Here is a 576716-nt window from a genome sequence, read left to right as displayed (position 1 = left end):
TAAAATTATAGGCTATCAGATGTAACTCCATTAGCTAGCCATGATCTCTCCCAGCATAAATGACAAGAGGAGGTGGGCCTATGAAGAAAAGGGATTCATTTGGCAAAGAAGCCTTAAAACACAGTCCAGGTCAGCAAGCAGCCAAAATAGGGTTCTCATCTCCTACTGTAATTTGTTTCCACTTTGGACTTCGCAACTGTCACTGTGCTATGCACGGTGGCCGTAGAGGGAACAGAATTCAGATCCTTCCCCTAGCACTTGAGCTAACAGAGAATCTCCACCAACTGTTTGCACTACAGGGCCTGTGGCACAGTTGAACTGTTCTGATTCCATCCAGCAGAGGGCAGTGGTGTACGCCACCAAGTTCATTACCATTTTAGTGTCCAAGGATGCAGCGACCAGTTTGCAAGTAAAGATTTGGCCTCACCAGAGCCCTCACATTTAAAATAGTCAGGAAAGACAAACAAAGCTACCATCTGAACTAGAAGAGTATCTAAAGAGCAGCTGATGCCTAGGAAGGAGAACACTAACAGCTAACAATGACGCATTACACTCTCCAGCCAAAGATCACCTTTACTCATGTTGAATAGCACCTTATTCCACAAGTGGCCCCATAATAGATTTCAGACCCATCTGAGTCAGCAGAGCCATCTGAGGAGTAAGGGCTACTCAACATAAGAAAGGAGATCAGAACACGTCCCATTGTTCTTAACCAGTGAGCCTCAACTCTCCCAAGACAGGTACCATATATACTCAATCATAAGCCGGTTCATTTATAAGCTGACCTCCCCTCCTCAAGATGGATATGTAAAAATGCAAATTTTTTATGACCCATTCATAAGCTGACCCTATAATTCAGGGGTCAGCAAACTTTGGCTCCTGGACCATGACGATAAGCAGCTGGCAGGCCGAGATGGTTTGTTTACCTTGCGTCTGCAGGCACGGAGGTAAACCTAAGTAAACAAAGTGTCCCAGTGCGCCAGCTGCTTACCCTGATGGGCCAGGACAGCAACTGGTGGGGACATTTTTTTGGGGGGGAGAAACTGTGAATCAGAGGAGTAACCCCTGTGACCACCCCCTCATGACCCTGCCCCTAGCCCATGACCCCCTCACTCTCTTTATCCCATCCCTTCCCACCTTAGCTGGGGAGGGACAGGGAGGATATCTTTGGCCTGGCTGGAGCTGCTCTGGCAGGCTGGGCAGCACGGCCGCAGCCTGCTCTGGCAGGCCAGACCGGGTGACGCAGCCGTAACGTGTTCCAGTGGGCTGGGCCGGGCAGCACAGCCGCAGCGTGCTCTGGCAGGCCAGGCAGCACAGCCACAACCTGCTCCAGGGGGCAGGGCCGAGCAGCACAGCCACAGCCTGCCAGCCCTGAGCTGCAGCTGCTTCGGATGCTGGGGGGAAGAGCAGCGTGGCCAGAAGCAGAGAGACTCTGGCCTCGCCTCTTCTCTTCTGGCTCTGCTGCCTCTCCTTGCTCCCTCTGTTGGGGAGAGGGTCTGTGTCCCACCTCTCCCTCTCTATACCCATTCATAAGCTGACCCCCTTCTCTAGTGCTTCCCTTTTTTACTAAAAAACTCTGCTTATGAACGAGTATATATAGTACTTGGCAGTATGATTATATCCATTTTGACAGAGGAGGAAACTGGGGCACAGAACAGTTGAGTGAATTGCCCAAAGGGGCCTAGCTACCCAGTAACACACTGGGGACAGATCTCAGGAGTCATGACTCCCAGTCCCCTGCATTTATGCCATTCATTGGTCTGTATAACACGGAGCACATTTCTCATTTGTCTAATGATAAACTAACAATAGCAGCCACTAGACAGTGTTCCTGGTAACCAAAATCTTATATTTCTGACACTACCCCAAACCATCTTAGCCTGTTCGCTGTATGCCTCGTGCCTGCATAATCATTCACTAGAAACTTCTCAAAACAAAGGTGCCATCACAGTTATTAGAGGCATTCCCTGCCAGTGCATATGCTGAATTAAATATCCTGTATTGCCAAGCAAAAGAGATTTCAGTAGAATTCTAGTTCCCCCCCCCCCCCCGAGGTTTTCTATGCACAAAAATGTTGGTTTTATAAAACTGTCTGAGTAACATAACCCAGTTTAATTGGCATATATACGAGATAGAACACCTGGCTACATATGAATAAGTTTGGTGCATGTCCCTATGTGCTGTGCTTCTCAGCAGAGTTGGACAATTATCTTTTCCTATGCGCATGGCAAAAAATATAACTATTATCTCACTGCAAAGGCAATTGGAAAACACCCCAGCATGTATAATGCTTTCTGGCCTGAATGATGCCCCAAAGCAAGTTAGAGGCAGTCTTGGGCTGGCAGGTGGCTACACACAATTTAAAACAACAGGAAAAGAAACAAGAGGTATGACTCCCTTTTCTTTTTACCTGCTAGCTAATTCCCAACTTTATCCTGTGGGATGAAGTTTACAGCTGCCTTTTTGCTTGGGTAGGGAAAGAATCTGACATGAAACTGGCAAAAACTGGAGGTTTTTTTATTTGCAGGAGGTGGAGCTGATGGTGAATTTTTTGTCAGCAGAATTCTAATCCTTGGACTCAGAGCACTGGGGAGCATGACGCTGTGGGGCATCTGTGACTCAGAGGCCCACTTGCAGTTCACTGCTCTGTGTCAGCAACTCATCAGGCCTGACACGCTCATCACAGCTCGCACACTGGTATCAGGATATTTATTTAAAAGTGACATGTAATATATCATTTGAAATCTAACACCACGCTGGTCATTAGCGTCAGACTGAAGTGTTTGTAAAAAACCCAGTAGCTGAAATAATGGATATTGTCTGATATTATGTCCTGGAGACTCTAAATAGAAAGGTGGCAAAACAGGTTTCTTCTGTATAAAGGGGAAAGCAAATATGGTGGCAGATGCCCTGTCCAGGAAAGAGGGCTCTGCCCCGCCGCCTCTGGGTCAGCCAGGGGCCAACCCTCCTACGGCTTGTAAAGGAGCAGGCGTGGCCATAAGCATCCCTGTATTCCCACCCTATTGCAATAATGTTTGTATAAAATATCCATTTTGAGATATCACTTGAAAACTAATAACTCACTGACCATTAATAGTCTTGCATGATGTGTGTGTGCAGCATGTATTAAGAGTTATGGATATATGTTGGAATTATGACTAAGATATGTCTGGGGCAGTTGGTAAACAGGTCTGCCTTAGACAAAGGAACATGTATTGGATTCTCTGACCAGTTCGGTCCTCAGGCAAAGACAACAAAGGTCTATTGCTGGTTGTAACCAAGGCTAGTGGAAGCCAGAGTGGGCTACAGACAGGCCGCTAGGGTGAGACCTGCTGAACCAGGGCTGTCTAGCTCTTCAGGAGCCAGCAGGCTTGTAGACTGGTTGTGAGCACCCCGGGCTGTGAGCTACAGCAGCAAAGCATTGTAAAACACCCAGGGTTGCAGGGCAGGTGGGGACACAACCCCTCCCTCAGTGGTCTGCATAACAATATCTTGCACTGTCTCTGTCAAGGCTGCAACACCAAGCACTGAAAAAAAAAATCAACTACTTTTCTTTCTAAAAGTGTTTTACCTACTGATCCTGCTGGAGGTAAGATTTTCTCTGCACTCACAGGGCCCAGTAACCACCCCCAAAGTGCTGATCAGGAGTAACGGAGCAGAATTTGGCCCACAGTATTCTAACTGGAGCGGAGCCATTTAGATAAAACAACATCTAGAAGCCAACCAGTCCAGGGTGAGGTTTGGGAAACCCAAACCTGGCTTCCTCATTACAGAGATAGGACAACCCTGAAGGCTTTTATCTGCACCGCCCGAAACTATGGTGACTTAGAGAAAATGGAAACTAATCCAAGCCCCCAATAGCTAGCTGCATCGGGTCCCATGCTGCCAAGGCGGCACTGATTTGAACATAGAAAGAGATTGATGCAGATGGGGTGATAATTAGGAGCTAATACTCCAACTCACTCCACTTAACTGCACCTAATTACATCACTCAGCCTAGCCTCAAACTAATGCCAGGTCTACACTACTCATTTACTGCAGTAGAATTACATCGCTCAGGGGTGTGAAAAATCCACAGCCCTGAGTTACGTAGTTATACCAACCCCAACCCCCCATGTAGACAGTGTTGGGTCAGTGGGAGAGCTTCTCCCACCAACATAACTACCACCTCTCGCAGAGGTGGAGTAATTAAGTCGACAGGAGAGCTGTAGCTCCCAAAGGCTCCCTCTTAGAATCAGGGCCTCCATTGTGCTAGGTGCTGTACAAACACCTGGAAAGATACAGTCCTTATCCCGAAGAGATGGCTGTCAACATAAATTAACCTCGCATAATTTTAAGCGATGTCCCCCACTTTGTTTCTTCATAACAAATTTTAAAGCTCAGGGTTGCACAGTTGGGTCTAGTGCTGCTCACCCAATGGTAATGAATTCTGATCCAAATCATCAGCCTTACTTGTTACCCTTCTCTGAATTCCCTGACTTTGGTACACAAGACTGAAAGAGGGGACAGTCTAGTGATCTAGATCACTGCAGTTTATAAACTGTCACGCTTTACGTAAAGGGTACACTTATAAATAGCTCTTCAAAATGTATTAATTTAAAACTGTTTTAATAAATGCTTCAAGATTGATATAAAGTCCAATATACTCATTGAGTTCACAGATTTCAAGGCCAGAAGGCACCATTAAATCTTCTAGTCTGATCTCCTGTATTTCAGAGACCATTGAATCTCATACAGTTACCCCTGTATTGAATCTGGCTAAAGCATCTCTTCCAGAAAGACATCCAGTCTTGATCTGAAGACTTCAGGAAATGGAGAATCCACCAACACGTATAATATTTTATAGCCATCTATAAGACATACTGGTCTTGTCTATAGCAGGCGTATAACATCTACTAGTCATTTATTAATCCTTTATAAACTATAAATGTACCCTTCTTATGACCAGCAAATCCACAGGAATCAAAAAAGAATTGTATGAAAGTAGTTCTGTTTGATTGTTTCCACAAACATTGAGTTCTGCATCTCACTCAGGTTAATGATAGCCATGAAAAGCCGAGAACTGGCTCTGACGTACCATTCACAGAGATGTCATATGGCTCAGCCTCTTCGTAATATGCCTCTGGAGACTCAATCTTGGGGATCGAAGGCAGTTTCATTTCTGCAATCTGTGGAATGAATGAATAAAGCAAGCATATTTTGTAGTAAAGAGCTGAGCACTCCGAAACTTTGAACAACCCTTTTTGGTAATGCTAAAGTGTGGCCTCACGGAGGAATCCTTTTAGACGTGCAATTCATGACTTCTAGATAAATGGGTTCAGATTCAAGGAAAGACACATCGGTTAGTGCTAGTATTTAACTGGTTTTCGATATACAGCTCGCTGAATTAGGTTTAAAGGAGTATTGTGATGCTGCACTTAGCAGTTCTTATACAATGTCACAATGTTGTGGTGCTTTAAATAGGCAACGCTTCAAATTTCCTGAAAGCCTCAATTTTGGGGCTATAGGACAGACCCCCGGAAAAACTGCAGGCAGCTTGTTCATTCTAACCATGGATCTGATCCTGCTGTCCTAGTAAATGTCCTCCCTTCCATTAGGTCCAGAAGGCTGCACATACGCTATCCATTTTGATTAGGGATGTAGTTCGACACTAAGGAGAATAGTTATGGGATACCTGAGTGGAGGACAGTTGGGAGCAGAGGTAGAACTATTACCTACCTTTAGCCCAAACAGGCATTAGAAGTCTATTACCCTGTCTCAAGTTCCCTAACTGAATGTCACAGCCCAGGGGTCACATGGCACAAAGTCCCAAGTTAGGAAACAATCAGGCGTCTTTAAAGTCAATATGAGCAAAAATGAAGGAAGTGGATAAACAAAACTAAAGTGAAAGGAGCCTTTGAAAAGAGTCCAAGTGCTGGAAAAACCCTGTTTCATCTGCCAAATCCCTCCCCAAAACAGAAGCTGGCAGAGAAAACAGTTCCTTGATCCCTTGGAAAGACAGGCACATGAGCAAGACGGTGGGTAAAAAACAAACCCATTTACTTCTCAAGCCGTTCATATAACTGCGCTTGACTTCACTGAGCTGCAAATGTGAATGCAGCAGCAGGAGGGGCTCAGATCCTGCGGTGAGGATTGCAACATAAAAACCAGCACAGAACAGGATAGTGGATGGAGTTACAGCCCACACGAGGAGAGTTGGGGGCGGATGATGCTACCATCCTGTAGCTTAGCCCTGCTCCTCAATTTGTCCAGCACCAAAGATTTCCTCTCACATGCCACGCATAATAGAACACAATCTGCATTTGCTCAGGACCAGCGCTAAGGGTTTGAGCGCCCTAGGCGGACGGCAATTACATCGCCCCACTCGCTGGTCCCGCGGCTCCGGTGGAGCTGCCGCAGTGGTGCCTGCGGAGGGTCCGGTGCTCCGCAGCTCCGGTGGAGCTGCTGCAGTGGTGCCTGCGAGTGGTCCACCGGAGCCGCGCGAGCAGCCGACCGTCCGCAGGCACGACTGCGGCAGCTCCACCGGAGCCACGGACCAACGGACCCTCCGCAGGCACCACTGCAGCAGCTCCACGGGAGCTGCCTGCCTCCCCCTCTGGCGGCGCCCTGACCCGGGGACATCCTGGACTGCGGGCTGCCACGGCGGCTCCCTGACCCAGGGGACACCCTGGGCTGCCGGCTGCCGCGGCGGCGCCCTGACCCAGGGGACACCCTGGGCTGCCGGCTGCCGCACAGCTCAGACTCCCTCTCTGTCCCAGCAGCAGCGGCTGCTCAACCATTTAAAAAAAAATTGGGGGGCACTTTTTGGCACCCCTAAATCTCGGCGCCCTAGGCAACCGCCTAGTCCGCCTAAATGGTTGCACCGGTCCTGCATCTGCTATGTTCATGTAACTCAGTTAAAAACAGCTGAAGGCGAGTTATTTTAGCTAGTGGCAGGTGATTCTCTTAGTACCTGGGTGATGATGTGCTCTGGATTGCAAGTGTATGAGCTAGATTCTAGTTGGTACCAGCATAAGACATCAGCTCTGGTGAGGATGCTGGGAGTTCCATCAAGGACCAGCCTGCAATAGCCCTATACATAGGGGCTGAAACCTCACTTGTCTGGAGTAGAGATGCAGCCACTGGCGGGCAATGACGGGGACACGTCCCCTGCTCCTTACTATCCTGTTGATGATCTGTATAGCACAGGGCCAGGAATTGTGCATTCACTCCTGGCTGCCCACACAATTGTTTGTCAGGGGAGAGGCGAAGATAATGGGCCAGCGTCATCACAATGTGGGCAGGGCCAAGGGGGGAGTGCGTTGATTCAGCGCCCCCCTCCCACCTCACAGCCTCTGCCAGCAGAGTGCCTGTGGAGCACTAGTGCAAATTACAACTGCACTCCCTCCCTTGGCATCAGCCTCAAGGAGAGCAGCGACAGAGGCACTGCCTGCACTCTGCCGGGATGAATATCCTCTGGGGTGCCTGGGGCTTGGGCACAAGAAGGCATACCTCATGCCTCTCTGCACCTAGCACACCAGGTAAAGCTATAGCAGGACAGTGCTGATTTGCCTTTGCATTTTAGCCCAATGGCACAATGGGTAATAGTTGTTTATACATTTCAATTATTTGCCTGTTGGATAATACTTCTTTGGCTTTGGGGGACTAGTTTTTTTGATTATTTTATTTTTGAATTCTTTGATTTGAATTTTTAAATGTTTAGTATTAAAGAGCAAGGGTCAAGTCAAAATCTCTGGCAACTCTTAGTTAACCAGCAGCCTCTGGCTAATGGCTGGCTGGCACCTCTGTCCTAACTAAGGGGCAGATTGATGTTAGCATTTTTGCCTAAAGATCCGCAATTGTTCAATATGAATTTTGACACAGGAGAGCCATGCCTCGCAGAGCTGCCCTCAGGCAGCTGAGGACATGGCCCATTGTCTCAAAGCACTTTGAGCTCTCTTCAGCACGATGTATAAAATGGCCAACGTCTCTCAAGGCATAGGCCACAGTTGAAAGACTAGGCTAGATGGACCAATGGTCTGACCCATTATGGCCGTTCTTACTTTATGTTCTTATATCTATAGCACCATTCAGCCAAGAGAGGAATTATTGTGTTCTTAAATTAACCCACTAACCGGGACTGTTGGCCAACCAGGCTCTGAAGGAGAATATTAACACTGCAGTATTCCCAGTCTAGCCAGTATACAGGGATACAGTCTGGGTTAGTGATCACAGCAGTGACCTGAGACTCAGGACCTCTGGCTTTGGCTAGCTAGCTATGAGCAGGCCCATGGCGCAACCACGGGCAAGTTCCTGGCCCTTCTTGGTCTCTACCTCTGCAAAATAGGGGTAATTCTTACTTACCTTTGCAACATGCTTTAAGGAGAGGCCCTCTCCATATAGAGCTGTTAGGCATTATTAGTGTACTTTCCATTCCGTTTTTGAGGCTATACGGGGAATGTTTTACCAACGTTTTCCTACAATATTTAAATGCTTAAGAACTTCAGCGGAAGCATTAAACGCTCAATAGTTTTACTGGGTGCACTTCCTCAGCCAGGGACTAGTGCTATCATTGAAGTTGGGGCAGACTGGTGCTTGCAGCCAGCTAACATTGTACGTGGCAGAGAATTCAAAATGATAATCAGATCGGGAAGACATCGCTGTCTACATAAAAACTCGTGCTGTGATTGCTTCCTATGCTGTCCACCACAGTCTCAGGGGAGGGGAGGGGACGGTTACTTTGTTTAATACAAACAATGGAAACCAAAGGGGACTACGTGGGACTAGGCTTCGGCTTCTTTAGAGGTTATTTTTTTCTCTTTACCAAAGGCGTGGGCTTCTTTTGTCTCTAGCTTAGATCAAAAATATACTGTACTGTGTTAGCCAACCCAGTCTGGTCATTTCAGCACACTTGTCCATTTCACAATGGCACAATAAAGCAGGCAAACCCTAACAAACATCTGACACTATTGTACAGGAATGGCCCAGAGCACTGCAGTTTCTATGCTAATAAGTGGGAATGGTACGAGAAGACACTAGTGTGTTTTCACAGGGACAACTGGCAGCATGTGGTGAAAAGCAGAGCAGAGTGCAGAACTGCTAGTGAGTGCTAAGGCATGGGAGAAGAACAGGGAGAGAGTCGAATTAAGTACGATCCAAAGCTCATAGACATCATTGTCGTTATTTGAGGTTTATATTGCGATTGCACCTAGAGGCCTCACTCAAAACAAGGGCGCCGTTGTGCTAGGCACTGTGCATACACATAGTCAGCCCCCCATTGATTTCAGTGGGCTTTGGATCAGACCCACTTATGCTGGGCTCTAGCACTGAAAAAGGAGCCTAGAAAAGAAACATAGTAAGTGCCAGATAATGAACAGCTATTCCCAACACACAGGATAATGAACACCCCGACATCGTCTTATCGTTCTACAAGCAACTTCCCACACTTGGTTGTAGAGACCAGTGTGGTTCCTTTGTAGCTTTCAGTTTTTGTGGTCTCTGTTCATTAATCTCAGCCTCCCTGAGAGCATCGCTCTCCGGCCATTGCCCCTTTCTGAATCAAAGTTCAAAGCGAGGAGCTAATGTGGTTTTTCAATCCTGACCATGCTCTCTATTCTCCCTCCACAAGTTCCTGGGGTTCTAATCCACCTCACTCATCGCCGTCATTCTTTAAACCTCAATCGCAGTACGGACCTCTGGAGTGCACACAGTGCTGTTAGGGAAACTAGGACAATTGGCTAAAGGAGAAAAATTTCCCCAAATTGAGAGCAGCTGAGCACTCCAGACACTGCAGGGTTCACTATGTTGTTGCTGGAGAGAATGGGACATAGGCAAAACTAAAGCCTATTTTTGCAGACTGCAGCTGTCCAACATGTCTATGAGGAAGTGAGAGGAAAATTGGCAGGATATTGAAGGCCGGATGGTAGCCTGCTAATGGACCTGTGCAGGTGAGGAGGGAGTGAGCGAACTGGGGGGGGTGGGGGGGGGGTGGAGAGAAGCTTATACCTGGCTCGGATAACTCCCCTGCTGGAAACAAGGGGGAAACTCGCTTCCAGGACAGCACAACGCTTCACTGCCCTTTGCTTAGGGCTTCTGGAAAAGCCACAATTAGCCCAGAGGGATAAGTCCCATAGCTTCTTGAGCATGCTGATCAGTCATCTAAGAATTTGGGAGGTTTTAACCATAGGCTAATGAAGCCATGCCCACTTAATTACATCTCCCTGCAAACACACAGACACAGCCAACTGTACTAACTGGTGCTGACTGATATACCCACAGTAAGTTCCTAAAAAACACACTCCCACTGCCTTAATGTCAAGGAAAAACGCCCCAGGGACAAAAACACAGCAGAATCGATCTAAGTTATGCATCTTCAGCTATGTGAATAACATAGCTGAAATCGATGTACTTAGATTGACTTAACATGGTGTCTTCACTGTGTGAGTTGACTGCTGCTGCTCTCCCATCAACTCTGCCTGTGCTTCTCACCGAGCTGGAGTACAGGAGTCAACAGGAGAGCACTCGGCGGTCCATTTATCACGTCTAGACTAGACGCGATAAATCGATCCCTGCTAGATCGATCGCTACCCGCCAATCCGGCGGGTAGTGAACACATACCCTTAGTCTTATTCATTCACTTGCTTCATCCCTCTTTAAATATGCAATCGAATTGCTTGCTCTCAAAAATCAATGTGAATCCAAATGACAAGCAGAGCAGGCAGGGGCAGTACCAGCATGTCCTGCTTCGTTCTGCCAAAGCACCATCATCTTGACCTCTACTCATCCAGCCCAGGATGTCTCCCTTGAGCACAGACAGTCAATCCCATTACATGTATGCCAGGAAAAGAAAGCCATATGGAGAGAGTGTAACACACATATAAAGTGTGTGGCACATTCCTCGCTAGTGGCTGGTTCACATAGAGGATAACATCCTACTATTGCTACCATCTAACAGAGTTGCTCCTTTAGCTCAAGTTGTATACGCTGGGGCTTCAGTACTGAAGGTTCTAGGTTCAAACTCAACTGACTGGATGTGAGAGTCATTACAAGGGCATGAGAGCCTTGCATTTTTGATCAATAACTGGGCAATCTTCATTTAATGGGACAGAAATTAAAGAGGGGTATCAAGAAGGAACCACTGATTTATTGGGGGCAGGAGGAGGGCAGTGGTTTTTCCCAGGCCCACACTGTGCTGAGCTAGAGGTGCATTCCTGTATTTGTTCCACTGAACAACCAGGAGAAGCTGCCTCGAAGTTTCCCACAGTCAGAGCCAGTGTGTGTCTCAGCCTGTGCAGCTGTAGCTCCTCCGGCCATGTCGCACAGCACAGGCTGCATGATAAGAGCTGCATCTGCTTGCTGATTCTCAGGCAGGCTTTCCTTTTGGCGTGGGACTCTTTTGCTACCTCAGCCTGTGTCCTCATTTACCCATCTCGCTACTGCTAATTCTGCCACCACCTCCACCAGGAACAGCGCCCCTTGCGACCAGAACCAGTGACACACAGATCACTGCTCCCAGGAACAGGCCAGGGCTGCCATCCCTTCTCAGCATGGAGAGCATGGGCAGCGTTAACAATTAAGCCAGATGAGTTAGCTGGAAAAACTCCACAGCCTCTGGAACACATCCATTAGGACAACTGCAGTGCATCTAAAAGGCTTCTGTATTAATCCAGCCCTACTTTTCTCCTTTTCAGGCTTCATTTTCCCAGCACCCTGAAGTGACATCCATCCCCTAAACTCCCTTACAGCAGAGATCCCCTAAGACCCTTTATGGTAATCCCTTCTCTGACCCTCTGACTTCTCCTTCCTTTTAAAGGAACAGTTTCCCCAGTGAGCCCCTAGCAAACTCTACCCCCTCTCTCTGTCACCACACACATGCCCACATCCACCCACCCACTAACCCCTCTTTCAAGTCTGCTGTCCTTTTACATCAGAAAGTCCTTACTGCTGAGATTCCCATGTTTGATCGGCTGCTAAACAGTAAGCCCCACTTGTCAGTGTCTCTGGAGGATAGCTAGGGCTGCTCTTTTGGCAAGGAAACAAAATCCCACTGAAAGCTGATTGTGATGAACTGTAACCTAATTACATTTATAACTGGCCCATGGAAAAGTCCAAGGGAACGTTGGTTGTAGATTTCTTTTGTACCAAGTCTCAGGGAAAACTGAATCATGTATAATTGGTCTCTCAAGATACACACGCATGGAGCACACCTTCAAGCACCAAAAAGTATGCATGGGGAGAAAGCTGCTCTCAGGCTCCAACCTGCACAATAATGTTCCCCACCACACATTGCATTCTGCAGAGCAGATGCAGAGGCTGCTATAGTCTTAGGTAGCAGCAGCACTCTATGTCCAAAGAAAGAGAAAGAGAAGTGCCTTAAACTCCACTCCTTCCTGGCCATCAGAGGTGTTAAGATGGTCAGGCACACAAGCCCTTCATCACAGGAGAGTTTGCAAACTTTCTTCCAAGTCTTACACGTAACACACTCATTTGAATTCTGTGGCGAGACACTGACTGATTTGACTCCCCCTGAATTAGGATTAAATTAGGATTAAAGGATTAAAACCTACAGTGTAGCAAGGAGAACAGCAACGTTAATCAAGCTTCCTTTCTGCTTTTGCTCAGGGAGCAAGTCCCGATACTCACATCTTCTTCCTCTTTCTCACACATCCACTTGGCTGCAAGTTTCGTAAGAAACTGCCATACAGGAAGGGAACAATGGTCTAGGGTCTGGCCTGTCTCAGAAAGTGGACAATGCCAGATGCCAGCAAATCCCATCACATTCCATAGCAGTGATCAAGTGCAGTGTTACACAAGAGAGAGAGAATATTGTCCTGACACCCCATGGTGATTACCCGAATGTCCTGTAGTTTGAGGATTGTTGGCCTTTGTAAGTTTCTCCCAGGCAGTGTAACCATTGCTGCTGCTGCTACACACCTAGAAGAAGATTTTCAAAGACAACTGGCTGCTAGGTGCCTAGCTTGTACTCATGTCTTTGAAAATCTCTCCTTTAGTTACCTAAACCTGTTTTGAAACTTACCAGGACTAAACTGTTTGCCTCAATAGCATCCTGTTACAGAAAGAGTTTTGTGAATTACATACATTATATGTTGCATAATTTTAAAAATTGTCAGTGCTTAGAGCCAGTATGTGCCATGAAGAATTTAAAGATATAAAATTCTATCATTAGAGGTAGATTTGATTAAATATTAAGACTGTGAAAGGAGAAAAAGAGAGAAGAAAGTGCAATCAGGAATCAAACACGTACTATTTTTGGAGGAGGAAGGTCTGGCAGACTCTTCTGAGGAGGAGATGAATGGTGTCCTGATTCCCCATTGGACAAAGACTCTCCGCAATCCAGTGCTACAAACAGAAACAAGCAGGAATAATGACATGTGGCATGTCCCAGCAATGCCCTTATTACCTAGCAGTGGTGCAGCAACATCCGTGTGCTACGTTATATTTGAGTAGGAAGCAGGGTGTTAATTACAGAGTCTGCCTTTGATGTTTCGTGGTGACCATGTCATTTCAGATCGTAGCCAAGAATACAGTGCTATGGCACCACAGCTGAAGAACTAGTTCTCTTGGTAGACGCTCTTCTTGTTTTGGAATGTTTTTCCTCTTGGAATGAAAACTATGAAGACCAAAATGTCTTTTAAAATAAAAATCTCTTCACTTGTAATGATGATGTCTATATTAAGCTGTTCTAAAACGTTCACTCTGTTATTACTCTGCTGTACGTGGTTTCACTTGCAGGCAAAAAAAAATCACTTTCACTCTCCCAGTTCCACTCACTAACAATCTTAAAAACAAAGGGCCAGATTCTCAGTTGGTGGAAATCACGTAGCCGTACTGGCTTCAGTGGAGGTCCTGGCCTAAAGCCTTCAAAGAAGAAAGTTTCAAAAGTTCTTTCCCTTTAGGGAATACATACGTCATAGATCTATTGCACCACAATTAGAACATAAGGAACAGATTTATTTTCTACGAAAAACTGTTCCTATTGAATTTTGTCACCCCTGTACAATGAGTCGTAGCGAAAGGCTGGCCATCTTGATTAGGCCTTAGGAACATCAAAGGCTTTTGGGACATAGTGTGACATAGTGAAGAAAGCAGAGGACTGCATGTTAGGGGATCTTCTGAGAGTACATTCTATTCCCAACTCTGCCACAGACACCCTCTGTGGCTGGGCTAATCTCCGATTCTGTGCCTCCATTTCCGCATCCATAAAATGGGATAACACCACTCACTTCAAGCACAAAGGTGCAAAGTCCAGTTACTCTAATAATAAAATGAGAATGGTAACACTACTAACTAATGCATTTATATAGGACTTAATAGCCGAGGAAAAGATTGTTAGGAAAAAAAATATAGGGACAAATCCTCAGTGGGCATTTTCAGCATAGCTGCGTTGAGCTACATCGGTATACACCAGCTGAGAACCTGGCACTCTGTGTAGGAGAAGGTGTTTCCAACAGATCTAAGAAGGGAGGATATTTCAGTGATTCAGTTTTTAATCTGGGACTTGGAAGACCCAGGTGCAATTCCTGCCATGCCACAGACTTCCCATATGGCCTTGCACAAGTCAGTTAGTCTTTCTGGACCTCAGTTTTCCATCTGTAAAATGGATATAATAGCACTATCCTAATTCACTGGAGTGTTGTGCAGAGAAATACATTAAAAGATACTGCACTAAAGGGAGGCATATAAAGTGCCATAGATAGACAAGGGAATTAGGTGCCCAGCTCCCTTTGAATGGATTGCCTAACTCCTGTAGGCTCATTTTAAAAGCCCAGCCTCACTCCCTATGTGAATAGGGAAAATAGAAATTAGAACAGTCAGGGTGCTGTGCCTTTCCTCGGGCAAGTTACCATGGGGTTCAGAAGACTCTGGCAGGAACTTCGCTGCATATTTCTCTGTGTTTTATAAATAAAAGTTGGACCCACACGGCTCCATTTCAGTCTCAGTCTCGGAAGCCACAATGACAGCTCTGAATCTGCATCCTATAATGAGCCTCTGGCATGGTGGCAGAAGCATCGGTACAATCCGAAACACACAGTGACGTAATCCCGCAGGCTATCTGCTGCCTGTGGTGAAGCTTCTTTGCTTCCCTCCTTGTTAATGCCGGACAATTTCATTAAGCTGCAAGGTCAGAGGCAGCCATGTGCCAAACAGCTCAGTCAGTGAATACCAACTGAATACATCTGCTTGTTAGGCACAGCCACGACAGGCAAGGCTTCTCGGTTCCTTGCACAGTTGACATTAAAATTAGGCTTCCCCTGGTTTAAGGCGCAGTTTGTCTGATGATCAGCCTTGAAAAAGGCTGCTTTACTGCATCATGCAGAAATGAAGAGATGGCCCTGCAAAGCACCTCATGGTTACACTGCAAATACCCTGCTAACTAGCTGGTGCAGGAGCCTTCCCTCTTCTGTGATGCATCAGGAGTGCTACTTTCAGTACCATTGCTCCTGGAAAGAACCTAAGAATGTAAGAATGGCCGTACTGGGTCAGACCAAGGTCCATCCAGCCCGATATCCTGTCTACTGACAGTGGCCAATGCCAGGTGCCCCAGAGGGAGTGAACCTAACAGCTAATGATCGAGTGATCTCTCTCCTGCCGTCCATCACCACCCTCTGACGAACAGAGGCTAGGGACACCATTCCTTACCTATCCTGGCTAATAGCCATTAATGGACTTAACCTCCATGAATTTATCCAGTTCTCTTTTAGACCCTGTTATAGTTCTAGCCTTCACAACCTCCTCAGGCAAGGAGTTCCACAAGTTGACTGTGCGCTGCATGAAGAAGAACTTCCTTTTATTTGTTTTAAACCTGCTGTCCATTAATTTCATTTGGTGGCCCCTAGTTCTTGTATTATGGGAACAAGTAAATAACATTTCCTTATTCACTTTCTCCACATCACTCATGATTTTATACATCTCTATCATATCCCCCCTTAGTATCTTCTTTTCCAAGCTGAAAAGTCTTAGCCTCTTTAATCTCTTCTCACAGGGGACCCATTCCAAACTCCTAATCATTTTAGTTGCCCCTCTCTGATGCCAGTATATCTTTTTTGAGATGAGGAGACCACATCTGTATGCAGTATTCAAGATGTGGGCGTACCATGGATTTATACAAGGGCAATAAGATATTCTCCGTCTTAATCTCTATCCCCTTTTTAATTATTCCTAACACCCTGTTTGCTTTTTTGATGGGACATCAAGGGGGATACTTCCTGGAGAGGAGAACCCAAAGGGTAGCACCATGAAACTGTTCTGAGAGAGATGAGGAAACTCAGATTTAGTGGTCATATCTAGACAGCAAAGAACAATCCATGGCACAGAGTCTCAGAGCCTGGGTCAACGGTTTGCGGGGCTAAAAGTAGCAGCAGCAGCTTGGGCTCCAAGACCCCTCCCCCCCGCTGGGTTTCAGAGCCCAGGCTCCAGCTGGAGACTGAATGTCTACACTGTGATTTTTAGCTCCATGAGCCCAAGGCAATTGACCCATGCTCTGTGGCTCATCAACACAGACTGTAATTTGCAGTGTCACCATACCCGCTGGTGACCAGCGCATTCACAGGTACCCAGCCTCTCTCAAGAAGTGCGCTGTGTAGGTGCAGCTTTAGCAAAAAAATCACTTTGCCATTCTGTAACTACTGCACAGAACACAGCCTCCCTTCAAACATTGCAGACAATTAGAAGGACAAGTGGTGTTTTGTGCAGTGATCACTCATTCAAAATTCTGCATTCCTTGTGTGATGCCAGCATCTGCTTAAGCATAGCGAGTGTTAATGAGCATCACCATGCCAGGAATACATAGTTTGTTTTCCTTATTCATTTCCTACCCACCCCCTCCACTCCACCCCAAATCTACTCAGCAAATCAAGAGCAGGATGGAGACCTTTTTCCAGATACTCAACTGATGTGCATCAGCACAGCTCCACAGAGCTGAGGAGCTGGCCATGAGACGCAGCACAGTTTAGGTCTGGGGATCTCAGAGTTTTATATATAGCCTTTTGCTGTAGTACTTGGGCACTTTCAGGGTAAATCAGATGTGTATGGTGAGATCCCTGCTGGCCTTTAAGGAGTTTCCTGCTCTTCTCTCCTCCCTTTATAAGGAGGGATCTGCTTGAGGAATAATTCTTTTTCTAAACCAGCCATAAGCATCAACTCAGGAGTCTAAGGCCTTGTCTACACGACAGGGGGAGATCCATCTAAGTTACACAACTCCAGCTACATGAATAACGTAGCTGAAGTCGACGTACTTAGACCTACTTACCCGGGGCTGGCGCCAGGGTTTTTGCCGCCCCAAGCAGCAAAGGAAAAAAAAAAAGCTGTGATGGCAATCTGCAGCTCTGCCGCTGCCACTTCAGTCTTTGGCAGCAATTCGGCAGCCGATCCTTTGCTCCAAGAGGGAGTGAAGGACCCGCCACCGAATTGCCGCTGAAGACCCGGACATGTCGCCCCTCACTGTTGGCCGCCCCAAGCAGCTGCTTGCTGGGCTGGTGCCTGGAGCCGGCCCTGTACTTACCACTGGGACCACACTATGCGATGTCGATGGGAGACGCTCTCCCATCGACTCCCCTTGCGTTTCTCATTCAGGTGGAGTACCCGAGTTGACGGGAGAGAGTGATCTGCGGTCAATTTAGTGGGTCTTCACTAGGCCTGCTAAATCAATCGCCAATGCATGATTCCCTCAATAAGCATAGCCAAGCACTTACAAAACCAGTCTGCTTACACTGGCTTCCAGCAAAGGCATCGCAGAATTGTCCCTAATACAATAAGAGATATTTTCCGGTTCTCTCTTATGCCATGAAGTTGCTTAATAACAGGGCACTTAGTACAAGTTTCACTGGATCTGAAATTCCCCTACCCCTGGAATTTGGGCAGGTGACATTTAGAAAGACAAAAAACAGGCAAGAGGAAATAGTGTAAACATGCACAGTTTTAACAGAAATAAAATGTCCTACTTCTTTATTCTTATGCAACTGTGCTCTCCATTATCTGCAAACAAGGCAAATAACTCACAGATTCTAAGACCAGATGGGACCATTGGGATCATCTAGTCTGACCTCCTGTATGAGGCAAAGCAGAGAATTTCACCAAGCAAATTCCCGTATCCAGCCAAAAAACTGCTGCTATGTCTGCGTTTGTACTGTATCTTCCCTGCTGGTATTACCAAAGAACAATCTTTATTCATTTACCTTGGTGAATTCAATTACTATGCCATAAAAAGATACTCTGAAGGACTGTATTGCTCAGCTTGTCGTCTTATTAGTGCAATCAAAAGTAGATTCATCAATGAGAAAAATTGTTGGCCATCCCTCACCTGCTTTTTTCCCCCCTTTCTCTGAGCTGATGTGATTGTCTCTAGAAAACATCTTATTTTGCATTGCTCCTAAAGGGAATGCTTTCAGTGCAAGCTAACTGTGAATGGGCCCAGGCCCCGATCTGCTAGCATGCACCCAGCACCTATCGTGCAAAGTTCCATTGATTTCAGTGGGACTTCGCATGGGTTTAGGAGTCCACATTAGCACAATCAGGGCTTGAATGAATGAAACTGACTGGATAGGCAGATTCCAGCACCTGCACCCATTCAGAGCTCTGCGCAGATGCAGGGTTTCCCCTCCAGTCAGTCACAGAACTGGGGTCTTTTACACATCCATAACTAGGATTTAGACCACACACACACAGAACCGAAGCCACTGACTTCAGTTTTTCCAAACAAAACTTAGAAGTTTAACTTGGTCTGGGGAAGTGGTTGAAAGAGCAAGGGCCATATCCTTTAGGGAATGATTGCAAGTGGGGACTCAGGGCCCATGATAGGGACAAGGCTGAAATAATGACAGCAGGCTTTAATAGCCTGACACAGCTCCATGGCTCACTGCATTGCCTGGCCAAGTCTTATTTTGTACATGTCATGGGACCCAGGACACAGAATCCATGTAAATAAATCTTTCCATTGCCACTGATTTCCATGCTCAAGTCATGGCAGATACAAGCAGGCCTTCTGTGGTTTAATACTATAATTATGCAACTAGTGGCCCTGACCAAGACTGTGATCGATTGTGATGGGGCTGTACCTACATATAGTAAAAAGAGAATGCCTCATTTTCCGAAGCATTTGACATTAATCCACAATTTGGCTGCATGAAGCAGATTTAAACACAATAAAAATCGTGACACTAACATGACCTTTGCAGTCCACCATATTGTTCACTTTGCTTGTGTGTTGTCCCCCTTCCCTTACCCTCATTCTGTCTTGTCTATTTAGACTGTAAGCAATTTGGGGACAGGGACTGTCTCTTGTGTTTGTATGGGGCTCCATTCTCAGCTGGCCCTTAGGCTGTAATAAACATGAATAATAATAATAATGATGATAGGAAGTGGCTAAAAGGCTGATCTATATTTGTAAGCATGAAGCTTTGAAGATAAGGGGCCCTTTTGAGATTCCATAAATGTTGTGAAAGGGAGACGTTTGCACAAAATAGTTCTGAATTTTTGGAGAATTCCTTCCCATGTTGTGAATGCAAAACCAGGTGGATCTAGTCAGAAAAACTGTTGGAAGACAATCACGAGCATTTCACCCAGGGTTATTATTCTCAATTTATACAGTTTGCAAGGATACAGTGCTAGGATCTTCCTGGAAATATGCAGGGGGATGGGGTGCTACATAAATACAAGATATTATGTATATTCTGTGCATAAATAATTCATCCTGAGCCAGTTTAGACTTTTTGAAACCACCAGTTGCATGGTGCAAAGCAGCATGCTGAACATAGTAATCAAACAAAAGCTTTTAGACATGGATTGACTTGCTTTGGGTCTATATGAAATGAGATGACTTCTTTAAATATTTCAGTAGGGTTGCATGAAGCTGCATACTTAGCAAGGAGACATTTTTATCCCTAAGTACTGCCCTCAAAAGTGCTGCTTCCAGGAATAACCTCACTGTGTTAGCCAAAAGCATGGAATATGTGAAAATATAGTAGTCCTTCCACCCCTTCCATTGGCTCAATTCTGCACCCACTGAAATCAATGAGAATCATGTCTGATTTCAATGGAAGCAGGATGAAATCCTATGCCCCTTTATTCTATCTCCATTGGGAAGTTAAATCCCAGGCATTCGGTAGCCATAGATTCCATACCTCCACCTTCTTTCTCCTGTCCATCCTTTTGTTTAACCAAGGTCACTTTGTTCATGTAAATATATTCCTCATCACCACCTGCAAACAAAGGGAAAGAGAGATGTCTTCATGAGCCAGTCCCATTCACGCTGCTAAGTTTTCACACAGAGAGAAGCAAAATCTGTGCGCATGCATGCATATGTACCTTTAAGTCTCTACTAAATGCAAAGAACTATCATTTATACAATGTTAAATTGTTAAATTAAACACTGAAGAACCAGGAAATTCCATGAGTTAAAATTTCTGCTTCGATATGAAGTCAGCCAAATGGCTTGTCTTGTGTATCTTATGGTGTGAATTAAATAAACTAAGTTTTAACAAGGAAAACAGAAATTATCAGGAATCTTGGAAATCCTTTACTTCTAAAAATGTGTAACTCTGGTTATTTTTATATATAGTTCTAGTAATTTATATACACCTCTACCCCAATTTAAATACCCAATATAACATGAATTTGGATATAACACGGTAAAGCAGCACTCCAGGGGCACGGGGCTGCGCACTCTGGTGGATCAAAGCAAGTTCGATATAACATGATTTCACCTATAACACAGTAAGAATTTTTGTCTCCCGAGGACAGTGTTATATTGGGGTAGAGGTGTACAATTTAAAAACCAAATCCATCTCTCTCTCTCTCATATCCCCTCTCCCCAGTCCCAAATTATAAAAAACCCATATAACTCATCTCTCCCACCCATAATGTGCTGTATCCACACGTACCGCTTGTCTTTGTGTACACTCGCAGGAGGTCCGAAAGGAAGCATTTTTTCACTACAGCTGTGCTGCTGAGGCTCTCTTCATCCAGTATCTTCAGAAAATCCTCAAGTTCCGTAAGCAGCTGTTCTAGTGCTAAAGGAGACACAGCAAACGATTGCGATAATTTCTTTATAGGGCCATCTGGTTACATTTAGAGAAGCGACATGCACTGAACTTTTGATTCCCAACCGCTTGACATGTTTTTGATAGGGAGGGATTTGGATTTGAGCTGAACCATTCTTAGGGTTTTGGTTCTGGATCACATCTCAAAGTGGAAGGGATTTGTTTTCTGATTCCAGTTCAGCTAAAGCTGAAATCACACCAAGATTTTGTCCAGAGAGTTTAGAGGCTTTGTAAGAACAGCTGATCTTGTGAGAGTTTGGCCATTTGCTGCTGGAACCATGAAAGCAGCTGGCAAGGTTTTGGCACCGTTGAATATGACCCTGATTTTGCCTAGAGCCCTGAGCCCTAGTCTCAACCTGATCCAGACTGGGATCCAGCTGTAAACGCTGCCTTTTGGGGCCACTTCAAATTTGATTCCATTTATCTTTGCAGTGACTCAAAGACTCATGCGCAAGAAATAGAGTTTGCCCATGATACTCAGGGTCTTCTGGGACTATGCTGCTTGGAAGAGCTTCCAGCAATTTGCCACTTGCAATGAATGGAGATGAAGAGGATTTGAAAGCAAGCGCAGGACTGATCAGCACCTGAATAGGTGTTCAGGAGAAAGACGCCGTGGACAGAACACCCCCTTTATTATAACCTAAAGAGCGAGTGGAGAACAGGTCAAGTAGATCATGTCCCCAGCACCACCACTAAGCAGAGCCAATCAGTTTATTAGTAATAAGAAAATCCTTCCTCTTCCTATTGAATGGTTCCCTGTCGAATAACTTCTGGGAAAAAGCCCACACTCTATTAGCTAGCTTTCAGTTTCTCCTACTGTTGCCAGGGGTAAGTTAGGAACAGGGGCAGGAGACCATTCCAGCGCAGAAAGAACAGAGTGTTTTGTGAAGAAAGGAAATGCAGAATAAGAATGACAATGGGTGGGAAGGGCAAGGAGTCAGCCAGGTATGGTGATTCCTTCTCTTAGGACTCTTCTCTTGTACATTAACTCAGTCGCTTCCTGATATTCACGTGCTGCGCCAGAGACCCGCAACAAGCTCATGCTTTGCATAAGCATATTAATTGTTACAATTCCTTGCTGCACCACTAGGGGATGCACGGAGCGGTTAAGCTGGGGAGATGTGATAATTTATTTACAAGTATAGCATAGCACTCTTTACAATAGGATCTGCACCCCACAGCAATGAAGTATGTCAACACTCTGGGAGGTAGGAAAGCATTAAATATCCCCATTTTGTAGACAGGAAAACTGACACACAGCTAGATTAAGTGGTTTGTCCAAGGTCACAGAGAAAGAATGTGGCAGAACCAAGAATAGAGTCTAGTTTTCAGGCTTAGTCCCTAATCACAAGGCAATTTTTTCCCTACTAAAGCTATGTCTACACTACCACTTACTTTGGCAAAACTTATGACACTCGGGGGAATTAATATTTCACCCCAAGCGACATAAATTACACCAGCATAAGCACTAGTGTGCACAGAGCTGTATGTTGGTGGGACAAAGTCTTCCACCGACCTAGTTTCTTCCACTCACGGGGAGTGTTTTTTTATGCTGACGAGAGAGCTCTCCTCCATTGGCATAGAGTGTATTCACCCCACACGCTGTAAGTGTAGACATGCCCTAAGAGAGAGAGGGAGTGTAAGGGGGGAGGGATAGGTCAGTGGTTTGAGCACTGGCCTGCTAAATCCAGGATTGTGAGTTCAATCCTTGAGGGGGCCATTTAGGGATCTGAGGCAAAATCAGTACTTGGTCCTGCTAACAAAGGCAGGGGGCTGGACTCAATGACCTTTCAGGGTCCCTTCCAGCTCTATGAGACATAATGTAATATATGGAGATATGCCTATTATTATTAAGCCAGTATATTGGGTGGTAGCAAGTATTCACCACTCTAATGCCATATGATTTTATTTGGCTAACTTTGTGGATCCAACAATTGACCATCACTTCTGGGCTTGACTGTAAGCACCAGTCCACTGCCTCCAGATCAATTTATATAACTTAACTTAATTTGCTCAGGAGTCTTTGGTCTATTGCCTGGGAGACCTTTATATTTTATAGTGACTTCTCTACATTAGATTACTTCTATTTTGGGCTGGCTGAGCACCAATGGGCAACTTCAAATGTCTGCCTTCTGCTGCATCAGCTTGGCTTGGCTTGGCTCGGCTCGTCACCTGGCACAACCCATTGCAACACAAATCAGGTACCAGTAAGAACAAAAAGTCCCAGTGCTTTTCACAAGCAAGTGGAAATGGGGGATTACTTGTAAATACTGGGATTTTACCAATAACTGTGATTCAAACAGAGGAATGATTATTTGGTATCAATCACATATCTCAGGCATTCTCTAACCTGGGGAATTTGCTCTGAGTCCAGCAAACAGACAAAACACCACTGTGTAAATCACCATTTTCCTGTCTACAGTGGAATTTGTGCTGGCTCAGTGACTTGGGTGGCTGGCCATTGACTGCTGGACTTGGCGCAAAATCCCACTGGAGACAAAGCCAAAATATACTGTCCTATTAGCTTATTCTACCGGACGTGACACTTTACATATAAGTAACGATAACAGTAAGAGTACAACCCAAACAACATCACAGCTTATCTCGGAGCTACTGAAGTGGGTCAGCTTCCACCAGCTGTCCACATGGAAGTCAAGATAGAGTTTGTGTTTCTCCTTAAGGTTAATGATTCCTCCTCCCATCCCCCATTACTATAGAGAATGACTTCATTCTTCTCCCAAGCATCCAGAACTACCATAGCACACGGGGTCAAGTCTTTTACGAACAACACAGCTCATGCAATAGGTTACTTTTTCCAGCAAGGGAGTCAGAATGCCAGAACTGGCTTCAGGCTTCCCATGACTCAAAACAGCTCATTTAGGGCCTGATCCAACAGCCACAGAGGTCAGAGGAAAGATGCAGATTGACTTCCATGGACCTGGATCAGGGCCTTCAAGGAAAAACATTCAGCTCTTCTTCCAACAACAGCAATGTGTGCGTGGCCTCTTCCTATGCAAATATCTCTCTGAACTCAGTGGGGTGCTCCGTATCCAAACCTGATACCTGTACAAATAAATCGCTACTGCAATGAATGGGACTATTCATTTCAGAGGGGAGAAGGAAGAGAGGGAGGAACATGCTAATTTTAATAATAAGAAAGCAACAAGCACAAGTGGGAAAGTGAAGGTGAAGTCTCAAGGATGAATATGAAGGGAGCCAAAGGGATACTTAGTGCAAATGAGGAGGAAGAAGAAAAGACCACAGCAGGTGGGTAAGAATTAGCAATGGTCCAGAAGTGTCTCTGCATTAAGCCAAGGTAGGATTTTGAAATCAATGGAGCTACAGTGATTTCAACAAGCTGAGGATCTGTCCCACTGTGTGATCGGTATATTGATCCTAGTGATGGGCAAACCAGTCTGGAAATTATCTAGAGCAGACTGATACAAATGTCCTCAGTGGCTCCCCTCTGCCCTGAATGTGTATCTTGGATATTTATGCTGCCTCATCACTGTAGTACCGGAGCATCTCAAAATCTAATGTATTTATCCTCATCACACCCAGGCCAGTGCTATTATTCTCATCAATGATCTGGAGGATGGCGTGGACTGCACTCTCAGCAAGTTTGCAGATGACACTAAACTGGGAGGAGTGGTAGATACGCTGGAGGGTAGGGATAGGATACAGAGGGACCTAGACAAATTAGAGGATTGGGCCAAAAGAAACCTGATGAGGTTCAACAAGGACAAGTGCAGAGTCCTGCACTTAGGATGGAAGAATCCCATTCACTACTACAGACTAGGGACCGAATGGCTAGGCAGCAGTTCTGCAGAAAACGACCTAGGGGTTACAGTGGATGAGAAGCTGGATATGAGTCAACAGTGTGCCCTTGTTGCCAAGAAGGCTAACAGCATTTTGGGCTGTATAAGTAGCGGCATTGCCAGCGGATCTAGGGATGTGATCATTCCCCTCTATTCAACATTGGTGAGGCCTCATCTGGAGTACTGTGTCCAGTTTTGGGCCCCACACTATAAGGATGTGGAAAAATTGGAAAGAGTCCAGTGGAGGGCAACAAAAATGATTAGGGGGCTGGAGCCCATGACTTCTGAGGAGAGGCTGAGGGAACTGGGATTGTTTAGTCTGAGGAAGAGAAGAATGAGGGAGGATTTGATAGCTGCTTTCAACTACCTGAAAGGGGGGTCCAAAGAGGATGGATCTAGACTGTTCTCAGTGGTACCAGATGACAGAACAAGGAGTAATGGTCTCAAGTTGCAGTGGGGGAGGTTTAGGTTGGATATTAAGAAAAACTTTTTCACTCAGAGAGTGGTGAAGCACTGGAATGGGTTACCTAGGGAGGTGATGGAATCTCCTTCCTTAGAGGTTTTTAAGGTCAGGCTTGACAAAGCCCTGGCTGGGATGATTTAGTCGGGAATTGGTCCTGCTTTGAGCAGAGGGTTGGACTAGATGACCTCCTGAGGTCCCTTCCAACCCTGATATTCTATTATTCTATTCCCATTTTACAGATGGGGAGCTGAGGCCCAGATAAGCTAAGTGGCTTGCCCAAGGTCACACGGGAAGTCTGCGCTGGAGTAGAGAATTGATCCCAGGTCTCTCCAGTCCTTGGTTAGTGTCCGAACTATGGACTCTCTCTTCCTCCTGTGTTTTTGCCTTCTCACCCTGGTGGTCTAGAAGCGATCACATGGTAAGGTAGCACTGCTGTTGTGAGGCTGCCTTGCTAGTCCTGTCCCTGTGAGGCTTCTGACAATACTCACTTGATTCTAACTGCAGCCCCATGGCACTCTTCAGCCAACACCTCCAGGGCCTTTGTTTAGCGTATTAGAAAGCCAGGGTTCTGCAGCAGCAGCAGCAAGGGAAGGGGACTGCACTAGTAGAATCAGGGTGGGATTTTTTGATAGCACAGAAAGGGAGTTAGGAACACGAGTCCTTATGAAAGTCAATGAGGTTTGTGCATCTTACCCTGTGAGAGGCTTTACTTTTACCCTGTTCTAGCACCTTCCTTTTAAGAATCTATGTGATGTTTTCATACAACACTTATCAGCATGGCAGTAAAATCATACCTACCCTGAGAGAGCTAGAGATTGTCATCCTCATTTTAAGCCTGTCGAAAGAGAGACTCAGATTAAGGGACTTGCCCAAGGTCATCCAGGAATTCTGTCATAGAGTCAAGAAATGAACCTCAGTCCCCTAAATCCCTGCCCAGTGCCTTAACCACCAGACCATCTGTGCCCTGTAACATGTGGTTACTAGGAAATGATCATTCAAAGGGCCCCTAGAAATTTAAAATAATATTTAAAGGGCATTTAGGAATCTCAGATCCATGAGGAAGCAGGTAACTGGGTAAAAGAACTATACGGCTCTGCCAAACCCCATACAGCGTCTAGTCTGGCATTTGTGACAGCAGACCCTTAACAATTTGGTCTTAAGCCCATTTGCTCTAGTTTGGATCTAGATGGGCACCAAAGCAAAGCGCAAGGAAAGTGAGTGCAAGAGAATGGGCTAGATGGGCAGCCCTGAGAGATTTGTCAGGGTGGGTTTACAATCAGCCTCTGGGATGCTTTTGAGGTTCTCCTATCCTATATTTAACTCTAAAAGCATGAGTTGGTGATAAGAAGAATGAGGAGTACTCATACCTCTAAAGTGCCACAATTACTCCTCAGTCTGTATCAGCAAACAGAACAAGGAGTACTTGTACCTCGAAGGTGCCACAAGGACTCCTCGTTCCGTTTGCTGATACAGACTAACACGGCTACCACTCTGAAACCTGAGTTGATGATGTCTTCTATCCAGTTTTATTACTGCTACTTCTACTATAGCTTCCTAGAAGCAGCCTAGTCCAGTAATTCCACCTAATTCCAGCAAAGGAGCCTCATTGCTAGAGTGACACATGGAGAGTCGGGAACTTTAATGTTGCAATAACAAAGCTGCTTTCCACACAAAGGCTGCATGCTCCACTCACAACATTTGGCTGTGGATGCATCTGACCCCATCTTGGCACGAGTCTAGGGCTATGCTTGGTAGATGAAAAGAAGTCTCTTGCCTCAAAGGATTGGCTATCCAGTTTACGTGAAACCAGAGCCAAAAAATTAGCAGTTCACATCAGATCCAGAGGCAACACGCTCTTTGCCAAGTAACCACAAGTTATGCCCAACATTAATGTTGTTAAAACGTAAATGACCATTAAACAGGGCTACAAAAATATTCCGTCCAACAGCCTCCGATCTTTGCCATTCTGCTCTGATGATGATACACATCTCTGTCTAATTTGAAGAGACCAGGTCACACTCTAGTATTATAAGGAAACAAGAAGGCAGGCTGAAGATTAACCTTTACACAAGGGTTTTAGAAATCCCTGTTGAACGGGATCGAACCATCTCATTTAATCTAAACTAAATGAATTATTACCAATTATTTATGTCAAGGTACAGATCCCAACCAAGATCAGAGACCTATTGTGCTAGGCACTGTACAGACATATAGTAATGGATAACTCCTGCCCTGAAGGTTACACTGGAAGTAGATGAGACAGACACAAAGTAGAAAAAAGGAAGCATTCTTTCCCCCTTATTTACAGATGGGAAACCAAGGCACAGAGAGATTAAGTGACTTGCCCAAAGATTCTGTGGCAGAACCAGGAACTGAGCCTGGTCCTTCTGCATCCCACTCTAGTGCTTCACCCCAAGAGCATCTTTGCTCAAACATTTAAGAGATTCACTGGAAGATTTTCTAAGCGATTGGGAGCGTTGACACCTGTTGAAAGCAGAGCATTACTACTGATAGAGTAGAGAACTTCTTGCTCTTATGCCTGTCCCAGGCTGGGTTAAAACGGGGGGCGGAGGAGGAAGATGAAATCAAGCACCTCTCTCACACCGTATGTATCCTGGAGGGAGCTATAAGTACTATTAGTTCTGTATCCTCATCTGGTGAGTATAGTGTACTGTTCCAAACCCCTTGGAATGTCCAAAGCTATAGCAAAACTGACCATGCTCCCTTGATTCTTAGAATTGCAATGGGCAGAAGCAGTGGAGGTGTTTCTGAACAACTCAGTCAGAGGGCACTGCGCTACCCTGGATTCCCCTGAAAACGTCTACTCAACACAATGCAGAGTGGAGGCTTTTCCGTAGCAGCTTTTCGTTCTCTGGTTTCCCCTACTAAACATTCTAAGCTGGCAGCATTCTAAGCTCTCCCATGAGGCTGCTTTGGCAGAAGGCAGTTGCCTTTTCACTTTGGTTTTCTTTCTTTGCTGCAGGGGGAAAAAAAAAAAGAAAGATCAATAGACCATGTGAGAATTGCGTGCTGGGTAAAAGCCGATTTAGAGAGAGCATTCAAATCCCTGAATAGTGAGTGTTAGCAGCATACCGTGGGGAGCTACCCCATTCTTACTAGGCTAATTGGGACATTTATAAGGGCTGACTGTTGCTGGGAAGGCAAGAGTAGTCTGTGGTGACAGCAGAAGAAAGCTATTCTCTCTAGTTGTGAGAAGAGCCAGATGCGTTGCCAATGACAGCTGCAACAGCTGGATGACCCTCAGAAGAGACGGTCTTCCAAAATAACAAAGCACTCACTTCTTCAAATAAGCAGCCATCTCTCCACCTTACCCACTTGAGATTCCTATGAAGGATGAGCTGCGAAAATGGTAAAATAACCACCGCATAAAGGCAGGATTCCTCCGTTAACTTCAACAGGATCAAGACCGGACAGTGCACACTTTGAAAGCAAGCTGCATTTGCATCCCAATTGGTACACAGCAAATGTTTCATGTACTGTACAGAACTGATACATGGTACTGCTGTAGAATGATGCTCACATAGATTGGATAGGTGCCACATCAGGAGTAGGAAGATATGCTGAACCTTTAAACACATGTTGTACACTGCAATGTAACTTGGTTTTGATGTTATCAGTTCAAGGCCACTGGAAGGTGTAAATTTAGGCTACAATTTTCAAACGTGGGTGTGTCAACTTAGGAATTAGACTTGGCACTTTGTTTGAATGAAAACAATTTTTTAATTAAAAATGAGAGAGGATTCCCTCAAACATTTTTCATGAAAAACTATTGACTGTTGCGCAAATGCTTCATTCTTCATGAATATTTTCAAAATGTTTTCAATCAAAAAATCAAAAGGATTATAGAAATTTTTATTTATTAAAAAATGAAACTTCCAGCAAACAAAAAGCCAATACCATTCTGATGTTTAAGATACAAATTTACATTTTTTAAAACCCCCACAAAGAAAATGGGGCATTTTTGCACTTTGCAAAATGGAAACAACTTTGAAATTTCAAAATGTTTGTAAACTTCTCCCCCCATTTTCAACCAGCTGTAGAAAGCTACTCAGAGCACATTTTGGCACTTGAACAAATTGTTCTGGTTTTCCAAAATGCTGAGCTCTGGCAGAGAAAAAAAAAAAGAGACACACACACACACACACACACACACACACACACTTCAACTGAGGTGCCTAAATAAGGTTTTAATTGCCTGGTTTCCCACATCCAAGTTGGAAACATTTGGCTTGATCTTGCTGCAAAGGCTGAAAAGGAGGAAGAGGGGCAGACAATGCGTCTTGTGGGTCATAGGCTGAGAACGGAACAGTTGAGCCCAACCAGCTCTGCGTGGGCTGCTTTGGATGTTTCAACAAGAATCTTATTGACGAGCCGGCAGCTCTAACCCAGAAACTCTGAACTTTAACAAACCGGCAGCAGAAGATGCACAAAAGGCTTTTCAGTTTTCTGAACAAACAACAGACTTACTTTCCCTGCTCAATCGGAAGATGAGAAACAGCATCCGGGGGGCGGGCGGGGGGACTAGGAGGAAGAGGGGGAGAGAAAGCATGAAAAGCACTCAGACAGCTGAAATAGGGGCTTTTCTCTGAGCGATCCCACGCCTTTGGGTCACTTACTGTAGCTTTCAAGACAAACACAGCGATGCCCCGCAGAGATGTGGGTCTCTCATCCTTTCCATTACAACCCAGCCAGTGCATCACACCAGACTCAGCTGTGCCACAGGAGGTCTTGCTCTGGCAAGCAAATTTTTGCACGAGATTTGAATAAGACCAGCAGCATGTCCCCTTCATAACAGCATCTTTATAGAACGCCTGTCATCCCAAAAGATCCCCAAGAGCTCTGTAAACAGTCTGTGGGCTGATTCCTGCATGCACTCACTACCAGTCGTAGCGCTTAATGCTGTGAGTTACTCCCCAGCGCACCGATAAATATAACCATGTAACCAAGAGTCCTCTAAGACGTCACAGTGACTTGAAGACAAGAGCACTGCTTATGATCATAAGCACTGCACCTGTAAGTGGACATATCTCGAGCTTTACACACTCCCAGCAATAGCAGACACTTCTGGGGTGGAGTCGGAACAGACAAATACCCACTGCACCATAACGGGGGCGGGAAAATTTTGGCCAAGGAAGCCAAGATGAATTGTGCCTGAAGTGAACCCTACAATGGCTTGGCATGTAGGCATCCCTTCCCCTACAGCTGTCACCTTGTCTCTTCCCCTTACCGTGACCTTTTCCTCTCCTCAGGTTGCTTTTTTCCTCCTTTCGTTTTCTATTTTTTCTCTCTTGTGTGATCTCTGGGATTTTTTTTGCTTTCCATGCCCATTCCCTACTCACCAGAAGGGCTACATGCTGCTGACTTTGTCTGGGAGTTAGAGAGACCAGCTGCCCTGTATGCTAACAGACAGCTGTTTGGTGTCTAATGTGGTTTCTAACCATGCCCAGAAAGCACATTGGATCATATAAAACAGCTGTTTTCAAGACAGAATCATGCACAGAACCTGACAGAGAGACAGCACAGGGCTTTGCATCATGAATGAAGCACTGGAGAGAGTTGTCCCTTGACAAGCTTGCTCCAGTATTTTTCATACACCTATCCTTTGTTTCCTTTAGTTAACCTGGGGGAGATCCACTGATTGCTCCATGCAGATGGGCAACATATGGTCTCTTGGCTGAGCTCAGCCCTGTGGGAACAGAGACATGGGGAACTAACTCCTTCACAACACAACTGGTTCAGATGGCAGGCTCCTACCTGGGCATCGGGCTGCTCCTGCTGATGTCTGAATGAAGGGCTGCTGCAGATCAGTGAAAGAAGGTTGGCTGCTGTTAGAGGGCCACCTAGCACTTTACCAGCAGCTCTTGGAGTGCATTTGTAGTGGTACAGCTGAGGAAGATTTAGGGTCATGAGACTTTCCCCATTCCAGGTGCACCTCTTATCCCACTCCACCGCCCTGTCTGTTCCTGCCCTCCTGTACCAGGCATAAGCACTGCACCTCCCCTACTGTCTGCCCCGGCAGGGAAAGCAGCACAAATTGGTGTCTATTTTAACATGTTTGGTTCCCACAGATCCTGGCACATCAGCCACCTGGCTAGAAACACAGCTTCCCTGAGGACGTTGGGGGCTTTGGCTGTGGGATCCTCCTTGGTAGCTCAGTCTTCCCCTCTCTACAATGAGTTCCCCAGCTATCATGATTGTGGGACCGCAAATTCCTGATGATTAGTGCTGTCATAATTACTGCCAGTTACAGCACAGGAGCAAAACTCTGCCATGTGTACCAGAACCATAGGAATAAAGGAGGTTAACCCTACCCAAAGTAGCTGGAGCAGGATCTCTCTCTTGCAGGCAAGATACAATTCAAAGGAATCTGTCAGACATGGATGGAGGAAGGACCGACACACCACCGAGTCTTAATATCCATTAGTATCCTTCCTGTCTTTTTCTTCTAGTGTTTTCAATCTTTTACATGGCTCAAGACCATCCTTTCTTAAAATGAGCAACTGAAACATAACAGAAGGCGAAAGAAAAAATATATTTTCTTTGCAACTTTGTTGCATTCAGAGCAAAGGACTGAGAATGGGGATATGCGATTTTCCCCCTCCGCTTCACTGAAGCACTGATTCCCTGTGTTACACTGATGGGCCATATTAACTTACTCTGTGTCTCTGCTTACCCATCTGTAAAATAGGTGTGATGACACTGTTATTTCACAGGGAAGGGATGTATGCCAAGTACTATGAGAGGTTGGTTACCAGGTGCCATCGCAGGGCCTTTAGTGAATAAGTTTCATTACTTAATATTCTTGCTCTATCACTGTCGAAAATGTTTCATATGATCCTCATCAATCCTCTCTAGAGTGACAGCAGGGAGCATTCAGTTAGACTCTGAGCTCTAGTCATTGTGCCAATACGCAAACCAGTTATTTCCTCTGGCATCATATTATGCAATTGTGCACAGGGGGCAGGCAAACCCACTCCAAAAAAAACAAACAAACAATCTATACACTCTGTTCACAGTCAAAACCCATCTGTCTCCTAATGACATAATATAAAACAACAGAAGCTTCAGCACATGCCTTCTCTGGCTTAGTAGTTCCCAGGACTTCTCCCTCCATACTTCTCAACTGTATCTGCCACTTCCATTTCTCTTATATCCATGGTGAAACTAACAAACTCCATCTCCCATGGCAAGTCAGAAGGACTGGCTCATTTAGCATCTCTCTGCAGGGTTCCAAGACCAGTTAATACCGTGAGGCCTCAGAAGATCCCAGTCCCCTACTTACAGCTGTAAACACCATGAAGGCCGGTCCTGCTCCCTTTAAGATCAAAGAAAAAATTTCCATTGACTTCAATGAGAACAAGATCTGGCACATAACGTGTGATCCCTTATATTTAATAGCAGGGCAACATCTTGGCACATCTGCAGTCTCACATAACACATTACATTGATTTCTAGGCAGAATTACAGCTGCCCAGGAGCACATAACACAGCACATTGGTTATTGATTACTGCAATAATCTGGCGCAGTTTAAAATGTGCATCGTGCAAGGGAGAATAGCCATATTTTATAAGTGACATCATTTGCCACAGTGACAGTCCATGCAATGTAACTCACATTCCATTACTGAAGTGGAGATTTCCCCTCAATCACTTCAAACCCCAGATTTTGTCTTGTCAGTTTTCCAAATCCCACGATTTGTACATCAAACTCATCACTTTCTTCTAGGACTTGACTCATGATTTGGGGCCATTATTTATCTCTACTGTGTTAGCACATGGGAGCCCCAGTCCTGGACCGCATTGTCCTAGGCACTGTACAGTGCTAAGTAGGGTTCTTTCCTTTCCACCAGATTTCAGAGTATTTCAGTCAAACAACTCTCCCAGCTTCCACGTTGCTAAGGAAAATTAATCCCACCCACTTTACCAGTCACAGAATCCAGCCTTTCCACCATGCCATAGCTCCGGCATGGAATTGTTGTTGAGTTGGATAGAAAAAAGGTGCTGCCAAGGCCATATTCTTCAGCTCCTTAGTATTGCCTATCTCTGTACCAATATGAATATTTCTCAATTCCTTTTCATAGATTCCAAGGACAGTGGGGACCATTGTGATCATCTTCTAGTCTGACCTCCTCTGGAACACAGACCAGAGACCTTCCCCAAATTCATTCCTAGAGCAGATCTTTTAGACAAACATCCTGTCTTGATTTCAAAATGGTTAGCCATGGAGACTTCACCACAAAACCTTGGTAAGTTGTTCCAATGGTTAAGTATGCTCACCGTTAAAAAGGTATGTGTTAGGTCCAGTCAATTTGTCTAGTTTCAACTTCCAGCCATTGGCTCATGTTATGCCTTTCTCTGCAAAACTGAAGAGTCCATTATTAATCACTTCTGCCTTTTTTGCATTAATATTAATAATTCTACAATTTTCATCTTGCAATGGACCAGCATCTTTGCTAGGATTTCTTTTGTTGTGAATATATTAAAATACTCCTCATTATTGTCCTTAACTCCGAGGGACATAGACTTCTCCTTGAGTCCTTTTGCTTCCCTTACCAATTTTCTACAATTCTAGTTTTTGATTTATATTCATTACTATCAACTTCTTCTTTCTTCCATGTGCATGTGTATTTTTTATAGCTGCCTTCAAGTCCCCTTTTTAACCAATATGGCCTTCTTCCTCAAGTCTGTTTTTTTGGGCAACTAGTAAAGTGATCTTAAACAATTCCCAATCACCATTCACATTTGTGAATTACTGTGACAATATTTTTGGCTAAATATTGTAGACTCAACTTGATTATTATTTTGATTATTAATAATAATAGAATTTGAATTGCTGTTCCTGGCCTTTGATTGAGCTACTGCGTTGGAGCAATTTATCCATCTGAAACACTCCATTTTCCAGCTTATTCAGCTAAAATTCAGAGGGGAAAAAATGCCATTGTACCATGTAGTTTCATGCCCTATATTCTACAGCACAACCTACTGTGGCCTAAATGATCCCCTGCATTACACAATGCTAAGGGGACAAGAGAAGCAGAGATCCTCCAGAGAGCCACAAGGCAGATGTGTGCTAACATCTTCCTCTACTCTGCAGTCATCTCCATTCCCACTTCCACTGGAACGGGGGAGACAGCCCCTCACAGCTGAGTGGGGGTGGAGTGAGGAGCCATTACCCATGAAGAGCAGCACTAACGTCTGATAAAGAATGCCTCTTCCACTTGAATTGATTGCAAAGGAAGAAGAACACATGGGCTTGGACACCCAGAAATGGAAGCGTGGCACAGCACAGTTTTTGATTGTGCAGATGTGGAGGGGAGAGATATCCAGTGGCATTTCTCTAGATAAGCAAGGCATGCATTGCATGCCCCACTTGGGCTGTCTTCCTTAGAGAAAGATCAGCTCCACTTTGAGCACTTACAAGCCTAGATAGGCCTGCAATACCCTCCACCCCCACTGCCTTTTGAGACCTGAGCACTTCTAGCCTCTAGGGGCAGTTCAGCCTTGGATCCAGTTTTGGATCAGAATTTTGCAGGCCAGTCCAATCTGGAATTAAAAGATGGAAGGTGAGAGGGGCTTATGGCAATGTGTGTTGAGGTAGAATGTAAATTATAATGGATGAGGTAAGTATTCATTAGGCTCTAATGCTGAGAAAGGAGGAGGCATCAGACTGGCTAAATTATAGCCAAGCTGCAATGATTTGTTGGAGGTTTGTTAATACAAAAGGGAGATTAAAGAGTCAAATCTGAGTTTAAAATGTCCCCAGGAAATGGAGCTCCCTGGAAGGGGTTCAACTTGTTCATCAGCAGTTTCTTGTTGCAGATTTTCTGCTGAAACGTTAAATGAAAACAATGATCTAACTCTTAAATCTGTGATAGGATTAGCGATACCTTCTCAGTGTTTATGTAATGGGTTTCAGAGATTTAATTCAGATTATTATTTCCACTCTGGATAACTGGCTCTTGTTCATGTAAACAAAATCCAGGACAGACTAAGTAACGAAATCTCTTTTATCCGGTAAATAGTTGTTTTGCTGTGTTTGAGAGAACTTTCCCTCATTTCCTGTGCACCTTAATATAGCTTCACTGTTAGGATACAAAGGCAGGATCTGACTGATTCATGCAAAAAAAGCCCACTTGCAAAGCATGGTCCATAACCTGCACTTATTTACATCCCCTTGATTGCTATGGGTGTAAATCAGCCCAGAATTTGGCCTGCACAATGTATAGGTGGCATTTAGATACTATTGGCCTGATTTTCTCCCCACACCATTTTCCACCAGTGTAACTCCATTGACTTCAGTAGTGTTGCTCCGGATTTACACCGAGGTAAGTTTGGAGAGAATCCAGCCATGTGCTCCTACTGTTTGCTCAACTTTCTCAGCCATGGGATGTACAAAGTCAGGCTTATATCATATTCCTATCAGCTCCATGTCCCTGATTTTTGCTGCTTAGTGAAAGATTCCCAGGTAGGAGCAATGAGGTAACTCCCACAGGAACTTCTGCGCTGAGTGTTAATGGGTTTGAGAAGGTCTTCTGCTCTGTTCTAGAAGAGGGGCATGATCAGGCAGATCACAGTGGAAGTTGCTTAACTCAGTGATATGTGCAGTTGTTCACATGGTTAAGTAAACTGGGTGGGAATCCCGCTTGGCAGCGAGTAGACACAACATTACTTTACATGGGCCCAGTGCAGTAGTCACTTCTGTTACATACATTATCCTCTTTCTCCCTGTCCTGCAGCTACCCAGAGAAAGTTCAATAAGATCTTAGTGGGCTTGATCTTGGCCTCTGTTCCCTTCATAAGTAGAAGGTATGGAAGAGGAAATCCTTGGGTTTATCAAGTCTGCTGCTCCTTGAAAAGGATGGGTTGGCAGCACAGCAGAGTTGGGAAGGAGCATGGCCAGCAAAATCCATACTGGGCCTAGATCCATAGAAAGCACATAAGAACCACCCAGTGACCTCTGCAGTGGAGTGCCATGACATTTTTAGTAGGCAAGCAACAACTCACTTGCACGCCTGAGGCAGTCCAAAATGGTGTTCTTCATGCAGCGTGACCTCGCACATACTGTGCATGTGAAGTCACACTAGGTGGAGGCTGGACAGAATCATCTGGCCCATGGGCCACCAGTTGAACAATGCACAGCCGAGGACTGTAGTTTCCCAGCTCCTTGAGAAGCTTTTAACCAGCTCAACTTGCTCCTGAGAAAGATTTTTTTTAGGAAAGCTTCTCTCTCTCACCCACAGATAGTTCAAGGAGCTGGGAAACTACAGTGGATCCACTGTTGAAAAGACAAAGTCATAATTAATCTTGATCAATAACGACGTTCATCGCTTGTATGGTTCTTTACATCTTCAAAAGGTCCTGACAAACACTCCAGTGAGGGAAGTAAGTAAACAGGAAGGCTGGGAAGAGGAGATAATGGTGCATGAAGGGCAGACAGGCAAAAATGTTCTTCATCCTTTTTCCAATGTTCAACGATTTCCCCCTTTCCAAAGCTTGGGAGCCCATTTGGATTCTTGCCATTTTTTCCCATTGAAAATAAGAACGTTTAATTTAAATTTTCAAGTTAAGAACCTGTTAACTTGAAGGTGCTCCCTGTTAACTTAGTAAAACCATATCCGGGCTGGAAAAGACTCCTTTTGCCTTCAGCTGTGGAATTAATTCAGTTGAGCCTACGATTACTATCTTGCAAACACAAAGCACCCGCAAGTGATCATATTAATACTGAGGACATATACAAATGTTCATTCACGGATGTTCGTCAAGCACTTTGAAGATGAAGAGCCACAACCCTGGTAATATTATTCCAACTTCAAGGCAGGGAAACAGAGTAATAGTTGAAGTGACTTGCCCCCAGCCACAAAACAAGTGAGCAGCAGAGCTGAGAGTAGTATCCAGTCCTGTACTCAGATCACAGCTCTCTCCATTCTGATCAGTTGACTTCAGTGTTGCCGTTTAAGGGAGGCTACAGTTTTGGAGAATGACATCGCTCTATACATGGAGAAGGGATCCAGCCAATCATAGCCTGGGGGATGGTAGCGGGGAAGAGTCACGCATTCTCCTTTCACAACCACCACTGACAATTCATTCCTATATCCATCCTTTCCCACACAGGCTGCTACCACAAACAGTCAATATTTTAACCTTCCCTCAAACAATTATTCACTTAAACTCCAGCTCCCAAAGGCAAATCAATGGCAAGTCAGAGAATGCTGCACCATAGAGCTTGAAAATCCTCACAAGGCTAAGAAAACATGAGGATTTTGAGGTTGTGGTTTTGTTTGTTTCATTTGTTTTGCCTTATCTATTTTCCCCAGCTTTTTGAGACATGAGCGGGGAGCTGAGAAAACTGGAAGTGAGTTGAATGGGGGAGAGGGGGAAGAAGTTAATCATCCTTGGGCCTGCTGTGCAACCCTTACGCTGGTGAGCATTTACTCCCACTGATTGCAGGGGAACTACTTGCGTGAGTAATAGCTCACCAAGAGGAGCAACGGCAGGGGGGATTTGGGGATAAAGATTGGTTCAGTCCACACGCTTGGAATGAACATTCCTTTTATGTCCCTGGAGTGTGGCAGAGGCACGAGTAATACACAATAAATAGTTTCAGGCCATGTCTACATCTAAAATTTTGCAGCGCTGGTTGTTACAGCTGTATTAGTACAGCTGTATAGGGCCAGCGCTGCAGAGTGGCCACACTTACAGCAACCAGCGCTGCAAGTGGTGTTAGATGTGGCCACACTGCAGCGCTGTTGGGCGGCTTCAAGGGGTTTCGGGGAACGCGAGAGCAAACCGGGAAAGGAGACCAGCTTCGCCGCGGTTTGCTCTCGTGTTCCGCGAACCACCGTGCAAACCGCAGGGAAGGAGACCTGCTTGTTCGGGGAACGCGAGAGCAAACCGCGGCGAAGCTGGTCTCCTTCCCCGGTTTGCTCTCGCGTTCCCCGAACCGCCGAGCAAGCAGGTCTCCTTCCCTGCGGTTTGCAGGGTGGTTCGCGGAACGCGAGAGCAAACCGGGAAAGGAGACCAGCTTCGCCGCGGTTTGCTCTCGCGTTCCCGGAACCACCCAGCAAACCGCAGGGAAGGAGACCTGCTTGCTCGGGGTTCGGGGAACGCGAGAGCAAACCGGGAAAGGAGACCAGCTTCGCCGCGGTTTGCTCTCGCGTTCCCGGAACCACCCAGCAAACCGCAGGGAAGGAGACCTGCTTGCTCGGGGTTCGGGGAACGCGAGAGCAAGCCGGGGAAGGAGACCAGCTTGATTACCAGAGGCTTCCTCAGGTATGCTGGGATACCTGCTTATTCCACGGAGGTCAAGAAAAGCGCTGGTAAGTGTCTATACTTGATTACCAGCGCTGGATCACCAGCGCTGGATCCTCTACACCCGAGACAAAACGGGAGTACGGCCAGCGCTGCAAACAGGGAGTTGCAGCGCTGGTGGTGCCCTGCAGATGTGTACACCTCCTAAGTTGCAGCGCTGTAACTCCCTCACCAGCGCTGCAACTTTCTGATGTAGACAAGCCCTCAGAGTAGCAGCCATGTTAGTCTGTATCCGCAAAAAGAACAGGAGTACTTGTGGCACCTTAGAGACTAACACATTTATTTGAGCATAAGCTTTCGTGGGCTACATTCATTTGTTAGTCTCTAAGGTGCCACAAATACTCCTGTTCTTTTTACACAATAAATATATCACAGGGCTAAGATAGGCAGCTGTGGGAGCACATTTGTGATGAAGGGCGAGGGGATGGATCGATCCCCTCAGCTGCACTGCAGTGATCAGTTGTTCAATATTGGCTCATATACTCCTCCATCCCGAACAACAGCCTTTGAGATTCCCAAACAGCAAGTACCAAGTCGAGAGGGTTCCCCTGCCCCATAGAAAAGGAAATGTGTAGCTGGAACTGTCCCAGCTACCAGCTTCTGCTAGATTTTGCTGCCTCTGCATTCAAGCCAATACCATGGTATGCACTTTGTAAAATTTATACCAGGAGCCATCATGTAGAATGCCACAAGAATAACCTCAGAGGCTCTCTGGACAAGTTAGTCTCATGTAGGGTGTTACTGATCATATTTTTGCTGATGCACAATGTAATTAGGGCTTTGGTTTTGCTGCGACATCTGCAAGGGGCTACTTTCATCCAAGGGGTGATGAGAATGGGACGTAGGTTAGTCAGAAAGCAGGTCTTCAGTGCGATGCAAGAGTCCCTGTCCTCGGTTGTGGAAAAGGAGTCGAACTCCTCCTAGTCACCCAGGGAGGCGGGGTGAAAAAGGGAAGAAGGGTTAATCGAAAAGGGGTAGTGTGTGTATGGTAACAACCATTGTTTCATGTTCTCTGAATACATCTATAGCTTCCTACTGTATTTTCCACTGCATGCATCCAATTAAGAGGCCGTAGCCTACAAAAGCTTATGCTCAAATAAATGTGTTAGTTTCTAAGGTGCCACAAGTACTCCTGTTCTTTTTGCGGATACAGACTAACATGGCTGCTACTCTGAAACCTGTCAAAAAGGGGTGTGTGACCAGGGGCAAGTCTCATTCAAACTGTTCAGTGATGGTGCAAAATAGTCATGGGATGGACAGATGGTCTTGTGGACAGGGCACTTGGCCAGAGATCAATCCAGGTGGTACTTGGTTTGCAAGGACACCACCACTCTTTGGGATTTTCGATGCCGATATGGATGTGGACTCAGGGGAGTTGAACACAGCTTTCAACTCAGCCAGACTTCCTGCATGACCTTGGGCAAATCACTTCACCTACACCGTGCCTCAGTTCTCCATCTGTAAAATGGGCGCTAGCATTCCCCTCCATCACCAGAGTGTTGTGATGCTAAAATGTATTGATTGTCAGGTGCTCAGATACTGTGATGATGAGGGCCACAAGTACCTAGCTAGACAGAAGCAGCCCAAAAGTGACAGGCTGTAAGATAAAGCAGCCATTGCAATGCACGTAGAAACATACACACTTCCATTCACTCCTGTGCTCCCTCCTCAACCTATTGCTTCCTATGTCAAAGCAAGGAAACTCGATAATTAGGCGTATGCCTCTGAGTGTTACTGATCATGTCTGCACTGCATGTACACACACAAACACACACACACACACACACCACTAAATCTCTCCCAGGCCTTGGCTACATTAGCGCAACTTCCCAGTATTTCACAGCATTTTTTGCACCTTTGGCCATTCTGTAGTTCCTCTATTAATCTGCCCTATTTGAGCAGATTAAATGAGTATGGCATAGCACCTTTCTTGCCCAAATCAGCATCAAGCAACAGGAAAAGTCACTGTTTGAAACTGAACAGAAGAGAAATTATTTGGGGGAGGGGAGAAAATAGAACTGAGTTGGGTTAGTTAGCTGACTGGCAGCAGGAAAGCTTCAGAAAAGGCAGTGTTAGGAAAGCAAACTTCAAAAGGAGAAGTGACAAGAACAGACGTGTTTGTGATACGCCTGAGGAAGTCATTAACATTTATAAGATAGATAAATCAAACGAGCACTGTAGGCCCCAGAATCTGAATCACTTCCAAAGAGCAGAATGTCCCTTCTGCATTTATCCAGCTCCTGCCCCACATTAGAAATGCAGGATCCATAAATATCACTTTCTTAAAGCTCCTTCCAGCAAACTATTGCAACTGCTGACAGGGCCGGCTCCAGGGGTTTGTTGCCCCAAGCAGCAAAAAATAAATAAATAAATAAATAAATAAATAAATAAAGCCGTGATCACCATCTGCGGCAATTCAACGGTAGGTCCTTTGCTCTGAGCGGGAGTGAGGGACCCTCCGCCGAATTGTGACCGAATACCTGAACATGCCGCCCCGCTCCGGAGTGGCCTCCCCGAGGCACCTGCTTGCTAAGCTGGTGCCTGGAGCCAGCCCTGACTGCTGAAAATGAAAGGAAAAATTCTGCCCTTGCAACTAAATGAATCCTAGTCTCCTTCCTCTTTTCTGTTTATTAATAGCAACTTCTTCGTCGTCATTTTTAGGCAGGAGAGGGTTTCTGTAGAGCCTTCAGGGAAAAGATGTTTCTTGAGGTCTGGATTTATATGATAGCTAAGCCATTGGTTTATCTGTCTTCCCGTGTTTCCCCGAGGTGTTGTTTCTTGAAACTTCAAGTCACACCTGTACAAAGCAATGTTTGCTCTGCCGATTGCTGGCCTGCTGGGTCGAGTATTGGGTTATTTTTGGAGGTGGTGGAATCTCCAATTAAGGTCAGGCTTAAGGAAGCCCTGGCTGGGATGATTTAGTTGGGGATTGTTCCTGCTTTGAGCAGGGGGTTGAACTAGATGGCCTCCTGAGGTCCCTTCCAACCCTGATAGTCTATGATTCTATGATTATTAGAACCAAGCATATGTGATGTTAGATGAGATTTCTGCAAATTTCAGTGGTTTCAAGTCACTGGGGATTTGGGCCAGATTTTTTTGTGCTTGGAGTTACACATCTTCATGACACATGAACTTAACTTTTACGTTCAAACACCCTAAGACTCCAAACAAAAAACTCAGCCAAGGCCCGCCACATTTTACCTCAGTTCTATCCAACACAGTGAATCAGCCTGAGAACCCTCAACACTTGGCCCAGTTCCAGCAGACAATTTGCAAACCTCTTAGTGAATCTGGCCTGAGTTACCAGTTTGTAACAAAACCCAAAACCAGGGTTGAGTTACAAATATTTCGGCCCATTCTGGAATGGGTCCAGATACCATGCATGTGTTCATTACTGTTTCCATGTTCTCCTTGTCATGGAGAATGAGCATACCACACTGAAGCCAGTGGAGCCGCTGGTGTAAAGCTGGAGTAATGCAGTGATTATTAGGCTCTATAAGTGAACATGTCTAGTGTGAGGCACTACCGCAATAGCAAAGAATAAAATGAACCAAGTACCAACTAGAATAAGGTCCTTCCCCATCAAGCTCTTTTTGATTTCAAGATTCATGGGCCTTTGTCCCTTACAGAAATATCTATGACAATATTACAACAGCAAATACTAATGCTGTAAAATTTAAAGCAATGTTCTCCCTTGCCATCTTTGTCTGATTCAGATGAAAGTGGTAGGGAAGTCCAGGGTCACAGGCCCTGTAAGACCTACAAAGTGGCAAGGACAGGATCTGGTGCTATTCTACAAGGATCGGGTCATTAGTGACAAGCATCCACAACTGGGTCAATGTGAGCATTCTGTGGGGAAGGGGCGGTGAAGATCAGGGCTGCCCAGAGGATTCAGGGGGCCTGGGGCAAAGCAATTTCTGGAGCCCCTTCCATAAAAAAAAGAGTTGCAATACTATAGAGTACTATATTCTCGTGGGGGCCCGGGCAAATTCCCGCTCCCCCTCCCCCGCCCCAGGCAGCCCTGGTGAAGATGTTTTCATACCTTGAATCTGTCACATGGACCAGAATGTGGTCTCTTAATTCTTGTTCAGATTCCCTTATTGACAATGTGGCTGTGAATCTCCAAAACTAACTAAATGAGAATTTCATCGGCAGAACACAGTGACTAGGGAAACTAGTTAATGACGATGGTTATTTTTCTGTTTGGTCATTAGAAAAGGAGGAAAGAACCCAGTGGCAATGACCAAAATTAGTCTCTCCCATTGTTTGATTTAACTCCTGCATGCTGCCATTTCTTGAGAATAACCTATGCTCATCAACAGAATTTTTGCTGCATCTCAGACCCAGACACTGGCATAGACAATTAACATATGACTCAACATCTGCTCAAAAGAGAAAGACTTAGCAGCTCCTGTATGGTTCAGGTGCGATCCTGTGAGTCATGTGGGAGGAATGAGCTCTTAGTGACAGAAGCTACCAAGGGGAGTTCTTCAACATTATGACTAACTCTTATCCTTGTTTGCTTTGTGTTATTTTTCAGCTCTCTCCCGGAGTTATTTAATGTGTGGCAGGAGTGGCAAAAAGTCCCTAAAAGTCGGGGGGAGCCCACCGGCACCTGAACCATGGCTCTGCTCCTGTGCCCTCTCCCTTCCCCCCAACAAGGCCCTGTGCCCATGCCACCTTCTTCCCGCCTCAAGCCCCACTCCTGTACTCCCTCCTTCCCTCCCCAGTCCTGCTCCTGTACTGCCTCCTTCCCCTCCCCCCGGCCCCACTTCCTCACTGCCTCCTTCCCCCGCAACCCAGTTCCGGCTCTGCCTCCTTCCCCCTCTCACAAAGACCACATAGCCCTCCCACTTTTAAAAGTGATGGGGCCATGCCCCATGTCTTCCCCCCCCCACCCCGTTCCAATGCCCCTGATGTGTGGCCACAGCTGAAATAGTTTAATCTAAATCAGGAAACAATAACCATTTCTGGAATGTAGGAAACAATCAGAGCCTCAAAATTGGCCAGGATTTTGGCAGCATGCTCTCGAATTGGTGTGACTTAAATCTCCATTCCAAACTGTGCATACTTACACGGCCTGAGCATCGCCCACAGATCTGCCTCTATGGTCCTATTCAATCAGACTAACCCGCTGTAGCTTCACATGTTCAAAGGCGTAAGTGCCAGGTTGCCAGAAATTACGTCCAGACATTAATATAACGTGACAAGCCGAATCGAGGAAATTTAAAATCAAAATGATTAAGGATGGGATAACCCAAAAGTGTTCAGATGATTGGTTCAGTTTGGTTAGGCGATGCTCTTTTCTTTAGATTCCACGAATTCCCCATCTTATCCAAAACTTACCCACCATTCCTAAAAAAAAGTCCAAGTAATAAAGTTTACCCTTTTATATTGCCTTTCATCAAGGATCTACATATACTAATTAATTCAGCCTCAACACTTCTGCGAGGGAGATACGCAACAGAAATCCCACCACTAAAAAGCAGCCACTTCTGAGAAGGGATGCAGTATAGGTTTAAAAGAGCCGAGCAGCACTATACAACAGTTTAGGGCCAATAGTTCAGGACAGGACATGAAGTAGACCATTACAACAGATTGAAACTGCATGGGGAAATTCAGCTGGAGAGGATGCCCCAGGTGGGAATCTGGTTGTGAACCAGAGTTTACATGGCTAAATGCCCAAAAAGCATCCTGGGATCCTTCATGAGCACAGGTGGTAAAAATCTGTGGTGAAAGATGTCACTTCCAGCAGCAGTGCACCTATATCCCATGCTGATGCACTGACTCAGTGGAAGAGTGTGTCAGCTACTGAATAACCATTACCATGTCCAGCAGCCTAGCTTGTTCCTTCTAGGCTGAGCTTGTGAGATCTGATGGGACCAAGATGGTGCAGGTCTTTTGTACACTTCATTGAAACTTCTGATCTCATGGATCTTGGTACGAAAAAGGGTTATTTTAAATATGAACTGAAAACCTGATACAAGGCCAGCAGTGGTGTTCAATGGAACAAGTTTGTTTATTGGCCATAAGATCATAGAAATCATAGATTATCAGGGTTGGAAGGGACCTCAGGAGGTCATCTAGTCCAACCCCATACTCAAAGCAGGACCAATCCCCAACCAAATCATCCCAGCCAGGGCTTTTTCAAACCTAATCTTAAAAACCTCTAAAGGAAGGAGATTCCACCACCTCCCTAGGTAACCCATTCCAGTGCTTCACCACCCTCCTAGTGAAAAAGATTTTCCTAATATCCAACCTAAACCTTCCCCACTGCAACTTGAGACCATTACTACTTGTTCTGTCATCTGGTACCACTGAGAACAGTCTAAATCTATCCTCTTTGGAACCCCCTTTCAGGTAGTTGAAAGCAGTTACCAAATCCCCCATCATTCTTCTCTTCTGCAGACTAAGCAATCTCAGTTCCCTCAGTCTCTTCTCATAAGTCATGTGCTCCAGCCCCCTAATCATTTTTGTTGCCCTACGCTGGACCCTTTCCAATTTTTCCATATTCTTCTTGTAATGTGGGGCCCAAAACTGGACACAGTAAACCAGATGAGGCCTCAACATTGTTGAATAGAGGGGAATGATCATGTCCCTCAATCTGCTGGCAATGCCCCTACTTATACAGCCCAAAATGCTGTTAGCCTTCTTGGCAAGAAGGGCACACTGTTGACTCATATCCAGCTTCTCATCCATTGTAACCCCTAGGTCCTTTTCTGCAGAACTGCTGCCTAGCCACTCGGTCCCTAGTCTGTAGCAGTACATGGGATTCTTCACTCCTAAAGGCAGGACTCTGCATTTGTCCTTGTTGAACCTCATCAAGTTTCTTTTGGCCCAATCCTCTAATTTGGCCCAATCCTCTAATTTGTCTAGATCCCTCTGTATCCTATCCCTACCCTCCAGCTTATCTACCACTCTTCCCAGTTTAGTGTCATCTGCAAACTTGCTGAGGGTGCAGTCCACACCATCCTCCAGATCATTAATGAAAAGGGAAAAGATAAAATATTACTCCTGGAGATATTGGCATGCTTAGAATGGTCAGAGTAGATACTTTGCCTTTCTATTTAAGGTAACTCACATGCAGATAAAGCGCCACAGTGTCTCTGTTCTGTCTCCAGACTCCGCCATATGGTAGGGTACAATTGTGAGAGAAGTTTGCCCAACATTTATCATCACGGTTGTGCCTACGGGCTCTAACCCCAGTGTGCTAGGCACTGTGCATACGCATAAAAAGAGACAATCCCTGCCTAGAACAGACAAAGGCTAGGAGGGAACCAGATACACAAAAGTGTCTTGCCCAGGACCAACAGCAGGCCAGTGGTCCTGACTCCAGTCTAGTGTTCTCTTCACTGGACCACTCTGCCTCCTTGCCTCTGTTCCCCTTCCAATAATCAGGGGAAATTACGTGCAACCAAAATGCTGGTCTTGCATATCGAGAAGAGAACAGACCCTGCTGCATCTCCCTTGTTACTTTGAATCTGCGTAGCATTACAGCCACACGTTTCCCTCTTTAGTCATAGGGTCGCGCTGTAGGGTTAAGTTACACTGCTCTGCCCACCTTATCTTTTCAGTCTAGTCTCCTCTCACACCCCTTTCCATCCCCCAGACAAGACCAGCCTTGATTCTCCCTCACTTTCTTTCTCTGTGCCTTTTGCCATGGTGTTCCCACGTGTGAACTGCCCCACCCATCAACTCAGACAGGTGTCTCCTGACACACTGCAAAATAAAGTAACAGCCATTCTGATTGTGCACACACCCAAAGAGAGCAAGCAAGTGTTACGACTGTAACCCTTCTCCTACCTCATCTCTCGCCCACTGCTTGTCACCCTCTCCTTGGGCCACATAAGACTGTGATCTTTTTGAGGAAAAGATAATAGACCAGATCCTCAAGTGTATTCACCCTGAGAAGTACTTGGAGCAAGTTATGGAGGGGCACTATGTGAAAGAGAGCATAGATCAGGCCCTAGATTTTACTTTACAGCTTAATACACAATTCATTGCTACAGAGTTAAGAGAGTTTCCTGCTTCTGCTTTGCAGAGATGTGGCAAAACTCTGTAATATAGACCTGGCCTCAGTGAGAGGAGACTCCAGAGAGTGTTTCTGAGTCACCATTAGATACGGCCCCAAACCAGAACACTGGGTGTGAACCCCACCCTCACCCCAACCCTCTGGGTAGGTCAGATCAGAATCTAAGCGTGGCCATCTCTAGTCGAAATACACGTGCTCCCACTAGAGAGATGCTTCTTATTCTGTCTTTCATGGCAGAGAAAAACATTACAATCACAGCTTGCCGACTTTCCTTATTTTTTCCCATTGCTAACAAACAATTCCTGTAAGTGCATGACACAGGAGCAGGACCGTGGGTTGGTTCCGTGAATTGCTTGTCCCACACTGACCTCATCATTAAGGAATAGCTACAATATTCTTAGCTCTCTTTTAGAAGCTTCTGAGAAATAAGGAGTCTGCTGATGATCGTACTTACAACAGCATAACTCCATTGGGTGTGGTAGGAGTTATTCCTGGTTTAGACTAGTGTAAATCAGATCAGAATCTGGTCTCAGGGCTGCTTCTTTGCAACAAGATGGAAAACCAGCATTAAGAACAAACCAACCCAGAATCAGGAGGAGTCAGAAAGCATCCACCTCCGATATAAAATTCAACTTCTGTTTGAAAATATTTAGTCAGGATATCTTACTGAGTTGACACAGCTGGTTTCCAGAAGGAACTCGGCTTCAGAGCTGTCCTGAACAAAACAAAACTGTCCGTAACACCCAAGAAAACAGGGAAAAGATGAAAAGCCTGAAATAAACCACTGAAATCATCTAATGAAGACAGAACTGAAATCAACGCCAGGGGACTCTCAGCAGCAACAGGCTCAGAAATCTTCGCTCCAGTTCCCCAAATTATCCCTATTCAACAAAGCACCTAAGTACATGCTGGACTTGGAGCACAGCCCTTTGATCCCTGTGCAACAGAAAAGTGATCGGAGGGTGGCAGTGTTCATGTATCCCCTATCCCAGATTAATGAAGCCAATTTCAATACTTAGGGAAAGACCAAACCTCTACAAAATGCAGTTGTTGCAGCTGACCTACCTACCCATGGTCCATTCAGCAAGGTACATGCCCCTGACCTGCCAAGGCTGAGATAGAGACACCTATCCCATGGCACCAGCTCTGGAGCTGCCACGGCGGGGAGAGGTGCCTCTCCCCCTACAGCCCAGCTGCTGCTTCTGGAGGAGAAAGCTGGGGAGAGTTCTCTCTCCCTGTCATAGCCCTGGGGCAGCCTGCATCCCAAACTCCTCATCCCTGGTGCCACACCAGAGCCCACAGCCCCAACCAGAGCCCTAACCCCCCCAACCCTCTGCCCCAGTCCTGAGCCCCTCATCTTGGCCCTCACCCCCACCACACCTCAACCTTCTGCTCAGCCCTGAGCCTCTCAACCCAGCCCCACCCCAGAGCTTGCACCCCACCCCAGAGCCCTCACCCCCTTAACCCTCTGCCCCAGCCCTGAGCCTCTCACCCCAGTCCCACCCCAGAGCTTGCGCCCCACCCCAGAGCCCTGACTCTCTCAACCCTCTGCTCCTCATCTCTGGCCCCACCCCAGAGCCTGCACTCCCAGCTGGAGCCCCACCCCCACCCCAACCCTCTGCCCCAGCCCTGAGCCCCCCTCATCCCTGGCCCCACCCCAGAGTCCACACCCCACCTGGAGCCCTCACACCCCTGCATCCCAGTCCTGAGCCCCCTCCCACACACCAAACCCCTCGGCCCCACCCCCGCCACATGAATTTTGCTATGTGCACCAATATGAAGGTGATGTGTCACACATCACCTCCACATTGGTGCACATAACACAATACATTCTGCACGTGTGGGAAAAATGAGAGGGAAAAAACTGTTCATCATGAGAGTGAGGAAGGTGTAACTTGCTCTCTGACATCACACCTCCCCCTGAATCTTTTCAATACACTCCGAAAACTTTCCTAGAAATGAACTTCATTTGCTCTCCAAGTGAGGTGCATCCTAAGGGATCTGACAATGAAAGGAAAACTGGCTGGTACATGCATGAATATCCCCCAAACTTGTGTTCCCAGTAGCGAAGGAGCCAGGAGCTATGTTATTGTTTAATACACTATAAATAATAATCAAGATTCTGTTCCACTTCCAAGTGCTCTCCATAATCTGAGCAGCATTAACAAAGGCAAGAAGGCAAACAGAGAACATCCCCAGGGGACATGGAAACACCCAGCTATTCCCAGAATACAAACAGATTAGACAGCCACAGCCAGAACATGCCTGGGAGCCGACTCCTGCTGTGTAGAGTGGCCTCCCAGGCCAGAGCTCTCACAGGCAGTGCTACAAACAGTGGGTCAAGAGGTGCATTCCTCCACTAAAAATACTATGAGAAAGAATGAATGAGCAGCAGGCACAGCTCAGAGCATGCAGCAGCCACTTTCTACCAGCAAAGACTGAGGGCTTGTCTACACTACCTGCCGGATCGGCGGGTAGTGATCGACCCAGTGGGGGTCGATTTATCGCATCTAGTGTAGATGCGATAAATTGACCGCTGAGCGCACTCCTGCCGACTCCAGTACTCCACCAGAATGAGGAGCACAAGCGGAGTCGATGGGAGAACATCAGCTGTCGACTTACAGCAATGATGACACCACGGTAAGTAGATCTAAGTATGTCGTTATTCACCTAGCTGAAGTTGCGTGTCTTAGATCGACCCCGCGTGATAGTGTAGACAAGCCCTGAGTTTACCTACAGGATATTATTTAGACTGAGCACTTCAGGGCAGGGACTGTCTCTCACTGTGTGTTTGGATGCACAGTTGGGCTCTGGTCTTGGTTTGGGTTCCCTTGGAGCTGCTGCAATAAATAATAATTTGTATTATTTGTATTGCGGAAGTGCTTAGGGACCCCACTGTGCCAAGAGACGGTCCCCACCCCAGACAGCTTGCAATCTAAGCAAACAAATAAATAATGCAATGATCCTGCTCTCTTCTGAGTGGGTGTCATGGAGGAGGGAAGGAAGACAGATGGTAAAGACAGAAAGTAAGCATCACCATATCCAATCCCCATCACACACGTGCTGGCAGTAGGACACAATCACTCCCTATCACTAAGGGAACATTAGGAGCAATGCCCAGATCCACAGGAGAGTCATAAGGTGTGGTCTGTTAGTAAAAGTCAATGGCCACGCCCTGCAGCAGCTGTTAAGCACGTTAGCCTCAGTATTTAGAGAAGTGAACTCCATTGAGCAGCGCTCCTTGCTCTCCTCAGGGAACTGTCTTTTCCAGCAGGAGGATGCAGTGACCCCCATAAGAGGAGCTGGCCCTGCATTAGTCAATACAAGGGCCGTACTTAGCAGCAGGAGTTACTCGTTTAAAAAACAGTCTGAAACCAGCATCAAAAATAAAAAACAGTAACAAGCTCATTGCCATCAGGCTTAGCATTGTGGCATCCAGACACCAGGGTCCTGTATGCTAGCATCCTCCTGGTAACCTTCTGAAAACCATCCACTATTCGTTACACACTGTGTGGGACAACAATGGCTATTAGTGTCTGCGCTGCCACGTTACAATCTGGCCACGGCTAAGACTTTCCTTGGCTCCTGCGTACTAGAAGTCAACCCATGTATTAGCTTTTCCTTCCAAGATAGCTGAAAGCCACCACCAGACCACTGATTAGAACTTTACTAATGGGATTATGAATGAATAAAAACAGAAATTCCATTGTCTTAAATCTCCACAGCACAACCACAGGAAAAGACGGCTTGCAAGAACAGACCACATCCTTAATCCATCAAATCCTGTTTTCAGCTATGACCAGTACCTGGTGATATTGCAGAGAAAAGGGGACCTTCCATGAGACAGCTTGACCCCTGAATCAGTCAATGTGGTCTGGTTGCTGGAGCACTGGACTGAGACTCAGGAGACATGGGTGGTATCTCCAGTTTTGCTGCTTTTTCCCTACCACAAAAAGGCTCTGATCTCAGCTGGGAGCGCTAGGTACTATAATAACATGCTACCTGATTCATAGATTCCAATGCCAGAAGGAATCATTGTGAGCATCTAATCTGACCTCCCGCAGAATCCAGGCCACAGACTTTCCCCAACAGAATTCCTAGAACATACCATTTAGAAAAACAGCCAATCTTGACTTAAAATTTGCCAGTGATTGAGAATCCACCATGACCCTTGGTAAATTGTTCCAATTGTTCTTCCTGGCACAGAGGCAGATGTTAATGTTAGTTATACAGTCATCTAGCCCTTTTTTAAAACCACCCAGCCCTGTTAAAAAAAGCATTTGACTCTTTGACCCAGGGCTTTGGAGCTGTGCTCCGGCTTCACTCCTGCTCCAGGCAAAAACGTGCAGCTCCACTGCTTTGGAGCTGCTCCGGCCTCCAGCTCTGGGCTCTGCTCCAAAGCCCTGCAACCTAAGGTAGTGAATTCTACAGGTTGCCTGCATACTGTGCAAAACAACACAGGTATGCTCTCTAGAGCAGTGGTTCTCAACCAGGGGTATATGTACCCCTCGGGGTATGCAGAGGCCTTCCACGGGGCACATCAACTCATCTAGAGATTTGCCTAGTTTTACAACAGGCTACATAAAAAGCACTAGCAAAGTCAGTGCAAACTAAAATTTCATACAGATGACTTGTTTATACTGCTCTGTATACGATACCCTGAAATGTAAGTACAATATTTCTATTCCAACAGATTTATTTTATAATTTATGATAAAAATGAGAACATCAGCAATGCTTCAATACTACTGTGCTCGGACACTTTTGTATTTTTTTATGTCTGATTTTATAAGCAAGTAGTTTAAGTGAGGTGTAACGTGGGCATATGCAAGACAAAAAAATTAGATTCCTGAAAGGGGTACTGTAGTCTGGAAAGATTGAGAGCCACTGCTCTATAGCACATGCATCTGAAGAAGTGGGTATTCACCCACGAAAGCTCATGCTCCAAAACGTCTGTTAGTCTATATCAGAGGGGTAGCCGTGTTAGTCTGGATCTGTAAAAGCAGCAAAGAATCCTGTGGCAGCTTATAGACTAACAGACGTTTTGGAGCATGAGCTTTCGTGGGTGAATACCCACTTCTTCAGATGTATGTGGTGGAAATATCCAGGGGCAGGTATATATATGCTAGCAAGCAAGCTAGAGATAACGAGGTCAGTTCAATCAGGGAGGATGAGGCCCTGTTCTAGTAGTTGAGGTGTGAAAACCAAGAGAGGAGAAACTGGTTCTGTAGTTGGCAAGCCATTCACAGTCTTTGTTCAATCCTGAGCTGATGGTGTCAAATTTGCAGATGAACTGAAGCTCAGCAGTTTCTCTTTGAAGTCTGGTCCTGAAGTTTTTTTGCTGCAGGATGGCCACCTTAAGGTCTGCAATAGTGTGGCCAGGGAGGTTGAAGTGCTCTCCTACAGGTTTTTGTATATTGCCATTCCTAATGTCTGATTTGTGTCCATTTATCCTTTTCCGTAGCGACTGTCCAGTTTGGCCGATGTACATAGCAGAGGGGCATTGCTGGCATATGATGGCGTATATTACATTGGTGGATGTGCAGGTGAATGAACCAGTGATGGTGTGGCTGATCTGGTTAGGTCCTGTGATGGTGTTGCTGGTGTAGATATGTGGGCAGAGTTGGCATCGAGGTTTGTTGCATGGATTGGTTCCTGAGCTAGAGTTATTATGGTGCGGTGTGCAGTTACTGTTGAGAATATGTTTCAGGTTGGCAGGTTGTCTGTGGGCAAGGACTGGCCTGCCACCCAAGGCCTCAGTGCCTGGCTGTAGACAACGGATCGTGTGATGTGTCCAGGATGGAAGCTGGAGGCATGAAGGTAAGCATAGCGGTCGGTAGGTTTTCGATATAGGGTGGTGTTAATGTGACCATCACTTATTTGCACCGTGGTGTCAAGAAAGTGGACCTCCCGTGTAGATTGGTCCAGGCTGAGGTTGATGGTGGGGTGGAAGCTGTTGAAATCATGGTGGAATTTTTCCAGAGTCTCCTTCCCATGGGTCCAGATGATGAAGATGTCATCAATGTAGCATAGGTAGAGAAGGGGCGTGAGTGGATGAGAGCTGAGGAAGCGTTGTTCCAGGTCGGCCGTAAAGATATTGGCATATTGTGGGGCCATGCGGGTGCCCATAGCAGTGCCACTGATCTGGAATATATATTGTCATCAAATTTGAAATAGTTGTGTGTAAGTATAAAGGCACAGAGCTCAGCAGCCAGTTGTGCTGTAGCATCATCAGGGATAGTGTTCCTGACAGCTTGTATTCCATCTGTGTGTGGGATGTTTGTGTAGAGAGCCTCTACATCCATGGTGGCTAGGATGGTGTTTTCTGGGAGGTGACCAATGCATTGTAGTTTCCTCAGGAAATCAGTGGTGTCACGGAGATAGCTGGGAGTGCTGGCGGCATAGGGTCTGAGAAGAGAGTCCATATATCCAGACAGTCCTTCAGTGAGAATGCCAATGCCCGAGATGATGGGGCGTCCAGGATTTCCGGGTTTGTGGATCTTGGGTAGTAGATAGAATAACCCTGGTCGGGGCTCTAGGGGTATGTTGATTTCTTCTGGTGTTAGTGTAGGGAGTGTCCTGAGTAGATGCTGTAGTTTCTTAGTGTATTCCTCAGTGGGATCTGAGGGAAGTGGCCTGTAGAATTTGGTATTGGAGAGTTGTCTGGCGGCGTCCTTTTGGTAGTCAGACCTGTTCATGATGACAACAGCACCTCCTTTATCAGCCTCTTTGATGATAATGTCAGGGTGGCTTCTGCGGCTGTGGATGGCATTGCGTTCTGCACGACTTAGGTTGTGAGGCAAGCGATGTTGTTTTTCCACAATTTCTGCCTGTGCACGCCGGCGGAAGCATTCAATGTATAGGTCCAGACTGTCATTTCGACCCTCAGGAGGAGTCCATGTGGAGTTCTTCTTCTTGTGCTGTTGGTGGGAGGGCACCTGTGTATCAGTGCACTGTTCAGTGTTGTCCTGGAAGTATTCTTTGAGTCGGAGACGGCGAAAGTAGGCTTCCAGATCGCCACAGAACTGTATCATGTTGGTGGGGGTGGCAGGGCAGAAAGAGAGTCCTCGAGATAGGACAGACTTTTCTTCTGGGCTGAGTGTGTAGTTGGATAGATTGACGGTATTGCTGGGTAGGTTAGGGGTACCACGGTTGTGGCCCCATGTGGCAGGTAGGAGTTTAGACAGGTTACAGTCCTTTTTCCTTTGTAGAGAGGTGAAGTGAGTAATGTAGATCTCCTGTCTTATTCTAGTGAAGTCCGTTTGTATAGAAGTTTGGTTATTAATGAGAGTCTCCAGGTTGGAGAGCTCTTTTTTGATGTTTTCCTGTTTGCTGTATAGGATGCTGATCAGGTGGTTCCTCAGTTTCTTTGACAGAGTATGGCATAATCTCTCACTGTGGTCTGTGTAGTATGTAGATAGCAGTGGATTTTTTACCTTTAGTCCATTTGGTATGATGTCCACCCGCATGGCCCCACAATATGCCAATATCTTTATGGCTGACCTGGAACAACGCTTCCTCAGCTCTCGTCCACTCACGCCCCTTCTCTACCTACGCTACATTGATGACATCTTCATCATCTGGACCCATGGGAAGGAGACTCTGGAAAAATTCCACCATGATTTCAACAGCTTCCACCCCACCATCAACCTCAGCCTGGACCAATCTACACGGGAGGTCCACTTTCTTGACACCACGGTGCAAATAAGTGATGGTCACATTAACACTACCCTATATCGAAAACCTACCGACCGCTATGCCTACCTTCATGCCTCCAGCTTCCATCCCGGACACATCACACGATCCATTGTCTACAGCCAAGCACTGAGGTACAACCGCATCTGCTCTAACCCCTCAGACAGAGACCAACACCTACAAAATCTCCACCAAGCATTCTCAAAACTACAATACCCGCATGAGGAAATAAGGAAACAGATCAACAGAGCCAGACGTGTACCCAGAAGCCTCCTACTGCAAGACAAACCCAAGAAAGAAACCAACAGGACTCCACTGGCCATCACATACAGCCCCCAGCTAAAACCCCTCCAACGCATCATCAAGGATCTACAACCCATCCTGGACAATGATCCCACACTTTCACAGGCCTTGGGTGGCAGGCCAGTCCTTGCCCACAGACAACCTGCCAACCTGAAACATATTCTCAACAGTAACTGCACACCGCACCATAATAACTCTAGCTCAGGAACCAATCCATGCAACAAACCTCGATGCCAACTCTGCCCACATATCTACACCAGCAACACCATCACAGGACCTAACCAGATCAGCCACACCATCACTGGTTCATTCACCTGCACATCCACCAATGTAATATACGCCATCATATGCCAGCAATGCCCCTCTGCTATGTACATCGGCCAAACTGGACAGTCTCTACGGAAAAGGATAAATGGACACAAATCAGACATTAGGAATGGCAATATACAAAAACCTGTAGGAGAGCACTTCAACCTCCCTGGCCACACTATTGCAGACCTTAAGGTGGCCATCCTGCAGCAAAAAAACTTCAGGACCAGACTTCAAAGAGAAACTGCTGAGCTTCAGTTCATCTGCAAATTTGACACCATCAGCTCAGGATTGAACAAAGACTGTGAATGGCTTGCCAACTACAGAACCAGTTTCTCCTCTCTTGGTTTTCACACCTCAACTACTAGAACAGGGCCTCATCCTCCCTGATTGAACTGACCTCGTTATCTCTAGCTTGCTTGCTAGCATATATATATACCTGCCCCTGGATATTTCCACCACATACATCTGAAGAAGTGGGTATTCACCCACGAAAGCTCATGCTCCAAAATGTCTGTTAGTCTATAAGGTGCCACAGGATTCTTTGCTGCTCTAGAGCTGTGCTTTTCAAACTTTTTTCGTTTGTGAACCCTTAAAAAATTTCAAATGGACGTGTAGACTCCTTTGGAAATCTTAGGCACAGTTTGCAGAAACTACTGTTTTATTGTAACAACCACCTTTCACGGGACCCTTTAGACATAGTCTGTGGACCACAGGTGGAAACCACTTTCTAGAGGCTTCTCTATCTCCACCCCAGCCTAATTAGTCACTTGACCTGCCTATTATGGTGACTGTGATATTTCTCTCCACCTGGGGAGGAGAGCTGAATGAAACACAAGTGGCCTGGACCCAGAGCCTCTTAAAAGTGGCATCTGTCATACAGAAAATGGGGGAAACAGAGAGAGTAGTTAAGGCCCAGATTTTCAAAGGTATTTAAGCACCCAAAGATGCAGATAGGCACCTGGTGGGATTTTCAAAAGCACAGATGCACCCAACTCCCACTGAAATCAACTCAATCCAGCTCTACTTATCTCCGGGAAATATCCTGTTCCCACTTGGCGGCTTAACACAGATATTATATTAGCACATTACATATTAGCACTAGTACATTATCCAATCCTATGAAATGCTGAGTGTCTCTGGTGAGGAGCTGGGGCACCTTAAATTCCAATCAGCCATATGGCCACTGCCCCAAGGGGCTGTTCTGGAGATAGGTAGGGTGCAGGAACACTCCAGCAATGCCCCACTAGCCCTTGCCCACACCCTGTATGGCTACAGTTTGAGGGTAGGGCACAGATGCCTCTATGGCAGCTCCACAAGACCAGAGAATTCTCCCTGCACAGGCGAATCTGAGGCTCAGGCCTGGAATTAATAAATCTGGGGCCTGTAAATGAGATCAAAATAAGGCCCCAGCAATTGGAATTGTCAACACAACACACTAAATTCTTCCATCAAGTCTGGTCCTTTGGGAAGAGAGAAAGAAAGAATCATGCTTTTCTGCACTGCCCCCATCTTGGATGGAGTCACGAGTCTTAGAAATCTTAAAGTGCTTTATTGTTCTAGCCCCTTCACTTTTCTGTTCCTCCCTAGTGCTAATACACAATGTTTCCCAAGGAAAATCGAGCAAATTGGCTCCATTATTTTATCCCTGGTGGCTGCTTTTCTTGAATTTCACTCTTGGTGATCCCGTTACACTATTGAAATGTATTTGTTTATATTTGCAAATCACATGACGAAGCAGAGGTGTTGGAGACACTACAACTGCCTTTGTATCTGCCCAGAATCATCTGTGCACAGCTTTCACCACCCACCCTATGAAGATTTTCCAGCCTTTGTTTTGTAAATATACACATGGAGCCAGATGACTCAGCCTATTGTTCCTCCCCCTCCCCGATTTAAAGCGGAGATATGGGCAGTAGCACATTCTTGGGTCGAGGGAGGGGTTACTACACGTGAAAACAATGTCATGTTTTTTCCAACGTGCATTTGTTTTTCCATGCAACTCCCAACCTCTCCCACAGAAAGGATATGCAAGGTACAGTGGATAAGAAAATGCAAGAAACTTATAGTTTGGCTGTGGTCAATTTTATAGTGAAGCAAGATCACTCCCAAGGTGTAACCATCAATCTACTGTTTTACTGAACAACTGGAGTTAACCAGGGTGCTTCCCAAAACAATCCTCAGACAGCATTCCCCAAATGCAGCTGTTGATGTTACAGATGTTGAATTGTTGCCGATTAACAGAGTTTATGTCAATCTAATCTCTTAAGCAGAAGAAAAAAAGTCCTGGAACCCATCGCTCCCCACCCCCAAACATCACAGATTGCTGGACATTTGGCAGAGCCCTGCTGTGTTGGAGGAATGGAAACCATGACAGTGGTCCCATTTCCAGAGTTACAGATGTGCACTTACACTAGAAAGCTCTCCTGCCCAGCCAAGCTGAGACCCAGATGTTAGATCATCTGGCTCGGAACATCCCAAGGAGGCTTCCAAACCTCTAAAAATAGAGGGCAGCCAAAGAGAATCTCCATAGCAAACAAGGACTCATAGCAGGATTGGAGAACAACTTTACTGCAGGTTTTTACCCAGGTTTTTTCCTCATGGGGAGGGAAATAGAAAAAGGCATCTGGCAAATTCATATCCCTGTTTATTACAGTTATCATTGTTGTAGTCCTGTATGTTCCAAATATGAGACACACAAGGCGGGTGAGGTGATATCTTTTATTGCACCAACTTCAGCAGGTGGAAGAGATGTTTTCAAGCTTCACAGAACTTTCTTCTTTAGCTCTGGAAAAGGTACTCAGACTGTCACAGAAAAAGAAGAACAGATTGTTTAGCACAAGTAGTTAACACATATTCTAAGAAAGAGAAGGTGGGTGAGATGATATATTTTACGGGACCAGCCTCTGTTAGTGAGAGAGACAAGCTTTGGGGCACAGACTTACCGCTGGCGGCTCCCGGGCAGCAGCACAGCCAGGGTGCAGACGCAGGCTTCCCACCTGTCCTGGCACCACGGACCACGTTGCACCCCAGAAGTGGCCAACAGCAGTTACGGCTCCTAGGCGGAGGCACACAAATGGCTTTGCAAGACTCTCGCCCTCAGACACTGCCGTCCCCCACCCCAGTTCCCATTGGCCAAGTGTGGAGCCAGTGCTTGGGACGGGGGCAGTGTGCAAAGCCCCGTGGCCCCCCCACCTAGAAGCCAGACCTGCCGCTGGCCACTTCCAGGTCACAGCACGGTGTCAGAACAGGTAGGCACTAGCCTACCTTAGCTGGGCAGCACTGCCGACGGGACTTTTAATGTCCTGGTCAGTGGTGTTGACCAGAGCCAGGTGACCCAGTGCCTTACATGCAGCTGGTTTGAAAAACACCGTGCTAAGAGACCATTCAAAGTGAAGTGGCCTGTTAACATTTGTCCAGTCATAAGACAAAGAACTCAAAAGATCCAACCACAATTCATCCAGGAATTTGAGGATATCATAAAATCCTTCCTCAAACAACTGCATGAGTAATTCTAAAACATCATCTCCTGGGAACCCTTTCTATATGCTTCCCAAGATCCACAAACAAGGAAACCCAGGCAGACCCATCATATCTGGCTATGGCACTCTTACTGAAGGAATATCAGGATGCATAGAAACCATCCTCAAACCACTCACACCACCCTCCTTCCTCCAGGACACAACTGGCTTCCTCCAGAAACACTGCAGTATTAACAATCTCTTTCAGAACATCATCCTTGCCACCAAGGATGTCACTTCCCTCTATACTAACATCCTCACAACGTAGAATTGGTTACCAGCAGTGTCTTTGGTACAAGATCTAAAGTACCAGCTGATCTGGGGTAAGTGACTAGTCTCTGGGGAGTAGAAGCAACCTGATGTGGTGTCTTTTTTGGTTTAAATAACCTTTTATCACAAAGTCCAGTTTGTCTGGATGGCAAGATAGACTGGCGAGTCTAAGGGGACTGTCTGTGACTCCATGGTCAGAGTGGTATACTGATTCACGAATTCACGTTTGTTACTGATATGATGAAATCCAATTATAGAACACAACAGCTGCAGGGGGAATCTGCTGCATTTTCTGACAGTCTGCTCTGAGGTAGGTGCACTTGCAGTGGTGAGCTACTCCAGACAGTGCAACACTCATGTTTAGCTGTATATCCACCATGACCCACAAATCTGTTTCAGAGTCACTGCTAACAACACTACAGAATCACATGACTCCAGAAACTGGCACTTTAAGAAAACCACCACAGATTATGTATGAGCTTTGAGTTAAAAATGGCAAGAGAGTTGACAACACTGGGATATACAATTAGGATGCTCTCAAGGTCACAAAAAGATCAATATTCCAGTCATTTTTAATGTGATGTAAGGAATTCCCTTTTCTCCCTTCAAAATGACATGGTACTTTGCTAATCATGAGGAACATGTTTATATGTCAAGAGACAAGAGGCTGACTTCTGAAATCTATAAAATAGGCCTCGTGGCCAGGACAGTTCCCTTTGTCTCTGGTGCCAACGGAGATCTCAGCTTCAATATTTTAAGGACAGGACAGTACAGTACATCATGAAGCATCTGATTCAGTGTAAGCTGGGGGCATAGATCATCTAGTTTAGCAACAGATAAAAGTGTCTCAGTCAAGAAGGTTTCCTCTTTACAGTTTTATTGTAGCTATTTTAGAGTGGAATTTTTTTTACAACTTAACTTCTTCCCACGCTCTGCCTCCCAAGCTCAGAACACAGGTCATCTGGGTAACAACTGGATATGGGACTATTAAAAAGGCATTCCTTGCTTATGGCTCTTTTTTAATAGAGTTTGCTGTATTTCTGAGTTGACCTTCACTGTAGGTATGTAGCTGCAAACATAAGAGCAGTTCCACCTCTTTAAACTGATCACGAGAGGCAAAACTTCTGCTCGTGCTGAGGGAGAGCTCAAATTTTATGCAGAACTTGAATGCTACTTGTGCCGTATTTTGAGTGTTTTACTGGTGCACAGGCCTCTGGCTGGCCCTCTGCACACATGTGAACTTCACCGTAGGAGCGTGATTGCTTGTGTAACTCCTGAAGAAAACTTTAGCTTTTGTTTCACATCAACTCATTTTAAACAGTCAGTGGACTATAGTAACCTTGTGATGGTTTTCACTAGCACATTCCATGGCTGGGGGACCCCAATAACAAAGTCCATTCTGATGGTTGGGGGATATGAATGGTGTAGGCAACCCTGTCTCATTTGTAAGAGCCACACTACCCAGATCACACCCCAGAAGTGGGGGGCCTCTGGCCAGACAAGGAGTATATCCAGAACGGTGTTGAAATGTGCTGATTCAGCCCATCCCCTGGTTAGCCTTCCTTGGCAGGGCTGCTACGGAGCCCCAGCTGCACACTGAGGGTATGTCTACATCTACAATTTTGCAGCGCTGGTTGTTACAGCTGTATTAGTACAGCTGTATAGGGCCAGCGCTGCAGAGTGGCCACACTTACAGCAACCAGCGCTGCAAGTGGTGTTAGATGTGGCCACACTGCAGCGCTGTTGGGCGGCTTCAAGGGGGGTTCGGGGAACGCGAGAGCAAACCGGGAAAGGAGACCAGCTTCGCCGTGGTTTGCTCTCGCGTTCCCCGAACCACCCTGCAAACCGCAGGGAAGGAGACCTGCTTGCTCGGGGGTTCGGGGAACGAGAGAGCAAACCGGGAAAGGAGACCAGCTTCGCCGCGGTTTGCTCTCGCGTTCCCCGAACCACCCTGCAAACCGCAGGGAAGGAGACCTGCTTGTTCGGGGAACGCGAGAGCAAACCGCGGCGAAGCTGGTCTCCTTTCCCAGTTTGCTCTCGCGTTCCCCGAACCACCCAGCAAACCGCAGGGAAGGAGACCTGCTTGCTCGGGGGTTCGGGGAACGCAAGAGCAAACCGGGGAAGGAGACCAGCTTCGCCGCGGTTTGCTCTCGCGTTCCCCGAACCACCCTGCAAACCGCAGGGAAGGAGACCTGCTTGCTCGGGGGTTCGGGGAACGCGAGAGCAAACCGGGGAAGGAGACCAGCTTCGCCGCGGTTTGCTCTCGCGTTCCCCGAACCACCCTGCAAACCGTAGGGAAGGAGACCTGCTTGTTCGGGGAACGCGAGAGCAAACCGGGGAAGGAGACCAGCTTCGCCGCGGTTTGCTCTCGCGTTCCCGGAACCACCCAGCAAACCTCAGGGAAGGAGACCTGCTTGCTCGGGGTTCGGGGAACGCGAGAGCAAACCGGGGAAGGAGACCAGCTTGATTACCAGAGGCTTCCTCAGGTATGCTGGGATACCTGCTTATTCCACAGAGGTCAAGAAAAGCGCTGGTAAGTGTCTATACTTGATTACCAGCGCTGGATCACCAGCGCTGGATCCTCTACACCCGAGACAAAACGGGAGTACGGCCAGCGCTGCAAACAGGGAGTTGCAGCGCTGGTGGTGCCCTGCAGATGTGTACACCTCCTAAGTTGCAGCGCTGTAACCCCCTCACCAGCGCTGCAACTTTGTGATGTAGACAAGCCCGAAGTGGGGGGCCTCTGGCCAGACAAGGAGTATATCCAGAACGGTGTTGAAATGTGCTGATTCAGCCCATCCCCTGGTTAGCCTTCCTTGGCAGGGCTGCTACGGAGCCCCAGCTGCACACTGAAAGTGCCTCCCTTCAACATAACCAACATGAACAGAACCCACAGCTTGTAAGAGGAATGAGCCTGGGTTACAGCTTCCCCAAAGTTCATGGTTATCTGAATCCAGTGTTGGTTTGGCCCATTGTAGGGATAGAAACTGCCCCTAAAATTCCAAGCAGGGCATGTACAGATCTGAGATTCTTTAAAATTCACAGAAGTTCAGAAATGATCAAAGTTCATCCAGAAATAGACAGCACTCCTCCCTCCCCCTGTAATCAATGGAAATGTGGTTTGGGACTGCACAGCCATTGAGGACAATGTTTAGCTTCATGCAGCTTCCATTTTGTTTACAAATTTTAAATGGAGGATCCCACCATGGACGTCTTCATCTTCAGCACGGCTATGAGCTTCACATGAGAAACTCTTTTTTCTGGCCGGAGTTATTGTCCATCAGGTTTCTGTAAGTGCATGTACATTTGTCCCTGTGCAGAACCACTAGAGGGCCATTTTGTCATCTCCAGAAGACAGACAAAAATAGCTACATGACTAAATGGACCGTTTCTCTGGGACATCTATACTGCATTGACTACAGGGGTGTGAACTGCAGAGTGCACCAAAGAGCTGTGCTCTAATTGGCCCATGCGGATGCTGCTGGCACGAACTAAAAGATAACTAGTTTGCATTAATGTAGTCTTGCAATCACTTATGCACCCACAGACATTAATTTCATCTGGACCACTTTCCCTAGTTTGTCTATGAGAATGTCATGTGAGACTATGTCAAAAGCTTTACTTAAAAATCATGATATATCTCCCTGCCTACAGGTGCTATTTATTTGTGCTCATCCTTCCCAATGTGTCCATGTTTCTGCTTTGTATAGGATTCCTTTTTGATTTGGGGGTCATTAAAGAGATCCTGATGGAGCCATAGTGACCTCTTACTATTCCTCCTTGCTTTCCTTTGCATCAGCAGAGTTTGCTATTGTGCCTTTATTATTGTCGCCTTGAGAAACCACCAGCTGTCCTGAACTGCTTTTTGCCTTAGATTTTTCTTCCCATGGGACCTTACCCACCAGTTTTCGGAGTTTGCTAGAGTCTGCTTTTTTGAAGTCCTTTCACTCTCACTCCTTCCTTGCTTTAGAATTGTGAAATCTTTTATTTCATGATCACTTTCACCCAATTTGCCTTCAGCCTTTACATTTGTAACAAGTTCATCCCAGTTAGACTCAAGTCTAAAAAGGGCTGTCCCCATGGTTACTTCCTCCACTTGCTGAAACAAGAAGTTGTCCCCAGCACATGTTAAGAATTTATTTTGTGCTTCGCTATTTTGCTTTTCCAACAAATGTCTGGCTAGTTAAAGTCCCCCCGTTAATACCAGATCTTGTGTTTGGGATATTTCCATTATTTATTCTAGGAATGTCTCCTCCTCCTCCTCCTCCTGATTGGTGGTCTATAATAGACCTCCACCATGAAGGCACCCCTCTTTCTCTTCCCTTATATAGGCAAAGGCTTTTAAATGTAGACAAGGGCCTAGAAAGGGGTTGCAAGTATAGCAAAAACTCTCTATAGCTTGCACCAGTTCCCTGGAGGGAGCATAATGGAGTCTCAACTAGAGCTTTTGCCAGCACATCTATGTTGGCTAGGGGTGCGATTTCCGCCTTCCCGCCCGCCCCAATCTAATCGATATACCTATGCCAATAAAACTTCCCAGTGTAGACCAGGTCCTAGAGACAGGGAAAACAAATTCTCTAAATTCGCTAAAGAGAAAGAGATGGGAAGAGGATGAAGTAGTACATGACCTAGAATTCTTAGTTTAAGGCATAGGATGACACATTGCATCTACCAAGAAATGTTATGAGACACTGGCTGTGATCAGTACTGGAGACAGAGGAAGCCAGATGGACTACTAAGAATGACAACAAGAGAGCGCCAAAGGTTGTGCATTCATCATTGAATTCATCATTGCACATTCATCAACCAAACAGGTTGCCTTGTTTAAAAACAGGAAAAGTGAAAAGAGGGGAATAGAGCTTCCAAAAAGCAAACATTCATTTGATAGAAATTAGAAATGGAAAATATCCTTTAAGTCATCTAGTCTATTCCCAGTCAATGCAGGATGGTTGCATCTCATCCCCCATATCTCCAAGGCGTTTGTCTAGTCCAGGGGTAGGCAACCTATGGCATGCATGCCAAAGGCTGATTTTCAGTGGCACTCATAATGCCCGGGTCCTGGCTACCAGTCCGGGGGGCTCTGTATTTTAATTTAATTTTAAATGAAGCTTCTTAAACGTTTTAAAAACCTTATTTACTTTACATATAACTATAGTTTAGTTATATATTATAGATTTATAGAAAGAGACCTTCTAAAAACGTTAAAATGTATTACTGGCACGCGAAACCTTAAATTAGAGGGAACAAATGAAGACTCGGCACACCACTTCTGAAAGGTTCCTGACCCCTGGTCTAGTCTTAATCTCTCATGTGACGGGGCTTTCCGCATTTCCCTTGGAAGATCATGAACATGTCTAACTGAGCATTAAGTGATGTGTGATTCTGTCTAATTATTATTACTTATATTAAAGTAACATCTACACAACAAAGATCAGGGATGGGCACTGCACCACCACATAGTCAGAGACAGTCCCTGCTCCAAACAGTTGGCAATTTGAATAGATAAGACAGACAAATGGTAGTAGAAAGGAAAATCCCAATTTTTCAGATAAGGAACCAAAGCAGAGAAAGGTGACATGACTTGCTAACGGATTACACAGCAAGTCACTGGAAGATCAGGGATAGAATCCAGATGTCCTGACACTAAGGTCATGTCTACACTACTGAGCTGTACCGATGCTGCCGTGCCCCTATAAGATCACTCGTGCAGCCGCTCTGTGCCAATAGGAGAGAGCTCTCCCATCAACATAATTAAACCAACTCCAACAAGCAATCTCCCGCCCACATAGCGCTGGCCACACCGGCACTTCTGTCAGTGTAACATGATGCTCAGATGCAGGGGCGGCTCTAGCCATTTCGCCACCCCAAGACGATGGCACGCCACAGGGGGTGCTCTACCGGTCGCCGGTCCCACGGCTCCGGTGGACCTCCCGCACGTGTGCCTGCGGATGCTCCACCAGAGCCGCGGGACCAGCAGACCCTCCGCAGGGACGCCTGCGGGAGGTCCACCAGAGCCGCCTGCCACCCTCCCGGCAATCGGCAGAGCGCCCCCCACGGCATGCCGCCCGAAGCACGTGCTTGGCACGCTGTGGCCTGGAGCCGCCCCTGCTCAGATGGGTGTTATTTTCACACCCCTGAACAACGGAAGTTATACTAAGGCTCTGTCTACATTCCCCGAGTTTGAACTACAGGGGTGCAAATAGCAAGGCGCACCAAAGTGCCGCACTATCTCTCCCGTGTGGAGGCTGCAGGCACAAACTGAAAGGTTCCTAGTTTGTATCAGTATAATCCTCTTCAAAACAGGTGCACACTGCTATTCACACGCCCTTAGTCCAAACTAAGGGGTCAAAAAAGAAAAGAGAGGCAGTCAAAAAAGCAAACAAGATGTTAGGAATCATTAAAAAGGGGACAGAGAATAAGACTGAGAATATATTATTGCCCTTATATAAATCCATGGTACGCCCACATCTCGAATACTGTGTACAGATGTGGTCTCCTCACCTCAAAAAAGATATTCTAGCACTAGAAAAGGTTCAGAAAAGGGCAACTAAAATGATTAGAGGTTTGGAGAGGGTCCCATACGAGGAAAGATTAAAGAGGCTAGGCCTCTTCAGCTTGGAAAAGAGGAGACTAAGGGGGGATATGATAGAGGTATATAAAATCATGAGTGATGTTGAGAAAGTGGATAAGGAAAAGTTATTTACTTATTCCCATAATACAAGAACTAGGGGTCACCAAATGAAATTATTATGTGGCAGGTTTAAAACAAATAAAAGGAAGTTCTTCACACAGCGCACAGTCAACTTGTGGAAGTCCTTACCTGAGGAGGTTGTGAAGGCTGGGACTATAACAGGGTTTAAAAGAGAACTGGATAAATGCCTGGTGGCTAAGTCCATAAATGGCTATTAGCCAGGAAGGGTAAAAAATGGTGTCCCTAGCCTCTGTTCATCAGAGGATGGAGATGGATGGCAGGAGAGAGATCACTTAATCATTGCCTGTTAGCTTCATTCCCTCTGGGCACCTGGCATTGGCCACTGTCAGTAGACAGATACTGGGTTAGATGGACCTTTGGTCTGACCTGGTACGGCTGTTCTTATGTTATGTTCTTAATGTAAGCAAGTCCCTACTCACGGCCCTAGCCATTAGATCACACAGCTTTCCCTCCCTAAATCTTGTTCAGTTATCTTTCTAATGCAAGTAAATCTTTATGTTTTTTTCTGAGCATTAGTTCTGATTTTTTTTTAAATGGAAAATTTTCCTTGTTGCGCCCAACAACATGGCTACACTAAAGCTGATGAAAGGAAGAGACATAAAGGAGAAGAAATCCATACAGTGGAAATTCAGTCCCTTGCACTGTGACTGACAGATGTTAAAGAGCTACTACAAACACACCCTCTATGCTGTAAGGGCAGGACTGATGCCAGAATGAGCATGGCTTAAGCTAATTACATGCCATGATGATGCAAACCTTGGCTCCAGCTTTGCTCTCCCTGAAGTTAACAGGAGTTATGCCATAAACCTGAACAGCATCAGGTCCAGGACCTTTATGTGCATGTATAAAAACACTTTGTGTGAAGTTTACAGAAATCTATACTGAACAAATAGAGATACCCAGGCTTGTGACAGAGATTTTCCCCTTCTCTCTTAGAAGTGACTGTTAAGCACACTTAAAAAAAAAAAAAAAAAAAAAAGAGCTGAGTGCAAAAAAAAATGAGAATTTCCATCCTGTGGGAAATTCTGATATTTCCACTGTTGTTTTAATTATGAATAGGGATGAAAAGTTGAAATATCAAATATTCTCAGCCAGTTCAGCTTTAAACTGCAACTCCCTATGGTGCCACATTCCCTCTTAGGAGCTGTAGTTCCGGTGCCCGATGGTCCCATTTTTCCCTGTGAAACTGGGCCACCTGCTGGCTTACACACTTGTTCTGGCCCACAGGCCAATTCGGTCAGCCCCAGAACACATCAGCCCCTGCAGCAGACCTGCTCTAAAAAATGGAGTCCACTGTGTGGCATAACTTTGCATGTATAGTGCATGTGTGGTCATGACCTCACATGTATCATACTTGTGAGGTCAAACCACAAGGAGGAGGTCATTTTATTTCTGTATGTGGCCTGTGGAGGGGCTGTGTAACTGACCGTGCAACCCACGCCACTGAAAAGATTGTAACACCTCTCTGGCCAGACTGCATCTCCCATGATGCACCTGCAGGCATCTGATTCCCATGATACCATCACATGGTTCAGTCAGAGGGGACACCGCATTGCATCATGGGAAGTTCAGTTTAAAGTTGGACTGACCTGAAATGAAATATTTTTCATCAGTTCAACAAATAAATATTTGGAGTCAGGTCAAACAAACAAAAACGATTTTGTTTCAGTTTGTCTGAAGTAAAAATAAAAAATGGCGAAATTTAGTTGTGTAGAAACTGCATTTTCTTTTGAAAAAACATTTTAAATGGAAATTTCACAACCAGTTCCAATTATTTGATTTGGTCTACTGTTTCACAACTTTATACAACAAACCAGGAAACTCACAGTCCCAAACTATGTTAGTCTGAAGAGGATATTTCAAATGAAGAACAACATTTGGGCTCTGTCCAAACAGGCATGATTCAAGAGGTTTAATGGAATCAGGGACATGGTAAATTCCACAGAAGAAGGCGTTTATCCATTGCAAAGTAAATAATGGCTCCATCTTGGCCAAAAGATATTCGTCAGTTTCCTAATATTAAGAGGCACCTACACTTTAATCTGAACAGGGATCATAAGTCCCTTTGCTCCTGGACCACAACCATTGTGTCCAGTTACTGTACATTTCCACAATTGTACTGAGATTTGGCAAGCTCCCCAACCAGCTGGTTGGTCTCAGATCATCCAGATTGGGAAGAAAATATTTTTCCGCCCAGATTTCTCGGCAGCTGTTTCTCAGAGAAGACATATGCCAACTTTCAACAGGGCTGGACAGAGCTTATGCAGAAAAGATATGCATTTGCTTTGTCATTGGACGCGGCAGTTTTGAGAGTTTCCCCCCGTGAAGCCCCAGCATAAGAATGGCTTCTCCACAGTACAGAAAGTGTCTCTAGAGTTAAGCAGAAGAGGCTTATTTATTGCACTAAATGTAAAGGAAACGTCTGTGGTGTCTAAGCTAAAATTATTGCGTGACTGTGCGTTTTAAGCCAAACTCTTCTCCATATTTCAGCAGGCAACTTGTGTTAATTAACCCCAGGAGACAATGCTAGTGTCATTGTATTTATTATTATATCTCAATCACGAACCAGGATGCTATTGTGCTAGGCACTGTACAAACACAAAACGCAATGACAGTTCCTGCTTCCAGAGTTTACCATGTAAATACAATGTGTCTGGCTTTTACATTATTTTGGAAGAAGGCTCCTGAACATCCTCTACCCTGTTCAGTTTTCCCCCAGGCTTGGCTTCCCCAGATAATATGCTTTGAATGGGTGATAGATCGTCTTGTTTCTAGTTCACAGATGTTTTTATACTGAGGAAACAAGACATAAAATTTTCTGCTCACGTCAGCTTTACACAGCTGTTCCTCCAGTTATTCCTGATTTGCATCAGCGTGAGAGCAGAATCAGCCTGAGGGAGTTTGCATTTACTTCATGTATTCACCTCCATCTCTTATTTTATTTATTTAGAAATGGCTTTTGGTCAGATCATTCCATCCTTCTCTTTGCCTTTGGCATTTCTCTGTTAATACTGACCCACACGCACATTCCACTTTCTGTGATGGCTTAGTCCAATCATGTTTAAAGATTGGGATTTTTCCCTTGGTTGTTGAATCAATGGCATCTTTTCTTATATACTAACCCAGTTCAGACTAGTGAACCAATTTCATTTTGGGAGACTTTCTCAGAGGGATCATTGTTTCCTGCCAAATGATCCCATTTAGTTAATATCTGCTAGTGTGAATGGCTGATATTCATCACTAAATGAATTGCCAATTAGCCGGGTGCAGCATTGTGGCAATCCTCACAGACTGCTCAATTTACCTGCAATGCAATCCTCTCCCTCCCCTCACTCCTACCCCTTCAACATCATTTAAAATAAAAATTAGTTGGCAAATGTTAGCCTGTTTCATGCCAAATGAAACAGGCTTTCAGATTAGTAATACAGATGCTAGGCCAGATTCTCAGGATAAGCCAACTGGCACCCAGTGCTGCTAAGAAGGTTGAAGGAACAAAGATGGCTTGAAGTGGGATCATCTCTAAGTTGCATCGACCGATAACAGAGCCTCAAGGGCTATTCCAGCAGCGAGGTGTAACCAGAATGCTGTAGAACTCTGAGCAATGCTCCCTTTTCCCCGGCCACCTTCCCATGCCCTTCCAGCACCTATAGACATAAACAAACACTAAAGAAAATGTGGCATATAATAGAACCCTTTGCACAAAGAATCGAAAGATCTTTACAAATATTACTTAATTAAACCTTTCAAATCCCCTACAAGGTAGGCAAGTATTATGTTGATTTCCTAAATTAATAACAGCCTGAGGTTCAGTGACCTTGTTCAAGGTCTCAGCGAGACAGTGGCTGGGTTGGGAACTGAAACCAGGAGTTGACTCTCAGTTTCCTAGGTTCCTCTGTACTGGATTGTCACCCTGTTAGTGCCATGCTGTCCACATGGAGTCTCCATTCTTCTCTCTCCAAGGAAACACAGTTCTGTCTTCTAAACAAAACCATTTTCTTATCTCACAGCTCCATCTTCTTGCTCTCCTGCAGGCATAGAGTAGCGAACTATCCCTTCTAACACATTGTGATGGGGCTTGGGAGTGAAATTCATCCCTTTGCAGGGGCCAGCAGGGCTTAGGTACCATTTTAGCCCCATGTTGGGTGATAAGGGGGAAAATGCAGCATTGCACAGGCCTTGTACCAGTCCTCTAGACAGGGGTGAATTTCACCCTAAATCACTAGCATAACAAGGATTTTTCACTGCTGGGTGCTACTTTCTACGGTCTTCCACCTCTCTTTTAGAACCAGATCCAAACTCCATTGAAGTCAATGGAAAATCTCCCACTGACCTCAAGGGGCTTTGGATCAGACCCTTCCTGGGTTAAAAAAAATTATGGAAAAACCAGTCTGAATGGAACTTTCTCTTGCAATTAGCAGGTCTCTCTTAGAGGATGTTACTATACAATTTTCCATCTGTGTGTTAGGCCAGTCCAATACTGACCTCAACTCATTTCCATTGATTCTGATTACATAAGAGTGATTTAACTTGCCATAGAATTGAATTTTCCATGTGTTTGGACCCTTTTGCCGTTGCTCCATAGAAGCACAATTTCCTCCTTCCCTGCTGGACTCAATATTCATTATTTTCTCCTACCACTTAATTATACTGATCATCACTGTCAAAAAAACATTATATCAGATGATCAAAATACACCTGCAGAAATTTTCATTGTATCAGTTTCTCGCTGCCTTAAATGCCCCTCAGCACCAATATTGCTTTATGGAGCCTCAAAACTCCCAGTATGTGTCTCATTATTCTAGCTGGTGGTCTGATTTTGTTAAAATGCAGACTAAAAAAAAAGTTAGTAACTGTTCCTCTGGTACCATCGTTTTAAAATACTTCCACTGATTGACATTTATAATTCGTATGCATCAATTGTATGAGACCTGGAAACTGTCCAAAGACACCAAGAGATTCTAAAGGGTATAGCTATGGGCATAGAAAGTTAGATTAATTTTCTAACCGTGTATTTCCAGTTTCCTCTCAACAGAAATGTCTGCTTTGTGGATACAGGAGTTTAATGTCAAAGGCTCACTCCTATGCTGAGCACCCTGAACATCCTCTGACTTCAGTAAGAGTTACAGATACTCAGAACCTTTACTACACTTAAGAGCCTTGCCGGCACACCTGTGTCAGTGATGCTGGAAAAAGCTTTTGGGTAGATGCTGTTATAGTAGCAAGATAATAATAAATAATAATCCTTTTGCTGGTCTAGTTCATTCTTCTCAGTGAACTGGTATAAGCTTTACTGCTAAAAGAACTCTCTTGCTGCTACACCACTAGTGGGTTTTCAGGTACAGCTCTACTAGTATAGTTATACCACGAGACACTTTCTAGCATAGACAAGACCTCATCATGTTATAGCATGGCATATTTCATGGAGGGAGTAGAAAGCATTTTCCAGTTTCTCCTTTGTTATAATTTACATATTAACAATGCAGTAACAGTAATAAAAAAAAAACTTTTATTCAAGGATCTCAAAGCACTTTGCAAACTTTAGTTAATTAATTCTCGCAACAGCTCTTCAAGTAAGGAAATACTATATACCCATTGTACAGATGAATAAGCTGAGACACATAGACCAAGACTGAAAACATTATCCACCAACTAGCAGCCCAAAAGGGGAAGACAAAAAAAAATACCTGTGCTGCCATAAAACACAGTTATGCACTGTATTTAACTGTCACCTATTGCCATACTGCTTTCTATCTACATAAACATACTACCTACACTGTGTTCCTTCCTTATACCTTCTTTCCTTTCCTGACTTCATTGTATTTGTTTTTCCCCTACTAGGGCTCCAATCCAGGAAAGTAGTTCAGCACATACATAACTTTAAACACACGAGCAGTCCCATTTAAACCAAAGGAATTACTCACATGCTTAACATTGAACATGCACGTCAGTGCTTTCCGAAATCAAGGCCTGTATTTATTCCACAGTAATTCTTCACTTAACATTGTACTTCTGTTCCTGAAAAATGCAACTTTAAGCGAAACGATGTTAAGCGAATCCAATTTCCCCATAAGAATTAATGTAAATGAGGAGGTTAGTGTCCAGGGAATTTTTTTCACCAGACAAAAGACTACACACACACAGAGAGGATAAGTTTTAAACAAACAGTTTAATACTGGTACACAGTGATGATGATTTTGAAGCTTGGTTGAGGTAGAGGAGTCAGAGAGTGGGATATTTCCCTTACTGCTAAATGATGAACTAGCAGTTGGCTGAGCCCTCAGGGGTTAACTCTCTCACTCGACAAGGCAGTAAGAATGGAGGGAGGAGAGACATTGCAGACAGAGACACACACTCTGTGTGCATTTCCCCTTTAAGTACACTGCTTTGTTCATTAGATCAGCTTCCTGAGACCACAGCTGCTGCAAGCTCCCTCTGGTGTTGCCCCCCTGCTCTATGGAAGATGGGGTAAGCAGGGTGCAGGAGCAGTGGGGAGGGGGACACCCTGACATTAGCCCCCCCTTTTTCCTCCCCTCCCCCCCCCACAGCAAACAGGAGTCTTGGGGAGCAGCTCCAAGGCAGAGGGCAGGAGCAGCACAGGGCAGTGGGGAGAGGGACAGCTGCAATTGTTAGCCTGCTGGGGAGCTGAAAGAGGGGCTGCCAGTTCACCCTGGTTCCAAGCCCCCACCAGCTCGCTGCAATGGGCTGCTCTTCCTGCAAACAGTGGATAAAGCAGGTGGCTGCCAAATGCCGTTAGAAGGGAGCACAACTTTAAATGAGCATGTTCCCTACTTGATCAGCAATGTAACAACAAAACAACGTTAACCGGGACGACTTTAAGTGAGGAGTTACTGTAATTATTAGCACTTCAGTAGCACCTAGAGGCCCCTGTCATCACATGAGGCCCCATTGTGCCAGGCATAGTACATATTACATTTTGAAGACTAGTGATCTATTGGACAGTGGAATAATCTCCAGAGGGAAATGGCAGAAGCCACATGACTTGGAATATTTAAAATGGGATTGGAGTAAACACACAAAAAAGTGTACTTTAAGGAACAAGGGACGGACTAGATGACCTATAAGGTTTTTTTCCAGCTTTCATTTCTGTGAGAAATTATACAGCTTCCTAGTCCTGATTCTGGAACAGATCCACTGTATCAGCAGAATGGTTAGAACCCAGGCCATGAGCATCAAAAGCACGATTTGGTACTGCTTCAGCTACATGAGTGATCCGCACAGCTCTAGGGAGCAGGTTTCTACTATCTACCAGCACCAACTGCTAAAGGAAGCATAGATCTGTCACATCCACATCCATAGCTAATGTGTTACAATCGCGTCTTACAGCTTTGTGGGTTTGAAATATACCTTCTCCTAGAGTCACATTATGATTTACTCATTTCTGTTTTAGAAAAACAAGACATGACTTACTGAGGGCCTGTTGGAGACTGGGCCCTGGGCAGTCTGGCCTAGTGATTAACATGAGAGCGGTGCCTACCACTTAGAACTGGGTCCTGTGGGGGCAAAGTCCAGGAACAAGCAGAGGTTCAGTGCTGGAGGGATAGAAGCCAAATGCTAGCGCTGGAGTTAACCAGAGTCAAGGTCAGAGCCAGACCTGAGGATCAGTCCCGGAAAAGAAGGAGTCACAGGGGAACAAGGGCTGGAGCAGAGCAAGAGCCAGGTCTGGAACAAGCAGGTGCAGGGACGAGAACAAGGGCAAAAATAACACCAACAGACCCCAGTCATCAGCAGGCAGGATCAAACTTGAGATCCCTGAAGCTTAGTGTATGAGCCTCTACTGCATGAGTGCATTAATCTCTACGTAGTCTAGGTGGGTTACACAAGCACATCTACAGACATGATACTCATTGGGAAGCTGGAGAGCTGCTGCTGGGCTTAAGAACTAACCGGCTGCCCTTCCTGACTGATCAGATAGTGCAGTCAATCAGGGGAAGGAAGATATGATCGCCCTCTATAAATACATCAAGGGATAAATACCAGGGAGGGAGAGGAATTATTAATGTTAAACGCCAATGTTTACACAAGGATGAATGGACATGAACAAATTCAGGCTTGAAATTAAGTGAAGGTTTCTAAACCATCAGAGGAGTGAAGTTCTGGAACAGCCTTCTAAGGTGAGCAGTGGGGAAACCTAACTGGCTTCAAGATTGAGCTTGATAAGTTTATGGAGGGGATGCTATAATGGGACTGCCCACAATGGCATATGCTCCATCTGTGACTGCTAGTAATAAAAATTCCCAATGGATGGAAATGCTGCACTAGATGGGGAGGGCTCTGACTTACCACCAAGAGTTCTTTCCCAGGAGTCTGGCTCTTGCTGACATTCTCAACTGATTGCTATATTTGAGGTTGGGAAGGAATTTCCCCAGGTCAGATTGGCAGAGATCCTGGAGGGGGGTTTACCTTCCTCTGCAGCATGGAGTGTGGGTCACTCGCTGGTTTAAACTAGAGTAAATGTGGATTCTCTGAAGTTTGAAGTCTTTAAATCATGATTTGAGGACTTCAGCAACTCAGCCAGAGGTTATGGAGTGGGTGGGTGAGATTCTGTAGTCTGCGATTTGCAGGAGGTCTGACTAAGTGGTCAAGATGTCCCTGCTGGCCCTAAAGTCTATGAGGTAGCCGTGCTGCAAACCAGCTGCACTTGTTGGGTTGCTAGGAGACTGATTCTGCTGCAGGTCCTGGTCCCTGATGGGGCCACAGACTGACTGGCCTTCATCCATGTTGGGCATCTCCCATGATGCCAGCTTTTAAAGGGATTGAAAGATATTTCCTGTTTATAGAAAATGGTGAATGAAGAACATCTATATGGCTTTTTACATATACGTCGATAATGGCAGTTACATTTTCCCTGGATAATTATATTTTGCCTAACTAAAATTCCCTCTACTTTCAAATGCGTAAAATATTGTTCACTTTCTGTGCAGAAGAGCTGCCAATACCGCTCTGCACCATTTTCCACTTCTAAGTGGGGTGCGTTTTCATAAGGTGGTGAAAAGATCCCCACATATGTAGAGCTCAATTCTCTATTGGGATACAGCCCCTTTGCAGTGCTGGCTTAACTGGCCCAGGAGATGTGGCCACAGGAAGAGGGGATGGCTGGATAACCAATGTGACATTGCACTCTATATGATTTTATGAAAATATGCTAATGTAACTGGAATATGCTTCATGCAAAAGGTCTCTTGTAAGGTATCATTACAAAGCTTATAATCTACTGAGGGTGATCATCCTATTTGTATAAATGTACCACTCTTGTATCTGAAACTAGAAATATGAAATATAACTCTTGAGGACCTATTGTAATTATGCAAAGTGTAGGCCATTAATGTTGGTTTGGAATCTTGATGACTCCCATTAACCAGGACAATTGACTGCAGATGGCTCTGTTTTACCTGTAAGTCTTCGTGTATGTGTGTGTGCTGGCAAATGGGTAATGATGTCTTACAATGACATGTGATCATGTCACCTGAACTGGAATCCATCTTTAACCTAGTGCTTTTCCATTGAACCCAGAGGGACAAAGGACTCCAGTCTTATGCAAAAGATATATAAATGGGTGGAACAGAACAAGGTGAGGAGCCATCATGAGGAATCCCCTACCTACCACCTGAGCTGGAACAAGGGCTGTACCAGGGGAAAAGGACTATGCCCAGACTATGAAGGCATCCAGTCTGTGAAAGAGAGACTTATGGAAAATCTTTCAGGGTGAGATTTTATGTGTACTCTGTTATAGCACTGTATTAGGCTTAGATTTGCATGTTTTATTTTATTTTGCTTGGTAATTCACTTTGTTCTGTCTGTCACTGCTGCAAACCACTTAAATCCTACTTTCCGTATTTAATAAAATCACCTTTTACTTATTAACTCAGAGTATGCATTAATACCCGGGGGGGCAAACAGCTCTCACTCTCTATCAGTGTTATAGAGGGTGAACAATTTATGAGTTTACCCTGTATAAGCTTTATACAGAGTAAAACAGATTTATTTGCATTTAGACCCCCTTGGGAGTTGGGCATCTGAGTGTTAATGAGAAAAACACTTCTGTAAGCTGGTTTCAGTTAAGTCTGCAGCTTTGCGACAAGTAATTCAGACTCTGGGTCTTTGTTGGATCAGACAGGCATGTCTGGCTCAACAAGACAGGGTGCTGGATTCCCAGGCTGGCAGGGAAAGCAGGGGCAGAAGTAGTCTTGGCACATCAGTTGGCAGTTCCCAAGGGGGTTTCTGTGATTCCACCCATCACAACTAACTATGGCCAGATCACCTCCTCTGCAATGCCTATGCACTTACTTCAGATTCATTATGTCCTTCAATGGCTCATTAAGTGAGGAATACTCACAATTTAGCTCCCTAGTAATTTCTTCCACTATTGATTTTAAATTAATATCTTAGTCTAAATTGCTTCTGAAAGTAATTCTACAGCATGATTCAGGCTAGGACAAGGGCACCCGAATTTTGCCCCAGAAGGGGTCAATGTTTCTCCTTGGAGCTTAGTAAATGTGAAGGGAGAGTAAGGCCAAATCGTAGAAGTGCATGGGGCACATTCAGCCTAGAAACCACACTTAGGCCACTTCTGAGCTAAATATGGCAGTGCCTTTGTTAATTAATGAGTGTTCATTATAGTTCTTAATCCAGGCTGCAGCCTTTCTATAGATGAAGTGTGCTCATGTAGAGGGATGGAAGTCAGCATCCCGCACAACTGGATGTTAAGAGCTGCTTTCCTCTACACACCTGAAGTTGATTCCATAGGACTAAATGGAGTCTGTTTACTTGCCAAGGTGAGATATAACTGAGCAGTGATACAACACCTAGTAGGTCATGATTAGGATGCCGGGAAACAGCATGCTAATGGGTAGGGAGGGGCATTAGATTGGGAGTCAGGAGACTGAGGTGTGGTGTCACTTTGGGCAATTACTTCATCTCTCTCTGCCTGTTTTCCCTCCCACCCTTTGTCTGTCTTGTCTACTTACATTGTAAGTTCCCATGTGTTAGCAGAGTGCTTGGCACAATGCGGTCTCAGTCTTGGTCAGGGCCCCTAGGTAGTACTGGAATGCCAACCAACAATAATAGAACAGAGTATGTGGCTGCAAGGTGCTTCATTACTGCCTATTAATAGTTCTAATTATTTCTAGTACAAGTGTTAGTCATGTTAATTATACTAAAGCCCTGGAATATTAGTGCTTTCATTTTGCTAATGATTTGCCAACTCTGCCTTACTCCTGTAATAGAAACAGATTTTGCTAGGTTAAAATTTGATTTTGGGACTTGTCAAAGGCAAGAAACACAGTAATAAAACTGGTAACCTCTCAGTAAACCCAGCATAAGATCTTTGAACCAAACTGATCCCCAGAGTCACTCCTTTGACTTTACTGGAGTGACACCACAAACGAACTTGGCCTTTTGTGTTTCCTTTAAATTAGGGCCAATGAGACAGCTATGTTTGTGGGGAAAAACAAGAACATATGCTGAAAACGGAGAGTTTCCAACAAAAACTTAGTCCACCATGGGAATGAAATTCAACTGCAAAGATTTTGTGGTTGGCTGAAGACTTGGTCTGAGATTTTTGTACTGAAAAGATAACGTTATACAGCCCAAGAGCACCTTCCAGAATTTAAATCTTAGTAACAAAGAGAGTCCAAATAACTGAACTAGGTCCCAGCATGCTGTTTGAAGTAGAATACAATAGCCAGGGTGTGTATCGTTTTCTATAGTGAAATTGACTTTGGACATAGACAATGGCTGCACAAACAAACCTGCCCCAAATATGTGGATAACAACTTCACTTCATCACCTGTATAGAGCTGTGAGAACTGTTTACAACACTAACCAGATATCCTATAAGTGATCATCATGTCCCACTCTGATGATTAATTAGAATTCCCTGGTGCCTGAACACACTGCAAGTGCTTTTGTTTGACACCACAGCATGCAATTCCTGCAGTATTCTTGCACAAAGCTTCAAGAACAATCATAAGAGCTAACATGGTATTGGCAATACATAAATAATCTGGGGAAATGGCATTGTTTAAATCAAAAGTATAGCAGGAAGGTTGAGCTAGCCATTCTTTATCTAAATAACCACAGCAATTCAATTCCACAATCCCTAATAAATACATAAATTCAAATGTGAACCAACATAAAATGTTGCTTGTGTGTGCCACCCAGGAATCTATTAACAAGCTGCACTCATGAAAGGAAGTGCTCTGTAATATAGTCAAAGCACTTGACTAGCAGTCAGGACACCTTTTGGCCCAGAAATCATCATCATTATCCTTGTGAGATGCCCCAGGCTTGTTATACTGAGCACTGGAAGGGCACTGACAGGCTAGAGGACCAATGGCAGTTTTAGTAGGCGATATCTAGTGAGTTAAAAAGAAATGATTCGGTTATTGGGATGCTGGAGTTCTTGACCTCCTGAGTTTATAAAGTATCTGTTTTTGTTCTTGGCCACATAAGAGAATTCAAACTTTACAATTCTGCAGTAGAATTTTCATTTTGTTTTCTTTTCCTAACTCTCATTCCCATTTCTAGAAATACGCCTTGTCTATACTAGTTAGACTACAACAGTTTAACTAAAGATATGAAATCTAGAGCAATTTTTAAATTGATCTTGGGCAAATCCCAATGTAGACACACTTAAGCCAGTTTAAGTCCCGCTTAAATCTGTTTAGCTTCATCTATAGGTTACCGATTTAAGCTGGATAAACATAAGCAGGGGTAAATACCTCCATGATGGTCACGATTTTGGCCCATACTGGTCACTGACCCATAGACCTCCAGTGCTGAAAGGGAGAACCAGGTCCTGCAATTCTAAAAGAGAGAGAGTGTCTCTCTAGCTTGACCCAGGCTCTGACACTGGGATCTGTAACTGCCTCATGTCCTCCTTGGATTAAGCACAGAGAAGGAACTTGTAACACCTGCTGACCAGCAAGTTGCACATCTATATCAGAGGTTTGCACCACATTAAATTGATTTAAAAATGTATCTAGTTTGTTAAACCGGTGCAACTTTATTAATACAGACAAGGCCGCAGAATCCAATGCTTTGTACCATATGGAGGCAAACAGACTCCAAGTCCAGCTCCCAAAGGTTATTACAATTATGACAGGGTCTGAATCAGTTAGTGTCTATACAGTATTCCACTAGCATGGCCTTCACCAAGTGGAAGATGCCTGGGCGCACCATTGGGTTATCGTGTCTTCATTAAGTGAACTGGTCTGAACAGCAATCACAAGATTACCAGCTGCAGGAGAATAAAGCTGCCATGGGTTTAAAACAAGGAAGGTAAATAAGCAACACATGAAATTGAATGAACCAAATGACTAAAGCAGGGGAATTCAAATGGAGGTGCAAATATATCCAGTCATATAAACAAGAGGCTGAGTGAGAATCTTAGTTGCACAATTCAGCCTGTTATGGTGTTAGGAAAGCAAGGGCGTTACATATATGGAACGTGCAAGAAGTTATGATCAACACAGACTAGGTCTCCACTGCAAAAAAATAGTTGTATGTTTAATTGGAGACAGCTATGTCAAATGAAATCCTAGTGGAGACCAGGCACATGTAGCTTTTGCACTGATGTTGCTAGTCAAGGTCTATTCCACACACCCCGCCTTCTGGGATTTACCTCAACCATGAGCAGCAAAGTAAAATCTACAGAGGTACAATGTGCTACTGTTTGTTACCCAAAGCCCTGGAATCCAATTCTCCTTCATAGTCTTCTTCCTATGCATGGCTTTATCATTGTTCATTGGCTGCCACAACAGAACTATCCCGTAACAGCTATGGAGTGTTACATTGTAATCTGTCCTCTCGGGCTGACTGGATTTGCCCTAAGGCAACAATGCCTCTAGTTTTTAAGGAAAATGACAATAAAAGCAACAGGAATACATGGTTGAAAATTTGAAAGTAGAAGGCAGCTTGGGTAAAAGTGATCATGAAATGGTAGAGTTCATGATTCTAAGGAATGGTAGGAGGGTAAAACAGCACAAGAAAGATAATGGATTTCAAGAAGGCAGACTCCAGCAAAACTTGGGGAGCTGGTAGGTAAGATTCCATGGGAAGCAAGTCTAAGGGGGGGAAACAGTTCAAGAGACTTGACAGACATTATTAAGGGCACAAGAGCAAACTATCCCACTGCATAGGAAAGATAGGAAATGTAAGGCAAGAGACCACCCTGGCTTAACCAGGAGATCTTCAATGATCTGAAACACACACAAAAAAAAGGAGTCCTACAAAAAGTGGAAACTAAGTCAAATTACAAAGGATGAATATAAACAAATAACACAAGTATGTAGGGACAAAATTAGAAAGGCCTAAGCACAAAACAAGATTAAACTGGCTAGAGACAAAAAGGGTATGTGACCGTGGTTGCTGGAGGGGCTTCACTGAGGTTGAGCAATCAGGGCAAAGTGCAAAGAATGGGGCAGAGGATTTCCAAAACCGGTGGTTTATTTTAATACTTAGATTCAGCAACAAAACAGCTTCTACTACACCTTCCTAGTTACCCAGAAGCCAAAATCACAGCTCCCCTCAGGCAATCCAGTCCTGGCAGGATAGCCTCTTGACGGAAGATAACACAGTAGGCATTCCTTGGATGAAGAATAGGTAATATTCATTGGTGCTTTGAATTAAACCTCCTATTTCCTAGCCACACACTGGTAACTAGCTGCATGCATTAGCATAAGATAATTAACCACTCTAGCAGTTCATAGACAGTTTACTACAAACTTCAAAGAGAAATACAGACAGTGATATTATTACATCCAAAGTTTCATCTAAATATAAATATTCCCTTTTGATCTCTGCAGCAATAGAACATAGGAACAGACAGGAACAGAATTTTAGCATCTACAGGCTAATCTGGTTACACTGTTAATATCTAACAATATATAGGTGTAAACAGATAAATACAAATAGTATTTACTTCTAGTTCTCCAACAATATAGGTTTACATGTCAAAGGTTTTAGTTATCAAAGCCATGTAAGTGGACTATCTACAAGAAATGGTCCTGATTATAATTTATTTCTCCTGGGGGAGTTCTGCACAAAGCAGAATTTTGCAAAAATTAATATTGTATGCACAGAATTTCCTTTCTCCCACAGACGTTGGCTGCAGTGCTGCTGGCCACCACTGGGGGCCGCTGGACCTGGCAGAGCCCAGCTCGCACATAGAAGACATTGCTGGGGGGAGGAGGGAGGAAGCTAGATGGTTCCCAACCGTTGCAGCTCCCCACACACTCTGAGGGAAGGAGACAGCCGTGTGCAGGAAACTCCACACAAGCCTGGGATCCAGCATGTGGGCTGTGGGGGCCCCATGGCTGGGCTTTAGTGGAGAGGGGATTTGGGTATCTGGGCAAAGGGGTAGGGGGCTGGGCTCTGGGAGGGTGTATCTGGGCCAGGGACTCCCATGGGAGGGAGTGAGTGCAGGTATCTGGGCTAGGGGGGCCCCTTGCAGCTGGGCTTTGGGGGGGGGTGCAGGTGTCTGGACCCCTAGCTGGGCTCTGGGGGACAGAGAAACACGAACTGGGTTGTCATAGGGGTTTCTGTAACTCTCTATTCCTGGGGGAAATTCGTGCATGTCTTGACTTTAGTAAGGCTTTTGATACTGTCTCGCATGACCTTCTCATAAACAAACTAGGGAAATGCAACCTACGTAGAGCTATTATAAGGTGAGTGTATAACTGGTTGGAAAATCGTTCCCAGAGAGTAGTTATCAGTGGTTCACAGTCATGCTGGAAGGGCATAAAGAGTGAGGTCCTGCAGGGATCAACTCTGGGTCTGGTTCTGGTTCTGTTCAATATCTTCATCAGTGATCTAGATAATGGCATAGAAAATACACTTAAGGTTTGCAGACAATACCAAGCTGGGAGGGGTTGCAAGTGCTTTGGAGGATAGGATTAAAATTCAAAATGATCTGGACAAACGGAAGAAATGGTCTGATGTAAATAGGATGAAATTCAATAAGGACAAATGCAAAGTACTCCATTTAGGAAGTTGCACACATGCAAAATGGGAAATGACTGCCTAGGAAGAAATGACATGGAAAGGGATCTGGGGGTCATAGTAGATCACAAGCCAAATGAGTCAACAATCTAATGCTGTGGCAAACAAAAGCGAATATCATTCTGGGATGTATTAGCAGGAGTTTTGTAAGTAAGACACAAGAAGTAATTCTTCCGCTGTACTCTGCGCTGATTAGGCCTCAGCTGGAGTATTGTGTCCAGTTCTGGGTGCCACATTTCAGGAAAGATATGGACAAATTGCAGAAAGTCTAGAGAAGAGGAAGAAAACTGATGCAAGGTCTAGAAAACATGACATATAAGGGAAGTTTGAAAAAAATTGGGTTTCTTTAGGGCTGGTCTACACTACGGGGGGAGTCGATCTTAGATATGCAACTTCAGCTATGTGAATAACGTAGCTGAAGTCGAATATCTAAGATCGGATTACTCACCCGTCCTCACCGCGCGGGATCGATGTCCACGGCTCCCCCTGTCGATTCTGCAACTCCGTTGGGGTTGGTGGAGTTCCGGAATCGATATAAGCGCACTCGGGGATCGATATATCGCGTCTAGATGAGACGCGATATATCGATCCCCGAGCAATCCATTTTAACCCGCCAACACGGCGGGTAGTCTAGACGTAGCCTTAGTCTGGAGGAACATGATAACAGTTTTCACACATAAAAGGTTGTTACAAGGAGGATGGAGCAAAATTGTTCTTAACCTCTGAGGATAGGACAAGGAGCAATGAGCTTAAATTGCAGCAAGGGAGGTTTACGTTGGACATTAGGAAAAAGTTCCTAACTGTCAGGGTGGTTAAGCACTGGAATAAATTGCCTAGGGAGGTTGTGAAATCTCCATCATTGGATATTTTTAAGAGCAGGGTAGACAAAACACCTGTCAGAAATGGTCTAGATAATACTTAGTCCTGCCATCAATGCAAGGGACTGGACTAGATGACCTCTTATGATCCCTTCCAGTCCTATAATTCTATGTTGGTAAAACTACTGGGCGACAGACCTTTGTACCTTTTTATGAGATGCAAATGTTCTTTAATCTGCTCTATGGAAAGTAAAATTATGCAGACATTAGTCGTGACTCCAAAGTTAAGATTGCAACAAGATTTGGATACATCTACCATATCCTTAGCGAGCATAAATCAGTGAAGCTCCATTGACATCTGACCCTATGCCTGCTTTATATAGTTATGCAGATATTGTCACTGGTTTTTAAAAGCAGCCTCCATTTTTGTATTTACAATTTTATGGCTGCAATGAGTTGTAGTTGCAAATTGTGCACATGCTGTTATGCACAAACTGCCTGTGGATACCAAATGGCTTCTGATTATATTTACACTGAGTACATGCAGTGCACATATCATTCACAATAGAAATGGTAATGTTGGATGTTTGAGTTGTCTAGCACAGAAGCCAACTAGAGGGGTCAGCCATGTTCAGTGGTTTGTCCAATACTAAATGAAACAAACGAGTTGCTAGAATGTTGCAGAGCTGCAGCTGCTGTGATGAAATTCTTCGTGCAAGAAAACTCCAAGTTGCAAACTTGCTTGTGGAGAAACATACAGTTTAAATCCACCAGTGACATGGCATAAGCTTGCCTAACAGTTGGCTGTCAGCCAACCGTTTCCTCCTGAGTCTTAATGGTTTTCACACTCAATAATAAAAAGATTTGTGGGGTGAATTTAGCTCAGAGATCTATTCTTGGATATATGTATATCAGGACAAAGAAGCCTGTACCTGTACATTCCATGCACACCTGAAAGAGTTTGTTACCTGTGCGAAAGCAGGATCGGAAGGATGGGAGCCCCATTACGCTAATTTTACCACCAATGCCAAAGTCTGCTCTCCATTTTCTAACTATGGCCTGACCTACACTTAAAAGTTAGGCTGACGTAACTACAGGACTCAGGGGTGTGAAAAACTGCCCACTTAACCCTTCACATAAAATTCTTCAGTCAACCTAGTTACTGTAGCTCAGGGAGATGGAGTTCCCATGGCAATGGAAAAACCTCTTGGAGAATTTTCCCAATCAGACTCCTCTCTAGGATCAGTTTCTGCTGATATATTATGGATCAAACTTTCAAAATCCCTTAAGTGATTTACAAGCCTAAGTCACTTGAAAATGAGACTTAGGCATCTAAATCACATAAAGGCTTTTGAAAATTTGACCCTATATCATAGACTCATAGACTCTAGGACTGGAAGGGACCTCGAGAGGTCATCGAGTCCAGTCCCCTCCCCTCATGGCAGGACCAAATACTGTCTAGACCATCCCTGATAGACATTTATCTAACCTACTCTTAAATATCTCCAGAGATGGAGATTCCACAACTTCCCTAGGCAATCTATTCCATTGTTTAACTACCCTGACAGTTAGGAACTTTTTCCTAATGTCCAACCTAAATCTCCCTTGCTGCAGTTTAAGCCCATTGCTTCTTGTTCTATCATTGGAGGCTAAGGTGAACAAGTTTTCTCCCTCCTCCTGATGACACCCTTTTAGATACCTGAAAACTGCTATCATGTCCCCTCTCAGTCTTCTCTTTTCCAAACTAAACAAACCCAATTCCTTCAGCCTTCCTTCATAGGTCATGTTCTCAAGACCTTTAATCATTCTTGTTGCTCTTCTCTGGACCCTCTCCAATTTCTCCACGTCTTTCTTGAATTGTGGTGCCCAGAACTGGACACAATACTCCAGTTGAGGCCTAACCAGCCCAGAGTAAAGCGGAAGAATGACTTCTCGTGTCTTGTTTACAACACACCTGTTAATGCATCCCAGAATCATGTTTGCTTTTTTTGCAACAGTATCACACTGTTGACTCATATTAAGCTTGTGGTCCACTATGACCCCTAGATCTCTTTCTGCCATACTCCTTCCTAGACAGTTTCTTCCCATTCTGTATGTGTGAAACTGATTGTTCCTTCCTAAGTGGAGCACTTTGCATTTATCTTTATTGAACTTCATCCTGTTTACCTCAGACCATTTCTCCAACTTGTCCAGATCATTTTGAATTTTGACCCTGTCCTCCAAAGCAGTTGCAATCCCTCCCAGTTTGGTATCGCCCGCAAACTTAATAAGCGTACTTTCTATGCCAACATCTAAATCGTTGATAAAGATATTGAACAGAACCGGTCCCAAAACAGAACCCTGCGGAACCCCACTTGTTATACCTTTCCAGCAGGATTGGGAGCCATTAACAACTACTCTCTGAGTACGGTTATCCAGCCAGTTATGCACCCACCTTATAGTAGCCCCATCTAAATTGTACTTTCCTAGCTTATCTATAAGAATATCATGCGAGACTGTATCAAATGCCTTACTAAAGTCTAGGTATATCACATCCACTGCTTCTCCCTTATCCACAAGGCTCGTTATCCTATCAAAGAACGCTATCAGACTAGTTTGACACAATTTGTTCTTTACAAATCCATGCTGGCTATTCCCTATCACCTTACCACCTTCCAAGTGTTTGCAGATGATTTCTTTGATTACGTGCTCCATTATCTTCCCTGGCACAGAAGTTAAACTAACTGGTCTGTAGTTTCCTGGGTTGTTTTTATTTCCCTTTTTATAGATGGGCACTATATTTGCCCCCTTCCAGTCTTCTGGAATCTCCCCCGTCTCCCATGATTTCCCAAAGATAATAGCTAGAGGCTCAGATACCTCTTCCATTAACTCCTTGAGTATTCTAGGATGCATTTCATCAGGCCCTGGTGACTTGCAGGCATCTAACTTTTCTAAGTAATTTTTTACTTGCTCTTTCCTTATTTTCTCTTCTAAACCTACCCTCTTCCCGTAAGCATTCACTATACTAGACATTCCTTCAGACTTCTCAGTGAAGACCGAAACAAAGAAGTCATTAAGCATCTCTGCCATTTCCAAGTCTCCCGTTACTGTTACCCCCTCCTCATTGAGCAGTGGGCCTACCCTGTCCTTAGTCTTCCTCTTGCTTCTAATGTATTGATAAAAAGTCTTCTTGTTTCCCTTTATTCCCATAGCTAGTTTGAGTTCATTTTGTGCCTTTGCTTTTCTAATCTTGCCTCTGCATTCCTGTGTTATTTGCCTATATTCATCCTTCGTGATCTGACCTAGTTTCCATTTTTTATATGACGCCTTTTTATTTTGTAGGTCACGCAAGATCTCAAGGGTAAGCCAAGGTGGTCTTTTGCCACATTTTCTATCTTTCCTAACCATCGGAATAACTTGCTTTTGGGCCCTTAATAGCGTCCCTTTGAAAAACTGCCAACTTTCCTCAGTTGTTTTTCCCCTCAGTCTTAATTCCCATGGGACCTTGCCTATCAGCTCTCTGAGCTTACCAAAATCTGCCTTCCTGAAATCCATTGTCTCTATTCTGCTGTACTCCCTTCTACCCTTCCTTAGAATTGCAAATTCTATGATTTCATGATCACTTTCACCCAAGCTTCCTTCTACTTTCAAATTCTCAACAAGTTCCTCCCTATTTGTTAAAATCAAGTCTAGAACAGCTTCCCCCCTAGTAGCTTTTTCAACTTTCTGAAATAAAAAGTTGTCTGCAATGCAGTCCAGGAACTTATTGAATAGTCTGTGCCCCGCGGTGTTATTTTCCCAACATATATCTGGATAGTTGAAGTCCCCCATCACCACCAAATCTTGGGCTTTGGATGATTTTGTTAGTTGTTTGAAAAAAGCCTCATCCACCTCTTCCGCCTGATTAGGTGGCCTGTAGTAGACTCCCAGCACGACATCACCTGTGTTTTTTACCCCTTTTAGCCTAACCCAGAGACTCTCCACCCTTCCATCTCCTATGTCCATCTCCACCTCAGTCCAAGTGTGTACATTTTTAATATATCATCTCCATTTTGAGGGTTCACACTGACTTCTTTTGTAGCACCAAAGATTCCCTATAACCTTTGGGGAAATTTTGGAATCCCTTATAAACTGTGATAAGAAACCCACAGGCTGAATTGCCAACAAGACTTACAGCTATTTCCCTTCATTTATAAGAATCATGCTATGCATATCCAAAAACATCAACACAATGGGGTGGGGAGAAAGCACCCATGAACAGCAGACTCTTCCATTTGAGGAAAAAAGGATATCAGCTTTTCTTAAAAATCACAAATGGCACAATATGCATGTTATGTGGGAGTCACAGTCTGACCCCATACTACTAGGATATTTGCCTTCAGTTATAAACAGCTCTGTCTGGAAATAATGGTGCCGTACACCAAAACATCAGATGTGCTTTCCATGGAATTTTGCCTATGAAAAAGGCAATAGGTCAGTGGGAAAAAAGTATTTAAGTGAAAGTTACCCTTCATATTTGGAACTTTAGACCAAACAATTGCCATTTTCTCATGCTTTCCCCTGAATGATTTCAAACATATCCCCAGCTGCTGATACCCAATGGGGTCCATATTTCCACAGCTAAACTCTTTCACCACGTTCTAGTCTGCAGTATAACAGTCAGTAAGTCAGGCTTTCCTTGCCAGCTGCAATTACCCATGCTTGTCTTTCCCTTAGTAACAGCTGTTCTCACTGATTTTTGGCCCACCCACCACATTTACTAAACTACGCCAATCATTAGCATTACCATTTGTTTCTGAAGACATCCAGCTTCAATTCCTTTCAGTCGCAGTTATCCACTCTTTGAGCTGCGGCTGCTGCAGAAACAGCAGTACAGATTCCCAGCTGAAGCTGAGCTCCACTATGAGGTCATGGAGCATCACCAAAGCATAGAGAAGCCCTGCCTCCTCCATATTCCCTTCCCTGGCATACGCCTCATGATAGGACAGGTGGAAGGGCAGCTGACTTCACAAACCAGTAGCATCTCCACTGGTGGAATTCTGAGCAGGCCAGTATCTGACCCCTTTATGCTACCTGAGTGGCCTAATGCAGTCAGATCATTGCCAGGGTTGCCAACTCTGATGAGTTTATTGCAAATGTCATGATGTTTGGTCTTTTAAGCCACAGCTCCTGGAGTCACGTGATTCTCAGCCGTCATAAAAAAATGTTTCTATCAACTTCATGATTGCAGAGAAAATAAGTTTGAAACCATGTCTGATGTATAACATAAAGCCTCAGAAACCAGAAGACAAAGAAAAAGAACCCCAGATTTTTTTTAAATCTCATTTTTAAGCCAAACTCATAATTTTGAGGGTTCTCACTCCTGATTTTTGAACACTTGGGTTGACAAGACTGTATATAAGAATCTGGTCCAATTTGCTCAGCACAGATAACATCTCCCTGGCCCGCTCACAGAGTAGGCCCTGAATGGCTAACAGCTCTGAAAAGATTCCCATATCATCCCCGTTTGCTGGGAAGACTCCAGATATGACACGGGCCTTCAGAGGGAGGGAGAAGATTAACAATTTAGCTCTCCAAGGATAGACATAAGCGTCCTTGGTGATCTTCACTGAAGAGTAGGTCTCCAGTCCACCTCTTTCCCCTCCTTCACTTCTCCATCCTCATTTAAACTAGGGTCTTCAATCTCCTTTGGACCTGCACAGCCTCTCAATTTGCCACCCCACCCCAGGAGCAAGTAGAAATCCTCATACCCCTGCCTGCCCCAGTCTCCCGGCTCCTTCACGCTTCTCTGACATGGTCTATGCTCCCACCATGACTCAGCTTGCTGAGTTAGCTCCTAATCCAAGTGGGAGGTCAGGAATCAGCCATAGAGGAAGCAAACCTTCTCAGGACCAAGAAGATGACAGGGAGTGGGGTGGATGATTTACAATATGGGGAAAATGGATCAGAAAGGCTCCCCACCCAACCCTCCTCCCACCATGTCTACACTGCAATTAGACATCTGTGGTTGGCCTATGCTATCTGACTCAGGCTAAAAGGGGCTAGTACTAAGGGTCTGTTTAATTGTGGTATAGACATTTGGGTTTGGGTCCCTCGCACCTCACAGGGTTCTAAAGCCCAGGTTCCAGCCTGAGCCCAAACATCTACAGCACAATTAAACAGCCCTTTAGCCGGAGCCTGTGAGTCCACGCCAGCTGGCACGGGCCACCTGTGGGTTTTTAACTGCAGTGTAGACATAACTCAGTGTCCAGAAATCCCCCTCTCTTCCTGGCCCAGTGAAATGGCCACCTCTAAAAGCATTCACTGGGGAATTATTTATTTAGCCTTCTGAACACCTCGCCTTCACAGCGATTTAAATGTACAAGGCAAAGTGTAAAATCCACAAGGCACATGGACAGAATCCACATTGACCTGCCCAGACCACGCTGACTGCGATAGCCACTCCCTGACCACATTCACTCCCCCACTCATTCCAGCTTCATCAGCTGGTGCAGGTTTTATCGCACACTCTTTGGTGTTTTTCTTAAAGCTCCAGCTCCTGGAGACCTGTGATTGTGAGACACTCTCAGCTTTCATTTAAAAAAAAAAAAAAGCCAGTCTCGTGATTTTTTGAGGGAGCCTGGCTCATGACTGTTGAATGCTTGGGGCTGGCAATACAACTGCGGCCCCCACAGATGAGCTTTGCAGCATGCCACAAGCAGGATCGGCCTGGCCCACCGGAGTATCAGGAATTCTCCCAGGGAGTCTTTGTTTTATTAAAGCTTTGTCTGGCTGGGGCAAACACCACTCTCCTCTGTGGGATTTAATGAAAAACATGGGCACATACACAGACCCCTCAGCCCACTCCTCTCCCTCACAGGACCCTGCCATTCCCTCCTTCTGAGGCATGGCTAGGTGTGGCAATCCTTTGAGCAGGCCTCTCACCTAAAGCATGGAGAAAAGGGGAAGATTGAAGATCCTTCCCTTGTGGCCTTGCTATGTGTATGGAAACCCTCCCAAAGCAGAAGGATGGTCCAGTAACTCAGGCATTGCCTCAGCAGCAGCGGGTTCAGTTCTCTGCTCCACCACAGTGCTTGATCCCAGGCAAGTCACTTTGCTTGAAATCCTGCCCCACTGAAGTCAATGAGCATTTTGCCAACTGCGGGGTAGGAGTTCACCTGTAGTCTCTTAACCTCAGCTTTCCTAGCTGTAAAATGGGGATAACACCACTGCCCTTTCCTGCCTGACTGCAGCGTTGTGAGGATAAATACAATTAAAGATGGGGAGGGGCTCAGGTACAATGGTAATGAGGCCAGATAAGCACCTAAGGGAGATAGAAATGCCCCTCCCTGTGTGAAAACTGCGAAGTGTCACTGTTAGGATCATGCCTAGTTTTATATTCTAAGGCCATGTCTACATCTAAAATTTTGCAGCGCTGGTTGTTACAGCTGTATTAGTACAGCTGTATAGGGCCAGCGCTGCAGAGTGGCCACACTTACAGCAACCAGCGCTGCAAGTGGTGTTAGATGTGGCCACACTGCAGCGCTGTTGGGCGGCTTCAAGGGGTTTTGGGGAAGGCGAGAGCAAACCGGGGAAGGAGACCAGCTTCGCCGCGGTTTGCTCTCGCGTTCCGCGAACCACCCTGCAAACCGCAGGGAAGGAGACCTGCTTGCTCGGGGGTTCGGCGAACGCGAGAGCAAACCGGGGAAGGAGACCAGCTTCGCCGCGGTTTGCTCTCGCGTTCCGCGAACCACCCTGCAAACCGCAGGGAAGGAGACCTGCTTGCTCGGGGGTTCGGCGAACGCGAGAGCAAACCGGGGAAGGAGACCAGCTTCGCCGCGGTTTGCTCTCGCGTTCCGCGAACCACCCTGCAAACCGCAGGGAAGGAGACCTGCTTGCTCGGGGGTTCGGCGAACGCGAGAGCAAACCGGGGAAGGAGACCAGCTTCGTCGCGGTTTGCTCTCGCGTTCCGCGAACCACCCTGCAAACCGCAGGGAAGGAGACCTGCTTGCTCGGGGGTTCGGCGAACGCGAGAGCAAACCGGGGAAGGAGACCAGCTTCGCCGCGGTTTGCTCTCGCGTTCCGCGAACCACCCTGCAAACCGCAGGGAAGGAGACCTGCTTGTTCGGGGAACGCGAGAGCAAACCGCGGCGAAGCTGGTCTCCTTCCCCGGTTTGCTCTCGCCTTCCCGGAACCACCCAGCAAACCTCAGGGAAGGAGACCTGCTTGCTCGGGGTTCGGGGAACGCGAGAGCAAGCCGGGGAAGGAGACCAGCTTGATTACCAGAGGCTTCCTCAGGTATGCTGGGATACCTGCTTATTCCACGGAGGTCAAGAAAAGCGCTGGTAAGTGACTATACTTGATTACCAGCGCTGGATCACCAGCGCTGGATCCTCTACACCCGAGACAAAACGGGAGTACGGCCAGCGCTGCAAACAGGGAGTTGCAGCGCTGGTGGTGCCCTGCAGATGTGTACACCTCCTAAGTTGCAGCGCTGTAACTCCCTCACCAGCGCTGCAACTTTCTGATGTAGACAAGCCCTAAGACTTGGATCTGCATTTTCCTGGAATTCAAGTGTGTTTGGCTCAGGTAGTTTTGGTCAGGCCCATTTCTACATGGAACCCGTTCTCTTGAGTCAAGAAGGTGCGTGTGTGCGCGCACTCAAGACAAAGATGCACGTAGACCTAGTGCCAGAAAAATAAAAAACAGTTTGCAAATAAACTAGTGTCACCTCATGAAGCTTCCTCAGCCACTGGCAAACATGGCACCGGTCTGTCCGGCTTGTCAGCCTGGGATATAAGATGTGATAACTCAGCAGTCTAAGCCAAGGGAATAAACTCAGGTTGCAGGAGCCTGCTTGAATAATGTAGGGTTACATTCACACAGCTTTAAAGAATGCTCAGCCTTATACATACATACTCATGTTTTGCCTAGGCTTTGTTTCCTGCACATCTACCTCGTTTTCTTGGTTCCTGTCCCTCCAAGTTTTCTTTTACCGGTCTCACAGAACTGGAAGGGTCATTGAGTCCAGCCCCCTGCCTTCACTAGCAGGACAAGTACTGATTTTGCCCTGGATCCCTAAGTGGAGTAGGATCCTCTCAAGGATTGAGCTCACAAACCTAGGTTTGGCAGGCCAATGCTCAAACCACTGAGCTATCCTTCCCCCCCACTACTACTATTACTACTTCTTCCTCTTCCCACTACTGTGAGCACTTCAACTGCTGTCACTTTGGGATGGATTTTGTCGTCATGGTTTCCTTTAATCCAAAATGGGCTTCAGTCATTTTGAAGAGCACAAAACAGGTTATTTGAATGGTTGTAATATTTCTGAAAGGAAGGCCAGGGCATAATTACATTTCACAGAGAAAAGGTCCCCTTTGGGAAGGTGTTTATAGCATGAGCCTAGGACATGGGAGACTGGGTTGAAGTCCCTGATATGCCACAAACTTCCTTTATCACCTTGGACATCTCACTTAGCGTCTCTGTACCTCAGTTCCCCACCTGAATAAGAGCACTTCCCATTCTCACAGGAATGTTGCAAGAACAAATAAATAAATACATTAAAGATTGAGGCACGCAGGCACTACCTGTATAGGGGCCACATAAGTATCTTAGATGGACATTTCTACTGACTCCATTTCTTGCTGTACAGTACCATATTATAAAGTTGGTCAAACGTTTAGCCTCAGATCCAAAGTTGGAAATGTTTGGAGTGGGTTTGTTTCTAGCATTTACATTTGAAAAGTCAAATATATCCCTGTGTGGAATCCACAAAACCTTGTGGGTCGTTGCCAAGTCTACTACAAAATTCACACCCCGACCAACACAGAAGTCAGCAGCATAGACACAGTTATACCTCAGTTGTGCCTGCACAAGCTGCGTCCAGACTAGGAGGGTTTTGCCAGGGTAGCATACCCATACAGCTTAGAGTTCCTAGTGTAGACCTGGCCACATTACTGTAATTACCCACTTGTGCCCAGTCCATTGCTGCAAAGAGCACTACAAACCTCAAACATTCCAGAAGAATACCATGGGCATTTTTGCATATCCACTTAATATGTTCCAGGGCTGTGGTCTTCAGTGAAAAGACTCAGTGAAAACTCTAAAACAATAAGCTCATTCAAACACAATCTCTCTTCCCCAGCTGGGAATCAATGCAAACAAATCCTGTTGTGTAAGGACAAGGGGGGAAAAAGGGGGTGGGGGGCAAAGGTGTGTGTATTTGGGGAGGGGAGGAAGCTTTCCCATTGCCAAGCTGCAACATGACAAAGAAATAAACACTGCAACATAAAGGAAGGGTGGGTCCCACAACGTTTTACAGGTATTTTACAAGGGGCAATTTTGGAGCGCTGGCTTGTTGCATTGTGAGCTGTTTCCCTTTGTTAAGTTGTTCAGTGGTACCATCCTGGGGGGGTGGTGGGGAAGAAGAGGCAGGAAAGGGTGGAGGGAAGGGTGTTGTAATAATAAAACCCATTTATGCAGCCCATTTCATTCCAAAGTACATTACAGACTGTGCACACAGTGTCTCACCATCAATCCCATTTTTCTGGCTGCTAGCATGTGGAGCAAACCCCCAATGCTCATTGCACACTGTGGAGAGGATAAGGGGATATTCACATACCTAACAGTTAAAGGCATGTACAAAAATATATAACTCATCAAATTCAATTGTGGATGATGCCAAAAATTTCCCTGATTCTCTTCAGTGAAGCCTACGTCTGCAGAGCCCCAAGAATGATTAAAGGATTAGAAAACCTGCCTTATAGTGGTAGACTGAAATAACTCAATCTATTTATCTTAACAAACAGATGGTTAGAGATTAACTTGATCACAGTCTGTAAGTACCAACATGGAAAACAAATATTTATTAACGGGGTCGTCTGTGACATTGCACTCCATAATGTTTTATGGAAATATGCCTATGAGCGTAAATATGATATAACTGGAATATGCTTTATGCAAAAAGTCTCTTGTAAAGGTATCATTACAAAGTTTATAATCTACTGAGTGTGGTTATCCTATTTGTATGAATGTATCATTCTTGTATCTGAAACAAGGAATATGAATTACAACTCTGAGGTCCTATTGTAATTAAGTGCGCCACTTAGGAAGGAACAATCAGTTTCACACATACAGAATGGGAAGAGACTGTCTAGGAAGGAGTATGGCAGAAAGAGATCTGGGGGTAATAGTGGACCACAAGCTAAATATGAGTCAACAGTGGGATACTGTTGCAAAAAAAAGCAAACGTGATTCTGGGATGCATTAACAGGTGTGTTGTAAACAAGACACGAGAAGTCATTCTTCCGCTCTACTCTGCACTGGTTAGGCCTCAGCTGGAGTATTGTGTCCAGTTCTGAGCACCGCATTTCAAGAAAGATGTGGAGAAATTGGAGAGGGTCCAGAGAAGAGCAACAAGAATGATTAAAGGTCTTGAGAACATGACCTACGAAGGAAGGCTGAAAGAATTGGGTTTATTTAGTTTGGAAAAGAGAAGACTGAGAGGGGACATGATAGCAGTTTTCAGGTATCTAAAAGGGTGTCATCAGGAGGAGGGAGAAAACGTGTTCACCTTAGCCTCTACTGATAGAACAAGAAGCAATGGGCTTAAACTGCAGCAAGGGAGATTTAGGTTGAACATTAGGAAAAAGTTCCTAACTGTCAGGGTAGTTAAACACTGGAATAAATTGCCTAGGGAGGTTGTGGAATCTCCATCTCTGGAGATATTTAAGAATAGGTCAGATAAATGTCTAACAGGGATGGTCTAGACAGTATTTGGTCCTGCCATGAGGGCAGGGGACTGGACTCGAGGACCTCTCGAGGTCCCTTCCAGTCCTAGAATCTATGAATCTATGCAAAGTGTGGACCATGAATGGTGATTTGGAATCTTGATGGCTCCCATTAACTAGGATAATTGGTTGCAAATGGCTCTGTTTAATTGTAAGCCTTCCTGTATACAGTGTGCCAGCGAGTGGGTAATGAAGTCTTACAGTGACGTGATCATGTCACCTGGACTGGAATCCATCTCACACCTGGTGCTTTTCCAGTTAGAAGGAGGGATGGGAACCCAGACAGACAAAGGATTCCTGCCTTGTGCCAAAGCTATAAGAAGGGCTGGAACAGAACAAAGGGGGCTGTCATGATTTCATGAGAAATCCCTGAGCTACCACCTGAGCTGGAACTAACAAGGTCAGTACCAGCGGAAAAGATTGGGCCCAGACTAGGAAGGAATCTAGTCTGTGAAATAAGCTTATTGGAACATCTCTAAGGGTGAGATTTACCTGTATTCAGTTTCTTAATGTATTAGGCTTAGACTTGCGTGTTTTGTTTTATTTTGCTTGTTAGTCTTTAAGGTACCACAAGTACTCCTGTTCTTTTTTTGTTCTGTCTGTTATTACTTAAAACCACTTAAATCCTACTTTTTATACTTAATAAAATCACTTTTGTTTATTAAACCGGAGTAAGTGATTAATATCTGGGGGAGAAAAACAGTTGTGCATCTGTCTCTACCCGTAAAAAGAACAGGAGTACTTGTGGCACCTTAGAGACTAACAAATTTATTTCAGCATGAGCTTTCGTGAGCTACAGCTCACTTCTTCAGATGCGAAAGCTCATGCTGAAATAAATTTGTTAGTCTCTAAGGTGCCACAAGTACTCCTGTTCTTTTTGTGGATACAGACTAACACGGCTGCTACTCTGAAATCTCTCCACCAGTGTTATAGAGGACGGACAATTTATGAGTTTACCCTGTATAAGCTTTATACAGAGTAAAATGGATTTATTTGGGGTTTGGATCCCATTGGGAGCTGGGTGTCTGGGTGCTGGAGATAGGTGATCTGCTGAGCAGTTTTTGGTTAGATCTGCTGAGCAGTTTTTGGTTAAAGTCTGCAGCTTTGGGGTCATGGACCAGACCTGGGTCTGTGTTGCAGCAGACTAGCTCAAGAAGGTCTGGCTCAACAAGGCAGTGTTCTGGAGTCCCAAGCTGGCACAGAAGATGGGCTTGGAGACAATCCCAAGCAAGGCCGGCTCCAGGTACCAGCGCAGCAAGCTGGTGCTTGGGGCGGCCATGGAAGGGGGCGGCACGTCTGGGTCTTCGGTGGCAATTCAGCAGCAGGTCCCTCAGTCCCTCTTGGATGGAAGGACCGGCCACCGAATTGCTGCTGAAGAATGAAGTGGTGCAGCGGAGCAGCTGTCGAAGTGCCGCCGATCGCGGCTTCTTTTTTTTCCTCCCCCCTCTTCGCTGCTTGGGGTGGCAAAAAAGCTGGATCCAGCCCTGATCTCAAGGGTCTCTGTGACCAACCCATCACAGTGGCATAGTCGAGCAGGATCTGTGCACAGTTGATTGCTTTGAGACAGTGGTAGAGATTTTAAGTGAGTTTTGAGTGTGGTGGCTGGAGAACAGACAAAGTGGTTACTGGTTTGTTATTTTCTGTTTGCTTATTTCGGATAAGGGAAAGAGAGGCAGGAAAAACAGTGAAATAGGAGAGTAAAGCTCAGAACAAGCTAGAACTGCACAGGTTACAAATGGCTGAGAAGGAAAGAGAGCCAGCAAGCCCTTGACTTAAAAAGACAAAGAACTTGAGGCCCAGAAACAGGCTCAAAATGAAGCACAAAAAGCTGCCCTGGAAGAAGAAAAGGCTGCGCATCAGCAAACCTTGGACTTAGAAGACAAAAAAATTGAGGCCCAGAGACAAGCACAAATCGAGACCCAGAAGCGTGAACTGGCTGTAATGGAGTGCAAGAGGTGCACAGAGATACTTATCTTGGAGGTGGAAGTTGGGGTCCTGGTGACTGCTCCAGTGGGAGCAGACCCCAAGGACTCTGTAGCTGGAAGCAAGCCCAACCTGAGTGGGAGGGAGGGGATTTTACATGTACTGCATTCGCCCTGGGCAGTGTCCAAGACTCCAGCAGTAAGTTCAGGAGGAGGGTGCGATGTTGCATTCCGTAAATGTTTTATGGAAATATGTTTGAGTGTAAATATGATATAACTGGAATATGCTTCATGCAAAAGGTCTCTTGTAAGGTATCATTACAAAGCTTATAATCTACTGAGTGTGTTCATTCTATTTGTATGAATGTATCATTCTTGTATCTGAAACTAGGAATATGAAATAAAACTCTGAGATCCTACTGAAATTAAGCAAAGGAGGCAGGAGGAGGGATAGCTCAGTGGTTTGAGTGCTGGCTTGCTAAACCCCCCATTGTGAGTTCAATCCTTGAGGAGGCCATCTGGGGATTCACCTTGCTCTGAGCAGGGGGTTGGACTAGATAACCTCCTGAGGTCCCTTCCAACCCTGATATTCTATGAAAGTTGGGACATTAATGGTGGTTTGGAATCTTGATACCTCCCATTAACTAGGACATTGATTGTAAATGGTCCTGTTTAATTGTAAGCCTCCCTGTACACGTGTGCCAGCAAGTGGATAATGAAGTCTTATAGTGACATGTGATCATCTCACCTGAACTGGAATCCATTTTAACTCTAGTTCAGAGGTTGCCAATTAGATCAAGTTAACTAACAACTACAAACATCCTAGGCTGAGTTCTAGATTACTAGACAAGATGCAATACATCAAACACTACCCACCAATCTACCAGGTAGTATAGACATACCTGCCAAGTGATCATGGTGCCACTAGATAGGACAGAACACCGCAACCAGGTGTGTGGGTACACCAGGTCGGTTAAACCTCATTTAAAATGGGCATGACCACCACAGCTTTGGTGCAGCTACTTCCATTCTAATAAAATCTTGTTGCTGTCACACTAACAAGTATCAATTAAATCAAAAGTCAGGCTGGAACTTGTTGGTTGAGCACAAAATTCCCTGTTAAAAAATCACTAAAACAGCCTGAGGGGGCCCAGTGAATAAAGCAACTGCCACTTCTGTTCCACAGCATAAGCATTTATAGGCTTTCCTTGCAGAGAACAGATCAGCTCCATCTTCCAGAGATGGGAGTCTTGTATGGGAGCAGGATCAGACCCTAAATGCTCACTAGTTTAGGGCATCCCCCCAGAAGGGAATGGTTGGAGCTGACCAAGTTATGTTTTGCCCAAGGCTTGGTCTACATTTATCCTGGCATAGCTATGTCATTCAGGGATATGGCTTTTTCCACACACCTGACTGGCACAGCTATGCCAGGATTACTCTCAAGTGTGGGTGCAGCTATACTGATGGAAAGGGGCTTTTAATCAATGTAGCTAATGTTATTCAGGGAGGTGGCATTCCTGCACTGACAGGCCCCTTCTGGCAGTAGACTGTGTCTACACTACAGGGCTCTGTCTACGCAGGAAGCTCCGTAGCTGGCATAAATTGATGTAGCTGCAGGCTGATTTATACCAGCTGAGAGTCTTGCCTGTGATTGTCCTTTCCTAAATAGGGACAGTCAGCAGGTGTGCATAGGCTGCAAAGAATTTAAAAACAGGCCACCCTAAGGGTCAGGTTGATTTTTATCTTTGCTCTCTTCAGCTATCCCTGGATGATGTTAGCCAAGGGAGTTCACTGGTTTTTCAGTGTCTGAGGAGCCCCATTTGTGCCCTGCAGCTTTTCCCACAGATGTAATCTTGGAGGAGACGTTGTTGTTGGCTAGACTGTTGCGCCCTTTCTTTCCTCCCTTGTGGCTTCTGTCTCAGGAGCAGGTCTGTTCTCCTCAAAGCGAGCTACACCGGCATCAGTCCCTAGAAACCCATTGACCGCGGTGCATTTACACCAACATAGCAGATCAGATTCTGGTTCCACATGTTACAGTCCACTGACTCAGCAACCCAGAGCATTCATTACAAAAACAACCCACTCAGCTCAATAGCAGAACAAAACACTTATTTGGAGACCAGCTGCTATTTCCCCTCCAGCAGCTTGTCCTAAAATAATGCAACTCGTGTGGATGTACTCTGAATGAATGCCCCCCACGCGCACAGTGGGGGCAGGTGGGAGTCCTTTGCGCTGCAGAAGCGAAAGGAGGGCAGGTCAGCTTTGCTCACGCTTTGCCAGGGCTGAGGCTGGGAATTTTAGCACATCCATGGGGTTCGCTTTCTGGGGCCAAGTTCCATTTGTACGGGTCCGTGCCTCGGATCGAGTCCTGGGCTGTGCATTTCTCCAGCCAGCGCTACACTGGATTAGTAACTCTGACACACACACGACCAAGTCAACCGGCGTCTTTCCACTGGCTTCCCTGGCCAGCGACCACCCTTCACAACTGGCTTAAGCCCGACCAGCCTCTCTTCCTAGATCACCTGAAACAGCAGAGCTTGCCCAGGGACTGCAATTAGCTTTAATCTCCCAGTCCCAGCAGCTGCAGCAGCAGCATCTTGCAGGGGCGCGGAGGGAGGATTTGGCTCGGAAGCAGGAAATCTGCTCAGTTCCCCGCTTGTTGCCTGGGTCTGCGCCTGTCTGCACTTGCTGCTGTTTCCATTTCGGCTGGACGCCGCCCCACTGCTCCCAAAGCAACAACGCGCCCACCTGAACCCGCCCGGCCCGGCCAGGGGAACTCCGGCTCCCTCGCGCTTCCTCCAGCCCCGCATTGGTTTTTTGGGCTTCAGTTTTGCCCTATCCCTGAATTCCCCTCGCTTCCTGTTAATCATCAGCCATCCCAGGAAAGCCCCGCGGCTCTCAGGGCGAGCATCCAACGGAGCCAAGCGGCGGAGCCCTGGGGGGACGCCCCCAAACTGAGCCAGCTCTGAAAACGTGCCCACGGCGATACGCGGCAGGGTGTCTAGCCCTGCCTCCCCCCTTCTTTTTCGGAGGATCCTGAAACTGCCGGGGCGGCGGGGGGGGACAAAAAAACCCAGATCAACCCAAACACGCGCCGCTGCTGGGGCGAGTTCTTCAGTGCAGAAGCCCGAGCTGCAATTTCCAGCCGAATCCCCCAGCCGATCACGTCTGCTCCAGCGCTCTGAGTCCCCAGCGGACGCCCATCAGCCGCCAGTGAGGCAATCTGGGCAGGCACTGAAATTGAAAGAAAACTGGGATCGGCTCCCCAAACCCCTTTAAACCCATGTGGGGGGAAAGAGATCCCTTTGCAGGCGTGTTTCCCACACAAAACCTCTCCGCTCCCACCCACGCGCTAGCCCTACCCACCCAGGAATAATAAGCACCATCCCTAGTTTACCTTTAAATTTTTCCATCTGGTTTGTAGGCAGATCCAGGCAGGGGCTCGGTTATTTCAGCCTCCCAGCTGCCCAAGGATTCCCCCACGAGAAGGCGACCGCTTTCCCACCAATCCAGTGATGTATTTCTCTGTCCTAAAGCCACTTCTCAGCCTCTTATTCCGGCTCCAGTCAGTTTCCCTCGCTCCCCTCTCTGAACGCTCCTCCCTGTGAGATCACACACAGCAGCTGTGCCCACTGGGGCTAGAGTAGCTAGTTGCAAAGTTGACTGCAACTCCAGCAGGCGTGTGTCTGAAAGGGGCTGCGTGTCAGAACTCCCCGGTAGCCGTCCCCGAGTCCGTCACAGCTGCTGCTACAGCACCCGTGAGGGGAACAGATCGAAGCAAAACTGAGCTACCTTTAAAAACAAGCAACAAACCTAGGACAATAGGTGGTTCCTTTCCCATTACTGTCAAGAGGGTGGGGGAAATCAGGGCTTGGAAAACAGCAAGCTTCGAGTATTATGAACAGTTCCTCTGCCAGAGCAAGAGGCACAGCTAATGACTATTGCTGAAATGTGGTGCCCAAATGAAGGACCAAACTGTTTTATTTCTGTGAAAGCAGCAAAGAGTCCTGTGGCACCTTATAGACTAATAGACGTATTGGAGCATGAGCTTTCGTGGGTGAATAATCACTTTGCCGGATCCACTGTTGTATTTCTGTGGACGGTTCCACATAGGAGGGCAGTGGGAGCCCAGAGCTGAGGGAACCTCCTGCAAGGGCTTGGAGAGATGTTCCAAGGCACTGCATTTAGCCGTATGGAGTGGAAATCCATCAACCTCATGAAGAAACTTGCACAAATACAGACAGATATCATCTTCCTTTCCAAATGCAAACGGATGGACATCATACCAAATGGACTAAAGGTAAAAAATCCACTGCTATCTACATACTACACAGACCACAGTGAGAGATTATGCCATACTCTGTCAAAGAAACTGAGGAACCACCTGATCAGCATCCTATACAGCAAACAGGAAAACATCAAAAAAGAGCTCTCCAACCTGGAGACTCTCATTAATAACCAAACTTCCATACAAACGGTCTTCACTAAAATAAGACAGGAGATCTACATTACTCACTTCACCTCTCTACAAAGGAAAAAGGACTGTAAGCTGTCTAAACTCCTACCTGCCTCATGGGGCCACAACCGTGGTACCCCCAACCCACCCAACAATATCATCAATCTATCCAACTACACACTCCGCCCAGAAGAAAAGTCTGTCCTATCTCAGGGACTCTCTTTCTGCCCTGCCACTCCCACCAACATGATACAGTTCTGCGGCGATCTGGAAGCCTACTTTCGCCATCTCCAATTCAAAGAATACTTTCAGGACAACACTGAACAGCGCACTGATACACAGGTACCCTCCCACCAACAGCACAAGAAGAAGAACTCCACATGGACTCCTCCTGAAGGTCGAAATGACAATCTGGACCTCTACATTGAATGCTTCCGCCGACGTGCACAGGCAGAAATTGTGGAAAAACCACATCACTTGCCTCATAACCTAAGTCGTGCAGAACGCAATGCCATCCACAGCCTCACAAACCACCCAGACATTATCATCAAAGAGGCTGATAAAGGAGGTGCTGTTGTCATCATGAACAGGTCTGACTACCAAAAGGAGGCTGCCAGACAACTCTCCAATACCAAATTCTACAGGCCACTTCCCTCAGATCCCACTGAGGAATACACTAAGAAACTGCAACATCTACTCAGGACACTCCCTACACTAACACCGGAACAAATCAACATACCCTTAGAACCCAGACCAGGGTTATTTGTGCTTGCTTTGGACTCAGGACACTCCCTACACTAACACCAGAACAATTCAACATACCCTTAGAACCCAGACCAGGGTTATTCTATCTACTACCCAAGATCCATAAACCTGGAAATCCTGGACGCCCCATCATCTCGGGCATTGGCACTTTCACTGAAGGACTGTCTGGATATCTGGACTCTCTACTCAGACCCTATGCCACCAGCACTCCCAGCTATCTCCGTGACACCACTGATTTCCTGAGGAAACTACAATGCATTGGTGACCTTCCAGAAAACACCATCCTAGCCACCATGGATGCAGAGGCTCTCTACACGAACATCCCACACACAGATAGAATACAAGCTGTCAGGAACAGTATCCCTGATGATGCCACAGCACAACTGGCTGCTGAGCTCTGTGCCTTTATCCTCACACACAACTATTTCAAATTTGATGACAATATATATCTCCAGATCAGTGGTACCGCTATGGGCACCCGCATGGCCCCACAATATGCCAATATTTTTATGGCCGACCTGGAACAATGCTTCCTCAGCTCTCGTCCACTCACGCCCCTTCTCTACCTATGCTACATTGATGACATCTTCATCATCTGGACCCATGGGAAGGAGACTCTGGAAAAATTCCACCACGATTTCAACAGCTTCCACCCCACCATCAACCTCAGCCTGGACCAATCTACATGGGAGGTCCACTTCCTAGACACCACGGTGCAAATAAGTGATGGTCACATTACCACCACCCTATACCGAAAACCTACCGACCGCTATGCCTACCTTCATGCCTCCAGCTTCCATCCCGGGCACATCACACGATCCATTGTCTATAGCCAAGCACTGAGGTACAACCGCATCTGCTCTAACCCCTCAGACAGAGACCAACACCTACAAAATCTCCACCAAGCATTCTCAAAACTACAATACCCGCACGAGGAAATAAGGAAACAGATCAACAGAGCCAGACGTGTACCCAGAAGCCTCCTACTGCAAGACAAACCCAAGAAAGAAACCAACAGGACTCCACTGGCCATCACATACAGTTCCTAGCTAAAACCCCTACAACGCATCATCAAGGATCTACAACCCATCCTGGACAATGATCCCACACTTTCACAGGCCTTGGGTGGCAGGCCAGTCCTCGCCCACAGGCAACCTGCCAACTTGAAACATATTCTCACCAGTAACTGCACACCGCACCATAGGAACTCTAGCTCAGGAACCAATCCATGCAACAAACCTCGATTCCAACTCTGCCCACATATCTACATCAGCGACACCATCACAGGACCTAACCAGATCAGCCACACCATCACTGGTTCATTCACCTGCACTTCCACCAATGTAATATATGCCATCATATGCCAGCAATGCCCCTCTGCTATGTACATCGGCCAAACTGGACAGTCGCAACGGAAAAGGATAAACGGATACAAATCAGATATTAGGAATGGCAATATACAAAAACCTGTAGGAGAACACTTCAACCTCCCTGGCCACACTATAGCAGACCTTAAGGTGGTCATCCTGCAGCAAAAAAACTTCAGGACCAGACTTCAAAGAGAAACTGCTGAGCTTCAGTTCATCTGCAAATTTGACACCATCATTTTAGGATTAAACAAAGACTGTGAATGGCTTGCCAATTACAAAACCAGTTTCTCCTCTCTTAGTTTTCACACCTCAGCTGCTAGAACAGGGCCTCATCCTCCCTGATTGAACTACCTTATTATCTCTAGCTTGTCTGCATATATATACCTGCCCCTGGAAATTTCCACTACATGCATCTGACGAAGTGGATATTCACCCACAAAAGCTCATGCTCCAAAACGTCTGTTAGTCTATAAGGTGCCACAGGATTCTTTGTTGCTGTTCCAAGTTTGTGTACTTGTGCTACAGCTAACTTTTATGTTTTTTAAAGCCCCCAATTTACCAGTAGATAATTCCTCTGTACTTTTAAACTGCATCATCTTTCTGCTCTTAGTGATAAATCCTCTCATACGGTCAGCTTAAAAATTATAGGAGCAGTTCCTGCTTTCCTGGAAATGTGCTTATCATTTACTTCCATCTATAAAATGGAGATAATGATACTGACTCGTATTTGTACAGGGCTTTGGGACCTTCTAAGCTGAAAGTTACTGTATAAAAGAATGACTGAATATTATTCTGAGAGGGGATTTGGTTTTATTTTATTTTTCCTTACTTGTGTTATAATATCACCAAGAGAAGCAGCATGATCCAGTAGATAGGACACTGGACTGGGAGTCAGGAGATCTGGGTTCTGTGCTCAATTCTGTCCCAGAGCTGCTGGTGTTACCTTGGCCAATTCACTTGTCACTTCACCAGTTTCCCCATCAGTGCTGTCAAATTAGCTTGTCCACAGGAACAACAGGGAGTCTGGTGGCACCTTAATGACTAACAGGTTTATTTGGGCATAAGCTTTCATGGATAAAAAGCCACTTTGTCAGATGCAGGCATTATATACTGACACATGAAGAGAGGGGAGTTACCGCACAACTGGAGAACCAGTGTTGATAGGGCCAATTCAATCAGGGTGGATCTAGTCCACTCCCAATAATTGATGAGGCGGTGTCAATTCCAGGAGGGGCAAAGCTGCTTTTGTAGTTAACCAGCCACTCCCAGTCCCTGTTCAAGCCCAAATTAAATGGTGGCATATATAACATTAGTAGACATACAGCTGAATGAGCCCCTGTTGATGTGGTTGGGTCCTCTGGTGGTGTCACTAGAGTAGGTATGGGGACAGAGTTAGCAATGGGATTTGTTACAGGAATTGGTCCCTGGGTTAGTGTTTCTGTGGTGTGGTGTGGTGAGTATATGTTTCAGGTTGGGGGCTGTCTGTCAGCGAGGACTGGCCTTCCTCTCAAGGTCTGTGAGAGTGAGGGATCGTTTTCCAGGATAGGTTGTAGATTGATGATGATGTGCTGGAGAGGTTTTAGCTGGGGGCTGTACGTAATGGCCAGTGGTGTTCTGTTATTTTCTTTGTTGGGCCTGTAGTATACTACTATAGTTAGTCTTTAAGGTGCCACCAGACTCCTTGCTGTTTTTGTGGATACAGACTAACATGGCCACCCCCGATATTTGACACCTGTCCATAGGCTGTCCCAAACCTAAAGGCCCACCCTCTTGTCTGAGGGGGAGGAGCCACTGAGCCAGAAGGCAAGCGATTGCCACAGAGAACAACAAATACAATAAAATAGAAAACAGGGATGAGATCGAGAATCAATGGGCCAGAACAAGGAATCCAGAGAGGGATGCAGGCAGAGCAGAGGACCCCTGACTGCACCTCAATAGAGTCCATAAGTAATTTGCTCAAGGTCACACAGGGAGTGTGTCAGAGCCAAATTTTGAACCCAGCTCTCCTGAGTGCCAACCCAGTGCTTTAGACAAGAGACGTAGGGTCTAGTCCCAGCTCTGCCACTGATTTGCTGCTGTGACCGTGGCCAATTCACTTCACCTCTGGGCCTCCATTTCCCTGTCAGTCTTGTCTAATTAGACTGTAAGTTCTTCAGGGCAGAGACTCTCACTCTGTGTTTGTATGTTGTCCCTTGTCCGGAGGAGCCCTGATCTCATTTGGGGCTTCTGTTGTTGGGCTCCACTACCATTTTAGATACCTGGCTTTCCCCATGATTTATATATTCATTGGCTGGGCTCGCAAAACTCTATGCTCAGCTTGATGGCATTTCTCTGAGTGATACAGTAACTTCTGAACACTGCTTCTGATCAGTTCCAAAATATCAGGGAACATTCCAGGCATCCGTGGGCTAGACCCTTTTATTGTGATTGAGGAAAGAAAAAAGGAAAAGAAAAAAAAAGAAAAGAAAACCTGAAAGGGAGGGAAATGGGCGACTCATTGAGCCCCTGGCAGCTGGTTAGCAGAGCTGCCAGTTTCAACCCACTCTGCAAATGGTGCTTGATGGCAACCATTAACACATTCCAGCATAACAATACCTCTCATTTTAGCTCCGTCCATTCTCCCAACACAGTTTAACTTGGCTGACACCTTGAAGGAGAAAGAAAGGAGAATAAGAATGGTGAAGGTGAAGGGAGAAATGGGTGGGCACAAAACTCCTGAAAGGGGCGTGGGGGTAAGGAATGGGACCACACAGAGTTCCTGCAAGGGGTGGGGAGAATGGAGAGGTCACAGTCAGGACCTCTGATGGGGAGAGAAAACAGCCTGGTATGTGGGGAAATGGGCACAGGGGAAAGGTGGGTATGGGACTGCACATAGAGGCCCTGGCATGCGTGGAGGAGAATGAGGCATTGTGGCAGAGGAGAAATGGAGGGCACACAGAACTCTTGGCATGCTGGGGGATGGCAGTTCTCACAGAACCCCTGAGGGTGGGAAGGGAATGGCAGTGGGGATCACAGTGAGCCCCAGACATAAGGAAGGAGGGGAGGAGCTGCTGAAATAGAGGGGGATGAGGGTGGGAATAGAGGAGTGCAAGGAGCCCCTGGTGTGTGCAATATGCTCAGCCTACAGAAGTTACAAAACCTGCACCCCTCTACCACAAAATAAGTAGACCAATAAAAAGGCAGGTATAGCTGACGTGGAGGACCACTGGACAGGAGAGAGGCAAATAAGAGGTGCCGTGATAAAAGTAATAGATGGTCTAGAGAAGGGAAAGAAGAGTCGTCTGTTCTCTCTGTCTCATAAGAGCAAAGGGTCAGTCAATGAAACTGAAAAGTAGCCAATTCAAAACTGATGGAAGGAAATACTTTTCCACTCAGGGAGCAATTAGCCGGTGGAACTCACTGGCACAGGATGTCACTGAGGCCAAGAGGAGTCAAAGAGGAATTGGATTGTTTATATGGATAACAAGAAGAATACCCAGAGTTACAACAGTTAATGCTAACAAAGACGTTTGCAAGGGATAAAAGCCTCCTGCTTTAGGACTCAAACCAGCCTCTCACTATTAGGGAATAAGTTAAGCATGTAATGGGGAGGCAGGGGGAAGATTACCTCTCACCTGCCAAGTGTAGGATTTTTACAAGACGTGCCTCAGAGGAATATCTGTGGAGACAGGAACGGTGGTTCTGATCCATTCCACCAGTTCCCACGTTCCTCTGCAAAAAAAATAAAAATAAATATTGCCATGAGGCAAAATTGCTACATATGAGAGCTGAAAAATAAAATAGTAAAATATGCTGTCTAGCACATCGGTGTCTCTAACAGACTAGCAGGACTTAGCCCTTCTGTGTTAAGTGCTTAGATAATCATTCCTGCCACAGAGGGCTCACATTATATCTATACTCTCTGCTGTACTATGTAAGGGTCCAACACTCCATCTTTCACTACAGTCATGCCTTGCACTCAGCCCCCAGAAGCTCCCGTTGTGACCCACTGGACAGATTTTCAGGAAGGCACGGTAGCCACTGACCTGAGCTCTTTCAAAGCCCTCGTCCAGACTAACCCGCGGCATCGGCGGGTTAAAATCGATTGCTCGGGGATCGATATATCGCGTCTAGTCTGGACGCGGTGTATCGATCCCCGAGCGCGCTTACATCGATTCCGGAACTCCATCAATCCGAACGGAGTTCCGGAATCGACGCGGAGAGCCGCGGACATCGATGCCGCGCCGTCCAGACTGGTGAGTACCTCGATTTTAGAAATTCGACTTCAGCTACGTTATTCACGTAGCTGAAGTTGCGTATCTAAAATCGATTTTAATTCCTAGTCTGGACGTGGCCAAAGATACGGACACTTACCTTGCTGCATGAATGGGAGCTGAGCTCTTTCAAATACAGTCCAAGTGTCTTCCACGAATAACCTGAATTAAGCTTCACAGCACCTATTTGAGGGAGTATTCTCATCCCTGTTTTACAGATGAGACACAGTGTGGTGAGGGAAAAGGACTTGCCTAACACCAAGTAGGAAGGCAAATCGGGGAATAGAATCTTCATATCCTGTTATACCATAAGATCATCCATGTCTTTGGGCCTCAAGTCAGAGGCAGCTTTGGGATGTGTAAGTGCCACATATACAAGCAAGATCTATGCCTCTGTTCAATGTACTTGTTACTTTATTTGGAAGATGTGAACAAGCTCATGCAGCACTAAGGGGACAGAAATTGGACCTCTCTCTTGAGCAGGCATAGAACTGGCACCGCTGGCATGGAGCTGGTGCTTATGCCACTCCGTGATGCCCCTAATATAGGCCATCCTAATCTATACCTGAGCTGGGACAAAACACAGAGAATCAGAGAGACACAATCAGCTCCCTTTCCCTGCTGCATCAACAGAGCTGGAATATGGTCTGGGATATTGTTTACCTACACATCAGTGTGAGAGCAAGGCTGGCTACATAATTCTGGGAGGCTCAATCCAGCAAGAAAATAGGAAGCCTGAATCTGTAGAGAGAAACTGCTTTGATTCTGGTTCTTCCAGGTTTTCATAAAGTTGTGTCTAACCTGGCTAAGGACTGGAGTAGAATCGCATGGGATTCTAACCCAGCACAAACAGACCATGGGGATTTAGGGGTGAGGGGAGGTGAGTGGAAGTTAGTTTTCCTAATTAATTTATCCCAGCTGTCTAGCAGTTTTGTGTAGTACAGACAGGAAGTGTTCTCCGTTGCTTTTGCCCACCCTTGTTTCCTCTCTTCTCTCAGATTTGATGTTTGGGCTGGTGAGGAGCAGTCTCTGATGTCAGCAAGACTGAGGAAATCCAGACAAAAGCCATCACCGGCTCAGAAACGGCCTGAATTTAGGAGGGCCTTCTTCAAGCAATGCACAGGCTTTCACACAGCAGGGAGACGCATCTCAGAGCTGTTCAGAATTGGTTCAGCAAACTCTGTTGAGCCACACAGAACCCATCTTCCCCTCTTTTCTCAAGTTGTATCTTTGCCTAGATCCACTAGTTTAATATGCAGACTTTTTCTAGAGCAATATGCCATTATTCAATCCTTACTCCAACTTCCAGAATCTACTGACCTAGTCCTGATCCTGCAAATGCTTAAGGAACTTGCTTATTCTAAAACAGGAGTAGTCCCACTGGAATCTAGTGCTAGTTATATGCATAAAACTAATCACCAAGCTGTGTTTGCAAAATCAGGAGAATCCTGGAGACCTCTGCTGCCTGAAAACATGAATCTGAGTCTGTGTTACCTACTGTCCCTCTTCACTTCTCCTCATGACTGTGATTAAGACTCTTTGGAATCCAAAGATTGCTGGCCAGTCCCAGAACAATTGAGATTAATTAGTGACCATGACAGAGGAACAATTGAAGAAACAATAATGGGCAGAAGAATAACTTGTTCTTCCTGTCTTTCCCCTTTCTTCTGCCAAGGAAGTATCTACCAAACACATAGTGCTCCTATATGAAGACTATGTGAGAGACCTACCTTGTTCTTTGGAGTCTAAGGGCATGGTTACACTGGAAACTTCAAAGCACTGTCGTGGGAAAGCTCCCGCGGCAGCGCTTTGAAGTCCAAGTGTGGTCACGAGCGAGAGCTGGGAGAGAGCTCTCCCAGCGTTCCTGGTAATCCAACTCCATGAGGGGATTGGCTCCGAGCGCTTGGAGCCTGTTTACACTAGTACTTTAAAACACTCATACTTGCTGCAATCAGGAGAGTGATTTTTCACACTCTTAAGCCAGCAAGTTAGAGCCCTATAGCAGCGCAGCCAAGCCCTAATAAAACTAGAAATTACTAGTGCTGGCAATTAATCGCAGTAAACTCACACAATTAACTCAAAAAAATTACTCCCAATTCATCGCAGTTTTAATCACACTGTTAAACAATAGAATACCAATTGAAATTAACTATTTTGGGATGTTTTTCCTACATTTTCAAACATATTGATGTAAATTATAACACAGAATACAAAGTGTACAGTGCTTACTTTATATTATTATTTTTGTTACAAATATTTGTGCTGTTAAAAAAAAAAAAAGCAATAGTATTTTCCAGTTCACCTCATATAAGTACCATAATGCAATCTCTTTATTGTGAAAGTGCAACTTACAAAGGTAGATTTTTATTTTTGGTTATATAACTGCACTCAAAAACAAAACGATGTAAAACTTTAGAGCCTACAACTACACTCAGTCCTACTTCTTATCAGGGTGGACAAAAAAATCAATGATTAAAAAAAAAAATTTAAATCAGATTTTTAAAATTTAAATAGGATTTTTTTTTATAAAATGCTTTTTGAGGGAAAAACCTATCTAAAGATAGGAGTACTTGTGGCACCTTAGAGACTAACAAATTTATTTGAGCATAAGCTTTCATGGGGCTGCAGCTCACTTCTTCAGATGCATAGAATGGAACATATAGTAAGGAGATATATATACACATACAAAACATGAAAAGGTGGAAGTAACCATATCAACTCTAAGAGGCTAATTAATTAAGATGAGCAATTTTCAGCAGGAGAAAAAAAAGCTTTTGTAGTGATTATCAAGATAGCCCATTTCAGACAGTTGACAAGAGGTGTGAGGATACTTAACATGGGGAAACAGATTCAATCTGTGTAATGACTCAGCCATTCTCAGTCTCTATTCAAGCCTAAATTAATGGTATATAGTTTGCATATTAATTCAAGTTCAGGAGTTTCTCACTGGAGTCTGTGTTTGAAGCTTTTCGGTTGCAAAATTGCCATCTTTAAGTTTGTTACTGAGTGACCAGAGAGGTTGAAGTGTTCTCCTACTGGTTTTTGAATGTTGTGATTCCTGATGCCAGATTTGTGTCCATTTATTCTTTTGCGTAGAGACTATCCGGTTTGGCCAATGTACATGGCAGAGGGGCATTGCTGGCACATGATGGCGTATATCACATTGGTAGATCTATCTCTTAGAGTTGATATGGCTACTTCCACCTTTTCATGTTCTGTATGTATATATATCTCCTTACTATATGTTCCATTCTATGCATCTGAAGAAGTGGGCTGTAGCTCATGAAAGCTTATGCTCAAATAAATTTGTTAGTCTCTAAGGTGCCACAAGTACTCCTGTTCTTTTTGCGGCTACAGACTAATATGGCTGCTACTCTGAAACCTATCTAAAGATAATTTTAATTAAGATACATTATAGCTCAAAGATATCTCATGGAATAGGGATTGTAAATTCTAATTCTATAGTATGAGACAATATATTCATGTAATGTTTAAGAAAAGTTTTGTAAATTAGTTCCAATACTTTCTGGATTAGGGACCCAATCTTGTGGGGTTTCAGGGGCTTCTGTATAGATTATTTAGGTTAATCTTTCTATCTAAGCAATGGGACTCAGTCTAGAAGATACCATCACAGATGCTTAGTTTTTCAGCTCTCAAACTGTGGGTTTGTGTCTCCAGAGATAACATGCTTATCTCTTAATAGGCAGCAGGTTTAATTAGTAGGCAGCAGGTTTAAAATAAATACAAGGAAGTTCTTCATGCAGCGCACAGTTAACTGGTGGGACTTCTTACCTGAGGAGGTTGTGAAGGCTAGGACTATAACAGCATTTAAAAGAGAACTGGATAAATTCATGGTGGTTAAGTCCATTAACGGCTATTAGTCAGGATGGGTAAGGAATGGTGTCTCTAGCCTCTGTTTGTCAGAGGATGGAGATGGATGGCATGAGAGAGATCACTTGATCATTGCCTGTTAGGTCCACTCCCTCTGGGGCACCTGGCATTGGCCAATGTCAGTAGACAGGATACTGGGCTAGATGGACCTTTGGTCTGACCTGGTATGGCCGTTCTTATATTCTTAACAGCAAAAATGTTTTTAAATAAATATAATATATAGAGGTGAGAAATAACAGATCTCAACCCTATTGTCCCTCTGCAAATTTGTGTACACAGAATCAATCCCTATCCTCTCTCTAAAAGTGCAAAGTTTCAAAAAGTTCAATGAATAGAAGATTGTTGGGGCAGAATAGATCGGGATAAGGAGAAGTCTGGAGATAAATGTGAGAAGGGAGGGACCAGCAGTAGAAACAAAAGTGAAACTATTTGAGCAGCATATTCCAGAAGTCTTGAGGTCTTTCTGAATGTAGCCTTAATTGATTTGAGATCTACCATACCATTCTCTCCCTATAAGGGAAAACCTATAATGGCAGCAGGCCGTAAAAGAGACCCAGTTTGGGTCGCATCTATCTCATCTAACTCTGGAGTTGTGAAGAATATGTATTAAGGTTATAACAACCAACAAGAATGCACTTTTATGTAGAAATCCATGATTAAATCGAGTCTTCCTGACTAGTGATTTAAATCATGATTGAAATCAATTTGATTTAAATAAAATCCACCCTCCTTCTTATTCAGCCAATTGCTAAGATTGTTTACATTTACGGGAGATAATGCTGCCGGCTTCTTATTTACAATGTCACTTGAAAGTGAGAACAGGCATTCACATGGCACTTTTATAGCTGGCATTGCCAGGTATTTACAGATATTTACATGCCAGATATGCTAAACATTTGTATGCCCCTTCATGCTTCGGCTACCATTCCAGAAGACAAGCTTCCATGCTGGTGACACTCATTTAAAAAAAAATGCATTAGTTAAATTTTGACTGAACTCCTTGTGGGAGAATAGTATGTGTCCTGCCACATTCTGCCATATTTTTCATGTTATAGCAGTCTCAGATGATGACCCAGCACATGGTGTTCATTTTAAGAACAATTTCATGGCAGATTTGACAAAACGTGAAGAAGATACCAATGTGAGATTTCTAAAGATAACAAGTGCACTCAACCCAAGGTTTAAGAATCTGAAGTGCCTTCCAAAATCTGAGAGGGATGAGGTGTGGAGCATGCTTTCAGAAGTCTTAAAAGAGCAACACTCAAGATTCAGAAACTGCAGAACCTGAACCATCAAAAAAGAAAATCAGCCTTCTGCTGGTGGCATCTGACTCAGATGATGAAAATGAAGATGCGTCTTTCTGCACTACTTTGGATCATTATCAAGCAGAACCTGTCATAAGCATGGATGCATGTCTTCTGGAATAGTGGTTGAAGATGAAGGGACATATGAATCTTTAGCGCATCTGGCATGTGAATATCTTGCAATGCCAGCTACAATGGTGCCATGCAATTTCTGTTCTCACTTTCAGGTGACATTGTAAACAAGAAGCAGGCAGCATTATTTCCTGCAAATTTAAACAAACTTGTTTGTCTGAGTGACTGGCTGAACAAGATGTAGGACCGAGTGGACTTGCAGGTTCTAAAGTTCTACATTGTTTTGTTTTTGAATGCAGTTATTTTTTGAACATAATTCTACATTTGTAAATTCAACTTTCATGATAAAGAGATTGCATTACAGTACTTGTATGAGGTGAATTAAAAAATACTATTGCTTTTGGTTTTTACAGCACAAATATTTGTAATTAAAAATATAAAGTGAGCACTGTACACTTTGTATTCTGTGTGGTAATGGAAATCAATGTATCTGAAAATGTAGAAAACATCCAAAAATATTTAAATAAACGATATTCTATTAACAGTGCAATTAATCACAATCAATTTTTTTAATCGCTTGACAGCCCTGGAAATTACATGGACTCCTTAGTGCAAGGAGCTGAAATTCCCAGCCCTGGCAGCACTTCATCTGAACCAGTCTCAGGCCCATCCATTTGCCTGTTAGAGCATGTCAGGAGGTAAAGGGTCAATAGGAGATTCCTACCTGTTCCCTACATTTTTCATTATTTTTTCTTATGAGCAGGGTCTAAGATGTAACAGGCCTCCAGGGCTGTCCACATCCTGATATCTTTGTGGCCAATTAACTACCCCTTAAAACAGAGCTGCATATTATAGTTTAGAGAGAGTGTTATAGTAGCATAAGATGAGCCTTTGCATACTAATAAGTGCATCCGTCCCTAGTGAATGCCAAGTTAATCATGTGTCTTGATGTGCTGTAATTTTATGCTTTCCTATTTGTTTTTCAAGCTGCCTTCTGGAGCTAGCTTGGTCGTAAAACACAAAGGCCATGAAAAGGGGTCTCTTCCCTATTATACATTTTTAACGCCAGGGACAGCCACCCGCTAAATAGCTTTGTTCATTCTGAAACACTACATTGAAATTTGATCATTTCCTTTTTGTTTAGCCCTGGGCTATATTCAAGTTTGCTCTTTCAAGAAACTTACCAATATTGACCAAAGATTTACATTCATTACTACTTTGTTATTACACTTACCTATGCATCTCCTTTTGGCTCCAGTCCAGGTTAGAATGTCTAATGTTTGTTGAAATCTTTGTTGTAACTCACTTTCTTCCTTTCTGCTAACTTTGGATTTGATCCTCTCCTCACACAGGACCTGATCCAAAGCTCACTGAAGTTAGTGGACTTCTCATTGTCTCCCATGAGCAATGGGGCAGCTCCTTTCACCAGTTCTATGCTTAAACTTCAGAGGAGTGAATCTTAATTTGCACCATAAGAACAGAATTTGGTTCAGTATGTCAGAAAGCGAATACAGCTTTGAGGTCATTTTATCCATCCCCATGCTAATATAGGACTGGTCTCTACAACATATTATCCAGTGCTTTATCCAGTCTAGTTTAAAATGTCCCAACTTATAAGTCTTCCAACTTTTTCTCGGGGAGACTATTCTAGTCTACTTGACCTCAGAGGCAGAATTTTCTTCCTGATACTGATGGCATCTTTTCCTTTGCTCAGGTTATTCTATTAGTCCTAATTATACCTTATAGTTCTTCTTCAGTGGTGCTGTTACACCCTTTGAATACTTGTAGACAGTTCTCCCTTTGTTTTGATAAAACAACAAATAACTAGAGAAAGAGCTCAGTAAATCTTTCTTCATAAATAAGCCCCTCCAGCTTTTTAATCATTGTTGTTTAAAACCTCTGATATTCCCTCCAATTTGTCTACAGTTTTCCAGGCCTGCGGTGCTCAGCCCTGTCTGAATGTGATATTGTGGGCCAGATTAGGTTTATACTCAGCCATGTTGTGCAGTGGTTAGCACACATCTCCCAGGGAGCATCGTCCACAAAAGTGCACTTGTGCACTGAGTGAATTGCGACAAGTTAGAATTTGCAGCAGGAAAAAAAAAATAAAATGCAAATCAACTTTGTTTCTCCACTTCCTGCCAAAACCAGACAACTTTTGATATGGTGAACTAATTCAGCCTCAGAAAGCCTCCCTGGATGTGTAGCAGCGGAATATAGCCCTCAGATCATTTCAGCAAAGCCCAGTTAAATCAGATGAAAAATAAGTTTGGCTCATTAAAATCTTGAAGGAAGAAGAGATGTATAAAATATTCACTGTGTGCAGATACAGGGCGATGGGAGACTGGCTTGTATTTCCGTGAAACAGAGCCATAATTGGTGCAGTTTAGAAACGGTAATGGCCAGGCCCAGGTTGCGTACATGCATATTTTTACATTTAGCAGTAGGTGTGAGCATTTACACGGAGATGCGATATGACATCTTCACAGATGTGGCTGAGGAAGGTGTAAAAGCACCTCACAAAGGTCTGAATAAGCAACAGCTAAGATAGACCGGAAGCATGTTAAAAGGAGGCATTTAAAGTAAATCTTAATTTACTTGACCAAGAATTGCAGCAACTAACTGCTAGGTCCAAGGCCCCATTCCAGCCTCTTTGTTTCACTATGGTATGGTAGTACAAATGGGCTATAAACCTATCCTAACCAGGAAAGTGAGGATTTCCTGAGCACTGGAGGATCTCCAGGTATCATGGGAGGCACATGGGAGATGGCACTGAGGATAGATACCATGGCCAGAGCAACGCTGCACTCTGGTAACCCCAAAATGGCATATCAGCCCCTTCGGTTGAACCATAAGGCTGCTCTAACCTGTGTGAAGGCCAGACGAGCCCCTGGATTACCCAGGGATCAGGGAATAAGAGTGGCACTTTCTGTTGTCATCCCCCAGCGAGGTTCTGTCTCAAGGAACAGGGCCTAAATCATCTGGGTAGTCCTGGAACAAAAGTGCTACCCCAATGTCCCACACCTGTACTGGAAGGAGTCTCCTCTAGCAGTAAAAGTTATTTCAGCCGCCACAAGCCACTCACTGTTCTCCTGTGTCTCTTCTGAGAACACGAATGGGGAACAGGGGTTGTCACATACACATTTGTTCACTAGGAACTGAATGGAGGCTATCACCTTATTTCCTGGAGGCCGCCTGTGGCTCAGATTTAAACAGTGTACAGCTCTATCTATAGTCCATCACTAAAGCCATTAAAACATCCGGACCCCCACATGTAGGAGAGTGTGGAACAAATTGTGGTAAGTGACACTGGCATGTGGCTCACTGTATAAGAAAGCTCAGAATCCCACACTTCTCTCATTCATGAGCATAAGCTGCAATAAACTTCATTTCCCCAGAGACAGCTATCCTGTACTTCAGGCCAGGTTACTCTCTTGTTCCAGTAAGTGATTGGAGTCCGCCAGGGCCATTCTCCTCAGAGAAGGTGCAAAGGGAAGCAAAGCAGCAACTAGGGCAGTGTTTGGGGTGGGGCAGTGGTTGCAGGTGGGAGATAGTCAGCTCTTCCGTGGGAGAGAAAGAAGTCCCTGTTTGAGACCATGGGGAGAAGCTTCAGCCTCAGAAGGATCACAGACATCTTAACTCCATCCTGTTGCTTACTGCTTCTCTCTCTGAAGCACGGTGAAATTCTGTGCATGAAAGGCAAGGGGCCTGCTTCTCCTCTTCCATTGATAGGGTTGCTATGACTTCCATACAGTGATTTCTGACTGGCAGTGATGAAAGGGAGACAAATTAGGCCCAATATAAACAAAAGCAGGAGCTGTTTAGCTACTCAACTACACAAAGTCTTTGACTTTTATACATTCCAATGATGCTTTAGATTCTCTCAGCCATTAACTGTTTCAAAATATCATGGTTTTGGGGGTGGGGGAGGGAATTTCCCATTAAGAGCAGCAGGGCCAGCTGCCTTTTGGGTCACCTCCTCTTGGCTTGCATTGCTTTGACATTTCCTTCTCAGTGGTCTGATCCAAACTGTACATGTTATGAATTATAGCCAGCTCGAGCAGTGGGAACAAACACTCCCTCCCCTGCAGATGGCACCTCCTTTGGGTGAGAGTGGTCTTGAAAGATGATACTTCTGTTCATTCTGGGGCTGGTTCTCCTTTCACTTCCAGTGCTCTTCCAGGGGGACTTTCCACACCAGTGTGGGAAGTCACACAACTAGTTAAAGCATGACCGCACCCCTAGTGTGGCTATAGTTATACTGGTATAAGTGTGCTCCTACCCTTTTGGGAAGGGGATTAAACTACATCAGTAGAAGGCACCTTTATACTGGTATAACTGCATCCACTGTAGAGCTTGTACCGGTATTATATCTCAGGTCAAAATGACCTGGCAAGAAGAGGGGGAAGGTTCGGGGCGCCGGCTCCAGCTTGAACATCTGTTCTGCTACTTTTAACTCCACACCACAAGCCGAAATCAGTTGACCTCGGCTCTGAAACTGTTTTTTTTTGCTGTGTAGACATACCCTTAGCATCTTTCAGCAGCACTAAGACTCCTACATTGGAGAGAGAAAAATTAGTTTAACCAAAATCTGGGAAAACATGAAATATGACATGTTACTTGCTGCACTGTCACCAGGATTTTTGTTTTTAGTTCCCCCTCATCTACGCAGACTGTGGTCTGATGTCAATTGTGAGTTCACAGAAGGTTGTTTATTCTGGCATTATCCCCAAAGACAAGGTTTTTTAGCAGTTGCCTTTTCCGTAGGCACAAACCACTTCAACCCAGCCAAAGTCAATAACCAGAAGCACCCTTCTGAGGTCAACACTGCTTTCATGAGCAAAGAAGCCAGTGATCCATATATAAAGGCACAAATAAATTGGAATTTATTCCAATGTGTTAAAGGACATGTGGTTGTTGAGTATTTGCCATAAATATTAAACCTCAGAACATGACAACACAACCTGCTTCAGTGAAAATAACTTCTGGGGAACATATTGGTCGCTATCACTGAATCTTCTCTTTTCCATCTTCCCATAGCAGAATTTATGTTAGCGTCAATCAGCTAGCTTCAGGAAACAACAAAATAGCAGCTTCAGTTTCCCACGAAGACTAGCAGAATTAAAGTACTCCTGCCTTTCCTAGCACCATTAAGCTTTCCATTTAAATAGGCCAGATTCAGTACATCTATAATGAAGTTATACTGTATCTTCCTTTTATGCTGCGTCCTCTGGGGAGAAACATCACTGTAATCCAACTTCCTTTTTGAAAAGGCCTAATGTAGCCACATGAGATCTTCTGGCAGAGACAACTGAGAGAATATAAATAGAAGTTTAAAAGGGAGTGGGGAGGAGGGGAAGAGAGAGATGCCAACAGGGCTGAGTAGTTGAAATTCACTAGTTTAATAGGAAGATGGATGATGACTGGAGTGACTGTTCTGGGACACAATTAAGACTTTATTTAGGTCCTTTTCCATTATTTGCATCTGATAAAATCTCCTGTGAAGGCGATTTCACACTGCAGAACAGGTGCCTCATGAGTAGTACTATGCCATGTATTCAAAATGCATAACACTGCACTGGCTGGAGGTGGGGAGGGGAGATGGACCTAGTTGTGGGATTGTGGGTTTCAGAAGATAAGTCGGGTCTTTTACTTCCTCCCTCAACACAAAGAGAAACACCAAGAGTAATGCACTCACAGGAGACTGACGCACAAAAGCTGTCTCTGCTAAAGGACAGTGGAAAGTTCTACCACTGAACGTACAGCCACAGGCCTGTCTGCTAGTCTGTTCTATTTAGAGCCGATAAAAAAAATAAATTCAGTCAAAGCTTTTTTTTTGTGGGAAAAAAAAACACAACAAAACTTATGCAGATTCGGCAATACTGAGATGTTTTGTGAATTCATGTTGGTTCCACTCAATTGTTTCAGTCAAAAAAAAAAAAATCCCCTAACATACAAAAAAAATTCAAAATATTTTTGATATTTTCTAAATAAATTGTTTAACATTTTTGGTTCAAGATTTCCTTTAATTTTATTTTTAGGAAAATAAACAAACACATCGTAAAGTGCTCAAAAGTGAACGAAGTGTTTCAATGGTCTCAAAACAAAAATCTTGCATTTGACTTCAGGTGACTTTTTTCAACTTTTTGATTTGCCAAAAGTTTTGAAAAAAAATTCAGTCTTCAGATTTGCCAGTGAATCAAAAAAGCCATGAGCAGCACAGATCTAATTCTGTTCTATTCAGCTTCTTATACCTTCCTCGATAGTATCTGAGCATCTTCCAAGAGTATGTTAAACAACCAGACTAACAGCTGCCATGTGTGGCTCCTTCTCTCTCTCATCCTCACCCCGTCCCCTCTTATTGTCACATGTAGTTTATTCTTCCTGGCATGCACTTCTCTGCTTTCAGGGGTGCACCCCTGTAACTACACAGACTAGGGGAAAAGGCCATGTTGACATTTATGCTGGTTTTACTTAAGTCAGCAGGAACAGGTTACACTGACATAAGCTACAGGTTTGCACTAGTTTAACTGAACTAGAGCAAGTTTGTCCCCAGACCAGTCCAATATGAAACCCTTATGAAAACCAGAGACACTATGGGCTGGTCTACATTTAAAAGTTAAGTTGACATCGTTACATCACTGAGGAGTGTGGAAAAAAACCACACCTGTGACCAACCTAACCCTCAGTTTAGCTGCTGCTGTGTTGAGGGAAAGATGGGGGGTTATACCTATGCCGGCAGAAAAAACACTTCTGTGAGTACAGGCTGTGTCTCCACTCCAGGGTTATCTGGTATAGCTATGCTGGTGCAGGACGTAGCCTCAGGCCTATGGGGACCTGTCAGACAAGGAAAAAGCAGAGTGCAGGGGAAGGAGTCTGTTAGTGCAGAGGTCATTTAAAATTCACAGAGTGAGAGCAAAGGAAGAGGATCTGAGGGTAAAGAAGATATAGGTATGTATTCAATCTCTCTCCTTAACTGCATTCCAATACCAGGAGGTTCTATCAGTCCAAACAATAACAGGCTGAGAATTACACTGCAAGCAGCAACACTAGACTGAGATCGGCTCCTGACTTCCACAGTCTCTAGAGAGATTTTCTTCTTCGGGGTCATTCTGAACCAAAAGTTTTCTGAGTGGTTTCAAGTTTCCCCTCAAAGGCTAAAATGGCTTATTTAGAAACAGAGCAGTCTGTTTGTTTTGAGACAAAATCCTCCTGGGTGGCTCTTAATAATGGGAGCTAGTGCCTTTAACAGTGCTTTCACCTGTAGCTCTCAAAGCAGGTAAGCATTATCCCCATTTCACAGATGGGGAAAATGGAGACACAGGATTGCTCAAGTAGGCCAATGGCAGAACCAGGAACAGAACCTGGTTCCCTTGAATCCACTGGGCCCCAGTGCCTCTTTTAGGCTTGCTACACCACTGAACATGCTAGCCCTTTCCTCTCCCTGTACTAGTCCTGCTTAAAATAGCCACACAGCAGATCCTGTCCTGTGCACTACAGCAGAAAGCCTCAGGGTTGGCTCCTCCATATAAACTGGGGTGGAGGAAAACCTTGTTGGACTGGGAAGTCCCATGCAGGCTTGCAGAGGCACAGTTCAGTATACTTTAAAACAGGGGGTGGAATAGTGACTGCAACTCTACACACTTTGGGGAAGAATTCCAAAGCTGCACAGACCCCCGTGGAGCTTGGTCTCCTCAGCCTTCGCGTGCATGTATGCCTGTTGAAATTCACTCCAACTGAAGAGAGAGAGCCTTGTTTAAAGGCCCATAATCCACCACAAACCATATTTGATGCCTTTGAATGGGACCGCAAAGAATTCTAGCCCAAAGTGATTAACTATTAAGTTTTGCTGCAAATCTGTTTTTGATGATGTCTTATTATTGCCAGTTCATGGCTAGGCATAGTTGAGTAATTGGGACATAAGCATGATGGGAAAAATAATTCTCCCTCATGCTCAGTAATTACTTTTTAAACTTTAATATCTCAGCTGTCAACAAACATTTTACCTCTCAAAACACTAGATGGCTGAGTGCCTATGGACCAGCTGGCTGAAAAATAAAAAAAAGTTTTCACAATTCCATTAGATGCAGTCAATACACATGCCAAGTTTTAGCACAACATGCAGTATGTAGCCAACTCAGCACAATGCCACAAATCATAGAACATTAGAGTTGGAAGGGACCTCTGAAGGTCATCTAGCCCAACCCCCTGCTCAAAGCAGGACCAATCCCCACATTGTTACCCCGGTTCCCCAAACGGCCCCCTCAAGGATTGAACTCACAACCCTGGGTTTAGCAGGCCAATCCCCGGGAGGTTTTTCGGTTCCCCTTGGAGGGGACCTCAGAACTCTGCAACACTGGATCCAAGTGGTAGAGACTCCCCCCAAACCAGCCAATGACCTGGAGTTTTAGGGGTAAATTCCCAGAGAGTTTAAGATTAGATGAAAACAGTGGCAGCCCACGTGCCTGGGATACACCACAGCTTCCACCCTATTGGTAGCATCAGTGCGCGGGGAAATAAATATATATTACTCAAGTGTTCCCAGATAGGTACACCTTGTAAAGCCTGGATGCAGCTAATCTCACTCTTGATTGACTTCTTGTGAATGTTAATTTCAGGCAATTGGGAGCTAATCTCAGAAGCTAGAGCAACATAATCTGTTCAAATGCAGCATCACCATCGCACCAGGCTCTTCTCAAAGTACAACAGTGTGCAAAGCATTTACTGCTAGTACCAAACTGCCTCTGCCACCCAAAAGAGTGTGAACTATTAAAAATATGCAACTGCAAAGCAACTGGCTACTGCAGAAACATTTGCTAAAATTTCCTCCAGGAGCTGGACTGGGTAATCAATTAAGATATACACTAAGGCCTGGTCTACAGTGGGGGAGATTGATCTAAGATACGCAACTTCAGCTACGAGAATACCATAGCTGAAGTTGACGTATCTTAGATCTAATTAAAAAATGACTTACATCGCATCCTCGCTGTGCGGGATTGATGGCCACCGCTCTCCCGTTGACTTTGCTTCTGCCTCTCGCACTGTTGGAGTTCAGCAGTCGACGGGAGAGCGATGGGGGATCGATTTTATCGTGTCTACACTACACGTAATAAATCAATCCCCAATAGATCGATCGCTACCCGCCGATCCGGCGAGTAGTGTAGACATACCCTAAGAGTCATGTATGGGCATCTGCTCTGATAGCAGAGTTTGTTTCGGGAAAGTTTCAAACAAGGAAAGCCCAGCATGAGAGTGAATTGACGTAAAGACATAGGGGAGATGGTGGTGAGAAAGAATCCTTCACTGGTTGGTGAGTCTTGTGACTCCTAGAATGACATGCACCATGATGAACAGCACCATGATGAACCAATACTGCTGAGCAGGACATCAACTGGGATTATTTGCAATCTCAGAGCTACAACATCGACTATCAAGTGAGTCTCCTTCCACTCCACAGCATGGGATCCAAGGATTCCTTTCTACTCTCTCTCCAACATGCTGAGCTTTACACGGCATGGCTCCTCACGAACCCCAGGATATGGCAGTCCCCTGTTCTCCCCCTCTGAGAGTGCTTGTCCACCTTATGGATTCTTGCACCTCTAGTGTATATGCTCTGCAGTTAAGCAGTGTGACTTACTTACCCCACTTTCAAAGCAGTACTGTGCATTTGCCATGGAGGCTTGTACCAGAATACCTACAAGTGGTGAAAAAAATCTCTAGTCTGATCTAAGGTGAGACCTACATCAAGCTAGGAGTGTGATTCCTCTTTGTATGCCCATATACTCATGCTAGCTCGATGAAAGCTAGCACATGTGTACACTCAAACCGGAGGGGGGAGAGAGAATATTGCCCTTAGCTCATAGAGCCTTAGCTGGAAGTATATAAAAATAGAGCTGAGCTTAATGCTTTGTCTGCATCCAAATGATCAAAGGGCAATGAAATGGTGAGAGAACCAAAAATGAGAACAGCTTGGCACAACTGCCCTGTAAGAGCACAGGAGCAGGGTTGCCAACTTTCTAATCCTACAAAATTGAACACCCTAGCCCCGCCCCTTCCCCAAGGCCCTGTCCCCACTCACTACATTCCTTCTCCCTCAGTGGCTCACTCTCCCCCACCCATTTTCACTGGGCTGGGGCAAGAGTTGGAGTGTGGGCTCTAACTGGGGGTGTGGGGCCAGAAATGAGGGCAGCAGGGTGCCGGATGGGGCAGGGAGTTGGGGTGCAGGAGGTGGGGAGGGCTCCAGCTGGGGGTGCAAGCTCTGGGGTGGGGCTGGAGATGAGGGATTTGGGGCAGTGGTGTAGCCAGATTCTAAGAGCAGTGGAAGCAAATATTAAAAAGGCGCCCCCCCTTGGCTCCTCCTCTGGCCACGCCCCTTGGTTCCTCCTCCGGCCGCTCCGCACCCCCCCCCCGGCTCCTCCTGCCGTGCCGCCCTCCCCATGGCTTCTCTGGCTGCGCTGCGGCCATGCTGCGCCCCCCTTCAAGCCTGGGGTGCGGCAGCCGCCTCCCAATTCCAGCCACATGTGTGTGCAGGGAACAGAGGGGGTTACAGCCTGGATTGGGGTTACAGGGCCCGACTCTGCTCAGGGGTTCTGACTCCTCACGGCTGGCCGGGAACGCAGCTCCTGGCGGGTCCGAGCCCCTTGGGCAGCAGGGCAGTTTGGGGGAGTTTCTGTGCTCCAGGCTGAGCGCTGGCCACCCCAAATTCATCCCCCGCTTGCCCTGCTCAGGCCGGGAGGCAAAGAGTCAGAGGCTCCCACCTAGGCTGATATCCCCACATGCCTCTGTTCTTTCCTGTGTCCTGCCTGCTTCCCATCACGCACCCCGGAGCAGCGAGAGAGCCACCAGCTCCATTCACCTGTCTCCTTCCCCTTCCTCACCCGAGGCCACCCTCGTTCCTCCAGCAGCACCCTCCCCCCGCATGGCTCCTCTGGCTGTGCTGCGGGCTGCCAAGCTGCACCCCCCTCGTTCCTCCAGCCGCACCCTCCCCCAGCATGGCTCCTCTGGCTGCGCTGCGGGCTGCCAAGCTGCACCCCCCTCGTTCCTCCAGCCGCACCCTCCCCCCGCATGGCTCCTCTGGCTGCGCTGCAGGCTGCCAAGCTGCACCCCCCTCGTTCTTCCAGCCGCACCCTCCCCCCGCATGGCTCCTCTGGCTGCGCTGCGGGCTGCCAAGCTGCACCCCCCTCATTCCTCCAGCTGCACACTCCTCCCCCATGGCTTCTCCAGCCACACTGCGGGCTGCCAAGCTGCACCCCCCCTCATTCCTCCGGCCGCACCCTCCTCCCCCATGGCTCCTCCGACCACGCTGCGGGCTGCCAAGCTGCACCCCCCTCATTCCTCCAGCTGCACACTCCTCCCCCATGGCTTCTCCAGCCACACTGCGGGCTGCCAAGCTGCACCCTCCCTCACTCCTCCAGCCGCACCGCCCCCCCCATGGCTCTTCCGGCCACGCTGCCCCCTCCCCATGGCTGTTCCGGCCATGCTGCCCCCGCTTGCCTGCAGGAGCCCTGCGCCAGCCCCACAGCCCAAGTTTCAGTGCGGAGTGTGGGCCCCGCCCGCTGGCGCCATGGTAACCCCGAACTAAGGTGCCGCTTTTGGAAAATGTGCTGAGGGGAAGCAGCTGCTTCCCCTGCACCCCCCCTAGCTATGCTACTGATTTGGGGTGCAGGAGGGGGCTCCAGGCTGGGGCTGAGGGATTCAGAATATGGGAGGGGGCTGCGGGTTGAGGCAGGGGGTTGGGATGTGGGAGGGGGTACAGGCCCTGGGCTGGGGGTGCAGGCTCGGGGCTGGGGCTGCAGGAGGTGGCTCCAGGCTGCGACCAAGGCATTTGGAGTGTGGGAGGGGTCTGTGCATTGAGGTAGGGGGTTGGGGTGCAGGAGAGGGGGACAGGCTCTGGGTTAGGGTGCGGGCCCGGGGCTGGGGCCAGGGGTGAGGGATTTGGGGCATGGGTCGGGGCTTTGGGGTGCAGGGGGGTTAGGGTTCTGGCAGGGAGTGCAGGCTTTGGGGTGGGCCTCAGAATGAGGGGTTTGAGGTGCAGGAAGGGGCTCTGGGTTTGGGGGCCAGGGCTTGGGTTTGGGCACGGGCTTACCTTGGGCAGCTCCTGGTCAATGGCACGGGGGCAAGGCAGGCTCCCTGCCTGTCCTGGCTCCGCGCAGCACTCCGGAAACAGATAGCAGGTCTGGCTCCTTGGCAGGGGAGCCAGGATCCTCCACGCGCTGCTCTCACCCACAGGCACTGCACCCCCCAGCTCCCACTGCCTGCGGTTCCCAGCCAATGGGACTGTGGAGCCGGTGCTCGGGGCAGGGGCAGTGCACGGAGCCCTGTGGTCCCCCCTCCCCCCGCTTAGGAGCCAGGCCTGCTGGCTGCGTTCGTGGCGCAGCATGGAGCCAGGACAGGAAAGGACTAGCCTGCCTGAGACCTGCAGCACCACCCACAGGACCTTTAACGGCCCGGTCGGTGGTGCTGTCTGGAGCCGCCAGGGTCCCTTTTTGACCGGGCGTTCTGTCCGAAACCGGACACCTGGCAACCCTACACAGGAGAAACATGCATTGGTGCTGGACTGACTGACAGGTCAGTGCTCTAGAGCGCATCAACTTGTTGTGGTGTAGCCTTACAGGCCTGCTGCCCTCTTGGGTTGGGCAATGATTTACTCAGACCTGGGAGCTGAGCGCAAGATGCCCCCTTTGTGTGTGTGTGTGGATCTCATTTATTAACTCCTTTTACAGAGTACAAGAAAACCCCTCTGTACTAGGCCTTCAAATCCAGCATCTCTGCTGGGCGTGGGGCTAATGCCCACAAGCATCCACTTGCACATTCAGACAGCCTTGGCCCTCCCCACAAATCCAGGTTACTATGGCAAACAAACTCACACGCCTCCCATAAGGAGTCCACAACTCTGCTCCTGCATCTGGGTTATGATTCAGGCCAGCTGAAGCCCTCAATCATCTTCTCCCCACCTAGTCCCACTGCTTTCAGCTCACGCTTTCAGTTTAGAGAGATTAACAGGCCACAGTCTTCTCTCCTCCTCTTCCTCCTGGTAGAATCTCTAGGGGAATGCCTCCCTCCAATGAGCTCTGGCAGCATTTATCAGGTTCAGATGTTGTTAGTCAGTTGTCTGGTTGGCAGCTAATTGCTTACTGGTGGGCTTATTCTCCTTAAAGAGCCTATTGTGAGTAAACTGGGCCACCCCATGACAAACTGTCTTGCAACTTCTGCCCCGTGCAATAAGGGCAGACTGAAGAGGACAGAGTGCAACCAGGGCTGGGATCCAGGACCACCTGCATGCTAATCCAGATCTTCTCCTGACTTTGCAGTTTAGATGAGTTACAAACTCTCTGCCTCAGTTTCCCTAAAATGTAGGCTTTAGGACTCCCCTGAAACAGGGGGATGTAAACCATTCAGGTGAGGGAGCTGTCTTGTTGTTTGTGCTGTAGAATGATGGCATAACATAATATCAAGCTCCTATAAAATGCTTTCCATCAGTAGCTCTCAAAGTGCTTTACAAAAGGAAGTCAGTATGATTATCCCCATTTTATTGAGGGGAAACTGAGGCATATGGGGGGAAGTGACTTGCAGGCCAGTACCAGAGCTGGGAAAATTGGACCCAAGTTTTCAGAGGCCCAGTTTATTGCTCGATCCACTATTATTAGATCAACCACTAGAGTGTACTATTGAGACAGACCAGCTCTAGGAAAACCTAGAAGAAGCACTTTTATAGGCTCTCCTTACCCCTTTAGCAGGTGTCCTGCACGTGTACTTTGTCTTACAGAAGATCATACACATGGTGGAGAGGTGGAAACTCGTTCTTGTATAGGTGATACCTGTGAGCCTAACTGGACAAAGAAATCAGAATGGGCTTGGTAAGAGCAGTACGTGACTTAATTCTCTGTGGTCAGCTCACCTCTGCCACAGGAATGTGAAAAACCTGTGTGAGTTTCCTAATCTATTGTTTTGTTTGGTGCTCAAAAGGAAAAACACCAGAAGAGGTCAATGATCTGTAACCTGTAGAATAGGTTAGTAAGAGAAAACCCTCTAACCATCCAAAGGGATTGAAATATCTCATATGTTGCCCTCAGGATTGTTAAAGTGACAGACTGCCTCTTAGTATGCCTCCCCCAAGGAGAGATCTGCTCAAATATTTATTGAGCTCAGATGAAATTATTTTTTCAGTTACTTATTTTCACAGCCCAGTGAGACATGCCCAATTAATTGTGTAACGATAAAAAGAAAACACAAGCTTAAATAAATGACTTGTGTTTCAAAATCTCAGGCACTTACTTACCTTCTTCCACACTATCTGTGCCCTTAAATACATCAGTGATAGTGGAATAATTCATTTAAATACTCCAGTAAATCTTGCTTAAGTCCTTTGTGTTGCAGGCATCAATTAGCTAGCTGGGATTCCTCTATGCAGTGATAATTTAGGGCTCAGGGCTAACTGAGATACTACAGAGATCTTTCCTGGCAGTCATTTAACATCCAGTTAGGTATTAAGGCCAAAAAGGAGATATTTCTCAGCCATGATTTGTTCATTCACCAAAGAATTGTTTTGGATTATTATTAGCTTGTCTACAGCTTCACAAAACAGGTTTGATTAAAGGTCTCAAAATGTGGCAAACAGTGGATTCCTTTAATCAGCTCAACTGTATTTCATTAACCCAGTCTGCATTATTATTGGTTTTTATTTGTATTGGAGAAGCACCCAAGATCAGGACCCCATTGCATTAGGCATTGGCCAAATATGCTGCAAGAGACCTGTCCTGAAGAGCTTACAGGCTAAATAGAGAAGAGAGTCAAAGGGTGGGAGGGGAAGCAGAAACACAGAAGCAATATGACTTTCCCTGAAGATTGGTCTCAGAACCAGGACTAAAACCCCAGCTCTCCTGGCTCCCAGTCCAGGCAGAGCCCTGTTCAAAAGGCCACAGTACCTCCCAAGCTAAATTGCTCTACAATAGGTTTTATACCAAAAATTTCCCACTGTTGCTTTCACTAGTTTATCTCCATCAGCGGTAGCAACAGCAGGAGCCAAAGTGTACATCAAGTGCCAGCATCCACAGGCATTCTAAGCACTGTAACGTAGGTTTGCTCAGAAAAGAATTGGGGCTCAGGTACATTAGAAAATTTTACTGGCAAAAGCATAGTGCTGCCAACAAAAGTATTTTGGCTGCCTGCCTTCACAAGTGGCTGCCTGCGATAGTGCAGTATGTGCATGTGTAACATGTTGGCGGCAGGTAGGCTCAAACCTGGGACTTAAGTGTATGAGCCTCTACTGCATGGTCTGAGTGCCACTAGATGGGACAGAACACCACCCCCAGAAGGTGCATGGGTTACATATGCAACACTAGGTTGTATTGGCATTGGGGGTAGGCATCAGTGTCTTCCACACCTCCTTCTGGCACACACACCCCTTGTGGGAAACTTTTGCTATGGATTATGTGGCCGTAAGTATGTATTGTGGGATACCTGTACTTGTCTCAGGAAACTGTGGAAATCTGGGGTCAAAACCAAGTGTGGATGCAAGCAAGGCTATAACAACAGAAGAAAAGTTGTACTGTTCAAGCTTTCTAGTGCAGAGAGAGAGTCTCTATAATCACTGTATCTGACTAGAGTCTTGCTTATGCTGGTTACCTACAGGATCAGAACCAACAGGCTTGGGAGCCAGGACACCTGCGTTCCCAACTCAGGATAAGTGGAACTGACTCTACAGAATATATATATATATATATATATATATTAGGCAATATACCCAGTACAAGCCTTAGGAAATTGACATGTACCTCGAAACAATTGTCAGCAATGGGTCCCCTCGCACCAGTGGCTGGTCCCCTTGCAAGCAGACTTTTTAATATGCAGAGAAGATACCATTTTTACACAGCCAATTTTAATAGTAGGACCATATTAACCAAAGCTGCTGCCACACCCAGAGATGTGCTTTCAAGAGGGCTCAGGCCCAGCTCTTTATTTTGGCTGATGGAATTTTCAACATTGCACCAGACACCTACTAGACTGGTCCCAACCTACCACCCTGGTCCCAACGTTGTTGTGCCCACAATTCAATTATGGGCTCCAATCTGAGCAATGTGCACACACATCTCTACAAAAATCTTTGGCTCGTGCAGTACACGAGTGCTAAAAACCAGGGTCCCAATTAGATACTTGTGTAGTTATATTGTCTTCGTCTTGAGCTCATTACAAAAGCAGCTTTGCCTCTGCTGGAATTGACACCTTCTCATCTATTATTGGGAGTAGACTACATCCACCCTGATCCAATTGGCCCTGTCAGCACTGGTTCTCCATTTGTGAGATAACTCCATTCTCTTCATGTGTCATTATATAGTGCTTGCATCTGTAACTTTCACTCCATGCATCTGAAGAAGTCAGTTTTTACCCACGAAAGCTTATGCCCAAATAAATCTGTTAGTATCTAAGGTGCCCCTGGACTCCTTGTTAATCTTGAGGTTGTTCATGAAGAAAACTAGACACAGCAGCTGTCTGAAACCCAGTGGCCCATTGGACACAAGGACAACTTCCTGTTTAAACACTGCTGGTTTGCCGATCTTTTGCAAATCCTTGAAAATAACCGGAACTCCTCAAACAAGTTCTCTCTCCCCAAGCCACAGAAAACAGTCAATATGTGTTCCCAGGGTCATTTTTACAACAGAAAATGGCAAACAGGATTGAAGTTTTGTTTATTTCCCACCCTTGTCTCAAATTGCACACACAAATGCAAGGGGAAAAAATACAGTGGAAGGAGGGGATATTGTAGTCTTGCTGCATAAATGTTTCAACAGCTTTTTGATGGGGGGGATTAGTGGGGTTTTTTGTTTTTTGCTGTCCAGATAAACTTATTTGTGATGTTAGTTCTTGCGGGAGGAAGTGGTCTCAAGAGTGACAGCAAATTAGCACTGACATTTGACTCATTTTGATCTTATCTATTTATAGTGGTATTTTTAACATGCTGTGAAGAGTCTCATAGCCAGATGCCTTGCTGGGCTGTAAGATGTAGTGCATTCTACAGCCATTACTCAAGGGTTAGCAATCCAAGATTATTTTAGTAGGGGGAAGCGAGGGGAAAGACTGGATTTAAGTTTTTTTGTTTGTGTCTCTGTATATTTAAATGATGAGGGACTAAAAGTCCATTTGTAACACATGGAATAGATACATAAATGGAACTGATGAGTTGAATGGATCATTAATGAGCATCCAAATGCTATGCCTCATAGCACGTGGAGATATTCGTGTCCTGAGCTGCTATGGATAGTCCCACAGGAATATACACTACTCTTGTATTACACCAGAGAAGATCACCTAGATCTCTCCTCATGTCCTGCTGTGCCCAGGATCCAGTGGCCCGCTCATAGAAGCACAAGCCTGCACCCTCCTACTCAGTAGGGGGCTTATGGCCAGCTGGTGCAGCCCAACGAGCAGATGGATCTGGGCAGGCTGGGGTAGGCTCTGCTGGAGGGGTTCCTATGGAGCCCTGATCAGATATTAAGGCTGGCAGATGAATCCCACTTCCCTCTCCATCAGATCTCACTAGCACAAGGAGCCCCCTTTGCACAGCCTTAAGCCACTGGCTGTTAATCTGGACCAGAACATCCACCCAGAATTTGCATGTGGCGTAGATGCTTGGAGCATGGACTTTCCCCCCTCCCTTGCGCTGTGTGGACGGTGTGGTATTTGGAGATAGTGCCTTTAATGGCTGAGTTTCCCAATCAGTGAGTCTGGGCAGGGCCCCGTGAAACTCTGGTTGTTTTGTACAGCTAGTTGGACCTGGGCCTAGAACAAAGCTGGTCTCTTGCATGCTCCCTAAGCACTGATCGACTGCTTCAATGTTCAGGGGCGGGCAGGGAACGGCCAGTCTCCACAGCACCAAGCCCTGGGACTCCCTAAGGATTTCTATGCAGAAGTCTAGATGGGAGGTGACGGAGCTTGGAGCTGCCCGGGGAAACCCCTTTCTGATGCCATGCTGCCTGGAGAAAGGGGAACCAGCAGAACAGAAGCCTCTCTGCAGAACAGCTCCTCTTCCCTGCAGGGCTATAGAGTCAGAGGGGGACAGTTTACACATTAAGTAGCTCCCCACAAGCCTCTCCCCACCAATGAGGAAGGTGATGCCATGGCAACTCCGGCACCAGGCCCCAGGGCTGGATTTGTCTCTGAGTCACTGCCCTCCTCTAATTTACCATTTGTCTCATGTTAAATCCAGGGAGGGCTGCTTAACAATATGAGGGCAGGTGACAAGCTTCTTGGCTATAGCCCTGCCCCGCCTATCACTCACAGCTTATCCTTCAACAGGTCAAGAGGGAGGGTGGCTTGTTGCTAAAATATGTTCTTTCATTTACCTACAGCAGGCCCTTGTTGGACCTTCTCTTGTGAATGCCCCCGTAGCAGATATCCCAACTGACCAACACAGCAGGTACTGCTCCAGGTTGAGGTTTCCACACATGAGACTGGTCCTTAAAATGGGAGGGGAAAATGTAGGTTATTAATTAACCGGCAGCTTATTTCTGATGGTCTACGTTGCATTGTCACAGCTGAGGGCTGGACAGGAAATAACTGCAAAATGGAAAATACAAAGAGAAACACATGGGTTCTAGATCAGCAAGGTACTTGCGCATATTTGCAGCCCTACTGAAGTCAGTGGCATTATGCACATGCTCATACTTAGAATATAAACTCTTTGGGGGAGGAACTGTCTTTGTTCAGTTTGTACAGCACCTAGCACAGAGGGGTCCTGATCCATGAGTGGGTCTCACAGAAGCTACCACAGTACAAACTACAACAACATGCTTAAGCACCTTGCTGACTCAGTCCGAGTCTTTTCACTATGTGCCATTTCCAGGACTCAACAAAAAATGGAACTCAGTTCTTGTTGTCCCCCCTCCCCCAAAATTTAATCCACTCAGATAGGCCATCAAAATAGTCCAGGTGGCATGACAGTCCCCACCCTCTGCGTTCGGGGATTCCACCACAAAAGGCTCCCTCCTTTCTGCAAGCCCCAGTGCTAAAACGTGGATTCCAAAGAGCTGCTCCTGCTGGTTCATTCAGCACCACCTCCATGCAGTGAATACTACTTTTGCATTTGAGCTTGATTCATGAAAGGCCTGATTCATCAATGGAAAAAACTGGGGGCAGGAGGGGATTCAGCACCTCTGGAATTTAGGCCTTACACACATGTACCAAGGTACGCTGGAATAAAACTCTAATGGGCAAACTTTACCCCCACTCTGGGGCTGTGGAGAGTCCCCTAGCAGCAAAAGTGATGTGTGTGTGGTGGGGGGGAAGAGAGACAGGATTTGGGGGACACTACAGCAGGGCTTGCACCACCTGCCCAGCCCTGACTTCCTGTGTGCCAGTCTGTGGAAGGAAGACTGGAGAATTGCTGCTACATCAATTCCCCTGCCCTCTCCCCCTAGAGGGGACACTGGGGCTAAGGGCTGCTATCCACAGTCATTCCAGAAGAGGGATTTTTCCCTACCCCCCTGCATATCCCCAGCATCCAGTCCAGCTATTCTGGCTAAGGACTTGATCTCAAATAACAACATCCCCCACTCCAACCCTTCCCCTTCCTGCCCCACCTTTTCCCCAAAGTCCCCACCCCAACTCCACCCCTGCCCCTATTCCAGCCCCTTCCCCAAATCCCCACCCCTGCCTCTTCCCCACCTTCTCCCCTGAGCATGCCATGTGCCTGTTCCTCCGCCCCCCCACCCCGAGCTTGCAAACAGCTGTTTGGTGGCGGCAGGCAGGAAACCCTGGGAGATAGGCAGAGGAGTGGGTACACGGCGGACTCAGGGGAGAAAGGGGGGGCAGGGGGTAAGGGGAGGTTGGCTGCCGGTGGGTGCAGAACACCCACTAATTTTTCCCCATGGGTGGTCCAGCCTCAGAGCACCCACGGAGTCAGCACCTGTGAGCAGAGACAGGACAACACTCCCATTTTAGCTGCCCTGCCTACTGTGCGCAGGGATGGCAGGAGGCTCAGATCAGTTCAGTGCAGCTATACCGGGGTGGGTCGGGTATGAGACCCAGAGCTGCACAGAATGAAAAGTACAATTCCATGTAGATTCTGTTTGCACTAAAGCAAAGACGATCTTGGCAGCTTCACACGGTACTACCATGCCAAAAGAGTCTGCTTTCTACTGAAGCACTTCTCTTCTGAGTGCAGGGTGGGAGGTGCTGAAAATCCCCCTGGTGTGCTGAGTGCCCACAACTGCCACTTGTAAGAAGCTAAACAAGATGACTCTGCTTATCACAGGGTGTCTACTGCTTATTTCCAAGAATGGCTTCTTCATCTTCTGTATCCTATTCATAGATGGGAGGTTGAACTGGATGGAAAAGACTCCCATTCGGAGAGGTATTTACACACATGAGAAATCCCACTGACTTAAATGAGTCATGGGTTAAAGAACATTGCTGAATTGCTTACCACGCAAGGTTGAGCGATCTTGCTGCAAGGAAAAAAATGAAGTAATTTAGATACCCAGTCAATAAAACAGTTTTACCTTTCTGTCTGCTGTGACGGTTACTAGCATGCTTTTGAACCAAAAAGTAACTGTGCTGAATTACCACTAGTTGGGTGTGTGTGTGTATGTATATTTATATATAGATTTTCATAGTGACTTTCTTATGGGAAACCACGAGTACTGTGCTGCCAGTAAATATCCTTTGCAGCTCATCTGCCTCCATTTGTTCAGCTCTATGGAGGTTTTTTTCTTTTGTTCTTAGTAAACATCCTGATTTATAAAAAGACTTTAATAAAGACCCATGAACATGAAAAATAAAAAGGAATGAAACAGTTTGCATCCACTCCTTAAGAATAAAGCACAAAACTTTATTCATTGACTTGATTTGAGTACAACAGTGATGTAGATTATAGTGGCATAGGAGTGCAATATGTGTTGCTCGCAATACGAAAGTGGAGAAGATCAGTAATTGTACAGAACAGCAACCTAGGTCAACTTCTCATTTCGCAAACAAGAGGACTTACTGTACAGACAGACATCAATTCACTTATACAGAGAGACTTGGAAATAGAGCTATATCGCAAACCACTGAAAAAGAAAGGGAATCTTTCAAAAAAGGCTGGTTTGTCAGGTTTCTGAAGGGAGGGGAGAAAACATAATGAAACCTAACCCAAAACAAAAAACCCATCAACTTAAAACAAAATATCTTTTTAAAGTTAGTTTTATTTCCCAAAACTTAAACCCCAGCCATCTATAAGGCCCCCTTACTGCAAGGGTTGTTAGCAACTCACACACAGTCACTCTGCTTGCACAGAACAGTTTCATTAATGATACAAAAAGCTCATTACTATGGGAAGAAATGGCTTCTGGGATAGATTTTTTTTTGGCCTAGCCAGCTGAGTAAGGGCCTGATGCAAAGCAGGCTGAAGTAAATGAGAGTCTTTCCATTGATTTCAATGGGCTATGGATCAGGTCCAAAAGATGCATATAGGCACCTAACTCCCAGTGACTTTCAATTCCTCTCTGCATCTTTAGGAATTACGCACCTAAATATATTTGAAAATCTGGCCCAAAGTGCTGTGTTTGATACATTAACCATGAACATTCTGCAAGATTGTGCAGCTGAAATACCTATTTACCTCCAGAGCAAAACGTAAGGGCCACTTCATCTCAGAAAACTATGATCACAAAGCATGCAGGATCAATATTCTCTCCTGTGGATGAACATTCTGAGGAAGTAATTAACATAAATGCATTTCCTTGTTAGAAGCCCTTCGGGAAATGAAGTAAGTCATGGCAACAACACTGATGGCCAATTATTCCGCCCCCCCCAATAACTTCCTGAACTGGTGCTTACATGTAAACAAATATGCTTATTGGCATCAGAGATGATGCCTGACAAGGGGGGCCTTCAACTGGAACGTCCAAATCTATGCACGACACTGGTCTTCTTATCATTTAAATGGGACACAAAAGGTGGAGGAGGGAATCACAAGACAAAATCCACACCAGCTGCCACCCACTGTGGGTCTTGTAGCCAGCCACTGGCGGTGTTTTCATGCCAAAGGAGAAAGGCACATTGTTCTCTCATCGCAGACCTCAGTAGCACTTTCTATGCTCCTCATTAACTGCAACAGCAGACGACCATACCCCAGGTCTAAACAGCCCTCCCCGGGATGTGTCTGCACTAAGATTCCTGCTGCCCTTGTTTGCCTGAACAGTCCCATGAAGTCCGAGTGGGTGAACAGTGCAGTGGCACTGGAGTTGCTCAAGTGAGTGCTGACTGCAGAATCAAGACCCAAGTGTGTGTAGGGGACAGAGATGATCATGGCTCCAGGACAGGCTGGGTGCTTTGCTTGTTCCCTCCAATGGGGTGGGTGGTGAATCTTCTTGTGACTGTTCTTTTCAGTGGATATAAAGTAACGTCCAACACGTGGAGCGTGTCATAGCAAAACAAAAACCAAACTGCCCCTCCCCCCACATTGAATCCTGAAAGGTGTTAATAGATATCGAAAAGGGGAAAGGGATGGAGAGAAAGAGGAGGTTTTTCATTCATTACATAACTCCTCTATCCTAAGGTCCAGCCCTTCCAAGGGTTGAGTTCTCCCAACTTCCATTGAAGTTGATGGGGGCTACAGGTGCTCAGGCCTGCTCAATATTAGGTCCTTGGGATACAGCATTGGCTCTCTTTCTGTGGGCTGATTCTGCGGTCACCTGTTACACCAGCTTATTTCCATTGACTTCAGTAGACTTACTCATGATTTACACCTGTTACTCCAGATTTACATTTGTCCATGACTCCAATGACTTCAAGGGGCTTTGAGAGTGAACAGCGCTTGGCTTATCTGCAATTATTTCCTCTTAAATACTTCAAAATCACCTCCGAGGAGCCCTGGAGTACCCTAGCTGAGCCAGACCCACTCCCCACCTCAAGGAATCCCTGCCATATTTATAACATGTAAAGATTAACTTGCATTTTAAAACTGGCCACAGCATAAACATCTCGAGAGAGGCCACTACTCATCAAAGGGATTTGGCTTCAAAGGCTGGTGGCTAATTCAAGCTTAACAAATCTTTCCAAAAAGACCTGGTGACTCTCCCCAGATGACAGGGCTTTTGGACCATCTGGGCGAAGACGACTCTCCAAGGTGTGCCTCTGAATGGGGAAAGGATGGCAAAACCTTCAGCATCAGAGCAAGTCAAACTTTAAAACAGGCAAACGTCAAAGAAAAGACAGTCCAGGGACAGGAAACACCAGGACATTATCAGAATCACAAAATTAAGTCTTGCACCTTGTAAGACCAATAAGCCTCTCGTCACTTTTCCAGCCTGACTCTTTTCACCGCATATGGCAGCTGATCTGAGTTCACAGGCCACCACAAAGCATATTTAAGGAGCACATACTAACCAGAAACTGAGAACAAACATGCATTGTTGTTAGACAATCTTTTCAAACTCTTAACAGGGCTCCAATCTGTTTTAAATGATACCAGCATGAAGTTATCCATTAAGGACGACAAAATAATAGAATGAAGCTCCTCAAACAAGTTCTGAAAGGAAAAAAATGATTTCATGTTTCACTGGGAAGCTGAAAGTGTTAGACAAGTCTAAAAACTTCCAAATCTATCATTCCAGCTACTGGCTTAATCCTAAAACCTGCAGAGAAGACACAATGCACATATTAAGGTAAATGCACTATCATTCTGATTTTCAAGCCTGAGTGGAAATGACTTCACTTACAATATAGTGCAAGGAAACTGGACTGGCCAAGTCTTCCTTCATGCTTCTTTCTAGTTTATATAAAAATTCTCGCGTCTTTTTTCTGTCTCTTAGTTGACAGGAGAGGGGACAAAAACGGTAAGTCAAATTACTTGATTCCAATGACACTGACAAATATTGCTAAGCTACACACAGCATTCCTTAGCAATCTCATCATGGCTGGTATGGGTGCTGCAGACCTGAAGGAAAGGCAATAAGTAATGGGCACCATTTTCAAAAAGAAGTGCCTATGGCCAAATTCTGCACCGATTTACACCCAGGCCAATCACGGCAATGCACTAGGTACACTCAGAACACGCAAACATGTCAGCAATCAGGTAACTGCGTGCTCCAAATATGCATTTTTATCTGAAAATGGGAACCTACATGAACAGCACCATATCTTCAGGGAACGTCGAAGGAGGAGGGGGAATTTACCTACATCTTGAAGATATGCCCCAAAACAACAGAATATGGGAGTGGTGCTAGGAAAATGATTCACAAACTGACTAACAAGCCTCTCCTTGGGGCTGTGTCTCTGTTTACGAGGCTGCTACTTGCCTTCTCAGGCTGATGGGAAGTTAGAAAAACTTGTGGTGAGAATTACTAGCTTCTCACTGGAGAAAACAGGCTCCAGGGCTGCAGCAGTGATCCTCAAAGACATGGGATCTCCTAGGGGTTGTGTACATGGGGACACTCAGGGAAGTTAAGATGAAATAACTAAAGTTGTGAGGTAAAGCAGCATTACTTCACAGTAGCACAGGATTTAGCTACAGTGAACTAACATCACTTTTGTCCTGAAAGACAGCATTTACACAGGGGTGTAATCCTTTGTAATTAATGTGATTTAACTTCACACATTTATTTGAGTCATCTTAACTTTCCTGAATGTCTTCATGTATTTCTTAGCAATGGAGAAATCTATCGTTGTAAAGGACAATGACACCAGCTTCTACATAGCAAAATCCTGAAGATGTGTGTAGGCTAAGATGTCTGGGGCATCTAAATTGGCTTCTCTTTCATTTCTTTCTAAGCAGGCATAGCGATGATAGTTGGAACTGGTTAGAAATAGATACAATCTAACCTGAAGTCATTTTTCATAGCTTGGGTTTTTGAAAATAAAGCGCTGAAAATAATCAGGTCAGATATTTTGAAATTCAAACTTCGCTGTTTTTCAACTTTTCCGTTGGATAATGTTTCCTAGTCAGCTGTAGAGATGTTTAATAATAAATCTACAGATGGAGGGAACAATGTGGTCTGCAAGCTTGCAGCTTTTCCTGTGCTATGCAGGAAAGCATCCTTTGAACTGAAAATTAGAACCTGGAAAAAGACTAAGGCTGACCCTCCAAATCACTGCTCACCAGCATGTGTCACACTATGTTTGTGTGGAATCATCTGCAGGGTTGGGGCCTAAACAATTTCAGGAATGTTTTAAAAACTGATACCCAAAATATCCGGCTTGAAATTGAGCCATAATCTGCAAGAAACAAACAGCAAATTTCAGTAAGTTCCAACCCTACGAAACTCCCCAATCATAAGCTGTTTGCCCCTTCAGTATGCTGTGTTTGGTTTCATTGGTAACCTGGATTTGCATCTCATTTCAGCTATTCCACTCCCATTTACTTGTCAGTAGTAATCTGGAAATGTTTATTATTCTAGTGCTGGAACATGAAACAAAACAACATGCTGAACTGATCCTTGCTGTAACTCCACTGAAGTCACTGGAATTACCCCCAGGGATTCGTTTGGACCAGTGTTATGCTGTTCACTGAGAACTTCTGTGCTCTGGTTCCATAGGGGTAATGGCTGACGGCACTGCATGGTAGCACCTCCACCAGCTCATCCCCTGGTCTGCACTATCCCTTTCCCCTGGCTGTGATCTCTAGTATCCAGGCGGTATGGACCCCCCAAATACTAAACTCTCTGCCCAGATCTCTTCAGTGGTTCTGCTGGATCACGCCTCTCTAAGACTGCAACCAGAAAGCAGGATTTGGTTAATTCTGCACATGGAGAAGATTAGTTATAGGACAGCATGCAGTCCTGCTGGAGCAGAAGTGCAGAACTCAATGCAATGATCCAGAATCTCAAATCTCCTACACGACCTAACAGACCCAACCACCACCTCCTCCTGATGTCTATGTGTTAGTCCTCAGTAATGGAAAACACAAAAGGCTCTGGTGTCTCCCGTGAGAACTATCAAATCTAAAAGGACAATCTTAACATCCCTCTGTAGACTAGCGCATTCATAAGAGAGGGATACATTGGCAGTTCAGCACCAATGTAGAGAAGACGCTGACCTTTCAGCAGCTAAGTATTCATTCAGGGAAGGTAATGTGTTCCTCACGTCCTTGTGAGAACACAACCTGCCCTCCAAGCAGTGAAGTTAATTTCAGGCAATCTTCGCACTCTGGAGCACAGTGGGAAAAGAATGCAAATAATAAGCACAACTCGATTCAAAAAACTATCCTGCATGATTTCCTGCACCCTACAAAGCATGCCAGGCACAAAATAAAACAAAACAAAAAAATACCAAGGCTGCATCTTTGTAGCATCAAAGGAATTCCAAACCCTCTTTTCAAAGCATGAGTGAAAACACGTTAAACAATAAAAAAGTGCTCAACTTGATACACTGTGCAGTATCCTCAATGTCTGCAACAGTGATGTAACCACTGAGCCTATACTGGGAGAACATGGTGCAAGATAGGACTATAATTCTCTGCTGGTGCAACTCAGCGTAGCTGAGCCATTTTGCAGCAGCAGGGAATTTGGCCCAAAGTCTGTGGGTGTGCACCAGAGAAGAATTTCCTTTTAACCCTTTCATTTCCTCCACCCACCACCCTCCCTAAATCCCCAGACTAAACAACAAGAAAACTGCCACTCCTACACCATTCCCTTTACTTAAATGACTAGTAAAGCCCAGGCCATGTTAATTAAAGCAGAAAGTATGGAGGAGGGAAGATCTGAAAACATACACAGCAATTCACTATTGATATCCTAGCATATATGTAGTACAAGTACAAGCAGGGAATTTGTTTTCCAATAATTTGGTTGGTATGCAGTGGAACAGAGTCTCATTCTTTCATATCAGAAAGAATATGCTGTTTTAAAACAGTGCCAGTTAAGAAATGGTGTGCAAAGAGGATTCATTTTACCATATGGGTATACTACAGAATATATGTATACATATTCATTTCTTGAAGAGATTACAATTATTTCATTCTACTAGGCATCCTAAGAGCACTTCCTGGCTCTAGCAATAAAGTCCATCATATTCTGGATAAAAATAAAGGGAATATTATTGAGGGAGAAGAAAAGAACCGCTTCCTATCATGTATACGACATGTAAAAAGTTTACACATGTGAAAACTGCCATCAAGTTTCTGAACACAGAAATTTTTACCCCATTGGCAAATGTTCATGTTGGCCCAATTGCTATGAATACAGGTGCCTGTGTCAGATTTTCCCTTTTTGGTGGATGAGTAAGTTGCTCTCCAAAGAGAATATGGACTTTATCATACAATATCCTATGCAATTTGTTCTGTTTTGTTTAAAGGGCTATAAATGTAGAGTGAATTAAAAGAGTTTTGCTTTCTTCTTCATGTCGTTGCGTCTCCAAAGAGGTAACTTGTCAAACTCTTGTATTGTCATGCCAAATATTTCTTGAAAAACTTCTGGTGCTAAGTGACGCTAGAGAAACGGAGAAAAGCACAGACAGTCAGTCACAACCATGGAGATGCCAGTGGAGAATGGGCTAATTAAAGATTTCTTTCCAAAGCACAGCAGTAGTCTCAGGGAGCTCGGGTAAGTTGGCAAGCAGCTCCAGTGCTAGCCTTAGGGGCTTGATTAAAGGTCCAGGGACACACACTGAAATAATGCTAACAAAGCTCTCAACGTGCTTATCCACCACAAATGAATTCATAATACCTACACATCTTATATAGTGATTTTAATCAGTAGGTCCCCCAAGCACTTTAAAAGAGAGGTCAGTATCATCCCGTTGCATAGCAGGGGAAACTGAGGCACAGAGAAGTGAAGTGACATGCCTAACATCCCAGCCAGCCAGGGGCAGAGCCTGGAATTGAACTCAGGTCTCCTGAATCCCAGTCCAGTGCTCTATCCACTGGGTTTCACTGTGTCCCATTAATTAGGCTTCTCAGCTACTTGCAACATAGGTATTATTGTTTCCATTTTAAGAGCGGGAAAACAGACAGAGCGATTAAAGGGGAAATGTTCAGAAGGACTGCCTTCCTTGCATGGCAATACACTGGGCCAGCTAGCATGTGCAGCAGCATGCAGCCACACGTGCTAGGGAAGGAAAGGTTTGATCAAGCCATCTCTCCAGCAAACCATGCTCCCTAAAGGCTGTGGTGCACCAGCACCTGCACTGGCCACACCCCCTCAGAGGGCTGGCTCAGACTCTACACAGGTTTCTTCCTCAGATGCTGCTTAGAATATGGTGGGTGGGGGGATGAAGCTCTCTCTGGTGCATGAGCAAAATAAAGGGCAGGATTACACCTATAGCCCACAGATCCATTCCTTTAAAAACATAAGTGACCATAATGCTGTCTGGATATTGATGGCCCCCTTCAAAGAAACTGGGTTTAGAACCACAAGCAGTCAGAACATCACACAACTGCCCAAGTCTCCTTAACTCACATTCATGAACAATTTTTTATGTGGAAGTATAGACATAAACCTCATGCTTCTAGACAAAATCCAGACACTAATTAATGGCAGCTGGGAAGAAACTTCTGCTGTGGGCAGATTATTCCATGGCACTCTGGGGTCCCTGGCTCCTCCATAGCATCTGGCAGGGGGGCTGGAACAATCTGTATAGTGGGGGTGCTGAGAGCTGATGAACCAAACAGTAAGCTCTGTATACGGTGGAAACCACTTCAAGCCAGGGGGGTGCAGCAGCACGCCCAGCACCCCTAGTTCCAGCACCTTTGGCATCTAGAACCAGCCATTGTCAGAGATGTGATACTGGACCTGATCTCATGTTCCTATGAATACTGGATAATGATTTACCAATATCTGCGTTCTCATTAATTTATGAGCAAATACAACTGGATGCTTGAGCAGCTCCGTTGATGAGGTTAAATGAGACATTCATACTCATTCCTCGATGCAGATTTGCAATTGCTACAGTATTTAACCCTACACCTTTGCTACCACCTCCTGAATCCTTCCGCTTGACAAATCTCCATTGCTACACAAGGCATTTCTGAGAGGGCTTCTTGGTTCTAACCAAGGGCCCACACTTCTACATTTGATCGTTCAAATGAGGAACAATAAACTTCAGTAGAAAAGTACATTTAGGAACTTGCTTCCTTACCTCAAGCCGGGTTCGGTCTACATCCCGTAATATTTTATTTCGTCCTCTGTTGGTCACCATGAGCATTTCATATGGAAAAATCTGTTCGTGTATAAGAGGGATGGGGGGAGGAAGAGATGGATTTACATTCGAAAACAAAAGAAAACACGTGTATTCTTCACCCAACCACTGTTCTTAGAAGGAAATAACAAAACTATAAAAAAGCTTCTTTAAGTTGCCTGAAAGTGAAGTCCAATCTGGCTTGACCAAATACTCCTTCGCTAACAAAACCAACTCGACCACATTTTGTAGGTATAATACATGACAGCACCATTTTCAGAGATGTGTATATCCACACTTCCCATAGACTTACATAAAAAGGTACTATATATATATATATATATATATATATATATATATTTGTTTTTAGTCACAAAGATGCATCTCTAGTCAATTTTTTGCCACTTGGTAAGTTAGTGTGGAGTTTATTTAGGAAAAAATACGTAGCATTCATGAACAAGTTTGATGGTTGCAATAATTTGCACAGTTAAGGAAAAGAACTAAAGTTTATTGTACTTCAACCACCACCACCTGAAAGTACAGTCAGAAAAAAGTAGCATCTCTTAACAACTTTGTTAGTTATAAAATTGGGCCTAGCGTTGAGTGAAATTTATCAGATAATTTTTTTCATGTTGTTTGTTGATTTGTTTACAAACAAATCACAGGTCCCCACTGTGCATTTTGACCTTGACATCATGGATGGATTGCAGGAAAAGATTTCATAGTAGGAATTTATCTTACATGCCTTCCCCTTCTTTAACATGGCATACATCCGATCTTCTCTACAATATTTTATGAGGTTCTCTGGTTTGATTAATATTGTACTGAATAGTCAGATATTCTGCATTAATCAATTTTTGGAACTAAGGAAAATCATGCTCTTCATTTGTTTGGACAGGTTTAATGCCACAGTTTTAAAATGAAAAAAGCCTTGGATCTTTTCCTGTCAGCTATTCCCTAATCAATCTAACCCAATCAAAATGATATGCCACAGAAAGGAATTAATAAAATTTGGTGCCTAAAATAAAGTGCTGGATTCATAGCCCTGGAAACTGAAGTCCTCTGTTTAGTTATCAAACATCTACAGCATAGACAGCAACAGTGCAGGTGTCCCTTCGCCAAGATACTTATGTGTCTTTGCCATAACTTAAGAGAGACCATGTCTAATGGAAAATCTAATGGTCCACCTTCTATTGTCCATTTCACCTTCGGTCTCTCTGCTGAGCAAGCCCATAAGCTTCTCAATTAGGGCCTGACTCAACTCTTATTTAAGTTAATGTGAGTTTTTCCATGGGATTCAGTGCAAATTGGATTGGCCTTTATTGCCAGCTGTGGTGGTGGTTTTAGTGATGTGGATATTTGTCCACTGGGGAAAGGACAGCGACCACCAAGTGCTCTCACAGAAACTGCTACGCAGCCAGCCAATGTTATAAATACACTTAACGTTCTTAGAAATTAAGACTGTCCCTGGTAACAAAACTCTGTGTTGTCCTGCTTCACTAAGTGCATTCCATTGTCACCAACTATCCCAACAACTTTTTCAGAAGCACAATAAATAAGATTCAGCCATAAATGAACATACCATTTAGTTTATTGTAGTTAATAACTTAAAAAATGTGTACTTCACCATATCTTACAACCAGTATGTCTTAGAGTCTGACATTCTCATAATTGTACAATTAGTTCTACTTTATACTTTAAGAGTTACAATGTTTCTGTTCAACACTTAAAATAACTACAATACACAATTTTATATGAAAAAGTGTAACTTGTCATAAAATAACCACAGTGAACACAGGGAAAGCTTAATTCAAAGGTTTGAGGTCATCATCACGTTTTATATTTCAAAATTCACTACATAGCATAGTTCATAATTCTTGGTTTCAGAATACACAAACTCTGACCTCCTTTTGAGGTACCCGCTCCTTGTTTCTATTGGATGAAGTTTTGTGAAATTCACTGATTTCCCCATCCCACATTTTTCATGGGCAATAAACACACATTTTGAGCCAAGCCTCAGCTCATTTACATTGCTGTTGGCAAGTTAATTGGGCTATACCAATTTACACCAGCGGAGATCTGCCCCTACATTATTAAATGTCAACACAAACTCAACTTTTACTACAGCAAAATTCCTACATATTTTATTCTTAGGAAAATGTCACAATTTGGCACCCAAAGCAAGAATAAAACAGTTATTTAAAAATATGTTGCCTGGGTCCATCAACAGCAATGGTGGCTGTAAGGAGTTATACTTCAAAGCAGGCATTATATTGGAGTAAGGAGCCAGAATAAAGCAGGATCTAAGGTGTGGTGAATTCCCCAAGGTAGATATATAAACATATTTTTAAAATATACATTTCATTTAGGTCAAGACTTATGAAGCCAAGGCTAGGGCCTTCTATAATATGTCTGGCGCTGGCTCAAAAGCAGAAAAAGCAACGTTGTCTCCAAAAATTGCTGCTCACCCTAAAGGCACAAACATCAACCCTTATGATTTTGGCAAAACCATAGTTTTTCAGCAGGTTAACGAGCAATAGAGAAATGTATACAACGTAAAACACAGCTCTAATTGAATCCCTCTCACTATTAACACGCTGTTTCAGTCCCAAAATGCCTTTAGACACAGTTGTAAAGTATTACATTTAATATCCAGGTGATACCATCCCTTTCTCAACAAACACCCTAAGAATCCCTCTTTTCAAAAGTTAATTTAGGTCTGATGAAGGCAGTTGGACTGACAGCTCTGGAGATGTAAGTCTGTTATTCATTGTTAGAAAAGGTACAGTATGGGCAGCAGCACCGCATGCTTCCCACCATCTGTCTCACTTCTCGAGCTCTTCAAAACTGGGACCATCCCGTAAAAATTCGGTAGAGGTGGCAGCTCAATGGCCAGGTGGATGACAGTGCTGCTCCAGCCGCTTTGCCTGCTTAAGACTTTTGCTTCTCTGCTGAGGTTACCAACTTGGGGTCTCCGTTTGTGCCAATTTAGGTGATAGCTAATTTTGGACGGTGCCATCTGCAGGTGAGGAAATGGACTAAGACTTCCCCCCTAACTCCCAATTCATTTCTCATAAGCCACATTTCACATTAGCTGGTAACAATCTTTTCCCTGTAACTATGAACAGTAATGACCAAGAACAATGCCTCTGTTTACTTCCTTCACTATGTTTTACATGAAAATCCAAGATATTGTAGGACCATAAGAGCTGAGTGTAATCTATACACATGGGGATTAATGCACCTGGGTCACATGAAGGTTTCATTTTAATACTGAGAAATGACAGATTTTGGTGAGCACGCGTCAGTCTAAATGTTTGTGTGGGAAGCGGAGGTACACCTAAGGAACATTCCTGCCAATTGGACAGGTAGCTGTGCCAATATGTTACATACAGTACTGTCAAGGCAGGTGCCATACAATTACACAGGAAAGGATGCATTGCTGCAGTCCCTTCCCATTGTGTTTCAATTAATCTTGAAAATAATGTTTTCATGCTTTTCTTTTGGTTCACTATTCCATTCAAACAAGAGTGGAATTAAACAGAAAGAGAGAATCTCAGAAAGGCAGTGAGTTTTGCTCGAAAGCAAAGGTGGGGAAAATGCATCTGTTCACTGTACCAGGCAGCTTCACATTATCTCTTCATAAGGAGAATGATCTCTTCTTATGGGTCAGTGTGCACCCCTAGAAAGGTGTGTTGCTATAACCCACAGGCTTCAGATGAGGCGTAACAGCTGTGCTGATAACTGCATGTGTTTTACTAACAGTCAGCACACACAGTTGGGTAAGTTGGACAATGCCTGTATATAAATGACTTCTCTTGCTGCTCCAGCAACTTGGGTATCAAACCTTATTTAACTTTTAGGATCTGATGCTCATTTATACTAAGGCCTCTTTCCACAGCTGGAGTGGCATAAAGAGGCCCTAGTGTGAGAATTAAGCCCTTCCCTTTCTACTAATGCTCTGTAATGAACCCGGCCTCATTGCAGTTAAACGTGCCTGTTCCCGAATTATGTGTCTATCCAGGTTTAAGCACTGTGGGTTCCTGCTGTTTTGGCTCTTTGAATGTGGCAGCTTCACAGCTGGATGGGGAATTAGCTGCATTTGGCTCCACTCAGGCGCTTTCAGCCTCTTGATGTTGCTCCCTGGAATCCCTCCCTGGGGCTGCACACTGTGGCTGCTCTTGCCCCACCCCTGGAGCAGACAGGAGGCACACCCATGCGAGGTGAGGGCCAGCACAGAGGGAGAGATTTGGCACATAAGGAGCAATGATTGGGATGAGGTCAAGAGAAACAACAGGGACCCAAGACATTTCCTAGAGTATCTCATCGGCAGTACATAGTCAAACCTTCACTGTCTCGAAGGAAAGTGAATAACAGCCACACTTGCCTTTGGTTCCAACATGTTAGGCATAGACACTCCTCTGTCCATTCTCATTCCGGGGACATGACCATCCGGGAGGGACTGCATCGGATACAGGTATACGTCAGACACACAGGTTACACAGACACACACAGGGTAAAGGTACTCATGTCATGGTGAAAACAGAGGTGAATTTATGCTCATACTTTCCTCAAATCTTAACAATTAATCTTACCATATGGAACCCTGTCAAAACTCCTGCTTATTACTTTTCTAAGGTGAGCTCTGGATCCCATCTCCCTCAAAGGCTCTGATCTGCTCTCTGCTCAGTAGGCTTGGACATGGGTCATTGTGGAACGCATCCATACCACTCCCAATCAATCAGGGGGTTACTACAGAGTGGCCACACCTTTCCTGTCTCAATGGCTTCCTCTGTGGGCTTGCAGCTTGGAACCTCAACTCAGATCCCACACGACAATGTGTCAGGGCATTTTTAACCACTTGGATAGCATTAGAGTGTGGCTCTACTCTGAAAAAGTAACTGCAAAAATGGCACCATGAAATTCCACAGATGTCTTTTTTCTCATAACAAACGGCACTCAGTTATATCCAATATGCTCAGTTGACAAGTAAAATGGTTTCATTTCTAACTGCAAACTCTACCTGTATGTGACAGTCAGTCTGGGTTCTTTCCGTTTCACACATTATCAGTAATAAAGGCTTTGCAGGTCCTGTTACATAGGCTCTGTTACACCTGTGCATCCTACTTTTCCATTTTATCTTCATTGACACCTGGGAAAACCTAATGCCTTTTGCACAGGGACAACTGATTGAATCTTAGGGCAACTCCCACTGAAGTCAATGGAAAGAGATTCTTTGACCTCGAGTGGGAGTTAAATCGGGCATTTAATGAACGATTCTGCTGAACATGTACCAGCATGAATAGACTCCAGTTTACACTCTGCTAGGTGTATCGGCTCTGCAGTGATAGCAGGTGAAAAAGTCGTATCAACTTATTTTTGTCACAATAGGCAGATTTTACTGGGAATGCATACAAGAGGCATCTCTTGGTTAAGAAGGTGCCATTTCTACATAGTTACTGTTCACAGCACAACCACACTTTAAGCATAATGCATGGCACGACAAATATATCTTGTAATTCTCTCACTGCAGATCAGTCTTTGATAAGGTACATAATCAATTTGCCCAAGTATTTAAATTATAATAATTTAGCGTTTATATTGCAATAGCGCCTACAGGCCAACCATTTTCGGGCTTCACCGTGCGAGGTGCTGTACAAATACGTATTATCGTGAACATTCATTAAGCTAGGCAATGGCAAAAAGTTGTCATGGGGATCTGGAGAGGAGGGGCTGGCACTTGCAAGAGCATCTACTACTGGAAAATCTATGATGACAGCATCATAGGAGGCCACTGGCCAACCTTCTCAGCTGGAGGGTGAATTCCATGTTCAGAGCCACAGACAAAAAGGGATAGTTTGAGGCTCGTAGTACGGAACATGGGGGGCCCCAGAAGGAAGAGGAATGTGTCTAGACCATCCTTTGGTTGGGACAAGACATGGGGAGAGAGCACCCATGCTCAGATGCCAAGAAGGAACCACTACAGATAATTTTCATTTCAACATCAATTAGCTTTACAAAGCAGGTCACAAAACTGGCGTGTGGGCCTCCTCACCCATACAGTTCTGAGGCTGTACCATGAAGCGTCTTAGCTGTGCCTGTCCCTTGTTGATACATGTCTACATCGTCGATTATGCTTAAACATGCAGATAAACTGAAACAAAGGTCTTAAAAAAAACCCCTTCCCTGTAGCAGTAATTCAGACTTGAATAACAGAGTGGATGTTTTTATCTCTGCTGTCAGTTGATGGATGAAAACCCGTACTCTACCTGGAAATCTGAAAAGCAAAGGAAAATCTCGTCAGCATTAGAATGCGGAAGAACATGGATTGGTCACAAACACCAAACAGAATATTTTAATTGTTCAGCAAAAGCAATATCAGATCAGTTTGCAGCTTCCAGCAAACATCAGCTTGCTATTGACCACTTTGATACTATTGATGCTTCTCAGAGATATCGGAAGATAGTTACTATCAATTCACAAAATGGTGCATTAGCTCCAGTAATTCAACTCAGCTTATATTATAATGAAGCATGAAAGAGATAACAGTCTCTGCGTCTCATTCAATCTACAGTGTTGTAACTGATGTGATGTACTGATGTTGTTGGGGATATATCTGATTTTTTGATTTACTTGAATCCAAAGGCCTAGGGTGACCAGATAGCAAATGTGAAAAATCAGGACGGGGTGGAGGGGTAATAGGAGCCTATACAAGAAAAACACCCAAAAATCAGGACTGTCCCTATAAAATCAGGACATCTGATCACCCTACAAAGGCCTGATCCAGTTTCTACTGAAGTCAAGGGAAAGATTTAAGGAAGAAGGGAATTAGAATCTAAGGCCTTATCCAAATGAGAAAATGGTACCAATTTAATGATACTGCTTTAGAAATTGGCTTAGTTAAATCAGTGCAACATCCTATGCATTAGTTAAATCTAGGGCTATCAAGCGATTAAAAAAAACTAATCGCGATTAATCGCACTATTAGAGAATAACAGAATGCCATTTATTTAAATATTTTTGGATGTTTTCTTCTTTTCAGATACACTGATTTCAATTACCACACAAAATACAAAGTGTACAGTGTTCACTTTATATTATAATATCACAAATAGTATTTTTCAATTCACCTAATACAAGTACTGTAGTGGAATCTCTTTATCATGGAAGTTGAACTTACAAATGTAGAATTATGTACAAAAAAAACCTGCATTCAAAAATAAAACAATGTAAAACTTTAGAGCCTACAAATCCATTCAGTCCTACTTCCTGCTCAGCCAATCACTCAAACAAGTTCATTAACATTTGCAGGAGATAATGCTGCCCACTTTTTGTTTACAGTGTTACCTGAAAGTGAGAAGAGTCGTTCTCATGGCACTGTTGTAGCTGGTGTCGCAAGATATTTACATGCCAGATGCGCTAAAGATTCATATGTCCCTTCATACTTCAACCACCCTTCCAGAGGACATGCATCCATGCGGATGACAGGTTCTGCTCGACAATGATCCAAAGCAGTGAGAACTGATGCATATTCATTTTCATCATCTGAGTCTAATGCCACCAGCAGAAGGTTGATTTTCTTTTTTGGTGGTTCAGTTCTGTAGTTTCCACATCAGAGTGTTGCTCCTTTAAGACTTCTGAAAGCATGCTCCACACCTCATCCCTCTCAGATTTTGGAAGGCACTTCAGATTCTTAAACCTTGGGTTGAGTGCTGTAACTATCTTTAGAAATCGCACATTGGTTCCTTCTTTGCATTTTGTCCAAGTGAAAGTGTTCTTAGAACGAAAAACATGTGCTGGATCATCATCTGAGACTGCCATAACAAGACATACGGCAGAATGCAGATAAAACAGGGCAGGGGACATACAATTCTCTCCCAAGGAGTTCAGTCACAAATTTAATTAACACATTATTTTTAATGAGCGTCATTAGCATGGAAGCATGTCCTCTGGAATAGTAGCCGAAGTATGAAGGGGCATACGAATGTTTAGCATATCTGGTACATAAATACTTTGCAATGTCTGCTGCAAAAGTGCCATGTGAATGCCTGTTCTCACTTTCAGGTGACACTGTAGATAAGAAGCGGGAAGCATTATGTCCCATAAATGTAAACATACGTGTTTGTTTTAGTGATTGGCTGAACAAGAAGTAGGACTGAGTGAACTTGTAAGCTGTAAAGTTTTAGATGGTTTTGGTTTTTTGAGTGCAGTTATGTAACAAAAAAAAAATCTGCATTTGTAAGTTGCACTTTCACGATAAAGATATTGCACTATGGTACTTGTATGAGGTAAACTGAAAAATACTATCTTTGTTTATTATTTTTACAGCACAAATATTTGTAATAAAAATAATATAAAGTGAGCACTGTACACTGTGTAATCTGTGTTGTTACTGAAATCATTATATTTGAAAATATAGAAAAACATCCAAAAATATTTAATACATTTCAATTGGTATTCTATTGTTTAACAGTGCCATTAAAAGTGTGATTAATCGTGATTAATTTTTTTAATCGTGACTAATTTTTTTTTAGTTAATCGCGTGAGCTAACTTCGATTAATCAACAGCCTTAATCAAATCAGTACACTCTTCCTGTGCAAGTCGTAAGTCATTATGGTAACAAATATAAACACTAGGGCACAGCTGGTAGAAATATATTTCTTGTGGGTCAATTCAAGTGATGTTCATAAGTACAAAAGTACAAATTATTATTTAAAATAAATCACCATCAAAATATTAGTTTCTGCAAGTGCATTGAACTCCCACCACATCAGCAAACTCCTGTCAGCACTGCAGCACTGCTATGCCTCACAGAGCAAAGAGTATGGACTGGTCTGTCTTTCATGGGATTTTCTAACCGTCCCTGAGCCACAGAGTCTTACTGTAGATGGGCTGGTGGGAAACCTCACAAAAAACTTATTCCAAATCCACTCGATTCAATTGGAAAACTTTCACTGAGTCAAAAATTGCAACATTTCAAATGATACAAACATTTTCTGTGGAAATCTTCAGACTGCTTGAAAAGGTATTTAAAAAAAAAGAACCTGACAAATTGTTTTAGCCGACTCTATGGATTTTACAGTACGGACAGGATCGAAGGTGAGATTGTCAAAGAGGGCTACAGGACCTCCCAATGAAAGTCCAAAGTTGCACAACAACATGATGGCAGAGCTGGGAACAGAATCCAGAAATCCTAACTAACCTTAGCCAGAGGCCCACTCCCCTAACATGACATTTACAGAAAGTAAGTTCATATTCTCTGTGTATGGGGTATAAAATACACATGCAGTATTTAGCTACTCTGCTGCACGCTATTATGCTGGACATTGGGCAGTGTCCCTTCACTTGCAGAGGAGAGCTGAATATCCAACACAAACCACATTCAAGGAGCAGTAAAGAAAATGTCATAGGGAATAGGAGAGCTTTCAGGAAACTAATTCAGATGTACCAGACCAGTTGTCTATCCCTGGCTAGATCCATCTTGAGAAATACTATATAATCATGTCTGGAGCAGTACATGCTTATTGATACATAGAACATACATCTGAACGATCCCTAAAGCCTTTAGCACATGCAGAATTTGCTGTTTAACTTTTTAGTACTAAGGAGGACTGTCTGTCTCCATATTCATTAGAATTGCTGATATTAAAAAGTACCAGTTGTTCCTGTTCTGATGTGTACAACAAGTTACAACCCAAGTCAGAGAAGAAAATAAGTGTAGACTTTGCACTGTTTAATACAGATGAGGCCCAGGGAAGCTGGTTTGATTTTCATCCTGTAGGCTTTTCCATCAACTGACTGATTCATCCATCTCCTGACATTTTACAAAGCTATGAAGTGCTATGAAAATACCTGACATACTTTGCAGGTCTAAGATAGCTCACTGAGACTCCTAAATGCTACATTTGTGAACACAAATGGTTGGGATCCTTCCCTCTAGAACCTCTGCAGTCCTGGTCCACACACATGGGACCATCATTTCTGCTTGAATGCACTGAAGGTTATCCCAAGAGGTTCTTCACTTGTCAGATAAGCAGTTAACTTCATTGGCACAAGGACCTGGGATATCCCAACATTAAGACCTTTTAGAAAATGGGAGAAATCACAAATAGCAGAAGGCAGCACAGCAAACCCAGCTGTATCATGTAATGATGCCTGAGTTCTCAGTCCCGTCCATTTTCTAAGCCTAAGATTACATTACAACTTCAGCCATGTTTTTGTAGCCAGGTCATGACACCCACATCAGACCTGTTACAAGCAGGTTGAGCTGTGAACACGCATGAGCTTTTTGCCCAATGCAACCATGTGTCAACCTTGACTGAGCATCAACACCCACATCAATATCTAAGCGTGTTTGCATTATGGAAAAATCATAGCACCTCTGAGTGCTGGGTGGGGAGGTACCCAGAGCAGTACCAGCACATATGGGACAACGCATTCCGAAGTGTTCTACGGAAGAGTAGGGAGGAAGAAAATCTGGCTAGTCTAGATACACCAGCATGGTTGTGGGACCCGTATGAGCAGAGAATAATATTGTTATCTCCTGAGACATTGATAAGCCAGCCAGGCCCACCGTCTTGGGTGACACATGGTTAGCAGTCACCATTACTAACCGTGCAGTAAACGTTATTCATGGGAACAGAAACCTCATTTAAAACTAACTGTAAATGAACATGTAAAAAAATGGTTAAAGTACAGATAGAGCCTGACTCATAATTGAAAAGCTGAATGAAGGACACCTTCCCTTCTCCTTCCCCATACTACAGCAACATTCCCTGGCTGGAGAGGCCTACGGGGGACTCTCTTCACGGCCCCAAAAGGCTACTCCAAGAAGAGGCATGTCATGTTGCCACTGCCCTGTGGTTCTCCTGGAGGCTGCCAGTTTATGGAGCACTGTCACTGGCAGCACAACCTCCAAAGCGACTAGGCTGGCCTTCAAAGGGTTAAGTTAAAAAATGTTTTAAAAGGACGAAGTGTTTCTCTTGTTTTGGAGATGATTAGCTGTGATATCTTGCATCAATTCATGCTTTGGCACCTGTAAGCCATAATCAATGCAACTTGTGATAAACTGCAGTCAAGGCAAGTGATGTATACAAAGGGCCCTATTCCAGTCTCACTCTCAGCATTTGTACACATCGTAGCCAGTGGAGTTACTCCTGATTTACATTAGCATAGCCGATATGGGAACCAGACTCATGTGCCTAAGCTTTCAGAATGAACCTGAGACATAGACATGTTGGCCACTACAGTCCCAGACTCATTTGTCAACTAAGAAACGGAGCCCACACCTCTGAGCAGCACCTTGTCATTTTTACCTGGTACATTTCTCACAACAGAAACCACAACAATAGGGAGCGTGAGTCTAGGGCTTGATGTGTTCAAAGAACTTTGTAAATATTAATCAACACATTTTACAGATGAGGAGACTGGGGCACAGGCAGGTTACATGTCTGGCCCAAAGTCACGCAGCAAGCCAGCGGCAGACCTGGGATTAGAATTTAGCGCTCCCTAGTTCCTAACCTTGTGGCTCATGATTCCAGACCATGCTGCCCATGGTGTATCATTTGCAGTTCCATAATACAGCAAAACAGAACTCAGTGCCCATCCCTGAATAAATACATATAGTTTGATTCTCCTTTGCACTGAGACTCCTTTGTACTGCTGGAACAGATCCCTGCTGTAAATGAGAATCTACCTCATAACGTGGTTTGGAAAAAAAAAAAGTTGACAAATGTCTGCACATTTTAAGTTAACTCTGGAGTTTACCGGACGGGGTAAAAACTGAGATGCAGACAGGAGACCAACCACATTTGCTGCCTTAAAAAGGAACTGCAGAAACCAAAGTGAGTGTCACAGTTCACTCAGGGGCCAACGCAAAACAAGAAAAACAAAACAAAAAAACATCTCAGCCTTACCTCGAACATCACCGCTCACATCCCCATAACTATTGTACTGACCAAAGTCTGTAGACACCGGCTGTAACAGGAAGGAAAACACAGACATATAAATGCACAGTTCACATATGCATGAGTGTGCAGATATTTCTCATACAAAGGTCTTCAGCTCTCAGGTCTTGCTGCATGGTACACATTTCCATCAGAATCTAGTCAGTACGGAGGGGCAAGGCTCTTGGTAGCAGGTGGCTTTTGTTCTACTAATGTTAGTTTTAAAAGAAAGATTGATCCAATTTAGAGACCTGATGGGATTGACAGGAAAATAAAATACCCAGACTGCACATTAACTCCACCTTCTGCTTCTCCACACTGCTGCCATCTTACCCTGTGCAGTCCATTTCTTCCATAGCCAGGGAGGGAGGAGGTTTTGGAGGCCGAGGCTTGTGAGGCTGAATGGGGACGAGAGAAAAGTCTTAATAAAAACACCAAAAATCCACTGGAAACTCAAAGTCAGAACATTTGGGGAAGTAGTTCTCAAACTGTGGATTGAGACCCCAAAATGGGTTGTAACTCTGTTTTAATGGGGTCACCAGGGCTCGTGTTAGACTTGCTGGGGCCCGGGACTGAAGCCAAAGTCCGAGCCCCACCGCCCAGGGCTGCAGCCAAAGCCCAAGGGTTTCAGCCCTCACCGGTGGGACTCAGGTTGCAGCCTCCCCACTGGGGGCTGAAGCCCTCGAGCTTCAGCTTTGCCCCCCACCCCAGGGCGGCAGTGCTCTGGCTTTGGCCCACCTGCCTGGGGCACTGGGGCTCGGACTTCAGTCCCCCTTCCCAGGGCCGTGTAGTAATTTTTGTTGTCAGAAGGGGGTTGTGGTGCAATGAAGTTTGAGAAACAGCACTGACGTTGGAAAGTAAACATTGAAAACATAGCTAGGTGCCAAATATGTACCCAACCACATGACTTCATTGGGAGCAGGATTCAAATGAGTAGCAATGGTTGAAACTCAACCAGTTGGGGTCTTTGGCTTGGCTAAGAATCTAGCTCCAAAGCTTATCCCAACCGTGTTAGGAAATTTTGCATGACCAGGCTACAGGTTCCAGTATTCCTGGTTTCATCTAAAATAGCAAGGAAATAGGCTCTCCTTGGTATCATGGTGCTTCTGCTTAACATCTCGGCTGATGCCAGAAAGTGCAGTGGCACAAAGGCATTTCTTTGGCTTTCAATTTTAAGCAAGTGGTCATATATGTGGTCCTCCAGTAGCACCTCTGGAGTTAACATTGTAATTCATTTTCCATTACAGGGACTTTCTTATCTTTTCCCCACAATCAGCACTCCTCTCCACTTCCTCAGCCACCCACAAATGTTGCCCTTGCAGTCTCTGGTTTAAAGAGACATTTAAAAAAAAATAGGAGGAGGTACAAAGGACAAGATGTTCTGGAGATAAGGGATGTCGACGAAGGCATGAATTTGTCTGACCAGCAGTCCACAGATCTCACACAAAAGGCAGAGGTGTTGCAGATTAGCATTGATGTAACAGTACAGATAGGCATGGAGAGGTCTCCATTAAGGTGACACTCTAGCCAGTGCATTTACTCATCTCTGTGAGCACTGATATTATTAGAAAGACCTCAGCCCCATGACCATGATCGGAACGCTAGCCTGGTCCTTCTCTCCCTGACCAATAGGGGCTGGCAGGGCTGTAGAGACAGCCTACTCATATAATGGGGAAAAACAGAGAGTTCTATTTTGTTGTGCAGCCATCCACTAGGATGATGGAGTAGTGGCAATGGCAGGTTCCACAGGGAGCTGCTCTTGACTTTTCTTGGCTTGGAGCAGACTTATGATGCAAGGCCCTGAAGGCAAGGAGAATGAAGTAAAACACATGAGGAATAATCCTTGGAGCTCTGAGAAAGGCACATAGGTGCCCCAAGGATAAAATAATACATTAAATATATATACAAAAAAGGCCAAACTCTTGGCTGTATCACTGACCTCCCTGTAAGCAAACATTTAAGCACAGCTGATACTTTTGCCTTTTCTCTGGAATGTAATGCATCCAATTGCAATGCTAGCTTAGATATACAGACATTGACTCGCTAGGATCCAGCACTTTGGAATGTGTTGCCCTGCTCTCTAAGGCATTGCTGATTTCCTCTTTCCCCCTCTCCCCCCGTGGGAAAGGTTAAAAGGCTATGTGAAGCTCAAGTTTAGGCAAGGTGTGTTTAGTTTGTTGTAATTTAATAAGCTAGCCCACTAGTTTGTGATAAGTGTCCGCAGTGCAGTTACCAGGGCCAAACTTTACATCACACATGCATATAAGGAGTTATTCCTCCAAGAAGTTCCTTCTAAAATAATCAATTTAGTATTATTTCTAGATTAAACAATAAAGCCAATAGGTATAGACCAAGGTTTTCAGGAGTGAAAGCTCAGTATCCAGGCACACACACCATGTGGGCTTCCATGGACCAAACTATCTCTAAGTTAGAGATAGTTTTCACCTCTGTTACTTACATGAATTAATTGGAGAATCATAACGACTGGCTGAAAGAGGTGGCCTATCGCGAGTCTCCTTTTCCATTTCTTCTTTTAATATCAATTGCCCCAGACCTGAGTTAAGCTATAAATAGGAAGAGAAAAAAAATATATAAGCAAAATACACTGGTGGATTGGTTTATTAAAAACAGTTGAAATTGCTTATGAAAAGTCTGTCCATGGTGCATAATGGAGGATTTTGAAGATTCGGAAATATTATTAAGATAAGGCTATAACAACCTTCATGAGCTGCTCCTCCTGTAGCTGCCGACGTCTCTGGAGCTCTTCATCTTCTTCCTCTCTGCCACTTGATCTGCGTCTCATGTCGACTCCTGCTTCCATAAAACCGTGGTACAAAGAGAGTTTTCTCATATCAGTCTCACCACACCAGAGACTTAAGGTCTACTACACGGTACAACCTAACTTAGTTTGCTAAATTAAAAAAATGCAAAGATTGACAGTAGCTTCCAAAGCCTTTTCAAAATCCATCCTTAACCCAAAATGAACACTGAGCAAGTCCACCCACTGCCAGCACCCTTCTGGTCCCACACTATCCACAGTGTGACGCTATACTAAACAGAACATTGGTTCCCAAATTGTTTAGGTTTCCTTATCAGTTTAGGCTTAGAAGCCCTTGGCGGCACTAGGCAGTCCATTCCACCTCCCCAGATATGCACATGATGTAACTAGAAATGGAGTTTGGGCTATTTCAAAACCCACATACATAGTGATGAGGCTGGAGCTGTTTGAAGTCCCAGTTTCACCACTGCAAGATTGGAGTAGCTAAAGCTTCACATTTGCTTAGCACACGCACAAGTGAATAGAAAGGGAGCAGCAGTGGTGTTCTAGGACCGAGCACAGAGGCTTGCAATCACAACAGAGAGGGGAAGCCTAGATCACCAGTCACAGAGGCTTGATCTTAAAAGCACTGGTCCATGTACCAAAATGGCCGAGAACAATTTACCCCACTCTGACAGCATGGAGGGGACTCAAAGTAGGTATGAATTACATTCAATCCACTTTGTGGCCAATTTGGACTGCCAAAGTAAAGCAGTCGTAGTGTAAATGAGATTCAGGTTCAATGATTTTTGAGAACATAGTCATGAATGACATGACTACAGGCAGTTTTGATGACAGCAGTAGTCTCCCTCTGCAGGCCAAATCCTGAATTCCTGACTAATCTTTCAATCCATCCTAATTCAGTCAAAGTTCTCATTACAATCAAATGGGAGTTTCTGAGTAAAAACCAAGCTCTGCAACTGAACCATTAGGATGCTTAAATTCAACACAATGTTATACAGGGAACTGTAAAATGGTGCTAGCGTGGAGGTAGCTAAAAGGTGACAGAGGTTAAGATTTGTTTGCTAGACATGCCATTTTGCTCAGTCTTTCTGTAGAGTTTTCTGCAGAATAGCAGGAATACACATTTTTTTAATTGTTTGGTCCAGTTTAACTCTATATGGAAAACATCAGACTCAGTAAATCAGGCAACCAACCTAAACACAAGCCTGGCCTACACTACGCGTTTAAACCAAATTTAGCAGCGTTAAACCGATTTAACCCTGCACCCGTCCACACAACGAAGCCCTTTTTATCGATATAAAGGGCTCTATAAACCGATTCGTACTCCTCCCCGACGAGGGGAGTAGCGCTGAAATCAGTATTGCCATGTCAGATTAGGGTTAGTGTGGCCGCAAATCGGTGGTATTGTCCTCCAGGCGGTATCCCACAACACACCACTGTGACTGCTCTGGAAAGCAATCTGAACTTGGATGCACTGGCCAGGTAGACAGGAAAAGCCCCGTGAACTACTGAATTGCATTTCCTGTTTGCCCAGCATGGGGATCTGATCAGCACGGGTGGCGATGCAGTCCCAAATCCAAAAAGAGCTTCAGCATGGACCGTACAGGAGATACTGGATCTGATCACTGTATGGGGAGACAAATCTGTTCTATCAGAGCTCCGTAACAGAAGACAAAATGCCAAAGCATTTGAAAAAATCTCCAGGCTATGATAGACAGAGGCCACACCACAATGCTGTGTGACAAGTGTAATGGAAAGCCAAAGAATCATATGGACGCTCATGGAGAGAGGGAGGGGGTACTGAGGACTCCAGCTATCCCACAGTTCCTGCAGTCTCCGAAAAGCATTTGCATTCTTGGCTGAGCTCCCAATGCCTGAAGGGTCAAAAACATTTTGCTGGGTGTTTCAGGGTATATGTCGTCAATTTACACCCTTCCCCCCTGAAAGAAAAGGGAAAAAAACATTTTTCCCCTTTTTTCAATGTCATCCTATGTCTACTGCATGCTGCTGGTAGACGGGGTGCTGCAGCGCTGAACACCAGCATCCCCTTCCCGGTGACAGACGGTACAATATGACTGCTATCCATCGTCATCATCAGCCCATGAGTGCTCCTGGCTGGCCTCGGTGAGGTTGGCCGGGAGCGCCTGAGTAAAAATGGGAATGACTCCTGGTCATTCCCGGCAGATGGTACAAAGCGGCTGGTAACCGTCATCATAGCAACTAGAGGCTGAGCACTATCAGCCCCCCCCTTTCATATCTAAAGAAAAGATTCTGTACTGCCTGGACTATCATAGCAGCAGGAGGCTGTGTTCCTCTCCCTCTCCTCACCCTTTAATGTCCTGCCCAGACTATCATAGCAGCTGGAGGCTTCTTCCCCCTCCTCATTTTATCTCACTAAAAAGTCAGTGTTTCTTATTCCTGCATTCTTTATTACTTCATCACACAAATGAGGGGACACTGCCATGGTAGCCCAGGAAGGTTGGGGGAGGAGGGAAGCAATGGGTGGGGTTGTTGCAGGGGCATCCCCTAGAATGACATGCAGCTCATCATTTCTGCGGGATCTCTGGAGCTCTGATACGGAGCGGCTGTGCTCTCGGGTTCTCTAGTACACTTGCCCCATATTCTAAGCAGGACTGACTCTATTTTTAGACAAAACATAAAGAAGGGAATGACCTGGGGAGTCATTCCCATTTTTGTCCAAGTGCCCCCAGCCGACCTCAGCGAGGCCAGCCAGGAGCACCCATGACAGCAGCAGATGGTACAAAACAACTGATAACTGTCATCTCATCGCCAATTTACAATGGCAGACGGTGCAATAGGGACGGTAACTGTCAGCTACCTTGCAAAGGCAAATGAATGCTGCTGTGTAGCACTGCAGTACCACATCTGTCAGCAGCATCCAGTACACATACGGTGACAGTGACAAGGCAAAACGGGCTCCATGGTTGCCATGCTATGGCATCTGCCAGGGCAATCCAGGGAAAAAGGGTGCGAAATGATTGTCTGCCGTTGCTTTCACTGAGGAAGGATTGAGTAATGACATTTACCCAGAATCACCCGGGACACTGTTTTTACTTTGGGATCTCAACCCAGAATTCCAATGGGCGGGGGAGACTGCAGGAACTATGAGATAGCTACAGGATAGCTACCCACAGTACAACGCTCTGGACATCGACGCTAGCCTTGGTACATGGACACACACCACCGTATTAATGTGCTTAGTGTGGCCACGTACACTCGACTTTATACAATCTGTTTTACAAAACCGGTTTATGTACAATTGGAATAATCCCGTAGTGTAGACATACCCACAGACTCAAGAGTTTGTTTTTAATCATGTTAATTAATATGTAAATGATCCACTTATTGACGAGTACAGAAAAGCCCTGAATGCATTAGGGCCAATATAGTTTCTGCAGAGTCATGTTTCGTTTCTCAGGAAAAATAAAGCAACCTGAGAGCCAATGTATGAAGCAATTTATTTAAAATAGTAACAATCAAGATACAGTCCATTGGCAAGTAGGTAATGGACTGGGAGGAGGTGATGACCAAAGTGGTCAACTAGGAATCCATCACATAAATAATACATCACTTTATAAATTATCATTGTTGTTATAATGAAAGATTAAAAATACCCATGAATTGTCGATTTGATGTTACAGGTTGTGAAGTTTCAATTGGCAGGTAGAAGCTATTTCTAGTGAATTGATTCCTTCTAAATTAGCCATTCATATTATTTGCCTCATCTCAAACCACTGAATTCCTAACTCTTGTTATGGTTCTACTAACAGCTACACGGAATGTACTGTGGAGTGTCAAACTCTTCACCCAAAACTGAAATAACCAACCTAAAGAGTTTGCTTTGTGCATCTCTGAAGAAGTAATGTTTAAATTAGCTGTCTAACATCCCTTCTGGTCGGGAATCATCACAAGCACAAAGAAAAAAAGACAAATAAAAAAAATGATTGTGTATGTGATTCAAAGAAAACTCAATGAATGAGATACTGCAGAGTAGTGACATGGAAAAGATAGATAATCATTCTGTGGATACGGCGTAGATGAGAAACACAACTTTTGTGATGGTCTCATTCAGAAGGTATCTATGCAATGACTTCACAGTGCTCATCATTGCCACAGAAAAAGCTTAATGGCCAGAGAAATGACATTTTTTACAAGTATATTTACTGTTAGCATAGAACTAGAATGTGAAATAAATAATAACTGAAAGAAGTCAGGCTTCTACGATGCATTCAAGACATTGAACCGCCCACAGCCAATTGCACAGTACGTATCTCCTCTATGGGAGAATGTTCATGTTAACAGTCCCAAAGTTTTTATGAGACCTGTTTTCTTTGCTATTATTATTTATAGCACAGGCATGCACAGAGGCCCCAATCAGATTCAAGACCTCAATGTGCTATGTGGTGAACAGAGAAAGACAGTTCCTGCTCCCGAGAGCTTACAGTTTCAATATTAGTCTAATTTATTTATATGTACCTCTTAGTCCATGTCACTTAGTTCATTTTTTTTTTTGCATACCTACAGCCGCAAGTGAGGGAGGACCTGGCCAGTGGTCTGTCTCAATCTTTGGTATCTCGTTGGGTGCTGGAGCATGGGCTGCTGGGAACTTGGAGGACTTGATGATATCCTCGGAGGACTTGCTCTGTGCTGCCAAAGCAGTTGCATCTAGATGGTAATCAGGGGAACTTAGCTATGTTATAGCCTACATCAGTGTTATGGTTTTCCTTACTTTGTTAATATTTCATACTCTACAGTAGTTAGTTATTAAAAGTGTATGCACTGATCTTTTGGCTTCCTAGTTTCAGCTTCTTCCCCACATAAATGTCTTAGAATCAAATTGATGCTCTCCCCCCACTTCACAAAATACCGGATTTCACTGGAGTAGCACACTGTTAGAATGATTAGACAGACAGAGGGAACTCAGACAAATACGTCAAGCAGTGTTTTGCTGTATCTCCTGATGACAGCTGATCATTAATGAAGACTTGAGTGTGCTGGCTTGTCTTCCCTTTAGGAGAAGAAACCAGGAATAGTTCAGTGGAGCTACACTAATTTTAATTCCACCACATTTTAAAACATTTCCTATGCTTCTGTGAAAAATTGTAACAGTGAAGGGGTCTGCAGCAAGCAGAGAAAGGTGTTTATCACTCAAACATCTCTGCTGCATCTAGTAACTCATTCATGTTCAGCAACAAAAAAGTGAGCTTGAGTTTAGTAACAAATGTTAAATTCTGTTCAGATCAACTCAGCAGGGAGATAGTCTTCAGAAATGAAATTTACCATGGTACTATACAGTATTTAAAAAAAATTCATCAGGAATTCCAGAGTCTTATCTCAGTAGTGTGGCACAAATCTAGAATTCAAATCTGGACCAAAGTCTTTTTAAATGATCATATAATGCAGGGACGTGCATTGTGGTTTTTATTTGTTGACCTTCGACCAAATAAAAAACAAATGGAGTGTTTTACTTTGTATTAAAAACACCCTGGTTACTTCCTAAAATGCAAAGTATCAGCCTCAGTCAAGTCATTTTCTTTTTGAACGTCAAATTAGAAGATGATCCCTGGACCTACTTTCATTGAAAGACGTCTGCTAAGACAACCAACTAGGAAGCCGAGGCAGATGTTTTTCAATAACGGATTCATTGAATTTTAATGTTTATGGCTTTAGTCTGAGATTGTCAAAGCAACATAAGGAATTGAAATGTCCTTATTCCCATTACAATTAACAGGAATTTCACATCCAAATCCTTTGGGCCATTTTGAAAATATCTGCCTTAATGTGTACCGAGACTGTTGGCAATTTTAAGACAGGGAAGGTTCTATGCATGAACATAGAGAAATCTGGGGAAGTTGATCAGGGTGATAACAAAAGCATGACTTCAAACAGTACTTACATATTAGAATTGGTGAGGTCAGCGGTTAAACATTCACATGTTAATGAGAGGGTGAGAAGACACATTAAAACCATAACCCCCCCCCAAATAATATTAAGGACATTTTAAAAATGAGAATATGGTTTAAAATAATTTTTTTAAAAAGAGGCTCAATCTGCAGTAATGGGACTCTGGTTTCTAATCTAGGTCTTTGTATTTTTTCCTCCTTGTGTGCTCAGCTGCTCTCTATTAGCTGCTCATCTAAAACTTATGATTCTGTCCCTCTGTTACCTAATTCTACTCAGAAACTATACTGGTTGGTGTAGGATCTCCACAGGCAAATGCAAGAATTCCCTCAGGAAGTATAGTTACATGTGCTTTACCCCCATAAAAAAGCCTTTTCCTATTAAACACTCTATATTCACAGCAGAAGGCAACAGTGAATGAATTCAGTAATAACAGGGACCATGTTCCATAGCATCAGGTAGTGGCAAATCAGTTGGCTGGTCCCATCTTTATTATTATTATTATGAGGAATGCTAAAACAATGGGCAGCTTGGAAAAGGTTTAAAGTAGCAGTGAAACTGAATATTGGAAAAACAAATAGATTTTCCTATCCAAGCTGCTCCACTGGCTTTGACAGTCAAATCAGTCTCCCCAGAGATACACTGCATATAACACTTTCAACAATTCTACTCGTTCTTAGCTCTTTTAGCAAATTTGCATTTGGAATACTGGGCTGCCAATAAAAATCTCCATCTTTACGGGGGAAGCAAAGAGTTGTACTTAGTTTGCTTGAAACAAAGGCTGAGACCCTCCTGTTGAAAAATCAGTCTTACCATGATGAATTCCTGTGGGAACAGGTACGGTACCTAAATCATGTTAAAGACACAAGGTGAAATTCTAGTCTCATATAAATAAACGGGAGTTTTATCATCAGCTTCACTGAGACCAAGATTCCACTCATTCTTTTTACCTGGCAATTTGTCCAATAAAAGCTGTTTTTAAATGCATATTTCCAATTTGTAATGTGTATGTGAAACACTGGGTGTTTTCTGCTATGCTGTACAAATGTTTAGTTGAGCAGATGCTCCTACTAAGAAAATACAGAGAGGAAAGAGGGTTTACCATGTTGTTTATAGATGGGTGGTTTCCTGTAAATGTTGATGCCTTGATCTGTGGAATTAAAAAGTAGAAATGTGTGAATATGGGGAAGACTTCAGCTATGAATAAAAGAAAAACCCCAACACCAAACCAAGAGACACACTAAACCAAGGAGTTAGCACAGGAAGAAGCCAGAAAGCTAACTCTAGCATTACATATAGCTGGATTACTCGAGAAAATACTAGAACAGGTGAAAAGTCACAGACATGTGGTATGAAAACTTTTGCCATTTATTTTGCAACTAATGATTGATGCATCTAAGTCACGAGCCATTCATTTTAAATATTTACAAGTTTATTAGTAACATAAAGGTTATAGAAGAAATGCAAGCAAAGGAGATATTTTGATGATGACTATGCAAGCAATTTGGGGACAGCAATCCCAAATGACTACATTCTGGAAAATTGTGCTTCAGCAATAGCAGCTTAATTTCCTCTCCAACTAATGAGTTGGACAGATCACAGAGAGCAATGCAGTGAACCTACAATTCACATTAAAACCTACTGACCATGCAGTCTAGTCTGCCATTTTGAAGAACAGTCAACTATTGTACTGCACTGGGCCAGAGAGATGCTCCATGCAATGCTAACTAATGTAGTGCTAATACCGAACCACAACATGGGCAGGTTAAAAGCATTTCTATGTGACAAATATTGTACAGCATATCATCATTATGCATTAGATTTTAACTGCAAACCCCAGAACTCTTACAAAGTATTTCTATGGCAACCTCTTCCAAGAACCGGGAATTTTTTTTTTAAATAGATGCTGATTTAGTAACAAGCAAAGGTTCATTCTAAAAAAAACTTACAAGTTCTTCACAAAAAGAACACGTAAGCTGATCCAAAATTAATGCTACAGTGAAAAATCAAGTATCAGAATCCCATTATGCATAATGAGTTCTATAAGGGGCTGAAAATCTGCACTGCAAAATAATCATTTGCTACTGTATAATATAGATTGTGGTTACATTAGTACAACTACCACAGAAAATGTTTAGAAGCATACAATGCACATCATGGGTCCAATGAAAGTGCTAAAGGAGACAACTTTATCTTTGGCATCAAGGAAAGGAACCTTACATATCTATGAAAATTAAAGTAAATCCTGTCTGACAATGCCCTACATCACTGACTAAACTAGACAAATTCAGAACACAGAGACACAGAGGCTTTTTTTTGTTCCTGCTAGTGGACCACTGTCTCTACTTGAATAACATATCTGTAAACGCTACCAGGGTATTTAAGTCATGTGATAGATTCCCACCTGCCTACACTGGAAAGTTATAAATACAGATTTTCCCTCATCTAAATACAGGAACAGGAAACTTTTCCACAGTGGAAAAGTGGTAAATTTGACTTAAAACAGTCTGTCCCTTGTAAACAGGGCATGGTGACTTTATGTATCCTTGTATGGGAAGTCAAGTTATTGTACAAAAACAAAAAAAGAATTTTTCTCATCCACTTTAAAAAAAAACAAAACCCCAAACCCAACTTGGAATGGTCTTGCTCAACATAAAGCAAGTCAGGAGTTGCCTTTATCAGATATGAAAATCACGAGCATGCTTAGATTTAACCGCTCTTGCTGGAGAGCATCATAACTGCTCCAGGCCCCCTTTGTCTCTCACATACACTAGTATAGGTCAGGAGTAACTCCTCCAAGCATGGCTCAGAGCTTGGGGAAGTGAGAAGGATCAGGCCCTAAATGGTCAGCTCACTGTCTATGGACTAACACTGAACCACAACCCATTTCTAATGCTGAACCACAGGGCAAGATAAAACCACAATCCATCCCTCCACACTTGCTAAACACAAGACTCCTCTCAGCAAGGTCGGGAGCAGGTCCCTGTGAGTCAGAACACTGTGCACATACCAAGTAAACCAGCATGAAATAATGGAGACAAGACAGAGGTGACAAAGGCTACATTCTACACTGTGACAGGACACCAAGACACAGAGTGCCAGCTCCTACCTGGAACATGGAAATGTTTAGGGGCCTGAACGTAAGTTGGAGTTAGAGGGCGGCTGTCTGGCCGATAAGGGACAGGGGAGTTCCGACCGCTGGACGGCTCATTGCCTCCAATGAGAAGAATGGAGAAAACAAAATGAGAAAAGGGAGAGCAATAAAGAAGCAAGCATAATAAAAACCCAACCAAAAGACGGTGAACTCAAAAACTCCAGGGAGGAAGAGAGGTTTAAAGCAGAACTAAAAAACAAACAATATTCAACAGACTTGACTAGCACTGAATGACTTTGTTTTTCAATATTCCTGCAGAGACAGAGATTCACGTTCAGACTGCACTTGAGTTTTAAGCAGCTCACATTCATTCTGACGGCATGCATGTTGGAGCTGTGTGTTGGCAGCCTGGTGGTTAGATGGGCAGGACGGGAGAGTGGAATGGAAGGTTATTTGGTCATGGTTCAGAGGTTGACAGTTTTGGTTATAAGTCACAGGCACGTGGTATAGTAGTTGATATGCAAACCCAAAATGAAATTGGTTTCCAAGCATGTAGAAGCAGATGTTGGCAGCTGGAATACAATTCCCTAAATTAAAGGAGCACAGACATTAGAGAAAGAAAAGAGCTGTTATGTCACCTAGGCCATTTCAGAGCATTGTTCCCCACAAATCTATCAGCTTAGCCATATAGGAGTTAAAATTCTTAAACTTAGGTCTTCATTATACAAGTGTTCTGACTGGAACATTCCTTCCCCTCCTGCAGTTCCACCATGTTAACTCAGGCACCCTGAAGGTTGCTGAAATGAGCCAGAGACGACTGCCTTTACTTGTGCTTAAGGAAGTCATTTGCATCCTTTATGACTTGTTTATGCACATGATGAACTGATGCACAAACACTGTATTTGGGCATGATTTGCATGCACAAAATTTGTCCATACAAATGCATGTGCAGACTAGTATATGTACCACTATGATCGTTTGGCCCTGTCTTGCTACACAGTCCCCAAATGTGCTGTGCCATCAGAAGTTCCATGTGCTGTGGTTCTTCTATTTTAAGTTCAATGTTGCTGAGTACTGTTCAGCCAATGCCTAATTTGGAAAACTACATATCAGCTAGGAGTAGCAGAATGCATGGTTATTTAAAGTGATATGATTATCTGTGTGTGGCAATTCAAGGACATAATGTGTTCTGAAGTCACACTCTGTGGAATATATCATTTTGGTTATGTTGGCTTCTGATAGAAACTTCTATTAGAACATTATAAACTCCTTTTCATTAAGATCAGTGTTCTGTAGACTGCCACCCCCACTGTAAATCTCAACACATAGCTAATTTGACATATTTTAAACTTGAATGCAGACATGTCATTCCCTCTTCCTGTTCCCACTGGGTGGGAGCAGTCGTGCATTTAGCAGGAAAAACATTTCATGAGAAAGGATAATCAGAAGAGACTTCTTGAACTATGCAGTCCTGCAGCAAGCAGAGAAGCAAGTTTAAAATGAAGCTTGCAATCCACACCTTGCTGTCAAGCGGTACATTTTACCTGCTGAATGTTGATGACAACATGGCATCAAGGTGGGACATGGCCGACTTTCATATCGTCATCACCATTTTGACAGATGAGAAAACTGATATATAGCGAAGTGATTGGAGTAAAGCCACTGGAAACTAGTGTTCAAGCCAGGGTTGGTAGTTCTGGTTCTCACTATCAATCCTGTGCCCAGGCCACTAGTTCACACTCTTTTCTCTGTGCACGGAAGAACCTTGGAGATCATTGACTGCCGTGTTTGGAGTAAGGCTGAGGGTGGCTTTGCAAGAATGTGAATGTGTTAGTGCCTCTATAAATAATTAGCTGTTCTGTAAATAACCTGAAGAATCCAATCTACACCCCTTTTTACATTCATTAGAAATTAGTAGGCACAATCACATTGATTAAACTGTGCTGGATAACCCCATGTCTAGGAACCCAGATGATGTAACTAATAAGTTATAGAACAGACCCCAAGGATAGAGTAACTTGAATTGAGCCAGGTCTCCCTGCACTTGTTGCTTCACAGATATTTCCATTCTATTTTACTCTCGGAGGTTCCTCTGTAATGTCTTCCCAGTGACACCTGTTGCTAGTGATGAATACTTCTTCTGTGGATAGAAGGAAAAGCCTAACCACTATTGCAGAGAATGGTGCACTTCACAGCACTTCTGTACCAGAGCCTTGTAGTGCTGCGTAAAAGCTTCAGATACTGTTACAGCAGCAACTGCTATTTGAGACAGTGGAGTTCTGTGTTACAACAGATCATTTACTCTCAAGAACCTGGTTATATGGTCAAATTTGCTGAGAAGAGTTATACAGAATTACAGCTTGATTTGCTGAGAGACTTAGACCATGATGGCTCTTAAGAAAAAAGGGTTTATGAACACTAGTATTTTAGCAAGAAGAGCACCAGTAGGTACAACACATACATTATACTGGCTCTGCATCATTTATGTGATATATGATATGATTCAGAGTGAAAAGAAGGAAGAATTTCTAGGCAAATAAAACTGTTTTCTGACACAGCATTTGCCCTAAATCTTTACATATTGCTTTGAATAGTGTCCATAAATGGTTATGTGTAGTGAGGCGGTCTGGCCTCCCTCTGACCCAGAGGGGGAGGCACCACCACCTGTGCCCAGGTAGGTGGAGCCAGACCAGACTTGTCCCTCCTGCTGGAAGTGGGAAGGCGGGACAGGAAGTATAAAAGGCGGAGCCTCCAGCTCATTTCGGGCTGAGACACCGAGGGAGAAAGACGCATCCTGCTCGCTGCAGGCTGCTGAGACAAGTGGTGGCCTGTTCCTAGAGGAATCTGTGTTCACAAGGGAGCTGCCAGGACTGCCATTGCCTATCTACCCCAAGGAGGCTGAGGACACCCATGAAGCCAAGGTACCGAATGTAGGGGTAGTAGGAAGTAGCCCAGGGACAGCAGACCACAGTCCGGCTGTGTTGCTGCCTGAACCCAGGTCAGTGTGTTGCGGCTGGATTCCCCGCTGACTCAGTGGCAGAACACTCTGCTTCTATTAGGGCCCTGGGCTGGGACCCCTCAGACCCCACTATAGGCCAGGAAGCCTGTGTTAGCCTACCATCCGCCAGAGCTAGGATGCTAGATTATTCACTGCTCTGCCCTGCCTGGGGGTTAAGTTCTCAAATAGTTTGGTGTCTCACCCTCCCTGAGGGTCTGGATCCCTGAACTATCCACTGCTCTGCCCTGCCTGAGGGCCAGAGCCCATAGACTGCTCGTTAGTCTGCCGTGCCTGAGGGCCAGAGCACTATAGACTGAGATTCAACCTGTTACTCAAGGAGTTAATAGAGGAGGTATCTGAGCCTCTAGCTATTATCTTTGGAAAGTCATGGGAGACGGGAGAGATTCCAGAAGACTGGAAAAGGGCAAATATAGTGCCCATCTACAAAAAAGGGAAATAAAAACAACCCAGGAAACTACAGACCAGTTAGTTTAACTTCTGTACCAGGGAAGATAATGGAGCAAGTAATTAAAGAAATCATCTGCAAACACTTGGAAGGTGGTAAGGTGATAGGGAATAGCCAGCATGGATTTGTAAAGAACAAATCATGTCAGACCAATCTGATAGCTTTCTTTGATAGGATAACGAGTCTTATGGATAAGGGAGAAGCGGTGGATGTGGTATACCTAGACTTTAGTAAGGCATTTGATATGATATCCTTATCGATAAACTAGGCAAATACAATTTAGATGGGGCTACTATAAGGTGGGTGCATAACTGGCTGGATAACCGTACTCAGAGAGTAGTTATTAATGGCTCCTAATCCTGCTGGAAAGGTATAACAAGTGGGGTTCCGCACGGGTCTGTTTTGGGACCGGCTCTGTTCAATATCTTCATCAACAACTTAGATGTTGGCATAGAAAGTACGCTTATTAAGTTTGCAGACGATATCAAACTGGGAGGGATTGCAACTGCTTTGGAGGACAGGGTCAAAATTCAAAATGATCTGGACAAATTGGAGAAATGGTCTGAGGTAAACAGGATGAAGTTCAATAAAGACAAATACAAAGTGCTCCACTTAAGAAGGAACAATCAGTTTCACACATACAGAATGGGAAAAGACTTTCTAGGAAGGGGTATGGCAGAAAGATATCTAGGGGTCATAGTGGACCACAGGCTAAATGAGTCAACAGTGTGATACTGTTGCAAAAAAAGCAAACGTGATTCTGGGATGCATTAACAGGTGTATTGTAAACAAGACACGAGAAGTCATTCTTCCACTCTACTCTGAGCTGGTTAGGCCTCAACTGGAGTATTGTGTCCAGTTCTGGGCACCGCATTTCAAGAAAGATGTGGAGAAATTGGAGAGGGTCCAGAGAAGAGCAACAAGAATGATTAAAGGTCTTGAGAACATGACCTACGAAGGAAGGCTGAAAGAACTGGGTTTATTTAGTTTGGAAAAGAGAAGACTGAGAGGGGACATGATAGCAGTTTTCAGTTATCTAATAGGGTGTCATCAGGAGGAGGGAGAAAACTTGTTCACCTTAGCCTCTAATGATAGAATAAAAAGCAATGGGCTTAAACTGCAGCAAGGGAGATTTAGGCTGGACATTAGGAAAAAGTTCCTAACTGTCAGGGTAGTTATACACTGGAATAAATTGCCTAGGGAGGTTGTGGAATCTCCATCTCTGGAGATATTTAAGAGTAGGTTAGATAAATGTCTATCAGGGATGGTCTAGACAGTATTTGGTCCTGCCATGAGGGCAGGGGACTGGACTCAATGACCTCTCGAGGTCCCTTCTAGTCCTAGAGTCTATGAGTCTGTTAGAATGGTCGGGACGCTAACACCTGGTCTCCTAATTCCCCCTGATAATAGGCAGCAATTTGGTGGTGTAGTGAGGCAGTCTGGCCAACCTCCCACCCAGACAGTAATGGATGACTGCAACACCACTACATTAAGTCTATTGCCATTTAACATCTCGCTAGACAGCAATGGAAAATTTGTTAATTCAGCACTTGAGTTTAAAGAAAAACATGCAGATTTTGAGATAGTGAGAAAAAAAGCCATCACATCCACCCAGCATGCATGAGGATAATCACATGGGTGAGACATGACATACCTATGTAGAATGAAGCTGCAAGGAAGATGGGGGAAAAAAGTGTAAACACAGCCCGGTAAAAAATAAGGATGAAATGAGAACATAATGGATTAACAGAAATGGAAGGTGGTCCTTATCAGCTCTGAGACCCAAGCCATGATAGTGATCTCAATCTGAGGGTCTACTGGGGAACATCTTTTCCAGACATGCAGGACATCATCATCTGAACATCATCATGAAGGTGGGTCATTCTTTCAGCAGAATTAAATTACTTTTCTCCTCACTCCAAACATACCAGGGGCTCCTTGCTGAGGAGAATTTCTTTGAACTGGATAAATGAAATCAGCCATGAAATTCAACTAAAAAGGAGAACATGTTTATGATGGAATGGGAAAACCCAGCAGTAGCCAGTGAAATCTATAGTATGCTTCATTTTCAAAACCTCTAGGACAGGTGTCCTCAACCCCAACAGGTATCAGGGGTCATGCAACCAAATGGGAGAAGGGTGCTCAAATGGAAAGCCACTGCACTAGGGAATGCTGCGCCAGGAAGCAAGTGTTCCTTATCATGATACTTCCAGAGTAACATACATAATGGACATCAAAGAGAATTCTGGGGTGAGAGTTGTCTCTATGGTCTGTCTTTGGAATATAAGGAAGAAAGTGTGCATATGAGTGTGTATGTATGTGTAAAAATGGACTTACTCCCCTGCTCCTTCATCCACCCCTATGACCCATGGCTGGTGTGCAGCCATTATGTGTATGCTTGTAGTTTGTGATTCCTTACATGTTTGCAAAGGAACATGTCTCCTATTGTCTCAAAGATAAACCTGTGTTGTGGCATTTTGTAAACTTCCAAAGCAGTGCAGCAGTTCTAGTTATGTAGCCACAGAGCACACTAGAGCCCTTCAGGGAATGGCTACACTGAAGAAAAATATGTGTTCTTAACTCGGGTTAGAATATTAGTGAAGACACAGCAACTCAGCTTCTAACTCAGATTAGCAGCTTAAATTCAAGCCCATTAGGGAGCCTGGGCTGGAACTCAAGCATCGTCACTACTATTTTAACCCAAGTTAGCTAACCTGAGCTAAGAACACACCTTTCTTTTGGAGGTGTAGCCATACCCTCAGTTTGCCAGCACTGAAGGAAACAAACCCCTAGGAATATGAACTCTAACGGGCAGGGGATGAGGAGAAAATTGGAAGTGGTTTTAATTTATATAAATCTTTGGGATGTGGCAGTCTGGGAAGTGGAATTCAGAGACCTTTCCCTTCTCTTAAATCTTTCCATCTGTTCCCTTTCGCTAACTAATCCTCCTCCTAAGCTCAAGTAACCTGATGCTTCAGGAATCAGCTGATCACCATTTAGAGTCAGGAAAAACTTTTGTATAATATTGAATGAGTCTGGTCCCCTGTGCTGAGCATTAGCTCCACCTAGGGTGACCAGCTGTCCTGATTTTATAGGGACAGTCCTGATCTTGAGGTCTTTCTTATATAGGTTCCTATCACCCCCACCCCCGTCCCAATTTTTCACACTTGCTGTCTGGTCACCCTAGCCCCACTCACAGAGGCATCACTGACTGAATGGCAATCTGTATATGCCTTTCTTGTGCAGATTCCCTATCCTCCTGCTGCCCTCTGTCTTGTTTACCGCTGCTACTTTCTTTGCTTGCAAGGCTGGCTGGCAGCCAGCAGTCTAGGAATCCCATGCCTGGCTCATAGCTCAGTGCATTCTGGGATGCCTATACCAAAGAAGCCCCACTTCAGACAGCTCCAGATCTTTATGGTGACTGCCACATGACTTACATGCAGAAATAGAGCCAAGCTCACAGAGCCAGGCACAGCCTAACAAATACAGCCACATCCAGATCCTGGTCAAGTTATAACTGAGTCTCTGCTTCTCTGAATAACCACTGCACTGACATGCCAGGACAACTCCTGCTAGTTTGCAGCCCTCCTCAGGCTGCGGTGAGCCACCGTTCACCAATTTGTAAGGATTTCTGGCTTCTATTTCCTATGTGGAGCAGAAAGCCAGGAAATTGAGCCAAAGCACAGCTTTCTTCCAGGGTAGGGCTGTTAGAGCATTCAATGTCTGATGCAGCCTGTGAGCACTGGAGTCAGTACCATACATGCAGGCATTTGGGAATGGTGCTCTGAGTGACATTGAGGTTGTGTGTATGTGGCCTCATGTGGTAACACAGGCCTAAAGTCACCACTACAGTGCCAGGCACATTTTGGGAGGGCAGGTGATCTCTCACACAACGATGCTTCTAAGCTTAGAGGCCCAGCTTACCCATGATCCTGCTGGGGCTCTGGAATGCTCTTGAAGAGCTCTGAAAAATTCTAGACAGAGGGGGCAAAGTTCTGGCCCCATTCCAGTCAATGGGAACTTTCTATTGACTATAATGGGGTCAAGGTTTTGCCTATGGACGTGAGCTTGTATATGCTGCATAGCTAAAGCAGCAAACCTCTTTCGCCAGTGTAGACACAGTTATATTGGCATAAAAGTCCTTATACCAGTATAGCTTATTGTAGTTTGGCAAAACAAAATACATTGTACCAGTATAAAGTGCCTTATATTCATATAACTGTGTCAACACTAGAGCTTTTACTGGTATAACTAGGTCACTCCTTCACGACAGTTAAACTTTAAATGTCGACCAGGCCTAAGTGAGTTTATGTTGGTATAATGCACACATGATGAGTGCTAACAGGAAGGTGGACTTTAAAGAAGAGAAAAAGTACACCTTCTTCTGACTCTTCAGCATATAAAATACATCAATTTAGATTTCCTTACACAATAGAGAGAAGGTGGGTGTGGCAATATCTTTTATTGAATCTACCTCTGTTGGTGAGAGAGACTTTCAAGCTTACAGGACCTGAGGAAGAGCTCTGTGTAAGCTCTTTCACCAATAGAAGTCGCTCCAATAAAAAGACATTACCTCACCCACCTTGTCTCTGTAACATCCTGGGACCAATGTAGCTATGACAACAGCCCTTACAGATTGGTAGGTAGGACAGAGAGTCTGACCCAGTGCATGGGAATTCACTTTACATCTCACCTTTGAATTTGGCCAAGTGTATCTATCATTTCAAAGCATCCCCGGACAGGATTGCAATGCCAATTTGGGAGTGTCTGAGGGTTTTTTGGTCCCTGAATTATATCTGAATGTGAAGCATAGTGGTCAAATGCAGCTATTCTCCACCATCTTCCCTGAAAAGGAGACACCTGGGATAGACAAGATACTTTATGTGGCTACATATTCATGGCGTTCTCACTAGACCCTATGAAGCCAATGCCAGCTCCCTTGTGCTCTGTTATACAGATCTGTAAGAAAGGTACTTGGACACAGAGGAATGACAATGGGAAGGCAGAGTACAGAATCTAATATGGATACCCAGCCCTATCCCATCACTGGCTAACAAAAAGCTCAGATATAAATATGGAATAGCGAGCAGCATGTACCATATGATGCAGTATAACCCAACACATTTTGAATGTCAAAGAAATGTAAAAAAAACCATACCGTGCAAACTATATAATCTCTCCTTATAACACTATGTACACACGTACAATCGTACAATACATAGCATATAGAGAGACTGCACCTGCCCCCAGATTCTATTTAATGAAGAAATGTCTGTCATCATGAGCCTTTCACAGCCTCAGCCAATGAGTGCTGCGAGTTAGGGATCAAAAGGGATAATTTGCATTGTTCATTTAACCCCTATTATGAATCCTTGCTTGTCTGATGCTTGGATTTCTTCATTTTAGCACTTTGTGTGCCCAATTACATGCCAACCAATTGGAACACAGCTTGCAAAGGTAAAGCGTTATATCTTTGTTAGCCTCTTAAGAAAAATAACCTGCATATGCAGATTATTGTAGGTTAATCATGTGCAGTACAGTATATCAGGCCTACTTCTCTCTTCACTTATGCTGGCTTTGCAGTAATGTAACTCCATTGACTTCAGTGAATTTACACTGGTGGGACAGGAAAATCAGGCCCACTACAAAGTAGAATTCAGTACCTTGATCTTTGTAAATAATTTTGTACCCTTTTCCCCAGGATCTAAGTACTAAGGTTGGGTTGAACCCTTGGAGCTTTCTATAGGTGTTGAGTGCCCTCACCTCCCAGTGGAGTTAAGGCATGTTCTCCAAAAGAAAACTGGGAAACATTTTTCTTTTGGATCAGTTACAGTGAAGTTTTTCCCCCTCTTTGATAAAAAATTAAATTGAAATTGAAACAAAGTTCCACATCTGTGGCTGATGTAAATCAATACAACTCCCTTGCTGATCTATGCTGATTTATACCGGCTAAGAATGTAGCCCAATGAATCTTACTTAAGCCAAAGTTTTGTATACAAAATCTCCCAGCACAATGGTGGAATCTTCTATTTTTTGCTACCCATTTATCTTATAGGAAACATGCCCTTTTCCGATAGTCCCATTTGGTAATTTGGATTGACAGCTGAGCCACAGATTTAACCCCCAAGACTCTTATTTTTCAGATGACTGAAAACAATTGGGAAGGAATACGAAGAGAGTTTTCCTGTGTTATCTGTTGAAAAAGCTTTCCTCTTAACAGTAATGGAAAAGGAATAGAAATGCCATTGGAAGGTGTGAGAGCATTAATCTAGATTTACAGCAAAAATGTTGAAATTGCAAAGTTTATGGATCAACTGCATGCTGAAATAAGCAGGGCATCTATTTTTAAGGGTCCACATCTTTTAAGTATGGAGTGAGATTTCTTACTGTGACACAATTAAAAGAATTGGAAGGAATGGGTTGGAAAAGCATATTAATAAAAAAAAAATCTACAAAAATGCAAGGATCAAAATCAGTAACATTGACCTGAATGTTTGAGGGAAATAGAAGGTTGAGCTCTATTAGCATTACTTGAAAGGCCATGGCAACAATCTGTTCAAAACTCTTTTACTGGTAACACCAATGCTGTCTGCATTGGTCAATAGAACAGGAATATAAAAAATGCTCAGCTCGTGCTACTGCCTCTTCCCTGAGCTCTCACAGTGAATGTAAATTGTGACCTCCTCACCCAACCGATACTCTCCACTTCACCAGCATGTTGGGGAAATGAGAGCACCAGTTGGCCTCTGCTCCAGTAAAAATGAAAATAAAATACAACTTTCACAGAAGGTAAGAAGCAGAAATAGAGGTTACTATCTGGAATGAGCTCACTGAAGGGGCAGAAAGCAAAGACGACAAATTTTAATAACATTTGGTCAGACAGTAATCAGTGGCATCATAATTAACAGTGAGTTCTTGTTGTCGTTGATCTTTACATGATTTTAAAGCTTTTTATTCAGTATTCTCAACTGGCTTGACCTCATCCAGGCAATATTAGTGGGGGGTGTGTGTGTGTGTGGTGGTGGTGGTGAACTTAAATATTTATCCAGAATTAATAAGAATTAAATTGGACATCAGAGGTCCTATATGGATTATGGACTGCTATGGAAATGAGCAAAATTCAGTGCATCTCTTTTCTAAGTGATTCATGATAATGCTTTCCTGTATATTTATTATATGCAATATACATTCTGACTCTTTAACTAGGGCCCTTAGAAATGACATATTTCCTCAGAGAGAAGATGCTATGTCAGTCTAACACAGTTGTAGGTGTAATGACACATTCTGAGGCATGCTGAGAGCTACACAGCCAATGGTCACCTTATGGAGATACATCTTATTAGCTTTGTCTGAATGCTAATAAATCTCCATTCGGTAGGGCGCTAGCTGGAAAGGCCTGGCTCCTTACCTTTGACATGGGGAATGAAGTGGTGTCGGAATGGGGAGTTAGGGCGGGAGTCATTGTGGGTGGAGCTGAGACTGCTAGTGCGCAGGTATGACAACCGTTGCACACCAGTAGACAGCAGCTCTGCAGCAGCAAGGAATCGTGGGGCAAGACCAAATGAAAACAAAGAAAAAACAAAAAATAAGAGGCAGGGAAAGAGGCTTCAAAGGAAAAACCATTGAATAACTAGGAGTCTGAAAAGTAGGAAGACAAAAGGTTAAAGTAATACCAGGGTTCAAAAATATTTATGCAAAGTTGCAGGAAGTATTTGAATACAGGCTCAGATTTATTGCACCTCCCATTTAGTATAACATTCTCTGGCATATAGAGCTACTGATTTACCAGAAATTAGCCAGCTAGCCTCATGCAAACATCACAAACTCTGAATCCAAATTAATTTAGAAAGCAGCTGTTTTGATAAGTGCCTAACCAAACAACAGCAGTCCAGAGGCACGCAAAATGTTTCCTATTGTTTTAAGAAATTCCAAAGAGCAGCTGAGGTAGGGGGGAAAAAAGGCTGCAAACTTTTGCAAAAAAAGTGTAAAGCACGAATTGCTTAAAGAAATGTAATGCGCTAACGGTGTCAACAAACAGGGACTACTCCAAAGTGGTTCACTTCTTTCTCAAGGGTTGCCTTGGAGCCAGACAAAGCAAGAAGTTATGCAAGGGAACTCAGCTTAATCATGCAAAAAGTATCTGTGTTCTTGCCAACAATAAGGTGATGAGATAGGTACTGCTTTAACTGATCAACTCCAGTAATGCTGGGAGAGAATTATAGAGCATTACAAATGATTAGTTCAAAGCATGTTGAAAGATAAAAAAATAAGAATGCTACAGGAAAATGGTATTATGTATAGAACAGAAAGAAGCGAGTAATACAAATTTCTTGGGAAATGAGCCAAAGATGTGATATTTAAGTAGCTATGACCTGAAACAAAGTCCCCCAAAATACTCTATGCTCCACAAACTTGGGCAGATTTCAGATCTGCACCCAAACTTTGTGGCTTGAGCTCATCACTACACTGAAGGAAAGCTGGGGAACATATAAACAGAGAGATTGTTCCAAAGGAAAGTACTTTACATAAAAAAAAAAAGCCATATGTTTAACTGAAATAGTGAAACTCAGTGTCACAGTAAACTTTGGAATAAAGCCCAGATTTGTCCAAATCTGTGACATAAACAAAACGTGAAAAACTTTAAGAGATCTGATAGCACTAAACAGAAGTTTGCAGCTTTTTCATACTTTGTCAGCCTCCTTTGGTTTTAACTACAATGCACATTTTAAAACATCATCATGTTGTCAGCATCTTGTAACATACAGTATTGACTTTCTGCCCCGCATCATGAAATTAGGTCCTTAAAATGAAGTATTTTTTGATATAGGTAACTAGCAGTTTTCAGCCCTCCACCACTACAAGACAATTAAGTCACTCAAACTCCACACTGATCATTCTTTCATAGATCTCTGCTTTTAAAAACACAGTTCCTACTGCATATAGCCTTTTGGTATCCCACCAATTCTGGTGCTGGGTAATCAGTGAAGGGAATATGGCTGTCTGAGTGTATTGCTTACTCTAAAACTTCATTACAAAGATTTTATTTTATCAATATAATATGAAAACTCAACATATCTGAAGTATATTAAGAAATAACCTTCAGAGCCATATTTCAACAAAATGAGTGCCTAACGTGTATTTATAAAAATGCAAACAGACGCATACATTTCATACATATAATGAATAATTATGAATGCACTGGGAACCTGAAGCAGTGTGTATATTTGACTATTTTTTACATGCAACTGTACTACTTCTGAGTGAATAAGTTAGATTCCATATTATTTAAATATAGCCTTTGGCAACTGACTAGGCTTTTAATTAAGAAATTCTACTTGGCAAATATGGGCCTAAATTTTCAGAAGTGACTAGTGATTTTGGGTGTCTGAATTTTTGGGTGCCCACCTTGAGACACCTTAAAGGGGCCTCATTTTTAGAGGGCAGATGCTCAGTACTTTCTGAAAAGCAGGAGTCTAAGATGTTAGGTACCCAAAAATCACTAGTCACTTTAGAAACTTAGGCCATGATTTTTATTTTCAAGATGTATTGTTTTCCTTCAGACACCAGGCAGCCATCCTAAATTTCATGCAGCAAAATATGGTTTATGTTCAAATACATAAGAATATTCCTAATTCTACTTTGTTATAAAACAGGTGAGTAATTTACAATGCATTCATGAGATACACTAATTTGTCAAAGAATGAGAAGAATAAATAGGAATGAGAGTTTTAAAATTTGCCACTAGTTTTTCAGTGCTAAACAATTAATAGTTTCTTCTCTATTTCATTGAGGGACATAATAAGAAATACAGTGCTTCAAGTTGTAAATTGCTGATGCAGTTGCTCTTACCAGGTCTGTGGAAATGCTGAGGGGAGCGTGACATTGTGGGAGTGTAGCTGTGTCGACTATACACTGGAGAACTAATAGAGCCCTGACTGGTTGACCTGTGAATCATGCGATCCCGAACATCCTGATAACCCTGAAGAATAAGAAGCATTGGAAGAATTAATAATAATAATAAAAATGCTTTAAGTGCACTCCAGACAATTTTTACAACTATACTTGGCTTTCAGTGGCCTCAAGATGTCAATGGAACCTGCTAACGGAATAACATCCTTTCATCTTAATGTCTGTTTCACTATCATACAGTCAAAAGTTCTCATATAGAATCCATCACTGTAGAGACTAACAGCTAAGTTCTAGAGTCCTCTAATTCCATCTGACCTGCAGGCTGAATTCTGGTAAGTAACACTTATGCCTCAATTTTCACAAGTGAGTAGTGATTTGGGGTGTTTCATCCTGAGATTCCTTAAGAAGCCCTGGTTTTCAGGGCTCAGCCACCACACTCTAAAATCAGGCCCTTTTAAATGTTTCATTAGTGGCCATCCAAAAACAGAGGCACCCAAGATCATGGTCACTTTTGTAGATCTTGGAACAAAAAAAGCAATCAATCCCCCTGCAACACACCTTTCCTATGGGAGAGGTGTAACTTAAAAACTCCAAGACCATAAGCATGTTCATAAAATTATTATAGAACTGGAAGCATGTAGAGGTAAGTGTACATTTTACTTAAAACAAAACCAGTGACAATGTATATATAGTGGTAGCTATTAAAATCTTGATAAATGCCTTAACCTGTGTTTAGTATCACTATAATGTTCACAGTACCCTCTAGAGGAATGCCACAGTAATGTTTTCTCACTAAGATTTTCATGGGGAGCACTGTATAGTATTCAGATGCTTAGGGACAGATCTTCAGCTGCTGTAAACCAGCACAGCTCCTGATTTGGCCCTGATCTATGCGCCACAACAAAGAAAAATTCATGAAAGTGACCTTTGCTGTATAGACTTTGATAAATGCCTTTGCTTTGCAGACATCAAATCCTGCAGTGGCTTCATTCTCCATAGCAATCGGACAGCTAGCACTAAATGTCCTCTCTTTTGATTTTCCTGTACCTTCAATAATCAAAAAAGCTGTGCTATGTAAATAGCAAATAGAACTGGGCTGCCTACAGCAATCAATAACTGCACTTCCTGGCAGCAATAATTCTAGCAACTGTGACATATTGCCCCGGAGGGCTCCATCAGACTTACTTCTGCAGATGGGGTGGGAGAGAGTGTCCTTGGAGACTGCAAGACATGAAAGAGAGAATGTTACAGAAACAAGCTTGCTCCTGCTTTGCCAGCAAATGCTGATCTAAACACAGCTAGGTGTGTTTAGACCCCAACAGCATAGGAGTAACTGGGGCCATTTTAGCCCTAAAGTTGGATTTTTTTCCATGCTGCCCATGCCTGGGCTCTGAAGCAGCTTAAGTTTCTGGCCACCAAAAAGCGAGCATGATTAATTCAGTCAAATATCTTGCAATGTTGTCTTTCAACCATCTAACAATGGTGGTAATTATAAGGTAGCTGTAAGATAAAAAAATCAAAAGGTGTTATTAATGTAATAACTATGGTTGTTATGCACAAAAGCTTTAAAGTGGAAATCAAAAGTAAATTCATCTTAAACTAACGGCTTTGCGGGGCACCAGAAATACAGGACAACCAGGAGTGTTGGAACTAAGGGTGCTGGGGGTGCAGAAGTACCCCCAGCTTGAAGTGGTTTGCATCATATAGGTTTACAGTTTTGTTCAATGGCTTTCAGCACACCCACTATAAATATGGTGCCAACACTACTGAGGACAATTTCTCATTTTCTGTGTCAGGCACATTCGCCCCCTCACCCCCTAACCTTCTGGCCAAGGTCAACCTGTCCCCAAAGCCTTGTCAATATTTCCTTAATGTGCTTGCTCTTTAAATCAGCCACATGCTCTTTGATACTTACGCATGAAAGAGAACAGATTGGGATTACATATATGTGAAGGAAATGGACAGAAAAAATACTACTACATTGCTCTCTGTTAGCACCTTTCATCTCAACACCCCTGCAAGGCTGGGGAAGTGCTATCAATCTTAGTATACAGATGTGGAAACTGAGGCACAAGGGGGGGTGTTTTTGTTTTGTTTAAATGAGGCCCAAGGTTATACAGAAAGTTGGTGGTACAGCTGGGAATAAAACTCACATCTGATTCCCAGTCATGTGCCTTTCATCACTAGACAATCCTCCTTCCCTAAAGATTAGAATTTAAAATGTTTCTCGTGTGTACTAAACATTAGTATTTACTTAACTGCCATAGTAAACTCAGGCACAGCTGGTGCTTTTAAATTATACTGCAGTTATTGCAAAACTATACAGTTAATAAGATTGTGTCTCAGCAATAAAACAGCTGGTTCTGGCCTATCTGTCATAACAACACACCATGGTAACGGTATGAAATGTATGCAGAATCGCTGGTAATAAGTGTGCATGTTAGTCCCTCAGACCCACACACACACACACACACACACACACACACCCCGCAGCTGACCAGTCAGACAATGCGGATATAAAGTGCAATACAAATATCTCCTACACGTTCCCTGCTCTAATATTGTAAGCTCCAGAGGGGTTGGTGTCTCTATGAATGCAAAGTATGTAGATACACGCGAGACTTGTTTTGGCTTGAGTGCATGACATTTCATCATGGGCAATTTATCACATGGCTTTATATGACCACTTGTCTGGCTTTCTACCACACTGAAGTTTTTAAACTATTCAGTTTCAAATATACCGAGAGGCATATTTAGAAGCAAAAAGGGAAAAGTTCAGGGAAGTAAACTGGTGCAAATGGAAAGTGATGGTTTCAAAACTAAGCCGATTCAAAAAAAGCAGTTGGGATCAAACGTGTCTCCACTGAAGTCAATGGCAGAATTCCCACTGACTTCAATAACCCCAGGATTTCACCTACAGTTCCTCAAAAACCAATAGGGATACTCAGATGCTTAAAGTTACACAAGACCTTAAGTGTTTTGCTGGATCATCACACAACACAATGATACCACATTTACATGGGTCATTTTACTGGCAGGGTAATAGTAGTTTTAGTATTTCTGGAGTTAAGCCTGTAGTCCTGATATCAGCAAAACTCTCACTGACTTCAGTAAGAATTTTCCCTGCTTTAGAATTGTTAGGTTGGTCTCTCTCTCTAGTAAAGCAGTAGACAGGTTCAAGAAAAAGCCGTTGCAGATTACAACAACAGTGATATGAGCAGCAGTAGTTGGTCAGGGTCCTTCAGTGCTATAGTCTCTTGAAAGAGAGGGAATACTGATGAAAAGCAACTTCTCAAAATAATTAATGCACCAGAAGTCAAGAGACCCAACTCCCACACCGATCAGGGCACTATGGTGGGAGAGAAATTGCAGACTTGTGGATTTTGTATAGTTTGAACATTTGGAACATCTTCAAAGGTCAGCCCAGTTGTATATTTATGACCAAACAACAAACCTTTCTAATGCCACTATATATTATTACAAAATGATTTCTTCCTACTTGGGTATCTATTATGTTAACAAGTTAATACCCACAGTACTTCACATCCTGAGCTTAGGGCTGGTCCACACTGGGGGGGGGGGAAATCGATCTTAGATACGCAACTTCAGCTACGTGAATAACGTAGCTGAAGTCGAATATCTAAGATCGGATTACTCACCCGTCCACACGGCACGGGATCGATGTTCGTGGCACTCCGTGTCGATTCCGGAACTCCGTTGGGGTTGATGGAGTTCCGGAATCAATATAAGCGCGCTCAGGGATCAATATATCGCGTCTAGATTAGACGCGATATATCGATCCCCGAGCAATCGATTTTAACCCGCCGATACGGCAGGTAGGCTGGACGTGGCCTTAGTTTCACTTCCCAACTAATTCCTGTAGCCACTGTAACTAAACTACTAGCTGGTTGGCCTCCACTAGATGGCGCTATGCGAAAACTTTTTTCATTACAGACTTTTAAAGACACAGTACAGGGATTTATCAAGGAAAAGATTAGTCGATGTCTACACTACCCGCCGGATCAATCTATCAGGGATCGATGTATCGCGTCTTGTCTAGACGTGATACATCGATCCCCGAACACACTCCCCGTTGACTCTGGAACTCCACCAAGGTGAGAGGCGGAAGCGGAGTCGATGGGGGAGCAGCGGCCATCGATCCCATGCTGCAAGGATGCAAAGTAAGTCATTCTAAGTTGATCTATTCTCGTAGCTGAAGTTGAGTATCTTAGATCGATTCCTCCCCCACCCCACAGCGTAGACCAGGCCTTAGAGAGAGACTATTTTAAAAATGATTACAAGGAAGAAAGTCTAATGCTACCCTATATTGTGCCTGGAAACATAGACAAGAGGAAAACATGGGGCAGAGCAGCTGCCCAAGGGACAACTGAAGCAGCTTTTCATCTGCTCTGCTGCTGTAGAGCATTTTTGCTTGATAAATAGGTCCCAAAATTCAGAGTAGTCAGCACCCAATCAGCTCCAGAGGCTAGTGCAGGGGGGCAGCAGAGTCAACGATTTGTACCCCCCAGGGTTAGGGCCGCTAGCAAATTTGTGCTTGGATCTTGTGCAAGAGAAGAAGTTCCATGTGCTCTGTCCTCCTTGCTCCACCTTCTCAGATATGACTCACAGCTTGGCCCTCTTATTGTTGATGGGGTTTCTGTACAACTTAGGGGAGAAGAATTCAGTCTGATAAAGTTTCATTGCAAAGGAGTATCAGGGATGAATGGAAACTACCTCAGAGTTTCTCTCTGCTCTCCTGTCTGGGTGCACAGGACTATAATTGGAGCTGTGTGCATAGTGAGGGGAGAGTGGACTCCATAGAGCTTGTAAGAGGTAATGGCATTGAACTCTGTTACATAAAAGAAACAGAAGCAAATAATATTATATGGTGAAACATTCATGGGTAAGTTCCCAGTAGAGGATTTCGGTTGCAGCACTCAGCAAAACTCCGGTACCTTAAACCGGCACTGCTGTAACCCTCACTGAACTTTTGCATAAGATGACCCCTCTTGTCTGAGGGGACTGTAGCAAGTTTTATTTTGAATGTAATTGCATCAAATGGACGTTGAAAAAAATACTGCCCTTACCATGAATTGTGACAAAACCAAATAAAAGCCCAATGGAAGGTTAATGAAAGTCTATCATATTTCATTTTTATAATATCAGGTTAAAAGTCACATGCAACAAACTACAGAGAGGGATGTAGCTAATCAGGAGTGTGCCCAGGGAACTGATTTATCCCCCATGTTATATATTAGGATGGACCGCTGCTTAACTGGACAGCCCTTGTCAATGAACAGCCCAAATATGTACATCCCAGTGCCAAGAAAATGAATACGTTCCCCAGCAACCATGGCAGCCACTCGTTTCACAATGGCGCCATGCGTAGACCTTATGGTGGCAAGGCCTTAGACAGTGCATGGTAATTGAAGTTTACTGTGAAATGTGATGCCACATATCTTGGAAGCACAATGTTTGCCAAACCTTCAATTAAGGGCACATTACTGATGTACCAGTGGAAATCACTTCTTTCTTAGGAAAGAAATGCTGTGGTCCTTAATTGAGCACGATTCTAAATGAAGTCAATGGGAGGTTACTCAATATAAGTACCAAAGTCTTTAGCCCGGAGTGAGTAAAGGCCAATACGCTAGACCAGTGGGCTGGTTTACAGCGAAATTTTAAATAGGTTTGTTAATTGAAAAAAAATTTTAGACTATAAATCAATCTTTGTTCACACATTCACATAACATTTACTGATGACTAAAATGCTATGCAAACACTCCACAAAGAGGGATATGGTTGACTGGAGACATGTATCATTAGGTTAGATACAGAGTGTAAACTTTTTTTCATACAGAGCGCAATCCCTCTCCATGTCTGTATGTATCTTCTATCTTAACAATAGTGATTTATTTAACACTACTACCTACAAGCCCCAGCCAAGATTGGGATCTTATGGTGTTTGACACTGTATTAACACATGGCAACAGACGGCTCCTACACTGAAGAGCTTACAATCTAAAGAGAGAAGACTGAGAAGGGCTGGGAGGAGAAACAGAGGCATAAAGAGTGAAGTGATTTGCCCAAGGTCACACAGAAGTCAGTGGCAGAACCCAGGTCTCCTGACTCCCAGGCCAGTACCCTAGCCACTAGCCAATGCTGCCTCCCTATTTCTGTATTCTTTCTATTCCTTTTCTTTTTAAAAAATGTAAGTGAATTTATTGCTACTGAAAAGCACTGGATTGAAGAGACTTTCTGGAGCCTCTTACTTATCCACAACAGGTACCATGTGGGCAGCTGCAGACAAGCTTCCGCCATGCTGCTTTGTCAAAAAGCATCAAAAGTGACCGGATGTCACCACCTCCAAGGGGAGAGGGTTCTTCATTTCCCCTAGTCCATTCAGGTCTCTCTTCTGTGACCATCAGGGGACAAACAGGTGTTGATTCTGATAGTGGTTTTTGCAAGGAGGGCTCTTGTCTACTTGGATCTGGGGTTAGAAACCAACATTCATTTCATGGACACCTCTAATTAGACATCAGTTAGATTCACTACCAACCTGGACTTGAAGTGCAAGGTTCTGTAATTCATTACCAAGTTCCTGAGCTGTCCCTCTCCTGCACTCTCAACCATTGTTGTAGTTTAACGGTACACACATGAAGAGAACAACCCCTGTGAACTATGTAAACAGCAAATACAATGGTGAGAAAACTAGGGTCCTTAGTGATAATGGTCAGCATGTTCCAGCTCTCCCATTCACTGGCAGGCAGACTATTTGTTGATGGGGGTGATTTTCAAAGACACGAAGCTGGATGCCTAAATGCTACGAGTGCCTCAGAAAATGTCTTCCCCACGTGAATAATTTATGCCATCTTTCCACCCCATCCCCTTTTACACACACATAAGACAAATAAAGTTCAGTTCAGGCTCATTTCCTCTGTGTTGTTAGAGAAGGAAGAAGTAGATGCTCTGCCAAGGGTTGGCACTGTGAGAGGCGGTAGGATGTATGCTGAGCATATACACAATTTGTTTGGTTGTGAAAGTCTGGTTCCTCCTAAGGCTCTGAGAATGTCAGAAACAACGGGCCAATTGCTGCACTCAAATACACTCACTGGGACCATAGAGATTGCCAGGGTGGAACTGAGCAGATTTGGACCCACTCTCTGTTTCGATCTTCGTTTCTGAAAGTGCCTTTTACTACCTCAGAAGGCATGAAATGATCATTCTACTTAGAATCAAACGTACTGAGATTTGAGAAGGCAATACCACCAATGTGCAATTATGAGCAGGGAAGATCACCTGGAGAAACAGAAAGAAATCTGCACCCTTTCAAGCACAACTTTCAGAAGAGAGACCAGATGCTCTTTTTGATGCAGGATATAAGGCTTGCTATCAAATGGCAGATATACAGCAACTAAAGCAGAAAACAACTGCTTCAATAGAGCAAGCCAATGCACCTTCCTGGATATAACTATGTGAATGATTAGCACCTCATCTGGATCTATCCCACATCTGGAAAAATGCTTTGGGCCTCTTTCCCCCATGAGATGTGGTTGTCAAAATCCCAGTGCTGTTAACCCTTTCGTTGCCACACTGCTATGATATTTGTTTGGCACCCTGGCGATCCACTGGGAACAGCAGTGCGTTAAAGTGATAACTTGGTACATGACACAGCACCGGAGTTGTGTTTGCCTCATGCACTGAGCTTGTAAGCAGCCATCAAATAGTTAGTGTGTGTTACGAACATACATGAAGGAAGACCCACACACTGCCACCCCTTAGTTAGATGCTGGTGTTAACTGAAGGCAAAATATACAGAGCAGCCATACATTTATTTCTGCAGCTGGACACATGATGAGATGCAAGGTATGAGTCAACATCACAATCCCTTCCTTTAAACATGGACCTGATAGATGCAAGCACTTGACTGAACGGCAGCAACAACAGCATTAAATAGCGTCAGTTACAAACAGTTTTAAAGGGGACAGAAGAGTAGCTGACTTTGAATGATAGCGTATAACAGAATGGGTCGCTCATGAATTCATTACCTCTCCAAGACTCTGTCTCTCCTGTCTCTCCTCGTAGGCGGAAGTGTAGAATGGCTCATAAGTAATTAGGTCTGGACGTTCAATGTCATAAATGGCCTTGACTTTGGGAATAGCTGCTAAATCCTTGTAATCAAGGATTTCATTGTCTACTTTTGCCTGAAGGTCAAAGACAGAAGATAAATTAACACACACAAATGCACTAGTAATTTCTATTTTATACAATTCATGCGTTGGGGAATTTGCCTTCACAATGCACTTAAAGAAAACCCTTCTTGCCACTCCATTAACGTATGAAGTGACTGACTGGTCTTCAGCATCATGACTCCTTTAATAGCATAGAATGATTTTTTTGAGAGGTAAGAAGCAGCATGGTATAAATAGACTGAACATAGGAGCTCATGGCTTCTAGTCCTCGAGTCAAAATCCCAGCTCTGCAAATGACTCACTGAATGGCCTTGGGCAAGTCACTTCACCTCTCTGCTTCGGCTTTTCCCCATCTGCAAAATGGGGATAAATACTACCAGCTTCCTAGCTCACACAGATGTTGAGAGGATTGCATATGGCACTCTGAAGATGGAAAGCTGCTTCCCACCTTCATTACATTAGAAGAAAGAGCATCCTAAAATGAAACAGAAGGCAAACAAGACTCCAGCTTGCAAAACACAGCAACAAAATGGTGCATGGTGTCTTCAGAACCAGCTATCCCCTATCCCCACCTATCTACATTTTTATTTGGCATCCATCCCCATAGTATCTGCGAGCCTGGCTAAGAGATGTTGATAAGATGTCAAACACTTTGACATCCATTCCACAGTGTGATTTCATGGCTAGTCTGCACCTGGAGGGCCAACCTTGGAAATAAGCTCCAAAGAGAGCTGCTCGCTCCCAGGAAAGTGCTATAAGGAGATACACCAAAAAGACAAAGGAAAGCTGTCATTTGTTTTTAGATTTCTTTGGTTAAAAGGAGAGTGTTGAGATTTAAAAAAAAAAAATTGCTAGTTCTTACCTGCATTATGGAAACACCTTGAATTATTGAAACTGAGTGAGATTTAAACATCTAGTTTCCTCTTATGCTGTGTTTACACCTTTTGCATTTCACTAAGCTGAACAGTAAAATTAGGTTGGTCAGTTTCTACTCCGATTCATTTCCACCCATGCTAAAGACTGACACACACATTTTCAGAGCTGTACAGCATGTAGCCATCCATCTCTCATTATAATCCATTTGGCATGGTGGTTCCCATGCAATCCCTTGAGTTAGCGCTCACAAAATGCTGCCTTTTAAAATTTTGTTTTAAAAAAAAAATACTTTAAATGGTTAAACAATGATTTTTCCAAAAATTACCTGAAACTTGTTTGACTGTAACAAAAATGACCTAAGCACTTTTAGCTCTTAAATACACACACACCCCCAACCCCCTCCCCACATGCACTCACTAATGAGTTGAGAATGTGTCAGGACATTGTTAACGCACTACAAGGTAAAACAGACATTTTGATACCAATGTACAGCAGTAACAGTGACTTGGCCTATGCCTGCAGATAACAAGAAGTGAGTGTCATAAGCTGGCTAAGGCTATGAAGCTGCACAAGTCAGCATGCTGACAACACTCCAGATTTTGCTCTCTGGTTTCAAACCAGCACCGTGTAACAGGGCTAATTTACTAGCTGCTCCTTCTGCAGTAAAGCGCATGGCAAAAATAGCGCTGCCTTGAGCGGATACTGGATTGGACCCCTTAGTCAATTTTTCCAAATACCCGGCACGCCACCATTAGATCTGTGCCCTGTATGTCTTAAAACACAGCATGCAGCCGGTTATTCCCCTAGATATTTCTTTGACACACATCCCTGCTTCTTAGGCTTGGAATATGAATAGCACAGGTTAAGAAGATAGTCACTTTTGGAGTTAGGGACTTCTCTAGCCAGAGAAAGAAAAGAGACATATGCTGCACTCCAATACCTGGGTAAGTTCCAATTAAGGAAGATAAATAAAAACAGAGAAGGACTAACATTCCTTTAAAAATATTGGGACATTCCTAGTTTGGTGATGATTTAATAGAGCTTTTCCATCTCTAATTTCTGGGATCCTATGGGAGCCTCATAGGAACAAAAGGATCCACTGGGAAATCTATGTATCCAGCAAGATGATCTAAATTCCTGAAGAAAAGGGAAGGGGTTACAGGGCACTTGTACTAATCTGTGAAAATGAACCCCATCAAAATAGGGTAGCATAGGAAAAATTCTAGAGGGTGGCCCCATATTTAGCACTGTAAAGGTAATAACAGCTAGATGCTCAACACTTCTGTTTTTTGACAAGAATTTTTTCCCCACAGGACCAAATCTCTGTTCTATATGTTTTATTGGGCATAGCAGAACCTCCATAAGTTCCAGGATTTAGGACAATATGCCCCCAGGGGCTGCATGCTAAGAAGTACGGTAACTTCCTACATAACCAAACTTCATTGTGGACACAGTTATACCAGAAAAATGATGCCTGATACCAGGATGGTCGATTTCACTTCCTAACTGAAATAAGCTACACTGGTAGAAGCACTTTTCTACTGGTGTAACTGCACCCACACTGGGGAGCAGGGGTTCCTGCTTTAACTATACTGGTATAACTAAAGTGGTAAATCTTTCTAGTGTAGACAAGCCCAAGATACAGGAAATGTCAGAGAAATGCCAAACTACAGCAAAGCAAGTTACTCTGCAATACTGCGAAATCTGAGCTGCTCTCCACTGCACTGAATGACTGTCGACAGAAGTCCACAACCTTTTGCGGCTAACTATGAGCCTATCAGTGGATGTGTAAGAAATCAGGGGCTAGCTATATAACCCATGAGAAGGGGTGGGGCTCATCTTATTTCTATAGGCCGTGGCCCTTTCCTCCAAATTGTCTTGTCCTCAGGGCTGGCGCTACCATTTACGCAGCCTAGGCAATCGCCTAGGGCGCCAGAATAATTGGTGGGCGTCATTTTGCCGGAGGGGGCGGCAGGCGGCTCCGGTGGAGCTGCCGCAGTTGTGCCTGCGGGCGGGCGGTCGGCTCCTTGCGCGGCTCCGGTGGACCTCCCGCAGGCACAACTGCGGCAGCTCCACCGGAGCTGCGGAGCACCGGACCCTCCGCAGGCACCATTGCGGCAGCTCCACCGGAGCCGCGGGACCAGCGTGCGGGGCGCTGAAATTGCCGGCCGCCTAGGGCGCTCAAACCCCTAGCACCGGTCCTGCTTGTCCTAGCAGAACAGGCCCCTCTCATCTGGGACAAAGATGCATTTCCATTATGTGTGAATGAAACTGACCCTGCTTGGGCTGCCAGTGAGCTTTGAACCTGAGACCTCAGCACTTAAAGAACTTGGACAAAAGAAGTTTTCTTAGGTGGAAGCAGAGCACACCTATAAAATTCTTATGTAGGCCAGCCACCAGAGGGAAGACATTCTCCTAGCATGGGTTACCTAGCAGCAGAGGGCCCTATGACACACTAGAAGGGGAATAAGGCTCTGAATTTGTCAGTTTTCACAAAGCCATCTGGTATGCCATTTACTACACCAGCCAGCTCCATCAACTCTGGGTTAACAACTTCGGCACAGTGTAGCTTATAACTGTTCTATGCAAACATTCTGTCCGAGATTCCGCATAGACGCCTATGGAACTAGTGCATCCAATTCCCATTCGTTTTAATGGGAACTGGCCTTCTAAAACCCTTAGAGGGTATTGGAAATCCCAGCCTCTATCTCGTCATCGAGGGAGCAATGGCTTACAAAGAGGAAATTATACTTACATAGATAGTATGGCCTGGTGAGCCAGGAATACTGGAACCTGGTCTGGAATAAATACTTTCAGACGATGTCCTTGTAGGCTGTAAAACAAATGTCCACTTGTAAATGATCTGTCCGCAGGTGTACCACTGAGAAATCAGATTATTATTAAAAGGCAGAAAGATTCATTTGTCTTCAAATGAATTAAAAAGTTGAATAATGCAAAGGCAAACTCCAGCATTCTGGGAAATTTCACAACCTTGCGATACAGGCATGGGTTCTCTTTTTGGGGACGGGGGGCACGTTGTGTGTGGGAAGAGGGAGTTTCTTAGTTTTAAGGCACACTGTGAAAAAAAAAAGATTGACAACAAAAAAGAGCATCTCACAGGGACATTGTAGGAGCACTCCAGAATATTCTTGTCAATGTCCCTATTGGAAAGCATTATTTGACAAATGGCAAAACCTCTCTCAGTTCCACGGGGGGGGGGGGGGGGTCCAATCCTGCAGTATGCAAAGGGGCTGCACAGCAGCTTACCCACCTGCTATCGCACATTGTATCGGGGCCTTAGTCACTGAAACTACATCAACACAAATGAGTGCAGAATTGTGCCCAACACCGGACTGCAGAAGGACAGAAAACTCTCTCCCTTGGAATAGTTCACAATCCACGCAATACAATTTAGGTGCAATAGCTGCAGGTAAAATTCAGTCTAAAATTCCACTCTACAATGCCTCTGATGTTTAGTGCCACTGCTTGAATCCTGTGCAGTTACTCACACCAGTACAAAGGGAGTGCAATTATAAACTGAATGGCAGCTCCTGGCACTTCATCAATATCCAAGTGACATCACCTCCATGTAGGGCAGTGTGGATAAAGAAATTCATTCAGTATCATCAGGTACCTGAGTTCAAACCTCTATAAATCAGAAACCCATTTATTGAGCCAAAAATTTCCCTGGTCTCCTTTTTGGTGAGCCTGCTCTAAGAAAAGCTACCAATGCTCTTCAATGTATCACAATTCCTCCTAAGTCTAGGAAGCAGTATGCACAGTGTTAAAGGTGTTAGAGTAAATTGTCCTGAACTAAAAATTAACATACCAGGACCCTGATCCAAAGCCCAGTGAAGACAATGGAAGTTCTCCCACTGAAGTTAGTGCGTTCTAGATCAGGCCCAAGATTTCTCTTTGAAGAAATCAAAGCCCACATTGCCTCCTCATGAAAAATCAAAAATCTACAACCATATTCTCAAACCAGATGCAAAGTAAAGGAGCTCCCTGAAGCATGAAGCAACTGGCTGGCCAGTGGGTGATTCTGGCTGAGTGCAGTGGGATATTTTACTCTAATGCCGCTGAACAATTAAACTCTTGATAAACTTGTTCCTGTCATTTGTTGCTTGTGACACAGAACCAAAGGAGCAGTGACTGCCCACTGGACAGAAAAATGAAACCGGACAGTGCGGCTCACAGATCTCAGACAGGAAATATCTGCCCAGTGGGGCTCTCTTATCTCTCAGCAGATATTTCCTGAAAGGGGCCTTCAGCTGAGTAGCAGCCACTTTCCCTGGGTCCTTTTAGCTTTTACTTTACTGCAAGCAAACTAATGGGGCACTATTAAAAACCAGGCTGAATAGAATATTCCTCAGCTCACACCTGATTTGAGATTTGTTTTAGGAATCTCATCAAAGAAACTCATGTATTTGGGGACACTGGGTGAATCATGGACTTGGAACAGGTACCAAGAAAATTAAGGAGTTGGATCAAATGCAGCAGTCTACAATGGAGAGCAGATGAGGACGCTGAGGGATACCTCTCTCTTTCTTTCTCTCTCCTCCCGCCGCCCAGCATCCCCCAGCACATCTGAGCATATTTTTTCAGCTGGGCCTTGGGCCCTCTCAATAGCTACAAAATTCCACATCACAGGAAGAGAGCACAGAAATTTCTAAGATGCCCCAGCTGCCCTTCTGCACCTCCCATAACGTAACCAAGAGAAAAATTATTTACATTAGCCAAAAACCCCAAAACTACAAAAAAACCCCAAATACCAAGAATTAAACGGGGGAATCAGGCTGATGAGAAACATTTTATTCCCTTTAAAACTCTGACATTTCATACTGCTGCTTGAGTGGAGTCATATGGAGCAAGTTGTTGCAGTTACCATGGTAAGCGATTGTTGTTATTACAAAGCACAAGGAACAAGGTTAAATAGCTGAGGTGCAATTCTGGACATCTTCCTCATTACTCAACTTCTGGTTTTGGCCAAAGATTTGTCTTTTTGATTTATTTTTTCTAATAAGTACAAACAGGTTGTGAGTTTCAGAGAAACTACAGCCTTCTGTTTTCTTCTCTCTATCCCCATACATTCTTTGGAATGTAACAGACAGAAGCCTGTACATCAAGGAAAAAGGGTCTTTTATAATTACTTTAGGGAATCAGAAGTTGCGAGGAAACAGCCACTTAGACCTAGTGTTATTCTCTTGCAATATTTCTAAGTCTCACCTCCCTGTTTGGTCGCTAAAAATATGTTCTGCGATCAGCTAATTCACCTTATACTAATTCACCTGTCCTATTGGGCAACTTGCTCCATGGTATTTTTTCCTACCAAGTGTAGTGAGTGCAATCTGCTTTCCAAGTTTAGGCACCAGTCCTGCAAACACGTACACGTAACTTTAAGCACAGGAGTTACTGCACTGGAGTCAATAGCAGAACTAAGTGCCGAAAGTTAATCATGCACATAAACACTGGCAGGATTAGGGACTTAGTCTCCTTTTCGTCAGTTCTCCCTTTCTTCTCCTCTCGGATCCAATCATGCTTATTAACTTCCCATCAATTTGGCTGTTAGATCTGGCAAATACCCATTTTATTGCCATTCCTTATACCCAATATTCCTGGTCTCCTTCTGAGTGCACCAATTTCACATTCAATCTCCTTCAAAGCTCTGTGAAGACCCTTTCTCATTGGTTACTATTATTTATATTGTGCTAGCACTTAGGGACCTCATTCACAGACAAGGACCCTATTGTACCAGGCGCTGTACAAATACAGAACACAACGGCAATCCTGCCCCGACGAACTTAGTCCAAGTATTTATGGAAACCCAGCGATCAGCATTGTAGGGTTTTTTTTAGTGGTCCCCATCCTATGTCTTGCTTAGCTTTACAACTGTCCTCTTAAGAAACAGATGTTTCCCCATTGTTTTAAGAACCCCCTACATCCCTCTTTAGCCACACTGGCCTCTCTTGCCCTTTTTTCCTGTTTACACAGGATGAATTTCAACCAGTCTCTCCAACTGTTTCCTAAACATTTCCTATTCTGCTATAGGACATTTCCCACCTCCATTCAGAGTGGTGACAAGCAAGGAACCACTCAGTACTTCTATTAAACTCCCCTTCCTGCTATTTTCAGTGAGTCCTCTTTACCCTCCCCCTTTTTTAAGAGGTAAGAGCCATCTCCACCTCTACATCTCCTCTCTCTTCTCCTCTCCCCTTCTCCCAAAATAACATCCGAGACCTTTTTGCTGGATACAGGAAATCTAAGAATGCATAGTAAGAACAAATTCATGCATATCATCAATGGAGTTAAATGATGGACTGATTCAAATCTCAAGGAAACCATCTGCATCACTTCTTCATGTTTTCCTCCTCTTCAGGAATCTCTTATTTTTATTTCTTTTTCCTCTCTTCATGCATTTGTCTTCAATGCAAAAGGTCATTCATGCTATTTTTATGGTGATTCTGTTGGGGCCATTGTGTATGTCAGTTCTGGATTAGCGTATCTCGCACACATATGCCCCAATTTGTTATTTAATATTAGTTCACACAACTTAGGCTGGCTCAGTTTTCAGATCATCATGCAGGGCACATTATTTAAACAGATAAGTTATTTAAAAGAAAAAATAAAAACACTAGGGCCATCCACATCACCCAAATGCCGCAATGTGATGGCTTTGCTTTTCTATGCTACAGATGTTCAGCGTCATGCTCTATAGAAAGATATGGAGGCAAGCAAGCCAGATCAGAAGTGATCCCATGAACATCTGGCTGACTGGATGCACTACTACATTATAAAAGACACTGCCAGCGTTATTTACAGTACCTGCCTTAGTTTTTTGATTGAGTTCATTATGCAAGGCGGTGAGAACAGCTGCAGAAGAAGGGATAATTTTTCATTCTACACACAGTCACTTAACAATAACATTGCTAATACAGTTAAAACAAAAGATCCTTAGCTACAGAGGCTAGTTTAAGTGTGGTAACGATGTACATATAAAAGCTCATTAGAAATTAGCTTTTTCTGCAATCAGTCCTACTTGCTAAACAGGATTTTGTTATAGAAGTAACCTATGGTTCCCCTAGTACAACATAGATTACTCTGATCCTTTGTCTCACTGCTTGTAAGGTTTTTCAAAAGAGACAAGTTACTTAGGGCATAGATCCAAAGCCCAATGAAGTCACTGGAAAAATTCAAACCTGATGTCAGTGGACTTTGGATCAGGCTCTTATTGCATCATAATGTTTATAAACGGTGGTGTATGTGACCCACCAAGCAACAAAATCCGAAAGCATTCGTTATGCATGTCCGTTATTTTGCCAATTAATCATGGCTTCAAGTTTCTCTTTCCAGGAGCATTCATGTGGAAACTAATTATTTCCTCTCCTAAAAATCTACAATGCATATTCATTGGCTAATTTAGCAGTCATAAAGACCAGCTTTATTAACAGGTGTGGTTTAGTTTAAAAAAACACGCACATACACATGTGCTCAGATAGGAGCAACTTCTTTCCATCCTAAAAGCAAAGTGCAGTGAAGCAAAATTGGTCTTCAGGACAAGTCATTCCATACTAGTCGTTGCCAAACTTAATCTATGCCACAAAACTACTCATGCAAATTAAGGTTTCCTCCAATACCTGTATTAAGTTTGCACCATGAAAATTATGGGTGAAATCCTGGCTCACAAACTCCCATTGACTTCAAGGAGGCAGGATTTCACACAATATTCTTAGATTGTACTATCAGGGTTTCATCTTCTTACATAATGCTAACATACACAATTTTCTTAAGAGAGTGTAAATGTTGTTTTTAAAAGACTACTGCATGTATGTAATTTATGACAAACTTCCCCTCCATAAGCCAGTTTATTCTTGCATGTTGTCAGCTACTTCATACATTTTGGGATCAGTTAACACCTTTCTATAGGTCTCAAGCCTAGGAATATATGCTTGGATGAAAGACTTGTTTCTATAAGGCATCCACTGTAAATATCTATTTTAGTTTTCTACAATACCCATTACTGTGGTAGATAAGTGATTATATGAAATCACTGCATCAATTTGACAGGTAGAGTGATTGACATGAGGCTCTGTTTGCATCGGAAGCACCGAGGAGCAGTACTTAGGAATAGAGCTAATATCATGCTTTTTTGGCTCACCACGATCCTGCACACCTTATGCACATAAACAAGTTCCTTTGCCTTCAAGGGGATTACTCATGTGAGTGGGAGCTGTAGGATCAGACTGAGGATTCATGTTTCCAGAAGTTGTCAGAGTAGTAATACATCACTTACATTAGCCCTAGGACTGTTACTGCCCAAGACGGGTACTCATTGGTTGGCAAGTTCCCTGGAGGCTCAATTCAGCTGAACTCCAGGATGACATTTCATTTAGACACAAGCTAGATGGTTGTAATATTTATCCACTTCTGCCTCTGGCTAAGAGAACGTCACCTATTCCTCATGGGTGACTTATTCTTGGAAGACCCACAGATTGGTTTGCTTCCAACCATTGAGTCCAAAACCATATACCTGTGGATTTTCTTGAGCATTGATCTTGCTAAATCCCTGATTTCCTCCAAGCACAGATGCATCCCACAGTGCTGAAGTTTGATCACACACCGTAATAAGACTGAATTAGCTACTGTTTGAGAAAACGAGAGGTTGTATTTACAAAATGAGCTCCAGGAATTGTTTCACTATGCACAAAAGGGAGGTACAGCAAGTAGGGATGAGAAAACTAGTTCTGAAAAAACTAAAAACTGCAGCTTCTCTGGAGCCTTTGGTAGAATCAAACCCAAACTAGACTCTCTCGAGGTTCTGAAATATTCCACTTTCTCCACATATTTTTCCTCTGTGTGTGTCCCTCTACATGTCTAGGTCTCTGCTGGTACTAGGACTGCAAGACTTAAAATACTAAGAGTATCTTCCTTCAAGCCCAGCTCCAGGGAATACTGGAGATCTCACAAGCATGCCGTTTCCCCAAGAGATTTCCTGCCCTGTTTTGATGACTTGAGAGCTTTCGATAGGCTTTCAATAAAAATCTATAGTCTGTTAGTCTATAAGGTGCCACAGGATTCTTTGCTGCTTTTACAGATCCAGACTAACACGGCTACCCCTCTGATAATAAAAATCTAAACTTGCATGTTGTTTCCTATCAGCTCTGTGTTCTTGGGGAACCAGGGCGTAGTACCCAACCTGTCTGACTCACGAAAGACCTTCCCCCCCTGCAGCCTCTGCTTGAGCCAAACCTGATCAGAAGAAAGACTTACAAAAAGCAATGAAAAGGTAGTGGGAGACACACCTAAAGCCCTCCGGACAAGGATGACAGGATTAAGGAAACTCCCCTAGCCTCATTTGCATCGGAGATCGGACAGGGAAGCATCTCCATTAGCACACAGAATGGAGAGCAGAGTTCTAAGGCAAGAACTGCACTGAACTCTGGGACCAGAAAAGCAGGAAAGCACTGCATGATGGGGGATCTCTGCTCCAGATGTTAATGAGCCCACACCTGCCCACACCCAGCTCAGAAGTTGTCAGACCAATTCTAGTAACCAATCCTTTATTGGTATCCAAAATACTGAAGCTGCCTAACTGCACTGTGAGCTCTCTCAAAGGCACACTGCCTGTAGCCTGGAATGATCAGTTCCTATTGTCTACCTGAACAAAACAACTTTGGCATACTCCCTTGAGCCAACAGTTTACCCATAAACAAATCTAGTGTTCTCCCTTGAACCACTGTGTTTCCCTACAAAAACCCCTACCCATACTCAAGTAGGTGTTCTGATGCCTGGATCCAAAATCTGCACCAGTTCCAGTGGAACTTCATCTTCTCCTGACTGATCGTGCTGGGGGCTCTGCCTGTCTCCAGCACTCTGGAGCCTCAGCTACCACCACCACCTGGGAACCCCGATCAATTCAAGCTTCACAAAGTGGTGACAACCCATCTCTCTCTCTAGGTGTAGCCTTCTGACCCTGACCTGTGTGATCAGTTATAGTTTTCTAAACCTGACTTTTATAATCAAATTTAAGTTAGATTTAATATTATAACTGTTGTGTTTGTTTGGCCCCCCTTGTATGGTTATTACCTGGCAATAAATAATGTTCATGGTTAAGCTGGTTACTTCTCTCTCCTCCCGCCCCTCCGGTATTTTTCGCCTTCCCCATTCACTCTGCAGCAATGTTCCTTGATCCCTAAAAATCCTGTGGGATTTGCTCCTCAAGTGGGTTACTACCAGAACAATTGTAAAGTGAAAGTGGGGATAGGGCCGTGCTGAACCTGGGGCATATGAGGGTGACAGCTTGGAAGTGCTGCTCGACCCAGCCTACCGAGCCCAGGAACATAAAACGGGTCAGCATTGGAGTGCTGATTAATCCGGTCCTCTCAGATGCGCTTGGAGAGACAGAGAGGTGTGTGTGTGTGTGTGTGTGTGTGTGTGTGTGTGTGTGTGTTCGTGTTCGTTCATCTGATTCTGGGGGCTGGAAGAACCCAGCCCTGGGGAACCTAGGTCCTGCAGGATGGCTCCATTGGGAGGGAACTTGCAGCAAGGAGAAGTAGAACTCTGTATGAGAATGCCAGTGACACAGCAGTACATTGATCGACTTACAGACACTCCCCCTCGAAGAGTAACCCTAATAAATGAGCATACCCCAAAGTAATGGGCAAATCTAGCAACAGTATGGTTATCTGGACCAAGCACATGACCTAACCTTTTCAGACACATACATCATTAATGCTGTGTTCCTTTTAACAGTCAGCTAATGGTGTGATTCTTAATGGCCAAACTATGCACTCCACGCCTGAAGGCAGACAAGATAATGGTGGATGGCAAGATTTTTATTCCTTTACCTCATGGAAATTTGACTTTTCTGAGCAAGAAGTAGAGAATACGATCTATACAAAAGTAGTACAGTGATGGTTGCAGTATATCTGGCACATGGAGAGACCACTGAGCCAAATTCTGCTTGTATCACACCCTGGGCAACCAGAGTACAAATCAGGGCAGATCTTGACTTTGATTAGGTGGATGCCTGCACAAGTCACAGGGCAGTATTTGATCCTAAATTACCTTCATCCTATGTAATCTACACTGTGAGATGACAGTTTCTCTGTTTTTGGCTGTGAGCACTCACCTATTTCCTGTCCCATTTTTCTAATACCTTGGATAACATTCATTTTTTAATCCTGGGACTTTCGGATAAAGTTGGGTTTCAACACCGCTGATCTGAAATCTCATCATCGAATGCACACAAAGCAGAGTGTACAGCCATTCAAAAGTCTTGACCACAGTCTAACAGACTAATGCAATCGTTCTGTAGATTACTAACTCGAACCTTTAATATCTGACTGCATCAAGTCTAATTCTCCAGAAACATTTCCTCACCTCAACCCAGTGATAGAGCATCTTTATAGTTGTTAGCAAGCATGCCAAGTTGTAGGATTGCTCTGTTAACTAACATGCAGGAAGGTCCACATTTAGGAGTGGTTCAGGACTTGCATTTCCCAGAATTAAATCATCACAGAGGAAACTGGGTATAGGTTCAAGCCAACTCTTACTGAAAAATGGGCCTCTTTCCACTGACGTGAATGAGATTCAGCCCTAGAAATCTATGCTGCAGGAAAATATCAGTATCTGCTGGACTCAGAGAAGTCTGGAGGAAGAAAAGCAGCCCAGAATGAAGAGATAAGAGAGGTCTTCATAACTCCAACTCAGATAAGCCACAGGTCAAGTCACTGCCAACATGGTGGCAAGAGCGAATGGGCAGCACATGAACCAGCCCATGCTCAGAAATCATTCAAAAATAGAAACTTTACAAAACAATTATTATCCAGTTTAGCTCAGTTAAAATAGTCAGTTGGTGCTGGGCAACACTTTTCCAGAATTGGATATTTCAATGAAATTTTTTCATGAAAAATCTTAAACGCTATTTGTGAAAACTTCCCCAACTGGCTATGTAAAGTCACAATAGTTTTTGTATGATCAGATCTTTAGTGTAGTGTTTGCGTTTGTAATTTTCTATTTTAGAACAAACACTTTCTATAACCCACTGAATAATGACACCAAAGTGAAAGAGCAAAAGGCTATTTTTGTATGCTTAAAAATAAAACAGAACTTTCATATTAAACAAACAAATTAAGCAGAACTAGGAAATGGCAAACAAGATGCATTTCATAACGCAAAAAGCAAAGTTTGTGAGCCAAAGGGTGAGTGAAGGCAAAGAAAGCTGAGTGAGATAAGCAGATAACACTAGTGCAGAATAAGGAAATCTCAATAAAGAAGGCTATTAACAACAACGGTATGAAAACACAATAGCAAACCTCTGTAGAGCGTGGTCTGCGCAGAACCAGACTCTTTGGATAAAAGAAATCAGATGAGGAATGCTGCCACGAAATATAAGAGGGAAAAAAAGTGAAAAAAGCAATGTTTCTCCTGGATACAGAACAGCACATAAACACCAAGAGTTCAAGGTCTTTTGCAACACAGTTACTAATACCCCCTTTCACTAAGCTGGACAATAAACTGTGTGCAGTGTCACATTAATGTCACATACGGTTAGCTGCAGAATCACCAACTGGCAGAAAATTGTAAAATAAGATAAAAAACAAATACTTGGCACTTATGTAGAGTTGCTTTATTTCCTGCTTGTTTTGGCTTCATAACACGCCACACAAAAATCTAATGGGGAAAAAGGTCTTAAGCAACCCTTGTTTTTATGAATTCCACTTAAGACAGGGGTGGGCAACCTTTTTGGCCCGAGGGCCACATTGGGTGGGGAAATTGTATGGTGGGCTATGGATGTAGGGCTGAGGCAGCGGGTTGGGGTGCAGGAGGGAGTTCAGGATGTGGGAGGGGGTGCAGTGTGCAGGAAGGGGCTCAGGGCAAGGGGTTGGGGTACAGGATGGGTGTGGGGTGCAGGACAGGGCTCAGGGTAGGGGGTTGGGGTTGTGGGGTCCAGAAGAGGTTTGGGGTGTAGGCTCTGGCCTGGCATTGCTTACCTTGACCGGCTCCAGGATGGCAGTGGCATGCAGCAGAGCTAAGGCAGGCTCCCTGTCTGCCCTGGCCCCTGGCCAGCATGTCCAGCAGTGGCTCCTGGGGTTGGGGTGGGGCAGGCAGCTCCGCGCGTGCTGCCCTTGCCTGCGGGTATCACCCCCAAGGTTCCCATTGGCTGCGGTTCCCTGTTCCTGGCCAATGAGAGCTGTGGGGGGCGGTGCCTGCAGGTGAGGGCAGCACATGGAGCCCTCTGCACCCCCTCTCCCAGGGACTGTAGGAACATGGTGCCGGCTGCTTCCAGGAGCAGCGTGGGGCCAGGGAGCCTGCCTTATCCCCACTGCCTCATGAGTCTGGCAATCCTGCGGGCCGGACTGATCCAGCCCATAAGCCGTAGTTTGCCCTCCCCTGACCTAAGAGTTAGCTAGCGAGAGCGCTGACTAACTTGTATTCTAGTTAAAGTCACTGAAATAAAACAGAGCTTGCCAAAGACTTCTGAAGCTGCATCGAGTTTGGTTGGTTTCAAAGGGAAAGGAAATCCAGCAGTGCAGAGTCCACGTCACCAGAAAATCTCGTCCTGTCCAATACTATGAGGTCACAAGCACTCTCATCTGCCATTTCAAGGCAGTGTTCTTACATTATACAGGTGTGAATGTCTCTGTTAATTTAACTGATTTCAGTTAAGATTATCTTAGTGTAAAGTACTTGCTGGCTTGGATGTATAAAGGAAAAGCAAAGAGATTTGGAAGGAACATCTGCACTTTCACGGGGACTGGAAATAAGCCAGAAGGTTCAAAAGGTCAGCTTGGAGCATATTTGCAATGGCAGTGATGTTGTCAGGAATACTTTGAAACATTAAAAGTCTGTTGGGTCATTGACAAGGGAACATATTGTATACAAGCCACACACCAATAAATACAAGCAGTCTGTCTCCCAATCACTGCCACAATACACTGTTTTACACCCATACAGCTGAATGAGCAACGAGCCTTAAATCAGCCTAAAAGCCTGACAAATCTACAGCGGCTTCCACCCAGCAGTTCACCAGCAGCTCAACCCACTGGTCCTCAATCAGGGAAGGGCTGATGGTTTTAGAGCACACTTCACATAAGGGCATGTCTCCACCTTCTAATTTTAGAGGAAGAGGCATCAAAATACCCAGACTGTCTGTTACTAGGGCAACAATCACTTCCTTATATTTCTCCTGAAAGAACTGACTCTTCTACGAATGTCACAGCGTTGGATAATTGGTATCGGCTGATGCCGTGATATGCTGGTCATGGACAGCAGTATTTGTACAAATGACACAATTCAGTGTGGTGAAAGCCACTGGCCTGAGAGAACATCCAATATGCTGAGAGACTGCTGAACTCGAATTAATATGAAAATTAGATACAATTAACTTAGGTTTAAACAGAGACTGGGAATGGTTGGGTCATTACACTAATTGAATCTATTTCCCTATGTTAAGTTCTCCTCACACCTTCTATGGATCATCTCAATTATCACTTTAAAGATTTTTTTTCTCCTGCTGATGATAGCTCATCTCAATTGATTAGACTCTTCCTGTTGGTATGCATACTTCCACCTTTTCATGATCTCTGTATGTATAGATATCTCCTGTCTGTGTGTTCCATTCTATGCATCCGAAGAAGTGGGCTGTAGCTCATGAAAGCTTATGCTGAAATAAATTTATTAGGCTCTAAGGTGCCACAAGTACTCCTGTTCTTTTAACATGCTTACTGACTTCCAAGATTTCCCAAGCTGGACCAGCCCCTCTCTTCCTATGAAGAGGAAAATGGTGATGATATTTCACTACAAATTTTGAGAAAAAAATTCAAAATCTTTGAAAATTTTTGACCTCTACTATTTAATAATCATACTCTCTGTAATTGTAAAGTAATTTCTACAGACATTTGCAACCAAATGGCATGAATCTGCAATGATCAATCCAGACAGTTAACTGTGTCACCCATACACTACAGTGTGGGCCTGATTCTCCTCTGATACCAGTGTATTTGTACTGATTTAGATTTATACCTGATTTACAGCAATCAGAGCAGAATCGGCTCCCAATAAAAATCATCCCTAGCTTTTAGATAGCACTTTTCCTCAGTAGATCGCAAAATGCTGTACAAAGGAGGTCAGTAGCATTATCCCTATTTTACAGATAGGGAAACTGAGGCACAGAGCAGTGACGTGACTTTCCCAAGGTCACCCAGTAGGCCAGCAACAGAGCCAGGAATAAAAAAGAAGTATGTTCCAGTTCAATGCTCCATCCACTAGGCCACACTATAGTATCATGTATAGTTCATGTGGCCAGATATATAAGGGTATGTCTAAGATGGTCATACTACACTATGCAGACCTCCTGACTGGCATCTGTGGCTTGACCTGCATCCACACTGCAAAAGGTTAGGGCTTGGACACGGACTCAGGCTCGAATCCACCCCCTAGGAGGGCACTAGGACACAAGTCCTGAGGGCTTGGCTGACCCAAGACAGACTGATCTGTATGTGGATGGAAGTGGGGTTTGGTCTGAAACCTGGTTGGGAGCCCGGTCTCAGTGTGCAGTGCAGACATACCTTAAGAGTATGTCTATATGGCAAAAACACCCAACAGCAGCCAGTTTCAGAGCCCGAGTCTATAGACTATGGCTTGTGGGGCTTGCACTCCCATGCTAAAATCGTCGTGCTGACACTTGGGCTCACACTGAAGCTAGGGCTCTGAAATCCACCCGTCTCCGCAGGCTTCAGAGCCCCAGCTCCTGCTGGAGCTGCAACAGCTCCATGGCTATTTTTGGCACCATCACATGAGTTCGAGTCTGTAGACTCAAGCTCTGAGACTCGCTGCCATGGGGTTCTTTTTGCTGTGCAGACGTACCCTGAAGTGTTAACGTGGTTATTTTCAGCAGCAAATAACCGATGAAAAATAACCCAGTTTTGAAGTGCGAAAGTCTTCTCTGAGAAAGCGTCTATTCAGAACAACTTGCTAGTGCTGGATCGGGCTGCATCTGTTAAAGCTCTGCTTTGCATTGCTTCCCCAACGTCTTCCTGAAGGTCTGAATCTGCTGCTGGACTGTTGTCCCAGTTTACACTGTTCCCCACAAAAATAACAGCATGTTAGCTACATTCAGAGTAAACACGCTAAGGAGAATGTTGTCCAGTGTGGCGTGCCAGCATCACGTTTCATAAGAAGAGAACTGCTACGAACTGAGCACACCATGAACACAGCACGTACATTCACCAAAGTGCCTCTTGGCCCATTTTTCATCTGCAGACTCTAAAACTTGAGCCCAGAAACATTCACCAGGCTCACAGGTGCACACTCTCTCATCTCTGCATATGACCAGGCACGTGCAAACACAAATGGGGTAACCGACTCCATGGCGAACTAACCCACTAGTGCCCATAAAGGCCTGTTGGCACTTCTCACACACATAGCCAGGTTCTCATCTGGCGTAAATCAGTTCAGCGCCACTGAAGTCATCAAGAATCTGATCCAGAAAGTTTGGCCACACAAATTTTAAGTCTTGGTTCAGGCTGGCTTAAAATGTGGCCCTAAATATTGAGGGGCACATCTAGCATTAAGCATATGTCTTCTTAGCATTCAAAACAGAATAAATTAGGTTTAAAGGGTTCATTTAGATGGTGAAGGAGGATCAGCCCATGCTGAGCACTGCAGCAAATGGCTCTGAAGAACACAGCACAGCTGACAAACAAGGTACAGAGATGTCATGACTGTGTGAAAATAAAAAGATTCATTGACGCATTTGCTTTGTTCACAATACTCCCTTGAGATTTTTCCCTCATGCTGTAAGGTGAACAATGTCCTGGGGACAATGCCCTCTTTGGAACAATACATTGCAACAAATACACTGAGATGGTGAACATAGGATGCGCAGCAGCACCTCTGGAGTAGAACACTGTATTTGCTACCAGGATTGTCGTGGTGGGGCAATAAAAACCATAGGAAATCACTTTCTGTCAAGGAGAAAGATCAGTTACTGTGTGTGCAAATTATCTGGAGTGTAACTGAGCTTAGTGTCCACCTCCTGTTTGTTTATCTTACCCGTAGCTTATCTTCTGCCTTAGTGGACTGCTTACAGTCGGGATGCCATACAGTAGAACCTGGAATAAAATAATGCATTACTCAGAGTAAATCAGATGACTTCAGGTCACAGAGAAGAGAACATTAAAATACTTAGACAGACCCCTCATTGCATCGCAATGTGCTGGGAACAACCTACAAATTCCACCCCAGCATGTGAGAAATGCAACAGAATTAAAAACAAAGACTGTGTCAGCCTACAGTGGCATCTATCTGAGGGTCCCAAAGTACTTTTCACATGAGTGAATTAAACCTCACGCACAATCTTGTGCAGCAGGGATAGGATCTGTTCGAATATGATGTTGCAGCCAGAAAAGTCATGTTGCTGTGGGTCAGAGAAGGAGGCTGGATCTGTGGGTGGGTCACAGAGGTGAGAGAAGAGGAAGTGGGTCTTATGTCTAGCTTCCTATGCAGTCGTGGGTAAACCCTTCCCACTAAGTCCCTTCACCTTTTCTCTCATTTGCAAAAGGGAGGTACAGTAATAATACCGATTAAAACTGGCATTGATTGGTGGAGAGGGGTGTGTGTGTGTGTGTAGCAACAGAAACAGAGAGGAGCAAAGAAGACTCAGACACAGATAGGGAACCCTGGTGGCATGACCTTGAGGAAAAAAAGAGAGCTTTTTGGTATAGTGCTGGCTGAAAGAGGCTTGGAACCATGAGCAAAGAAACTATCTCCAGTTGTTTGATTCCTCCTGTATTCAGGGAAACAGGACTTCGTAAACAAACAGGATTGTATCAGAGAAATACCTGACCATCACCAATTTCTCCTCCTAGTGGAAACAATCCAAAAGACCCCCAAAATCAGCTAACCTCTTGAGTCAAAAAGGGGTAACAATACTTCATTACCCCCCAGTGGTGCTGTGAGGCTCAATTCATTAACACCTGTAAGGGCTGGTCTACACTGGGAGGCACTGGGGGTCGATGTAAGATACGCAACTTCAGCTATGGCAATAGTGTAGCTGAAGTCGACGTATCTTATTTCGACTTACCTCCCGTCCTCACGGCACGGGATCGACGGCTGCGGCTCCCCCATTGACTCCGCTTCCGCCTCTCGCCCTGGTGGAGTTCCGGAGTCGACGGGAGCGCGTTCAGGGATTGATACATCGCGTCTAGACGAGATGTGATACATCGATCCCCAATAGATCGATAGCTACCTGCCGATCCGGCGGGTAGTCTGGACGTACACTCAGTGTCTTGGAGCATCTTGGATGGAAGGCACTATCTTCAGTAAGTGCAGAGTATTGTAATCCCAGCATCACCTCATCTAGGGGTGGCCAACCTGTGGCTCTGGAGCTGCATGCGGCTCTTTAGAAGTTAATATGTGGCTCCTTACCTAGGCACTGATTCCGGTAGCTGGAGCTACAAACGACAACTTTCCAATGTGCTGGGGGGGTGCTCACTGCTCAGCCCCCTGCTCTGCCCCAAGCCCTGCCCCCACTCCACCCCTTCCCCCAAGCCTGCCATGTCCTCGTTCCTTCTCCCTCCCCTCCTGAGCACGTGAAACAGCTGATTGTGGTGGGTGGGGGGAGTAGGCGCTGATTGGTGGGGAATGCCGGCAGACAGGAAGCACTAGGGGCTGGGGAGCGGATGGGGGGCTGCTGACGTATCACTGTGGCTCTTTGGTAATGTACATTGGTAAATTCTGGCTCCTTCTCAGGCTGAGGTTGGCCACCCCTGACCTAATCCGTCCCACCCCACCCTCCCCATCCCTGAGAGTGCAGGATGCAATGAGGACTCAGAAAGAAACAACAGCACAGCATGTTTTGTGCTAAAATCCTGATTCCTGCACTATGCCTGAGTGGCCAGCTCAGGAGGGCACCCCAGTGAGCAAGGAATCCCCTTCCCTAGGCCATGGTGCAGCACCCTTGAGGTTGCACCCCTGTCACACCTCCCCTGCTGTTATAAGAGGGGCATTAGCCAGTGGGTCTGCATAGGGTTAGATTCAGCCCCACTCTCGCATGTTGCTGCCCAGGGATACACAAGGAGCTCCAAAGGCTCAGGTTCTGCTGCCTCTACAGCAGACAGGGTGGTTAAAACCCCTCCATACCTGGGTTCCTCCCATCACTGAAGAACTGTATCTGGGGGGTAGGGTTTTACTATCCTCTGTAGCATGGGGAATGGATCACCTGCTAGGATCATCTGGGCATAGCTCATCTAATCAATTCCCTCCCTCGGGCATTGGTGGTACCTCGGTTGCTCCTGTTCTCTGTCTGTGGTGCACAACAGTTTATCCTTTCAAGGACTGAAATGCTGCCACTAGTTACTATCCAGATTGAAACTGCTTCTGAGCAGAGGCTAAACCCAAATGGATTTTTAAACTTGACTGCGCTCTATTGTGGTCAAAGCCAAAGCACCATTCCAACCACAATGAAGCCAAATGTTTGCCTGCAAGAAAGATCCTCCCCACCCCACTCCTCTGCATCCGCAATGAAACACAAAAATCTACGGTATTTCAGCATGAATATTATCTCACATGCAGGCACAGGAGATCCTTCCCAACAAAGGCCAAGTTAAAAGGTACGGGTCGGGGCAGCTCTGAGGGGAGCCTTTATTTCAAAAGATCCCTTTCTTGTGCTGAAGCACAAACCGTCAGGAGTGATTCCAATTGCCAGCAGCACACAATGTAAACAGCATCAACAGGAGACTGGAAGGAACACGTGGACTCTGAATCACAGCATCAGATGTCTAGCTTTGAGCCTGATCCAAGGAAGAAGAAACTGCTCGTTCAGCAGGGGAAGCATTCAGTGAACAGGAGGAAGCATGGCAAGTGCCGAAACAAAAGATGGCAAGTGCCGAAACACCAGCCTCAGAGCCAGGGCTGTACAAACCCTGCAAAGGTCGGAATGAAACCAGTCCTTGAAGGTTCACTTAAAGGCCTGATGAACAGGAACGTTCATGAGGCTCTAAAATGGGACTCAAGCGAGCCGGGTTTAGTTCCCAGCTCTGCCACAGACTCCCTGTGGGCAGGGCCGGCTTTAGGCCTATTCCACCAATTCCTAAGAGGGCCCCGGGTCCAGTGAGAATCCCTTCCCTGGCTAGAGGCGCCTTTTTAATTTTTACTCACTTGGTGGCGCTTTGGATCCTCAGTGGCACTTCAGCAGCGGGTCCTTCGCTTACTCTGGGTCTTCGGCGTCACTTCGGCAGTAGGTCCTTCAGTGCCACTGAAGACCTGGAGCGAGTGAAGGACCCGCCACCAAAGTGCTGCCAAAGACTCAGAGCACCGCCCGGTGAGTACAAGCCCCACGCATTTTTTTACATGTTTTTTGTTTGCTTTTTTTTTTTAAGTCATCCCTGCCGGGGCCCCGTCGAAACTGTTCGAATTGGGCCCCACACTTCCTAAAGTTGGCCCTGCCTGTGGGACTCTGGGGAAATTCACATCCTCTCTCTGGGACTCCATTCCCCTTCTGTAAAACAGATTTCCTTTCTCCCACCCTTTGTCTTAAATATTTACACTGCAAACTCTCTGGGGCAAGGGCTGGGTCTGACTGTGTGTGTGTCCAGCATGTAGCACAATGGGGCCTCTAGATGTGAACATTCCTTAGGCAGAATTGGGTGGCGGGCAGTTCCCCGGCTTCTGGGGGGAAGCAGAGTGGCATGGAGTTGAGCTGTGCTCTTCAGAGAGCTAACAACCTCAATATCAGTTCACAAACTCGATGAGAGGTTTGAAACACAGCAAACTTCAAACCCGAACTCAGATCAAGTGGGTATGAGGTTAGATGTGACTATTTTGCTGTCCTGTACCTCAAGCCAACCACGGCTTCTAGGTTTTATCCACCCAAATGTGCTCATTTATTTTGAAACAGCTCAGAGCTATGTAAATCTTCCAGACCCATCCTAGTTCAGTTTAATTACTTTTCTGTTGGAAACTCTACAGTACACTGCTGTTAATCCCTCCATCACCACGTGTTTGTTTGCTCCCTTGGCAGACACTAAACAAAATGTTCAGCTGTCCAACTTTTTTTTCTGCATGCACCAGCACCACAACACAGAGCAAGCTCTGAAATCTACAAACTCCCATTAAGAGAATAAGCCTGGAAAGCATGAAAGGCTACATGAAAACCAACTACAGCAGGCACGTTCTAAACCCTAAGCAACGTCTCACCCTGGCACCAATCCCCTGGGTGAGACAGAGAAATGTGTTATACGGAAACGCTGGAGAAAGAAAATTTTTGGTGCTATTCCTTATTTCCCCAGGCAAACCCACAGATTCTCTCCCAATATTATAGAAAGGTAATTTAAGGCTGGAAAACACAGGTGGATTAGTTTGTTTCAACGCACACTGTTCTTTTTGCAGGTTTCCTCTGTTTTCATTAGATGTAACATTCAAGTAGCCATCAATAAACACACTGGATGAAATCCTGGCCCCAGAACTCACCGTGGGGCAAGGATTGCATTCGTGTTCTTACACAGAGGGCAATGGAGGAATGAGATGCAGACACAAACAATGCCCAGTGGAGATGGTAATTATGAAAGGAGGGAGCTTCCTGCTTTCACTCATTTTACGATATGCAATTGTTCCCCCTGCAGCAAAATGCTTGGGAAGCTACTACCGTTCCACTCAGAGCAGGGGGAACTGGTTCCCCTGGGGGAACCTATACTGATGGCTTCACCATATTCCTATGAACTGAAGCTCAGAGGGACTTTCACCATGGGAAAGACTTTCAAGTACATGATACTTAGATCCAGCAAGCTACATGCAGCCTGCAGCAAGCTGGTAAAATTCTTCCTGAAGGGCCTGATGATACAACCAGTGCAGTAAGTTGGTAAGAAAACAGTTGTAAACAGTGGAGTAGTGTAACTTGCATTGATTTGCCATTAGGTGGAGAAAAAAAGTGTGCAACTTGCATCCAAGGGGCAGGGAGGTGAAGGCAGGGACATAGCGTGAAAGAAATGATGAGATGAAGGAACCAGACACCTCTCCTGCGCCATCCCCCTGGGCTAAATTTATCACTAAGGTGTATGTACAGTTCTCATTGGCTTTAGTGTGTTGGTGGTCTGTGATATACAGAAGGTTGACTAGATGATCCAGTGACCCCCTCTGCCCTTCAGCTCTGACTCTATTTTAGGAGTTGCATTTACACCAAGGGCTAGACTGGATCACCAAGGAATCCCCAATCAGAGTATGCTTGCCTATTCACCATATGCCAGACTGGTGCAAGTTACATCAGTTCAGCCCTTCCTACGATTGACATTGTGACACTGGCAGACCAGGTGCCAGCTCTTGCCAAGGCTGTAGGCATCAGCTGAGCCCTGACAAATTCATAGCTGGAAACCAGATCAGCTCACCTGTACATTACTATTGTTCAAGACAGCTACTAGACTTACCAGAATGGGATTAATGTCTAAAGTCTATGGAATGCTTGTAAGTTGTTGCATGCATTCATTTCAACTTGCAACGTTTTGCTTTATAACTGTAAAAACGCTAACTCTGAACCTGTGAAACCAGTCAGGAGGAATGGTCCACCACTCATCAAGACAGGTTATGAAAACTAAATTGGTCATCGTGGAACATCATGATACAAAGACTTGGTCAATGGCCCTCTCACACCGCCGAAGGTGCTACATGCAAGAAAGCCCATCTGTTGAATGCTGGAAGAAGGGGATAAAACAGGGACACAAGAAAAATTTCTCTCTCTCTTTGCTGGAGCTAGGAAACAGAAGCAGAGATCCCCAGGGTCAACCTGGGTTAGCCCTAAAAGACATTCAGCGCTGACAGATTACTATAAATCTGTCCTCTGCTGGAACCACACACTAACTCATTTGTGTATATATGTTTGACGGCTTTAATCTGTAAATAACATTTCTTTTCTTAGTTAATAAATCCTTAGTTTACTATAGGAGTGGCTATAAGCGTTGTCTTTAGTGAGAGATCGGAGGAACAAACTGACTTGGGGTAAGTGACTGGTCTTTTGGGACTACAAGCAACCTGAATCTTTTGTGATCTTTGGTGTATGGCAACCAACTATCATTAATTTCAGCCTGCCTGGGTAGCGAGATTGACTGGAATGCCTAAGGGGACCGTCTGTGACCTCATGGTAAGACGGTTATAGTGTATCAGAAGTTCACATTTAGTACTGGGTTGGCGAAATCTAATTACAGGATTTACAACCAATTTGGGGGCTCTGCCCTGCTTTTTGACAGTCGCCCGGAGGCTGGCACTCACAGTTGTAAACCACTCCAGACAGCGTGACAGACATCACCACTGATTTTTGGTTGAACAAATCCATTTACTTTTCACTTGTTCACATTGTTCAGACCCTCGTGTTGCCCTTTGTTTTCTAACTCATCACTAGGGCCCTACTGAATTCACGGCTGTGAAAAACGCGTCACAGACTGAAATCTGATCTCCCTCGTGTAGGGTGAACAGACAGCAAGTGTGAAAAATCAGGACGGGGGGGGGCAATTGGAGCCTACATAAGAAAGAGACCCAAAAATCAGGACTGTCCTTATAAAATCAGGACATCTGGTCACCCTACCCCCGTGAAATCTGCTTGCAGTCAGGGGCTCCTATCCTGTGCAGGGCTCCAGCCGCTAGTCCCAGCTAGGGATGAGGAGGAACGAGACTTCCTCTTCCTTTGCAGGGGCACTCCCAGGGTGGGTCAGCCCTACCTCCGGGATCTCTCCTGGCTGCAGGAAGCTCCATGCTCCAGCAGTCAGCCCCAGACACGGGGAGGCTGTGGCTCCAGCTGTCAGCTCCCCACTCCAGCGGGACGCTGCCGGCAACTGGATGTATGGTACCCCCAGACCATGCAACCCTCGTTTCTACACTGCTACTGACACTGGTTTTAGAGCTGGGCACCTGGCCAGCAACCTTCCTCTCAGCACCCTGCTAGTAGCAGGGCAGAAATAGGGGTAGCAAATCCCATGATGCCCTTACAATAGCCTCAGGACCCTCGCACCTTGACTGCCTTTTGGATCTAGACCCCTGCAGTGTTGGTTACAACACCGTGAAATTTCAGATGAAAATGGACAGAAAAAAAGAAGTGGATGGGAAAAAAGATTGAAGAACATGTGAACATACAAGTAAGTAGATGGGGATAAAAGAGCAACATGACTAGACAAAAGGGGAATTCAGATAGAAAAACAAACGTGAAGAAAGAGTGGTTCAGAAATAGAAGTTACAGAAGTATGGGTGGGTGGGGGGAGAAATCTCTCTCACACACACACACACACACACACACACACACACACAGTTTGGACTAAGGCCCATTAAAATTACTGGAAGGCTTTCCACTGATTTCAACAGGCTCTGGATCAGGTTCCAAAAGAGAAGGAGACTATATGATCAAAATAATGAAGGGAGAAACAACAAAAACGGTTGCTCAAAACCATTTCTCACTCATTCTGGTGTCCCACATATATCTGTTCACCGAGGATTATGTAAAACACCAAAGTTCAAGGGCTGACCAATAAAATTTACCTGTGACAATTCATTTTAAAAGCACAATTTGGGGCAACCACAGTTTGGAGTGACTGCCGGGTAATTGTTTGGGCACCCTAATATGAAACGTTCACCAGGATGGTGACATCTATTCCTCAGGGAACATCAATGATGATGAGCCAGCTGTAATCCCAGTTACCTAAGATCTCAGCAGATGTCTTCGAATGACTATGAGAGGGGAAAAATTAAAATGGACATCTCCTGACTGGCAAGTGAGTGTGCTACCAGACATCAACAGAGCTGCTAAAGGATCACTGATGATATGCTACTTCCTGAATGGCTGTCTGACTCTAAGCCTGTTTCGGGCACAGCTGGGGAACGAAGGCATCCTTACCTTGCAGGTACATTTCTTCTCCTTCCGTGAACATTTGGTTGCATCTGCTGCATCGTGCACAGCTCGGATGATAATGCTTGTCACCTGCCTAAAGAAAAATAAACAGAGTGATAAGGAATCAATAAGGAAGTGATACACCATCTGATTATTATTCATTGTTAGGCCCCTGCCTATCTTCCTTTTGTTGCTTTTTAATTTATACGATGCTGCTCTGAAGTTGTCACAGAACAGACACTGCTTAGTAGCAGCATGAGCTTTCCCGACATTGTCCCAACAAAGTGGGTCATTCAAATATGTAGTTACCACCTGAATGGTTCAGTCTCAGTGGTCAATTAATTCCCTGGCACTCCTTTCTGTCACTGTCAATCACGGTGCTAATTTAATGAGGGATTTGTAGGTGGACTCCTGGGACCATCAATTTGTTTCACACAGGTCACCTGACTTCAAAGACCAACCTCAATTCACGGGCTAGCACCAGCAGCCTGACCTGAAGCTGAACAAGTGACCTAAGGTGCTAAATACTCAAAATCCTATTACCAAATCCAAATCCTCTGAGTAACTCGGTCTCTTAAATACACTGATACTCATAATAAACTGCTCTGATCAGAATTTGGAGCTATTCAAAGGACTGGAAAACAAAGCACAGATATTAAAAGCGATTTCATCTCACCAGAGACCAGAGTTATCAGTGCATTAACTCTTTCATATCAGAAAGTGAACCTATTGATACAGGGCCCACATCAGATTAGACACTTACTAAGGAATGAGGCTAGCGCCTGCAGTGCTATGAACTAAGCAACCCCATATGTTGTAGATGCCACCCCAACGACAATCACTGCAGGTGACATCTTGCTTGAAGCAACTGTACAACTGGACACTGGAGTGATACCATAAGCAGCCACCAAACCATATTACACTTGCATCATATGATGTGTTATGAATGTCTGACAAAAAACAATTGCCAGCAATAGGAAAAGCCTTGTCTACACTTACTGGGGTTCGACATGTGGGGATCGATGCATCCGCAGTCAATTTAGCGGGCCTAGTGAAGAACCGCCAAATCGACCACAGATTGTTCCCCTGTCGACGCAAGGGGAGTCAACAGGAGAGCCTCTCCAGTCAACATTGCGTAGTGTGGACCCAGCGGTAAGTAGATCTCAGTACGTCAACGTAGCTGAAGTTGCATAACTTAGTTCGATCTCCCCCTGTCATGTAGGCAAAGCCTTAGAAAGGCAGACACACATACACACTACACTTGGTCAGATACTCAGATGGTGTAAATCAGTGTAGCTTCAATATAGCTATGCTGATTTACAGAAGCTGCAGGTCTGGCCCAATTATTTCACTTCCTCTTTGTTTTATATAAAATAATGAAAGAAAATAAACCAGGAAAACTATTTAAAACATACTGTCTCCAGCCACAAAATATCAAGTTCCACAACAAATTCCCAATCCCCAAAATGCTGCTATTCAGCCGCCCCAGCTAAGTATCTTTACTGCACATTTTATCACCGCATGGTGACTGTATTTAGACTAGACCTACCAATCACTAAATCATATAATGCTTGACAAATTTACTGGACACCTTATCAGCCTAATGACCAATCCCACGGGGCAGAGTGAAAAATATTTGTGTTACCATGCCAACAAAAATGTAAAGGAGCATAACAGTTGCTTGTTCTGTAGTTTATTTACTTGTCACATATTGTTAATCAACTTCCTAGTGAATAGATATTTTAAAAATTGAACTTGCTACTAATTAGATCTTTGACTAATTTCAGCTGGGGCCAACTAATAACATATACCTCTACCACGCTATAACACGACCCGATATAACACAGGTTCACGTATAGCGCAGTAGCAGCAGGGCTCCAGCGGCGCTTTAAAGGGTCCAGGGCTCCAGCTGCTGTGGGGGGCTCAGGGCCCTTTAAATCACTGCTTGAGCCCTGCTGCCACTACTCAGGAGCTGTGGCAGTGGGGCTCAGGCAGTGCTTTAAAGAATCTGGGGCTCCAGCTGCTGTGGGGGGCTCAGGGCCCTTTAAATAACCACCAGAGCCCTGCCGCCCCTACCCAGATTTGGGAAGATCTGGAACCTCCCCAGTGACTGAGGTGGCCCGCAACCACCGACACACATTTTGTGAATACCCTGGGGGCAGTGGACAGGCCAAACGGGAGAACCATAAATTGGTAGTGTTCCTGCCTCACTGTGAAATGGAGGAAGCATCTGTACCCCTCAAATATATGAATGTGGAAGTACGCATCCTGCAGATTGAGGGCAGCGTACCAGTCCCCAGGATCCAGGGAGAGGATGATGGAGGCCAGGGAGACCATGTGGAACTTGAGCTTCACCATGTACTGGTTCAGGCCTCACAGGTCCCAAGCCCCCCTTTGACCTTCATGATAAGGAAATAGTGGGAGTAGTACCCCTTGCCTTTGAACTCCCCGAGTACCGCTTCCACTGCTCCTAGGCCCAGGATCTGCCCCACCTTCTGCTCAAGCAGGGCCTCATGCGAGGGGTCCCCCAGGAGGGACAGGGGTGAGGGGTGGTTGGGCAGGGAGCCAAGGTACCCAAGAGCAGCCCCCAGCCCATGTCCCTGCCCAGCACGGCGCGCAGTCCAGAACCGGTGAAGGGTCCAGGGCTCCCCATAGCAGCCCAGGCTCTCTGGGCAGCTCTTACCATGGCCCGACTTCCAGCCAGGCCAGGAGGCAGGGCCATGGGGGGAAGGGGAGGAGCAAGGGACGGGACACCATGGTGGGGATGTGGGGGGACCCCCAATATTCTTTGTGCCTGGAGCCCCAATAAATCTTAACCCACCTCTGGTTACAACAGGAAGGGCTGGTTCATCTCCATCAGACAGTCTCACAAAAGGGAATTTTTTTTCCATTTCCACCCTATTTTCTACCTCTGAAAATATAGTCAGTACCCCTAAAATACTACAGCTTACAATAGAACAGTGTCTGGGGAATATTACTCTGGAGAATGCTGCAGAATTTTTATAACAAAAGATGCTTTAGTATTATCTATTATTTTATAGCACCCAAAAGTATGCTGGGTACTCCAGAGTACATACAAGACCACATGGGTCCCTGCCCTGTGCTATTAAGGGAGAAAAGTAAGGGAGGGAAGAGTTATTCTGGCATGAAACTCTGGCTGCAGACCTGGGTACATTTCCTGGCTCTGCCATAAGCATGTGTGAACTTGGGCAAGCCATCAGCTCTCCGTCTGTAAAAAGCTTCAAGGGGCTACTGAGAGGATGTGTTTCGTGAGGAGCTCCTACTATGTAGAAAAGGAATGAGTGTCACGTAAATAGAATAAGGTAAAGTAATTACACGGTCACTCAGCAAAAGGTAGTGCACAGCATGATGGAGCAAAGATTTTCTATAATCTTTGTTGACCCCATTTCTTGTCGGCATTACAGCAGAGGTGGGTTTGGAAGAGGATTTGACAGGGAGAAGGCTCGGCTTATTAGCTCAAGAACAGTGTTTGATGCACAGGTGTAACATGGAATAAAGCTGGGAGGTTGCTGTGGAAGTTGTGGATGAATGGACCATCAAGGGGGCACTGGCAGAAGGGAAAGAGTGCGGAGGAAAGAGAGGAGAGACTTGTTCATTCAAGAAAGGTCAGATAAGTAGGGAGGAGCAATAGAATGTCTGCATCGCTGTCACAGCAACACAGTCGATATCTAAATGAAGGTGAAAAATATTATACCCTTATTTTGAATTCTCCCCTACCATTTTCATCTTGTCTCATTTGAGGTGCTATCCTGTTTGGCTCTGACACACTGGAATAAAGATTTACAAAAGTTCCAGTTGATACTGGCATAAAAGAAAACTTGAGAAAGCTCAGTAGGACTTATAAACTTAACGATGGAATCCAGGCTGTCATGGCCTGGTGCTGGTTGCATGTATGCAGAGGCGAACACTCACAGAAGTACATATAATGTACTTCCCAGTATATACAAGAGACAGGCTCAAAACCAAACCCTAGCTTCAAATGACTCAAAGACTCTGGAGAGCTGAAATCCTGATCTGAACTTTCTGGCACATCTTTCATATATAGTCCATGTATATAGAGAATACAGCCCATACCAAAAAAGAAAGATTCTTTCTGTATTTGATAAAGCTGCCCCTGAGCACTCCTGGCAGTTCTCAGGAAAAGCAAGGGTTGCAGAGCTGATTGTCACACATGATTACAGCCCTATCTGACTTCAAGATCAAGCCAGTCCTGCTGGGTTGGGAACCTCTCCCAGTTAATGAGGAAAAAGGACTCTTGAGAAAGCTCAGGCAGTTCCTGAAGGGATCTTCCCCAAACAGGGAAATAATAATTCATGAAGAACTAAAAAAAAAAAATCTTTCTGTGCTCTCTCCCCCCATTCTACAACACCTCTTCTGAGTAACTTTTCTGCCCTTCTGAGAAATGCAAGGATTTCTGGTGTTTTATATAGTTCCAGAACCCAATATTCATAGGGATTGCTCAGGAGTAAAACTCCCAGTCTCTCAACTTCTGGAAAGTGCTAGCATTCGGTGGGAATTAAGAGAAGAAGCAACTTGTTCTGGAGTTATATCAAACCCTTCTGCTTATCTTTAGTTGGTGTTGGTCCTGCTTTGAGCAGGGGGTTGGACTAGATGACCTCCCAAGGTCTCTTCCAACCCCGATCTTCTATGATCTTTGTTCTAACTGGATCTTGTCTGAATTCTTAGACAACAGTGAAACAAACCTGTGGCCAAAAGCTTTCTTAAGTTTGATTGCCAAAAATCTGTTAGTTAATGTTATCAGATGAAGTGGGCTTTATGAGAAGATAATCCCCTACTGAATATCTTGATGCTAAGCTAAGGCAGTGTAACTTTGTAAAGGCTAGTTATGAGCAGCAAAAGTAAAGCTACCCATTTAGCTCAGGCATCAAGTTAGGAAGGGAATGGAATGGAATTTATTCATACAGAGTCGTAGAGTTTTAATTCCCCTTTCAACCTTACAACTCTGGCCTTGGAGTCATGTTGTGTTAGGAACAAGAGATGCATAGTCCCAGTATATCAACCAGATGCCACGGTTCAGCCACAATCAAAAGTTCTGATTCACGGGATGTTGTACTGCTTATGTGTTGGCCTTTCACCTGGCTTCTGAAATTCCTGTTCTTTCCTTTGTAGTTTGTTCCTTTCTATTTGAAGTCAATCCCCACTTTGTCCTCAGAAGAAGACATTCCATTTGTTCTGCTAAAGTGTACTATTTAAAGTGTAATTCCTAACCACTATAGGTGGTTTACATTTTTATGATATCCTCAAGAATCAAACTATTCACAGAAAACCTCACCCAGATTTCATCACAATATTATATGCAAATCTCTAGCTTATCTGAAGAATTGTCACTGGAAAAAACTTTTTCAAACGTATGCAATTATGCTACCGTTGAGGGAAATTGATTAAAAAGATTTACAGGTCTCCTTTGAAAACAGTCAAACTGATTTTAAGTTTAAAAGAAAAAACTTCCCTAAGGTTGAGCCCTTGGACGGTTGGCCAGATTTCAGCCTAAAGTAAATTATTATAAATGAAAAATCACAACCCTTACAGTAAGAGGTCTATAATGGAAGCTAACTGACCCTTCATTGGAGAGATGCTACTGGACACCAACATGTAAGACAGGCTAAATTATGAGGTAAACCATCAAGTAGGCTTGGTTAATTGACCACAGATTCTTGGACGGTATTGAGTTATAAAGTAACCTTTGGCAAATGGAGTGTTAAAACTGCATTATTCTCTAAATTGCTTTGTTCTCAAGTGTGTATAAATCTCTCACACAGTCAAAGTAAGCAGTATCTGTTATCAGTTTAAACTGATGACTATATACAGTATCTAGTGACTTTTCTGTTACAGGTTTGCCTGTGGGAAAAGAAAAGTAATAGTGTTTTAACTTGACACCTGTCTGAACACATTGGACAAGCAAATGTATAAGTAAAATGTGCATTTTGTACATTCACCAAATACTCATCTAACTTTCTTGAACTGCAAAACTTTGTAAAAGGAGGGAAGGAAGATTGGCCCCAAAGAAAAAACTATTTAAAATACTAACCATTCTATTTATTTCGATAGTTTCAAGAGTTATATTAAAGCCACCCCATGTTGGGCCCAATTTTCCCCTCCTCCACTTGCTTCAACAGCGCATGCATAGCTGTAGCTGAAGCCAGGATTGGATTCTCTTTCCTTAAAAAAACACGGTATTCTATGCTCATGAAAGGATCCCGACTGACAATACCGGGAACACAAGTCTTTAAGGGAACAAGATGTAGGGGGCACTGGCTTGGTAGTCAGGAGAACTGGGTTTTACACCCTGCTCTGCCTTTGACTTACTGTGTGACTTGGGGCAAAGTTTTCTCCATTTATAAAACAGAGATAAATAACTTGTAACCTACTCTGGAAAGCACTTTAAGAGGAAAAGGGTTGTATTTTTTCCACAGAACACTTTTGCCAGTCTGAGCAGAAAAAGTTTGAGATGAACAGTAATGTAATCCTTACAGGCCTAGAAGCAGAGGTGAGTCCCTCCGGTCAGGATGCAGAAACATTACAGGGATTACCGTGCTATTATTGACAAGTTACACGCACATACTCGCGCTCCCGTTCCGCCCCCCCCCACACACACGCACACTCACTGTGAGTGACAGTGTAAACTATGTATTACACAAACATCTAAGACAATATTAAGACCTACGTATGTTAGAACATTTAACAACTGTAGAGAAAACGCTTCCCATTTTATCTATGCCTGCAGTGCCACTTTTGCGTGATCCTAGACTAACTGCTGCTAGTCCCAGAATGGAGAAGTAGTAAACCTTTATCTTAGTCTACAACATTTATCTTAGTCACAGATCACAGCCTTTTGCATCACACTACATATACAGGGCCCTGAGTGGCACCTTGCAAGTGCCACACTGAGTGGCAGAAGGAGGTCAGAAATTTCACCCAAGTTCAATATAATTTGTGCCTCCCCTTCCCACATCAGAGAGAGAGCTGTGATTTAAATCTGTTCATAATGCATAAAATGTCGACTTGCCTTCAAATCTATTTCCACTTTGTCAAGAAGCCCCTTGGATGCAGGGGATGGAGCACTATTCATGAGTACCAGGAGAAGGCACAGGCTTGGGTCCCAGGGACTATGTAACAAGACAGCACCCATTCCCATGTGTGGTACAAATGCAGGTGTATCTGGGTTGATGTAACAGCATCCCAATAACACAGTATAAAGAAAACCCACTATGCAAATACACATACAACATACTCTGCAAACGGACTGTTACCTAAGGAAACCTAATGAGCGTATTTCAAAGAGCCTCCACCCTTTCTTTCCCCATCAACCACAAAACAAACTTTTATCTTGCAAGTGCTCTTAGAACACTGATCTGATTACACAAATGTTTTCCTCTTGTGCAAATACAAGAGCTTAAGATTCCTATTATTTATGACTTCATTCCTGTCCTTCTTTCCAAAACAACAGCACATGGGAGACAGAAATGTAGAATAACAGAAGTCCACTAGGATTTCTCCCATGCCAGTAGGTCTGACAGAGGAAGAACTAATTACCAACAGACATTTTCTGTTGGCCAAAAGACATGATTAAGTGCATTTTTGGCGTATTATAATTTCACAGCTGTACTCAGGCCCCCCTTATTGATACGCCTTTGCAATCACCTGACAAATAGTTGTTATGAAATATGCAGAAGGTTTTACTTTTATGCCAAGTTTTAAACACCACGAAGGTCGTGTGCATTCTACAACTAAAAACCTCCCTGTTCACAATGCAAGGGCTGCTCCACAATGACAACTGTATCTAGTCAAATATTTAGTTCTCTCACAGTGCCAGCTATGATAATGTAATTTTTATGACAATCTTACGAGCCAAAGACCACCACAAACAGCCCCCTAATGCTGCCCTTTGGTGGCTCCCAGTCCCATAAATGCCTTGAATTGTGAAAAACTCACAGCAGCCTAAAAAAGCTTAATTTTAATAATCTTACAAATATTAGAGATTTTATTCTTGTGTGAAGTACAACATGATAACATATCAAGCTCAATGGTTTTCACTTCTGCAGTGCTCGGCTGGTCCCCCAGGGCAAGTTCTAGTAGGAGAATTTAAACTTCATTCTGGTCTCAGTTTTCCACCCACTTTCCCAAGCTTTTATCTATTTAGCAAGTTACTGAAGAGGTCATAAGCTGGGGGGGGGGGGGGTGCGGGGGACTGGAGGGAAGGTAGATACACTGGAGGGTAGGGATAGAGTCCAGAGTGACCTAGACAAATTAGAGGATTGGGCCAAAAGAAATCTGATGAGGTTCAACAAGGACAAGTGCAGAGTCTTGCACTTAGGATGGAAGAATCTCAGGCACTGCTGGGGACTGACTGACTAATCAGCAGTTCTGCAGAAAAGAACCTGGGGAATTACAGTGGATAAGAAGCTGGCTATGAGTCAGCAGTGTGCCCTTGTTGCCAAGAAGGCTAACACCACGTTGGGCTGCATTAGTAGGAGCATTGCCAGCAGATCGAAGGAAGTGATTATTCCCCTCTATTTGGCACTGGTGAGGCCTCATCTGGAGTACTGTGTCCAGTTTTGGGCCACCCACTACAGAAAGGATATGGACAAATTGGAGAGAGTCCAGCAGAGGGCAATGGAAATGATTAGGGGGCTGGGGCACATGACTTCTGAGGAGAGGCTGAGGGAACTGGGCTTATTTAGTCTGCCGAAGAGAAAAGAGTGAGGGAGGGGTTTATATCAACCTTCAACTACCTGAAGGGAGGTTCCAAAGAAGATGGAGCTTGGCTGTTCTCAGTGGTGGCAGATGACAGAACAAGAAGCAATGGTCTCAAGTTGCAGTGGGGGAAGTCTAGGTTGGATATCAGGAAAAACTGTATTACTAGGAGATGGGGTGAAGCACTGGAATGGGTTACCTAGGGAGGTGGTGGAATCTCCATCCTTCGAGGTTTTTAAGGAGAAAGCCCTGGCTGGGATGATTTAGTTGGGGTTGGTCCTCCTTTGAGGAGGGGTTGGACTAGATGACTTTCTGAGGTTTCTTCCAACCCTAATCTTCTATGATTCGATGTCCAGCCTCAGACACAATACTAAATGCATGATTCCTATACTTGGAAAGACTTCAGTCTACATGGATTAGCCATTGTAATTACCAGCAGGAGGGGAAGTGAAGCAGAATTTAAAACTTTTAGAAAAGACTTTTGGTGATAAATCTTTGTCCTTGTTTGGGTACTGTACCTTTAAAGCCCAGGCTCCTGTTGCTCTACTATTGCAATGAGGATCATGTAAATACTCAGACATGTATCCTTCTACACATTTGCAACCAGAATTAGGACTGAGAAGTGGGAAAACAGCTCAGAATTCTCCAATTTCTTAACTAAATCCTTATCTGGTAGGTTTGTCCACACACATTTATTGTAAATTCAAATTAGAAAAGTGTTGTCTCCCCAGATGTATTTTTGACAGCCACATTGTCTCAGTCTCTTCTCCTTTTTCACTGAGGTTTCCGGCAGGTGAACACCACATGGCCAAAAGGAAGTGAGACACCTCTTAGTAAATATTCAAGAATAAGCTTGAGGCTATTTGACTTATGATTTGTAGAGCAGCAACCAAACTAACTGTCAAGGTCCACTATGAGCCTCATGCTGGGCTGCTCTTACGCATCTCAGGAAGGTAATGCTCTGTCTTGCCCTTCCGACATATAAATGTGCTGCTCTGGATCTGGGTTAGAGTCTTGCTCAGATGTCATTTCCCAAGCAGACAGGCTGCACAGGCCCCACATTCAGGTGGAACCACTAATGGGTGACGGAGTGTGTGCAAGTGACTCTGAATAGGCTACATATGCTGTGTAAGGTCAAATTTCCTCCCTTCCTGTGGTCTGGCTTTACAGGTATATCAAATCCCACACAGAACACACACCAGAGACTAAACTTTCTTCTCCTCCACACCTGGTTGTTCCTAGGGTTTCCTACAGGACATCCTTGTCTCAATTTCCCTCTTACCAGAGGGCCACAGTTAGCAAGCTGGTTTAAAGGGAGCACAATTTGCTCAGTGGCTTTATGCAGGGGTCAACCTCCTGCTAGGGGTTTCCTGCTATAGAGGGATAAATTGAGATAGGAGGATCTACATAACCACATTAATTCCCATGGGTACAAGGTTTAAATTATACTAGAGAACATTTCACAAGTATCAGGAGGCCTCTAGGAATCTGGATGGCAGAGAGGAAATGCATAGTAATCACTAAAACCAGCCTTTCCCTTGATTGCCATGGTACCTCAGCCTGCCTTGCTGCTATGAACACTTGCACTGTTATTTCATGCCCACTTCCCAATTATCACTCAGACTTCTGTATGTCCCAGCAGTGAGTGCCAATGTCATGCTAATATATCCCTTAACATATGGGTCACATTAAGCGTGGCAATTTATTGGGTTAATTAGGTCAACAAACAAGTGTAATATATAACACTGTTATCATAGACTCACAGGGTTAGAAGGAACCACAAGGGTCATCTAGTCTAACCCTCTGCCAAGATGCAAGATTTGTTGTATCTAAGCCATCTACGATAGATGGCTGTCCATCCTCCTTTGGAAAACCTCCAGTGAAGAAGCTTCCACAACCTCCCTATGTAATCTGTTCCATTGTGCTATTGTTCCTACAGTTAAGAAGCTTTTTCTGAGATTTAATCTATAAACTGCTGTAGTTTGAACCCACTGCCTCTTGTTCTGCCTTCTGTGACAAAAAAGAACTTTTCTCCATCTTATTTGTGGCAGCCTTTCAAGTATCTGAAGACCGCTATCATATTCCTCATTAATCTCCTCTTTTCCAAACTAAACATACCCAGTTCCTTTAGCCTTTGCTCGTATGGCTTGCAAGCCATCTCTTTGATCATCTTTGTCTCTCGCCTCTATATTCTTTCTACACATTGGTGACCAAAACTGGATGCAGTACTCCAGCTGAGGCCTAACCTGTGCTGAGTAGAGTGGTACTCTCACCTCCCGTGACTTGCAGGCTATACCTCTGTTAATACAACCTAATATTATATTTGCTTTCTTTGCAACAGCATCATATTGCTGAGGTATGCTGAGGCTGTGATCCACCACAACTCCCAGATCCTTCTCAGCAGCGCTGCTGTCACCAAGTCAGTTATCCCTCTTTCTGTAGTTGTGTATTTGTTTTTTCCCCCCTTACATTTGTCTTTGTTGAATTTCATTGTTATCGTCGATAGCCCAGTTCTCCAATTTATCAAGATACCACTGAATGTTAACTCTACCCTCCAAAGTATTAGCAACCCCTCCTACCTTTGGATCATCCGCAAACTTGAGCAGTATACTCTCTATGCCTACATTCAGGGCATTAATAAAGATGCTAAACATCACTGGACCCAGAACAGATCCTTGTGGAACCCCACTTGAGACCCCTCTCAACCCATCAGTTTTATGTAACATTGCACGATTCCCACTCTGTTGTAAGAAAGAAATAAGTGGTTCTCTGGGCTAGGTCCTGAGCGGATGTAAATGGCCACTGACTTTAATGAAGCAATACTCTTCTACATGACCTGAGGGTCAAGCTTTCTACTGGGTTTACTTCATAGACAGGTTTTCTATGACATCTTTCTTTGAAATGTGCACCTCCTGACGATTCCCTGTCTTCATTTTTTACTAAAACTCTGAATGTCTGATGATGTTTAAGGTGCATACACAGATGGAACATGTATAACAACGCTACCATGGAATATGTACTTTCTGTATACCTGGGGAAACTAACAAAAATCATATCTTTACTGTTGAATATCAGAATTACATAAACATCTATGTTGGGATCAGTGTTACATTTACATGTAGTGAGGGCTAATATCAGTGAGTAACAAAGCTAATCATAGGCAGTTTTGATGTGCTGTTTTTCATTTTTAAGATTTTTAATAAAGGTTATTATATGGGATTTTGGACATGTCTCCTTCATCCAGCTTCATCCCTCATATACCCCGATGCATATCATTCTCCTCTTGTTATTTTCTACACTTCTGCTGTATTTAGATTGACTGAATCTGGAAGGGCAGTAAATGTATAGTGCCTGTTCCCATCACAGACACAAGATTCTAATAAGAGAAGCTATCATTGGTGATGCACAAAACAAAGAAATCCAATTGGATTTTCAGATTCCAGGTCAAGCGTGAAGGACTGGCAGTTAGGAAAAACAGATTTTTACTTGTAACCTGAGCACATTTGATATGGAATCATTGAGACAGTATATTGGGAACCACATGTCAACTTCAGTAATTTTTCTGCACTTTAAGTATCACGTTCTGATGCAATCCCCCAGCTCCTTATCATTAGAGAGTTTTCCATCACTAGAGGGTCAATATGTATATGCTTTGGTAAAGTTCTGGCAGATTCAACAATAATTCTCCAAATATCTTAAGTCTTTAAGATCTTTCAGGCACGGACTTTATTTGCATGGCAAACATTTACCCATTGTACGTTGTCACGTACGACTCTGGTGCTATTTAAATAGGAATCAATAATAAAATGAAGCGAATGATGTCATGTCCTTTATGGATAACCCATCAATGAGCCATATTCCACCCTTAATTACATTACAATAATGCAAATTTACTGTCTTTATTAGTGTATAGATACGGGCAGAATCTAGCCCCTTGAATATCTACATTTACTTTTTCTTTACAGCCCAGTTTCTGGCACAGGAATTCTTACTAGGAATTTTATCACAGCAAATTCCTTGGCAAGAACAAATACTCATTTCTTTTCTAGGAAATAACGTGATAGAACAGTTCCTACTCTTAAGCAGAGATGTGAACTTCATCCATATTCTGTAACCTTCAGCCTCACAATATATTGCCAGCCTCCCCTGCTATGTGCTGTGCCACCTCCTATGCTTTGCTTCCATATAGGAAATATGGATCATGGCTGTGCAATGCAAAAATCACATAAAGGGCCTGGCTGAGTATAACCATAGCCAGCATTGCTATACTATTTTGGAGGTAATCAGTCTCTCAGTTACGACGCTTTACAGTAGCTTCGTCCTATGGTCAGCAGCTTGTTCAATTCTGCCTCTCAGTTCTGATATTAGCCTTAAATTCTTCCCATCCTGCTAACAAAATACCAGTGCCGACTTTAATGCTTCTATTCAGGGCTGACGAGCATCACAGTTCAGTGACCAGTCTCTGCGGCAAGAGAAAGACGAAACACATGCTTCCCACAAGATTCAAAACGTTTCTGGGCCACAGTGTCAAAGAACTTGAGGTGCTAATGATGAGTAACAAGTCTTATTATGCAGAGATTGCTCACAACGTTTCCTCCAAGAACCGCAAGGGAATTGCTCAGCCTACTATCAAGATCACCAATCCAAATGCCAGACTGCGCAGTGAGGAAAATGAATAAATGGACTCCTCCTTTGTATAACTGTTTTTAATAAAATACAAAAAATAAAAATAAAGAGAGAAAGAAACCCACTTCAAACACAGCTTCCAGTGTGTTGGCCTGCAGGAAACTAAGCAAAAATGGACTTTTTTTGGTCTGGTTTGTTGCTGAATGCAAGTTATAAGGCTCTCGTGCAAGGATAACGTTCTGCTCTCTTAAAAATATTTTTGTTAAAAAACCTCTTTCTCACTCAACAGATGTGCTCACTGTGTGCATTGCAAGGCATCTTACACCTGCTTACTTCAATGACAAACACACGTTTGCACAGCTTTTTACTTCTGGTGGCACTGCAACAGCCAGAATACAAGGAAAGCAGAATCCAGCTGACTTTCTTATTGTGCGTCACCAAGGGAAGTTTTATTAAGTTTCCAGTTACACCTGTGCAAGCCCACTGAGGGTACTGGAGCTGCACAGATGTCATGGAGGGCATCATTTGAAGAAAGTGGGATTACCCAGTGTAACCTCATTTCATCCACTGAGCCTGTATTGAAGATCAGGTAGAAGACGGAAAAAAAATCCAGCTTGACTCAGATCTCACATTGGTTTTGCAGGGATGGCAGTTATTAAAAAGAACAAACGTGTAGAATGAGCTCATTTCTTACGGAAATCATTAAGACGCAAAAAATATGGAAACTCACATTGTAACCACACTGTAAATCTTACATCACCCTGTGAAGTGGGTTAGTATTAGCCCCATTTTTCAGATGAGATTAAGTGACTTGACCAGAATCTCACAGGATGTCTATAGCAGAACCAGAACTAGAAATCAAGTCTCCGGACGCTCAGCCCTATTGCTTAACCAAAAACAAAGACCGACCATCCTTTGCACAGCTCTGAGAACATGTTCAAACACTCCCACTAAAACTGAATGACTGATGCTTGATTTTCTTGTCATTCTGGCTTAGCACCCTGCTAGCCCTTATCTGTAAGGAGCTGTTACAGAAAGTGTGCAACCGTCAAACATACAGTTTGGCACTAGTCCTGGCCCAATTTGCATCCTTTTCGCATGATAGGCCCAAAAAAATCTGAATAAAATTGAAAGGGGGGGAAAAAAAAAGGAAGACAGACACTAACCATGAGGCTAGACACACTACACACCAACAAAAAAAAAGAACAATAGGACATAAAATGAAAGCAGGCTATAAGAAACAAAATAAAAACATCAGTCTATTCTAACATGCATCCGGAGTATTCATAGAGTATTCTCTGAACTGACACATATGTGCAAACATACTAAGATCACCTGAGTATGATATATTTTCTGAACTAGGGTCTATGTTCTGTCCTTCTAGGGAAACTAACTAAATTCAAAAGAGGCCTTTTTCACGCTGATTAATATAATCTTATGATGTCAAGTATCAGAGGGGTAGCCGTGTTAGTCTGGATCTGTAAAAGCAGCAAAGAATCCTGTGGCACCTTATAGACTAACAGACGTTTTGGAGCATGAGCTTTCGTGGGTGAATACCCACTTCTTCAGATGCATATCATAATCTTATGATGTGTTTCAACAAATATAAACACATAGGGATCGATAGGTTTTTATGCCCTTTGATTCATTTCAATGTGCAGTCATAAATGCTAGCTGGTACCTTTGGGGATTCCTTCCAACACCCTGGGGACAGTGAGTGATAAACATCATCTTAGCACTCCTACCATCTAAGCAAAGGTTGCATATTCTTCATCCTTTGTTCACTCTAACTGCACTGTTCCCAACCCCAAAGTCACAGTAATTATTAGAGTGGATTTGACTACATCCAGTACATACATTCTCAGGAATCCTGCATTTGTAATGCTAGTTGGAGCATTCACATAACACTAGGTTCAAAATGCAAAAATCAGATACTGCAGAACAAATCAGTTGGATAGTGAAGCGTATCTAATTCTTTTTAAATAGAGTAACTTAGAAATGTCTAACAACGTCTCTCTCTGTCAAAGGCTCAGTGTACTCTTAAGAGCACAGCTTTTTAATTTTCACAATAATCCCCTCCCCCAACCCGCTCCTTACTTGTCAGTTTTCTCACCTCTGATGTGCAAAATATCCAATTAGGGAGAACCATGCAAGCAGCTCCTTAAATCTTCCCCTGCCTGAACATCACTTGAGAGCATGTCCTTAAAAGCTGAGATATACAGGTATTTTACTTTCTACCTTGTTTCCTTCATCTTCATATACAATCAGGGTTTCCACGCACCATGGGAAAACTATCAGACTATCATAACCAGCATAGGGCATTCAAATACCATGAAGATGAATGTTATAGGAACAAAGACCCAGATTCTCAAAGGACCTAAACACCTTTGAAGATCTGGCTCAAAACAACAAGGTCATATCTGGCACCATTATTTACTAGTATTCAACCTGTATAGCATGTATTTATGTTGTCCACACAGCTGCTGCATCTTTATTCTGAAGGAAATAGCTTAAGGATGCCATTGGAATAGCATAGATCTTAAAGATTTTCCCCTCATTGTAAAGGAACACAGTTTTCCAGTCCAGATGCAGTTAATTCAGTGAAGTGTAAGACACAATAGGTCTATTTGCATAAGCATTAGGCTACTCCAATTTCACTGACCCCTGCATGTGGAAGATGAAGCCTTAAGTCATTTCCAGATGGTTTATGATACTCTGTTCAGAGACTCTACCACACTCAGAACACCCAAAGCCAGTTTGGTGCAGTACTTGGATGTAAGAATAGTTGTATGTGTCACAGCTGTTGAACAAGTGCACTCATATTGAGTGCTACTTTCCCCCTATGAGAGAAAAAGGTTACTAGATTCCAACTAAAAGTGCTGGACAGCCCAGATGTCTGTCCACAATAATCCTTAGATCTGTATGGTCTTCTAATGTGTTATGAGCAAATAATTTGCAGCTTGCCCTATTTTTGCTCCAGGTGGCCAGTTCCACCATCCATCAAATACAAATGTGTGTAATATGTCTTCATTTGTAAAGTGCCTGCTCAAAAAGGTGAGTCAGGAGTTAAGCCAGCATGCGTCAAAGTCTCTGCAGGGATTCTAAACTTGTCTCCTCCCCACCCCAGGAAAACCACACTGACAGGCCAGCGCAGTCAGCACAATGCGCTCTGTTAGAGACATCACTGAGCGCATCAAGACTTTGAATCTATTAGACATGCGTCCCATTTATCAAATCGGTTCTCAAGTCTCAAACTATGGTGGGGATTTTAAGCTTCCAACCGAGCATTGCCATTTCCTGCCTAACAAACATCTTTCACCAATATCATTATTGGTCCAATCCTGCTATCCTGGAAGTCGATAGTAAGTTTCCAGTGACTTCAATAGGAGCAGAAGTAGGGCCTGAAAGTGAAACATTTACACCCTGGAACCCTTTGCAAGTCATTTCACCACAAAATGCTTTTTCATTGTGGTCCTGTCACCTGAGCTCTCCAAGCCTTCAAGAAGGATCTGCTCAGTGAGATAGAAATGAGAAGTAACCCATCTTAGGTTACGATAATTTCAAACTGCTGCAGATGGCTTCAACTTAACCACATCCCTCTCACATAGTGAAAGTCTGGCCCTGAAACAACCTGGTCAGAGGTTTATTTCCACTGTAAGCTCTTTGGGACTTTACTGTCCCAAAGAGGTTACGCTCATTTCTTTTATATCTGTAGTGACCTGGCTGTGGCCTTTAACAGTACCACAATACAAAAAGTTTTAAAAAATTATGACAGTAGGAAGCATAGGGAGCACAGAGTTGAACTCAAAGTGGTATGTTTGCCGTCATTTAAGTCATACCAAGAGGAAACGTGTTATGCTGATAGTAGCAGGAGCTAAACAGTTGAATTCTTAGTGGTTCTTCTCAGGTTCAATGGCAAGATGACTAAAGTAGCCCTTGGTTACTTATATTTTGCCAAATAAATATTCCACTGAAAAGGTGATACTTGCACCATGTACCTTTATCATTAGTATTTTGTTATAGATGCTCTTAGTATACTAATAGGACACAAAACTATCTGATGACAACAGCTTACCAGTGGCAGGAAACAGTTTAGCACTACTGATATAAAGGCACCTGCTGCAATGCCATCCAGCTGTATTTTGACCAGCTTGGCAAAAGTTAAGTTTTTACAATACATTAGAGATTAAAAATAAAGCCAAAGACCCATAGGGAAATACTTGGCTAAAACCAAGTAGCAAAGGTGCTGTAAAAATCTTGCTAGTAGTGGAATATTCCAAAAATGAATACATGCAAATAAGTTATGTATTCTGTAAGTACTTGCAAGATTCCACAAGTCTTTTTGAGGCAACGATACTTTAAATTGGTTATTTGGCAATGACATGTCACAACCTGTTTTTCCTTATTCAGCATCCCCTACGTCCTCTTAACATTCCTCTGTAGTGTCAGAATGAAACTGTTGGTCTCCGAATTATTGCTCAGCGAGAGTTACACCCTCTCCTGGAAGCTGCCATGGCAACCACACTTTTGCTGGAGTACTGCCAGCTTGTGGATACTATCTTGTTTTTCCATTATCAGAAGTCTGATCTTTTCAGAATGGAGCTGTCTCTCGTCAGCCTTATAGTCCTTTTGGCTAAGAATCTCCCTAACTTTTGTGCAATACTGGCTGCTCTCTCAGAAAGTTTTCCATATCATGCAACTTTGCTTAGTACTTTAGGGTTTTGGAAGCCCTGATTTAAAAAAAAAAAAAAAAAAAGACTCCAGAATTCTACAGTATTGATCCCAAACACTGCAGCTTACACTGTGGTGTCCTGTGCAATTACCATAGCCTATATTTTATCCAGCAGGAATTGCTAGTTTTCTGAATAAAAACAAATCAAATCCATGCTACTTTTTACTACAGCAAGATGCTACCCAGCCAATCTGACTGAGGCATCCAACCATTTCCATGGGTTATTATTAAACTTTTCATTTCCTCATTTTTATGCAAATAAAAAAACATTTTTTAAAAACATGCCGTGTTTTCAATGTTAACTGATAAGACCAGTTGAGCTACAAGGCAGTGAAACTTTTAAAGTGATCTCAACCTTTATCAGTATACAGCAAAACCTACAGAAATAATCAAACAACATATCTATTAAAAACTACTCGACAAGAACAGTTCGCAGCTCCCACACTACTTCAGTGCACAGTGCCAACTAGAAACTACATAAACTCCATTTGAACTCCATTCAGCATGTAGACATAAAACTGCATTAGCTATTTTCATTTTTTCTAAAAAGCAGAATGACACTGAGCCTAGAAAGAAATCCCGCTGATGCATCAGGACATGAAAAGCATGTGAATCCATCGTCCCCGTCTCTTGTGATTCAAAAAATATTCAGCCGCATTACAGTCACACAATCTCTCCTCCCCAGCACAAGATTCCCAGTTCTCAGCCAAAAGTGGCATCCACATCTAGTTTTCACAAGGAGACATATACCTTCTGCTAAGACTTATTTAGTCTAGTTCCCAGTCTTCCTCAATCTGGTGAGCAGTGCACTCCACCTCTCTTCAGATTCAGAGCACTGTGAGAAATGCCTTGCAAACAGTCCCCAGCTCACGCTCTCACTGAGCCAGCTTTCAGAGCTTCCGATTAGATAAGTGTGTTTCTAACTAAAACACAGCCACCACCCCTTCGCCTCCACTGCTCTTCAACCACTATCCAGCAGACACACCAAAAAGGAGAAACAGATTCTTCTGCCTGCCCATTAGAGACATTCTAGCAGTCGCTGGGGCAGTCCATTGTGAAAAAAGGGAAGGGGAAGGATATACTAATATTTAGTCCTGCCATGAATGCAGGGACTGGATTAGACGAGCTCTCGAGGTTCCTTCCAGTCCTACAATTCTATATGCCCCTGTGAAGACAGTACCATTCCTTGGTGTCCAAGTGTAATAATATGATGGCAGAACAACTCGCCTTCAGAGAGAGGTATTGGTTTAGACTGAAATCAGAGACTGCAGGGGTTATTTAACAGTCCTTCCGGAGCTTCTGAGGAGTTTAAAAGTTTTGTGAACTCAACAGTACAAATAAAGTGCACTTCTTTAAGATCACATCAGTTTAAGATCAGTTAGAAAATGTCCAGAAAGCTACTTTATTCCTAATGTCTTTAAAAAACTTTGCTGCTGCATAGATTTTCATTTTAACCTCATTGGGACAGTAGGAACCACTTGTGTGTGTTACCTTACCCTTGACAGGGACAGTTATTTTACACTGGGATTCTACTTTAGTTGTTTAGCCAAATTCTAACTAAAGCGAGAAGACTGAGGAAGAGCCCTGCTCATTCAGGCACATATCAATGTGCACTTGTATTTAGAGCTGTTTGGAATTATTCAACTTCATCGAAAAATGCCGGATTTACCAAACCAAAACTTTGTGGAAATGTATCCGTTTCGACAAACCCTTTGTCAGGAAGGCTTCGCAGGTCCAGGGTGGAGCAACAGATGGCGCTATGCCCCAGAACTGCCCAATGATTAGGGCCCTCACCTCGGATGTGGTAGACCCAGATTCAAATCTCTGATCTGAAGCAAGCAGAGAGAGACACCATTGCTTGGTCCATAATCAAACAACCCACAGTCCATTCTCCCCAACTCCATGACGGAGCTGGCCAAATGAGAACAGACAACGACTGTCGTGTGCCTCTGTTGCTGAAGGTTTCCCAGAAGCCTGTGTCACTTATTCAGTATGCTCACAAAGCCCCATTCACTATAATAGTAATAAACCAAATTGCAGACGAGGTAAAATCACAGAATTAATACAACATACTATCTTCCATCACTCATTCACACTGCTCTTTGTTGCTTCTTTTCTCTGGATTTGTATGTTCATTCAGACCACAAGCAATCTGGATCAGGGACTGTCTCTTTTCACATGCCTGCAAAGCGCTCATCATATTTTTGGTGATATGGGAATTAAATAGCAATAGATTCTCTCACAAGTTTCATTTTTTAATAAACCCAGAATACCTTTAGAAAACAGAGGCAACACTTTAAAACTCCTCATAGTTCTTTTGCAGCAACAAAATGCTTTGTATGCAAAAGCTGGATTTTTTTCATTTTAAAGCAAGCCAAGCCTTGACTTCTCTTATTACTACAATTACATCGACAGCCCAGAAAGTGATGCAGTTTGTGATATCAAATGGATGATTGCCATGAAAACAGCTCATCTAAACAACACATGCAAGAGAAGGAAAAACAATGCATGAGTGATTTTTTTGAAGTTCCTGAATAGCATTCTCCATTGTTTTAACAGGATCTACCTAATCAAAAACCCAAGCAGTTATCTGTATTTACTAGGAAATGCCCATCTAGTGTAGAACTTAGATACTTTAGGGCAAAATTTTCAAAAGTGCTTAAGTGACTTAGGAGCCTAACTCCCATTTTCAAAAGTGACTGAGGCACTAAATCTTGTTAAAAGTCAATGCACTTAAGTAGGTAGATTACTTTACAAGAGACTGGTCCTATTTAAATGTTGGTAGACTCATGGCCTTAGAGAATATTTCTTAAAACATGTCTTATTCTACTACCTCAATAACCCTTTATATAAACACCAAGTATTTTATTAGTATTTGTTAACTGAAGCAAACAACGACCCTAATTCAGTGAGCATATGGAACCAAATACTTGGTTACATAAATAAGACAACAGAAAATTATTGGAATCATTGACCGCACACGCTTCTGTACCAGTGTGGAGGAGGGAGAAGAGGGAAGGAACGCTTTGGAGGAAACTTTTGGGCACCTCTTGCTTGTGAAGAGCTATTCCTTAGTATCATATTCCTCTCTTCAACAAGGACAATAAAAATTCTCTACAGAACTATAGCAGGCATTTCTCTTTACATTTCCAGTGTCAGTGTACCTCTAAGCTGGTGTCTAGGTATTTCAAGGTGTAGCATAGATGATGGATTCCTGAACACCAACTCTTAAAATAAGAGCATATTTCTGTATGTGCTGTGCTTCTTGTTAAAACCAGGGGAGGCTCAGCATAAACTGCCACATGGACCGTAGTTGATAGGACCTTGGTCTTTCAAGCTGAAGTTAGATAAGCCTATTGGGTCCATGGCACTTCTCTTCAGGTTCATTTGTTAAGGCGCATTGTGCCATAACTTACAAGGTGGTGAACCAGTTTCAACAGCTCATAGGAGACAAGCAAATATAGATATAAGAAAAGAATAGTCTTCAGAACACATGATGTGATACTTCCAGTGTCAAACAATCACCAAATGGGAAGAGTTGCTTCATCAATAGGGACTAGAGCAAAGGTGGGCAAACTATGGCCCGTGGGCCTCATCCGGCCCACGGGACCTTACTGCCCAGCTCCTGAGCTCCTGTCCATGGAGGCTAGCCCCCGACCCCTCCCCTGCTGCTCCCCTTGCCCCGCAGCCTCAGCTCACCGTGCTGCCAGCCCAATGCTCTGGGCGGCGGGGCTCTTGCAGAACTGCAGCCTGTCCTGGTGCTCTGGGCAGCGTAGCTGTAGCACTGCCAGCCACCGGTGCTCCAGGAAGCGTGGTGAGGGGGCAGGGAGCAGGGGGGGTTGGATAGAGGGCAAAGGAGTTCGGGGTAGTGGTCAGGGGGCGGGGATGTGGATAGGGGTCAGGGTGATCAGAGGGCGGGGAACAGGGGGGTTGAATGGGGGCAGGGGTCCTGGGGAAGCAGTCAGGAAGAGGGAGGTTAGATGGGGCAGTGGGGAGGAAGTCAGGTGCAGGGGTTCCGGGGGCGGTCAGGGGACAGGGAGAAGGGGTAGTTGGATGGGGCAGAGGTCCCAGGGGCGCAGTCAGGAATGAGAGGAAGGGTTAGATTGGGCGGTGGAGGGTAGACGGGGGTTCCGGAGGCGGTCAGGGGATAGAGAGGGGTGAATGAGGCAGGAATCCCAAGGGGCCATCAAGGGATGAGAAGCAGAGGGGGCATTGGATAGAGGGTGGGGGTTGGGCAACGCCTGGCTGTTTGGGGAGGCGGCACAGCCTCCCCTAACCGGCCCTCCATACAATTTCAGAAACCCGATGTGGCCCTCAGGCCAAGAAGTTTGCCCGCCCCTGGATTAGAGCCATACCCAGCCTTAGCTAGGAGAGATCACATGCCTGCTTTTTCTTTGAGACAGTGAATATTAAGCAAGTTCTGTTATAGAAATAAATGGATAGAGAAACCAGATGGCTCAGGGATTTGTTAGCACATATGAAGCCTTTGATTTTTAGATCACCAGTTCAAATCCTGCCTGTAACAGAAGTGACCAAACGCACCAGCACAGCACTGGACTAGGAGTCAGAAGACATGTGTTTCACTACCAGTTCTGCTGTGTGACCTCAGGCAAGTCACTTCACTTGTGTGCTGCTCAGTTTCCCGCTCTCAAGAACTGAGATAAATACACTTAACATCCTTCGTCAAAGGTTTTTTCCATGTGTGGATGAAATGCATGCACGTGGACCCAAATGACTTTAATGGCCTTTGAGACCCAAGTATTATTATATGTGGTAGGTTATGCAAAATGAGTTGGGCCATAGTTTTGCAAATATCTAAGTGTGTGTTTACCTTTACAAATGCCTAGGAGTTTGGATCAGGCTCAAGATGTCAGTCTTTCACTGGCCAAGCTTTAAAACACTAACGTTAAGAAAACTTTAAATTTAGTGGAAAGTCTATGTTCTTTTAAGGATCAATCCAAATTCCTTTCATACCATTATATCCTGATAAGGAAAGTTTTTCATTGGAGCCAACAGGAAATGAGCGATTTCCCCAAAATAATGGTTCCTTTCTGATAGCAAAACCTGTGAAGGAACACTGACCTTTGTAGCCTTGACTACAACTCCACATATTCTTAATGTACAATACGATTTATGATTTCTTGAACATACATTAGATTTCTCTCTTATTGGATATTTATCATTTTCAATGTATTTATTGTGCAGGCTTCAGCCACCTGCTATTTGTCATAAGCAGTAAAGCTCAGAAGTATAAGCAAAATCTTTCTAGCTCAAACCCATTACTTTTTTTCCACCTCACTCTTTTTTAGTGGATTTAGTGATTCAAATGAATAGCCTGGAAAAATGGAGTCCTTCATTTAACCACAGAACCAGGACACCAGCAGCTGCATCACTGCCTCCAACAATACACCTTAATATTGACCTAAGAGATCAGCTGCAGGGGAAGGCTGGATATATTCAATTACCCTCATCCATTCAGTGCTTGGTCCCGCTACAGAAAATGCCAAAGGTGCCTGTTAGTACGATTGGGGGTGCTGCTTTCTGAAATGTGGTACAAAAGACTTCTTTAATTTTGAGTGTCTCCATTTTTGAGTGCCAGATTCAAGACAGGTAGGGCCTGATTTTCAGAGGTGTCAAGTACACATGAGTCTGACAGAAATCAGTGGGGGCTGCAGGTCCTAGAAGTTTCTAAGTGGGCACTCAAAATGGGTGGGCGATTTTAAAAATGTAAAAAGAACAGGAGTACTTGTGGCACCTTAGAAACTAACAAATTTATTTCAGCATGAGCTTTCACGAGCTACAGATCACTTCTTCGGAGCTGTAGCTCACGAAAGCTCATGCTGAAATAAATTTGTTAGTCTCTAAGGTGCCACAAGTACTCTTGTTCTTTTTGCAGATACAGACTAACACGGCTGCTACTCTGAAACCTTTAAAAAATGTAGGCCCTTGTCACTCATGCCATCAAACTTGTTCAACAAAATGAGTTTTTATGCTATCCTTTTGTGCTCTTCCCATTTTACCATAACCAACTGTGAAGGAACACAGTTTTACTTTATCAAGTGAAACAGGAATTAGGAAAAAATAACGAGCTTTCCAAAGGGACAGCATATTGCCTATTGCTGCCTACTGATTCACTAGAGCAGTATGTGTGTGTGATGGATGGTGGGTGACATTTCTCCTCTGCCTTTGCTACTTGCATCTTCAGTGGGATGAAATATTACATTCCTCTATAAAAGCAGCAAAGAGTCCTGTGGCACCTTATAGACTAACAGACGTTTTGGAGCATGAGCTTTCGTGGGTGAATATATGTAGTGCACTACATGCATCCGACAAAGTGGGTATTCACCCATGAAAGCTCATGCTCCAAAACGTCTGTTAGTCTATAAGGTGCCACAGGACTCTTTGCTGCTTTTACAGATCCAGACTAACACGGCTACCCCTCTGATATACTACATTCCTCTAAGATCACAGTATAATATACAGCCTCCTTTTAAAAAATAAACTGAAAACTCTGTGGGGATTAATTAATCCACTTTTTGTTTTTAAACTGGAAAATACTAGGGAGACTGGACAGATCTAACAAGCTGTGATGTCACAACCTTCAGTTTAATTGCTCATGCAAATATGATGCTTTATGGAAAGAACAAGATTTGTATCCAGTCTGTGTCACAGGAAGCAGGAGATAACTCAACTGACTTCGCTCACTTGAAAAACCTCCAGGTCTTGCTTTTGCTGGAAGGGAAAAAAAAATGCTGCTAAAGAAAAACAGAGGGAAAATACTAATCTCTATTTGAAAAGGCTATATCTAAATTAAACTATTAGATGGGAGCTAGTGAGTAATTCATCCTCACTAGATAAGGGAGGAGTCAACTGCCCCTCTGTATCAGGTCTACAATATTCTACAAACCCTGGCACAAGGCTGCTTTAAGTTGCACTGGCTGGAACAGCATCCTTTAATAGGCACCAGGTTTAAAACAAACCAAAGGAAGTATTTTTTCACACAATGCACAGTCAACCTATGGAACTCCTTGCCAGAGGATGTTGTGAAGGCCAAGACTATAACAAGGTTCAAAAAATAACTAGATAAGTTCATGGAGGATAGGTCCATCAATGGCTATTAGCCAAGATAGGTAGGGATGGTGTCCCTAGGCTCTGTTTGCCAGAAGCTGGGAATGGGTGATGGGATGGATCACTTGATTGCCTGTTCTGTTCACTCCCTCTGGGGCACCTGCCAGTGGCCACAGTTGGCGGGCAGAATCTTGGGCTAGATGGACCTTTGATCTGATCCAGTATGGCCATTCCTATGTTCTAGGAACCATTCTGCCAATGAGGAATTGCTGCTTTGGCTCCAGTCCCTGATCACATCTCCCTGCCTATAACCAGCCACGATATGCCCGATGCAGGTGGAGACAGGGAGGGAAGGAGGGAGGAGAAGACAGGGACACAGAGCTGAGTGAGAAAAAACTATGCCAAGTTTGTCAGTCAGCCAATGTTTCCCATAGGCTAGGAGAATTCTTATCCAGACATTAAAACTGATTGGGAAGGAGGTACAGCGTACTCGTTTGATTTTCATGGGCTATACAGGATTTTGATATTCGTTGCATACCAGGGGCTGCAGCTGCCCCCTGCTATATTGCTACTAGTTATGCTATTGATTTATTAGTACTGGGTCAATGTCTGCATCTATGTTCAAGCAAAACTTCCACAGACTTACCAGAAACAACATGGTAAAAGTGAAAAGTACACCTCTACCCTGATATAACATGACCTGATATAACCTGAATTCGGCTATAACGCGGTAAAGCAGTGCTCTGGGAGGGGCAGGGCTGCGCACTCCGGCGACTCAGTGGGTCAGCATATCTGGCTCCAACATGCTGCTCTGAGCGGCGTTAGGGGTGGGAGGCAGGCAGGAGGCAAGTGGGCAAGAGAGGTGAGGAGGCGAATTGGGGAGGTGAGTGGCAGGCAGGAGCGGGCTGAGGATGCAGGCGGGCGGGAAGACGGCAAGCAGGAGAGCGGTGGTTGGGCAGACGGGGTGGGAGGCGCGCCGGACAGACAGTGAGGAGACTAGCGGGGAGGTGAGCAGTGGGCAGGTAGGTGAGGTGAGGAGGCGAGCGGCGGGTGGGAGCGCTGGGCAGACAGTGAGGAGACTAGCAGGGAGGCTGATTTGTCCTGGGCCCTTCACCCCTCTAGGGATGGCTCCGACACGCTGCTCTGAGCAGCGTGTTAAGGGTACCAGGCCGGGGACAAGGGGTTGGATAAGGGGCAGAGGGTCTTGGTGGAGGTGGTTGGAGACAAGGAGCCTTCTCTACCCAATATAACACGGTTTCACCTATAACGCGGTAAGATGTTTTGGCTCCTGAGGACCACATTATATTGGGTTAGAGGTGTATTAAAAAGGTAGAGGAAAAGATACACAAAATTCCAACTTGAGTACATATGCTTAATGCTCTCACATATTCAAAAGGTCACTCAAACGGCTCTGTATTTTTGTAAGGCTTTATGACTACTTTAGGCTTAGGCTCAATGAAAAATGCTAACAGTACTCTGTCACACACTGAGCTCTAGAAAACGAAATGTGGTTTGGTTGCCCCAGCTCAATTTCCACTTTGATTCCTGTTTCAGCTGAATGTTATTTCGTATTTTCAATAATAAACATGCAGCCAAAGTCACCGTGAGAAACCAACCTCAGGAACAAAATTTGCATGACTCTCCATCCTCCACAGCCAGACTCCAAGAGAGCAAAAGCCAGGACTTCAACTTGCCCAGGTGAGGTCTGGATGGACAGCTGAGGCCTGGCTGTGTTGAGCCTCTTAGCCACCATTTTCAAAGGATTTCATTCATTTATGGCACAGTCTAGCTCAAGCTACTCTGAGGTTCCTTCAGAAAGGCAGCTTTCTTGTGGAGGATGATGCGTTTTCAAGCCAAGATGATCTGAGGTCGAACTTCCCTTATGCACAGCCATTGCAGTAAAGGCAGCCTTTCTTGAACAATACAGAAGAAAGGGAGCTCATTCTTAGAAACTCTAGTCAGCCTCAAGTATCCTCCCCTATATTACTTTGGGCACAGTGCCACTGAATAAATTCAGCGGTTGTACACAGTTTGTGTGTATCCCTTATACAGTAACAACAAGGAAGGTATCCAAGGGCTATTTTTGTTTTTTAATTTATAAAGTTCCAGATCTCACAGTTTTCTCCTGTTCGCATTATAGACTCATAGACTTTAAGGTCAGAAGGGACCGATGTGATCATCTAGTCCAATGCTTCCTTTATCAGTGCATATTAAATGAGGGGGCCCTTCTCCCTGCTCAAGCGTGGCCATATTCTCTTCTCACTAACTATCCAGGTGGGTCTCCAAAAGGATTATGCACGTATTAGAAAGGAGGGAGACAAAGAGCCTGACTAATTGAATAAAGAAAATATTTCATTTTAACTGAAGCAATGACAAGTGCCTGGGGTGCCTAAGTGTCTTCTGGCTCCCTCATGCAATGGCCGCCATCTTGGCCAACGCACCAGGGATTGAATCAGAGACCTCCAGTGCTAAAAGCTTGAGCCACGCTTCAATTAGAGCTGTAACAGACTCAATCTCCGTAGATCGGGGAAGAGAGATAACATCCCCTCAACAGTGGGTTACAACTGCATTCATCTCTGTGGCTGTAAGACTATGTCGACACTATGAACTAGGGGTGCGGGTCCCTTGCTTGTGTACACATATTCATGCTAGCTCTTATCAAGCTAACGTGCGTATAAACAGAAGTGTAGCTGTCATGGCACAGGCAGCGGCAGTGGAGATATGGCTGACCCAATTTCAGGTGGGTTTGTACTCAGTACGGCTCAGTTGTGCCTCTGCTGCTGCTACCCATGCTACTGTGGCTACCCTGCTATTTATACTAGCTCATAATGTAGATGTAGCCTAAAGGGCAGACATTTTGTTACTCATAGGAATTCTGTGACCAGGTCTTCGTGTACACTTCCAACCAGCGGTGTGTTTTCGGAATTCTTTGCCCTCTTTCTTTCACCAAGTAACTTTGCAAAGTAAAATCAAGCACATTTTCGGGTAACCTTAAATATTAATCGATACTGAAGCTTAAGACGAACCCAAGCCATGTACTTCAGATCAAGAACTGAATTCTGATCTAAACCAGTTCTTTCTTTACATGGAATCTAGTTTCCTAAATGGATCCATGGAGTCAGGAATCAATTTTGCCTCTCATATCTAAACAGTAGCGTGTCCTGTCCTGGAGAGGGTCCTCTGAATTTTTGGCAGAGTTCCACCACCAAGCATCTCTACAATTATATGGAGAGCTCTGTGCCAAAGTATAAGGATCACAACTCTAAGGGCTACCATCATTGCCAATGACAGACTGACATCAGTTCTAGCAGCAAGGGGATGTGTCTCTAACAAGAGTCACCCAGATCTGATGGAGGAGCATGCTGAGGACATACTCCCCTTCATATAGTCAGTGATTCAGGAGAAGGGCTCTTTTGGGTGGAAATCCTGGCTTCTGTTTGTGCCTTCTCATACCTAAATTATTTAACTTCCTCTCAAGAACATTCCTCCCTTTCATGTTCTCAATATCATGCATAACACCTTATCTCAATCTCCTCTCTTCCAAAAAATAGAAACTTAGCGTTCCTACCCCCCTTCACAGCTCTCAACTAGAGAACATTTATTTTCCCCAGATGTGTCTCCTTCAGTACTTTTTCTAATCCTCACCCCAGCTACCCAGGATGCTCCAATTGTAGACTCGCCACCAACTTTGTGCAGTACCACACACAAAAAAAATCATCTCACTGACATCAGAAACCAGGGCAATCAGTTCTCACCTACACTTTTTTTCCTGGTGGCTGGAATTTTTCCAAAGCACTTAGTAACAAGCTAACTCCGCTCCCATTGAAGTCAATGGCAAAAATCCCACAGAACAAATTCTGTGTGTACCCTGCAGTCTGGTGGGTAAACCCAGCTATTAAGCATCAGATTATATATTACTTACCTCTAGGACCTTCCCAGTGATGAATTGGTGACATGCTTCACATTTGACCCCAAAGAGAACCTGGTAGTCCTTTTCACAATAAGGGGCACCATCCCTGAAATAAAATATCCAGATGATACAAGTTACGATGCGGCTTGTATTCTTCCCTTGTCCGTAGTGGAAATGCCCACTGACAGTAAGAGGTGAATGGGACAGAAACCAACTATTTTGCAGCTCAAATGAAATGGCATTTCAGTTAGCACCATTTAGGATCAGCATTTACATTTCCACAGAGAATAAAGAAGAGACGTTCAAGCACAAATGTGCACATTGAGGACCAGATCCTCTGCTGATGTAAAATCAACTGAGCTATGCCGCTTTCCAGAATCTGACGATCCGACCCTTTGTCAATATTCTATCGTACGCATGCATGAGCCTGCTGCACCTCTATCCATTTCAGTAAATAAATCCTTGGTAATCTTAATAGCGTATAAATACAGACATCTGAGCATCAGTGGCATCATGATGGTTCAAAAGGGAGGTGGGCAGTGCTATCTTTGTATGACTGAGGAATGAATTAGAAACACCTTAGCCAGTTTAAAGAATTTATACGGTATCAGGCATCACCTTACGAGTTCCTTTGTTTAGTCAGTCATAGATGCAAGCCTGTTTATATTTGTGCCCACTATAATGAGCGATGAAAGGTTTGCATTTGTCACATACGCTAGTGTCCCTATATTTTTTCTCCTCCGCTAGATGCTTGAAAGAGGTCTGACTAGACTCCCTCCATCTTGCAGCTAAAGCACTCTCTCTCTCTGATTTTTCTCCCTTGCCTTGGTATGCTCCTAACTTTTTTCTTCATTAGTTCCTAATCCAGGGAAGGTAAACACAGCGTCAGGTCAATCACATCAATGTGTCTGGTCTCTGTTCCAGCCAAGTGAGAAACGGGCAGTTTCTTCCTTTCTTCTCAGGTTCACAACTTGAAAATAACTGGACAAAATGGTGGAAAAGCTGTGCCTTGGAAACACAATGAGGGTGTTCACACACCCCTCTCTTTGACCAGAAAGACATGCAACCCTCCTGCTCATAGTATTTATTTTACCAACTACTGTTAAATCACTGTTTTTCCTTTACTTGCTCCAGCCAGCTTACAAGGAAAAATTCCCCTCGGGTACCAATTCCGAAATTCTGCTCCTACTATGAGTGAGGATTTCAGTGCACATGGTGATGGGCAACAGGGCACAGAAATTTTTTTTTATTGAGCTCTCTAGAATTAAAAAAAATAGTTGTTCCATGACTAAAATTGTCCACGTTTAATAAAGTGAGAAAAGCTCCATGTGTTCCAAGCTCATTGTCTCCTTATTTATTATTGAGATTCATAAAATTTTGGGGGCAGGGTCTATAGCTCACCCCCCATCCCACGTCCTCCATTGTCTACCCTATGAATGATCAGCATGTGTCGGCAGAGCAGGTTTTCGGAAGTGCGATATGCCCAGCAGATTGGAAAAGAAGAATTTGGCTGCATTGTACTTTTGGAAAGTAAGGGTGGATTTCATGCCAGGCAACAGAAAAGACATAGGAGACTGCTTACTTGCTGATGTATTCTCCAGTCAGGACCTTGCCACAGGCCTTGCACTTAAAGCATCCCAGGTGCCACTGCTTATCCAGTGCTAGTAGCGCTTGGCCATTTTTTATCTCTCTTCCACAGCCAGCACAATCTGCAAATAAATATGTACATTCATTGTCAGTGAGTTGGCCACTACCTAACGAACACCTAACACTACCTAACGAACCTACCTAACGAACACCACTCCTAGGTTAGCTAGAAGGGGTCATTACAAAGCAATTCAGACACCTACATTCCCATAAGGGTCAACATGCCACCCCCACAAGGTCCCAGCCCGGGGAACAAGGAACCACAGACGCATTCTCCTCCATAACAAGCATACCTAAGAACAGAACAGAAGGCACTGTCACACCTTCAGTGATGATTTGCAGCCAGCCCAGCAGATTTTATTAGGAATTAACAAAATATGCTTTCACTCACAAGAATGACTTCAAGAGGAGCCACTGTTTATTTAGTTTTTGCCATCAGCAAAGTCTCTGTTGCTTAAATAAACCTATCTGTAGTAGGCATGGACTGGCTACTTCTAATCTAAAATTAAACGCTCCCCAGTAATCGTCCTTCTCAGGCATTACTTTTCCCCCTCCAGATGGCAGCAAAGCACTAAACGTTAAATGGGTTCTTGGTAGGCAGCAAAACTTTCAAAGATTCAGGAGTGGTAAAGAGAGAAAATTTTTACAGCTAGAATACATAATAAAGGCTTTGGCAATCATTGCAGTATAATAGGGCGCATCCTCCTCTGTATATAAGGAAAGGAACAATTCCCATTGGCATCCCTTGTGCACAAAAAAGGACATTTACATGAGAACTTCAGTTCTGTGTTTGGAGTCAACACTGAACACTGATATATTGAGATCCTTTGATGGCAGGAAACAAGCAAAGAGCCCCAGGCAATGGCACTGAACGCCCTCTATCTCTGAGATGCCATGGTGTTTCATATCAGGTTGTAGATCTCTGGCTCAAGGTTGCCATTCCACTCAAATCCAAAACAGTCAAAGCTTTCCCTATAAGGGGCACACCAGTGAGCACTGAGTTTTGAGCAACATTATATGCTGGGGCCAAGTGAAGAGTTGCAGACGTCCCCCAGGCGCAATTTTGGTGAAGGAAGGGCTGGAAGGCTCGTAAGAGTAAGAATGAGAGAGAAACCTGATGAACACAGGGAAAGCTGCAGGGAAGGAAAGAGGCTGGAAACTGTATAGGAGGGTGTTGGGATCTAACCTGATAACTTAACACCCTGAGCTGAATATCACATCCTCACAATGACACTGAGTAGTTGAACACGAGTGTCATTAACAGAATAATTAAAACAGTTCAGCCCAATCACTGCAGCTGAAGGAATATCTACCCAATCAGTTTAACTCTTGAACTCTACGCTTCTCAAAAAGGTCACTGATCTTCAGGACTGGTCTACACTGGGGGGGAGGGGAGGGAAATCAATCTAAGATACGCAACTTCAGCTACGTGAATAGCGTAGCTGAAGTCGAAGTATCTTAGATCAATTTACCTCTCGTCCTCGCAGCGCGGGATCGATGTCCGCGGCTCCCCTTGTCTACTCCGCTACTGCCGTTCGTGCTGGTGGAGTTCCAGAGTTGACGGGAGCACGTTCGGGGATCGATATGTCGCGTCTAGATGAGATGCGATATAATCGATCCCCAAGAAATCGATCGCCACCCACCGATACGGCGGTAGTCTAGACGTACCCTCAGTGTGCAAGCTCAATAGATAGAGGATTCCTGAGAAGTCCCAACCAACCCTCACAGTGGTAGATTTACCCCAGTGTAAATCCAGGCCTGCAATGAAGTTACTCCAGATTTATGCTGGTGAGAGGAGAATCAGGCCCCATGTCACTGAAATGGACAATTAACTTTCTGGAAATTGTCCAAGCAAAGGAAAATCACCAGACAGATGCTGTACACTCAGAAAGAGAGCGAGAGAGATGGGGGCAGGGGAGTTTGGGACCAGTGTAAGATTCTTACATGATAACACGTATGTCTGAGCCTCCTGACATCGTGTTGCAAAGACATGCAACATCAAGATGACTTTGCCCCACAGGACAAAGTGTAAGGAGTGGAACCAGGAGAAGAAACTACAGGAATGACCAACTGATGGCCAGTGACTGTTCCCTCCAATTTTCTATGCAATTTATCATGCCACTCCATAAACCTGAATCAGCTTCCTCAAGCTTTAATGTACAAATGCCACTCACTTATCACCTCTTATTTTTAAGAAGCAGTTCTAGTTTTTTCATCCTTTCGTAGGCTGGATAAGGCAAAACTCTCAGACTGTTCTGTTCCTATCCTAGCACTGCACTAGACTTGCAGTAAATTTTTATTATTATTATCATCATCAGAAGAAGAAAATCCATTCTGCCTGTTGCAGGGGGGCAACAGTTGGGGTTCGTTTGCCCGGTGTGCGTATCCCCAATGACCACACCGGAGTGGAGAAGCAAGTATCTTTATTTGAGTCAAATAAGGTGCAAGGAGATATAAAATCTCAGATCATGCACACATCACTATCCGTTGCCATGTCTTATATACCTTACTTGTTTACAAAGATGTTCACAGGTGCTACAATTCATCATTTACAATTCATTAACTACCGGATCTTTTAATTAACTATATCCTTAACCCATACTACTGACCCCCCCCTTTGATCGATTACATCTTGTACCATAAACAAAAGAACACAAGAAAATGATAAATGATTACATGTACTCATGCTAACTTTAAAGGAACATATTGTTTAGCTCGAAAGGCAGTCGTAGGCCTGAGAATGTAAACTTCTGACCCCACGCCATATTGCCAGTTACCTGGAGCACTGCACCCCCCAACAATCCCCCCTTTGAGAATACTCAAAGGCCTTTCGTTGAGTTTTCTCATATTCATTACTTAGAATAAGATCAAAGGGCAAGCCACCTGATGTTGGCAGCGAGACTGCCCTAAGGGGGTACATTTCTGTTGGCTGACGGAGGGCAGAAAGACAGATTTTACAACAAGGCACTCCTATCTGCAGACCACAGCAGAAGAGCAAACCAATTGCTATTACCACTAGCAGGGAGGTAAAAATGCTTTTAAGCCACCCAAACCAATTACCAAAACCCCAAGAACCCCACCAATTATTGTCACTATTTTGCGTTATGTGAGTGACAATGTCACGCAACTTAGCCAGTCTATTTTTAATGCTTTGGCTGTGATCAGAAAGGTTAAAGCAACAGAGACCCTTAAATTCCTCACAGCCATGATTATGCCCTTAAGAGGAGGTAATTTATTGCAGCGCGATTTTGGAGTACCTTTCTCGGACCCCTGTGAGTTCCGAGGCCAAGTCAGAGATTAAAGTAGAAGTTAGATTAATGAACTTGGCAAGGGCACAGGCCACTTTAGCAAGCTGGAGCTCTGCATCTAAGGCCAGGCCTGGGACTCCGACCAATGAAGTAGCAAGGGCTATGGCCTGAGATTTAGACACCAAGTTTACCTTAGAATCACATGTTTCATCCAGAGGCTGGCCACGCCGAGCCCTCTGGGCTCGGATAGGTCCAGGTGTCTTTAAAACTAGAGCATGGCCAGGGACAACCCCCATGGTTAATCGTCCGAGAGAACAAGGGCCTCCCGAACTGTTAGCTGGGACATAGGTAAATGCGGTTAGTCCGCAGAGCAAAAACCACCCACGGGGAAGGTATAAGTGTGCAAAAAATAAGAAGTCGGGATTGGGGAAACAGAAGAATTCATCTCATGGTTGGTTAAATTAGTATCAACCTTCTGTGCCCCTACAATAGTAAAACAGGAAGTAACATTTGAGGACACGGCCATTAGCCTACTCTGAAGACGATGCTGGTTTGTATAGGGCTTAGGACTTGCGATAGAACCAAACCGAGACAGATGCCCAGCTGTCAATTTAATATTGAAACCAGCAAGTTTAGCATATTTGTGAATTTCTTGCAAGGGCATAGCCACCCCCACAGAACAAGTAGTAAATACAGACCCTAAAGTGTAACCACTCATAGTCTGCGTTAGCAAGAAGTTGATCTTTTAAATCCTGACGGCTGGAATACTGGGCATCTATAACTTCCAAGCAGTCATGCTCTTGGCCCTCTGTTTCTGGCAGCAAGGTGGCTAGGTTAAGGGAGGGGCAAGCCTGCAGGGTAACTTAGGGGTTCTCTAAGAGCTTAGCCTGATACCGGGCTACCCGAGCTTGGGTGAGCCAGAGACCCCCCTTTGTGTCCAGTAAGGCTTGGTCCATATGTGGAGTGTATACTTGAACAGCCCCCTCCCACCCCCAAAGTCAGTTTTTCTGCTTCCTCTAACACCAGAGCTGTAGCTGCAACTGTCCGTAGGCATGCCGGCCACCCCTTAGCAACCTGATCCAATTGTTTGGAGAAATAAGCCACTGGGCGTTTCCAAGAGCCCAATAACTGTGTAAGTAGTCCCAGGGCCACCCCTTTTCTTTCATGTACATACAATTGAAAGGGCTTAGAAAGATCGGGCAGACCCAGGCCTGGGGCTTCCATCAATTTTCTTTTTATTAAGGTAAAGGCATTATTTGCCTCTGATGTCCAGTAAAACGGTTTCTGATCGGTCCCTTTAACACATTCATATAGTGGCTTAGCTAGTAGTCCAAACTCTGGAATCCATATGCGGCAAAATCCTGCCATTCCCAGGAATACTCTGAGCTGCTTGCGATTTCGGGGAGTAGAAACTCGACAAATAGGTTCAAGCCTCCCCCTTGAAAGCTGGCGTTCCCCCTGTCTGATCTGGAAGCCTAGGTAACGTACTTCGGGGAGGGCAATTTGGGCTTTATTTCTTGACACGCTATACCCCCGCAGCCCGAGAAAGTTTAAAAGACTTACGGTTGCCTGGAGACATACTTCTAGTCCCACTGCTGCGATTAATAAATCATCAACGTACTGTAGGAGAAGGACTTTGTTCTCATTTTCCCATCCTTCCAAGTCCCGGGATAAAGCTTGACAGAAAAGAGTGGGGGAGTTCTTAAATCCTTGTGCCAGCACTGTCCAACATAGTTGCCTTTTATTCCTGTTTGCGTCTTCCCATTCAAAGGAGAAAATTTCCTGGGACCCTGTGTCCACCAGAATTGTGAAAAAGGCATCCTTTAAATCAAGAACTGAGAAACATGAATACTGTCCCCCCACAGAGGCTAGCAGCGTATATGGGTTGGGCACGAGGGAGTATAGAGTCTTAACCCTCTCGTTGACTGCTCTTAAGTCCTGCACCAATCGATAACTGCCGTCCGGTTTCTGGACTGGTGAGATAGGGGTATTCCAAGCTGAGTGACACTCCTGTAATACCCCACACTGCAGGAATTTATCTATAATTTTCTGTAATTCCTCCCTGGCCTCCTTCTAAGTATCAAGACTTTGCTCATATCTTCATTCTGCTTCTGCCCATGCCTTAGCTGAAACCTGGTTTCGCTCCACTTCAGAGAGGAGTGTTCACAGAAGTACCTGGCAGTTATCCCAGTCAGGTTTATGACTAACCAGACAGCCTTCAAAAACTGAAATAAATCGGGAGGGGTTGATAGAAAATTCCCCTGCCTGCACTTTGAAAGCCGCTAGATCCACAGAATTAAAAGGAACATGAGAGTACACCTGCATAGTGGTTAACTCCTGAGTAGCCGTAGCATTGCGAGCGATTCAGGTTTGAGTAATTAAAGGGTACAAACCTGTGGCGGGCTCAACTGGCGGGGCTGAGGGGACTTTGTCACCATACAATGGGGGTGCTGTGGCCAAATGTGACCCCGCTCCTGCTATTACAGTAAATAATGAGTTTTAAACATTTTCACAACTCTTCCCTAAGCCTGTTGGAATCAAATTACACTGCTTCAAAATATCTGTTCTGTTCCATAATGACATAAATATCTGACCATACATAGGCTCATTCCATTTACCAGTTCACTGACAAAATAAAAGAAGTTGGAGGATCGTATTATAATTAATTGAACCCTCCGGTGGCCACCGTTCCTGGTCCTCTAGCTGATATTGAGGCCAGTCTATTGTACAATACCTTTTTAGTTTACCCTTAGTTAGTGGATCCATTCCAAAGATTTTCCAATTACCGAGAATGCAACCAGAATGCATTCTAAAGGCGTGCACGCTACCTTATCCTGTGACTGTCCCTGTCCCATTCCTTACCGGGAGACCCTGGGCGTCCCCAGGTCTTAGCAGGTGACAGATTAAACCCTTTAACTTTTATCCTACCTTATCCCCGAGACCGGTTCCTCACCGTCGCTCAGGACCAAAGCTTCTCCACCTTCTGGGGCGTTGCACCGTTGTGCCTCCCGGGGTCGACCGTACCAGACTTCGCTGAGGCCCCCGGTGAAAGCACCGGTGCGCGCTGGGCATCAGTGACTGTCTCAGTCCGTCGGCCACCGGAGAGGGTCCGGGCAAGGCTAATTTTTCAGCCTCAGACCGTCCTGCCGCGGTCGCCAAAGCTGTTGCAGGGGGGCAACAGTTGGGGTTCGTTTGCCCGGTGTGCGTATCCCCAATGACCACACCGGAGTGGAGAAGCAAGTATCTTTATTTGAGTCAAATAAGGTGCAAGGAGATATAAAATCTCAGATCATGCACACATCACTATCCGTTGCCATGTCTTATATACCTTACTTGTTTACAAAGATGTTCACAGGTGCTACAATTCATCATTTACAATTCATTAACTACCGGATCTTTTAATTAACTATATCCTTAACCCATACTACTGACCCCCCCCTTTGATCGATTACATCTTGTACCATAAACAAAAGAACACAAGAAAATGATAAATGATTACATGTACTCATGCTAACTTTAAAGGAACATATTGTTTAGCTCGAAAGGCAGTCGTAGGCCTGAGAATGTAAACTTCTGACCCCACGCCATATTGCCAGTTACCTGGAGCACTGCACCCCCCAACATGCCCAATTAAGCAAAATGCTGAGATGCTCTGACCACAATGAAGACAATAGGCATTACAGGTACCTGGCATTGCTCAGGATCAGGCCCCTTCAGATTACGGAAACATTTGACATTTAATGTCGTCAGTATGAAAGAACAACAAATGCATTTCATGCTTATCTGAGACTTTCCCTCTGCAGATCCCAAAGTGCTTTGTAAAGGTGAGTGAGCATCATTAGCTCCATTCGTCTGATGCCACAGAGCTGCAGAGTGACTTGCCTAAGGTCACAGTGAGCTAATAGCCTGTGCTGTCCTACTAGACTAGAGTTGCCCTGTTAACAGAAATGTTTATCTCCTCTGGTGAAACAGCTGGTCGTAAATATAGAAAGCTGGCAATTCTCACTCAGATAGTACTTGAATAGAAACGAGATAAATACAGACTAGGTTAAGGGCAGGAAACCATTTGTTCACGAAAATTCTGCAAACAAACTCACTCACTCCTAGTGCCTGTGTAATGTATGGTAACGACCTTGGGTGAAATTCAGAACAGCGTGGGGTGGTTCATGCAAGGGCTCAGCAGCCACACAGGGGCATGATCTGCTACAGCATAGGCTATAGAGCTACAGTGGCATTGAGGCTGCAGGGTACAGGACTATGTGGATTCAGTGCCACCAACACCCAGTAGTGGCTGTGGAAAGGTTACACTGCAGCCCCACAGGGTATCTGCTGCTTGAGGAGTTGCAATTCCATTCCCCTTAACCCCCTCTTAGCGCCCCACACAAGTCCAATTACTCAGGCTTTGGGCAGGAGTGATCAGTGTTACCCTCTCTTCGCACAACACAAGCTAAACACATCACTTCATTCTCAGCATGGCTTGCCAGATGTCTGCATCTTCTGCACAGTGGTATAAAATGCAAGGGTTTCCAAAAGCTCCCATACACTGCACCCCCTAACAGAGGGGTCATATTCCAACACACTTCGTCTCTTTCATGTGCTCTGACTAGGCCAGCTCAGTCTAAAGATACGCCCCTACATATTTACTCTCCATAACATGTATAGTCCATAACAATGCCGCATTTGACGTGGCCAGAGAGCTAAATCAAGTATGAGAAAAAGGGCTGTTGAAACATAACATGAATGTCTGCCTGAATGAGGGCAGTGTGTGTGGGGGGGTTACATTTTAAAGTGACACATCGTTAAGATCTTCATCCCCAAGCACCGTACACAGCCTCATTAGAAAGCCCTATGAAGTTGTATGTTGGGATAGTAATGACAGATGAGCTGCCATCCACAATGCTCCGCTTGTGAAGAGCTGGACAGAAAATACATTTGCCTTTGCAGCTTCTGCATCACTCTCCACATCTGACAAAGAGCGAGGCATCCTGCACAGCAACTCATTTGTCACTGTCTAAATTAAGCAGCAGGTTTTCCCTCTTTCCCCCCCTTGACCAATGGCAGCGTAGCTGTCCCACAGTTTGATCACATCACATGCAGCACTCCAGCGTGATGGGCTCTGAGCTGACACTGCTGCATTAACCCTGAGCATGCTGCATACAAACTTCACCCAAGGCTGTTTGGATTGCCTTCCCAGAAATCTGCCCATATCCTCCCCTAAATCTCAAAAATTCACTACACAAAGAGGTCACCCAGCTCTGCTCTGGCTTCTGCCACCATATCAACTGGCAGAGGCCTCATAGGGGGAAAGCAGCCCTGAATGTTCTACCCACCTCGAGCCCGGGGAGTCTGCATTGAGAGATTATGAGAGTACGACTGCTCAGAGCTCCAGTATGAAACTGCAGAAAAACCTGAGGGTCTCTGGATTAAGTTTAAAAGTGTGAGCAACAAGGGTGATGCCGTGGTGGGAGTCTACTATAGACCACCAGACCAGGGGGACAAGGTGGACAAGGCTTTCTTCCAGCAACTAACTGAAGTTACTGGATCACAAGCCCTGGTTCTCATGCAGGACTTCAATCCCCCCGATATCTGCTGGGAGAGTAATACAGCAGTGGGCAGACAATCTAGGAAGTTTTTGGAAAGCGTAGAGGACAATTTCCTGGTGCAAGTGCTGGAGGAACCACCTAGGAGAAGGTGCTGCTCACAAACAGGAAAGAATTAGTAGGGGAAGCAAAAGTGGATGGGAACCTGAGAGGCAGTGACCATGAGATGATCGAGTTCAGGATCCTGAAACAAGGAAGAAAGGAGAACAGCAGAATACGGACCCTGGACTTCAGAAAAGCAGACTGATTCCCTCAGGGAACTGATGGGCAGGATCCCATGGGAGAATAACAGGAAGGGGAAAGGAGTCCAGGAAAGCTGGCTGTATTTTAAAGAATCCTTATTGGGGTTGCAGGAACAAACCATCCCGATGGTGTAGAAAGAATAGTAAATATGGCAGGCAACCAGCTTGGCTTAACAGTGAAATCCTTGCTGATCTTAAACACAAAAAAGAAGCTTATAAGAAGTGGAAGACTGGACAAATGACCAGGAAGAAGTATAAAAATACTGCTCAGGCATGCAGGAGTGAAATCAGGAAGGCCAAATCGCACTTGGAGCTGCAGTTAGCAAGGGATGTTAAGAGTACCAAGAAGGGTTTCTTCAGGTATGTTAGCAACAAGGTGGTGGTCCAAGAAAGTGTGGGCCCCTTACTGAATGAGGGAGGCAACCTAGTGACAGAGGATGCAGAAAAAGCTAATGTACTCAATGCTTTTTTTGCCTCTGTCTTCATGAACAAGGTCAGCTACTAGACTACTGCACTGTGGAGAAAGAAGTGGTTCAGGACTATTTACAAAAACTGGACGAGCACAAGTCCATGGGGCTGGATGCGCTGCATCCGATGGTGCTAAAGGAGTTGGCGGATGTGACTGCAGAGCCATTGGCCATTATCTTTGAAAACTCAGGGCGACTGGGGGAGGTTCTGGATAACTGAAAAACGGCTAATGTAGTGCTCATCTTTAAAAAAGGGAAGGAGGAGGATCCAGGGAACTACAGGCCAGTCAGCCTCATCTCAATCCCTGGAAAAATCATGGAGCAGTTCCTCAAGGAATCAGTTCTGAGGATTTCCTTTTAGAGGTGAGGAAAGTGATCAAGAACAGTGGGCATGGATTCACCAACGGTAAGTCATGCCTGACTAACCTAACTGCCTTCTATGATGAGATAACTGGCTCTGTGGACGAGGGGAAAGCAGTGGACGTGTTATTCCTTGACTTTAGCAAAGCTTTTGATACGATCTCCCATAGTATTCTTGCCAGCAAGTTAAAGAAGTATGGGCTGGATGAATGGACTATAAGGTGGACCTAACTAACTTCACCACCTCAACCAAGCTTCACAATCATCATTGCTGTGTACAGTATTAAATTGTTTAAAACTTATATTGTATGTGTGTGTATATATTATATAAATATAAATAATCTCAATATAGTTTTGTCTGGTGAAAAAAAAAAATTTCCCTGGAACCTAACTCCCCCCTCATTTATGTTAATTCTTATGGGGAAATTGGAGTCACTTAAGATCGTTTCGCTTAAAATCTCATTTTTCAGGAACATAACTACAACATTAAGCGAGGAGTTACTATACTCCCAACAGGGCTCTTGGGGCACTAGAAGGTTAAATCACTTTTGCTTTCTTATTCCTGAAAGCTGTCAAAGCCCTGTGATGGGAATCTTCCAGGTAAACAATTAATCACAGAATAAAGCAGTGTCTAACAACTGCTTCTGGTATGAAAAATGCAAGAATTTCATTAGGACTCTGCATGTTTATTGAACTCCCATGGGACACCATTGCCAAAGGTTGAAAATGTGACCAACCTCTACTCATTTGCCAAGTACCAATTATTATTTATCTGTATGGTATTGACACCTTTAGACACTACCAGAATAATAAAACTGTTTATTTTTGAGAGGCTGAGCTGAAAAAGCTCAGATCAGGATATGGATCTGAACTTTCCCACCAAAAATCAGGATTTTGTGATGTAGGATTTTGATTTGGGTCCAAGTTTAGTGTTGAAGGTGTCGATCTTGCAATCAGATCTCCCCACCCGTCAGAAAAAAAGGTGCCAGTTCCCTTTTCACTAAAAGCAAAACAAATCCATGCCAGCAGCCGCATTCCTGAGCAATCTTACAATAAAAAGCAGCGTGCACACAGGAAGGAGCTAAATTTCCTGAGGGAAAGTGGGATCAGCTTCAAAGAGAATTGTGAATGGCAAGTGGGGAAAAAAAGCAATTAAAAAAATTATGAAAAATACCTTGATAAAGTCCTTTGAACAGATTAAATATGGAAACAAAATCATAAATGATACAGCCTGGTAGCACTGGCTTTCAACACAAAAATCTATGTGAACATAATGATAACCCGTCTTGTAAATCAACTGGTTAATATTTCTTTAAAATGTAAAAGATTCCACTGAGTTAAAGATCACGTTGTCTGAACAATTTTGACCTATCATAAGTATTTCCTCAGATTACTTTAGCCAACAGGGGTAACAAAAATTCTTTTTTCCAGTTTGTTTACTTGGTTCATTTGACAGCACTCTGCGAATAGTTATTTTCACCATTTCCCCAGTGTAGCGGGTTAGTTTTCCCTGATTGTGTAGGTTTTTCGCATAGTAACAGTAGGGAAAGGAAAAACATAAAAAGTAATAGGGAAACATGACTGTAAAGCCACCAAACTGGGATGAGATCTCATGGGCAGGTGTAATAGCCAAAAGGAACTTCGTGTAATTGATGAGATTTCAAGTGGACAGATTCCCTTTAAATTCTATTGAGTATTTTAGTTGGTTTGCAAGCACATGTATACAAATAAACTCCATTGGATTGTAGGAGTTTTTTCTCTAAATATGCCAGTTGGGAAGGTTAAGAAAAAGGCAACTGTGCTTTGAGGTCTGACTGGATTTGATAAAAAGAAGTCTATTCCAGTAGACCACACCAGACATTTATCATAAGTATCACCCCCTATACACTCACTGCTCCATTTTATAGACCCTCACCCATTTATCTTCTGTTTTCATCAGACACTTTCCAGCCTTTGTATTGTCACCTTAACATCTGCCTTCTCCCAGCATCACATCTCATTCCCTACTGATACACACGCAGCCTAGTCTTTCACTCCTTAGTATTATTACTGCTTGCAAAACTCCCACGGCAATCAATCTAACAAATCAGCCTCAGTCCATCTAGTCATTGCCAGCACCTCCCTCTAACAGTAGATTCTCTGCAGAGAAAGCAAAAAGGCTTGATGTAAATAGGCGAGAGAGGGAGATTTGGAAGCTGTCAAGTAAGTGGAGTAAAGAATTCTGGACTATTCTGCAGGGGCTGTGAGGGACATGAAAAGATATTTATTTTTTCTCCATGGCAGCATCCGCAAAGTCCCAGTTGATCGAGCTGTTCCGAGTGATAAACAGCCAGTGAATCAAAGCAGCCTTTTCTCAAAAAGAGAATAAAAATGCTTCTGACTGTGGCAAGTTTCCTAGCTGTGTTTTGGTCAAGATGGATCTGGCTGAGTCCAGACTATCTATCCAAGGATGGTCGGCCTCCATTAAATGCTCTTCTTAGTTGATCTTCACTTTCATTCATTGGAGCTCCCAGCAGAACTTGGAAAGCCTCAGGCTGAGACGTGCACTTTGGAACCATGGCCATCACAAATGGTTCAGTCACCACTGATCATGAGCTATGGTGAGCACATGATGGCTGACACATTTGCCTGCACGGGCACTACACTATCATTATCTTCAGTGACTCACTAGTTGGTGCTTTGTGATGCCTCGATTATGAAGAGCTCTTCATGAAAGCAAAAGCTTTGTTTGGCTGCACAGATTTCAGCTTCCCTGTTAGCTACCCAGGAAACAAGCTGTTCTTCGCCAAGCATCATCACTTACTCTGCAGTCTGTAATAATTCTCAGCCATGTCACCCAGCTGGAGTCTCCTCTGTTTCTTCTGATGAGTTCTGTGTGTTCCTGACAGGCAATGAGAGAATGATGCTCAGAGAATGGTGCTCTTTGCTTTTCTCCAATCAGGAGAGATACTGACACAGGAAGCCAGCTCTCCAGAAGTGAAGAGTTGAATATTTATCCGGTCTTCAACCATACAGAACATTCTAGGTGATCAGGATCCTCTTGTGTCTGCAAATAGCTCTGGGAGTTGTCAAAATATTGAGCCACCTGAAATCATTCAGCATCTTCTCCAGCTTAGTACAGATGCTAAACTGTGATCCAGATTTTAGACCCCACACCTGCCATGTGTTTCAGTGGTCTAGTAACCTTGTGATGCTGGCATTGTAAAACATAACACAAAGCAGAGAAAAGATGTTGAGTTTAGGACTAGAGACTGCACACGTTTTTTTTGCTTCTATAGACTGAGTGCATTGCAGACCCCATGGGCTCCTTGCATCCCTCCATCCCTCACTCAATCTCCCTGTGTGACATCCTCCCACCCCCTTCTACTTCAGGGACTCCCACTAACACTCCATACAGCCCCCGCTCCCTTTACCAGGGGCGGTGTGCACTCCCTCATTCCCCCTTTATCCCAATGCCCCTCTTTTTCCCCATACAAGAATGCCCCATTCCCTTCCCCACAGGGGTCTGTGTATCCCTTTCTCCTCTTCTCCCCCTGCCAGAGGTTCTGTGCGTGTCCCCATTCTTCCCCATGCTTTGTGCATCCCAATTTCCCCTCCAGTACCAGGGTCCCTCATTCTCCATCTGCCAGGGTCTGTGTATTACCTCTTTCTCTCCATTCTGTCCATGCCAGGGGGCATGTATGGTGTGTGTCCTCCCCTCCCCCCTATTATTCTTTCGCCTATATCCAGGGTTCTGCATGTGCTCCCATCCCTCCCCCTCTAACCCCACCCAAATTTTTCTCTTTCAGGTTGTCAGCATTTTAAAACTCTAGCTATTGGGAGACGGGGCAGAGCTGAGATAGGGGATATTGTTATGCTGGAAGGTGTTAATGGCTGCCATCAACCAGTTCTTTGGTCTATAGCCACCACCAGAGGTGCTAACCAGATGACAAGGGCTTTTTGTCTCTCCCATTACCCCCTTTTGGTTCTTTCAATTTTCCCCCCAAATCAACAGGGTTCTGGCCATTAACGCCTAGAACTTTCGTTGATATTCTGGAATTGATCAGATGTGAGGCTCACAAGTTATTGTGAAATGGACAGAATGCTAAAGATTTGGAGAGTTAGACCCTGCTTTACTTGGCCAGTACAACGCATGCAAAACCAGTTCTCCAGATCCTAGGGCGTTGTCTACACTACAAAATTAAGTTAACCTAACTTAAGTCAACGTACAGCACCACCATAATTACTGCCATGGTTCATGTCTCCCTCTGTCGGTGGTGCATGACCTCACCGGGGCGCTTCCACCTATTTAATTGTGTGGGGCATTGTGGGACACTGACAGCTGGACCTCCACCCCTGCCCGAAGGCCAACCATCCAAGCTGTCAGTCCCAAGCAGGACTTACATCTGAAGCCCTACTGCCCTGGGGATAAACAGCTGGAGCTGTCACTGCTCTGTAGCATAGACCAAGCGTAAGTGGTTCTCTTCACAGTTGCACTCTGAATTGAATCCAGCATGCTGAAGGATTTCTCAGTAATGCCGCCAGTTGAATAGCATGGTGGATTTGCAAGACAAACTGTACAGCTGTAAACATCCCCCATATCGTAGCAGTCATCACTCAGCCACCGTTTGCAGCGTTGTTGGAGCGGTGTTGGTCCCAGGATATTAGAGAGACAAGGTAGAGGAGGTATTCTTTTATTGGACCAACTTTTGTTGGTGAAAGAAGACAAGCTTTTGAGCTACAGAGAGCTCTCCTTCAGGTCAGCTTTGTGTGGTCTGAAAGTGCGTCTCTTTCACCAAGAGAAGATGGTCCAATAAAAAAGATACTATTTCACCCCCTGGTCTCTCTGATCACTCAGCCATCTCAGCTTCTGCAACACTCCCAGGCCTGCTAGTCCATGGAACAAAAGTATGGGGTTCCTGAAGCCATGGGAGGAGGTAATGCTTCGTTGGTTGCAGCATCTCATGGCCTGGGATACAGCAGACATTGGGACAGATTCTGCTAATATCCTGCTTTGAAAGCCCATCTGATTTCATGGATTTGCTTATGGAGTCAGAGACCATTCAGTAAGAGTAAGGTGGGAGAAATCTGACAACAGTCACAAGCTATAAAGCTCTGACATACCCAGTAAATGGGACAACCTGTAAAGCCTCAGCATAAAACAGCTGCTGGTTCAGGTCCTGTGGGAACAAAACTTTTACCTGAACACCCTTTGGGCAGCAGCAGCATCTTGAAATAATATGAAAATTGGGGCTGTGAAAGAGACCAAAGGAAGCAGAAATTCCTAACTTAAGCCTGATTCTCTGTCCTTAATTGACACCCATATACTTATTTATGTTTGCACAAAAGGTGCATTAGAATCTGGGTGGCAGAACCAATTTCAGTTTTAACTGAGCGTTAGGTATTCATTGACCTAAACCCACAACATCCTCAGGATTGAAGGGACACAGCATCTAAGAAGAGGCACACAGCACACATAGGATCAGGACCAGAATCTTCTCCACTGAGAATCTACAGTGGCCATTGTTCTCCTTGGCCAGTGAGAGGTGATACAGAAGCCAGCATCAGGTACTGACAATGCCATTAGTACTATGCTGCACTATATCATCCTTTCTGATCATACCGACTCATTCACACAGGTTCCTGTTTCTGAACAAGCTGCAAACACTGCAAACTAGCCCCTCTAACACCTACCCCCAGCACAGAAACCTCTGTGTCATCACTTCTGGAGACTATCTTGAGTAAACTTTCATTGTTGTGTTTGGAGAACACTAACCCAAACACGACTAATCTCCGGCAGCAGCAAGGAGATAACTGCATTTTAATATGAAGGCTTTTTAATCCTGATAACACCAGCAATCCAAGACCTTCATTATGCCATGCCTGGAACAACTAAGTATCTTTCCCACATGTCCCTGGAGAGATCTTGAGTTCCTGACATACCTTTCCTGAATGTGACAGCTGAGCTTCCAATGTTCCCAGAACTGCCACACTCATCTCAGGGGATCCTTTTCCTGGAACTGCACTTACATATTTGCTAATGCGATGCCCAGTTACTGGGCAACACTCCACATATTCTACTCCTGGGGGAACTCTGCCCTACTGAAGGTGCACATAATTAATGAGCCCCACACATTTTTAATTTTTTGCACAGAAAAAAGTGTCAGCCAAAATGTTGCTGCAGTTCTGCCTTTTGCCCACCAGATAGTGTTGTGGCACTAGAACAAAGCAGCAGATCTCAGCCAGTGAGGGAAGAGAGCGAGCCTGCCTTCTTCACAGTGGGCCAGGTCAGGAGACAGACATCATGGGGTGCTGGAGGGGTCCAGACATGGGCTCATAAGGGCTGGTGAGGGAGGACAGACTGTGGCAGGGGCTGAATGGGAGTGGAGGCACAGGACCACAGTGAGGAGGGAGGTGCAGGGCCACCTAGGGAAGGGGGTACAGAGCTACATAGGGACAGGGGGTGGCTGGGTGGGGCACTGACACATAGGGACAGGGGAAGCGGGTGCAGGACAATGTTCCCTCTAATTTTTCATGTCCATGTGTGGAATGAATTTTGTTATGTGCACCAATATGGAGTCACCTTCATATTGGTGCACATAACTAAATTCATGTGATGGGGGTGGGGCCATGGGGTTCAGTATGTGGGAGGGGGCTCAGGACCAGGGCAGAGGATTGGGGTGTGGAGGGATGAAGGCTCTGGCTGGGCTTGTGGGCTCTGGGGTGGGGCTGGAAATGAGTGGTTCAGGGTGCAGGAGAAGGCTCAGGGCTGGGGCAGAGGGTTGGGGTGCAGGCTCTAGGGAGGGACTGGGGATGAGAGGCTTGGGGTATAGGCTGCCCTGGGACTGTGGTGGGGAGAGAGGACTCCCCCCAGCCCTCTCTCACTGCACTAGCAGCTTAGGGCTGGGGGAGAGGTGCCTCTTCCCCGCTGTGGCAGCTCTGGCGGGGCTAGACCAGACAGAGGGAGGGGGATCTTTTCCCGCAGCAAATCCGGGGCAGGTCACTGCTGAGATTGGCAGGCAGGGGCGCCTCTCCCGCCATGGCAGGTCTGCGCTGGTGCCGGCGGGGAGGGGCACCTCTCACCGCTGCAGTCCGGAGCCCTGGCACGGGGCTTAATAGGCAGCTGTACGGCCATGTGTCTTAGAGGGAACTTAGGTGCAGGGCCACATGGGGATGAGGGGGAGGAGGAGTCTCAGTGGGGGTGGACAGACACATGGGGGTATAGGAACCCCTGGGGACAGGGGCAGATGTGCCTGACTCAATGGGAGAGGCTAGGGGTCAGCCAGCGTCTGCACAGAGGAAGCTCCCTAACAATCCCTCCCTAACCCCCAAAAATCCTGTTTCATACTTTTCCCTCAATAACCAACAACCCTACAAGTTCACATCCAGGCTCCTTCCCAGCAATTTTCTTCCTCTCCCTCAGCTCCTCTATTACCATCAGGGCCGTCCTTAGGCATAGGCAACATAGGCAGCTGCGTAGGGCACCTGAAAATTTGGGGCACCACTGGGTCTTAGTGTCCACCCTCTTGTTTTCCTATCCCTGTTTTGACCCTTCCTGCAGGCTCCCACAGATGGCTGCTCTAGCCTGGTGAGTCTTCCTTGGGAGGGAATCTAGTAGTTAAAAGTGAAAAAACCTCCAGCCTGCCAGACCTATTAGCACAACATTGAAACTGTTAAAGAGACATTCAAGGGGTAATAAAGCCATTTAACAGGCATTTGCCAACCCCAAGGTATATACTGACAGGTTTCAGAGGGGTAGTCCTGTTAGTCTGTATCAGCAAAAACAAGGATGAGTCCTTGTGTCACCTCAAAGACTAACAAATTATTTGGGCATAAGCTTTTGTGGACTAGAACCCATTTCATCAGATGTCTACGAAAGCTTATGCCCAAATAAATTTTTATACTGTCAGTTTCTGACTTTACTGACAAAAACAGTTGTGCATTAATGTAATATTTACACAGAACATGTCAGTCTACAGGACCTTAGTTTAAAATTTGCTTTAAAAATATTTCATTAGTGAGCTGGTGAAGATTATAAAATCACATTTCTAAAAAATGCTTGCATAGAGTTTTAGATGCACAATCATCTTTAGCCTTAAATGTGTGGATCTTCACACATAGTTTTTTAAATAAATCCTTCAAAAGACCTCCCTTATCTAAAATACACATTTTAATTACTATAGTTAAAAAAAAGTGCTTCCGAGGGTATGTCTACATCTACAATTTTGCAGCGCTGGTTGTTACAGCTGTATTAGTACAGCTGTATAGGGCCAGCGCTGCAGAGTGGCCACATTTACAGCAACCAGCGCTGCAAGTGGTGTTAGATGTGGCCACACTGCAGCGCTGTTGGGCGGCTTCAAGGGGGGTTCGGGGAACGCGAGAGCAAACCGGGGAAGGAGACCAGCTTCACCGCGGTTTGCTCTCGCGTTCCCCGAACCCCCCTGCAAACCGCAGGGAAGGAGACCTGCTTGCACGGGGGTTCGGGGAACGCGAGAGCAAACCGGGGAAGGAGACCAGCTTCGCCGCGGTTTGCTCTCGCGTTCCCCGAACCCCCCTGCAAACCGCAGGGAAGACCTGCTTGCTCGGGGGTTCGGGGAACGCGAGAGCAAACCGGGGAAGGAGACCAGCTTCGCCGCGGTTTGCTCTCGCATTCCCCGAACCACCCTGCAAACCGCAGGGAAGGAGACCTGCTTGCTCGGGGTTCTGGGAACGCGAGAGCAAACCGGGGAAGGAGACCAGCTTGATTACCAGAGGCTTCCTCAGGTATGCTGGGATACCTGCTTATTCCACGGAGGTCAAGAAAAGCGCTGGTAAGTGTCTACACTTGATTACCAGCGCTGGATCACCAGCGCTGGATCCTCTACACCCGAGACAAAACGCGAGTACGGCCAGCGCTGCAAACAGGGAGTTGCAGCGCTGGTGATGCCCTGCAGATGTGTACACGTCCTAAGTTGCAGCGCTGTAACCCCCTCACCAGCGCTGCAACTTTGTGATGTAGACAAGCCCCAAGTCTTCCTGTCCTTTCTGTCCATCCCTTCACCACCTCTCCCCCCAGTCCCCACTGAAGAGAGCCCTTAAAGGGACAACAGTCCTTCCCTTCCAGATAGCTGGACAAAGAGTTCCCTTTCTTTACTTCTGACTATCCGACAAACTAGTTTTAAAAGAACCCTCCAGCAAAATCAGTACCTTAGTAAGACAAAATCCTTGTTATACCTAAAATCTTTGGAAACATATTTTTTTAAAGTTGGTGAAATTTCATAACCATGTCTCTTGTTATGGAGATCACACAAAGTAAATTACTGTTCCCTTTTTCTAAAAGCAATGAACATTGTTATGAACACACTAAATCTCTCTGATTAATTTAAAAGAATGTCTTTGTTTCAGTGAGTTAAATATGTAGTAAACTGGAATGCTTAAGATTTGAGTACATTTAAAATATAAATTCAACTTAGAAATACTGATGAAGAAAATGTAAAACAGAGAAGAGCTGCATCATGTATTCCATTATATGTAATGTTGTATTCAGCAGGACAGCTGACTCACCCTTACTATGAAGTTTTTGCAAATAAATCTCTGACAAACTTCAGGGCATATCAAAAAACCTGTGACTGACATTTTTTATTCCCAAATTTTAGTGCTTTTAATTAGGTACTTTCTTCATGTCCATTCTGCATGAGGGAGAGTGCATGGAAGTCTCTGCAGGAACTGTGACTCTTCGCCACCATGAGGCAGGCTGGGCATCTCATTATCCTTTGCTGTCAAGTCCCTCCTCCCCCTCCCCCACCAGGCTGTGAGCTTGGGCTGCCATCCGGCATAGGGGCACCAGTTTAATAATACTGCCTAGGGCCCCATAAATCCTAAGGACGGCCCTGGTTACCATGACTCCCCCGGAGCCTTTGCACCATTTCTGAGGGGTGCGGGAAATACGGTTCTGTATTGTAGTTTAAATGAATTATTACTCAGAGTTCTGTATTAATATGCCCAGTAAGGAATCTATTTGTTAAAAAAAAGATTTCCTGAAACTTTTCTGTTGTCTGTATTGTTACAGACATACTTGCTGACAAGTATTTTGAAATAAATGACCAAAAATAATTGAAACTGGTATGATTATATTGTGTTATTTTGACAAATAAAAGGTACAGAATGTTGCGGAATTTTAAAATATTGTGTGCAGAATTTAATTTTTTGGCACAGAATTCCCCCAGAAGTAATATTCTTTTGACTGGTACTTTGAATAAGGCCACTAGAGTAAGAGCAAATGTGTCACTTGTTTGATTAAAGGGCTCAGAGCAGGGTTACATTAACATCAAAGAATTATAGTATACAGACTACAATTTTTATGCACTATTCACAATTGTTTCTGGGCCCATTAACATATACTAAAAACAAGTCAGAATATTAGCTAAAAAGACAGACTCCAGTAAACAGATGCGCCCCTCTGCCAAAAGCCTACGTGAACAGCTCAGCTTTGCACTATGCCTTGAAGATTAACAAATTGGCTCTGTCAGCCCAATGCCCTGCCAGAAACCCCCATATGTACAAATCTAGAACTGCTAGCAAAAGCACATCACGTGACCTCAAATGAGCTGGTGATAGATAGGGAGAGAGGCACTATCCAAAGGGTGACATACAAGGCTTTGCAGATCAACATCAATGCCACAGCTTGCACCTGGAAGCGAAAAGAAAGCCAAAGCAGTCTGCAGAGCACTGATGAAACGTGTTCCTCCTGCCCATCAGCCCTGATTTTGCAACTGAGGAAACTGCCAAGTGGTTTTCAAGGATAGCTTTATGTGCAGAATATGGAGATCTGGTCTGGATAGCAGTGATAAGAGCCACAGCAGCAAGGAAGGACTGCCTGTGCCATGCCTAATGCACACAGACTAAAAAGGCATTCCTGGCCAATGAAGCCATTGCCACTACCATTATGCATATATACAGGGTATGCAGTACATCTGCTGTAAATAACCACATGCGCTTATTTTGTAACAATCCTCATGTAGTAACTGCCCCTTTACATACAAAGCATCCAGGAAAATCAATGCAATTTAATAGATGGCGGTTTTAATTTAGAGCCATAGGAGGGAGAACTTAAAATTTGATGGGAGCCACAGACGGTTTCCAAACTAAGCTTGTACATGTGGAGAGAAAGGCTTTGATTCAGACCCCCGCCTTGCAGCCTGTCTTTACTGAAGTGCTGGACAAGTGGAGAGGAAGAAAATACCAAATAACCACTGAGCAATCAATCTTTGCTTCACCCTACATTATCTACCTTGGAACACTAGCATCCTGGCTGATGTGAAGTGGGGTCACTGCCTTTCCTCTAGGGCAGCAGTCAGTAGTTCTCAACCTTTTCTATACCGTGCCTGATTCTAGATCACTCCCAGGCCCCCTTCCCATCTGCCCAGGATTGGGTCAGGATGCTCCGGTCATTCAGTAATATGGGAAGGGCAAAATGGTCGCAACCCCTCACTGTTGAGTTATTCCTCAATATCAGCTCCAAGCGCCACACATCAGAAAGAAGCATTACAAAGGAAGAGCTACATCCTGCGATCCCCGCTGAAATGCCAAGACAAAAATAAAAAGTAGCAAGGTTTAGCAAACTGCTTTCTTAACTTGGGGTTAGCTCGCTGGAAGTAGTAGGGACAACTGCACAGCCTGCACACTAGAGACCAACTAGGGGTCAAAGGCAGAGCTCTGTCTACAAAATGCCATCCTAGGGATGGCCTGTTGGAGACAAGGATGAAAATACAGAACAGTGGGAAACACTAAGAGATTGAGCAGGTGGATGTGTTCCTTGAGCCCAGCATGATTCTGTTGGAGGTAGACCTGGTTGGAAAACAGAATTTCCATCCCAAAGGAAATTCTGAAATTTCAAAATCGGTTTTTATCTTAAATCAAGATCAAGAGTCAAAAATCTCAAAACGTTTTATGGAATAGAAGTTCTGTAACATTTTGATTCAGACACATTTAAACAACTTTATTGAAAACTTTATCAAATAATATTTTGACATTACGAAACTAAATATACTAAATATATGTAAATGTAAAATATTACAGATCTTTAATATTATATTAACAAGTCCAAACACATTAACATAAAATCGAACTATGAAGCTCTAAGTAAAATGAGAGAGAACAAAATACTATTTCAATTTTCAATCATTTGGAAAAAATTTCTGTCGAAAATGCCATCAGAATCACCACATTGCCAAGAAACGTTTAGATTTCAGCAAAGCAGCATTTACTAATGGAAAACTGTTCCACTGAAAAGTTTCTGACTAGTTCTAGCTGTAAGGACTCATACACTCAATTAGAATGCTACTCTTCTTCCTGGTGCATAGGAGTTAGAATTCTAACAGTATTGCACACTTCCATTGCATCTCTCATTGCAGAATCCACATGCATTTTATAAGCAGTGATTAAATTAACCTTCACAACAGCTCTGAGAGTTAAGACTCATGCTACCCATTTAGCAGCTGGATAAACTGAGGCTAATCAATTGATATGTCCATAATTACAGCACAGGAGTGCTGGGAACCAAATCCTGAAATCCAGATTCCTAGTCCTCAGCTCTACCATTGCCAGGAGGGAAGAACCAGGAAGCAGGCTACCAAAAAATAAAATTAATTAAAGAATTCACATGGTGCAAATGCTTCTAAGACTAGGAAGCGTACTGCAAAACCCCCTAGATTAAGGTACAATTAGAATCATAGGCGTGATGCACTAAAAGCATTTAGAAAGATTAATCTGATGATCACCAGAGTGATCAAATAAAACTGCAGCCAGAATTAATAGTCCAGAGTATGCTGGCTCTTGCCAGAAAGGAAGTTGTGTATGACCTCGGTGTCAGCTCATTAATGCACATGAATTTATTTAATGTGAAAAGGGAGGTGAAATTTCAGATTCACTACATTCCTAACATGCAAAGCCACTGAAGGCTACAGGGTTACAAGGACAAGTCAGTGACCTGGTGCTGTGGTAAGTTCAAGAGGAATATATAGAATTGACTGGTGCCCCTTGTTAAAAATCCAACAGATCCCAAGCTCTAGCTTCTCTCTGTACACTCACAATGTTACTTGTGGGTTTGGAAGAGACATAAGTAAGATTTCTGAGAACCAAAAGGGCCATGCTCTGCCCTCAGATACACTCACTAAAGTCAGTGGAAATTGTGAGTACCTATCCTGAGGCAGAATTGGGCCCATTGTCTTATTCTGAGGCATGGCTGTCTGTGTGCCAAGGGTTTTCACAATACTCAAACACTGCAGCTTTTAACACGCATTAGGAAATCAAATGATATTTCATTAGAGTGAACTTAAAAAATCAGCTACACGATGTTGTTTAATATCCTTTTTGCAAGCAAAAGTTACCGCAGACCCTTTGCTTGCATATATCATGGCCAATTCTTCCTTTTCAAGTTCTAGATTTGTCCTTACAACAAATTTCAAATTGTGAGGAAGTTTCAGGGCTGCTTGTGAAAGAAGAAGGAGCTAAATTTTGAAAATCCTGGGCAGAACGTGGCTAAACGCTGAAAAATTCTAGTTGCAGATGTTTCACTGTGGCTACAATTAAAGGGAAATGTTACATCCATTTTGTTCAGACTAGCAACCTGTAAGGGAAGAAGCAGCAGTTATGCCTGGGAATAAACCAACCCATGTATTTTGCTGAGTATATGACAGCTCTCTCAATACATAATAAAAGGGAAATTACTTGTGAGGTGACACTGACTGTATCAATTAGGTTAAATCCTGGGTTTAATGTGTTAAAAATTATAATCAGATAGTCAGTGTTTAATGGTGACCTACAAAGGAAATTTTAATAATTGGACCAGTTCTCTCTTTTTTTATTCTTTGTTATGTAGAAAGATGATCTGAAAGGGTTTGTGGTTTTTGGGGGTAGGTAGGGTACAAGAGAGGTGATGATTGATTTTTCCCAGCTTCCATTTAACCTCAGGCATATATCAGGCACGTACAATTATTTGATCCCAGTTTTACTGGAAGACTTGTTGGAGGTCTCAGTTCATATATATAATGGGAGCTCTATCATATCTTAACGAAAGGAACAGAGATGCTGAAACAGTAAAGGATAGCCTTTCTCACCGGTGCTTATTAGATATTGGGGGGTTTATTTGTATTCAATAGGGCCTTAAAGACCCAACCTAGACACTATACAGACAGGTAACAAAATACAAAATCCCTGCCCGGAGAGCTTATATTCTAGGCATGGGACAAGGACACGCACAAATGTTTGTATCAAACAAACAAAAAGAGTAACTGTAATTACCATAGTTGTGCACGCAAGTTGGTTATGTGAGCTGCTAACTGGCACCAATTCTTGGAAATCATGGGCCATGTCTTGTCAGCATGGGAACATACTTAAACACGCTAGCATGCGTCGAATAATAATAGTAAAATAGTTGTACTGCACCACACACAATATGAAGTAGCCCAAATCAGTTTGGCCCAGAAATTCTGGGTGTTCCTTTGAGTGGTATCACTGGGCACTTCAGCATAAAATGGACACACCATCATATATCTTCCAAAGACAGAGAATGCCGCTTTAGCGGATTTATGCTCCATTTTCAGGCAACCCCCCCCCCATTTTTCCAGATGCAAACTATGGCCTGGTGAAAGCCTGGGGGAAGCAATCCTTCTGAGTTGTGATTTGGAAAGGGACTTAGGCTAGTTCTGGGTGTACAGTCCTGTGAAGTCTGGTTTTCACTTGATGTGGAATAGCTCAACAAATTGGGACAGTGACCCAGGACTCCCAAGCCCTAATCCCTAGACAATCCTCTCTCTCCACAGAGTTGCATAACCCTGCATCCTTCTCAAAATACACTGAGGCAACAAGCCAGGATTATGCAAACAATACAAAACGAAAACCAACCAAAAAGCCCAACACCACACTTTGGCTCATTGTTTCCTGGTCCAAAGTATGGTAGGTCTTCAGAGAAGCAGTGCAATCAACAATTCTACAACAGCACTGTTCATTAGGACTTTGGTGTAAATGGGATCAAAAATATAGTGGGAAAGAGACTATCATGTAGGAGATCTGAATAAAACTTGAAAAGCACAATGCGCATTACCAAACATACCAGTTACACTGCTGCCAAAAAGATGTCAAACATCCCCCACAGCCACGTTGGGGAGACAAGATGAACCAAGATAAATGTATGTATATAGGATTCTAGATAATGTACGACCAAGAAACTTTTGAGGCACAAGAGTCTCCACCAATGCACTTTTAAAATTCCACTTGATGTCCCTACACCCTCTCCCCACCCAGCGCTGGCATCTTTAAAATGCCATCACTTCTCATCACATTTGAGCTACTAGGCATCTGGCTATATATCCCCTCACCTTTGCAGATCACTTCACATTTATCAAGTTGTCAAACGAAACAAAGTTAAGGTACCAAACACAATCCATTACAATTTCAGAGCTATTTGCCGGCATTTACCTCAGATTCTCTGTTAACATCAATAAGAATAAGAATAATTCACCACCTACGGGTTGGGATATTTAGGGGGCTGGTGTGCTTACATTATGAATGATGACTACTAGGACTTTGCTGCTGTACTTTGAAAGAAGAGGAGGTCCAAGGAAACCAGAAGAAAGAGATACAGAAAAAAGCGCTACTTGTTAAAGATAATGTGTTTGGAGTTGAGGAAATACATCAAGCATGTAAAAGGGGTAAGGCTGTAGAAGGGCCCCAGGTAATTCCAGAGAAAAATCAAGAGATGAATTATTCAGTAGCTTTTCCTTCTGATTTCCACTGACATTGCATTAGAGAAGGTTGCAGTAATATTAGGGTTATGTTATTAAAGAGAATTAACTCTTGTATATAAAGACATTTGCTTTCCCTTGAAACTTTCCAAGAAAAGCTGTCAACTTGCCTTTCATTTGTCTGAACTTTGACGAGCAAACTGCATGTCAATAAAAAAATAAAATAAAATAAAAAAAAAACTCTAGTTGGAACTGTGATGGGGCTCCCACTCCATTCTGGCCTGTAAGGGGTTAATAGAGACATAAGAAGGCTGTGCAGGACGCAGCCAATAGAAGAGAGGCTGCGAGGAGCAGCCAATCCAGGCCCAGCAGGCCCATATAAGAAGAGCCGCGGCGCAGAGCAGGATCAGTTCCTCCCTGGAGCTCAAGGAGGGAGGTCTGGGTGCCTTGCAGGTGGATGGAAGCTAGCACCCTGGACAGAGCAGTGCTGGGCAGAAACAAGGGAGCTCCTGGCTTGCTGCTAGGACTAGCATGTTTAGGCTCTGAAGAAGGTGTTGGGGCCATGGGGAAGTGGCCCAGGGAAATGTACTGAGTTAGAGGTGATACAGCAAGTGGTCGTCATCTACAATGTCCCTGGGCCAGGACCCGGAGTAGTGAGCAGGCCCTGGTCCCCCACTACTCACCACTGGGGAAGTAGCTGGACTATTGACTGCAGGGTCCCCGAAAGGGGGGAGCACAGAACATGATACAGGTGGGGGGCTGTGTCTTGAAGATGATGCCACAGTTCTTGGAGAAACATGGGTCCAGGAGCAGATGTGATTGCAGCCGAGGCACCATCAGGAGAGTGTGTACTGACCGGCAGTGCTAATTCCCAAGACAGCCAGCAGGAGGCACCAGTGCGCTGAGTGGATTGACATCAGGCAGTCAATCCTGACTTTCAGCCTACCACATTCCTCCAGCCCAACCTTTATTTTCTGTGAAATAAGCTTCCTCATTAACCTACTTAAAAGTAACTTGGGGAAATTGACCACAGTACATGACATAAAAAACAGACACATTCAAAGAACCAGATTCTCTTCTGAATGGAATTGCATTACAAACATGACTGAAAAGAAGGGAAAAGACATCAGGAAAGACTAATGACTGACTGACTCAGCCTGCAGGAGTGAGTGGAAGAGATCTGGAATATTTTACACTAGTTACAATTCACCCATTGGTGCTGGCAAGATCTCTCAGCTTTTAAGTCTACTGTGCCACAGAGTTGAAGTGACAGTCACCTGGCATAGCTTGGAAGAAACACATTAAGAGGACTCTTCATTAGACTATCTGAGCCTTATGAACACATCCTGCACCCACCTTTATTTTTCTCTTTTTGGTGAAACTTTGCACTAAAATGACCAGAAACTCCAGAAATTATAACTGAATCTAGCTACAGGTCCATTCGCAAAGTCACAAGACCCACGCAGGTTTCCAAGCAGTACATTAAAGCTCTTAGGTGCCGTAAAACCACAGTAAAAGAGCCTCTAGCACAGTGGGAACCCACCTCTCATCAGGACCTCTAGGCACACACATAATGCAAAATTCCTATTATCTGTGGTCTCTTAGAATGCAGGAACTCAGAAATGTAGAATTGGAGGGGAACTCAATAAGTCATCTAGTCCAGTCCCCAGCACGGCGGCAGGATGAAGCAGACTATACCTGACAGGTGATGGCCTAATCTTAAAAATCTCCAAGGATAGAAATGACTTCCTAGGTAATTTGTTCCAGTGCTTAACTACCTGTACAGTTAGGAAGCTTTTCCTAATGTCTAACCTAAATCTCGCTTGCTTCTTGTCCTATCCTAAGCGGTTAAGGAGAACAATTGATCACCCTCCTCTTTATAACAGCCTTTTATGTAATTAAACTATTATCATGTCCACTCTCAGTCTTCTCTAGGCTAGTCAACCAATTTTTTCCAATCTTTCCTTGTAGGTCATGTTTTCCAGACCCTTACTAATTTTTGTTGTTCTCCTCTGGATTTTCTCCACATTTGCTCACTTCTTTCCCAAAGTGCGGTGCCCAGAACAGGACACAGTACTCCAGCTAAGGCCCTATCAGTTCTGAGTACACTGGAAGAGTTACTTCCAGTGTCTTATAGACTCAGACTCTAGGACTGGAAGGGACCTCGAGAGGTCATCGAGTCCAGTCCCCTGCCCTCATGGCAGGACCAAATACTGTCTAGACCATCCCTAAGAGACATTTATCTAACCTACTCTTAAATATCTCCAGAGATGGAGATTCCACAACTTCCCTAGGCAATTTATTCCAGTGCTTAACTACCCTGACAGTTAGGAACTTTTTCCTAATGTCCAACCTAAACCTCCCTTGCTGCAGTTTAAGCCAATTGCTTCTTGTTTTATCATTGGAGGCTAAGATGAACAAGTTTTCTCCCTCCTCCTGATGACACCCTTTTAGATACCTGAAAACTGCTATCATGTCCCCTCTCAGTCTTCTCTTTTCCAAACTAAACAAACCCAATTCCTTCAGCCTTCCTTCATAGGTCATGTTCTCAAGACCTTTAATCATTCTTGTTGCTCTTCTCTGGACCCTCTCTAATTTTTCCACATCTTTCTTGAAATGCAGTGCCCAGAACTGGACACAATACTCCAGTTGAGGCCTAACCAGCGCAGAGTAAAGCGGAAGAATGACTTCTCGTGTCTTGTTTACAACACACCTGTTAATGCATCCCAGAATCACGTTTGCTTTTTTTGCAACAGTATCACACTGTTGACTCATATTAAGCTTGTGGTCCACTATAATCCCTAGATCTCTTTCTGTCATACTCCTTCCTAGACAGTCTCTTCCCATTCTGTATGTGTGAAACTGACTGTTCCTTCTTAAGTGGAGCACTTTGCATTTATCTTTATTGAACTTCATCCTGTTTACCTCAGACCATTTCTCCAATTTGTCCAGATCATTTTGAATTTTGACCCTGCAATCCCTCCCAGTTTGATATCGTCTGCAAACTTAATAAGCGTACTTTCTATGCCAACATCTAAATCGTTGATGAAGATACTGAACAGAGCCGGTCCCAAAACAGACCCCTGCGGAACCCCACTTGTTATACCTTTCCAGCAGGATTGGGAGCCATTAATAACTACTCTCTGAGTACGGTTATCCAGCCAATTATGCACCCACCTTATAGTAGCCCCACCTAAATTGTACTTTCCCAGTTTATCTATAAGAATATCATGCGAGACCATATCAAATGCCTTACTAAAGTCTAGGTATATCACATCCACCGCTTCTCCCTTATCCACAAGGCTCGTTATCCTATCAAAGAACGCTATCAGATTAGTTTGACACAATTTGTTCTTTACAAATCCATGCTGGCTATTCCCTATCACCTTACCACCTTCCAAGTGTTTGCACATGATTTCTTTAATTACTTGCTCCATTATCTTCCCTGGCACAGAAGTTAAACTAACGGGTCTGTAGTTTCCTGGGTTGTTTTTATTTCCCTTTTTATAGATGGGCACTATATTTGCCCTTTTCCAGTCTTCTGGAATCTCCCGTCTCCCATGATTTCCCAAAGATAATAGCTAGAGGCTCAGATACCTCCTCTATTACCTCCTTGAGTATTCTAGGATGCATTTCATCAGGCCCTGGTGACTTGCAGGCATCTAACTTTTCTAAGTGATTTTTTACTTGCTCTTTTTTTATTTTCTCTTCTAAACCTACCCTCTTCCCGTAAGCATTCACTATATTAGAAATTCCTTCAGACTTCTCAGTGAAGACCGAAACAAAGAAGTCATTAAGCATCTCTGCCATTTCCAAGTCTCCCGTTACTGTTTCCCCCTCCTCACTAAGCAGTGGGCCTACCCTGTCCTTGGTCTTCCTCTTGCTTCTAATGTATTGATAAAAAGTCTTCTTGTTTCCCTTTATTCCCATAGCTAGTTTGAGCTCTTGCTTACAACACTTCCGCTAACACATCCCAGAATGATCACTTTTTTGCAACAGAATTACATTGACTCATATTCAGTCTGTGATCCATTATAACCCCCTCAGATCCTTTTTGCAGTACTCCTTCCTAGGCAGTCCTTTCCCATTTTGTATTTGTGCAACTGATCATTCCTTTCAAATTGTAGCACTTTGCACTTGTCCTGAATTTCACCCTTTTTAAGTTAGATCATTTCTCCAGTTTGTCAAGATCATTCTGTATTTTAATTCTGTCCTCCAAAGCACTCGCAACCCTCCCAGCTTGGTATCATCTGCAAACTAAGCGTACTGTACTTGTTATGCCATTACCTAAATCATTTATGAAGATATTTAATAGAACTGACCTACGACAGATCCCTGTGGGATCCCACTCAATATGCCCTTCCAGCTTGATTGTGAACCACTGATAACTTCTCTCAGTACACTTTTCCAGCCAGCTGTACACCCACCTTATAGCAGGTTAGTCTAGGCTATATTTCTCTGCACTGTATATGAGAAGGTCATGCAAGGCAGTATCAAAAGCCTTACTAAAGTCAACATATACCACATGTACTTCCTCTCCCTATTCAAAAGGCTTGCTACCCTGCCAAAGAAGGATATTAGGATGGTTTGACATGATTTGTTCTTGACAAATCTATGGTGACTTACTTCTTACCTTATTTTCTTCTTCTAGGTGCTTACCAATTGATTGTTCATTTATGTGCTCCACTACCGTTCCAGTTAAGCTGACTGGGGTTGTCCTTATTTCCCTTTTTATAGATAGGTACTATACTTGCCATTTTCCAGTCCTCTGGTATCTCTTACATGTTCCATGAGTCTCAAAAATAATTGCTAATGGCTCAGAGACGTCTTCAGCCAGTTCCTTAAGTATTCTAGGATGTATTTCATCAGGCCCTGCTGACTTGAAAACACCTAACTTGTCTAAGTAATTCTTAACTTGGCACTTTCCTATTTGAGCCTGAGATCCTACTCCATTTACACTGGTGTTCAGGACATTAGTTGTCAAATCCTTGTTAACTTTTTGATGAAAACTGAAACAAACAAAAAAAAAAGGCATTTAACAATTCAACTGTTGCTGCGTTTTCTGTTATTGCCTTTCCTTTCTCATCGACTAGTGGGCCTATCCTGTCCTTGGTTGTCTTCTTGCTTCTCACATATTTGTAAAATACTTTCCCTAGTAGTTTAATCACATTTGTGCCTTGGTCTTTCTAATTTTGGCCCTATATGCTTGTGTTGGTTTTTCACATTCACTTATTTTGTAATTTGACCTAGCTTCCACTTTTTGTATGACTTTTTTTTCATTTTCAGGTCACTGAAGATCTCTTGGTTAAGCTAGGGTGGCCTCTTATCATACTTCTTATCTTTCTTACACACCAGCCTAGTTTGCTCTTTTACCCTCAAATGTCTCTTCAAAAAACTGTCACCTCTCCAGAACTCTCCTTTCCCTTAGACTTGCTTCCCATGGGCTCCTTCCTATCAATTGAGTTTCCTAAAATCTGCCTCCTGGAAGCCCATTGCCTTTATCCTGCTGTTTTTCCTCCTTCCATTCCTTAGAATCATTAACTCTATCATTTCATGAAGCATTAAAACTAGCAGAAAGTTGTTATAATAGATTACAAGAACCAATGTAAACATTTTTTCTGAAGTCGCAGAATCTGAGACTTTCCAAGACTGCTGTGACTTATCCAGCAGCCAGTTTGGCTAGGGCAGCCTCAGGCCACCACAGCCCCCCAGCAGCAGCAGGAGTTTGGATGTGGGAGGGAGCTCAGGGTGTGTTTACCTTAGGGACTCCCCAGAAGCAGTGAGGTGTCCCTTGGCTTCTAGGCGGAGGTCTGGCACTCAGGGCAGTGCATGGAGCCTCCCTGGTTGTTCCTCCGCCTAGGAGCCGAGGGACACGTCACCACTTCCAGGGAGCCACGTGGAGCTAGGCAGGGAGCCTGCCAGCCCCGCCAAACCCTCTCCCCCCAGTAGCAGCTTGTATGATCATAGAGGACTATCCTCCCTAACAGACAATAACTCAAGGAGTTGATCCCCGCGTGGATCTCTCGGATCCCAGGTCATTCCCATGTCTGCAGTGCCTCTGGGATATTTACATTAGTACATAAGGCTTCAGAAGTGTCTCTGGTATTAAAATACCAGATTGTCCCTTAGATCTCTGAACAGCCCTAAAGGTAACTGTATTCTCCTCAACTGATTTGGTCCCTGCACTTACAATTTATAAGATGACTCACTTCCAAGGCATTTCATGACACTGGCGAGAGAGTATATCTAGTAATTAGAGAGAAACAAGGAGTAGAGAGACCAGGTTTTCATTTTCCACTTCAGGAAGTGATTGATCTTAATCAAGTCACATAACATCTGAGCCTCTGTTTACTCATCAACAGAATAGGGATATAAGCTAGATTTACCCTTACTTAGCACTTTTCATCCTAGGATCTCAAAGCATTTACCACTCTTCCCCCAAAATATAGAGCAGTTTTCCTTGCACAGGTCTAATACAGGTAGGGAAGTGGTAAAAGCATCACCACTTGGGATTTAAAACTAAACTGGATAAGTCACTAAAGAACGTGTTGCAGAGAACAACGCTGCATTCTCAAGGGAGGAGTTGGAGCATTTACAAAGGTTTTTCCATCTCTAACTTCAGTGATGCCCATGGATAAAAACCATTGTTACCCTGTAATATATTGTAGATGGGTGACTTTTTATTTGCTTTAAAAAGCATTCAAATATAGGAGCAAAGCACATAACATTCTCCAATCCGCTTATATCCTCCTTCCCCTCCCCCAAGCCTTTATAAAAATATCTCCTGAAATTTTGTTCAGGCATGATTCAGACAATCATAGTGGCACTATTTTTAGAAGATAATGTGATTACATTAAATGTTACAGATTAGAGGCAAGAATGTATTTCCCCTGACACCACCCTCTTCTGAAACAGAACACTTAACCCTGTGCAATTACACATGGGAAAAACTATGACCAACAAATTCTGAAATGTCCTCTTCATCATTAATAGCCCGTTTGGTGCCTATTAAAAGAACACTGACTGTTTCTTTCAAAATAGCTTCAGACGGAGGTCGTGGTGACTCAGTTTGGATTGTAACTTGTCAATGTGTGTTTGCCATCTACAGTAACACAGGTCTTTCCAGGGCCCTTGCTAAGAAGTAATGGGTTCCCAGAAATCAGAACTTAGCCACAATCCTCACAACAAATAAGGATCAACCAAGTCGGTTTCAAAACAACTAAAACACATGGCAAACTTCTGAGGCTCCTGGACATATGAGAAGCTGAGGAAAGACTATGGCATACTTACTGCTTGAGCTGGAGATCTCTTTTGGACTAGATGACATTGGCTGAGCACACATTTGACAGAGACAATCCCTTCCATTGAAGGTAACCCGGTCTCCTGGTGGAAACGGGCGTCTGGAGAGGGAAAGAGAAAAGTGAGTTTTACTCAAGGTTAATCCAGCAATTTCATTCTCTTTCCCACCTCCCGAGCCTGCCGCCTTCCTCTGGTGCAAATCAATATCTTACAGACACTACGTCTGAAATGCAGCCATAGCAAAGTCAGGCAGCTGAGTGAAAGCCAAAGGTTTCTCAATTGTGAGGAGAGCAGAGATTAGTCTGGCTGGTATTTTGGTTTCCTAAAGATATCAGATGCACAGTATCTAAAGAGAAGCAGACAGCTGAGTTCACTTAGACTCAACAGCTCCAGCAATGATAGGCTCAGCACGTCACTAATGGCACCCAAAAATAGGGAGGAACAGGCAAAGGGGAAATGGTGGATGGACGGCTCCCAGGGCTGGTGAAGGAATATAGAGTTGTTCAACTCAAAGGTTCACCAAACTGGGATAGGTTCAGTGCCTGAAAGTCAGAACTATGACTATAATGGTCCACATGAAATGAGTTGGTGGCTACATGCCAGTTCCTAGAACTTTAAACAGGTACCCGCATTACAAAACCACCCCCACTGTGTCAGCAGAGGACAAGGGCCACCACAAAAGCAAGGTTGAGGTTTACTGATAGGGTAGTAGGAGAGAAGTTTGCAGTGCTGCTGAACCTTGTGGTACCCTGTAGTGGGGTGATCACCCTGCTCCGGCGCTGGAAAGGTAAAAGCAGCCCTTGAGAGGCTGCAGCAGGGTAAGAGGGCTGTGGCTGGGGAAGGCTGACTGGGGAAGCAGCCTCAGCTGCAGCCACGCCCCAATCAAGCCGCAGCTGGCCCTATAAAAGGGCTGCTAGCCAGAGCTCAAGAGTCTCTCTCTAGGGGTTGAGAGGGATGGGCCTGGCTGCTGGGAGCTGAGCAGGGTACCTAGACTGCAGCAGGTCTGGGGAAAGGCCAGAGGAGCCGGGGAGCTCCGGCCTGGAAAACCCGCAGGCTGCAGGCCTTGCTAAAGGCTGGAGAAGGTACCGGGGTCGCAGAGGGGCAGCCCAAGGATAGGCACAGGCAGCAGGTCCAAAACCTCCTTGCCGATGAGTGGCAATTATACTGCAATCCACCCCAGTGAGTGTGGGTTAGATGGTGACTGGCAGTAGCCAAGACTGAGGTGAGGTGGGGATAGGAGGTTGGGGGTCCCCTGGGTGGGGAGACCCAGATTGGGGGTTACTGCTGGGGGAAGGACCCTGATCTAGAAGGGGAACTGGGGTCCAGGAGGGACACGGGGGCCAATGGCAAGGCGAGACAGTGGCCTGAAGAGGGCACTCTGGGAGCTGGAATGAGCTAATTCCCTGGATGACCAGCAGCAGGCGCCACAGTGAGGAGTCGTCACCCTGCCACATACCCATTCGGTGGATAAATAGAAGACTTCTGCCTCTAAGGTTGTTAAATCCAGCACTTTACATCAGTTCACTAAAATTAGGCAAAAATTCTCAAACTTCAAATCTTCCGAAAGGTGCATGGCTTTAATTTCCTGCTACACGCTGCCTGCATCTCAACCCACCCAGAAGTGTACATTAGCAGGAGAAGTGTCCTTAGCTACACGCTGCCTGCATCTCAACCCATCCAGAAGTTTCCATTAGCAGGAGAAGTGTCCTTAATAAATTTAGCATCAGTTTCTTTCTGCAAAGCAAACAGTTAAACATCATGGATGACAAGTCTTTTATTCATTCCACACAAGTCATTGGGCTACATTTTATAGACAAGTTTCAGGCCATCATTTACTTTTACTGTATTTAAGAAATACTCCTGTAACCTATATGGGATATGAATTCTTCAGTGCAGTGCCAGTCCACTCACATTGTTAATTTTAAAACTAATGACCAGAACACTTCTATCAGGACTCGAAAAACTTGACCAGACACCTACTAAACACTGGACTACATTTACTAGTCCAAGGGAGCTGTGCAAGACAAGAGTGGTAATTTAGAAGCCCTGCCATCCCCCGATAGAGACGCAGAGTCCTCACTTGAACCCTGCTTAATGGCTCCTCTTTCATATCAACCTCTTGGTATCAGATAAATTTAGCATCCTTCTCATCCCCACCTCTAGCTGATGGAAGGAAGGAGCCTCTCCCCATTCCAGAGCTTCCTGGCTGCTGGAGAACTTCACTGCTCTACTCCTCAGCAGGTCTACTGGCTGCTGCAAGCAGGAGCAATTGTAACTCAGCCTAGACACTTTCTTTTGGCTTCTCCTCCCCTGTGCTTGACTAAAAGAAATGAAACTGACTGCCATCTTGTTCATTTCAGCCTGTTTCTGCTGATAAAACTATAAGCAGCAGCAGCAGCGGCACCTCAACTGTCTGCAAACTTTACTTCTGGCTCATTCTGGAAGATTATTTTCACAATCATAAAGCCTGGAAGATTTATTTCTTCTCGTTTTTGCTTTTTAATGAAAACTTGGATTTCTCAGAAACAGATAGCTTCGGTCCATCTCGATGCTCACCAGGAAAAACCAAAATGATATGGATTAAAATATTTCTTCAGTTATGCTGATCTCTACTTGGGCTGAATAGACAAGTAGTATTTAATGTCTGCTGGAACTGCTCAAATGAAATAGCCTACAGGCATAAATATTTTTTTTATATATATACACACACACACACACGTTGCCCCAGAACCTCCATCATTCAGGGATAATATCCTAATGAGTGTTAAAATCATACAAAAAAAAAAAGTTACAGCTTCTTAAACTTTCCACACCCAAGACGACCATTGGCTAGTAGCAGCTGCCTTCTTTCTTCATTCTCAGCAGACATCCAATATGCAAAGAGGCCAAAATTCAGTTTCTCTTGGTCACTGGCAGAATAGAATGAAATAAAAATGGATCTGAAACCTAATGGAAGTAGCATCTTCTGAAACAGTAATATATAGTGTGAAAAATAGGGAATTACTATTATATTATTTGCATTGTGATATCATTGAGAGGCACCAAGCAAGGATCAAGCGCCCATGGGGCCACGAGCTGGTAACATAACAGAAGGCAATTCCGACCCCAAAGAACCTACAATCCAAGTATAAGATGAGACAATGGATGGATACAACAGACAGGGTGAGGGGGGAGCACAGAGTGAGACTGGGACAGTTATTAATATACTAAGCATCATGCACAGCACACCAGCTGGCTAGCCATTGAAATGTGGGAAGTTTTTCCAGGTCACACCAAAATCAAACTAATTATAGACCACAACTTAGGTCTTGAAGGTGTTAACACTCCATCATGGGAACTGATCTCCGACTGAAGCCTCTAATCACTACCACTATGCTAATAGTTACAATGAAATTTTATTCTCCATACCATATACTACTGTTTCAGAATATGCTAATCCTGTTACAATTGGGATCCACAGTGACTACAATAAATTCACTTTGACTTTTGCGTATTGGATGCATATGCATATTGGATGCCCGATAATATCAAGTACTCAAATCAAAAAGACTTCTTTACTTTTTTCTTTAAATCCCAAATAAAATACAGAAAAGAAAGTGATGAAATGCTGATGCTTTGTTTAAATTTCTAAGCCATATCATTCCATTCACAGAAAGAGTGTTTCTTTGACTGAAACCGATGACAATATTAGTTGTCCAGCTGCCTGGCTGAAAAAGAGCATTAAACTATGTCAGAGTGTAAGGGTTGGGAGCAACTGCAGACCAGCTGAGGCAATATTTCCAGCCCCCAACAAGAAGAGTAAGCCCAAATCCTGAAAACATTTAAGCACAAGTAATTTGACCACACAAGTATTCCCAGAGATTCATGTGAATAAAATTAGCTTGTGCTTTAGTGAGCCCCACTCTAGAGCTCCTCCTAGTGACCATAGGGGAGTGCAGCAGGTGTGAAGGGAAAGAAGGACAGGGAGCCTGGGGCTGCCTGAGTCACTAGAGCTCTCAGATAGGAAAGGGTGGACTATGTTGGAACTAAGTAAGTACCCAACCCTGAGACAAGATTCCTTATTTTCAAACGTGGCCCTTAAAAGCTTCTGTTTCTGAGTTCAGCCAAATGTGAAACCCAGTATTGAAATGCCCTTTATAACCTATCCCACGCAAAGCCGGATGTTAAATTCCTTCCTGCGTGACAGCAACAGTGTGGAGAGGGTACAGGGCATTATACCCAGCAGCACAGCTTTGCTGGTAGATGCTTTTCAGATAAACTCATGGGAATTTTGAACTCCCTAAAGTTCTGGTGACAACAAGTCATTCCCAATCAAGCACCTTCTAATAGAAAAAAAAGTCTTTAGAACTGCGTGCTGTGGCGATGCAGTTCTCCCTGTGCTTCGTGCGATAGGGTTAACAGCACAGAAAGGACTCACTTGCAAACCGTGCAGGCAAAGCAGTTCGGATGGTAGGTTTTTCCCAGAGCTGTCACTACTTCTCCTTCCACGAATTCCCCACAGCCATTGCAGCGGGTTCCATACATGCGCTGGTAATCCACAGAGCAGAGGTATTCCCCGTTCTTAATGAAAAACCCTCCTTGGGCCAGGTCACAGCCACACACTGGAAAAACAAAACAAGCACAAATCAATTACAAGCCAAATCAGGCTGGCAGGTTGGAAATATATAGCTGTACAAATAGCATCCTCCCTCATATGCTTTAGATCTGGGTTATGTCACAAATGAGATGAGTTTGATAGTCTCAGTCCCCTCTATAATAGACCTGTGTCTTCAGCCCAGCACATGACGTGGTGAATGACTGACGTTCTCTGGCTACAAGAGGTTGTTCACTGGCACAACAATCTATGGAACTCTGCACAGCAGCAGCTTGTTGGAAGGGGCCCTAACCACTGTCATGAGTCTGTCAGTAACATGCGCATTATAATTCACCAGAGCTGCAAAGAAAAACAGTTAAGAAAAATAAAACTGGACAGTCTAGATTATGTATTGTTAAAGGATGTAGAAGATACTGGCTGCAAAGGAACTGGCTTCACGTTCAGCCATTACTAAGGGCCATGCTTTTATTGCGAGTTTCTGCAAACACTCACCCATGCAATACACTTTGCGATCATCATACCTAATCTGATTTTAAGAAATTGCAGATTCCATGCAGACCGCATTGTCCAAGGGCACGTGTCCTTGGGAGCCACTGCAATGCCAGCACAGAGGTCTATAGGATTTAGAGTTACAGCGATCGCCTTTTTTATTAAAGGAAACAAAATCCTGAAGGGAGATTCTTTGAGTGCAACTGCTCCTAGTTGAATTCCAGTGAACGCACACATAATATCACCTAGCAAATGCCTTATGGCCAGTTTTAACTGAGGCTACACCCCTTTTGCTTCCCAGTTTTGATGACTGATGATGTGCATGGTGCGGTAGCTTGGCACTGGGCCAGTGTTTCGGTTTTGTTGTAGATGCAGGTGCATACACTTGGAGGCAATCATTGAAGGAGAAGAGGTTGACCCTCCTCAGATACCGTTAGTGTAAATTTCTTCCTGATCATCAGCAATTTACATCTTTACCGGGAAGAGGCTGCTTTATGTTCTGTTTGCTCTCAACTGATTCACGAATGCAGGCTTCATGGGCAGGAAACTGCATGGCAATACAGGGCTGGAAAAGTTGCTCTAAGCTGGGAGGGGTTGCAAGTACTTTGGAGAATAGGATTAAAATTCAAAATGATCTGGAGAAATGGTCTGAAGTAAATAGGATGAAATTCAATAAGGACAAATGCAAAGTACTCCACTTAGGAAGGAACAATCAGTTGCACACATACAAAATGGGAAATGACTGCCTGGGAAGGAGTACTGCAGAAAGGGATCTGGAGGTCAGAGCGGTTCACAAGCTAAATGAGTCAACACTGTAACGCTGTTGCAAAAAAAGTGAACATCATTCTGAGATGTATTATTAGCAGACTTGCTTACACTAAAGTAGTAATTCTTCTGCTCTACTCCGCTCTGATTAGACCTCAATTGGAGTATTGTGTTGAGGTCTGGGTGCCACATTTCAGAAAAGAAGTGGACAAACTGGAGAGAATCCAGAGAAGATAAAAATGATTAAAGGTCTAGAAAACAAGACCTGTGAGGGAAAGTTGAAAAAAATTGGGTTTCTTTAGTCTGAAAAAGACGACTGAGGGGGATATAACAGTTTTCAAGTACGTAAAACATTGTTACAAGGGAGAGGGAAAAAAATTGTTTTTCTTAATCTTTTGAGGCTAGGACAAGAAGTAACAGGCTTAAATTGCAGCAAGGAAGCTTTAGGTTGGACATTAGGAAAAACTTCCTAACTGTCAGGGTGGTTAAGCCCTGAAATAAATTGCCTAAGGAGGTTGTGGAATCTCTGGACCAGCACTGGAGATTTTTAAGAGCAGGTTAGGCAAACACCTGTCAGGGATGGTTTAGATAATACTTAGTCCTGCCATGAGTGCAGGGGACTGGACTAGATGACCTCGAGGTCCCTTCCAGTCCCATAATTCTATGAAAAAAACAACTAATCTTGCCCCTGAAGTGGAGGTCTGTGTTGATGTGCAAGCCTCAGAGATCCTGTCAGACAGGGCATCAAAAGGCACGGAGGCCTCTTCCTGCCCATGTAACACCACGCTGAGAACAGTAAAATCCTAGAAGAGAAACAGCAAATTTGAGCAAGATGTTTGGTCAAGAGTTGGGTGCTGTGACTGAGAGCGTACCTAAAGGACCTGTTCTTTCCACCTTCAAGAGAGGCATTGCAGACTCCAGTGGGCAGGGCCTGCAGAGCAGTGATGGCACAGAACAAAGCCCTTTGATGAAGGCAATGGTTAGAACGTGGAACTGGAGTCTGAATTTCTGTAATAAACAGTCATACCCAGCTCTTGTGTAGTGCTTTTCATCAGCAGAGCTCAAAGTGTTTTACAAATGAAGTATTATCCCTATTTTACATGTGGGGAAACCGAGGCACAAAGATGAAGTGACCTGCCCAAAGTCACCCAGCTGGCTAGTAGTAGAGTCAGTCCAGTGCTCCAGCCACTAGGCCACAACTGACTAGCGCTTTCCTCTGTTGCACTGTATATCCTTCGGTAAGTCAACTTCTCACTAAGCCTCAGTTTCCCCACCTGATTCATGGGGAGAGTAATACCTCCCTGCCTTCCAGGCAGTTGTGAAGTTTCAGTGACTGGTTTGTAAAGCACTCTGAGAACCCTGTCTGGAATGTGCTATACAAGCAGTAATAATTTTTCCATGCAACAATGGAAGTTGCTGGAATTGTTAAGCAGAAAAATCATGCAGATGCAGTCAGCAAGGTAGCTTCCTCAAGGAACACAATATATAGAAGGAAACCAATAGCTAAATCAACAGGGGCAGGGAGGAAAATTCCCCACGACACCTGGGTCTGGGCTCTGACCTTCCCAAGGGCATTCTCCCAGCTCCGTGTGCCAACTTATAGTCCTTCCCCCAACCACCTGTGCAAGAGGAACAAGAAGAAGTGGAGTTGAGGCTAACCCCTTCTGGACTGGTGGTTAGATAATGCCTCCTACCACAGGTCACACACAGCATCTCTCCAGACTGGTCTCCAATTTCACTGAAAAGCCAACAGCCAGAACATAATGTCTCATCTGGAGTCCTGGCTCCAATACCTTAAAATACCAATATCTGCTTGGATGGCTAAAGCTGATATCCGATTACACGACCCAAGAGGATGGTTGCATAAAGAACATTATGAAATGCTCCCATCTCCTTTTTTTCTTAATCCAGCTGTGAAGCTGCAATAGAGTGTTGAGAGCCTGGAGCTACAAAAAGAGTGGGGGGGAGGGAGGAGGAGAGCAACCATGGTAGGTCAAATTTAGAACCTCTTACCCTTGACAGTGTCCTTTTAAGCCTACTCATCAGGCACATGCCATTCCTGAGGGGGGCTAGTGGTTTCAATTTCTCAAAAGGTACAGTCAGTAACTAGCCCCAGCCAGACAGTGAAGCCAGCTTACACAAGACATGCACTCACAGCCCAAGCATCCTACCCTTCTCCCTTTCACTCGTCTAAGGTAGACTTGGCCTGTATCAGAGTCTTGCACCAAGGAATGCAGGAGAAAGAGAGACAGTTCTAAAAAAAGAACAGATTTTACTATTTAAATGTACTAGCGCAGTCTGGCAGGAAAGATTTCTTTGTAAGTGCATGTCCCATTTAAGAGGCTTTCATGGCTGGCTGGTGTTTCCATCTGAAAAAATGAATATGTTAGAAATGTTCTCTGGTTTAGGTTAAGGCCCCTCTCCCTGCCACACACAGCAGCAGATAAGACTGGGTCACTCTTCTGTCATTGCATAAACTTCTTCCCATGGCTTAAACACTAAGCACTACTTTCCTCTGGGCTTTGAAGCTGTTGTGTGGCTGGGTGCTAATCCCTTGGTACGGGGAGCAGATAGCGAAGCAGACGGAATTTCATCATGTCAGACCCCCTCAATATGAAATGAGAGAAACTAGGCAATCATAGCCCAGGAAGTTCTGAGGGGCTGCATCACAGTTAGCTCAGCCTATACAGTTTATGATGTAAGAGAAAGAATATTACAGTTTGCACTGAACAAGGCAAATGTTAAAGTCCAGACATGCGCGTGTATTCTGGACCAGTTGCCATCATAAGCATGTTGAGCTGCTGATTTTGCAACCTGGAAGTTTTTTGTACTTGTTATCCATGTGCACGTGTCACATCACCACCACATAGATTAGACAGCACTTTGATGCCAACTGATGGCTGCATAACATGCAATTCCCTACAACAGAGAGTTTTACTGACAAGGATGTAATTTACCGATTTTACTGGTAATGGGATGTAATTTCTCCATCAATTACCTTGGGGAATTTATGCAACACCCAGAGCGACCACAGAGCTCTCTAAAAGGTCCAATGGTAACTTAAGCATCAACCACCTCTGGCAGAATTCTCACTGAAAATTTGTTTGTGAATGAATTGCTAGTAGTTGAGTGCACTGGTCTTTTCAGTCATATTTCCTATGATTCGAAGGGAGTTACATTCTACACAGGTCGTGTGGGGAGAATTGGGCCTCAAATATTTGTGTATTTTAGAATTTACTTTTTTCCTCCAGTTTTAGAGAGAAGGCATAGTCCCGAGCTTCGAAAGGAATTTTTACTCATCTTTAAAAGGTGACATAATATGAACCATCTGAAGAGTCATACTGAACAGTAAGAAAGGTATCTGGCATTTTGGTTTCACTCACTTCTGCACCATCCTGTGCAGCTGAGTCAGTGAAATTCAATAAGAGAAGCTGCCTTCCACATTGTAAGAGGACAAAGCCATATGCCTTATTGTTCAAGATAGCCCATCAGAATTTTTTTTCAAAACTGCTGAATGAATTTAGATCAAAATTGCCAAAGGCATGATTACTAAGCGATAATTAGATGAGCAGCTTTCAAGGTGCTTTCCTGTCATGGAAAAATTGAGAGAAAAGATGACTTCATGGTTAAGGTACTAGAGTAGGACTTAGGAGATCTGGAGCTAGTTCCTGGGTTACCACCATTTCCTTTTTAGGCCTAGGGCGACACACTCACTTTCTCCCTGCCTCAGACCTTAATCTGTTACATTGGAGTTGTACTAAGTAACGAGCAAGTGCTGAGAGAATGCGGAATCAGTCAATGCTATGCTCGACTGATGCAGCAACTCATGGTGTCGGATGCCATCAGGTGGTCGAGGGACATCTACATAGAACACACCACCGGACATCAGCTAATCCAGGAGGGATGAGCTGGAGTGCTGATGAGAAGCAGAGTCAGGAAAGTAACTGAAATACTTTCCTTGTGGATTGTATTTTCTACTTACCTAATTCTCAGTTACTCAGGGACAGTCTCCACTCATTGATATATTTTGCTTTCCACAAATCTCTGTACAACTTTTCATGAGTGATGTACCTGAGTATTTGGATTCTAGTATCTAAACTGTATTGTTAAATCTATTCATCTAAATTTGGGTTATTGCTGATTATGTACTCTATGTATCAGACTTAAAAACGACCTCTGTATTTGTGATACTCTAAACACTATACCCAGACGTAAAGACATTTTTCTCAACCTATGTATTATACAATTTTTATATCCTGCGTCTGTCTTGAACATTCAGATTGCAAGCAATTAGTGAGACACAATCACTGCTCCACTGTGTCTGTACATAACTAACACAGAGCCACCACATGCCAATGTAGTAACAACACAAAACATTTTAACAGCCTAAATCAAAATGCCAGGTAGAAATGGAGCAGTATTTAAGTGCAGGGAACAGTGCAGTACTGGCAACTCCTCCCTGGATTTCACATTTCTGCAGACACAGCACTAATATTTCATGTGCAAACAAATTACATTTCAGGGTGGCATTCAAACTACATCCAGCCAAAAAGTCAATTACCAATGACTGAGAATTACAGACAGGATTTATTATGCTGCAAAATCTCCAGCGCTGGTTTTCAAGTACACCTCCCTCTTGTTTCCTCTTCTCCCCTCTTTGTTTCAGGCATTTTCTTCATATAAATATAAAATTATGTAAGCTGATGTCTAGAAGACAATGAGGCCCCTGCTCTGCATCACCACTTGTCTTCTTGTAGGGTATAAATACTGTGATGGATTCTTAAACCAGATTCTTCTACTGTGGTCACATTAAATGGATCATGGCTCTTGTAAGGTGCTGCTAGTCACAGCAACATGGTAATTGTCATTCTGGTCCATTTAGGCCATTACTGTGTCTTCCACAGTGGCCAAACCCAGTTGCTAAGGGGTAAACCCCTCGTATAGAACTATTGTGATTTGACATGCTGATGAGGAAATCTCTTCCTAACCTTCACCACTTTGCATTTAGCTTGCACCTGAAAAACATGAGCATTTAGTGTGTGTGTGTGTGTGTGTGTGTGTGCGCGCGTGCGTGTGCGTGTGCGTCGCTTGACATTGAGGGTAGTCAATAGTCACAGGATCTGACCTAGAAACAGTATGTGACCTTTCTAGGTTTCACTTTGCCAAGGGTTCTGTTCCCAGCTCTGCCAATGAGTCACCTTTTGGAAAAAACACTTAATCATGCCTCAGTTTACCCACCTACACAATTATTATAATACAACAGGAATTTCAAAAGCACCTAATATAATCTATCAATGGGACTTGTTCTCCTAAGTCACTTAGGAGGGATTTTCAAAAGTAGCTATCATGAACCACACAGAGGTCTTGGCAGCTAACTTGTTCGTAAAAGCATTCTGAAATCTTCGGATGAAAGGTATCAAGACAACTGTTAGCATCTATTCTCTCATCACAAACACAAGGATTTATACAGAAATCTCTCAGCAGCAATGGAATGTATTAAAAAACTCTTCTTGGGAGTATATTTTTTAAAAAATGGTACTTGTGATTAAACAGCAAATTCTCCTCCGGCCCAATCCAGCCTCCTTTCCCCTCAGTCTCCTGTTGTTCATTGCCAACTGAGTCCCAGTTAGTTCCCCTTCTACAGCAAGCCTTGCTTTGAGTTGCAAGCATTCCTAACACAAAGCAGCCCTATCTGCAGTCTGAGCCACCAGCACATTCATCTTCTTTGGCACACCAAGATCAGGGGGCATGTACTAGTCTGAGGATTTGAAGAGGAGTCCCAGCCGCCCTATTTTAAAAGGGAATATGCCCAGATAATTTAGCATGCGTGTTCCAGTTGCTCATCAGGGCTTTTGGCTACACTGACAAAATGAAGTTCAGCTACGCCGTTAGCAGCAGCAGCCAGAAAAACGCTGCTCAGCAAGCTGCTTTAGCTCTGAGTCACAGACAGACTGTTTTTTTAAATGCAAAGGACTGTATCTGCATTTGCTATACAAATAGGGACAGGACTGAACAGCTTGGGGAGGGAGGGGCGGGGGGGGTAACTATGAAGAAATGATCATTCTGTCCATAGACCATTTTCCTTAGTGCACTTCTTTGCGACCGTTAAAAGGAACACCACTGCGGGGTGGAGGGAGAAGAGGGGCATGTTGTTTTTGTTTTTATGTAAATAGAAAGACCATCTGCCCAGCACCATTCATGTTACATGCATCAATGCCTGGCCAGCCAGTTAAGCAAAACAAACGGGCAGCGATCAGTATCTGCGCACAATGAATTGTCACTGACAGTGTGTTCTTGTCAAGTTATTGCAATACAAATATGTCATCAATGAAAAATGAAGAGTGCCAGGACAACAACAGCTACCAGGGTACCTCCAGTTTTGGTCTTCCCTTCCCATGCTCATTGGAAGAGCTATGAGAGAATTGATTACCTGTGACAGTAACAACATACAGTTCATGGTTGATAAAGCAAAAGCCAACAGATATTCTTTAGGCAGGCATCCATCATAAGGAGACAGTCCCTGTTAAACCTGTCAAGCAGTTCTATACAAGAACAGGTGACATTTCCTCTGGAACTTTTCCTGCCTGATAATATGGAAGAAATTCCATTTTACATGATCAGAACCTCTCTTCTGAAAGATAAAAGACACTGAGGTGCATTTCCACATAGATCTGTATTCACTGGGGAATCAGAGGCACAAATGACAAGAACTCACTAGTTTGCTCGTTTTAATATGATTTTTCCCCAGGAATGGACAAAGTCAGCCTTTGTTACACTGAGGCTGTATCTCAAGGGATTCTACATTCTAAACATGGGATCCTTCTCCCCCTATGAAGAGTGACCAGGAACAAAGGCATACATAGGAACACAAGCTCTCTCTCTCTCTCTCTCTCTCACTACATGGAGCTATTGTAACTTATCCTCCGAACACAAGGCACACAGCTGGACCTCAGATATTAGCCAATCACTACTGGCTCTCAAAGTTACAGGATTTATGGTGTGTAAGTCTAACTATTCCTGCCAAAGGTAGCTGCTTAAGAGCTTAACATCAGTCACTGAGGTTCCCCAGGGGGGCAGGATAATTTTTAAGCAGTTCATAGGTTAACCGTCACTTCCAAGCTTTGATGGAGTTGATGCACTTAAAAAGGGGTCAGACTTTTGAAAAAGTAAAATGAATATGAATTTAGTGCCCAATTCTGCTGTTCTTACATGAGAATTCCCACCAACTGCCATGGGAATACTAGCCAGTAAGGGCAGCAGGACTGGGCTCCGATAGGGTGGAAGTGGGTTAAAATAATGACATGTTCTATTAATCAAAGATAAATGAAGATAGCTTAAAGACAGAAGCAAGGAAGGCAGGCGAGTATACTGGTAAGAGTGGGTTCTATATGGCAACTATAGATTTAAAGGATCTTCTTTAACAAGACGACTAATAATTTATTGTGGCGCTCGGAGCACCAACATAGGCTAAGGTGCAAATTCAGTTTAAAAGCTGATATTTTATTTCATTCTTATGTTTCTAAGCTACAGGAAATGATTGTGTCATTGATCATCTCTCGCTGTTCTCAAGCGGAATGATACGGGTACAGGCTGTATTTCTTAACCACAATGATTTTCTTGTTTGAAGGCAAGAAAGAATTTGGCAATCAGTTTATATCTAAACAATCACACACAAAAATCTATTTATTTTTTTGCCTAACAGGGAGCTTAACAGATTATGTATTTATGGAAACAAGGTTAATATTCTTATTAAAGTCTAACGTTTCTACATTTCAGATGAACTGATCGTTACTCTCCTCATTTCAAGTTCCTCTTATCAACACTTTTCTCCTGTGCTTTGGAATTATTTAAGGAATGAGCCCATGGCAAAATCAAACAACTGACGAGCAGATGAATAGGATCAGTATCAGAAGCCACATTGCAGAAGTCTAGTATTAGAATTATAGAAGCATTATTATTCAGTATTAGGAGCCATATTCAGCCTATTGCAAAGGCTGTGACAAAGATCTGGAGAGTCTCATCTCATTTCATACTTGGCAGTGACTGCCGATTCTCTTCCAGCCTACACATGTGGTACACAAGTTTTGATCCCAGCTATTTGGTGCTTCTTTTGGCATTCCCTGTAGGTCTGGATTCTCCTCTCACTCACTTTGCTGTAAATCACGAGCAACTCCATTAGTTATGCCTGTGAGAAACAACTGTAGGTGAGGGAGGTGAGAGTCTGGCCCTTATCTGTTCATTAATCTGGTCCCATCAGGTCCCCAGTCTGGTTCTTCTGTCATCCTATTTGTATGTGAGATGTCCCATTTACTCCCGTGTGTGTACTCAGATGCTGTGTATAATCCCTTGGACTCAAGTTTGCCTCCCAGACAGCTGTTTATTTTATGCTATTTCCTTCCTGGTTCTTAATACCGGTCACTTCTGGCATCGGTCCCTACATAAAATTTACCCTCTGTGTCTTTTTTCACCCTTCACGTTTTGTACCTGCTGTCTGAGTTATTATGTGATTCAATTTATAATATGAATAACACAATAATTAATACAAAATTTAGTCAAGTCCCAAAGGTATTTACTCTCCAGTGTCACCCAACCAGCTTAGTTCTCCTGACAATCTCTTATTTCATGACACAGTTCATTCCTATCCAGTCTTCTATGTGCCAAATATATCAAGTCATTTGTTCTTTTTAGTGGGGCTGACAGTGAAAGTTTCTGATGACTTAGCAAGACTGAGGTTATCATCTATGCTCATTTCATACCACAACCTGGTGCTTTAAGTTTCTCTTGCCATCTAACACCACGTGGCTCTTCTGGTCCTTCCCTCCAAGAAGGGCAACATTCAGGCCACAGAGAATTGTCGGCCATTAGGTTGGAGTAGCCTTTTCAGCGTGGTTCTGATGGCACTCTTGATGGTGAAGGTCCCTCCATCCCTCTTCCTGCTCCAAACAGATCAGCTGAGCCCTGACGAAATACTCAGGTTGGGTTCTAAGGGTCTAATTCTGCCCTCCAGTGCATCCGTGCAGCTCCCAAACTGGCAGTTATGCGAGTCTCTGCTGGTAGAATTGTGCGACTAGGTTTGTTGTTTTTCAAATGCTCACCAAGATGTCAGACTGATACGATTTCTGTGAACAGCCTCTCTTTACCCACAGACAGATATAACTCAGATAGCCACAAAGTAAGATTCCTACAATGCCCATCCATGTGGTTCAACACTGTGCTGCTGAATTATCCCTAGGGATGAGGGGAAAGTCCTATCTCCATAGCCCACACAGTCCTGTCTCTCTGCAGAGATTGCCTGTGATGGCCCTGATTACTGTGAGTTGTAAAGGTGATCTTTAGGATGCGGATTCCTTTCAACTAGGAACTAGAGCAGGGGTAGGCAACCTATGGCACGGGTGCCAAAGGCAGCACATGAGCTGATTTTCAGTGGCACTCACACTGCCCGGGTCCTGGCCACCAGTCTGGGAGGCTCTGCATTTTAATTTAATTTTAAATGAAGCTTCTTAAACATTTAAAAAACCTTATTTACTTTACATACAACAATAGTTTAGTTATATATTATAGACTCAGAGAGACCTTCTAAAAACATTAAAATGTATTACTGGCACGCGAAACCTTAAATCAGAGTGAATAAATGAAGACTCGGCACACCACTTCTGAAAGGTTGCCGACCCCTGCACTAGAGTGAGACCTCCAACCATTTAACGCAAATATCCACTAAACTGATACCACACATGATGGCGGAGTTACAGGTCACATTAGATTTTTAATTGAACTGGTTTGCCTGTCCATAGCCAAAAGGCTGGCTTTTGTTCTGTTCTATCAGCTTTCTTACGTTTTCTCCAGAATATTGATGAACAGGAGTAATTTTTTCAAATTACATCACGTTCCAGAGAAGAAACTTCTGCCTGTGTTTGATGTGTGTAAAATTTCATTTTCTTTTTGGCACTATAACAACCAATAGCTGCAACTGAAGCACAATGGTAGGCGAACAACAGTCATATATAAAGTAGCAATGTGACAGCTTCCCATAAGAAATATCATTGTTGTGTGCACCATGCTGGAAGCAATGCTAAGAATCATTCACCCACTTAAAACACCTTTCACATTAAGCTAAGCACTAGCTGGAGATCAAAGTCATTTATGGGTCTGGGGGAAATGAACCTTGCAGAAAATGCAATCAGCGGAAAAATGTCAAAGGTTGGCCTTGGAGAACTTGGCTGTAATTATCCAGATGAGAAGTCTTCCGAGAAAGATTATAAATAAGAAAACCAAGGATGCTGGCGACAGAGTGAAATGAAATTTACCTCATTCCTTAACTTCTGGGGGGGGGGGGTGGAGAACAGCCAAAGGATGGATCTATTCAGAGTTTTCAAGCATATAAAGAATCAGTACTGTCTCATTCAGTCAACGCCGTTAGCAGTGAGCTGGCACATAAAGCACAAACACAAGAATTGAAAGCATTGTAGTTAATGACATTTAAAGCAAACATACCAGAGGCATGCAGAAAACGAGCAACTCCTACTGATGCCAAAGAATTGTTCTCTTAAATGTATAATTTTGCCACCATGGTGGTGATAGGATTTTCTACAGCACCCATCAGTTTAGTATCTAAGAGCCAGATGTTTAAGGGTAGGAAATTAACAGGAGTTCGGCGCCTAGAGTTACATCACTGTGTTGCAAGTTGACTTCAGGGAGTTTCCCACTCTTCTCCTTTCCTTGATACACACGGCTGTCCTGGGGAAATACCACTAAAACTCTGGTTTTTAAGAGACCGTCTCTTTTCTTTCTGCTCCCTAGAACAGAGCAATTCTCTTCATTCTGGTTATCGTGGGAAAGCTTTCTCAGAAAGGAGGGACTTGTAGGGTGCCCTAAAGATAGCCCGATTAGTTTAATCTCTTCTGCATGTTCCGGTGACCTGGTAGGTCACAGATACAGCAAGGTCCTGACCTATTTACGAAAGACTTGGAGATCAAGATCAGTGCCTCAACCTGGATATAGAAACAGTTTGCAAGTCAGAGACGAATAGGCTTGCAATACCCTGTATTGCTGAAGAGGAAGGTGGCTGCATTCTGCATAGGATGGAACCTCAGCAGTGCTTCCATGGTCAGTCCCACTTGCTAGCTCATTTCTCTCTGTACCCTCTTGGAGAGAGCTGGCATTTGGCTCAGCAATGGAAGAAGGAGGAAATTGATTCCTAGGGGATATGAAAGGAAACAACATTAAATGAAAATTTGTTTTAGGCTAGCATAAGAGTCTGCAACAACAGTGCAAGAACTCTTTAACAGTGCCCATAGCTTGCCTCTTTGGTAGAGCCATCTGCAATCTCTGCTGGATTGTAAATTTTGATGTGTATTCCTGACATTACTCATAATTGGCATCTGAGTATGCTCAGGTCCTAGCCCCAAGCCCCTGCACTGGGCCCCCAGAAACTTCATCATCACTATGATTTTCAAAGTCTGCGAGCAGTCACATTTGAATCATTCTAAATGTGAGGAATGAATTTGTTTTTTTAAATTAAAGAATGTGCTCACTTTTAAAATCAGTCTGTCAGTATTATATTGCTTCACAACTACATCGAAAGTAGATCAGTTCATTAAAATGCATCCCTCTTGAATATTCACATATTGTTTGCAGTACAGCAGCACTCAGAGGCCACAGTCAAGATCAGGGCGTCGTTGTGCTAGGCACTGTACATATACATGGTAACAGACAGTCCCTGCCCCAGAAAGTCTGCCACCCAAAAGTATGTTTTCGCTTCAATGTTGGACTCAGATGCTGATCATCCAGGCTAAGCACCTGGCTTCGCTTAGCCGGATGTGGCAGTCACACTGCAAAGCCATACCTGAGTTACTGTGTCCTTGCTGGTGCTGCACTCCCCCGGTGTGTTGCTAGAACTTCGGGGGGCATATCCCACAGTTCTTTGTGCTGCAGTAAGAGGAGATGCTCTACAATCCTTTCCTGGTGACTTGTGGGAGAACTTGTCTATCCTTCTAGACATACCGCAGATATTGGGGGAAGGCACTGGAGAGCTATCAGCACATAAGCAATTTAGTCTACGTCCTCCCAGCTAAATGGGTGGGCTACTTGCTTGAGCGAAAGCTAGGCAGGTGACTCGTCCAGTATTAAACCAGACAGTCCTGCTTTTCAAGGATTTGTCCCCCATCCAGTACATGGCTTTGTTTGGTATCAGATAGGGAATGCTATTTTGAAGTGTGCGCCACTCCACCCCCATGCAGCATGACCCTGCAGCACTATACATCTCAGGTCATGCTGGCATGGCCATGCGCTCTTAAAAATAGCACCTTCACGGAAGCATGCTCTTAAAAATGGTTCCCCATGCGGCATGACCTCACACATACCATGCAGGATCACACCAGCAGGAGCAGGCCTATGCCATTCCTCGAAGGACAGGAATGTCCAGTATTCTAGAAACACATGATTGGCCACTCTAGTAAAAGCAGAACCTGAGCTGTAAGCCACATCTCCAGTCAGGCCAGCTAGCCTAAGCTGAAAAGACCTCTTTACCTGGATGAGAGGTTTGTGTGAGTGAAGATGAAGAGGGTAAGAGAACACCTGAGTAAGAGCTCAGACTAATTCTGGAGTGAAGAGACACCCTAATTGCACAAGAAAAAAAGGTAAAGAGGACACAGAAAGGTGAAGAGATTTGCCTAAGATCATTCAACAGCAGCCAGGAACAGAACCCAGGTGTCTGGACTCTCAGTCTATTGCCCTATTCACTGGAATAATTGCATCTTTCATCATCCTTTGGAATGTAACAGCTCCCCAAAACAGGATAGCAGCACTGTTTCCATTCATACACTCCAAATGGCACCATATTAAGAACCACCATATTTATTCAAGAGGCTCCACATTTCATTAAATATTAATGAAAAATTCTGAAACCTAGCACTTTACATGCACAGATGCAGTGGGCATAATTCAGTTTCAATAATACACCTCCAACTCCATTGTGCAAGGGTGAGCGCAGAATTTCACGTAGCGAATCCTGCACTAAGAATCACTTCCAGACACCAACCTCCTATTTTAAGCAACTGCTTTAAAGAGATAAATACTAGACACATTGACACCAATAGATGTTTTGCCACCACTTTCAGTGTGGTCAATTTTTGGACCTAAAACTAATGTTTCCAATACACTTTTGTTCAGTCTTTAGCTCTCTTGCTGCCCCTCATGCTGGGGACGAGCTCCCCATTAACATCTACAAGCTACCTCGTTATCTCCCTTCAAATCCCTCCTTAAAAATCTCCTTTGCTGTGATACCTAAAATAATTTCACAACGGTTAGGCTGATGGTATACAGAGACCACTGACCAATATTGTCTCAGTTTCTTTGTACTCCCCCGTTGATCTGGTCTGTATCCATCTTGTCTCGTACTTAGGCTTTGTCTATACTGGCAAGTGAAAGACAAAAAACTTTGTCATTCAGAGGTGTTAAAAAACACTCCCCCGAAAGACAAATGTTTTGTCAGCAACAAGCACCAGTGTGAACAGTGCTTTGTCAGCAGGAGCGCTCTCCTGCTGAAAACGCTAACACCACTCATTGGGGGTGGACATCTTTGTCGGCAGGAGAGCTCTCTGCCCCTTTTAGTGACACGGCTGTAGCAGCACAGCCATGTTGATAAAAGCTTCGTAACGTAGACATAACCTTAGACTGTAAGCTCCCTGGAGCAGGGACTGTCTTTTCAGTCTGTGTTTGTACAAAATCTAGAACAATGAGGTCCTCGTCCATGATCAGGGCTCTGAGGTACTAGCGCAATACACATAAATAAATAATAATAATAGTCCTAATGGATTTAATAGGAATGAAAGCAATATAGTTCCACAGAATTAAGTTTCTAGAAACCCATAGACTAGATTTGGATGAAACCTTTCAAGTTTGGACATAAAAATAAAAAAAGCCACGGACACGTCTCTTAAGGAAAATTTTCCCCATTTTTCTATCAGCTTTTCTATAGAATTTATTAAAGAATGAAATCCTTGCTACATTTTTTTTGTACCATCTTACAGAAAATATAGAATATAATAGCAAATTATATTTGCTACTACTTTTCCAAGAGTGGTTACTTAAATCAGATTTTAATGTAAACCCAAACCATTTACTACTATTCATTACTTGTGCATATATGGTTATTTCCCCCAACCCCCCCAAAAGAGAAAATTTCATCTGTTAGGTAGAGATCCTCAACTATTTGACTTGTAGCATGTGTTCAAAGTATTTCTGTTAGCACTATTACTATGGTGTAAATGTAGAACAAAAAGTGCAAAACCAGCAGAGATCAGGAATACTGCACAAGGACTACTGGTAATGTAAATTCGGACAAGAACTTAACACTGGAACAAGTTAATGAGATGCTAAGGAATCAAAATGAAGAGTACCAAGATGAACTCCTGGTCATCTACACACTGGGCCATGTCCTTAAGTGAGCCAATATATAAATTGAACTCTGAATTTGTGCACATACTAAAATGAGGAAAGTTACAAGTGCTCCCTTTTGAGCCTTTTATCATGCTGTATTTTGGCTCATAACCATCCTACTGATACAATGTGTTCTCATGTGTACATTTGCAGTTATTTTTGTAAATGATCATTAAACCTACAACAAATCCAGATATAGAAAACTCATAATGGGAGAATGTCAGCCTATGAATAGATACACGGGTTTACTTCTAAGTGAATTTGGGCCATGGAATTTAGAGATGGAAGAGACAGTAAGTATTACATATTTTCTTTCCTGTGAACACAGGGGGACTACCCAGGTCTATAGGAAGCGTTGCCAGGAACAGAGATGATCTGGTAAGGGGGGGTGGGATAGCTCAGTGGTTTGAGCATTGGCCTGCTAAACCCAGGGTTGTGAGTTCAGTCCTTGAGGGGGCCATTTGGGGACTGGTCCTGCTTTGAGCAGAGGGTTGAACTAGATGATCTTCTGAGGTCCCTTCCAAACCTAATAATCTATTATTCTAAGACATCACTGCAGTGCTCTTGTCATCTCCACACTGGATTTTTGCATGCACTCTATTTGTATCTATACCTGAAGACCACAAGAACATTCTGCACTGCTAGAAGTTTAACAGTCCACTTACTTAGTGCCTATACACTTCTTATGCCTATGCTCCAGGGACTGCACTGGCTTCCAAATCATTTTCTGGTGTAATTCAAGGTCAAGGTCTTTATTTTCATAGTTTGGTTCCTATGTAGCTCAGAGATCAACGCTCTCCTGAAAAATAATATTGCCCGTTGTGACATTGATACCAATATGTGAAAAGCAGTAGCATCAAACAAGTCAGTTTAGAGGGCCAAAAAAAATTAAAAAAAAAAAAAATCAGCTTAGCCAGTCAAAGGAACATCAGAGTCAGGATGCCCAGAAGCAAGATGAACTATCCAGCAAGAAGAGAGGACCATTTTGCAAGCTAAGACAAGATATAGGTAACAAGACCAAAAAAAACACTACTACATTTCTTTTCCTGGTCTGTGGAAAGGTCTGTAAATCAACATCATCTTACCATCTACAAGTCAACTCAAAATCAGACTGTCTCTTTCTCAGGCATATTGTCATTCATCAGCATGTTAACACACATGCACCATGTTCTTTAACTGAGTCATAAGTATACCGTTTCTTAAGTTATTTCTTTCTAAGCTCAATTACCTTGGAATATCCTTTTTAAAACAAATGGGCTCAAAAATCTCTTATAAAAGAACAAAAACTAGTACAATGATATGTGAGTCTGAGGACAATTCTTTCAGTCTTTCACTATGTACCACAAGCGACTTCCAGCCTACACATCATAAATCATAACCTGAGAAGAGTTCTCCCACAGCCAGGATTTCAGACACACTTGGATACAGAATTCTGTCTGCTCAAAAAATTCCATCCAAATGGGATACCACGTGATTATTTTTGTAGATATCTTTAGTCAGGAGCTCCTCAAATTTGATTGAGCAAGACATCAGTTCCTATGGCTCTCCGCATCCCCAAAATGATGGGCCCAAGCACCTATAAAGCGTTCTCCTGACCTTCAGTTTTCAAAGGGATCCAGTAACTTATTAAAACTTAACATGGCATCTGTCAACATTTATCATCATCCAACTAGTGCAATTAATTCCATTTCCCGTCAAAAGTTCAGATGACGATAGAAACCCTAGGCCTACTGAAATTAAGCTCAGCGTCAACAGATAGGGATTTAAGGCTGTTGATGCCAAAGTGCAATACAAGAATCCCCTTGTTAGTGGGATGATGAAACCCATTATTTTGCTCCTGCCAGCATCGAATGGGAGGATTAAATTAATTAGGTGTTTTCTTCAATATCCAATTGATACAATCACCTGCAAAAAATAAGTAAAAATAGGAAACTATTGTTTAAACAAGCAGTGAAAGGGAAACCTGTCACAGGAGACAATCACGTTTCTGCTGCTTACAGCAGATCGAGCACCCCATGGTAATATTTAATGCCAGCTCAGGATCCTAAATGATCATGTGTTTGAAGAAAAGAGGCCAGATTCCACTTGCTGATGCAAACTACATCTCCCTGGCCTGCTGAGCCAACTGGGTATCGAGGGAGTGCCGCTGGAGAGAGCAGGTGGCATTTCTAATGTTATACTCTTAAGGCGGCTTTGATGAAAGATAATGGCTTTTATTTCCACTGGCAGCTCGTGGTGAGCCCCACCACTGGATGCTACTTAGATTTGCTAAATCAGTACATCTACAGGGTTCAATCCCCTTCCAGTAAGAAAGTTGCTGACACTCTCAACCAGCATTCCCCTCCCCACTCCAACACTGCACAAATTTTTTTGTGGGGACAGCAATCAACCCAGCCTTCCCGTGGCAGATTTTCTAGCAGGGACCCTTCACCTGCGGCACAAATCTAAAAGCAAGAGTAAGAAGAAAAACACAAACATGGCTGATGAGATACACAGGCAGTTTGTCAATAGTACAGTCACACTAAAATACACATTAGAAATCTGTTTCCTATCACAAAAAGGGCTTTTTGCCCCAAGCTTCTGCTAGCTTCCTACCAATCTCAGGATTCAATTCCTCTCCCGGGTTTTCTGAACTCTGCACAAATCTAATCCGTCTGATTTCATACTGACTTTTTCCCCATAGAACTCTCCAGGAGTAGGTGGGAGAGGGAGTATCCGTCTTTCACTTATGTTGATCTCCCACACCTAGCATCCATCCATCAACTCTTCCCCTTCTTCACTTTAAACCTCACTCTAAAATCTTAAAACACCCCCCTGCCCTATTTTTGGGCACTATATACAATGTATGAAGGATGCAGAAGTACCAACCCAAGCATTCAAAACTCATGAGTCAGGTCCCCAAAATTAGGAGATTGATTTAAAAATGAGATTTTTAAAAACAATGAATTTAGGATGCTTTTTATTTGCCTTCTGGTGCTGAAACATCTAGGATTCATGACGTCTTTTTTTTTTTTTAAGACACTAGGGACATAAAAGTATTTTTTTTAAAGAATTATGAGATTCTCAGGTAATAATCTGACTCCAGAGCTGAGGCTCTAAGAAAAACACCCCAAATATCATGAAACTCTTGGCTAAAATCACAAGAGCTGGCAACAATGAATGATGTTTATATAAGGATAAATGGACAATAACGTTGCTGCAGATGAACATCTTAAATATAAGCTGATGAATAAACTGAAGGATGTCATGAGGAAGAGTCTTATCAGCTTTCCAGAGCATGAGGATGCCATGTGAGTTACTGATACCCTCTGAGACCACATCTACACTACAAAATTATGTTGACCTAACTTACATCAGCATACAGCCAACACGGTTATTAAACCGTTTGGTGCGCACACACTTGGCTCCTTGTAATGGTGGGGCACGTCCTCACCAGAAGGACTTGTATTGTCACTGTGGGGCACCGTGCAAAGGCTCCTCAAGCCAGTAACTGTTGATGTTAGCAACGTAGTGTTTACACTGCCACTGAATCAACCTAATTACATCAACTATGACTCTATGCTGCTCGGGGAGGTGGTGTTACTAAATGGGCATAGAGAGGCTGTTGCATCAGTGGGAGCCAAATTTAAGTGAAGATACTTCCCCAGCTAGGTCAACACAAGGCAGCCTATGTTGATCTAACTGTGTAGTGTAGACAAGGCCCAAAACAGGCAAATTTTGTTCATTACATTACAATTTTATTAGCTAAGTCATGTTATTTCCCTCTCAAAACACTTTGTAAGACTTCATGGGATCTTTGAAGGGGGCTCAGAATTATTTGTAGAATTATGGAAGGTTGCTAAACAGATACATTGTGGGGCCTAATCCATGAATTTCCACAATATTCCAAATCTCTCCTCTGACATCTTTGAACTATAAATAGCACAACCTCTCCAGAAGTCAGTATGCAGTATTATCTCCCCCCACTTGTATCATCTGGTAACAGATCAAAGGTCAAAGAACTAAGAGTTTAAGACACATTCCATACGGTTGCCACAGTGTCCGCTTACATGACCATAGTTTTTTCCCACCCCTTTAAGGGCAGAAGATCCAGTTCAAAATCAACAGATTACAGAGCAGCCCAAGACCTAAAGAGAGTTAAAAAAAAAAAAAAAACACAACAAGCTCTTTGGATCGCAGATGTAGGTTTCCAAAAATGATCACATAATTAAAATGGGAGTATCTGCTTGTGATCTAAACATTCCATAAAGGGGTCAGTAAGTACAATATTGTTATAGTTCCTTTTGATTACTCATGAGAAACATCTAATCCATGAAGGGTAGTTAGCATGTTAGTATTCACAATTATGAATGCTACTTTGTGCTTATTCATAATTTTTTTTCTTACAGATGAAAGCTAATAATTACTCTTCCCTCACAAAATGTTTGGGGTTTGGGAATGCTTCCAGTATGCCAAACCTCAGCTTGGTCTTGTAATTCAAAAGGAGCATTAGTCAGAAATTGCCATTGAGCAACATGTGATGTTTTTAGCACATCTGTGATAATTTCACTGCTGCATTCAGAATGAAGCGCTTGTATAAAGAGGGGGTGCGTTCACTTCCACCCATTATCATGCTGCCGGTTACACAGCAACAAACATAATTACATGCACCTACGCCACATGCTTGACACTGGGAAGCTCCACTGCAGTGGTTTTCAAACTTATTCCTGGCAACCCAGTTGAAGAAAAAACTGTTGATGCCACCACCCAATGGAGCTGGGGAGGAGGGGCTTTGGGTGTGGGAAGGACTCAGGGCTGAGGGAGGGGTTTGGGTGCGGGAGGGGGGTCAGGGCTCTGGGCTGGTGGGTGCAGGCTCTGGGGTGCGGCCAGGGATGAGGGGTTTGGGGTGCAGGAAGGGGCTCCAGGTCTGGGGCAGAGGATTGGGGCACAGGCTTACCTCAGCTGGCTCCTGGTCAGCGGTGCAATGGGGGTGCTAAGGCAGGATTCCTGCCTGTCCTGATACTGTGGACTGCGCTGCGCCCCAGAAGCAGCCAACAGCAGGTCCAGCTCCTAGGTAGAGGCATGCAAGCAGTTCCACGCAGCGCTCACCTGCAGGCACCACCCTCCCCTCCAGCTTCCACTGGCAGAGAACTGGCCAGTGGGAGTGCGGAGCCAGTGCTCGGGGTAGGGGTAGGGGCAGCATGCGGAGCCCTGTGGTGCCCCTCCTGCCTAGGATCTGGACATGCTGCTGGTGCAGTGCAGTGTCAGAACAGGTAGGGACTAGCCTGCCTTAGCCGGGCAGCAGTGCCGACATGACTTTTAATGGCCCGTTTGGCGATGCTGACCAGAGCCGCTGCAACCCAGTGCCCTACATTCCACGACCCAGTACTGGATTGCGACCTGCAGTTTGAAAACCACTGCTCTAGGGCATCGCTTCACCTTCATTAACAAGCTGGGATGGATAAGAATCGCCTGAGAAGTCAGCTGGAAACTGATCATTTATATTCGTTTCTATTAGGCATCAGTGATAGACAGTAAGGAATCCACTATTTACACATTTCTTATTGCAGTTACTACTCGCCTGTGGAAGTAATGCAACCTGTTGGCATGCAAATTGATTGGGAGCTTCATAAACACTTCCAGCGTTACTAGCAAACCAGAAAGCTCAAAAGCCACACTCATCCAAAACCCACGTTTCCCACTGACCCACAGATAAATCACATTTTCAGTTGCTTTAATATCAAGTCTTTTCATGGCAATTAATCCACCCTCACAGGTTCTTCTCTTACCACTTATAATGGGATGAAAAGAACAATAATCACCAGACAATGATACAAAAATCAAGTCCTGTTTACATCAGATCCATACTCAGGCTGAAATGCAAAAAGCCTCAGCTTCTATACATAATAATTTAGAGCCCAATCCTGTGCATCATTACGCACGTAACTATACTCAAGTTAACAGTCTCATTGAAGTGAATGGGACTCCTCATGAGTAGATGTTACTTGCACGTGTAAACAAAAATTTGCAGGCTCAGGCCTTTAATCTATTGCTATATAAACTATTTTCCTGTTATTGATTTTTGGTGTTAAAGGTTAAAAAGCACGCCAAAGAAGGTCTCCAACTCAATCTCCTTTCCTTCCTCACAAAGTTCCCCTCACGCATGCGTGTACACACACACACACACACAGAGCTAGCAAGATCAGGATAAATATGCCATAACATATTGACCTTAAATGCAATTTAATGAATATTCAGACAAAATAGTATTTAATTAACTCTGCATCTGGAACATAGGACTATGTTATTCCCTAGCAGGGCTAACGGCTTTTTATTACACAACAAAGAATGCTGCTTTAAAATAGCAATATTGGAGTGGTGCTGCTAAAGACCTTTCGTCCCTCTCAACGTGTCTGTCAGTCTCGTCTTAACTCTGGGTTTGAGTCAGCTGCTGAGTGACTAAGATTCCGTGCATATCATCATGCAGGCAAAGCTCATCTCCTTGGGAATAAATGACACCATTTCTAGCTTTCCACTTCTTTATCAGCTCTGACCTTGAGCCATAAATAGAACTAGCCATCCGGACTAGGCAGTGATGGGAGAAGAGAGATGTACACTTACGGTTCTAAACCAGTATGAAATAGCAGCTGGCTGCGTCTCTGGGCTAAAGGAGCACAGCATTCAGCAGGGGTGCTTATCACTGCCGTCAGAAAGTTTTAATGATAGCTTTATATAAAGAAAGACTCAGACCACTACCTTGAAAACTAGCATTCTGGAAATATACATCTACCCGAGTGGGGAGCAAAGAGGGTATGGGACGGTTAAGGCGTATCGGTAAGGACTATATTGATTTGAGGATACTCATGGTGGAGAATGTGTTTTTTCCCCCCATGAGAGACTGCACTGAAACAGAAATTTGCGATTCTCCCTTGATAAATTCACAATGAAACCAGCAGTCCCCATAAGGTAGCACATTCAAAGTCTAATGGGATTCTTACTTTTTATTCTTGTCCCTATAGCATAACTAATATCACCCTTATGTACGACAAGCTGCCAGCTGAGCGTGCCAGTGCAAACAGAGATGATACAGTAATACTGTTACCCCTTCTGATAGAAGTGCTCAGTCAAATTCAGAGTGGGGAAGGTTGTTTCTTTTAGGAGGAGAAACTGGTGATGGAGTCAAGTGTTTCTTTGTAAATAAACCGGGTTGCATCAATGTACAATGTCCTATTTTCTTGAACAAAGGCGAATCGACCAAGAGAGCATCTATGTTCTCAGTTCCAAGCACCACAGGTGGCAGGTGAAACCCCTTCGGAGAGGCTAGCCCCCCAGCCTTAATGCCCAAGGTTCTGCCCCATCCCACTCCTTCCATCCCCCTTGCCAGCCCAAGCCCTGGGCTGCCAGCTGGAGCCGAGCCCCGGCTGGCTTCTAGATAGAAGGAGGTGAGGAGGGACACAGCAAGTGGCCTTGTGGGGGAGGGTGTGCAGGAAGGAGCGATGAGGCAGGAGATGGGGCCCTCACAGGGGAGGAGGCAGAGGAGAGGAGGGACATGGCAGGGACCTCTGGAGAATGGGATGGAGGAGAGGAGGAACTCACCAGGCAGCAGCAGGTGCCCCAGGGAAGAGACGAATCACAGGTGGGGCCTCCACAGCCCAGGCGTCTGGCAGCGGGTCGATAGCAGCTGCACCAGGGGAGGCTTAGCTTCCCCTGGCCTATTATATCCGCTGCCCATGCCAAGAACCTTTTCAATCAGCACTACCCTGAAAGCTCTCAGCTTTCCTCAGGGCCACATTCCCAATGTTTGGACTGTCTCTCACGCTTCCTTCTGCCTTGTATGCTGGACGTTTCTTCTCCTTCTCATTCCCCCTCTCCCCACACTCAAATAATACTCACAGAAGCCTCTCCACTCATGTATTTCAAGATCCTGTTTGGCTTCACATGTGCCTTTGTTTTGAACAGTGACAAGTGCCTGTGATTTGGTTGGCAGCCTCCACCCCAACCCCGATTGTTTCAGTTACTAGTTTCATAAGGGAGTTTAGTGGCTTCTCACATCCATCTTAAATGAAGCTTACACCCGACATCCCCATTTTCAATGGCCCAGAATAATACCATTGCCTGTAATACACTGAACACTATGGCATAGCACCGTTTCCCAAACTTGGGATGCCGCTTGTGTAGGGAAAGCTCCTGGCGGGCCAGGCCAGTTTGTTTACCTGCCGCGTTCGCAGGTCCAGCCGATCGCGGCTCCCACTGACTGCGGTTCGTCGCTCCAGACCAATGAGGGCTGCTGGAAGTGGCGGCCAGTATATCCCTCAGCCCATGCCGCTTCCAGCAGCTCCCATTGGCCTGGAGCGATGAACCGCGGCCAGTGGGAGCTGAGATCGGCCAGACCTGCAGACGAGGCAGGTAAACAAACCAGCCTGGCCCACCAGGAGCTTTCCCTACACAAGCAGCGTCCCAAGTTTGGGGAACACTGGCATAGCACATATAGTTAACAGAAGACAAATGGCTAAGGACCGGAATGGTAACCTTGCATACAGCAAAATTACATGTGATGACTTAATCCCACAGATGCCTTGTTCCTCAGCCACTGTTTTAACTCTAACACCACTAGTGGGATTGTTCTATGGAGGGAAGTGGAATCCTTCTGTATCCCTACTATGCTAGCACACAAAAGTTCAAACGTTTCTGATGGGCAGGAGAACAGTCTACACATTAGTATGGGTCTCTCATTACAACAGTAAGGCCTGAAGTCTAAGCCAGTATGTTGAGTGGAATAAGACAACAAAGATGCCTGTAGCTGAGGAGTCCTGCCCCCCACCACAAGGAGTCGCCTATGTTAGCTAACTGTGTACTCTACGGATTAAGGGTGTCAAATTCAAGCCTTTGGAAAGAAGAATTCATGCCAAATTAAAAACCAAACTAAATTAAGAGGAAAACAAGCCTGAAACTTCCTTGAACAGATGCATCCCATTTGCATGGACCATATGGTCATAAACATACAGTATGCGTCGTTAGTCATCAGAAAAAGGTGGCCTCAGTGAAAATATGAAGGGTTGGCAATGAACCAGATCTGCATCTCTACAGGAAGGGAGCCAGTGGTTTCAGCCTAGTTCTCGGAGGACTAGAAAACCCAAACAAACACACAATCTTGTTCACAGTCTAAACCAGGAGACAAAGGATTGAATGGGCAATAAAGAGTGAAGTCCTCCCTCACACTTAGCAGTGGTCCCTCCAGGACAGAGCTGTGGCCTGTTAGCAGTGCAGCATGATGATGCTGTCTACTGCCATCTTGTTCTGTGGGTAAACGAAGGGTTCTGTCTTAAGGGCTCTCTATCACTTGAAATTCACTGAACATAAGAATGATAAAAGCGTAGCTTCACATCGAAAGACAAAATAAGTTTCTTCAGCCTTGCCCTTTGCCGGGTGACATTGGTTAAAGCAGTGCAGATTATCTTACAGAAGATTAAACTGTCAGCAGCTCAGGAATATCTTCATAAACAACAGCTACAGTCAGGCCAGTTATCATTCAAGTTACAAAAATTTGTATGCTATTAACCGTACAAACCAAAGAGTGTAGCCAGTGTATACCAGACATGTGTAAAGAGCTAAAAGAAAAACAGATCCAACAAAGATGCCAGTATAGTTTAATGCATTAACCATAGGAAGCAATTCCTGAGTTCTAGTCCTGGCTCTGACTCAATATAGGGTCTTTGGCAAATCAGTTTGAACCAGAATGTGAAGGCCTGACTCCCACTGATGAGCTGCTGCTCACACAAACACCCGACTGACTAGTCCTGTGAGGAGCTACTCACAGGAGTATAGGATTCACAGCCTGTCCCTGAAACACCTTCTGTTCCAGTTTCCCCATTTGTAAAGTCAGGATACTACTTGCCTACATGGAAGAACATTTGAGGACCAATCAGCTACTGTTGCACAGTGCTTTGAAAATATAAAGCACTACATCAGTGGTCCCCAATCTTTTTCGTCTGGCGGGTGCCAGACAACGAGCTATGGAGGACTGTGGCGGCGGACGAGCAGCCACTGAAATTCTGCTGTCAAGCAGCAATGTCAATAGGTGTCACCACTGAAATGCCACTGAGAAGTAGTGTCATCTGGAGGCGTTGCCGCCGAAATACTGCCAAAAATCAGCGGCATTTCGGCAGCGACACCTCTGGATGATGCAGCTTGTCGGCAGCATTTCGGCGGATGCTCATCCGACGGCCAGTACGCGGGCACACTTAAACGCCCCTGTGAGCACCATGGCGCCCGCAGGCACCACTTTGGGGACCTCTACACTATATAAAGAGCTAAGTATTGTTATTAAAAACCCAGTAATTGTAATACACAATATATGTATGTTACCCTATCAGACCCGTTGATAGCCATGGTGGCCATTGAGAGCATGACTCAACTCTGTCCTATGTATTCCCACACAAACTATGGGATGGAAGGGAAAGTTCATGAGGTAATCCATGGTTAAAAAAAAAGCAGCAGAAGGCTGTAATTCAGGCAAAGTTGTTAACTGCAAGAAATCATTTTCATCCATCAACAGCTAATACATAGAAAGTTTTAGTTAATCTTCTGAAGCAAAGACTTACTCCCAACTCTCCACAAATATCCCCCAGCCATCTCATCCCCTTGCTGAATGACAATTTAGAAGGCAACATCTAATGATACGGTGACAAAAAGAGTCACTTTTCATCCTAATAATGTATGCAAGAGGCGGAGAAGAAGAAGAATTAATGTTCTCTTTGCATTCTCCTTATGAAAACCGTGTTTGGCTATGGTGTTCCCAAACAAGCCCTAGAGGTGCTAATTTATTCCTATATGTAAGAGAGGGAGAGGGAGAGGGAAAGAGCATGGATATCTATGGATACAGATTATCTGGGGCCTGATTTTCAGAACTGGCTTCAGTCTTGACACAGTTTTATCAACATCCAAAAAAAATTCAGTTGCTTTGTGTGCACACACAACAGATAGATGTCTCAATTCTGAAAGATGCACCTGTATTTAAGTATCTGATTGCTCCTTGCAATGTGCTATTACATTATAAAATACACCTGCTATTAATCTGCACCTTCAAAATGGCCCCTACAAATATCTGCAAGTGCAAAAATGCAGACTGAAAAACAGAGCCTGAAGCACTTCTGAAAAGCCACTACAGCACATACTGGGTATGTCCAGAATATCTGAATATATAGCTTAGCTTCTTAAAGTAAAACTTGAAATAATCTCTTCCATATAGACTTTATCTGCATACTCAGAATATACACTGGCTTAATAATTATATCAACTCCCACGCTTGGATCTAATAGCTATAATAGTCTGCTACTTGCTCACAGCTACCAGAATTCTCTTTTGGGAGGTGGGGTAGAGTTGGGGTATTGGTGTGTTAAGTGTCACAGACTTTATCTCCACAGATGACTGGAGTGCATATGCACTCAGTTCATTGCAGAAACGCCGAGCCCAGAAAACAAAGGGAACCTTTCCACTGATTTCAGTAGGCTTTGGTTTAGGGTGATTTATAGTCACTTGAGTGTCACCACCCAGCACACTTGTGAATTCAGAGATGCTCCAGTCCCTCAATGTGGGGTTGTAGCAGTGCATTATACATGTCAGCTTGTCTGGATTTTTCCTTGATGTACTATGGTTTGTTGGTCACTAAGCAGGAATCTGCAACTTGTGAATAGCAGGGATTTCAACTACACCCTTAACTACAAGCTGAATTAGCAACATGCTAAACAAAATCAGCCACTGAGCTTGTAGCTCTTAAAATACTAAGAGACAGTACTCAGTCAAAGCAAAAAAAAGTGTCTCCCTGGGGAAAATAATGTAGGATGTAAATGACTGAGAAGACCAGCAGGTATTTTAGGATGCTTAAAATACTTTCCTGACAAAATTCTCTGAAGTCCTTGAGCATGATTCATCCCTACCTTACTCTGGCCCAATCAGAGTTACACCTGTGTAAAACTAGCGTGACAGTGAAGAATAGGCCCCTTATGTCTCCTGTGAGTTTAGAATGCGGTACGGGGATAAATGTCAGGCTGCTGTCTTTATTGCCAGCCTAGAACAGTCTTCCTTGTACGTATCACACTAACAATACCAACAAGGTTCAGTAAGACACACAAACCAAAGACGGTCAAATCCAACATCTGCAGGGCATGACCAAATGCTTGGAAAGTAGCACTATGCACTCTCAGTCAGACACAGATCTATATGAGGTTTCAGATGCCAGAAGGGAAGTTGGAATTCCAATGTTTTCCCTATATTGATTGATTGTATAAACACCACTGGATGGCTTTGGCCCCAAAGTGACAGTTTAAAATAAAATTTGTTATGAATAAGCTTATACATGTGTATATATATATATATATATATATATATATATATAAAAAATATGACAGGGTCAGGCCAGATGGCTATAGGAGAGTGATGTTTTGTTTGGACAAGAGCAGATTAAGAAGAAGACATGATAGCAGTCTTCAAATACTTGAAAAGCTGCCATTAAAAAAAAAGAAAAGAAAATTGTTCTCTCTTGCAAAATTGGACAGGAGAAGAGGCAATGGGTCAAAAATACAGACTGATTGGATCTCAGCAAAAACTTCCTATCTGTAAGAAAAGTAGGACAATGGACAAACTGCCTAGGCCATGGAATCTCCTTCATTGGAGGTTTTCAAAAGGAGGCTATATACACCTCTACCCTGATACAATGTGGCCTGATATAACATGAATTCAGATATAACGTGGTAAAGCAGCGCTCCGGGGGGGGGGGGGGGGGTGAAAGCAGGGCTGTGCACTCCAGTGGATCAAAGCAAGTTTGATATAACACGGTTTCACCTATAACACAGTAAGATTTTTTGGCTCCCAAGGACAGCGTTATATCAGGGCAGAGGAGTAGTGTGATACAGCAGGGCCAGGGAGCCGTGGGAGAGTGGTCCTACTGAAAATTCCAGGGGAAGTGGGCGGGCATAAGCCCGGCTAAAGGACCCTCCCCTGGCCTTTGGGGAGGATCCACTGAGCCCAGGAACTCAACTAATTATGGGGAACAAAAAAGAACAGCTGACCGTTTACAACACAGAATACAAAGTGTACAGTGCTCACTTTATATATTTATTACAAGTATTTGCACTGTAAAAATGATAAACAAAAGAAATGGTATGAGGTGAATTGAAAAATACACTACTGTAGAGCAATCTTTTAATCATGAAAGTGTAACGTACAAATGTAGATTTTTTTTGTTACATAACTACACTCAAAAAAACCATAACAATGTAAAACTTTAGAGCCTACAAGTCCACTCAGTCCTATTTCTTGTTCAGTTAATCACAAACACAAACAAGTTTGTTTACATTTACAGGACATAATGCTGCCCGTTTCTTATTTACAATGTCACTTGAAAGTGAGAACAGGCATTTCCATGGCACTTTTGGAGCAGTGTTGCAAGGTATTTACATGCCAAATATGCTAAACATTTGTATGTCCCTTCCTGTTTCAGCCACTATTTCAGAGAACATCTTCTATGCTGATGCTCATTAAAAAAATGCGTTAAATTTGTGACTGAACTCCTTGGGGAAGAATTATATGTCTCCGGCTCTGTGCTTTACCTGTATTCTGCCATATAGTTAATGTTATAGCAGTCTCAGATGACGACCCAGCTCATGTTTTTTTGTTTTAAGAACACCTTCACTGCATATTTGACAAAACGCAAATGTGAGATTTCTAAAGATAGCTACAGCACTCAACCCAAAGTTTAAGAATCTGAAGTACCTTCCAAAATCTGAGAGGCACAGGGTGTGGAGCTACTTTCAGAAGCCTTAAAAGAGCAACAATCCGATGCGGAAACTACAGAACTGAACCACCAAAACATAAAATCAACCTTCTGCTAGTGGCATCCGACTCAGATGATGAAAATGAACATGCACTGGTCCACACTGCTTTGGATCGTTATCAAGCAGAACCCGTCATCGGCATGGACACGTGTCCTCTGGAATGGGGGTTGAAGCATGAAGGGATATATGAATCTTTAGCGCATCTGGCATGTAAATATCTTGTGATGCTGGCTACAATGGTGCCATGTAAACACCTATTCTCACTTTTAGGTGACATTGTAAACAAGAAGCAGGCAGCATTATCTCCTGCAAATGTAAACAAATTTTTTTGTCTGAGTGATTGGCTGAACAAGAAGTAGCACTGAGTGGACTCACAGGCTATAAAGTTTTACATTGTTTTGGTTTTTAGTGCAGTTTTTTTTCTCCTTTACATAATTCTACATTTGTAAGTTCAACTTTCATGATAAAGAGATTGCACAACATTTGCATTAGGTTAATTGAAAAATACTATTTCTTTTGTTTTTTACTGTGCAAATATTTGTAATAAAAATATAAAGTGAGCATTGTACACTTTGTATTCTGTGTGGTAATTTAAATCAGTATATTTAAAAATGTAGAAAACATACAATTTATTTAAAATTATTCTTTAACAGTGCAATTAATTGTGTGATTAATCACACAATTAATTTTTTTAATTGCTTGACAGCCCTACAAATTATATTTACAGGTATTCAAGTAGAGGAATATTGAAGCAACACAGGATTCCAACTCAGATCATGTGGCAGTAAGAAGGAACTGGAGAGGTATCAGTCCACACTGGCCTTTATACCCTTGGTCCAGAGCACAAGAAGATGAACTGTGCATGTCAGACCAACAGACATAGCTTACTAAAAAAAAGTTTCCCAATTCAGGTGTATGATGCACATATGTACCCATGTGTGGAATACACACAGGGACCATGACTTGAAGAACCATCGTGATTTACAACACTATCACATTCACATAGAAGTCTTGCATAATGTTTTGTGTAATGTCAAAGGAGGCAATATAATCCCCTCCCCTCCGCAATTTTTCAAAATCATGTTTATTTTCCCTCTTGCTGTTTATAATAATGAGCGCTTAGAAGATGGCCACTTCTGTTTCCTGACAGTTTTCCCTTCCATTGTGTGGAACATTATAAACATGCCCAATCCCACATGATCACCCTAAAATCCAGTCACTTGTTTAAAATGATTTAGGGGTCCCTGCAACCACTCTTAACAGCTGTTACTGTTCTCCTGTTCCCCACACAAACAAGGGAAATTGACTAGGCAGATTCTGATCATGATCCTAACTGACCATACAGGAGAAACATGACTACCTACAAAAGTTTCAACTTTCAGTTATAGTAATCTTCTTACTTATAATAACTAATATAAATATGCAGAGTGACATGTTTTTCTGAGTTGACATCACTCCTATAATGGCAATTTCTAGATCCAGTAGTAATAAGAACAGAGTAACTGGTTATTAATGTCATCTGTTTCTTAAAAAGGCCTGAATACATAAATGTTTGCTTAGAGAATTTGGTCTTTTTGGTGCCATTCAGCTGGATGCTCTTACACTTATGACTCAGCCAGCTCTCCACTCATCCTTCACTTTCCCCACCCACAAGTTCTGGGATTGTATTTTGAGAAATACGGATGTCTTCTGATTGAATCCACTCTGCCCACAGCTGTTGCCAATGACAATATCCAAAGTTAACCTTCACAATCAACTCAAGACAAACTGGTTTGAGCCAGTCACGTGTATTAATTTATTTACACCAAATGAATGGGAATTTGCTACCTTTGCAGGTGAAGCATTTGATGTGAAAGTGCTTGGACTGGACACGGAGCACTTCGCCTTTACATGGCTCCTCACATTTATGGCAGTGGATGACAGGCTTCTCAGTGGAGTGGGGAGGTTCTTGGGAATGGGCCACTGTAAAAATAAAATACAATACATTACTGTAAGAAAAGGAATACAGGATTTTCCTCCCTTCCCAGATCTATGCTCTCAGCAACAAGTGAGTGGTATATAATCTCTCCATAGATTACATTGTACGCCCAACAAATAAACATGTTAACAGAGATTCTGTGCACCAGTACCCTTTCCATAAAATGGTGTTTCAAGTCATGCACAATATCTGCCTTATTGCACTGAGACAGGCAGGGAAACAGAAAGAGAAAAAAAACCCTTAGTGATTTCGGTCACTCTCCCTGTCACTGATTCCACAAGTACTGCCTCAGTTCCAGAGCACATACCAAGTGTGCATGAAGGCATAAAACAAACAAGCAGGGCAGAAAAAAAAAAACTGGGCAAGGAGAACCTGAGCAGGAAGCCCAACCCAAGCATAATAAACAGAAACAGAAAGCAAATTTGAGAAGTTAACTAAACTCAAGCTGTGTTGATGTACAATTTACTGCATTAGAATCCCATCTGATAAGAGTTGGAGTCCTAGGGAGGGTTGTGATGCAGAGAAAAATTGGAGTCTGCCAGCTACTGTATACAAGAGTGCAAGCACAAAAACATGTGTCTGAAGTTAGAAGAATAAAAGGAAGCCATCTGGCTTGTTTTTACCCCCACTGACTTCAGCAGAAGTTAACTCTTGTGTGTAGAGGAACAAGCCAGACATAGGAAAGGCTATAGAGGGTAGAAGTGGGCAAAGTCATCCTCAATTTAAGCTTGCAAAGTAGCCGGAAGAGAACATGGAGCACCAACAAGCAATACCTACGCCTTTCAGCACAATTTCCAAGCAGGCTTACAGAATGGCGGGGAAAGACCATGATAAGGGCATTCTGTGTATTGATCACACAGACATTCCACTTGGCCCTAAATTAACTCCAGTAACTATCACAATGAGTAGCTTCTAAACAGGAGCAGAAGGAAAGATCTCGTCAGTGTTATAACCACACTTTACTGTGCTAATAAAACCATGACTGCTCCGTGTTTTACTTCTGACCAGCAATGTTTAACTTTCACTTAAGAGCTGTCTGGAATCAGACTAAGGACCTGATAAACCCTCAAGGAGTGTAATGGAAAAGCATGGGGTAAATCAATACAGAATTTGGCTCAGTTTGTGTTATCTGAGGTAGTTAGGGTGCCCCAAACAAACCCCTTATGATTTTTCTTTTTACTAGTAGAAAGTTGTGCTCATTATACTACCTCAATATAGTGACATTTCTCACCAATGTATTTTTAGGATAACACATGCATGCATCCGATAAAGTGGGTTTTCGCCCACAAAAGCTTATGCTCAGATAAATTTGTTAGTCTCTAAGGTGCCACAAGGACTCCTCATTCTTTTTGCTGATACAGACTAACATGGCTACCACCCTGAAACCTGACATACATGCTCTGTGTTTCTACCTTCCTTGAATCTCCGTATTGCCTTCTGCTGCCATTTGGATGAAGTTCTATCTGGGTACGTATTCATGTCATATTTAGCACCATAGACTTCCAAGTACTATTTCCCCCCGCCCCTTGCTCTCAGACCCTTTCCCACTGCTCTCAACTCCTCCTACTCCCTCGTCGCAGCTGGCCGGACAACGTTCCTGGTCATGCTCTGACACACTCTCCCACCTCCTTCCTTCACACCGCTGTTTACAGTCACCACAACCTCCTATCTAGTATTTGCCATGCAAGTTCCCTCTCTTCCTTCAATAAACTTCTGGAAATTTATCTACCACTTCATCAAGTACTTTTGCTATAAAGCCACTCTCTTATTCTTTTTTGTACATGCTCATATCTTTAGAGTATAGATTTGTTGGGGAAGAAACTTTGCTATTTTGTACAGTTTATCTATTATGCAACAAATAGTAAACAGAAAGAAAAACAGTACTAAACCTAAACGAAATCACATATTTCAGGCAACAATTTATATCTTCAAATTCAGCTAAACTTATAACTCAGCAGCTGTCATTTGGTTAGCGAAGTTTTTCTATTTAAAACATTTAGAGAAAGCTTAGCTGCCTGAATTCCTTGACTGCAATATGAAGCTTTACCTTTTCCTCTGTGATATGTATCATCTCATCTATATCCCTAGAAAGGTGATTCAATTCACATGAGTAAGCAGAACACAGAGGGGAATGCCAACTAATATTTTAATTAGCAGTTACTTCTAAATGAGAACCCATAAGTACGTTGCCTTGAGTGAACCTCTCCTAATCTGTAATGCAATACTATTTTTGGAGTGGAAGAGCAGAGGTGGTTATTCTTCCAAGCAAGACTATTAAATAGTCTATTAACTTAGTTACAAGTTTTAGTAGTACAAAAGAAGAAGAAAATACAAGGCAGGAGTTTCTAACAGGTTTGGATTTATTTTAAAATGCAATGAGCAAAACTTGCCCCTCTGCTTTGTATGGTGGGGAATGGGCCAGACCCTGGGCCCACTGAAGATAATAGCAAAGCTTCCATTAGTAACCCTCCACGCCACAATATTCTGCTCTATCTACTTTGTGAACACAGAGCTCCTTAATAAATTCTGTACATACCAGAGTCCTGATCCAATGTGCAACTGAGAAGAGTTGACCCATATTTGGAATGAAATAAAAGGTACATAGGGCCAAAACTGGGAATCAGTATTGTATTGCCAGTAACAAGTTAACTTTCTCATTATGTTTTGCCTTTCAGGGCCATTTAAGTAAACAATGCTGCCATATCCAATCTGAGCTCTCTGATGGAGCTAATTACAGTGCCTATCATATTGGCATCAGCTTTGGCTTTGGTATTGAGGTTCAGACTCCAATTTCTGCTCCTTCTCAAGGAGTCACTTGCAAGCTTCTCCTTTTGGATATCTACATTACACAGCAAAGGTTTCAGTGCCAGAGATGACTCTTTTCACATTCACCAGCGAGCATGCAACAGGGAATTAAAAGGGGGTGGGGAAAGAGTGGCGCACCATGCAGGAGAATGGTCATGAAACCACCCCTGACTGCAGGCCCGTTAAAAATAGGTTTATGACTAAAGTTCAGCTACAGTCAGAAAAATGATTATGTATAAGTTTATTGGACACTTGTAAGCTGGAAGCTGATTTGGTGGTGAGGCCCCTGAGCAGGGTTTAGTAGAGATCTCAGCCTGGCATTGGAAGACCCACCTGCATCAGCAAGGACACCTCTACTCCAGAAAGAATTTGCCCTCTGGACTTTTGCCCTGGCAGGGATGGGGCCAGAGAGTTGCTCTAAAACCATGGTCAAGGCTCTGCTAATCTAGTCACCAAGAGAGGAAGGATGACCTAGTGGTTAGGACACCAGCTTAAGACTTGAGATCGGAGTTCAATTTCGTGCACGACTTTGGGAAAGTCACTTAGCCTTTCTGTGCCTCAGTCCTCCTGCTGTAAAATGGGGAGAATAGCACTGCCCCTCACAGGGGTATTGTGAGGCAGAATGCATTAAAAATTGTGAAACGCTCAGAGACTAGGGTGATGGGGGCCATTTAAGTAACTGAGATAGTAAACATGGTCGTACCCCTTCCCCCCATGCATTTTTGGGGCTGCTCTTCACTAGAAAATAATGTTGTGTTAGACCTCAACCTTGAGAAGTCATGTTAATTCACATAACCTTAATGCATCAGCTCAGACAGGCTCCTCAAGGCTATGTTTGAACACTAGCCTATTTTCTAGTCAGACAAGTCCTAGGCACGGTGCTGGCCAGCTCAGGACAGAATTTTCAGCAGCAGGTTGTCTTGCCCTGGGCTATGCTAGTAAATGCCAGAACCACTCAGGCCTGAATCAAGTCCCTTGTTTAGAAGGCCTCTGCAAACCTCTGGAGAGGTGAAAGCAAGCTATATTATCATGAAGGCAATTACAAGTTTGCCATTTCCCAATACCTAGGAGCAAATCCACATCACCTAGGGTGACCAGACAGCAAATGTAAAAAATTGGGAGAGTGGGTGGGGGATAACAGGTGTCTAAGAAAGAAAAAACTCCAGAAATCAGGACATCTGGTAACCCTAACATCACCTGCTTTAGAATAATATGCAAAATCTTATAATAAAAAAAACTGTAACCATCTCAAATAAACTTCTCTAAAACATTGATTACCAAATTAAAAAAAAAACAGATAAGCCATATATAAACAGAACGATTTTGAGAGATGAAAGACAGTTATAACATAAAGCTTCCCATATTTTTTTAGCATGTACATTACTTGGGTTATAAGCTCCTTGTGGCAGCAGCCATCTTTTTAATCCTGTTGGTACAGCACCTAGCACAATGGGGTCTGGTCCAGGACTGGGGATCCTAGATGCTAATACAATACAAATAATAGTGTGCTTATATACCACAGAGCTAGTGTGAAATTAATGAAATTCAAGTACTCACTGACAGTTGCACCAGTGTAATTAAAAGTGTAATTTCACAGTGAGGTAGCTAAGCCACAGCAAGTCTGTGTGCTGACACTTTTGTCTCAGTTGAAAGCTGATATACCCATTTAGCTCATAATCAGTAAATTTACAGGAGCAGGCAAAACGGATACACTCAGTTTTAAATCAATATAAGATTTCACACAGGAGTTTGAACCATTTTAACAAAACGGGCTTTTAAAAACTAAATTTAGTTGAACAAGTGCAACTTGTATGTAGAGAAGCCCTAAAAGAAATGCTAGTAATACAGTGATCAAAAATGAATGTTTCTTTGAATATGTTGAATAATGTATCTTTTTCAAGCTTCAGTGTGAAGCCTATATTGTACATACTGAAGCCTTCGCTGTTACAGTGCTTTCAGCTGTGCTCTCAAGTCAATCCATGCAAACAAGAAATCAGCAAAACAAATTTTCAGTGAGGTTTCTTGTTATTTTGTAGGGCAGATACAACTTTGGAATTTAAATTGTGTGCTGGAAACGGCAACAGGGCCATTTCCTTGATAAGAACCAAATTTGAAGCCAAAAAGTTATGTGCAGAAGAACTGCCCAAGACAAAGTTAATTTAAGTTCCTGGGCTTTAACAAACCAGGTTAACCAAAACATTGTCCTTTAGTTTAGTACAGGATTCCACTAAGTCAAGGAGTCAGACAGGTACATTGTCTCTCAAATAGCTCCCTTAGCCCTTTGAGTGTCCATGCTATGAACACGACACACAACCGTCCTGGTACCCCCTTTACCTGGACTCTTTTTTCCCCCTCTACTCAGAAAATCAGTTACACCATTTTTAAGTGGAAACACATCAGGTCCCACAGTTCTCTGAGGAGATAAGAATCTTCCAGTGCTGCAACCACTCGGGGTTTGGAGTCTTGCTGTCACCTCGATCGCTGGGTGCATTTTCCAGCCAACTGCTGCTATTCTTTAAGGAAACCTCATCTTAGTCATGATCTGGTATTGAAAATTGTATTGCATTTTGTATCTGTGCTACACTGGCATAAAAACCTGGAGTAATTCCACTGGTCCTGATTTGCAACAGAGTAACTCAGTTCAGAATCCAGCCCTTTGGAAGTAATATTAAAGTCTGCTCTATGAGAGACACCCAATTTAAAAAGAAGAAGCAATGCCCATCTCCCAACACACTGTTCCAAAGACCGAGACCAATAACTTCCACTTGGCTAAAGCATGTTCTTTAGGGTGACCATATGTTTTGGCCAGGACAGTCCCTTTTTTAAGCTCTGTCCTGGCCATCTCAACTTTTTTGGCAAAAGTAGGCATTTGTCCTGTTTGCTCTTGCCAACTGATGGGGAGGGGAAGAGAAAGGGTTCCAGCATGCGGGGGGCAGGCAAGGTTCAAGTGATCAGCAACCGCCTCGAGCAGGGATGGGGGGGCTCGGGCAAGTGGCCGGGCCAGCCCCGCGGGGTATCCCATTTTTCCTTTGGGAAATATGGTCACCCCAACGTTCCTAAGATAAAGGGACATTTGCTGCGGGAGTTTTAAATCGGTAATGTCACGGCTGCCTTCTGAAAAGCAGCTCCTGGGACAAAATGGGTAATGACCATTATGTGTATCCCTGTCTTAGCCAAGGACAGAGCCACTACTTAGCCCACTCATCCCCCAACTGGAAATTACAGCCATTACCTGAAAAGTAACATTTTTAGGATAAAAAAAACCAACTCACAACTCCTTAAAAAACAAAATATTTCTGCACCTGACCCTTGCTCCTAATGCAAGACTGTTTTGGAAACCAAAGAACCATGCTGATAAATGCTGACTCAACTGCAGGTTCTGCTGGCAGAGCTCCATATCTCTGCTGCAAACCACAGAAGAGCTTGGCTCTTTACCACAAATCGGAGAGAAGCTTCCAGGAAATGTCTCACTAGGAAGATACTCTAAAGGTGAGGTCACAGCAAACACACTGGGCCCAATCCTGCTCCCCACTGAAGTCAATGGCAAACATCCAATTGAATGGGAGCAGGATCTGGACCGCTGTGCTTCAGATAGTATTGACTTTTGTCTGAGCCTCATTATCACTTGGTCATTTTCCAGATTCAGACATACTTGTACATTGGCAGACTCAGCCTGGCAGGCAGGAAACAGGAAACTCTTCCAGTCTGCAAGGCAGGGTAGATTGATTTAAATAATGATTTAAGTCACCTAAAGGAAAGCCTCGATTTTAATCAATATTTGTATTTGTAGTTCAATTATTTTCCTAAAAAATGGTATCTTCTCATTGGTTGATATAACCAGTGCTAAAACATGTTGATTTACAACTAAATAGCACCTTCACACGAGATCTGGAACATGTGCTACATAGGAGGTATAACTACACTATAACTACATACATTTATTGAAGCAATTATATAGCTTAATATATAGTTTTATCAACTGGACATTTTTAGTAGATTAGAAAATGGTGACTGATATATGGCTTATTTGCTAAATATTAATTTTGTTCATGATTTGTGTCAAGCTGCATTAGGGTGGTAACTAGAATTTAAACACAAGATAAAAATACATTTATATGCTATTAAACAGAACAAGCCCTTAATACAGTTCATGACCTATTGTGCCACATTTATAAAACTTGACTTCAAAAGTTAGAATCAGAGGAAAGACTCTCTTTATATAGAAAAGAAGCCTTTAACTCAACATCAAGTAATTCATCACCTGTGCCCAGTCCCAGTTTCTGGCAATCATGTAGCATATGACAAGCTAGAGAATAAGATGAGTCATTTGAGTTACCCATCTAGATATGGAAGGCACAAGTCGTGCCTATTCTACCCTAGTCCTGTAAAAGGAAACTTGAAACTTGTCAATTCCTTAGCAAAACAGGGTTGGGAATAATTGGTTAACTGTTTAGCAAAACAGGACTTGAGAGTAACTGGCACTTTTTCTCATTAATGCCATAACACACATTCCGTCAGTATCAGTTTTCCTGATACAATTAATGACGTGCACCTTAGTTATCTATTCTCAAGGCTTCTATCAACAGCTACAGAGGTGAATCCTGGGCATGATCACAGCATACACACTAATTGATCTGTTTTGACTCTTTCTCCACCGCTGCAGAGACCATACAACTGAGATACTTCTGCCCATTACCTAAAGAGTAGACAGTACATTGCACGTCAGCACATATCCTCCGCCCCAGAGATGGATTTGTTCTTAATTATCTCATCTGTACTGTACTCCAAAGAACACACTTTCTAAAGGAAAAACAAGGCCTTGAAGATAATAATGAGAAGGAGGAGTAGACAGCTAGAATGATAGGTTGAGATATTTTATAAAGGAAATAAAGAAAAAGAAAAGAACATTGATAAAAGCTATACATATCTGTCTACCCAAATGTTAATTTATATGAAAAAGTTGGATGAAAAGACTTCTGCATACTTCTAAGTTATTTTGAAAAGTCTAGGATTAAATACACTTTAAAAAAAACAAATGTCAATAATTGTGTGCGCGTGTGTATGCACATCACAAGGATAAAACTGGGGTTTGCTGTAATTTTAAATATAGAGTAAAGCAAACGTAGAATAAACCGAAAAGACTCTGGTGTTAATTACTATCAAAAGTAAAAAAGGCTTACATCAAATACACCAGTAATAGTAAAAAGTCAAGGAGGATAAATAATTTTACCAGAATATATTAGCCAAAAATTAAATACTGCTTGAATCTTAAAATACGGGAACAGATGTGCTAATTTTCAATCTGACCACTTTGTATGCCAACACCCATCCCTCACTCTCCTTTCTTCCCTCTTTTGTCTTTTAAGGCCTTTATGCTGCAAACACCACCACATGCAACAGCTTGTGGAATGAGGGTCTTAGGCCTCAGCCTGAAGAGACTTTTGCACATGCTAATTTTTAAGCATTTGAGTCCTTCCAGTGAAGTCAGTTATTTGATACCAGCACTCATTTGATCCCAGTTTAAACCCCATTATATAATGTATATGAAAATGTGTCATATGTGCCTGCAGTGACTGGCGTAATTTGTTTGACAAATTCAGTTCAATGGTGTTTTTGATAAATGATTTGCAAAAGATTAAGAAAATTAGGTATATTCAGTATAGGGGCGTTTTTTCATCTGGCCACACAGGGGTTACAGGCCAGATTCTGATCTCACTTATACTGGTATAAATCTGAACTAGCTTTACTGAACATCCTAGCCGTTAGTGGGGGATTGTCAAAACTATCTGAGTAGTGACCTAGAAATACAAGTTCTATTGACTTTCAGTGGGTCAAGGCATTTGGCATTTATGATAATTCTACCTCTAACTCTTATTGACATTAATACAGGTAGTTCCCCATGCTTTAAGATGCAAATACACTACTCAGTTTTAGATCTGCAGTGTAATATACTTATGCAATCTATCATAACGTACAGCTTATGAAGACTATGGTCCAGATCCTGTGCTGGTATAAATTCAGATTTACACCAGCTGAGGATGTGGCTCCCTATCGTGAACTAGAAAGTTTTCAGAGGCTATATCTACACCACATGCCACTCATGGCTGCATATAGCATACATGGAGCTACACACCACACAGTGAAAAAGCACACTGCGGTGTGTAGCTACAGTGTTAGTGAAAGGCTCTGGCAGTGTGTGGCAGTGGAGAAAGGCTCAGCCTGCTGCCTCCCCCACTGCTGCAGCCTCTTCCATGGAGGGGAAATGCTCCAGCAGCAAGAAGTCTGGCAGTCTCTATCTGCAGAGGGGAAGAGCTCCAGCAGCAGGGAGTTGGAAGCCTTTTTCTGCTGCCTCCTTGATGTGGGAGCCTTTCCCGGAAGAAGGGAAGGGATCCACAGTGAGGAGCTGCCCACTGCCAGAGCATTTCCCCACTGGGGGAGTTTTTTCCTGCAGAGAAAGGCTCCAGCAGTGGGACACTACATTGGTACATGTGTATTAACTCCTCTTGCCTAAATTATGCCTCATCATCTACGCTGCTGTTTACACCCGTGCCAGAGGGGCTATGTGGGTATGCACTCTATTCGCTGTTGAAAGGAACATGCAATGTAGATGTACTTTGAAATGATCTGATAGCCCTGAGCTTCGTTTCATTAATGATGTAATTTCACTGTTGTTGGCCACACATTCTAAGTTGTGAGACAGATGCCTTAGGTGTCTTCTAAGAAAACGTCTCACCTGGTGACCAAGTTGTGCATTCTGCAGTGTGGCTTGTCTTGTAAATACAGAGACTTCAGACAATTACAGTGTTTATACTTCACATGTTAGTCAATGCTGGAGAAAAACCAAGAATCTTTTCCATAAAACAGCTAGCAAACTAATGAACTACACAGTTAATGCATTATGTTCACATGCAGCGTCTGAAGCTGAATCAATGAAAAGCTAAAGGCAGTTTGTTTTTTTTTTAAACCACTATCACTAATACAAAGGCACTGATCTTACTGAAAGTATGTTGCAAGCCAAGGCTTGCTTCGAAACAGATGAGATCGACTCAAATGTTGACTAACCTGAGCCAATGTTTGAATGAAAAAAACCTCAATTTCTAGTAGACTTGTTACAAGATAAACAGTTATTGAACCATAGGGCAGGAGCATAAACTGGAGTCAATGTGATGCTATGTCTCAACATTATGACATGGTGGGACTTGGTAGTTTTCACTGAACTCTTTGTGACACAAACTGGGTGAAAAGCTAGAATGTGAATCCAGACTGTGTAGTACTATGCAATAAAAGCCTGTCTTAGCACCCTTATATTCTCCTTTGTCTTCCTCTCAATAAACACACAATTCTCTGCCTACAGCTGACTTACAAAAAGAGAGTATTTAGAAGCCATCAATCCCATTGTGGGAGGGATAGCTCAGTGGTTTGAGTATTGGCCTACTAAACCCAGGGTTGAGAGCTCAGTCCTTGAAGGGGCCACTTAGGGAACTGGGATAAAAATCTGTCTGGGGATTGGTCTTGCTTTGAGGAGGGGGTTGGACTAGATGACCTCCTGAGGTCCCTTCCAATCCTGATATTCTAGGATTCATTCTTCAAGACCTTTATTTGTTAAAGCCAGGATACATGTATGCCTTACAACTAACATCCAAACAGCTATAGCAGCTAGCAAACAAAAAAAATGTAGATAGGTTCTGAGCATCACTAGATAAAAATCCTTTAAAAGTTTGCTACCCAGAAAGACCCACCTCATCTAAATAAAAACATGAGACAAAGCGATCAAAAAGTAAACAGCTCCAACCAACATTCTGACTGACAGTCACATAAACATCTAATGTCCATACATAAATATTATCCAAAGTGATGAACAATTTCTCCATCTGTCTTTTTATTCATTTGAAATCTTGAGTGGATACACAAAAGCAAGAATGTTGAAAGTGCGGATGTTAGCGGAAAATGCTATTGCTTTTCCTGAAAAGAATGAAAATTCTAACCTTCCAATGAAAGAGGTGAGCACTCAGATGTAAAACAAAACTGAGAAACAAGCCATGGCTTCTTAGCCACATCAACAATAACTGTATCCGCATTTAGTTAGTCTTCAAAGGCAGCAAATTTAAATTACAGTTTAATCATTCAAACTTTTCTTTTTAAGCTTCCAAAATAGCTATGAAAGAATTTCAGAGATTGAAATGTACATAAAAAGGTACTTAAAGTTTTTCTGTTTCATCCTTTTAAGCACGAGTATCGAAGTGAAATTTCTGAGGTGAACATTTCCTTAGCCCAATGGCCTTCCAGCTGTGTTACAAGACACGAGCAGTAATTCTTCCACTCTACTCCATGCTGATAAAGCCTCAGCTGGAGTATTGTGTCCAGTTCTGGGCACCACATTTCAGGAAAGATGTTGACAAACTGGAGAAAATCCAGAAAAGAGAAACAAAACTTATTAAAGGTCTAGAAAACACGACCTGTGAAGAAAGATTGAAAAAAATTGGGTTTGTTTAAGTCTGGAGAAGAGAAGACTGAGGGGGCATAACCTTTTATGAACTTGAAAACTGTTACAAGGAGGAAGGAGAAAAATTCGTCTGGTTAACCTCTGAGAATAGGACAAGAAACGGGCTTAAATTGCAGCAAGGAAGGTTTAGCTTGAACATTAAGGTAGTTAAGCACTGGAATAAATTGCCGGGTGGAGGGTGGGAGAGGGAATCTCCAGCACTGGAGGTTTTTAAGAACAGGTTAGACAAACACCTGTCAGGGATGGTCTAGTTATTACATAGTCCTGTCTTGAATGCAGTGAAGTCTCTTCCAGTCTTGAATGCAGTGAAGTCTCTTCACCGAGTGAAGTCTCTTCCGGTCCTACCCTGCTATGATTCTATGATAACTAAAAAGACACTATAGAGTAATGTAACAATATATGCCCCCAAGGGGCTACTGTCCCTAACAGCCATCTCCTGTGCAAAACTGATGAGGAGATACACTTACTCCACAGGCCCTTCCATATAAACGGCCCTTCCTGAAACACAGTTCTTTTGCACATCTGCAAAGTAGAATATTATTTCCACAATAAATGTCACCAAACTCCAAAGAGCACGTTCATTTTTAGTGAGATGTTTTAAATATACAAATGCCAAGAAAATACTGATGACTGCGGAGAAAGCATTGGAAGTGACCTTGTACAAAAGCGTGGCACGCCATGGCGGGAGAAAATACACCAGCTTCTGCTTCTCTAATGCACAAATTGTGCTGTCATATCAACTTTTGGTTTGTGGTTCTTCAGTAATAATAAATAATAGTTATAGAGTTCTAATGCTTTATCTATACTAGGAACATTTTCAAAAATTGGCATTATTTGTAATATAATGAACCCTATTTGAAGCAGGAGAGAGAGATTTGAACAGTGGACCTGCAGAGCTAAGTGTAGAACCTGCTTCTGCTTGAGCTAATGGCGTTAAGTCCCCTAACTGGTATTAGTTACAAACAAAATAAACCTCTGTTGTGAACCAGGCTCTAGGTTCAGACAGCAACTCACAGAATCCCTAGAGTGGGTTACTATAATATTAGTGATGCTAACTGAAGCAAGCAGCACAGGGAACATCAACACAGCCAGCCAGTTGTCCATGCTGTTTTCAGCACCATGGCAATTAGACCCACATCCACTATTGTACAATGATTTATACCCAGAAAAATAAATTTTAAGAAAGCATCTCATTTATAAATGGTTGGTGTTATATAGTTTGAGCTCCACTCCCTAACCTTTTGCAAGTCACTTACTGCCTTGCTTTTCCCCTTCTGTACAATGGAGACAGTAATATAGGATGTGAATCACTGGGATGGTGGGAGGAATAAACTGTTCCTGTTTATAGCCCTGTACGATTAGTGCTATACAAGTGCCACCCACTGTTTGCATCGTCTCCATCAGTTACGCAAGGATACAGCTAACGTTCTGCATCTGTGTAACAGTGAGGGCATGCAGTAGCAAAACTTACAGCTACACAACAGGCCCACAGCAAAAATCACACACTCCCAATACAGGATAGCACTCAAGCATGTGCTTAATTTTAAGGCCCACTGAGGTCAATGAGACTTAAAGACATGCTGTTTTGAACAGAGATGGGCATATGCATGTGCTTACCTCAACCAGGCACAAAATAAGCAGGGGAGATTCCCAGGATCAATGAATGGGTAAGGACTAATCATACTTAACGGGATACCGACATGGTCAGTGCAGTGTTTTACAGATAGAGAACAGCCTTTTATATTAATTATAGCAAAGGGATTCTATATGGCTTGCTACTGACCACAGACAAAGCCTGTTCACTGCAACTCTCTCCTCCAGGGGAACTAAACGCAGCCAGTGCCATTCAGGCCTGGTTTACACTACACGTTTAAACCGATTTTAGCAGCGTTAAACCGATTTAACGCCGCACCCGTCCACGCTACGAGGCCCTTTATATTGATATAAAGGGCTCTTTAAATCGGTTTCTGTACTCCTCCCCAACGAGAGGAGTAGCACTAAAATCGGTATTACCATATCGGATTAGGGTTAGTGTGGCCGCAAATTGACGGTATTGGCCTCCGGGCGGTATCCCACAGTGCACCACTGTGACCGCTCTGGATAGCAATCTGAACTCTGATGCAGTGGCCAGGTAAACAGGAAAAGCCCCACGACCTTTTGAATTACATTTCCTGTTTGCCCAGTGTGGAGTTCTGATCAGCACGGGTGGCGATGCAGTCCCAAATCCAGAAAGGGCTCCAGCATGGACCGTACAGGAGATACTGGATCTGATCGCTGTATGGGGAGACAAATCTGTTCTATCAGAGCTCCGTTCCAGAAGACGAACTGCCAAAGCGTTTGAAAAAAATCTCCAGGCTACACAGTGCTGTGTGACAAGCGTAATGGAAAGCCAAAGAAACAAATGGACGCTCATGGAGGAAGGGAGGAGGTACTGAGGACTCCAGCTATCCCACAGTCCACAGCAGTCTCCGAAAACTATTTGCATTCTTGGCTGAGTTCCCAGTGCCTGTAGGTTCAAACACATTGTCCAGCGTGGTTTAGGGTATAGCTTGTCAATTTACTCTCTCCCCCTACCACGTGAAAGGAAAGGGAAAGAAATCGTTTCTTGACTTTTTTCAATGTCACCCTATGTCTACTGAATGCTGGTGGTAGACGCGATGCTGCAGCAGTGAAGAGCAGTATCCGCGCCTCTCCCCTCCCTGGTGGTAGACAGTACAATATGACTGATATCTGTCGTCACCATCAGCCCGTGAGTGTTCCTGCCTTGCCTCAGGTGAGGTCAGCCGGGGGCGCCTGGGTAAAAATAGGAATGCTTCCTGGTCATTCCCAGTAGATGGTACAGAACGGCTGGTAACCGTCCTCATCATAGCAACTGGGGGCTGAGCTCCATCAGCCTCCTCCCTTTCCTGTGTAAAGAAAAGATTCTGTACTGCCTGGACTATCATAGCAGCAGGATGCTGGGCTCCTCTCCTCCGCACCGCTTAATGTCCAGCCTGGACTGTTATAGTACGAGGAGGCTGCCTCCCCCTCATTTTATCTCACTAACAAGTGATTGTTTCTTATTCTGCATTCTTTATAACTTCATGACACAAATGGGGGGGGGGGGAACACTCCCACGGTAGCCCAGGAAGGTTAGGGGAGGAGGGAAGCAATGGGTGGGATTGTTGCAGGGGCACCCTCCGTGAATGGCATGTAGCTCATCATTTCTGCGGGATCTGACACGGAGCAGCTGTGCTCTCTGATACACTGGTTCTCTAGCACACTTGCCCCATATTTTAGGCAGGACTATTTTTAGAAGCCATAAAGGAGGGATTGACTCGGGGAGTCATTCCCAGTTTTGCCTTTGCGTCCCTGGGGCACCCATGATAGCAGCAGACAGTACAGATTGACAGATAACCGTCATCTTACTGCCAATTTACAATGGCAGCAGATGGTACAGAACGACTGATAACTGTCTCTGCTATCATGCAAAAGCAAACGAATGCTGCTGTGTAGTGCTGCAGTAACACCTCTGTTAGCAGCATCCAGTACACATACGGTGACAGTAAAAGAAAAAAAAGCTGAACGGGCTCTACGGTTGCCGTGCTATGGCATCTGCCAGGACAATCCAGGGAAAAAGGGCGCGAAATGATTGTCTGCCGTTGTTTTCCCGGAGGAAGGAATGAGTGATGACATTTACCCAGAACCATCCGCGACAATGATTTTTGCCCCATCAGGCACTGGGATCTCAATCCAGAATTCCAAGGGGCGGGGGAGACTGTGGGAACTATGAGATAGCTACAGAATAGCTACCCACAGTGCAACGTCTGGAAATCGACACTAGCCTCAGACCATGGACGCACACCGCCGAATTAATGTGCTTAGTGTGGCCGCGTGCACTCGACTTTATACAATCTGTTTTATAAAACAGATTGTATGTAAAATCGGAATAATCCCGTATTGTAGACGTACCCTCGGTGTCATACTACAGACTCTCCCTCTTCTGATTGTACTGATTCTAAAAACAACTGACTATCCTAAGGCTTGGCAGATCTAAAGATGGTCCTAAATAAGTTCTCTCATACCAGAGACCTTAGCTACCTTCAGGAAAGTATTTCTTAGCAGCAGTTTTATTTTGTTTTAAATTACAGATTTTAAATAAAAAGAAATTCACCTTCCTGAAACTTTAAACTTTTAAGAAGTGCCAAGGGACATATAAAGCCCTTTTATTTTTTTTCCAAATATCATCTTAGAAATCCAACTAATGTGAGGAGAGGACAGATTACTGTACTTGAACACATGAATGTAGGTGTCTCAAATTCAGTTACTGAAACCATTATGTCATCCCCTCCAATTTAGTCCAAAACACATACAACTCCAAATTTCTTGATGTAAATGGCTGTTTCCCTACATCTCTCCACAGGTTCTGTTCAAGCTCCCTTTAACATGGAGCTGGCATGTGAGAGAATGCCTGGAATTCCACTACAGAAAACATGGGAATCCATCAAACATGTCAGGATTGTGCAAAGCCTGTTGCCTCATTCTCACGATGGTAATATTCAACCTACAGTGTGAAATCAGTCCTAGAAAAAAAAAAGTTTAAGGAAACACATAATGCTGTCCAGAGTTGAAATTTTAAATGGAATATTTTAAAACGATAAAGGCATAAAGGGGAGAGAAAGACAGACAGAACAACCTTAATTCTTTTACTTTGCTTTTACCTGGTATTACGGTGTTTGAAGTGATGTCTGTTACGTTAGGGTATAGTTGGTATTATAAGTGGTGGTGATATCTCTTTGCTCACACACACACACAAATTCTCTGCCCCAGAGAAAATCTTATTAGACAAAACAGACAAAAGTGTTATCCTCCTCCTTTGGATATTATCCAGATGAGTCACTGAAGCCAGACAGACAGATTAAGCGACTTCCCCCAAGATCAGGAAATGTATCAAAGAGCCAGACATTGAATCCTCATCTCTCAATATTAGTATATGTGCTGCCGACTACATTAGCCACAAGACCATCTTTTCACATCTATTAGTTTCACATATTTATCAAGTGTGCCTATTGAGACCTGAATGAGCAGATCCAGCAGTTTAAAAAAAAAAAAAAGAAAGAAAGAAAAAAGCCCACAGATTAAAACAGGCCTAAATCTGACACAGTATAAACCATAAGGGGAAAAGAAAATATAGCTCCTCAAACCTCAACCAAATCGGGGTCTGTCAGATCAACTGGGGATGCGACCCCCAGAGTCAAGAGACTACACTGAGACTGTCCACCCACCGTCCTACAAAACTTCCAAGTACTGAACTGTCAGTGACAACACCCTGGTTGGAATCAGCTGTTTGGGTGGAGAAAGAGGACCAAGCTCATCTCCCAGGGCAGGTCCCATATCCATAACTCAAAACCAACATCTCTATTGTGATTGTGTTCTTTGAGTATATTTATTTATCTTAACAAAGAGAAGGTTCAGAGGTGACTTGATTACAGTCTGTAAGTATCTATGTGAGAAGCAAATATTTAATAATGGCCTCTTCAATGCAGCAGAGAAAGGTAGAACATGGTCCAGAGTTGATGGAAGTTGAAGGTAGACAAATTCAGATTGGAAAGAGGGTGTACATTTTCAACAATGAGGGTAATTAACCACTGGAACAATTTACCCAGGATGGATTCTGCATCAGTGACAATTTTTAAATCAAGATTGGTTGATTTCCTAAAAGATCTGCTCTGGGGATTATTTGGGTGAAGGTCTATGGCCTGTGTTACACAGGAGGTCATATACGATGATAACAATCATTGTCTCTTCTGGCCTTAAGAATTACAACTGGAAAGTCCCTGGAGCACAGGTATAAAATGTGGTTGCAGAGTAGGAAGCTATTTTTTCTTAATACCATACGCAACTCATTTTACTGTTTGATATTATATTGCCTGACTGCATGGAATTAAATTGAAGGAAGCTGATGGGGAAAAACAGGAAACTATAACAAGGTAGAACCAGAGCGAATACCACGGTTCCTTGAGAAACAATGGGGGAGTTATTAATTGGGAAATGCTCCAGCCAGCATAGCAAAACTTATTCTTCCCAGATCAGGGCCTAGGAACAAAGGAACACTAAACCGTTAAAAACCCTGCCTAGATAGGAGGGAGAGGGAGGTCAGCAAGCAGCAGCAGATGGAGGTGAATTTCTGAGAGGCACAGAGGATGCTGCAGGGACTGTCTCTCCCAGGACAGGAATAGGGATGACTGGGCTGAGTGGAACATACCCAAAACTTGCAAGGAAAGAATAAAATGTAGGTAAGACCTGATTTATATAGAGGCATTTTGTTGTTTTATCCCTTCTCTGCTTGTTATGGAGTCACGGGTGAATAAATATTTTGTTTTGAAGCAGCTGTTTCTGAGTTATTGTAAATCAGTTGCTGGTCACAGGTACCTGGAGGAAAATGGGTAACAGGTACCAAACAACTGGGCGTGTCTTCTTATTGTGGTTGGTAAACTAGAGGGCTGCAGCCTGGAGACCCAGTCTAAGAGTGCTAGGCCCTCATGATTACACGCAGAGTGGTGAAGGTGGCAAAACCTGTCACCAGAGAGGTGCACTCAAGAGGGACTAATTGGACAGGTTGTTCTGCAACCTTCACCTTGCTCCATGCAAGGAAAACTGTTAAGTGACCAGGAAGATGCTTTCCATGCACAAGCTGAAGTTTGAGTGGCCTTCAAGAGTAATCTCATCTAAAGTGCTTCAGTTCTGGTACTGGCATAAATAACCGCAATGGGAGATTTGGATGGAAAAGAAGGCAGGACTGGCGACACAGTCAGCATCAAAGAAGTTTCTTGACCATGAACTTAACGTATACCAGTACTTGACAACAACCACCTCAACCAATAGGGAACTGCGTATTTCCCAGCAAGATTTTACTAGACAAAAAGGGCAAATTGCAAATGGAAATTTTATTAAAGTTTTGCTGAAATATATTGATTTTTTTCCGTGATGCTTGGTAGGCTAGGACTCCCTGACGCCTTCCCATCCCCAGCTTAAGGCTTCCTAAGCCCTCCAGACACCCATGCCTGCCATTCCACAGAGAGACCTCCTGCAGGACAGGCACAAATCTTAAGGTTGCAGAGATGGGCTCGAGGGTTAAAGTCTCCATCAAACTTCCATCTCCTCTTTCTCTTTAATCAAGCACTATCATTCCAGAGGAAAACTCTGGCCTGTCAAGGCATGGCTCTATTCCCCTGCGTCTGCCCCACATAACTTCCCATAGGGATCATAAGTTAAAATACCATTAGGGTCAACTCCTCCCTTCATCTTTTGGCACTTACCCTTCATGCCCCAGTAAGAATGGGAGTTGTACTTGTGGATACTCCCTGAATCTGTTGGCCACAACATCAAGACTCAGGGCAAATCCTCAGCTGCTGTGAATTGGCATTGCTCTAACTGGAGCTAGGCCATTTTAACCAGCTGAGGATCTTGGCCTCAAGCTCAAAATTCAATCTCAAACCTCAACATCGTAGTACTTTAGTCTTATAGGCCAGCTCCTAGCTAGAAAACACATTACCAAACTGGATTCAAAACTAATACACTAGTTAAACTCCTTAGTAGGGATTTTAAGCTGCAGCGTGACAGGCGGCTATTCTGAAAAGCAAATACTGACTGAGAAGCATATGCAAGTTGTTTATCAGTTAGTGAATACTGTGAGGGCAAGGTGTTCTTGAATGAAATAGCGTAACAATGTGTCAGGTACACCAGATCAAAGGAAGCAGACAGGTGCACATTCAGAGGAATGAAAATGTAATGTCGGTCAATCATAATTCCGCCAGCGTCATTTAGTGACTGATGAATAGCAGCCTGGACTCAATATTTTTCTATGCACATATCTGAGCTGACCAGACACACACACTGAAATCATTCTACACTATGAACATAATGAAGCATGCTAATTTGATATAAACCATTACTAACTGGTTTACACTTCAGTGAATTGGGATTGCATTTTTCTAGCTGAAACCAGCTTCTCCAGTTCCTGGCCAGCATGTATATGAACCACCAGGGATTGACAGGCAGAATTTTAGGCATGTTAAAGAGAGGACGAGTCATGCAGAAGCTGGAAGAGAGGGTACCTCCTGCACTACACTAGCATGTCATCTCACAAGCAACACTACAGAGTGGCATTTGAATTAGCTCCCAGGTAGCTACATCCTGATGTCCTGGTCCTGGATGAAGTGGGGGAAGGAGTTGTGGGACTATCTGTCTGAAATAGTAAGGCAGAAAAATAATGGGAAAAAATGTGGAAAGATACTAAGGGCTACTGACTGTTTGCAATCTGTAACAGTGAGATATCAGTGGTAGCTGTTCATATGGACTCAGGAGAAAGCATTTAACCCTTGTTTTGATCTAAAACTCAAACTGAATGCATGTTAGTGCTATTTTTAAATACTTAACAGGATTGATAAATTCTAAAGTCTCTTTATTCCCCCTCCTAAATAGACTATGGGACATTTTCAACATAATGCCCAACACTGCATTCTCCTATTATTCTCCACTTCTTTTTCATACAACTTTAAGGGTTGGTTATTTATACAGCACCTTCGAGGGCATCAAGTTGTATTTACACAGCCCCAAAAAATGCAAACACATCTAGGCTGGAGAGTCCAGTTACCTGGGAATCAGTGGATGGAGACAGGAAATTTTAGCCATCAAAAGGGAAAGTTTTATGAACACCACCATACAGCACCTCAGTTTTTAAAGTTTAATTTCAATCTCCATATATGATAATCTCCACAATACTTTCATTTACCTCTGCTGGAAGGGGTGAAGGGCTGAGCTGACCCAAGTGGGATTTGACCACTATATCATCTGTGACTTACTGATGCTAGAGAGAGAGAGAGACTGATAGTACCCACGTAACGTACCTCAAACCTGAGAAGCAGATAATACTTGCGATTCCAGACTTGGGCTTCTCTTAAGCAGGGACTGTCAATGGACCAGAACTATGCCAGACTGTTCAGTGGTTTGGCCACGCCCATGACAGACCAGGTCACTGAATTCATTTTATTTGTCACCTCAACCAGTTTTCAGCTAAGGTCTTAGAGGTAAAAAAAATCTACTGAATTAGCAGCCTAGTTTGACGCTTATACTCCTTTCCTACATTACATTATGCCCAGCCTGCTTTTTACTGAGATTTATAAGCAGAGAGAAATTACATAGATTCTCTTTGTGGTATGCAGAGACTGCCTTTAGGCCTTGTGTTACTGCTTATGAAGCCACCTATTAAAATATTAAGTTTCAAAATTAGCTTCAATCCATGAGTCATATCCGAGTTTAGATTATATTTCATATCGTCGTAATGCAGCAAGAGAGACAGCCCCGCATTACTGAAATGAACGACTCCTTGGCCAACCCCCTGATTTCTCCTACTCCAAGTCTGTCTTTTGCTTGAGCAGCAGCTTTAAAGGGGTGATTTAAAATAATTAAATTACAATTATCAGTTACAACATGCAGAGTCCAGACAATAACAAAAAATCTTTTACAAAAAACAGCCCATTTTTATATAAAAACCAACTATGAAGACGTTCTCCATGTCCAGGACTTGCTGGCTATGACGATATTCCATTTACAGTTTTAATGTAACTCACTTTGTGGCAAAAAGACTAGGAATTACATAAAACAGTAGACAGAAAATGCAAGTCAGGTAACATTTACAAACAAGCATTTACCAAGAAAAAAAAAAAAAAAAAAACTTGAAATGAGGTGCAGGCCAAACCCTACTGCAGGGGAAATAGATGTAAAAATACTTAATGCAGGTCACTGCAGTTATTGGCATAAGGATATAAAGAGGGGGGAAAAAAAACAGACAACATCAACAACAACTAACACTACACTGGAAGGTTTAAATCTTAAGACGATCATGGCTGACATATCAATAAATATCAATTACCTTTTTCTTTCACCATGGCAAATGAGTCCTCTTTGTAGCAGAGACAGCAAGGATTAACTGAAGTAATTTACACACACACACTTTCTTTCCAGCAATGTTTGGCTGGAATAGGGGGAGGAGGGCAGCAGGCAGCTTATTCCAGAGGCTTTTCCTTGGTCAGATTTACCACAAAATCCGATAGTCTGATTGCTTGCCACTGTCTCTTCTTGTGCCTCCTATCTCCTCACTCTCCCCCTCTCTGTCCCTTTTCCTGTTACTAGTGTCAGTTCATTCTGTGCGTGTGGACTCTGCCCCTTGTGCTGAAACAACCTGCTGCAGCTGCTGCGTAACAAACACAAAATTCCACCGTCCCTAATCTCTAATCACTGACACCACCTTCCACTTCTCCTTGCCAAGCAGTATAGCATTGGCAACACAGTTATCCCCCAAGTGACAGAGAACAGATTGCAAGTGAGGAGCACTGAGGAATGCCTGAGGAACGGTTTAAATTGCAAAATTGATATTCATCAGCTTATTTTTCATTTGAACCAAACTGAGCCTGAGTAGAACCCAAGATGAATTCAGGATAAGTGCTTATTATTTAGATTATTTTAGTGTCCAGGAGCCCTAGTCATGGACCAGGACCTCACTGTGCTAGGTACTGTATAAACAGATTTTAGAAAGTCAAAGATCTTAAAATCCATATACAAGAACAGAGACAAACAGATGGACACCGACAGACAGGGAAGTACAAAGAAACAATAAAACAATATTGGTCAGCATGACAGGCGTGGTCTCAGTATACCAACAGCTTAACTGTTGGCAAGTTTTTGGTAGGCATCACAGCAAAGGAAGTTTTAAGCATAGTTTTCAAAGAGGATAATGCGTTCATTCTCTGAATTCTGGAGACCTCCTCCTAAGTGCATGAGGAAGCACAAAGGTGACTGGAAATTTAACAACTGGGTAACCGCAGCAGAGCTGACTTTCTTTGATAGAGCCCTGTTTACATCTTAAAACAGATATAAATGTTAATATCCAGAAAGCAAACAGGCTCTGTGACGTTCTCCTAATGTCTTTCTACCACAGCACACAATGAAATAGTTAAATGAGACTGTGCACATTGGGCATCTCTCAGAAGGATGCTATTAACAAACAAACAAACAAACAAACAAACCCTGAGGGTTTGCTCAGGAGGGCAACTAGGTTTGGGAGCAAAGGTCAAAAATATTCATTAATTGAAATTTCTTGGCGTGGGTATGGGTCACTCATCTGCTTTGGAGGTACAATATATATAAGCTCCAAACCCTCTTTTTTTTTTTTTTAAAAAGTGGGAATAAAAGAAAAAAAGAGGATTGTGAGTGCTCAAAAAACTGAAAAGACTGATGTCTTGAACAATGAGGCTACCGGTAAATTTCTCCAACACACACACACACCCCTACACCTCTGTCCATTCAATATAGCACTGCTGAGTCCTGACATGCAACTGCTCTGGTTTTCCAGTGTTCAGTCTCTGAAGCACCAGTCTCCCAGCACTAACTGAGCAGTGGTTTTAGGATGGCCATTAAGTTGATGTACTAAAGTAATAAAGCACTTACAGCGTTGCCAAGCCTGTTACAATTTCATAGAAATTCTGATATTTGTTGTTTTCCATTGAAGCCCCAGCTTCTGGAGTCATGTTATTAGGCTTAGGCATGTGAGAAGTTTAGACTTTATTTTAAAAAAAAAAAAAAAAAGTAAGTTTCCAGCCCTTGAGGTTTTGGAGAAAAGCTTGAAAGTGTCTGCTACTTTGTGTTTGTACATCTCCTAGAATAATGGGGCACCATTCTTGGCTGGTCCTTAATCATATTTATTATATAATGCCTAACAATTAACAAAAAACACAATGCCTAGTGGTTCAAAAACCAGAAAACAAATAAATATAAAATAAACTTTTTTAAAATCTCATTATTTTAAGCCAATCTTCCCCCTCCCCCCGAACCCCAGGGTGGTGGTGGGGAGGGAAGACCATGGATTTGTGAACAATTGTGATTGGCAATACTGTACTTATATACATTTTCCTTCTCCAAAGGGCTCTATTCATAATGCTTCGCAGTAATCTACAAAATCATTTTACAAACATTAACTAATCCTTACCATGCCCCTTTTGGGCAGGTACCTTTTCTCACCCATTATTTTACAAATGGGAGAGAAAGAGGAAGAAGAGGCTGAGCTCAAAGGGGAAGTCAATGGATGACCTGGGTTCACAACCTCCGGCATTCCTGGTTTCCAGTAACAAAGTCAGTTAAACCACACTTCCAGGTTCGCAGAGCTGAAATTGGATTGTAATTCAGTCCACAACAAGGGAATTCCTTCCCAAAAGCCTTTACTTCAGGAGAAAAATTAATTAATGTACAGAATCAATATGCAGGCACCCTTCCGACAGAGCGGCAGATGGATGATACATCTTGGAGAATCAGAACATAAAGCCGGTGATGGAAATATTTGCAGTAAATAAAATCTAAGTGTTTTGTATATATACCACCCGGTACAGAAAGAAATTAAATAAGCCAGCCTCTCTCAGCTCTGATGTGGTTCAACTAAGTTTTTATTTAAATAAAAAAAAACAAATGTGTAGGGAAACGCATGGGGAAAAATGCCTATTGCCAAATGCATCTAGGCTAGACTTCTATTGTTAGCTCCCTCCTATGCAGCAGGGACACAGCCCACGTAGTTTGGCATTCTTGCTTCTATGACTCAGTGTGTTACTAATAATAGCATTGGCGGCTCACTTGGTGAAGATGGGCTAAACCCCTTCAGCCCTACATATTGTGCGCCATGTCATATTTCTGACAGACAGCAATTAGGGCTGCAATTCAACCTAGCTTTGTTCTTAAAAAAGACACACCACACCATATTTTGTAAACAGCTAATCAGAGAGGGTCTTGAAAGCAGGGGTGCTGGAATAATTTTTATATGGGGGGTGTCGAGAACCACTGAACCAAATTGTTAACCCCGTATATAATGCAAACCACTTCAAGCACCTATGCTTGAAAGTGGCATATCTGACCTTCATTCATAAATACTAGCTCTGCAATGCTACATAATGCCAGAAGGCACAACACACATGGCTACGATTAACCCTTTGCTGTGATCTTTAGACACTCTCTGAAGGTTTGCATCAACAGTTATCATTCATTTTCCACTTTAGCAGCTGCTGACATGTCAGCTAACCGCTGGTATCTGGACTTTTTGTTCTCTGAGTCCATCACCCTCGTTTCTCACATGTGCTAGAGATTAGCACTGCTGTATTTCATCTCACTCATGGCTGCATGGAAGGATTTCCCCCACCCCCATCAGCCAGCCAGAGAAAACTGCAATGTTAGCCTTTAACATGCACCTAAAAATAGCTTTAAAACATACACTAGTAAATTACACTGGAGAGGTCAGGAGCCAAGTAATTTACTCCTGAGTGAAATAATATAATATCAGTCGCTGGTATTGTAAATAAAGTCAAATGCATTACACTTTTATGCATGAGTGGTTTTTGTTTTTAATCTCATTGTTTAAATTCTTAACTACAATGGGACCTCTGCCAACCTTTCAGAATCTATTCAAATACCTCACCAACTGGAGAACAAGGACAAGTAACTAGCAATTTGTAAGATGAATACTTTTTTTTTCATGTGCATTAAAAGTGTATTCTAAGTGAGAAAAAAAAAAACTCTGGAGACACATACACACAAATACAAAACATTCAGACAAAAATGTGATTTTTAAGTTACTGTTGTCCCTTTAAAAAGATATTTGTTGCAAGGAATCCAGACTCTTTGAATCCACTAATATACAAAGGACCATGCATTGACACAAAACAGTACATTCAAAAAGAAAAAAAAATTGGTTAACCAGGATCTTAAATTGTAATTCTCACTTGAAGAGTTGGCTTTCAAAGCCTTTATCTTGCTCTCATTCCCTACAGATGAGGCAATGGTTTATAAATACCAGTGCATGATTTTTCTATGATTTCCTCCAAAACTGACTTGTAGCGCTTGTCCACTGAATGAGGAGCCAGTAATCAGAAACTGGTGAGGGAGGAGAGGAAAAGAGACTATTTTGTTAAATACAGTAACATCCAAAAAACCTAACCTAATTGAACATGCATCTCCATTTGGTTCAAAGCCAGGCAGACACAGTTTTGACAACAAACCCTGCTGCAGATATCCACAGAGGAACCATTATATGGCACAAGTCAATTAAGAGCCAATACTTCTATGAACACTTGTCTTTGGCAAATGCCTCCTTTCGCCAAACACAAAATCCTCCATGCTCTTACATGGAAGGTGACCCACTGTGATATTGTCCTAGCTTAACTGTGCCTGCCAAGAGGGAAAAAAAATTAAGGTCAATGGGGGTATCATGAAACTGCTCCACAGCACTTGCAAGGGTCCAGTGCCATGAGAAGGCAGCACATCAGTCTCTAGTTTCAACATTCTTGAGCTTTGCTAACCAGCGTTTTCTGGCTCAAGTTCCTCATGAGCACACCCCACGCTGCCAGTTTACTCCTATCTAACCACATCTGCAACATAGAGGACTGAGTGTTGCTTGGCTGATACAAGCGCAATCTGGAGGGCTCACCACAGGCACAGACACTGGCACAATGGGAGTAAGTCCACTGACTTGAATAGAGAGAGTCAGTCATTGTAGACTTCAGGGGACTTTCTCCAGGCTTACCCCAGTGTAATGCAGAGTAGAATTTGGCCTTTTGCCTGATGGGAAGCCGCTATTTGATTAGCTGGCCTGTCACTTCTCAGGAAAGGCACAATTTATTTAGTCCACAGCTGAATAGACTAATGCAAAGTTTGCATCAGTCAGTAAATTGTCAGGGAATAGAGCCAATTTCTTCAGTCTTCCTAGTGCTTGCAAGTTCACAAGAGACATGGTTCCATTACAGCATTAACCTTTACTCAGTAAATACTTCAAAAAGACAGTTTTGCAATCTAGAGAGAATCTTAAGATCATCTAGCCTATTGCCCTATTGGGTTATGACTGATCTTTATTACATATTTCAACCGAGGTGACAAATTTTCATTGTTCTAAGTGATGAGGTTGCACCTCTTCCCTTGGGAGGTTAACAGGAATACCCACAAATGGCTGGATTTGACCCATCCTGCAGATGTGCCTCTGACATACTCTCTCTCCGTAACCAATATCTCCACCCCAAAACAAACAACCCACCCCATGTGCCTCTATTAAAAAAAAATCCACAAGTGATTTTAATATAGCATGATGGCTGATAAGTCGCCACCAAACACCACCACCACCACCCCCCAACCATGTGTAATGCAGTAACATCTACAGACTCCAAATGAGATCAGGGCCCTGTTGGGCTAGGAGCTGCAAACAGGCATACTCCACACAATACCTCCCCCAAAGACCTAACAGTCTAAATAGGCAAGACAAAGGGTGGAGGGGGAAACAAAGGCACAGAAGTGACATGACTTGCTCAAGGTCACACAGCATGTCAGTAGTAGAGCCAGGACTAGGGCCCATACCTCTGGCCTTCCAGTCCAATCCCCTATGCGCTAGGCCACACCATCTCTCAATGGAAAGAGAAATGTGTGCTTCCTGCAGCCATGCAACTTCGCCACAGTGCACATACACATCCCAGTCAAAACAAGTCTGATAAGCGTAGTTAAGTTTGAGCATATTACACACACACACACACTATGCAATATGACCCAGTCTTGCTGAAAGGTGACAATAGTATTTCAAGTGTTTAACAGGACAAGCTTAGTCCTATTTCAAGGACAAATCAGAACCTTGCTTTTAACTCCCTGTGGAACCATGAATGGCTCCATCCACAATATCAGTAACGTAAGAGTCAGAATCCTTCCAAGAACATAGTTTAAAAAAAAAAAAGCAACCTTCAAAAATCCAGGAAATTCACAATAAAGGTTAAATATATGGGGAAACCACCATTTGAAAGTACAGAAATTCAGAGTTAAGGAAGTCAGATTACCTTAGTTTTACCATCCCTACCCTCCCCCCATGCCCTCACCTCACAGGCACTGGGAGACAGCTCGGATTCCTGCCCCCACCCCAGGAAATTTAGGATGCTTTGAGCACCAACTGTCCCGTCCTTCTTCTATCTCAGAAGCAGGAGGCGGCTTGTCTAGCCCAGACTAGCTAAATGGGACCATCAGATACCTGACAAGACCAGCTAACTCTAGTCAGGGGGGTGATAACCAAGTTTAGGCTCTTCTGGACCTGCCACTCCTACTAAGGCTCTTATAAGCAGAAGGAGTGGCTGCCAGGGGCACCGAGAGACCCTACTAAGGTTTGTGGAGATAGAGGTGCTCCAATAAGCCTATTTATACTAGTAGGAGGTGGGGTAAGACTCAACGAATCTCAAGATCTGCTGCCTCCCTTACTCCCTTTCACCTGCTTGCCCTGCAATCTCTTCACCATACCAGACAAACAGTTTTGTCAGAGGATTTTCTCTCTCCACATCTTAATGCAGCTCTGAATTTAGGTTAAAAAACCCTATGATATCTGAACCTTTTTTGGCCAGCCCAGTGATCTTGATCTCATGCTGGAGACTGGGGTGTGATTGACAGTCCTATTACCTTCTAAGGGTAATTACTCCATAGTGTCATTTAGAAGTAACCCTATTTGATTAGGGAAAGGCATCCAGTTTCATCCAGTTCTCCTTGTTCAGAGGTGATGTGGATGGAAAACAGAGGGGGATACACAGGGCTCTGATGGGGACACAATGAACCTGGGCAGGTGAAGAAGAGCAGGAACAAAATGAATCTCAATCAGAAAGAAGATTTACAGAGAGCATCGTAATTTCCGATGGAATCCTGAAAGTTTAATGAGATATTTTAAAGGATCTGGCAATCTCCACAGTCCTTAGTAATACAATTAGACATCTGAGGAACAAAGAAAGGTAACTTGCCACATTTAAAAACATGCTTCACTTAGTAATAATGTACTTCATTCTACCTGCCCAGACCAACTATATTAGTCACAGATATTCCCATGGGAATATCACTGCAAACCCTTATCTTTAAACATGAGCTGTAACAGCCATGGACATTTACAATAAAACTCCTCTCTTGGGCTGAGGGGAAGAGGATGCTGAAGGGAGTTAACTCATCCAAAATAAAACAAGTTCCTGGTATGAACTGAAATGAAGGTGAACTGTCCAGGTCCTTCCAACAGCCTTTGTTTGGGAACCCGGGAAGGGAATCAAAACAGATATAACAAAGCCAATTCTAAAACAGCTGGCTCTTCCCTAGTACACATAACATTTAAATAAGATAGCTTCATTTAAAATTATATCTTTTTGGAGACAATGGTAATTTGAGTTCTGTTTCTGTATGTGTTTTTTAAAAGTTGTCAATAGATTCTCCTTAAAACTTACTACACTCATTTGGTCAAACATCATGGGCAAAATTCATACCTATTGCAACTCCACTGATGGCAATGGTTTAACAACAAGGCTGAATTTGGCCCCTCATCTATGCCTACAGGGGGCTTGAACAAAACCCCAGGTCTGCAACATCCCAGGTTGGATGGTACTCAAAATCTAGATATGGATCCAAATGACCACATCACCAGGTATGATTGAGTTGAATGGAGTGATTTGAAATGCAGAGACCTAAGAGATGAAAGGTGCAGCAGTCAAAGACACATAGAATTAAGTACTAGCAAGAGGTGAGGATGAAAACATGGATTTTAATGGTGTAGATGAAACAGGGACAGCTCTTCTACTTAGGTACTTATATGGCTCACTTCACCATAGTATCTGGGTATCTGAATCTGTGGATTTTCATAACAGGTAGAGGAGGATTATCCCCATTTCACAAGTGGAAGTACAGTGTAGATTGAGTGACTTAGCCAAGGTTATCACAGAAGCCTGTGGCAGAGCTAGAACTGAACCCAAGTCTTGAGTCTCTGTCCTGTGGCCTAACCACCAGATCATCCCAGCAAAGATCTGAGGATTGACACAGAAAGATCAGAGGCAGCACTAGTTACTTATACAACACTGTAGATGTACACGGTGCTGTACAATGGATAAGCTGAAAAAAGACCCTGCTCAGAGAAGCTCACAGACTGAACACATGAGACGGGGCAATACAGTATGAGAATGCAGAGCAGAGAAGGGTGTGGTATTAATGCCTGGAAACAGAAAGAGTCTGGCCTCTGCTCCCTTATCCCTTCACTCCCAAGGATCAGGAGGCAGCAAGGCAGGTGGGGAGGAGTTGGTCCTTGCTCCCCTCTTCCCTGTCTCCAAGGACAGAAAGTAGGGGGCTGTTTTCTCCAGGTCCCTTCTTCCCCTGACTCTACACTGCAGCTGGCCAGAGAACAGTAGAACATAATGGAAGTTACCTTTTACTAGATGAAGTATCAACAGTCCTGAATGGAGAAAGGCAAGGCTGAAGCACCAGGAACTCTTCAGCCAGGCACCAGTTTCTCCCTGCTTCTACATCAGAATCCCCTGCGTAGTGAGCTTCACTTCCCCCACCAGCAAGGAGGTAGAGCTCTGGGGGTGTTGAGCACATCCAAGCCAGGAAGGTCACGAGGATGGAGCTCTCCCTTGGCTTTCAGCAGAGAAGGGGGAAGCTACACCTAACTCTGCTCCCTCTTATTTTAACCCATGCCCAGGAAGGTCTGATGGGGGAAGTGAGGAACAGAGGAGGGGGAAGTTGCATTCAGAAGCAAAACAAAAGCACAAGTCCTTGAAAATGGTAGTGAGGGTAGGGGTGGCACCTTAGATTCTTTCCAGCCCGTGCTGCCTGCACTCATCAGCATTATGGAGTTAAAGCACAACCAGGATCTTCATTTACGTCCACCACAATAATATTCACGTCACCTACATACTTATAGCTGCAGAGGAGGTAATTATTTGTATTATTATTTCTCTCTACTTAAAGCTGATTTGGCTAATCTTGCTCATCAGCATCTAGTAATAGAAGGAACAGCCATGCTGCTGCTCTCAGTTATTAGATAAAACAGCCCAAGAAAGAATTTAGATGGAGATGTGGAGGAGAACCATGCAGTGCTACTGTGGATTAAAGTTAAATCAAAGTGTTACTAAACAAAATAGTCTGAATTGAACCCTTACGCAAATGCAGGAATCCAGGAGGGTTAAAGACAGGTGAGAAAGGTTTGGATACAAAAATGCAGTGTAAACAGTGTTGAAGTTGTATCAAAATATACTGCACCTAATAGAAAATGAAGAATTGGTTCCAGGAAACAGCCACAGGAGCTCTAAAGGTTTGTTACACAACCAATTTATTCTTAATACGTCAGTGCACATTTACAGAAGTCTCACTGCAGTGGTTTTCAGATCCAGGATTCTAACATACACTTGGAGTCAGATCCTCAATTTGCATTCGGGCAACACACAAGCCTGTTTTGAAACTGAGTGTGTTCTCACAGGCCCAGGCCAGATTTTTCCCCAGTGTAATACTGCTGAGGTCACCCGAGTTATACCAAAGACGACCTCTGCCCTCTGATTTAATCCGGCCGTGACTTAACAAAAGTGTTGTTCTTAAAAAAAAAAAAAAAAATCAGGGCTGCAGTTTAAAAAAAAAAACCTCACAGGAAAAATGATGAAATAAATACACCTTTGAATCACAGTCACCTTTGAAATCTAAATAGCAACAGCATTAAACTTTCAACTATTATCAAGCCAAAGGACCGTTTGTAGACAAAACAGTTTCCCTATTAGAAAGGGAGAGTACTTTCTACCAATAAGTATTGCTTGCGTGCAAGTCCTAGCTACCTAAAAGGTGAGGGCAATATTGAGGCATTCTGCGTAGGGTTGGGAGGTTGTTTTCATTAGAAGATGCAGAATTGTAAGTGTTAATATAGGGGCTTCACCATGCATGGCCTTTCGTTCTGAAGCACTATTCTGACTGTGCAACAGCACTGTAAGGGACCCAGCAATCAGTTTCCAGAGATGCTGAGAGGTAGGGGGAGAAGACCAAGAAAGAGAAAAGTTGGGGTGCCTTGTACATCTTCTTTCCAGAGAGTGAGAGTAACCTCTGTGGCTCGCTCAGCCTAGGTCCACACAAGGTACAAGAGTCTTCACAAAAATACTGCACATCAATCTAGGAAAAATAGGGAAGAGTATTGTATCCACTTGAACATTAGAGAGGAATTGTAGGATGAAAGAATACAATTCCCTAAACTGGAATTGGGTCAGGTCACCCCCCTACACACACACCCCTCTTGCTAAAAGCAAGCAGGACTTCTGTTTTCCATCTGATCTAAAAGTCTCCAACAGCACTGCACCCCATAGCATCACTTCTTCAATACTGGCACAGAGGGAAGGCGCCATCTACTGAACGAACAAAACTAGCCGACTTTACTTTTCCTGTCTTCTGTCCCAGCACAGACCAGGCTCAGTCCTGCTTAGCTTTGTGAAACCTGAGAAGTAGGGTGACCAGACAGCAAGTGTAAAAAATTGGGACGGGGCAGGGGTAATAGGTGCCTATATAAGAAAAAGCCCCCAAAATCAGGACTGTCCCTATAAAATCAGGACATCTGGTCACCCTATTGATAAGTGCTATGGCTTCAGGTCATGGGAAGAACATGCACCTATCTCTGATGAAAAGCTCCAATAGTCTGTACATCTCTAGAACAAGGCTGAGCAGTCAGGACAAAACAATCCAGTAGAGACTCGAGCATTTCTTCTGTCTTCCTTCCTCCTTTCTGATCACTGGAGCTGCTGCTATCAGAGGCTATGGTCTTCCACGGGATTTTTGAGCTTCTCAGACACAAGCCTGGGAGTAAAGGGACACAAAACCAATCCCATCATTTGTCTGTCAAGTCTCTGCTGGGGACAAATAACAAGGAGATCACATCCCCCAGTTTGCTTGCTATGGCACAGCAAGAAAAATCTATTTGCGAGGAAAGCAAATAAAGGTAGGCACAGATTCAAATCTGATGTTCTGTTCTGACTACAGGAGGCCAGTTATTCTCAAGGATAGTCTCTTATACTCCACCCAACCTCACTCAGTGATTACCCTTTCAGATCCCCTCAGCCTCCCTACAGAACAGATCCTCTCTGATCCCCTCATTTTACTCTAATCTTTTCTTGGATCCCTTCAATCCCTATCCACTGCTACTCTTCCTCCCCACTCCACCTCATTGTCATTTTCCTCATTGCCCTACTTACTGTTCGTCTTCTTTGTAAGCTTCTCCGCACCACTCCAATCCTCTCAGCTCCCTACTGTGCTATTTTCAGCCTCCTGGGATTCCTCCCTTCTGATCCTCCTGTAGCTTCCTTCTGTCTCCTGGTCTGTCCACCTCATCCAAAACAGGCACTGATACTAGCACGCACATTTTCAAACTAAAACTATTCTGCTTTAGTAAAGCGAGTCCCTAAGACTGCCTGGGCCAAATAGTCCAAGCAGCGTCAACTCACTTCCAGTTTCTTCCCAGGCCTGTCACTTGTGTAAGGTGTCATAAACAGATAGCTAAGGGTTAATGTCTCTTTCACCTGAAGCACCTGACCAGAGGACCAATCAGGAAACCGGATTTTTTCAACTTTGGGTGGAGGGAATTGAGTGTCTAAGGTCTTTGTTTTCTGGCTGCCTGCCTTCTCTGAGCTTTGGAGAAGTAGTTTCTATTTTCTAGTCTTCTGTTTCTAAGTGTAAGGACCAAGAGATCAGATAGTAAGTTATATGGTTTCTTTTCTTTGGTATTTGCATGAATATAAGTGCTGGAGTGCTTTGATTTGTATTCTTTTGGAATAAGGCTGTTTATTCAATATTCTTTTAAGCAATTGACCCTGTGTGTATCATCTTAATACAGAGAGAACATTTGTACTTATTTTTCTTTCTTTTTATATAAAGCTTTCTTTTAAGACCTGTTGGAGTTTTTCTTTACTTCAGGGAAATTGAGTCTGTACTCACCAGGGAATTGGTGGGAGGAAGAAATCAGGGGAGATCTGTGTGTGTTGAAGTGGCTAGCCTGATTTTGCATTCCCTCTGGGTGAAGAGGAAAGTACTTTTGTTTCCAGGATTGGGAACAGAGAGGGGGAGTCTCTCTGTGTAGTTTCACAGAGCTTGTGTCTGTGTATCTCTCCAGGAGCACCTGGAGGGGGGAAGGGAAAAAGGATTATTTCCCTTTGTTGTGAGACTCAAGGGATTTGGGTCTTGGGGTCCCCAGGGAAGGTTTTTCAGAGGGACCAGAGTGCCCCAAAACACTCTAATTTTTTGGGTGGTGGCAGCAGGTACCAGGTCCAAGCTGGTAACTAAGCTTGGAGGTTTTCATGCTAACCCCCATATTTTGGACGCTAAGGTCCAAATCTGGGACTAAGGTTATTACATAAGGATAGAATCTGCATGTCCATGATGACCCCTTTGCATCTGAGCTGCACTCAGTCAGCCCGCACAAAAGAGGCTTGACCATGAAAGTGTGATCACAGCTGTGCACAAGTGACAGCGAGCACAGCAGTGCACATACAAGCAATTGTGCATGTCTCAGAGTCTGATCTGATGGAGTCTCACAACAGCTCCAGGCCCCTTTCAACTTTAGGCTTCTGCTGCCTTGTTGCCACCTTCTCTGGGCTCCTGCTGGCCCTGAACCACATTGCCCCATGGATTCCTCTCTCATGTTGTTTTACATCTTGCCCTTATTTCACAAGCTCCCCAGGATCACACCAGTTAGATCCTGGCTTTCAAGGACCTTCATTCTCTCCCTTTAGATTCCCAAGTCTGCCACAGATTTTCTCACACTTGCCACATGCTCATCTCCCCATTGCCCACAATTCTGTGTGTTACATTTCAGCACATTGCAACTGACACCAGAACAAAGCCTTGAAAAGCCAACTGAGCTTGAACTGGCGATGTCAGCAGGAAAATAACTGCTTGTTTTCAGTAAAGGCTCGATCCTCTACAACAGCATCTCTCTTGGGAAGCTAACCCTGCTAACTGTGTTAAATGAGGACAAGTTACAACAAGGAAATTATGGTGGGACTGGACTAACCACGAGCAAAGGTGCCATTACACTAATAGAAGAGGGGAACAGTGCTATGAAAGTGAGGAGGGGGAGTAGGCTTTTGCAACATTCATGTGAAGCTTTAATCAACTCCTAGTTACAACAAAGACTGTGAAACTGAGAAGACAGTACGACTGACTTCATTCGGTACTAAGACTGCAGTGTCTGTATTCTATCCCAGGCTCTCACTAACCAAACAGGCTCCATAGGAAAATTAAGTCCTTATTTCCTGATTTTAATAAAGCCAAATGAAAAGCATTTCCTGACTGACAGAGGATTGAAATCTCCAGGCACGATACAATTACAGAACAAGAGCATATTTCACATTGCACCATCCAGATTTCCTAAACCCTTCGGGTCAAGAGAAAATAGTTGAGTCTCCAAGGCCTGAGAATGCGAAGAAGGATCTCTCTGATTCAGAGGCAGTCAACCAAAATAGACACTTCCACTAGGAAACAGCCCAAGTCCTTCCACCTCATTTCACACACAGACCATTTGATAGCCAGGAAGAAACAGCTTCTGGTCACTACCAACATGGGGTTGATTTCAACATTTAGAGGAGAAAAAGCACCAAATTCTATTACTGATAAGATCCATCCAGTCCTCCACATACCAGGTCACCACATCCCACCAAAACACCAACAGAAATGAGAATGATCAAGCCACAAAGCAGGAAACCTGTTGTATTACTTTTGGTGAAATAAATTAGCCAAAGGCATTAACAAATCCAGTCACTATCCAACATTAAACAGTGCTAAAACAAGGCCCAGAATTTAGAATAGAGACCTCGGCCTGCTTAGTACCATGGCAAACACTCCATTAAAATCATTTCAACCTTTTATAAAACATAAAGAAAAGGAAAACAGTTAAAGCATTTGACAAAATATTAAATAAAGCTTGCATTTCAACAAAATCCCCTGTTCTCTTTTCCTTTAGCTAGAGAGAGTTTTTATAAGGAAAAGCTAGTGGGCGGAATAGCCCATCCCTTTGTTATTTTATCCACCAGTTAGGCCTAGTTTCTGACACTAGTTCTGGTTCACTGATTTGTTTCCACATTTTTCTTATTTACCAGCATGATTGTAACACAGTCCTTGAGTTATAATCCATAGGCCTTTTTGTTTGAACTAAGTCTTTCTGTCTCTCCATTTCATACCTTTTCCCACCCACATTTGCTATTATAGATTGTGACCTCTTTTGAAGAGTCACATACTTTTTACAATGGAACTCACTATTAGAGTAAATTTATCATAATCAATCCAGTCTGCTATCTAATCCACAATATGCAAAGAAGAGCCTACATGGCATTGTCCTGTTATCTAATCTATTCCATCAAAAGTGTGTTTTCTAATTATCTCCCTAGGTTAATTCAAGACTTCATCATGCAGAGAGTGAGCGCATGTCAAGAATTAACTTGCAACTTGTATAAGACTTGAGCATCTTTTCCTGAACAAATATCTCTGCCCTTGTCCTTCTGAATGTCTGAGAAACAGACCTGTTCCTGATGAATTTCATTCAATTGGTGTGAATGGGCTGTGCAATATTTCACATAACTCGAAATCTCTTGGACAGGACAATTTCCAAGCTGTAAAGTCAAGCAGTAGCCTAGAGACAAAGGGACTCCCAGCTGTCATAAACAGATAGCTAAGGGTTAATGTCTCTTTCACCTGAAGCACCTGACCAGAGGACCAATCAGGAAACCGGATTTTTTCAACTTTGGGTGGAGGGAATTGAGTGTCTCAGTCTTTGTCTGCCTGCCTGCCTCTCTGAGCTTTGGAGAAGTAGCTCTATTTTCTAGTCTTCTGTTTCTAAGTGTAAGGACAAAGAGATCAGATAGTAAGTTCTATGGTTTTCTTTTCTTTGGTATTTGCATGAATATAAGTGCTGGAGTGCTTTGATTTGTATTCTTTTTGAATAAGGCTGTTTATTCAATATTCTTTTAAGAAATTGCCCTGTATTGTGTCATCTTAATACAGAGAGACTATTTGTATTTTTTCTTTCTTTTTTATATAAAGCTTTCTTTTAAGACCTGTTGGAGTTTTTCTTTACTTCAGGGAAATTGAGTCTGTACTCACCAGGGAATTGGTGGGAGGAAGAAATCAAGGGGAGATTTGTGTGTTGGATCGCTAGCCTGATTTTTGCATTCCCTCTGGGGGGAATAGGAAAGTACTTTTTGTTTCCAGGATTGGGAACAGAGAGGGAGATTCACTCTGTTTGGGTTCACAGAGCTTGTGTCTGTGTATCTCTCCAGGAGCACCTGGAGGGGGGAAGGGAAAAAGGATTATTTCCCTTTGTTGTGAGACTCAAGGGATTTGGGTCTTGGGGTCCCCAGGGAAGGTTTTTCAGAGGGACCAGAGTGCCCCAAAACACTCTAATTTTTTGGGTGGTGGCAGCAGGTACCAGGTCCAAGCTGGTAACTAAGCTTGGAGGTTTTCATGCTAACCCCCATATTTTGGACGCTAAGGTCCAAATCTGGGAATAAGGTTATTACATGAGTGGCAGCGGTGGGATATAGACAGAATCCAGAAGCCAGTAGAAATATTATATTTTTCTTTTCTCTGCTAAGGGCTTTTTAGCAGAGAGAAGCAGTTGGTTTTAAAAGGGAACCAGAGAGAATTTTTTTTCTGCTCTCTCTCGCAGTTTGTGGCTTGCATGTTAAGGGTCTTTTGTCATGCAATAGCCCTCCCATTAGCAGGCAAGTACCGGCACTTATATGCATGCAAATAAAGTGGTTTTTCTGGTTTCCCTTCATTGAACATTAGCTAGAGAGAGAAAAGGAAGATTAGCTAAAGGCACTGTTGCTAGGCAGACTTCAGGAGGCAACAGAGAACCTGCAGTTCAGAAGATAAACACCGGAGGGCACCCCAACACAAGAAAACAGGAAACATGACTTCTAAGGCAAAAATTGCGGCCGAAGAACAAATCAAAGAAGCTGAACACAGGCGACAGATGGAGATGAAAGAAAGAGAAGAACAGATCAAAGAGGCAGCCAAAGAGGCAGCGCACAAAAGAAAACTAGAAGAAGAAGAGGTGGCCTACCGAAGGAAACAAGCAGAAGATGAGTTGGCCCACAGAAGGAAGCAAGAAGAAGAGGAGGCGGCCCACCGCCGAGACATGGAAAAACACCAAAAAGAAATGGAAAAACAACAAAAAGAAATGGAAAAACAACAAAAAGAGAATGAAGAGAAGGAAAAACAGAGAAAACATGAACTGGAGATGGCAAAAGCTGGGCTGCCTGTGCCAGCCAACCCTAACAACCCGGCGCCAAATATTGCTCCACAGCACAGGAAATTTCCCACCTACAAGGCAGGTGATGACACCGAGGCCTTCTTGGAAAACTTTGAAAGAGCCTGTCTTGGGTACAACATCCCCGAAGACCAGTACATGGTAGAATTGAGGTCACAGCTCAGTGGACCTTTAGCAGAGGTGGCAGCTGAAATGCCTAAGCACCAAATGAATGACTATAAACTTTTTCTAACCAAGGCCAGATACAGGATGGGGATAACCCCAGATCATGCCCGTCGGCGTTTCAGAAACCAAAAGTGGAAACCAGAGGAGTCATTTCCCAAACACGCCTACTACATTGCAAAAAACTATGAGGCCTGGCTAACAGGAAACAACATTCAAACCTTGGAAGAACTGAACCTCCTCATACAAATGGAGCAGTTCTTGGATGGTGTTCCTGAAGACATCACACGGTACATACAAGATGGAAACCCCAAGAATATCGCTGAGGCGGGGGAGATTGGAGCCAAATGGATGGAACTGGCAGAAAGCAAAAAAGCTACTGTCAAGGGGAACGATTACCCCAGGGGGCACACAGACCATAAACCCTACAACCGAGGACAGCCAAAGACCCCACATACCACCCAAGTAAAGCCACAAATACCCTACCCTTCAACCTCACCAGTCTCCAGTAACTCACCTCGGCCCAGTGACCCATCAGATGGAAGATGCTTTAAGTGTAATGAACTGGGACATATCAAGGCCAAGTGTCCCAAGAACACCATGCGAGTGCAATTCATTACACCACCATCACACCAAAGATCCCCAGGCCCGGATGCCTCTCAAATACCCTTGGAGCGAAGGGAAAATTTGAGAGTGGGCGGAAAGAAGGTTACAGCGTGGAGAGACACGGGGGCACAAGTGTCAGCTATCCACCAATCCTTCGTTGACCCCAAATTCATCAACCCAAAGGCCAAAGTTACAATTTACCCCTTCATGTCACAAGCTGTAGACTTGCCTACAGCTCAACTGCCTGTCCAGTACAAAGGCTGGTCAGGAATGTGGACTTTTGCAGTCTATGACAATTATCCTATCCCCATGCTACTGGGGGAAGACTTGGCCAACCAGGTGAGGCGGGCCAAGAGAGTGGGAATGGTTACACGTAGCCAAACCAGGCAAGCTTCCAGACCCATTCCTGTTCCTGAGCCGTCCACAGACGCCCCGTCTGTGTTACCAGAGACCCAGACAGAGGTAGTGGACCCGGATTCCATGCCTACCACTGAAACAGCCACAGCATCTCCAGTCCCAGGCCCGGAACTGGAACAGCAACCAGCACCAGCAAGTGCAACCACATCTTCAAACTCAACGCCAGAGGGCGCCAGCGAGCCAGAACTGGCAGAAGCAAAAGACAGCCATACCCAAAAGGCTCAGCCAGAGCCTGAAATACCCTCAGGTGCACCAGCGGAGAGCGGTTCACCAGCAACGGAAACAACCCCATCACCTACATCGCTTCCAGAGGGACCAAGCCCAAGTCCACAGTCTGAGGAAGAACTGGTGACCCCAGCCTCAAGGGAACAGTTCCAGACTGAGCAGGAAGCAGATGACAGCCTTCAGAAAGCTTGGGCGGCGGCACGGAGCACCCCACCGCCTCTCAGCTCTTCTAATCGATCCCGGTTTGTTATAGACCAAGGACTTTTATACAAGGAAATTCTTTCTGGTGGACACCGGGAAGAATGGCAGCCGCAAAAACAGTTGGTGGTTCCAACTAAGTACCGGGGGAAGCTCTTAAGCTTAGCCCATGATCATCCCAGTGGGCATGCTGGGGTGAACAGAACCAAAGACCGGTTGGGGAAGTCCTTCCACTGGGAGGGGATGGGCAAGGATGTTGCCAAGTATGTCCGGTCTTGTGAGGTATGCCAAAGAGTGGGAAAGCCTCAAGACCAGGTCAAGGCCCCTCTCCAGCCACTCCCCATAATTGAGGTCCCATTTCAGCGAGTAGCTGTGGATATTCTGGGCCCTTTCCCAAAAAAGACGCCCAGAGGAAAGCAGTACGTACTGACTTTAGTGGACTTTGCTACCCGATGGCCAGAAGCAGTCGCTCTAGGCAACACCAGGGCTAACACTGTGTGCCTGGCCCTAACAGACATCTTTGCCAGAGTAGGTTGGCCCTGCGACATCCTTACAGATTCAGGGTCTAATTTCCTGGCAGGGACCATGGAAAAACTGTGGGAAACTCATGGGGTGAATCACTTGGTTGCCACCCCGTACCACCATCAAACCAATGGCCTGGTTGAAAGGTTCAATGGAACTTTGGGGGCCATGATACGAAAATTCATCAACGAATTCTCCAATAATTGGGACCTAGTGTTGCAGCAGTTGCTGTTTGCCTACAGGGCTGTACCACATCCCAGTTTAGGGTTTTCACCATTTGAACTTGTGTATGGTCACGAGGTTAAGGGGCCATTACAGTTGGTGAAGCAGCAATGGGAGGGGTTTACGCCTTCTCCAGGAACTAACATTCTGGACTTTGTAAGCAACCTACAAAGCACCCTCCGACACTCTTTAGCCCTTGCTAGAGAGAACCTAAAGGATGCTCAAGAAGAGCAAAAGGCCTGGTATGACAGACATGCCAGAGATCGGTCCTTCAAGGTAGGAGACCAGGTTATGGTCTTAAAGGCGCAACAGGCCCATAAGATGGAAGCATCATGGGAAGGGCCCTTCACGGTCCAAGAGCGCCTGGGAGCTGTAAACTACCTCATAGCATTTCCCAATTCCTCACTAAAGCCTAAAGTGTACCATGTTAATTCTCTCAAGCCTTTCTATTCCAGAGACTTACAGGTTTGTCAGTTTACAGTCCAGGGAGATGATGCTGAGTGGCCTGACGGTGTCTACTACGACGGGAAAAAAGACGGTGGCGTGGAAGAGGTGAACCTCTCAACCACCCTGGAACGTCTGCAGCGGCAACAAATCAAGGAGCTGTGCACTAGCTTCGCCCCATTGTTCTCAGCCACCCCAGGACGGACTGAACGGGCATACCACTCCATTGATACAGGTAATGCTCACCCAATCAGAACCCCACCTTACCGAGTGTCTCCTCATGCCCAAGCTGCTATAGAACGGGAGATCCAGAACATGCTACAGATGGGTATAATCCGCCCATCTACCAGTGCATGGGCATCTCCAGTGGTTCTGGTACCCAAACCAGATGGGGAAATACGCTTTTGCGTGGACTACCGTAAGCTAAATGCTGTAACTCGTCCGGACAACTATCCAATGCCACGTACCGATGAGCTATTGGAAAAGTTGGGACGTGCCCAGTTCATCTCTACAATAGACTTAACCAAGGGGTACTGGCAAGTACCGCTAGATGAACCTGCCAAGGAGAGGTCAGCATTCGTCACCCATGCGGGGGTGTATGAATTCAATGTCCTTCCTTTCGGCCTTCGAAATGCACCCGCCACCTTCCAGAGGCTGGTAGATGGTCTACTAGCTGGACTGGGAGAATTTGCAGTTGCCTACCTCGATGATGTGGCCATTTTTTCAGACTCCTGGCCCGAACACCTACTACACCTGGAAAAGGTCTTTGAGCGCATCAGGCAGGCAGGACTAACTGTTAAGGCCAAAAAGTGTCAAATAGGCCAAAACAGAGTGACTTACCTGGGGCACCAGGTGGGTCGAGGAACCATAAACCCCCTACAGGCCAAGGTGGATGCTATCCAAAAGTGGCCTGTCCCACGGTCCAAGAAGCAGGTCCAATCCTTCTTAGGCTTGGCCGGATACTACAGGCGATTTGTACCCCACTACAGCCAAATCGCTGCCCCACTGACCGACCTGACCAAAAAGACCCAGCCAAATGCAGTTAAGTGGACTAATGAGTGTCAAAAGGCCTTTACCCAACTTAAGGCAACGCTCATGTCTGACCCTGTGCTCAGGGCCCCGGATTTTGACAAGCCATTCCTAGTAACCACAGATGCATCTGAGCGTGGTATAGGAGCAGTGCTCATGCAGGAAGCAACAGATCACAACTTCCATCCTGTCGTGTTTCTCAGCAAGAAACTGTCTGAGAGGGAAAGTCACTGGTCAGTCAGTGAAAAGGAATGCTATGCCATTGTGTACGCCCTGGAAAAGCTACGCCCATATGTTTGGGGACGGCGGTTCCAACTACAAACTGACCATGCTGCACTAAAGTGGCTTCATACTGCCAAGGGGAACAACAAGAAACTTCTTCGTTGGAGTTTGGCTCTCCAAGATTTTGATTTTGAAATTCAACACATCACAGGAGCTTCTAACAAAGTAGCTGATGCACTCTCCCGTGAGAGTTTCCCAGAATTCAGTAGTTAAAAAGTGTTCTTAAAATGTAGAAGTCTGTTAGTTATATACTTAGGAGTATATGTAAAGGTGTATGTGTTGTATTAATCTGTTTATTTTCCAGTTCTAGAAGGAAATCGCCGCCAGTGAGCTTCCCCACTGTCTGCAATTTGGGGGGCGTGTCATAAACAGATAGCTAAGGGTTAATGTCTCTTTCACCTGAAGCACCTGACCAGAGGACCAATCAGGAAACCGGATTTTTTCAACTTTGGGTGGAGGGAATTGAGTGTCTCAGTCTTTGTCTGCCTGCCTGCCTCTCTGAGCTTTGGAGAAGTAGCTCTATTTTCTAGTCTTCTGTTTCTAAGTGTAAGGACAAAGAGATCAGATAGTAAGTTCTATGGTTTTCTTTTCTTTGGTATTTGCATGAATATAAGTGCTGGAGTGCTTTGATTTGTATTCTTTTTGAATAAGGCTGTTTATTCAATATTCTTTTAAGAAATTGCCCTGTATTGTGTCATCTTAATACAGAGAGACTATTTGTATTTTTTCTTTCTTTTTTATATAAAGCTTTCTTTTAAGACCTGTTGGAGTTTTTCTTTACTTCAGGGAAATTGAGTCTGTACTCACCAGGGAATTGGTGGGAGGAAGAAATCAAGGGGAGATTTGTGTGTTGGATCGCTAGCCTGATTTTTGCATTCCCTCTGGGGGGAATAGGAAAGTACTTTTTGTTTCCAGGATTGGGAACAGAGAGGGAGATTCACTCTGTTTGGGTTCACAGAGCTTGTGTCTGTGTATCTCTCCAGGAGCACCTGGAGGGGGGAAGGGAAAAAGGATTATTTCCCTTTGTTGTGAGACTCAAGGGATTTGGGTCTTGGGGTCCCCAGGGAAGGTTTTTCAGAGGGACCAGAGTGCCCCAAAACACTCTAATTTTTTGGGTGGTGGCAGCAGGTACCAGGTCCAAGCTGGTAACTAAGCTTGGAGGTTTTCATGCTAACCCCCATATTTTGGACGCTAAGGTCCAAATCTGGGAATAAGGTTGAATAAACAGCCTTATTCAAAAAGAATACAAATCAAAGCACTCCAGCACTTATATTCATGCAAATACCAAAGAAAAGAAAACCATAGAACTTACTATCTGATCTCTTTGTCCTTACACTTAGAAACAGAAGACTAGAAAATAGAGCTACTTCTCCAAAGCTCAGAGAGGCAGGCAGGCAGACAAAGACTGAGACACTCAATTCCCTCCACCCAAAGTTGAAAAAATCCGGTTTCCTGATTGGTCCTCTGGTCAGGTGCTTCAGGTGAAAGAGACATTAACCCTTAGCTATCTGTTTATGACACCAGCCAAGCAGTTAAACTGTTAAATCTTGTAGCATTGAACTTGAGGAACTGTAATCCCCAAGCAGGCACATGGGCTAAGAACAGGCCTCATCTCCTTTCTGCCTTTTAAGTCACTTGCAGCTTTAAGAGTCATGATAGCAAGTATTGCACAGTTTCTAATACCCATTTCACCATCTCTGTTCTAACTGGCCGAGATGCTGATCTCAGTTACATCACTGAGACTTAACTAACCTCAAGGAACCTGATATTTTACCACACTGCATCTTGCATGGTCACTTACACTAGTGCAAAGCGGGTGTGAAAAGGTACCACAGCAAAATAGTTGCACTTTGCAATGGTGGAAATGACTGTGCAAGGTATAAACCAGCAGAGACTCAGGCCAAATGGATTTATGCAGGATCTACACTGTTTAATAGATTTCAGCATCTGGCCCGTTGTTTTTGGGCTTCCCAACACTGGGGATTTCAGCCAGCAGTGGCCAGACCACTGGGATAACTCCACTAATGCTAACTCCTCATGTAGTGCGACAAGTCACAAGTAAAACTGAAATAAACTGCACTGGTGACTTACAGCAGCTTTTCCTGTCAAGGTTAGGGATTCACACCAGTCTAGTGACTCTGTTGCTGCTGGACACTAACGGCTGAAACTTGGGCAAATCCCCAGTGAAATAGGGCCTGCTCGATTACCTACACATGCTTAGTAGCTTGTCTGCACTTTCCAAGACAATGGAGTAATTTGGCAAAGCACTATCTTTGCAGTTTCTACAAAGATCCATCATCATGTAATCCATTAAAACGGATATTTGACTAACTTCCTATTATAAATTCTGATTTAAAAATAAACTTGATTGTTTCAAAAAAGCAGCCTCCAGAAATAACCACATGCACTATTGGCAGGGCAGAAGCTAATTGCTCTTTACAGCGCTTACCCAGTTCACACATTTTGCCTCGTTCTTTAGCGAAGGTATATGTTTTCATTAAAAAGCAAGTATTAAAAAAAACAGCAGTTACCCAGAATGCAATGACTATCCAGAAGGACACACAGGTTTCTGCCAACCTTACTTTTCCATCACGTTGGGTCACAATTAAATGGCATAAAACTAAGCTGCACCTTTGCAGTACAGAGTATTACGTAGCAGAGAGGGAATACATTTTAAAGCAAGCTCTTTCCCCACCTTGCAAAGGTAAAAGCACTGCCACCACAAACAGCCACTTAGCATATACATTTCCCAACATCATAAGAGAATGACCAGCACACAACAAACTTCCTGATCCAATAAAGATGGGAACAAGTCTCTCTAATCCATATGTATGTTGGGAAAAGCAGAGCATCAGCTACAAAACCCTCCCTGCTAACCACAGAGAAGAGTTTTGCCCAAAGCTTTTAGCCTGTTGCAGGTTGAGGTTAGGGAATTCAAAAGGCATGGGATTCCCAACAACTGCTTTTCTAAAGTTTCATGGTTGGTGTCACCAGTGCTGAGCACCTCCCCAGCTCCAAAAATGCACTGCCACACCCAGTCTTTTCACAGCGGTTTATTTCTTTAACAGAGATTATCAAACAAACAAAAACAGTCTTAACTCAGTCCTCAGCCCAGTGGTCCCCAAACTGTGGCACATCCCCTAGGAAAGTATAGAGGAACATCAGGGTAGGAGGTGCAGGAGGGCACAGGCCAGCCCCTATGGGGGCTGGGAGGAAGGAACAACACCCAGACCATTCTGCACCCAGTTCCACTGTGTCCCCATCCCTATCTGCGGCCGTGGCTCTGCTCTGGCCACTAGACCCCACTCCTAGCCTAGAAGAGCATGTACACATTCTATTACTAGTGGAGGACGGCACAAGAGGAAAGGTTGGGGACCACTGCCTTAGCCTCAGCTTCAGGAGCACCTTTCCCAGGGGTTTCTAACACTCCAGCTCCTGGCAGCTTCCCAGCCCCACTCAGCTCTGTTCCCTTCCCAGAGCAGCAGCCCCAAGGCTGCTTCCTATGCCCCTTTCTCCAGGGACCTACCACAGAGTTTTTTCCACTCCAGCATGGCTTTCCCTCCCTCATGCTCAGCCTGTCTCAGTCCTTCCTTCCCCAGCTGCCCTTTACAGGCCCAGATGTAGGCCAGCCCTCTTTAATTATCTGGATTGGGCTCACCTGCTCTGGTCCAGGGACACTGGGTTTAGTCTATCAAGGGGGACGAGCTGCCCTGTGACAGATGGTAACAAATTGGCTGCACATCTTGCTATTGAAAGCCAGAACTATTATTACTGAGGAAATATTTATTAATTTGAAAAATCAACTGATGATAAACATTCCATACAGATATTTTTCTTGTGTATGGCATTTGGGAGTAGGAAGGGAATTACTGTCACCCTAACCACAGATTGGGGAAATCATAGCTTTTATTACAATTCTCAGAGCAGGGGAATAGGGCAAAATCTTGATCTGGTTTTGATGCTTGAAACAGAATTTGCGAGTACGTATTAGTTGACTTCCACTCTAACATCCAAAGATATACTAACAAGCAGATATGCACTTTCACCTGTTCTGCCCATCACTAGTAATACTGCAGCCACTCCATGCCCTTCTAGTTACTCTGTACCCAATATGTGAATCAGCCTTTCCCACCATTATTTGATTGCCCATAGTCCTTTGAAAACACAACTAATCAGCACTCAAACTTTCTCCAGTCTGGAATTAGGGTGAATTCATGATTCTCTCTCCACTGATGTGAACAGAAGTAATGCCTATATGGTATCTGCCCATGTATAATCCAAAACCACCAGCTTTGCACTTTAAATTAGATCCAATTTCTTCCATAATATTTTTCCACAAATGCTCACTGTGTCGCAAATGCTGGCCCATCATTAACGTCAGCTACCCACTGCCAACAAGCAACCTTGATCTGAAACAGGCTTTGCACACATAGAGGGCATACATCACGCACATCTACATTTGTATGTCTCAACTCCGAAGAGCTGTTAAGACCACAGTAAGTATTAATAATCTGATTTCTTAAAAATATCAATTTAATAGCAAAGGGACTGAGTCACTGGTCTCTTTGGCTCATGCTTTTCTAGGATAAAGCCATAGTATTTAACACTGCATGAGGTCACACTTGCAGAAGAAACTCACAAAGCAGTTGTTTTGAAATCAATATTAAACAATAGCAGGAGAGTTGCCAGGGAGGCAATGGTGTCCAGAGATTGGAGCAGGGAACTCTGAGTCAGGAGATCTGGGTTACATTCACCACAAACTCCCTGTGTGGCCTCAGGCAAGTCACTCACTCGGTTTTGCCATCTGTAAAATGGGGTCATGATAACAGGCACACTTTTAAAGTATCCTTGGCTGGAAGATCTCACTACAAAGTCTGATTATTTATTATATTGACGTTTGTGTTAATCTAGGTACTCCCCATCAATGCACAATCGGACCACCGCAGAAATTATTAATAGGTTTATCTAAACATCACCCCCGGGAGGTTGTGAAAGTGCAATTATCCCCGTTTTACAGATGGGAAATTGAAACAGAAAGAACAAATGACTTGTTTACGGAAGCCTGTGGCAGAGCAGTAACTGAATGCAGCTCTCCGGAATCCAAACTCAGCACTCTGATCAACATGGGAATATCTACACTACAGTTAGGTGTGAGCCTCCCAGCCTGGACAGACACTGTTATGCATGTGGGGCTCAAAATGCATGCTAAAAATAGTGTGGGCACCGCATCTTGGACTCTCAAGCCAGCCTGACCCCCCTAAGCTTGACAGCCAGAGCTGAATCCTGAGCTGCAAGGTTGGCTCAATGATCACACTGCTATTTTTAGCGTGTTAGCTTGAGCGCCACTAGCATGCATCTGTCTGCCTGGGCTGGGGCGGGGGGTGAGGGGCAGGCTCGCTCGCTCCAGCTGCAGGGTAGACATATCCAAGAGAGGCGTCACCTCTTGAATAATCACATCAGCACCACTGTTGAACTGGAATTACAAAATCATATGTAATGAGGTGGTACATTCCTTCAGTGAACAAGTCGGAACAGACTCCCTTTAAACAGGAGGTTTCGGAATTGCAATCTGCACATTGCAACAGACCAAAACAATCTGGAACTTTTATCCCACTTTACTATCTCAGAGCTCACTATAAGCAGCTCCCACTGCACACACAGTGGGTATTTCTCCCTTTATCTGCCTCTGAAAAACAGCAAAATCTAAAAACACGTTATTTGATCATAGTTCTTTTTAAAAACATAAAAGGGATATTACACCTCTACCCCGATATAACGCTGTCCTCGGGAGCCAAAAAAATCTTACCGTGTTATAGGTGAAACTGCGTTATATCAAACTTGCTTTGATCCTCAGGGGTGCGCAGCCCCGTCCCCCCGGAGCACTGCTTTACTGCGTTATGTCCAAATTTGTGTTATATCGGGTCGCGTTATACCGGGGTAGAGGTGTATTATGGTCATTACCAGGGTCAGGCAGCTGAGAACAGAAGAGAACTTCTGAGCACTAACAATGCCCAGAGTCAAACTCTCGGGCTAGCCCACACACGCTACCACTGGTTTTGGATCCCTGGCTTGAGACACCTGAGAGTCCCTCATTGACTTCAGCTGGAGTTCTGGGTACTCGACACTTCTGAAAAATCAGCCCCCAGGGGTGTCAACGTGGCCACCCATAAACTGAGGTACCCTAATCCAGTAACCAGTTTTAATCATTTGGACACTATTGATTTACCAATTCCTTTTCTAGCCTCTTGGCTAGGCAGTGCAAGGATTGTGCCAACACTGCACAACAGTCTGTTTTCACAAAGTGCCTCACTGCATGGTTGCTAGGGGTAAGTTTAACTGTACTGCAGCGACAAGACAGTTCAACCCACATGTTAAGCGCAAACCAAGTGTGATCCTGGTTCTCTCACTTACCAAATTCCTCGGGACTGTCAAATAATCGTTCGCACAAATAATAATCATCCGGATTCAAATAGGGCAGCTGCCTCAGAATAGACTGCTTGGGAACGAGAAACAGAACCTCTGCAATGTCCCCGTCTTCAATAACTGACATCCTTCTGACAGAGTTCCTGAACTTCACTCGCTCCGATACCAGTTCTTTACTTTTACCTGATCCACAGAGCTTTCCAAAGCTGTTTAAGATGGGGAAAGATGGCATGTCTATATAGCAAACAGCTAAGGAGGTAAAACCAATAGTGTGTGTGGTTAGTCCTGTACTCCTTGGTGCACTGTCCTCACAGATCCTTATCTTTTTTCCTTGCCCAGCAAAGGAGATTAAGGAAGATGTATTTTTAGTCATTATCTTTAAGAGATTATGACAGTACACTTGGTCAGGTGACTGCCATCTAAAACTGTTGCAATCAGCATCTCATCACTGGGGTATGTTTAAACCTGAAGCAAAAGCATATCGAGTATTTGAAAATCGGATTAATATCCAGGGCAAGAGAAAGAATGTATTTGAGGAACATAAGAGGATTAGTTTGCCAAAAAATCTTAGTATGTTAAAAATCTTATAATGGGAGAACCATCGTAAGCCCCACATACACATCTGTGCATTTTAATCTGCCAAGCCCCTTTCCTATGCGGAGCTCCATATGTGTTACAGTAAAGGTAGGGCCCGCCTGTCCTATTTTTCATAGGCTTTACAAAGTCAGGCAATTCTCCCTCCATAAGTTGATTTCCTTGGGAGAAATCCTTCCTACAGCCTCCACCATTTTATAAACAACCAACCATAATTCAGATATTAGGAATGGCAATATACAAAAACCTGTAGGAGAACATTCAACCTCCCTGGCCACACTATTGCAGACCTTAAGGTGGCCATCCTGCAGCAAAAAAACTTCAGGACCAGACTTCAAAGAGAAACTGCTGAGCTTCAGTTCATCTGCTAATTTGACACCATCAGCTCAGGATTAAACAAAGACTGTGAATGGCTTGCCAATTACAGAACCAGTTTCTCCTCCCTTGGTTTTCACACCTCAACTGCTAGAACAGGGCCTCATCCTCCCTGATTGAACTACCTCATTATCTCTAGCTTGCCTGCATATATATACCTGTCCCTGGAAATTTCCACTACATGCATCTGACGAAGTGACTATTCACCCACGAAAGCTCATGCTCCAAAACGTCTGTTAGTCTATAAGGTGGCACAGGACTCTTTGCTGCTTTAACCAACCATAAGTATCCCTCGGCTGGGATTGTTCCCGCAGTACTGCTGTTTCCTTACTTTCCCCCTTCCAGTCTTACTAACTGGAGAAGTTTCATGAAGATCCTAGTGCTGTCTCACCCTGCCTAATTTACAATAAGAATGTACATTAAATCCAGATCTAATGACTTGCTAATCTAATCACCTCATGGATTTTTTTCTTAAAGAGAGGCTGTTAAACATAAACACAGCACTCAAGTCACAGAAGAGTCCAACGCAAGAGATAAAAAGGAACAAAAATATATTTGTGTGGAGAAAGTGCAGGTGGTATCCCAAGCATACCCTTTTGGTGGAGGTGGGAGGGCGGGAAAGCGGATCTTAAGTCCTCATTGAGCCAAACTCTCAGAAGGAAAAAGCAAGGAAGAGGCTCAGCATTTGGCTCCAGATTTTTTTTTAGTAAGATTTCTAAATTTCCCCACAGATATAGCACATGAGGGAGAGATTTTCAAAGACAAAAAAGACAGTTAAGTGCCCACCTCCCACGGAAACTCCCTGTTTTGTGCCTTTGCAAGTGTGTCTCTCTCTCTCACACACACACTCTCACACACACCAAGCTGCACAATGACGGTGCACATAACTGTTTTTGCATCTGTGGGAGGTTTCCACCAAATTAGGGGGTACTAAGACACCAAAATAATCAGCTTGTGAAATAGTGAGAAACTGCTAAAGAAATCCTCAGTCAACTCTCCCTCAAAGTTCAAATATACCTCTACCCCGATATAACGCAACCTGATATAACACAAATTCAGACACAACGCAATAAAGCAGCGCTCCGGAGGCGTGGGGCTGCGCACTCCAGTGGATCAAAGCAAGTTTGATATAACGCGGTTTCACCTATAATGCAGTAAGATTTTTTGGCTCCTGAGGACAGCGTTATATCGGGGTAGAGGTGTACTATTTGTTGGAGAGGGCACATTCGAAAGAGGAGATCATTTTAAAAATAGTAAATAAAACAATGTCTTGTCTCATCAATCTAGGCTTTTATTGTCTATTTTATAGGCCTTTTAAAAAAATAAACCTGTGAAGTGTTATTTATTTTAAATAGCGTTACTTAGTACTTATTAGTGACGCTGAAGTTAAGCCTGAGTCAAGATTTCCATTAAACCACCCTGCTCTTGGGATTCTGCAACTTAGCCATAAGCAATGGGCCACATCCTCAGCTAATATAAATCTGCATAGCTGCACTGATTTCAATGAAACTATTCCAGCTTACACCAGCTGAGGGTCTGGCTCAAGAATCATAGGCCCTTCCATAGCATCCTCCATCAGAGTCCCAGACAGCTCTCTGCAAACATTTATGAATTAACTCTCACAGCATTCCATTGAAGATAGGCGAGCATCAGCCACCCCGGAACTTCACAAGGGTCACTCTGTAGCACACCATGGCCATTTGGAATTTGATGGAGGCTATGGAGAACAAAGATCTTCCTCCTCCAAAAGGCAAATGCTTCTACCAGTTGAGTTAAAGGAGGTTTTCCAATCTGTGTTTGAAGGCTGGGGCCAATGACATGCTGAAAGAAGTGCCCAAGCTCACACACATCATCCAGCCCAGACAGTCATATTGTACCCATTACTGCTGTACCCGTTGCACCAGTGGAAGAGCTGAAATAGATCTCAGGAGAGTGATGCCCAGTCTCCTGCTCTAAGCAATGACTGCATTTATTCCATCTTCCAGCCAGGTCCACTTGTTGGGCAGCTACACTGGACAATGCACACAACAGCATTAAGCCAATATGATCTGTTGTGTCACAATGATCAGAGACAGAAGAAATCACAGTCTTTCCCTGTAATCAAGCATTATAAAGGCAATGTAGAGTAATTGTTGATAACTCCCTTTAGCAGCTCATCAGTAAAGTTGCAGTATTTTCAATGAGGGTGCACAAGTGAGGATACAGGGAAAGGCACACTAATCTGCATCCCTTGTACCTATCTCATCAGAAGTCCAGTCCCTGAACTTTCTGAGCACGACTGCTCCAGGACAGGGAGGTCAGTGGGACTAGATACTTCAAAGGGAGCAGAGAGGACTGAGCTCAGAACCATATTCCTCACTATCCCTCCACCATGGCCAGCCAGGCAGAGCTGGCATCAGGGTACTGGAGGAGAGAAATACTAGCCGCTCCATTTCAAAGTGTATAGACTAGGTCACTCTCTCCCTATTCCACAAGGGACTGTGCCTACGTTTGCCACAATGTCTCTGGGATAAAGTGACCGTGGATAGTTCCTTTTGTGTAATTTCCCTGTGTCCAAGGAACTTCTTTTGGGGCACCCACAATGTCCTGACTTTTCATCTCAATCAAAACATAAGGGTTTCTTTTTTTAATTTACAAAATAATTTGTTCATCTTCATTCGGAAAGTATTGCTATACAAAGCACAATTTGCTCTCGCTTTACCAACCAAAAACAGTTCAGTGGAATAAGCATTCAGTAGGATGAACAGACTCTGGAGTGAGGAGAAAAGTCGAACGCATGTTGAGGCTATCAAAACTGCTCTTTTGTACAGCGTGAATGTTAATGACACTTATTCAGTGTTTCATGATAAACTCAAAAAACGCACTCAGTTACTGGAAAAAACCCTCCTCTCTAAGAACTATAAGAGTGTTGCTGTTGACTCAGAAGTAGCCACTAGCGACACCAGCACACATTTTTTAAGAGCGCACGTTTCGCTTTTGCATGACCAATTCATGACATTAAACATGGGTCTTGCATTTTTATTTACTCTGGGAGTTCCTACTGCAATGATGCCCCTTTCCATGATCACACACTGCAGCCACCATTCGACAGTTACTATCTGGCCTTGGTACTGTAATTATTAATTGTAATGCCGTTCCTGTAGTAGTGGGATTTTGCATTATTGTTTTTAACCGGAGGGTATGCCTTTAAGAGTCTGCATCCTGCCTACATAATCCAAGAGGACAAGTACTAGAAGTGAGCAAAACAAAACTAAGGAACCTGGAGTAACCAGAGGGGCTCCCTGAGTCAGGCTGAGGGTCATCTGCAAAAGCTGGCTCTAAGAGTAAAGCCTGAGGTAACAGATACGGATGGAAAAGGCCAATGATGGCTTGAACATACACAGACTAGAGTTAGATTTCTGCCGGAAAAGCCCTGCAATTACAGCCTCCTGAGTTACACCACAGGTACCCCAGATGGGCGGACAGCAGCAGTGCAAGCTCCTCTCCAATGCCTCATCCCCGTGCCTTAACTCTTATGTGGAAAGATATCTTTTGTAAAGCCATTTAGGAGTCAGTTACTGGAATCTTGGTTTAGTGAGTTAATGGGGGTGAGCATGTGATGCAGATTTGTATGTTTAAAAGGCACCTGGAGCATTGTACAACAAACTGGTACCAAACATTGTGATCCAGCCCTAATATCCAGCCAAGCAGAACCAAACGGACAAAGGCAAATGTTATAATCCTCAAGAAAAAGTACCCCACTGGGTAAAAAGGATCAATTCCCAACTCATAAGCAGAACAGGGATGAAAGGGGCAACAAACACACACAAAAAAAGGTCATTTTAATTTTCTGAAAGGGATGATTTCACCGCTCAGATCCATCCCTGAAAACTGTCCTGTAATATATACCCTGAGGAACCCAGTCCTCTCAGCCCAGAAATAGCATAAAGACAGCAGCTCCAGTATTAGCCAGGTAACTAAATACGTATCTATGGATGCAAGCCATGAGGTTCAGGTCCATTTCCAGACTGGTGCTATGATTCTAGTCTTTACAGAATATGGGAAATGGTATATTCAAGATTCAGGGTTTTGGTTTGGCTTCTAATGTGCTATGAGATGGAAATGAAGTGGATTAACGAACTCGGATAATACTTACAAAACTAACAGAATGGCCAGGAAATATGTATTTTCTTTATATACACGTTTCAAATGCAACCTAAGATATATATTATTTCTGCACTAACGCTGTTTAGAACATATAAATAACCACAAACTTAATTGTGCTAAGAAAATATTTACAAAAAAACAATATACTCACTGAACAGCAAATCCGACCTTGGATCAGGGCAAAGGTCATTGCAAGTGTAAACTGCACTGAAGTCAGTGGTGTTATACCAGGGATAAATTTGGCCCTTTATCTCAATACAAGGCAGCTATGTATATTGCACTAGGAATGATGCCTTTATTGCTTCTGTCATCAGAACCAGATTCCTACTGATGCATTTCCATGTAATCTTATTATTATTTATTGCTGCACAGAAAACAAGATTCAGAAATAGTCCTGAGTTTTTCATGCCAGCTCAGTGGAAACCAACTGAGAATAAAACAAACAACAACTTGGAAACAAGTTGTAAATTTTACTGCACAGCTAGATAGTCCCAAACAATATCTGATGGAGCTATCCAAGATGATAGGATTATATACTTCTGCCATGTAACTGTCTCTGTACACTAGCTGAGAATAAAAAGAAGCTGCCTTCATACAGATGGAAATGGAGCAATGATTATACCATTTACACAAAGAAATATCACTGGCTAAGTAAAAGAACAGCAACGGCAGGAGTGTAATTGGCAGCAGGACTGTTCTGAAATGCACTTTCATATACCAAATGACTCAAATTCTCCAACTATAGAAAAATGTCACATTTTTACAGGTTTAATCATGAAGTTCAGGTTTCAGCCCTTTGTCCTCTACAATTTACTCAGAATATCCAGGACAGTAGCAATTTGTAGGCATCCTTTCATTTCATACCACTCACATGCTCATCTTTAAATTCCCTTACTCATCCCTCCGATGCAAGCAGTGATTTTCTGTGCATATGGACACAAACCATTCTTAGAGTAGGATTCCCCAGTAAGAACTTGTTCACTCATTGCTTCAGAGAAAACTGCCTTTCTCTGCACAGTTGACCAACTACAGCTTGCTTGAGAGAGAATGTAAGACTCTAGAGGTTTCTCTTCCACTTTATCTCCATTAATCATTCAGGCACTACATAAAATCTGATGAGCTCTTAGAACCAGTAGCACAAAGCCACTTCATGGCTTCTGAAGTAATTACGTTTTTGTCTTAAAAAAAAAATCTCAGATTACCACAGAGTACTCCAATATTTTATGGGCCTTATTTCCAAACTGCAACAAGATGTATGCCCCTGCTGCATAATGGGAAATATACTGAGGATTATGTTCAGCTCGGTGAGACACTGGACATAGCCACCCAGCTGAAAACCAGTAGCAGAATGATGATCATGACAGAAACTATGTAACAAGCATACTCCACCAAGCAGATGTGTGCAATACCATGCAATGTTTCCAGTCCCTCCTAATCCCTACTATTCTATTACATATATTATACTCACACACATACTTTATGTTGCTTGAGCATTACTGATGACAAGAGCCAACATACTAGCATCCATTTAGTTTCTGACACTGTACGGCATGTGATGTTTCAGAGGAAAAAAAGCACCAAGGCAATTAGGCAACATGAAGAAGTCAGTTTATCAACTCACTCCATGTAGCACAAGGATTGACTAATCTTATCGTTATCTTAGCTTGCATAAGTATTAACAAGCAGTGATAAAACTGAAATGGCCATACACTGCAGGTTCAGGAAGAGTGCGTCAGGATCTTTTACTCAGTTCCCATTGAGGAGAATGGGAAAACATAGCCTGATCTTGGAAATAAGATGACTGGCCAAAAGTTGAGGACAGAAAAAGAATTGAATCGGCATTCTTCATCGTTCAGCCAACTGGTGTGAAGATAGCCTGGGCAGTTAGTGTGCACCTGTTTCAGCCTTGCTTTTCACAGCCAAGGGCACAGCACTGTCAGACTAATTAGAGGAGAAAAAGGATACTCAAACGATACGCAAGTATACTACAGATCACACAAGCAATGATACCCCCTAGCTGAACAACTGCAGAATGACTTTGGCCATGTCCTCTTGGGTGTTAAATAATGGTTACAGAAGAAGAACCATCATTACTACAAATCAAGAGCTCCCCAAACTGAATATACTCCCTGTGCACCCTACTAGTGCTGCCTCTCCATTCTCTCAGTGCTTCCTCCTCCTATACCCACTGAGAGAGACCTCAGCCATTTCATGAAAAAATGGTCAATATAGGACACATTATAAGTGCTTGAATCTATATTAGGGATAGATTCAGGCTTAGTATTCATAACTGACTTAAAATCTATATTAGATATCTAGGCAGGAATATTATTACTTACATTCAATTTAAAATTCTAATGATTTGTATTTAGTCTAACCGCAACCGTGTACTTCTTTTGTGAAAGCACAACATATATTAAGCTAAAAGCATTCAGGGGCATTGCTATCTTTTATTGTGCCAGAGGGCTCTGGAGACTCCATACAGACATGTATTGCTTTTGGCTTGTGAGTATCACCTTGGGGCTATACCAAGAATACACAGTTATCAAAGTTAGCCATTTAGAATACTGAAGAGTGGAACACACTTGCCAACAGTTAACACTCTACACATTCTTTTTGCCACTGCCGTGAAGGTTTTCGTACCACCACTTTTTCTTTTACATATTGGCTTAAGTTTTGCCTTGCATACTAAAAGCTATGAAGCCAATTCTGAAACACTTGATTAAATGAACATTTTGCCAGTTACCTAGCTATTCAGTTATCCAGAGATACATTACTGCTAAGAGGACACATTTGTATATCAATATGCAGATTTATGCAGTATACAGCCAGCAAACTGAATTATGTAGTCCGCAGATATACAATTAGCTGGAGTGGCAATGCATGTAGCTGAATGGAGCCAAAACAAGATTTTGTGATTGTTATGCACTTGGGTAGATTATGGAGTTAAATTATATGCACTCAAGGGTAACGTATGGAATATTTCAGGGAAAAAAGAGAACAAAGAAACAAAAGAATGCATGTTATTTTTAAAGGTGCTCAGTTGGGATGCCCCACATCTTGCCCCAAATCCTGCTTATAAAGCATCTATATTGTATAGCATATCTCCAATAGATGTCAATATTATTGCTTTCTGAACTCTCTCAATATGTAGACACTCCAAGCTCAAAGTAAAAGTGTCTCAGAAGTCAATGCTCATTTCTTTCTTTTCGCTGGCTTTGCTGGTCAGGCCTACCTCCATAAGAGCCACTTCCAGTGGGTAACTCCAGCTTCAGCAACTACATTAGATTAACTGAAAGTTAAATAAAAAAGTACTGGGAACGTTGGGATTAAAGACCAACCTCCACTAGGCTAGTTGCTTATGCCTTGGCTAGTTGCTTATGTCAAGATTTACTGCATCTTGTGTTTTCCCTCTCTAATTTCAAAGCCAGATTAAAGAGAAGTCTTAAAAGGAACCAAAGAAATGCAGCACTGCAAAAAGCCCTTGCCGTGAGAGAGTTTCTTGTAACATACTGAAAAATGAGGCAGCACATCCAATTGTTTGTATAAACAAGTCGAAGTAACCTAACAGATCCAGGCCATGCCAGGTTGAGTGACATTCTGTCACTATGCTTTTGAGAGCTTGAGCTAGACAAGGGAGGTAAGTATTTAACTTTAATCCACGTGTCACTGGACAGTACATATGTCAACAGTGTTCAGACTTTAGGCTCCAATAATTCTCTGTAACTCACTGGCTTCAGTGGGATTTGTGTTGCATGAGGATGGCAGTGCCTTCCAATTTGAGTTTAGCTTGTAAATGGTTTGTCTTGCCAAGAGCAAGTATCAGGTCTTTCTCTGCTATATATATGTTGACCAGGACCCTATTGGGCTAGGCACTATACAAAACACAGAACAAAAAGGCAGTCCCTGCCCCAAAGGGCTCCCAATCTCTCATCCATGCAGGATGCTGTATTGCACACGCTAACTTCCCGAGCAAAAACATTGTCTAAAAACAAGTCATCCAATTGGGCATGCTACTGGGAGTACAACCGGTAGAGGAAGACACTGTCTCATCTGGGCCTGTTTGCAAAGCATTGGGCCGGAATGTTGCTCGTCTTTAGGAATGAAAAGTGGCTAAACCCTTGTATAGTGCTGGGAAAATGTAAGCCTGTTTCAAATACAGAAGTGAAGCTCAGTAAGTCTGCATGGGATATAGGAGAGCAGATTTATAACATTTTGCACATAAGGGCTACTAAGGTCTCCCTCTCTTAGGGCCTGATCCAGAATTCATTTAGGTCAGTGGGTTTTACATCAGGCTTTTTGTAGCCAAAGATAGGTAGGACTGAGCATAATCTCGGTCCAACAAGGGGAGTGTTGGATGTGCGAGGAGCTTCCCATTCCACCTTGTATCTCCACATAGCAAACAGGCTCAACCCCAGGGCTTGTGTTTCTGGGGTTCAAGCATAGGGGAAGTGCAGCACGGACTGATTAAGTGACTTGCCAACAGGACATACAGTAATGTACATACCCAGAAGCTGAGTGTGACTATTCCAACTCATGATAAACATACAGGTAATTTATAAATGGCCTTACTGGTTGGGCTTTCTGAAATACATGCTCCTCGGTTGGACGTATAGGGTAGATGATGCTCTCACCTCATTTCAAGAGCCCTCTAGTTCTGTAGTTGCTATAGACCATGAATGTGAGGCGGTCAGCACTGGAGTTCTCACTACGTCAGGTCAGCTTAGAGAGGGGCTGTGATTTCTTATCCTGGGGTAAACAGGCCAGGCAGTTACTAAATATTACACATCGATTTAGCAGGGGAAAGGAAAGTGACATTCTAGAGTGAAAGAATTTACTGGGAACTTTTTTGTTTTTGAAACCTCAGAGAGTATCTGTAGATACTAGTCTGAAATATAATTAACCAGTTTGCTTCAGCATAGAGCAGGAATACATAAACCAAATTCAGCAGTGGTTTGAACAGGTTTGGTTGCCCATTTCTTCTCAAGTTGGAGGAGTGGTGAAAAAACATCTGATCAGGTACATGAAAGAGAGCGAGAGCTGAACTTTATAAACATTCTCTGTGAGACTTCTACTCAACTAGCTACAGTGATGAACCACACTCTCAGAAGGCATCTACAATGAACACTGAATGTAAACACAGTTGATATTGAAAAGAGGGAATTATTTCTTATATGGTCCTAAGAAAAAATATGGACCATCCGAGAGAAGCTAAAGCGACAAACAGAAAATATGTCCAATGACAATACTGTCTTTCACAAGGAAGGGGAGACCATTGACTCTGTTGGTGATCTGGGGCTCACGCAAGCACAGAAAAAAAATAGGGGATGTTCAACACCATGGACCCTGGCCTCACCCCCCACTTCACCTCTTCCCCTGAGGTCCCCGCTGCTCTTTCTTCTCCGCCTCCTCCTGCCTTAAGGCAGGAGGGAGCAGAAAGGAGCGAAGAGCAGGCAGGTAGCGGGCCCCCAGGGAAGGGGCAGAAAGGCACAAGCAGCAGGCAAGCGGGAGGACTTTGGGGGAGGGGCAAGAGGCACTCGAGAAGGGGGCAGAACAGAAGTGGGAAGAGACGGAATGGTGGCAGGGCCTCGAGCGAAGAAGCCGAGTGGGAGCGGGACCTCAGGGTGGAGTAGGGGTGGAGCGGGGGTGGAGCACCCACCGACAAAAACAAAAAAGTCAATGCCTATGATTGAACAAATACAAAGTCATGCAATAGGTTGGGCCAAAAAAAAAAAACCACACAAAGTGCACTTTTTATTAACAGAAAGGCAAGAACATTTATTAGAAGAGGCCAAGACATTTCTTTCACCCATCAAGGTATCACTGAAAAATTTCAGAAAAGCAAATACGTTAGAAACATATATTTGATTCAAACTTTTAATTCATACATCAGAAATTTCTGAAACCGGGGATGACATTAGACACACTACAAGGGAGTTAGTGAAGTTTTGATAATGTCAGACAGGAGGAGAGCAATGAGCTGATCCTCATCTCTCTCTCTCTCTAATTGTATGTTATTTTACTCTTTTTTTTTTAATTCATTCCAAAACACTCATAAAAACACAGGGAATCTTTTTGTTTCTATATAAGTTGTGACTGAGAAAAATGGTAACAGAATTATTATTGCTTTTCCATCTCAGAAATTATCTGAAGAACACAAAAGTGACAAACTCTCCTCTAATTGATGACATCTGCAGAACCTTTCAACTGAATTAAAGCACCGTGCTCAGCTTCCTATTATCCTCTATGTAAAATAACTTCCACAGCAGATGAGCCTTTGATAACAAAGGATCAGCTTTGTAGTGCTTTGTAAAACTGGATAGTACAGCATAATGAGCTACTGGTGACATGCTTTCACCCTGTCCATGGCTTTATAAACTGGTACTCCCCTAAAACCTAGCATCCATACAAGTTTATTCTTCACTAGAGATAACTGCAGCAGATCTTAAGAGCCAACATTTTAAAAATATTAAAACCATACACTTAAGATTTCAGCCAATCACTTTCTCGTATTTTTATTCAAATCAGCAGTAGTTGCCACCATCATCTGTACCTACCCTAGCTAGGATCAAATTTTATACAGAATGTCAATCCTCCTGCTTTAGACATAACCCAAACACCTGCCGAGTGCTAAGAAATAACTTCCCAAGTAGGCATGTTATTCAATAATTGTCCATTACCTTATGAGTTTTGAAACCTTCCTTGAAAGTACATGGTAAGTGCCAATGTCAGACACAAAATACTGAGACAGAGATGAATGGTCTAATCCAATATGGCAATTACTATGTCACTATAACTCAAAGATTGTACTTTCATAGTAAATTCTTATTAGCTTCTTAAATATCCATAATCGTTATAATAAAGTAGTTATTTTAGTTTAGCTAAATACTCGTTATAAACTTCTGTTCCACAATTATTCATCTTTAGCAACTGCAAACATTCTATTCAATCTTCATATTCTTGAGGACAAATATTAAGTCTACTTGTGAATACATTTCTAGATCACAATATATTGCATACAACATACATTCCAATCATACACAATAAACTACTTATTAAATCTAAATTAAAGATTTGGGACACATTTCCCCTTCCATTCACACACCCAACAATTGAAATATTGAAAAAACTAACAAACAAAAAACCCTATAAAAGAATTTCCCTGAACTCTGTAAGGCAATAGAATCGGGCTACATGTTACATGTCTTCACTTCGAAAGGTTGTGAGTCCTCTCAGATTTAAAAATACAGATTTGGACAGGGAAATCCATTTTCTAAGCCAAGCTGGACAATTGAAGAGCACTTAGTTCTCAGTCAGTATTACAAGATGGACAATGGATGGTTTATGCCTAGAGGATGGAAGATTACTTGAAGTTCTGTTTACATGTGCTCAAAATTTAGGCTGGGATTTCCAAAGGAGGCTAGTTATACCGGACTTCTCTACTCAACTACAATGGTCTCTGAATATGCCCCTTCTTGGACAAGACAATAAAACAGAGATACGTGTTTACCCTGTATAGACTTTAAAGAGTTCACAGCACTTTTGGTAAGAACAGGCCTTTGTGTGAGTGTTCTTGGCCATGATTTCTAATTCCTGTAATGTTCACTGGTTGGCTGCTGCCACAGAAGTGATTCCATTTCTGTGATGCTGTTTGTATAATTTTTGAAGCACTCTTTGGGGATAAAAGGCCCTAGCCACCAATATGAAATATTACTGGTGAGGAACATCGCTAATATCCATTAGGAGAATTACTGCCGCATCCAGAACAGCTCACTAGGAGGGCGGGGAACACAGCAGTCCCACCCCCTATTAAGTCAATGGCAAGATTCCCAGACCCAGATCTTCAGAGGTATTTAGTGCCTAAATCCTGTTAAAGATATTTAGGTACCTAACTCCCATTGATTTTGAGGATGTGCGCCCTAGCGATTGAAGTTGGATCCGTTTTCAGCCTTTGATGGCCTCATGGAACTCCTTCTGTTTTCACCTTCCCAAATTATTAACCATAGCTGGTAAGAGGAAGGATGGCCCAGTGGTTTGGGTACTGAGTTGAGAGACTTGGATTCAGTTCTCTGCTCTGCCACAGACTTCCAGTGCAAAACGGGCAAATCACCTAATCTCCGTGTGCCTCAGTTCTCCATCTGGAAAATGTAGATAATGACACTTCCCTATGTCACAGGAGTGTGCACAGAATCATAGAATATTAGGGTTGGAAGAGACCACAGGAGGTCATCCAGTCCAATCCCCTGCTCAAAGCAGGACCAACATCAACTAAATCATCCCCCAGCCAAGGCTTTGTCAAGCCAGGCCTTAAAAACCTCTAACAATGGTGATTTCACCACCTCCCTAGGTAACCCATTCTAGTGAAATAGCGTTTCCTAATATCCAACCTAGACCTTCCCCACTGCAACTTCAGACCGTTGCTCCTTGTTCTGTCATCTGCCACCACTGAGAACAGCCGAGCTCCATCCTCTTTGGAACCCCTCTTCAGGTAGTTGAAGGCTGCTATCAAATTCCCCTTCACTCTTCTCTTCTGCAGATTAAATAACCCCCATTTCCTCAGCCTCTCCTCATAAGTTATGTGCTCCAGCCCCCTAATCATTTCCATTGCCCTCTGCTGGACTCTCTCCAATTTGTCCATATCCTTTCTGTACTGGGTGGCCCAAAACTGGACACAGTACTCCAGGTGTGGCCTTGCCAGTGTCACATAGAAGGGAATAATCACTTCCCTCGATCTGCTGGCAATGCTCCTACTAATACAGCCCAATATGTCATTAGCCTTCTTGGCAACAAGGGCACACTGCTGACTCATAGCCAGCTTCTCGTCCACTGTAATCCCCAGGTCCTTTTCTGCAGAACTGCTGCTGCTAAGCCAGTCAGGGCTTGTCTACATCAGAAAGTTGCAGCGCTGGTGAGGGAGTTACAGCGCTGCAACTTTGAAGGTGTACACATCTGCAGGGCACCACCAGCGCTGCAACTCCCTGTTTGCAGCGCTGGCCGTACTCCCGTTTTGTCTCGGGTGTAGAGGATCCAGCGCTGGTGATCCAGCGCTGGTAATCCAATGTAGACACTTACCAGCGCTTTTCTTGACCTCCGTGGAAGGAGGAAGCCTCTGGTAATCAAGCTGGTCTCCTTTCCCGGTTTGCTCTCTCGTTCCCGGAGCCCAGAGCAAGCAGGTCTCCTTCCCTGCGGTTTGCTGGGTGGCTCCGGGAACGCGAGAGCAAACCGGGAAAGGAGACCCGCTTCGCCGCGGTTTGCTCTCTCGTTCCCGGAGCCACCCAGCAAACCGCAGGGAAGGAGTCCTGCTTGCTCTGGGCTCCGGGAACGAGAGAGCAAACCGGGAAAGGAGACCCGCTTCGCCGCGGTTTGCTCTCTCGTTCCCGGAGCCACCCAGCAAACCGCAGGGAAGGAGTCCTGCTTGCTCTGGGCTCCGGGAACGAGAGAGCAAACCGGGAAAGGAGACCCGCTTCGCCGCGGTTTGCTCTCTCGTTCCCGGAGCCACCCAGCAAACCGCAGGGAAGGAGACCTGCTTGCTCGGGGCTCCGGGAACGAGAGAGCAAACCGCGGCGAAGCGGGTCTCCTTTCCCGGTTTGCTCTCTCGTTCCCAGAGCCCAGAGCAAGCAGGTCTCCTTCCCTGCGGTTTGCTGGGTGGCTCCGGGAACGAGAGAGCAAACCGCGGCGAAGCGGGTCTCCTTTCCCGGTTTGCTCTCTCGTTCCCGGAGCCCAGAGCAAGCAGGACTCCTTCCCTGCGGTTTGCTGGGTGGCTCCGGGAACGAGAGAGCAAACCGCGGCGAAGCTGGTCTCCTTTCCCGGTTTGCTCTCGCGTTCCCGGAACCCCCCTTGAAGCCGCCCAACAGCGCTGCAGTGTGGCCACATCTAACACCACTTGCAGCGCTGGTTGCTGTAAGTGTGGCCACTCTGCAGCGCTGGCCCTATACAGCTGTACTAATACAGCTGTAACAACCAGCGCTGCAAAACTTTAGATGTAGACATGGCCTCAGTCTCCAGCCTGTAGTAGTGCACAGAATTCTTTCTTCCTAAGTGCAGGACTCTGCACTTGTCCTTGTTGAACCTCATCAGATTTCTTTTGGCCCAATCTTCTGATTTGTCCAGGTCACTCTAGATCCTATCCCTACCCTACAGCGTATCTACCTCTCCCCCCAGGTTAGTGTCATCTGCGAACTTGCTGACGGTGCAGTCCACACCATCCTCCAGATCATTAATAAAGATGTTCAACAAAACCAGCCTCAGGACCGACCCCAGGGGCACTCTGCTTGATACCGGCTGCCAACTAGACATCGAGCTGTTGATCACTACCTGTTGAGCCCAACAATCTAGCCAGCTTTCTATCCACCTTATAGTCCATTCATCCAATCCATGCTTTTTTAACTTGCTGGCAGCTGTGCGAATAAGCACATCAAAAATGGTGAGTTAGACACTACAGTAGTGGCAGCCATATAAGTACCTTATTCATCTATGAAGAGCACCAGAAAGCAACATCTCAACTAGACGTAAAATGACAGTGCAACACACCACTGACCTTTTTTCCTTTCTTTTAATTACTTTCTGGTATTTCACTATTAGATTTTTTTTTAATGATTTTCTGATTCTGGCTGTTATTTAACATTAAAATTGCTCTTTTAGCCTCCAAGGACAAAGTTATATCATGAGGCAGTGATAACTCATTCTGTACAGTTGCTATGATCTGGGAATTCTATTTTTATCATCGTTAAATTATTCTGGCCCTGAAGAGCAAAAGCATTACCAGTCTGGTTGCTGTTACTAAGAAGAGAGCAAAGATAGTCAGGTTACGATAACAGATACTGATTAAATGGAATCCTGTTTACCTGGCTTTTTATCATTTCAAATGTGTATTTCAGTCTAGTCTGCCTTGGAAAAAATCTCTACTCTAAACTATTTTGGGGCACAAATGAAAGAGTGTGCACTAATGGATGAACCTGTTGGGTTGTTACAATAATAAGATTATATGACTCAGCACTTTACTTCCAGGCAGTATAATTAAAGACCAAATGTATTGATCTGAAATGCCAAGCATACTGCACAATAAATTTTGATAGCACACACACACATAAAAGAAAAACCCTAATGAGTGGAAAAGAAACTATTGTAAATTACAGAAGGTCAGTGCACTTTCGTCATTGGAAGATGGACTTTGCAATATTATTTGAGCACCAGTGACGTAATCAGTGCTGTGTAAAATACCAATATAAAGACAGCTCTTTTCCAAAGAATTTGAAATCTAAACTATGATTCTGCAATGCATTTCACTTGAAGCACATGAATACACCCATTGCTTAAAGTTAAACATGTGCCTAAGTGTCTGCAAGATTAAGGTACAGGCAGAAAGGATGGGACACCGCAAAAGCCAACAGTTCTTCACTATCTGATATACCACCTGCTTTTTCCCCTCCCCAAAAACATCCAGAGGAAGTTCAAGTCAATAAATAAACCCCTGAATGAACAACAATGAAAACAAAACAGAAAAACAAAACTAGATCATATTGAGTGGTGTTTTGTTCATGATTGGCCCTTAATTTTAGGAACTGCTCAACAAGATATCACCCTATCAAACTATCATATTGTACACTGATCTTTTTTCATACAGTCAAAAAGGGTGCATCGAGTGATACGAAGAATAGAGATTAACAGGATAGAATTAATTCCTTTAATTGGATATTTTTCTTTACTTTCTCCCTCTTGGATTTGACCTCTTTCTCTTCAGTTAAGAGTAGAGACTCTTTGTAAAAATGTTTTTTCCATAAGAAAAAGAAGATCTCACAGCAGCTCTGGAACACAAATAATTTGTGGGAAGAAAGGATCAGCAGAGCTGATGCCTGAGTGTCCTCTCAACCCCTGGATTCATTTTTTTGTTCCTTTATAAAAATACATGCTGTTCTATTCAAGAGCTTTCAAAGTGACACATAATGAAGGAAGCTCCACCTTTCCATTACCATACATTAAAGCAAGCAACATGCTCTCTCTCTCCTGATTGTGTCATGTGACAAATGATAAAGAATCACAGAAAAAGTCCCTTTATTCAAACACTCCTGAACAAGGAGTTTTATTAGAATAAGGAAACAGTTTTGTCCCCAAAGCCACTCTCTCTGCTTCACTGTACAATTTCTGCCTAGAATCGTCTCCATCCATTCCTCATGACAGGCTTCCCGTTACAGAGGTAAAGGACTAATACACATATCCTCACACCCAGCCCCGGCTCCAGGCACCAGCCGAGCAAGCTCTTGCTTGGGGCGGCAGATTCTAAGGGGTGGCTTCCCTCCAATCCTTTTCTTTTTTTGCTTCGCCGCTCCGGCCGCCCTGCAGGTTTATTTATTTTAATTTATTTATTTTGCTTCACCACTTCGGCCATCCCATATGGGTTGGGTTTTTTTTTTTGGTTTGCCGCTCCGGCCGCCCTGTAGGGGGCGGTGGCACAGAGGAGGGGGGCGCCCTGCTGGGAGTGGGCTGCGCACTCTGTTTGCAGGCGGCGTGGCGGGAGGGGCCTCGTGGCGAGCGCCCCGGCTGAAGGAAGCCCTGGCCGCCCCGTCTTCTCTCCCTCCCTGCCCCGCTTCCTCCCCCTCCCCCTGCTAGCCGGGGTGCACACTCCACTGCCCAGGGCACATCTGCAGCGCAGGGAGTTCCCCTGCACCCTGGCTCTGGCCACCCCACAGGTTTTTGGTTTTTTTGCTTTGCTGCTCAGGCTGCCCTGTGGGGATTTTTGTTTGTCTGTTTGTTTTTTGTGTGTGCTTGGGGCGGCAAAAAAGCCAGAGCCGGCCCCGCTCACAACAAGACTCAAATGTTTCCTATCAGTGCAGCAAGAGCATCATGTTCCCCAGCATCCCTTATGAGATGACACTTGCAGTTAGCAACAGGTAGGACACACAACTTCCTCAGTGCTCCAAGCACTAATTTAAGTGCCCAATAGAGGCCTGAAACAATCTTTGTGTTAATGTTTATCAAAAACAAAACTAAGGGTACGTCTACACTACAGGATAAATTCGAATTAGCTTAAACCAATTTTATAAAACAGATATTATAAAGTCGATTGTGAGCGTCCACACTAGGCACATTAATTCGGTGGTGTGTGTCGTGGTCCGAGGCTAGCGTCGATTTCTGGAGCGGTGCACTGTGGGTAGCTACTGTAAAAGAATGAGGCCAATAACGTCGATTTGCATCCACACTAACCCTAAATTGATATAGTAATATCGATTTTAGCGTTACTCCTCTCGTTTTGTAGGAGTACAGAAATCGATTTAAAGAGCCCTTTAAATCGATATAAAGAGCAGTGTAGTGTGGACGGGTGCAGCGTTAAATTGATTTAACACTGTTAAAATCGGTTTAACAGCGTAGTGTGGACCAGGCCTAAGAATAGGAGGTTACCTTTCTATGTGGTGGAAATCAGGGCCCTGCTTCAGGCTGCCAAAAATGACATCAGATCTGTCCAGTAATTAAATAAATCCTAAAGTACTGCTGAACCCTTCCTTTCATGGTCAGCAGTGCTAGCTTGTAATAAATACATCAGCAAGGCAAACACAGCGGTGATCCATTACCTTAAAAAAATCAGAAGAGTGATAGCTGAGCAAGATCATGTCCATGTTATTGGCTCCCTTCTTTATAGAGGAACCATGTTCCATCCAGGGCAAACACAAGCCACGACCCTTGAAGGCACGTTGATAGCAGGTCAAGATTTCCAAGTGAATTCAGTTAATTAGATTTATGGAACAGGATGACATAGGCTGGTGGCAGCATATCAAGCAGCACCTAAAACAGTGGCAACCTGCAAAACCATCTTATATTTTCTTCAAGACTCTTCATAATAATTCTTATTGGTTTGGTATAGTTGTCTACTTCTTTCCTATTGAAATGATCTTCACATGCCACAGGCTAGTCAAGAGTGACACCACTTTAACTGTCCTTTTGAAATCATGAGAAAATCTACTGAAGCCAATGAGTCAAAACGGGGGTGGGAGGGGGGGCAGAGAGAAAGAGAAAGAACCAGGCTCACGATTTGTACATGCTATAAAATCTCTGGGTTTCCAGCTAGGTCAGCTGACTAACAAGTGACCCAACCACAGATTTCTGATGCTAATTTCTTACCAGTAAGGCATTTGGACCCAGATCCTTAGGCACCTAAATACCTTTGAGGATCTTAGTTTCCTTCACACAAGACTCCAGTGCATTGTTCGTTAGCTAAGTCATACAAGGGGTAAATGGTGCTTATTGTCTTTTAGTGTCATTTGTCTTGCTTTGCAGAAACATGTGATGCAGAATTTGTTTTTTCCTGACACTTAGGATGAATAGAGAAGTACAATATGACACAGAGGTGGAAAGGAACAACCACACCCACAATCACAACCACACGCAATCAGGAGTTGAAAGGACCCTGAAATGGAGAAATATGCCCTTCGTATGCAGGATAACCACAGTTGGCTCATGATCTACTAGTTATACCCAACGCATGATGGCCTCTAACTTAAGATATACGTCTGGGTTTCTGCTTTTGGAAATAGGTTATACTCTGCTGGAAAATGTAAGTGTAACTGGAGAGAAAAATACTATGAGCATTATCCTAACGTGTTGTTAAATTAAAGGGCCTGATCCTGAACTCCCTCACCTAGCAATGACTTAAATTAGAATTAAGGGCACTCAGCAGCTTGCAAAATTGCTATAATAGTAAGAATAAATTAGAGGCAATGAGGTCTTACAACTACAATGCCACCAAAGATTCTCTATTGGCATCATAAACCAGAAGAATCAAGCTTGCGTGGACTGGGATAGAAATAAAATTTCCAACACCATGGTGTAGTCTGCTTGTCTGAAAAAATGGAGGTTACTTACCTGTCACTAGAGATTCTTTGAGATGTGTGGTCCCAATCTGTATTCCACACGTGGAATATGCCTGCACACCATGCACTTGCACCCGGAATTTCTTGCAAGCAGTATCTGTTGGCCCACACATGCACCGTTGCCCTTCTTATGTGCGTAACCAAGGATGTAAAGGGCAGTGTGGGGCTGACGCCTCTCCAGTTTTGCATTCTTACCGCAGTGCAAACAATCTGCAGCAGAGGGGATAAAAGGTGGGTAGTGGAATACAGATAGGGACCACACATCTTGAAGAACCTCTGGCTACAGGTAAGTAGCCTCCATTTCTTCTTTGAGTATTTCACACAAGGGAGAGTAACAAGTAGTAATCAAACAATGTGGTAGGTGAGGGGACACAGAATTGACAGCTGACTGTAGCACTGCTGTCTCCACAGTTGTATCCCAGTTGATGACTGTACAGGGCATAACATCTTGTGAAGGTATGCAAAGAGCTCCAAGTAGCTGCCCTATGTATCTCGAGCATGGGTATGTCTCTCAGAGGTGTGGCTGAAGTGTCTTAGCCCTAGTGGAATGAGCCTTTAACTCGGTGGGTGGGGGGAGAAATGCCAGCTAACTGGTAACAAAGAGTAATACAACCCCAGATGCATTTGGAAAGTTTCTGTGCCAGTATAGGTTAACCCCCTGGTCACTCTGCTATGAAAACAAATAGTTTAGGTGTCTTTCTAATATCCTTTGTAGATAAAAGGCCAAAGCCCTCCGGACGTTCAGAGAATGTAGTCGTCTCTCCTTTTCCGAGGCATGTGTTTTAGGAAAATATAGGTAAGTGGATGACCTGACTCTGATGAAACTCAGAAACTACCTTAGGTATGAATCTGGGGTGGAAGCGTAGCAAAACCTTTTCTTTATGACATACAGGATGAAGGTAGTATATGGTGGGCCTGCCATAAGCACTCCCCGTTCACTGACTCTTCTGGCCAATGTGATAGCTGCCAAAAAGACCCCCATAGAGCATGTGATCAGCAGCTCAAAGGGAGTTGTACTGAGAGGTGAAAAACAAAATTGAGGCCGCACTGAGGTGTGACCTTCACACTGGTGGAAAGGATCTAAGAATGTCGTTCAAAAGTCTAGTTGTGACAGGGTGAGAGAAGATCGTACATTTATCCACTGGAAGATGGAAAGCGCTAATTGCTACTAAAAGCACCCACAGGGAACTGAACGCAAGACCTGAAGACTTAAGGTTAAGTAGATACTCAAAGATAATTAGGGATTTCAATGGAGTCTGAAGACAAATTGCATTGATGAGTCCAAGTGGAAAAATGCTTTTCTACTTTGGTTAAGGACGGGCTGCTCCCGCGTGGAAGTGGCCCTGGATTGGAGTGTGTGAACTTGCCCCTGTCTTGTGTTAGAAGGTCCAGCAAAGTGCGGATGTTCATGGGTGGTCGCACTGAGCTTCAACAGATCTGTGAATCAGAACTGTCTTGGTCAGTTAGGCGTAATGAGGATGGCTTTAACTCTGTCTCGGCAGATCTTCTGTAGAACCTGTGATATGAAAGGAATTAGAGGGAAAGCATACCCCAAGCGATCCTTCCACATTAGAAGGACATCTCCCAACAAGTCTTTGCCCCGGGCTGCACTGGAGCAGTACCAAGGAAGCTTTCTGTTCACCTGAGAGGCAAATGTTCCCAGGCCAGCATTCTCCATTGCTTGTTTATAGAAAATACTGTTGTCATATTGTCTGACATTATCTGAACATGTTTGGATCAGATAAGTGGGAGGAAGGCATTGCAGGCCCAATGGACCACCCTGAGTTCTAGTAAATTGATGTGCATTGTTCCAAGTAAGGCTGTGCCAGCCATAGGCTACTGTACAGTTAATGTGCAGGAGTGGCTACTTCTGAGATTTATTTTTTTATCCTCCAATTACTTTTTAAAAATATATAAGCTGGAAGTGGCTCTCACTGTGCTACAGGAGACAACTTACTGTTAACTCTTTTTGCTACCCCCTTTGTTCAGAGATTTCCTCTCCCTCCAGTTATTTATGATGTGCCAATCACCCTGGTATCTAGGCACCTTTTCCACAATGGACATTTTCAACTTTTCTATTTTATTTAAACAGATGAGTATGACGAAAACAATAGATTTATAATTAGGAAGCAAAACACAAAGAAGCCCCCTCAGTCCCAAAGGAAAAGCTAATTTTCTTCCACTTGTACTATGCTCATCACTGTATATCTGATAGATTTACAGGGAATCAAGAAATGGTCAGTGTCAAAACATTCACCATTCACCATCTGTTTTGGTAAGTCACATGCTTGTAACATGTTATTCCATTTCAATGGCATCTTTTCCTAATATGATGCAGGATCGGGTCCATAATTAAGAAAATAAAAAGCAAATTTAAAAAAAAGACTGAAAAATTCTGCTAACAACTGATTCATGAGCTTCTAGCACTAATGAGAAATATTTTCAGATAAATCAGTTAAAAGAGGTGCTAACTGGCATAGGGCTTATCAGTGGAAACCTTTACGTTACAAACATATGTCATGCATATTTTTCAATCTGGAATTAGCGTGGCAGCTTCCAGTTTTTTCCCTTTAACTATGGGTGAGCTACATAATCAACCTATCATAATTTTGCAATGATGCTTTCTGTGGATTCCAAAGCCTTACAGAACTTTTCCCTATGGGACTTTCAAAAGTCTGCACATTCTCCTTACCTGCTTACTGGATTGTCACTAAAGCAAAAGAAGGTCAGGTAATTCAGATTCAAAAGAGAAGTTTTGTAAAACAAACTCTGAACTATTTTGCTAGTGCATGAGGACCTGTGAGTAAAACATGACAGAAAAAAAACAGACTAATTTGTTTTTACTCCCCAGCTAAGTGTAATGATGAGAACCAAAGCCAATAAACAGTAACCATATAAATTAGGTTTTTTACTCATCAATGTCCTTCTAGTCCTCCTGACTAATCAATAGTGCACAGGTGCACTGACCCAGCAGCAGTGCAGGGAAGGAAATCATGATCCCCTTCTGACTGGAGCAATGGGAGAACAAAGGTTTTTAATCTATTGTTGTCCCAGATTGTAGATTACTATTCCCATAGGCCAGTACAACCGCACTAGCCAATGAATGGAGAGAGAGAGCCAAGGCAGGGGCGACTCTAGCACCAGCACAGCAAGCACCTGCTTGGGGCAGCCCATTTGCACGGATGGCATGGGAGCTGAGACCCAACAGGGGGCTCTGGGAGCTGTAGTTTCTTGGTTAGCGCCCTGCCTATAGAGCCAGCCCTGCAGCAGGGGAAGAACTACATTTCCCAGCATTCCCTTGGCCACTACCAACTGGAAAGGAAGGGAGGGACCTCCTGCAGCAGCGTGCTGTGAGTGCTGTGAATGGCAGATACACCATATTTTAACATTCAAAACACAGGACACTTCAGGGGGAGGGGTGTCTCACTCTGCCACCATCCACTCCCTCCGACTGCCCCTCACAGAAACCCCAACCCATCCGATTCCCCCCGCTCCCTGTCCCCTGCCCCTATCTAAGCACCGCTGGTCCTTGTCCCCTGATCGCCCCCCCCGGGACCCCTGCCCTAACTGCCCCCCAGGACCCCACCCCCTATCTAAGCCTCCCTTCTCCTTGTCCCCAACTGCCCCCTCCTGAGACCCCTCCCACCTTCCCCTCAGGACCCCACCCCCTACCTGTCCCCTGACAACCCCCTGGGACTCCCATGCCTATCCAACTGCTGCCTGTCCCCTGCCCCCCCAACCTCTGACCCATCTAACCCCCTCTTCTCCCTGCCCCTGACTGCCCCCCCGAACCTCCGCCCCCTTCGCCAACCCCTCAGCCCCCTTACCGTGCCACTCAGACCAGCGTGTCTGGCTCCGCACAGCGCCAGACACGCTGCTGCATACATGCTGCCGTGCTCCCTCGCGGAGCCCACAGCCTCACACACACACACACACACACACACACACACACACCCAGCACCTGCCTTCCAGATTTGAACACCTCTAAATGCAGGAGTGCTCAAGCTCAGTTTGGGCAGCTTAACAGCTTCATTTCTCCCAAATCAAATATACTGATCCACTGGAATGTGCTGTAGAAAAAGTAGGATAAAATTGAGCAAGAAATGCTGCCCAGTGGTTATTAGGACTGGAACTGCTATTTTCAACAGCCATTGCCTTTGTTTGTTTGTTTGTTTGTTTGTTTAAAAGGAAGACAGTGATATTGCATTGGCAAATTCCCCATAGAAAGAAAGAGTGGAACAAAAGAAGAATAAAGGCACCTCAACTTTTCCTCCTTTATGGAGGACAGTCTAATAATATGCATCCAGAGATCCTCCAATCACACAAGCTGAAAATTGTTCCACTTTACTGCAGCTCTGTAACCATATGGGAACCAATCCTGTCTGTGTTCTGTGCACATCCAAAATTCCTGCTGAATGATCCGCCCTGGGAGCGACTTACCAGTGACCCAGGGCTGCGGTGGAAGGAGGGTGTAGGTGGTGGGGGAGGGAGAGCCCAGGGCTGGGGCAGCAGGAGGTGTGTGGGGAGGGGCACTGGTGGGAGGGAAGGGGGAAGGCCAGGGCTAGGACGGCAGGGGGTGTAGGGGGGGGAGAGCCCAGGGCTAGGGCAGCAGGGTGGTGCAGGGGGCAGCCAAAATATTTTTTGCTTGGGGCGGCAAAAAACCTAGAGCCGGCCCTGATCCAAGGCTCCACCTACTCCCAACATACCTGCTCAGGAAGGAGAGCACTATATATACAGAGGCACACAAAAGCATACAATACCTCTACCTCAATATAATGCAACCCGATGTAACACGAATTCGGATATAATGCAGTAAAGCAGCGCTCCAAGGGGGGCGGGGCTGTGCACTCCGTCAGATCAAAGCAAGTTCGATAGCAAGTTTCACCTATAACGTGGTAAGATTTTTTGGCTCCCAAGGATAGTGTTATATTGAGGTAGAAGTATATTTTAATATATGATATACGTACATACACACACATACACACTCTTTAGAGCCTCAGTCCCACAAACAACATCTGTGAAAAGAGCACACTGGTGATTTATTATTTGTTAAGCACCATTGGTTTGGTGTTTATGCCAGATACACATAAAGGCAGTCCATGCCCAGAAAAGTTTACAGTCCAAGGCCTGATCTACACTACGCGTTTAAACCGAATTTAGCAGCGTTAAACCAATTTAACCCTGCAACCATCCACACAACGAGGCCCTTTATATCGATATAAAGGGCTCTTTAAACTGATTTCTGTACTCCTCCCCAACAAGAGGAGTAGCACTGAAATCGGTATTGCCATGTCAGATTAGGGTTAGTGTGGCCGCAAATCGACAGTATTGGCCTCCGGGTGGTATCCTACAGTGCAGGCCAGGTAGACAGGAAAAGCCCCGCAAACTTTTGAATTTTGTTTGCCCAACGTGGAGCTCTGATCAGCACGGGTGGCTACGAAGTCCCAGATCCAAAAAGAGCTCCAGCATGGACCGTACGGGAGACACTGGATGTGATCGCTGTATGGGAAGACAAATCTGTTCTATCAGAGCTCCGTTACAGAAGATGAAATGCCAAAGCATTTGAAAAAATCTCCAGGCTATGATAGACAGAGGCCACAGCACAGTGCTGTGTGACAAGCGTAACGGAAAGCCAAAGAATCAAATGGACGCTCATGGAGGGAGGGAGGGGGTACTGAGGACTCCAGCTATTTCACAATCCCCGCAGTCTCTGAAAAGTATTTGCATTCTTGGCTGAGCTCCCAATACCTGAAGGGTCAAAAGCAAAACGGGCTCCATAGTTGCCATGCTATGGCGTCTGCCAGGGCAATTCAGGGAAAAAGGGTGCGAAATGATTGTCTGCCGTTGCTTTCACGGAGGAAGGATTGAGTGATGACATTTACCCAGAATCACCCGCGACACTGTTTTTGCATTGGGATCTCAACCCAGAATTCCAATGGACAGGGGAGACTGCGGGAACTATGGGATAGCTACGGGATAACTACCCACAGTGCAACGCTCCGGAAATCGACGCTAGCCTCGGTACATGGACGCACACCACCGAATTAATGTGCTTAGTGTGGCCACGTGCACTCGACTTTATACAATCTGTTTTACAAAACCGGTTTATGTAAAATCGGAATAATCCCGTAGTGTAGACACACCCGAAGGTCCCAACCCTGCCAGCTCTTATTCACCAAGTGTGAAGCTCCATGTCACTGCCCAGGCAGAACATCTTGCACAAACACAGCTGAACTGTTACCAAGAGGCCACCCAGAAGGGGTGTTAAGTAAGAATGCTTAGCATACATTTTTAAAATCTACACACACACACACACACACACACACACCCCTTGCCCTTCAATAGGGTTCTGGGCTGGAGAAGGCAACTGACTAATAGGTTACTGTTTGTGGATAGCAAGTCTCTTTGTGCATAGCAAAAAGGAAGCAGATATCTGCATGTTACACCTGATCAGCAAGAGCTATTGCTGAGCCAACTTTCGTTTGCTATTCCTAAATAGAGTCCAGGGAGACTCATCTCTTAGTAACTCTTAACAAGCAGGTACATGTCGGCAGTCTGCATCATATCTATAGTAATAATACTTCCAACACCTATGCACGAGGGGAAAGTGTTGCTATCAGTGACTGCTGCTCAATATCCCATTAAAGAGCTGGTTTAAGGGAGAAAACTCAGACACACAACTCAGAGTCCAGCCATATAATAGCTGAGATAAAAAACAGCAGGGCTACGAAAGGGATCAGTGGTTTAGAGATTCCAGCAAGACACACTAAAAACAAAAAGCTTAATTAATGTATATCCCTAGTTCTGTTCAATAGAACTTCCTCAGTCTGTTTCTTGTCTGTAAAAATTAAGAGCAATGTCCCTTGTACAATTTAAAGTATGCAATTTATCATGAGATGTTTCCTTGGGACAAACCTTTGCAATTTCCAGAGCTGTGCTGTACTGGTAGTTGTAGTTCCATGTATTCTCTCAAGCAGTAACGTCTCCACAGCTCAGAAGTTGCAGCTCCTCTGACTGAGTAGAGGAAGGTGGGAAGCTGGAGGTGAGATCCTTCAGAGAGATGGCTCTCTCACTGGTTTTACTCCTAATATTTTGTGGACTGAGTAGCTCTGAAGGGAGTGGCCCTGTCAAACAGGAAGTTCCTGGTCTCCCAAACAATTTAAAGGAAGAGCGAGAATTTTCCTCTTTAAATCACTTAGTCATTCTGGATGCTGGTACAGTGCACCTTTCAAATGCATTACATTTTCCATCTTGCTGCTCATCTGGGAGAAATAGAAACTAGTGTAACAGTGGTAACAGCTTCCTTCTATATAGCGGCTTGCATCCAAAAAGATCCTAAATCACCTTAAAAGCTGATTATAAACAGTAGACCTGGCCACCACCTGTTCTACTCCAAGAGTCTGCAGAGTTGTCTGGCCTCATCTCCACCACACTATCCCCTAGGCAAGGGGGAGAAAGAGGGTCTGTGTACGGTGGGGATCATGGGAAATTCTGTCCCCAGTCTCACCCATCCCAACCTAGCATACAAGCCAAATTACCTGCGTGCATCTTATAGACTCCCACCCTGGCACCAAAACACGGTGGGCAGGTGCTCTGCTGCCACTTCCCCTCTAAACATGTTTTGAAAAGATGCCAAAAAAATACACAAACATACTCTGAGTAGGAGCAGGTAAGTCCAGATTTTGGCCAATGATGCTTATTTCTCTGCTACTAAAACTAGATCAGACATTTAATTTCCTGAACTCTCAACTTCATTTTTCCTCACTGAGCTAGCATCTTCTCAGCTATACGGTCAAATACATACACAGGCTCTCTCTTACACATACCCTTTCACACACACAATTTGGTCTCTATGCCTTTTACTGTCTGCCATTCTTTCCTTCTGACTTCATGTGCTGTTTTCTGACACCATGTGAATGTTAGTACAACCCAGGACAGGGCGTTCACTCACTTCAGGCTTTTATGTGTTTGTCTGAAAATGATTATCCCAGCAGAAATGTTTGAGGGGGGTGGAGAAGAGAGGGAGGCATCTCTCCTACTGTGCTTTTTAATCATCAAAGCACTTCACACACATTAACTAATTAATCCTCACCACCACCCTTGTGAGGTAGCCAAGGATAATTATCCCCATTTAAAGAGATTGGGAATTCCCAATCCCAGGAGGCGCTGGGCCCTTACCACACTTTATGTTTTAGCAGCTTTTAGGAACAGACTCTCGGATTTAAAAATTTTATTACGATGATGTTAAAAAAAAAGTGAGTGGTACAAAGTTTAAGCATAGAAGTTTCTGGTTATCAGGGAATAACATTCAGATTATCGAGGGTGCAAAGTTTGGTTTAAAATCAGGTGGCATAAGGAATACATAATCTGCAATATCCCCAATTGGGGGTAAACGATTGATGAGTGAAAGCACAGACTTTGAGCTATGAGGGTATGAAGTTCATAAAGTGGCTATGTTCGGGTGTGAAGTATAATGAGTGGATATGACGATGAGGATGGATTGACCCTCATTTAATGAGATTTAATGTTCAGGGAGTTTATGGTTCCAGTTCATATGATCCAACGGAGAAAGTCTCTTGGTCCCTTTCTCATAGTCGAAGAACGATGTCACTCTGGCTCACGCTTCCTGGTACTGTCGGTGGCCGGTGATGTGCTCGATGTAAATGTCCCTGGACCATCAGATGGTGTCTGAGACCATGAGGTGGCACATGAGCCGTGCGAAGCATCGATCGATCCCACAGGTCAGCAGCACACGCTAGTTGCAGGGGTCCCAGGTGCCCAGGGCTCCGACAATCAGGGCGTCCATCTGCACCTCGTAGCCCTTCACTCTCAGGGTGTCGGCCAGGGGGGCATACTTCTACAGCTTACGACCTCGGGCTTCGCAAAATGCCGGGGTCCTGTTCTCAAAGCAGACCACGACGTCAACAAGGATGATCTTTTTCTGGGCTTCGGTGAAGACGACATCATGTCGTAGCTGGCGCAGGTCACGGAGCTCCCCCCCAGGTGTGGTGCGATGGCTTTCACCAGGCAGTTCTGGATGGCGTTGTGGTGCAGCTGCCAGGCTCTGGAGTGGGGATTGCAGCTGCACAGGACATGGGGCAGCGTCTTCGTTGAGAGGGACACAGTTGAACCGAGCACAATGGATGAACCGCCAGTCGGCAAAACGGGTGAAGCTGCCCCAGTCGAAGAAGTGTACTACAGTGAGGAGGGATAAATAAGTACAGAGGGAGACTCTTCAGTGTGTATGAGGGTTGCCATTCAGATGACTGAATTCTGGTGCCCAGTCTTGTGACCTGTCCACTTGGCCATACTCTTCTCTTTTTAGCTTTGGTCCCCGTCCCCAAAATGTTTTGATAAAAATCTATATCTATATACACCTCTACCCCAATATAACGCTGTCCTCAGGAGCCAAAAAATCTTACCGCGTTATAGGTTAAACCACATTATATCGAACTTGCTTTGATCTGATGGAGGGTGCACCTCCCCCCCCCACCAGAGCACTGCTTTACTGCATTATATCCAATTCGTGTTATATCGGGTCACATTATATTGGGGTAGAGGCGTATTACACATCTGAGCCTGCTCACAAAACAGCACTAGCAATGATTCTATCATATTATTATAGGACATATTAATGCACCCAAGAGAGTACTGTATACAGCATGTAAGAGGGGACAATACCTACTGGCCCAGCAGACAATCTCTTACACTTATCAGGCAGTACCCAAGAACCTTTCCACAAAAATCCCTGTAACTGGCCCCCTGAAATGCTCATCTCAGAGGGAAACAGACTTATATAATGGACTGTCATGCAAGTTAGCAAATGTATAGGTGCTTCCATGTTGAGTATCTGTTTCAGACTGATCTTTATGGAATTTTTCAGCAAAAATAGTTTAGCTGTTTAGCCAAGAAACAGATGAGGGAAAAATACATTGTTTTGTCCATATTAACAAATTAGTTGTCAGAATTTATTTTAGCAGCTCTAGCTCAATGCTTTGGAGCAGGAACTTGAAATTTGGCAGGAATGTCACCCTTATGTCAGGGATGTACTTTCTACTGTTCCCATGAAAAATCATTCAAATTTGGCCAGATTACAAGTCCTTGAAAAAATTATGGCTTGTACATGCTCAGTAGAGACTTGCTAGCAACCGTTCAGAAGTGGCGTGCCGAGTCTTCATTTATTCACTCTAATTTAAGGTTTCGCGTGCCAGTAATACATTTTAATGTTTTTAGAAGATTTCTTTCTATAAGTCTATAATATATAACTAAACTATTGTTGTATGTAAAGTAAATACGGTTTTTAAAATGTTTAAGAAGCTTCATTTAAAATTAAATTCAGTGTAAGTGCCACTGAAAATCAGCTCACGCGTGCCATAGGTTGCCTACCCCTGTGTTAGAGTTTGGCTCTAGTTCTCTGAAAATTGTGTCTGTAATAAGCATGCTCCAGGCCCACACAACACCGTGTGACCCGACTGAACATGCATCATTGCCACAGAGTGAATGAGCATGCTCCATCCCAGGGCTGCATGGGCTGAACAGGACTTTCCTTGCAATTGCCACTCAGGGACCCTGTGGTGCCAGGTGCTAGAACTGCAAGCAGGAAAAATCTCTCTCTCTCTTCTGCTGCTGCTGGCACCTCTGTTAAGCAAGGAAGAGAAGGGGGCGGCCTGACTTAGAGGACAGAGGCCTGATTAGGAATGGGGAACATGGAGAACTGAAGATGGGGAGAAGCAGAGTGAGACAGTGTAACTGAAATTAAAGACTATCATATGCATAGTGAGGCCGAATTAAGGCTGCGCAAGCAAATCTTTGGAGTGCTTAATTCTGCAACCTTAATGTTAATTGAATATAGGTTTTTTTTTATGTAATATACACCTCTACCTCAATATAATGCGACCCGATATAACACAAATTCGGATATAATGCGGTAAAACAGTGCTCGGGGGCGGGGAGGGGGCAGCACATCCCTTGGCCCGCGCTGCCTCCGCAGCCCGCATTGGCCTGGAGCGGTGAACCGCAGCCAGAGGGAGCTGCAATCGCCGAACCTGCGGACGTGGCAGGTAAACAAACCAGCCTAGCCCACCAGGGGCTTTCCCTGAACAAGTGGCGGACCGGCTTTGAGAACCACTCTTCTAGAGGATCATCCCTGAAAGCAGCACATGAAGAGAACTATTGACAGCCAGTCTACAGCCATGCTTATGAGGTGAAGGAGGCTGTTGGCAGAAGCACTAAGGAAGGATCTGCTTCTAATTAACATCCTGTCATTTGCTGGTCTTGCTGCTCTCACTAATGAAGGAGGGTCTATTGGACGCGGCAGGTAAACAAACCAGCCTGGCTCACCAGGGGCTTTCTCTAAACAAGCGGCGGACCGACTTTGAGAACCACCGTTCTAGAACATTCTCTGACTTCTGTAACATCACTGTCTCACTGACTGTGCATCTCTCAGATGTACATTAGAAGACAATATTTACATTTTCAAATGTGAGTGCTTAGAACCATGATGACCACATATTTTAGTATTTTGGAATAATAAAACTGTTTAGACAATTTAGATACCATAAAAAATGTCAGACAGATACTCATTTCCTGTGCTTTACTACCTGCATCCTAACAATAATATTTTACATTAATATAGAACCTTTCAACCTAATGGATCCCAGGGCACTTAAACTATAGTTGGGATATCAAGGACGCCTATTTTAATATAGCAACACTGATACTCAGTCACGTCCAAGGTGTAGTGCAGATGCCTGCTCATAAACAGCTCACTAAACAAGAATTTTGGCCAAGAACACATTAGAAAATTCTATTCTTAGAGGAAACGTTCCATCCAAGGATCTCAAAGTGTTTTAAAAACAATAATTAGGCCTTGCAACATTCCAGTGAGGTGGATAACCATTACGGTCTCCATTAAACAGATACGTAAAATGAGGCACCGAGGCCAAAACTTTCAAGTTGGGCTGCTGAAAGTTAGGCTTCTAAATCTGTACTTAGGCTCCTGATTTTTTTTTGAAGTGCAGACTACCTACAAATCTATGGAAGATGCAAGTGCTCAGCACCTTTGCAAAAATTCAGGCCACTTCTATTTAGATGCCTAAATGTAGGCAACTAGGCTTGAAAATGTTGTCTAGAGAATGCAAGTGACTTTCCCAAGATCACACAGTGTGTTAGTAAAGCAAGGAGTAAATTGCAGGTTATTCATTTTATCTACCTAAGAAGGCTGAAGGGCTGAGTCAGCTTTTCTGGGATTTGAAACTGTGATTCCAGGAAATCCAAGTATTCCACTCCTGACACCTTAGAACTCTAAACCATTGCCAAGACTAAAGTGATCATCTTCTGTTTCACTGAATATAGGGATTTAGTTTATTGTTCTATTGTTTTTTTAAAAAAATACTGTAATACTGCAACACAAATTTGCAACATCCCTCTGTGCTTTTCCACACCTCAGTGCTGCCTGGGAGCTCACTGATACAGATTGCTTTCCCCTGCGTGGGCTCTGAACTCAGGCGCCAAACAAGGGATCACAAGTGGATAACACATAGATAAGACTTTGGCAGCCACTATTCTGTCATATGTTTTCCATTGCCAAGAAACAAAATAGCACTTATTAAAATTTTCTCTTTAGTTAACTGTTCTGTAATTCTCTTCTTCTACTGACATTTTGTCGATTAAGCAAATGCCTATTGCTTTGGGGAAGGAAAGTATGTTGGCTCAAGGAGTAACATTTATTATCTCCAGTCAACTGTATTTAACAAGCTTTGGAAATAATAGCTAGGGGCCAGATCCTCAGCTGGCGTAAATCAGTGGATCTCCACTGCAGTTTCCTTCCCAATAAGATGACATCAGTGGAGCTATGCCAACTGATACCAGCCGAGGTTCTGGCTCCTAATTTTTTCCTTTCTCCATTAGTGTGAATGTTTGTAGATCAGCGAATATGTGATACAAAAGAGAGAGGTTCTACGGCTAAAAAAAATTAATCACAGTCTTATTGGTGTTGGAGAGCTAATTAAAAGCTGTATTGCTGCCAGTGCTAACCCCCTGGTCTGTTAAGCTTTTGCCTTTTGAAAAAATTAATCTCAAAGATTACTTTTAAAAGGCCCAAAATGTTGTTATAACCTGATCGAGATTGTTATCCAAACTCTAAATAACAATTCTTGAGAAAAAAGTACTAACCATTCTGCCAGTGAGAAAGGACAAAAAATGTATCCATGATTTGTTCATGAAGTACCCTACAACATAAGCTTATCTGGAGCCTGATCCAAACCCCATTGAACAACAAAGGCCTGGGATCAGGCTGTTGTTGCTGAATCAGTCAGCATTAGCAATAGACAAAACTGTGAAAAGGACGAATGGTGTCAGGTAGTTTACGACCAAAAGATAGGTACTGGCTAAAAAGTAAAACATATCAAATTATGCTCTCAATTACCCTAAAATAGAACCCAATCTAGCAATTACTTACACATGTAAAATCAATGGAAACATCTGAGTAAATTTACATGCGTCCATATGTGTTTTCCAGATTGGGCCTTTAAATGTACCAGTAATTCAAGTGAGGCACTTTAAAGCATTGCAAATGAGAACACAGGCTTCAGAAAAGCTTAATATTCAGAAAGTGTTACCATTTCTTCTGTAGTTTTGATAAAAATGGGTTTGGGGGGTTGTTGTTTTTTTGCTTGCAAAGGAATAATGCAGGATTATGTCAGTGCATGCGCCAGGGAGAAAGACCAATTGGAAACACAAGCCTCCACTTCCACTTTAAAAGCTGAGTGAAAATGTAAAAAGATGATCAACAAACAGCAGCAATGGTGAAAGGTAAGTAGATATGGAAAGTTTTCTCCTTCAATGTTAATGCGTCTGGTAACACAGGGAAGGATATCAGTAACACAGGGAAGGACATTTAATTTTTTAATATAGGATGTCTAACCATCAGCTCTGAAACAGGATACCCAGAGCTCTGAGACTTCAGAAGCAAGATGTGAGAGCAAAGATACTTCAGTGGTTGGGCTACTTGATGCCTGGGTTCCATTCCCTGCTCTGCTTCAGACTTCCTGTATGACCTTGAGCAAATCAGTGACAGTGGGGATACTATTTCCCTACCTTATGTGGAGGTTGTGACATTTAAACACATTAAAAGGTTGTGAAGCTCCAGTTACTACCATCATTTTTATAAGAAATGAGGGTATGGTGAGGAAGGGAGAAATCTCTGTCTGTAATACAGGAAAGGGCAAAAATAACAAGCAAAGAAATGTTCCATTCTAGCTTTTATTTAAACCTGGGTCCATGCTTAATCTGCCTTGTCTGACACTGACATGTCAAATATGACTGTCCCCCACACCCCCAACCACTGTTGCCTACAGCTGTCCTATATGGGCAGACAAGGTCACAGCATTTGGCACCCATTATAGAAAACAATGGCTAAGCCCTGGCATTATTAAAAATTTCTTACAATGAGTGTTGAGCTTGGCTGACTCTCTCCACACAGAGTAACTATTTGTGGCATTGGATGAGGAGAAAGAGAGAGAGAAGAGGCACAGCCATTTTTACTGGTATTTTGAGGTCAAGGCCTCTCTGTGCTAGGGGCTGTACAAATCCAGGAAGACACAGTCCCTGCCCCAAAGAGTTTACAATCTAAATAGACAAGACAGACAAAGAATGGGAGGGAAAGCAGACACTGAAAGGCAAAGTAACTTGCCCCAGGTCACCCACCGGGTGAACAACAGAGCCAGGAATTAGAACTCAGATCTCCCGAGTCCCAATCCAGTGGCTAGGACCAAGCAGATTTTTAAGTGCAGACATATCTGACAGGGCTGTCATAAACAGTGAAAAATGAGGGGGGGGAGGAAGAGACAAAATGATTATTTTTACAATATTTCTGTCTCCCTTGCACTTACAATCTCATAGCAAACATTGCTAGTTAGACAAATTGGAAAGACACTGGAAGACCTTAATGGCTCTGCAATCTGCTGGAAGGGGCAAGCCTGAAACACTTAAGAGATTTAGTGCTTGAATGCTAGAAGCACAGCAAGACTGCTCTTGATGAGATTAATCTGCAAAGATTCTTATAATGCCATATAGCTATTCCTGCACCGTGAGGCCATCTTATTTATCCTGGCCTCCAGCTAGATCCTATTAAAAGTTATTTCATTAAAATTGTATTACTAAAAGCATCATGTACAGGATGCAACCCTGGACCAAGAAGAGTTCGTATTGCAGTGATTAGATAAAGCCACGTAGCATAGAATCCTATAAAAATGCATGAAGATTGTGTACTGCTGTGACTTCAACAGCTGCCTCGGCAGCTGCTTCAGTGAAAGGGTCAGGGCATTAACTGTGAGGATTCTGACAAAATTATATGCTTTCTTTCAGCTATATAGGGCAGTTGAATATGAAGGCCTTGCAGGCCTCAGAGATGTCCATACTTAGTCCCTCTAACACACAGTCATATAGACAGTTGATTTTAATAATTGGAAATGTACAGTACTAGAATTAGACTCTTCCCCACTGGAAGAGAGAGAGGAACGATGACCTTATGGTTTACTCCCCCCTTGATCCACATTCATATGTGTTTATATTAAAACTGGGTGCTTGGAGAGGAGTCTTGCAGAATCAGCTGCCCTTTCTTTTTTACCTGCACTGTGGAGGAGGCAAAATGGGAGCAGCATCCAGTGGTTCTCACATGGCTGTTCCAATTGCTCAGTGCTGACGCACGACCTAGTATAAATCAGGGAGCACAGATGCTCACCTCTGGTTAAGTGCTTCCCGCTTTCTGCCAAATGTTCAGGTGGAGCGAGAGGAGCACTGGTCAGGATCCTACATGTGGCCCTCAGGCGCACATGGTCTCGAGCGCCACAGGTTGAGTATCACTGATTTCCAAGCCAGATTTGGCCATCAGATGAGAATGCCAGGGTCTTATGGAAAAAGTAAACGGAAGCTGCTGTCTCACAGCAGGAGCCTTCAGAGACCAGAGCAATGAATGCCTGGGGAGTGGAACAACTGATGGAGTGGAGACAATGATCCCTGAGATTATGGAATGAACCTAACTGCTTCTCTCATGCCAGATTCTGTCATACCACCTTGTCTGACATTTAGCACTTTGGTCAATGAGTAGCTCCACTGACTTCAATGGCAACTACTCACTGAGTAAGATGCCTTATAGCGGTGGTTCTCAAACGGGGGTCTGAGGCCGTGAGCAGGTTTCAGGGGGTCTGCCAAGCAAGACCAGTATTAGACTTGCCGGGGTCCAGGGCAGAAAGGCAATATTCCACTGCATGAGGCTGAAGCCTGGGACCCTGAGCAACACAGTTTCACGGTGCTCCCTGTGGCATGGGGCCCTGGGCAACTGCCCTGCTTGCTACCCCTTAACGCTGACCCTGGCTTTTATGTGCAGAAAATCAGTTATTGTGGCACAGGTGGGCCGTGGAGTTTTACAGCATGTTTGGGAGGATTCAGAAGGAAAAAGGTTGAGAACCCCTGCCTTATAGCATAAGTGAGGTGGAAGAATCTCACTCTTAGAAAAGTGTGGCCTGTGCCCACTCTAGCATGTAGGCTGCAATTCTTCTCTACACCTCTGCCTGGACAGAATGGGTTGGAGGATGAGGATCTGATACCTTCTAGCATACCTGTGCCACAGAAAGCAGAATTTTGTACGGGTGGACAGATTATTACAAGCAGCAAAGAATCCTGTGGCACCTTATAGACTAACAGACGTTTTGGAGCATGAGCTTTCGTGGGTGAATACCCACTTCCTCAGATGCATGTAATGGAAATATCCAGGGGCAGGTATATATATGTGTGCTAGCAAGCAAGCTAGAGATAACGAGGTCAGTTCAATCAGGGAGGATGAGGCCCTGTTCTAGCAGTTGAGGTGTGAAAACCAAGAGAGGAGAAACTGGTTCTGTAATTGGCAAGCCATTCACAGTCTTTGTTCAATCCTGAGCTGATGGTGTCAAATTTGCAGATGAACTGAAGCTCAGCAGTTTCTCTTTGAAATCTGGTCCTGAAGTTTTTTTGCTGCAGGATGGCCACCTTAAGGTCTGCTATAGTGTGGCCAGGGAGGTTGAAGTGCTCTCCTGCAGGTTTTTGTATATTGCCATTCCTAATGTCTGATTTGTGTCCATTTATCCTTTTCCGTAGAGACTGTCCAGTTTGGCCGATGTACATAGCAGAGGGGCATTGCTGGCATATGATGGCGTATATTACATTGGTGGATGTGCAGGTGAGTGAGGTGAACCTAAGTCGTGCAGAACGCAATGCCAGCCACAGCCTCAGAAACCACCCTGACATTATCATCAAAGAGGCTGATAAAGGAGGTGCCGTTGTCATCATGAACAGGTCTGACTATCAAAAGGAGGCAGCCAGACAACTCTCCAATACCAAATTCTACAGGCCACTTCCCTCAGATCCCACTGAGGAATACACTAAGAAACTACAGCATCTACTCAGGACACTCCCTACACTAACACCAGAAGAAATCAACATACCCCTAGAGCCCCGACCAGGGTTATTCTATCTACTACCCAAGATCCACAAACCCGGAAATCCTGGACGCCCCATCATCTCGGGCATTGGCACTCTCACTGAAGGACTATCTGGATATATGGACTCTCTACTCAGACCCTATGCCACCAGCACTCCCAGCTATCTCCGCGACACCACTGATTTCCTGAGGAAACTACAATGCATTGGTGACCTCCCAGAAAACACCATCCTAGCCACCATGGATGTAGAGGCTCTCTACACAAACATCCCACACACAGATGGAATACAAGCTGTCAGGAACACTATCCCTGATGATGCCACAGCACAACTGGCTGCTGAGCTCTGTGCCTTTATCCTCACACACAACTATTTCAAATTTGATGACAATATATATCTCCAGATCAGTGGCACTGCTATGGGCACCCGCATGGCCCCACAATATGCCAATATCTTCATGGCCGACCTGGAACAACGCTTCCTCAGCTCTCGTCCACTCACACCCCTTCTCTATCTACGCTACATTGATGACATCTTCATCATCTGGACCCATGGGAAGGAGACTCTGGAAAAATTCCACCATGATTTCAACAGCTTCCACCCCACCATCAACCTCAGCCTGGACCAATCTACACGGGAGGTCCACTTTCTTGACACCATGGTGCAAATAAGTGATGGTCACATTAACACCACCCTATATCGAAAACCCACCGACCGCTATGCCTACCTTCATGCCTCCAGCTTCCATCCCGGGCACATCACACGATCCATTGTCTACAGCCAAGCACTGAGGTACAACCGCATCTGCTCTAACCCCTCAGACAGAGACCAACACCTACAAAATCTCCACCAAGCATTCTCAAAACTACAATACCCGCACGAGGAAATAAGGAAACAGATCAACAGAGCCAGACGTGTACCCAGAGACCTCCTATTGCAAGACAAACCCAAGAGAGAAACCAACAGGACTCCACTGGCCATCACATACAGCCCCCAGCTAAAACCCCTCCAACGCATCATCAAGGATCTACAACCCATCCTGGACAATGATCCCACACTTTCACAGGCCTTGGGTGGCAGGCCAGTCCTCGCCCACAGGCAACCTGCCAACCTGAAACATATTCTCACCAGTAACTGCACACCGCACCATAATAACTCTAGCTCAGGAACCAATCCATGCAACAAACCTCGATGCCAACTCTGCCCACATATCTACACCAGCGACACCATCACAGGACCTAACCAGATCAGCCACACCATCACTGGTTCATTCACCTGCACATCCACCAATGTAATATACGCCATCATATGCCAGCAATGCCCCTCTGCTATGTACATCGGCCAAACTGGACAGTCTCTACGGAAAAGGATAAATGGACACAAATCAGACATTAGGAATGGCAATATACAAAAACCTGCAGGAGAGCACTTCAACCTCCCTGGCCACACTATAGCAGACCTTAAGGTGGCCATCCTGCAGCAAAAAAACTTCAGGACCAGATTTCAAAGAGAAACTGCTGAGCTTCAGTTCATCTGCAAATTTGACACCATCAGCTCAGGATTGAACAAAGACTGTGAATGGCTTGCCAATTACAGAACCAGTTTCTCCTCTCTTGGTTTTCACACCTCAACTGCTAGAACAGGGCCTCATCCTCCCTGATTGAACTGACCTCGTTATCTCTAGCTTGCTTGCTAGCACACATATATATACCTGCCCCTGGATATTTCCATTACATGCATCTGAGGAAGTGGGTATTCACCCACGAAAGCTCATGCTCCAAAACGTCTGTTAGTCTATAAGGTGCCACAGGACTCTTTGCTGCTTTTACAGATCCAGACTAACACGGCTACCCTCTGATACTTCAGATTATTACAGTAATCCAAGATGTTTATGTGTGTCCTAAATTGAAACAATCAAAGCTCAGATTGCTATTACTGTCACTGGATTCCTTCCTCCCCAAACTGCTACCAATGACTTTCATTTCTGTCTTTTTTTTTTTTCAATCCTATACCCAACACCCTGGCATCTCAGCACTTCTCTCCCCCTCATCATCAATGCAGTTTGTCTCCTGCCAAGCACCAGCAATAGTCAGGATGCAGTCTGTGTTCTCTACACAAGGAACAAACATTTTTGGTGACTCATCCAACCCAAACAGATCAGAAAACAATTCTGAACACTGGCCTTTTGCCACCACTGAGAAAAACTAGTAGTGCAGTTTTAGGAGCAGAAATCAATACTAACCAATGAGATTTGGCTGGCACTTGACTTCATGTGTAGCAAGCCATTTATACACAACGGATGAAGACACCCACACACTGATTCTACTAATTTTTATCGTGAGTTCCATATTTGTTCCATGACAAACAATGGAGATAGTAAAACTATCTGACAAATGGGCAGTCAATAAATGCCAGGAAAGGCAAGCAGCGGACTAACTCAAGGTCAGCTGTGTTGCTCGAGAATACAGCCCAATACAGAGATGCAACCTCCAAATGGAGTTTGCTCTCAGAGGTTTGGAAGGCAGTAAGCCACCTACGGTACATACACCTACGCTGGAAATTTAAATCCTCCTTTCTAGTCTGCCTGAGTATTTGTTTATTCCCTACAAACAGCTTTATACAGATCACAGATTCTAGGAAGCTGAGTTTCCAGCTACCTTTTCTGTAGAGTCACCACTTTTTTCAACTTGGAATTAATTCCAGCTTAAACCTGATTTATTCCTAGGTTTAAATTCATCATATACTTAAAGGTTAACTTCAGATTGTTCTCGCAGCTTCTCAATGCCAGGAAAAATTCTCCTACTGATCCCTTCAGAGTAAAGTTACAACATTCATTCCATTTACAGTGGTCATTCCAGTCCCAAGAATCCAGAAATATCTTCCTCCCGAGTGTTGCCCACCGATTTAGAGCCTCCTTGGTCCCAGTGCCCACTCCTAGACCCCCAATTTATGAGAGATCAATTTGTGCCAGAAACCATGAGTTCTGATTTTCTTTATCACTGAAATCTCTTGCTTTCTGTCCTCTCTCCAGTCCATGCAAACCATGACCCAAGAGGCACCAGGATCACTCATCCAACCACCCCAGTTCACGTCCTAATGATCTGACCATGCAACCCTCCTTCCAATTCCTGCACTGGCTCCAGTTATCCAGCACATCAAGTTTAAACTTTTGTCCCACTTCTATTATTAACTTATTTACATTCTAGCAGTTTCTAGAAGCCCCAGTCAGAATTAGAGTCCCCACTTTCCCAGATGTACAAATGAAGAGTAAAAGGCAGTCCCTGCTTCAAAGACCTTACAATCCAATTTGTTCTTAACTAACTAGTTGAACAAACTGTACTGCTACAGAAAAACATTCTCACTGTTCTTTAAAACTCTAATCTTGGGCCATATCTATACTACAAAGTTAAGTTGACTTTATGTAAGTCGGCATCAAGCCTCCAATTTAAGCAAGTCGATCTTGCACGTCCACACTACAGTCATTGTGTCGACAGAGTGCATCCTCACTAGCACGGCTTGCATTGACACACAGAGCAGTGCACTGTGGGTAGCTATACCATAGTGCACGTAGCTGACTGGAATTTTGGGTTGGGCTTCCAAGGCCTTCCATTGATGCGGGTAGTTATGGGAACCATGGTGTTAGCCTCCCATGATGCACTTACCTCTCTCCCTCCCTGAAATCAATAGGAAACAAACCAAGCTTTTTTTGCACCTTTTTTCATAAGTCTGGGTTATCTGCACAGACACTATAGCATGATAAGCATGGACCCCGCTTAGCTGTACGCTATCGTTGTGAGCATTACAAAACCTCAAGCCTTATTCTGCAGTATTTACACAGCCAATATGGGAGCCGCTGCGCAGAATAATGTGACGCCATGCAAGAAGCCCTGTGGAAGACAGAGAGGAGCAATTCGCAGTTGCTGGAGACAGTCACGCATCACCTTGACACGGTGGGCTCAGGAAACAAGCACTGACTGGTGGGACAGCATCGTTATGCAGCTATGAGATGATGAGCAGTGGCTGCAGAACTTTCGAATGCGTGAGGCCACTTTCCAGGAACTGTGTGAAGAGCTTTCCCCAACCCCGAAGCCCAGCGATACTATATTGAGAGCTTCTCTGACAGTGGAGAAGCGAGTGGCGATAGCTCTGTGGAAGCCTACAACCCCAGACTGCTACCAGTTGGTGGGGCATCAATTTGGAGTGGCTAAATCTACTGTGGGATCTGTTGTGATCAAGCTTACAGGCCATTAAGAGACTTCTGCTAAGAAGGGTAGTGACTTTGGGCAATGTGCAGGACATAGTGGATGGCTTTGAAATGATGGGGTTCCCTAACTGTGGTGGAGCGACAGACGGAACACATATCCCTATCTTGACACCAGACCACCTTGCCAAAGAGTACAAAAACCAAAAGGGGTACTTCTCAATGGTATTGCAAGCGCTTGTGGATCGCAGGGGCTGTTTCACCAACATCAATGTGGGACGGCCGAGAAAGCTACATGATGCTTGCGTCTTCAGGAACTCTGTTCTGTTTCAAAAGCTGCAGGAAGGAGCTTTCTTCCCAGACCAGAAAATAACCACTGGGGATGTCAAAATGCCTATAGTTATCCTTGGGGACGCAGCCTACCCCTTAATGCCATGGCTCATGAAGCCATACATCAGTAGCCTGGACAGCAGTAAGGACTGGTTCAACCATACGTAGGCTGAGCAAGTGCGGATTGGTGGTGGAATGTGCCTTTGGATGTTTAAAAGCTTACTGGCATTGTTTGCTTACTAAGTTAGACCTCAGTGAAAACAATATCCCCATTGTTATTGCTGCCTGCTGTGTGCCCCATAATATCTGTGAACCAAAGGGAAAAAAGTTTCCACCAGGGAGGGGGGTTCAGGCAGATCGCCTGGAAGCCGATTTTGAGCAGCCAGACACAGCAGGGCAATAAGAAGTGCACATCGAGGGGCTCTGCGTCTCTGTGAGCCTTTGAAAACCAGTTTCAGCAATGAGCCAGAGTAATGTGACACTTATCTGTGTTGTTCCTTACAAAACTGTCCCCTCCATGGCATTTTCACACCTGTAACCCCACCCCCACCATCTGCTGACTGAATAAAAAGCCTTTTCTCCTCAATCTGTTAAGTTTTACTGAGCACACAAACACACAGAGACAGCAAAGAAAAGTAAGATAGTCTGGGGCAAAAGGGCTGATAACACTATGGGGAGAGATACAAGGAAAGCTGGCTTATAGATGCACTGCAATAACAATCAAAGGTGTGGGAATGAGCACCTTCTGGTCCTTGTATCCTTCCCTGGTGTTGAGCGCAAGGGATACCAAACTCCCCGCCCACCACCGACCCCACCTCATAAGACATTTGGGTGAGCAGGATATAGAACTGGGCGATGATGGCAGCAGGTTCAGCATAGGCTGCAGAGGGACTGTAGCATCCAGCTGCCTTTCTTGAAGCTCAACATGTCTGGTTGCTCCTTCTTAATCTGCAGCATCTCTTCCTGCATGGCATGTTCGTGTTCCCTGCATGCTCTCCTGTCCCCCGTCCGTGTCCAGGTTCTCGGACAGTATAATCCTCCATGCTCAGAGCTCTGTCTTGTCACTCTCTGAGGAACAAGTCCTCCCAAGTCTTCTTTTTCCACTTTCTAATCTCGAAAAGTCTCTGTCCCAGTGTGAAAGATGTGCTGACAGACAAGGTTTCAGCTACAAGGAATGCAATGCACAAGGGTAGCACTAACAGTGCATACGATGTTTCTGATGCAAGGTTAATTTTTTTTTTATTAAAAAAAAAACCACTCCTCAATACACTTCACTGCAAGCCACAATGTACTCACAGCCGTTGGCTATTGCAAGAGTCAGTCTGCTGCTCCAGCCATGGTGAGTAAGGCCATGAGGCATGGGCGAGAGGTCTTGTGCTGCTGCTTTTGTGAAGACATCCTTGGGATCACAGGTTGGAACTTGAGAAAATCCCTCTATCTCCTAGCATCCTGGATGGACAAGCTTGAGGACAGGCACCAGTGTAAAGCCCCCCAAATAGTTTGTTTTTTAAAAAAGCAGCACCGGGTTAGGGCGGAAGGGAGACAAACAGGAAGCCACAGACACCCCTTTTTTTTTTCTTTGCTGCTTGCAAAACATAGTCATCCCTTCAAGTACAACCATGGAATATTTGGGAAAGTATGGTTGTGTGACCCCGATTTCACCAAATTGGGGGCGGACTACTTGTTGAATTGTTTGTGGTTTAAGGGCTAGCATTGAAAACTTCTCCCATTTCCCCTAGGTGACCCTATGCAATATCATTCTCCTGAGCACGACTGAGGCGGCAAGGGAGCAGATGCTGCAAGCATCTGGGTACAGACCTGGTCCTTATGCTGTAATGCTGTGTGCTGCAATGATGCCAGCAGAGTTAATACTGGAGAGGCGTGGGAAAGTGTCCTACCATGGTGGATGAAATAAAGCAGCCCTTCCCAGAAACTTTCTGCAAAGGATTGCAGAGTACCCCCATGAAAGCTTCCTAGGGGTCTCCATGGAAGATTCCTGGGCCATCCTTGGGCACATAAACAGTCTTTTTCGGAGGGCACTCTCTGCATAGCTGGAGTGGCCGTCAATACCTACTATACCTAATTTGTTGTTCAGATTAAACATAAAAAATAATAACATGTAACCCCTACAGTTTGACTGGAAATGTGTACTCGTCAGAGGTGCCTTCCCCGGCATCACGCTTCGTTGCCAACTGATCCTGTGAAGGAATGGGTTCCAGGGTTAAAAACAGTTCTTGGCTGCCAGGGAGAATGGATCCTCTGCTTGCCTGCCTCACATTCTTCTCCTCCTCCTCTTCCTCGTCAACAATGTCCTCCACATTGTTGCTCGAGGTCTCCCTGGGAGGTATCAAGGGAGCATTCTGGGGTAGTGGTGGGGTTGCCTCTGAGAATCACATGCAGCTCCTCATAAAAGTGGCATGTCTGTGGGGCAGAACCAGAACGACTGTTCTTCTCTCTTGTCTTCCAGTACACTTGCCAAAGTTCCTTTATTTTTACATGCCACTGCTGCGTTTCCCTGGTGCAGCTCTTCTCCCCCATGCCTCACGCAATTTTGGCATAGATGTCAGTGTTTCTTCTGCTAGATCGGAGCTCTTCCTGCACAGATTCTTCTCCCTACACAGCAATAAGATCCACTACCTCCTGTGTACTCCATGCTGGAGCGCGTTTGTAGCCTCCATGATCGTTTGAGTCTCCATGATCAGCTGTGCTGGTGAGCTCTCCAGGCTGATCAAACAGGAAACGAAAATTCAAAAGTTCCTGAGGCTTTAAGAGAGGAGTGGCTGTTTCCTGTGTACCTGGCTGACATACAGTGGAGTTGAAAGTGTTCTCCAGAGTGGTCATGGCAGTGCACTGTGGGACACCTCCTGGAGGCCCATTCATTCAAATTACACAACACAGTGTCTACACTATCCCCATGTCAACCCATGGATGTCGAATCAAGCACTACGCCTCTCATGGAGGTAGAGTACTGAAGTCGACTTTACAGACCACTTAGGTTGGCGGAAGGGACCTGGTAGTGCAGACGCATACATTATTATATCAACTTAACGCGGCTTATGTTGACCTAAGTTTGTAGTGTAGACCAGGCCTTAGGGACTGGATGGCTTTGGGAGAGGATGCATATTGGAACCTACAAAAGTTTTTTTTCTCCTGCTGATAATAGCCCACCTTAATTGATTAGTCGCATTATAGTTGGTATGGCAACACCCATTTTCTCCTGTTCTCTGTGTATCTGTACCTTCCTACTGTATTTTCCACTGCATGCATCCAATGAAGTGGGTTTTAGCCCACGAAAGCTTATGCCCAAATAAATTTGTTAGTCTCTAAGGTGCCACAAGCACTCCTCACTCTTTTTGCTGATACAGACTAATACAGCTATCATTCTGAAACCTAAGAGATTTAAGCATCTCTGGGAAATAAAGTTACCGAGAGGTAATCAAAAGGGAGATAAGACGCATATCTTGGGCAACATTTCATGACTCCAGTGTGGGCAATACTCTCTGGTGTACTATTGCTGAATAATAAAGACACTTAATTTAATAGCTGCTGGGATGCACATCCCAGGCCTGTTTGTGCTGATAACACTTGTGTACAGCTCAGAGGAAAGAACTTCAGTTTCAAATAAGAGAGAATTTACCTTGAGGGATGGGCATATGATTCCAAAGCTTTTCTTAAAATAATTCTCACTGTTCTGAGCCCTTCACCTGCAAGTATAGCATGAACTGTCTCATGCAGAGAAGCAGTAAGGACTTCAGGAACTGGCATTCTCAAACATACATGGACGTGCTTCCCTAGTTGCCAAAACAGTGAACCGCAACGCTAATCATGTTCTGGATTGCTATATTGTAGACTCTGATGTAGAGGAAAACTGCTAATTTTTCATGTACACAGCACCTTTCACAGGCATCAGGGTGTTCTAGAAAATAAACATACCACACCTAGAGCTCACTGCATCCACCACTGATGTCTTGGCACCCATTAGAATGGCATCAGAATCACTACCCAAGCATTAAAATTTCAGGGAGAATTTTGGGAGGCAGAAGGGAATTAACCATATAGGAATTTTATCGGCACATCATGGCTGCTTATAAACAACCAGCGCAGATCCCAGAGTACGGGTGTAACACTCACTTAATTGGTGGGCAGCCCCATTCTGCACCGACTTCAACTCCTTATCATCTCCATAATAGCTCTTTACATTACATTAGTCAAGACATGAGCACAGCCCAGTCTCTGCTTAGCAACTGAGACCCAAAGGGGTCTTTTTGTTATGTGTTTGCATAGTGCCTAGCACAATGGGGCCCTGATCCCTGATTGGGGCCCTAGGTAGCACCTTCAGACAAATACACAAATAGAAAATGTCATCACCATCGTATTCCATGGCAGTATGACTATGGAAGTAGCTCATGCACATTGGTCCAGGAGGAGCTGAGAGTCATGTGGAAGTGTCACGAGTGATTAAGAATACCTCACGAGTGATTAAGAAAACGCTACATGGTCCTTAGAGTCACCCCATGATGGGGGAAGCTGGCACTGCCCCTTTCCCTGATCGGATGATAAAAAGGAATCATCTCTGGGGCTATAAAGCTAGTAGCACCCGTCACCAGCACAAATTCCATTAACAGAAAAGGAAGGAAAGACCTGTATTTTAGGACACTGTTGAGACTGAAACACAAATAAACACGCTCCTCTGACAGCTGGAGGAAAAGGAGGAAATCTTTACCAGAATGTTCTGGAGCAACACTTAAATAACAACACAGGAACAGCCATACTGGGTCAGACTAATGGTCCATGTAGCCCTGTATCCTGTCTCTGTCAGTGACCAGTGCCAGATGCTTCTGGCAATTGAAGATTTAGGGACATCTTTTTTTTTCCTGCAGCCTCCCTCCTCCCCCACCCCACAACATGACATAAAAACTCCACGGCTCACCAGTGTGCCACAATAACTGGTTTTCTGTATATCTAGTAGATTAAAAGCCAGGGCCGCCATTAGCGGGTAGCAAGCAGGGCAATTGCCTGGGCCCAGGCCACAGGCGGGCCCCACAAAGCTAAGCTGCTGAGTCTTCAGCTTTGGCCTTGGATGGTGGGGCTCAGACTTGGGCTTCAGCTTTCTGCCCTGGGCCCCGGGGAGTCTAATGCTGGCCCTGCTCTCTCGTTTATTTTGGCAGCCGCCCTGAAACCTGCTCACACACACCCACCCCCCAGGAGCCCCGGAACCCTGGTTGAGAACTACTAACCTAGAGCATAAGGTTGCATCCCTGACCATCTTAGCTAATAGCCACTGATGGAACTATTCTCCATGAACATATCTAAATCTTTTTTGAACCCAGTTATACTTTTGACCTTCACAACATCCCCTGGCAATGAATTCTACAGGTCGTCTGTGTTTTGTGTGAAGAAGTACTTCTTCAGGTTTGTTTTAAATCTGCTGCTTGTTACTTTCATCAGGTGACCCCTAGTTTTTGTGTTCCGTGAAGGAGTAAATAACATTTCCTTATTCATTTTCTCTGCACCATTCATGATTTTATAGATCTCTATCATATTCCCCTAGTCGTCTCTTTTCTAAGCTAAACAGTTCCAGTCTTTGGTGAGGGACTTAGTCAAAGGATATCAACTGGATCACCCTTTTCCACATGCTTGTTGACTCTCTTATAGAATTCTAATATACCGCTACCTCAATATAGCGCCACCCAATATAACACAAATTTGGATATAACGCGGTAAAGCAGTGCTCCGGGAAGGCGGGGCTGTGCAAGTTCAATATAACACAGTTTCACCTATAACGCGGTAATTTTTTGGCTCCCAAGGACAGCATTATATCGAGGTAGAGGTGTACATTGGTGAGGCATGATTTCCCTTTACAAAAGCCATGTTGGCTTTTCCCCAGTATATTGGGTTTATCTATGTGACTGATAAATTTGTTCCTTACTACAGTTTCCAACAATATACCTAATACTGAAGTTAGGCGTATCAGCCTGCAATTACCAGGATCACCTTTGGAGCTTTTTAAAAAATAGGCATAACATTAGCTACTCTCCAGTCATCTGGTACAGCAGCTGATTTAAGCAATAGGTTACATACCACAGCTTTTAAGCAATAGGTTACATACTACAGATGGTAGTTTAGCAATTTTATATTTGAGTTCCTCCAGAACTCTTGAGTGAATACCATCTTGTCCTGGTGATGTATTATTAATCAGTTTTTTCCAATTGACAACTCAGTCTGAGACACTTCCTTAGAAGGAATGGCTTGTGTGTGGGAATTTCCCCCATATCCTCTGCTATGAAGCCCAATTCAAAGAATTAACTTAATTTCTCTGCAATGGCCTTGCCTTCTTTGAATGCTCCTTTGGCACCTCAATCATCTAGTGGCCCTACAGACTGGCAGGCTTCCTGCTTCTGACACACTGAAAATATATTTTGCTGTTAGTTTGTGTCCTTAACTAGTTGCTCTTCAAGTTCTTCTTGGTTTGCCTTATTATAATTTTACACTTGACTTGCCAGAGTTTATGCTTCTTTCTATTTTCCTCACTAGGATTTGACTTTGATTTTTAAAGGATGCCTTTTTATCTGTAACCACCTCTTTTACTCCACTGTTTAGCCATGGTGGCATTTTTTTGGAGGGGGGGGGGGTTCCTCTTACTATTTTTTTTATTATTATAATTTAGGTGTACCTTCATTAAGGTGTTTTTAAATAATCTCCATGCAGTTTGCAGGCATTTCACCCTTGTGACTGTTCCTTTTTAATTTCTGTTTAACTAGCTTCATCATTTTTGTGTAGTTCGCCTTTTTGAAATTAAATGCCACTATGGCAGGTTCCTTTAGCATTTTCCCCCCTACAAGGATGTTAAATTTAATTACATTATGGTCGTTATTATTGAACAGTTCAGCTATAGTCACCTCTTGGACCAGATCCTGTGTGCCACTTAGGACTAAATCAAGAATTGCCTTTCCTCTTGTGGGTTCAACGACTAGCTGCTCCAAGAAGCAGTTATTAATGGTGTCTAGAAATTTTATCTCTGCATCCTATCCGGACGTGACATATACCCCAGTCCGTATGAGGATAGTTGAAATCCCCCATTGTTTGCCACCCTTCTAGGTGGCAAAAGAACAGAGGCACCATACAAGAGTGATTTTCCCAGTTGGACTGCAGAGGAGGAATATTATGAACAGCCCAGTTTGGTTCTGACCCGCCCAACCCTTCCTCCTTTTCCACAACATTTCTTAATGTACAGAGATTTCTTTAAGGCTTAGGCAGCTCTTTAAAAACAGTCCAGGCTGTCACTAATAAGAACAGTAAAAACTTACACACTAGATCTAACCAGTATGATTTGGAAACAGAATCAGCCTTTGATGTGCAAGGCCAGAGGAGTCAGCGCTCATCAGGGAAGGGAATACGTTTGTCCCTTCAGGGCCCTTGCGCTTGTCTTGTCAAACAACTGACCCAGGGACTAATTCTGGCATCCCTGCCAAAAAAGGCTTTGCCAGACCTGCTTGCCCAGCTGCATGCAAACATGCCACACACCAGCAGCCATCAGTGAGGGTGGAGAAGCACAGAGGTAATTAAGAGTGCTGGGGGCAGGAGCAGGAGGGAGACAGAGTTTATCCAGACTAAGCCGAAGACTCTCCCACCTCTGCTGCAGCCCCGGGGCAATGTTTCTGTAGAAGACACTTAGGCATTTGGGAAGCAGCAGTGTAGTGCATCCAACAATGGTGGGCTGTCTGTAGCCCTACTGTGACATCACAATGTCTATCTCATGACAGCAATTACCAGCTGCAGAAGTGAGGAGTCTCCAGCAGGGAATTTTGTTTTTTCAGAGTTCTCCAAACACAGAGACACTAACTATAACATCGAGGGTGGGAAGAAATAAGGGAATATTCCTGCTTTGTCTTCCTCTTCTTTTACTCCATGAGCCTTGCATAACATGGCAACCTCTTGTATAAGACTGTTATATTCTAGCTCTCAATTCCTAGGCAGTCATCACCATAACACTCACCTTGTAGGTGTGGGGGAGAGCTCTTTGGTGATCCCCCAACAACAACACATTGTAGTTTGCAGAGTCTGCATTTACTTGGTTCCTTAGACACAACACCTTCCCTGTCCCATTCATGTACAATATAGGCACCCACAGAGCTATCAAGTCTACTCACAACAGGGCCACCCGGGGGGGGGGCAAGTGGGGCAATTTGCCCCAGACCCCGGGCCCCACAGGGGCCCCCACGAGAGTTTTTCGGGGTCCTTCACTCGCTTCAGGGGCCCCGGAAAACTCTCGTGGGGCATGGGCCCCTGGAGCTTCTTCCACTCTGGGTTCTTCGGTGGCAATTTGGCGGCGGGGGGTCCTTCTGCCCCAGGACCCTCAGCTGAAGTGCCGGGTCTTCAGCAGCATTTCGGGAGCATGACCCCAGGCCCCCTGAATCCTCTGGGCGGCCCTGACTCACAATCTTAGTAAACTCTTAGAACTCCCAGAGTATGTGGAGCTCAGGGAGGCACCAGGCTTAACAGAGGAGACACAAACAGATGTAGGGTTGCACTGTGCTACCACGTGCCCTTATTGTGCGTGCCAGAAGTCAGTTCCCTGACTCCAGAAGCCTCAGGCTACACAAGCACTCCCCTCTCTGCCTGCACTGGCTCCACCGTCCTTCTACAAGTAAACTCCAATGCCCAAACACTTCAAGCATCTCCCTAGAGTGTCCAGTCTCTGTTCCACTAGATACTTGCAGAACTCACAGATCCGCTATTCCCAAAGAAACAGTACAGCTCAGGATCGCCGCTCAACCCACAGCACTTAGATGGGTTACTTGTTTTCACTATGAAAAATATCAGAGGGGTAGCCGTGTTACCCTGGATCTGTAAAAAGCGACAAAGAGTCCTGTGGCACCTTACAGATTAACAGACGTATTGGAGCATAAGCTTTTGTGGGTGAATACCCACTTCGTCATGCGTCTGTTAGTCTATAAGGTGCCACAGGACTCTTTGCCGCTTTTTACTATGAAAAGTGTATTTCACAAAGAACACAGACTCCAGAAAAAGGGAGTAGAATGAATAGACACAAATTGTTACATAGAAAATAAAATCATAACATGCTTTCTAGAGTCTGATCTTCACTAACAAGACATTTTCCTGTCTCATAAAGGACAGCTCACCCGAAGTTTCCTTCCAGCGTTCAATAACCAGACAAGACAAGGTAGCTGGCAGGTTGTCCTCTCGGAGAAGGATACCAGGGTGTACCGCAGGCCCCGGAGATAAAGTTCCAACCATCCACGGTCTTCATTTGTAAAGAGGGTATCCCCTGTTGCTTGTTTTTTCCTGTAGAGAATCTCCCCTGGAGACTGTGTAATCACTAGCTTAGCTCTCTGCTCACACTGTAAATAGACCTTAGTTGTGAAGTATACAATACTCAGTTTACATATAGCCAGACATGCAGATAAGAACGGCCTGACTCAAAGAAGCTTGTTTATCACCTGGTGACCAGTCCCAACTCACAGGCCTTAAAAGCATGTTTTTCAGCATATACGCATAACCCTTTACATATTGTCACAAATGACTGTAGTATCAGTATGACACAACTTTTCGATAGAGAACTTACGTGACACCCTCTAATAAAGTATTATGCAGAGATCAGACCCAAGGGATCCTGCTAACCCTACACACATCTGTGCCCTCTGTCAGCTGGCACCAAGAGGTCCCTGGGACTCACAGCTGCCATTTCACTTCTGTCTTCCTCCCGCAACCATCAGAACAGCTAACACCCATTGCCCCCAAGTACACTTCTGTTAGAGCAGCCATTGTCTTTACTCAAGATAAAAGCTTATCTAAATTACTGTTGGGTGTTTGGTGGAGTCGCAATCCAGATGTCTTTTGCAGTACAGTATTATAGGGGAGAGGGGTTGCTCATGGTGCTTCCCACGAATCCCGGGCAGTGAAAACTTTGCAGCACTCGGGAATTGCAGTCCCAGCTATATAGCTAGCGGCAGTCCCCCAAGAAGCTACTGCTGAACATGGCGGTGAGTTGGTGAGGGGTGATCATGGTGCCAGAAGTGAGCTGGTTCCAGGATTCTGCGTAAGAAAGAGAGGCAGCAACAGCAACTGAAGCAGCTGTCAGGCCTCAGTCCGAGGGCAATCGAAACTGAACACTGTAGATGACTCAAATTGAGATTTGAGCTGGACTTGACAGCCCTCTGCATCTTATGTGCAGGCGAGATGGGATGATTACTGAACAGGCTACTAGCAAATGATTCAAAAAAGCCTGAATTTTACCGAAGCCTCCAGAGCTGGAGATAGGAACAGCGATCAGGCACCAGTCACTGAGGGTTGCTATTTTCTCTGATAACTAGGGCTGCACGGTTTGGGAACTGGAATAACCAGTTTTGACAGCTGACTCCAGCCCTCTTGTTTCCCCCTAAATCCTGAATACAGTTTTTAATAACCTGCGTCCTTCAAACAACACCCTTTCTCCAGCCAACATAAAGCAAGGAAGTTACATTTCTCGAGAGGAACAAAGTCAGTCACACCAGAGGCAAAACAAACAGAAAAGAAACCCTCACTCCCTTTGCTAAGCCTCTTCCTAAGATTTTCTATAAAAAATTGTAAAGTAGATTCACCAATAATTCCTTGGCATTAATGCCAACAAACTTCCATTAGATTACAATTTTTAAAAGTACTCTGCTCTCTGACTAGTCTTACAAAAAGGTTAATATTAGTCCAGCAATCTTATATACTTATATAGGCTTGTCGAATACCTTTCGTTTAAGTACCTTTAATCCATAGTGATGTAAGTACCAAGTCCACTGGAAGATAGTAAATATGCATTGTGCCCTATGAATCTGGTACATTAGTAACCGATGAAGCAGTGCAGCAATGCTCCATATTAAAGAGAACACTGGTCAAGTGACTGATCTGATATTTACCTGCCTAGCAAAAGGTCTGAGCTGCATTTCTGTGTTAACTGCAGGTTTCTCTGTGCACTTGCAACTCACAAGAGTTTAAGACAGGGGTTCTCAAACAGGGGGTCAGGACCCTTCAGGGGGTCACAAGGTTATTACATGGGGGGTGGTGAGCTGTCAGCCTCCACCCCAAACCCTGCTTTGCCTCCAGCATTTATAATGGTGTTAAATATATTAAAACATGTTTTTAATTTATAAGGGGGGTCGCACTCAGAGGCTTGCTGTGTGAAAGGGGTCACCAGTACAAAAGTTTGAGAACCCCTGGTTTAAGACTCTGGGGACCAAGCTGTGCTGTCACTTACAGTGGTGAGAGCCCATGGAACGCAGTGGGATTGCACGAGTGAGCAAATTGTGGGGGAAAAGTAGAGGGTCCTTAGTGAATGTGGATGATCTGGAAGGCAGCACCGAGTGAGGTGCCAGGGTAATTCTTGGCTGGCTCCTTTGCGCTGCCAAGCCGAGCCCAGGTCAGCTGGAGCAAGATTGTCTTCTCCCCTCTACCCCCCGTGCTCCCTCTGCCCCTGCCTCCTCCCATACCCCTACTGCCCAGTCCTCCCCACCAGTTACCCCGCTTGCTGCCCCTGCCTCCTCTCCTACCCCTAACTGCCCCTCCTCCCATACACATTATCCCCTACCTTCTGCCCTGCCTCTTCACCACCTGTTAGCCCCACCTTCTGCCCCTCCCTCCTCCCCCACTCATAACTTCCCCTTCTGCATCCATCCAACACCCTTTACTTCTACCATTACAGTCTTGCCTCCCACTATGTCTAACACTCCCTCACCATCTCTAGCACTGTCCCCACCCTGTCTCTGCACCCCTTTCACTCTGACTCATTCCCACCCTACAGACCACTCCTTTCCAGTGCAGAGCTCCCATAAGAGGCAAGCCAGAGTCTCTGCCCTCCTCATTTCCTGGATCACCTCCCATTCTCTGCTCTCCCCCTTGTAGGCCCCCTGGTCCTCAACTCACCCCGTCCCTTCTTCCCCCATCTCTTCCAATTCCTAACTCCCCTCTCCTATCTGCACACCGCTGGAGGAGGAATGATCAGGATGGGACGCAGCAGGACTGCGCCGATCTCAGCTGAGTGCTGGCCAGGGCAGCAGGCAGCGCCTCTCAATTCATGCCAGGACAAACTGGCTTCTCTAGACAGCTTTGGAGCCAAACCCAACTTTGCCTTAATCTCAGACAAATCAGGGTTACTGAAGTACTGCATTGACTAGTGCATGCAGTCTGTAATAGCAAAGATCCGCTGAAAATTAAACAGACACTTTTGCAATTTTTAAATTAGGATTCGGACATGACCAATGTCAACATCAATTCCTAGACCGAGCAAGCTTGACAGCAGCCTTTTCGAAGAACAGTTTAATAACTATAGTTAAAACAGGGGCTGTACTAACAGATAAATTCTGTGTACAGGAATTAATTTTATGTTCACCTTTCTCTAGCCTTGTGTTGTTCTCTCTATCCTCAAACATCTTTCTAGTCTATTGTACTTCCTGTCAGGTCAATGGGCAAGAAAATAGCTCGGAAGGGCTGACAACAGTATTGTTCCCAGATGGATTTTCCTGAAGAAAAAAGAAAAGAAAAGAAAAGAAAAGAAAAGAAAAGAAAAGAAAAGAAAAGAAAAGAAGCCGGGGCGGGGAAAAACTATAGTTGGTATGATGCAGCCATAAGAGAAAAAAATACTATTATTTTCCCCATTCAGTTGTACTCTACTGGAATTACTATCAGAGTGTAAAAGCTTTTCCAAACATGGAAGTGCACCATAAATGTTTCTGACATTATTAGCTTCAAACCCGCTTCTGAGCAGAAGGGCTGCAGCATGCCACAAAGTCATTCACACATTTCACCACACAGACAAAAATAAAACTGCACCATAGCCACTAAACCTCCTTTGGATAAGGAGAGCGGAACACTGGCTCCAAGGACGTGTTGCTGTCCTCTCACTACCCAGAACCAGTCTCTTATTCAATAAGGGATCAGCACTTTGCATGCCCACTGCAAGAAAGCTTCACCTACCCAGGAAGAATTTAGAAGAAGATTAGGCGATTCAGACATGTAGGCCATAATTCTATTAATTACGCTTTTCACTATGTATATAGCACTGTAGGTATAGCACAATTGGACAGCTACGCCAAATATGACAAGTTCCCTGCCTCCAAGGGCTTGCACTTTAGGCGCTCAGACTGGTACAGCACAAGACAAGTAGTACAATATAGTGCAGGAATGCAGTGGCAGGTGGTCAGTGGAAGTGGAAAACACAGACATTCAAGACACATTCTGTGTATGAAGAATTCTTGGTTTATATGATTTAAGACATTCTTGGTATCACCTCTGAAAATCAGGCACTAAGTGCCTCAAGCTGGGCACCCAAAACCTGAGGCACTCAAAATTAGTTGGCACTTTTCAGAATGTAGGCCAAACTGCTTTCAAATGCACAAAAGTAAACAAACTGGAAAAAAGGAGAAAAAACAGTGTTTTGCAACATTCCCTATCAGTTATAACAATTTTACAAGTAATAAAATTTGGTAACAATTTTTCTGATGGAAATGCAACTTTCAAGTATCCTTTTAACCTCTCCTGTGCTTCAGTTTTCCCATCTCTAAAATAGGGATACTGCTACTTTCCTATCTACCCACCTTAAGATTTTGTATAGTGCCACTTACAATACTATCTAAAGCACCAGAGCATTTGAGCTTGCTCTAATGAGTGTTGTGAGACTTAATGTTTGTAAACTACTTTGAGATCTTCAAAGGGAAGACATGATAAAAATGCAAAAGAATTCTCATACGGTCAGGTTGAGAGATGGATGGACTGCAGATTTGAACAAATACATAATAGTATTAGACATGATACTCGCTATATGCTTTACAAGAAAAGCACCAGGGGAGTCACAGTTGTTTTAATTCTGAGCCACCAATTATTTAAAAAAAAAAAGTCAGTAAGTGGCAAATCCACTACAATCTTTCTGGAATGAAAGAATGCCAAGCTGACAAAAGCACTTTTAATATCCCAGAATGTACAGAAGGGGGATTCTGTGGGGCTGCAATGAAGTGCATTCTAACATCAGAAAAGAAGACCTTAAAAACATGAGCATTAGAACTGTACATCTTCATTCATATGATATCACTATTCATATGGTGTCACTAGGCATAACCCTAGGTAACTCGGGTGGGTGGAAGACCACGAGTGTCGATGAAGCCCTCCTGCCCTAGGCCTCAGTAAATCAAAGCTCCTCCATGTTGAACTTTACTCAACCTAGAAAGCTAGCAGCTGCAAAATCAAACGTGTAACAGTAAGCTATCAGTGGCAGCACAGCCCAAACCGGTCCAAAGCAGTAGTGATAAGGCCTGCGTACCTCTAGCAGAAGGACACGATAACTTGCAAAAGGGAAAATTACTAACGAGCTTCTGCAGCCAAGATTGCGTAATGCAACTGCGCTTGATGTAAGTGCTACAGCGGGAGAAGGGGGGGAGAGGAAGAGGGGGAAGGAAAAAAAAATTTAAAAAGGGAAAAGCGGCTGGAGTCAGTGTGCTTGATTTGAGGCGTATCGGTCTCCTTGCATCGCTCTGAGATCTCAAATAAACTTTGTTTGCTTCTCCACCCTGGTGTGTTTATTGGCGCGACGCACACCGGGCAACGGACCCCGTTGTTGCCCCCCTCGGGCACTCTGTGCCGGCAACAATATGATTTTTTTTTTAGACATGATTGATGACTTTAGTCACTAAAGGCACAAAGGCCTATACGCAATATCTGCTTAATTTAACCCGACACCCCAGAGTCCGGAGAATCATCCTCAGCCTTCCTGTGCTTTAATTCCCTAACTGAACCAATCTATTCATTCATTTAGTGGACTTTTTTCCTTTAGGATTAATGACAGGGTTTTACATTGGTTTGGTTTGTGATTTTTAAAACTTAACTGTATGTTAAAATATTCATTGGTGCTTGCACATCTGAACACATCAGTGACAAATGAAACAGCTTGCAGAAGTGGTAGATAGTTCACAGGTAATCTTCGACATACACAGCTTTAACAGAAGTCAGCAAGCTTTTGAGTTTACACAATGGAAACACTATTTCAGTTATAGTTAAATAAAACGTTGGGAGGGGAGACTCTGAGAAAGTTGCAGAAAAATGCTATTTGCATTAAAACCTCTTTAGTGGAAACTTCTGAATGTTCTGCACACTTACACAACCTGTGCTGCAAAGCTCCTTTCTAAACAATACCTGGACAGTTTTCATACCCTTCATTTATGACAATGACTCAGAAGCATAAACTAGAATAATGGAACATTAATACACTGACACAAAGTGATGAGTAATGAACACCAAGTACAGTGTTTTTCTCTAATGCACTAGATCTAACTTCCAGCTAAGCAGGCAACTAATGAATCTTAGACTACAATCCACTTCTCCATCTCTGTCCCCAAGCCCCTTATTTATCTACTGGTGCATTTTGCAAAGTAGTGAAGAATTACTATTCAATAAGGATTAATTTTGCATGTACATGCAAAAAGAAAGAAGGCAGAACTTCCCATACCCGCAAAGCTCATTAATGTATTCTAGATTTTGATGGAATAAAGACAAAATCTCAATTCTGGTGCTAGTTATAATTAGCCATGCCAAAAAGTATCCAGTTTAGACATTTTACATACACTTACAATCAGTTAAATCTTTCAGTCCCAACTGTCCTGAGGAGTTGTTGCTAAGTTAGAAACAAAATGCAATGACAGGATGTCAGATACAAAAGCATGATGTAATCTTCAAAGCACAATGCATCCAGGTGGATCCCAAAGTGCTGTGCAAACTATTTAAACAAACAAAACTGAACAAAATTATTTAAACAAATCACCCTAATCATGCAGTCACTCTGCGAGTGGCACTCCTATCTGTCCTTATATAAACAGAAAGCCACTTCACCCACCACAAAAATACAATCACCCCTCCACTCCCCCATGAAATGTTGTAGCTGTTCAATAGCACACATCAATTTTATCCATCACTTTAGGACAGGAAGTGAAGAACACTATTCACTTGATATAGAGGCGGGGGTTATGTAGGATGAATGACAGTGGAAGTAACTTCAGAAGTAGGTATATAAACAGGTCCTTCTCCTCCCCCTTCTTTTTACCTAATCGGTAAAAGTTGGAGAGAAGACAACCTAAATCTTCTGTAATGCATAATTTCCATAGCCTCTCCCCTGCAAAGGAAAGCACTCCCATGATCAGAGGTAAGTCTACATTTCCAATTCAGTTAGTCCATCTCTAGTGCAAGCAACATTATACAATCAATATGCAATAAAGCCTATGCTGACACATACGCTGATCAGCAACCAAAAGCAAAGGAGGACAAATATCACATTACACAATTCCAACAGGATTTATTTTCTGAAAATTCATATAAATTGAAATTTGTTTATGCATTTTTTATTTTTTCTAAGCTGTTTCTACCTTTAAATTGATTGAGCCTTGACGTTTAGAATCCTGTTTTAGAGAATTACTCAACATTGTTAACAGAATTCAGGCATTGCCCAAGAAGATGTATTGATTCATCTAGCTGAAGTTGCGTATCTTAGATCGATCCCCCCCAGTGTAGACCAGCCCATAGAGGTACTGAGAGGCAGAGGAAGGCAGCAGGTCGGAACCCCCTTGCCTATGATGAGTGGCTTTTACACTGCAGTCTGCCCCAGTGAGCAGGGGCTTGGTGATGACTGGCAATAGCCTAGACTGAGGCAAGGTGGGGATTTAAGAGTTGGGGGTTTCCCAGAGAGGGGAGACCCATGGAGACTGGCAGGGGTATTGCCAGGGGACAGCCTTCTGGTAAAGGGGCACCGGGTCCAGGAAGGACACGGGGGCCAGAGGTAGCAGGACACCAGCCTGCAGAGGGTGCTCCGAGGGCTGGACAGCTAATTCCCTGAGATGACCAGCAGGAGGCACTGCAGGGGTGAGGCCCTCACCTTTACAGGGAGGAAAGAAAGAACTGGGAGCTCAAGTGAAAATTCTCCAGCTATGATCAGTCACGGGGAAAGGACAGAAAGGGGGCTAAGACTTTAAGAGCAGGTGGATATCATGGATGAGCAAAGGAGGAACTGACTTGGTCCTCCCCAACTGGAACCAAATATTTACTGTTAAAGGACTTGATCCAAAGTCCTTTGAGCCAGTGAGAATGTTGGCATTCTGAGATACTGGTCATTATGCAATCTCATTGTTAAGAGTCCCAAGCATGATGGCTTCCACCACCTACCATGAAAGGCTGTCTCACACTATAATAATTCAGACATTCAGCCTCGATTTTTCCCTTTATTAATATCACCCCATTATTCCTAACCCAACCTTAGCTATGATCCTCAGTACTAAACCTAGCTATACAAAATTGGTTTATACCAGCTAACATTTGTAGACTGATTTCCCCAACTAAATCATCAGTTGGCAAAATTATATTTAACTCTTACAAATCTTTCCTGGGAAATCAACCTCTGCCAGCCCTCTAGTCATTTTCTCACTCTTCTCTGAAGCACTGAAATGATGGATGAAAGTTCACACTTTCCCATCGCTGGTCCCATTTACATCTGACCCTCTTCTTGTGAAAAAGTAGCTATGCAAGATAATTTTACAGTACCGGGAACAGACCCCTTAACCTTGCATGAACATGAGGAATAGCAGGAAGCAAGTCATCTGAACTGGTTGGCAGCTGGAATAAAACTAACTGGCCTTGAGTGATTTGTTACTGTACTACTGAGGACTATAACAGAGAAGGTTTGTATTTGTTAGACTGTCGTACCATGAGGTTATTTCCTTTTTAGAGATAGGCCCGAAGCTTGAACCTACATCTGAACACCACCAACAAGGGGGAATTAAGGCCTAGATCTAAACTTCTCAGCTCCAGGCCCAACTCTGGTTTTAAGGTTGGGCTGCTAGCTCTGTGCTTCTAATATTTTAGATGTTATATTCAGATAATCAAGGACACATTCCTAGTGTGTCAATGTTTTGGAGGAACCAAAATGTAGGTAGCCATATATTAAACATTCGAATGTGGTGTAAAAGAGATTTAGGGCTGTTGAGGCTGAAAATAAAGAAGTTCAGCCTGGATATTGCATTACTTCTTTAGGCTTAGGTGAAGCTTTCCTTTGGAGGCAACATGTATATTTTCCTCTCTCTTCAGAATGTTACAGTATTCCTAAAGGCAAAGGAAGATAATCCCCAAAGGGCAGACAAAATCACCATGTTCTTATATTTGCATGTATGACGACAATTTTACATTCATCCTCAAAGCACTTTGACTTCAGTGGATGTTCTCCCTAAGAAAAGAATGCAAGATTGGACCTATATGCAGGAATAATTTTACAAAACACTGAAATGAAGCTATCCCTGAGGTGGAACACAGGAGCTATGTAACAGCATGTGGCAACAATACAGAAGCAATGTAGTATCCCAATGAAACTACTCAAATAATTTTGGTAGGCAGAACAACAAATTAGAATTTCAAGAAAATATCAGGGCTAACAGCTCTAGTCTTGAAAAAAAGTATCACAGGAAATGTAATGGCCATAAGTGAACAAGACTTCAGTTATACATCTCAGTGGAAATGTAGCTTCAAAGGACAAATGGAGACAAAACAAAAAAAACTTTGAACTTGTCTGTTTCATGTGCTGGTTTTTGCAACCTGTGAGGTTATTGGACAATGGCACATAGCCCAATGAACTACTGAAACTGATTTCTCTTCTATCTTGCAAAGGCTGAGAACTGCATACATTACCTTGTCAGAAGACAAGTTTGAAACTGGTTATAATATTCTGGTATAATGCAGAGAACTGATGCAAAAAGAGAGGTATATTTAGTAGTGCAAATTTCACACAAATCCCCAATGAGAATTCTCCATCAAGACTCCTCATCACGCTCTAGATCAGTGGTTTTCGACCTGTGGTCCACAAACCCCTGGTGATCTTCAGACTATGTCCAAGATTTCCAAAGGGGTCTGCACTTCCATTTGAAATTTTTTAAGGGTCCACCAACGAAAGAAGATTGAAAACCACTGCTCTGAAGTATACTAATGCATTATTTCAGTGACTTTAGTATGAACGCCATTTGTCATGCTCTCATCAAAGAGGACTGACTGTTGAATGGATCACTGGAAGCTTGCTTGCACCCTGGACTTAAAAGTTCAGAACACCTACACAGTGTTCCACAGGACACCACATAGGTCCAAAATAATAAACAGGAAGAGTGACATTTTAAAAAATAAGCAATAACTCCAAACACCTGGTAGGAACAAAGGAAAAGGAAAGTATTTTTAAAATATATACATTTAAAGGTCTCATGGATTTTAAATGATGTTCTTAAAATAAAAAGGAAATGCTTTCCCCTTTAAGGTACTGAGGATACAACATACAGAGCTCTTTAATCAAATTAAAATGTTATACTGAAGGCTATTCTTCTAAGCCTGCTCTAGTGACAAGTCTTGTACATTCAACATGACACAAAAAGCGCTTCTGCAACAAAATATCTTTCCAGGATTGCTCCTTTGTGATTCACAGAGAGTTCCTTAATCTTTTGAGTCTCTTGTGGAAAACACTAACATGAAAATGATGGGTGGGAGGGGAGATACTGGCAGGCTAATCTCCCAAAAAAGCATTGGCCTGGACAGGCTCATTATCCTGTTTGTGGATTTACCTAAGGAAACTACATCTCAGGTTTGCACAGTGTGAAGGTATAAATATCATGGCACTATGTTAATTATTCTATAGGTCTCTAAAACAGCTTATGCCCTATTATTTATTACAGCCATTGCCCTAAGTGCAATAAATATTTTGCCCTTAGATACACCTTCCTTCTGAGGATTTCAAAGAGTTTAATAATTAATTCAGCCTCGCAATGCCCCCTGTGAGGTAGATAATCATTATCATCCCCCATCTTACAAATGGGACACTAAGGAACATAGGAACCGCCACACTAGATCAGACCTAAGATCCATCTAGTCCAGTATTCTGTCTCTGACAGTGGCCAGTGTCAGATGCTGAAGAGAAAGGTGTAAGAACCCCACAGAAGGCATATGTAGGATAACTTACTCTCCACAATAGGTCTCAGTCTGATCGTTTAGAGATTGGCTTTAGCCCTGAAGCACAAGATTTAATATACCCCTCCAAAAATGTTATTATTAATTATAACTCTGGATATTTTTGATATCCATATAAATGTCTGATCCCTTTCTGAATCTTGCTAACTCCTTGGCCTCAGTGACTTTCTCTGGCAATGAGTTCTACAGCAAATTACATATTGTCTAAAAAACTATTTCCTTTTATTGGTTTTGAATTTCCCACCTTTTAAACATTATTGAATGTCCTTATGTTCTTGTGTTATGAGGCAGGGAGTCAGAAGCTCCCATCTACCTTCTCTACCATTCATTATTTTATATATTTTTATCATGTTCCCTCTCATTCATCTCCATGCTAAGATAAACAATCCCAGTCACTTTCATCACTCCTCACAGGACAGTTTTTCCTGGCCCTTGGTCATTCTCATCACCCTTCTCTGAACCCTTCTAGTTCTGCATTACCCTTCTTGAGATGGGGTAACCAGACCTGCACACAATATCCCAGATGAGGCCAAACTATTCATTTATATAAAGGCATTATAATATTTTCTGTATTATTCACCATCACATTCTTTATGCATCTTAACGTCATCCAAAAGTGACTGCAGCTGTACATTAAGCTGTCTACAATGACATGCAACTCCTTTGCCTCAGTCGATACGGTTAATTTAGAACCCTATACGATGTATGAGCAATTCAAGTTCTTCCCTCCAACATGCATTACTTTGCAGTTATCAATTTTAATTTAATTTACCCTCAAGCTGCCAATTCGCCAGCAATGTTTTGGTCCTTCTGAAATTCTTCAGTCTTCTCTGGTCCTGACTAACCTACATAACTTTGTAGGTTTTACTACATTGGTGCTTCCTCCTCTTTCCAGAGCATTAGTACATTGATTTAACACCACAAGACATACCAGGAATGAAACCTTGACAACTCTGCTGTAAGCTTTAGCCATGATAAAATTAGCCATTTAATCTTACTCTTTCCTTTGTCTCCTAGCCAGTTTTTGATCCGTAACAATACTTTGCATCTCACCCCTGGACCAGTTAGCTTCTTTAGCAGGCTCTTGTGTGGGACCTTTCTGAAGGCTACAATATATCAGCAGGTTCTTTATCCACTACTTTACTGACACATTCAAAGAATTCTGAGAGATAGTGAGACAGCATTTTCTTCAGAAGAAACCATGCCGGTTAGATCCCATCATAAGAAACAGAGCGATTAAAGGGGCTTCTCAAGGTCATGTATGAAGTCCACGATTCAGCCATGAACAGAACCCAAAGGGAACCAAGGGGTGAGCTTGAAGACAACTTGCCATTTTATTTACATGGCAGCAACAGCATCATGAAGTAGATTACAAATGAGAATCACTATAATAGACCATCTCAAGCTGTTAAAGCGTACTTGTGTCTTGCACAACTCCCCAGTCAGAGCCTCTGGGGTGCAATTACACAGTCAGCTTATATAGGGAACCTAAAAAAGGCAGTCTCCTAAAAATACACCTGAAAGATCTTAACTTGAACACAGAGTATTTGAGTCACCATGGAATCAAATCTTTAAAGTATTTTCTGCTTCTACTGTACTTCCTACCCAATAGTAATCAATCTCTGATAACAGCTGCTAAAAGCTTTATATACTGTTTGCATGTTGTAACCAAGCTCAGTATAATTTTAATCTATAATTATGCATTATCAAATGCACAACGCATCATTGCAAAGGCTTAGCCAGACTCTGCTCTTGTTGATCATACGAGAAACGTGTGGCTGGTGTGAAAATGAAATCTTCCAAAGTATAACTTAGAAACTTAGAAAGAGGAAGTACAGGGAAAAGCAGGCAGTCCCATCATTCCTTGGTATAACGTTGGGTAGGGAAAGCATTTGGGAGATTTTCATCAACCTGTCTTCTGCAGTAATAGATCCCAACACAATAGTAACTGGAGCTAAGCTGATTCTTCACTCTTCCTTCCCACAGGTTATGATTTCAGCAGCACGGGTGCAAATCCATTGGCATTCAAGTAGTTACTTGGATCTGCACCAGTATAACTTGAGATAAGAAACTGACCAAAAGTGTTTTGATCATCAGCGCATACTACTATTGTTATTTTGGGTGTTTTAGTCTAAGCAGCTGGGAAGACGGAATAACCCTGTCCCAGTCTATCTCCTGTATTACCTGACTTCTGCTAAAGAAAGCACTGATTAAAGACTATTTCCCAATTATGTTTTTGTATTTCTGGGATATTTACAGTTTGTCCATTGAACTGAAGAGGTAGGAGGTAACTATCTTTGTTGGAAAGCCGAGATAGCTTCACACTGAATAATAAGGGTTTCTCTTCCTCCCCCACATTAACTGCATTTTATTTTGTGCAGCATTATGCAATCAATGTACTGTTGTAAGACTGCCTTCCAGCTCAAGTTTCCTTACCCCATAGAGAGAGAAACTCTTACATTTCTGTCATTGTCACTGAAATTATGTGTTGGCAGGAAAATAGAACAAGTCAGCTGGAGATTTCTAGGCTGTAATGCCAAGAGGACTGAAAGAAGCAAGTTAGTGTTACGTGTGTGAGACAGAGAAAGAAGGAAGACTGCACAAGGCTAGACTGTTTGGGACACAGAGGCCACGTCCAGACTACCCGCCGTATCGGCGGGTTAAAATCGATTGCTCGGGGATCGATATACGCGATATATCGATCCCCGAGCGCGCTTATATCGATTCCGGAACTCCATCAACCCCAACGGAGTTCCGGAATCGACACGGAGAGCCGCGAACATCAATCCCGCGTGGTGTGGACGGGTGAGTAATCCGATCTTAGATATTCGACTTCAGCTACGTTATTCACGTAGCTGAAGTTGCGTATCTAAGATCGATTTCCCCCCCCTAGTGTGGACCAGCCCAGAGATGGTTCTTCCTTTCTCCTTATCAAGACATGTAGGAGCCTGGGGGAGAGGGGAGAACAGCTCCCTCCATGCTCATAGTAATATATATTACAGAAATGCATCATCATCAATAACAATAATCTCCCTGACATTTGCTGCTTCCTGGGCAGCAGAGGCTGGACAGATATAAATCCTGGATTTCTTTGTTTAAATTTTTAATCTAAATGCTGAGAGTTTTTCTGTCTTCTATTTGGAGATCAGCTACCTGCTTCTGTTCCTCTAAAGCAGTGTTTCCCAAACTTGGGCCACCGCTTGTTCAGGGAAAGCTCCTGGTGGGCTGGGCTGGGGTTTGTTTAGCCGCTGCATCCGCAGGTTCGGCCGATCACAGCTCCCACTGGCCGCAGTTCGCTGCTCCAGGCCAATGGGAGCTGTGGGAAGCTGGACCAGCAAACCGCGGCGAGTGGGAGCCGCGATTGGCCGAATCTGTGGATGCGGCAGGTAAACAAACTGGCCCAGCCCACCAGGGGCTTTCCCTGAACATGCTGCCGACCAAGTTTGGGAAACACTGCTCTAAAGAAACACAACAGATATGAAGAAAGAAAATAATTCACCAACAGAGAAGCAAATATATTGAGTCTCTCCCCTCCCTTCCCTTCTATATTTTCACAGAACCTTACTCTCTCCTCACATGGTGTAATGTGTAAATTAAATCATTCTAAATCAGTCATTCGCTCCTCTGTACAGGCACTACAGAATCTCTCTTGTGATTTCTCAGGGCTGCAGAACAAGACTTTCAAGGAATTACTGCTGACCCTTTCTCCCCCAGGTCACTTGCACTGTTTGTGATTATCTGAATTCCTGGAGGTCAGCGCTGCTCTTTGTTTCTGTAATGGTTACATACAGCAAAAACAAGGAACTCTGCTGCCCATATAAATCACACTGCCAAATCACAGGAGTAATCAATACATACTGGTCAGCAGAACGTTCTGTCAATTCACTAGGATGGGAGGTATGGTACATTTTGCACTAGGGAGAGAAAGGAAGGAAGGAAGGAAGAAAGAACCAAGGTGACTGCCAGAAACAATTGCTAGAAGCTGTTTTGGTGCTGGTGGTCGTGTAAAAAGTTTGAAGTTTACAGTCAAGTAGAAAGAAATCTCTGTGAGTATTTTAAACTGAGGCTCATTTACAGGGCCAGCTTTAGGTCGATTCCCCCGATTCCCGTGAATGGGGCCCCAGTGTCCGGAAGAGGGGCCTGCAAGATAAGGCCGCAGAAGACAACTGCTGCTGAGGAAGGACCCTCTACCGAAGTGCCACCGGAAACGGAGGCAACCGATTGAGCTGCCACTGAATTGCCACCACTATCTGTGGCGGCAGCTCAATTGCTGCCACTGTTTTCAGCGGCATTTCAGCAGCAGCTCTTTCAAATTGGGCCCCGCACAACCTAAAGCCAGCCCTGTTCATTTACCTCTGTCTAAAGCCTCCCCATGCAACCATCCACGATTCATATTTGAAGGACAATATGTGGCTTAGTGCAATGCACACTAACTTGCTTTCAATTAATATAAAATCAGCTTCCTCTACCTATTGTGCTAGAGGCTAAATAAATTTAAAACCCTGCCTACCTCAATAGTTATGCTAAGAAATTATCTTGATTTGTGGCTATGTTACCATCCGTGGACTTTAAATAGCCTGTGACTGTAATGGATGTATTTCAGCTTTGAATTTTATGGAAAAAATCTGTAACACTGGAGTTATAAATCTCTTAATTCTAATTTCTTTTATAAATCATGGTGAAGACATTACAGCTAAGCACACTTAATGGTAAAGCATCACTTCAGGTCTCAGACCTGGATAAAGTTAGTAAAGAAACTCATTAAAAATATAATTTTCAAAATTGACTTTCTATGTATTGGGCTGCAGTGGATAGACTTACAAATATCTAAAAAGGATATCAGGTATCTTTTTCACAATCCTTCTCCTAAATACAATTAATCCCAGTGAGTGCCTCTGATGTGATAGTATTCCCTGAAAAATAGCATGTCTCCTTTAACCGGACTCACTATATATAGGTGCATCAAATTGCATTTCAAGGAAAATCACCAATTTTTTCAGCACACTTATCTGATGTGCTTCTAACGCAGACAGTAGTATACAGGTTTGGTTTTTTACCAGTCCAGGGAAAAGTTTAATTATTGAAAGTAGCAAGACTGGTTGCAAAATGCAAAAGCAGAATGACCTACCTCCAAATGTGCAGCTAGTTATAAACCTTCTAAATTAAACCATTACCAAGGATGGGCAATATTTGTTTTAGATAACCACGTTGATGGTGTCCTTTTAAAACACTGATGTTAGACAAGGTACTTTAGGCTACGTCTACACTATAAGCTGGGTATTCCCAGCTCGTGTTCACATAGGGTGACTCAAAGAGAGCTAGCATGAGTATAGATAGCGGGACTGTCACTACCATGGACAGTAGCAATAGCAGCAGCAGTACAGCTTACTCATACCCAATAGGAACCCAGAGGGTTCAGGTAGGTTTGTACTTGGCATGGCTAAGCCATGCTGCTGCTGCCCGTGCTACCGCAGCTACACTACTATTTCTGCTTGCTCTACCTATCATTGAGCTAGTGCAAGTATGTGTATGTGAACAGAGGAAATCGCACCCCTAGCTCTGAGTGAAGACATAGCCTTAGAGACACACTCACTGCACAGGAGGGCCCTGAACTTGTAAAGCTGTACTGACACACGCAGTCCTAACTTACCTAGGAGTCCCACGGAAATAATGGAATTAACAACACCGATAAGGTTTGCAGGATCATATGCTTATTATGAATTTATATTCGCTGCATTCGCACATTGCACAATGCCACGTTTTTACTGCAATCAACTTAATTCTGTAGCTCCAAATTAACCCCTCCTTACCTGAATCAGGCTAGAGAATAATTCCATTTGCCCTAAACATGCTGGTATAAGGGATGTGTGAAATAGATTAAATATAGGCATTTCATGTTTTACTCTGTCTGCACACACATCATCATCACTGTGGAAAAGGAATGCTACTACTCCCTTTCAGGTTCAGCATCAAATTGAGAGACAAACACCAATTCAGCAAAGCATTTAAACGTGTGCCTAAATTTAAATACATAAGTAGTCTCATTGGCTTTAAACCTCAGACTCTGCTCAACTGGGGCCCAAATGCCATTGCAAATTGTTCTTCAGAAGACAAATTATGTACATATTTCTATTGATCAACAGAGACTTAGGTCATTAGCTGGTGTAAACTGGCGTCACTCCTCTGAAATCATTGGAGCTAAACCAATGCAGCTCTGGCCCAGAAGTATTACCAGACTTATATTTAAGAAACGGCTTGCATTGGTTCAAGCTGATCAGTGAACAGTACTAGGAAAAGCAAGGAAAGCTACACTGAAAGTGACATCAGTAGAGCATGCAAGCTGCCCCCAAAGCCATGCCTGAAACAAACACAATGCAGTTTGCTAGAAAAGCCACCGCAGACGTTTTCAGTTTACCCCTAATGTGATCTAGCCCCTGCACCTGTTAAATGATGAAAGTCAGTATGAAGACGTGCCACTTTTACAGAGTTGGGGGTATTTTATAATTTTTTTGGAGGGGAGGGGAGAAGAAAACACCCCCCTCACAAAATATGAACAAATACAAAAGTGTACACATTAATATTACGATCGCACATACTGATGTGTCTCAGAAAGGGTGGGTTGTTTTTTTTAACACAAGGCATTTCCATTTTTCTACTGCTATTTGTAATGAGGGCAAAGAAAGGAACCTTCTCCTCTGATTCAGCCTGGATGATTAATTACACTGAAGTGGCAGCAGTGCTGCAGCTGTGTTTGCCAAGATAGCATCCTTGGGACTCATAATTAACTCAGAGGACCTTCCAGTGGGAATCAAGGATGAATAGTATGAGTGTTAACTATTAAATCCCCTGCAACTTTCAACACCACTTCAGAATCTGCTTGTTGGTTCTCTGAGCTGCTTGAGCACTCTTTCTCTTCTGACTCCTGACTAAAATGTGTGGAGAGGCAGCCAAAGCTCCAGGTACTTTGCTGGGCTCATAAAACACCCCAGAAGAAAGAACCGTTGGAACTAAGACTGCATTTTATTTACCGCTGTGTTTCACTGCAGCTGGGTTCAATGTACAGCTTTTCCCCATTTCCTTCATTTAAGCAACAAAATCATAGGCAAAAAGTCCACAGCTGAAACCTAAAAAGTGAAGTGTCTGCCCCCCTGCCCCCCTTCAAATCTGTAATTCTTGCAGGTGAGTGGCTGTAGTACTGGCTATAAAGCATATCAGGACTCATTCCCCTTGTCTCCTTGACAGCCATGCTGTTACTAAATCCTGCTAGTTCTGCCCTAGCAGTCTCTCAAAATTCATCCCTTCTGCTCCATTCCTCAACTAAAACCCTGGCCCCAATCACTTCAACTATTGAATCCACCTCCTTGACTCTATCACTTCCCACAAATCTATTCTTCCTGCTGCTATAAAATTATCTTCCTCACTCACTGGCTGTGTGGCTCTGACCTGGGATCCCTTTTCTGAATTCCTGTTTCCTTCCACTTCAAATACCTCCAAGGCCCTGCACAGCTCTGATCTTTCCTAGTCTTATCTCCAACTGCCCTATACATCCCTCATTCACATCCTATGGTCTAGAAACTCAGCACCTAATTACTCCCTTAGAGTCTTCTCTTCCACAGCTTTGATAGCCTGCAATGCATCCCCAATGGCTCCGTGTCCTGTGTGTGTCACCCTCCTGTTTTAGAGTTTCAGATTTTGAACCCCCAGGTCTCCAAGACTGAAAGTCGACCGCAGAATTTCCACTCATCACAAATCAAGACCTTTCTAAGTCCCTTAAACACAAAGTCATCTTGCTCCCACTCTATCTGATGGCCTTACATGCATCATGCTGCAAAATCAATGCAGCCATCAGCCTGGGCACGATCAGGTGTTTTTCAGCTCAATTTCCCAGAGTCATTTTCATTATTAAAAGCATTGAAAAATCATGCTTGCCTCCGATCAGCCCACACTGCCAGTCTCCTCTCCCACTTGTTTGATGTTTTCAAACTAGTACTTTTGTGCTCTCTCCCTTGCTGCAACTCATGTTTGAGGCCTTCCCAGTAAACATCCACAAAGCTACCTCATTACACCCCTTTAAAGTCCTTCTCAAAACTCTCCTTTGGGATGATGCCTATAAAAAAATTTGACAGCAGTTGCACTGCTGGGGTGCACAGACCACTTCCTAACATGATGACTGATGTTGTCTCATTGTTTCCTTGCACTCCCCCACTTTGCCAGTATCCATCTGTTGTTTCTTGACTTGTACTTCGATTCTAAATTCCTTGCGGCAAGGAAGGCTCTCACTCCACCCTTTCTTTGTGTCTGTACAGCACCTAGCACAATGGGATCAGGATCCATGACAGTGGTTCCTTGGCACGACAGTAATTCAAATGACAACATGATTTTTCCCCTGAAAAGTCATTTACATGACCCTCAGCTTTCTTCATAGTCCAACGGAGCTTCCACACTTCACAGCATGGTGCATTGGTATTGCATTACCTGAAGTTAGACCAGGACAGCTGCAACTTCAGGAGACCTAAAAATACAACCAACTAAAATGGTACCTTTTGGCTATTTAATATGCTTAATGCTAATCTTAACCTGGTGAGTAAGGGCATTTGCCAAGAACTGCTGTTTCAGTGGAGTCACCTTGTTATTTCCTGGGCATCTTTAAAGTCCATTCAGAGGAGAAATAGATACATTTTGAAACAGAACAGAAATCAGAGGGCAGCTACACCAACTGGAAGAGGTGGGAAGGAAGAAATGAGGTGAGGGAGAACCTCATTAAACTAAACCTTCTTCACAAAAACAATTTCTCTTTTCTGTTCTACACAGGTTCTTATACCGCACTCATCACCGTAGTATCTAAGTGCCCTCAAAGGGCACATTAAGCAAGGTGACTAACGTCTGTTATTTAAATTTTTCAGGCATTAAGCCTCTGAAGTGAAACAGTTATATATTGTTTCAGTGAAGAAAAATAAAAATAAAAATATGACATTGTGATACTGCAAAATTGGACTCTCTGAAGTTGCCTAGAAACAAAATATGTCACATAGGAATTCACAAAGGAACAAGTCAGCAGCCATTTCAGAAACCTTAGTACAGTGACAGATGAGCATGCAAACTACCCACTTCAAAATGCTCAGCACAAGATGATATGTCCACGTCCAGCTGTTCATGCGTAAAGGGACCGATTCTGACACTATTAGTCATGTTGAGTAGTATCTTAAATACTAGATTCCACTGAAATCAGTGGGACCCCTCAGACAGTGAAATGTTACTCATTCTGATAATAACATTAGAGTTTGGCCCAAAAATGGCCCATCCAGACTAAAGGATTTATTTATTTACAGTAGGAATGAGTCCATTTTCCCTAGTTCTTACACAGTAGTGTAATGACTAATCATTCGGAAAAAACTTCAAAGATTCTACCTACAGAACGATCCCATAAGCCTTTGGGATTTTATTTCTGAAACAATTCTCTCCTAATGACATTCCAAACTTCAATGAGTGTAGAGGCTAACAGTGTATGCAATGTCAGGGCACAACTGGTTAAGGTGATTGCACTTCACGTCATTGAAAAACTGTATAATTTTTTTAAACGGGGCCATATATAGCAGGTCATATTTATCAGTGTGTTTAGCAATGCTGAGAAGAAGGCTTAAGTGGGATTTAGGGGATACGTAGCCCTTGGGCTAACCTTGTGCAAAGGGGTGAATTACACCCTTAATGCAAACACTGCCAGGCCCTTTGCACTGAGGTACACAGGTACTAATGAACAGTCAGTACTGCATTATAAATCCAGGCTTTTGCTTCCTTAAAAGCTGCCATTTGGTAGCCCAGTCAGCACAGCTTCGTTTCCCTGCTTCCTGAAAAGATGGAAAGACATCTGCCACAGCATCTTTATGAAGCAAGCCTCTCTCTAGCTAAGAACTACTAGAAAATACAGTGAGCACATAGAGAAAAGAGAGTGCTTTACTTTGGACGCATTTATTTAGAAGGCAAAGACAAGTTTCCAGCTTTGGGTCTAAAAAAATAAGCTGGCAAGAAAAACACTGTAAATTTCTTTCCCTCACCTTCCCCTCATCTTCCACCAGAGCACTAGGCAATCTGCTGAGGGAGGAAATTGGTAGCTAATAAAAGCCTAGCCACATTCCTAAGCTGTACACCAGTGATACGCCAGAGAGCAGAATCGAGCAGGTCTGAAGTTGTGTTTGGATGACCTTCAAGCCCCATCTGCTGAATTGTTTTTAGCTTCAAGTTTCAAATGTTAGCTGCCAATAGATCATTGCGCTAGCAACATTTAGGCAATGAAGGCTCCTGGATGTTCTCTATTTACACTGGTTTTAGAGGAGAAAAAACTGTGCTGCCTCATTAAAACTGTAACCAGGAAGTGCACTGACCTTAGGGGATGTGATAGAAAAGTAAATAAAGTGGGGTTAACCATTTAATAAAGAAGAACATGGCAACATTTCCACAAAGTACAGCATAACCTCAAAAATAGACCACCGACGGGTTGTCCCTTCAGTTTGCTCTTTGGGTTTTGGGGTATATCAGCTACTGCCTCAGAACTAAAAAAGGAGAAAATGCTCTGCTCTTAAAGTGCCATTCTATGCCGACAAGGAGCTCTGTAAAATTGCCCACTTATTTTTTTAGACAAAAAGCTGAAAACTTGTCTTTGCCATCTAAATAAATGCGTCCAAAGTAAAACACACCCTTTTCCCTATGTGCTCACTGTATTTTCTAGTTCTTGGCTAGAGAGAGGTTTGCTTCATAAAAATGCTGGGTTCCATATTTATCTATCAAAGTGCAGATGGAACTGGGTCTGGTACAAGTAACAATATAGTTTTCAAACTACCATTCCTTCAAACTCCACCTTGGGTTGGAGACTCAGGCTGTGCTCACCCACTGCCACCAGTAATAACAACTTTGCTGGCTAAACACTGGCCTAATTTACCCTATCATCTTCAAAGTTTCTCCTTACTTATACTGTACCAGCCCAGTCCTGAGCAATGCAGCTAAGTCAATCTCATAGTTAGGTGTAGAGCAGGCCTCAGGAAAGTTAAGACAAAGTAACTGAGGGTGTGAAGTTAAAGCACATTAAACCCCTGTTTAAACTGCAAGTTAAGGGAACTAAGTTACCGTGTACTAAATACACTTCACTGCTGAGAGTGTCCACAACAGTTTAAACCACTTTAATTTATGTGCTTTAACTTCACACCTTTTAGTTATTTCGTCGTAACTTTGCAGTGTAGATATGCCAGCTTCTCTCTCTTCCCTACCTGAGACTACTCCTAGGGCGAGTTGATAGATGAGGGGAGGAGTCACAAAAGCAACACACTGTAGCAGATGGGGATGGCCTGAGCCACAAAGTTGGGAGCCGAGGACACAGGATCCTATGTGAAAGTAGTTTAAAGAGGGAGGAATACAACTTCTTTCAAAGCAGTGAGATTGCAGACTGAGGGCTCATCTACACAGTGCTTTAGTCCACACCAGAGAAGTGCAAATTTTAGTCTATGCTCGTGTGATGTCTACTAACTGCCCATGTGCACCCTACTGGCGTACACTAAAAGTTCCTAGTGCACATTAATGTTGTTCTGTTTCAAATTGTACTGTGTTAACATGGACTAAGGAACTTTCAGCACACCAGGAGGGTCCATACAGGCGAGCTAGCATGCAACATGCTTGTGCAGACTAAAATTTACACTCCTCTGGTGCAGACAAAAGCATCATGTAGATTGATGCCTTAGATTTACGCCCAGTGCTGCCTTTGTTGTGGATGGTACAGAGACTTGTTGTGGACTGCTAAGGAAGCCAAAGAAGGGAACCAGGCTACACAGCTGTCGGAATAGGTGGGGACTCACAAGGACTAATGTGTGCTCTGCATTTAGGCCTAGATCCTGGAAGATGCTGTCACCTCAGATTCCACCAAGCAAGCAGAACACCCATTTCTCATTGGAGTTTGTCAGCTGCCTCCCACAACACCACTCTCTGTTGCCTCTGAGAGTCCGAGGATCAATACACACCATCCCTCTTCACCCGCAACTGGCAGTAACTCTGCCCAGGATTAAAACGAGGCCGCATTTGCTTTTGTACAGGGTTTCTGCCATGTTGGGGAGTCATCTCCAATACAGACTCCCTGGTGGGAAAGTTGTGTCAGTATGGCTCCAATGGGACAGTTGTGTACATGTCAAGTCCCGCTTCCGGGCTGAATGACTCCAGGACAGCATTTGTCCCACATTCCCTGTGGTGCCGCTCTGTGTCATGGAGAGGGCGGGGCTCCTGAATGTGTCCTGCTTTTGTATTTTGAAAAGGTAGCCCTTTGTACCTCTAGCAGATCCTCCGAGTTCCACACAGACTTCCCCCTGTGGGTTTTTCTGCAGGGGTCTGAGTGATTGCAATTTACTCCTTCTAACTCAGGGGTCGGCAACCCATGGCACACATGCCAAAGATGGCACGCAAGGCGATTTTTAATGGCATGCTGGAGCCTGCCGGGACTCCAGTGTGCCATTAAAAATCCTGCCGACGCGGCAAGCTGCAGGGTCCACGCTGCCGGCCCGGAGTGCGGACAGAGCGCAGCAAGCCGCCGGCCCCTCCCCCGCCTTCCCCTGGAGCCCTGCCGCCGGGTGCGCTGCACTCTGGGGACCAAGGCTGCGCGCTCCCGTGGGGCAAAGTTTGGCTCCGTGTGGAGAGAAAATCGCACCCCGCTCATCCAGAGTAAGGCCACGGCATGCACAGCGCTCTGAGGGGCGGGATGGGGCTGCGCGCACGCGCGCGTGCAACTGCGACAAAACTCCGGTTGAGCGGGGAGCCTCGTGGTAAGGGGTCCGAGTCCGGGGGTGGATAAGGAGTGGGAGCAGTCAGAGGACAGGGAGCAGGGTGGGTTGGATGGGGGTGGTGGTTAGGGGCAGGGGTCTCTGGAGGGGGCAGTCAGGGACCAGCGGGGGTACATGGGGCATGGGAGTCCCGGGGTCTGTTAGGGGGTGAGGGGCGGATAGGGGACAGGGAGCAAGGAGGGTCCGGGGGTGGGGTCTCTGGAGGGGGGGGTCAGGGGACAAGGAGCTGTGGGGGGTTGGATGAATTGGGAGTTCTGGGGGGGGCTGTCAGGAGGTAGGGGTGTGGAGAGGGGTTGGGGCAGGCAGGGAGCGGGGGAGGGAGGTTGTATGGGTCCAGAATTCTGGGGGTCCTGTCAGGGGGCAGGAAGCGGTTAGATAGGCATGGGAGTCCAGGGGGTTCTGTCTGGGGGCGAGGGTGTGGATAAGGGTTGGAGCAGTCAGGGGACAGGTAGAGGGTAGGGTCCTAGGGGGGCAGTCAGAGGACAACGGGCAGGGAGGCTTAGATAGGGGGTGGGGTCCCAGGAGGGGGTAGTCAGGACAAGGAGCGGGGGGGTTGGGGGTTCTGCGGAGGGGTAGTCACCTAGCCCTCTGCCCTGAGCCCTAACCCCACATACACACACATGCCCCAGGCCCCTGCCCTGAGCCCTATACCACCCAGCCCTCTGACTCCTTCACCCCTCCCATGACCCCAGCCCTGACTCTGGCACCCCCACACATACCCAGCCCCCCTACCCTGACACCTGCACCCCCCCTCACATGCCCCCCGCCCTCTGCCTTGACTCTTGCACCCTGCACATCCCCAGCCCTCCGACATTCCATGCACCCTGCAGATCCCCACTCCCACCCTGAGCACCAAATGGGAGCTCCTGCCCCCCCACCCACATTCCCATCTGCACCTCTCACACCAAAAGGGAGCTGACCAGGTAAGTGCCCCCACACCCAAACCTCCCGCCCCAACCCTGAGCCCCCTCCCTCATTCTAGCTTCTGGCCAGACCCTCCACCCCCAGCCCTGTGCTCAGTCCACTCCCACCCTCAGCTCAGTGCAGAGAGGGGAAGAGAATGGGCCAGAACCAGGGAGAAGGTAGGTACCCACTGTATGTGGGGAGGGCCAGGACCCCAGACCGGCAGCGGGGTGAGCGGGTCTGGCAGCCGGGATGCCGGCTGCCAGGAGCCGGCAGATGGAACCCCTGAGTGGCAGTGGGCTGAGCCACTCAGCCCACTGTCAGTCTCGGGTCCCCGCTGCTGGCCCCGCACAGCCCGCTGCCGGTCTGGGGTTCTGGCTGCCAGATCCTTCCCAGCTGGGGTCCCGATTGCAGGCCCCATTCAGCCCACTGCTGGCCTAGGCGAACAGAACCCCAGACCAGCAGCGGGCTGGCAGCGTAAGATCAACATTTTAATTTAAGTTTAAATGAAGCTTCTTAAATATTTTGAAAACCTGTTTAGTTTGCAATATAACACTAGTTTAGTTATATAATATATAGACTTGTAGCGAGAGAGACCTTCTAAAAACATTAAAATGTATTACCGGCACGCGAAACCTTAAATTAGAGTGAATAAATGAAGACTCGGCACACTACTTCTGAAAGGTTGCTGACCCCTGTTCTAACTGCAGATGGCTCGGCTTTCAGACAATGTAGCACTGGCAACGACTTAGCTAGTTTCAGACAAGTACCAGATCAATCCAAACAAAACACCAGGCAGTCTTTCCGAACTTCTGTTTGCATTCACTTTACTCATAAATTACATAGAACGCCCCATCGTTGTACCACAAGGCTACCTTATAGCTGAGAAAGCAAGATAGGATTTGTCCAATCATCTGTACAGCAAATTGATACTTGAAAACCCCAATTCTACCCCAGTGTAACTCCACTGATTTCACTAGATTTACATCAGAGATGAATTTTGCCCCTCGTTCCCATGTTGCTCCATTTTACACACACAGTTAAGGCATGTGACTAAAGCCCTGCTCAGCTCCAGATGGCCAAATGTCAGATAAATTAGAATTCAGCCATTGCCAAATCTCTGCTTAGAAAAAAAAAGAAGCTGGGGGTAACCTGAATTCAGCCTGTGCCGCTTCCAGCAGATCCCATTGGCTCGGAGCAGCGATCTGCGGCCAGTGGGAGCTGTGATCGGCCAGCCCTGCGGACGGGGCAGGTAAAAACACCAACCCGGCCCGCCAAGGGCTTTCCCTACACACGCAGCAACCCCTGTTTGAGAAACCCTGACTTTATGTCTCTTGTCAGCTTGCAAAAGCACATTTAAAGCAGAGGTTATTTTCCAAAAAATCACTGAAAGGCAGAAGGCTGCAGTGTTACAGGCTGATTTATGGATTTTTCATCTGCATAAAACTTGCAGATGCAGGGCCAAATCTTGCTCTCAGTTATAGCAGTGAGAATCCAGAAACTGTCATCAACTGCAGCCAACCTCATCATGCAGTAGCTGATTAAAATCCCTACATAATACATGGACAAATTAGTAAGAATCTTCAGGTTACTGGCAAATTGACAATAGGGCCCTCAGTGCTGCAAAAGGAGCAGACTTCAATGCAGTCAATATAGCTACTCCTGAGTGACATTCAGAGCAGATTTTAGAGTAGCAGCCATGTTAGTCTGTATCCACAAAAATAGGAGTACTTGTGGCACCTTAGAGACTATCAAATTTATCAGAGCAGAATTTGTCCCATGTTATTCTGAGGGAGGAAGGCTGGTCTTTTGGTTAAGGCAGTGAACTGAATTCATGAGATGTGGGTTCAATTCCCAGTTCTGTCTCACCCTCCTGTGTAAATCATATGTGAGAACTTACATACAATGGTCACCTTGCTCTAGAAATAGCACAGAGATTCAAACCTATGTTCCAGAATGTGTATGACCATCTGAGAAGATGTAGCATGGTCTGCTAGATAAGGCACATGAGTAGGTATCTAGACAGCTGGGTTCTACTCTCATCTAGGGCACTAAATTGAGCTGTAACCATAAGTTAGCCATTGAACTCTGCTGTGCCACTGCTTCCTTATTTGTAAATGGGGAATTCTTAACTATCTCTGGGAAGGACTTGGATACACAGCACTTTTCTCCTGTGGGTAACATTGCTTTTCCTGCATCCCTTAAAGCATATTTGATCTGTGTAGTTTCTGAATCTATAAATGCAACTAATAACCATATAGAATCATAGACTATTAGGGTTGGAAGGGACCTCAGGAGGTCATCTAGTCCAACCCCCTGCTCCAAGCAGGACCAATCCCCAGATTTCTACCCCAGTTCCCCCAATGGCACCCTCAGGGATTGAACCCACAACCCTGGGTTTAGCAGGCCAATGCTCAAACCCCTGAGCCATCCCTCCCCCCATATACATTTATTGCTCATTAAAATGTTATATAAAAATCACACACAGATTAGTTGGGGCCCTTGCTGTGCCAATGAATACATATACAGCAAACTAACAGATTTTAAGGAAAGTCTGTGAAATAAAAGTTCATACTGAATAGCTAAACTAGTTGAACCCTTATCTCTAACTGCACAGCATGTTAGAAATGAACCCACCATTCCAACTCCCACAGTTCTTCAAATTATTACCCTAAAACTAACAAGTCCAACTCCAGCTCTCTGGATTTGGCCTGAGTGGAGTTACTCTACATTTACACCAATGTAGCAGAATTCAGTCATTACAGCCTAGCTCATTTTCAGAGAGCTCTGTTACCTGCAGAAAGACCATTTGTGCTCAATGTATTCTCTGCCCATTACTGTCACTTCCAACTGGTCATTCTTCAGTCAAGAAATAAGTTAGATTTTCTATAAGAAATAAAAGGCTTGCTAATTATTTTCTCAAGTGCTTAGAGCAGGAAAGACCAAATTGCTGTGTCTGTCTGACCTCCGGTATTCTACACTACTATGCTCTGGGTGTCTCCAACATACAGCTATTGATTGAAGCATGAAGCAGATATGACAAAGGAAAATATTCCATTTAGGAAGGCTTTTAGCTTCAGTTTCCTAAAGGAAATGCAATAAAGCTTTCAGAGGGCCAGGTATATCACCTCCCAGCAGGAAGGCCTTTCTGTCCAGTTCCTCACTGGAGGATGGGTTTAGCTTCCCCTCAGGTTGCAATGTCCTTGCGCTCTTCTTCTCAGAAAGGGAGTGAGACTGGAATGGGGTACATGCCTCACCAGAAGCAGGAGCAGTTGGTATAGGAGTCCAGGCCTTCCCGCCCCACCAGGCTCTGACCCCAGGCTCTACGAGATTCAGCAATGCCTGGCACCCTGAAGTGCTCTCGGAGATACCCTTCCTGGGTCCCTTCCTACCACTGTGTCTCTGCCACAGCTCCAAGACCAATATAAGGTAACTAAAGACAAAGAAAAGCCAACTAAACCATCAGCCCCAACTGGACTCAGCATGCGGTCCAATGTCCCACAGGGAGGCTTCTTCAGCACCCTTATTCAGGACCCATCAGGACAAATCTGTCTTCCCCCATCTGACTGAGCTCTGCTGCTCCCTTATAACCTTCCTCTCCAGCTGGAGCATGCTCTGTGGGTTCAGAGGGGCAGGGCTACTTGGGCCCCATATTGTCCTTTTAACCCCTTCAGGCCAAGAGTGGAGTTTGTACACCCCATCACAGGAAGAGAAGCAGAAGAAAGAAAATGATTTGAACTTCTGCAATGTTGATACAGATATTGATACAATGTTGATATTTAGAGTGACGCGCTTATTGAACACACAAACATTAGCTCTAGACAATCGTGGATGCATCTGCATTCAAGTCTTCATATCAAGTTGCCTCACATTATAGGAGTCTAATTGTTGGACAAAGGGGGAAATGAAGATTAATAGACTTCAGTAGCCATCAGTTATTCCATTCCACGCTGCATATCATTTCTTGAGTATAGAATAGAAAAATCAATGAGGATCCTCACTTACAGAAAGTCCAACCAGACATGTTCAAATGTATTTTAAACATGCATTCATCCTCTCCTCTTGGTGCCTGTGCACTCTACCTCCACAGATGTCAGACATTAATACTGCTGGAAGTAAGAGAAAACTCTGAGACGTTAACTCTGTCGATGATACATTTGCCACATGATGCATTTCTATGCAACGTCTATGTCCAAGAATTAGACCATCAAGACACACCGGGAAAATGGAGCTGCATAGCAGGAGTGAAGAAAAACATTTCAGGAATATATCTAAGTCAAGTCTGAAGCTGTTAATAAAGTCATGTGCAATCATCATTTTAGCATTAAAGCAGCAGTGATGGTAATGGTGGGTTATCCAGTTCTGATTATTCATGCTGATTTATCACATTATCTTCCATTTTCTAGAGCTCACTATATTGTGCAAAAAAGAATAACTATTGTATGATGCCCCCCCCAAAAAAACAGCTTCTGGCTGCATCTTTGGGCTTATCATGGATGTTAGAGATGGAGATCATCCAGTCAGAAGATCATCAGATCCATTCCTTGTGAGCCAATGAAGGACTGTCCCTTGCAGTATGATTTCTATTTGCTTCCTGGTAACAGTTTCAAAATGTCCCAAGTGACAGGGCTTATACTGTTCCCCTTTGTAAATCTAATAGACCTCATTACAAGAGTCTTAATATTCCTTTTTGGCACTCGATTTGAGGTGTAAAGAAAGCATTATTAGAGAGGAATTCACCATGCATTCAGCAGTGACATTTTCATTCAGTTTTTCTGCAATGGCACAGATTGTGTTGCTTGGTACTGAACTACACCCATGAGCACTGGAGCCACTCGATCTTATTCTAATTTAATCATTTCCTCCCCAAAACTTAAAAATTAGTAGATTTCTTTTCCTAAAGCCTTTACAAGGATTCCTAAGAAAAGTTATTCCAGAATACAAAAGAATAGATCATTATACATCTTGAGGCATGAAAAAAAAAACACAAAAAAAACAAAACCAGTCCACACACAATTTAACTTTCTTTTTAAATCAGAGACTTACAGCACATTTCACTAGATAAATTGGTCCTTATCAAAACACTCTCCAATCCTCTCTCTCTTATTCTGGAGCAGCTTCTCTGTATTCAACACCAATTCTGGTTGTGTCTCTAGAAATTTCTGCTTCCAGAAGGACTCTCACATGCCTTCCCCCCTCCCTTTGCTTCAGAGCCTTCTCTTACTTGCTCATTCTCTCACTGCTCTTAGGTATCCAGATACACACACACACGTTATTTCAAATTTAAAGCAGTGTAAGGGGGATCAGAATTAGACCCACTATTGTCAAAGTTAGGGTGACCAGAGCAAGTGTAAAAAATTGGGACGGGGGTGGGGGGTAATAGGTGCCTATATAAGAAAAAGCCCCCAAAATTGAGACTGTCCGTATAAAATTGGGACATTTGGTCACCCTAGTCAAAGTGTGCAAAGCCCTGGACATTTGCTGGAAAGTTTCAGATATACACATAGGTTTTTCCTCGGGACTGCATTTCATGAATTCTCTACCGCTATTCTCTCACATGTACATAGACATCTCTCATTCTCAGAAGCTCAGAGAATGTTTAAGATTTCTTCATCCATCTTTCAAATCTTTGCAGTCAACACATAGATCTTCTTCCTCATGTTTATCATTCTTCAATTATTTTCAATAATAACTGGAGTCTATCTATAGATAATCAACAAAAGATTTGGAATTTTTGTTGTTACTACGGCGCTGTAATTCCTGCTTCTTAGTTTCAGCCTGCTGCCTAGTGAATTAGTCCATATAAAGAGTCCCCTTCAGCACCATTGCTAATGTTTTCTAAAAATACTTCCAGAACATCATAAATAGCAAGCTGGATAGAATTCATAAACCCCCTTAGGGGACAAAGTCTTTTTGCTTCTGATAACTATGGAGTGGGGCTAATGCACAGAGCATAAAATGCATCTTTCTGCACTGGTTTGTTTGGTCTTTTTTTGTCTTGCAGAAAGGAAAAATGTGAACTTCTGGCATCCGCAAAAGCAGTCTCTAGGGGGTTGCTTTTCCAACAAGTCATACAACCTCTCAAACCTTCAGCATGACAAATTCAGTGGGATTTATCATCCAAAACACAGACCAGGTCTTATCAAAGGAAATTTCAGCTCTCTCTGCATACTTTATAGTACTAGATAGGAAAAAGGACAGAACAACACATAGCATTTTTATAGTGCTTTACACTGCAGCGATCTGCAGAAACATAAAATTATCCTCACAACCTTCCTCTCAGGTAGATCTCCCTGGATATTTCTAAACATTTGTCATCACACTATCTAGGTGCTGAGAAGGTAGGTAAGGATGAGTTACTATGTGAGGATAACATAAGGAAAACACACAGGAGATCCTTCTCTTTCCACTCCACTTTTCCAGTTCTCCACAGTGAAATCTAACATTGACCACTGTATGACGCCAACTTTTTGGCTGTTTTAACTATTTAAACAGTGGGAACTTCAAAAGCACCAAAGCAGCCACTGAAAGTTATCAGGACTTGCGCTCTTGAAGGCACTGTGGCATTTTTGAAAATCTCAAACCATCACCAGAAAGAGGCTTTTTACTTATGTGTTTCTTTTAGTTTTAAAATAGCTGTGTGAACAACAGTTTGGGGTTTTTTAGTTTTTTGGGGGGTTGGAGTTTTTTTGGTTTTGGTTTTTGGTTTGCTGGCATTAGTGAAGAAACAAGTAGTTTTGAGTTGACCCAAAAACAAACTACTTCAGTGAATCAATAAATTGAAAAATAAATTGTTTAGGGTCAAAAAATGATTTGTTTAGATTCTGTGAAGATTTTTTTAAATATTTTTGCATTTTTTCTAAATAAAATTGAAGGAAAATTCCAAAACAAAAAGGTCAGAACATTGAAGTGTTTCACTTTCAAAATGCTGTAACTTTTGGAATTTTTGTTTTTTCAAGATGAATAATTTAGCTAAACCAATATGAATTCATAAATTCATATATTTTTTCCACTGAAAAATTTCACCCAGTTCTAGTTTTAAAAATAGAAACTGTGCAAATAAATCATCTCTCTCCAGTTGCTACTGTGAAAGTTAGATCGATATTAACTTTCTGCATCTATCTTACGGAGGTAAGGCCAAAGTCTATTTTGAGTTAAATCAGTGATCATTTAGAGTAACTCCATCAAAGCTAGCAAAGTTATGCTAGACTGACTCCAGTGGAACTCAAAACAGAATTGGCCCAGAAATATCAGGCAAGATTCTTGATTGTTCAACATTATTTTAAAAATTAAACTAGTTGATAATGTTTTGCATTACTGGTCTCTTGCTCTTCTTCTCCAGAAGTAATAAAGTTTTAAAAATAAAGGTGTGATCAGAACTGTTTTGTTTGAGGGAAGACAAAAATGTCACAGCTACTCTACAATAAATGACATCGTCATTAAAATTCTCATAAATACACTGTAACAGTGTAAAGAAATATTATAATGCTATTACGGCAGCAAAAGTAAATTAACTGATATTAATTACTTATAATTTTAACATGCCATTATCAGACAGATAGAAAGGCTAACATGCCAGATAAGCTTTTTTTAAAAATTTAAGCCTTTTTTTGCAGGAATATATAATCTATTTATCCAGAATGTTTATGGGTCTAAGACGTGAAACTCCTAATGTGTATCATGTATACATACATAATACATCCTCTCTTGTTTAGTTCGAATATCAGAACAGCTGGTAATAGAAAAGAGAAAAAAATGTTTCAACATTTTTGGACTGAGGTTACTTCAGTTTATGTTACAGAGATCCTTAAATCCTAATCAAATTCTTTTCTCAATTATTCTAGCTTTATCCAGTATTTTAGGTATAAAATAGGGCACTTTTTTGTTGTTTTGTTCTTAGCATCTGTCAATTCAACTATGACTGAAGTTTTATAACTCTTCTTCAGAGATCAAAACCCCAGCACTTCCAGATTGTCTCAGATGTCTGAACCACTATAAATATTCAGCTTTGAATAACCACATTACTTATTATTCTTATTGTCTTCTCAGAATATATTTTTTCATTTAACCTTTTTTAAAAAAAATAGCTTGTCTTGTTTAAATTGTTAAAATTCCAATTTCAATAAAAAAGAAAACTATTCTGTAGCAAAAAAGAACTCTTCCATACCCACCTTGCACTGTTCCCCGTCCCTCTCTCTCTCTCTCTCTCTCACACACACACACTCTAATCTGCACTGAACGCCTGTATTTTTACTCATGAGAGGAATATTAACAAAAATAAGTAACAGGTGACAATATGACAAGAGGTCAAACTGAGCACAATTTCAGTGAGGTCCAATCAGTGTTATGCTTCTATTCATTGTTAAAAAACAGCAGAGAAATTTATAGATTTCTTTTATGGGGGCTAGTAATTCTACTGCTTGGATTATTTTAAATTAAAGAAAACAAAACCCATTTGATTTCACATATTGCTAAGATCCAGTTCGTCTTCCGCTTACATTCTTCAATCCTCTCTCTTCTTTTATCAGGCCTCCAGGTATATTCATGTCCAAATGCAAGTGTTGCTTTCCGACAAACACTGTAAAATTACATTCTAAATATAAAAAGTGGACCGAAATATTTTGCCAATATTCCTCCTAGGAGAGAACAAGTGTCTGAACACAGACACACATGCTAACATTTCACTTTCACACATGCATATGACTGAAGAACTGGAATAAAGGAGTCAAGATAGCCCTGCAGCCATCAACACTTCAACAGTACATCAGATTTCTTTAACAGGCATGAAAACATTATTATTTGAAGTGTGTTCGGCTGGATTCCCATCCACACTCAATGTAACTTTAAGGAGATTGTTGGCTTTAATTATTTAGATTTACAAGAGACGTCTGTGACAGCCACCATTTTGGTTGACACACCAGGAATCAAGCCAGGCATTTCCAAAGCTGTAAACATGAGTCTCTAAAGCTTGAGCAAAAGAGGAGACAGATTCTGGCTGCGGCTGTAATAGACGAGCATCCTCTGGATCACTCATCAACAATTGACTAGGAAGGTTCGTACAGTACATCTGGAGTTCTGGTGGACCAATCAGGGAAGCAACTTTCCTTCCACATAACCAAGGCAGGAAGGGTTTCTCTCTCTCTCACTTTCATTCCTCTCAACTCGCTAAGTCTAGAGTCAAGTAACTTTCATTTTACATATTCTCTTATTGAAGATGGATCTAATCATGCTGCTACTGAACTCAACGGGATCATGTATCATTGCCTTCAATGGAGAAGTGGCAGGCCCTACAATGGTCTCTTCTTTCTTTGCACCCCAGAATCTTACTCACACTGCAGAGACCTTATACGTATCAGGAGTTCCTCTGAAGCTAACTAACCAAAGTGCAAAACTAACAGCGTTGAAGTAAATAGTTTGGCATATTTTACATCTTCTGTGCAAGAAGACCTGGAAAAAATAAGAGTTCCTGTAAGCAAACTTTTCACAGCACTAGCTTAGATTTCTCCTCCACTGCAGCCCTTGACAGTTAATCGGGATTCAGCTCTTTTTCTAACTTGGCTGGAGACTGCTCCTAGACTTTTCAATGCCAAAAACAGAGTGGAACCTTTCCTCGCGAGTTAAAAGAAAACCGCAGCTTGAATAGTGGGTTTGCTGACTTCTGTCTTGATCACTGAAGCTATGTAACAGCCTGATATGATGGCAACAAAAATCAGCTTCACGGTAACAGTAATTACAGCAGAGTCCTTTTACTGAGCCAAATCCCACAATCCTTATTCATACAGAACTCCCACTGGAAGAAATCAAAATGATGACACACTTAAAATGATTAAAGTAGGGTCCCAAATATAGAAAAGTAAATAATAAACATCACCAATGTATTGGAGACATTGACATTAGTTCACCACCTTAAATTAAAAAGTATCTAGTTTTATGACTATATAGAGTCATTTGCCCGTGACTTTTGCAAATGACTTCATCTGTAAGAAAGCAACAAAATTAAACTCCTTATCATATAACCAGAGAGCAAATTTTCCTACTGACTGTTGTGCATATTGTGATTAAAACCACCTCCTTTGATATACTCTAAAGAAGGATCACTTTTAAATGTGCCAGTGCGATACCAGGGGAAAGTTCAAGAGTATGAAACAAAAGAAATGCTGCAAGAGTTGGCATGAAAAAAGTGGCATGCACTCCAATATACTGTTTAGTTAATAAAGAATGTTCTCACTACAGATTAACGTTATTCACTCAGGTCCTGATCTGGCAGAATGTTTTAAGCATGTGCGTAAATCTAATTGACTCCAATGAGAGTTAAGCACATGTTTAAATTTTTTGAAGAATCAATACCTCACAGCTCACTAGTTTGTTTCTCTTTACCTTCCTTGAAATAGGAACTGAAAAGGTTTGTCTAGTTTCCCTGAGCCTAGTTTATCACCTGCTGAAATGCTATTTTCTGTACTTCCTACAGCAATACCTCCTCAGCAAATCACAGTTGTATAGTACAGATATCCCTACAGCCCATCTCTTATAGCAACAATACAAATAAAGAAGGGAGATCCCACCACCTCTCCTTCTGGTGGTAGAAGCACAGCAGTCTCACAAAAGGCTATGGTACATTAGCACTTCAGTCTTTTTTACATTCACATCAACAGATCCTTTACTTAAAAGTGCAGACCTCAAAAAAATAGAAGTGTACATAATTTCGAGCAGAGGCAGAAAGCATATGCTCTCTTGTAGTTGTAGTGAAGCTAGAGGACTCTAAGGTCATGTGATTAATATTGAACACAAACTGGTCCAATGGCATAACTCTAAAAATCTGGGATATCTAGGGTGAAGGGATAAAACAGGGATCCCAGTCTGTAGTGGTAGAAATGCATTACTGTATTTCATCCATTTGGTCCAATCTTTACACCTAATCCTGCAAAATATTTAGTTCCTTATTCAAGCCAATGGGACTGTTTACCACAGTAAACACAATGTTCAGTGGAGTTTGCAGAACTGGGCCCTTTAATTGCACTAAATCATCTAAGGATGAGCAAATTCCTTCTTTAAAGCACAATAATGGTTAAACACTTTACAACTGACTATAATATTAATACAGTATTTGCTACAGGATGGGTGGTTTGGTTTGGTTTTTCACTATGATGTTCAGTTGCCTGGAAAGACATCCCAGCTAAAAACTCAAAATGATAAAATATTAAGCACCAAGAACTGGTCCCAGGATTTTACAAACACAACTCTGCCTTCCATTGTGAGCTTCGGCCTTCAAACTGCATAACTAAGGGGCAATTAAAAAAGTATGAGAATTTAGAACTGGTTTCCATTTTCAATTATTTACAGATATGATTCAAAATGAAGTGTTGATTCATTTCAAATCCATTACAAGCAAAACAACTGAGGAGACAAATCCCAGGAAGACTGATTTCAGAGATTGCAAGCCCCATGCTAGCTTTTGGTATTTTTCACTCAACTTGTAAAAGCAATTTTGCCTGCCTTTCCATCCATAAGCTGATTCTTATTTTCCTTGTGTGCAAATCTATTCAAAGCTGTGCATCTAAAATAGATTTTACTTCATTGTCCCAGTTTCCTCTTATTGTTGCCATTTGCCTCTATACCATTTTTTCCATTCATTTGGGACTAATTTTCATTAATCTCAAAAGAACGTGAAATCAGTCTGAAGGGGCAGGAGGTTAAACAAAAGAGCAACCCAAGAGAAATATTAATTTTAAAGTCTAATAGATCAGTAATTCATTCTTCTTTCCCATCAAAACAAATGTTCCACCAGATTTGAATGTTAAAGGGCTGGAACGATCAGTTCCCAGAATGCATAATTTGCCTAAGTGACAACACAGGACCTGATTCTGAATCTACTGACTTCAATGAATTCAGGAACAGGGGTGGGGGGAAGGGGAAAGGATAACTGACTACAAGTTTTTGGACAGAGTAAACACGAAGGATAGACAGGAATTAGCTAACCCAGGGATTACAGGATGAAATTAATACGAGGATATTTAGGACAATTGTGTGAAATAAACAAACAAACAAAAAACCCTTACAGTGAGTTCCATTAGGCTGCGGAACATTCTCCCCAAGAAAGTGGTGGAAACCCATCAATTGGGGCATTAAATATAGACTAGACAAATGCCTTAAAACAGCGGTTCTCAAACTTTAGAAACCCAAGGACCCCCATTTTGATTGTAAAAATGTTTGCAGCCTCCCAAGCCACCTGTACAGCCCCAGGCCCCTCCAGCCCTTCGCCCAAGGCCTAGTCCTCACTGCTCGTCTTTCTGCCCTCCCCCCGAGCGTGCACCATCCCCGCTCCTCCCTCTCCTCCCAGCACCTCTTGCACACTGCTTAACAGCTGTTCACCAGCATGCAGTAGGCGCTGGGAGGGAGAGGGAGAAGTTAATCAGCGGAGCCCGCGAACCCCCTGGACTACCTTCGCGGACCTCCTGGGATCCTCGGACCCCAGTTTGAGAAAGACTGCCCTAAAACATACAGTAAGGAACTCTCCTGAAGAGGCAGGGAGATGGACCAAATAACCTAACAGGACTTTTCCATTTATAATTTCTATGATTCTATAACTTATACTTCTAGACCAAGACAAGGCACAAGATATGCTGTAAAAAAGCAGCTTAAACCATTTGTGTATGTATCTATCAGGTTAATGAACATAAAACATTGAGACGCTTTGAGGATGGAATCACCCCAAGGTCTACCTAGGGCCATCCCGCTCATGGGAAGTGCCAGACTGACATCACAGGAAACTAAAGTCTTTTTGTTCACTAACATGGACCCTGGTCTACTAGGAATTGGACAAAGACTGACATTCTACATAGGCCAATACACAGCCAACCTGGGCTGAATGTGAACTGGAACAATGAACTTCAAAGGATCCATATCAAGCCCCCCTAGAACCTTTTCATCAGCGTGCTTACTCAGAACATGCAAATTTAATTCAGCTTGGAGGACCTGGGTGTCTTACCTTCGCGTTCAAAATTGCTATCAGATCCTCAAAATTCTAACTAGTTTTTATTAATTAAATAAAATAATCCATCTCCGGAGTTCATTATAAAGCTGATGTTTGTGAAGTAAAATGCTCTAAAAATACTCAGAGTCAGACTGGGCCAGTAAGACACAAGTCTGTGTCAGGGCACAGCAGAGCGGCATGGTCCCAAGAGAGGCACTAGGACATATCTCCCAGAGCTTCCAGAACACAGGGGCAGTGCAGCTGCCACACCACCCCTGAGGAGAGTGCAGCTTGCTCTCTGCTCCATGGAGGAGGAAGAAAGGAAGAGGGTCCCATCTCCTCTCTGCCTTATGCGGAAAGTCTGAGAGGCATGGGCAACACCGAGGGGCTAGCAAGCAAGGGCAGGGACTGCAACCATGGATGGCCACCCCTGACTTGGGAGAACAAGGGAAGGGACTGAAGGGAAGTAGCTTGCACCTTCCATGCTCCCGTGCGCCCTACAAGGGCAAGGCATAAACTATTATTATTAGTTAAACTGATGGCTTAGTATTAGCACTCTGGGAAACTCGGGTGCAGTTTTTAGTTGGATGCTCTCACTCCCTCGGCTTGCAAAGGCTGAGGGTGCTATGGAGACTATATTATCAGATATTGGCAGCCAGTGAGGAAGGAGTGCTTTGTATGACTCAACAGCAGCCCCTCCAAGGGCCTCAATGGATTAACAGAAGTGGGGCTCTGACAAGTCCACCAGAGGATGGTGGGTATAAGGGATATCTTGAGAATGGGAGGCTGTGAACTGGGGAGCAGGGGTGGGAAAATGGAGGGAATTTGAAGTGAGACACTCAACACCATCTCTCTACTGGTCTTGAACAGATCCACTTTGTTTCTCCATCAGCTTCATGGCACAAAGTGGGTAACATCAGCAACCCCCCGCTTCAGAATTTGATTGTCATTCCTTCTGCAGAGAGCAGATCATTTATTAGAAATTATTTTAATGCTTAAAATATGTGTGGTGGAAGGTGGGGAGCTGCAAGAGATCACAGGCCCAGCAAAAATAAAATTTAAAAATCAAGCTGGGTCACTGAGGAATGAGCTTTCAACAATGTCTTACAAAGATGCTGCTCCCAGATTAGAACAGATCCTCCAATTTTTTTCACCCTCCACTTTAAGCACTGGATTTGGAAGTATATTTCATACGTTCCATCATTCTTGAATTGTATACTTTTCCCATCACCACACATAGCATTTCCCAGCCTCAGGATTCCATGTAAATGACAGTCAACCAATGGTTAAGCCGTGCATTACTTCAAGAGCAATGGCTGTGATTAGGCTGGAGAGAAAAATACCCGACAGACAGAAAGACACTGAAGTCTAGATTGGAAAAGAGGGCGGAAGACCACATTACCACCTGCTGGACGGCTGATTCAATACTAGCCATGTGCAATATTGTTGAGACAATGACAAACCCAGAAGAAAAAAGTCTGTGGAAAGCCCTGCAACTAGGCTTGTGCGGGTCAGCATGTACATCAATCAAAGTGCTGCCAGCAGAAGCCCTATGTATATATATATGCACATATACATATACATACACACACTTGTTTGCAGCTGACAGAGCTGGTCTTGAAGCTTGAGAAAATTCGAATTAAAATTAGTTTTTATCATAAATAGGAGCCAGCACTTTCATGTTTCCATTTCTCACCAAAAGATCTGCAGTGTTTACTTCAGCAGAAATCCACATGCACTGGAATGAAGAAGCAAGTGATGTGCAGCATGTACATATAAAATAAGAAATGATACTTGGGAGAAACAACAGAGTATGTTATGCCTTACTTCATCCTAAGGGGGAAATTCAACTATTAGCTTATAAGAGTGTAGTCTAGTGGTCTCAGCACGGGACCAGAAGCTAGGAATTCCCAGGTTCTAACCCTGGTTCTGAGACTCAAGGAAAAAATAATTCAAGGGGAAAGTGCTTGTCATTAAATCAGATATGTAAATACATTGTATATTACATTGCTTGTTATTTCAAACTAAGCAATTCCATTACTTCACTCAGGGATTATGGAGTACTAGGCTAACCATTATCATTGTGTTCTGTGTAACGCCCACTCCCATGACATAGTACAACCAGTTGAAAATGCTTCTATATCACTTATCAGGTTCTATCAACTTCTAGTTACTTTTGTTGTGATGTTATACTCGTTAAGGAGACATAGCTAATCATCGAAGTGTGGTTTTAGGTGTATTCCTCTTTTTAAACAAGCTACCTTTGGGGCTGAAAATGGCTCATGCTGACTCTCTTGGAATCTTTTTTCAAAGGTTGGTAAAATATCTGCATTATTTGACCATGGGAAAGCAAACAGATAAGACTGCACAGTTGTCACACCTTTTTCCTCTAGCCTAACTAAATCCACTACTAAAAAACCCAATCTATTTGTAAAACTTACACTTTCCCTGGATTCAGACCTCCAGGAGAGGAAGTGTTTTTGACATGTTTCAAGCAATTTGAGATAATATGCACAAGTAGGGCATAAGATAACACTGTGAAGTAATATAATGTCTTTCATCCAATGATGTTAAAGCTCTTTGCAAACACTTAACCCCTGCCTTGCAGTTGTGAGATAGGAAAAGAATATACAGGGATAACTTCACAACTGAAAGGCAACCACGTATAGGGCCAAACACAGCAGTTGTTGAACAGTGCACAGCAACACTACATAAGAATTTAAGATAAGAAGTTAATATCTTTGCAAACTAACAGCCTGATTCAATACTCATTGAAATCAGTGGGAGCCCTTCCATTGATGCCAGTGGGCTTTGGAACAGGTCCTGAAACTGCAGGGGTAATTTTAGGTAGCTAGAAATGTGGAAGGGAATTTTCAAAGGGCCTCCTTTGGATACTCTGCAGAGGATTTGTGGAAGGGACAGGAGTAGATGTGGGTGATGGGGGATATGTCAGAAAGCAGGAGAGGAGCAGGGGGAAGCTCATTTACATGACCCCAGAATCTTCAATGATCTTCCTCAAGAATGAGCTGCTGGGCAAGTGCTCACAAACCCTCTCTGCCAACATAACACAGAGACTGAGAACTCAGGCTGCAAATTAGGTAACTGCTGTGGAAGATGACAAGATGCAAGAGTCATGGATTGATGCTGGGTATCCAGCCACAGCAGTCATGAACTCCCACTTTGGAGCTATACTATTCATGGAATGACTATATTGTCTACCTCTGTGGGCTCAATCCTATCCACTTCCTCCATCCTGGCTCTTCTAAAAACCTACAGTGAATCCTGCCTTGCTTGTGTGTTGGACAGAGGGAGGAGGGAGTTTACTCTGTGTATTGCCTGTTATCAGAGTACACAAAACGGCAGAGATACCAATGAGAGGCTGCTGCGTGATCACTTTCATCAGTACCTCTGACAATACCAACTTTTGAGCACCTTCAGTGGCCTGATCCAATGGCCAATGAAGTCAATGGAGAGGTTGCCATGATGCCAATGGGTATTGCATCAGGACCCTGGATGGCCCCATGGCTCTTCTGAAAATACTGTTTAGATACCCAGAGCACACCTGCAAATCCCACTCCCTCCTTCAAGCTGTTCCAGCTACACAGCTCTCAGGCAATGTTGGCACAACTGAACAGTAGATCAGAAAATCCCCAATGTGTTCAGCTCCCACTTGGGCCCCTCGGTGGTTTCCCAAATGGCTATTTGTGCCTGCCCCAGTTTTTTGGAAATGTTGGCCCTAGTGACTGTTGCAGTAACTGGGCCTACAAATCTACACTAATTGTGAGCTCAATTGTAAATCATACCTGAAAGTTCACAGTATGTCACAATAACCTATAACAAATGCTGATGGGAAAAGGAATAAAAGAGAGACAGAAAGACTGAATTGGTGCAAACAACAAGGATTATTGATATAATTTTAGGACTGTGGTAAGATCATGCTGAGTAAGCAAGCAAAGTGTGGAACCAGAAATCAGTAAAACAAATGTTGGTATGTTGGAAACTAGCGCTAACTGGAGGGCAAAAAGTGAGATGATGGGCTATTCCTCCCACAATTCCTTTTGTGAAAGGAAGAAACTTTGAGGAGAAAAATTGGCTACTGAGGCAAGCTGCACCAGCATGGCTGCCATCCCCACTGTCTCCTGGGATCTCACACGTTCGACATGCTGATTCTGAGAGATGTCCTGACCAGACAAGGTCCAGAGAGAGGGACCCAGATGACATTGCCACATTGTTGGCTCCAGCTGAATCCCAAACACTACCTGGGATGAAATGGGATCAGACTTTAAAAACAATAGCTCCAGCCCATCTCTACTAATGTCTTCTCTTTTCCAAAAAGAGGACACTTTTTATTACCATCTTTGATACCATCAAAGAGACTATCAAACAAGGAGGAGTTTCCTTCTAAAAACGCTCTCCAGTGAAAGGGAAAGGAAACAAGGGATATTGATAAAATTAAAGTCTTATTTTACATTTCAAATGCTTTACCTGTTTTTCCTTCTTTTCTATATCTTTAATAAAAGGTTAGAGTGATTTTTAACAGTGTGTTTGCCAGGATACTAAGCAGGCTGAGGTCTCTGTATACTCTGTATACCTTGTTTAAAGCTGGACAGTGACTGGGTCTTGTTAACATCTTTGGTCCATATAGTCTACCTAAATTAATACAACATCACCCAACGTGGCATTTGGCCAAAATAGTACCATTAACAGATTACAGAGAGTGCTGCAGGATCTTTAATGACCTCATGTGGTCACCACCACAGTTTAGCTTCTCCTCTGAAAGCCAGCACCACCGGCATTACATTGCCTCCTTATATCATGCTGCGTAACACAGGGTCCACTCACCACAGGTGGCACCTTCTCCTTTCTGCTCTGGGGAATCAGCTCTTTCCAGGTCTGAGGCCCGCTTCAGCGACTTGCTGCATGCTCTGTTACCACTCTCTCTCTCACTCTCTCTCTGAAATCAGTGTGCTCCCTCTTTATGAAATGGCACCCCCGCCAACTCACTAGGCATATTTCCCCCTTCTGAGGTGTCAAAGTATTTTCTTACCAGCGGTCTTAGGCTCATCAAGGCTGCAATAGTGTCCACATATGTTATGCCTCTTTCCACGGGGTACGCAGGAGGGCAAAGGGGGAAATGACCAGAGGATCTACTCAGCTGTAAACCATCTTCCCCAACCCTCCACATGCTAGTGCTCATGGAGCCACCACAGAGCTGGTGTTGCAAACTTCCTGCATGCAGTCCTCAAATCCTACTGCCCCTCCCACCTTCATCCTTGTTTTCAGGACTTTGAGACCAGGATTTTCCCCAATGAAACTTCACGACAGAAATTGGATTCCATTAGAATTAGAGACCATTAAAAATGGGCACTTCAAGGGGCTATATGTTTTCATACTTCTTGAACTAAGGGCTTCACCATACATCGTGATTATTTTTAGCCGGTACCATTTATATCAGAGATGGTATGGTGCTTTACAGACATATGAGAGACACAGTCCCTGCCACAAAGAGTTTACAACCTCTGGCCTCAAAGATCCTGTAAGCTGTTACATGTGGGTCCTTACAACTGCACAGAGATCCACTGAAGTCAATAGCATTCCTTGCCGGCACAGAACCTCAATCATGCAAAGTAGCTTGCAGGTTAGAGGCTCCTGTGTACATAACACCAGGAAAGATGACTAAAAAACAAAGATCTAGGAGAAAACTAGGGACAGGCACATGAGCTGCATCACAATAATCATGAAATTGCTTGGTTTGTTAACCACATCTTCATCGTTTTGCAATTTTTTTTTAAACGTAAAGAGCTATTGGGTGCATTTTTAAACTAACATTTTACTTATCTATTATTAAAATTTTCTTTTTTTCCCCAGGCAAAAGAGAAGTTGTTAATATCTTTTGTTTGTTGTGATGTGAGTCAGATCCTTAACTTTCTGCTTTCCTTCCCCCCATTCTTCAATGGGCACTAATTTTAACCAAACAAAATCAAAGCACCAAACTCTAAACAGCCACGCCTTTATCAATTCTCAAATCAGAAGCAGCAACATTTGAGATGAGACAGGTTCTGCGTTTACTCAGGGCTGAGTTGCTCATTGCAAAAGAAATGTGGAGTCAGACTTTACACATGGATGAGGAAGAGCCTCAAATTTAAGCCTCCTGCCATTAGAAATCATGCAAATTTGGTCTAAAACTTTAAAATGCTTCTGTTAGGGCAGGTGCACATTTCTATAAAAAGTGTTAACCTGCTGTTATTGACATTAAAAATTAGATAAAGCAACCATGTTCAGTAGTCAGGCGATGGCTGAGCTGTTAATATGTCACTAATAATAGTAACCACTGAGTTCTGATTTACTATAAAACCAGACTCAGCATCACCTTCCTTTTCGCCCTATAAATATGTTCATGTCTTCTTTAAAAAGGAAACGTAGAAATTGCTCCTCCCTGCACACTTTCCTTCTAGTCCCATTATTTTATGCTTGTAGCTTTTAAATTATTCAGAAACAAAATACAAATCAGGGCTAACAAGGTCTCACTAATATAGTCCTACAGGTGTATATCTCTATTTTTAAAGGATGCTCTGCAGCTTTAAATCTTGCTGCATCGAGCTCTGGCATATTTCCATCACCGAGCTTCAAAATGGTACCAGGCAGGGAGAAGAAAAAAATAATTCTCCTCACCTCACCTTTAACTGTCTTCAACAGCCTGCGATGAGGACCCCCCTCCCACCCCACACTGGCTGAATGAGGTGAGCGGGGCACTCGTGTGCAGCAGCAGAGCAAAGAAACACAAACCACCAAGGTCAAGCAAAGCCTATTCGATCCGCCGCATCTCAGAGAGCAAATCTGCAGCAAAGTTTCTGGCGAGGGAGCTGCTGGCACAGTGCACTGCAATGGGCTCGGGGTTGCATTTCCTCGGAGCTGCCCCAGCAAATGCCAACCGCTCCGCCCCCCCACCTCGGCTCCATTCAAGAGGCAGGTTTCTCTCGCCCCGAGCCCCGGCTGGGAGGGCGACATGCAGCCCGGCGGAGACTCACCTCTCGCAGACATGGCTCAGGCAGTGGCAGCTGGCGGGGGGAGGCAGCGAGTCTCGGTGGTTAAGGGAGGGGTGGGGGAGACGGGAGATGAGCAGCTGCTGCCGCTGCCGTGGTCCTGCGGGCCAGCCACCCATGGGCCGGGGATGGAGATGAGCGGGCTGGTACCTGCCTGCCGCGTGCCCCGGAGCAGCAGAGCGGAGCAGGGCGCTCCATGGACAATAGCACCAGCAGCCGCAGCCAATGCAGACAGTGAGCGGCCAGGGCTGGGCGGGTCTTGGCTGCCTCCCTCCCTCCTTCCCTTCCCCCCGCTCAGTGCTGCAGGCTGGGCAGCGACACCCGGCAGCAGATCAGGACATCCACCCTCCAAGGGATCTCCGGGAAGCCGCTCCCCGCAATGCACCTGCTGCCTGGGCCAAGCGCAGAGCTGGGGGAGGCAGCGAGGGGCTCTGATTGCAGAACAGAGCACGTGTGTGTGCGCGCTCTGGGTGTGCAAGAGAAGGGAGGGGTGTGTGTGTGTGTGTGTGCGCCCCTGCAGCAGAAGGGATTTGCACTAGTGTGTGTAGTGTGGGTAAGAGAAGGGCACTGCACGTGTCTGTGTGCCCAGGCAGTAAAGGGATCTGTATGTGCGAGTGTGTGTGTGTCTCTAGGTGCAAGAGATGAGATCTGTGTCTGTACTCGTGCAGCAGAAGGAATCTGCATAAGTGTGTGTGCACACACCTGTGCAGCAGAAGCATGTATCTGTAACAAGGGATTTCTGTGTGTGCAGGCAGTAGGAGGGATCAGGGCATATGCCAGAAGTCACAGCAGCAGAGGGTGCACACACCACAATGGGCATATGCAACATAAATATAGCTCAATATAAATCCCCTGCAGGTGAGCCTAGAAAAAAACAAATAAAACAAACAAAAAGGATATATTAGAAAGCCCCCAAAAGTCTAAAATGTTAACAGACAGACATGGAAATTAAGCACACCCTACATTATACATATCTAGGTCTCATCATAAACATCTCAGAGAGCTTCCAACTGACTATAAAAGCAGCAGGACTGTGGACTTTCTATGCCATAAAGAAACCGCTGGACAGATGTAACCCTTCAGTAAAACTACTGAACAACATAATTCAGCTCATTCTTCTATATGGGAGTGAAGGCTGGGGCAAAGCCTCAACAGCAAAGTGGGCCTACTGAAACACCCCTTAGTAACTCTACAGCTGCATGCGTACTACACCAACACAGGAAATATAGCAACATTGGCTGCAACACAGAACTGGGTCAATTCCCCTTCCAAATTAACATACATAAAGAACACTGGACTTCTGGTGTCACCTCAACCAAAGCAGCAAGAGGATCCTTCCACTGCAAAGTGCTAGGGTATCACAAGATAAATTCAACCAAAAAAAAAAATCTAATTTTATATATCATCACTACTAACCTCAACAATTCTAACCTGCCATCCAGTGGAGCCAGCTAGCGCTTCCCCAAACCAAAAAAGGCTGAGGCTCAGCACCCAAATCACCAACATATCAGCCTGTAGCAAGAACAAATTGAAAACAACGATCTAGATGGTACAGATTCCTGCACAGATTATCACACGAGTAAGCTACTAGCCTCTGTGCAGTGAAATGAAAACAGTTCAGGCAGACTCTGACTATATACGCAATGAGTGACAATAAACTAGAGATGGAAATCAGGAGACACAAGGCACAATCCAAATGCAGCAAGGAGACAACATGCAACTGACGTGATAGGAGAGATTGAGAGAGACACACATTCTGCTCCAATATCCAAATTACAAGAGAAGGTGAGAAAGATACATCCTCAAATTACCAGGGACCATAAAGCAATGAGGAAAATCTCAGTGAAATCTGGGAGAAAGGAGAGAGATGGCAGAGACTACATCATGGTATGTAGCAACCTTCTGGATCAGAAATGAACACAGAGATCAAACCCCAAACACACTGTGAAGTCCCATTCTTCCTAGGCAGACCTGACCTGCCAACACAACTGAGAGTACTGTCTCCTTTACTCTTTAGCAATATGTTTATGCTAGTAGTTTGTCACGTTGAAGGGATGTGCATATGTGCATGCATGGTCCTCAGAAAGGATATGTGCGTTTGTACATGTGCACACCAAAAAGCATGTAATGTGTGTGCACAACAGAAGCAGTGTGTGTTTGCCTGTATAATACTGCAACAGCTGATGTGTGCATGCTGACATTTGTGCTACAGTGGCTTTTAGAAATGTCTAACTCCATCCTCCATCCATCACCCCCAATGTGTTGTACAATTCAGTTCAATTGTATTCACTGTGTCATCCTGTTTTCTGCAACTGCAAATGCTACTGAATCCTGTAGCAAGAGTGGAATAAATAGCCGGTTTGCATTCCTTCATCTCCATCCCTAAGGCACCAGCCCTGGATGCTGATCTATTGCTACATTAAAGCACAGTGGTGTGTGATCGTGCATTAACATCTACTTCAAAACCAGTTCCCCATCCCCCCTTGTGTGTGCAATTATTAAACATTCCCATTTGCAAGTAACTCAACTTTCCCTTCTTGCACTGCGACAGACAAGATTTTCCTAAAGCAGTGTGATGTGCTGACATAATTTTGCATTTTTATTATTCAAGGCATTGCCTGTGCACTTCCCTGGATGGGTTTCTAACCAATGTTATCACGGGTTCCCCCATGTGATGCTAAAAAGGTAGCATTAGAGAGGAGTCTCAGCAAAAGGCAGACCTTACTTTTTTCATGTAGAATTTCCTGTCTTTCTGCTGCTTTTGTAATTGACCGGGGGGGGGGGGAGGACAGAGGGGAGCAGCTTTTTTAACTTAAAAGATTTGTTAGAATGGCACATACACAGTTAATTTCATATTAATTTTATGTGAACTTTCTACCTAAGGTAGGCAGGTGCAACACAGAGACTGACAGAAAAACATCTTAGAATTCTGTGCAAACACATTGTACCAGCTCAGGTTATTTTATGTATATATTTATGAACTGATGGTGGTGGGGGTGAAGTACTTATAACTGTTGTTTCTTGAGAATAATGCTGGGTATGTGGTATAAGAGGAAAAGGGCATACCATTGTTGATCCATCGTAAATTCTGTATTGTGTGGACTTGTATTTTAAGCTGGTCAGTGTGTCATTAATGTGCACATATATCATTTTTATTTCTTTTTCATCATGTTTCATAGCGTGAAAATAGTGTTTTGTTTATATTTTGAGATTGGAAATGAAAGAACAGTACTTATTTTGAGTTAAAGTTCCTGTTTGTATTTAATAAGAATGGGTCAGGTCCCCAGCTGGTGTTAATTAACATACCCCTGAAATCAATAGAGCAACACCGATTTACACAGCTGAGGCCCACTGTGTTTATATTTATTATATGGCCAGTGTACAATTTATCATCTTAACTATTCATTCCCTTGCTTTTCAACATTTGGGGGTTTTTTTGGTAGGATTGTGAGCATCTCTCAATCTTTGGTGTATTTATCCTCAAAACCCCTGTGAGCTGAAAAAGTGCTGTTACTGCTATTTAACAAATGAGGAACTTAGACAGAGAGACTAAAGGCCAAATTTATTGAGGCCTCTAAAGATGCACTTAGGTGCCTGCTGGGACTTTCAAAAGTGCCTAAACAAATTAGGCACCTAAATCTCATTGAAGATGAGATTTATGCACCTAGACACTTTGAAAATTAGTCCGTAAATGATTTGTCTTAGATCATACAGGAAGTCTCTGGCAGAGCAGGGAATTGCACCTGGGTGTCACCAGCACAGAGTGCTAACAACTGGATCATCCTTCTCAATGTATATTGTTGTCACTTAGCAACGTAACTGTTTTTTTAAACCATTTTTTATTTTTGGAATTCCCATGGGTTGTTGCGGGTTATTTCTTTATTTATTTACTACTTTCCTTGTTTTCTTTTGTGTAGGTAAATGAAAATAGTTTTCTAAAGCTTGGTCTATACTACAGAATTCGGTTGACATAAAACAGCTTATGTCAACTTAACTATGTAAGTGTACACACTACGGTGTTCCTTCCGCCACTGTAACTCGCTCACTGTGCCGACCTAATAAATCCACCTCGTCTAGAAGTATAAGGCTTAGGTTGACGTATTTTGGGGGACGGAATATCTGTATAGACACTTCGTTACTTGCAGAGCCATGACACTGACAAGAATGTTAATTTCACTGCCAGTAGGGTCCCTGTTTTGAAACTGAGCCCCCAAGGCAGTTAGGGGTGTTCCAGCTGTTACCCCCTCAGTGCTGACAGTTGGAGCCTCACTTCCCAGCACTGAGAGCCCAGGCTGTGGGTTGTACATGGAGCTCACAGCTGGGAGTCCTGCTGCCTGGCGCTGAGCAGTTCACACCTGGGAGCCACGCTGCCTGGCACTGAGATCCTGGGCTGTCAGATCCATGCGTAGCTCCCAGTTTTCAGATAATGGTAATTTCTTAAATCTTTCCTTCCTTTGAAAACTTTTTGTTGCATGAACCAGTGTCAAAGTGACATCTATTTATCTATACTGTACGTGATCACTGTGCATGCATTAAAACGCAATAGTGAGGCTGACCGGGAGCAGTCTGAAATGTCTTTAATGTTTTTAATTTTGTGCAGTGATTTCGCTGGGCTGAGACAGGGGCACTAACAAACATTAGAAACTTCACACAATTTTTCAGTCTGTTATGATGTCATAATTTCATTAGCTCGCTCGTCACTAGAGTGTTCCAGGGGAGTCAGATCTGAAATATTAATGTAAAATCTAAACAGAAAAACACGTGTTGCCAGCTCGCATAATAGTGAGTCTTGCAATATTAAGTGTTTTTTTTAGAGTCCCAGCTGCAGAAATCAAGAGATTGCATAAGAATCTCTGCTTCATTCTCAAATAAAGAGTAAGACTGGCAATACCTAAAACAACCAAGTTTTTTGTTTTACGATATTTTGACAAAATGCTTTCAGGACTTTAAACATTATAACAAAACAAAGAAGGGCACAAGTCCAGTTTGGGTTTTTTTGCAGGTCATCTTAACTTTTGTGTCACAGGATACACATCTACAGATCAGGGAAAGGATCTTGGTTCTTCATCTGCAATAAACATGCCTCTATCACTTGAACAATAGGAAGAGAACTCTCCAAGCTGTCGGCTAGAAAATCCTTGTGTTTGTTCTGCAACCAGCCAATACAGGGCAGCATATTCACATAAGTACATAGACTTCCATTGACTTCAATAGGCTTTGGATCAGACCCTGCTCCCACTGAAGTCAATGGGGAAAAAAAATCTCTATTTATATTAATGAGAGCAAACAGGAGCCCAAAATTATTTATAGCAACAATAGTTAATCAATTTGCTTAATTACAACCTATTTTCTTCAAATATAGCCAGCATATGCATTTAAAAAGTAAAATAATAAGGCTTTCTTGATTACGCAACAAAGAAAACTTAAACAAAAGTCAAATTTCCAATATTGGTAAGCTTTTCATGATTTCTAGCTTAAAAGAAGTTTTATCAATTCCTTTCAATTGTTGCAGAAACATTCTTCTATGTCTTTAGAGTATTATTTAACACTGTAAATAATCCTTGGGATATATAGTTTTATGGAGAAAGAATGATACAAAATAAAGCTGTATTTTATTGTACCTGCATTGTCATGAGGTAGTGTGGGCTAATGGACTGTATACAGAAACATCATGTAAGAGGATGTGTGTACTTCTTTAAAACAGTAGCAGGAAGCCAGGTCAGAGAGGCGGAGAAGCTTCTAGGAAGAAGACCTACAATGAAACACTGGGCATGTCTGAACTTACCTCCGGAGCGATCAATCCAGCAGGGGTCGATTTATCGCATCTATTGAAGACGCAATAAACTGACCGCCGCATACTCTCTCATCGACTCCGGTACTTCACTGGAGCGAGAGGCGCGGGTGGAGTCGACGGGGGAGTGTCAGCAGTCAACTTACCGTAAGTAGATCTAAGTATGTTGACTTCAGCTACGTTATTCACGTAGCTGAAGTTGCGTAATTTAGATCAACCCCACACCCTAGTGTAGACCAGGCCACTGAGAGGCGGGGTAGCTTTATACTGTTTACTTTTTTCCACAATGTAAAAGAGTTCCTTGTTCACAGTTAGAAGAACTCATCTATTTCTGTGATTCTTTTCCACCTTCTCATGATACCATGATTATCCACAGTGATAGCAATAGAACCATCAGCATCAAAAAGCAAATGCCTCTGTCACCTGAGGTAAAGGAGTAATTGCATTAGCTGAGAGGACGCAGTGGGGTCTTCTCACTTGGATCAGCGACTAGAGGAAGACATGATCACCCACACTTAGCCTGCAGGCAATATCAGAATATTTCGGGAAGCCCGGATATCTTGAGTATTAAGTCTAGTTCAGCCACTGAATTTCTCTGTGGTATTGGTCAAGTCACTTATCTTCTCTGTTCATCAGTTTTCCATTTGGTTAAATGGGGATAATAACAAAACTTCCTTTCCATCTTCGTAAGTGAAAGGTGAGGATTAATTTGTTAGTATAAGTATCATGTCTCGCTAATGTTGATAACCATTTACATATTTTTTTTGCTCTGTACTAATTATACTGTTAGCCTTACTTTAAAGTTCATTTATTAAAGCCATGAATGGGAGAAAAATAAAATCATAATGGTGACCAGTAGATTCAATGGGTTATAAAGGCAAAAAGGATGAACCAGTAAACAATGGCATATTTGAAAGGGGGAAAATTCCATCTCTTTTTGTTTGCTGCCATCTGGCAATTATGTAACCATGATAACACTCTTTAATATGTGTGAGACACATGAGACCCAGGACAATTTTAAACTACACAATCTTTGTGACTGGGAATGTTAACTGAATTATCCTGTGCTAAGCAGATATTAAGTCGCACTATGACACAAATGCTAATTCTTACATAAAATCTAGAATAATCAGAGCTGCCAAATGTTAAAAAAAAAACACTCTAGGTTTCATCCTGCATGTCTTGTGCTCTCAAATCTCTTTGCTGTCAGTGGGAATTTTGGGTGCACACAGAATGCAGGATTGGGTCCTCAGCCGAAGGCCTGGAAAGATGGCAGTTAACAAACAACCTACTTGAAGCCGTCTTTTTCAATTGTTGCCTAAGAATTGGAAGAAAACTAGACCATGGCTGCCTCACAATTTTCCACTCCCTACTTGGGGACCTCTTAAGAGGTCCTAATCCAAAACCCACCAAGGTCAATGGGTTGGGGATCAAGCCCTATGTAATTTGCCTAAGGTCACACAGGAAGTTTGTGCCAAGAATAAGACTTAAGAATCTTGATTCCTAGTAATTTTTTCTTCTAGAATAAAGGAAAAACAAAATTAACACTGAAGATTGCTGATGGTGATTTTAAAATAGTAGCTTTTAAGTATTCCTGATACTAGAGGACATACACCAGCTTCTGCACTAAATATACTTTGTACTTGCTTCAACAGTGAAAGCATTTGCCGTGTTACGGCCATACAGCATTTAGCTGGTTAAACAGTCACAGTTAGTTAAATGTGCTAACAAGGTTGTACTATCAACATAAAATGTAACAGATGTTTCCTAGCACCCATTTCAAACTATAAAGATGGTAGAATATCATGGATAGGCCAGAACCAAAACCCCTGATCAAAACACTGCTGAACTTTGGAAAGGTTTGGGATCTGAATCTAAATGTTACATCTGGCCATTCTCTATATGAGGGACCAAACGAAAACCCTGGATCTTAGCACATCCTGACATGGAAATAGTTTTATCCATGTATGAACTACACAGCTTGGGCCCATCTCTATTTAAGATTAGTGCGGCTTAAACCTAGTGAGTGAGCATTTTCATTAGCTCTAACCTCCTATTATGAGAGGTACAGGGGCTTCTTCCTGGTGTTGCCCTAATTCCTCACATGCTCTTTTTTCATCTTTTCTTTATACATGAAGACTCCATAGTGCTGGGCCACTCGTCTTCTGGCTGAAGAGGACAGGACTCCTTTCAGAGCACATCAGCCTCACTTCTTAATCAGCTGGATGGGCTGCACTTCGGATCTGAGAGATACGAAGTGCTGCCTCTCCTTCTGGGACTGAATGTTGTGTCTCTGTTACCAAACTAAAAGAAAAAAACAAACCTAGGTCTCCTACATAGTAGTTTTACAGCGAAACCACGTTTGCACATGGTCAGAAGTAGGATCCTTGATATTGTGGTAATGGACATTTCACAAGTGCCCAAGGTGGAGAGATTAGGTGGAGGGTTTGGAAATGCACAATCACTGACATATCCATCAGCAATATATCACCCAACGTCAGTTAGATAAATCAGTGAATCTGTACGTCTTAGAGAAAGAACAAGGGCCACCATATTATCCAGGTCAACACCTTTGTATGATATACACTCAGCAAAGCCACTTTCTTATGATCTTTTTATTAACAGAGGTTTAAATGAGTCACAAAGGGATCCCAAACTGCTTTTCTTCTACAGAAATCCAGTTACATTTACTCTGGATATTTTTGTTCCATTTTCTTCCCGCTTTCATGCCGTCAAAATCTACGAGGACGTGGATATGCTACATAATTAAGGTGTCAGACCCAGTTGAATTTTCTGTGTAATCTCACCCCCTTTGAAAGATGGCCAATATATGGCAACAAGAGTTATCCAATAGGATATTTTCCTTTGCCTAGCACCAACCCTGAGCTCACACAGATTCTACGCTAATTCCACACAATGCCTTCTGTTATTTATTCTGGAAAGTCACAGTACAGAAATACAGATGCCAATGGATTAATTAATTCTCTTGTTTATGGCTAAAATAAAATGCTTGGTCATACTGCCCTCTGCAGGATATGTTCTACACATAACCACTCAGTGACAGACTTGAAGGTGGCAATTTTGCAACAAAAAAACTTCAAAAACAGACTCCAAAGAGAGACGGCTGAACTCAAATTAATATGCAAATTAGATACTATTAACGTAGGTTTAAACAGAGACTGGGAATGGTTGGGTCATTACACCAACTGAATCTATTTCCCTCTGTTAAGTTCTCCTTACACCTTCTATGGGTCATCTAAATTATCACATCAAAGGTTTTTTTTTCTCCTGCTGATGATAGCTCATCTCAATTGATTGGCCTCTTACAGTTGGTATGCATACTTCCACCTTTTCATGATCTCTGTATGTATAAATATCTCCTGTCTGTGTGTTCCATTCTATGCACCCGAAGAAATGAGCTGTAGCCCACGGAAGCTTATGCTGAAATAAATTTGTTAATCTCTAAGGTGCCACAAGTACTCCTGTTCTTTTTACATAATGGTTAGTTGCTCTTTTTGCAACTAACTGGTTGCTTTACACACTAATGCACTATTTCCAAACACAGAATTTATCTGTGTTCTATTTATATTGTACATCAGCTGGTGCCAACAAAATGTATTTTTAGTATAATAAACAAGTTTTTGGTTTCATGGTTATTGGTGTTGAGGAACAAGAAAAAAGGCTACCTTGATTTCTATAAAGGAAGCCAAAATAAGAAGTTTTGAAGTAGGGATAAATATTCTGGCTTTGCGGGAGCCCAAATAAACTTGAATATCATGGTATTTATAGCTTATCATGGGCTATATTTTACCTTACTGAGCATTTATGGGACCAAATAAACACAATATCTGGTCTTCTGATGATATTTCTACCATTTGGGATAAGTTGAGAGTCACAAAATCATAAAACCACAGTGTTAGAAGAGAACAGTCTAACCCCTGCCAAGATGCAGGATTTGTTGTGGCTGAACCATCCAAGACAGATGGCCCCAGCCTCCCTTTGAAAACCTCCAGTGAATGACATTCCACAACCTCCCTGTGAAGTCTGTTCCATTGTCCTACTGTTCTTACCGTTAGGAAGTTTTTCCTGAGATTTAATCTAAATCTGCCATGCTATAGATTGAACCCATTGCCTCTTGTCCTGCCCTTTTCTCCATCTCATTTATGACGGGATCACTGTGATCACCTAGCCTGACCTCCTGTATAACACAGGACAAACAGCTTCTTTGAATGAATTCCTGTTTGAATTAGAGCATATAAAAACATCCAATCCAAATTTAAAAATGGATAGTAACAAAAAAATCCGTCATAACATTTGGTAAATTGATCCAATTGTTATTTACTCTCAAGGATAAAAATGTGCTCCTTATTTCTAGTCTGAATTTGTCTAGTTTCTATTTCCAGCCATTGCATCTTGTTATACCTATGTCTGCTGTTGTGGCCCTTAATTCACCTGGCTAAGGGCCTGATCCAACATATATAGGAATTGAATTGGGCCCTTAAGGATCAGCTTGTGCATACAGGACTAGAGACTCAGGAACCAACTCACAGGACCACATGTCGTGTGCCTGCTCTGGAAACACACAGTTTGCTGTGAGACCATATGTCTCAGCCCCAGAGAATCACCAATAAACAGCCCCCACACTAAGCATGATACAGTCTTTTGGAGATTGAGGGGATTGGAAGAGTGAATGCTAAAAAGAAAAAGAGCAAAAATGAATAAAATAGAAGTGAAAAAACTAGAAAAAAACAGGACTAAGTCGGTACTTACACCCCACCACAGCAGTATCTGAGCCCTTCCCATGAAATTAAAAATAGGAAGAACACTAAGAACCCCTCTATCTTCACCACCTGTAGGTAAAATAGCTTGATGGTGAGATCCCTGGTCATTCTTATTTCCGGTGGGAGCGAGTTCTTTAGTTTAGTTCCCGTTCCTGTGAAAGGTCTGTCTCTCAAACTCCCCCTACATTATCAAGTATTTAATTTTTCAAGAGGTACAAAGCTCTTGCGGGATGTCATGGTCTCAGGGTTGAGAGGAGCTCCCAGGGAGTTAGGGCCAATCCCATGAAGGTCTCTGAATAACTAACTGAACTGGACTCGGTATTTAGGAGTCAGCACAGACAATGGAGCACTGGGGCAATATAGTGTTATATAGACAGGCTGCTGCATTTTGTAGCTACTGATGCTTTCTTCAAGAAAATAAATTACAATAATCAAGCCCACCCAAGGGTCATGAATGCACAGCTTCCTGTGGCCAGGTCTGTGTTTAATAGCGCAATCTTCTGTTGCAGATAGGCACCATGTTGCAATACATAAATGCATGTCTTTGACTGGCCCATGCACTCACAACAATAGCAACTGCAGCCTTACTTTATGAAGATCAGAATCCTGTGTGCTAAGACCTAGACTTAAAACACTAGCTCATTTCATACAACAATTTAAAAGAGGGAGCGATTTCTTGGTGAACGAGGAACGTCCCTACTTCTGACCAAACAGTAAAGTTAAGCATGCAGCTATCCCTGAAACATGGATCTCTATGCCCTCTGCTGGTGAAAATGGCTTTTCTTAACATGCCGGGAAATAACTAAGCCAAATTGCCAACTCATGCTACTTACTATTCTCAGATTGCTTGTGTCTCTAAAGTATTAGAAGTTACCCAACCATTTATCATAAACATACCATCATGCACCTTAAACTTGACAACAAAGTGAATGGTAGAAGAACCAAGGATAATTCTGGCCAACAAACTGGACACAGCTGGTGGAAGCAGAGGGCAGCCAAAAATCCTGGGGCTGGCCAGTGGCAGAACCAGAATCCAGCACAAGTTAGCATAGTTACAGCACGGCTCGTACACTGGCTGGAACAGTCCCCTAGTGACCATTCTACCAATTCAGGATCACCTGTGTATGTTGTGATCTGTCCTGCCCCCAAGAAGTTCTTTGTCTGTTCACTTTGCCGAGTGAAGGAGTGGGAAGAACAAAACTGGATCCACTGGGTTTTTACACCAGTGAAGAATTCCCCAGTAGAATCCAAGGATCTGGACTAAGGTCTATACTCCTCCTTCTGGAAGATCCTGCGGGCATTGAATCCTAGTGGTAAAGCTGTGTATAAAATAGCATCACTCAACACTTACATCATGTAAAGTTATGAATAATGAACAGTTTTTTTTAAGTCTGCCAAGATTTGGGGTTTGCTAGATAATTTTACCATTATTATCTATGGAACCACTACCAAGCGGCTCCATTATACACATTTTAGACAGCTGGTTCAGTGTTAAGATATTTTGATGATGCCAAAATTTTAGCAAACCCAGACTATGTGAAAAAAATACTGCTATGCATCAGAATAAAGGTATTGCATTGAAAGTAGGACAAAAATTTCCTCTTAATTCTGAACAAATGTAAAAGGTACATATTTGTTGAAAATGTTCACTGTCCCATTTCTGCACTTGGACAGTCCTGGAACAGCATAAACTATTCTGCATGAGTTAAATTAGATTGACTCTATCAAGATCAAAGCTTGCTCATGACTAAACAGATTATCAGATGTTGTTTTAGGGATTGACAGATTACAGCCCTTAATCCAGAAATATAAATAATGATGAAACCCTACTACGCATTACAAAAGAAAATCCACACAGCCAGAACAGAGCTTGACATTTTTTCAGCTCTTTTGCAAGGCCAAGACTGAGACCAAAATTCTCCTCTTCTCTAATATTCATTTGATATACTGTCCTGCTGTCCCTGCAAGTACAAAAGGGCAGTGATTCTCAGCCAGTATGGGAGTATGCAGAGGTTTTCCAAGGGGTACATCAACTTGTCTAGATATTTGTCTAGTTTTACAACAGGCTACATTAAAAGCACTAGCGAAGTCAGTACAAACTAACATTTCATACTGACACTAACTTGTTCATACTGCTCTGTGTACGATACACTGAAATGTAAGTACAATATTTATATTCCAATTTATTTAGTTTATAATTATATGGTAACAATGAGAAAGTAAACAATGTTTCAGTACTAGCTTGCTGTGACACTTTTGAATTTTTATGTCTGATTTTGTAAGCAAGTAGTTTTTAAATGAGGTGAAACTTGGGGATGCGCAAGACAAATCAGACTCCTGACAGTAGTCTGGAAAGATTGAGTGTCACTGATCTAGGGGTCTGACTAAAGGATTCCTAAGTTTCAAACAAAGCTGACAGTGACTCCTTTTGTGGGTGTGAGGAAACCCACAGCTTCATCCTTACTTAAACCACATGCAACCCATTGAAATCATTAAACGCACAGAACTTAGTCCTTAACCTCTCTGCCTCAGTTTCCTCAATTTACCAAACTAACTCAAAGGAGTATTGGAAGACTTAATGGATTAACATCTGTAGAGTGCATTAATAAAAACTGCCAAGTATTTTTATTTGGAAGGGCAGAATATTGGAGTAAAATTGCACAGTGGAGTTCTGGGAGCAGAATTTTTCTCAAAATATTATTTGTGTTGAAGGACCCCAAGCACAGAGCACTGTGCTAATCTGTGACATTCTTTCCTTAAAACTCGATTTCAAAGTTTCTATGGTCAGAATCGTACTCAACAGATCTGCTCCCTACAAGTGCGTATATACAGAATATTTGCTTACTATGCTGTCCAAAAGGTTTTATTACCACTGTTGATTGCTTATAGCTCTGCAGAACAAACACAGCTCTGGAAAGTAAATGGATTCTCTTCTGGCTTGTGAAACTTCAGTACAGGTATTGGCTAAGTCTAACTGCAGAATGTGTATTACTGGTGATAAATCAAAAGCCAGAGAGCACAGTTTCACTTTCAGATGCCAGAATCAGTTTGCAGGGCTTGCAGTTAAAAAAACATCTCGAGTCTTTTCAGAAGACAACTACACTCAGCAGGTTTTTGTGTTTGTTTTTAATTTTTCTTGGGATAAGTGTAGAACTTTATGTCTTTTGACTGGTCTCCAGTAGGATTCTCCCCAATGTGCAATTGGGCCAGCTGTAGTCTGTTTTGTTTTCACCTTCCTCCAGCAGGGATAACCCACAGGCAGCGATAGAATGCTGGAGGCAGGGCCGGCTCTAACTTTTTTGCCGCCCCAAGCAAACAAGAAGAGCACCGCCCTGCTGTGCCCCCCCCGGCGTGAGATCCGCGCTGCCGAAACCCCTGCCCCTTGAGCACCACGCTCCCCGAAGCCCCGCCCCCGAGCGCCATGCTGCACGAAGCCCCGCCCCCGAGCGCCACGCTGCCCAAAGCCCCGCCCCCCGAGTGCCATGCCGCCCGAAGCCCCGCCCCTAGCGCCGCGCTGCGCCCTCACCCTCCTTTGAGCGCCACGCTGCCCCAAGCCCCTGCCCCTCCTCTGAGCGCCGCACTGCCCAAAGCCCCGCCCTCCTGAGCGCCGCACTGCCCAAAGCCCCGCCCCCCGAGTGCCACAGCACCAAAGCAAAAAAAAAAACCCCTCCAGCACTGCCCCGATGAACCAAAACAACCCCCCCCCCCCAAAAAAACTCGATCGCCGCCCTGCCCCAAGGTGCCGCCCCAAGCACGTGCTTGGTCGGCTGGTGCCTGGAGCCGGCCCTGGCTGGAGAAGGCAGAGTAGTGCTCAAAGGGTTATAGGGAATCCTCTTCCTTAGGCTACGACTACCCCGCAAGGTAGGATGTGATTCTCAGCTCACATAGACATACATCTTGTCTGAGGTAGCATGCAAAAACAGTGGTGTAGCCATGGTAGCTGTCCCAAGTATGTACCCATGGGGTTCAGGTGGGTTTATGTTTATAATTGGCACGGCGAGCCTATGCTACTGCTGCCCATGCTACCACGGCTACACCACTAAGTTTAGCATGCTAGCTCAGATGAGAGCTAGCACAAGTATGTCTACGCAAGCTGGGAATCACAGCTTTAGCTCATAGGGTACATGGAGCCTGAGATGCTTGGCTGGTGTGTCTTGCTCACATGCTTAGGATCCAACTGACTGCCAGAGGTGGGTTGGGAAGGAATTCCCCCCTTCGCCCCCGCCAGGTCATATTGGTGGGGACCATGGAGTTTTTCCACTTTCCTCTGCAGCGTGGATCAACTGGGCATGTCTCACCTGTTCAATTCTTTGTCATTGCAGGGGCTTCAGGCATTGGTGGCACCTCAGTCTTGCCTGTTCTCTGTTTGTGGCACACAACAGTTCAGTGTCCTGAGGACTGAAATGCTTTAGTCTAACTCAAGCGAATGGGCTCAACATAGGTGTAACTGGGTGAAATTTAATGTCCTGTGATTTACAGGTAAAATTACATGATATAATTGTCCTTCTGGCCTTAAATGAAACTATGAAAGGGAGAGAGGGATTTTAGTCACAATGTAACTCTTACTTGATGATGAACAATAAAACCTGTATATGAAGTTGTAGCATCAGATCTTCACCTGGTATAAATCAGTGTGATTGAATTGATTTCAACAGCTCTACTTCAATTTCCGTCTTCTAAGGACTTGACCCAAGAACCTTTTTTTCTTGTTTATTCCTGTCTCCTTTTCAGTTGCTCTGTTAGATGGTTTGTTGAGGTGCAGTTTTTCCCTCTAATATTTGTTTGAAAGATCTGCAAATTCAGCAGAAGCAAGAGATTGTTCAACTGATTGTTCCTGGTAGGGACAAGGGTTTGCACTAGCAGCTAAAATGCTAATGTTAATATGGGTACTAAGAAATGTGCCAGTGGTTTCCATAACTGCTAATGAAATCAAGCTTGCTAGGTCCTAGTGTTTTCCTTATCATTCTTTTGTTACACATGCAAAACAGATACAATTTGCTCCAATATCCGCATCACACTGTGCAGAAGACAAGGGGAGCACAGAAATCAACCAACCATGAATAAAACTGTATGTCTTTTTCTTACTTAATATATGTATATTAGGAAAGCCTAAGCAGCGCATAAAACTGCTTTGACACCATAATTATACTCATACACTTTGCAGGCTATGACCCAGTGAAAGCAAGAATGCACGGAGTGCTTTACTGGCTACTTGCCATCCTCTGAATACTGTGTTTAAGATGGGGGCGTGATGAGGAATTCATTCAGAAAGTTTAAAGTCTCAGATCATTCTGGAAGCTTAGAACCAAAATGAGTATTAAAGTCACTATTGTTATGGCTATTTGCAATATAAAGAAAAATGTTTGCAACTTTAATCATTTATAATTTATCTTATGCCACCCGTAGGAGATTAGCTCATCATAAAATTTTGCAGCCATAAAGCAGCTTCCAGGTACTGCATTATACAGGCAGGTGATGTCACCACTGATCTGGCACCACTGATCTGCCATCCGTAGCACTGTCTGTTCACCACAGCAAACCCAACATCCATTCATTCACCATCCCCATTTCCATTGTCTCAAGTAACAATAAGGTCTAGGTCTGGAGTGGACAAAGTTCAGTGTGACCTAAGTCTGGAACTCTTGATCCCAGAGCACAGAATGAGACTGCAAATGCTGGCAGGTGGAAGATATCTTGGAAAACTGGCACAATTGGTGAAAGTTTACAGCATGTTTGTAGTACTGCTGCTTCAAGTTGAATCTAAAGTGGTGTCATCTTTCTCAGGCTGACAAGATTTAGACTGCAACAGATTATGTGAGCCAGAACCAAAATCCCGGACACCCCCAAAAAATTCACGCAGGAACTTTAATTTCTGAGGGATCCAGTCATTTAGTAAATAACTCCTTCAATACCCCAAAACTGATTAGAATGTAGTTAACTTTGGGACTAAACTCACTGACTTCCTTTGAAATTAGAGACACTGAGAGTTATACATGGGATATTTCTAGTGGGGCAGGCGGGAAGAGTCTGACAATGCATGCTGGAATTTTCCACTCTGTCATAGGTGCAGTACCCAAGGTCTCTCAGTCAGCATCCAAATGATCATGAGACCAACTGATTCCAAACAAGAGCTCAGGGTATTCTGTTACCCTGATTCGAGCTGAGTAGTATCTTACACTCCTTTTGCAGTACCACTGCATAAGAGGATGGTCTGCTCCTATAAAAGCCAGGCAGACCAGAGAACAGTCAGCCCTGGTCTGGGGAGGAGCCAGGCAGGCAGATAGGTGCTAGGCATCACCAGAACTGGCTGAGCAGCATTAGATGATTGGGTCTGATTATTACCAGCTAGGGGATATTGATGAGGGCACCAGTGATTACAAGAGGGTTGGGTGAACACTCCCCTGAGACTGTACTGCCATGCACTGTGGGTCTACACAGGATTGGGAGGCCTTGTGACTGTCCCTAGCTTGAAAAAAAATCCTGATTACTAGACTGCCACAGCCTATGTTAGGGAGCAGGTCAATTGCTTTATCTTATCACTCCAGGTTTTCCTGTTTTGTGTTTGGACAACAAACAAAACCCTGGGATAAGAGCTAGGAACTGAGTTAAGTGTGCTGATTGTTCCCCCAGGCTGGGGAGCACGCCTACTAGGAGTAAGAGTATCAACATGTAGACTTAAGAAACATCCATTATGGCTCTGTAGCAAAGTCTCAGGGTATGTCTACATCTACAATTTTGCAGCGCTGGTTGTTACAGCTGTATTAGTACAGCTGTATAGGGCCAGCGCTGCTGAGTGGCCACACTTACAGCAACCAGCGCTGCAAGTGGTGTTAGATGTGGCCACACTGCAGCGCTGTTGGGCGGCTTCAAGGGGGGTTCGGGGAACGCGAGAGCAAACCGCAGGGAAGGAGACCTGCTTGCACGGGGGTTCGGGGAACGCGAGAGCAAACCAGGGAAGGAGACCTGCTTGCACGGGGGTTTGGGGAACGCGAGAGCAAACCGGGGAAGGAGACCAGCTTCCCCGCGGTTTGCTCTCGCGTTCCCCGAACCCCCCTGCAAACCGCAGGGAAGGAGACCTGCTTGCACGGGGGTTCGGGGAACGCGAGAACAAACCGGGGAAGGAGACCTGCTTGATTACCAGAGAGGCTTCCTCAGGTATGCTGGGATACCTGCTTATTCCATGGAGGTCAAGAAAAGCACTGGTAAGTGTCTACACTTGATCACCAGCGCTGGATCCTCTACACCCGAGACAAAACGGGAGTATGGCCAGCGCTGCAAACAGGGAGTTGCAGCGCTGGTGATGCCCTGCAGATGTGTACACCTCCTAAGTTGCAGTGCTGTAACCCCCTCACCAGCGCTGCAACTTTGTGATGTAGACAAGCCCTTAGATGGATAAAACTGTTATAGGCTACAATGTGATATCCCTCATCCCATTAATATTTACCTCACTCCTCGAATAGTTCCACTGATTTCAGTAGGGCTACTTGAAGAGGAATGCAGTATTATACAACATTTGACAGAAAATGTTAGGAAAAGATCATCATCCAAGTACAACTAAGCCAGTAAAAATTATAGAAACACCATTCAAACTCTTGATATGGATAACAGCTGCTAAAGTTCTGTAGGGCAGGGAAGAGGATATTTTGCAATTACATTAAGCAATACATGAAAAATACAGAGTTCTTCAATTTCTCCAGGTTGATATTAACAATCTAAATTCATGTGTTCATTGTAACTCCATCTGAGCCTTCCAATGTATAAGCTATACGCTCAGGGAAGGTCTACACTAGAAGCGCTACATGGGCACAGCTGCACTGGTGCAACTGCACCACTGTAGCATGCCTGGTAAAGACACTGTATGCCAGGAGTGGGCAAACTTTTTGGCCTGAGGGCCACATCAGGGTTGTGCAACTGTATGGAGGGCTGACTATGGAAGGCTGTGCCTCCCCAAACAGCCCCTTCCTGCCTTCTGACTGCGCCCCCTCAAAACCTCCAACCCCCCCTCCAACCCCCCTGTCGCCCCCTCCCGGGACCCCTGCCCCCTATCCAACCCCCTGCTCCTCCCTGGCCCCTGATTACCCTGCTCCTTCTCCAACCTCCGTTTGCCCTGACCCCTATCCACACCACCGCCGCCTGACAGCCCTCCCAGGACTCTCATCCACTATCCAACCCCCCTGCTCCTCCCTGTCCCCTGACTGCCCTGACCCCATCCACATCCCCGCCCCCTGACAGGCCCCCCAGGACTCCCACTCCCAACCCTCCCTGTTCCCCATCCCCTGAACGCCCCTCCAGAACCTCCGCCCCATCCAACCACCCCATTCTCCCTGACTGCCCACCAGGGCCCCCTGCTTCCTTACCCAACCCCCCCACTCCCTTACCAGCAGCAGGACCTCACAGCCACGACACCTGGCCATAGCCAGCTGCGCTCCCCACGCTGCCCAGTGGGAGCAGTGGGCCAGAGCACAGCCCACGTGGCTGCAGGGACAGCAGAGGAGGGGCCGAGCACTAGGCTCCTTGGCCGGGAGCTCGAGGGCCGGGCAGGATGGTCCCATGGGCCATAGTTTGCCCACGTCTGCTCTATGCCAACAGGAGAGCACTCTCCTGCTGGCATAATTACTCCATTTCCATGAGATGCTCTCCTGCTGGCATAGCACCAGCATGGATAGTGCTTAGATTGCTGTAACTTGCATTACTTGGGGCTGTCTTTTTCACACCCCTGAGCAGGGTGGATTTTATTTAAATCACTAGTCAGGAAGACTCGATTTAATCATGGATTTCTACATAAAAGTGCATTCCTGTTGGTTGTTATAACCTTAATACATATTCTTCACAACTCAAAGATAGATGTAGGTTTCATTTTTAGAAGGTACACACTATACATTTTTAAAGTGATTTATTTGGAAAACTTTTCAGATTAGTTTTACAGTTCTATCAGAAAATGAATGATTGTTTGGTTATTTTATTTACCAAAGGTAATTGAAGCAGATAGTTCACCTTCCAATGACTTACTTAATAAATATCTCCAGTTCAACAGCTTAATCATTAATATTTGGAGGATTTTCTTGCCATGTTGTATTAGGAGAACATCACCAGACATTTAAATTGTTTTATTTAACTAAAACAACAACGTTATGTATTCTGGATTTTTTTTCTTCAACAGCAAACATATAATATTTTAACAAAACAAGCATATGAATTTTTGAATTTAGTTAAACATTCAAGTTTTTTAAAATCAAGTCTGTTTTCGTCAAAATTGTTTTTAACTAAAATAGTTAAATGAAATATTAAAAAAAAATTTAAATCAACTATGCCAGTCAGGTCAACATGAGAAACTTAAAATATTGGCTTCTGGAGCTAACTCAGTTCTCTTCACCTTCATTTTTCTGTTTGTTCATAATCTGGAAAAGAAAAACAAGCTTTTCTACTTTTTCAGGTCCCAAATGATTTCTCAATTTGGCATGTATTAGCCCAAAGGAAGAAAATATTCTTTCTACACCGGCAGAAGAAGCTACTGCTGTTAAAAGTGAGATTGTCACTTCATCAGTCTCTGAATCTAAGTGCTTAAGTGACTTCCATGAACTGTCACTGGTGCGACTTTCTTTAAAACATCATCAGCAAACATATATTTCTTAAATGGGTCTTACTCCCAAACTGTGTCTCTTTTATGGCCTGCTGCCATTATAGGTTTTCCCTTCTAGTGAGAGAATGGTATAGTACAGGGGTCGGCAACCTTTCAGAAGTGGTGTGCCGAATCTTCATTTATTCACTCTAATTTAAGGTTTCACATGCAGTAATACATTTTAACGTTTTTAGGAGGTCTCTTTCTATAAGTCAGGGGTAGGCAACCTATGGCATGAGTGCCGAAGGCGGCATGCGAGCTGATTTTCAGTGGCACTCATACTGCCCGGGTCCTGGCCACCGATCCAGGGGGCTCTGCATTTTAATTTAATTTGAAATGAAGCTTCCTAAGCATTTTAAAAACCTTATTTACTTTACATACAACAGTAGTTTTGTTATATATTAAAGACTTATAGAAAGAGACCTCCTAAAAACGTTAAAATGTATTACTGGCACACGAAACCTTAAATTAGAGTGAATAAATGATGATCCGGCACACCACTTCTGAAAGGTTGCTGACCCCTGCTATAAGTCTATAATACATAACTAAACTATCGTTGTATGTAAAGTAAATAAGGCTTTTAAAATGTTTAAGAACCTTAATTTAAAATTAAATTAAAATGCAGAGCTCCCTGGACTGATGGCCAGGACCTGGGCAGTGTGAGTGCCACTGAAAATCAGCTCGCGTGCCGCCTTCGGCACCCGTGCCATAGGTTGCTTACCCCTGGTATAGTACATCTCAAATCAATGAAAGCTACACTCAGAAAGACCTCAAGACTTCTGGAATATGCTGCTCAAACAGTTTCACTTTTGTTTCTACTGCCAGTCCTCCCTTCTCACATTTATCTCCAGACTTCTTCTCCTTGTCCAGATCTATTCTGCCCCCAACTTTCTTCTATTCATTGAACTTTTTGAAACTTTGCACTTTAGGGAGAGGGAAGGGATTGATTCTGTGTATACAAATTTGCAAAGGGACAATAGGGTTGAGGTCTGTTATTTCTCACCTTTACATATTTCTATTTCTCACCCCAGAAGATTAGGTCCCTAATCCATGAACTATTGGAAATCATTTACAAAACTTTTCTTAAACATTACATGGATATATTGTCTCATAGTATAGAATTAGAATTTATAATCCCTATTCCATGATGAGGTATTTTTGCGCTATAATGTATCTTAATTAAAACATATCTTTAGATAAGTATTTTCCTCAAAAAGCTTTTCATCAAAAAAATCCAATTTAAATATAAAAATTCTGAATTTTTTTTAAATCATTGATTTTTATCCTCTCTGCCCCAGAGCAACATAAGTTAAATCGATTTAGGTGGTAGCATACACCTGCCCTCAGTAATAGCAGACTGAAAACCATCAACAGAAGATTTACTTCAACATTACATGATATTTTTTAAAATTTGGCCTCTTTTTTGTACCCACAATTATATGCAGATTCAAGTGAAGTCATTTACATAGCTAACTAATGTGGCCTTCATCAGGTAGTTAGACACCTAAATAAAATCAACTACATCTGCACACACAACTGATGGGCCAAAACTGTGCCCACCACTATTTCTGCCCACCAAATTAATCTATTCAAAATCATGCCCTCTTCACTGAACCCCACATGCATACAAAATCAATTCATGCAATAGAAAAGTAAGGTCAGATATAATTTGTGGCAGTGGGAGCATGCAGATTACAGAGATGAGTATCTGTCTATTACAAATAGATGAGAATATTGCATACACAACTGGATCTGTAACTGGAGCCCAAAAGGCAATGAAGAAAAAAAGACATATACATGTGTTTACTTCCTTTTTGTCTGTGTGTTCATTTGACCATCTATACAAACATAAAGCTGCAACTGACCAAACTTTACAATATTTTACTGATTTAAGTAATTTCTTATATGCTAACAGATATAGGATTAGGAGATTTCCAATGGAATAAAAATGTGCTTGTGCCATAAACATACAGCTAAGGGTAGCATAAAATCCCTCCTTTACCTATAAAGGGTTAAGAAGCTCAAGTAACCTGGCTGGCATCTGACCAAAAGGACCAATGAGGGGAGAAGATCCTTTCAAATCTGTGGGAGAAGGTTTTTGTTTTGTGTTCCTTTGTTGTTCTCTCTGGGCCAGTGAGGAATCAGGGCAGGGAAAATACATCTCCCTAAGCCATACCTGAACTAAAGGCCTCTAAAATTATCAATTGTAAGTAATAGGAAGGAAATGCATTAGATTATCTTTTGTTGTAACTTGTGAATTTTCCCTGTGCTAAGAGGGAGGTTTATCCCTGTTTTTGTAACTTTAAAGTTTTTCCTAGAGGGAAGATCCTCTGTGTTTTGAATCTTTTTGTTACTCTGTAAATTATCTTTCATCCTGATTTTAACAGAGGTGATTCTTTTATCTTTTTTTAAATAAACTTCTTTTAAGAATTTGATTGTTTTTCAGTGTCCTAAAGACTCAGGGGGATTGATCTGTGCTCACTTTGTAACCAATTGGTTAAGATATTATTCTCAAGCCTCTCCAGGAAAGGGGGTGTAAGAGCTTGGGGGATATTTTGGGGGAGATAGAGCTCCAAGGGGCCCTCCCTGAATGTTTGTTTAAATCACTTGGTGGTGGCAGCATGCTGTACAAGGGCAAGGAAGGAATTTGTGCCTGGAGGTTTTTATCCTAAGCTGGCAGAAATAAGCTTAGGGGGTCTTTCATGTGGGTCCCCACATCTGTACCCTAGAGTTTAGAGTGGGGAGGGAATCCTGACAGCTTGCTTCAATGGCACACATTCTACATTTGGAATAGGCTTTTGAGCAGCAAATATCTGTAGGAACTTTTGCCTCTGAAAATCAGGCCTTTAGTTGGAGTCCCAGGATCAGAGGTGTCATAAACAGATAAGTAAGAGTTAATAGAACAGAAGTACTTCATATCTCTTTTGCCTGTAAAGGGTTAACAAGATCAGTGAGCCTGGCGGTCACCTGACCAGAGGACCAATCAGGGGACAGGATACTTTCAAATCTTGAGGGAGGGAAGTTTTTGTGTGTGCTGTTAGTGTTTGGTTGTTGTTCACTCTGGGGGCTCAGATGTGCAACCAGGTTTCTCTCCTTACAGGCTCTTATATGTCCAGAATAGTAAGTATTGGGTAGATAAGGCGAGTTAGGCTTATGTTTGTTTTCTTTATTTGCAAATGTGTATTTGGCTGGGAGGAGTTCAAATTTGTATTTTGCTGAAAGGATTTTAATTTGTACTTGTATACTTAGGCTGGGAGGGTGTTCCCAGTGTCTATAGCTGAAAGACTCTAACATATTCCATCTTAAAAATTTACAAAGATAATTTTTACTGTTTTTTCTTTCTTTAATTAAAAGCTTTTCTTGTTTAAGGACCTGATTGTTTTTTTATTCGGGTGAGACCCCAGGGGACGGGGTCTGGATTCACCAGGGAATTGGTGGGGAGAAAGGAGGGAAGTGGGGGAGAGAGAGGTTAATTTTCTCTCTGTATTTGGATTATTTTCTCTCTCAGGGAGAGTCTGGGAGGGGGAGAGAGAAGGAGGGGGGAAGGTGAATTTTCCTCTCTGTTTTAAGATTCAAGGAGTTTGAATCACAGTGATGTTCCAGGGTAACCCAGGAAGGGGAAGCCTGGGAGAGGCAATGGTGAGGGAAAGGGTTTACTTTCCTTGTGTTAAGATCCAGAGGGTCTGGGTCTTGGGGGTCCTCGGGCAAGGTTTTGGGGGGACCAGAGTGTACCAGGCACTGTAATTCCTGGTTGGTGGCAGCGCTACAGGTTCTAAGCTGGTAATTGAGCTTAGAGGAATTCATGCTGGTACCCCATCTTTTGGACGCTAAGGTTCAGAGTGGGGATTTATACCATGACAAGAGGCATCTCTTGAAAATTCAGATTAACCTGACAAAGTCCACAAAAGAGAGCCAATGCCAGTGCTGGGATTAGAACTCCAAATGATTTGCTCAAATTTACACAGCAACTCAGAAGCTTGGGTCTAGTCTTGACTCAGTCTCTGTGTTGCTGTGTAACCTTTCCTTCTCATTGAGTCAATTGTCTTTTTTTTTTTTAAATCTATTGATTCCCCATAGACTCTGCAAAGCTACACTGATATTTTTGCACTGAAAGGAACTCTAATAAGACTGGAATCTTGGTGTCAGGTCAATTTACCTAGATTATTAGCCCCTTCATGGGATAAGAATCCTGTACCTGGTTATCACAAACTCTAGCTTCAATCAAGGTCTAAACTAGTTGGATGACTAAGCAGAAACAAAACAAAACAAAACAGCAGACCGTAAGGTCTGCTCATCAGGGAAGATCTTTATTTTCATAAATCTAAACATGATACCCCTAAGCTAAAAATTCCTTTAACCTGGGGATCAATCCAGTCATCAGGGCCTCGGTAGGGAACCCCATCTTCCCAGAGACATTTCACCCTTTCCAGGAGCCCTTTACGAACTCCTTCCACTGAATACCTGCAAAGGAAGGGATGGATGCTGAAGTTAACCCCTTGTAAACTGGCAAATCCACACCCTGTGACACACACATTCTAGTATTTTCAATTAAAGCTATTTTAGGGATCTAGCTTATTCTCCTACCCCACTTCCAAACAAAACCTTGATCAATCATGGACTCTGTTACTGTTAATGACACTTATTTGTTCAACTGTGTCTTAACATTTTTAATTTTATGCAAATTTATGCAAATTAAATTCTCTGCCCTTCCTGTCAACTCCAACCTCCCCTCCTCCACCCAAGAAAAACATTCACAAAATACTCCCTCCTGAAAATACAAAGACATTGCCCTTGTTTGTTTTCAATCTTACCTGTTCAACTACAGTATTTCAGAGAAAGAAAACACACGCTGATCTTCTAAAACAGTAGGCTTAAAGAGAAACTGACATGCAGTTTGGTCCCCAAATTTGGGTTCTCATAGATATTTTACCAAATTTATTAAGAATAGAAATGCTTTTAGTGTTTTTCAAAAATAGTAATGAACACAGGTTTGTTTGATTATAGGGGATGTAAACATTTCCCAAACACAACAGCACCATGGTAATGCATAAGACCCAGAAAGTGAAATAAACTGAAAGTGAAACTGACAAGAAACTTGACCAAAGTACAAAAAATAAACAAGCAGCATATACAGTGAAAATCAATTTGATTTTTAAATTCCTGCAGGTTTAATAATCTGAGATATTAGTGTCGCAGATAAGGATTTAAAAAAAATATTGGCAAGGATTTTCCCTCCTGTGGTAACTCCTGAGATGAACAATGGAAAATTCCCACCACAGGCAGGATGTAGGACAGTTATTGTCCTACAGGGTCCATCCACACTGCAAGCACTGGCATGGGGGACATGCTGGAGTGGGGCAGGAGGGGATGTTTCATGGGAGAAAGAGCGCGAGCCAGTGTGTAGCTCTACAGCAGAGGTGGGCAAACTATGGCCTGCGGGCCACATCTGGCCCACGGAACCGTGCTGCCCAGCCCTGCTAGCCCCCGGCCCCTCCCCTACCCTCGCAACCTCAGCTTGCCGCGCCACCAGTACTCTGGCACGCCACTCCTGCCAGGCAGAGTGGGGGCATGGCCGGCTCCAGGGCTGCAAGCTCCTGCTGCTCTGAGCAGCATGGCAAGGAAGAAGGTAGCAGAGGGGTGGAAAAGAATCAGGGGTTCCCGGAGGCAGTCAAGGGATGGGGAATGGGGGGTTGGATAGGCATGAGAGTCCTGGGGGGCCTTGAGGGTGGTTAGGGGCAGAAGGTCCCAGGAGGGGGCGGCCAGGGGACAAGGAACAGATGGAGTTGGATGGGTCAGGGATTCTGGGGGGGCAGTCAGGGGACGGGGAACAGGAGGGTTGGATAGTCATAGGAGTCCCAGGGGCCTGTCGGGGGCAGGGGTGTGGATAGGGGCAGGGCAGTCAGGGGACAGGGAGCAGGGAGAGTTGGATAGAGGATGGTGTCCCGGGGAGGGGGCAGTTGGGGTAGGGGGTCCCGGGAGGGGGTGGTTAGGGGACAAGGAGTGGGGAGAAGGGGATGGATGGGTCAGCGGTTCTAAGGGGGTAAGTCAGGGGGTGGAAAGTGGGAGGGGACCGATAGGGGCAGGGGCCAGGCTGTTTGGGGAGGCACAGCCTTCCCTACCCGGCCCTCCATATAGTTTCGCAACCCCAATGTGGCCCTCGGGCCAAAAAGTTTGCCCACCCCTGCTCTACAGGATTCTGGACATCACTGCCACCCATAGACAGCAGAGGGCAGGCTGCTATAAATTAAGAAATCCCCATGGGGCCATTTCAGCACCTAGAGCAGCTTGGAATCAGGAGGACACAAAGGTGGTTTATGGTCACTTTAGCCCTCCCCAGAGAAAGCTAATTTTGTGGTAAACTTCTAAAACATACAACACACAATCCCATTCTTAAATTTATCTTCAAAATATCCCTCTAATCATTCATTGAAAGTCTGGGTGTGAATTTCGTCATCATGAACATAAGAAATTATGGTGCAGAGTGCAGAAAGTTCATAGGTATTCTAATGTACTTTCATTCTGGCTTACAAAATTTTGCCAGACAAATCTTGAGCTTCTCCTGAACAAAAAGTCAAATTGAGGGATGTTCTTCTATGGTTCTTCTGGCAAATATATCCATTATAGACTGGAGTGGTGCCATCAAGCTTTATAGGATATGAAGCTATATCTTCAGATATAAAAAGCTAGTGCATTGCATCACTGTCTCTTCCATTTAAATTAATTTAATCTGAACAATTTCCTGAATATTTAGGAGATAAAAGACAGCTATTGTTCCAAAAAAATCTAATTCTTGATTCAAATGGTTGACTCTCAGCTACTTCTTGATCCATTTTAAAGCAGGAAGCTAAACTCTAATGCACGGCATTTACTATTACAGACCTCAGTATCTCACTACAACAATGAAGAATGCCCTATCCTGCAAAATAAATTATATGTCCCACAAAACACAGCACTGCAAAGCTCTGATCCTACTCCTATTAAAATTGATGGAAAAGTTTCCATTGATTTCAGTGGAAACAGAATCAGTCCTAAATCAGCAGATGAAAATGGGATTATTATATGGTGTGACGCTGGTTTTATGTCCATAACTGAATCATCCCCAGGAGCCCAAGGGTATATCTTAAGCATGTCTATACTGAGTTTTTCTGCACTGTCATAGATAAGTCACTTTTTAAATTATTTCTATGATAGTGCTTTGCCCTGGTGCAGCCTAAACCAGCACTGGTTGAAAAAATATCCAGTAGTGCAAGGCCTGAGATACCTACATATTTTTGTCTGATAGTTTGAACTATTTCAGGAGTCTACAAAAATGCACAGCTACAATATATGCACTATGGACCAGATTCTATAGCATCAGTTGCAGTTCTGCACAGAGAGTGGCTACAGATTCAAGCCCTATGTATTGGAGATTATTCTCACTAACTCAATTTGTTATGTATAGGCTTCAGGGGGTGCTTAGGAGTAATCATAAAATAGTAAGATTCTCTTCTCTTTTCTTAAAATGAGGAATTCAGAGTTGAGCAGTTCTTGCAGGGTCTCATTTTTATGACCATACAACTAATTCTAAACATATCTAAATGTTCTAGATGTTTTTTAAACTGTTTTATGTGCAAAGGCACTCTTAGAATAATAAGAGGTCCTCAAGTACTTGGAAAAACTGTGTTCTACTTTACCATCTGTCTTTGAGTGATTTATGACTTCATAAATTATGAAGTATGCTTAGAAATACTTTCATTGTTATAAAACTGTCTCCGTGTATATCTTCAAGGTGCCTAAAATGATGAACTGTTTTTTTTGTTTGTTCTGCTACCCATATTGATGGGTAAGTCTCACCCAGAAAAAAAATATTTTTGCACTTGTAAATATCATTTAAAACTCTCACACTCTCCTAGACACCCTAGTAAAAATATAGGACCTCAAAGAAAGTCCCCAAAAATTCACACTGAAGAAATCATGTGCCGTAGATGAGGGGTTTGCAGTATCCTAGCCGTATTGGTTCCAGGATACAAGAGAGACAAGGTGGGTGAGACAATATCTTTTATCGGACCACCTTCTGGTGGTGACCTGAAGAAGAGCTCAGTGTAGCTTGAAAGCAGAGCCGGCTCCAGGCACCAGCCGACCAAGCACGTGCTTGGGGCGGCACTTTGGGGCAGGGCAGCGATCGAGTTTTGGTTTTTTGGGTTTTTTTGTTTTGGTTCATCGGGGCAGCGCTGGAGGGGTTTTTTTGTTTTGGCGGTGGGGCGCTCGGGGGCGGGGCTTGAGCGGTGTGGCACTTGGGGGGCGGGGCTTCGGGCAGTGCAGCGCTTGGGAGGGCGGGGGCTTGGCACGGCGCTCAGAGGAGGGGCGGGGGCGCAGCGCAGCTCTTGGAGGGGACAGGGCTTCGGGCGGCGTGGTGCTCGGGGGCGGGGCTTTGGGCAGCATGGTGCTCGGGGGGGCGGGGGCTGGCGCGGCGCTCGGAGGGGGGCGGGGGCTTGAGGCAGTGCGGTATTCAGAGGGGGCGGGGCTTGGAGGGGGTGGGGTTTCGGGGGGCGTGGTGCTCAGGGGGCGGGGGTTTCGGCAGTGCGGCGCTCACGGGGGGGGGGTACAGCAGGGCAGCGCTCTTCTTTTTTGCTTGGGGCGGCAAAAAAGTTAGAGCCAGCCCTGCTTGAAAGCATGTCTCTTTCACTATCAGAAGATGGTTCAATAAAAGATATTACCTCACTCACCTTGTGTCTCTAGATCAGAGGTGTCATTCTGTGCAGGAGTCAAATCCCATATTCAATTATGATTTATGGGCAGGGTATAAATTCAGGATTGCATACTTCCCTCTATCTACAGCAATCTCCCACTGATATCGTTGAGAAGTTAGCAGAGAACCTGGCCTTTTAATAACTAAACTTTTAGGTGGTGTTTGTTCAGAACCTTACACATTCAGCATAGTTCAGTGAGAAAAATCTATTCTTCTGTAGGACTACCACCATATCTGCCCTTTATTTCTCTTCTTTCCCGCTCTGCTATGTTTTTCTCCCTTTTTCCTGTCTCCTTTGTTCTTCCCTTTGCATTTCCTCTTCTCTGCAGCTACTCCCATTTCCCACCTCCCAATTTGTTTCACTCCTACTACATTTGAAAGTCCACCTCCTAAAAGAATCAGCAATTAAATAGCTGATGTTGACACAGAAGTATCATCCCTGGGCTTTAGGGAATTAACACTTCAGAGTTATTGTCTGAAGCTTTCTGAAGCTGCAGGCAGACATCATGGCATCCGTTACATTCTATTCAATTTGGAAAGTTTACTTCAAAACCATGAGGGCTAGAATTTTACTTCTTTTTTAAATGAAAGAAGAGACTATGTCCTGTAGGTCATAGGCTGTATATTTGACACCCCTGGTCTGAATACTATATTAAATATTATTTATTATTATTATTTGTCTTTTGGAAGCACATAGGAGACTCCATCTGGACCAGGACCACATCATGCTAGGCTCTGTACAAACAAATAATAAAATGATGGCCCTTGCCTCAAAGAACTTACTGATAAAACAGGTCCAAACACACTGAAAAAGGCCAATTAAAACTTTTTATCTTAATCTCACATTATGGACACTTTCCAGACATATGATCAAATGGATTAATTACCTCAATACATAAGATACATGCAGAGATACCCTCAACTTCTTTACCATTGCTCATATACAAAACATACATCTAAGAACATACTGTAAAATATGGCTACTTGGGCAACCTAGAAAAGATAAATTTAGTAACCTGAAAATAAGAGCCTCAATAAAAACAAAACATTTTTACTATGCTTTCTTTTGTTATGAAAAAGAAATGTCCTAGCTGTGCTCCGCAGTAGCCACTGTTCCTCAAGTACCTATGTACGATTATTCACTTGCAAAAACCAGTTTCGTTTGGTTTTAACTCTCACTTGTCATGTCACGTTAAATTTAGGCCCCAATCACACATGCACTTAGACCCCAGTCCTTCAAAGCTCACAGCAGTAAAGTTAAGCAAATGGGAAAATATCGGAAGGATCAGACCCTTACACCAGGACTACTCAGCTGTGTACAGTTAAGCACGTGCATAAAAGCTTACAGTGGCCCTGATTCTGCAAGCTACTCCATCCATGAGGAGCCCCATGAAGTGACTGGAGCCCCCTGCGGGTACTTCCAAACAAACCAGTTTGCAAGATTGGAATGACAGACCTATGGTCCCATTGTTTGACAGAGACCTGAAATTGCCATCATTTCTACCCTTTGCTAATGCTTTTACTTAACATGTTTCCTTTTACCCAGTTCTCCATCATATGGGAATCTCTGATCTCTATAGGCAGGATGAAAGGGACTCCACCACCCTTCCTCCCAGTATGGGATCCTTGGTGTCTATGTGGCTGGTGAGAAGATTCCTCCCCACCGCAGGTGCACCCACCTCAGAAAAAATAATGGACTCCTTAGTCCCTGTGGAGCTGTTAGAGGAGATTTCCCCAACCCCCCAAATATGGGATCTCTTGTGTCTATAGGCTGAATAAAAGGAACTTCCCCCCCAAAATATGGGGGTCAACAAGGAGATTCCTATGGGGCTAAACAAAGGGGCTGGTGCCATTGGGGCTAGAGGTGGGGGTTCCTGTGGGACTAAACAAAAGGGCTGGTACCATTGGGGCTAGATGTGGGGTTTCCATAGGACTAAACAAAAGGGCTGGTGCCATAGGGGCTAGAGGTGGGGGGTTCCCATGGGACTAAACAAAAGGGCTGGTGCCACTGGGGCTAGAGGTGGGGGATTCCCGTGGGACTAAACAAAAGGGCTGGTGCCACTGGGGCTAGAGGTGGGGTGCCCGTGGGACTAAACAAAAGGGCTGGTGCCACTGGGGCTAGAGGTGGGGGATTCCCGTGGGACTAAACAAAAGGGCTGGTGCCACTGGGGCTAGAGGTGGGGTGCCCGTGGGACTAAACAAAAGGGCTGGTGCCACTGGGGCTAGAGGTGGGGGATTCCCATGGGACTAAACAAAAGGGCTGGTGCCATAGGGGCTAGAGGTGGGGGATTCCTGTGGGACTAAACAAAAGGGCTGGTGCCACTGGAGCTAGAGATGGGGGATTCCCATGGGACTAAACAAAAGGGCTGGTGCCATTGGGGCTAGAGGTGGGGGGTTCCCGTGGGACTAAACCAAAGGGCTGGTGCCATTGGGGCTAGAGGTGGGGTTCCCTTGGGACTAACAAAGGGGCTGGTGCCATTGGGGCTAGAGGTGGGGTTCCCGTGGGTCTAACAAAGGGGCTGGTGCCATTGGGGCTAGAGGTGGGGATTCCCGTGGGACTAAACAAAAGGGCTGGTGCCATTGGGGCTGGAGGTGGGGGATTCCCATGGGACTAACAAAGGGGCTGGTGCCATTGGGGCTAGAGGTGGGGTTCCCGTGGGACTAACAAAAGGGCTGGTGCCATTGGGGCTAGAGGTGGGGGGTTCCCGTCGGACTAAACAAAAGGGCTCGTGCCACTGGGGCTAGAGATGGGGGGTTCCCGTGGGACTAAACAAAAGGGCTGGTGCCATTGGGGCTAGTGGTGGGGATTCACGTGGGACTAACAAAGGGGCTGGTGCCATTAGGGCTAGAGGTGGGGGGTTCCCGTGGGACTAACAAAGGGGCTGGTGCCATTGGGGCTAGAGGTGAGGTTCCCGTGGGACTAACAAAGGGGCTGGTACCATTAGGGCTAGAGGTGGGGTTCCCATGGGACTAACAAAGGGGCTGGTGCCATTGGGGCTAGAGGTGGGGGGTTCCCGTGGGACTAACAAAGGGGCTGGTGCCACTGGGGCTAGAGGTGGGGGGTTCCCGTGGGACTAACAAAGGGGCTGGTGCCACTGGGGCTAGAGGTGGGGCGTTCCCGTGGGACTAACTAAGGGGCTGGTGCCATTGGGGCTAGAGGTGGGGTTCCCGTGGGACTAACAAAGGGGCTGGTGCCACTGGGGCTAGAGGTGGGGTTCCCGTGGGACTAACTAAGGGGCTGGTGCCATTGGGGCTAGAGGGGGGGGTTCCTGTGGGACAAACAAAGGGGCTGGTGCCATTGGGGCGAGAGGTGGGATTCCCGTGGGACTAACTAAGGGGCTGGTGCCATTGGGGCGAGAGGTGGGATTCCCGTGGGACTAACAAAGGGGCTGGTGCCACTGGGGCTAGAGCAGGAGGAGGCTCCATGACGGGGCTCACGGACAGGGCCGGCTCTAGCCATTTCACCGCCCCAATCACGGCGGCACACCGTGGGGAGCGCTGTGCCGCTCGCCGTCCCGCGGCTCCGGTGGACCTGCCGCAGACGTGCCTGCGGATGCTCCCCCGAAGCCGCGGGACCAGCGGACCCGCCGCAGGGACGCCTGCGGGAAATCCACTGGAGCCGCCTGCCGCCCTCCTGGCAACCGGCAGAGCGCCCCGCGGCGTGCCGCCCCCACACACGCTTGGCGCGCTGGGGCCTGGAGCCGGCCCTGCTCCCAGCCCCAGCAGCGAGGATTTCCCCCCCAGCTCCGCTCTGTGCCGTGGAGGCAGCGGCCCCTGCCGGCCGAGCGGGGAAAGGCGCCTCCTCAGCAGCCGGCGCCGCAGAGCGGGCGGGTGTCAGTGCCACGGTGTCTGTCGGGGAGGGCGAGCCGGAGGCTGCCTGGCTGCGCCCCTACCCGATCCCCGCGCCCAGGCCCCCCGCATGCAGCCCTCACCCTGGAGCGGCGGCGGCGCATCGAGGAGCTCTCGCGATCCTCCCGGCAGCGGCTGCTCCAGTCCAGGGACAGGATGTTCTCCAAGCTCACCTCCATCCTGCAGCACGCCGTGGAGGCGGTAAGGCCGCCGGCCGGCCCGGCCACGCCACACCGGGGATCCAGCTGGGGCCTAGTGGGGAGCGGGGCCGCCGGGGGGAAACACGCTCCCTGATTGCCCCGTCTCTCCCCTTGATCCTGCTCCGGGTCCCCGCTTGCCCCTCCGCCTCCCCCTGGATCCCGCTGCCGGGGAGGGAGGTGGCAGAGGTGGGGACGCGATCCCCATTGTGCCCCTTCCTGTGTCTGCTGGGGGGGGGGGGGGGCGCTGTTACGGCCCCTCCCCGCCCCCCGCAGCCCGGGGAGCGGTCCCTGGTTGGCCGCCCCCAGGGCAGGGCGGCGAGGGGTGGGGGCCCGGGCGGGTGCGTGGTGACCGGTGTTAGCCGCGCTGTTCCCTTCACCTTCCCCGGCGAAGGGGTGAATTTACCCTCCCCGCCGCGGGGCCACAAGGGGCAGCCGAGGGCAGCCAGGACACCCTAGGCCCGTGGAGAGCGATCACCCCGGCCAGGGTCACTGGCATAACCCCCCTGTCCCCGGCAGCCAGCGGGGAGAGGCGAAGATCTCTCCTTTGGGACGGGCTGAGAAATCCCCCGCAGGCCCAGCCCCCGGTAGCATCGTCGTTAATAAACCCCCAATAAGCCCAATCTCCGCCACCTGCCGCCCCAAAGGGCAGAGCGGTGGAGGTGCATCGTCCTCCCACTACAGGACTTTAGAGCCAGCGTGCAGCAGCATTCCCATTAATAGCTCCCCTTTGCCCCAAGGCAGAGCTGAGGATACCTTCAGTCGTGGTGATTAGTTATTGTTTCTGGGTGCTTTGCAGACCCAAATAAAAATACACTTGGGTTAGGGGAGCTGCCCAGGATTTTCTCAGTCAGTGTGGTGTAGCAGTGTAAGGCTTTCCTTACACCAGAGTCTCTCTTTGGTGCCCTGTGCGGTTAACAGTCTCCAGAAAGTCTGCTTTTTAATACATAAATATTTTTTGTTTTAAATGTATTGACTGAAAAATCAAACTGGATTTTTACCAGGCTAAGTCAGTTGCATAGCCTCCAAAAAGGCTGCATTTTGGGAAGTTAAATAGCAGGGCCTGTAAAAGCAGCAAAGAATCCTGTGGCACCTTATAGACTAACAGACGTTTTGGAGCATGTTAGTCTATAAGGTGCCACAGGATTCTTTGCTGCTTTTACAAATCCAGACTAACACGGCTACCCTCTGATACATAGCAGGGCCTATTTCTCAACCTGTTGCTTTTGCAAACTATGTAGCTATGATTTGTTTATCAAGATGGGTTTATTTTATTTTAGCTATTTGCATATAGTATTTGTTTTTCACAAGATCCAGATTTTTAAAATAGTTTATGAATTACGTACCTTTTCTCACTGACCTGTAAGTCTTAATTTGTCTTTTTTACTGTTATTTTTTTTATTTATCTCTGAAAAGTGTTTTGAGATAAGTGACTATATTGACAACTCTGTGAAACATGTAAGGCCCTGATCCTACAAACACTTATGCACATACTCAGATTTATGCACCTGAGTAGCCCCATGACTTCAGTGGGCATGATTGCAAGATTGGAGCTTGAAACAATACAGCCTTAGTTTGGATGGTAAAGATTAGCAGCGAAATAATAGGAATAATCATAACATTTATTAAAGTAACCCTTAATGTTCTTAGAGATGAAAACTGGTCTGCCTTAAAGTTGTTAATACCTGATGGGAGATGCATGTTCAAGTGTTAATTTAGGCTGTGATCTCTTAACTTTATGCATGTGAGTAGTCGCATTGATTTCAGTAAGACTGGTCACATGTAAAATTAGGCTTGTGTTTGTTTTCAAGATCATCTTCTTACTGAGGCTATATTTTTTAAAACTATAAAACCACCAGTGAGTGAAGTTTTTTAAAAAGAGAGTGATTTCAATGAAAACACTGTGTTGGTGACCTGTACAAATACAATAATAAATAGAAGATGTATGTAGGACCAACTAATACTGGATGTGTGTCCCTGGAAACAGTATTCTTGTGAGCAATTTCATTGTCTTCAGTGGAACTGCTTAAGTGAGTAAGGGGACAGGATTGGGTTAAAGACTTTTATTCTTGCTGGCTCTGCAATGAAAGTTAACTAATAAATATTATTCTCAGAACTGGGCTTACATGATTGTTTACTTATTTGTGTGCCAGTATAATCAAAAGTACCTGTGTTCATTTTAGGGCCACAAGAAATACTAAGAAAAATCAATATGCCTATCAGTAAAGATATTAAAAGATATTATATGCAATTAGAGGATAAAACAAAATAAAATTAAATTTAAAAAAATGGGAGGCATGTAATTTTGTGACTGCTGTGAACCAAAATGCTCACCTCTTGGCATCCTGTTTACAAGTTGAAGTCCTCATCCTGTGTCTCTTATTCCTATGAGTAAGCTCAACAAGTGTTGTGGTGCTAATCACAGTCATAGCTATTATGTGCAGTAGTATTTGCATTATTAGGATATAAATAGCAAGAATTATAACCGTAAGAGTGAAACATGAACTCAAAAGTGAGAGGGTATTGAGCATGTCTACAACTTTCTCTCTAAGAGGGGTGCAGTACAGTATTCTAACCACAGGACTGAGACCCAGAAACTCCTAAATTTCTAATCCCAGTTTTTACTCTTTTGTGGTTTTAGTGCAGTGTGTCCTGGAAGTCAATAAACCCTGGACTATTTCAGATCAAGCAGGTGGGAAGAAAGGTTAGCTGACTCCAGAGCAGTTTAGAATCGCCTTCTATTTGTAACGTGTATAGAAACATGATTTTCAGAACATGTTGGAGTACTAGTGCCATATCCTGCCTCTGGAAGTGATCCATGCCTGATGCTGCAGAGGCAAATGTTCTCTACTTTACTAGTAAAGTTCATAGGTACATTCTGCAGTGCAGTGGAGAGGGATGATGCTTTTCTGATCTCTTCAGGCATGCAGTTTTATTCACTTTCATAATGCTCCTGTCCTGCCCTCTAAGTAGAGGAACAATTAACTTTAGAAACACATATTCCTGTAGTCTGAGTTTCCAACTTGCAAGGTAACAGTTGATTACCCTTATTATCTTAGCTTTCACTTATGAAATAATAATCCAACCACAGTGACTGACTGCGACCTATGGCAAGGAATTCCAAAGGTTAACAGTACAGTGTGTAATCATTTTTTCCAACTGTACTGCCCTTTAATTCATTAATTATCCTCTTGTTCCAACATTGTGATGGGGAAAAAGTAAGGGGCCAGTCATGTTTCATTTTGCTTTCTTAATTTTGAATATCTCAATCAAAATATCCTCTAGTTTTTCTCCTTTGCTGCCTAAATAATCCTAGTTTGTGGATGCTTTCTAAACACATCTCTTCTGTATCTGCTGAAGTTCTTTATAATACAATCTTTTAAAAGTCCTAGTTGTTTGCAGTCTCTTATCGCCTGTAAATCCTACCCCTATCTCAGCTATCTTTGCTGCCCTTCTCAATCCCTGCAAAGATGAAGACAGTAGTCCGGATGAGGATCCACCATTGTGTGATGTATTACCCTGATAGCATGATCATGATAACTATAATAGCCAAGTACAGTAGTGCTATCAAGACAGAGGCATCCTTGAATTTGATTTTGTGTGTGTGTTTTCCTGTTGTTCTGTGTTATTTTAGGTCCAAATTCTTAGTGATACTACAGGTATTTGATAGGGTTGATTGGTATGTTCCAGAGTATCTGTCACAGGTTTGTTACAAACAGATGTTTTTACTCTGCTGTTAGACAGATGTGCTCCCTACCAGTGTATTTGTGTCTGGTTAATCCAAAGCGTGTTGAATCTTCAGGGCTGCCAAGAAGTGAATGACAATGCACAGCAAATGGGGTTTCGAGTTGTTTTTTAGCTCTCTTTTTCCCCCCATACTCTGCACTTCTCTTTTCATAGAAAGAAATTGAATCTCGGTGGGATTCTTGGTCTGTATTTGAACAAGTATGTGCTCCATTGTTTGTTTGGTCCGGGTTGTGTCAAGATTGATTCTGTGAATTGCTAAGAGGTTATCTACACTTAAAATGCTGCAGTTGTACTTCTGTAGCTGCGCCACTGTAGTGCTTCAGTGAAGACACTATTTGTGCCAACGTGAGGGGTTCTCTGTCAGCACCCCTCTGTCAGTAAACAAGGTCCTTGAGAGGTAGTAGCTAGGTCGATGGGAGAATTCTCCAGTGCTGTCTACACTGAGGGTTAGGTTGATTCTTCACACCCCTGAGTGACACTAATTTCCTCATGTAGGTCAGGTTTAAGTCTTTTCAATACTAACCTTTGGGACTTTTTAGAGATATTTACATTTAGCGAGAAAATCATAAACTTTGAGCATTTGGAACAGCTGTCAATTTCACTTCAAAGCAGGATAATTCTGTATCATTATATAGCTAATTGGCAGTAACAATAGGTGTTAGCTGCTGCTAGGGTCTGTAAATTCTTACTTAATCTCTCTAAATGCTTATCTCTCAGAGCTAGTCTACACTGACAGCACTACAGCGCTGCCGCAGCAGCGCTTTAATGTCCCTTGTGTGGTCATGGCGCAGCACTGGGAGAGAGCTCTCCCAGCACTCTAAAAAACCCACATCCACGAGGGGCATAGCTCCCAGCTCTGGGAGCGTGGTTCCCAGCACTGGGGTACTGTTTACACTGGCGCTTTACAGAACTGCAACTTGCTGTGTCCGAGGGGGGGGAGGTTCACACCCCTGAGCGAGAAAGTTGCACACTGTTAATTGCCAGTGTAGACAAGCCCTCAGTTGTACCTTATTACAAAGGTACCTAATTTGTTTTAACTCCAGTTTCCTTTCTGTTATTGTCATGACAGGTTCCTTCTAGTCTAAACTGACTTTAACGAACGACTAGGCTTTTCTTTTAAAGAATCACTTCAACTTGCTTATACTGCCCCGAATCCTTACCTTCATCTGTATAAGTACTCAGAATGAGGTGTCGTCTACGTGATTAGAAATAATGTAATAATTCGTGTGTTTTTGAGAGCAGATTAGACCAAACCCTCCCATTATAATTTCCTAATAATTTACCAAGGACTGTGGTGGAGTCTCTATTGCCGGTAATTTTTAAATCAGGGTTGGATTTTTTTTAACAGTACACTCTAGTTCTCACGGGAAACATGCAGAGAAGTCCTATGACCTGTATTATTTAGGTTAGGCTGGAATCTATATGATCATAATAGTCCCTTCCAGTCTTATAATTTATGAATAAAATAAGAAAGTATTTCTAATGGTAACAGCTATAAGCTAAAGCTGTTTAGCAGCGCTTAGGACTTTGCAGGGAAGGGATGTGGCATGCTCCAAAGAGGAGGTAAAGTGGGGAGGTGGGGAGAGGTGGGCCTGGAGTGGAGCGGGGACAGGAAGGGGAAGCTGCCTCAGCTGCTGCAAAGGTGCTTCCTAGTGTCCTTGCCTGCAGCGGGCTGTGCCTGTGAGGGGTAAGCCAGGGGCAGTCCCTAACCACAGTACTGTACTGCACAATGTATAATGCCTTTGTCTGCCCCCAAAAAATTTCCTTGGAACCTAACCCCCCGCATTTACATTAAATCTTATGGGAAAATTGGATTCATTTAACATCGTTTCACTTAAAGTTGCATTTTTCAGAAACATAACTACAATGTTAAGTGAGGAGTTACTCTATACCAATACAAAATGTATGTGTATACCAGGCCCTAGGTTATACTAGGGATAAAAAAAAATTATGTAGACAAGCCCTTAGTCTAGGGCTGTCAATGGCTTTTACCTGCACTAAATCCTTTCTAGCCTAAGAAAAGAAAAATCTAAAACTTTAAAAAGAAATATTTTCCTTCAGTTTGCTGTCTCCCTCTGAAGAAGTGATTTGTTAGTAGAGGCGTTTCACTCCCTCAAATGCCCTCCTTTCCTGCTCAGCCTGTTATTTTTCTTCCTTTCAGTCTCTTATATTTTATAAGATTAAACCATTTGTGAAAGCAAAGAAAACATCTTAAATAAGAGGAGACAGGAAAGTGTCTGAAAACAAAGTTCTGAGCACCTTGAGCCACAAGGTAGAGATTTCAGGAGCACGTAGTCTGAGGGACAAATCCTGCAGTCCTCAATCAGCAAAACTCAATGAGGCCAATAAGAATTTTAATTGACTAAGAACAGCAGGATCTGGCCCTGATTTACCTTTTCGCCTCTAAGAGCAGTCCTTTGAGGGCTGTGTTGAGGCAATTTGTTGGGGGAGAGACAATGTCTGGGAAGCTTGTGGTTGCTGCTGCTCTCTTTGTGGATAAATTGTCAGTGTTGGAAATTGAAATCCTTAGTCTGGCACAGGCTTTCAGAAACACTGAATTCACCTAGAAACAGATGAGGCTAGAATAGAAGTGGAGAGGAAAATCATATCAGTCAAGGGTGAATTTTTAATATAATCTATTTTAGCGTTACTTTTGAAAATAATATGTGCTGAAAAGCCCTTTATCCCTAAGAAGTGCTCTCTGCAGCCATTTATGAAGCAAAATTTAGTTCTGACTATATTTTATTCTAGAAACCAGTACAAACTGATGGTAATAATGGCTTCAACCACCCATCTCCGACCAGCAAGGAAAACAAAACCTGATATGTAAAGATCTGTCCTGTATTTTTAGTTCCTTCTCTGTTTTTCAGTAACCAAACAAGATGTAGAGTAAAATAAATATTCTGCTCAATATGAGACTTTTAGATGCCTTTTTTTTACCTCACGACATTTGGTGCACTAAAATGTTATGAGGTAAAATGCAATGTCAGTGCCCCAGATAGCCTTGGGGGAAAAGAAGAGCAGTCAGATAGCAGGGAATGGATAAACAGTGTGTAAATTTGATTGCTTAGTTGACATTTGGGAGTGAGTTTCCTAACGCTGATATGGGCATATTTAGCCACGGTGCACAGTTACTTTTGAATGTCTTTCATTTAGAAGTCCTGTGTACAAACGGTCAGTAATATTAAGAACTCTTTCCTTTGGCGCATGTTGTGCTGTTCATATATTGGATTTTGCTTTTTTAGCCAAGATAAATGTAAACTTCATTAACTAGAGAAAAATGTTGGCTGTATAAAATTTTCAAGGGTATGCAAAGGTCTGAGAGCCCTCCATTTCCTTTGGCTTATTGGGATTTGAGGCGACTCAGCACTTCATGGAAATAGCCCTTAAAAGGGGAAATTGGAAGAAATGATTTATGGTTAGAAGCCTCAAATTTGAAATATCTAGACGTGAAGAATCACAGATTCCAAATCCCATTGGGGTGACAGCCCTTGAGTCTTCTAAAGGGAATATAATGAGCTCCATGGAATTGGTTCTTTCCAGTAAGGATGACCTTCCCTCCCATTATGGGGCAGCATTCTACCCAGTGATTATCTACCTGGCTGCTGCATCCTTTCCTCCGGAGTAGCTACATTTCATTTTAGCAGTGTGTGGGTGAGTTGTTCTAGGGTTCCTTCCTAAAAAAATTCTATATAATGAAATATAATATAATGAAATAGAGCCTAAGGTTGATAGGTTGAAGGTCTTGAGATTTTTGTTATAAGAGGTTCTATTCTGGTTGTGAATGGCTGTGAATGCCATGTCTTATGTTTGGGCCCACCAGCTGTGTGCCATGGAGCAATTATTGGTAAGCCATGGAGAGCTGGGTGGCCATGATACTGTCTTACCTTGTCTCCAGCTGCTCTTTGAATTGCCCAGTCTCTTAATTGCAAAGAAGAGCCAGGAAGGCTATAAAAACAGCTGGAAACCAGAAGGAAGAGTCAACCTCTAAATGAAAGGGGGACCTCTTTCAGGGACAGGAGCTCTTAGCAGCCAATAAGAGAGGAACGTCCTGAGGAGAAACAAGGGAAGCAGTGTAGGCAGGGGAGCAGAGGGAGCAAGTGGGAAGAGGAGGTGACATGAAGAGCAAAAGCAAAGGAATGTGATTAACTTTCTTCCTAAAGGACAAAATACTTAGAATATTCCTTTCCTATGTGAGCAATTCCTTTAGTTGCTGAAGTACGTTGTATAATCACAAGTGGGTGTACAGGTGTCCATGAGACAATCTCACCATTAAGATGTGGTCCATGCTTAGGGAATAAGGATAGAGTCTCCCTCAGTCCTACGGGAAATATATTTTGATTGTTTCTAAGCACTTAGGTTATTTGTTTCATTTTGTTTCCATAGCTTGCACCATCCCTTCCGTTACAAGAAGATTTTGTTTACCACTGGAAAGCAATTACTCATTATTACATAGAGACCTCAGGTAAGAGAACCTTTTTTTGTTTTTGTTTTTGTTTTTTTGCATCTTCACTATGGAAAGAGGCAAACTGGAACTACCTCAGTGCTGTTAAACAAGTTCCTCTTTCTTTTTCCAAAGTAACAAAAAGCATTTGTTATAAAATATCCTTTATCTTTGATTTACCCTTGACAAAGCACCTTGATAGAGGGTGAACAACAGCGTATGAAATACCTCTTTCCCTGTGCACCATGTTGAGAATTGTAACTTTTAAGTTCAGACCTAATTTCTGGCTTCACCTGTTCAGTTCACTCTAAACAGATGTCTGCAGAAATGTAATCCTTCTGGTAACCCTTCTCATTTCCGTTGCATTGCCTATTTTCCTTTTCTTTCCAAGGTTTTACCACAAGTCTTCAGAAAATAACTTTGCAGTCATTTAGACTAGAACAATCATTTCTGAAGCCAGTCAGGGTTTCATACAATGCTCAGTACTGGGCATCTTTCTGTATTTTATCTTTTTTGTTTTTTTCTCAGATTGTCTCTCTCCTTAAGTTATTTTGAGACTGCAGCTGGGAAAGTTCTTAGAGATTTCATCCATGTGTGACAGAATCAAACCAAAGTTAATTAAAACTGTAGCATCTGCCTTCTGCTCTTCTTCATTTAATTTAAACGCTGGCTGTTCAGTTGAATTATGGCTGTATTTGCTTAATGTAAATCACATTTCCACTATTTCAACGAATACATAAATAATTGTCCTCCTAATCACTTGTTCTAGTCTGTTGTCTTTAAAGACAAATATCACCATGCCCTACGTACTTTTATCTCTGCATGCCTATTAGAGTGGCTACTGAATGATGTGTTCACATCCTCAGGACTTCTGATTTCTTGTTCAAATCAATATGTACTCTTAAGAGCTGAAACTTGAGATTGCCAGCCTTAGACATGCTTTGTAGTGCTTCCTAGCATGAAACTGATGAGATGCTACGTGGAAGCTGATATATAAGCATGTGTGGTGCAAAATAAAAATAAATTCAGCTTTGGCTTCTGTACTAAATATTTGTTTGCAAAAAACCCAACCTTCCGTTCTTGCTAATACCTCTCCCTAACCACCACCTTCCTCTAAATGAAAATCTGCAAAAAGATCTTGAAAACTATGCATTAAGATATGCTACCTTTTAAATCAATGGAAATTTTACCTTTGACTTCAGTGGGAGCAGGATTAGGTCTTAGAAGCCTCACTTCAACAAGTCAGTCTAAGCTAACTGGTAACAGAGAGAGAACTGAAATTGCTCAGAGGTGGCTATTCTCCTCTGTGTCCTTGTTTCCTTTTGCATTCAAATGACAATTATTTTTAGGTTATTGCATAAGAAGTAATGACTAATTCCACACTGGGTTAGTTGTCCAATTAAAATATGGCAAAATAAAAATTTGTTTTTAAATTCCTAGAAACACACCAGTGCCATACGACACCTTGGGTTAATGCCTGTTCTCAGTTACACTGGTGCAAATTCAAAGTAACTCCATGGCCTTCAGTGTAACTGAGATCAAAATCTGTCTCTTTTCCTTTATAGAGATCTACAAGCTGAATTGTACTCTGAAATTTGAATAAAACAATACACAGTCTTAACAGAGGCGATGTAATAGTCATACTTAAGAATCTTTTTCAAAAAAACTGAAGTGAGCCGGAAGTTTGGATAGATTGTGAGATTTAAAAAAAAAAATAGGCTTCTCTTTCTCTCTCACTCTTGAAGGAGTTGATCGAGTGGAACTGAAATAAATTCTGGATGCTGTCCACAGATTCCAGTCTTGGATTGTTTTTGGGCCATCTGACTAAGTACGGTGTCAGAAATCTAGTTTTCCACAGTTTTATTTTTCACATAAAGGTTAAACTTCTCCATAATGTGTCTGGTAGTCCACATTTTCAAAAGTGATCAGTAATTGTTTGTATCTATTTTGAGATACCTTAAAGAGACCTGATTTTCATAGGCATTTGCTCAATCCTCTGGAAAAATCAGGCCCCTTTAAGGTGTCTCAGGTTAGGCATCCAAAATTTCTGTTTCCCTTCTGAAAATTTGGGCCAGCATATTTATGTAGATGTGAAAAGTCCAGTTAATACTCTGTTATTTTGAATTATAAACATAATGGCCATGTTTTTAAACCAAACCAAATAATTGAACTTGAAGGAAAATGAAAATTACGGTTTTTATTTTTATCATTTTAACTGAATATTTTTTGTTTAGATGACAAAGCTCCTGTGACTGATACCAACATTCCTTCTCACCTGGAGCAGATGTTGGATATTCTAGTTCAAGAAGAACATGAGAGGGAATCAGGAGAGACAGGGCCTTGTATGGAATATTTGCTTCATCATAAGATCTTGGAGACATTGTACACACTAGGGAAGGCTGATGTAAGTACATCTCAGGCGGTGGGCAAGAGCCTCATCCTTTGAGGTACTTAAGACCTTCAACTGACATAATTCTAATGGGATTGAGGATGGTCAGCACCTGGCAGGACAGGACCCATAAGTTCTATGACATCTTGCTGATGATCATTTGTTTCACACTGTCCAGGAATGTTGCTGGAATTCCAAAGTAACATGAGCAAGTGAGTGGTCATTCAAGTCGGCCAAAGTGAAATAATATGGTCCATTGGTTAGAGCACAGGATCTGGGTGTTGGGGAAACCTGGGCTGTGCTGTTGACTATGTGACCTTGAGCAAGAAGTCACTTTGGCTCTCTGCCTGAGTTTTCCCACCTGTATATGGGGATAATAATACTTGCTCTCCTTTGTACAGCATTTTGAGATCCTTGGGTGACAGATGTTTTATTAAGTTTTGTTGTTTGTTTTTCTGAAAACAGTTGTGCAGATTACAGAAGCATGCTGTCCCTGATTTAGTTCTCTGAGCTGCAAAAGAAATTCAAATTACCCTCCATAAAACAGTCTCTCAGGCACGGTGCTCTTTTGATAACTTAAAGCAGAGTGGATGAGATTCCATACGGCAGTGGTTCTCAAAGCCGGTCCACCGCTTGTTCAGGGAAAGCCCCTGGCGGGCCGGGCTGGGCCGGTTTGTTTACCTGCCGCATCCACAGGTTCGGCCAATCGTGGCTCCCACTGGCCGGGATTCGCCACTCCAGGCCAATGGGGGCTGCGGGAAGTGGTGTGGGCTGTGTTGGCCACTGCTTCCCGCCTCCCCCATTGTCCTGGAGCGGTCAATGGGAGCCACAATCCTCTGAACTTGCGGACGCGGCAGGTAAACAAACCGGCCCGGCCCGCCAGGGGCTTTCCCTGAACAAGCGGCGGAGCAGCTTTGAGAAGCACTGCCATACGGCATCTCAAGTCCGCTTTGCTCTGCTCCAGTGGTGCAAAGGGGATTTAAAGCTGTTTTAAGGCACCACTCAGAATTTCCCAAACTGTATTCCCATTTCTGTGGTCTCCTCCCTGGCACAGGGCGTGGGACCAGAGCTCAAGGCACTCTAGCAGTCATGGCTGGTGAAACAGCCCCTTTGGGGATGTAGCATGAGATAAACCAGCCCTGAGTCTACTCTGATTTGTGCCAGGATAGTTTTATGGCTGACAGCCTCCACAACTGGGAGGGTGTGGGGGACCAAAAGGTGTGTAAAGCCACCTGTGTTCTGTGCCCCATTCTGAGTCATGCTATACTGCACTTCACAGCTTAGCCCTATATATTAAAAAGCCTTTTCAACTTCCTAAAGTTCTGAATTGCATGGGACCAATATATATATTTTTTTAACTGTAGAGAACTGAATGGCGCAGGACTAGCAGTTAGATGGGGATAGTTAGCACATAATTAGTACTTTATGCAAAAGACGAAACTGTACAAACATTAATTGCACTAGTCACCTAGAGCCTTTCACATCTATGTCACTGGTACAAATCTAGCCCGGCTCAGTAGTGACCAATTGGTGTTAAGTTTTCATGTCTATTCTGTGGCCTGTCTGAAGTGTGTTTTGGGATCTCAGTCCATTTCCCAGTAACAGGAAATGTCCTCAAAAACTGCCACCATCACTGTTGGTGCCCTTCTTGACAGCCTTACGTACTGAAAGGCCAAGGATTTGCTGGACCATGGAGACTCAATTACTCTTTCATCCCTCATGGTAGTACTGTCATGCCATGGTGAAAGTCCATCAGTTGGGCAGTGTAAGAGAACTTTCACTTTGAAGATAAATAGAGCACTTCATTCTCCAAGGTTGCCATTCTTGCACCTTTCACGCATTCACTTGATGTTTCTTGTCTTGTCTGGTTGGTTCTTATGTGTATAGATAGTTTTCAGTTTCTCTGAGCCTGAGGGGCAGCAATCTCTTCCTTCTGGGACCATCTTTCTCCCAATAGTCCTATCATTGTGGCAGCTGCCTTGCAGCCTGGTTAATGAGGTGCCATAATACATAATATGGCTGGGGTATTTCATTAGAAATATAGTTGGTTTGCTACAACCACAAATTCTGTGAGGAAAACATGCGGTTGAGCTGTGTGAAATGCAAAACTAGCAAAGTACTCTGAGAGTCAAGAGAAGTCATTACATTTACAGTAATATGTCTGCACAAGTGATTCTTGGACAGTATGTCATTTATACTTTACCATTTGTGGATAACAATTCATACTTTACCATGTGTGGACTAGTTGACCTTTTGAGATCCCTTCCAGCCCCTACAATTCTGTGATTCAGTACACCTGAAATAAATATGTGATTCAATGTGTGCAGAGTGTTGCAGTTAACTCCAGTTAGGGAATACTCTCACGTTGTTCTGACTACAGGTATGTCTACATAGCAGCTGGGAGGAGTAAATCTCAGCTTGGATAGACATACACATGCTAGCCCTGCTTGAGCTAGCACCTACAAATAGCAGTGTGGCCACGGCAGCTCAGAACAGCCATCTGAATACAATCCCACTTGACCTCCTGTGTACATACTGGGGCAGCTAATCTAAGCTCTGGGGCCACACTGCTGTATTTAGGTGCTAGCTTGAGCAAAGCTAGTGCATATATGTCTAAACCCAAGCTGCAAATCGCACCTCCCAGCTGCTGTGTAGACATACCCTTAGGCTTGTTACATTATTCTACCATCATGGTATGTCTGCACTAGACTTTTTTAACTCAAGCTAATTAATTGTCCGTTAACTAACTAAAGTTAACATGTTTGGACATGCTACTCTGAGTACACCTCAAATATTAGTGATTTACTTTAGGCTGATTACAAGCTCTCTTGTTGTGGAACAAACATTTATGGAGTGTCCAGATTAGCATGTACAAGAGTGCTAGGTAGTTCAAGTTAACTGGCGGTCAGTTAACTCAAATTTTTAAAAAATCCTCTAATATAGACAAACCCTTAGTGGGGTGTTATGTGATGGTTTTACTTGCGGTAGAACTGTACCTAAGTTGTTGATTATGAAGTTGGGCTTCTGTAGTGGCATAAACTTTCCTACAACCCACTCTCTGTGATCTGTTATAACTGAGTTAGCTAGGCTTATGCTCTGAGATGTTAAAAGTATCAAGTTTTGTGAAAATAAATACAGTTTAAAAGCACACATTCAATTAATTAATTTAAAGGGTGTGTTTTTTTAATTAAAAAAAATGTACAGTTAGCAAGACCTAATATTTTCAGCTGTTTTGGATCAACTATTTAAATTGATCTGTTCTTTTTTGATAAAGCTGTTCAAAAGGATGTTAATCTTATTTCAATTTAATCTCAGTTGTTTTGGATGATGAGTTTGTATGTTGTTTATTTAATCTTTGTTATATTTCTGTTATGGTCTAGTGTCCTCCAGGAATGAAACAGCAAGTTTTGGCTTTCTATACCAAACTTCTAGGAAGAATACGACAACCTCTTCTCCCACATATAAATGTATATAAACCAGTGCAGGTACAGTTCAAGTTTCAAACAAACATTTATGTATGACAGGCTTTTTGGATGTCAAATGTAATGGTTTCTCTCTTGTGTGGGGTTTCTGTTTGGGGTTTTTTCTTTTGTTTTTGATCCCCCAGTGCAATAACAAATTACTGATTGGGACCTCTGAGTGTTACTGCAGGGCAACTAGTAAATAATAATATCTCGTTTACACCGGTGTAAATCTGGAGTAACTGTTGAAGTCAATGTACCTTATGTCATCAGAGAACCGCTTTGAAAACAGAATTCAGCCTAGAGTGCCTACCAGTAGGCTATTGGGGTTCTTCCACTTTTAATTGTCCACTTTTCTTTTTTTTTCTCCCACCCACAGAAATTAATCAGACTTTGTGGTGAAGTTCTAACAGCACCAACAGAAAATGAAGAAATTCAATTTCTCTGCATAGTATGTGCAAAGCTGAAACAGGATCCATATCTGGTCAACTTCTTTCTTGAGGTATGTTTACAAGTATATTTCAAAACTGTTCTATCATAATCAGAAGCTTCCTGAGAAATGGTGGAAGCAGATTGGTGCTGCACTGGCTGCTTTCAGTTAACTGAGGGCTGGTCTACACTAGGAGTAGGGGGTTTGAACTAAGATATGCAACTTCAGCTATGCTATTTGCGTAGCTGAAGTCGAAGTATCTTAGTTTGACTTACCTGGCCATCCTCACAGCGGCGAGTCGACTGTCGTGGCGCCCCTGTCGACTGCGCTTATCCTCCTGCCGAGGTGGAGTATGGGCGTCATTTAGCGGAACAATTTATTGCGTCCAGATGAGACGCGATAAATCAATCCCTGACACATCAAACACTACCCACCGATCCACCGGGTATATATAGACGTACTCTGAGTGTCATTTTCTTTCAAGTATTCAAGGGATTTTCTTTTATTTTTATTTTCTGTTAGAGGAACAGTCTCATTCTTTGGTGTCACAGCTTCATTCAGAGCTCACATATTTTTCTGCTTGAAACCATGCCTAATGCAACCTTTAGAGGGCACTCTCCAAATTAGAAAGCCAGCATCTTAGTCAGTCAGTGGGGAAGTAACAAAGTCGTGAATGTAACATGGGAGCCCTGCATTCAGGAGTGAAATTGGACTTCTTGCCTTGTTCTTTGCCTCAGGCTATTGGAGAATAAGTTACTATCACATGAGGCTTTTAATACACCTTTCAAAGTGCTGAGGGCCTTGGAGGATTGGGCCCTTAGTTGGTAGTGATGCATGTAGTCTGGAGTGCTAGCCTGAATAGCTGCAGTGTTGACTGACATCATAATTAGAAAGTTCAACAGCAGGAAGATTTGGAAACTTCAGGATACTACTGAATTTCAAAGGGAGTTCTAGGATCACTGAATTTTGTCTAAGAGCTCAGACTAAGCCTTAAGAGATTATTGGAAGCTCCAGTGCTTCTAAGCATAGTAGTCCATGGCTGTCCTTTTCACAACTTCTAGCAGAGAGTTATTTTCACACATGACATTTTAGATTCGTTTAATTGGAATGCAGAGTTTTGATTCTGCCAGTCCATTCCCCTGGTCTTTCAGAGGCTCTAATTTGTAACTTGGTATCCCTCTCAGACCTTGGAAGACCTAAGAGGGTAAATTCCCAGTATGCCCTCTGATACTTAACTTGCAAATTCCATTAATAAACATGATTTGTAGCTGAAACTCTGGTGCATCACTCCAAAACTGTACCTGTAGGTATAGCTAAATATAGCATCCTGCTGGAAATTTCTTTATGGAACTGTACTGTATCTCATCTACTTCTAACTTTGAAAAAAAAACAGGCAGGCACCTATTTGATTCTCTGTTTAAATTATACTTCTACCCTGATATAATGCTGTCCTCGGGAGCCAAAAAATCTTACGGCATTGTAGGTAAAACCGCGTTATATCGAACTTGCTTTGATCCGCCGGAGTGCGCAGCACCCGCCCCCCCGTCCCCCGAAGCACTGCTTTACTGAATTATATCCGAATTCGTGTTATATCGGGTTGCGTTATATCAGGGTAGAGGTGTATCTGCTTTTTTTCAGTTGTTCACTAACGTATTAGTCATTCTATTACAGACGTTTTCAGCTGTGTTGCTTGACAAACATTAGGATCAGGGGCTAATTGCATAGCTGCATCTCTTGGGAAAATAAATTTGCTAGGTGAATGACAGTTGAAGTAACATTCTGTAAACCATTTTTGAATCCTACTTAGATCTTGTGGCAGTGAGTTCCATATGCTAAATATGTGTGGTGTAAAAAAGTTTTTCATCAGCTTTAAATTAGTTACCACTTAATTTATTGAGTGTTCTCTTGTTTCTGTACTGAGAGGATACATAGAAGTAGCTGATTTACCTTTTCTGCCTCATTCATTATATTATAAACCTCTGTCATGTCCCTTCTTACTCATTTCCTTTCTGAATAGTCCATACCTTTGTAATCTCTCCTGATATGGAAGGTTTTCCATGCTGTTGATCATTTCCACTTTCCTTCTCTGGACCTTTTCTATCTCTGCTGTATCCGTTTGGGTGGTGGTGGGGTGACCAAAATTGAATACAATATTCAAAGTGAGGCTGTACCATCAGTTTATAAAATTACATTATATTTTCAGTATTCCCTATCCCTTTGGTTACTGCAACCTAACAACCTGTGGAGTGACTTAATGATAAGGTGAAGTTGCACTACTCTCAGCAGAATTGACCCCCAGTGTTTATCTGTGCCATGAAAATACACCAATGTATTTTTATACTGCCTACTCTCTGTTGGGTTTTTTGATCAGGTGGTCACTCAGAGAAAAGCTTTGCTAGAAAGCGTCGAATATGTATTTTATGTAACCTTTTTTATTAGGTGATTCAGGATCCTGTCCTGCACTCTTGCAGGAGGCAGGTGAGCAGCTAGACTGCAGAATTGCATGACTAGACACATGCAAACTTAAATATCCACAGAAACTCTGAATGCATGTGTTCTGATGTACAAAGGCTGACATTACCTGCACCTATCAGAAATAACTGAGTTTGAACATAGCACATCATTCTAAGGGTTCACTTGTGGAATTCAAGCCTTCTCATACAAGGGTTATTGCTCTCGATACATTCCCATTTATAGACAACAAAAAATAGACTCTAGGAGGTTCAGTAATTTTAGTTTTAAGGATAATGTACATTAACATACTGATTGCTTTGCATCCTTAGGCCTTTCACAGTGTAGAAAAAAAGACCTACTTGTAGAAAAGACAATTTTGTGTTATTTGAAACCATAATCTTTCAGACGTACCCAAAAATCATACTACTGTTGTACCATGGAGTAGACTATAAATTGTGATCCCTGGGTTACCTTCCCTAGGACTTCAGTATATCATTGCACAGTAGCAATGCAGAACAGTGTCTCCACAAAGAATGCACATCAGCTGGGCAAGTGTTCAGAGAATTTTTGTAGTTTGCTGTCTGACTGTCGTGTATTTATTCTCTCCTGGTTTGTATGTACTAAAAGCTGATAACCCAACTGGTGACTCTTTTAAATGTTTAATGTTTGTGCAGTATTTGATAAGGCCACAGTTATTTCATAGATGCCATAGGATTTATAGTCTTCTTATTGTGACCACTTGAAAAATTGGTCTTAAGATGAAGCCTAGTGTAGGAGTCTAATACAGCATTTACTTATCTATGTCTGTGCCAGAAAAACAGAGAATCCTTACTCTACAACCAATCTCTCACTTGATCATGTAGAACACTAATGTAAATATATCTTTTATTTGCACAAAACAGATTTATAGAAAGTAGTCTCGGTCACAGTCTTTCAGTGTAACAAAGGAGATGTAGGAGGAGTGGTAGATACGCTGGAGGGTAGGGACAGCATACAGAGGGACCTAGACAAATTAGAGCATTGAGCCAAAAGAAATCTGATAAGGTTCAACAAGGACAAGTGCAGAGTCCTGCACTTAGGACGGAAGAATCCCATGCACTGCTACAGACTAGGGACCGAGTGCAGAAAAGGACCTAGGGGTTACAGTGGACAAGAAGCTGGATATGAGTCAACTGTGTGCCCTTGTTGCCAAGAAGGCTAATGGCATTTTGGGCTGTATAAGTAGGAGCATTGCCAGCAGATTGAGGGACGCGATCATTCCCCTCTATTCAACATTGGTGAGACATCATCTATAATAATAGGAGATATACCAATCTCCTAGAACTGGAAGGAACCTTGAAAGGTCATTGAGTCCAGCCCCCTGCCTTCACTAGCAGGACCAATTTTTGCCCCAGATCCCTAAGTGGCCCCCTCAAGGATTGAACTCACAACCCTGGGTTTAGCAGGCCAGTGCTCAAACCACTGAGCTATCCCTCCCCCGTGTCCAGTTTTGGGCCCCACACTAGAAGATGGATGTGGAAAAATTGGAAAGAGTCCAGCAGAGAGCAACGAAAATGATTAGGGGGCTGGAGCACATGACTTCTGAGGAGAGGCTGAGGGAACTGGAATTATTTAGTCTGCGGAAGAGAAGAATGAGGGGGGATTTGATAGCTGCTTTCGACTACCTGAAAGGGGGTTCCAAAGAGGATGAATCTAGACTGTTCTCAGTGGTACCAGATGATAGAACAAGGAGTAATGGTCTCAAGTTGCAGTGAGGGAAGTTTAGGTTGGATATTAGGAAAAGCTTTTTCACTAGGAGGGTGGTGAAGCACTGGAATGGGTTACCTAGGGAGGTGGTGGAATCTTCTTCCTTTGAGGTTTTTAAAGTCAGGCTTGACAAAGCCCTGGCTGGGATAATTTAATTGGGAATTGTTCCTGCTCTGAGCAGGGGGTTGGACAAGATAGTCTCCTGAGGTCCCTTCCAACCCTGATATTCTGTGATTCTATGATGATTCTACGTATTGCAGCTCTCAATAAAGTTTTGCATGAGTACTAGGTGTCCAGTGATAACTTGGTCCCCACTCCTTCCCCTCTATGAAATGTACTAGAGTTTTAAAAAAAATCTAACAGAAAAAATATATCACTTGAGAGTAGCTCACAAGTCTTAGAGAGGCTTTTTTTCACTCTGAAGGCAAAATCTCTAGAAGTGAAGAATCAATTTCATTTTATGATTGGATTCAGAAATGGTGTTTCCATAGTCACAGAGATAAAATGGACTGAGGTCTTGACCTGAAAAGCCATGTGCTAGTGTCAAAAGGTGCCTTCATAAAGTAAATATGAAATTCATATTGGAGATTGGACAAATCAAATAGTATCAATTTCAGTTGTTTGATATAAAGAACAAGGCCATCTCTTTTCATTTGTCTTGGACAGACTAGCACAGAAGCAGCCTTAAAAAGGATTAGTATAGAGTTTGAGAAAATTTTGATAAAGTACAAAATGTGTTAAATTTAAATATTAAGATGCTTCTGAACCTATAATATAGTACACAACTAATACATCCAGCCTTGTAAAGAGCCACAGTAGAACCTCAGAGTTACGAACCTCAGAGCTACAAACTGACTGTTCAACCACACAACTCGTTTGGAACTGGAAGTATGCAATCAGGCAGCAGTAGACACAAAAAGAAAAAAACCCAAATACAGTACAGCACTATGTTAAATATAAAGGACTAAAACAATAAAAGGAAAGGATTAAAAAAAAAAAAAGATTTGACAAGGTAAGGAAACTGTTCCTGTGCTTGTTTCATTTAGATTAAGATGGTTCAAAGCAGCATTTTCTTCTGAATAATAAAGTTTCAAAGCTGTAAACTTTTGAAAGAACAATCGTAAAGTTTTGTTCAGAGTTATGAACGTTTCAGAATTATAGACTCATAGACTCTAGGACTGGAAGGGACCTCGAGAGGTCATCAAGTCCAGTCCCCTGCCCTCATGGCAGGACCAAATACTGTCTAGACCATCTCTAAGAGACATTTATCTAACCTACTCTTAAATATCTCCAGAGATGGAGATTCCACAACTTCCCTAGGCAATCTATTCCAGTGTTTAACTACCCTGACAGTTAGGAACTTTTTCCTAATGTCCAACCTAAATCTCCCTTGCTGCAGTTTAAGCCCATTGCTTCTTGTTCTATCATTAGAGGCTAAGGTGAACAAGTTTTCTCCCTCCTCCTGATGACACCCTTTTAGATACCTGAAAACTGCTATCATGTCCCCTCTCAGTCTTCTCTTTTCCAAACTAAACAAACCCAATTCCTTCAGCCTTCCTTCATAGGTCATGTTCTCAAGACCTTTAATCATTCTTGTTGCTCTTCTCTGGACCCTCTCCAATTTCTCCACATCTTTCTTGAAATGCGGTGCCCAGAACTGGACACAATACTCCAGTTGAGGCCTAACCAGCCCAGAGTAAAGCGGAAGAATGACTTCTCGTGTCTTGTTTACAACACACCTGTTAATGCATCCCAGAATCATGTTTGCTTTTTTTGCAACAGTATCACACTGTTGACTCATATTAAGCTTGTGGTCCACTATGACCCCTAGATCTCTTTCTGCCATACTCCTTCCTACACAGTCTCTTCCCATTCTGTATGTGTGAAACTGATTGTTCCTTCCTAGGTGGAGCACTTTGCATTTATCTTTATTGAACTTCATCCTGTTTACCTCAGACCATTTCTCCAATTTGTCCAGATCATTTTGAATTTTGACCCTGTCTTCCAAAGCAGTTGCAGTCCCTCCCAGTTTGGTATCGTCCGCAAACTTAATAAGCGTACTTTCTATGCCAACATCTAAGTTGTTGATGAAGATATTGAACAGAACTGGTCCCAAAACAGACCCCTGCGGAACCCCATTTGTTATACCTTTCCAGCAGGATTGGGAGCCATTAACAACTACTCTCTGAGTACGGTTATCCAGCCAGTTATGCACCCACCTTATAGTAGCCCCATCTAAATTGTACTTTCCTAGTTTATCTATAAGAATATCATGCGAGACTGTATCAAATGCCTTACTAAAGTCATGGTATATCACATCCACCGCTTCTCCCTTATCCACAAGGCTCGTTATCCTATCAAAGAACGCTATCAGATTAGTTTGACACGATTTGTTCTTTACAAATCCATGCTGGCTATTCCTTATCACCTTACCACCTTCCAAGTGTTTGCAGATGATTTCTTTGATTACGTGCTCCATTATCTTCCCTGGCACAGAAGTTAAACTAACTGGTCTGTAGTTTCCTGGGTTGTTTTTATTTCCCTTTTTATAGATGGGCACTATATTTGCCCCCTTCCAGTCTTCTGGAATCTCCCCCGTCTCCCATGATTTCCCAAAGATAATAGCTAGAGGCTCAGATACCTCTTCTATTAACTCCTTGAGTATTCTAGGATGCATTTCATCAGGCCCTGGTGACTTGCAGGCATCTAACTTCTCTAAGTGATTTTTTACTTGCTCTTTTCTTATTTTCTCTTCTAAACCTACCCTCTTCCCATAAGCATTCACTATACTAGACATTCCTTGAGACTTCTCAGTGAAGACTGAAACAAAGAAGTCATTAAGCATCTCTGCCATTTCCAAGTCTCCCGTTACTGTTTCCCCCTCCTCATTGAGCAGTGGGCCTACCCTGTCCTTAGTCTTCCTCTTGCTTCTAATGTATTGATAAAAAGTCTTCTTGTTTCCCTTTATTCCCATAGCTAGTTTGAGTTCATTTTGTGCCTTTGCTTTTCTAATCTTGTCTCTGCATTCCTGTGTTATTTGCCTGTATTCATCCTTCGTGATCTGACCTAGTTTCCATTTTTTATATGTCGCCTTTTTATTTTGTAGGTCACGCAAGATCTCAAGGGTAAGCCAAGGTGGTCTTTTGCCACATTTTCTATCTTTCCTAACCATCGGAATAACTTGCTTTTGGGCCCTTAATAGTGTCCCTTTGAAAACCTCAGTTGTTTTTCCCCTTAGTCTTAATTCCCATGGGACCTTACCTATCAGCTCTCTGAGCTTACCAAAGTCCGCCTTCGTTCCTGAGGTGTTCGTAACTCTTAGGTTCTACTGTACTTGGTGTGTGTTACATAAACCTTTATGTTAGTAAATTTCCGCTTTAGGTCAAACAGCATTTTGTTCAGTATAATCTCCTGTCCTAATGTAATGCTTTTCAGAACAAGTTAAAAGTATTGGCTTCCAAAGGATCAGCAAGTGTAATTACAGAAGACATGCTAAAAGGCCAAGATTCATTGATGACAGACACAGGACAGTCCATTCAACCTGAAGAAATATCTAATGCTGCTGGAGTGGAGCACATAGAGAAGGAAGATGATCTGTCCACGAGTCTGGATGATCTTAATGTCACTTCATCACCTGAGGCCTCAGCTATTCGTCTAAACCAAGACTATAATTTAGTGAATTCTTTGCTCAATCTCACAAAAAGCCCAGTGAGTCATTTTCAATTCTACTCAATGTGGTAAAATGAGTAAAGTGTTTTGGATGTTGCTGGAAGGGAATCTTTTACAATAGGCGCGCGCGCGCGTGTGTGTGTATATATATATATATATATATATAATATATATATATATATAATCGTTTAATTCTTAAGAAATCAGATAGCTTTTTTGGTAGACCATTTCTTTGGCAAATTTCCAGGTGAAAACAACAAAAGAATTCTACAAAGTGAATTGACTGCAATCTGATATTCATTGAGATCAAATAGTTTAAGGATGTTGTATGCTTCCAAAGCAAGTTGAGTGGGTTAATTATATCACAAAGGAATATGTAGAATGAAAGAAAGGGCTAGTTTAAATAGCATCAATTAAACCAAAGTAATAAACCAAACACACTTTTTGTAAAAAAGCTTCAATAGATCTGATTCCATCTGTGAACTTAATTTCTTGTCAAAAACAACCACTATGGGTCTGATTCAAGTCCCACTGAATTCAAAGGGATCATTTAGAATTAACTTCAAGGGGAACTGGATAAGTAAGGCCATGTTTACTGTAATGGTGTCGAGAACAGAAAACTTGACATACCCCATAGTTGTAAAGTGATGTTTTACATTAGATTAGGCCCAAGCCAGTGTATACGCCTTAGCGCTGGTTATATAAACTTGTGTGTTATGCTTACCATGTCAATAACCCTCTTCAAAAGAAAGATTCTAAAACAAATTTAGTAGAAATAACTGTTCTAATTTCTTAACACGGAACATCAAGAAATCCATTCAGTCCATTTTTTATTCCGTTTGAAGATCCTTTGGTTTCTGTTGCTTGATTTCAAATGAACATCATTCCTGATTTATTTAACTCTTCCATGTCTATTTGACAGGATGGTCGAGTAGCTGTAAAGGCATGTGAAGGCCTCATGCTCTTAGTAAGTTTGCCAGAGCCAGCAGCAGCCAAGTGCTTGACTCAGAGCACTTGCTTATGTGAATTGCTGACGGACAGGCTCACCACACTCTACAACGCCCTGCCTCTGTCCGTGGATCCATTAGATATTGAATCGGTCGAGGCAGTTAACTGGGGGTAAGAATATTGTTTCTGTTTTTAATATTTTAGATGACTTTGTACCACAAACTGAAACTAAATTTCTGCCATTAGCTAAGACCTCTAGTACAGATAAGGCACCATGCAAGCAGTTTCATTAACAGAATCCAGATACAATATAGTAGTACTCTTAAGACTTGAGACATACATTGCACTGATTATTGAGTTATGGGCAGATTCAGCTGCTAGTCCGTGCACGGTCAGTCATCTGAGAGCAGATCTCTCATTGAATTAGATTAGAAATCTGTCTGTGGTATAACTGCAGAATCAGGCCTTGGATTATTTTCCTGTTTAAATGTCAAGGACATAGGAAATTAGTATACAAACTTTTTGGTGCGTACAGTGAGCACACGGATCCAAGAGAAGCAGGAAGTATCTGTTTGGTGAAGGACTGTTGTAACATTTTGATAGTAACAGTCAAGAGGGCAAATGCAATTATTGTATAACTCATCAACATGGGGCAAAATGTTGTAGGCAAAAGATAGTAAGCCTGTTGTCCTAACTACTTGTCTGTCAGACTCTAAAAATACTTTTTACTTTGGAATTCACTTCCCTGCACCCTGCCCCGCCGTACTCTGTCTTCGTCCCAGTATTTGATCATGGTCTTTAAGTTTCTACACAGGGATGATATATCTGATTTGAAAAAGTTCTTTAGCAGCCAAAGGTGATATAAGATCCAATGGCTGGAAATAGAAGTAATTGAAAATAAGATGCAATTTTTAATAAGGTAGTCCACTGTTAGAACAGCATACCGAGAGATGTGGTGAATCCGTCATCACTTGGAGACTTCAGATTGAGATTGACTGTTTTTCAAAAAGATATGCTTTAGTTCAGCCCCAAACTATGGAGTGGACTTGGTAGTGTTCACTTATGGTAGTAGGTAAGAATAATCCCTCTACCTCAGGAATGACTTGGTCAATTTCTATGGCCTCTGTTACGTGGGAGGTGAGATTAGGTGACCCTTCTGTTTTAAAAACCTGTTAAAACATTCTAGGTCCATCCGTGTAGAATTCTTCTGCTGGCCATACCAAGTATACTTTAGCATGCCATTGAAATCAATAGACTAATAATGATAGCACTAAATTTTATTTCAACTAGATAAAGAAAAACTGATCTTAATGCACTCCTGCTCCCATTAAAGCAGATGCAGAATGTTGCCATTGAATTCAGTGGGAGTAGCATTGGGCCCAGTGTTCTTTAAAGGTATCTAAACTAAATATATGTATTTTCTCTTGTGTCCTCCAGTTTGGATTCATATAGCCACAAAGAAGATGCATCTGCTTTTCCAGGGAAAAGAGCCTTGATTTCATTTCTCTCCTGGTTTGACTACTGTGATCAACTCATTAAAGAAGCACAAAAGGTTTGAAATGTTTGCTGGCATAAATATGAGTAATCCAAAACCAGTTTGGCAAATATATTGTTCCACATCTCTTGAGTTTGTAAGGATAACATTTTGTGGCCTGTATTTTAGACTACTGCTGTTGCTATGGCAAGATCTGTACGGGAACGATTTTTTGTTGGTGTCATGGAACCTCAGCTGATGCAAACGTGAGTGGTCTCTTTGCATGTGTAACAGTGGGATAGAAACAAGTCAAGTTGATATTTTCAGTTGGAATCCAGTAGCTTTCTAACATTAAACTTCTTGTTCAGTTCAGAAATTGGGATCCTGACATCAACTGCACTGTTGCATCGTATTGTCCGTCAAGTCACTTCAGATGTGTTGCTGCAAGAAATGGTTGACTTTATACTTGGAGGACACAGAGAGCCAGAAACCCTGACAGACATCAACAGACATCCATTGCGACACAGGTTAATCGAACACTGTGATCATATTTCTGATGAGGTGAGAAATCATCATGTCAGTGTGTCTAAAATGCTGTTCTGCTGTGAAAAGTGACTGCAAAAATGGCATTGTGAGGTCCCATGTTTATTATGTGTCAGTCACTTATAGCTGAGTTTTACAGGAAAAAAGATGGCAGGTGAGAAGGTTCTAACTGCCAGCCCTACAGAACTTCCCTTGAGAGGTGAAACTCGGTGTTGTCTCTGACTGGCACATCAGATTCTCTGTGCCATATTCTGCCATCATTTGTACCTGTGTATGTCCATTTGGGGTTGCTTGTATACGTGTTACTGAGGATAGATTCTGCCCTGCATGTGGCGTTGAGTTTGTAGTTCTACTGATGATGCATCATCCCCTCTCTCCCTTAGTTGTGCTGGTTCTGGAATGCGGTCAGATAAAAAGGAGTAAAAAGGTATTCTTGTCACTAAAGTCAGCAGATAGGACAGAGACTATACACAGTGCAGATGTGCTGACTAAGAACGTGCCATCGTTCCTTTTATGCCCTGATCCTTAAGCTGTTCCATGCAGAGCCATTTTGAAATCACTTGACTGCAGCGAGGCTCCCTCTTGAAACGGCTTGATGAGTCAGCCTTTTCAGAATAGTGCCACACATCACAAATGCTTGTGTTTGTTAAAGTCCTGGCTTTGTGCTTTCTGTTTTTTGCCACCCCTTACGCTTAGAGCAGCCTCTCAATTTAAATAGACCAAGCCTCTGCCCTTTGCCTCAGAAAGTCCTCCCAAACCTGCTTGAGCTAAGAATCTGTGCCTTTATATGTCTATTTCACCTGCCTACTTAAATGCAGCAGCCGATGCTTACAAACCAGGGCACCAAAAGTTAGGTGCTTAAATTTGTATTTAGGCATCTAAATGAATGAACTGAATATCAGATATACTGAACACCACTCAGATCCTACTGAAGTCAGTGGGAGGTACAGATGCACAGTATTGCTGAAAATCAGGCCACTTTTATTTAGGTGTCTAACTTCAGGCATGCTGGTTTGAAATTTTCAGCCTATAATTCCAACCATAAAATCTCCATGATACCGTCTGTCAGTTCTGTATTGTATCCACTAGTGTTTTTAGGCCTTGATCCTATGTTTGGGTCTACACAGGTGCAGGGGCCTGCCCATGTTGGTCTGGTTGTAGAATTAAAGCCTTAGATTGTTAAGTTCTTTGGGCAGGGTTACTGTTAGTTTGGCACGGTTCTCCTCTTTTACAGGGCTGTGTCTATCTGATGCTTTATAAAAGATAAAGGTTGTCATGGATAAATGTGTGTATATTCTTTCTGATTCTTTTGTGTAGTCTCTTCATCTACATTAATAGATCACCCAGTATGATGATGTTCCAGTCTTGGTTGGGATATTTGGGTTTGGCTGTAATATGAAAGACTAATAAAAACAATCTCCCATCATGCATTAACACAGCTACTCTTAGTAAGCTAAGAACAGTGGTTTAAGGAAACAATGCTTACATTTATTTTAATCCTTTATTGTTTTTTTATGTTGCAGATCAGCATAATGACTTTAAGAATGTTTGAGCATCTTTTACAAAAACCTAATGAGCACATTCTTTACAACTTGGTTCTAAGAAATTTAGAAGAAAGAAACTACACAGAATATAAACCACCCTGTCAGGAAGATAAAGATGTGGTGGAGAATGGACAGATAGCCGGAGCAGTGTAAGTGTTTCTATTGTATAGGTGAGAGACTTCACGATGACTGAGTACACCTTTCACTTTTTATTTAAAAATAAATTAAAAAAAAAAGCTTTAAGACCAGTTTTTCTTTCTTTATCTACTTGAAATAAAATTGAACCCAGATAACGTTTAGTTTTCATCATTTGTGTTAACAGCATTGTAAAGATTTAACCATAGTCAATGTAGATTAGTTGTTGCACAGTTTACTCCATGAGTAGCTTATGTATGTGATTAGAATAGTGATAGATGATTGTAAATTAGCAAAACTGTCTTTCTTACATTTAGCTATTTGCATAGGCTTAACTTTAAGCACATAAACAATTCCAGTGACTTCAGTGGGGTTGCTAGCATACTTAAGGTTAGTCATATGCTTAAGTATCTTGCTGAATCAGGGCCACAGTATCTTTAAGCTTCATAGTGTTGCATATGTAATCCTTACAAACACCCTTTTGTGCTTGGTATATAAGCATTATCCTCTTTTTACAGGTGAATGAGGGGGCAGGGAATTGGGTCAAAGAGATTAAGACCCAGATCCTCAAAGGTATTTAGGCTCCTAACTTTCATTGAAATCAATGGAAATTAGAATTAAATACCTTTTGAGAATCTGGGCCCAAGTGATTTGATATGCCGAGGTATTCAATGTCAGAGCCAGAACCAGAAGTTCCTGGCTCCAACTCAGAGCACTAGACTATGCCTCTCTCTCTCTCTTTTTTTTTAAATTAGTCATCAATGTTGATATTGCATAATAATAATTCAGTGAAGTGGTATGTAAACTGTGATAGTCTAGAATGTGTGCTGGCTGGTCAGAGAAAAAAATAGAGAATGTGCCTTTGATTCAGAAGGCTTCGTGCCTTCCATAACATTCTGTGAATTATCTTGTGTCTCTTTCTAATGTGAACTTACAGAGACCTGGAAGAAGATCCGTTATTTGCTGATCTTTCTCCGGATAACACATTGTCGAATCAAGAGTGGCTAAGCGTTTCTCCTCCCATCAGCCCAGAACATCCAAAAAACGATGGGAAGACTGAAGTTCATAAAATTGTAAATAGGTGAGTTGAAAAAATAATTTTAAAAAAGCTGTTTTGTGTGTAATTTTATATCAGGGATGTTGTTAGCATAGTGCTGATGGTCTGTGTAACTTGGAGGAATGATGCACCAGAAATAAACGGTTTCATTCAATAGGCTATTCCATAACTGCTAGTGTTTATAGAAAGAAAATAAAATAGTTCAACATAAACCAAAAGAGAACAGAAAATCTTTCCAGCCTGAGGTCCATCCTATGTCTTTGGTCTCTGGAGAGGGTTCAGAGAAGAGCTGCCAGAATGATTAAAGGATTAGAAAACATGCCTTATAGTGATAGATTCAAGGATCTCTAAGTCGCTTAACAAAGAAAAGGTTAAGGGGTGACTTGATTAATCTTAAGTACCTATATGGGAAACAAACATTTAATAATTGGCTCTTCAGTCTAGTAAACAAAAGAATAACATGATCCGATGACTGGAAGTTGAAGCTAAACATATTCAGACTGGAAATAAGATGTAACTGTATTACAATAAGGATTATTAACCATTGCAATAATTTACCAAGGTTAGTGGTGGATTCTCTGTGACTGCCAATTTTTAAATGAAAATTGCATTTTTAAAAAGATACGCAGTAGTTCAACAGAAATTACTTTGGGGAAGTTCTATGGCCTGTGTTATTTAGGAGGCCAATCTAGATTATCATAATGGTCCCTTCTGGCCTTGGAATCTATGAATCTGAATGTAAAGCTATCCCTTCTCATTGATATTCATTCTGTTCGGCATCATAGAATATTAGGATTGGAAGAGACCTCGAGAGGTCATCTAGTCCAATCCCCTGCTCAAAGCAAGACCAACACCAACTAAATCATCTCTCAAGCAGCCTCTCTGACCAGGTTTGACCGTAGTCCTTCCCTGAGGGAAGGGGAGGGAGAAGCTGAACTATAGTTAATCCATTGCTCACTGGGGATCATGTCACACCTCTGTTCCCTGTAACATTTGGCTGTGCACACTGGACTGCAATGTGTCCAAGAGGACAGACTCTCTGATCTAAGCTATTTAGCTGTTGTAATTTTTTCAGTCATTAACATGAAAATTGGAGTTAGATGGTATTTGGTCAGTTAATACATGTTAGTGACGCAGCACTGGTATTTTGGTGCTGACCTACCTACATACCCAAAAATAATCAGTCGTGTGAGAGGCAAGAAACAGACTGAGGCCAGTGGATATGGAATTGAATTCTTGCTTTTTTCCCCCATATACTGTTGCATCCAGTTTATGGTGGACATGGTTTGGAGCACAGACAAAAAACAATCTGCTAAACTGCCCATTTATATTTCCATCAGTAGAATGGAAATTTTCCAGGTATTTGCAGTGCTTTGATGGAAGAATGACCTTTTTTTCCATACATAATAAGATCCACATGGCAGATTTCAGACTCCGGTATACAGAACTCCCATTGGTGGCAGTGGTAGTTCCATGCATGTAGGGAAAGCTGAACATTGGATACAAGTTTTGTAAGCCACATTTTCTCTGACTGTCCAGAAACTGGGTAGTGAGAGCCACCGTTTCCTATTTGTGCTACATTCATGATAATTCTGTGACCGCCAAAGTAGTAGTTTTTGAATAACAATAAATGTCAGCAACAGGAACACATTATTACAGATAACCATGTAAATTCTTAACTTTTCTTTCATCACAGCAAACTAACAAACTAATGATTTATTAACTAAAAATATTAGTAATAACTTTTTCATATGAAATCCCTTCCTTTATTTGATTCATTTGCCAATAGACTTTCCATCTAACTCTGCTTTGAGACGGATGTAGTCTGATCTTTAGCAAATGCTTGGAATTGGTTATGATTCTTCCCTTCACTTTTACCTCTCTGCTTTCAGAAGTCACTAGCCCTCTTTTCGCTTCTTCACATTCAGTGCTGGATATGCAAACGCTTATGCACCCAGTTCATTAGCACAGACAGTAGTTAAATTGATAGACATGCTTCAGTACGTTTCATAGCCCTTCTTCCTCACACAATGTTATGGGTAACCCCTTCTGTCAACTTGAAGAGATGGATCATTATTGTATCTATCACTAGTGTACTGAGAATGAAGAAATATTGTCCTGTCATTGTAGGACTAGATTTATTTATTAATGTATTTTTGTTCCTTTTTAGCTTCCTCTGTCTAGTACCTGAAGAAGCCAAATCATCATACCATGTAGAGGGCACAGGTTATGATACCTATCTCAGAGATGCCCACAGACAAGTATGTCACACTCCTATAGTCTTTTTCTTTCTAGTTTTATCTTTTTCCCCCCTGCATTAGCCAATGCCCTGGGTTTTGAATTGCTTGTGAGAATTTACAAATGATTTGGGGACATGTACAGTTCTACTAAAAAATATCTGAAGTTAAGCTAGTAATGGGAAAGGTGAAAATTCAGTTGCCTTGGACTAATCAGGAGTTTACCTTCAGAGGTTTTTTATTTGAGTTCTGAATCCCCATTACATAGCTTTAATGGGAATTATAGATGACTTTAAATGTATTAATATTCCTGTAACAAACCTGCACTACAGATTCGTTCATAAATTGCCTTTACATTTATCTGCATTCTTCTCCAGTAGAGGACTGCCTGGAAAGATATTTGATAGAACTTAGTGGATGTTAAAATGTTGCAGAAGAGTTAAAACAACCTAGTGCTTTGAAATAATGGTTCAGTGAGAGTAATGTGCAACCTAAGGCATGCAGGTTTGATGTTGAGAATATTAGTGGAAAGGGAAAGCTTTAAGGTTGCATATTTTGAAATAACAAACATAGATTTTATTTCTAAAAACATGATCTAAAGTCTCCTTGGTTAGAGGACAATCAGCATTCGTTTGCAGCCTTCCTCATGAAGTCCTGTGACTCTCCTGTAATGGAACAAAATTGGGCATACAGGATAAATAGGAGATGAGGGTAGAGTAACTGGAACAAAAATACATGTAGTGGTACTCTAAGGATTTTCTACTCTCTGAATGTTGATACGTTCACATTCAAATAGAAAGCTTTGCTTTCTGTGCTTCCTTTATAGTTTTAGCCACAGCAGTTCCTGAAAAGAGAGGAAAATGTGAAGGAAAAAAATAGCAGGAAAGGCATACTGTCTTCTCTTATTTCTTTCTTGCCTTCGGGAAAGGAAGATTCTGGAAGCCATTTGGAAGTAGGATTGGTTTCTGCCTCATATGCTCAATGATATGTGTGGTCTCAAATTATTCCACCCACAAAAACATAACCCTCCACATTGGTGCAGTTACACACAAACAGCTGCTCTGCTTCCTTGAATCTGTGATTGGAAGCCCAGTGGAAGATGCACAAGTACCTGTGCAGTGTGCACTGAAGAATTCCTAGGTCTGATTCTTCCCTCCCTGGCACCAGTTTAACTCTATTGACTTCAGTGGAGTTACTGATGGTTTAGGTTAGGTGAATCACACCCAGTGTATATAAGTTACTGTGACTGGCCAATTTGTGTAAAGCAAGTGGCTAGTTTAGGTCTCAATTCTCCCCTCTGTGTGCCTGTGTAAGTCCCTCATAATGTTGCACACATGAAGAGGAAAATAAAGTCCCTGAATGAAGGCTGATAATTTTTGTCATGGATGTTTTCAAAATGGGAATATTCTGAGAATAGGAGTTCTCAGATAGCTGCCATTCACACTCTCAAGTAATGTAGGTTATTAAAAGGAAATAGTTTTCTCAGAGGTTCGTAGCTTCTTGCTTTTTTCTCTCTTCAATTGTTTGAGTATGTGTTGCTGACTCTTTCTTCCTAGTTTCGGGATTATTGTGCAATCTGTTTACGATGGGAATGGCCAGGGTCTCCCAAATCGTTGGAAAAGTGCAATTTAGAAGCATCGTTTTTTGAAGGACATTTCTTGAAAATTCTGTTTGACAGAATGGGCAGGATTCTCGATCAGGTAACAAAACACATTGTTATGATTTGTTTCTGATGCTTTCATCTCTGATAAATGACTGATCTCCATTTTTGTGCAACATTCCCACCAAATTTTCTGTAGTTTGACTGCACTAACTAGTAGCTGTAAAGTTGTTGGTTTTTACTAATATTGGCAGTCTTGTCAACATGCTGAGAGAGCATTATCTATCTTATCCTTGCTTCAGGGCTCTCTAGATAACTAAATACTGAAGTGATTGGCACTTTATCAATAGTAAGCGTAGATTACGACATTCTCACTTACACTGAACACCATAATTATTTGTGTTAACTGCCTGTTTTGTGTTCTAAATGGTTTCATGAATGATGCCCTACACTGAATGTCATTTAAAGCTACAGATGATTCGTAGAATAGAAATGTCACTAAAGTATAAGGAGGGCAACATGATGCATAGGATTTCCTGTTGCCAAATTAACAAAAGCACAAGTCCTTCTTGCATGTTTGTCCTTCCAGGAGGAGGTGGGGTGTTAGGAAGGAGTAAAGGATAGGAGAAGAACTTTTAAACTACCTATAATATTCCTTTTTGTTTTATAACTACCATATATACTTGTTCATAAGCCAAATTTTTTTAGTAAAAAAGGGAAGCACCAGAGAAGGGGGGTCATCTTATGAACGGGTATAGAGAGGGAGAGGTGGGACACAGACCCTCTCCCCAACAGAGGGAGCAAGGAGAGGCAGCACAGCCAGCAGAGCCAGACGGGAAGAGGCGGGGCCAGAGTCACTCTGCTTCTGGCCACGCTGCTCTTCCCCCCAGCCTCCGAAGCAGCTGCAGCTCAGGGCTGGCAGGCTATGGTGGTGCCGCTCGGCCCTGCTCCCCAGAGCAGGTTGTGGCTGTGCTGCCTGGCCTGCCGGAGCACGCTGTGGCCGTGCTGCCCGGCCCAGCCCGCTGGAACATGCTACGGCTGCGTCACCCGGTCTGGCCGCCAGAGCAGGCTGCGGCCATGCTGTCCAGCCTGCCAGAGCAGCTCCAGCCAGGCCAAAGACATCCTCCCTGGCCCTCCCCAGATAAGGTGGGAAAGGATGGGATGGGGAGAGTGTGGGGGTCCTGGGCTAGGGGTGGGGTCATGTGGGGGGTGGTCACAGGGGTTACTCCCCTGACTCCCAGCTTCCTCCTCCCCCGCCCCCCCAAAATATTTTTTTTCCCCACCAGTTGCTGTCCTGGCCTGTCAGGGTAAGCAGCTCACGCTGGGACACTTTGTTTACTAAGATTTACCTCCGTGCCCACAGACGCTTGAGGTAAACAAACCATCTTGGCCCGCCAGGGACTTATCCTGATGGTCCAGGAGCCAAAGTTTGCTGAGCCCTGAATTATAGGTTTGGCTTATGAAATTTTCCATTTTTACTTATCCATCTTGGGGAGGGGTCAGCTTATAAACAAACTGGCTTATGATCAAGTATATACGGTACATGGTCTTTGTGAGTATCAATCTCATTTGTTCTATTTTGATTTTTCCAGCATTTATACATGGCTATACAGGTAGCCCTGTAAATTCTTCAGTACATAGAGTATTTTACAGTCTAGATCTCCTGTATTTTAATAAACTTTACTGTATAATATTGTTCTCAAAGCACTGTGCAGCAAATTAAAAGCCAAACTGTATTACTATATCATCCGCAGTGTTTCCCACAGGTTTTTTCAGGGTTGGAATAAATATTCTCCTCATACCAATGGTGCAAGGAAATTTCTAGAGGGTACTTTTTCTAAGCCCCCAACGGATCACTTTAAAAATAGGTCTCTCCACCATTTCACTATGTACCAATGTTAAAAATGTAGTTATCAGGAGTAAACAAATTGGCTGTGTATCTGACTGGCGCTTCTTGCTGAAAAAATGAGTCTAATACATGAGGTCCAGATTAATATAGTGGAATTTACAGAATATAATTCTGGATAGAAGAGAGATCCTTTTTGGTTAACTCTATTTCACTTTTTCTATCTTAACACCCTTCCTCCACTACCAATCGCTCTTCCCCCCTCCCTCCTTTGTATTCATCTCCTCTCCTTTCTGCCTTTTTCTCTCTTCTTTGTGGCTGCATCTTCACTTAAAAAAAAACAAGTTGTGCTGATAACTTGATGTGCAGTAGCATATCGCTGACAATAACTAATTTGAGGTAAAATCCTAGTGAAGACAAGACTGTTTATAGTTTGTACACAAGTTAGTGGGTCAATTAATGTAAAAACTATGAACAGTCTTGTCTTCACTAGGATTTTATCACGAGTTAGTTAACTCCAGTTAGCTGCCTCAAGTTAGGAACACACCTTTTTTTCCTAGTTAAGACAAGGCCTGAAACCTAAATTATTCCCTCTGTAGTGCTATGTGGGATGCTTTACAGGTAGTGTTGCTGTAGATGCATTGAAACTTTACAGGCGAAGCATATGATATTAGAGACGCAAGGTGGGTGAAGTAATATCACAGATAATAGTCTTCTAAGCGTGTGAGACTATTCAGTTTCCCTCTGCAGCTAGCTCCAAGCGTAAAACTAGATGCTGCTGGTACCAGATCTCCTGTGAGGGTGTACCACTTTTGATCAGGGACAGAAGTAGACAGATCAGGGATCATGGCAGAAGGGCAACCGTGCACAGCAGATCTGCCATGGGAGAGTGCTTTGAGAAAAATGTGATGTGGTGATGATTTGTAAAACTCAGGAGATTGAAAGTGTTTCAGCGTTATTTTTCATCACTGCACCACTTTATCTAGGGGTTGTGTCATTTTCAGTTCTGTCTGCTCTATCCGGGCGCAGTATGCCGAGGACATGTTTTCAGCCTTAACATTGGTTTTCCTTATTTTGTTATTTTTATAGATCAGGTTCGATGCTTAATGCATTACTTAATACTGAATGTTTTCCATATTAAATAGGATTGGAATGAATCTCAAAGCAAGTAAACCTATGTGTACATATATACCGTGAGCTATTGAACTTTAATATTCCAGTCCTTTGACCTAGTTCACTGCAATTTGGGGGCTATGAGAAATTTTGTATTTTGAAGGAAACAGGGAAATGTTCCTCTAGCATGTGGATTTTGTATCTGTCTGACCTCTTTTATCTGTATTAAGTTAAAGAACATTGTGTGTGCTCCCAGGGTCTTGCTTCCAGTAAATATGTGTTCTGCAACTAAAGCAATACTGGTTTTAAATAACAGATCTGAGTGTCATCTGCTTTTTGGAAAAGCTAATCTTATACATATGAAAATCTTATCTCAGTGATGAGACATAAATTGTAGCGAATAAAGGGACCAGAATATATCCCTAAGGGATATCAGAGGAACAGATACCTACTATTAAAACAAAAATAGCATCTGTTATTGAAGCAAAATGTCAGTTTGATATAGTACCTGTCAACATGGCACGATTTCTGAGTTAGTCAGGCAAGATGTCACGGTCTGTGGTGTTGAAAACAATACTTGACTCCAAAAGAATTAAAACAAACTGCCTCAGTCCACCAGCAAGAGTGAATTGCTAAAGCTATTTCCTACCAAAAAGCCCACACTTAAAGCCAAATTGAAACTTGCCCTGGGGATAATTCATAGTGAAGTGCTAATGTAACCCAGAAAAATAAAATGTTGGTTCTATCAAGTCAGATGAAAGTGACAGATTTGATATGGTGTATGGTTATTTAAAAGTCCACATCAAATGACAAGTTTAGCAAAACATTCAGTTCTGCTTACAGATTGTGTTAGTCTTCCTTTAGGCTTTGTTATCATAATTAATTTATTAATCCATAGCTTTTATTTAGCACTCTTCATGAGTCGATATCAAACTGCTTTCCAAAGGAGGTAAATATTGTTGCATTTTCAGGGGTAACTGCACCTGAATACCCCCTCCATGGTCCATTCCAGTAGCTCCCTGGCACGTCTCAGAACTCCAGCCATCACCCGTCTCTGGGCAGGGACCATGGTCCCATTCCCGTCTTGCCCTGGTTTTTCAGGCTGCACAGTCCCTGCCTTATACTCGGATATCCCCAGCAAGTGGTTCTGCCTAATCCCAGCACCTGTGCATTGCTTTCTCTCCAACAGCAATGAACAGTGTACCACACAGCTCAGCAGAGTGCATTTATTTTTAAGAAAAAAGCAATAAAAGTCCCTGCATGCTTACTAAAAGCTTACCAGCAGTCACCCCCCATTCCAGCAATGGGCTCTGAGAAGTGTCAGTCTCTTCAACCCTTCAGCAAGCGCTAGGATCCCCCAAGGTCCTGTGAGTTTGTTGAATCAAAAGAAAGACCACAAGTCAGTTCAAGATCATCATTTTCTATCAAAAGCCCTTTTGTTGTTTCCTAGTCTCTTAGGGTATTTCCAAGCTGCAGCTGGGACTGAGCCTCCCAGCCCAGGTAGACAGACTCGCAGTAGCAAGGCTTGAGCTTGCACACTAAAAATAGCAATGTGGACATGGCACCTTGGGTAGCAGCTCAGGCTCTCAAGCCCACCTGATCCCCTAGACTTGAGAGTCTGAGCTCCAACTCAGACTGCCATGTCCACATTGCTGTTTTTAGTGCACTAGCTCAAACCCTGCTTGCACAGATTTGCGTGGGTGTTCACTCCCAGATGCAATGTAGACACACCTTGGAAAACCCAGTCTGAACCAGTATATGCAAACTACCCCAAGGGATGCTGCTTTTTTGGAGTTGTCAGCAGTCCCAAGAGTAATTACCTCTTACTGGTTTTAGTTCCTGGAAGAGCTGTGGTAACTCTTTCCCAAGGAGTAGAACACAATCATATATAAACCATCTATAAATGTAATACAGTGGTCCCCAAAGATACTGCATGGCATTGCAATATGTCACAAGTGTCATTATCTTCATTAACAGATGAGGCAGTTGAGGGACAGAGAGGTGAAGTGACTTGCCCAAGGTACCCCAATCAGGCCAGTGGCAGAGCGGTAGTAGACTAGAATCCAGATTTCCTCAGTCCCTGTCTAATGGGTCCGTCCACTGGACCACTCTGCAGCCCCTTGTTAGTAATATACAGTATGCTTGCAAGAAGCTTGGCTCTTTGTTTCTTAAAAGCTTATCTGGGCCTGTGTTTTCTTCCCTTCCTCCAGTTAGAAAGCTTTGTTTGCTGTAGAAATGGGTTGGATTGAACGGCTTCTGGCAGGTATATCATAGAAGCAGTTCTCCGCTAGGCCCATTTGTTCCTGACACACTTAAAATTTCATTTAAAATGTTACATTTGTAGCTCTTGTGGTGGTGAAAAAAATAATTTTGGCTCTTACTTGATGCACCTGTCTTTCTGAGTCTGCTGACAAGGAGTCAGAAACAATAGCTCTGTGAGAAGAAACTACAGCCCTTAGAGGTCCAGCTAGTTCAAAACTCAGCAGTCTGTCTCTGTCTGAGCAGTCCAGCCTGCTGAGAGCACATCACTCCTGCGCTTCACTGTCTCCTCATTGAATACTGGGTTATATTCAGGGTTTCAGTCCTCTTCTCTTCAGAGCCCTCCATGGGATTCATTGGCTCAGATGACCAAGGACTTCCCACAGCAGCTCTATTCCTCTGCAGCAGTGAAACTGTCAACCTCAAGAGGGAAATGCAGGCACTGGAAACTTGTGAGCTTTGATAGTAGCTGGGCTCACACTGTGGAATTTGCTTCTTCAAGAAATCAGGGTGAACCTAGAGCAGGAACATTTGTGCCTTCAGAATGACATGTAAATCACACTTGGACTTGCCTGTCCCACAAGAACACCACCTCCAGATTATAATCCTCCTAATACCTAGCTCTTACACAGCATCTCCTAAAGCTGTTTGCAAAGGAAGGCAAGTACCGACCAGTATCCCCATCGTACAGATGGAGCTGATGGACAAATATAATTCCCATTGGCTAGGGTTGGAGAGAGAACAAAGAAGTTTGTACATTTATTTCAACTAATCTGTAAGGTACTTGAATCCCCCTTTGAATGGCATGTGATAAAAACGTAGAAGAGACATGTTAACTGGTCCCTCACACTGCAGTGGGGTATTATCTCTGAAGTATAATGATGACATTTAAAATGTCAGCATTAAGTATTCCACTGCCAATCATTTTAGAAAGATCATCCAACTGTTTTGAGATTTTTGTGCTGAGTTAGAATATCACCTCTCTCCCAATGGGATTCCTATGTGGAGATAATCACTAGCTGAGGAATAAGCACCATTTTCCTGTCTCTGTCTTTCTAATATATGTGTCAGTGTAGTTAGCAGTCATTGAGGAAAAGTCAACAGCACTTTAATCTTATTCTAGAGAGGCTGGCTGAAACTAGTTAAAAGCCTCCCAGTTAGTCAGGTGTGTGTGGTGGTGGGGGAGGGCGGGGAGTCAGGAGATGTAGGAGGAGGCCGTGCTGTTGGAGAGACTGAGAATGCAAACCATATCAGGCACAGGGAAGGAGGCTCTGAGACAAGGGTGAAGTAGATACGGAGGAAGTGGGGGCTGCTGTAGGGAAGTGGCCCAGGGAATTGTATGTGTCCTGTTTCTAAAAGTCAGCTACCATAGCTGATACTGTTAGGGTCCCTGGGCTGGAGCCCAGAGTAAAGGGTGAGCCCGGGTTCCTCCCTTTCATTCCCCCCAGCCCGATTAAGCGCAGAGACTGGGAGACAGAGACTGTACAAGGAAGGATAACTTCTTACCTCCCTTGCTGGCTGATGATGAAAATGGCTCAGTAGACTGTGACCCTTGCCTCTAGAGAGAGATGGAGGGTCACACTGAGCCTCTGAGGCTAGCGAAATCCGCTAGGAAATGTGGGACCCATGGAGACAAGAACAGAGCTTTGTCACAATGTGTAGGCACGTGCACGCACACTCTGAAACAGAATCTAAATCTGTTACTAAAGATGGAAATTAACCCAAAATATTAGGGATCAATTCTGCAAGGTGCTAATTGCCCATACCTGCCTTTGGCTTCAGTGAAAGCTGAGGGTGCTCAATACTTTCACAAGGTTGGCTCCTAAAAGTGAGCTAAGAGAAGCCTCCTAATTCAGTCCTGCTTTGTATTAAGCTACAACCATACACCACCATTAATTTTACTGTAACAGAACTCCTCTTTGCACCTCTAGGTTCCTTCTTCCTGTTTTTCATACAGTCATATTCATTTTGATGGAACAAATGGGTCCAAAGAGTCAAAGGTGTTAATCTGACCTGAAACTGTCCAATATTAAATGGTGTACAACAAGATTTGGTATACAGAGACCTCTGCCTGCTTAGTACCATGGAAAACACTCCATTAAACATCCTTTTAACCTTTTATTAATGATACAGCAAAGAGAAAAAAATGCAGTTTCTGTTTCTGCTGTTGAGACTCACTTGCAGTCTCACCGCTGGACAAACACAGGCCCAGCATATGGTCTTATCAGCCACCGGGAGATCTGGCAAACGTTTATCAGGATAGATCTGTTTAGGTAGGGCATTGCTTTTAGCTGCCTGTTTCTGGTCACAGTCTTACAACACTGTTGCAAAATATGCAGTTTTGGCTGGCTGAGCCAGTCTTATTAGACAGAAGGCAAAAGGAGAAGTGTGGGGAAGGAAAAGAAGACACTGGGGAGGGTGGGGCGTGACAAGGTCTCATGCCCCAAGTACTATTCGGGATTGAGCTGGAGCAGGTGGCGATGTAATCTGTCTCCCTCTCTAACTGGGTTTGGTCAGGATTAGGATGAAGATCCATGCTCCCAGGAGATGGTGGGGATGGCAGCCATGATGGTAAAAGCTTGTTCTAGTAGCTAGTTTTTATCCCCAAAATCTCTCTCTTGAAGAGCAGCGAAGGGGAGTGATGAGAGTAAAATAGCCCATCCCCTTATTCTTTTGTCCATATATTAGGCCTAATTTCTGACACAACAGTTTTGGTTCATTGATCTCTCACTGTTTTTGTTTTCCAGTTATTATCTTAATACAGTATTGAGTTATATCAGAAAGCCTTTTTGTTTGGTCTAATTTCATTTGTCTTGTTTTTGTACCTTTTCCCATCAATATTTGTTATAGGTTATTGTGGCATTTTATTAACTTTCACTCACTTTGTACAGTTGAGCTCACAATTAGGGTACATTTGCAGGCCCAGGTATCACAATACTCCCTCTAGTTTTGACAGCAACAGCTTCTATAACTAGCCTATGTAATTGCTACCTCAGCATATGGTTATTGTTAGTTGTCTCCTGACTTTCCTGAGAATTCTCACTAACTATGGGGCAGCTGGTAAACGCTCTCACTCCGTATCATTCTGTGATTTTTCTGGTGAGTTTCTCGACCACTTTGATGGTCTGCTACACAGTTAATGCCAACAGTACTTCTGTAAGTGATAATTCCGCAGCCATTCATTCCGAGGGGTTTTCCCACTGCAGCATGGTCCTGCCTTGGCAAGTGTTGTGAGCTTTGTCCAGATACGAAACGTAGATATCAGTGAAGGCCTTGGCAGAGCTATAAAGATCCCCATAGCAAATAAAAACAATTAAAAAAGGATTTTCAAGTGTGAAGTCACACAATGAAAACACATGTAAACGTTGGCAATTATAGACTTTCCGTTCAATAGCGAAGAGCCTGAGTAGTAGCCATTGTGAACTGGTCACATTCCTACCCTATTGTTTCTTTCATGTGGAAATCTTTTTGACACTAAGCGTTTGTTTATTATTGTGAGGAAAATTTTAGTTTACTTATTTATCTACCTATCTTAAGTCTTTATATGGCTTCCATTACCATGTAATCTGTTGATGAGTTTCTTCTGTTATGACAATTTATTAGTGATCAGATCTCAAGAGCATATGTATACTGCAGCTAGGGCGTAGCTACTTTCAGTCCATTACACTTCTGTAGCCAGCCTCATCTCCTGCATCTGATATATTGGGTAATGATGCAGCTTGCAAGAGCGGGAAAGTCCGGGGCTGATACACCTCAAGTGTGTTGTGAGTCTGTTGTGGGGATGAGAGGATTTAGATCTGACTTGATACCTATGATTTAGAGGAAAGTAGCTGCATATGCATGGGGTGAATGAAGAGGGAGTCATAATGAAAATAACAAATAATGTCCTCTTGTCTGTTCGCAGCCGTACGATGTAAATTTACAAGTTACATCAGTGTTGTCCAAACTGTCCCTGTTTCCCCATCCACACATCCACGAATACCTTTTGGATCCCTATGTAAATCTGGCTTCAGGCTGTCGATCTCTGTTTTCCGTTATTGTCAGGGTGAGTAAATGACCATCTAACATTTATATGTAGCTACAGTGGTGATAAACTTAATAGCTTTGTAATGAATGCCAAAGGAGGGTAATTTTGTCTTTATTATGGCAACTGTCTGGTCTGTTGAAGGGAAAATACTTTTTTTTTTCCTAAAGCCCTGAATATGGATTTTCATACCAAGTAACACTGAAGAATACACTTTTCAGTAAATCTATTTACTTTCCATTGGTCTCTGAAATTCTTTTACTTGCCATGTTTGCTAAGTTTCAAAGATGTGGATGTAAAAGTTTTCTTTCAAGGTTTTGCCTTTAATTGTGAAATAAAGTTGTTTTAATTCTGAATGGATCCTGTTGGAATCATTGACATGGCAGTGTTATGTAATGCCATAAGTACAGGCATATGTCTGCACTAGAACTGGATTGTGAAAGAGCTGGTTTTATTGAGGCACAAGTCAGTTACACTCCTGAACATGCTGTGCTTTTGGATGGAACGCTACAGCATATCATCATCTCCCCTTCAAGCCTGATTAATTCATCCTGTCCTACCTGTAACCCAACTGCCAATCCATGTCCACTATAAAATTGCTATACTTCCCTCAAGTCTCCCATATCTCCCTCTGATCTCATCTCTCCCTCTAATACCAGGTATGATGAGGTCTGCAAGCCACACTCAAAATATAGGGAGGAACATGTTAAGAACCCTTCCTGCCTGCAGACAGCAAAACCAGCTCCACCAGGGATCCTCTGAGAAATGTCAATTATGAAGAGAACTGGTCCCCAGTGGCTGTAGCTAATCACTGCAAGCCCACATATAAAGAAAGAGGAAGAGGATGAAAAGGAGCTGGGGCAGAAGAGCTTGAGATGTGCAGGGAGCAACAGCTCTCTGCCAGAGGAGCTAGCACCATGTTACCGCTGAGAGATTTAGAACCCCCAGGAAGCACAAGGGAGGTAGATGAGGAGATAGAAGCCCTGAGGGCCAAGGGCTTTTTGACTTGTTTATGTGACATTTATGGCCTACGGCTTCTTTTACTTGATTTGGTTTAAGCCACTGTTATGTGGTCAAACACCAACGTAAGCTGCTCGAACTGGGTTTTTGCACAAGATGGTGTCCATCACCCCTTCTGCAGTCCCTAAAGCCAATAAGCTAGTTTCCTATACCAATATTTTTTAGGGATCCAAATTAACCACTAAGATAACTGTGGAGTCAACAGAGTTCCACCTATTCATAGAGCAGTGAATTGGGCCCACAGTTATTGGGACTTCAAGTCTCCGTTCATCAGTTGTTCACACATCTCTAAGTCTTACTAATGTTTTTAGTCCTTATGCACCAACACTGTCTAGCAGCTAGGTTTCAAATTGGTTTACGAGTCTGTACAACCCAAAGGCACAAGATTTTAGATTCAGAAATCCCCAAGTTCAGTTCCTCCACCCATCAGGGGCATTGTGTTATGTGAAGATGACTGTAGTATGATGGCTGACACCCAAGTGCTTCCTCATGGCCTCTGCAGTGCCCTGCCCCTCTTTCCCCTTATTCAGGGCTCTCTAAACAAAGTCAGGGCCCTTCATGGGGTCTAGGTTTTTAATTAACAAAGTTGCCAAAATCAAACACATAAGAAATCTCCACCCACCCTTAAACAGGGCATAGCCCTTCCAGGAAGACTGTCCCTTCCTCAGGGACCACGTTGGGAGACCCTCTCTCCCTGCAGCTTCACTCTGCAGTCAGCTTCTAGCGCTGCTCTTCCTTTGAGCTCTTTGCTGTCACTCACAGGCTTCATCTGGCTAGGGCTCTGAAGGAGCCAAACTTGTTCCTTGTAGCTGCTCCTCCTCACCAGTCCCAGGTCCACTCAGTCGCCTCTTTCCTGAGCTTTCTCAGGTTACTAACCAAGCTTCCTGCCTTGGGAAATCTGAACTATACAACCTCCTGCAGCTTCCTGCTGCCTTATTTATTGGAAGCATTTGATTCCTCTCAGCTGAGGCTCATCTTATAATCAGCACTGGCTTAGCCCCAGGCTCTCCAGCCCAGGGGCAAGCTGCCCGGTTGCCATGGCACTCTGAAATAACATAAGGGTATGCTGTAGATGGCTGGCAAACTAGATCAATCTGAGCCTGAGGGTTCAGTGGCAGAAAGATTCTGAATATCCCTCACCCATGTTGGGTAATTGTAAAGGTGAATTAACAACCTTATAAGTTGATCATTATTTGAACTCTCATTGGCTGTTTCTTTATTTGGCTCTCACTTCATATACTACTACTTTGCCTCTGTGTGATTTGCAGGTTGTTGGAGATCTTATGGTGAGGATCCAGCGCATACCAGATTTCACTCCCAAACTTCTGCTGGTCAGAAAGCGTCTGCTTGGATTGGAACCTGAAGGGCCCATGTAAGTAAATACATCGCAAATCCTCCACACAAACCGTTTTTGTGTCCGGATCTCCTTAGCGCCTGTTGTTTTTTTCTTTCTCAGTATTGACCACATGACGTTGCTGGAGGGCGTGATTGTACTGGAAGAGTTCTGTAAAGAGCTAGCAGCGATTGCATTTGTGAAATACCATGCCTCATCTACACCCTAAGCAGCCACTTGAAGTGACTGGGCTACAAAATCGAGTGTGTTTCAGTCAAAAAAGACTATTGACTTCACCAAACAAGAAGAGAGAGCGCGCCTCCTAACAAAGAGTTGATGTAATTTGACAGTTGTTATGGATGGCAGTGGAGGATGAGTTCTTGGCCACTGTTCATGATTTCCTGGCGCACTCTGCACTCTGATGGAGATGTAATCAAATGGACATTGAACCCAGGATGCAATCAAAGTGACTTCAGGGCAGACAAAGCAACATTTCCAGTCACTGTTTGAAGAACTGAAAAAAATGTCTGAAGAGCCACAAACTTTAGAACTTTGGTTACCAGGCCATTGTTTTAACAACATTTTAGGGGGTAAGGATTTTTGATGTGCTCTGGTGCTCGTATACTTAAATTGTCTTATGTGATCGCTATTACTTTTTAAAATATCAAGTTATTTCTCTAATGTTTTCATGTCATCAGTTTTTTCTCTTCAGTTGAAAATATGAAAGGAAAAGTACAGCATGCCTGTACTTATGGTATTACAGGACACTGCCATGTCAATGATTCCAACAGAATGGTATCACATCGGAGAAAGGATGAAAAGACCTGCTAATGCATATGTAGTATGATATGATCCATGTGGATGAATTCTACTTTTGTGAATCTTCTTATATTGTAGTGAATTCTGGGCTGGTGAATTCTGATTCATCACTGTGTTATTCCAGTTTTAGACTGATGTAATTCCTTATATTAATGAAATTATACGTTGGTGAGTCAGGGCCTGTTTGTAGACAACGATCATATCCTAAGTATGCACGTTTCTAGTGCTGTGCTTTTTGTCTTTCCAAATGATTTCTCCTGAGTTCAGCTGTGTAACTAGACTTGCCTTAGATTTTTGTATGTGAGCCCCAGTTTGTTTGATCCATGTCATCTTTACAAGGATGCTATTATACAGGTCATTAATAGTAGTTGCTAAAACCAGTATTTTTTTTAAATGCTATTTAACATTGATTTAAGAATATTTTGTGCCTTGAAAATTGGCAATCTAAATGTTCTGTTATTTTAAAAATGTTTTATTGCTTGTCTGAACGTAACGATAGTGTCCAGACAAAAGAGTGACTGATACCATTTTGAGCAGCAGAAAAGAGATGATACAATATTTAGGACCAAAATTCACCACTGGTTTTCACAACACTGGGATGCAAAGATGTTTCCCCAGTGCATTCTTTGCAACGTGAATTCTACCAGCCAGAGCAGGAATTTCCATTGCAGGCCAAGGATACTCTAGCATACTTTGCTACTGTTCCTCCTGAATAACTGCAGCTAACACTTGCTGCTGACATCATCATTGAAGCGCTAGCAGGCTGGGAGGGCTGGATGTGCTCCTTAACCTTCAGATCACTCTTGGTGATCTCTGTAGAGAGACCTGCCTGCCTGTTTACACAAGAGAATACCTTCATATTGACACAGTAGTACAGACAGACCAAGCAGGATTGAGCCCTTAATGTTCATATTCCATTTCTTTGTCTTTTTTAATATCCTGTTGGACAGTGAGTGTCAGTTTCTGATCTCATTTCACTGTAAATCTGGACTAATTTAATCAGTCAGTAACATTCCTCCTGATTTCCATGAGCGTTAACTGGGATCAGAATCTGGCCCTCCATGATTTTGATGTCTGTTTGTTTTTTACATTTATGGAATCTGGATTTTGAACAACTCCTGAAGTTACCAGGTGGCTTGTCCAACAAAATTGAACATTCTCACAGTTAATGGGCTAAATTCACCACTTATTCACAGCATAAACTCCAGTGGAGGGTCCTGCTGGTGAAAATTACAGGGTTACAGGCAGATAGAAATGTGGAGTACCACTCCAAAAGAGAAAAAGCATTGCCCAAAAGTGGCTGTGGCCAGGGAGTAAGATGATTCGGTAGCTCCCTGCAGGTCCTCTCATCAACAGAACTCTGGCACTTCAGCTAGAATGAAAGATGTTCTCAAGAGCGGGTGGCGGCAGGAACCTGGGTTTTAGCAGCCATATGCACCAGCTTTGCTGAATGTGGCCCAATGTTTGCATACCAAAATAGCTTAGTAAAATAGAATTTAAGAAAGGATACTTTCTCTTTATTCCCGTTCTTTACACGGGTATTTGGAAAGTAGCAAGTGATTTTTTACTTATTTTTTTCAGTGCAATGTGTAATACAAATGATCCATTTTGAGAAGCTTCATTAATATAATGTACCTGCCTGTGCACACAGTATAAAAAAGTATGTATATGTGTAGATTTATGTTTAATGCATACATTTTTGATAATTTAGGCCCCAGTTCTGCAAAGCACTTAAGCATGAGCTTAAAGTTAAGCATTTACTTAAGACCCATTTAAACTGAATGAGTTAGGAAAACACTTGAAGTTAAGCCAGTGTTTAAATGTTGTGCTGAGCAGCAGTGGAGTTATGCATGTTCTTAAATGCTTTGCTGAATCAGGCCTTTGTTGTTTTAGGTTTTAGCTTGAGTTTAATTATACTTGCTGCAAAATTTAATCCAGTTTTCATTATTTATTTAAAAAAAACAAAACTCTCTGATATATAGAATTACTCCTAAAGTCCCATTCACAATGTAAACTCTAGCAGACATAATGCTATGAAAAATGAGTGAGAAAAAATCCACGTTAGAGCATTCCAAACAATATGAATCAGTTGCTGCTATCGGAGCTAATTACACAGTAAGGGATTGCATCAGTTAGTTTATGCAAGGATAACTGCAGAGTCTGTAGTTTTTAAATGCAAAATGATTTACCTAGCTAGAAGCCCAATTGTTTAATGCTTGCAGTTGAACAATAAGATATCACTCTAAATATTCTTTAAATTCAAGATATAGTTGTGTAGCATTCAGTCTTCAGTGTGTTTAGTAGCCATGGTGATATTATTTCGCAAATCAAATATTATTCAGGCCACAAATTATAAAAAGCTGATCCGTCTTGATAACAAGTGAAGCAATGCTAGGAAAAGCTTGAGTCCTTCTGGTTTGTATAGGTGCTGCTTACAATAATTACCATAAATTGTGACAGTGACATTTATTTTTGTAAAAGCTATTGACTCTTCCTTAAGAGATGGAAATAGTTTAGTTTTATTTCTTGGATTTTATGCACTTTTATTTTTAAAAGTAAAAATTAGTTGAACTCCATATTTTTACTCATTGAATCTATGCATGTCATTGAGTGGATCAGTGTGTGTGTGTGTGTGTGTGTGTGTGCATGCGTGCGTGTGTGGTTATTTATTACCCACAAGTGGACACCTGAGAAACATGGCCTGATACTCAGAAGTTCAGAGCACCCGCAGATTTTTCCAGTGTCAATGGGAACTGCAGGTATTGATCACCTTTGTAAAAATATGGCTAAGAGTATTATTTTGAAATATTTGAGGGGAAAATACTGGGATAATTTTGGTTAAGTAAGCAAATTCGAACTGCATTTTTACCCTGATGCACATTTTTGTAAATAAGGACACGTTTTTATTTTTCTGCCATTTATTGTATGTATTTGATTTAGATTCTGATGTAGAAACTTTTGTAATAAGCAACATGCTACATCTGCTAGAACAGAAGTTCGTCCTTAGTCTATTTCCATTATGATTGTAATCTTCCTAGTGTTCAAATCTTGTCTATGTAATGTTCGTATAATGTGTTCATTTGTGCAATACGGGAGCTGTGATTTGATGCATAGCTTCAATCTGGTTGTACATCACCTATGTATCTGTAAGGACTGAAATCGTGAGCTTGCTTACACTATTGCTAGTGTAAAGATTGTTACACTTGATTTTACAGGGCACAAGTAATCATGGAATTGCTTTGTAAATACATGGTAATTTCCTACCATGCATTGCTATATGAATAGACCGTTACCATTCAGTTATGAAGTACATCATTATTTGTCTTAGAGAAATATTACAGTGAAGTACTATGTAAAATCTACAGACTGCATGGTACTTCGGGTTGTATGATAAATCCAGACATATATAATGCGTATCATACAGGGCTTTCCAACCATGATCACTAATAATATTTTCTGTGCCCTGTAAAATAATTTACTCTCTATATATACACTTTTTAGTTTGCCTCCTGCCTTGTTTACATTAAACAGAGGATATTCAGTAAACCTTTTTTATTGAACTTTATGTCGGTCACTGACTGACAGTGTTGCCAAGGTTTAGCAGACATGGGATATGCAACAAAGGAACTGTTGAAACAGCCACATTTCTATAGGTAAAGTACTAACTTTTGCAAAGGAGGCTCTGATAAAATTCAATTTTTGTGCTAAAAATGCATGCAGGATTAAAAGGGATATTCTAAAAATAAATTAATTTAAATGAAGTGACTTATTTTTTCAGAATTCTAAATAAGTTTTGTATGCATGTTTAGAGGAAGAAAATGGCACAGAATCATTGAACTGATGATGATGATCTTGCTTGTCTTTCATCCTGAAGGATTTTCAAGCTTTCAACAAACTGTATAATAATCACGGCAGCCACATCTGGGGTAGAGCACGTTGGATGTTGAACAGAGTACACTACTGTTTAGGATACAAAGTGAAGCAGTATACTCGCTCCCACTTAAACTGAAGGTAAAATAAGAAGACAAAATATAATCACTCAGAACACAAGCTAGTGCCCCCTACTCTTGAGAAAAGTCCATTAGGAAGTTTAAAGATTGCAAGTGGTCAGGATCCCTGGTCTCATGCCATCCCAAGAGTACAATGCTCTCTATCACTATACGAGTCTATTGACTCTGAAACAAAAATGTCACCTACGTGAATCACTGCCATTACTTCCTGAATATTATGATTCCGGACCTCCCCGATGCATGCTGGGGTGTGTTTGTTTCTTTCTTCCACTGAAGTTTCAGTGAAGGCTATGGCTGGAGAAGGGACACCAAATGGAGTGGGCTTATGTTCTGAAGTGGTACGGAGAATAGTAATCTTTCTCAGATGCCTGGCTGGTGGGTCTTGCTCATATACTCAGGGTAAAAATGATTGGCATTTTTGGGGTCAAGGAGGAATTTTTCCCTAGGGCATCTTGGCAGAGACCTTAGGTTTTTTCACTTTCTTCTGCAGCATGGGGCACGTGGCACCTGCTAGGATCATCTAGGTATATCTAACCAAATAAATTCCTTACCATTTTGTCTTCTCCAACATTGGTCCACCTCAGTCCCTTCTGTTCTCGGCCTGTGGCACACAAGAGTTTGATCTCCTGAGGGCTGTAATACTTTAATATAATGCAGTTTGCTGGCTCAATACAGGAGTAACTGGGTGGAGTTTACTGGCTGTAATATACAGGAGGCCAGACTAGATAATGTGATGGTCCCTTCTAGCCTTGAACACTGTGCTGTTAACCTTGTCTGGCCAGGTTTAGCTTCTCAGGTCTAACAAAATCACAACCCGAGTTGGTTTGTGGTACACATGTCCACACTAATGTATGTGGCATTCAGTGTTTGAAAGAGGTGCTTGCTTTGCTTTATTTTCTTTGTCAGATACTTTCCCTTGAAAACTCCTTCAATTTTAGTTGCATTGCAGTTTCCGTAAGCTTAGTAAAAAATCTTTTATTTCTTGGGGTCCATCTTTATTTTTTATTCAATCAAGATGGAGAAATGCCTTTTGTTCTGTGTTTGTACAGTACCTAACGCAATGGGATCCTGTTCCATGACTAGGACTCCTGGAATGACAGTAATACAGACAGTAAATGCTCATGTAGTGTTAGCGGTTAGATGGCAATGCTTGCATCACCTGCCATAGAAGTATCTTGATAGAGCTTTTTATGGACTCATGAAGTCTCAGGCTTTTTATCCTAAATGTTGAAAGTTTGTCATTTCCTCCAAATCATTTAATTTCTCTGTGTGCATAAGGCATTCAAAGATTTTACCATTTAGGGATGGTTGGTTTCTCTAGCAATGAGGAAATTCCTTCAAAACACTCTTCTTAAACCTCAGTTCTTTCCCATGATTTGCTGTTACTTTGACATCCTCACAACTTTCCATTGACATTGAAATGCAGGATTGCAAACTGGTGTATTGAGGCTTTCTAGTTCTGATGAACTATGAACTAGTCTTCTGCTTCAAGACTTTGACTCCTTGCATACTTTTTTGTTTTTAAGTCACAGTAGCCCACCCAAGTGCGGCCTCTACTATAATGCTATTAACCTGTTTCATGGAATCTGAATAAAACTCTGTGCAGGTATAGGTAATGCAGGATCTATTGGATTTTTAACACATTCGGCGCTAGTGGTGTCAAAGCCTCAAGGAGTTTTGCTGATTTGAAATGTGAAGCAAGTGGGTTAAGGTAGATTAATGTTCAGAGCACTGAGTCTGGCATAATTTGTATCTGTCCTTTGGGCTAAAACCATGTGCTGCTGATGAATCTTTTTTTCTACTAAAGCTTTTTTGTTTGATGGATGACTACTTGGAACAGGAAAGCTGAAGTGTAATTCAGAAATCAAGTGAAGCATATGGTGGATTAGAACCTTCAGGTGTCCTAAGCGTCTGGGGAGTCTCAAAAGGAACGAAAGTGGGAAAAGCTGAATGTTACAAGTTTGGACAGATGGCTGGCCCTGCCTTTGGAGTCAGAGATCTGTAAGGATACGAAGGTGCAGCTAACTGAAATCTTACAGTTTGCCATCTACCCAAGTGGCAGGGCCCATTCCCACTGCCCTTAGATTCATAGGTTCTAGGACTGGAAGGGACCTTGAGAGGTCATTGAGTCCAGTCCCCTGCCCTCATGGCAGGACCAAATACTGTCTAGACCATCTCTAAGAGACATTTATCTAACCTACTCTTAAATGTCTCCAGAGATGGAGATTCCACAAGCTCCCTAGGCAATTTATTCCAATGTTTAACTACCTTGACAGGAACTTTTTCCTAATGTCCAACCTAAATCTCCCTTGCTGCAGTTTAAGCCCATTGCTTCTTGTTCTATCATTAGAGGCTAAGGTGAACAAGTTTTCTCCCTCGTCCTGATGACACCCTTTTAGATACCTGAAAACTGCTATCATGTCCCCTCTCAGTTCTCTTTTCCAGACTAAATAAACCCAATTCTTTCAGCCTTCCTTCGTAGGTCATGTTCTCTAGACCTTTAATCATTCTTGTTGCTCTTCTCTGGACCCTCTCCAATTTCTCCACATCTTTCTTGAAATGCGGTGTCCAGAACTGGACACAATACTCCAGTTGAGGCCTAACCAGCGCAGAGTAGAGCAGAAGAATGACTTCTTGTGTCTTGCTCACAACACACCTGTTAATGCATCCCAGGATCACGTTGGCTTTTTTTGCAACAGCATCACACTCTTGACTCATATTTAGCTTGTGGTCCACTATAACCCCTAGATCTCTTTCTGCCGTACTCCTTCCTAGACAGTCTCTTCCCATTCTGTATGTGTGAAACTGATTGTTCCTTCCTAAGTGGAGCACTTTGTATTTGTCTTTATTAAACTTCATCCAGTTTACCTCAGACCATTTCTCCAGTTTGTCCAGATCATTTTGAATTATGACCCTGTCCTCCTAAGCAGTTGCAATCCCTCCCAGTTTGGTATCATCTGCAAACTTAATAAGCGTATTTTATGCCAACATCCTTGGCAGGATGGTTTTTGTGTTATGTGACTGATGCTTTTTTTTTGAGTTCTGTTTCATGGAATTGTTGTTCATTATTTACAAGAAATGCTGCTGGCTGTATCAAATTCAATATACTGCTATAGAACGACAATTACGACATTGGGTATTTTTAATGAATAACGTGGTCTCATCTTGCTGCTTCTCCCTTTCTGCTCCATGGTATCATAATTAAATACAGGTTTTTTCCCCTGGTGTAATACACTTTCAAAGTGAAAAATATGAAAACTCCTGGAAACAACAAGATGTGGCCCCTACCAAAGTACTGTGTATCAGTGTGTCAGGTTGTAGGACCCTGTAGAAAAATACAGAGCTAGTCTGCTGACTTACCCTGGTAGCCAGATGAGATGGATCTCATTACCATCAAACAGCTCTCAGGAATAGAAGAGCTAGAAGAAAGGGAAGAAGGTCCTTCAGAGAGCCCCAAATCAGCCCACTTTAGAGTTAAGGCTTATATTTGTGAGTATAATTCTGTCTTAGAAATTTGTTACATTAATAATTAAAGGCAAACTCCAGGAAGTCTCTGGGGGGTGGGGAAGAGATGGAGTGTTGTATTGGTGTGTTTCAAGGGGGTGGAGATGCCAGCAGCCTACAGTATCTCAATCCCCAGTTCACCAGAATGAAACTGCACAACATTCAGGTCTTCCTTATTCGTGAAAATTCATAAATGTCTGTGCCAAAATAGAACCGGGCTGTGAAGAGCAACAAAAAATAGGAGCCCGGATTGATTGGAGAGGATGAGTTAAATATATTTAGCTGGCAAATGATGACTACAACGCATGGTGCATATAAATCTTCAAATATATGAAGGGTTAAACACCAAGAATAGAATTGTCTAGCATAATTTAAAGGAGTTTAATGAGTAATAGGATGACATTAATGAAAATTGAGACTCAGTATCAGTGAAAACTTCCAGACAGTGAGATCTGTTAGCCTATGGAACAATCTCCCGAGTAGAGTGGTAGAAATCCCATCACTTGACACATTTTAAAATCAGACTGGACAAAGCGCTATTAAATGTACAACAGAAATTCAGCCTACATTGGCAGGGAAATGAACTAAACCAGTCTTACAAATCTCAAGATTCCAAGCTAATTATGAGTTCCCGAATAACTTAAATTGGTTCTGCCAGAATGCTAGGGCTGGATTCTTCTGCTTGAAAAATCTCTTGTAAACCAAACAGTTCTCTGTAATCTGAGTAAAGCAAGTTCTAGTCCCCTAGATGAGAGACGTGAGTAATAACCTCATTCCAAAAATTGCACCCTTCACAGATAGTGGGGTGGGTTATTGCCTGATTAGCCTTGCCAAGGAGTCCTTCATGCTGTGATGCGTTACAGGAGAGAAACAAATAACCCAACTCCTGAAACTTCATTATCCTTTTCTTGAGAAAACCCATTGCTACCTCCCTCATCTCCGTATCTACAGGAAGCCCCCGTCAAGTTTGTATTTCTTAATTTGATTTTATTTTCTAGGTCATGAATTGTTACTTCCTGGGGTTTTCAAAGACTTTCATTTTCACCGTTAGCAGGAATGTCGATCAATATTATATTTGTTTCCACAGCTTCAGTTTCCCTCTAAGCTTCCTGTAATAGTATGAGAAACTTTTCTAACTTTCGTCTTCCTGTCTTCTGAGACACCCTTCCTGTTCCTTTGCCCTTTTAATAGGGTTAGCACCTCCAAGACTCAGGAGGGGATCCCTTGAGGGCTGAGGTAAGGGTTTTTTTCTATCATCCCCTCCCTCCTGATGAGCCTTAGGTCTGTCCTGCTTTCCAGTGCTGGCAGGAGCCACGCAGTAGTTACAAGATCACTGTGTGGCTGCGTGTGCATGCAGCTTATGAGGAATGTTGGTCCCAAATGAAGAAAACCCAGCATATTAAATCTTTTCACTGGCCAGGCAGTACAAAAACCAGCCAGGCCAGTTAAAAATCAGCCAGGTGATGAACCCTGCTTGTTAAATTCATCTCTTCAAATTTCTCAGAACAGCTTCTCTCTGTCTCGACTACCACAATCAGTTGTTATTTCAACTTAGTAAAGCACTGAGCTGACAGACCCAAAAAGGGGCCTGATGCTGTAATCTGATCCATGCCTGCAGACATTGGGGCCTGCACTCACAGTCGTAGGCTCTGCCCACACAGATCCAGTTGCAGGCCTAATGTCCCATCCACAGAAGTGAAACTGGCTTGGATTCCTGGGGTGAAATCCTGGCTATAATGAAGTCAATGGGAGTTTCCAACTCATTTCTGAGCTTTTGGGTTGTGTTTCAACTTTCTGACAAGGAACAACTGCAGAAATGATGTAGGAGGAAAGAATCAAGGTGGCAGAAAAGCGCCACCCATGACCTTAAAACAATCTGTGAATGGAAATTGGCCTGGGAGGTTTTAATTATTTTATTATTATTATGGCTGAGAAAATGTTGAGATTGTCTAGGTTTGGGGGTTGGTTTTGTTTTTCATGGAAGTTTCTTAGGGTACGTCTACACTACAGGATAAATTCAAGTTAGCTTAAACTGATTTTATAAAACAGATATTATAAAGTCGATTGTGCGCGTCCACACTAGGCACATTAATTCAGTGGTGTGCGTCTGTGGTCTGAGGCTAGCGTCGATTTCTGGAGCAGCGCACTGTGGGTAGCTACTGTAAAATAATGAGGCCAATAACGTCGATTTGCGTCCACGCTAATCCTAAATCGATATAGTAATATCGATTTTAGCGTTACTCCTCTCGTTTTGTAGGAGTACAGAAATCGATTTAAAGAGCCCTTTAAATCGATATAAAGAGCACTGTAGTGTGGACGGGTGCAGCGTTAAATCGTTTTAACGCTGTTAAAATCGGTTTAACAGCATAGTGTGGACCAGGCCTCAGTCTGCTTGTTTTACACTTGGAATAGAGGTCTCGTTTTTCCTGTAGCACAGTGTGACTGGCTGACTGAACTAGTTAGCATTATGACATCACAGGTGGGACGGAAATGAAATTTGAATAACTGAGAAGAGAGAGGATTTTTAATCAGACTGTTCAAAACTTTATGGTGTTTTGTTTTTGTTTTTGTTTTTTTTGGTAGGTTTGTTTTTTAAGAGACACCTATTTAACTCAAATACCTGACAAACATTGTTTAAAGATTCAGTCACCAGCACTCCTTTTAGGTCTTGTCCTGTAGGGACATTTTTTTCAATGTAAACTAAGATGTGAAGTGAAACTGATAATAATACAGGTTGTGATGGGGGGTGCTCCCCACACTGGCCCTGCAAGAGCTGAATTGGGCCAGGAGGGCCCAATCAACTAATTAGGCTGCAAACAAGGGAACCTTAAGAGGCAGCTAATTAGAGGGAAGGGAAGCTCAGCTGTGCAGGAACAGATGCTTACAATAGAAGAGGCTGCTAGGAAAGGTTGCAGTCACTCTCTGGGAAGAAGGAGTTGGAGCAGATATATCCAGAGAAAGGGGAGGAACCAGAAGAGAAGGAAGCAGTCCAGGGAAGGAGCAGTGAGGTCTGAGAGAGTAAAGACCAGTACTGCTGGGTTGAGGTCCCTGGATTGGAACCCGGAGAAGAGGGTGGGCCCAGATTCCCTTACCAGCACCGAGAGCGTGGCATAAACTGGTGGAGCAGTGAACTCGTAGACTGCCTGGGTCACTATGGGAGTCAGAGAATTGAAGGACTGAACCCCAGAAGGGAGGAAACGCTAAACAGCATAGATGGAAGGCTGCATCATGAAGAGAACAGCTGCAGCTCCTGAGAGCGAGAGAGGGGCTGCAGAGGAGAAACTGTCAGGATGTAACTGCTGCAAGGGGCATCAGCCTGACCCAGCTAATCCCCAGAACCGTCAGGAGGCAGCGCTGTGACACAGGTATAACCCTCCTCTGGACACTCATATACTGAAATAACCATGTCTGCCTATGTGATTATACCTGTATAACTATACTGGTATAGCTGGTAAAACTGTCCTGGCTAGATAAGGCCTTACAACAAGGACAGACAGACAAAGCTCCCATTTCACTGCTGTGGCCCTCAATCAAAATCAGGAAAAATAATAATAGTGATACTCTGTAATTAATCTGTTTACATTTTTAGCCCTTTAGGGTAAGGTCTGTCTCTCACTTCGTATGTATAGTGCTGATTGCTGTTCTGATCTCGGTCGGGGTTACTTTAATAACAAAAATAAATCCATAATAAGACTTGGTATTTCTAAGGTAAAAAACAAATAGGAAAACAAAACTTGCTAGACCTTACTATACTTCTTAACAAATCAAAAAAAGGGGGACAAACCCCATGTTCATTTTTAACTCATGATACCAATTTGGTCTGCTCACCCGCTTATTGTCAAACTTCTAAAAGAGGCTGTTTTTCTTGATTTTTTTTTAATGCAGCAACCAACTCAAATAATACATTTGAAGTATTCCTTTAATAAAAACCATACAAACCCTTACAAGATTAAATGTGCTCTGGTCACCTAGTCTGAAGGTACCTTAGTTTCAAAGCCACTTGCTGAAAGTTATTAAATTCCTGAAGTGAAGTTTGACAAGCAGAGTTCTGGCTGGTTCTTTAAAAAGGATAAGCTGTAACATCAGTATTTATATAATGCATTTCTGTGCTGGTGGAGACAGAAAGCAAAAATTGACTATCAGAGGTAGCTTTAGACTACAGTGCAATTGACATTGATTCTTTGAGCTCTGAGCAGCTATAACATACATCTGATATTTATCCAGTAAATCACTGTTTGTTTATCTTAATTTCATTTCAGGGGAAGCAGAGAATGTGGGAACTGTAACTAATGTGATACTAATTCTAGACAGAGTCCTCAGTAATTGACACCTTTAAAACCTTTCCTAAGTTTACTTAGTGCCCATATGGCTTCTGTTACTAGATTCTTGCTGATTGGTCACTGTGTCTTGTTCCCTTCTCCATTTAACTCCTTTTTAATCACCTTTATTATTATCCTTGCATGACAGTGATATAGAATACCTGGTTCCCAACAGAGTCATTCTGTTCTGTGTCAAGAATGCTAACTTCTTGGGTTTGTGTTCTTGAGTAACTTAAGTGTTTAACTCTTGGTTTGAGGGCTGGAGAACTTTGACCATGTATACCATCTGTAGCAAGTGATGTAGCAACATCTAGTGATCAACTCTCATACTTCTGGGTGAAAGATGATGAGGGTTCAGGAAAGAATTATTTACTGTTAAGCATGTACATTATGGATTTTTTTCACCTTCTTTGGGTATCTGCAGTATCCAGTGCTGCCTGCTGCCACATATGACACCAGACCAATGGTTCTGTAAGGATTTGTCTTTTCCAGATTATTTATGACTATGTTGAACAGCACAGGTGTCGGTATAGATCTTTGGGGGACTCCACTATTTACATCTCTCCATTGTGAAAACTGACCATTTATTCTTACCCTTTGTTTCCTGTCTTTTAGCTAGTTACTGATCCATGAGAGGATCTTCCCTCTTATCCCATGACTGCTCACTTGGCTTAAGAGCTTTTGGTGAGGGACCTTGTCAAAGGCTTTCTGAAAGTCCAAGTTTGCTATATCAACTGGATCACCCTTGTCCACATGCTTGTTGACACCCTCAAAGAATTCTAAAAGATTGGTAAGTTCCAGATTGTGGCTTATCGCTGGGAAAGATTGCACCAACGTGCCCCATGCTATGGGTCAAGGATTTTATTTTCCAGTCTAAGAATTCCAATGCCTTTCACTACAGAAGAAAGTGTTTCAGTCTCTCCTTCCTCTGATAATGACTTTATAGTTACGTAGCACTGTTCATTCCAAAGAACTTTACAAATGTAGCTCAGGAGTCTGGGCAATCCAAATTGGTGGAGTTGAATGAGGTCTGTCTTGGTTTCCTCAGAGCATCCATTAAGTTCCAATGAGTGAATCTGTTCTGGATGTTCAGCCTATGCCATTACCTTCAGCTGCCTTCGGTCTCACAACCTGTATATTCCTTGCTACTAGCAATATCAGAGCAGGCATGAAAACAATAGTGAGAAACTTGCCAGAAAGCCAAAATAATGACTGACACACACACATTTTAGAATTAAACAGTAATTTAAATGTCATTTGATCAAATGTACAAGGGTGAATTCCTCCTTTTGCCATGAGGAAGAAGATTCTGGTATGTCTGCCTACATGGCAGCTGTCTGTCTTCGTGATGCTCCCTCCAAGTGTCCGGAACCATAAACCTGTTCTGGCACTTAAATTGTGTGTCTCAGTTCCCTGCTGCACCAGTTTGTCCACCTCACCAACAAACTCCTCAAGAGCGCCAGTCTAAACCTTGCCTTGGAGGTAACGTGCAGCGAATCCCACTTCCCAAGATCCCCAGAGACGTCTCTCTTTTAGTGTCTAGTCCCTTTCACAGGACAATCACAGACATTAAGTCCGCTGTCTCGAGAAAACAATACACAAAACACCAGCCATGGGGCACACTGAGGACACTCTCTCTAGCTTAATCTACAGCACTGAGATAGGCTTGTAATAAAACAAATATAAATGTATTAATAAGGAACACAGATTTAAGTGATACCCAGCAAGAATAAAAGATAGAAAATGAGTACAAACAAAACATAAATAACATACTTTCTAGTGCCTGAAACTTAGTTCTAGCAAGCGTGTCTTTGCCTAAAACAGTTTCTCACTTACATCAAGCTACCCCCATCTCCAGCCTTCTAGGCAAGATGGTCCCAAGTTCACAGAATCCCCCTAAGTCAGAGGTGGCCAACCTGAGCCTGAGAAGTAACCAGAATTTACCAATGAACACTGGCAAAGAGCCACAATAGCGTGTAAGCGGCCCTCCATCCGCTACCCATCTCCAACCCCTAGTGCCTCCCGCCCACTAGCAGCCCCACCAATCAGCACCTTCCCTCCCGCCCACAGCAATCAGCTGTTTTGCAGTGTGCAGGAGGCTCTGGCGGGGAAGGGGGAGGAGGGAGGGAATGGCAGGCTCGAGGGAAGGAGTGGAGTGGTGGCAGGACCTGGGGCAGAGCAGAGTGTTGAGCAGTGAGCACCCCACAGTGCATTGGAAAGTTAACATCTATAGCTCCAACCTCTGAGTCAGCACCTATGCAAGGAGCATATTAACCTCTGAAGAGCTGCATGCAGCTCCAGAGCCGCAGGTTGGCCACCCCTACCCTAAGTGATGGATAACGAAGGGATTCTCTCCCCTGTTTTTTAAATAGTTCAGTAAATCATTGAAATGTATTCTTCTGAAGTGTCCCCAGATAAAGTTTTTCTCCCCTGCTGCTTATGCTCCAAGAACCTGATGCTCTGTTGTCTTCTCATCCTCCTGATAATGGGTATTTGCCTCTGATGCAAATGCACTTTCATTGTCTCTGGCTCACAAAGCTGGACCCTAGGCAGACTGGCAAATCCACATTCCTTTGTGTAGGAAAAATTTGTTTATCAACACTCTGTTCACAACAAACTTTAAGAACATGTTTTCAGCATACAGACAACTCTTTGTACACCACCCCTACATGCATCTCACAGTGATATTTAGTGACCGGCGTGTCATCAGCTTTCATAAAAGACCTTACTCGATTCACTCTTATAGTACAACAATGTTGTACATAATCAGTTGACTCAACTGATGATTGTTTGGGGTCAGACCCCCGGTTTTTCACCTGGACCCTTATTGTCATAATCTTGCCTTAGAATTTTTGTGCTTGACCCTGCAGTCCTTAGTGTGGGGGTAGAAGATACCCCTTAAGATATTCCTGTGCAAGGCCTGCAGAATCTGGCCCCAAAGCAAACACCATTGGAAGCAGGCAATGGGCTGTTTATGGGGCAGCTAGGGACTATCGTTCTTTAACACTTCTCTTGCAGCACTTCTGAGGGCTCTGACCAGGCTGGGCCCCATTGTGCTAGATGGTGTACAGACCTTGAAAGTGACCATCCCTGCTCCAAAGAGCCTACGATCTACAAGACTAGCACAGGGTCATATCCTGCGATGCTTACTCAAGCAGCCTCTCTTTCTCAGTAAGGACCTTAGGTTGTGACCCCATGTGACTAGATTCCAAACCTACTAAACACAAATGTTTCACTCAGATCCTCACCACCCAATGGCTGTGAACTTCCCCTGTAAGTTTTGATTTTGCCTGTCTATCCTCTTCTTTGTTTTCAGATCCCTCCACAAAGCAACACGGGGTCACTGTTCCAGTGACAACATACCAAGAACAATAGCTATTCCTAAGGAGATAGCGAGAAGGTGGGAACCAGGAGAAGAGCTCCGTGTAGCTCAAAAGCTTGTCCCTTCCACTAACAGAAGCTGATCCAATAAAAAATATTACATCACCCTCCTTGTTTCTCTACTGGTAACCATTATTAGTAGGGCCCTACCAAATTCACGGCCATGAGAAACATGTCACGGACCATGAAATCTAGTCTTTGCCTAGGGTTACCAGATGTCCTGATTTTATAGGGACAGTTCTGATTTTGGGGTCTTTTTCTTATATAGGCTCCTATTACCCCCCACCCCATCCCGATTTTTCACACTAGTTGTCTGGTCACCCTATCTCCACCCATGAAATCTGGTCTTTTGTGTGCTTTTACCCTATACTATACAGATTTGACGGGGAGACCAAATTTCTCAAAAGGGTTGCAAGGTTATTTTAGGGGGCTTACCGTATTGCCAGCCTTACTTCTGCGCTGCCTTCCGAGCTGGACAGCCAGAGAGCGGTGGCTGTTGGCCGGGTGCCCAGTTCTGAAGACAGCACCACGCCAACAGTAGTGCAGAAGTAAGGGTGGAAATACCGTACCATACCATCCTTCCTTCTGCGCTGCTGCCTTCAGAGCTGGGCAGCCGGAGAGTGGTGGCTGCTGACTGATACCATACCATGCCCTCCTTACTTCTGCGCTGCTGCTGGCAGTGGCTCTGCCTTCAGAGCTGGGCAGCCGGAGAGTGGTGGTTGCTGACTGATACCATACCATGCCCTCCTTACTTCTGCGCTGCTGCTGGCAGTGGCTCTGCCTTCAGAGCTGGGCTCCCGGCCAGCAGCCGCCGCTCTCCAGCTGCCCAGCTCTGAAGGCAGCACTGCCGCCTGCAGCAGCGCAGAAGTAAGGGTAGCAGTACTGCAACCCCCCTGCAATAACCTTGTGACCCCCTCAACTCCTTTTTTGGGTCAGGACCCCTACAGTTACAACACCATGCCATTTCAGATATAAATGTCATGATTTGAGCTAAGATTTTTTAAATCCGATGACCATGAAATTGACCAAAATGGACCATGAATTTGATGGGGTTCTAGTTATAAGTTACCCACACAGCACTTCCCATGCAAGCCTTTACCTTTATTCTTAAATTAAAAAGCATTAAACAGAAAACATGAAAAACAATAAAGGAACCTACATTCATGCAATGAGTTTACCAGAGTTCCCCCTAATCCTAACAGATTCTGACAGGAGCAGTCCTTCAAATCCCTACTGAAGGGGGATTCCTTGTGGTTATAAGCTGATCGCACATTCAGATCAGAACAAGCACACTCATAACATAACTCATGAAATCCACCTTTTATACAGTTCAGGGGTCTTTGCTCTGGAGTTTCCAGGAGCAGGTAATTGGTAGACAATGGTTTATCCTCTCAGGGGGTAGCTTGAAAAAATAGGATTCCAAGTGGGTCATTTGTTTGCCTCAGGCACTTACTAGGAAATCCACTTCAAATGACTTTTTGGATCAATAACTGTAAAGTTCCTAATACCTTCCAGGTATTGCGTTGGTCTCCCAGAGAAGGTACCTAAAGTACATACAATTCCACAACAACACATACACAATTGCATTTTTAATACAATGGACACCAAATATGTTAAACTTAATCCAATAGTGTTTATTCGAGATATTGGAGGATACTGTCAGTCTGTCATAGCAGGGTATAAGTGCTAACGTGCCAGTTACTGTTATAAAACACTTTGTCAGCTAACTTCCCACATATTCATGCATAATACTGCTTGCCAAAAACAGTTTAATTATAATGAAACAACAACAAGGTGCACACCAGGCCTAATTTCATAGCTGAAAAACTGTTTGGTGATGGAGAGGTTTTGCAGCCCTTGACTGACAATGAACTAGCTGCATTCGCTTTTATTAGGATGTGAGATGGCAGAATTACAAGCAGGGCTTTGCTAGTGCAATGTAAATACTTGCTTCCCCCACTGAAATTTATTACTCACTCTGATCTGTCCATGCCTGATGGCCAGGGAGGCAGACACTGGGGGAGTGAATAAGAGGCTCTTGCAATCTGACCTCCAAGGATAAATAACAGTGGCTCAGCCTTTTGCACTGACACGATACTCTAAAATATTTATTCCTGAGCATTCAGAATTGCTTAGCCTTGTGGTCTGCCTTCTTGGTCCCTACCAGACAACATCCATAATTCAATGGCACAAAGCAAAGTAAAAAGGCTACACTGGGGGGAATTATTTTTACTGCCCCCTGAGCAATCTTAAGCAGAAGGGGGAAAGAGCTTAATTACACAGCCAGTCAGAGAGGAGACCCCGAGACTTGCAGCTGCACCCCATTGTTCTGGGCAACAGAACAAGCATGGGGTTAGGTTCGACTGTAACTGCAGCAGGCTTTACCACTGTTTCTTTTTAGATTTTATTTATTTATTTATTTTATTTTTAAAAGTGGTCCCTGATGTCAAACGCTCTGGTTGGTCATTTTCACAAAAACTGCATGAGATTCTCTCTCCTCTTGCCTGCTTTCAGTAAGGACAGCAGGCAGGCGCTCGCTTGGCAACCACAGCAGAATAGAATTGTGCTGCAGCAACAGAACAAAAGGCACAAGACTCAGTGCAAGAAGCAGAAAGTAGGTTAACGCTGAAAGGTATGAATGGGAGTAATTCATTCTTCCCATCGTGGAAATGGGGTGTTACATCATCGTTCCGTGTACATGCACTTTTTTCTCTCATATATCAGTGAACACAATACTCCTTTGCCTCATTGTACTGAATACATTGCCTTTTTAAAACACTTCCCTTTGGTGGCTCAGTTGGTAGCATACTAAGATTTCCAAAGTCACTAGAATTGACCTTGAGATTTGTCCCCTTCCACTCTGGCAGAGGCTAAGGACACAGGTAGGTGCTTGCAGCTGCTGGGTAGTGAGGGAGATGATGAGATTGCAAAGAAAGTGGATATTTGCAGTGTAGTAGGATGGGGTTTGGAGGCTAAAATGAGCCCTCTCTTGCTTAAAATAAGGCAGTAAAATCATAAGATCCATGTACCTGCCTGTCAGTGCTGGAGGGCAGAGTCCCTCAGTAGTTGAACCAATAATACAAGAAACGTGACCGTAAACAAAATTTCCAAGAAAAGAAGTGGTGGTTTGGTTATTTTAATTTAACTAGGCCCGAAACCTGACTGCACCAGAGACAGAGCTTTGCCATTGACTTTAGTGCTACCAGGACTTGAGCTTTAAATACTTTTAATACAAAACTAAAACAAAATAAAAATAAAAATGCAGTACCTTGCACTATGTTGACTCTAAATTTGGACTCTGGCAGGTTTTTCGTTTGGGAATCTATCCTAACAGCTGTATGGCTCCTCTGCTTGAGTGAAAGGAGAATCTCAAGTACCAGTATTCTATTCCAGGCCTCCCCTACTACAAGGTCTGTCTATTGCAGATAACCAAAATTAGTCTTGTGTGCATTTGTATAACAGTGGTTTTCTTCATTCTTTGTATGCACTGACTTCAGAACAAATGTCATCAGACAGCTCAGGTGTATCTCTTGTTGCCTCAGTAAAATAAGCTGCCCTACTGAACCTACGGAAGCATGCATAAAAGCCAGTTGTACTCTTTAAGAAAGCTAGGTCAAAATTGCAAACCATGAATCATCAATCTGTAGCCTTTTTTTAAAAAAGGCTTTTCCTATTTCTTACTTTCCTTCCACTATAATTCTCAGCTGCAGCAATATCCATTAATAGCAGTTACATTGTTACACTGTTGTGACACTTCAGCAGAGCCCCCATCCATTTCAGTCATTGATCCACGGGTGTCTGCCACATGGAAGAAGGAAGGGGAAAAAAAAAAGGGAAAGGTCGAGCTCATTCTTTCTCTCTGCCCCCGCTTCTTACCAGATGGTGGCCACTCACTCCAAGCTGTAAATCCCTATCAGGTTTCAGAAGCTTGGTGTTAATTGCCATGGTTCAAAATTTGACCCTGGAGAGCAAAACTAAAATTAAAGCTGCTGGGCCACAAAGTGAGTGAAACGCTATAGATGGTAATGAAGCTGGAGCTGCTTCTCTCAGCAAAGATTCTGCCCCACAGCCTTCAGACAACAGTGGGAACTATAAATTAGCACCTGACCTCTAAAATACATGCAACTTCTGACCCTGCTGGAATTCTTATTGGAAAATAAGACTGGGGAAGAGGGAGAATCTAAAGCAACGTATAGAATATGGATTAGAAAGAGACCAACACACAAGCCAGACACCAGAGGGATGGAATCTTAAATAATAAATGCAGATTTGAACGTGGTGAAAAAAATTGGCCTTATTTTGGACACTGGCAGTTAATCCATACTGGAATCTTGTGCTTAAGTAAGTTACTGAGTCACAGAATTGTTGAACTAAAAGAAACATGTCTATAACTTCTTGTTCTTTTTTTTAATAGTCTATCCAAGTAACTTGTGGGTGTACACTCGCTCACTTTCTCACTCTCTTCCTGTCTCTTTCCTTTTGTTCTGTTCTTCCTGATCTCTACCTTCATTTTGGAGCAGAAAAAAAATCAAACATAAAATAAATAAAAATCCTATTAGTTTTCAGAGGTCCACATAGCAGTAGCTAATTGGTTTCCAGTCAACCCTAGATTGCCGTTGATCTCTGAAGCTCTTGCAAAGGAATATTTTGCTAAATCTCATGCATATGCATGCCATTGGACTTGCAGGAGATGTCATTTAGAACGTCTGTAATTACCTGTGCAGTGTCACTTATAACGAGAGATTGATAACACTGTGTTTGTACCTCTTCTTCTATCCAAGGAAATGCAAAGCATTCTACAAACATCAATGAATTAAGACTAAAACTATGCCCCTGTGAAATAGATGAAGTAAATAATGTTACCCCTGTTTTACAGATGGAGAAAGAGAGGCCAGGGTCACACAGCAAGTGTGGACCCAGATTCTTTTGATTCCAAGACAACTCTGATTTAATCACAGTCTTTCTTCCTATCAATCCATCTTTGCAAGCAGATCATCCAATCAGATTCTTCTTTCATTCCTTAATGCCCCTTTTCCCTCATCTTAAAGAAACTTTTTAAATTATTTTAAACAAAGTGCTGTATGCATTCTAGGAAAACAAGTATCTGAGATAACCAAGGTGCAATTAATATTCTCAGTTTTGTAGGAATCTCACTTACTTTCTGCAATAAAGCCGATAGTTTGGTCACAAGACACAATTCTGTTTTTTTTTCTTTCCTAAGGCACAGCGACTTGGGATTATCTATATATACAGATACAGTCTGTAACTGAAACAGTTTCTTTAAATAAATCGTATACTGTACACTCATTTTGTTAAAAATTGGTCTCCTGTCAAGTTTGTACCCTAGAGGAACCACCAGCCTCACTGTCAGAATCATTTTCTGTGGCTCTGAACAGGTTTATCAATGAAAGAGCAGCATCAGCGCAATGGAACATTCTGTCCCTGAAGGAGATGGCACCAGAAGCAGCCCTAACACACTTTCTGGCTCAGTCATGTTTATACAGGGTAACAAAGATAAAGGCATTAAACATGGCTCTCAGGTCCCCTGCACACCACTTGGGAATTCTGATTAGTGATCCAAGAAACAGAAAAATGCCAGGCGAGTAATTAGAGTCCTACTAAATTCACAGTCCCTTTTGGTTAATTTCACAATCAGAGGATTATTAAAATAATAAGTTTCATTTTCAGCTATTTAAATTTGAAAATTCTCAGTGTTGTAATTGTAGGGTCCTGACCCAAAAAGGATTTGTGGGGGGGGGTCACAAGGTTATTGTAGGGGGGTTGTGCTACTGCTATCCTTACTTCTGTGCTGCTGCTGGTGGGGCGCTGCCTTCAGAGCTGGGTGGCCAGAAAGTGGTGGCTGTTGGCCAGGCGCTCAGCTCTGAAGGCAGCCCCCCACCAGCAGCGGTGCAGAAGTAAAGGTGGCAATACCATACTATATCATCCTTACTTCTGCACTGCTGCCTTCAGTGCTGGGCAGATGGAGAGCGGCGGCTGCTGACTGAGGACCCAGCTCTGAAGGTAGCAGTGCAGAAGTGAGGGCATGATATGGTATTACCACCCTTCTTTCTTCTGCGCTGCTGCTGCGGGGGAGGAGGGGGCGCTGCCTTCAGAGCTGAGTGCCTGGCCAACAGCCCTTGCTCTCTGGCTGCCCAGCTCTGAAAGCAGTGCAGAAGTAAAGGTGGCAATACCATGACGCCCCACCCCCAAAATAACTTTGCAACCCCCTGCAACTCCCTTTTGAGTCAGGGCTCCCAATTTGAGAAACACTGGTCTCCCCCATGAAATCTGTATAATATAGGGTAAAAGCACACAAAAGAGCAGATTTCATGGTCCGTGACATGTTTTTCATGGCCGTGAATTTGGTAGGGACCTACTTATAACTGTAGAAATTACTTCCTGTTAAGCATCTCTGAAGAGAAATAAAGTATGTTCTGTTTGGGCAGCCCACCTGTGCTGAGGATAAAGTGTAATTAGGGACCTGTGCAGCCTGGAGATACCCGTCAGAAAGGAAAAGAATACGGTCTCTACCCAAAAAGGCAAATTTGGGAAGCCTGAAAGTGGGTGCCCCTGCTGAACCACTGAGGGGAAATACACGTGCAGTTTCCCCAGGCTGTGATACAGTTTTCTAACCAACTACTTCATTTAAAATGTTTCACAGCAACTAGCATTTATAGAGCCAGAAATTCCCATGAAAATGTACTACAGCATTCTACGCCAGAGGTCGGCAACCTTTCAGAAGCGGTGTGCTGAGTCTTCATTTGTTCACTCTAATTTAAGGTTTCGTGCGCCAGTAATGCATTTTAATGTTTTTAGAAGGTCTGTTTCTATAAGTCTAATATATAACTAAAATATTGTTTATGTAAAGTAAATAAGGTTTTTAAAATGTTTAAGAAGCTTCATTTGAAATTAAATTTAAAATGCAGAGCCCCCCGGACCAGTGGACAGAACCTGGGCAGTGTGAGTGCCACTGAAAATCAGCTCGCGTGCCACAGGTTGCCAACCCCTGTTCTATACTAACTATCCAAAGCGCATGACTTACTCTAGTATAGCAAACCAGCCTGAGATTTTTTTTCAAAGCTGCCAAGGAGACTTGCATAACTAAATTCCCATGAATTTTGAAGGAAATGGGTGTCTAAGTCCATGAGGCAGGCTTGTAAATCTCAGTTATGTGGTAATATTGTAGAATGTTATGTTTTACAAAGGTTGGTAGACTACAACATTCTGTATAATACAGGCTAGTTGCTTGAAAAGTAGACCATTAATCTTTATGTACCTATGGGCATGTCTACCCAGCAATAAAGCACTTGTGGCAAGCCCATGTCAGCCAACTCAGGCTCCAGGGGGCTGCAAAATTGCAGTATAGACATTCACGCTGGGATAGGAGGTCCTGGAGCCTGGGCTCCCATCTGAGTTGGAACATCTACACTGTAATTTTATAGCCCTGCAGCCCAAGCCCCCAAGTCAGCTGACACAAGCCAGCTGCAGTTGTTTGATTCCACTGTAGACATACCCTGTGTATTCTGTTAATGATACAGTAAGCCAGATTCTTATTTACACAGATAGTTCCTTATACCACTCTAATAGTGTAAAGGGGCCATACAGCGAGTGAACGTTACATTTACACTTACTTCAAGACCTCTTTGTGCTACCAGAGCTGTGTGAAGGGACCATCACATATATGAGAATCCGGCTCATTGTCAAGACACTTAAAATTGAATTGTCCAAGATACAAGTCTGAAGACGGCCTTGTGGTAAAGGAACTGGACTGGGATCTAGGAGATCTGGTTTCAATTGCTGGTTTTGTGACAGGCTTCCTGTGTAGCCTCGATCAAGTCAGTTAATCTCTTTGTGCCTCAGTCCATCCATTAAATGAGGACACCAGAGCGGGGCCTTGTGGTGATAAATTCATCAAGGACAGTGAGATTCTGAGTTTACATTGATGAAAGGCCTATTAATATATCGTATGACTTATAGGTTGGGAAACATCCTATTATTCATCATACCAGGACAGCCAAAATCCCAGTCCACACACTCTGATCCTTCAGTGGAAAGATCTTGGTGCCATTTGTTGACCGGTGTCTCCAAACTGACACTGATATTGAGTGTTCTGCCTCAGCAACCTTCTATAATCACTGGAGTACCAGAGAAAAAGATCATTAGTCTGCATTGCCCCTTGCTTAATCTTCCTCGGGTTATAGAGAATAATGTCTCTAAAGAGGACATTATAAAGTCAATCAATAGAAGATACCATAAAGGGCTGTTAGAGGAATTTCTCTTTCTTCCTTTCCGGGGCAGTAGTTCACCTGTGTACATATATTTTCAAGATTTATAATCAAGCATAGCTCTAAACTCCTTTGTGAGTGTTAGCTTTTTGTATTGGTGTGTCTGGGGAGAAGATAGCAAATATGTTTGGGGTTGGTTTTTTTTGGTCAGATCCACTGAGAGTCTATTATTGCAGGTATTCATCTGTTTTTTATATATTTCATTTATGAATTTGTAACTATTACAGACCTAGTTGTGCCTCTGGACAATATATTTCTTCTTTTGGCCTTTTTTAAGTAGCTTAGGAATTGAAAAGTGAAATCCAGTAAATCCAGCAGGGCTGCATGTGCTTCCTTTTTTTTAACCTAGGCCCTTTCTACATGTAACTTCAGAAAATTATATAATTCTTCTTCTTTCATTGTTTTAAATGTAAAGCTTGGTAAAAGTCAAATTCATTATGACAAAGTATGACTTCCAAGGATGGTTTGTCTGCAGGTGGCAAATGCAAAAGTTATACTTTAATTTATAGCTAAAACTATGTACCAACCCTAGAACAAACACACACATTGGACCCCTGCTGTCTGTCCTCAAAAGATTAACTGTTGAATGATACACGATCCTTAATTACTACTTCATATACACTTAAAAGGAGCTTTGATTAATTCTGGGACCCTGAATAGTAGAGGCCAGACCATCCACTTCTCTGGAAACCTTGATTGACTGGAATATTTAATTAAAATTGCAATAAAGTTGAAGTGCCACATATTACAGGAGAACACAAAAAACTTGGGGTAGGCCTGAACTTGGGGGAAGTTTATATCCTGGACTTTATGGCCTAGGCCCATGGCTAAGACAAATATTTTTACTCTTTTAGGTGACCAAAGAACAATGTCAGTTTCTCTCCATTCTTACAGTCTTAAAACACTCTACTTTCATGTTCTGAACTCCCAGCTTCAAGGAAGGACTGCATGAAGCCCACCAGCTAAGATACAGACCTGTTGGCTGGATGACAGAAGAGGGTGACAGAAACCCAGAGTTAAAATATGGTGAAACTTCAGCTGCTTGGAGAAATCTGTTGCTCAAGTTAAATGGACATTTATCTATCTTTGGAGTGAAGCAATATTTTAGTGGTGGTGAAAAATTAACACACATGTAGACTGTAGTAAATGAAGGCTTGTCTGTTAGACTGAATGTCACACTTCTGATGTAGGGAATTGATTTGTTTATTGCTTTACTTATAAAATCCACAATGATAACATATTTGTAGAAAATGCCCTATCTTGTCCCAGGAAATTGCTTGGTTTTCTGCAGCATAGTTATTTGAAGGGAAAAACCTTGCGTGGTCTCTCTCTCTACCTACCCAATCCTGCAGTGTTTACTGAAGAAAAGTTCTCATTGATGTCAATATAGATGCTTCCCAAACTATTGCATCCCCAGCATATTTTCTTCTAAACTGTTGAATTTTTTTTAAAAAATACCCTTTTTCTCTTGTGCTGCAACGTATATGACAGACTTGCACTGAACAAGTGTGAATTCCTTTGTATTTTATATAGGGATTTTTTTTCAAAGGGAAAAAAATCTCACTTTGAATCTACATAACTGGAAATACAGATGAGGAGCAGTGCATATGCCAAGAAAATTCCCACTGACTTCATTGCTGGGGAGTCAATCTGGTTTGATCACATTTATCCCTGCTGTGACTCCACTGACTTCATTATCAATGGAGGAAGAGCATGGCCCATCCTGTTTTTGGTGTAAGGGTGAAATTTGCCCCTGTACAGAAAGCCAGCTCAATGGCTGTGTAGCATTTAGTTGATGTAAATAGGTCTTACATGCTGCACAGCCATTGTGCTGGCCCTGAGAACGTTATTTCTCCCTTCCCCTCCAAAAAAGTTCCAGAATAGCAGGAATTGCAGAATTAATATCACACAGGCTTTGGAAAACTGATGAATAATGATCTGTCTTACAAAAATTCTCCTTTAAATCAGACCTGTGTAAGACTAGATGTGCCCAGATTAAAGGATAAGTCTAAATTGGCAGGCCTCTGGTCAGGGAATGGTATATATTTTATCTGATCTGCCACTAGGTAGCTTCAAGGAGTTCTTTAAAGAGAGAGAGAGCATAAATCCCAGCAATCAGTTCAGAACAGCTAGAAAAGAAGATAAAGTTCCTTTGTCTTTGTGCTGCATATACCTCCAGGCATCTTCCACCTGATGTTCTCTGCAGGCGGATTTCAGCTCTGCTTCAGAGATACTGAGGGAAGCTGTATCTGAAAGCAGAAAAATAGATCTCTCATAAGATTTAATTTAAAAAGGGCAGAGTGGGGGTAGGGTGAGAACAAAGGTTTTTATTCAGCATTATGGCATAATTTTTTTGGCCATCTATTAAGAACACACACAATGCCTGGCTGATTTAACTGGTGACTTATTTACTGTATGCGTGTGATGTTGCACCCCATAATGCTTTATAGAAATATGCTTATGAGTATAAATATTACATGACTGGAATATGTTTTGGCTACATATGCCATGTAACATATCTCTGCAAAGGTTATGATCTACTGGATATATTCATCCTATTTACATGCATGTATCATTTTTGTAGTCAAAGTTATGAATATTGACTATGTACTTGTTTGATTTTAAGTAGCCTTAGTGAAATATTTGGTCAGCTTCTTGAGAAAAGACTATTCTCAGTAAGTGCCCAGTCAAGAAACACTTAAGCTAACAATGAACTTTGAGAGATGCCAATCCACATCCGAGTTTTCCTGGGAATGTGGCATCAGCCAGTAAAATTCTGAGTCATACATGGACATGTGACTTGCCCATGTGACTCCAAAACTCCATCTTGCAGCTGGTTTCTGCATAAGAGAGGAGAAGGGGTTTCCACCCACAAGAGGGAGTTTATTTAAGCCCCTGGAAACCTCTCCATTTTGTCTTCAGCTGGCTCAAGAGGTAGCCTCTTCACCCCCAAAGGATACCTGAAAGAAACTGGAACAAAGGACAGTAACTTCAGGGGTGTGAGTGATTGCTGGACCCAGAGCAGAAGGAGGCTAGTCTGTAAAAGAAGCTTACTGGAACATCTCTGAGGGTGAGATTTCATCTGTATCACTTCCTTACTGTATTAGGCTTAGACTTGGGTGTTTTTGTTTGTATTTTGCTTGGTAATTCACTTTGTTCTGTCAGTTATTACTTGGAACCACTTAAATCCTACTTTTTGTATTTAATAAAATCACCTTTTACTTATTAATTAACCCAGAATATGTATTAATAATACATTTTTATACAGGCTAAAACTGATTTATTTGGGGTTTGAATCCCATTGGGAGTTGGGTATCTGAGTGCTGGAGACAGGAACACTTCTTAAGCTGTTTTCAGTTAAGCCTGCAACTTTTTGGGGGATGTGGTTCAGACCTGAGTCTGTGTTTGTAGCAAGCTAGCATGTCTGGCACAACCAGGCAGGGCACTGAAGTCCCAAGCTGGCAGGGAAAACAGGCTCAGGGGTAGTCTCAGCACATCAGGTGGCAGACCCAAAGGGGTTTTTGTGATCCAACCTGTCACAATATGCCAAATTAGTATCTTTCATTTACCACTAAATACACTTCTGGGCAGGGTAAAGAGTACAGGGTGAGGCTCGGATCCACAGCTAAGGAGCACACAGCACAACTCTGGAATGGTGGCTTTGTCTCCTCTCTCCACCCGGAGCCTGGACAGCCTATGCAATAGGTCAGTCCGCAGCATCAATTTAAAAAAGCCTGGGATACAGGCTCCCCTCTCTGGTAGTTTGTTCCAAACTCCCACTCCTTGGTTTGTGGCCTTGTGGGAAGTAGGAATGTATCTAGAAATCAGTCCAATGCACAGATCTATCCCAACACCTTTATCACAGAATCACCGTGTCGATGCAAGGAATGGTTAATGCCAGTATAACAAACTCAATGTCTCAAACAAGACTCGTACCCCACCAGCCAACAAACTGGTCCAACTGCCCATCCAGACTCAGAGTCATGGATCAGGGCTAGTCTCTGAGCCTGCCTCCCAGTTCTGAGCTCTGACTGCATGTGCAGTCTCTTCTCAAATGGCATCTCCATGCTTCAATGGGAAGAGAGCTGGCAGCAGAAAGTTCAGATGGGATTTCCTGCCAGCTTTCCATCCCATCAGAGCTTTGGGGGATGGAGAGGCCAAATTCTTTCTGCCCATCCCCTAAACAGCAAGGGCTTCTGGGGACAGGGCCAGCATTACAGGAGTGATGCTAACGTGTGAAGCGAGGGCTCTAAATGTCTGAACGCTGCTCTAAATTACACTGTCCACCAACTGTCCTAAAGAGCCCGGGCCTTGGCAACCCAGCTATGCCTTCTATTGTAGCCACAAAGAACCGGTGGCCCAGGAGCCATTACTTTGGTTCTAAGACACTCAAGCAGCCTCCCGCAGCGGAGTGATTCTTTCTTTGTGTTGGCTGCATGGGGCAAAGGTTAATGGGGAGAATCCTTGGTATTATACTTTGTCATATAGTTTTCAGTTAGGAATTCAATCAGAATTTTTTAAAACTTCATTTAAAAACCAGTTCTTCAGTACAAATAAATTGAATTTTTAATTCGACTCTGAATTAACTAAATGCGCCCAATACTTCTGAAAAATAAAGACAGTTGTCTGAGCTGTTAAATTGAATGAAAACAAATGGGGGGAAAGGCTCACATTACTTGTTTAAGTGGCAATTATAGCCTTAAAAAATCATGGGAGACATAAGGCACCATTTTATGGACTGTCTCAGACAGGAATCTTTAAAATATTGTAATACAGATATGTATTAATATAGCGCCAAGAGACCCCAGCTGAAATGGAGACATTGTCCTAGGCACTGAACAGACACATAGTAAGACGACATCATTACCCTCAAAGAGTTTACGCTATAAATAGACAAGACAGACAAAGGGTAGGAGGAGGGAAGTATTCACAGGTGGTGTGCTGAGGCCCATTGAGAGGAAGTGACTTGTCTGAGGGAGGTCAGGTAGGAAATTTGTGGGAAAGTCAAGAAGTGCCCCCCAGTTCTCCTGAGTCCTAATCCCAAACCTTAAGCACAAGATCTTTCCTCCCTTACAACATGCAAGTTTGATGTGTGAACAGCAACTTGACATAGAGGCTAAATCACAGTAAATGTCTGTATCATTAGTAGTCACAGGGGATGAAATTCACCCCAAAGCAGAGGGATGAAATAACCAATCAAATTTTACTATCAAATCATCAATTTTTTTTCCTCCAAAATCCCTTGTTACTGTTGTGTGTGGTGTGCAGGCAACTTGGGGTTCCCACTTTAGTTGTCAGACTCATTGTCATTTGCAGTAATATTATCCCCCCCTCCTTTTTTTTTTTCCAGATTCCATGGACCAGAATGACTATAAGCTTCTTGTAACTCATTCATCTGGACTCTAAGTCTGGCAGGGTGTCAGACTGATGCCATGGCAGCCATATCCATGAAGGATTATTTTTTTTCCAGGACATTTAGTTCCTGCCATCTGCTAGTTGGCTCAAGTCTAGGAAATTCAGCTTTTGTTGCCCTCCCAAAGTGTTTCATTATCTAGGTTGTTTTCAGAGTATCCAGTTTGTCTTTGTGAAAGTTCCAGTGACTGAGCATTTGAGAAATGATAAAATGCTTCAGACTTTTCCAAATGCTGCTTTATTTATTAATAAACAATAATTGTAATAATTCATCCATATGCAAAACACCTGGGAGCCAACGATCAGAAAATGTTTCCAAATATTTAATGAAGACTCTTGGGTGTCTTCCAAGCATTTTATCATTTTCTCCATTTGGCACGTTACACCAGCCTGGGTTGTTTGGTCAAGCCTCTCTCTTTTGCTGTTCAAGGAAGCAAGTATCGCTTGTGTTTTGTCACTTTTCTGAGTCAAGAAATCTAATTTCAGGGTAAGAAATCTGGCCATTCCACCACCTAGTGCCTGTGGTGGATGTAAACCATAGGTGGATGCCCTCTTGTTGGTAACATGCAGTTAATACAATTGACTATATCTTTCATGTTTCTTTTCCCTTTGAAAAGAGGTAACATTTTATTCAAGGTTACATAGCACTTCTCATTAAGTTTTCCCATTTAACTGCCAGACTCCAAATCAATCTAGCATAACATTTAGATTAGAAATGGGCCTCAGAGCCAGTGTTTGATAATAGAGTGAATTAGATTTAAAGTAAGGTTTAGTTATGAGATACAGCTAAGGTTTGAGCTCATCAGAGTCAAAATCTCATGATCTGTTTTTATGAGACTTCTGCCTGTAAAGATGGAAATTTCAGTAAGATAGCTGGTGGATCTCTGATTTAAATCTGCTGTTCTCATGAGATTTCTGCCTTCTTGGTCAAATCTCAACTGGATCCTGAAAAAAGGTCCCTCTCTGGGTTTAGATATGAAGATTTGACAGGCCTCTTCCGGTTGTGGATCTGAAGATATGGCAGTCTCCTTCTGGTTTTGATGAGATTGGATTTGGAAATTTAAGATATGGGATTTTGGATTCTGCTTCAGGCCTTTATCTACTTTAAGCATGTTCAAAAATGTTACACGAATGGAGTTTCTGGATGAAACCCATACAAAAAGGGACATTCAAAGTACAGTAGGAAAACAAAGATCTAGGCATATAAGGGCATGCCTGCTTACTGTTATCAATTATTCTTGTTTTAATTGATTGCTATCAGAAGCGGTCCCTTAACCAGAAAACACAATGATTATTTTCTGCAAAATAGTTCTGCTGGGATGTTAGGCTCAAATTTTGTATGTCTCTCAAGTTCAGTTAAGTTACATTTTGTTTGTGTTTTGTTTGGAAGTTTTCAGCCTCAACTGAAAATGAGTGGTGTGTTTTTTGTTTTAAATAGGGTGGGGAATAACAACAACTGGGCACCAATTATACTGTATAAGATTTAGATAAATTTAGGGTTAAGACAGCTCTCTTGCCCTCAGCCATTGTAGTTAATAATTTAGAACTGAATTTAGGGGCACTCCAGCAGCAAAGTATAGCATTATCCAATTTCTGTTGTTGCTCAGAAATGTAGCAAGCTTATTAAAAATGAATGGGGTAATCGGACAAATTCTATGACTCTGCATGAGTGTCTCATTAATGTTTCACTAAGGAGCATCAAGACTAAATAGGCTGCACTAGATTTAGCAGTAATAAATGTACTTCAAAAGCCATGGAACTTAATGACCTTCCTCTGAATGCAAGGATTAGAAGCAGAAGGGTATCAGCAAAGCCATTGGGCATGCTTGGTAACACATGCAGATCTCCTCTTGCACATCTCTAGTCACCTTATATAGTTTCTCATTCACCAAAATATCCAGTTTCCCAGTATGTTCCATTCAATGCCTTAGAGTAAATTTTGACACTGTTATTCAGTAGCAGTCCAAAGCATTGCAGCTTATCATAATATTACTACAGCACAGTATTTGGGATGACTGCTGTAGAACATTGTAGTTCTATTCTTTTTAGTGGGGTGCAAAATGCATCTTTAATCATTGTCAGCAATTAGGCCCCGATCTTGCCAACTAATGAGCACCCTCTATTCCCCATTGTCTTCAGCACACTGTACTTGATGGGATCAAGCCCTGAAGTTGCATACCATGAATACTACTTCAAGGTGAACTGAGGAGAGTTAACAAAAAAAATAAAATTTTTTTTTCCTTTTGTGAGTCTGGGAGCCCCTCAACGCAATACTATGATTCACAATCAGACCTGATACACTCAGTACCCCCAACATGCACTGTTGTCAGATGTATCTAAAAGGTGTCATGAAAGATATTGTATGTGAAGTGGTGACATGCTGGTCCTGAAAATCACTGCATCATTTATGTCTGGCTTGCATACAAAGAGAGATGTATGTGTCCTGAAAATATGGTTTTAAAATCTGTTTGGAAGGCAGTGCCTAAACCTTGCCTGCCCCAGGCAAAGGAATGTGTGTTTACCTGTCTGGACAGCTTGATTACTGACAGAAAAGAGTGAAAGTACATTTACATATGTGGTAAACAAAACTATCAAGGTGCTGAGAAGCAGTTTAGTGAGCCCACCCTGAGACAGAGTCTGCACCCCAGGAATCTTTCCTGGCTCCTGAGACAGAGACAATTGACTTCGGGTACTATAGGGGGAGCAAAAAGGCATTTTAGTGATTCATCACACAGGGAACAAAGGAGACAGCATCCTCTGATTCTGTGAACATTGAGTCCCCTGGCCTGAGGATGCTGGTAACTTGATGTGAGTAAGAAAACTGTTTAGGCAAAGATTATAACTTGCTAAGATTAGGTTTGTCACTAGAAAGCATGTGTTTGTTTGGAACCATAATCTGCTCTTTTATTTTCTCTTCCTTAGTATTACTGAAATCTCTGTTCTTTGTGAATAAACTTATTCTTGTTCTACTACAAAACCATGCCAGGGCTGTGTATTAAAGCAAGATATGAGTCTCCAGCTAATCTAACAGGCTGGTGTATGCTCTATTTCTGTGGAGAGAGCTAACCTAGTAGTTTCTGTGAGTGTCCACTGAGAGGGACTGGACATTGCAAGGAGACATCTCTGGGGAATTTGAGAATTCAGGCTCACTGATTGTTTCCTGCGTGGCAAGGTTTACTGGCAGAGTCTTGAAGAGTTTGCTGGCAAGACAGACAGGCTGGTGTATCAGGGAGCTGAGCCAGAGCTTACCAGCAGCAACACTTTCCCTTGCTGAGGCACAGCGGTAACACAGTGGCTCACAGCTCTGGGTGCCTTGAGCAAGGCATCAGAACTTTGCTGCTACTTTATGGTAAACACTGTGTCAACATTTTATTTAAAAAAATTACCTCTTTTTTTTCTTTCTTACATTGAAAATAGCAGGGTGTCACGTCCCTTTCTTTGATGGAGGACATGAATCATGATGTCACCATTCTTTGTCCCTTAACAGAGGCAAATATGGTCTCAAAACTGAAGCCATCAGTTTTAAGAAAGGCTGGCTTTCAGATTCCAGTTGGATTTTGTGCTGTCAATTAGAAAAAAGTCTTATGAACAAACTTATTTTTGTATTATTTTTTCTGAAAGGAGAAAAATAAACATTTTATCTTACAGATGAGTAATACAACTGAAGCAAGATATACAGAAATATATAAGAACCAGGAAGGAAAGGTTAATCAGAACATAACGCCCATACTGGATCAGACCAAAGGTCCATCTAGCCCAGTATCCTGTCTTCCGACAGTGGGCAATGCCAGGTGCCCCAGAGGGAATGAACAGAACAGGTCATCATCAAGTGATTTCATCCCCTGTCGCCCATTCCCAGTTTCTGGCAAACAGAGGCTAGGGACACCATCCCTGCCCATCCTGGCTAATAGCCATTGATGGACCTATCCTCCACCAACTTATCTACTTGTAGCCAAGAAACAGCAGAACTGATCAATAATAGGTTCATATTTGGGTCATATCATGTGGAAGGACAAGGTCTTTGATTTAAAGGATAACTAAAGAGTACTTATCCCACCTTGAGGGTTTTAACATTCAATGGCAAGGTATGTAAATAAGAACTGGACATGCCTCATTCTGTGGAATGTTGAGCAAGGCCTTCTAAACCAAAAAGTTATATTGGCTTAGCTGTGGTGGTCAGGAGTATGACAAAAGCCATAACCCTGACTGATTTAGCTATGCTGAAATAGAGGCATCTACACTGGGGGTTATGTTAACAGAGGGCTTCTGTCAACTTAGCTAACTTCATGTGGGGAGGTAGTGTTCCTGTTTTGACAGTAAATCCCTTCTGTTGGTGTAGGCTGCGTCTACACTACAGGGCTATGCCAACGTAGTCCTTGTGCATAGTCCCTCTGTCGGGAGCCATTTAGAACACTGAAGCCAAGTTAATGTGGATTCTCTGAGTGACTGTAAACATGAAACCCTCTATTTACAGAGTCACATTTCAGAGGAAAAGTTAAAAGTTAACCGTCAGAAGGCTGTATCCAGATCATCCCGAGGAGTCCTGTCGTGTTTTAACAACTCAGCAATAGAACCAAACTTTCCCCTGTCTTTTATTATCATGAAGAGAGACATTACTGGCTTATTGTTACAGGTAGTAATTAGCATCTCTACACACTCCAAAGCCTAAACACTTACAAAATTGAAAAAATTATGGTTAAATTGAACTATTTCTGTCCACTGTAATACTGTGTGCTACATTGCCTGGAGCTCCTCATTTACTGAATTTAAGTATCTCATTCTTTAGTGATACAATTGGCTGTTACAGGCTATGTACAGTAACTACTTGGTGTGTGTGTGTGTTTGCACTTCTGAATTAACTGGTGCTAATCCATGGTTACTTATGCTTATTTAGGGCTAGATTCTGCCATAGGCACATTCAGAGGTGGAGTGGCTGAACAGCAGTTGGAGTCCCAAGGATTTAATTCTGACAGCTATGATTTCCTCCCATCCAGAACACACTGGTATGTCCATCCTTGAAGAGGGTGCTGCATACTCCCACTCAATTCCAGGCTAGCTGTGGACATGAGGGAAATGGCAGGTCCATGGCTTTGACTTCACCACCACTCACCTTCTTTTAGGCACCTAGAAGCTGCAACAGATAGACTTTTTTGCTGCTTTTAGAAATTCTAGCCAGCCCTTGCTCAGCATTGCTAGAGAAGGTCGAGCATCTTGCATGGGAGGGTCTGAATCTAGTATGTAATAAGTCATTATGGTCCAGATTGTACCTCCAAGAGCCGTACGTGAAGGGGACCCTTCACCCTGGGCCTTCTCCTTGCTGCACAGAAGGTGGGAGGCTTTCAGCTGCCTCCATACCACTGAACTGTCTCCCCAGCTTTGCATGCCATGCAGATCTGGGACCTGTGCTTGGGAATGTGGCGGAGTTTTGGCAGGCTGGGAAGAAGAGTGAGGGAGTGAATAGAGGAGGGTGCACATAATTCCAGCCCCAAAGACAATCCCCAGGAAAATAATACAGCTTGGGTTTGGAGGAAGGCATGGCCTGGGGGAGTTCCTGGCAGTATGGGTGCAATGGAGCAGCGCTGTGAGGCAATTGGGAAGGACAGGTGAGAAAAGTCAGTCTGAGGAGGAAGACAGTTTAATTAGCAACAAGCTATGTGGAAAGCAGAGTTGTAGGAAAGATCTTTACTGAGCATGATTAGAGAACTGTGTTACATGCTGAAGCCGATAAGGGCCTGGTATCTTCTTTCTTCAGTTCTACTCATACCACAGGACCCACCCGGTCTGGGGGTGGGCCCTATAACCATTTCCTCAAGGGGTTGAACTGTACCTCCCTGCCTGGATGATGCAAAGAGATCTCTGCAACAGGATCCTTGTGGAGATTTCCCCCCAGAATTATGTATCTGCAAGTCAGCGTTCAGGGGATTTTTTTAAAACTTCTTTAAAAAAATCCCATACAACTCCTTGCAGCTAAAGAATTGAGTGAGGTAGCATGGAACATCACTGCTTTGCAGAGACATTTGATAAACTGTTTGCCAATTAATGCCGCCTATGAAAATCCAATGGCACATGGATTATGTATCAGAGCAGCTCATAGACAGGCTGGGGCCTATAGGCCAGGGCCACCCAGAGGATTCAGGGGCCCTGCAGCAAAGCTGGGGAGCTGCGGTGCTTGTACTCACCCAGCGGGGTCTGGGTCTTCAGTGGCATTTCGGCAGCAGGGGGCCCTTCAGTCGCTCCACGTCTTCAACAGCACTGAAGGGCCCCCCGTTGCCAAAATGCCACCAAAGACCCAGAGCGACTGAAGGGCCCCCTGCTGCCAAAATGCCACCGAAGACCTGGACCACCGCCGGGCAAGGGCTCGCGGGGGCCCCTGTGGGGCCGGGGGCAAATTGCCCCACTTGCCCCCCCCAAGAGGCCCTACTATAGGTCAGGTACATTAGGCCCACTAATACCCAGAGTCATTGTGATTTTGTGAGACAAACAGATATTGGTACTGAGGGACAGATTTAAGGTATTTCTGTTAATATACCAACTTCTTCCTCAGACTCTAATCCTAATGTGATCTCTTGCAATTAATCTTCGCCAAAATAGTGCAGAAAAGGACTATTGCCTGTAGGCATTTCTTTTAAATTTCTATAATTATTAATAATCATTTAGATAGCACTTTTCATTCATAGATCCCAAAGGTCTAAAACTACTGGACAGATTTCCATGGAAACCAAAATCCAGAATCTTCACACCTCTCCAGTGCTCTCTCTGCAGAGGAATCTCATCACTGAAATGTGACCACCTCAGGAATGGAATTCTAGAAAGAATAATTTCAGAGGGTTTTTTCTATTGACTACATGGGATCAAGCAGGACCTTAGCTTTGACAGATCTAGTAAGTTATAGCTCCATAGATTCCAAGCCCAGAAGGGGCCACTGTGATCTCCTGTACAACACAGGCCACAGAACTTCCCCAAAATAATTCCTAGAGCTTATTTTTTAGAAAAGTCTTTTACAAAAAACATTCAAACTTGATTTTAAACAGACCAGTGATGAAGAATCCATCACAATTTTTGCTGAATTGTTCCAGTGTTTAATTATCTTCTTTGTTAAAAATTTGTGCCTTATTTCCAGTCTGACTTTGTCTAGCTTCAGCTTCCAGCCGTTGGATCATGTTATACTTTTCTCTGTTAGATTTAAGAGCCCATTATCAAATATTTGTTCCCTATGTAGGTACTCTATAGACTGTGGTCAAGTCACCCTTAAACTTCTCTTTGTTAACCTAAATAGATTGAGTTCTTTGAGTCTATCCCTACAGACATAGCTCTTACTACAAGTTGCAAATCACTTCACAAATCAGATGACCATGTATAAGTACCTTCATGGAGAGAAAATACCAAGTACTAAAGGCAGGGCCGGCTCCAGGCCCCAGCGCGCCAAGCGCGTGCTTGGGGCGGCATGCCGCAGGGGGCACTCTGCTGGTTGCCGGGAAGGTGGCAGGTGGCTCCGTTGGACCTCCCACAGGCGTCCCTGCGGAGCGTCCGCTGGTCCTGCGCCTCCGGTGGAGCACCCGCAGGCACGCCTGCGGGAGGTCCACCGGAGCCGCAGGACCAGCGGACCCTCCGCAGGGACCCTGTGGGAGGGCTACCGGAGCCGCGGGACCGGCGAGCGGCAGAGCGCCCCCCCGCAGCGTGCCGCCGTGCTTGGGGCGGCAAAATGGCTAAAGCCGGCCCTGACTAAAGGGCTCTAATGTAGCAGAGAAAAGCTTAACAAGAACGAATGACTGGAACGTGAAGTCAGGTATATTCACATTAGAAATTCCACCCAAGTTATTTAACAGTGAGGGTGATTAACCACTGGAACGAACTACCAAGGGAAGAATTGGATTCTGTATCTCTTGTGGTCTTCACACCAAGATTAGTTGCCTTTCTGGAAGATATGCTTTAGCTAAACATAAGTTATGCTTTAGTCAAAATAAGGGCTTGATACAGGGGTACATCAAGGTATTTAAGCACATGCATACAATGGGTAGTGCTATTAACATCAGTAAGACTACTTGGGTGCTTAAAATTAAGCACATGCTTTAGTACCTGACTAAATCCAAACCAAAATGAACCAACAAATTGAGCAATGTTTATCACTTCTTTAAATGTTTTATCTGCTTGGATTACAAGAAAAGATATTCTTCCTCCTACACTATATTTAAGAATTTACTAGGTGTGATGCTATCTGATTGAATATGACCATTTATAGCATTGATATTACTGCTGTTATAAAATTGCAACAAATATTGTACAAAGTATGTCATGTAATGTGTCAACAGAAAAGTTATGATTTGCTAAGTAGGATTATCCTGTTCAGGTGCACGTATCCTCTTTGTATCTGAAGTTATGAATATTGGCTATGCACTTGTATCTTATATGTGTAGTATTTCTGACCCCCCAGGTAGAATTTACAGACAGCCAAGTGTTGATGACTCACTCAACTCACAATGGGCCTTCGAAGAAATTCACTTCCCACCCAGTAAGCCTTTCCTGTGGACACCACAGAAAGAATATGGGCAATGGCTGCCTGTGTGTCACCAAGCCATGTAAGGACATGTGATATGTTCATGTGACCCTGGACTCCATCTTGGGCAGTAATTTTCCATGCACCTGGGTTGTGGGCTTCATTTGAGCAGTAAAGTTCCATGCACTGGCACCTAAGACAGCTCTATTTTGTCTTTAATTTCCTGCTTCATCTCTCTGGACTGATTTCTAACAAGGAAGCTTTGAATAAGGACTGGTGAGCCCCAATCTGTTCGGGTAATTCCAGAGAGACTTGTACAAACTAGCAGTTTATTCTGTCACTCCTTCAAACTTGATATAAGGACTTTGCAATCACTTTTGTGTGTTATATATATGAACTATTAGCCATTTATAACTCTTCTTTTATTTTCTTATTAAACTTTTATTTTTTACTTAAAGGATTGGCATAAGTGTGATTCTTGGGTAAGATCTGAGTTATATATTGACCAGGCTAGGGAGCTGGTCCCTTGGGATTGGAAGGACCTTATAACTGATTAAATTGATTTTTCAGCTGCCACTCATAAAGTCTGGTGTCTGGATGGTGAGCCAATGGCTAGAATGCCTAAGGAGATTGCATTTTTGTTAACTCCTTGTTAAACAGTGTGGTGGTATAGAAGTACATTTTACATTGGCTTGGTATAATGACCAATGGTTATTGGTTCTGTCTAATGACAGAATAATCACCAATTTGGGGTGAGTCTGCCCTATTTCTCAGCAGTCTGTCCTGAATTTGGCATCCTCAGCTGTGATACACTGAGGCATGGTACCTCTAGGTAATGATTAAGGCCCCAATCCTGCAAGCCCTTGCACCCCGATACAGACACAAGGGTGCATCCATGCAGAGTGATTTGCAGGACAGGATCCTACATTTTTACACATGTGGATCCTTGCTTGTATTTTTTGCAGAAAGAGCATAAACAATTATTTCTCTCCCTGCAATTATTCATTGTATGTGGACATGGAAAACAAAGTTGGAACTGTAAAATGAGTCACAGAAAGTTGATACACAGTCACAGATTTTCATTACTGTGTCTGCTATAAGACACTGAAGTCCAGTGTCATTTCTCTTAAAATCATTTTTATTAAGAAAAGGCCACTTTCCCACAGCAAGCAGAGCAGTAACCAGCTTCACTTGCAGAAGGAAATGTCATTCTTTATTCTCTGCTGTGGGCATCACCGTGAAAGCTGTGGGTTATAAATACCACCACATTACCTAATCAATAACAATTTTTTCTTCTCTGAAAAGGGCATTCCTCCAGCAGTTCAGAAAATCGAGTAATGGAACAAATTAACCATCATTAGTAAAACATAACTAAGTGAGTTCCAAAGCGAGTGTATGTCAGCGTAACTCCACTGTCTTCACCTAAGGATCTGGGTCCCCTTTATAACTAGAGCTCTGCAAATCTGCGGATATCCATGGACCATGTTTGACGATCGGATGCGGATACAAATTTTGTAATGGTAATGGTTTTCAAATACCACTGACACCAGACAAATTTTAACTAGTGATCTTGAGATAACTGGTTCAGTAACTGATTCCCAGCACCAATTCCCTGAGTTCGAATTAGCATTGCCTGATGAAAGGAGAAGTCTGAATCTATTTTCCCATCCACCCACCCACCCACCCTTTATCTGTAATACACATAGCATTTGGTAATTTCACATATTTCCTGGGTTTGAGCCCTGATCCAATCCCCAGTGAAGTCAAAGCAAGTCTTCTATGGTATTTAAAAGGTCAGGTCCTTTATGCATAACATGTTTTTTAATCATTCAGGTAGAATTAAGGGGCCTAACATAATTACATGCTCATCTCCCATTGCTTTTCAATGACAGTTGTGTGCCTAACTCCTTTAAGCTCCTTGAAAATCCTAGCCTTAAAGAAAAAACAAAAAATAGCAAAACAAGATCCTCCTTACTTGCTGTAGCAATGCTGGAGTTCAGATGCAAACTCTGTGCCCATCCATGGTTACCTATATTAGGCAAATCATTTCAAAACCCTTTTCTGATTTAAACCAACCCTTAAAAAGCAGCATCTCAAGTAATCTGTACAGGAAGGTTATTCATAGTCCCTAGCTGCTGCTGCATTATTGAAAAGCCAAGATGTTCTTTGCATGAATATCTATGCAGATGGTGATGTTCACATTTTTGTGCAGTCTGTTTCACTGATCCATCTAAACATTAGAAAGCATTTTCAGGCCAGCCCATTGACCTAATGATAGTGCTTGGCACAAATGGCTCACATTTCAATCCTTAGACTGGCATCTTTTTTCACAGGTCTTTAAGAATGCAGTTCAAACTGTTCTTAGGTAGGACAATGTTAGAATCCCATTTTCAAATGGTTAGGTTAACACAGCTAAACTACACATGCAAAAGGGACTTCTCATGTTAGGACTGTTGTAGGTAGAGGTTTCATGTCTCACTCTTTGGGATAAACCCTGCTGTCGTCAAGCATCACCAGTGTGGTGCTCTGCTCTATCCAATGATGATAGCAATCGGTGGAGTGTGTGTGTTCTCCCTATGTGCTGTCCCAGCCCTGTGCAGATCACTGGCAGAGCAGATCTTGAGTGAACTGCCCAATGACCACAGACTCCAATAAGGTACAAAGGCACCTGGCCAGGTTTATTGCCAAACGAAACACAGTCACTAGCTCCCTGGATCAGATGTCTACAGTTCTGCTAGTACATATGTGCTCCCTGACAATGGACCGGCTCAGTCAGTGGCGGGATTTACCACTGCCCCCTAGGCCAGACAAAGCCAGCCCTCCAGGGATGTGTTCTTATACACAGGTACAAACAAGTTACATGTCACTCCTGACATATTGAAGTACAACCTCTCTAAATGTTAGGGTGCCGCCTCCCACCTTGTACATGTTGGTTCAGACAAAACAACTCTATCCATCATGAACAGGAGTACTTGTGACACCTGTAGCAGGGTGGTTACCTGCTCCAACCCTGACAAGGTAGAAGCCAGCCCTGGGAGAGGGCTAGGAGAAAAAGGCCAAGCTGATAGGGGAAGTTGCTACACCTGGGCCATATATAGCTATGAAAAGGTTGAAGTAGCCATATCAACTCTAAGAGGCTAATTAATTAAGATGAGCTATAATCAGCAGGAGGAAAAAAAACTTTTGTAGCGATAATCTTGATACGTATCTTGATTATTGCTACAAAAGTTTTTTTTCTCCTGCTGATTATAGCTCATCTTAATTAATTAGCCTCTTAGAGTTGATATATATATATGTGTGTGTGTGTGTATATATATATATCCTTACTATATGGTCCATTCTATGCATCTGAAGAAGTGGGCTGTAGCCCATGAAAGCTTATGCTCAAATAAATGTTAGTCTCTAAGGTGCCACAAGTGCTCCTGTTCTTTTTGCAAATACAGACTAACACGGCTGCTACTCTGAACTCTATCCATCACATTATCCTTTTGCCCCTGCCTTTAGGATGGGTCAGCCTGTTCCTTGTTATCTGTGTGGAATGTGCTAGTATCAGAGTGTTCTGGTATCATCCTGGCACGTTTATATCTCTAGTGTCCAGTACCTTTTAGGTATGTGTATTTTTGCAACATCAGCCCTCTCCTTGCCAGACTCTGAGCTGGGTCTGCCTCTTGCTCACAGCTCAACTTTGTTTTATGTTAACGAAGTCTTGATCATTACTAAGAACAGGCCTTAGGACTCATACCGGGCCTCTGATACAAGGGTTTATGTTTCAGGGCCTCATCTTACTACACCTGTGTCCACTGAAATCAATGGCAAAACTCCCATTGACCTTTTCATGAGCCCAGGTTTTTCCACCTGCCTTCTAGGAGAGGATCATGGCACCTCACTTCCATGCATCAGCAATGATGGCTGCATCTACCAATCCTTAGGAAATTAACCCTGTGGTAGCAGTCAATATTTTTATGATCAGAGTGTAGCTATGTAAATGAGCACTATGCAAAGAATTTGTATAATTAAATCCTGCTTTACTTCCAGAGGGTTTGTTTTTCCTGAGACCAGTCTATAAAAGGCTACTTATAACCTTACACCCATTATTTTTTAAGAGGGAGAGGATCATTAAAAAACCAAACTACTCTACAACTAACACACAGGATTTTATTACAACAAATTACTCACCTGTGGCCTGGCATACGTGGTACTGAAGTCAATAGAAGCTGAGGCTATAGATTGAGGGTCTTAGTAGCAATATGGGAGAGAAAGAATGGTCTAGTGGCTAGGCCATGGGTGTAGGATTCAGAAGATCTGTATTCAATTCCCATCCTTGAGCAAATCAATTAATCTAACATAGGCCACAGGAGTACATAGATAAGATATAGGCCCTGATCCAGCACTGAGTTCCATGCAGATGGAGCCCTGCTTGCTGACTTAAGTAGGGTGGGCCCCAGGTAAAATTTTGCCCCTGTGAAGCTGCGTGCCCCACAGGGGATAGCCATTGCTGTCTAAGCATATGCATATTTTTTGCTGAAAGTGTAACTTTGTTTTATCTGCTAGGTTTATGTTCATTGCAAACTAAGCAACCTGTCTTGTCTCTGGGAAAACTAGGGCCCCAATATTCCTTGCTCTAGCACAAATTCATTAGCACCCATGGGAGTTTTTTCAGAGTAATGAGTGTGCAGGAATCAGGCCTGAAAAGTTAGATCTGAGTGCTGCACTTCCTACGGTGGCTAAACTGAATGGCTTAGAAATCTAGAAAATTCCTGTCCTAGTAATACTTTCTTCCAGGATTCTACAGAAGCAGGAAGATTAATAGCCTTAATACCTACTCAGTGGAATATAATTATTTAAAGTCATGTAACAAAGATACAATGACTAACAGTGTGATGGGCGAGAAGGAGAGCTGCTTTCCAAACCAATTAATCAGAAAGTCGTGTACTTTGCTGCAGAATGATGTAGTGTCTCTAAAAAGCATCACCTCACACCCATAATATCTGTTGCATGATAGAGTCTGAACTACTTGCATATTTATGGTGAGCACAAAATGTATAAATATCACATCTAAATGTGATATTCATGAAATCAAGTTGCCTGGGAAATGACTGATCTGATCCTGCATGATAGGGAACGATTTATAGCACCTTCTTTCTATACCAGGGGTAGGAAATCTATGGCACGTGCACCAATTTTCAGTGGCACTCACACTGGCCAGGTCATGGCCACCAGTCCAGGGGGCTCTGCATTTTAATTTTAAATGAAGCTTCTTAAACATTTTAAAAACCTTGTTTACTTTATATACAACCATAATTTAGTTATATATTATAGACTTATAGAAAAAGACCTTCTAAAAATGCTAAAATGTATTACTGGCATGCAAAACCTTAAATTAGAGTGACTAAATGAAGACTCGGCACAGCAATTCTGAAAGGTTGCCGACCCCTGTTCTATACTAACAGAAGCTGAAGGAGTTCCATCCCATTCACTGAAGAATGGTACATTTATTTTCTAATTAATTAGTGCCAGCCACCATATAATATTCCAATACATGTATCCAAAATTTAGGCCTGGATCATGCAAATACTTATGCATATGCTTGGATGATCATGGAGTCATAGATTATAAACCAGAAGGGACCATTATGATCATCCAGTTTCACCTTGTGTGTGACACAGGCCATAGAAGTTCAGCCAGTAATTCCTCGTAAACCTGCAATTTCTGGCTGAGCTTTTAAATCTTTTAGAAAGACAACCAAATTTGATTTTAAAATTTCGAGTGATGAAAAATCCAATTTATTCCAAGGTACAGTGGTTTCAGTGGCTAATTAACCTCATTGTTAAAAATGTGTAGACAAATTCTGACTAGAAATAACCCAGGTTGTGAAGATAGGGGTCTAGCAGTGTTTTCGCTGTTGGCTGATGTTCTTTATGTACTAATCCTGCTCTCATTGATATCACTGAGATTTTTTACAGTTGACTTCAAAAAGACAAGGATTGATTCCCTCATGCTGATGTAACTCTGTTCACGTTGCTGAAGTTAAATCTCATTTACACCAGTGCAATCCAGTTGAGAATCAGAAAAGACAGTTATGAGCAACACATCTCAAAGAACAACAGTTACAAAGGTGAGTAACCGTCTTTTCTTCTTCGAGTGCTTGCTCATATTCATTCCAATTAGGTGTGTGTGCGCCACGTGCACGTTCGTCGGAGACTTTTTACCCTAGCAACACTCGGTGGGCCGGCAGGTCGCCCCCTGGAGTGGCGCCGGTATGCCGCCTGATATATACCCCCGCTGGCCCATCCGCTCCTCAGCTCCTTCTTGCCGGCTACTCCGACAGTGGGGAAGGAGGGCGGGTGTGGAATGATATGAGCAACACATCTCGAAGAACAACAGTTACAAAGGTGAGTAACCGTCTTTTCTTCTTCG

General features: G+C 43.6%; 3 protein-coding genes and 3 long non-coding RNA genes across 18 annotated transcripts in view; 3 read left to right on the top strand and 3 right to left on the bottom strand.

The window, feature by feature from the left end:
• AFAP1L2 (actin filament associated protein 1 like 2) overlaps positions 1 to 99661 on the bottom strand; it is a 125291-nt gene extending 25630 nt beyond the window's left edge. The window contains exons 1-5 of one of the 5 annotated variants that reach the window (XM_050958962.1): positions 99391 to 99661; positions 20877 to 21005; positions 20118 to 20195; positions 13244 to 13338; positions 5078 to 5168 (exon numbers count right to left, since the gene is read on the bottom strand). In XM_050958962.1, coding sequence (XP_050814919.1) covers positions 5078 to 5168; positions 13244 to 13338; positions 20118 to 20195; positions 20877 to 21005; positions 99391 to 99406 — 409 coding nt within the window. In that variant the 5' untranslated portion in view covers positions 99407 to 99661. Of the gene's footprint in view, positions 1 to 5077; positions 5169 to 13243; positions 13339 to 20117; positions 20196 to 20876; positions 21006 to 99390 lie in introns of those variants that run through there. The other 4 variants (XM_050958958.1, XM_050958959.1, XM_050958960.1 and 1 more) reach the window with 4 other exon arrangements.
• A 39283-nt stretch (positions 99662 to 138944) lies between these two features.
• ABLIM1 (actin binding LIM protein 1) lies at positions 138945 to 456011 on the bottom strand. Of its 8 annotated transcripts, XM_050958988.1 has the most exons (24): positions 386806 to 386966; positions 311798 to 311932; positions 280293 to 280476; positions 275867 to 275976; positions 242894 to 243020; positions 241324 to 241417; positions 212246 to 212333; positions 204430 to 204488; positions 199689 to 199751; positions 190130 to 190207; positions 186355 to 186510; positions 179495 to 179530; positions 178250 to 178379; positions 164952 to 165056; positions 162945 to 162992; positions 160460 to 160606; positions 155858 to 155949; positions 155597 to 155702; positions 153472 to 153536; positions 153109 to 153169; positions 147462 to 147469; positions 145580 to 145654; positions 141154 to 141234; positions 138945 to 139505 (listed from the first exon to the last, which is right to left on the bottom strand). In XM_050958988.1, the coding sequence occupies exons 1-24, from the start codon at positions 386849 to 386851 to the stop codon at positions 139392 to 139394; spliced, it is 2208 nt and encodes a 735-aa protein (XP_050814945.1). In that variant the 5' UTR covers positions 386852 to 386966; the 3' UTR covers positions 138945 to 139391. The 8 variants fall into 8 exon arrangements, with proteins under 8 accessions (XP_050814945.1, XP_050814939.1, XP_050814937.1 ...); XM_050958982.1 differs by lacking the exons at positions 138945 to 139505; positions 141154 to 141234; positions 145580 to 145654; positions 386806 to 386966 and adding exons at positions 194197 to 194244; positions 455623 to 456011 and having other exon boundaries at positions 145661 to 147469; XM_050958980.1 differs by lacking the exons at positions 138945 to 139505; positions 141154 to 141234; positions 145580 to 145654 and adding an exon at positions 194197 to 194244 and having other exon boundaries at positions 145661 to 147469.
• A 19103-nt stretch (positions 456012 to 475114) lies between these two features.
• On the bottom strand, positions 475115 to 488930 carry LOC127053786 (uncharacterized). Of its 2 annotated transcripts, none has more exons than XR_007775114.1 (3): positions 488579 to 488930; positions 480187 to 480289; positions 475115 to 475607 (listed from the first exon to the last, which is right to left on the bottom strand). It is a non-coding gene; the product is annotated as an uncharacterized LOC127053786 (long non-coding RNA). The 2 variants fall into 2 exon arrangements; XR_007775113.1 differs by lacking the exon at positions 488579 to 488930 and adding an exon at positions 488489 to 488574.
• LOC127053789 (uncharacterized) lies at positions 487157 to 487780 on the top strand. Its single transcript, XR_007775117.1, has 3 exons — positions 487157 to 487200; positions 487304 to 487459; positions 487510 to 487780. It is a non-coding gene; the product is annotated as an uncharacterized LOC127053789 (long non-coding RNA).
• On the top strand, positions 488516 to 536660 carry FHIP2A (FHF complex subunit HOOK interacting protein 2A). Its single transcript, XM_050958978.1, has 17 exons — positions 488516 to 488606; positions 496736 to 496814; positions 499028 to 499197; positions 502563 to 502667; positions 503023 to 503145; positions 510709 to 510981; positions 511865 to 512061; positions 513328 to 513442; positions 513554 to 513630; positions 513733 to 513925; positions 515431 to 515600; positions 516524 to 516667; positions 518814 to 518904; positions 520437 to 520580; positions 529603 to 529743; positions 532011 to 532114; positions 532199 to 536660. The coding sequence occupies exons 1-17, from the start codon at positions 488562 to 488564 to the stop codon at positions 532302 to 532304; spliced, it is 2277 nt and encodes a 758-aa protein (XP_050814935.1). The 5' UTR covers positions 488516 to 488561; the 3' UTR covers positions 532305 to 536660.
• Positions 536661 to 545228: 8568 nt separating this feature from the next.
• On the top strand, positions 545229 to 548213 carry LOC127053788 (uncharacterized). Its single transcript, XR_007775116.1, has 2 exons — positions 545229 to 545517; positions 548044 to 548213. It is a non-coding gene; the product is annotated as an uncharacterized LOC127053788 (long non-coding RNA).
• The last annotated feature ends 28503 nt before the right edge of the window (positions 548214 to 576716 follow it).

The sequence above is a fragment of the Gopherus flavomarginatus genome, chromosome 6 (genome assembly GCF_025201925.1).
Source record: "Gopherus flavomarginatus isolate rGopFla2 chromosome 6, rGopFla2.mat.asm, whole genome shotgun sequence".
In the NCBI taxonomy this organism is placed as follows: Eukaryota; Metazoa; Chordata; order Testudines; family Testudinidae; genus Gopherus; species Gopherus flavomarginatus.
This window is presented reverse-complemented; position numbering and strand designations above follow the sequence as displayed.

What these genes read in the sequence shown, in the direction of transcription:
- ABLIM1 (XM_050958988.1), bottom strand. Translation starts at nt 386,851, where the DNA reads ATGGAACTACAACTACCAGTACAGCACAGCTCTGGAAATTGCAAAG. An exon ending in AGAGACAGAGTCTTGGAGAG is followed by an intron (nt 179,531 to 186,354) that starts GTAATGAATTCA and finishes CATGTCTTGCAG; the next exon opens with TCTCCAAGGACACTCTCTCC. An exon ending in GAAGAAATGGACTGCACAGG is followed by an intron (nt 153,170 to 153,471) that starts GTAAGATGGCAG and finishes TTCCTGTTACAG; the next exon opens with CCGGTGTCTACAGACTTTGG.
- FHIP2A (XM_050958978.1), top strand. Translation starts at nt 488,562, where the DNA reads ATGTTCTCCAAGCTCACCTCCATCCTGCAGCACGCCGTGGAGGCG. An exon ending in ACACACTAGGGAAGGCTGAT is followed by an intron (nt 499,198 to 502,562) that starts GTAAGTACATCT and finishes GTTATGGTCTAG; the next exon opens with TGTCCTCCAGGAATGAAACA. An exon ending in GTCGAGGCAGTTAACTGGGG is followed by an intron (nt 512,062 to 513,327) that starts GTAAGAATATTG and finishes TGTGTCCTCCAG; the next exon opens with TTTGGATTCATATAGCCACA.